The sequence below is a fragment of the Equus caballus genome, chromosome 5 (assembly GCF_041296265.1).
Source record: "Equus caballus isolate H_3958 breed thoroughbred chromosome 5, TB-T2T, whole genome shotgun sequence".
In the NCBI taxonomy this organism is placed as follows: domain Eukaryota; kingdom Metazoa; phylum Chordata; class Mammalia; order Perissodactyla; family Equidae; genus Equus; species Equus caballus.
The window spans coordinates 64329561-64904249 of record NC_091688.1 but is presented as its reverse complement, the minus strand read 5'-3'; the positions used below and the strand labels follow the sequence as shown (position 1 = coordinate 64904249).

General features: G+C 39.2%; 9 protein-coding genes, 2 long non-coding RNA genes and 3 pseudogenes across 56 annotated transcripts; 7 read left to right on the top strand and 7 right to left on the bottom strand.

The window, feature by feature from the left end:
* Positions 1 to 24688: 24688 nt before the first annotated feature.
* LOC100060536 (mitochondrial adenyl nucleotide antiporter SLC25A24-like) lies at positions 24689 to 84853 on the bottom strand (annotated as a pseudogene).
* On the top strand, positions 43196 to 43936 carry LOC111773569 (small ribosomal subunit protein eS6-like; annotated as a pseudogene).
* LOC111773649 (transcriptional repressor CTCF pseudogene) lies at positions 74748 to 75814 on the bottom strand (annotated as a pseudogene).
* Positions 84854 to 133873: 49020 nt separating the features above from the next.
* Positions 133874 to 208979, top strand: EEIG2 (EEIG family member 2). Its single transcript, XM_023641519.2, has 11 exons — positions 133874 to 134339; positions 172424 to 172544; positions 177362 to 177391; positions 182256 to 182372; positions 186278 to 186324; positions 193729 to 193832; positions 197121 to 197216; positions 197569 to 197758; positions 197859 to 197986; positions 198776 to 198845; positions 205158 to 208979. Exons 1-11 carry the CDS (start codon positions 134200 to 134202, stop codon positions 205198 to 205200), a joined length of 1086 nt encoding a protein of 361 aa, XP_023497287.1. The 5' UTR covers positions 133874 to 134199; the 3' UTR covers positions 205201 to 208979.
* Positions 208980 to 220543: 11564 nt separating this feature from the next.
* Positions 220544 to 233652, bottom strand: HENMT1 (HEN methyltransferase 1). Of its 2 annotated transcripts, XM_070267248.1 has the most exons (9): positions 233485 to 233652; positions 233126 to 233163; positions 232381 to 232481; positions 231334 to 231465; positions 227864 to 227976; positions 227005 to 227139; positions 222919 to 223101; positions 222002 to 222179; positions 220544 to 221277 (listed from the first exon to the last, which is right to left on the bottom strand). In XM_070267248.1, the coding sequence occupies exons 3-9, from the start codon at positions 232399 to 232401 to the stop codon at positions 220771 to 220773; spliced, it is 1269 nt and encodes a 422-aa protein (XP_070123349.1). In that variant the 5' UTR covers positions 232402 to 232481; positions 233126 to 233163; positions 233485 to 233652; the 3' UTR covers positions 220544 to 220770. The 2 variants fall into 2 exon arrangements, with proteins under 2 accessions (XP_070123349.1, XP_023497285.2); XM_023641517.2 differs by having other exon boundaries at positions 233126 to 233557.
* A 16348-nt stretch (positions 233653 to 250000) lies between these two features.
* LOC111773568 (uncharacterized) lies at positions 250001 to 253670 on the bottom strand. Of its 2 annotated transcripts, none has more exons than XR_011438791.1 (3): positions 253524 to 253670; positions 251628 to 251782; positions 250001 to 251321 (listed from the first exon to the last, which is right to left on the bottom strand). It is a non-coding gene; the product is annotated as an uncharacterized lncRNA (long non-coding RNA). The 2 variants fall into 2 exon arrangements; XR_011438790.1 differs by lacking the exon at positions 253524 to 253670 and adding an exon at positions 252640 to 252893.
* On the top strand, positions 252960 to 261980 carry PRPF38B (pre-mRNA processing factor 38B). The gene is made up of 6 exons (XM_001492903.7): positions 252960 to 253553; positions 256396 to 256464; positions 256767 to 256918; positions 256999 to 257059; positions 259380 to 259603; positions 259942 to 261980. The coding sequence occupies exons 1-6, from the start codon at positions 253278 to 253280 to the stop codon at positions 260798 to 260800; spliced, it is 1641 nt and encodes a 546-aa protein (XP_001492953.2). The 5' UTR covers positions 252960 to 253277; the 3' UTR covers positions 260801 to 261980.
* Positions 261981 to 271814: 9834 nt separating this feature from the next.
* On the top strand, positions 271815 to 302700 carry FNDC7 (fibronectin type III domain containing 7). The gene is made up of 13 exons (XM_001492915.4): positions 271815 to 271877; positions 272388 to 272406; positions 277985 to 278239; positions 279259 to 279519; positions 282699 to 282956; positions 285655 to 285909; positions 287676 to 287933; positions 288466 to 288720; positions 289911 to 290165; positions 291786 to 292046; positions 297996 to 298025; positions 301694 to 301762; positions 301848 to 302700. Exons 1-12 carry the CDS (start codon positions 271815 to 271817, stop codon positions 301723 to 301725), a joined length of 2202 nt encoding a protein of 733 aa, XP_001492965.4. The 3' UTR covers positions 301726 to 301762; positions 301848 to 302700.
* A 3938-nt stretch (positions 302701 to 306638) lies between these two features.
* Positions 306639 to 368488, top strand: STXBP3 (syntaxin binding protein 3). Of its 3 annotated transcripts, XM_070268600.1 has the most exons (20): positions 306755 to 306916; positions 311939 to 312100; positions 319678 to 319727; positions 320338 to 320419; positions 323613 to 323689; positions 326376 to 326454; positions 327807 to 327907; positions 332806 to 332960; positions 335815 to 335905; positions 338891 to 339015; positions 347700 to 347795; positions 347930 to 347987; positions 354007 to 354072; positions 354861 to 354941; positions 356340 to 356478; positions 356770 to 356876; positions 357427 to 357519; positions 359198 to 359283; positions 366556 to 366704; positions 367753 to 368488. In XM_070268600.1, exons 4-20 carry the CDS (start codon positions 320341 to 320343, stop codon positions 367845 to 367847), a joined length of 1677 nt encoding a protein of 558 aa, XP_070124701.1. In that variant the 5' UTR covers positions 306755 to 306916; positions 311939 to 312100; positions 319678 to 319727; positions 320338 to 320340; the 3' UTR covers positions 367848 to 368488. The 3 variants fall into 3 exon arrangements, with proteins under 3 accessions (XP_023497283.2, XP_070124701.1, XP_070124700.1); XM_023641515.2 differs by lacking the exon at positions 311939 to 312100 and having other exon boundaries at positions 306639 to 306916; XM_070268599.1 differs by lacking the exon at positions 311939 to 312100 and having other exon boundaries at positions 306790 to 306916; positions 319355 to 319727.
* Positions 368489 to 373959: 5471 nt separating this feature from the next.
* On the bottom strand, positions 373960 to 431499 carry AKNAD1 (AKNA domain containing 1). Of its 10 annotated transcripts, none has more exons than XM_070268590.1 (16): positions 429224 to 431319; positions 429032 to 429128; positions 414181 to 414296; positions 408218 to 409309; positions 406134 to 406173; positions 405830 to 405975; positions 405672 to 405734; positions 399414 to 399547; positions 390872 to 391028; positions 385732 to 385817; positions 382584 to 382681; positions 379461 to 379592; positions 379259 to 379366; positions 377068 to 377149; positions 374864 to 374993; positions 373960 to 374127 (listed from the first exon to the last, which is right to left on the bottom strand). In XM_070268590.1, exons 4-16 carry the CDS (start codon positions 409199 to 409201, stop codon positions 373996 to 373998), a joined length of 2292 nt encoding a protein of 763 aa, XP_070124691.1. In that variant the 5' UTR covers positions 409202 to 409309; positions 414181 to 414296; positions 429032 to 429128; positions 429224 to 431319; the 3' UTR covers positions 373960 to 373995. The 10 variants fall into 10 exon arrangements, with proteins under 10 accessions (XP_070124691.1, XP_070124693.1, XP_023497275.1 ...); XM_070268592.1 differs by having other exon boundaries at positions 374864 to 374921; positions 431285 to 431310; XM_023641507.2 differs by lacking the exon at positions 429224 to 431319 and having other exon boundaries at positions 429032 to 429198.
* LOC102150819 (uncharacterized) lies at positions 413270 to 415648 on the top strand. Its single transcript, XR_290327.4, has 3 exons — positions 413270 to 413609; positions 414031 to 414148; positions 414286 to 415648. It is a non-coding gene; the product is annotated as an uncharacterized lncRNA (long non-coding RNA).
* On the top strand, positions 431266 to 478691 carry GPSM2 (G protein signaling modulator 2). 4 transcript variants are annotated; one of them, XM_070268597.1, is made up of 16 exons: positions 431409 to 431694; positions 441761 to 442063; positions 449620 to 449841; positions 450163 to 450298; positions 450660 to 450802; positions 451374 to 451497; positions 451606 to 451721; positions 454344 to 454499; positions 455450 to 455558; positions 456439 to 456568; positions 463944 to 464014; positions 466800 to 466976; positions 469773 to 469932; positions 470839 to 471056; positions 475200 to 475329; positions 477860 to 478691. In XM_070268597.1, exons 2-15 carry the CDS (start codon positions 442008 to 442010, stop codon positions 475302 to 475304), a joined length of 1923 nt encoding a protein of 640 aa, XP_070124698.1. In that variant the 5' UTR covers positions 431409 to 431694; positions 441761 to 442007; the 3' UTR covers positions 475305 to 475329; positions 477860 to 478691. The 4 variants fall into 4 exon arrangements, with proteins under 4 accessions (XP_023497280.1, XP_023497279.1, XP_070124698.1 ...); XM_023641511.2 differs by lacking the exon at positions 475200 to 475329 and having other exon boundaries at positions 431405 to 431694; XM_070268598.1 differs by lacking the exon at positions 441761 to 442063 and having other exon boundaries at positions 431415 to 431694.
* On the bottom strand, positions 474562 to 510050 carry CLCC1 (chloride channel CLIC like 1). 23 transcript variants are annotated; one of them, XR_011439321.1, is made up of 14 exons: positions 509781 to 510050; positions 502986 to 503063; positions 500339 to 500479; positions 499836 to 499937; positions 497479 to 497586; positions 489112 to 489333; positions 488732 to 488872; positions 487388 to 487481; positions 485995 to 486092; positions 485576 to 485722; positions 483624 to 483917; positions 481802 to 482062; positions 479002 to 479171; positions 474562 to 474817 (listed from the first exon to the last, which is right to left on the bottom strand). XR_011439321.1 is itself a non-coding variant. In XM_070268603.1 (13 exons), the coding sequence occupies exons 3-12, from the start codon at positions 500465 to 500467 to the stop codon at positions 481832 to 481834; spliced, it is 1566 nt and encodes a 521-aa protein (XP_070124704.1). In that variant the 5' UTR covers positions 500468 to 500479; positions 502986 to 503063; positions 509781 to 510050; the 3' UTR covers positions 479598 to 479915; positions 481802 to 481831. The 23 variants fall into 23 exon arrangements, 17 of the variants coding, with proteins under 17 accessions (XP_023497282.1, XP_070124708.1, XP_070124704.1 ...); XR_011439323.1 differs by having other exon boundaries at positions 483654 to 483917; XR_011439320.1 differs by lacking the exon at positions 502986 to 503063 and having other exon boundaries at positions 509781 to 509932.
* A 2740-nt stretch (positions 510051 to 512790) lies between these two features.
* Positions 512791 to 567665, bottom strand: WDR47 (WD repeat domain 47). Of its 8 annotated transcripts, XM_070268585.1 has the most exons (17): positions 566527 to 566617; positions 565399 to 565471; positions 555152 to 555192; positions 551902 to 552068; positions 549655 to 549738; positions 547156 to 547240; positions 545019 to 545821; positions 541084 to 541210; positions 535520 to 535698; positions 531396 to 531656; positions 529319 to 529394; positions 527375 to 527532; positions 523112 to 523281; positions 522396 to 522566; positions 521540 to 521671; positions 516132 to 516350; positions 512791 to 514146 (listed from the first exon to the last, which is right to left on the bottom strand). In XM_070268585.1, exons 4-17 carry the CDS (start codon positions 552057 to 552059, stop codon positions 514004 to 514006), a joined length of 2766 nt encoding a protein of 921 aa, XP_070124686.1. In that variant the 5' UTR covers positions 552060 to 552068; positions 555152 to 555192; positions 565399 to 565471; positions 566527 to 566617; the 3' UTR covers positions 512791 to 514003. The 8 variants fall into 8 exon arrangements, with proteins under 8 accessions (XP_070124686.1, XP_070124687.1, XP_070124685.1 ...); XM_070268586.1 differs by lacking the exons at positions 565399 to 565471; positions 566527 to 566617 and adding an exon at positions 567074 to 567386 and having other exon boundaries at positions 541084 to 541207; XM_070268584.1 differs by lacking the exons at positions 565399 to 565471; positions 566527 to 566617 and adding an exon at positions 567074 to 567326.
* Between the last annotated feature and the right edge of the window lie 7024 nt (positions 567666 to 574689).

Here is a 574689-nt window from a genome sequence, read left to right as displayed (position 1 = left end):
GCTGTGCAGAGAGAAATTTCAAATGCATATTTCTCATTTTAAAGTGTTCATCATTTATTTTTAAAACAGGACTTTTTGCTGTTTATCTTTCATGCCTTTTTGCTACATATACTCAAAAACTGAATGTCTTTTACATTGAAGTTTGTTTGCTTGTATCTTGGTAATATCCTCCAACTCATGATCATTTGTTTCTTTGTAGTAATGTGACCCTACTTGTAGGTAAAGGAAAAGCAGCCGCTATTGGAAAAAATGGCCACAATGTAATGTTGCTAACAGCTCAGTAGAGGGTGCTGTAATGTAAAGATGAAGAATGGCTTTGGGATAAATACTGAAAGCTGAGAGGGGAATGCAGGCTGGAGGGGATCAAAGGAAAGAAGGAAGATAAGTGGGTCTTTATGTTTTTAGTCATCAGTATAGTTAGGGCCCCCTAAAATACACTAATAAAATATACGGAACTAAAATATTATTTAAAACCTGGGTGTAACAGAACATATTTTTTTCTGTTTTAAAAAATATTCTCTGTCTATATTCATTCACTGTGCATTCCAAGAAAACTAAAGTAAATCAATACAAGAAATGTAATATATTTATCTTTAAAAATTATTATATATATATTTTAAAGATTGGCACCAGAGCTAACAACTGTAGTCAATCTCTTTTTTCTTCTTGCTTTTTCTCCCCAAATCCTCCCAGCACATAGTTGTATATTTTAGTTGTGGGTCCTTCAAGTTGTGGCATGTAGGACGCCACCTCAACGTGGCCTGATGAGCAGTGCCATGTCCACGCCCAGGATCCAAATCAGTGAAACCCCGGGCCGCCGAAGCAGAGTGTGTGAACTTAACCACTCAGCCACAGGACCGGCCCCATAAAAATTAGTACATATTCTTTTAAAACAATTTATATCACATCAGCATCCTTCCATCAGTAACAAAATCAAAGGTTCCTCTGGAGTCAGGAACTTCATAATCCCTGTGAATGATTTCTCAGTGACTCAGTCATCTATTTAAGCCATGAAGTATATAACGTAACTTTGTGCTGCAAAAAAGGGTGGGAGATAAAGTTCATTTTGTAACCCTTGAAACTTTGTGTCAAAATATAGCACTTTTTAAAGTTACAGTACTGATTCTTCATTATTGTGGCCGATTTTAATTAACCCTCCCTTTTAACGTCTATACGGCTTCAAATGTCTTCTAGATGTTGACTCTTTATATGACATGTGTGTGTACTGTACATATTATTGTACTCAGTAAATTTATAGTCATATTAAATCCTAATTTTTATATTTTCTATTTTCAATAAAAGGTTTTTTTTAAGAAAGCTTAGTGGGCTATAGAGAGATAGTGTTTGGAGAGTCCAAATGCCAGAAATCCAGTGTGAGTTAACTTAGCCAAAAAGAGAAGCACCACCGCTGGAACTCAGGTCAAGCAGGAACCATGACCCGGAACAGCCTCAGGATTCTCTGCCTCGTGTCTCTGCTCCTGTCTGTACTCCTGCTTCATCTTCTCCCACAATGCAGATCAGTTTTCTTCACATGGTAGAAAACGTGGTTGTAACAGCTTTCAGTTTTCTATCTTACTACCTCAGGCACCAGACAGAGCCTTGCTTAATCTTCTTTCTGGTGTGTGCTAAATTCTCCAAATCCTCAAAAGGGACTCCTTGACTTATCTCAGGTTAGGTACTCACCACTGGAACGATTAACAACGTCCATGGGACAAGGATTATGTCAATGCGTTGCAGTTCTCAGTGAATCCAAATAAAAGGAAAGAGGAGAAGGGCATTTTCTGGAAGAGGATATAGATGTACAGATAGATTTCCCTTATTAAATTTAACTGACTTAAATTTCAGTATATCCGATTACATATAATTTGTCAAATTTTCAAGTCAGTTCCACTTAAAAATAAATCAGAAAAAAACAATAAAGCATCTCTGAAATTATTAAGTCAATGGCAAAATGGGGTTCAATTAACAAAAATCAAATTTACAGGCAACTTCATAGGAACACAGATTTTATATAAAGTAATGCAGAATTAACAAGCCATTAAATAGAAATTTAGATTAAGATACCAAGACATTTATCCTGTTCCAAAATGAGATGCGAGACCGTAATGTAGAATTTTTCAAAGAAGTGGTGGTGGAAAGTCAGTTTTGTGACCCTTGACGCCCTACCTGCATTGAGGGTAAAAGGGCTGGATCACAAAAGGACTTTGAAAGAGCCGCTGCTGTGCTGAGTTCCCCCCTTCCACCCACCCCGCCTCCCGCCCCGGGGAGGGGGACTTGCCCCCCAGCTCTAGCTTAGGGCAAGGAGCTTCAATGAAGCTGCCTAAAAAGTGTGGTGTAAGAATCACGGGTTTTGAGGGCACGGTGGACTGGTGTCTGATTCATGCTTAAGAAATGTTTACTAACCATTCTCACGATAAAGTAAAAGAGAAGCTGCTGCCTTAGGCAAGTTACACTCCCAGAGTTCATTGAAACAAAGAATATGTGAATATTTCTCCAATCCCAGATGCGGGCTGTGCAAGGGACCCAGGGCAGGGTTGTCTCAGACCCTGTCTAAAAGGGCTAAAGGGCTATCGGAAGAGATCAACTTCAGCAGCACAAAAACGGTGGAGGCCCCATCACATGCCTAGAGATTGAAAACGGAGACAGAAGTGACCAGCCAAAGGGAGTGCATGATACCCAACAAGAAACCACAGAAGAGAGTTTCCTAGTAACTGGATGGGGTAGGGAGTCTTTAAAGAACCCACAAAACAGCCCCCTGAGAGAAAGAGAGAGCTTTGAAAGATGTCAGAGCAGAGAACCCAGTGTGGCTCACAGTATTAGTCAAGTAGGAATTGGCCTGCCAGCCCTTCCCTCTCCTTTCTGTTCGGTTGTGACTCTGATGGGGCTAGCAAGCTAGAGAGAGAAGAGTCCTAAAAGGGAAAAAAAAGAGAAGAAGGCAAACATACCCATCTCTCTCGCCACTGGCTTTTTGTCCACAGTAGGCCTGAACGGAAGTAGAGTTTAGCTTTAAATCAAGATCGAAGTTTTGATGACTAACTAAGTATGGGCCAAACATACTAATTACTTTTTTGAAGAACCTTTTATTAACTGAAAGTGGTAAGGCAAGTCATGAGACTTGCCCAAAATTTCATCTAAAGCAAGGGAAGAACCAGCCCCACAAAAATAAATTCAAAGTGACTCTGGCAAACACAGTGAAAACTGCCTGGTAATTACATCCCAAGTGTTACACTTGTTTCCACACATAAAATATTCAGCTCCAACTGTCTCAGAGAATATAGAGATATTTAAGAGAATTGACTGGAGACAGCTGGTAGAGACATATCCTAAGGTCTAGATACTTTACATATATTATTCATTGAAGTCTCATAACAACCCTCCAAAACATGAATTAATACCACTTTTGTACATATGTGAAAACTATCAACAAGATTGAGTGGCTTTCCCAAATGACAGCCATGATTCATATTCATATTTATCTGGTTCCAACAACCACGTCCTTTCTAAACACCTTCGTTCCCATTTCCTTCTCTTAAACATATTTAACTTCCAGCAAATTTACCTAAAATCTGAGCTCCAGTTTCTTTGTGGACAAGATTGGATTAATAATGTCTGCTCTGCCTTCCTCCAAGGCATACTGGAAGAATCAGGAGACAATACACTGTAAAGCACTATGTTCAAATATATTATTGGAGGAGGGGAGCAGTACTTTACTGTCCCTTCTTCTGCAGACAGAAGAATTATATTGGAGGTAATCATATTTTGTTTGGGATCATAAATCATAATCATAACTTGTTTGGGAGATTCTACAGCACTAAAAGTCATTATATCTTCTCTGAAAAAAATCAAACTGAAAGTGTGTGCTTAAAAATAAATTTATTTATTGGTCTAAAAACAAGACTGCTACCAATAAAAAACAAAAGTAGAGAATGGAGACTATTCTTTTCCGTTTGTATCATTGAATCAAAAAAAAGTATTTGGACCAAACAAATCATTACCAACCTAATTATGATTTGGCTGCAGTAATCCAGATTGCACATGAATGAATTGGAGTGAGGCTGGCCGCTATGTACACCTGTTTGAATTTTCTTTAGCCAAGTTTATTTGTTAAACCTCAGAAGGAACTTCCTACTGCCCAGACAACATCTTGCACAGACTTCCTGGCAGCCTTTTGTGATTGGACAGAGTGAGTAAATAAACAACACTGTAGACACTTCAGCTTGCCTTGAGCCCGTTACCAGCCTCTCCCCAGGAGAACAAAGCTTAGTTATGAGAGCGAGATGATGACTAAGAAAATCAACTACTATAAAATTATTAAGTTTTAAAAGGTGGATAAAATATGCCTATTCTATTTCTACATTTTTTATTCTGTTTAAATGCCATTTAAGGCATTTAATCTTAAAAACGAAGAAGCTTCATTAGCGACCTGTGCTATATTAGAATTTTTCAGCCACCTTAAAATTCTCTCCTTTATGCCATTTTTTTTTTTTTTTGCTATTTTTAAATGACTTTTGTGATTTCATTTCTGAATACAAAACTGATACATATTTATTGTATGGAAAATACAGAATATCACAGAGGAAAAAATACTCCTGATCTCATGGTTCAGAGATTTAATTTAAATGTGTAACCTCTTAGTCTTTCTCTCTTCCCTCCCCCTCACTTCTGTATAACTGCTTTATTGTTTTGTTTGTTTCTTCAGAGGAAGATTCACCGTGAGCTAACATCTGTGCCAGTCTTCCTCATCGCTGCCACAGCCTGGGCACCGATGAGTGGTGTAGGTCTGTGCCTGGGGAACCAAACCTGGGCATGCCGAACTTAACCACTAGGCCAGGGGGCTGGCCCCCTGCATATTTCTTCTTTGATTAAAAAGATATCAGATTATATATACTATATTTTCTTAGGAGGTATCATTCACTTATAACATTATATAAATTTCAAGTATATATCATTATATTTCGATTTTTGTGAAGACTACATTATGTTCACCACCCAAAGTCTAAATGCCATCCATCATCATACATTTGTGCCCTTTTACCCCTATCATCCTTTCCATTCCCCACTTCCCTCTGGTAACCACCAATCTAGTCTCTGTGTCTATACGTTTGTTTGTCGTTGTTATTTTATCTCCCACACATGCGTGAAATCATATGGTATTTGGCTTGCTCCGTCTGACATGTTTTGCTTAGCATAATGCCTGCAAAGTCCATCCATGTTGTCGCAGGTGGCAAGTTTTTGAATACTGCTTTTCCCAGTTCATATAGTACAAACAGTTTCCCATGTCATTAATACTCTCCTATGGCTTCACTTCAAAGAACTGTTTAATATTGTACTGTGTTATATTTAAACTAATATTTTGTTAAACATATTACAATTCTTTGTTATTATAAACAATGGAAAATATAAATACTGCAATAGATAAATCTTTTTGAATATCCCTGATGATTTTCTTAGAATCAATTTCTAGAAGTGAAATTGTTGAGTTATGGCTGTTTCTTCTTTTGCTAAGTATTGTCAAATTGTCCTCCAGTAAAGTTTGGACTAATTTCCACTTACAGACAGTGTATAAGAGTGCTTTATTTAATTAAAAAATACACATACTGGGCATTAGAATATTATAAACTTTCTCAATTAAAGAGGTGAAAATGATGTCTTAATTTAAGCTTCAATACTTTGAATAGTATTGTTTTAGCGTTTACATTAAGGTATAATCTATTTCAGCTGACTATTTTGCATCATGTAAGGTAAGGAGATTGAGGTTCATATTATTCCGTATGCATATCCAGTTGTTCCAGAACCATTTGTTGAAAAGACTATCCATTCCCCCATTGAATTACCTTGGCACCTTTACCAAAATTCAATTGACAACATATATGTGAGTCTATTCCTGGGCTCTCTATAATTTGTTTCATTAATCTATATTTACTATATATACTTACTATATATACATTACTATAGTTTTGGAGTGGTCTTAAAAATCAGGTAGTGTTAGTCCTCAAACTTTGTTTTTCTTCAAAATTTTTGGGACAGTCTGAGATATTCACAATAGAGTAAAATTAGAAATTTCACTCCATTGAGATCAGAGAACATACTTTGTATGATTTTCATCCTTTTAAATTTATTGAGACTATTTTATGACATACCATACAGTCTATCCTGGAGAATGTTCCATGTACACTTAAGAAGAATGTGTATTCTACTGCTGTTGGGTAGAGTATTCTATATATGTTCGGTCTAGTTGTATAGTGTTGTTCAAGTCTTCTACATCCTTATTGATCTTCTGCCTAGCTGTTATATCCTTTATTGAAAGTTGGGTATTAAATTGTCCAGCTGTTATTGTTGAATGTGGTCTTCCTTCAATTCTGTCAGTTTTCACTTCATATCTTCTGGGGTTCTGTTGCTGGGTGCATATATGTTTTTGATTGTTACAGCTTCACGATGGATTGACCTATTTGTTATTATAAATTTCCCTCTTTATCTCTAATAACATTTTTTGTTTTAAAGTCTATTTTATCTGATATTAGTATAGCCACTTCAGCTTTCTTGTGATTGTTATTTATGTCATACCTCTTTTTCCATCCTTTTCCTTTCAACCCATTTGTTATCTTTTTATCTAAAGCATGTCTTCTTTTAGACAGTATGTGGTTGGATATTGGTTTTTTGTTCAGTCTGATAATCTCTGCCTTTGATTGGATTGTTTAATGAATTCACATTTAGTGTTATTATTGATATAGTTAGATTTATGTCTCCCATTTTACTTTTGTATTCTAGATGTCTCATGGCCTTTCTGTTCCTCTATTCATTTTTTACTGCTTTATTTTGCATTAAGTGAATATTTCCCACATAAAATGCCCACACCTTAATAGGGTATTAGTCGTATAAAGGATTTTTCTTTCATTCATTCACTAAATACTCAATAAGAGACTTGTATTAGGATAGATTATGTTGCTCTAACAAATAGACCCCAAACCACAACTGCCCCAACTCAAAAGCAGTTATTTCTCACTAACATAGTAGTACTACACAGGTCTTCCAGATCACAGGTAGCTCTTCTCCATACAGAGTTTCAGGAAATTTAATTTCAGGCCCAGAAATTGGACACATCACTTCTGCTCACATTCTATTGGAAAGAACTTAATCACATGTCCACTCTAACTACCAAGGATGCTGAGAAATGTTTAAGTGCATTCCCAGGAAGAAGGGGAGGTTGAATATTTTGTGGACAGCTAGACATCTCTAACTCAGTACTATGCAGAAACTTGAGGAAAATTTTTCCTCTGCATAGTTCAATATTCTGGCATTAACTCTCCAGTTTACAAGCAAAAATCCATAGGAAGTTTTATTAAAAGAAAAGGAATTAAGCAACATATAATTTTTTCAAAAGCAAAATTATACTAGACTAAAGTACCACAATGCCCTAAAATTCTTTTGGAGTCCCACTAAAAATTAGGGTAAGCTTTCCTTTCCAAGATCACCCATATGAGCTCTTTCCATAAGGTCGTCTATGATACCTTCTACTTCACACTGTGTCTGCTGCACCCCTACTTGGTGGTATGTTTACACTGTCCTTCCCTGGTGTGGCTGCTGTACTGAGGTTGTTACACTCAAATGGTGTTTCCCCTGACATAATCTTCTACTTTCTTATGGTATAGTGTTCTCTTGGTTTGACTTTTCCATTGATAAGGTGAAATTTTATATTTTCAGACAGTTCTGTATCTTCCTTAACCAATCTTATTTTAATCATTCATAGAACCCATAGCTTTTATAGAAGCAAGGAACTTTTATATCATTCTCTTTATTTTAAAGGAGATATAGCAAGAAAATATCAAGAGAGAAATTCATTCCCTCCTCTTGAGGCTTTTCCTTTCTGATTATAGATGCATGACCTTTGCTAAGAAAAAGATTCTGCTGGGGCTTAGCATCAAGGTGTATTCTAACAGAATAACGCCAGTTTTCTTAAAGCTCCATTTCTACTCTGGACAGCAAAGAAAATAAGCTACACTAATTACTTGTAGGAAAATCACACCAATGACAGTTTGCTCTTGTCTTTCCAATGATAGGTTTGAGAATCACAACCCAAGTGTATTGCTCTCAACTATTCAGAAGTTAACAAGAAACCCAACTTGCTCTCACCATCCTCTGGAGTTTATTATTAATATCACCATCACCAATGTTATTAATATAATTAATATCATCATTATTACAATTATTAACTGGGCAGCAAATCAAATTACCTAGTGAAAATATTTCACACAAACACAATGGAAAGTGAAACAATGTCCTTACCTATTCCTAAAAAAATGTGTGTCTTCCACTTTACCTTCAATATTTCTAAGTGAGCAAGGAGAGAGACAACGTCAGAGCTTACAGTATGGGACTAGCTCACTGGATTCTCAATGAAAATAATGCCCCAGAAATTTCCATCTCGTTCAACTGTGACTAACAAAAAGGAATATGCTCAGCACTTAGACTAAGGTGTCACAAGAGAAAAAGAACTAAGAATATCAACTTTCCTGTAAAAGAAAACTCACACACACAAAAACGCCTGCTTCGGGTATATGAAAATTGTAAGCTAACATTCCTACATATATTTTTTTTAAAGAGGAAAAACATAAGGGAGGATTTGCAACTGTGAAGGAAGACCACAAAACAGACACAGAAAAATGGGAAAGAGATGGCCAGACAACAGGAGGTTAGGACCAGATAATGTGAAAAGGCAAAGTGTGAAAAGACAGAACTCAACAAGGTAACAAAAGAAGAACAGTTTGGGGTTTTAATGTGAAGGCAGTAGAAAATCAATGAGTTTTCTGAATGCTTTCAAGGTTTTCTCTGTCTTTGGTTTTTGGTGGTTTTGCTGTTATGTGCCTGGGTATGGTTTGTATTTATCTTGCTTAAAGATCACTGACCTTCAATCTATATTTGTCTTGCACCAAATTGGGGAAATTCTTGGCCATTATTTCTTCAAATATTTTTCACACCTTATTTTCTCTCTCTCCTCTTTTTTGGGGCTCTAATTACATGTATGTTAGACCTTTCAATGTCCTGTCACAGATCACTCACGCTCATTTTTCTCTCAATATTTTCTCTGTTCTTCAAAGTAGATAATTTCTATTGATCTATGTTTAAGTTCATTAACTCCTTCTTCAGTTAACTCTAATTTGCTATTAACCGCATCCAGTTAATTTTTTTTCAGATATTTTTCAGCGCTATAATTTCCATTTAGTTCTTTTATAGTTTCAGCTCTCAGGTAAAATTCTCTATCTTTTGACCCATCCTGTCCATTTTTTCCTTAAATCCCTCAACCTACTTATAGTAGCTGTCCTTCTCCGCTAATTCCAACACTGAGGTTATTTGTGAGTCTGCTTCTAGAGTTTTTCCCTTGATTGTGAGCGATGTTTTCCTGCTTCTTTATCTGCAATCTATATATTTTTTGTATACTGGTCATTATTGATAATACAGTCTAGCAACTCTGCATTTTGCTATATCCACTAAAGAATGTTGAGTTTTGTTCTGATAAGGATTTAAAATTATTGCAGACCACTTTCATCCTTTAGATATTGTTAGAGCAAGTTTATTTTAGCCTTTAGTCCTGCTAGACTAGCATCCTAGACATACTTAAGGTCTGGCCCTTCTGGGATTTCAATGAGATGTCCAAGGACTTTACCCACGCCCTGCTAACTTGGCAAGATTTGAACTTCAGGCTCAGTCTTCCCAGCACCAGGCAGCTGCTAAAACCATTGCTTCACGGATGCTGCTTTCTGCTCCATTACTTGGGGTGTTTCTCTTCTCATATGCAGTTTAGGAATCAACTAAAGATTTAAGTGTAATTTTTATGCAGATTTTGTATCTCTTACTCCATGGCTCCCGACTTTCTGGATTTTCCTTATTTCCAGCTGGTATTTTAGCTGCAAATGCCAACCTCTGTATCTTTAGCCCTGTTTGAGCACTGTGCCCTGTGTGTGTTGCCAGGAACCAGGAAGAACCCTCAGAGGGAATGAAAGATCGTGCTCATCTTAATTAGCTTCTCTTCTTTTAGTGATCACATCCTCCTCAGGTTCTATTTTTGGTTGTTCTCCTGGGCTGTCAAACAGTTACTTTTCATGTTTTATGCAAAGTTTATAATTATCTCTTGGAGGGTTTGTCCAATATAAGCTATTCTGCTATTACCAAAAGCAGAACTCTCCAGGTTCTGGATATATTTTAATGTGAGGTAGAAATGATGAAATTTCCTGATGGATCTAATATGGGGTAAAAGAGAAAGAGAAAACTCCAGCATGAATCCACAGGTTTTGTTTGTTTGTTTTTGTCATGAATTACTGTAAGAAATGAGTTGCAATTAAATGAAATAAGGAGGACTGAAGGGCAATTTGAGTGCAGGGGAAATATCAGGAACTGTTTTTGACAATGCTAAGTTTTAGGTGCCTGTTAAGCATTGAAGTAGAGATGTTAAATACGCAGTTGGAATAACAAGTCTCAAATTCAGGAAAAGATCCAGGTTGGTGATAGAAATTTGAAAGCCATCAGCATATGGATAGCAACAAGAGCTTTGAGACTATATAAGATTTCCCAGGGAAAGAATGCAAATAAAAAAGTAGTCCAGGGGCCGGCCCAGTGGCATAGTGGTTAAGTTCACATGCTTCACTTCAGTGGCCCAGGGTTCATGGGTTCAGATCCTGGGTGTGGACCTACACACCACTTGTCAAGCCATGCTGTGGTGGTATCACACATACAAAATAGAGGGACACTGGCACAGACGTTAGCTCAGGAACAATCTTCTGCAAGCAAAAGAAAAGAGGAAGATTGGCAACAGATGTTAGGTCAGGGCCAATCTTCCTCACCAAAAAAATAGAAAAAGGAAAAGAACTAGTCCAAGGACTGAGCCCTGCAGCACTCCAACATTTAGAAGTACAGAAATGAGAAACCAGCACCAAAAGAAAAAGAGACAGAAACCCAAACCATTCAGGTAAGAAGAAGCAGAAGTACGTGGTATCCCTGAAGTATAGTAAAGAAAATGTTTCAAGGAGAGGAAAGGAATCATCTGTGTCAAATGCAGCTGATAGATTGAGAAGAGAGATCTGAGAATTGAATATTGGATTTATCAATATAAGAGGCAGTAGCGACATTAATAAAAGTAGTTTCAATAGAGTGGTGAAAGAGAAATCTTTGCAGTGTTTTAAACAAGAAATAAATTGAAAACAAAGACTTCGAGAATTTTGCTGTCAAAAAAAGTGGGGAAATGGGATGAAAGCTGGAAGGGGAAGAGGGATTCTTTTTTAAGATGAAAGAAATCACAGCATATTTGTATGCTGATAGGTAAAACCCAGTAGAGACTAAAAATGATAGTAAAGGAAAGAGGGTAGAACCACTATAGCAATGCTTGCAAACAGACTAGAAGAGATGGGATCTACTACACAGGTGGAGATATTCGCTTTGGCCTACAGACAGTTCATAATCAGCAATAGGAGGAAAAGCAGAATACACAGGCACAGATGCAGGTAAGTAAGTAGATGGAGGTTGGGAGCTCATGAACCTGTCTTTACTTCAGCATTTTTCTTTTTTTTGGTGCAACAGGAAACAAAATCATTAACTGAAAGTGAAGCTGGACAGGAGAGGTTGGAAGTTTTAGGCAGAGGAGAAAATATGAAGTCTATTTAAAGAGAATGGAAGAATGAATGGACTGAGGGAAAGGAGTATAATGCTGGGTAGCATTAATGACCCACTGAGATTTCTGGTCATGAATTAAAAGTGAGACCAATGAGCCCATGCTCATTGTGTGCTTTTCTCCAGCCACATTCAGCTATGAGAGTGCCAAAATGGGATAGTGGAAATAAACAGGGGCAGGAGAGGGACAGTTTAGCCAAATGAGTATAACACAGTGAGCTAGGATGAGAATTGAGCATGAATGTAAGGAAGTGATAACAATGATTGTAGAATTTGAGCTTGGTAAGGAGAGGAGTGAGAGATAGTGATAGGATCAATGAACTCAAGTTTTTCCATTGGGTAAAAGGATTGTTGGAGTTGGTATAAAGTGACCTGAAAAGATAGGTGGTGGTGAGAGACTGACATTTTGGAAAATGAGATTATGGGAGGGTTGCAGTAATTCGTAATGGGATATCAATGGAAGGGGGTGACTGTGGTAGATCAACCCGAAGAACTGAGACTAGAATCCTGGAGGCATGGTCTATGTAGATACTGAAATCATCAGATTATGATGGGAGTAGCGCTAAAGAGGGTGCCCATGAGTCAGGAGCTAAAATCTTCAAGGAATGGGAAGGAGTAACCTGGGGAATAGTAGGTGACTGCAACAAGGAGGGATGTTGGGTGGTTTAGTCGGATGACTTAATTCAAAAATGGTTGCTTTTACAAAGAAGGGAAGTATAATTGCCTGGAAGTAGCAATGAAGTGCAAGGAAGACACTTACCTCCAGACCCAGTGATCTATGATGTATAGTTCTGGCTTCCTGGTGCCATCTAGTCCCTTGATCATATACAATCTGGTCCTAACCATTTCCCCAAGGAATTCCCTTGGTTCATCAAGACCACTCTTTAAGCATCCTGCCTGCTGTCCTGGATTTGCCTGTTCTGATTTCTCAATCCTTTCCCCCTACTCAAGGAGTTTAAAGGCATTTTGAAGATCTGTGTCATTTTCTCTGTCAACACTGCCTGCTCTGCTCTTCTGTTCTTACTTGTATTAGTCAGCTGGAGCTGACATAACAAATACCATAGACTGGGTTGCTTAAACAACAGAAATTAATTTTCTCACAGTTCTGGAGACTGGGAAGTCCGGGGTGAAGGTGCTGGCTGATTCAGTTCCTGGTGAGGGCTCTTTTCCCGGCTTGCAGACATCCACCTTCTTATGTGTCCTCACATGGTACAGAAAGAGAGATCAATCTCTCTTCCTTTTCTTATAAGGCCACCAATCTAATCAGATTAGGGCTGCATCCCTATAGCCTCATTTAATCTTAATTGCCTTCTAAAAGCCCTATCTCCAAATATGGTCACATTGGAGGTTAGGGCTTCAACACATGAATTTCGGGGAGGACACAATTCAGTCCATAGCATCACCCATCCTTGAAAAGTCAGCAGCCTTCAAAAACAACTTTTCCTAGACTTATAAAATTTATAAAAACTATAAAAATGTATTTAAAAAATTGAAGCAGAGCAAATAATAAGCTGCCTAGCCTCATTCTGTCTCAATGTATTATTATTCTAAGAGAGTGAGACAGCCCCCAAGGACTTACGTGAGACCCTCATACCATCGTGGAAAGAGCATTAGCTTTGAACCAACAGAACTGAATTTGAATTGCCGTGGTACCTTGGACAAATTACTTATCTCTCTGAGTCTGTCTTATTTGTAAAACAGTTGTGACCTATTTTACAGAAATTTTGAGAGAACTGCATAAGACAAAGTATGTAAAAAACCCAGTGGGGCTACAATAAATTGCAATCAGCTTTTGGTTTACAAAGAAACAAAGATTACAAAGAAACAGGTTCCCTTTCTTTAAAGTCAAAATTTAGTTATTCGTGATAAGTGAGCTCAGAATAACAATTTATTTCCCTCGGTCTTTGGGGCATTTTAGGCCCTCTGTCTAAACTGACTGCTGTCTACCTAACATGAGAAGAAACAGAAGAGAAACAGTGCCCCTGAGTCCAAGACTTAGACCTCGGGTTGAAGGAACCTTGCAGAAGCTGAAAGACCGAAGTGTCAGGCTTGACTGCTGTGCCTGCAGAGTAGTCATTATGAACCTGGGAGCCTCAAAGTGGTCCAAATCCAGGACAGCTCTCGCCTGTGCAGCCCAGGCAAGACTTGGCTGCTTCCTGGCTAGACAATGGCATACCAGGGGCAGACACCTTTGTACGTTATATAAATGATTTGGATCATAACCAACATCACAGTTGACTTTTATGAAGTCTAAGCATGTCCTACAACGTCCACCTGAATTCTCTCCATACTGAATGAATTAATAAATTAAGGTTTATATGACTGTTCATGCATTATAAAAGCAATTTCATATCCCTTAACTCATCTGGTTCTGAAAACTATCCTGTAAATAAGGTTTATAAAAGGCAATATTATTGTCCCTGCTTAAAAAATATGGAAATTGAGACTCAAAGATTAACTGAATCTCCAAATATCAAAGATAATGAACGATAAACACAGGATTGGGACTTAGGTCTTTCCGAATCAAAGTATCCTTACTTTCTACCTCACCACAACATACTATTTCTCAAAAAAATTATAATATTCTTACATAAGGTTTGGAGTTTTCAAAACTTTCATATCCTTTATCTCATTTGAGCTTCACCATAGCAGACAAATGGCCACACAGGAAAAGGATATGAGCCCTTGGGTCTGGATGGGGTGAAGGGTTAGAACTGAGACCTGTGCATAAGGCTGTAAACCTCAAAAGGGCTATCTTTGCAGATGTGGAGCCAGGTTCGGTTTACAGCTGTCTATCCAAGATGAAGTCAGAAGTTTCAGAGGAGGAAAGGCTGTCAAGTTCTCTAAAAGCAGGGTAGGCTCCAGCCTGTTGGCTGAAGTACAGGGCTGGCCTCTTCCTAGCCAGAGCGGAGGGGAGTTAGACAGGCAGATTGATCCCTCACGTCCACCACTCCCATGCTGGTATGTGGTAGACAGCTGCCCATTGAAAGAACTTTCGTGCTGACCACTAAGGCTTCTATTGCTCTTTAGACATCTGGCTTAGCAAAGTACCTGACACATGTACGTTGAACTATCAGCTGAATTTGATCTCGGGTGGGAGACCAATGTTAGTGGGGATTGTTCTCCCAGGCATTCTGCCAGTGTGGACTCCTTTTGTTCTGGAACATAGTGAGGCTTCCTATACAAGGCTGATGATCACTGAGAACATCTAAGATCTAAGCATCTAAGATGGGACTGGGACAAGGCAGAGATGGACACCCTATGAACAGCCTCAGGGAAAGTTCATTACTCCAGTTTTATCCATCAGTCCACATGATCATCCCTAAGGATATTCAATCCTTTATGAAAAATGGAGGTGGAGAACTGGGCATTGATTAGTGGGCTGATTAGCTCCCTGTAACTAAAGTTCTCTATTCAAGGTTCTTTCCACATTCCTACAACATATTTACTAACATCTGAAACTGGATCATTGAGAAAATTACACCCTAGCCTAGCTGTGAGGGGAATAAAAATAGTCTCTCTCCCGAAATATTATGCACCCTGAGAACCGATGGATGATTTTTGGTTTTTGCAAGGGTTTATAACCACCCTTCAGCATGTTATGATCAATGTGCTGTGATTTTCTCAACTACTCTCTGCAAAGTGAATGGATTAATAAGTTTGTTTTTTAATATGCAGTCTGAGCAGAGTGAGACTACTGAGTTCTGTAGCGTCTGCAGGACCACAGGCTTGCTAGAAGCTAGAGAAGTGGGTGCTCTGCAACAGGGCTCTGGAGTTCTGAGGCCTTCTTGTTTTGCTCCAGTGGACTGCAAATAAATTCCTGAAAGGCCTCTGTGATTGTCTGGAGAGTCCTTTACCTTTCTAGGTGAAGTCTAGAGATTTCTTGGAGTCAAAAATTCTAATAGGCACTTAATCCCAAGCATCTCCAGATCATCACTTCACTACGGTCCTTCTTTAATTCATCTTACTATGTCTTTTCTGTAACCCACTCCTTAACCTATCCAATAATCTTAGTTATATCCTATAACATGCTACTAACCTCCAGACACCATAAGACAGAATTTCACTAATTTGTGCCACAGTTCTGCAAGGTAATCCACAAGGGGGCTGATCTTTAAACTTAATAGTATCTGAAAAACTATGCTGAAGAGTGCCTCAGTATTAAATTCATGTTCTGATACCACGGATCTTATAATATTGTCCAGTTTTCTTCTGTGGTGTTCAAACAGGATCTCTGGTGTTTCTTCAAAATTCACTGCAACTCCCAAGATTCAACGTTCAAGTCAGGCTGGGACAACCTATTTTACATAAAGGTTACCCCTCAGGCACCCTCAGTATCTGAGAGCAGGCTTACACTCAATCTAAGAGAACCGAGGGGCTGTCCCCTACAGAAAGTGGGCTAAACCATCACTTTAAGAGATTTTATAACATATCCAAGCCATAGCCAAGGTTCTGGCTGACAACAGGCCTTCATGTAAAATAGATGCCCTGAGGGTGAGGGATGAGCCAATCCTTAATGAGGGAAGAAGTGTTAGCAGATCTGTTCAGGCAAGCGGTTATCTCTATAAACTTGATTTCCTCATCTGCAAATTGGGATAATAATCTCAACCTTTTTTTTTTTTTTTTATTAATGTTATGATAGATTACAACCTTGTGAGATTTCAGTTGTGCATTTTTGTTAGTCATGTTGTGGGTACACCACTTCCCCCTTTGTGCCCTCCCCCCACCCCCCCCTTTCCCCTGGTAACCACCGATCAGATCTCCTTGTCAATATACTAGCTTCCACCTATGAGTGGAGTCATATAGAGTTCGTCTTTCTCTGACTGGCTTATTTCGCTTAACATAATACCCTCGAGGTCCATCCACGTTGCTGTGAATGGGTCAATTTTGTCTTTTTTTATGGCTGAGTAGTATTCCATTGTGTATATATACCATATCTTCTTTATCCAATCATCAGTTTCTGGGCATGTAGGTTGGTTCCACGTCTTGGCTATTGTAAATAATGCTGCGATGAACATAGGGGTGCAAGGGACTCTTGTGATTTCTGATTTCAGGTTCTTAGGATAGATACCCAGTAATGGGATGGCTGGGTCATAGGGTACTTCTATTTTTAACTTTTTGAGAAATCTCCATATTGTTTTCCATAGTTGCTGTACCAGTTTGCATTCCCACCAACAGTATATGAGGGTTCCTTTTTCTCCACAACCTCTCCAACATTTGTCGCTCTTGGTTTTGGATGCTTTTGCCAATCTAACAGGTGTAAGGTGATATCTTAGTGTAGTTTTGATTTGCGTTTCCCTGATGATCAGCGATGATGAACATCTTTTCATGTGTCTATTGGCCATATTCATATCTTCTTTTGAGAAATGTCTGTTCATGTCCCCAGCCCATTTTTTGATCGGGTTGTCTGTTATTTTGTTGTTAAGCCGTGTGAGTTCTTTGTATATTATGGAGATTAACCCTTTGTCGGTTAAGTGGCTTGTAAATATTTTTTCCCAATTAGTGAGCTGTTTTTTTGTTTCAATCCTGTTTTCCCTTGCCTTAAAGAAGCTCTTTAGTCTGATGAAGTCCCATTTGTTTATTCTTTCTATTGTTTCCCTCAACTGAGGAGTTATAGTGTCCAAAAAGATTCTTTTGAAAGTGATGTCAAAAGAGTGTACTGCCTATATTCTCTTCCAGAAGACTTATTGTTTCAGGCCTAATCTTTAGGTCTTTGATCCATTTTGAGTTTATTTTGGTGTGTGGTGAAAAAGAATGGTCAATTTTCAATCTTTTGCATGTGGCTGTCCAGTTTTCCCAGCACCATTTGTTGAAGAGACTTTCTTTTCTCCATTGTAGGCCCTCTGCTCCTTTGTCGAAGATTAGCTGTCCATAGATGTGTGGTTTTATCTCTGGGCTTTCAATTCTGTTCCATTGATCTGTGGACCTGTTTTTGTACCAGTACCATGCTGTTTTGATCACTGTAGCTTTGTAGTATGTTTTGAAATCGGGGATTGTGATGCCTCCCGTTTTGTTCTTTTTTCTCAGGATTGCTTTAGCAATTCAGGGTCTTTTCTTGCCCCATATGAATTTTAGGATTCTTTGTTCAATTTCTGTGAAGAATGTTCTTGGGATTCTGATTGGGATAGCATTGAATCTGTAGATTGCTTTAGGTAGTATGGACATTTTAACTATGTTTATTCTTCCAATCCATGTGCATGGAATGTCTTTCCATTTCTTTATGTCGTCGTCAATTTCTTTCAAGAAAGTCTTGTAGTTATCATTGTATAGATCCTTCACTTCCTTGGTTAAGTTTATCCCAAGGTATTTTATTCTTTTCGTTGCGATTGTGAATGGGATTGAGTTCTTGAGTTCTTTTTCTGTTAGTTCATTGTTAGTGTATAGAAATGCTACTGATTTATGTATGTTGATTTTATACCCTGCTACTTTGCTGTAGTTGTTGATTATTTCTAATAGTTTTTCTATGGATTCTTTGGGGTTTTCTATATATAAGATCATGTCGTCTGCAAAAAGCGAGAGTTTTACTTCTTAATTACCTATTTGGATTCCTTTTATTTCTTTTTCCTGCCGAATTGCTCTGGCCAACACCTCCAGTACTATGTTGAATAAGAGTGGTGAAAGTGGGCATCCTTGTCTTGTTCCTGTCCTCAGAGGGATGGTTTTCAGTTTTTGTCCATTGAGTATGATGTTGGCTGTGGGTCTGTCATATATGGCCTTTATTATGTTGAGGTACTTTCCTTCTATACCCATTTTATTGAGGGTTTTTACCATAAATGGGTGTTGGATCTTGTCGAATGCTTTCTCTGCATCTATTGAGATGATCATGTGGTTTTTGTTTTTCATTTTATTGATGTAGTGTATCACGTTGATTGACTTGCGGATGTTGAGCCATCCCTATGTCCCTGGTATAAATCCCAATTGATCATGGTGTATAATCTTTTTGATGTATTACTGTATTCGGTTTGCCAAAATTTTGTTGAGGATTTTTGCATCTATGTTCATCAGTGATATCGGCCTGTAGTTCTCCTTCTTTGTGTTGTCCTTGTCAGGTTTGGTGATCAGAGTGATGTTGGCTTCATAGAAGGTGTTAGGGAGTACTCCATCTTTCTCAATTTTCTGGAACAGTTTGAGAAGAATAGGTATTAAGTCTTCTTTGAATGTTTGGTAGAATTCTCCAGAGAAGCCGTCTGGTCCTGGACTCTTATTTTTGGGGAGGTTTTTGATTACCGTTTCTATTTCCTTACTTGTGATTGGCCTATTCAGATTCTCCATTTCTTCCTGATTCAGTTTGGGGAGATTGTAGGAGTCTAGGAATTTGTCCATTTCTTCCAGGTTGTTCAATTTGTTGGCATATAGTTTTTCATAGTATTCTCTTATGATCCCTTGTATTTCATTGGTATCTGTTGTGATTTCTCCTCTCTCATTCCTAATTTTATTTATTTGCAATTTCTCTCTTCTTTTCTTGGTGAGTCTGCCTAAAGGTTTGTCGATTTTGTTAATTTTTTCAAAGAACCAACTCTTTGTTTCATTGTTCCTTTCTATTGTCTTTTTTGTTTCAATATCATTTATTTCTGCTCTTATTTTTATTATTTCCCTCCTTCTACTGACTCTGGGCTTTGTTTGTTCTTCTTTTTCTAGTTCTGTTAGGTGTCGTTTGAGGTTGCTTATGTGAGCTTTTTCTTGTTTAGTGAGGTGAGCCTGTATTGCGATGAATTTCCCTCTTAGGACTGCTTTTGCTGCATCCCAAATGATTTGGTATGTCGTGTTCTCATTTTCATTAGTCTCCAGATAAAATTTGATTTCTTCTTTAATTTCTTCAATGATCCATTGTTTGTTGAGAAGCGTGTTGTTTAGTCTCCACATTTTTGCACCTTTCTCTGCTTTTTTCTTGTAGTTGATTTCTAGTTTAATAGCATTATGATCAGAAAAGATGCTTGATATTATTTCAACTCTCTTGTATTTATTGATGCTTGCTTTGTTTCCCAAAATATGGTCAATCCTTGAGAATGTTCCATGTGCACTTGAGAAGAATGTGTAACCTGCTGTTTTTGGATGAAGTGTTCTATATATATCTATTAAGTCCATCTGGTCTAATTTTTCATTTAATTCTATTATTTCCTTGTTGATTTTCTGTCTGGATGTTCTGTCCATTGGTGTTAATGGTGTGTTGAGGTCCCCTACTATTATTGTATGGTTGTTGCTGTCTTCTTTTAGTTCTATTAAGAGTTGCTTTACAAATTTTGGTGCTCCTGTGTTGGGTGCGTATATATTTATAAGTGTTATGTCTTCTTGGTGTAGAGTCCCTTTTATCATTATATACTGTCCCTCTTTGTCTTTCTTTATCTGTTTTGCTTTGAAATCTACCTTGTCTGATATTAGTATAGCGACACCTGCCTTCTTTTGTTCATTATTAGCTTGGAGTATTGTTCTCCATCCCTTCACTCTGAGTCTGTGTTTGTCTTTGGGGCTGAGGTGTGTTTCCTGGAGGCAGCATATTGTTGGGTCTTGTTCTTTGATCCATCCTGCCACTCTGTGTCTTTTGATTGGGGAGTTCAATCCATTTACATTTAGAGTGATTATTGAGATGTGGGGGCCTACCACTACCATTTTATGTCTTGTTTTCCGGTTTTCTTCAATTTCCTTTGTTTCTCGTCCCATGGTTTAATCTGTTCTGATGAAGAGCTGCTACTCTCTGTTGTTGTCCTTCTACTTATCTCCTCTGCTCTTGGTTTTGTAGCCCCTTTCCTTTTTTGGATTTTTCAGGAATGAGGGTTTTCCTGAGGATTTCCTGAAGAGGAGGTTTTGTGGCTATGAACTCCCTTAATTTTTGTTTATCTGGGAAAGTTTTTATTTCTCCATCTTATTTGAAGGATATTTTCACTGGGTAGAGAATTCTCGGCTGTAGGTTTTTGTCCTTCACATTTTTGAATATATCATTCCACTCTCTTCTAGCCTGTAAAGTTTCTGCTGAGAAATCTGCTGATAGCCTGATGGGGGTTCCTTTGTAGGTTAGTTTCTTTTGCCTGGCTGTCCTTAGTATTTTCTCCTTGTCGTTGACTTTTGCTAGCTTCACTACTATATGCCGTGGGGTTGGTCTTCTTGCATTGATAAAGTTTGGAGATCTATTGGCTTCTGTCACCTGAAGATCCATCTCTCTCACCAGATTTGGGAAGTTCTCAGCCATTATTTCTTTGAATAGGCTTTCTGCCCCTTTCTCCTTCTCTTCTCCCTCTGGTATACCTGTAATCCTTATGTTGCATCTCCTAATTGTGTCTGATAATTCTCGGAGAGTTTCTTCATTTCTTTTTAGTCTTACTTCTCTCTCCTCCTCTGCCTGCAGCATTTCTATATTGCCATCTTCCAAATTGCTAATTCTTTCCTCCATATTATCGGCCCTACCGTTCAGTACATCTAGATTTTTCTTAATCTCCTCTATTGTGTTCTTCATTTCCAGTATTTCTGTTTGGTTCTTCTTTAGCGTATCAAACTCTTTTGTGACATAGCTCCTGAACTCGTTGTCTATCTGAATTCCCTCTTAACTCATTGAGTATTTTAATGATGGCTGTTTTGAAGTCATCGTCATTTAGGTTATATATCTCATTTTCTTTGGGATTGTTTTCTGTGTATTTGTTATTTTCCTTCTGTTCTGGAGATTTAATGTATTTTTTCATATTGCTTGATGTTGTTGATTTGTGCCTCCGCAGAGAGATAGAGTTTAGTTGCTCCTTCCACTTGTTTCTGCTGGTGTGGTGGGGGAGCAGCTGTTTATACTGCACCAACCAGGAACCCTATCCGCAGTTGCTAACTGGGCCTGGGCCCCTCCTCGTAGTCACAGTGGTCCTTTGGATTCGCTCTTCTGCCGTGGGGGCTGTCATGGGGGGGCTTCAGGCTGCTGGTGCCTACTGTTGCGGCCCACCTAGACATGCTCCCTCCTTGGGGTCTGCAACGGTGTTATGGGCTTTTCCAGCGGCCAGGGGTAGGATCACTTATATTTGCTGCTCCGTCACTGTCGTCACCCACAAAATCTCACTTGTCCACTATGGGTCGCAGCAGAGCTATTGGCATCTTCTACAGTCTGTGGTTAGCTCACCTAGCTATGCTACTTTTGTCCCAGGGTCTTCCAGCCTTGTGGCTGCCGGATGGGTGCTCTCTACTAGTGCTGTGCAGAGGCTTTCCCTGAGGCTGCTGTGAGCCTGTAGGGTTTCCCCCTAGGCTATGGAGCTGGGTCACTGGAACTCCACCCAGCCCCAGTCCCGTTCCCCAGGAACTCGGGGAGCCCTTTGCCCTGTCTGGAGGATAGCCGGAGATCCTGATTTCAGTGGTAGCTGGTCAGCTGCTGCCCTGCCTGATATTCTCCTCTCCGGGACCCTCCCGGTGTTGTGGATGCTGGGCATAGCCCCTCCGCTAATAGCAGACAGAGAGTTTTGTCTGCTGCCCGGGCAGAACTCTGGAGCTTCCCCTCCGGGGTGCGGAGCCAGCCTCTGGAGCTTCACCCAGCCCCAGTCCTCTCCAAGATCTCCGGCAATCCCTAGCCCCATGGGGTGGGCAACGGCAGCTGGGGGTCGCCTCGCCCTCTGGGATTCTCTCCGGGACTTTCCTGGAGTTGTGAATGCTGGGAATAGCCCCTCCGCTAATGGCAGACAGAGAGTTTTGTCTGCTGCCCGGGCGGAACTCTGGAGCTTCACCCAGCCCCAGTCCTCTCTGAGATCTCCGGCAATCCTTTTCCCCACCGTGCAGGCAGTGGCAGCCAGGGCGCTGCCGTACCCTCAGTGATTCTCTCTGGGACCCTCCGGGCGCCGTGAACACTAGGCGGGATCTCCCCGCGGGCTCAGGTGTGTAACTCTAGAGTTTCCCTCTGCGTTTAGGAGTAATTGCAGGGGGTTTAGGTAGGGTTCTGGTCACCTGTTTCCACCGTCACTCCTCTGGTGTGTGCTCGCTCCTGCCCTAGGTGTGTGTTGATCTTCTGGGGGCATCCGTTGGAAGAAAGCTGCTTGCAGGTACTAGGCTGTTCAGTCGGGGTCAGAGAGTTTTCACCTATCTCCACGTCCTCCCAGAGGGAAGTCCATCCGCCTTCCGATGTATAGTCGCGTGGGTCTCTCAGACGTCCTGAGATGCTGTCTGGATATCCTTTGTTAAGCGATGAGTGTCCAAATAATTGTAGACTCGAAGGGGGAGAGACAAAGAGGACTACTCACAGCGCCATCTTGGATCCTCCCCAATAATCTCAACCTTTTAGTATGGTTGTTAGAATTTAGCAAAAGAACATTTAAAAGTGTCTTGAAATAACACCTGGCACACAGCAGGCACTTAATAAAATAAATTTAATGTTTTTATTTTAAAAAAGATAGCATTGGACTTTGACTTCTGATACAACAACTGGGTCTACCTACTTCTAAAGAAGCTCTTACTTGGAAGCCAACATTTTATGACTAGGGCTGTGGTAATAACATCCTAATTGGTCTCACCGGCTCTACTATCTCCTTTTTCAATGGCTTTCTTCTGCTTTCAAAGTTACCCTCTCACACCAGAGCATATCATTACCACATACAGTTCAAAGCTCTCCAGGACCCCTCACCAACCTACAGCAGTAGCCTCATACCTCGCTCTACCTTCCTGTACACCATGTTTGAAAATGACCAGGCGACTTGCGATTTCCCCAATGCTCCATGAACCTCCCCATTTCCATGTTACTCCTCAAGCTGTTTCGTCAATTTGGAATGCTTTTAACAAGTCTGTCTGCACAATTACCACCATTACTCAAGTTTCTTACACACCCACTCCCAGACTCCACATGAGATTAGCTTTCCTCCCTTCTAGTGGTCTGTGGCTTAGTTCAGTTCGAGTTTCACAATTCTCTCCTCTCTCCTATTTCAGTTCTCAGCTCCTCTCCCTTGTATACAAGGTTCCCAGCTCTTCCCACCTTCATCAGGATGTGTCTGGGTAAAACATTCCTCAAAAATATCTTCCACTCCTTGTTCTAATTCCACATCAATCTTCTCCTTACTTAGGTGATTCCCCAGGTACTTTGATACCGGGAAACAGTGTTCCCTGGAGAAGGGATGAAAGTATTCTGGTTAATGGAAAGTATTAAGCTGCACTATAAATTAATAACTTTGCATTGTAATATATATGTCAGCCCTGTGAGTAGTTTTATTTAATCTATCACCAAGAAACTGATCATCTTGAGGAAATTAATAAAGTCAAATTTTTAGGTCAGCAAGGCTAAGGCTCACAGGCTGGACTTCAGTCAGTTTAGCTAGGAAGTTCTTTATGGGAGGCCTGTTGTGGCCAACAGCCCATTACCACTCTCTTGCCACACTCCTATTTAATTCTGATAGAGAATAGGATTGATTTTTTCATAAAAGTGAGGAGAGCTATTTAGGATTTCAAAGGGTTTACTGAATCAACTCCTAAGTTGAAATAAGAATTGCTTCAACAAGTATGAAATAATGGATTTAATTTTAAAAGTTCTTCCTCTCACATGTTTTTCAGCAAGAAGATAACAGAAAGAAAATTTGTCCAATGTTGATTTGTTCTCAAGGCTGACTTCCTCGTAATAGCTGAAAATACCAAGAATAAAAATGAACCAACAGCGCTTATATTTACAAATAAAAGTACCCAGAGAAGTAAGAAATATGTTATTATGTTATCATTATTCCATCCACAATCTGACAGAAGGAATTGTGAAGGAGTTAGGAAACCAACTTTCCATTTTGCTTAAAGAAGAGAAACAGACCCTGATCATTTGTTATAACATTAATCTTAAATGCACTAATTTTTCTTTTAATATATAAAACATTTTTAAGCTCAACTTTGTAAGAAATTATTTAAATACAAAAAGGTTAACACAAACTGCTACAATTGACCAAATATTTTATGATGTTACTACGGTATGTTCAAACCCAATAAAAACAAGTTTCAAGTTAAGATTCAAGTGGGAAACATAAATAGAATTTGGTGAATATTAAGGATTTTAAATTATTAAAGAACTTTACCAAAATTGTTATTTAATTTATAGATTTTGTAGTAGATAAAATAAAGAGAAAATGTTTTAACAATTATGTGATACTTCTTTCCTTTCAGGAAAAGACAAATTTCTCTTTACAACCCAGGTATTATCTTAAAATTAAGTGATTACAGTAAAGACAACAATTTGACTTCTAAATTAACCCCAGATGTTGTTTCACTTTTTCATAAGCCACACAGCTGAAGCCTACTGCAGGCAGCACCTTTATGATGTTTGGGGTTAGACCCCTGAAAAATCCTCGTTTTCCTTCTTTGTTATATATATCCTGAATGTGCTGAATGATAGAAGCTGTTGTTCCTTTTTCTTCCAGTGCTATAAGCTGAAAAAAATCAGTGCAATTCAATATTTAATCTTTATACATTAAGATAGTTCAACGATTAATGAGAATTTACAGAGGTTAAAACTACTTCAGGGGATACCTCTCTTCCTACCTATAGAACAGTCCTGTGCTGTCCAGTACGGTAGCCACAAGACACATGTTGCTATTTACGCTTAAATTAATTAAAATTGAGTAAAACTAAAAATTCAGTTTCTCAGTGGCACTAGCAATACTTCAAGTGCCCGACAGCCCCGTGTAACTAGTGTTGTATGAACAGCACAGATAGAAAATATTTCCATCATTGCAGAAAGTTCCATTAGACAGCACTTGAAAGTCTTTCACAAGGGACCGCAAAGGAGCACTAGGAATTGGGTACGACATAAATAGTTTGATAGGGGCATGGAGGGGTGATGGATGGATAGAGAGACTCCCCAGCTGGATTGCAATATAAATTAAATCTAAAGATCTTACTAAAAAGAGGAGGAGAAAAAGAATGTAAAAGAATATCATTTACCACATGACCCCTTAAACATTTACTCAGGAAGATAATAATAGGATTATGTGGGGTTTTTCCTTCTTGAAAAGTGATAAAGATATTTTCTTAAAATCTAAATTCCTAAATTTCACTTGAGAGGAACAAAGTAGATACCTTTCCTTCTGCTTAATATCTCCTTGCTAATTGGATTGGAATACAAAACAATTGCACTCAATTCCACAAATGTATTAAGTTCCTGATGCAGAATACAACAACGATAGCAGAGCCAGAGGAAAATCACGTGTTCATATTGAGTAACAGTTGACCTAATTTGAAGAAAGCGAAATCTTTTCTATTGTTCTGCATGGTACATCCTAACTGTAAACTCCTTAAAGAGATCATCAGTGACTGAAGAAAATGTGAAGAGTTCCAAACAGAACTTTGGAGGAGAAATAAAACCTAAAATTCACAAAAGGTTCTACAATGAAACAATAAATTCAAGATTCATGCTTTCTTTAAAAATCAGAGTTAGCTTTTGATTTATTTATGAATTCTACAGTTTTTCTGTTTTTAAAATCATTAATTTCTACTCATTTAAAACAACTTAGTTATTTTAACTTTTTTAACCTAGTTTTTATTCTTTCATTAAAGTTATTTTAATAACTTTTTAACTTGGTTATTACTTCACTTAAAAAAACGCAACACCTCACCTTGAGCCTGTATGCGAGTTCTAATAAGGTTGAGAGGGAAGCTGGCTATCTGACCACAAGTGTGAGCCAACGTACTACAGCCCAGCAAAACCACTATCCCAGGGTCTACAGAGTCTCCTGCAGAATTTTCTAGCCAGTAATTCTTCGAACGCTGGTAGAGAAGAGAGTAGTAAATATCCTTTAACTATGATGCAAATCTAAGTAGAATAAAGTTCGTTGCTCACTCAATTTCAATAAACATTATTAAGTAGCTTCTTGATTCAAGAATTGCACTGAGCGCTTTCACAGATGTTACTCATTTAATTGCTACAGAAACTTGACAAGTCAACATGGTTGCTCTATTTTATACATTTTATAAATGAAGAAACTAATTCAGAGAGACAAAGTTATCAGGTCACCAGGGTGATAAATGGAAGTCGAACTTGGTCATTTGACTTTAATAACTGTTCTCTCCAAAGTCTTCACAGAAGATTGTTCCTACTCCGTGTACTGAGGGGGCTCTCCCTGCTGTCCTATCTGGGTCAGGGCACACAGATGTTTTCAGATAAACATATTCATACAACCTCAGTTCGAACTCTCCTAGTTTGTGTCTCTGAGTGTGTTTTGCTTATTTTGTTTTTTGTTTGTTTTGTTTTGCTTGATTGTTTTGGTTTGTACTGATATTCAAAGATGTGCCCAAAATTCTGGAGACTCTCAGAGGAATTAACAGATTATTGTAGAGAAGACTGCATAATACACTCTAAATTAACAGAACCACATTTTCTCAACTTTTAAGAAAGATTAATCTCCTCAAATTTGCTGTTCTTTGAATAAAAGCGGCTAGGAGAAATTATTTGGAAATAGTGGGTTTAAAATATCACTAGATGCTCTTAGAATTGTTCATTTATTAAAGAACACAAATTCACACTATATACTGGGGCAATTACTATGAAACGTATGATTTGATGCTTTTGAAAAAACAAATTTCAAAATGTCTTTATTCAGTGTACATTTATTACAGTCATGCAACAATAAAGAGAGAAATGTGTCATGTCACCCTAGCGGCAAAGCAGAAGATGTTGAACTGTAGAAATAAAAGAAGGAGGGAGCCCAACATTAACAGAAGCAATGAATTACTTTAATAAAACCACAGAAGCAAGAAAACAAAAAGGAAAAGGAATGCATGCTATACTATTCAATACTTTGAACTTCTACAAAAAATATAAGCACAATTTTTTTAAGTGCTAAATGAAATTGGCTATCTTTCACATGATGGTGGTACCACTTGCCAAAAATACCACTGGGCCTGTGCCTTGAGAACTGTTCTTCCTGGACTGAGGATGAATTTAAGTTACTCTAGTCATATACTCTCACCTCATTCTTAGGACCCCATGGTATATATTGTTGAGACAGTCTACCTGAAACGGATATATGGTCATAAAAACGAAATGATCAGCTGAAAGGTGAGTAACCTGGAATCCTGCCTGGTGAGCACCATACTATTAGGATATTTGCCCTATCTCCATGCTGCCCCTCCTCCTGTAACCCCCAATTACTCCTCTCCTCAATCCTCATTTTCACAACTGCGCAATAATATCTCAGTTTTTTCAATCTTATCTGTACATCACATTCTTCTAGGGAGTTAAAAAACCTGAACCCCAGGACTCTCCCCAGAATAATTCAACCAGAATATCTTGGCATGTAGCCCAAGAATCTTATTTTTTAAAGATCCAGACACAGGTGATTCTGATATGCATCCAGAGTCGAAAACTACAATCTTACCAGCATTTAGGTCTATAATTATTATTACCAAAAACTAATTCACAAAAAAACAAACAAAAAATTATTATTAGAATACCAGACAATTAACATATAAAATTAAATGCCAAACAAAACCATTCAATTCACTTCTTGGTCAGAAACTATTTCATGAAATTCATTTATAATCAGATTTTTAGAATAAAAGCTTATTATTATACCAAATTTTCAAATCTAACATATAATGTCGTATTATGAGAATAAACTCACCTCAAAAACGGCAAGATGTATGCCTGCACAAGATATGATACCTGGCAAGTTAGGAATATAACCTTTGTAAAAGGTTCTAACACCTTCTTGTTTCAGAAGCTTCTTGCCACAATCAATAACCCCTGAATACTGTCCAGTTTTACCTACAGCCAGTCTGGTCTTTAGAACCTAAATGTGAAAGAATATAATAAAAACATATTGCTCAGATTCACTCAACTCATCTAGCTATCCAATAAGTTGCATTATATCACAATGTTCACTAATTATCAGAGAAATCAAAAAAAGAAAGCAATCATAAACATATTTTTAACTTCTCACCAATTGACTCAATTATGAACAACTGATACAGTACAGAGTTTTTCAAATTACTTAAATAGGAAAATATAATTAATCATTGTGGCTTTGATTGATACATCTACTCAAACTCCTTTGGTGTGCTGTAAGGCAACATATTCTTAAAGAAATTCATTTGAGATAACATTATTGCTTCAAAATAAAGCAACTATAGCCAAAACCCAAGTTTAAAAAAAAGCATATGGTCATGTTAAAGGGAAGGACCAATATGAAGAAAACATTCTATATATGCTCAAAATACATACCCTGGGAACAATTATAACAGTGAGGCCTATAAACTGTAATTTAATATGACGGGCTCATTTTGTGCTCATAAAGCACAGTCACGAGCCACAACATTTTGGTCAATGGTGGACCACAACAACGGTGGTCCCATAAGATTAGTACCATATAGCCTAGGTGTGTAGTAGGCTATACCATCCAGGTTTGTGTAAATATCCTCTATGACATTTGCACAATGACAAAATCACCTAATGATGCATTTCTCACAACATAGCCCCATCATTAAGCGATGCATGACTGTAGGCTTCAGGGCTATGAGGGCAATAGCAGGCTTCAGCAGGTTGTCTGTGATCAGTATTCCTATATTCAAGGTATATTCTGCTGATAAACCTCACTCCTTGTCCTCTTAATTTCCATTAGTTTAATTTAAGGGAGCTCTATATATACTTGAAGAAATGGCTCTCTAAAACAGCCAAGACAAAAACAGTAAATACTTCATCTTAATTGGTAGACTGTGTCTCTTGATGGAGCTGCCTCTGAGTAGTCAGTTGGGAGCCCTTGGTTTTATGAACTTCTCTGCAGGACCCCACCCTTTGGATAATCCATTCTTAAAACCGTCTGTCCTCTCCAGGGCAGTGCATTTTCTTCTTACCCAAGTAGGTCTTTTCTGTCTGCCTCACTGGCATGTTTTTTCCCTCTTACTCCTTAAATTAAGGTCTTCTCAAGAGTTTTCTTCTCAGCATTGAAAAAGAAAAAACAAAACCACTACTTTTTTCTAAGCAATCTCACGGCTTTAAGTAACACTTCTTTGCAGATGACACATCAAGACTTGAAACCTCTCAAATCTCAGTATCACATCTGCTGAAAATCACAACTTGGTTGTCCATCAGCAACTCAAACGCAAACCTGAACTCATCCTCTCTCAGGGTCTGGCTCACTTCCTCCGTTCTCTGTCTCTGTTAGAGACATAACCCAGACATAACTCTCCTAAACACTTAGACACAGAACCCAGATATAACTTCACCTTCTTCCCTTCCCTTTCTCCTGCTTTCCACTTCTCAAGTTGTCGGTTCTGAAGACAGCTCTAACATGAATCAATTTCCCCTAGTCAATAAGATATTTCAAGCCCTTATTATCACTTTCCTGACTGATGGCAATATCTTGTATCTAGTCATCTCATTTCTCTAGCCTCTCCCAATCTAAAAAATTTTACCAAGATTATATTTCAGGCTCCAAAGTCTTTACGGCTTCTTATTTTTTAAGAAATTAAAATTAAAATTTTTAAGCTGCATTCAAGAGCCTTTCTCATCGGGCCCCGACTCATTATCCAATACCATGGATAGGCCACACCTAAATGCTACCTGCTCTTTTACCTCCATGCTTTTGCTCCAGTTGTTATTTCCACCTAAAATGCCCTTCCCCAGCATCTCTGACTGTCCAAATTCTAAGCCAAACTCCACATTCTGTTCATGTCTTTCATGAAATCCCTAACTGGAAATAATCTCTCCGTCTGAATTTCCATAGCACTTTATATTGATCTCTCTTCTAGAGTTTATATTTTCTATTTTGGATCATCATTATTGATGTTCATGTTCTATCTCCCCTTCTAGACTATAAGCTCCATGACCAAAATGTCTATCTGTCTCGTCTCTGGATCTAGAAAAGTACCTTAAATTTAGTGGGTATGCAATACAAATCCTATTTGATTAATAAATAAGGGATTCTATCAATCAATTAAACAATCAATCAATGAAACTGTTTAGCTTCTTGGTACATTTACAATACTACCTTTATCCTAAACAAACAAAAAAAAGCTACTAAGGACAACCAACACTTGATATGAGATTTAAATCCTATAGCTATAAAGCTTTTTATTGCACAAAATCCTAGTCGGTAATTCATTTATCTTTAAAAAGTTCTAACTTGCATCAAAAGCATTACTTTAGTTAAAATTTTATACTAATACGTACCTCCATGGGGTAAATACAAGTCTGGGTAGTTACACCAGCCTATGAGCCAGATATAAATCTCTCAATAACTCCTATTTTAGCACCATCAAAACTAAGCCATTTCTTATACTGTATAAATAAAGGTATTGAAATGTATGTTACTGAAATGGAATATATATAGTTTCTAAGTTTGTAACATTAATTAGTAGCATAAAATTATTTGAAAGAGTAGTCCAGACACCCGACATTAGCATCTAGTAGAATAATTGATTTTAATTTTTATGCAATTAATTGTCTAAGATAATAAGTAAGACCCCTCTATTTGGTCTCTGTTTTCCTTCTTGTTCTGTAGAATAAGTTAGCAACATCAAGTCACGTAAGCATATTCATGAATGTAGTATGTCCAAAAGGGCATGCAAATGACACAAAGGGGGCAGGGACTGTATCTTTTCTCTCTTTTTAGCCCCACTCCTTACACAGGGAAGGTACTTAATATCTTTTGGTTACTGGATAATCAGAAATAGGAACTTAATGTGAGAGCCTTTTTTTGTTACAAGGAACAACAGTTGACTCTCGTTAGCTCAAGTAACAGGGAGGTTATTGCAACAACACATGAGCAAGTAAGGAAAACAGAACTATCAGCCTAAAGGTCAGGCTTCTCAGAAACTAAAGTAAGTCAAGTTTCATGGAGATGGAAAACTGAAAACTCATTTAGGATCCAACATGGCCTTAGCAAACAGACTATCTTGTTACTTCCCTAGGCAAGATGTTTTTCCGTTTGCCTTTTCTAGTGGTCTATCATCAATATGATTCAGCTACTGTCTACGAACTAACTCTGTTCTCATATCATTAACTCCCCGTCAGAAACGATTGGTTCAGTCAATATGGCAGAGATGGCTATCTGTTCCCAGTACCTGTTATCTTCTTTCTTTTAGTAACAGAGCTGACTCAGCTACAAACTACATTTCCCTCTTCTGCCTTACAACTAGGTTGTCTGGCTAAGTGACTAGTTTTGGCCAATGAGATATGAGGGAAGTTGGGTATGCAAATTCTGAGACATCTCCTTAAAGATGCTTGTCCTGGACTCCTCCTTCCTTGACCTGGGAAATGGCAAAGACAGGTGCAACCTTTGAAGCCATGTATTGAAGACAGCAGATCTGTACAGTTAGCCCTGGATCACTTGCCTCTATCCTATTTAAGCTACTGTATTTTGGAATCTCTTTGTTACAACAGCTTTGAATGAACCCTAACAAGTACAGAAATTGGTAGGGTGCTGCCATAATAAAACCTAAAAGATGCATCACTGGCTTTATTGTTAGGACACAGATACTACAGTCTAAGAAGGTGATGGCCTTTCTCAAGCTTTGTGGAAATGCTTGATAAAACTTCCTGTGGGCTAACTTGGAAGGTAGACTGTGTGCTTATTGAGCCTGAAGTTCCGAGAAAACTGACTGCAAAATCCCAGAATGTTGGTCAGTGTTGCCAGCTCCTTGCTGCTTCGAGCAAGATTTATGAGACATGAGCTAAAGCATCTCTCTGCTTTTCTGCCTCAAGGCCTTCTCCAAAGCCAGTGTGCAAGTAGACGGAGGGGATTAGAGCTCTGCTAAGGAGATTTTCTTCGCCTGGCTTGATAATCAAGAAATGCAGGGCTTCCGAATTGGAAGAGCCACCTGCTTCCATACCCCAAACGAAGGAAATAAGATTGTCCTAAAGAGCTTGCCTATCTGCAAAAATCAGATTAAGGGTGTTGTCATCTGATTTAAGCCTATTGTTTCCAGTTGACATGAATGTAGCCTGCTATAAAAATGAGAGACAGAGGGAATAACTGAGCAAAGGAGCTAGAAAATAAAATATCAGAAGAGAGATTTTTAGATGTCATTACTTCACAGGGTATTGACTGGAAGCAGACCAGAAATGTAAGAAGTTTTTGAAAGAACTGTATTGCTAGAAAACCCATAAGCCTAGCCTACAGAATCCTGTGCCTCACTGATCTCTAAAGCAACTCTCAGGCCCCCAAACCTAAGCACACCATGGCAGACTCTTCGAGAGCCCAGCATCACATCTGGACAGTTCTGTGCAGCCTCACACTGACAGAGCCCCATCTACAGCAAAAGCCTCTCACCTCTCTACTTTTCTACCTCAGGCCTTCTCCAAAGCTATGGGAGCTTGTCCAGCCCAGAAGTCTTGGGAAGTTAAAGTTCCAAGAGCAATCCTCATATAATATGGGATAGGAAATGGTAGATAAATGCCTCAACTCCTTTCCTTCAGACAGACAATTCTGGGAGCTATTCTGTACACTTCTTAGATGTTCCAGCAGAATCAAGTGCCTCCTGCCTACAGCCGAAGCCTCATTTATGTACCTTTATCGGCTTTTCTTCCTTCCATGTCTCACTGTCCCCGTTTCCTCACTCCTGCTTCTTCCCTAATAAACTCCCTGCACCCAGACTCTGCTTTGGGGGAATCCAAACTAAAACAGTTGGTGCCACTTCAAAAGTGGTCCTATGCACCCAGTAAAAGGCAGAGATTGTCAGAGTGGATCAAAAAACGAGACTCAACTACATGTTGTCTACAAGAAACCTACTCTTTAAAAATTGAGGTATAATTGACATATAACATTATATTAGTTTCAGGTGTACAACATACTGATTCGATATTTGTATATATCATGAAATGATCACCACAATAAGTCTAGTTAATATCCATTACCAACCACACATTTGTAAAAAGTTACAAAATTTTTTCCGTATGATGAGAACTTTTAAGATTTACTCTCTTAGCTACTTTCAAATATGCAATACATAATGACTACAGTCACCATGCTATACATTACATCCCGTGACCTATTATTTCATGACTGGAAATTTGTATCTTTTCGACACCTTTACCCATTTCACTCCCCCACCACCCTTCTGTCAACCACCATTCTGTTCTCTGTATCCATGAGCTTTTTTTTTAGATTCCACATATAAGTGAGATCATGCGGTATTTGTCTTTCTCTGTCTGACTTACTTCACTTAGCATAAAGCCCTCAAGGTCCATCCACGTTGTGGCAAATGGCAAGATTTCATTCTTTTTTATGGCTGAATAATACTCCATTGTATTTATATACCACATTTTCTTTATCTAGTCATCTATGGGTAGACACAGGCTGTTTCCATGTCTTGGCTATTGTAAATAATGCTGCAATGAACATGGAGGTGCATATATTTTTCAAATTCCTGTTTTTGTTTTCTTCAGACAAATATCCAGAAATGGAATTGCTGGATCATACAGTAGTTCTATTTTTAATTTTTTGAGCAACCTCGATACTGTTTTCCATGGTCACTGCACCAATTTACATTGCCACTAGCAGTGCACAAGAGTTCTCCTTCCTCCACATCCTCGCCAATACTTGTTATTTCTTGTCTTTTTCATAATAGCCATTCTAACAGGTGTGAGGTGGTATCTCATTGTGGTTTTGATTTGCATTTCCCTGATGATTAGTGATGTTGAGTATCTTTTCATGTACCTATTGGCCAACTGCATGCCTTCTTTGGAAAAATGTCTATTCACATCCTCTGCCCATTTTTTAATTGGATTGTTTGGGGTTTTGCTACTGCATTGTATGAGGTCTTTATATATTTTGGATCTTAGCCCCTTATCAGATATATGATTTGCAAATATTTTCTCTCATTCAGTTGGTTGTCTTTTCATTTTGTTGATGGTTTCTATTGCTGTATAGAGAAGCTTTTTAATTTGATGCCATCCCATTTGCTTATTTTTACTTTTGTTGCCTTTGCTTTTCACGTCAAATCCAAAAAATCATCACCAAGACTGACATCAAGGAGCTTACCATCTATGTTTTCTTTAAGAGTTTTATGGTTTCAGGTCTTACATTGACGTCTTTAATCTATTTTGAGTTAATTTTTGTGTATGGTGTAAGATAGTGGCCCAGTTTCACTCTTTTGCTTGTGGCTGTCCAGTTTCCCCAACAACATTTATTGAAGAGACTGATCTTTCCCCAGTATATATTCCTTTTTTGGTTGAGGAAGATTATCACTGAGCTAACATTACCACCAATCCTCCACTTTTTGTTGAGGAAGATTGGCCCTGAGCTAATATCTGTACCTATCTCCCACTATTTTATATGCAGGATGCCTGCCACAGCATGGCTTGATAAGCAGTACACAGGTCCACACCCAGGATCCAAACCTGTAAACCCTGGTCCACCAAAGCAGAGCACGTGAACTTAACCACTACACCAACTGGTCAGCTCCTCCATTGTATATTCTTGGCTCCTATGTCATAAGTTACTTGGCCATATATACATGGGTTATTTCTGGGCTCTCTATTCTTTTCCATTGATCTCTGTGTCTGTTTTTGCCAATTCCATACTGTTTTGATTACTATAGTTTTGTAATACAGTTTGAAATCAGGGATCATGACGCCTCCAACTTTGTTTTCTTCCTCAAGATTGCTTTGGCTATTTGGGTCTTTTGTGGTTTCACACAAATTTTAGGATTGTTTGTTCTATTTCTGTGAAAAATTACACTGGAATTTTGATATGGATTGCACTGAATCTGTAGATTGCTTTGGGTAGTATCGACATTTTAACACTATTAATTCTTCCAATCCATAAGCATGGAATGTCTTTCCAATTATTTGTGTCTTCTTCAATTTCTTTCTCTAAGTTTTCAGTGTACAGGTCTTTCACTTCCTTGGTTAAATTTATTCCCAGATATTTTATTCTTATTGATGCAATCGTAAATGGGTTTTTTTTCTTAATTTCTCTGTCTGATAGTTTGTTATTAGTGTACAGAAACACAACAGACTTTTGTATATTGATTTTGTATCCTGCAACTTTACTGAATTCATTTATTAGTTGTATGTTTTTTGGTAGAGTCTTCAGGGTTTTCTATATGTAATATCAACTCATCTGCAAAGTGACAGTTTTACCTCTTCATATCTTGTTCTGATAATTTTTATTTCTTTTTCTTGCCTAATTGCTCTGGTTAAGACTTCCAAAACTATGTTTAAGAAAGTGGCAAGAGCGGGCATCTTTGTATTGTTCCTGATCTTAGTGGAAAAGCTTTCAGCTTTTCACCATTAAGTATGATATTAGCTATGGGCTTGTCATATATGTTGAGGTATATTCCCTCTATACCTACTTTGTTGAGAATTTTTATCGTAAACAGATGTTGAATTTCGTCAAATGCTTTTTCTGCATCTATTGAGATGATCATGTAATTTTTATCCTTCATTTTGTTAATGTGGTGTTCACACTGATTGATTTGAAGATGTGGAAGCATCCTTGCATTCCTGGAATAAATCCCACTTGATCATGCTGTATAATCTTTTTAATGTATTGTTGAATTTTGTTTGCTAATATATTGGTGAGGATTTTTGCATCTATCTTCATCAGGGATATTGCCTGTAATTTTCTTTTCTTGCAGTATCTTTGTCTGGCTTTGGTATCAGAGTAATGCTGGCCTTGTAAAATGAGTTAGAAGTGTATCCTCCTCTTCTATCTTTTGAAAGAATTTGAGAACGATTGGTATTAATTCTTCTTCGAATGTATGGCAGAATTCACAAGTGAAACCATCTGGTCCTAGACTTTTGTTCCTTGGGAAGTTTTTGATTACTGATTCAATCTTCTTACGAATAATCAGTCTGTCTAGTTTTTCTATTTCTTCATGATTCAGTCTTTGTAAGTTGTACATTTCCAGGAATTTATCAATTTCTAGGTTGTCAAATTTGTTGGCATATAATTGCTCATAGTAATCTCTTACGATCCTTTATATTTCTGTGAAGAAATATACTTTAAATATAAAGACACACATAGATTACATGTAAATGAATGGATAAAAATATACCATGCCAACACCAATCAAAAGAAACCAGGAAGAGATCTATTAATTCAAACAGAACAGACTTTAAAACAAAAAACATTATCAGGGATAAAGAAGGGCATTACATAATGATAAAGAGGTCAGTTCTCTAAGAAGGCATAACGGTCATCAATGTGTATGTGTCTTACAACAGACCATCAAACTACATGAGGCAAAAACTGATAGAACTGGAAAGAGAAATAGATGAATCCATCTATCATCGTTGGAGACTTCAACATCCTCTATTAGAAATGGACAGATCTAGCAGGTAGGAAATCAGTAAGGACATAGCTGAACTCAACAACATGATCAATCAATTGAATGTAACTGACATCTATAGACTCCTTTATCCAACGACAGCAGAATACACATTCTTCTCAAGCTCACATGGAACATTCACCAACATAGACCTCATTCTAGGCCATAAAACACACCTTAACAAATATAAAAGAATAGAAATCATACATCTGCTCTCAGACCACAATGGAATTAAACTAGAAATCAGTAACAGAAAGATTATTGGAAAATACCGAGATATGTAAAGATTAAGTAACACACTTCTAAATAATAAATGAGTCAAAGAAGAAAGCTCAAGAGAAATTTAAAAAACTTTTTGAACTAAGTGAAAGTGAAAATACAATTTACCTAAATTAGTGGGATGCAGTAAAAGCAGTACTTAGAGGGAAATTTATAACATTGAATGCATATATTAGTAAAGAAGAAAGATCTAAAATCAATAATATAAGTTTCCACCTTGGGAAACTAGAAAAAGAAGAGCAAATTAAATCCAGAGTAAGTAGGAGAAAAGAAATAAGAATTAGAGCAGAAATCAATGAAATTAAAAATGGGAAACAATAGAGAAAATCAATGAAACCAAAAGCTGGCTCTTCGAAAAGTGGTCCTAGAAAGTAAGTCTGCTGATGGATCTGGAAATGGATCACTCACCAGTCACTTGACACCAAAGACCCCATTGCTCGTGGCAAATGGGATGATAACCTATCATATTCTATGGCATTACAATTACTAAGATTCTTAGTCATGGCAGTTTGGGATGAAGTACTGGTAGAAAGGAAACCATTACATTATGCAGTTGCTGTAATACTTGAACAGTATGGGGACAATTACAAGGATTGTGGAATTGACTGGCTCTTATTCACTGCCTTAGAACTTTGAAGAAAGAGAATGTCAAGGTCAGGTCAGCCAATTATCACCTTAAAATGTATCATGAACATTATAAGGCCTTCATGGCAGCATTTAAAGAGACCCTCATCTCCTGCAGCTACAGAATAGACTGCTGAAAATCAGCCCCAGCATATAAATGTAAAAGTAATAGAGTCACAAAGGAAACTGGATACATAGCTTCAAAAGGTCTCCTATGCTAAAGTGAGGACCCTCATTGAGAAGGAGTGGGACCCTGATACACGCGATGGGGACATTTGGGTGTATGTGCCTGAGGAACCTGAACTCGCAAATTCTCCAGCATCCTCCAATTTGGCAAAAAGTTGTCCCTTTCCCACTGCTAGAGCAGAGCAGCCTCTCCTCGTCCAGACGCCATGTAAAGGCCTCAGAGAGGAAGATACCTAACAAGATGATGTCTGTCTTCCTCACAATCTGCTCCCCACCTCCTCCTATTGCCTCCCAACCAATAATTTTTATAGGTCAGGCCTCAGATAGCCAATGAAGAAATAAAATCCATGTTCTGGGAAAAAATAGCATTCTGAACAAAGAGTTAGAGGACCTAGCTAATATGGACTGGAAGGAACCAGTGAAACATGTGTGGGAGTGGGTCATAAGAGTGTTGAACAGTTGGGGGTACAGGGAGGGGAATATAATGCTGTATAGGGGAGAATTTTCGATGTGAAGCACTCTCCCATGACACAGGACACCTGAAACCTGAGCTCGTATACTGCTAGGATGGCTCTTTAAAGCTTAGACATAATTATGGCTGACAGCAAATGAAGTGAAGATGCCAAAGTCCTGATGGACTATTGAAGAAGGGATCAGTAGACTTAGGAAGGTGGAAATATTAGAATGAATTTTATCCTGAAAATGGAGAAACTACCACTTGACTATGTTTCTAGCATAAGAAAAGAGTCTTTGTTGAGAGACCCAGTGATGGCTGTTTCCAGGTTTGACAGCAGGAGATGTTGCCATAGAATAGGTTCACTAGTATCAATGGGGATGGAAAATTCCAGAAGAGCAGGTCGTTAAGTGGTGGCACTTAACCATCAGATGCAAGATAAATATAATTATCTTAAGAGACAACAAGGCCAGAGTTGCAACCAGCAAACCCTGACCCACAGGGATAAGTTGATGTCTAATTACCCTGGCCTTCTTAGGGGCAAGATAATTGGATACAGTCAAGCAGTACATAAATACAGAGGAGGGCATTGTTTGTTTTGTAATCAGATAAAAGAATTTCACCTGGACCCTTTACTGCCAGCAATCTTATTTCATTTCCTCTATCTACTTGCTTTCCCACTTTCCTGGAATACTATTTCATACTGTCTCCTCTTTCCTCATACTTCCAAAATGTCCTTGCTTCCTATTTCATTAAAGAAATTGAAGCACTAGGAAGAACGCTTCCACAAACCTTCCTGCTCACTTAGTAGCGGTTCTCCTCTAAGTATGTATGAAGTGCCCAGCCAATGCCAAACCCTCCCATGAGCACCAGTTCCCATCCCCTTCACCCACTCAAAGACTCAAGGATAATCTCCTTGCACTACTCTCTCCTCTTTCCTATCATCCAGTGGTCCCCTCCCTACTGGATCATTCCCCTAAGCATACAAACAGGCTGTTGCTGCTTTCATGTTTGGGAAACTCTTTGTTGATCCCACGTCCCCTCTAGTTACCACTCCATTTCCCTCTCCTCTTCATGGCAAAACTCCTTCAAAGAGTTCTTGATTCTTCCTATCTCCAATTTCTAGCCTCTATTTTCCCCATAGCAATGATCACATTCTGATATACCAGCTATTTTACTAGTTTATTTATTGTCTCCTCCAATTTATACGCTCATATAAATTCCATGGAGGCAGGTAGGCTTTTTTTCTCTTTTCTGTTTTCTTTGCTGCTCTACCCCCAGCCCCTCAAACAAGGTCTGAAACACATTAAGTGCTCAAGAAACATTTGTTGATGAAAGAAATATTTGTTGAATTCGTAAGCAAATCCCCATTTAAGTAAGATGTATGTTTTTAAGATATGCATTACAAATAAGTCTAGGGTTCTACTCATCCATCTACTTGCTTTTCAACTGTTTGGGTTGAGAAAGGACATTACTAATCTTTTATATTTTCTTAAAATTTTGAGGTCTTCTGACCTTGTGAACCAAGGTTCCACAAAAGAAGCAGTTTACCTCACACTGCTGGTGGGAATGCAAACTGGTGCAGCCACTATGGAAAACAGTATGGAGATTTCTCAAAAAATTAAAAATAGAAATACCATATGACCCAGACATCCGTTACTGGGTATCTATCCACAGAACGTGAAATCAGCAATTCCAAAAGTCCCATGCAATGTTCATTGCAGCATTATTTACAATATCCAAGACGTGGAAGCAACCTAAGTGCCCAGCAACTAATGATTGCATAAAGAAAATATGGTGTATATATACAACGGAATACTACTCAGCCATAAAACAGGATAAAACCATCCCATTCACAACAACATGGATGGACCTTGAGGGTATTATGTTAAGTGAAATAAGCCAGATAGAGAAAGACAATCTCTGTATGACTCCACTCATATGTGAAAGTTAAACACGTGGACAAAGAGAACAGATTAGTGGTTACCAGGGGAAAGGGGGGTTGGAGGGTGAGCACAAAGAGTGAAGTGGTGCACCTACAACACGACTGACAGGCAGTAATGTACAACTGAAATTTCACAAGGTTGTAAACTATCATAATCTCAATAAAAAATTTTAAAAAAAGAAGCACTTTACTGCTATGTGCTATAAAATGTTTAAAGAAAAAACAATTACTATGAGATTTACGGTGAAAATGGAAAACTTGACATGCACATAGAGCACTCTTTGACCCTTAATGTGATGCTAATAACTTAGTTACTTGAAAATAAATATAGCTCATCTCAAAGTGAATTATTTAAGCAAAAGTAACATCCTAAATCATATTAACAAATCTTAAATAAAATATCACAATTGTTTAAAGGAAAATAAATATCAAAATTTTTTTGAGGGCTTCTTACACTGTGATATTGAAATTAAAAGACTACTGGTAGACGTCAGTTATGATAATATAATATAATCCGTGAAACGTCTCTTGTAAACAAAAGCAACATGAAAACAGCAAAAATAATCAAATGAGAATAAACAAAGTCACTTACATTTACATTAACATCTATTGCTTATGCACACTCCAGTTTTCTCTCTCATGAAAGCTTAAATTTTTTAAAATTAACTTTAAAATGGACTCTTTGTTATAAAATAACACAAACAATAACATTTTTACCTGTTCATAGGCTCCAATCTTAAGCACTGTCTCTGGTGCAATTTTAAAAATATTTACACCATTTCCTCGCCAAAGAGAACGAAGCCCTCCTTCTTTGACCATCTGCTCAAACCCACCAATCAATCTCATTCTCCTTGACTTTAAACCATGAACCTAGAAATTAACAATTTACTTATTTTGCTGGTATTATGGCATTGATATCATTATTGCTGATAAAATAATGATACATATATGTATAAATTTATGATCCTCAACACCATTTTCATTTCCTTTAGAGACACATGAAATTGATATATTATTTTTTGTTGTCTCCAAATACATACTTTAATTAATCTAATACATCACAGAAAAGAAGACTAACTTAAAGAAAACAGGAATAACTTAGTTACCAGAGAACTTCTGCATTCACAAGATGTGTTGTTGCTGCTAAAATATTACAAGATTATGACAGAGTGCACTGAAATATGCACTGAAAAAAGAATGGATGAAAATACACCAAACTTCTGACAGTGGATCCTTCTGGGTAGTGAGGCGTTGTGGGTTGAACTGTATCCCCCCAAATTCATATGTCGAAGTTCTAACCCCCATTACCTCAGAATGTGCCCTTATTTGGAGATAGGGTCTTTACAGAGGCAATCGAGTTAAAGTAAGGTCATTAAAGTGGGCCCTAAAATCCAACACAGTGATGAATACCATTGTTTATGAATCTTTTTTCATATTTAGGATTAATTGTTTAGAAAGAACTTCCTAGAAGTTTAAGTAACTAAATGTTCATTTTTAAGGCTGTATATATATTAAGTTGTTTTCCAGACTTTTTCTACCCACAGGAGATGAGAATGTACATTTCACCTTGCTCTCCCATTATTATTCTATTCTAGACAGGTGGGTATTTTATTAACGTCATAATTTCACTTTCTTAAAATAACATTTTTTTGACTATAAAATAATACATTAGGAAAATATGAAGGAAGACATTAAAATGACCTGTGTTAGTTTGCTAGGGATGCTGTAACAAAGTATCACTTTGATGAGAGAAATTTATTTTCTCACAGTTTGGAGGCTAGAAGTCTGAGATCAAGGTGTGAGCGGGGTTGGTTCCTTCTGAGGGCTGTGAGGGAAAGTTCTGTTCAGGCCTCTCTCCTTGGCTGGTAGATGGCCACGTTCTCGCTAGGTCTCTTCACATTGTCTTCCCTCGGTGCAAGTCTGTGTGTCCAAATTTCCTCTTTTTACAAGGACACCAGTCCTTTACCCCCTATTTGCTCCGTACTTCTTCACTCTCCCTAATCCACTGACCTATTTTCATCCACGTGGAGGACGGATCACCCCTACCTTGAGTCCCTAAAATACCCATATACATTTTTCTATCTGGCACATAGTAAGCACTCATACATGACAATTATTATTTTCAGTATCACCATCATCACACAGATATGTTGTTCATATCTCTGTAAGGTTCTGGAGTATAAGAAATATGCTTTTCATCCAACATCTAGCATAGGATGGGCACAGAACAAATACATTTTCTTTCCTTATTTTTCCTCTGGATCCCTTTCCCATCTTTGTCATCTCCCTATATGTCTCCATCCCTGGGTAGCTCTGTACTGTGTCCACATATTTTTCCCTTACACCTCATTTTTTATTTTCTGACAGGCCCAGTCACCGAGGAAGCTGGATTTTCTATTTCTACCTGCAAAAGAGGATTTTAGTTCCTGTTCTTTCCCAACAGCTAACTGAATTTATTCACCTGACTGAATAAAACATAGGTTACACATGCACCCAAACATACAGAAGGATGGTGGGCTATCTTACTATCTCATACCATTCAAAGTGTGTTCTCTACACTTACCTCATTGAATTAAAAGGTCTTTACTTCCATTGAATGTACTGAGCAAGATATCACCATATATTTGTGTGAGAAATAATAGGCAGAGGGGAAGTGATATTTATTCCTTTTTGGTGTTCCCTGGCATTACGTGTATCCTTTGTGTGGGTAGACAGCACTTATATCACATTTTATTACTATTTGCTTAATTATCTATTTTCCCTGATAGACATTACAGTTATTATACAGTTAACTCACATAGTATAATAACAACTATTCAGCTTTCTTTTGTGGCACCTCGGAGGTGATCAGCTGCTTCAAGATGAAGCTGAATGTCTCCTTCCCAGCCACTGGCTGCCGGAAACTCATTGAAGTGGATGATGAGCACTTTTTTTTTGAGAAGTGTACGGAAGTTTCTGAGAAGCCCACAGAAGTTACTGCTGATGCTCTGGGTGAAGAATGGAAGGGTTACGTGGCCTAAATCACACGGAGGAACAACAAACAAAGCTTCCCCATGGCTGTGGCCACCTGCTACTGAGTAAGGGGCATTTCTGTTATAGACCAAGGAGAACTGGAGAAAGAAAGCGCAAGTCTGTTCAGGGTTGCATTGTGGATGCCAATCTGAGTGTTCTCAACTTGGTTATTGTAAACAACAAGGAGAAGAAAATTCCTGGAGTAATTCATACTCCTGTGCCTCATTGCCTGGGGCCCAAAGGAGCACGCAGAATCCGCAAACTTTTCAATCTCTCCAAAGAAGATGATGCCCACCAGTATGTTGTCAGAAAGCCCCTGAACAAAGAAGGTATGAAACCCAAGACCGAAGTCCCAAGATTCTGCATCTTGTTACTGCACGTAGCCTGTAACACAAACATCAGCATGTTGCTCTGAAGAAACAGCATACTAAGAAAATTAAGGAAGAGGCCGCAGAATATGCTAAAATTTTGGCCAAGAGAATGAAGAAAGTTGAAGAAAAACGCCAGGAATAGATGCCAAAAAATGGAGGCTGTCCTCTCTTAGAGCTCCCACCTCTAAATCTGAGTCAGTCAAAAACAAGATTTTCTAAGAGTAACAGACAAATAAGATCAGACATCAACCAATAAAAACTATTCATAATTCATTAACAAATGTCACCAATGTTATTAAAAACCAAAAGACAATAAAACACCCAGGTATGTAAATTTAATTACAAATTTAAATTCATTAGATTGTGGATTAATCATTTTTGTATCCTTCCAGAGAAAGTATTAAGCAAATATTGAATTATAATTATGATACTCCAATTAAGCCATACACTATTTTATAACAACTGCTGACAATCCATTACTCAGTAAAATAAAGGTAATTAGACTTTACTTCTAATGAACATTAGTCAATAACACACTCAAAATAACTTACTTTTCAATTCTTAGAAATATTCTTAGTACCTAAATAGCAGAGTAGAACCATGCTATTATGTTGGTGTCAGGGAGCAGAGATAACCAATACATTAGACCAATGTATTTAGTGGTATCCTATCATTTCTTTAATAGATTTAGTTATATTTCTGAAAAAACTTCTAATAGAGTGGTTCTATTATTATTTCAAACAAAAATTAATTTAAACAGCATATAAGCATCTTTAAAAAGTTAAGAAATCTTTTAATATTAAAATAAGAAAATTTACATTTTCAGAAAAATGTAAAACTTTAATGAGAAGGAGTATGAAATGTGCCAAAGTATTTCTTTTGAAAATTATCAAGGATTCTTCAGGTTAATTTAATGCTTACGGGGTAGCTGAAGTGTGCACACTACCTGCATCATGACCTTCAAGCGGTCAAGAGGAGCCGTGTACATCCTTGAAACTGCGCCAGCTATTCCTCCGCCACCAATGGCCTCCACCAATCTCCAGAACACTTCTCTTGTGCAGTAAATTCACCTGGAATAGCTATACTTTCCCCTATGTCAATTATCCGATAAAATGTAAAAAACAATAAATAAAAGTGTAAACACTTGATAAATTGAAAGGATAACTTTTTACAAAAGCCAAAAACCCAAAGATTTTTTTTCATATCTCACCTCCTGTTAATGAAGATTAACAATTTTCTTACCACTTGTGCTACACCAGGTGTTTTTTTTGTTGGTTTTTTTTTTTTTTTTTTGGTGAGGAAGACTGGCCCTGAGCTAATATCTGTGCCAACCTTCCTCTATTTTGTATGTGGGACGCCACCTCAGCATGACTTAACGAGCGGTGCATAGGTCTGGACACAGGTTCCGGGCCTGCAAACCCTGGGCCACCAAAGTGGAGCACACAAACTTAACCACTATGCCACCAGGTCAGCCCCAGACCAAGTGATTTTTAAAAACTCATTCACACACAGAGTTAACGTAAAATCAATTCCCATTGTTTACTTATTAATTTAAAATTCTCAAACTATTTAGGGAATTCTCAAATTATTTAGATTAATCTCTTCCAAGAAAAATGTAAACACCCAGTGCAGAAACCACGTCTCAGTCACACACTACAGCACCTGCCATACAATAGATAATGAATAAATGCTTAATAAATTTTCCCTACTTTATTCCAAATTCTCTCAAGCTCCACTGTGCACTTACTTAGCCTAAGTCAGAATTCAAGACTAGCATTTTATACACTTTGATTCATTTCTTTCTCTGTTATTTACATTGATTCTTCCTTCAAAAGTCAATTTTCTTCTTAAAAATTTGCATTCTAACAAGTTTTGCATTTCACTTTATTTTCAGTAACTGTACATGCTTTTGCTAAGACTATCCACTTTTGCTAAATGTTGAGGTCTTGTGGCTCAGAGGCAAGAGTGCCAAACTGGACTCAGAGGCACTGGGTTCCATCATTTGTTCATCATAGTGGACAAGTCACTTCTCTGCTTCTTAGTTTTCCCACCCTTCATTTGTTCATTCATTCAATGCCCCCCTTTCCTAGCACCCTCCCAATTCAAGATTTTTGTACTTGATTTACCCTCTGCCTACAACATTTCTCCTTGGCTCTTTCCATGGCTTCCTTCATAATACTTAGCACAGTCTTAATTAGTTCATTTCTGTCCATTGCTTGCTTCCTCCTCTAGAAGGTAAGCCTGAAGAGAGCATAACCTGGTCTCCCTTGTGCACTGTTGTAAACCTAGCACCTTGGTCATTGGAGATAAAGGTGTGCAATAAATATTTGTTGAATGAATAAATTAACATGCCAGCCCCTCAGCTATGTATTAGTAATATAAGGTGCAGAAGCGAGTTTCTGCCCTCTAGGGGCTTACAGTGTAAGAAGAGAGATAGGAAAGGAAAGAAGCAATATAATACAGAGTAACAAGTACAATAACAAGGGTAGAAAGAAAGTGTCTTAAGAACACAGTACAGAGGCATTTAATGGAGTGTAGATTTGCAGCGGGGTGGGAGGGTGCGGAAATAAGTGGAACTGTCAGGGACTTGGAAGTAGCAAGTAAAGTGACTTACAAGTAGCAAAGCCTCAACATGAATCCAGGTATTCTGAGCTCAGAGGCTACCTTCTTGTCCCTCATACTCTATTATCTCCCTAGAGAAGGAGGGATTAACCAAGGGGATGTTCTAGGCAAAGAAAATAGTTTGAAGATGTTACATATTCTAAGAACTGCAAGACTGTATTCAGGGGTGGAAGGAGGGTAAAGGAAAGCTCAAGGTCTCAGAATAACATGGAGGTTTCCAGCTTGGACGACCAGGAAGGTGGTGGTACCATTCAATGAAATAGGAAAAGAAGGTTTGGGGGACAGATGATGTTGTGTTTGTGTCTGAGGTGTCCCAATTGATGCCCAATAGATATTTGCATATGCAGAAGGAAGGTATGGTCTAGAGACGTAAGATTTTGAGCAATCAATTGGCCTATATTTGGTAATTCAACCTGGGAAAGTAAGTGGGATTGCTGAGAAAAAAATGAGTGAGAGACAAAGAAAGCTGAAGATAGAACATAGAAGAACACTAATATATAAGAGACAGACTGAGGAAGAAGATCCTCAGGGGAGACAGAACAGTAAAACAGAGAGTTGGGAAGATAACCAGGAGAATGCAGTATCAAGGAAGCCAGCTGAAGACAACATTTAAAAGGAGAGTGGTAAGATCTAGAAACTTAACAATAGGGAGCCTGGATTGGTGAATCAATTTCCATGAAGTGGGGAAAGCAAAGCCAGACTGTAGTTGGTTGAGAAGTGAATGGGAAGTGTAGCTGTGAAGAGAGAAGAAAAAGATAAGGTGTCTAGAGGGGACATCAGTACAATTATACTTTTTTTAATGGTACTGACTTAAATATGTTAAATCTTGTTTTTAAGACAATATATTTAAATACAAGAAATAAAGGAATAATGGAGAGAATAAGGCCTCTGAGAAGCAGAGCAAAGGGATTCAAAGTTCGGGAGAGATTTCAGTTTTAAAAGTGGAAACATCTATTTGTTATGACAGGAAACGGAAAAGGAAATCTTAGGGGTAGGTACAGGTACATGCCTGAGAAATGGCAAAGCTAAACCAACCTTGGAAGCCATATGTTGAAGATTTCACAACTACCCAAGAGAGAAATAAACCTCTATTTCAGTTGAGCCACTGCATTTCGGGGTCTCTTTACTACAGTAGCTTAGCCTGCACCCTAAGACAGCAGAGATAGGTATTTTAGATTGGGCAAATGGGAAGGGCTCTTTGAGAAGGTGGACATTTCAGCAGAAAGCTGGTTGAAGTGAAGGAGAGAGACGTGCAAATCTGGAAGAAAAGCATTCCATGCAGAGAGAAAAGGAAGTGTAAGGCTCTAAGGCTTCCATAAGCATGGCAGATTTGAGAAATGACAAATACATATCAACAAATGTGATGCACCACATTAACAGAATCAAGGATAAAAATCATATAATCATCTCAATAGATACAAAAAAAGCATTTGACACAATTCAACATCCTGAGCCAGCCCTGATGGCCTAGTGGTTAAAGTTCAGGGTGCTCTGCTTCGGCAGTCCAGGTTCGGTTTCCAGGCACAGAACGACACCACTCATCTGTCAGTAGCCATGTTGTGGTGGCAGCTCACATAGGAAAACTAGAAAGACTTAAAACTAGAATACACAACTCTGTAGTGGGGCTTTGGGGAAGAGAAAAAGAGAGAAAGGAAGATTGGCAACAGATGTTAGCTCAGAGCAAATCTTTCCCAAAAAGAAAAAAGTTTCAACATTCTTTCATATTAAAAAATCTCCCCCAAAATTGAGTATAGAATGAATGTACCTCAACATGGTAAAGGCCATATATGACAAGCCTACAGCTAACATCACAGTCAGTAGTGAAAGTGTGAAAGCTTTTCCTTTAAGATCAGGACCAAGACAATGGTGACCACTCTCATCATTCCTCTTCAACATAGTACTGAAAGTCTTCACCACAGCAATCAGGCAAGAAAAAGAAATAAAAGCCATCTAAGTCAGAAGGAAGAAGTAAAACTGTTTCTGTTGCTGATGACATGATCTTATACATAGACTAAAGACTCCACAAAAAAACTGTTAGAATTAATCAACAAAATCAGTAAAGTTGCAGGATATAAAATCAACATACAAAAACCAGTTGCATTTCTATACACTGACAACAAAATATCTGAAAAAGAAATATAGAAAATAATCACATTCACAATAGCATGAAAAACAATAAAATATTTAGGAATAAAGTTAACCAAAAAGGTGAAAAATGTGCACACTGAAAACTATAAGACATTGATTAAAGAAATTGAAGAAGACACAAATAAATGGGAAGCTACGCCATGCTCATGGATTGGAGGAATTAATATTGTTAAAATGTTCACACTACCCAAAGCCATCCATAGATTCAATGCAATCCCTGTCAAAATTCCAATGGCGTTTTTCAGAGATAGAAAAAACAACCCTAAAATGCATGTGGAACACAAGACCCCAAGTAGACAAAGCAATCCTGAGACAGAAGAACAATGCTGGAGGCATTGCACTCCCTGATTTCAAACTATGTTACAAAGCTATAGTAATCAAAACAGAACAGCACTGGCACAAAAATAGATACATAAACCAATGGACTAGAATCAAGAGCCCAGAAATAAACCCTCACATATATAATCAATTAATATTTGACAAGGGAGCCAGAAATACCCAATGGGGAAAGGATAGTCTCTTCAATAAATGGTGTTGGGAAAACTGGATAATCACATGCAGCAGAATGAAATTGGACCCCTATCTTACACCTTAATCTCACAAAAATTAACTCAAAATGGATTAAAGACTTAACCATAAGATCTGAAACTGTAAAACTCCTAGAAGAAAACATAGGGAAAAACTCCTTGATATTGGTCTTGGCAATGATTTTTCGGATATGACATCAAAAGCATAAGTAACAAAAGCAAAAATTAATAAGTGGGACTACATCAAACTAAAAAGTCTATGCACAGTGAAAGAAACAATTGGCGCTATGAAAAGGCAACCCACAGAATAGGAGAAAATATCTACAAATCATATAAATGACGACGGGTTAACATCCAAAATACATAAGGAATTAGTACAACTCAATTTAAAAAAAAACACTCTGATGGGAAAATGGGCAAAAGAACTCAATAGACATTTCCCTAAAGAAGACATACAAATGGCCAAAATTTATATGAAAAGATGGTCCACATCACTAATCATCGGGGAAATGCAAATCAAAACCACCATGAGATACCGACTCACACTTCTTAGTATGGCTTTTACCTAAAAAACAAGATGTGTTAGCAATGACGTGGAGAAAAGGGAACCCTTGTACACTGTGGGTGGGAATAAATTGGTAAAGCCACTATGGAAATCAGTATAAGGTTCCTCAAAATATTAAAAATAAAACTACCATATGATTAGCAATTCCACTTCTTGGTATATAGCCAAAGGAAATGAAATCAGGATCTCAAGGAGATATCTGCATCTCCATGTTCATTGCAGCATTATGCACATAGCCAAGAAATGGAAATAACCTAAGTGTCTATCTATGGATGAATGAATAAAGATGTGGTATATAAATACAATGGATTATTACTCAGCCGTGAGAAAGAAGGAAATCCTGCCATTTGTGACAGTAAGGATGGACCTAAGGGCATCAGGTTAAGTGAAATAAGTCAGACAGAGAAAGACAAACACTGTGTGATTTCACTTATATATGGAATCTAAGAAAGCTAAATTCATAGAAACAGAGAGTAGAATGTTGGTTGCCAGGGGCTGGGTAGTGGGGGAAACGGAAGGATGTTGTTCAAACAGTACAAACTTCCAGTTATGAGATGAATGAGTTCTGGGGATCTAATGTGCAACGTGGTGACTATAGTTAGCAATACGGGATTATATACTTGAAAGTCGCTAAGAGAGTAAATCTTAAATGTTCTCATCAAAAAAAGAAATGGTAATTATGTGAGATGATGGAGATGTTAACTAACCCTACTGTGGTAATCATTTCCCAATATACAAGTGTATCAAATATCATGTTGTACACCTTAACTTACACAATGTTATATGTCAGTTATATCTCGATAAATCTGGAAAAAAATAGACAAAAATATAAACAGACAATTCATGGAAAAGAACACGTGAATATCTAATATTTCTATGAAGAGATGTTTAAAATGCATTAGGAATCAAAGAAATGCACGTTAAAACAACAAGATACCACTTTATATACAACAGAATGGCAAATATTAGAAAATTGGATAATACCAAGCAACAATAATATGTAGAAAAACAGGAACCTTCATGAATTGCTGGTGGGAGGGTAAGCTGATATGCAAGCCATTCTGGGAAACAACATGGCTATAATTTATAAAATTAAGAATGGATACTCTAGTGGCCAGCCCTGTGGCTGAGTGGTTAAGTTTGCGCGGTCCGCTTCGGTGGCCCAGGGTTTCACCAGTTGGCATCCTGGGCGCAGACATGGCACCGTTCATCAAGCCATACTGAAGCAGCGTCCCACATAGCACAACCAGAGCCACGCACAACTAGGATATACAACTATGTACCAGGGGGCTCTGGGGAGAAGAAGAAGGAGAAACAAGATTTGGCAACAGATGTTAGCTCAGGTGCCAATCTTCAAAAAAAAAAGAATGGATACTCTAGTAAAATTTACAAATGCGCATTCCTCTTGACTCAGAAATCCATGTGAAATTCTTTAAGGTACATGAGAGAAGAGCATTTTTTGTGGGTGGAGAGTTGGAGAAAACCTAGATGTCTATTACTAGGGAAATGGATAAGGAACATGTGTTAAATGTATACTATGTAGTAGTTAGAAGTAATAAACTATATGAATGCATAACAACAAGGACAAATCTTAAAATCATAATGTTGAGTGAGCAAAGCAAGAAATCAGACATGACCTTTAGCACAATACCATTTATATAAATTAAAGACACACACATGAAACAATACTATATGACTCCTAAGAATATATACATGTTCAAGAACACAGATGAAACAGAATAGGTGCCTATCATAATAAGTAACATCTTTATTTTTTTTTTTTTTTTTTAAAGATTTTATTTTTTCCTTTTTCTCCCCAAAGCCCCCCGGTACATAGTTGTGTATTCTTCGTTGTGGGTTCCTCTAGTTGTGGCATGTGGGACGCTGCCTCAGCGTGGTCTGACGAGCAGTGCCATGTCCGCGCCCAGGATTCGAACTGACGAAACACTGGGCCGCCTGCAGCGGAGCGCGCGAACCTAACCACTCGGCCACGGGGCCAGCCCCATAAGTAACATCTTTATTGAATATATATATTACCTGCTCTGCCTTTTTCTAAATACACTAAGGTACTAACTAATTTAATTATCAAAACTCTTACCATATCATCCTCAGCATATAATTGAGGAAATTGAGGTACAGAGGGGCTATATAGCTGGTGGGTGGAAGATGTGGGATTGAAACCTAGGCAGTCTGACTCCAAAGCCTACGTTCTTAGTCCTCCCCTAGATTGTCTATGAAGAGGAGACAAAAAGTCACGAGGGTGGATGCAAACAGTACGCCATGAATTGAATGATTCACTTAAGCCCCTGCATCCGAGATCTAAAAAAGAAAAAAAAGTTTTTAATTACAAAATCTCATTTGTTCCTCTAGTCAAGTGCTTATATAAAAAGAGTAGGTAGATTATATATTTGATCCTTTCTGATTCTAAAATTGGGAATCTTAATCTTTGACTTTACATTTCCTATGATAGAAGGCTGAATTGAGTACATCATATCTGTGGGGAAAAAAGTATATTATTTTTCCACTTTTCTAGGACAGTTAACTATATCAAAGTAATTTATTCTCAACACAAAGCAGGCCCTTTCAGCAGATGGGTATCTATTTTAAGTTCTAGGTTTTAGCAAACAAAGAAATCCGAGCTGTGTTTCTATCTATAATACTAACACTCCTTGCTAAATCAGTAGAACGTTATTAGGAGAGAATACTGTTACTTCAGCCACTGAGGCTGGAAGTATTACAGGGATTATGTGATCACAATAATGCCTATGACATTTACAGCAAAATAAAAATAGAGTAAAACACAAAGTAATCTTACAGTACAATGCTTCCAGAAACGAGCAATTTCATTGACGGTTGTTGCAGGATGAAACAAAAAGTAGTACTTCCATTCATCCCAGTCTACTGTCATTGTTCCATCACTGTCAATGCTGAAATTTTTAAAAAAATAGAGCTTATAACATTTATAACAAATTTAGCACCATTATAAAAATTAATTAAAAGCTTCTTACATATTAATTATAGAAGTTGCTCCTTTGGGCTTCATGACTATTGCTATTTTTCCATATTTTTAATAGACCTTATTTTTTAGAACAGGTTTAGATTCTTGGGAAAATTGAGAACAGAGTTCCCACATACCCCTGTATCCAGTTTCCCCTAATGGTACATCTTACATTATTGTCGTATATTTGTTACAATTAGGAACCAATCTTGATACGTTATTATTAACTAAAGTTCCCACTTTATTCAGGGTTCCTTAGTTTGTTTGTTTTTTTGAGGAAGATCAGCCCTGAGCTAACTACTGCCAATCCTCCTCTTTTTGCTGAGGAAGACTGACCCTGAGCTAACATCCATGCCCATCTTCCTCTACTTTATACATGGGACGCCTAACACAGCATGGCTTTTGCCAAGCAGTGCCATGTCCGCACCCGGGATCCGAACCGGTGAACCCCAGGTTGCCAAGAAGCAGAACGTGTGAACTTAACCACTGCGCCACCAGGCCCTTTTTGTTTTAGGATCCCATCTGAGACACCACATTCCATTTAGTCATCCTGTCTCCTTAGGTTCTCTTGGCTATGACAGTTTCTCAGACTTTCCTTGTTTTTACCAGCTTTGATAGTTTTGAAGAGAAGTGATCAGATATTTTGTAGAATGCCCCTCTAATGGAATTTACTCTGTATTGTTTTTCAATTATTTACTTGTATGTATTTCTCTCAAACTTACCTATAATCTATTAAGGAGAAGGACCATTTCTAAGTCACCTTTATATCTCCAGCACTGAGCACTCAATAAATGTTTGCTGAATGAATGAATAAATGAATAAAATTCACTGAAGGTTAACCTTATAGCTTTTGATTCTTCTAGTAGCATTTTTTCCTCTGACCCTTTTCTCCCTACTTAAGCTTTTAAGTCAACTTTAAAGTAATCTTTTACTTATGAATTTAAAAAGAAGACTCACTTTTACCATGCAAAATTCAGGATTTACACAACTTTTAAGCATCTCAAATCACAAAAAGCATTAGATGTAGTTTCTACAGTCTGAGTAAAAGGTGGAATTAAGTGAAATGCTTTTTTCAATAGCATTTTTCTGAATGGAAAGTCTAAAAAACAAATTCCATTCTTTCAACAAAAAGATTAGTACAATTTTCAGTTCCAGCCAAGCCGATATAATGGGTGTAGAACTTATCCTCCCACTATAAACAATTATGGAACTGGACACAATATATGAAGTAACTGCTTTCAGGCACTGGACTACAAACAGGACATGGTTATGATACTTGAGATAAGGAAAACCCATGAGTTTAGCTCCCCATTCACTCTGGTCCTGTCTGGGGCCACTTTCCAAAATGTAGCACAAAGAGTAGAAGCCTAAACAGAGAGCAAGTAGCTAGAATAAAAAGAGATTAGAGCTGAGGGCTGCTGACAGGGCAGGAATTTGCACAGCAAATTTTGGAGGATGCTCCAAAACTATACAGGTATCTCTTTGCAACTTTGGCCAAATACTAAGCTATGCATGACTCCATCAGTCTGACCAAAATAACTACTGGAGGGCTGTGAGCTTAATGGAAATTCTCTATGTGAGCAATGTTGGAGCTCAAGAAAGAAAGGAAGGAAGGAAGGGAGGGAGAGAGGAAAGAAGGAAGAGAGGGTTACATACAAGGAGGAAATGGAAAAAACAACCACTGACTTTTCACCAGAAACAATGCATACTAGCAAACATCATTAATGATAACTTTAAAGCACCAAAAGAGAAAAAGCTGTCAATCTAGAATTCTATATACAACAAAATCTCCTTAAAAAACGAAAGTGAAATAAAGATATTTTCAAGTGAATAAAATAATCACCACAGAATTCACTAGTGAGCAGTCAGCACCCCCTCATCCTGCTTTCACTTATGACGCTGTATTGTAATCAGCTGGTACTAGCTCCCCTGTTGGCCAGAAACCCTAAAGCAGGAGCTTTGGCTTGTTCACAACTGCATCCTTTGCACCTAGAGCTATAACTAATGTTTATGGAAGTTATATAAATAACTTTTGGATAAATCATTGCTATTGGAAATCTATAATTTATCTTAGAGTATGACTCAGCAGCATATCTTAGCAGTATGATTTAAAATTTCCAATTGTCCAAACAATGTAGCAAGATATAATTTAGTGTATAATGGTTTATAAAATGTCTCTTGTCACATCAATAAAAAAATACATAAACTGATGAAACTACCAAGATTGTATCAAACTATCTTATCAATCCTGAAAAAAAACTTTTATTGTAAGAAACTTTATTTTCCATTTACAACTGCAACAAAAGGAATAAAATATTTAAGGATTAAACTTAACCAAAGAGGTGAAAGACCTATTGACTGAAAATTATAAGACATCATTGAAACAAACTGAAGACAAAGAAACGGAAAGATATTCCATGCTCATGGGTCAGAAGAATAAACATAGTTAAAACGTCCATACTGCCTAAAGCCATCTACCGATTCAATGCAAAATAAACTACAAAGCTATAGTAATCAAAACAGTGTGGTACTGGCACAAAAACAGACACACAGATCAATGGATCAGAATTGAAAGCCCAGAAATAAAACCACACATCTATGGACAGTAAATCTTCAACAAAGGAGTCAAGAATATACAATGGAGAAAGGAAAGTCTCTTCAATAAACGGTGTTGGGAAAACTGGATCGCCACATGCAAAAGTGTGAAAGCAGACCATTATCTTGCACCACACACAAAAACTAACTCAAAATGGATTAAAGGTTTGAATGTTAGATCTGAAACCATAAAACTGCTAGAAGAAAATATAGGCAGTACACTATTGGACATCGGTCTTAGCAATATCTTTCAAATACCATGTCTACTGGGGCAAGAGAAACAAAAGAAAAGGTTAACAAATGGGACTACATCAGACGAAAAAGCTTCTTCCAAGCAAAGGAGACCCTTAACAAAATGAAAAGACAACCCACCAACTGGGAGAAAATATTTGCAAATCATTTGTCCAACAAGGAGTTGATCTGCAAAATATATAAAGAACTCATACAACTCAACAAGAAAAAAACACCCTGATCAAAAATGGACAGAGGATATTAACAGACATTTTTCCAAAGAACATATACAGATGGCCAATAGGCACATGATACGATGTTCAACATCACTAATTATTAGGGAAATGCAAATTGAAACTACAATTAGATATCACCATACACCTGTCAGAATGGCTATAATTACCAAGACGAAAAACAACAAATGTTGGAGAGGATGTGGAGAAAAGGGAACCCTCATGCACTGCTGGAGGGAACACAAACTGGTGTGGTCACTATGGAATAAAGCATGGAGATTTCTCAAAAAGTTAAAAATAGAAATACCATACAATCCAGCTATCCCACTACTGGGTATTTATCCAAAGAACTTGAAATCAACGATCCAAAGAGGTTTATACACCCCAGTGTTCATTGCAGCTTTATTCACAATAGCCAAGACGTGTAAGCAACCCAAGTGCCGGATGAATGGATAAAGAAGATGTGGTGTATACATATATACAATGGAATACTACTCAGCCATAAGAAAAGACAATATCGTATCGTTTGCAGCAACATGGGCGGACCTTGAGAGTATGATGTTAAGCAAAATAAGCCAGATATTTCTCTGACAAATACTGCATGATTTCACTCATGTGTGGAAGATAACAAATACATGGATAAAGAGAACAGATTAGTAGTTACCAGAGGGGAAGGGGGTTGGGGGTAGACGAAAGGGGTTAAGGGGCACATATGTATGATGACAGACAAAAATTAGACTACTGGTGGTGAGCACAATGAAGTCTATTCAGAAACTGATAAATAATAATGTACACCCAAAATTATATAATGTTATAAACTACTATAATCTCAATAAAATTACTGGGAAAAAAACCCGTTATTTCTTGTTTAACTGCATTAAGGTTAGAGAACATATCCTGTATGATTCCAATTCTATTTAATTTTTTACATTTCCTTTATAACCCACCATATGGTTAATTTTTGTAGATTTTCTATATGTTCTTAAAAGATTGCATTCCCTGTAGTTGTTGAATGCAATATTCTACATATGTTGCTAGGTAAAGATTGATGGTGGTATTGTTCACATATTCTGTTTTCACTCATATTTTTCTGTCTGTGTGTACTAGCTATTACTGAGAAGTCTGTATTAAACTTTCCTACTATAATCATTGATTCATCTATTTTTCTTTGTTTTTCAATCAATTCTTGCTTTATAAATTTGAGGTTATATTATTAGATCCACACAAATGTAGAATTGTTATATATTTAGGTGAATTAAACCTCTAACGTTACAAAATTCCCCTTTTGATTTTTGTAGTGAGTTTTGCCTTTTCTATTCCTTTTCTTTCAACAAAAGGAGAGATTAGTGACATCAGCAGGCTGGTGGAGCAGGAGACACCAGCCATCCTCCCCCCACAAAAAACAATAATTAGACAGCTATCCACAAATGAAAACAGCCCTGAGAGGGCTCAAGAGTCCAATTAAGAATCTACCGCAACACAGTAAGGCAAACAATGGAGAATAACCACACAGAAAGGATCACTGGGGAGACTGGCTTAGCTGAAATGTCTGGAGATGGCAAGGAACAGAGAAGAATGGTGGGGGCTGACTTTATCAGCCACATGGCAGGGGCCATCATGGTTCCCAGTGGTCTGCTCTGTGGAGGGCCCCAGCAGCCTTTACAGTCCCTGCAACAGCCACAGACTCCCCACAGCTTTCATAGTGAAGGAACCTGAGGTGTTTATTGGTGCAGACCCCAGGGACTGCTCTGCAGAGAACACTGGCAGCCTTCACCACTAATGTACCCCACAGCCATTGCTGCCATAGACCCCCTGGGGAGAGAAACACTGCTGCACCCCCTCCCAATAGGAGTTGCTGTTGCAGAGACTCAGGACCAGGGCCACCACCCCCATAACCCTGCACATACCCCAGAACCATGGCTGCTCCCAGCTGGCAATAACAGTACAGGACTTCAGTACCCCACTTTCAACAATGGATAGATCATCCAGACAGAAAATCAAGAAGGAAATATTGGACTTGAACTACACATTAGACCAAATGGACCTAATAGATATATACAACAACAGAATACACAATTTTCTCAAGCTTACATGGAACATTCTCAAGGATAGATCATACCTTGGGTCTTCAAACAAGTCTTAGCAAATTTAAGGAGACTGAAATAATTCCAAGCATCTTTTCTGACCACAATGATATGAAACTAGAGATCATAGGAGAAACACTGGAAAATGCCCAAATAAGTAGATATTAAACAACACTTTCCTCAACAACCAATGGGTTAAGGAAGAAACCAAAAGAGAAATTTAAAAATATCTTAAGAAAAATGAAAATGGAAACACAACATACCAAAGCTTATGGTATGCAGTAAAAGCAGTTCTAAGGGGGACGTTTATAGCAATAAACGCCTACATTAAGGAAAAAAGAAAGATCTCAAATAAACAACCTAACTTTACACCTCAAGGAAGTAGAAAAGGAAGAAAAAACTAAGCCAAAAATTAGCAGAAGGAAGGAAATAATAAAGGTCAGAGCAGAAATAAATGAAATAGCGGCCAGAAAAACAAAAGAAAAGATCAACAAAACTAAGAGCTGGCTCTTTGAAAAGATAAACAAAATTAGTAAACCTTTAGCTAGACTAACTAAAAAAGGAGAGAGAAGACTCATAAATAAAGCCAAAAATGAAAGAGGACACATTACAACTGATAGCACAGAAATACAATGGATCATAAGACACTACTATGAACAACTATACACTGACAAACTGCATAATCTATAAGAAATAGATAAATTCCTGGAAAGATCCAACCTATCAAGACTGATTCATGAAAAAATAGAAAATCTGAACAAACCAACAATGAAGAAGAAGATTGAATCAGTAATCAAAAAGCTCCCAACAAAGAAAGCCCAGGACCAGATGATATCCCTGATGAATGCTACCAAATATTTAAAGAAGATTTACTACCAATCATTCTCAAGCTTTTCAAAAAAATTGGAGATGAGGGAACACTTCTAAACTCATTTTATGAGGCCAGCATTACCTGATACCAAAGCCAGACAAGGATAATACGAGAAAAAAAATTACAGGTCGATATCCCTGATGAACACAGATGCAAAAATCCCCCCAAAAATAACAGCAAACTAAATTCAATTGTACGTTAAAAGAATCATACACCATGATCAAGTGAGATTTATTCCTGAGATACAAAGATGGCTCAACATATATAAATCAATAAATGTGATATACCACATTAACAGAATCAAGGATAAAAACCATATGATCATCTCAATAGATGCAGAAAAAGCATTTGACAAAATTTAATGCATTTGCATGATAAAAACTCTCAACAAATTAGATATAAAAGGAACGTCTCTCAACATAACGGCCATATATGACAAGTCCACAGCTAATATCACACTCAACAGTGAAAAGCTAAAACCTTTTCCTCTAGACTCCAGAACAAGAAAAGGATGCCCACTCTTGACATTTCGAGTCAACATAGTCCTAGCCACAGCAATCAAGTAAGAAATAAAAAGGCATCCAAATCAGAAAGAAGTAAAACTGTCTCTGTTTGCAGATGACACGATCTTATATATAGAAAACCCTAAAGACTCCACTAAAGTACTGTAAAACTAATCAACAAATTCATTGAAGTTGCAGGATACAAGATCAACATACACAAATCAGTTGCATTTCTAACAGTAACAACGAAATATCTAAACGAGAAATTCAGAAGGCAATCCCACTTACAATAGGATCAAAAGCAATAAAGTACTTCAGAATAAAGTTAACCAAGGAGGTAAAATATCTGTACACTGAAAACTAGAAGACATTGAATGACACAAGTTGAAGAAGATACAAAAGATGGAAAGACATGCCATGTTAATGGGTTGGAAGAATTAATATTGTTAGCACATCCACACTACTCAAAGCCATCTATAGATTGATTCAATGCAATCCATCTCAAAATTCCAATGGCACACTTCACAGACATTGAAAAAACAATCCTAAATTGCATATGGAACCACAAGACCCCAGCTAGCCAAAGCAGACAGAAGAACAAAGCTGGAGGCATCATACTTCCTGATTTCAAGTATACTACAAAACTATAGTAATCAAAACAGTATGGCACTGGTATAAAAAGACACATAAACCAATGGAACAGAACCAAGAGCCCAGAAATGAACCCTCGCATATTGATCAATGCAAATTTGACAAGGGAGCCAAAAATACTCAGTGGAGAAAAGACAGTCTCTTCAATAGATGATGGGAAAACTTGATAAACACATGCAGCAGAGTGAAGTTCTGATATCTCACACCACTCAGAAAAACTAACACAAAATGAATTGAAGACTTAAATGTATGATCTGAAATTGTAAAACTCCTAGAAGAAAACAGAGCAAAATCTTCTCGACACTGATCTTGGCAATGATTTTTTGGATATGACAGCAAAAGCACAAGTAACAAAAGCAAAAATGAATAAGAGAGACCACATCAAACTAAAAGGCTTCTGCACAGCAAAGGAAACAAGCAACAAAATGAAAAGGTGACCTACAGAATGGGAGGAAATATCTGCAAACCACATATCTGATAAAGAGTTAATATCCAAAATACATAAGGAACTCCCACAACTCAATAGCAAAAAAAAAAAAAAAAAAAAAACACCTGATTTTAAAATGGACAAAGGAACTGTACAGACATTTCTCCAAAGAAGACATACAGGTGGTCAACAAGTATGTGAAAAGGTGGTCAACATCACTAATCATCAGGGAAATGCAAATCAAAACCACAATGAGACACCACTTCACACCTGTTAAGATGGCTACTATCAAAAAAAACACAAAAGACGAGTAACAAGCGAGGATGTGGAGAAAAGGGAACGCTTGTGCACTGTTGGTGGGAATTTAAGTTGGTGCAGCCACTATGGAAAGCAGTATGAGGTTGCTCAAAAAATTAAAAATAGAGCTACCATATGATCCAGCAATCCCACTTCTGGGTGTCTATCTGAAAGAAATGAAATCGTTATCTCAAAGAGATATCAGCATTCCCGTGTTCATTGCAGCATTATTCACAATAGCCAAGACATGTAAACAATATAAGTGTCTGCTATCAAATGAATGGATAAAGAAAATGTGGTGTATACATACAATAGAATGTTATTCAGCCATGAGAAATAAAGAAACCCTGCCATTTGCAACAACACGGATGAACCCAGAGACATCATGCTAAGTGAAATAAGCCAGACACAGAAGGATGAATACCACATACCACTTAGATAATTAATCTAAAGTAGTCAGCTCCTAGAACCAGAGAGTAGAATAATAATTGCCAGAGGTTGGGGGCAGGGGGAAACAGGGAGGTATTGTCAAAGAGTACTAAGTTTCAGTTATGCAAGATGAATAAGTCTTAGAGATCTACTGTACAGCATAGTGCCTATAATTAAGACTAAGCTATTGTATACTTAAAAAGTTGCTTAGAGGGTCGATCTTACATGGAAACTAAGTGTCTACCAACAAATGAATGGCTAAAGAAAATATATGTATACCACATGGATGGAATATTATTCAGCCACATAAAAGAATGAAATCTTGCCATTTGCAACAACATGGATGGACCTTGAGGGCATTACGCTAAGTGAAATAAGTCAGACACGGAAAGATAAATATCATAGGATCTCATTTATATGTGGAATCTAAAAAGAAAATGAGCTCATAGATACAGAGAACAGATTGGTGGTTGCCAAACGCAGGGATTGAGGGTGGGTAAAATGGGTGAAGGGGTCAAAAGCTACAAACTTACAGTTATAAAAGAAATAATTCATAGGAATGTAATGTACAGCATGGTAACTATAGTTTTATTACTGTACTGCATATTTCAAAGTTGCTAAGACAATAAACCTTAAAAGTTCTCATCACAAGAAAAAATTTTTGTAACTATGTATGGTGATGGATGTTAACTAGACTTCCTGTGGCGACCATTTCACAATACATACAAATATTGAATCGTTACGTTGTACATCTGAAACTAATATAATGTGATGTCAATTATACCTCAATCAAAATTTTTTAAAAATTGTTTTAACTACAAAAAGGAAGTTTTCTTATCAAAAATAATAATAATAAATAAGAAGGTGGGAGGAAACTTTGGAAGTGATGGGTATATTTATGGCATAGATTGTGGTAATCGTTTCCTGGTATACACTTACCTCCAAACTCATCAAGTTGTATATATTAATTATGTACAGTTTTTTTGTATGTCAAAAAAAGCTAAAAATAAAAATTTTTTTAAATCAATTGCTTAAGAGAATTACAACTATTCTTTGAACTAGAAGCAGGCAGAACTTTATCCTGGGGACTTTGTAAAGAGAACACTTTGTGATTTAGTCAGCAGCATTCTCACAGTTCAATAAATTTCTTAGAGTTCTTTCATTTAACACTGTCAATAAAAGCTGATGTTATCAAACCTAAGAAGAAATGAAGGAGCTACATTTATAGCAATTATTTTCTAACATAGAATGTTAAACAAAAATAAAAACTATTAAAAATAAGGATAAGGGCTGACCTTTGTAGAATCTTTTTTGCCTGAGATTCAGAAATATTCATACCCAATGATTTCAAAGCAGCAATTACTTCTGAAGTTTCTATTACTCCTTTAAAAAGTGAAAAATGTTACATTAAAGTATCTGAAAAGATAACAAGGCAAAATATACTTAGAATGCAGTAGTCTTAAAAAGCATACATGTTTTATAGGCCTATAATCCCATATTCACAACTGAAAGCTTAAAAAGCTGTAAAAACTAAAAGATGTTTTGTAAGTTTGGCACCAAAATTCATTTGGTGGCAAAACTTGGTTTAAACTGATATGAGGTTAATTTCAGTCATTTATCTAATTTAGTGTGATTATTCATTTGTTCCATTGAAGAAATATTCATGTACATAATTGCACAGTGATACCCCAGCCTCTGCTTGGAGTATTACATTATATATCATACATGCACTGTATTGCTTTTCTAATATCCAAATTCTAAATTTCTAAACATATCCAGCCCCAAGGATTTCCATAGGAGATTGCATATCTATAATAGATCTTGATTATTGTACCTACATGGAAAGAATTAAAAAGCTAGTAATGAAGATCTGATTTAGGGGCACGAAAATAAGGCCACTCAACATTTTATAAGGTAAGCTTCAACAGAAACAATATACTTAAAATAAAATACAACACCAAACTTTTTAACACAACTATATCCTATGTTAGCTACATTAACGAACTGCTGGGTGTTGTAAAGGAAAAATTAAGTATTCCATATTCTCCTGGAACTTTAAACACATAGCTCATCAGGAGAGGCAGCAGGATAATAGCTACTTTGGAGGGTGGTAGGGATTTGGAGGGGATACCAAAGAGATGCTTCTGAGATGCTGTAATATTCTACTTCTCAATCTGGATGCTGTTTTCAGGTTGTATGTTCATCTTGGGAAAATTCACGGAGCTTTTACTTATAATTTATGTACTTGGTTATATATGCTACATATCAATGAAATCTTCCACTAAAAATAGTAAATTAGGGTCAAACTTGAAATGCCATATTAACCAGCTCTGACCTTGTCTGGCAATTGCCCAATTCTGCCTTTGTTAAAGCTATTCTCCTTGTTCATGAAACCCTTTCTTTTCAATTATTTATATATTGACCCAACACAAATATAAATTGCCCCTGGGCACAATTAAGCTTTCCCTGTATCACTTTTATAGCAGTGATCATCGTCTACCTTCTGTACAGCTATGTATGTTTATTCTTACTTCACCCAAAACTGTGTGCTTCTGAAGACCTTGGTTAATGTAGTTCCTAGTGCACTAGCTCACATACATTGCTCAAAAACTGTTTACTTCATTGAACCAAAATATATTAAGTACTCCTTACCCTAAAAAAGTTAAAAATTCAAGCTACGGGGGCTGGCCCCGTGGTCGAGTGGTTAAGTTCGCGCGCTCTGCTGCAGGCGGCCCAGTGTTTCGTTGGTTCAAATCCTGGGCATGGACATGGCACTGCACATCAAACCACGCTGAGGCAGCGTCCCACATGCCACAACTAGAAGGACCCACAATGAAGAATATACAACTATGTACCAGGGGGCTTTGGGGAGGAAAAGGAAAAAAATAAAATCTTCAAAAAAAAAAAAAATTCAAGCTACAATGTAGAAAAAAATTAGGTAACGTGATCCAACATATAGTCAAGGCCTATGGACTGAAAGGGAAGATTCAATGTTGTCTTTAATTATATGCAACAAGCTTTCATTGAGAAAATGGACTTGAAATGGATCTAGTGGAATAATAGTAGATGGATGAAGAGGAGGATTATAACCATTCCAGCACTAACAGCCCTCCTGGGAGGACTGTAATTCCAGGGAGAAATACAAAATATTCCCTTCCTGTACCAGTGATTTGTTGGTAAATAACAAACACCCCAAAATTTAGTGGTTTAAAAAGACTGTATTTGACCACGACTATGCAATCTGAGCTTGGTGCAACTCATTGATTCTTCTGTTGGTCTTGCCCGGGTCACTCACACGAATTCAATCATCTGGAGGTTCAACTGTAGCCAGAAATCCAAGCTGGCTTCACTCACATGTCTGCGACCTGAGACGGGAATGTGGAACAGTTGGAGACTAACTGGGCATCTCTCTCCGTGTAGTCTTTCCAGCTGAGTAGCTAGACCTCTTTTCTGGTGCCTCAGGGTATTCAGGAGGGAGTATTACAAGAGGACAAGCCCCAACAGGCAAGTACTTATCAAGCCTTGCTAATGTCCCAATGGCTGAAGTAAGTCAAATGGCCAAGCCCAGGTCAATGTGGTTCAGGGCTACACAAAGGCAGAAATCCTGCGAGATGTGGTTCACTGGATAGCCAGCGTAAAGCAAAATTACTTAACCTTCCTCAGCCTTAGGTGTTCTCATCTGTAAAATGTAGCTGCTGTGAGGATTGCGTAAGACAAAAATAAGACTTAGAAGATAAAGTAGCTAAACAGACATGGTAGACAGAAGAGTCCAATAAATGTCAGTTCCTTTCTCACCACCTCCTCAATCTCCAAAAGACTCCATCCAAAAAAGAATCTTAATGATGAAATTATGTTTAATAACTACTTCATTCACATATTTATAATAGCATTCCATGAACGTTTTGGCTGAACAGGAGCAGGGGTGCAAACACTTCTTGGTGAGAGAAGTTAAACAGATCAGTTCCCACTGGGGCTTAAACGCTTCCAGCTAGTGAGTTTGATATTAAACCAGCCCACATGCATCCTCTTGTCTCCACTGATCGGCATAAGGCCTGGAAAGCCTCCTGGGGGATAGACAGGGGGTGGTAAACACTGAATCCTGTCTATATTAATATTTAACACATACAAACGTGTGATGAACTGGGAGAGTCCTAAGAGGAACAGTGATGTTGGGAAGGACAAGAGGGGAAAAGTCTGACGCAGTGAGCCAGATCCAGTGATAGGATTTGGGGGGAAATGGCTCCAAGGTCAACGACACACACCTGATACCAGAAATTACCCTATCCCAGCCAATCCGGGATACACTTGTACATTCTGGGAGGAAGTGGCTGCATGTTCATATGAATTGAAAAAGCTGTACTTTGAAGTCCAAAATATTCTGATATTAAATAGATACTTTCTGGTTAAGCATGACAAGAGGGCGGAGTGTCTTAGCTTCCTAGGGCTGCTGTAGCAAAGCACCACAATCTGGGTAGCTTAGAAAAGGAGGAATTTGTTGTCTCCCAGTTCTGGAGGCCATAAGTCTGAAATGCAGGTGTCACCAGGGCCACCACACTCCGCCTGAAGATGCTGCGGAAGGATCTGTTCTATGCCTCTCTCCCAGCTTCTGGCAGCCTTACATCTTCCTTGGTTTGTAGATGCCTCACTCCATTCCTGACTCCATCATCAAACAGCCACTTCACATCATCTTCCTGTGTGCGAGTCTGTCTCTGTGTCCAAATTTCCCCTGAATATGACACTAGTCATTTTAGATATTGGGCATAACCTAATGACCTCATTTTAACTTGATTACTTTTGTAAAGACCTATTTCCAAAGAAGGTCACAGTCTGAGGTACTAGGGGCTAAGGTTTCAACATATCTTTTTAGGGGGACACAATTCAACCCATAACAGAGGAGGTATTGCCTTTCCCACCCACAAAAAGCCTGCTGGCCAAGGTGAATCGACTGAGCTCTGCACAAAGGTGGTCACTGAGGCAGCAGCAATGACGACACAGAGAGCAGGCCGCTCAACCAGAGCAGCGCCTCCGCAGGGCTTCAGAGCCTAGCTCTGCCATGCAGGTGAGGCAACAGGAGAGCTTCATAGCTACTGTCACAGCTCAGGCGCTCCAAACAAATGAAGCCCGCGGGAATCTGGACAGTAGCCCTACCACAACAGTACTTCTGCAGGACTTTGGGGGCTGAGCTGTGATGTTCCAGTGTGACTAGTTGAGGCAGCAATTAAAAGATCTATATTGCTAATCACTATTACTTTGGGATGTCCATCTTGCCTCAGAAGGAATATTCTCTATGATTACCAAGACCTACAAGCACTGATTTTCAGTTTTAGCAAGGACAATAGCAGCATTATACTTTTACTGATAGCACTCTGATTTCACTGATTATCTGACCAAGTGGATTTTCAGTTTACAAATGATGCTCACAGTGGTAACCATCAACAACAGAGTGAAATTCCAGAAGAGCACAAGAGCAGAACTATCAGTCTTAGATCAGCAGCAAAGGATGACCAGGTCTAGCTTACAGACATTAGTAAGCAGTACTTCTAAAGCTTCTGGGTACTGCTTCAGCACGAGGGCCCAGAGAGGCCTCAACTTCCTTCTGGAAAACAAATGGAAGCTTAGAGCCCTGCAATAAGAGAAATGTAATCACTTTTATGCTCACAGGTCACTAAAGCCTTGACATTCAGGTTACACTTTGTTTTACCCCAGAATCCATCAGCAGAATCCTTTAAATAGCTGTTTTGGTACACTTCGAATTTTTCAATTAATAAAAATTAGATTTCATAAAACTTAAAAATTAACATATATGTTTCTTAAAAAGGGTATAATTAGATTCTAATTACCCACAGTGGATTAGCCACTTATGGATACAGAAGTGGTATTCTACTTTTACATTCAGTCTCTCTGATTTAAGGGTTTGTAACAAAACAGAGTATACCTTTCCTCTGCAGATCAGCACAGATCCTGATCGCAGTACTAGCATAAGAGTAAAAGACTAGAAACATCCAATATCTAACAATATGAGAATGAGTAGATAAGTCTACTCATAAATGGAATATGTCAGAGTCATTAAAAGTTATGTTTGTGAAGAATATTAAATGAAGTAAAAATGCTTACATTATGACATTAAAAGAAAAAAGTAGGACACCAAACTATACGTAGAGTGTGATTGCAATTTCAATAAAGAAAAAGAGAGAAACCAAGAAAGAAACAGACAAAAAGTCTAGAAGGAAATATAAAAATATATTCAAATGCTAAAGTTTATCTCTAGACAGCAAGGTTACATGTAACTTTTGCTTTCTTTCAGGAGCTTTTCTGTGTTATCTAACCTTCCTGAAACTGAAATATTTCCAAAATCAGCAAAAAAACAATAAATGTAATTTTTTAAATTACCATGATACTTTCAGCTAATATATTGCAAAAGAGTAGAGACGCCTACTCACTAAGCCAAGAAGCTTTAAATTCCGAGGACAAAAATTATTATATTAAAAAGATGGTAATAAATTATAATACTAATAAATACGATATATATTATTCTTAGAAATTAAAAAATTACTGGTAGACAAGTAATGAAAATAACTGACTCTTTGAAAATAGGAGTTAAAGACTATTAAGGAATATTAAAATTATTCTTTAGTACTGACAGTTATTACTCGTGTTAAGCTAATTGTGGATAAAACACGCACACCCACCATCATTATTTTTGTCCACACTGTTAAATGCCAGCCTCATTTTTTTCTCGTGGTCTTGAAGGTACTGCACAAATTCTTCAAAGTCCAATCTTGAATCATTGTTGGTATCTCCAGCTTTAAAAACGTCTTACAAGAAAGAAGAAACTCATTGCAGAGACATACTGCAAGTCAAGTCACTATACCATGCTAACATTGGCACATTTCACTCATACTAATTATGATTTCCATGGGCATCCATTGTCCTAGTTTTTCAGTCACAGTTGCAAGGCCAAGTACCTTAAGTGATTTTTTTTTTTTTTTTGGTGAGGAAGATTGGCCCTGAGCTAACATCTGTTGCCAACCTTTCTCATTTTTTTGCTTGAGGAAGACTATCCCTATATTCTTTTTAGGGGACAGAAAATGAGAAGCCGTCACTATCTTTGGGTCATCTTTCTGTTCTGTAAAGAAAAAAATCCTACCCTGCACTTAAGTCTCTTGCATCCTTGCTTTTAGAATCAGTTTCATTCAAGTTGCCTTCCTGGGAGGATTTCAGGAAACGTATTGTTAACAGGTGTGCACTCATTAGATCTTGTTGAATAGCTTGAAGGTGCATCTCCTGACCAGACTCATGGTTCTCAAAATTCAGAGGCAGGAAGTCTTAACTGCTGATGTGACGTGGTGGTGCATTATTTTTCCACCTAAACTTGGCACGGCCTTTATATATATTTATCAAACATTTCATTGTCAGATGCCTCATTTGCTCACCCTTTAGCAGTACCAGCCATTAGATGAAAGTATCTGGCAAAGATTTCCTTGGACTGTAGTGCAGAATCATTCTGAGTGATGGGATCAAAAGGTAAGAAATTCTTCACCCACCAGTTTTAATCCATTTCTTTGCCACCTTAAATGTCTGCTCAAACATCCTTCTAGTTGAAAGGTCTCTTAAAAGTCATCAAGCCCGCCCTCTCCCCACAGTTCTATCCCTGAGGAAGCAAAACCCCAGGGAAGCTGAAGGGTTTTTGTCCCCCTCACACTGCAGGCTGGGTAGGGGCAGAGCCACAACTCCACTCATGTCTCCCCTTCCTTGTGCCAGCTCTGCGCTCTGAGGCAGTCAGTGAAGGTAACTGGGTGGTCTGACTTCTTTATTTGGTCAACATTTTGATAAGATTTCTTTGCAATTTGCTGGAGGTCACATTTAGTTTTATTTTATTTTGAATGAGAAGAATCTTATTTTAAAACCCATTTATGTGAATTACCATCTTGTTTCTTTAGAACTATGAAACACTGGTTTATACTAGCAGGGAAGACACTATAGCAACCCAGAATTATTCTTTTGGACTGTAGTAGTAATCATGAAGCAGAACTTGGGGGTCTTTTCTTAAAATTCCCAATTCGTATACACTTTCTGGATCCTATGCATACACTTTCTGGATCCTAAGTCCAATTGCTAAATTTTTAAACCTAATATTTTAACCTAACACTTTTATTACCAACTTTTCTTTAATAGTGTTTCTTTTCTAGTTTAGTTATTGATTTTCTTGGGTTTGACATATTAAATCTTCTACAAGATGACACATATGCTTTTTTTTTTTTTTTTTTGGCAGGCAAAGATTAGCCCTGAGCTAACATCTGTTGCCAATCTTCCTCTTTTTTCATGTTTTCCTCCCAAAGTGCACAGTTGTATATCCTTGTAAGTCCTTCCACTTCTTCTATGTGAGCCACTGCCACAGCATGGCAACCAACAGACAGGTGGTATGATTCCATGACTGGGAAACGAACTTGGGCCACCAAAGTGGTGAGCGTGCTGAACTTTAACCACTAGGCCATCAGGATTGGCTCACATACGGTTTTTTTCAAAGCTGATGCTCATGAATTGAAGCAGTGAGTTCCTTTATGTTTGTAATATTTACTAAAGCACCTGGCACAAAATGCACCAAAATCTAGAGCAGTAGCTTTATGTAAGTTCTCATGAGCTTGTAATATAATTGTCAATCCACTTATAATTTGTGAAATACTGTACATATATAGAGATTAAATTGGCCAGTAAAAAAAAAATTGGCCTTGGTGCTGGCCCGGTGGCACAGCACTTAAGTGCGCACATTCCACTTCAGCAGCCTGGGGTTCTCCAGTTCGGATCCCGGGTGCAGACCTATGCACCACTTGTCAAGCCAAGCTGTGGCAGACATCCCACATATAAAGTAATATAAAGTAGAGGAAGATGGACACAGATGTTAGCTCAGGGCCAGTCTTCCTCAGCAAAAAGAGGAGGATTGGCAGCAGATGTTAGCTCAGGGCTAATCTTCCTCAAAGAAAAAAAAATTGGCCTCAAAAAAGCCCAGTAAGTCCTATCTGCCATATTTATAAAATATATCCTGAATCCATTCTCCATTCTTGCTGCCACCACCTGTGTCCGAGTCATCATCATCTCATTTGTACTTCTGCAGCAGCTTCCTAACTGTTCTCCCGTCTCTCTCCATTCCCCCCCAATACACTCGTTTCCTTCTTATAATCTATCCTCTATACAGCAGCCAGAATATTTCAAAGATGCCAGTCAGAGTATGTCAGTCTCCTCACCCCTAAGAGCTTTGATTTTAGAATAATATCCAATCATTTTACATGACCCAAAAAGCTCAGCTGCTTCTCTGACCTCATTTCCTACCACTTTCCCCTCATTATTACACCCTCCTAGCCCATTCCACCTCAGGAACTTGCACTGTTTCTTCTGCCTGGAGACGATTGCCCTAAATCTTCACACCACCAGTTCCTTGTCATCACTCGGCCTTCTGCTCAAGGGTTACCTTCTTGTTGAGACTTTTCATAATCACCCCATGTAAACAGCATCCCTCCCAGTCCCTTTCAACTGTATTACACTACATTCTTGGCTTTCTTTCATTCCCTCTACAAATATTTATTCAGCATCTATCATGTGCAAGGGTCTGCTCTAGGTGCTAGAGACACAGCAACGAACGAAACAGACAAAAAGTCCTTCCCTAATAAAGGTTACATCCTAATGGGGAAGCCAGTCAATAAGCAAGGTAAATGAGTAAAATACATAGTATGCTAGCCAACGAAGGGTGCTAAGGAGAAAAATAATGCAAGGAAAGAACAGAGAGAGGGAAGGGGACTAGCAATTTAAATGGTGAGTCAAAGAAGGACTCCACAGGAAGGTGACACTTAAAGAAACATCTGAAAGAGAGGAGAGCGGTGCAGGTATCTGGGGAAGGGCAATTCCAGGCAGACAGCACAGCAACTGCAAAGGCCTCTAGGCAAGAGCCTGCCTAGTATGTGTTGGAAACACCAAGAATGTCGACACTGATGGAGCAGAGTAATAAGTGAGCAAAGGAGAGAGTGAGTGGGAGATGGAAGAATAACAGGAGATGAGGTCAGAGAGGCATATGTAGTCAGACAGCATTATAAAATTACCTTGTTTATCTGTTTACTGCCTGCCTCTCTCACGAAAACAGAAGCTCCAAGAAATAAGGACTTTGTCTGTCTAGTTCATTGCTCCGTCTCAGGCACATAGAACAGCTTCCAACACACAACAGGCACTTGATAAACACTTGTTGGATAAAGTTTTAAAATGTGGAGGGAGACACAGTATAAAGAAAATACATTTTGTGGATTTTATTTAATCATTCTAAGAATGGTTCACCTATTCCCAAATTTTTACTACTACAAAACATGCTACAATGAATGTTCTTGTGAAATTACAATCTTTGAATTTCAATTATTAGTAACATAGATTCCTAGAAAGAGAATTGAATCAAAGGATATGTACATTTTCAAGTTTGATACTGCCAAATTACCATCCAAAAAGGGAATGCCAATTTATGTTCCTCTCAAAAATTTTAGGGTGCCTGCTTCCTCATATTATGACAAATACTGAACACTAGCAAACTTTTCAAATGTTTGCCAATCTTACTGACAAGAAAGGGAGAAAGGAAGGAGAAATTAAAGTGTTTCCTTATTTCAATTTGCATTATTAATGAAATCAAACATCTTCTCATGTTTGTTGGCTTAAATATTATTTCCCATACCTGAACCTACTAACCTGTACAGGTAGAAATTGGATGCAAAGCACTTAAGGGTGAAAATTACACAGGAAGGTTAAAAACTACTGTTGACATTTAAAGTTAACTATATTGAACCAAAATAAAACAAAAGAAACCAAATCAAAAAGACTGATAGATTTGAGCATATTCAGAAGAAAACAAAAAAAAAGTATAGGTCAAAAAACATTATAAGCAAAAAGTAACCTCTGCTATTAAGACCAGATGGCATGATAAAGTAATTATATCATTTGAAATTATAGCCATAAAGTATATTAACATGCTGCTTGTCATACTGAATTGGAAATAATTTTTTTAAACTACCCATTGTTGATGGGAGTGTAGGAAAACAAGCACTCTCAAAAACGGCAACAAATAGGTACAATCTAACTAGATAATAATTTTGCATTATGTATTAAGATCCTTAAAAATATTCATACCTTATGATCTTTGAATTATTCACTTAGAAATTTGTTCTAAGGAAAACAAAGATGTAGGGGGAAAAAATTGTACACATCATTTATATAGTAGGAAAGTTTGTTGGAATAATGTTTTGTTCTCATAGCATAAGAAGATAACTAAGTCTTTCTACTTTTAAGAGGTGAAGGGGGAGGAGATTTATTATTTAGAATGTCTTTCATTGATTCCTCATGCTATATACTACTAAAATTAATTTTAAAGAGGCGAAGCATCCTGTTACTTATCATGATATGGTAAGTATCATGATACTTGTTTCTTGTTTGCTAAGTGAAACAAAACACATTTCAACTAGTTTTTTCCTTTACTTTAAATTTCGGCAAACTTCTTAGAAATCCAAAACATCTAGAAAAACATAAACATAAATTGGCAAAATTACCATTATATGTCACTCTAAAGTTCTCAAATTTTTAAATTTCACATTAACTCTTAGGATATCACAGCCAAACTTTAAAGTTTGTCCCTAAATTCTGCCATACTTTATAAATGTATGCTTGATATATTTATAATGCTGAAAGAAAATAGTATTATATAAGATTGGAATTTTTCTTCCATTTATTTGTTCATTTTCCTGTAATTTTTAAGCCTCCTCTACCAATTTCACTTAGCCCTCTTCCATCTCTTTTGCTGGACAAGTCTTCCAAAGCAATTTACAACTTTCTGCTGTAGTGTTTGTTTAATGAAGTTCCAAGATGTACATATATTTTTTCCTTTGGAAAGCAGGTCAATTTGTAGCATTCCCAAGATGCTACATTGTGCAAACACCATGGAATTTAAATGGGCATAGAGGTTGTTGGAGTAAGATAGATCAAAACATATTTTCTTTCACTGGAACCTTTTAAATGCTTTTATATCAGAATTGTTAAGTAGCATCTTCTACCAACTGGCTTCAACTTCCTCCTTTGCCAATAAATGCTTTTTTATTCTACTACTGTTAAATTTCCAGAAACTATTCTAATCAATGAGTAGTTTTTTGTCATACCTTATTTGCATTCCACTGATAATCACACCTCTCCCTCAACACATTTTTACGGTAGAATAAAGTCATACATCATTGCTAAGAATACACGTATGGGAACCACATGCTTTCCTATCCATTACATTTGCTAACAAGAAACAAAACTAGAGGATAAAATGAGGAAAGTTTTTTGAAGTCGTACAAGAAAATCTTATTGTGAAGGACAACAGTTTTACTTTTTTAAGGCATATAAAAATGAAGAAGTTTAAGTTGTTTTTAAGATAAGAGTTTGCTAATTTCTCCAAGGGTCAGTGAGGTTCATTTCTCCAGGTGATTTACATTATTCTGAGAATTCAAATTAGAATCTGAATTTTTTTTTCCTGAAGAAGATTGGCAACACATGTTAGCCCAGGGCCACTCTTCCCCTTTTTGCTTGAGGAAGATTCACCCTGAGCTAATATCTATGGCAATCTTCCTCTATTTTGTATGTGGGTCACCACAGCATGGCCACTGATGAGCAGTGTAGGTCCATGCCCAGAAACTGAACCCGGGCCACTGAAGCAGAGCACACCAAACTTAACCACTAGGCCATGGAGCCAGCCCCGTAGAATCAGAATTCTTATTAAAGGCAAACTTAGACACTCTCTTTTATTCTCTCGTTCTTTACACAAGGCACAGAAAACATAAATTTAAAATGAAATGGAAATTGTAAATAAAGTACCTAAGGCAGTACCTAGCTCAAAGTAAATGACCAATAAATGCTAGTTCTGTCACTCTTCTGCTTGCTTTGTCAATGGTCATATGACTAGCCAGTGGCTTATCCGTATGGTTTGTAACATTATTGGACAAGAGGCTGCCCTAATTCAAAATTTTATACCATGTATGTCATTTCAAGAAGTTGTGGGTGAGTTTTTCACACTCAACTAATTTTAAACTGGTGTGTGCATGTGATTGTTTATGCAATCAAAGGCTCTCAGGACCTGAAATTTCCTTAAAAGAATTAAAAAGATGATAAACAAGAGCTATACAAAAGTTGTAAGATATCTTTTTTTAATTCTGGAATTTAGCATCAAATAATTAATATTGTAAGCTAATTTACGGTTTTAGAAATGGATCCACTATTTTACCAGGGTACCCATAAGAATCATTTTTGTAGTCACTCTGAGTCATTTAGAAACAGGGTAAACAATGAACATCAATAACACAAAAAATTAACAGCTTAGGATAAAGAAAGCATTTTAAGTGTCTGTACACAAATTAAAAGCTAAAAAAATAAAAGTGTAACGATTCTCAAATCTGTATTTTCCAACAGGAACTGTCCTGGGAAGCAGAAGTAAATATCTGGGAAACTGTGTGTCAGTCAAGGAGCAGTTCACCTGTATGGAATGGCTGCTATAAATGTCTCCATGTCGGTTGATCAATGTACTGCTATCCTAAGCAACTCACAGTAAATGATTAAGGAAAAGGGTTATCCTAATAGGCTATTTGCTAACATGAGAGAGTAAACTTTAGAAAAGTCACATTTTTCTAACAGACCTCAGCAGGTTTGGTAAAACAGACTAAAGGATGCGTCTACCAAAGCTAAAAAGGAAAGAAAAATAATTTATGTTTGAGTTCTTTAAAGACAATCCCGCCCGTATCGACGAACAAGCACCGCCCCTTCACCATGAAGGAGAGAAGGGTTAAAAATCTCCGCCATGAGGCTACGCCTCTTCACCACCTCCGTCTCTGCATCACGTTCTTTTATTACACTCTCCTTGCCTCAGAGTCCTGGTTTTCAGCCTGGAAAAAACATCCATGGGCTAGGGCTAAGTGGGAAAGCGGCTTTTGCTGGCAGCATCCCTTTTCACTGAGTCCCCGGCTGCACCTGTGGTTCCCACTTGCTCAAACATAACCACTTCCTCACTGTGGGCCAGGACCGGCTCAGGGCTGTCACTCTTTAAGAAGACCTCCTTCTTAGGGGATATTTTCCTCTTTGTGACACACTTACTCTTATTTTCTCCTCCATTCTCGCCTTCTATGTCACGGGGGCCAATACAATCGTGTTTTGCCAAGTTGCTCCGGGATGTAAACATTTTTCCACACTTCCAGCAGACGGGAGCGACTAGGGGTAAATGCGGGCCCGTGGTGCTGTCTGATGCGCACTCTGAGGAGCTTGACATTGCGGAAGGCCTTGTCACAATGACCACAGTTAAGATGCTTCTCCCCAGTTTGGGTTCTTTTGTGTAAGGCCGTGTGCCGTTTCTGTTTGCACGCATAATGGCACTGGTCACACTTGAAGCGCTCCTCGTTTTCACGGGATTTGGTGCTGGCAGAAGGCATTCCCGTAGCTGGAGCAACACGGAAGCACAGTCAGGGCACTTCTTGCCCTGCTCCATCGGGGAATGCTGCTTTCGCAAATGGGCGCCCAAATCGTGTTTTCGGGCTAAGACTATGTCATAGTGCGAACAGTGAAATGGGCCACATTCTTAGTGTGTTTCTGAGCCATGTGCATCTCCATGGAACCACTCTGGGTAAACCAAGTGTGGCAAATGGAACACTCGTCGGGTTTCTCGCCCGGGTGGGTGACCATGTGCCTCTTCAGCTTGCATTTGTCCCTGCCGGCGTGGCGGCCCAGGGCCCGGTAGGACGTCCTCTCGCCCAAGGGCGTGCGGCACTCGTAGCGCTTGAAAGCACTCTCGCGGGCACGTGGCCTGCCCCCTGATCCCCAAGGCCATGTCGCAGCGGGAACTTTTAGGAGCACTACCTTTCGACGCCTGCAAAGTTACTCTGTGGAAAAGGAAGACACGGCGGAAGGGATCTTGATGCTCACTTAGACATCTTGCGGCCTCGGGCGGGACGACCCTGCACTCCTCGCGTCCCCCGCCACCCCGCCACCCTCCGGGGCGCGCGCCTCCACGCCCACCCGGCTGCTCCAGCCGCCGCAAGCCCAGCCACCCTGCGCACATTTCTGCCGCCCGGCGGCTGCGGACCGAGACGGCAGCGACGCAGCGCGTCTGCGCGGGGCCCGGCGGGGACTCCGAGCGCCTCCCGGCCGCACCCAGGAAGCGCTGCAGGGAGGGAGCCGCGCTCACCGCCGGTCTTCTCCGACCCTCCCCAGCCACGTTCCCTCTCCAATATCTCCGAATCTCCCACACTCCCGGTAAAGCCTGTAAAAACGGAAATCTTTTTGCCCTGTTTCCACCACCCTCCAATCCTAGGGATCTAAATTGGTGCAATAATAACAGTTAACATTTACTAAGTGACAATTATTATGTGTCCTCACTGTACTAAAAGTCTTACCTCATTAATCTTCACAACTACCCTATTAGGTGGGCTCAAAGCTTACTAGGGAAATTTACCCAAGTGGGGCCATGAGGGTGATGCTGAAAAGGTGTGGAGGCGAAGGTCACCGGACATACAAAGTCAAGGAACTTGGAAGCCTGCCTGTTGCATGGATCATCTGTGAAGTGGATGCGGAAGTCGCCCAGGATAATGGAAGGATCTGGAGTTGAGATGAAGACTGCGAGCAGGTGCCAGGTCTTCAGTGAGCAAGAGGTATAAATAGGAGGTCAGCAAGTAGCAAAGAATTAAATGGTTGGGTCAGATGGCAGATGGCATGGGCCTCAAAGAAGCAGTTGGTTTTCTAAGGAGGAAAAGGAGGAGGGACTCCACCCCTGAGAGCTCTGCAAGAGGGCTCCTCAGAGGAGAGCTGCTTCAGTAAGAACAGGAGGGGAAGCAAGGCCCTTGAAGAGGTTTGAGTGCTTGGAGAGGTTGTTAACCATAGAAGGAGAGTCCCGGAGGTGACAGGAGAAAGGGCTGGTGGCAGGGAGGGAAGGAAAGCTTTCTTCCCACTGCTTTATTACCTCCTCTTCCTCAAGGAGTAAGAGCGCTGATAGGACCAGGACAGGAGAGTTTTACTGGGAGGAATAAAAGGATTATAAATAGAGCGCTGACAAACGCACCTTTCTTTCTGCTTGGTAAACTCTACAGCTCGTGTCCTACGTCCTGCCCTCCACCCCTTGCCTCAGAGGGTCCTGTAGGAAACGGGGTAGAACCCAGACGAAAAGAGACAAGGCCCAGGCAGCTTAAGTTTGCCTATAATCTAGCTCAGTTTCTCAGCCCGAAATCCACAAACTCCGAGGGTTCTGAGTGTTTTGTATGAGAATTTTCTAATTTTGTGTTTTCCTTTTGCAGATAATCTGAAGACAAATAGCATAAGCAACCAGATAGCCACCTTATAACCAATGATGAACATCGATTTCCTTGCCCTTGTGTATTGTGTTTACACACTAGCATCAAGTAACACCAGACTGTTGAAGCCTAAGGAAAAGAGAACAGAGGCTCAACCCATAGGTAATAATGCATTTTTTTGCCAAGTGAAATCCAGTGACATCAGAGGCCAGCATATGAATGACAGTCTTCACAGTATTCAAAAAAAGAAAGTGGGGGAGAATTGAGCAAACACATGATAATTTAAGCATGCTTAACTCAAACAAATTTACCAATCAGTAGAATATTCATAAGAAAGTGGAAATTTCATTTTAGCCAAACACTATTTGTTGTCTCATTAAGTCAATGTTATTAATGAGAATTTCAGTGGTTTCTATAGTGTTCTTTCTGTTTAACTTGTATATTTGTTAGGATTTATAGTTGTATAAGAGCTATAAGCATAATGATTTTATACTTTCTTTTATATTTATAGACAGATAAGTAAAGTGAGAACTATTTAACTCAACCTTTGGGAGTACAAGAATAGTTTTTCTTTAAAAGGTATTATATAGGCATATATATTCAAGTTTTGAGACACACTGGCCTAGATTTAGTTCAGAAGGCAAGAAGATGGAATCTCACCTATAGTCCAGCACAGCTTCTCTCATCACAGAAAGGAATGGAATAGGGATCTGGGACCAAAGCCCCAGCTCGGAGAGTCCTCTGCATTGTCTATCCCTCATGACTTGAACGTGTATACTAGCACAGGAAGTGGCCAAGCGTTCAGCAGTTCAGGATCCTGGCCCTCTCACTTTCCTCAGAGACACACCAACAATAAGGTACACACATACACAGAATTACTCAAGGTTGGACACTTCCTCCATCTCCACAAATCCCACAGTTAAATGCAGTCTTCATCTTACAAGACCTTTCAGCAGACCTCTATGTAATAACTCCCTCCTTGGCTTCCAAGAGACCATACTCTCCTGATTTCCCTTCTACTTCATTCATTGCTTTTATTCGGTCTCCTATGTGGGCTCTTCCTCTTCCCGACCTCAAAATGTTGCAGTGATCCAGGACTCAGTCCTCAGACCACTTCTCCATACATAGCCTCTCCCTAGGGAACCTCATCCAGTGTCAAAGCTTTACATATATAATGCTGGGGATGCATATCTCTAACCGTGACATCTCCCCTGACATTTAGACCCAAATACAAAACTACTACTTGATATATCCACTTGGCTGTTTAACAGGAACCTCAAATGTCCAAACCAAGAACTCTTGATTAACCACTTGCTCCACCTCACACGTCTCCAATTCTGCCTGATCTCAGCAAATGGCACCACCATCCATCCAGTTGTTCAAACCAAAACTCCTGGAGTCATTCTTGAATTCTTCCTTTACCTCACACTCCAAATCCAATTAACCAACTAGTGCTATCAGTACTACTTTCAAAATATTTCACTATTATCACTATTATATATCTCTATTAGTAGATTCTGTGATGCACTGCCCACATCTCCCCAGGACTGAGAGTAGCTGGGAGTATTGGTGATTGATAGCTCTCAGTTGAGCCCCTCCCTTCGTGCTGCCCTGGGCTGAAAAGTCACTTCCTGGAGGCAGCCTATGTTTAATAATTGAGGGAGGGAGTGAAGGAGGGAGGAGGCAGGTAGTAAAGGCAGGACAACTCTGAAAGGCTATCCCAGATCCAGAGCTCCTCTTAAATTGCGTGAAGCCTTGGTTGTGATTCCATCAAGGTTCAACTTTTCCCTCTGCCCACTCCTGCTTCCTTCAGCCCTCACAGATATTATCCCTGGGAGCACTCCCTAATACACTTCTTGCACACAAGCCTGAGTATTAGAGGCTGTTCTCATTGAACACAACCTATGACACCTGGCACCAGAAATGGTCATAGGAAGCAGTCTCCACAATGATACACCATCATTTGTGAGAGATGGTGAGTGGGGAAGAGAACACACTGGCTGATGCACTATCTCAGCTTTTGAGAAATTCCAGAGAAATACTGATTATAAGAATCATGGAATTGGATGGATGTTGCTGGAGGCCATCAATGCACTGGAGAAATCAATGAAAGGCTGAGAATGAAATAGCACCAAAAATGTGGTATATACATACAATAGAATATAATTCAGCCTTAAAAAGGAAAGATTCTGACATATGCTACAACATGGATGAACTTTGAGGACATTATGCTAACTGAAGTAAGCCAGTCACAAAAAGACAAATACTATATGATTCCAATTATATGAGGTCCTTAGAATAGTCAAAATCATGGAGACAGAAAGTAGAATGGTGGCTGCCCGCGGTTGGAGGGAGGGAAGAACTGTACAGAGTTTCAGTTTTACAAGGTGAAAAGAGTTATGAAGAGAAATGCTGGTGATGGTTATACAACACTATGAATGTATTTAATACCACTGAACTGTACACTTAAAAATGGTTAAGATGGTAAATGTAATGTTATCTGTATTTTACCAAAATGAAAAAAAATTGGAAAAAAAAGAAACCAATATCACATCCCAGAGTAAACAGCAGAGATTAGTGCCACTTTTAAAGACCTACTAAAGATTTCAGGGGTTGGGACCGGCCGGGTGGGGTAGTGGTTAGGTTTGCATACTCTGCTTCAGCAGCCTGGGGTTCACGGGTTCAGATCCCAAGTGCAGACCTAGCACCACTTGTCAAGCCACGCTGTGGCGGCGTCCCACATGAAATAGAGAAGGATTGGCATGGATGTTAGCTCAGGGTCAATCTTCCTCACAGAAAAAAAAATTCAGGGGTGGTGGTTCCCATCATATAATTCACCAGTCTAAGCCTTACAGAAGCTAGATGGATCATAGTGGAGTGTGACAGTGTACTACTTCAACCTCATAGTAGAAGAGCCAATTGCTACTATCGATCCAGATGTGGTATCTTTACTAGAGCAGATTAACATAGCCTGAGGGACATAGAATATGGCCATTGAGCTGGTGAATGCATTATTTTCCATTTACTAAGAAGGAGGACCAGAAGCAGTGGGCATTCACATGGGATGGGCAGTAATATACATTTAAATCTTCCACCCTCTGTCATAAAGGGACCTGGTCCATCCACACATCCACAGAACATCCTACTGGTCCACTATACTGATGACATCATGTTAATTGGACTAGATGAACAAGTTGTAGCAATATGTTGGAGGCCTTAGTAAGATACATGCACTCCAGAGGGTGGGAGATAATAGAATCAATGAGGACTCAAGGGTCTACTGCATCAGTTAAGTATTTCCAGGAGTAGTGATCTGGGGCAGGTCAGGACACGCCCTCCTGCACCACCAAAATAAAGGGCAAATGATCTGACACCTCCTAAAAAGGAAACATAACACCTGAGGTCGCTTTAAGTTCTGGAGGTAATATATTTGAAAACTGAGAAAACTGTTCTGACCCATTTCTGAGAAACAAGAAAGGCTGACAGCTTTCAATGGGACCATAGTGGGATAGAGCTTTTCAGCAGGTCCAAGCGATGCAAGCAGCCCTGCCTCTTGGGCCACCTGATCCAGCAGACTCTTTGGTATTAAAAGTATCAGAGGTAGGAAAAGATGTTGCATAGAGTTTACCACAAGCCCCAGAAGGAAAATATGCAGCAAAACACTGTCACAGTTCCTAGCATGCTAGGGGGCCCTGACAGACAGAGTGCTTAAATATGGGAGATCAAATGACCATATAGCCAGAGTTGCCTGTCATGAGTTGGGTTCTCTCAGACCCACCTAATCATAAGTTTTGGTGAACTCAGCAGCGATCCATGTGATGGAATAATGCATCTGAGATCAAGCACAAGCAGGTTACACAAAGAGTGGCCCAGCTCTCCATGCCCCACCACTGCTATAGCATTACCTCTCCCTAAACTTACACCTTTAACTACATGGGGGTTCACCATGACCAGCCGACACAGGAGGAAAAAGGACAAGCTTGGTTTGTGCATGGATTACTTAGTATGTGAGTACAAATTGAAAATGGCCTGTTAGGCACTACAGCACCACTCAGGAATAATCCTGAAAGACAGCAATGAGGGGAAATCTGCCCAGTGAGAAGAATCTCAAGCGATGTATCTGACCATGCACATTGTGTGGAAACAGAAGTGGCCAGAGATAACAATACATATAGACTCATGGACAGTTAGGAATAGCTTGGTTGGATGATCAGTGGCCTGAAAGGAAAAGATTGTAAGATCAGACACAAAGAGATCTGGGGAATATGCATGAAGATGGATCCATGGGAATAGACACAAAGTAAAAGTATTTTTATATTGTATGGTCACTATATGGGAGAGGTACCTAACAACCAAGTAGACAGAACGCCTCAGCCAGTTGAAGTCAGCCCGACTCTTTCATCAGCTGACGTAAGGAACACAAGGGCTGACACAATGGGCTCATGAATGGAGCAGCCATGGTGGTGGAGACAGAGGCTCTCCAAGCCCCAAACAGCAGGAGCTTCTACTCACCAAGTAGCAAGCTGATTACTCGGAAATGACTCCACCCTGAAAGGTGCAGTGTGTCATCTTGACTGGAATTGACACACATATTCTAGGTATGGCTTTGCCTCACCTGCTTGCAGAGCCTCAGCCAGCAGGACAACTCAACCGTTAAAGAGTATTTGATCTTTTGACATAGGATCATGCATTACATTGCATTGGACTGAAGGTCCTATTATACAGCAAAAGGGATGTAGAATGACCATAGGAGTCACCAGTCCTATCACATACAGCACCAACCAGAAGCTGCTAGCCTAATATAGTGACAGAACAAATAAGTGGTTTTCTTCCAAGTGAAGCTTAGAGATGTTACCCTTCGAGAATGGTATCCAATTCTCGAAGACATAGTAGACACCCTAAGTCAGTATTTGTGCTAACGTTCCGATATCCCTACCACTTCTGTCTGATTGCTGCCTCTCTCTCAGGTTTCTTTTCTGATATCCCTTCTCAGGTGAGCAGGAGCCTGAGATGCTTGACCGGCTGAGGTGCAGTGTCCTGCAATTCCGGGCTAAGAGGAGGAAGCAAAACCAGAGACAGGGCCCAGGGACAAAATAAAAATAAAAACCATGTAGATGGTTTGATTAAGTCACCACTCTGAAGGGACTAAGCAGAGTGGGAGGATACAGGTAGGAGATGAGATAAAAATCAAATCAGAGCAATAGATTTTGGAGCACAGAACTCGTAAGGAATTTCCTAAGCAATGGGAATGGTTTGGACTTCTAACACAAACATACACAAAAACCTCACTGGCAGAAAGCTGAAACAAGTCGGGTATTATCTGAAGACTGTTTAGCAGTGATGGAGGAGAAATAGAATAATTGTTTTCTCTTGATATCGTGAAACTTCCAAATAGTTTTAAAATAATCAAGTCAAGACCAGTCTAGAGGAGGACATCCCTAATTTAGAGGAGGCGCTAAAACATCAGCTGAGGTGTAAGCCCATGGATCAAGGTCCGTCTCCCCCAGACCTGAGGTGCGGACGTCAGAAAGAGCAGCCCTGGGTCACCCATCTGTGCCTGTCTTCTGGAGAAGACCCCGAAGCATGAGCCCTGGGCCGTGAACGTCCTGAGAAAAGAGGTGGTCTCTTCCTCCCACATTTACAAAGGCTAGCACCGTCCCTGAAATTCCGTGCGGGCTCAGTGTTGAACGAACCACCAGAAACCCACTCAGCATCTCCCAAAAAGCCCAGGAGAAGGCTTTGGTCGTTGTGGAGAAAGTTGAGAACGTGTTTCTCCGGGCTGCGTTATCCTGCGTGAGGAGGCTCACGGAGGAGAATCCCACCCTTACACCATGGGGCTTTGAAAGATGCTCTGGAAAGCGCAAGTTAGGCTTCACCCTCTGCCGGGCGTCTCTCCACGCCCCCGGGGCCACGTTCTCTCCGTCACTCACCGTCTCCGAGTACAGGTCAAACGAGGAGCTCCAGTTTTTCAGCCCCTCCTGGAGCTCGACGATGTCCACCACCCCGTCCTCGTGGCGGTCCAAGTCTCGGAAGAGGCTCTCGTAGCGGAAGGAGTCATCGTCCTCCTGGCAGGCCGTCTCGGGCGGCACGAAGCCCCGCAGCCAGCGCAGCATGGTCCAGCCGGGGCTGGCCTGCGGCGACGAGGGCCGCAAGGCCTCCTTCCCCTCCCCTCCCAGCCCAAGCAGGGGCGTCCCGGCCGCGCCCCCTACGGTCGCTTTGACCACGCCCCGGCTGAGCAGGGCGGCGGGTCAACGGCCAGCCGGAGCCGCCCGGGGCGAGGGGACCCGCGCCTCTGGGCTCTCGGGCGCGCCTCTTGGACCCCGGCCGAGGCGCCACGCGGGGGTCGGCCCGCCCTGGATGTTGGAAGTGGGAGCGTCAAACGTTGTGGCAACCTGCACGCAGGACCATGCGCTGTCAACCCGGGAGCCGAGGGGAGTGCGGGGAAGGGGAGCGCAGTCCCCAGGCGGCGTCGAGACAGCGCTCGGGTGGCTAGGATCTCCCGGGGGCGCAAACTCAGCGCCTGCGGCGGGCCCGGCTACTCCGGCCCGGACCCCTGAGGTGAGCGTCCAGTGCCCTGGGGCCACCCCTCCTCTCCGGGAAGGTCATCGCCTTGCAGTCGGGACCCCGCAGACTCTGCGGGGAGATCTGAAGAGGCCAGCCCGCCCAGAGGAGCCTCCGCCCTCAGTTCAACTCTCTCTCTCTACCCCTGCCTCACCGAACCTGGAAACCCAAGAGCCCGCCTCCTCCTCACCTCCCACTTTTCTCCTAGATTCGCTGCAGTCTCATCTCAGCCACCACCACCATCACTACCTTACTGGACTTCCTTGTCACAAAATCCCAAGGACACTTTAAAATCCTTGCCTTATTTAATCCCAGTCCTGTGTAGACTCTGCTGACCACGCCCTCCGTCCTGAATCACCTTTTCCTTTGTCTTCTGGAACACCACACATTTCTGGCGTTCCTCAGCCTCTCCTACAGGCTCCCGCAAAGGAACCTGAGATCTTCTCAAGTTGAGGCACTAGAGAATTGCAGGAAACAGAGTTGAGAGATCATCTAAAAACCTAGTTCTGTGTGTAATTTGTTGCAGTGAAACTTTGTGCCTTCAATCTCTGGTCACATCCTTTGAAAGTCGGTGGTACAGTCTAAAAACAGACCCAGATCAGTGTTTTAAAAAATACTTTTTCTTATAAAACCCCAAATCTTGGACCACAGAGTAAAGTTCACTTATTGCTTAAAATACCAGTTAGATATATTTTAAGATGTTGTTTATTTCATATAGTTTTTTATACCAGATATTTTGTTAAATGCTAGAGATATAAAAGTAACGTTGAACCTGCTCTCATAGATTCTCACCATCTAGTGTGCTCTAGGTTTGTAAACAAATACAATTCAACTTAAGTGCTGCAATAAAGATGTGAGCAAATGTCATAAAATATGTATTACTTAAATGAATGCGTTTTAAGAATTGATACAACAGAAAGCTACTAAAAAACATTTAGAAAATATTGTAAGTGCTGGGCATTTATAAATATAAAAGACTTCTTTCTTTAACAGATAATTAACTGTCAAAAGTAAATATAATAATATATTGTGGAGCTTATATCATGTAGAAGTAAAATGTTTGACAACAATAATAAAAAGGATCAGAAAGGGGACATGGAAGTATACTGCTAAAGGCTCTTGTATTATATGTGAAGTAGCATACATCTGAAAATCTGTGCCAGAAACCCTGGAGCAAACGTTGGAAAAAACGTGAAGTTGTAGCTAATAAGCCAAAAGAGGAGATAAAATAGAATACTAAAAAATACCAAATTAATCCAAAACATTGTAAGGGGAAAAAAGGAAAAAGAACAGTTCAGACAAACAAAACAAATAAGATGTTAGACTTAAAGCTAACCATATTGATAATTACATTAAATACAATATTCTGTACACTCCAATTCAAAGACAAAACAGAGAAGACCCAACTATATACTTTTTATAAAAATAAAATACAGTCGTGTGCTCCACAATGACTTTTCAGTCAACTACAGACAGCATATATGACGGTGGTCCCAGTAGATTAGTACCATATAGCCTAGGAGTGTAGTAGGCTATACCATCTAGGTATGTGTACATACACCCTATGATGTTTGCATGATGACAAAATCGCCTGACATATTTCTCAGAGTGTTTCCCCATCATTAAGTGACACATGACTATATAAAGATACATAATATGTTAAAAGTAAAAGAATAGATAAAGATGGGGCTGGCCTGGTGGCATAATGGTTAAGTTTGTGTGCTCTGCTTTGGTGGCCCAGGATTTGCAGGTTTGGATCCTGGGTGCAGACCTATGCACCGCTTATCAAGCCATGCTGTGGCAGGTGTCCCATAGATAAAATAGAGGAAGATGGGCACAGATGTTAGTTAGCTCAGGGCCAATCTTCCTCAGCAAAAAGAGGAGGATTGGTGGCAGATGTCAGCTCAGGGCTAATCTTCCTCACACACACACACAAGAATAGCCAAATTAACGTTAGCCGGGGTAGACTTCAAGACCAGGAAGACATTTTATAATGTTTGGAGAGTTGAGTCATCAAGATGGCATAACAATCATAATGTGTATTATTCACTTAGGAATCTTATAGACACAGGAAAAGCTGCAGAGCCTCATACAAAACTCTTTCACTTAGTTCAACTTCCTTAGAAGGCAGGTGAAAGCAGTTAGATTAGACTTAGCTTTTGTACATTTCATTTTGGCATTTTGGGATTGAGGGGCTTTTGAGAGAGGGAATGGGCCAGATTGCTATTTACTGTAACTTTTTTCTTAAACACACAAACTATTAAAAGAAAGTCCAAGCGTTAAAGAAAAATGAAAGAAAGAAATATAGAGATTTGGTTAAAAAAAAAAAAAGAAAATAGAAGTCACAAGCTTTGAAATACACGTTTCAAAGTTCCTTATTTTCTACCAATAATAAAGACAACAGCTAATGCATACGGTGCTTAATATATGTCAGATGCTGTTCTAAGTGCTTTACGTATATTAACTAGTCTAACCCTCACAACAACCTAAGGAGTACGTACTATCCTTAGCTTCATTTTACAAACATTAGGAAACTAAGGTGGAGAGATCACCTTGCTTGTAAGGGTGGAGCCAAGTTCTGAACCCAAGCAGACTAGCTCGAGTCCTTATTCTTGACCAGCTACCAGCATTCATTGATGACCTCCTATTTGCCAGGCATTGTGATCAGTATTTTACATGGATTGTCTCATTAATCCTCACATCAACTGTATGTGGTACGTAATATGATTACCATCCTTACTTTATAGCTGAAAAAATGAGGCTTAGGAAGGTTAAATGATGTTCCCAAAAGTCACAGGGCTAATAAGGTGGGGCACTAGGAAGCACACCAAGATAATATGATTCTAGAGCTCATGATCTTTAAATGTTACACTAGCCTCCTTACCTCTAAGAAAGTCAATTACTTAACCTCTCCTATCCATAATGTAGGAAAGATAATCCCTACCTCAAAGAGTTGTAGAACAGCGTAGATTATAATTTGGAGTTACTAAACAAAAATTGCAAGAAATTTTGAGAATTTTAAAAAACTATGAAGCACAGATTTCTAAGTACACTGGTAGAAAAGAGCTATGCAAACTATGAGATATATATTTGAATATGAGAAAAACTAGAACCTTGGCATTCTTTCAAAAGAATTCCGGTTATACTTTATTCATTCACTCAACAAATATTTATCAGGAAAGTACTGTATGACACAGCAATCAGCAATTCACAGTCCCCACTCTCAGGCAAGAAAATAAGCAGCTATAATGCAGAATGATGGTGCTGAGCAGGAGCTTAAGCATACAGTTATTCTCAACACATGGGTGCCTTTAGCAAGTTAATACTTTGGTTAAAGTAGATATTATATGCCATTTCTGACATTTGACATCATACAAATTTCTGAGGAAAGAGCCTTCTATAATATCACTTATTTAATCAACAAAACCTCACTAGCTAACTTTTTGGCCCCATAATTTCTAACAGTTTATAATGGATTACATTTTATCCCCATGACTCATGGCATAAAATATACAAATATTTAAAAATAGACCCCTTACAGTAAAATGGTTCCAGTAACGGGCAATTTCCTCAACATTTTTTGCAGGTTTAAATAAAAAATACTTCCTCCATTTGTCCCAGTCTACTGTCATTGAGGCATCAGTATCCATACTGTATATTTAAAAAAGAATATACTCAAATATAAATTATGATTCATAAATTTCAAAAAGCATTATCAAAATGACACCTTCTATTCTTAAAGTCAGAAAATTTGGGTTACAGTTGAGCTCTGCTCATTGATACTTTTGAGATGGAGGGATTGCCTCTTACATCTTTAAACTTCAATTTATTGGGAATAATTTCTACAACACAGAGCTATTTGAGTATTAAATGAAATTACATGTACACTGGCATTGTAAATTATAAAGAACTAAAAAACTGTGCGTCAGTATTACTGCATCCCAATCTTCTAGTATTTCCTCTTAAACAGTTCCCCTTCTTCCTATCCTGTAACCTCATCTTGTAACTCCTCTAGCAATAGAATGATGACTGACAATTACCCTTTTTGGTTATGGATCTTAAAGGACAATTTCCATTCTTATAGATATGAAATATCCAACACCAAAAATATCATAAGAAATCCAAGTATCCATGGAAATATAATTTCCATTGATATGAAATAATAGTAATCAAGAAAATTTTAATAATTTTAAAGAATTTTAAGAATTCTTATCAAAGAATTTCTCAAATCCCTGAATGAAATTAAGGATTTGAAGAAAGATAGTGAAATATATTGCTTGCTAAGTGTGAGCTTCCCAAAATTTCAAGTTCTTGTCTCAGCCAGCTCCCTTTCTCGTTTTCCTCAACGACTATTGCTAACCTTCTTACATCTCCTCAAGCCACCAAATCAATTCCTGATACTCTCAGGCCATGTTGTCCTCTATTTCTCCCCAAAACATGAGTGTTCAAGCATTCCCATCTTTAAAAAAAATCTCCTGACCTGAAGCTCTCCACTATCACCGTTTATCTCTCTTTGCTTTTCTGTCTCCAATTTCTCCTGCTCCTTCTCCCTTGAATCCACTCCTATCAGGCTCTCAACACCATTACTCCATCAGTGGCCTCAAAGGTGCTAAATAACTGGTCCATTCTCTGTCCTCCTTTTGTTTAGTCTATCAGCAGCATTTGACAAAGATAATTGTCTCCTCCTTGAAACATTTTCTTCATTTGGCTTCCAGAACAGCTTTCTCCTCGTTCTCCTCCTTTCACTCTGGCTGCTCCTTCTCAGTCTCCTTTACTAGTTTCCGCTCATATCCCCTGCCTCTTCACATTAGAGAATACCAGGACTCCATGTACTACACTCTCCCCTTGGTCATCTCTTCCAGTCTCATGGCTTTAGACCCCCAAATCTCTAGCCTGAGCATTCCTCTGAACTCCAAACTCCTACTTCAAGTTGCCTACCTGACATCTCTACTTAGATGTCTGATTACGATCTGAAACTAACAAAAACAGGCCTGGACTCTGATACCCACCCCATCCCAAATCTGCTTTTCTCAGTCTTACCCATCTCGATACATGGTAACTCCATTCTTCTAGATGCTCAGGTCAGAAATCTTGGCATTATCCTTGAACTACTCTCTTTCTTTTACACCCCACACGTGATCCAGAAGTAAATCCTGTTGGCATTTCAAAATGCATCCAGACTCCAATCACTGCTTACCTCTTCCATCCTGGTACAAGCCACCCTCAAATGTTGTATTATTGCAAAACTGTCCTGACTGGTCTCCCTGCTTTCGCCCTTGTCCCCTACAAACTACACTCAACACATCAGCCAGAACGAGACTGCTGAAACCTAAGATAGATCATGTTACACCTCTGTTTAAAACCATCCAATGATTTACCACAGTAAAAACCAAAGTCCTTACAATTTGCCACAAGATCCTATGTGATTTGACTCCCGTTACCTCTTAGAGTTCATCTGCTCCTACCCTCTTCCTCCTTCACTACATTCCAAACAGGCTGGCCTCCTCTCAATGCCCTAACCCTGTCAGATCCACTGCCCACCTTGGGCCTTTGCTCTTGCTATTTCCTTTGCCTGGAAGGCTCTTCTCCCAAAGATCATCATGGCTCTTTCTCACACCTCTTTCAGATCTCCACTCAAATGTCACTTTTAAGGCCTTTCCTAATCACCGTATTTAAAATTGCAGCCCCCTACCACTCACATACACATACTGTTTCCCTCCCCTGCTTTATTTTTCCCCTTATCACTTATCACCATCTAACATAGTTTGTTTATCTAGTTTATTGTTTTCTCCTCCTATTTATTATGAGCTTCACAGCGCAGGGATTTTTGCCTGTTTTCTTCTCTACTATATTCCTAGCAGCTAGATGAATGTCGAGCACTCAGTAAATATTCGTTGAGTGAATGAATAAATTTCTCTCTACCCACTTTCATCCTTACCTCCTGTGCTCTAGATTTAGAGGATGAAATGTTGACTCCTATTCAAGGACTCCCTCTCTCTCTCTCTCTCTCTCTCTCTAACTCTCTCTCTTAGCTGTTGGTCTCATTCCCTCCCAATCAGTATCTCCTCTCTCTACAACACATCCAACAGGTCCCTCTCTGATGGCCACTTTTCCACAAATCTGTCCTATCCTTAAAAAAATAATACAAAGAAATTTTTTAAAGACTTGCTTAGTTGTCTTCTCCTTCTTATCTAAATTTCCCTAATCAGCAAACCACATTCACAGTCCCCATATCCTCCCCTCTCACTCATTCAATAGCCCTATGCAATCTGACTTAACCCTTTATCATCCTACTGCAACTGCTTTCACTGAGATCCCCGGAAATCTTCCAAATGCCAGATCCAATGGATATTTTTCACTATTTATGTTGCTGGTCCTCTCTGTTAAATTTGACACTCTCCATCCTTGGCTTTTGTGACAACATTAAATCAATCAGAAAACATGTACATACTGATCTGTCAGTATGTGCCACACATTGTGTTAGGCACCGAGTGTAAAACAAGGGATATTTCTTGGTCTCTGTCTTCATGAAGCTTACAGTCTGGTGGGAACACGGAGCATGACAAACAAGCCTGTGTAAAATTGTTGTAAAAGCAAACGCCAGCAAGAATAAAGAAGTTCCAGAGATTAAAGTCACATCTAAACTGAGACTAAGAAATAGGTAGAAGATAGTCAATGAAGAAGCTGGGAAGGGTCTTTCAGGCAGAGAGAACAGTTTGTACAAGGCCTGGAGGAAAGAGACACCACAGTTTTTTAAAGACTGAAAGAAGCCCAGTTGGCCTGGAGCACAGAGTGGAAAGAGAGTTGTAGAGATGATGAGGCTAGTGAGGTAGGCACGGACCAGACCACGCAGAGCCCTGTAGACCACGGAAAGGTTTCAGTGCTCCATCTGAACCCTTGGTTTAGCATGACTTATTAATATGAATACAAAAGCTCTAAATGAAATTATAGCAAATCAAATTCATCAATATACATATAATAGCCACAAAACCATGTTTCTATGAATAAACCCAATGAAAGTTATACAAGACCTTTATAGAGAATATATAAAACTTTATTAAAAGACATAAAGGAGGATCTAAATAAGTGAAGACATATATAATGTCCATGGAACAAAAGATTTAGCATTATAAATATATCAGTTCTCTCCCCCCGCCAAGTAATCTATAAATTCAATCCAATTGCAATCAAAATTCCAAAAGGGTTATGTGAGTGTGTGGGTGTGGGTATGTGTGTGCATGTGCACATGTGTGTACATAACTAATTAAGCTGACTCTAAAATTCATATAGAAGAGCAAACGGCCAAGAATAGCATTGACACTGTTGAAGATGAAGAAAGTAAGACCAGATAGCAAAGATGTATTCTAAAGTGATAGTAATTAAGACATTGGTCATGGTGCATAATATACAACAACTAATGTAATAGAACAAAGAGACCAGAAACACACCTATACACATATGGAAACTTAATATATGACAGAAATAAGCATTTCAAATCTGTGGGAAAAGAATGGACCAGTTAGTAAATGGTGATAGAACAGCTGGCTACACGGAAAAAAGTGAAATTGGACCCCTATTTCACACCATACACAAACATCAATTACAGATGAATTAAAGAAGTAAATGCAAAATACAAAATTTTTTAAATGAGACAGAGATTAATATCTTTATGTCCCAAGGAAGAGTTTCTCAAGATGTTAAAAGCCTATCTGTAAAAGAAAAAGACGGACAAACATGACTAAATTAAAATTTAAAGCTTCTGCACAATGACAAGAAAAAACCTAAAAATCAATTTAAAAATAAGAAACAAGCTGGGAAAATACATTTGCAATGTATATAACCAACATAGGATTAATAGCCAGAATTTAGAAAGAACACCTACAAGACATTAAGAAAAAGAACCAATCTAGCTAAAAAGTAGGCTAAAGACATTACTAGATAATTCATAGGAAAATAATATCCAAGTGGCCAACAAATATATGAAGATACTCAGACTCACTAGAAATGAGTAATATACTAAGTTAAATCAAACTAAGTTAAAACAGCAGGACAACATTTCCGACCCACAGGTTTGGAAAACATTAAAATATTAGAATACTACAGTATCAAGTATTGGAAAGTATTGCACTGAATTGGTGCAATCACTTTGAAGAACAATTTGGAATATCCAATTCAAGTCAATTATTTGCATACCCTATACCCTATAAGCAACTCCAGGGCAAGTAATATACAAGGAAATATACACAAGAATATTCATGGCAACATTGTTTTGTACTAGTAACAAAATTTTTTCAAAACCTAAATAACCATCATCAGGAGAACTCATAAGTAAATTAATTGAATTATATTTATTAAATAGAACCCATACAGTGGCTAAAATGATTGAACTAGAGCTACATGCATCAACATCAACAAATCTCAAAAATAGAAGGTTTAGAAAAAAGTAATTTTAAAAAATATGCAGTGTGCCACTACTTACATAAGGTCTTAAAACATGAGAAACTATAACACATATTTTAAGAGTCTGTATATAGTAAAATATGCACAAAGATAAAAATCTGTATGGGAATGATAAATTCAGGATAGTAGTTACTTCTGGCAGGAGGAAGGAAATGGGTTTAAAGAATAAACTGAAAATGTCAGCTGTCTATAATATTTTATTCATTTGAAAAAATCTGAACTGAATATGACAAAACGTTAAATATGACAAACCCAGGGATGGTATTGTTGTTTGTTATGTTATTCTCTATTGTTCTGTATGTTTTGCTGTAATTCATAAGTTCACAACAAGTTAGCCTTATCCCAGGAATGTTTGATGTCAGAAAATCTATTATTATAATTCATTATATAAATAGGTCAGATGAAAAAAGCAGTACAGTTTGATAAAATTCAGTACTCTTTCTGGATAAAAGATAGCTTTCCTTGTTGTTTTCTTATACATCCTTATCATAACCTTTGCCACACTGCAACTGCCCACTTACTGTTTGTACTCCCCCAATCCCCAACCGTGGACTGTTGGTTCTGCAAAGGCAGGCACCAGGACCATCTTGTTTACCATTGAATCCTCATTGGCTTCCACGTGCCTGGCAAAAACGATCAGTCAATATTTGATTGATAGATAACTTGATTGATTGGTTGACTGACTGACTGACTAATAATATAAAAGTATATGATCTTACAAAAAGCAAGAAATATATGCACTAAAATTATATCAGTAGGTTAACATATGGGTAGTGGATTATGGTGATCTTGGGCAAGTTACTTAACTCTACTATTCAACAATTTCCTCATCTGTGAAATGGGGAAAATAGTAGACTTTGCCTCTAAAATCTTGTGAGGATTAAAAGAGATAAAATATGTGAGGTGCTTTGGGGCCTGCCCCATGGCCGTGTGATTAAGTTCGCGCACTCTACTTCAGCGGCCCAGGGTTTCGCTGGTTCCAATCCTGGGCATGGACATGGCACCACTCGTCAGGCCATGCTGAGGCAGCATCCCACATGCCACAACTAGAAGGACCCACAACTAAAATATACAACTATGTACTGGGGGGATTTGGGGAGAAAAAGCAGAAAAAAAAGAAGATTGCCAACAGTTGTTAGCTCAGCTGCCAATCTTTAACAACAACAAAAAATACGTGAAGTACTTAGAAGAGTGCTAGCAAACAGGTGCTCAATAATTATAAGCTATTATTCACATTTCCCCAAAGTTTCCATAGCTGTCACTTTTATAATGAAAAGGGTTTTAAAGAAAATAAAAAATAACTTCAAAATGTATATACATATATACAGACTGACCTTTCACGAATCTTCACGGCCTCTTTTTTCAGAAATATATGTACGTATTAAGTTGAGAGCATCTATAATTTCTGAAGTATCAATCAGTCCTTTAAAGCAATGAAGAAAATAAGGATTAACTAGAAGGTGTGAACAGATGCAGAGGCACATAGTCAAGCAGTATTTAGTGCATTATTGCAACATTTCATAAAACATCAATATCTCAATTTTTTCTTTACTTGCCAAGACAAGAAGAAGAGACTGGAGACATTGCTCCAACATTGCTCAAGCCAGTTATTCTTGCCTCTTTCCTTTCCCTCACCCCGCACATTCAATCAGCAAATGTGATCTGTTCTATTCCTAAATATCTCCCAACTCGTTTATTCTCATCACCACAGTCCCATCGGAGTTCACATCTGCCAATCCATGCTCCACACAAATATCATGGTGTTACTCCCCCTGCTGAAAACTCTTCAGTGGCTTCCCACTTCATTCCCCTTTAGGATCCAGTCCAAAAACCTTCACAGGCCTCAAGGCCCTCCAAGACGGTGCCGGTGCCAGCCTCCTAGCCTCATCTCTGGCACTTCCCCTGGCTCTCGGCTTCAGACTCACTGGTCCTCCTCCAGTTCCTCAGACATGACCTGCTCCCTGGGGTGACCACAGCCTCCTAATAAACTCTTTCCTCTGCCGGGAACACTCTTCCCCACTCTTCACTTAGCTGAAAGATGAATAAAAGATCTTTTCAGCTTAACCACCACTGCCACTTGGAGCTTCACGTAAAAACCTTATCAAAATGTTATAAATATCCCTCAGACCCTTAGCTAAAAAGCATATTGTTCAGAGGGTACAGCCTTTTTTGTTGGTAGTTTTTATTTTTGAAAAATAGTATGTAAATAAAAACTACAACATTTAAAATTATACCTTAGAAGTAATAACAGTAAAACAAATGACAGAACTAAATAAATGAGTTTTTAATAACCTTTCAGGGAAGCCAAATATATAATAATAAACTTTTACTACAGCATAGTTAATTCTTGGATATATTTATTTGAAAACGTATAAAAACAAACCATCATTACTTGTGTCCAAACTCCTAAAAGTCAACTTCATTTTTTTCTCATTATCTTTAAGGTACTGGATAAATGTGCCAAAGCTCAGCAGATTACGTGTGTTAATATCAATAGATTTTAAAATTATCTATAAGAGAGAAAAATTATATTAGAGACACAGATTCAGACAAGCTAGATTACAAATTATAGTGTTTAAACATTTAAACTCTTGGGGTGGGGAAAAATCTCCTTTCTTCCCTTGTTGTGCTCTTATGGCTGGACTAACAGTAAAACTGACACAAGACCAGATTGATGGGAAAAACCAGTTTAATACGTACCTATTGGGGATCATAAAGAAATGATGCTCAGAGAGTGAACAAAGCAGACAGTGTATATATCTGTTACACAAAGAAACAGTAAATTTGTGAAGAATTGACAGGGCAAAGAAACTTAGATCTGAGGGATGTAATTAGTGAGGAATTTCAGCAGAGTTTAGGCTTGAGGTGGTCAATGGGCAAGGTTTGTTTACACAGCCTTCTGGGCCCTGAATCCCCTAGCTCTGCTGATGAGGACGCAGGGAGAGCACCCTTCACAGGGGAGGTTTATTTCCTGCTTTCAGGGGAGCAGAGGCAGAAAGGTCAGAATGCCCTTTTACTCATGCATTTACTCATTCGCTCAGTAAATGTGTAAGGAGCTGCTCTAAATGCTTGAGAAACAGAATCAGCTATAGTTCCTGCCCTGGAGAAGCATAGGCTAATAGGGAAGATACTAAAGCCACTATGATAGAAAATGTTCAAGGTTCACAAAGATGCGAGTGCTCTGAAGGAGGGATGGGGATGAGAGAAATCTTCATAGAAGTGACTCGAGTGGAATATTTTAAAAATGAATAGCAATCGCTTCTCAGCTTTTTGGCTAAGATCGAGGGTAAAAATGAATAGCAAAACGTGAGCAAATGAAGAAGCAAGGATGTGAGGGATGTAGCAGAGACCACTAGCTAGCCACCAAAATTCCTTCTCGCCTTCTTTGGGCACACAGCTAGATTACATTTCCCTGTCTCCCTTTGCAGTTAAGCATGGTATGTGATGAAGATCTCTCCAGTGAAATATGAGTGAAAGAAATGTGTATCACTTCTAGGCCAAGCTAATAAAATCCTCTCACATGTACTCCTTCATGCTCATTCCACTTTCACCAGCTGAATGCAAATGACATGAAACCCTTGAGAATGTTAGAGCCACAAGAGGGAGGGAACCTGGATCCCCAAACAACTGCAAGGCAGAGAACTGCCCCACCAACCTCAACACCTACCGAGAAATCATTAAGAGCGGTATATATATACCATGCTAAGAGGCTAGGACTTTTCCCACTGACATTGTCAAGCCCTGGAAGAATTTTCAGCAGGATCATGAAACAATCAGATGTACCTTTTAGAAGGGTCATATAGTGTCAGTGTGGAGGAAGAAATGGTGAGAGGAAGGGGAGGAAGACTGCTTCTAAGACAGTCACAGTAACTTAGGCGAGAGAGAGTGGGAGCATGGGCTTATCAGGAGCAACGGGTATGGAGAGGAAGGGAACTGGTTATGAGACATATTAAGGAATTACACAGGACTCTGTGATTAACTGGACGTTGGGGTAAGGAAAAGGAGGAATCTAGAGTGACTTGGCGGTGGAACACTTAACCAAAACCATGATCACAGAGGAAGTGGAGAGACTCAGAAGTCACCCCACTAAGATGCTAGCTGGAGCCTTGAAAAGTCACCTTGGAGCTCATTCACATTGGTTCACATTGAGGAGTGAACCAAAAAAGAGTCCATAAAGGGATCTGAAAAGCAATAGTCGGAAGGCAGAGAGAGAGGGCCAAGAGAGGAGATATGGGAGTCATCGTCAGTGTTCCACATTGCAGATAGGCTGAACAAATAACTGGAAAGAGGCCCTGGGTGCAGCAATGCAGAAGTCTTTGGTGACCTTTCACAGAGGGGAAGAATCGAGGCAGAAGCCTCATCACAGACAAGAGAAGAGTAAGAGAAGTCAAGGCAGAAAGCATAGACTTAGCTGTCAAAGACCTTGACTGCACAGAGGGGAGATAGGCCAATATCTAGATAGGGGGCCAGAGCCACAGGAGGATCACTGTTATTAGAGAGAAAAAGCTTGAAAACACAGAACAAAGAAAGGGAATAATAGAAGTTGTACTTTTCCTATTTTAAAGGAGACGGACGATATGAGGTCAGTAATGTTACTAGAAGAACCAACTTAGAAAATGAGAAGAAACACCTCATTCCCCGAGACTGAGGAAAGAAAGTAAATATGGGTGTAAATAATGGTAAGGTTATAGTCAATGTATTACATTTATGGAGGCTTACTAACTGCTTTAAGCTCAATAAACAATTGTAAGCATTTTTCATTTATTTGCTCATTAATCATTGTAACAATCCTATGAGATATGCACTACTACTATCCCCATTTTACAGCTGAGGAAGCTTTATGAGAGGGCCAGAAGTCTGAAGGCGTTCCAGGCAGTTCACCTCTGCTTACTCATTGAAGTGAAGGGCAGTCCAGCCACCGGAAGAGAGAAGCAAGGAATGATAGGGGCTTGGGGTTGGGATAAATCAGGGTTTCTCAACCTCAACACTATTTACATTTGGGACCAGACAATTCTTTGTCATCCTCTCCATTGGAGTAGCAGCACCCTTGGCCTTCACCCACTAGATGCTGGTATCACACACACATCTCCCACTGTCACAACCATCAAAAATGTCAAAAATGCCAAATGTCCCCGAGGACATTTGCCCTGAGGTGCAAAATTACATCTAGTTGAGAACCACTGGGGTAAACGGAATGAAGACAGAGCTGGCTCTGGACAGTGATGAAACAGAGGACCCAGCTCTTTATTGAGAAGAGAAATGGAATAACAAGATTCTAGGGCTTCATTCAAAAGGAAAGCATAATATCATCAGTTAGTTTTCTGTATAACGCAAAGTGAATGCAGCAAAAAGCCTTGGACACACAGAATCCAGTGAAATCAATACACATTGTATATAATTAAGACTGGCATCTGTGGTTGGTTAGGCCTCAGGGAACAAATCATCAATTTCCATAACAAAAATGTGATATGGCATTATCCAGGGTGTGTAGTTATCCCCCATTTCTCTGGCATGCACTTTATAAATCCTAAGACTTGTGGGCTTAACACTAAATGTTACCGCGCTGATCGTATGTTTTGAGGGACTCAGTGTTCTGAGGCCTCACATCCGTTATTCAGTTCAAGCCTACCAGATGCAAACGTGTTAAATATCATTATTTTCTCTTATTGAATTTAATTCAATCTCCTCACAAGAAAATGATTTCTACAAAACCTGCCATCCCCTTCCTCATTTCACACACACACACATGCACATGTGCTCCCATGCTGCTGGGCCTGATGGTCTCTTAGAGAAGCTTAAAGTGAAATACAGACTTTTTCGTTTACTCTGGTGGGTCAACTGGTTAAACGTACAGCTGTGGAAGTGAGGATCCTCTGAAAATACAACAGTGAGTATTGGTACATCATTTGTTAAGCTTAATGATACTTCCTCACTAGAGTGTATGTTATAGCGTTAAAGTATAGTACAGATATTTCAATAGCGTTAGGCTAAACTGAAAATATATGGTTGTAATTAGTGTGTTGGTATCAGAGCACGGCCCTCCCCTGCCTCAGGAGCAGCAAGTGCATACACGGGAAAGCCCCAAACCCAAGCTGCAGCTCCGGGGAGCACTCGCCCTGAGGCGGGAGCACTCCGGAGCAAGCAGCTGTGCAGGCCGCAGTTCCGAAACTGTGGGATGCCCATGGGGAGAGCTCAGGATGAGCCGGCACTGGCCATCACGGCAGACCCCTGGAGTTCCCAAGTTCCCAAGAGCTAGCGGAATATGGACACAGGCCGTAGGCAGCTGGCTCACTGGGGGCGTTTCATTACCGTTGCAACAATGCCAGCAGGACTTCGACGCGTTTCGATGGCTTGGGCCCCACTTAGCAAGATGGTCGTCTTCAATATGTTTCACCACAGCAGCTCACTCATAGGACACGTGCAGAAAGTGTTCCAACACCGGGTAATTTTGAGTGAAGCAGCTCTCATGGAAAGAACGTCTGAGACCTGAGGGGGACTCGGGAGGGGCTGAGGGGTCTTCCCTGCTCCCACCTCCACCCCCTATCGCTCCGGTGGGGCCTCCAGCGGGGCCTCCAGGCTCGCACCTCCCTACGGCCTGACCGCACCGCGGCCCACCTCCTCGTCCTGGCCCAGAAGGATGCCCATAGCTTCCAGTCCTTTCTGCAGTTCGATGATGTCCACCATCCCGTCCCCGTGGTGGTCTATCTTCTGGAAAAGTTCTTCAAAAAGACGGTCGGATTCGTATTCCTGGCCAGCCACGGTGGGCAGCAGGAAGCCCCATGTCCGACGCAGCATGGTCACGGAGCGCCAAGGGACCCTGAAAAGTGGGAGAGCCCTCCCTGCAGGCGAGCCGCAGCCGGGAACCAGCGCCGGGAGCCTCCTAGGGAGCGGCGCTGCCCCGGTCTAGCAACCGCCCCGGGCCTGCGCGGGCTCCCGTGCCTCTGGGTTCCAGCCGGCCGGCGAGGACGGTCCCCACCTGCTGGGCAACATCCCTGGTTCCAGATGTGTTTCTGCCAGTCTTGGCTGCGGGCTTAGATGCTTGGGACCACATTTTTTTTTTTCAGGTTAATGTTTGGCTGGGGATTCCCAGACAGCACAGTCTTAATTCAAACTCCAAACTTGCTGAGGGCAGTCCCATAGTTATGCATTTGTAGGGGAGATTTGTTTTTAGTTTTGTGCTCAGAGCCAAGGTTGGTAGAGATCAGCCTCCATGGGGCCGTCCAGGGCCAGTTGTCTCTCTTCCCCTTAGCAGGCCAAGGCTTCATCTCTCGTTCCCATGGAGTTGTTAGAATCCAAACTCCTTAGTAACCAAGGGAGAATATATTAGGACTTCTCTTTATAATTATAAAAGTAAGGGGAAAAAATAAGCTTTCTAATATTTAACCTGAATTGACAGTTGCACTCATATAATATTTAAATAAGTGTACACAAATTGAGGGTGGATGAACAAAGAAATCTGGAGCCCCTTGCTCTTGTATAATGGGAGTGACCCCCTGGGCAGTGGGCTGGTTGAACGATTTGGTGAGAAATTCAGGAGTCTGTATTCAGCAGCCACCAAGGGGAGCCACCAGAAGCACTGCTCAAGCCTGGAGAACAGACCAGCCACAGCAGGGGAGCAATGGAAACCAGCACTGAACACATAGACAAAGGACCAGCTGATGCCAACCAGTACTCTCCAAGGGTCTTCACAGGAAGTTTGTCCCTTAGCCCCAATGCTGCAGAAGTCACAAGTAAGGCACGTCCCACCCTTGGCCACCTGGATCTGTCTTAGGGAGAGAATTAGTGAGGGAGCACTTTTTATCCAAAAGGAAGTAAATATTATCTAACGAGGCTGATTCAGGTCCCAGACAGACAGTCTAAGCTTTAAAACAAATTAGATATTTGGTTAACTTTTGTTGGGTTTTTTTGTTTGTTTTGCTATTATCTAACAGGTGGGGCTCAGGAGAAAGACCAGTTTAAGCAAATAAAGTACATTTTCTGCACATAACTGAATTTTAGTGTGAGCTGAGATTTAGGAGCCTTTGTCCCATTAGTGTTATTCTAGACCCATGTTTTTAAATCTCTCTCTGTGAACTGATACTGCTGAGTGTTTCTTTATGATCTCTACCAATGTTGGGGCAACAAGACTGAAGGAGGGGGCCGGCCCCATGGCCACGTGGTTGGGTTCATGCACTCTGCTTTGGGGGACCCAGATTTCACTGGTTCAGATCCTGGGCGCGGACGTGGCACCACTCATCAAGCCATGCTGGGGCGGCGACCCACATGCCACAACTAGAAGGACCCACAACTAAAAAAATATATACAACTATGTACTGGGGGCTTTGGAGAGAAAGAGGAAAAATAAAATCTTTAAGAAAAAAAAAAGGGGGCCAGCCAGGTGGTGCAGCGGTTAAGTGTGCACGTTCTGCTTCCGGGGCCCAGGGTTCGCTCATTCAGATCCTGGGTGTGGACATGTCACTGCTTGGCAAGTCGTGCTGTGGCAGGCATCCCACATATAACGTAGAGGAGAATGGGCACAGATCTTAGCTCAGGGCCAGTCTTCCTCAGCAAAAAGAGGAGGATTGGCAGCAGATGTTAGCTCAGGGCTCATCTTCCTTAAAAAAAAAAAAAAAAAAGACTGAAGGTGAAAGCCTGCTCCTAAGGATGGCAGAGCAAAAGAATGGAAGGAGTCCAAATTCTTGATTGCATCACTGAGCCAGTAAACCGATTCCGGAACCAGCTTCCACTGGACCTCTTTGGACAGGAAACAAACTAAACCTCTGTTATTTAAAGCACTTTTTGTTGGGTGTTCTGTCACAGCTGAAAGTATAACTCATAGAAAAATTATAACTCGTAGAATGACCTCAACCTGAGGTAAGTGCAATTCTCCTTCATCACACTCATCTCAGTTTGTAATTATTCTATGAGACATAACAGGGACCCCAGTAGATACTGGGGGATGAAGGAAGGCCTCCTGAAGTTTAGGTGATATCTAACCTAAGAACTGAAAGATAAGTAGGAGTTGGCCAGTGAAGAATGAGGAAAATAGCATTCCTTGCACATTTAACATTCCTGAGAAGATAAAGAACTCGAAAAGTTCAGAGGACTACAGGAAAGTCACTGTTCCTGGAGAAGAATGAACAACAGAAAGAGTGGCACAAGCTGAGAGTAAAAACACAGACCATGTTAAAAATCCTGCTTTTATCCCAAGAGCAACATAGAGCTATATCAGTCAGGATGAACTGGTTATGCTGTGAAAACAAACAACTCCGGAATCTCGGTGACCTACAAGGCTGACCTATCTCATTTGTACATATATCCATCGTAGGTCAGCAGTGGGCCCTGCTCCTGGGATGTTGTTGTGCTTACTCTGGGAACAAGGCCGCCACTATCTGGAACATCACTGGTAGCCATGCAAAGGGAGAAGAGAAAATGGAGAAGCGTGCTGTGACTCTTAAAGCTTCTACCTGTAGGTGACATATTCAATTTCTGTGTACATTCCATTGGCCAAAGCAAGTAACATGCTCTCCTGACTTCATGTCCTCCTGCAGAGAAGGATGCTGAGTATTGGTGAACAATATTACAGTCTAACTCAGAAACTATTTAAGAGTTTTTGGCAGCAGAATAACATGGCTTAATTCCCAGTGTAAATATCCCTCTAGCTACTGTGTAGAGAATGGGGAAAGGCGAGAGCTGGTGCAAAGAGATCGATTATGAGAGTCTTGAAACTGTCAGTTGGAACTAAGGTAGTAGCAGTGGAGAAGGACAGAGGAGACAGATCATGATACATTTGAGAGGTAGGGTTGAAAGAACTTTGTGGAGGATTGGAGACGGTATACAAGGGAGAGAATGATATCAGCTGCAGACTGAATGTTTGTGTGCCCCCAAAATTCATATGTTGAGATCCTAACTCCCAGTGTGATGGTGTTAGAAAGTGGGGCTTTGGGGAGGTGATTAGGTCGTGAAGGGAAACCTTGTGAATGGGATTATTGCCCTTATAAGAGACCCCTTGCCTCTTCCTTCATGTGAGGACGCAGTGAGAAGACAGCGTCTGTGAACCAGGAAGCAGGCCTTCACCCGATGCTGAATCTGTTGATGCCTTCATCTTGGACTTCCCAGCCTCCAGTTCTCCAGACTGTGAGAACTAAATTTCTGTGGTTTATCAGGTACCCAGTCTGCGGTATTCTCTTATAGCACCGTGAACAGACTAAGACAGTACCAAAAATAACTTTTAGGTTTCTGGCATGAGACACTGTATACATGGAGTTGCCAGTCTCTGAGGTGAAGGAGATTGATCGGAGATGAGATCAAGAGTTCATTTTTAGACATGTGAAGTTAAAGATGCCTGTGAGTCAAGCAAGTGGCAAAATTGCACGCACAGCTCAGAGAAGAGATCTGGGCTAGAAACATCAATTTGCAAGTCATTGGCATACAGACAGCTTTAAAGCTATAGGAGAGAAGAACAGCACTTAGAAAGTATGGAGTAAGAAGAAGGCCCTAGACCAAACTCTGGAAAATTCTAAAATGTAGATGTCAAATGCAGGCAACAGAGCCAGCATGGTGTAATGGTAAAGAGCTCAGGCTCAAATTCAAGCTGTCTGCATTTGAATAATCGTGAGCAAGTTACATAATTTCTCTGAGCCTCAGTTTCCCCATCAGTATCAGTTGTCTCAACAGTCTGTTGTGAAGATTCCATAGAAAAAATGCTTAACACAGGGCCTGGCATATCGAAAGCACTCATAAATGATAGTTATTGTTATTTCTATTTTTATTAAAGGAGACTGAGAAAGAGCCTTCCGAGAAGTAGGAGAAAACAGGAAAGTGCATTGTGAAAGAAACCATGAGAAGAGGCTGTTTTTAGAAAAAGAGAGCCGCCAAAAGTGACAAACGCTACTGAAAGATTAAATAAAATTAAAAGCTAGGAGTAAAAAGGTTCTTTTGCATTTGGCAAGAAATGTACCAGGATTTTCAGTGAATTGGTGGGGCAGAAACCAGTGGGGGAGAGTTAAAGACTAAATAGGTCCCTCCTTCATACTGTGCATAAAAATAAACTCCAGGTGAAGTAGAGACCCAAATGTAAAATGTGAAACCTTGCAATGTTATGAAGAAAATCTAAGAGAATACTTTTGCAACCTCAGTGTAGAAAAGGAGTTCCAAAACAAGACATAAAAATCATAAGCCATAAAGTACAAAGTTGATAAAATTGAAAACATCTGAGCATCAAAATACATCATTAAAAAAGATGAGAAAGAAAAGTCAAAGAGAGAAAGAAAATACAACCTTACAACCAACAAAAAATAGTATTCAGAACATGTAAGGAATCGTGTAAATCACTAAGAAAAAGATAGATGATCAAATAGGCAAAGAATATTAACAGGGATCTCACCAGGGCCTGCAATCTATTAATGTTTCCACATCATCACTGTCCTCACCTCATCATGTTCTCATTTCTCTCTTTACTTCCACTTAGATTCCACAACCCATCATCATGATCAATACCTTCCGTATCCCTTTACACCTTTGCTCCATCTTTCTTTGCCTTATTCGTTTGGCAAAACCATAGCCTGGAGTGAATCCAACTCACCATGTTCTCTGCAACTTCTCTCTATTGGCTGACTGCAGTATAGACACTCTTCCTCCAATGCAACCAAAAAATGGGTGCAAATTGTGTTGAGAGAATTGTAGGTACAATGGTGGAAAGATGAAGGGGGCCCATGAATGGCTTCCAAGAGAGCTTCCACTCTACTATGACATGGAATTTATCCTAGTCTCCTCTCTCGATCTGTACCTATTTATTGCCCTTAGAATACACAGCTTATGCATGATAGAGCAGTAAGACAGAAGGAGCCAGGATCCGGGAGCCTTCATGTCAGCCCTGGACTATCTATATTTATGTGAAACAGAAGGAAAATCAGACCTTCAGCCACCATTATTGTAGGTGTTCTGCCCACCACAGCTGATCCTAATCTAACCAATAAAAATCCTCAATTAATAATGCACAACTCATCAGAATAACATGTAGCCAGGAAAATGCCCAGGTTAAATCACAGACAAAATGACTATGAACATACGTTTGAAACTGTTAAAATATATTGAAGTTAAAATAACTTTAGCATTTTAAGTGAAATCAATATGTTGGAAATATCTGTTTTACTAATTATATAAATCCATATAGGAGTGATATTTATGAAACTAAGAACCTTGTAAAATAGTGATATATGAAGATTGCTATAACTGCACAAACTGCTCCAACATTTCATTTATCCAGCATTTACTGAGTATGTACACTGTGCCTAGCAGTATGCGGGCTGCTAGGGATACGAAGATGAGTGAAACAGTCTCTAATTTCCATTGAGGAACTCACAGACTAATCGTAGAGAGAGAGAAATGGATGATTTGATATACTTATTCCCAGTATGATTTTTTAATTATTATTTATGAACAGGTTTTGTAGATTTAGCAAATGGACAAAAAAAATTTTAAATCTTTAGAAAACAAATCCACTTTGACCTTGAGGGTATTATGCTAAGTGAAATAAGTCAGACAGAGAAAGACAAATACCGTACAATTTCACCCATATGTGGGAGCTAAACAAACACATAGATAAGGAGAACAGATTAGTGGTTACCAGAGGGGTAGGGGGTGCGGGGAGGGCAAAGGAGCACATATGTATGGTGATGGACGGAAACTAGACTTTTGGTGGTGAACACAATGCAATCTATACAGAAGCTGAAATATAATAATATATACCTGAAATTTACACAATGTTATAAACCAATTTGACCCCAATAAAACAATTTTTAAAAACCTGCTATAAAGCAGTTTGGCTAATTTGCTTAACAAAATACTCCACAATGGGGGAAATAAAAGAAATCTATTTTGGAGGAGGGGAAAAAGGCCAAATGTAATTTGGCTGGCTGATCAGCAGAGGGTGATAGAACATCAGAATGACAGCTTAAGAATGCCTTTATGGACTATGTTGTAGACACTTTTCTATAAATACAATTCATTCAATTAATACTTTTCCCCAGACTCAGTGACACATTTAGCTATGAATATACAGAGTATGTAAATCCATTCTAAGTAAAATACATTCGTGATTTGCAAAAAATACAGTGAAAAAAATAATTTTCACTTATTCCTGTTTTATCATTCTTTTTTACCGTTTTTCCCCTATGTCCTACAATATCGTAAAAGCTCATCAACCAAAGAAATACATTACATCAGCTTTTTTCTCATAAGAGTTGCAACTACAGCTTATCTGTCTGAGATCTTTCCAAGAGTGGTCAAGTTAATGAGACCCAGTGTAATTGGTGCATGGAGCCAGCTGTGGCTATTGACAGAAGATAAATGATAAAATCATTATATTATCTGTGAGTAGCATCATTTTGAAGCATTGAAATTTTATCCCTCTCATTTATGTCAGTTTCTTTGGCTGTAATTCATATATGTAATATTAATAAGATCAAAACTTTTCAAAATATAACTATAGTAAAGCATTTTATATTAAACCACAGTGTGTTTTCTCCCCCCCGCCCCAAAAAAAGAAAAGAAAAGAAGGGGCCCAGCCCCATGGCTGAGTGGTCAAGTTTGCACAATCTGCTTCGGTGGCCCAGGGTTCACCAGTTCAGATCCTGGGTGCAGACCTACACACCAATCATCAAGCTACGCTATGGAAGCATCCCACATAGAAGAACTAGAATGACCTTCAACTAGGATATACAACTATGTACTGAGGCTTTGGGGAGAAAAAGAAAAAAGAGAGAGAGAAGAGTTGGCAACAGATGTTAGTGCAGGGCCAATCTTCCTCACCAAAAAGCATACTTACAAAAAGAAAAAAATAGGCTTTTCTTCATCAGAATGTGTTTTGTTTAGATTTATTATAGAAGTGCCTCTCTTGTTTATGTTATTATAGACAATTAATTCTCCCTTTTGAGGGGTTTCAATTGGCAGTTATTTATGAAGCACCCACTAGATGCTCAATTTATGTGCCATAACAAATTATCAAATTACCAAAAACTGGGTGACTGAAAACAACAGAAATTTACTCTCTCACAACTCAGGAGGCCAGAAGTCTGAAATCAAGGCATAAACAAGCTTGGCTCCTTCTGGAAGTTCTGATGGAGAATCTTTTCCTTGCCTCCCTCCTAGTTTCTGGTGGTTGCCAGCAAGCCTTGGCTTGTAGCTGCATTGCTCCAATCTCTGCCTCTGTCCTCACCTGGCCTTCTCTTGCATGTGTTTCTCTGTGTCTTCACATGGCCTTCTTACAAGGACACCAGTCACTAGATTTAGGGCCCACCCTAATCCAGTACAAACTCATTTTAACAAATTACATCTGCAAAGACACTGTTTCCAATAAGATCACGTACTGAGGTTCTGGGTGGACATGAATTTTGAGAAGACGCTACTCAACCCAGTACAAGTAGTAATGCTATTTTGTATGTCTTCAAAGAAATCGTAAAAGAGAAAAAAATAATATGATTTTCCTTTATGGAAATAATATAGAAAGTGAATATATTATATTCAGAATAGACATATCCCAAAGTACATATCCTAAACTGAGTCTTCTTATTTTCATATTCATATGTTTATACCTTGCTTTGTTCTATAATAGTTTTGAGGTGTCTTACAATAAAAGCATTTAATATAGTAATGTGCATAACGTTAAATGTATGTGGTTCACTGTCAATAAGCAGTGTATACCTTTTATTGAGACCCAGTAGATAAGAGATTTAGTAGTAAAGAAAGATTTAGTAAAACTCTCTCTCTAAGTGGAATCCAAAAAGTTTTATCACTTACAATTCAAATTATTGAAACCATCCCTTTTCAATGTCTTTCAGTTACTATGTGTTTTAATTTATTTGTTTTCATTTATGTAAGAAATAGACCAATTATTACAAAATGTGCACCATACTCTGAACTGACAAAGCCCCAAATAATCACAAAGTAGTCATTTTCTGACCCTTGACCCTGCAGAAGAGACTACCTTTAACTGGAACCTAGTTGAGAATTGCAGCCAGGTAGAGGATGGAGCCAATTGCCAAGTGGGTTCTGTCTGAGTTTACATTATCTCAGAGCCATTATCACATTTTTAAGATCGAGTGGAAAGTCAAGACCAGAGAATGCTAAAATACAGATTATAAAGGGAAATATGGTCAGTTCCACAATTCTCACTATCAGAAAGGAGGAAACATGTCAGTTCCTCAGGAGAACCCAAATTTTTTGAGCAATGAGTTGTTTAAAAACTGTCTCTTTGGGGCTGGCCCCATGGCCGAGTGGTTCAGTTCGTGCACTCCACTTTGGCGGGCCAGGGTTTTGCTGGTTCGGATCCTGGGCAAAGTACATGGCACTGCTCATCAGGCCATGTTGAGGCGGCGTCCCACATGCCACAACTAGACGGACCTACAACTAAAATATACAACTATGTACTGGGGGGACTTGGGGAGAAAAAGCAGAAAAAAAAGAAGAAGATTGGCAACAGTAGTTAGCTCAGGTGCCAATCTTTAAAAAAAAAAAAAAGAAAAAATGTCTCTCTGAATGATGAAAGGAGAAGATAATGTCCTTTAAAAATTCCTAAGGTACTGCAGTGACAGGAAAGTCTGCTTCACGTCAATTGTTTTGTTAAAGAGGAGGCTGTAATGCTAAAACACAACTCAGCCAAGGCAATTTTGGAGGAGCTAAGATAACCTCACTGATTGTTCTAGCTTATTCCAAGGACAGAAGTTCAAGTAACTGAAAGAGTCACTGAAGCAAATCTCCTTCAAACACCCCTCCCCAGACATCCCCCTCCCACCTGGCCTTTTGGTGGGTACTGGATGGTAGACTCTCCCAGTTTGTGCTCACTGATGAGAATCCAGAAAGCTAATATTCTGAGCTGCCAGATCTATACATGCTTTAAAATCAAGGGAGCAGATGGTAAGGTTACACTTTTTAAGAAAATTAAAGAATCTAAATAGAACTCTGGACAAATACTCTAATGGTTTCCACAAGGAAATTCAGGCTTTTCCTCAAGAAGCAGTTCTGGGGGCTTCAAGTTCATTGCAGTAAGCCCAGCAAAAAGCTTTGTCTTCCCTACCTCCCTACCTTCTGAGACCTAATGACGACCCAGGAACAAACCCAGACTGGTCAAGAGAACAGAAGGAGAGTTGCCAGTGGATGAGGAATTAAAACTAGTATATGGAAAATGGAAAGAGACTAGAAACCTGTGGTTAGATAAAAGAGAATGGGCAGCCCAGAACGTGCAGGAATAGGAGAGGATCAATATCCATGGCAGAAACCCACAGGAGCTTCAGACAGAATTGGCAGGTGCCTCAGAGGGCAGGAGGCAGAGGGGGCACTAAAAGAGAAGGATTAATTGGGTGCGTGTCCAGTATGTGACTGCACCAGATACCTGCCTCCACTCCCTACCCTCCTCTCCCATTCCTAAATATGTGGAATACCAACTAGCATTTGACTCCTGGCTTCCAAAAAAAAAGTGTCTTGTCTTGAAAAATTGAATAAACTGACTGAAGAGAATTAGGAATGCTAAGGCTGGATGCCAGTGCCCCAGCAAAGCTCTCTCCATTCTTGCATTTTGGAGTGCCAAATCTCCCCCACAAAAATTCAAAGCTTCCAGCATTCTTACCTTAAAATGAAGACAGCCAGTGGATAAGTCTATTTATAGAAACGGTGGCTGGCTGTCCACCAAGAACTCGTTTCTTAGTGTGATGCTTCTTCCAGGAGCGGGCTGCCCAGCCAGGGACTTCATTTTCCAGCCTCTCTTACATCCAGGGATAGTCATCTAACTAGTGGAATGTGAATAGAAGTGATGTGTCACCTCCAGGCCAGGGCTTTTGAGAAAGTAGGTGTGCCTTTTCACTTTCTTGTTTACCCTTCTGGCAGCCAGAAGCAGAAGGCACCAAGGCCCAAGGAGATGCTAGCAGCACAGTGGAAGGAGCCTGGGCCTCTGAATCATCACTTGCAAGAAAGCCACCTGTGAATCAGGAGCATTCACATTGGACTATGATACAGATGAGAAACGAACATCTATTGTCTAAAGCCATTGCAGCTTGAAGGTTTATTTGGGTAAGCAGCATTTCCATAATTGATTAGCCTTCCCATATACACAGAGCTATCCCACAGGAAGACAGACCTATATATACTACAGTAAGAAACTCCTAAAAGCTGTCTAGAACAGTCTCATTCTTAAAAACGATGGGGAACTAAAGATCACAAGAAAGAAAACAAGTAACATAACAGAGAAAAACTGAGATAAATAGTACTAATCTTAGGAAAGAGCAAAGATTATCTATGGAACAGAAAAAGAAATTTAAAATTTTTTTAATTAACATTCCCAGAGAGATTTGAAAAAATAGCTCTTCCACAAAGTTAGAACTGATGCTTCTACCTCTCACCCTGACCACCCCTCACACACTAAAATAAAAATCCAAAACAAGGGGCCGGCCTGGTGGCTCAGCAGTTAAGTGTGCACATTCCGCTTCAGCGGCCTGAGGTTCGCCAGTTCGGATCCCGGGTGCGGACATGGCACTGTTTGGCAAGCCATGCTGTGGTAGGCGTCCCACATATAAAGTGGAGGAAGATGGGCGCGGATGTTAGCTCAGGGCCAGTCTTCCTCAGCAGAAAGAGGAGGATTGGCATCAGATGTTAGCTCAGGGCTAACCCTCCTCAAAAAAAAAAAAAAATCCCAAACAAGAAAGAGTTCTTGGAAACTCAGTACATGATTGCTGAGATTTTTTTTAAAAAACCAACTGAAGAGCTGAAGGACAAAGTCTAGGACCTCTCTTAGAACACAAAGCAAAAGGTAAAACGAGAGAAAACTTTGGAGAAAATATGAAACAAAATCCAGAAGTTCCAATATCCTGCAAATAGAAGTTCCAAAAAGAAAAAACAGGGAGAATGAAACTGCTTTTTAAAATAATATATATAATATTTATTTTTTATTATTTTATTTATTTATTTTTGCCTAGAAGCAATGCGTGATTAATTCTCACACAGTAAATGCAGGGAGGGCTTTCAGTCACTAAATGAAGTCATCAAATATTTACTGAGCAATGTAAAAATAATACACACTAATATTCTCAAAAAATATTGCAGCTAAGCTGAGTAGCTTGGATTTGGATCAAAAATGGCCGAAAAAGGTATAAAGTGGAAAAAATATATAAATTCAGTTAACTCTAATAGATGGTTTATTAAAAACCCTCAGCATTTTTCCGAAGGACTTGACAGACTTTATTTTAATAAAACGTAATGAAGAGGAAATAGTTTAAAAGATGTCGTCAATATTTTATTTAAATACTGCCCTTCATTTTGAAGGAAATGATACAATTTCAAATCGGAACTTCCTTCTCAAGAAGTGATATGAAGCCATAACAATGATTTAATATACAATCTTTGACAAAAATTAAGTTTACACAATTCACTGGGAAATAAAATGCATGTGGAGGTTATCGTGTTAGTCTCTGTAATTGTCCATGGGTCACAAGTATTATAGCTAAGATATATCCATTACAACATAATGAAAAGTTGAATAAACCACTCAAGTTTATAGTTACCCTGATTTAAAAAAAAAAAAAATTCAGGGGGATGGCCCTGTGGCCAAGTGGTTAAGTTCGCCCGCTCCACTTTGGCAGCCCAGGGTTCCGCTGGTTTGGATCCTGGGCGCAGACGTGGCACCACTCGGTAGGCCATGCTGAGGCAGCGTCCCACATAGCACAACCAGAAGGACTCACAACTAAAATATACAACTATGCACTGGGGGGATTTGGGGAAAAAAAAAAAAAAAGAAGATTGGCAACAGTTGTTAGCTCAGGTGCCAATCTTTAAAAAAAAATTCACAAATTGTAACTTTCTAAACAAATCAAGTCAATTAACGTGATCACACTAGATTTTATTCTAATTTATAAAAAATGGTTAGACAATCACATAATATCAAGAGACATCAACACAGTAAATTCCATTTTAAGAAAAAATAGAAAACAAGTAATCTTTAAATTTTCTTAGCTCTCTATAGCACATATCATATAAAATTAAGGTTTTGCTTCCAAATGTATATGGAAAGAAGATATATAGACCGTTCCCAACTTACCACAGCTCAATTTATGATTTTTCAGCTTTATGATGGTGCAAAAGCAGTACACTTTCAGTAGAAACCATACTTCAGATTTTGAATTTTGATCTTGTCCTGGGCTACCGATATGCAGTAGGATATTCTCAAAGCCCCCAGTCAGCCACGTGATCATGAGGGTAAACAACCCATACACTTACAACCATTCTGTACCTATACAACTATTTTGTTTTACACTTTCAGCACAGTATTCAATAAGTTACACAAGGTATTCAACACTTTATTATAAAATAGACTTTGTGTTCAATGATTTTGCCCAACTACATGCTAATGCAAGTGTTCTGAGCAGGTATAAGGTAGGTGAGGCTAAGCTATGATGTTTGGTAGGTTAGGTGTATCAAATGCATTTTTGGTTTATGGTATTTTTCAACTTACAATGGGTTTTTTGGAATGTAACACCATCATAAGTCAAGGAAGATGTGTGTATATATATATATCTTCCAGAGTTAAAGAAAGACATAAGTACTCCTAGTAAAGGGGATAAATGAGTACCAAGCAAAATGAATGAAAAAAAGATCATCTAGACACAACATCACGAAATTTTAGAACACCACCATACTGAGATTTTTTGAATTAATTATTTTTTTATCTGTGGTAAGAACACATAACGTGAGATCTACCTTCTAAGCAAAGTTTTAAATGTAGAGTACAGTATTGTTAACTATAGGCATGATGTTGTACAACAGATCTCTAGAATTTATTCATCTTGAATATCTGAAACTTTATACCTGTTGAACATCAATTTCCCATTTTCCTCTCCCTTCAGCCCCTGGTAACCACCATTCTGCTTTCTGCTTCTATGAGTTTAACTATTTTAGATACTTAATATAAGTGGAATCATGTAATATTTGTCCTTCTGTGACTGGCTTATTTCCCTTAGCATAATGTCCTCAAGGTTCATCAATGCTGTCACATACGGCAGGACTTAACTTCTTTATTATGGCTGAATAATATTCCATTGTATGTATATATCACATCTTTTAAATCCATTCATTCACCAATAGATATTTAGGTTGTTTCTATATCTTGGCTATTGTGAACAACACTGCAATGAATATGGGAAGAGAAGATTTTTTAAAGCGTTTAGAGAAGAAGAGAAAAAAAATGTCACTTACCAAAGAACAATACTCGGCTAACATCAAACTTCTCATCAGTAATTCCCTGTGCTAGAAGAGAGTGGAACAATACCTTCATAGTTCTAAGGGGGGAAAATGTTTGAATATAGAATTCTGTGTTCTGCCAAACTATAAATCAATGTGAAGGCATACTAAAGACATTTTCAGATTTGCCTGTACTCAGAAAGTTCATCTCCCATCTGTTTTTTCTGATGAAGATTATTTTGGATATATTCCAAAGAAATGGGGTGCACACCAACAGAGAGGATGATATGGAAGATAAAAAAGAGTGGAACTAACCCAGGAGTTAATGAGAAACAATTCCAGGGCGAGGCTATGCATAGGGTTCACAAAACAATCTAAATCAGAATAGGAAGTCAGTGTGCCCCAAATGCAATGTCTTCAAGAAGACAATAAAATGTAGTCATTGCAAAAGATAGAATGACTATGGAAATGGGTGACATCAGTGATATGGTAAAGAAAACATGTATTTTTTTTTTCTCAGCAAGATAAAAGACAGACTATTGGAGATTCTAGGAGAAACAAACAACAAAGAATTGCATTTAAAAAAACTCATGATACAAATACGAAGCCAGCTAAAATGTGGCATAATTTTAAGCAATTTCTGAAATTATAGAAGAGAATTTATTTAATTTGAACACTAGAACATTCTTTTTCAAGGATCCCAGAGGTCATTACCTTGGACCTATAAAAAAAAGAAATGTAATTTTTGTACATTATTTGGCTATGCAATAAACAATAATTAAATAGTCGTAATAATATAAACTGGAGAAAGGGTTGATTTTTAACTTTCAGAATCAACCTATAAACAACACATGAAAGATGGGTAACAATAAAGAATGAACTTGGCATTAACCTCGAAAATGTAAAAACAAAAGTACGGTTGACAGAATATGGTAGGTAAAAGGGTGGAAGGTGGAAGAAAGGAGAAAAGAGCTAATAAGTCTCATCAAAGTATATCCAGAATGTGACTACTTCTCGCCAACTCCATGAGCACTCCCTGCTCAGAACTACCATCATCTCTGTCTGGGTTACTGTAACAGCCTCCCAACTTGTCCCCTTGCTTCCACCAATGCCTTCCTGCAATTATTGTCAACATGGAAGCTACACAAATCCTTCTAAATACAAGTCAGACCATGTCACTTCTCTGCTCAAAACTTTACAATGGCTTCCCATTGCCCGCAGAGTAAAGGCGAAAAATCTTTCTATTGGTCCATACGGACCTGCATCACCTCACCCACTATTATCTCTCTGACCTCATCGTTCACCACACGGCCCTTTGCTCGCTCCATTCCAGTCATACTAGCCTCTTTGCCAATCCTTGAACATTCTGGGCATACTCCTGCTTTGGGATCTTTGCCATTCCCTCTGCGGGGAACGTTCTCCCCCAAGATGTCCACGTGGATAAGTTCCTCCTTCCCTGCCTTTAAGTCTTGGCTCGAATATCACCTCCCAACGAGGCCAGATCTGATGACTCAGGTTAAAATTGTTGCTCCCACCTCCCAGACTCCTGATCCCTCTTACCTTGTTCTAGTTTTTTTTTCCATTGAACCATCAACATCTACAATATGATTTACATGTCTCAACATCCCTCCCCACAACATGTAAGTGCCAGTGAGGCTGGGATCTTTGTTTGTTCATTGAGCACTTAGAATAGTGCCTATCACCATTGTAGGTGCTCGCTAAATAATTTTTAAGTGAATAAATATAACTTAGAAGTCAAGAGAGATTATATAAGACCGATGGGACAAAACCAAGAGGTTTAAGTATATTATTTAGAAATATAAAAACAACCAAGTAAAAACTATAATAATAACTATCAAAATCCAGGAAAGTATATCTTACTCCTTGTTTTTATTATAGGCAGTGAATAGACAACATCTTTTAAACTGTGAAATAAGAAATGGCAGCAACAGCATAGGATTGAAAGTTTGGAGGTAATTACTGGAATACCAAAAAGAAAAAGTTATTAAAAAGTGGCTGCTACCTCCACGTGTGTATGCTTATATGTTTGCTATAAGCATAGGAACAAAGACTTGAAGGATACATACCAGATTACTTGCAATTGTAACTCCTCGGGAAATGGTTTGAAAGAATAAAAGGGTAAAAATCAGTAATTATTAAAAATTATTTAAAACTTTTACCAAATAAAAGAGGGTCATGTGCCTCTGGAAAGTGGGACTGAGAAGTGCAGCAGAGAGCTGTTGTTTTTCAGTATAAATTCTTCATTACAATTTTATTTTTACCATGCACATGTATTACTTTGATAAAAATTGAAAGAAGAAAAGAACTTCAAAAAGAAGAAAAGAATAAATAGTTCTAGGTTCACTCTAGCACATAAACAAATATGCATCTCACAACACCGTGGCCAAGATGACACCAGCCTCGGAAATTTTCAAAGCAGGTGTTACGAGTTGATCACCATGGCTATAAAAAAGAAAATGAGAAGAAATAACGTTAAGCATTTGGTTTTAAACACTTTAATTTCCTGATATATACCTGTATGGATTTTAAAATGTTCCTCTATTATCTAAAAGAGTCTCTATTTGAAAGCAAAGGCCTCCTTTCCTATCCATGGTCAGCTGCTAGAAAATTAGTCCAACATTTGACCTTATTTTCTCCTTTCTGGATCACGTGGGTTGGCTTTGCCTGTTTATGAGTTTGCCAAAAGCAAAAGTAACATGCCAAACCAAACATCTGTCACTAAACAGCAGGAGATTTATTATTTTTACCTAAAAGAATGTTTGTTACAACAGGAATACTGTAATCATTAAACCAAGATGAGGCCCCAGCCCTGATGGACCGTGTAACCTTAGACACCAAGGTCTCAGGGAACAACGTGCTTCTTCCTTTTCTCACAGAGCCCTGAAGGACACAACTTCTTCTTCTGGAGCGCTGTCAAGAAAGAGAGCTGGGAGGAAAGTTCTGATCATGAGGGGATATGCATATCTACACAGAGTTCTTTGAATCACTTTTATAGTTTCTACGAAACTCAAGGGCTGAGACAAAAAATGGCGCCTTGCTACGTATTCATTGGTCAGCCCTAGCATCTGACACCAATGCTTTTCCAATCCCTAGCAAGCCCAGAGGGGGCTATAAAGGTGTCTTTTGGCAAGAAAGCAGGCAAAAGAGAAATTCTGGTTCTCAACACTGATTGCGTCATCAGAGGGTAGGGAAGAAAACAGGGAGTTATTACCAAAGAACAAAGGGTTCCTTTATCTCCACAGTATATCTTCAGGATGGGAGTCCTGCTGATACCTTGGTGACAAAGATCAACTTAGTACAACAAAGGTAAGGTGCTAAGCCATTCAAGCCATTTAAACTAATAAGTGCTAAAATTTTATCTGCATGTTTGTGTGCATGCTTTCGAAAAAAAGATCTGAACACCATATTGCAGCCCCCACTGGGTAAATTTATCATGTAGTTTATTAAGTTTATCAAACATATAACAACTAAATTTTGGAGAGCACCTATCAAAGACGACAATGCTATTTTAGAATTGTTAATATTATGCATTTTTTCTGACAACATTTATTATACGAGGATTGATTGCCTGTTGAGGTCATTCTTGATTCTTGAAAGAAAAGCCATATTATCACATAATTACCTATCCCCACCCCTATTTTCTAACATAGTGGGGCAAAGGGTCAGAAGGTGGCTTTGTTTTAGAGCACTTTAAATTTCAGAAACCATTCCTGTGATGCCCAAATCTTTCAATGCTATTAAAATGAAGACTTTTTTAAAGCATGAGTAACCAGGAATCTCTGTTAAGCCTATATACAATTCCTGTTGTCCTCAATCACAATAATCTCAATTCCATACAGACATCCAAGCTAGAATCCTAGGAGCAATTCTTGCCCTCTCCCTCCACCTCACTCTCCATATCCAATCATCTCCCCCGACGTCCTATTGACTATAATCCTACAATACATCATGAACCTTTTCATGTTCTCCACTTAAAGATAGTCCTAGTCACCACTCTCTCTCATTGGGGCTGCTACAATAATAATTTTTAAGGCAAAAATAGTAACAAACACTTCATAATACTTAATGTGGATCAGGCACTCCTCTAAGTACTTTAGATATATCAGCTCATTGAGTCCCCTCAACAACCCTATAAAGCATTCTAAAACATTACCACTTTAAGATGAGGAAGCTGATGCACAGAGAAGTGACTTGCCCAAAGTCACACAACTAGGAAGTGAAGAAGCCAGCAATCGCCTCCCAACTCACCCTCTGCATTCACACCTGTCATCCTCTGATCCAATTTCTGGTCAGCAGCCAGTGTGATTGTTTACAATTGACTTTTACTCAGATCCAGAAACTCTCTTAAGGTGAGAACAGAAAACAACTTTATTTTTTCCTTCCCAAAAGCCTGAGCGAACCAGTTCTGCAAGGACAGGTTCTTTCCTAACGCCTTGAGTTTCTTGGTACTCTCAGTTAATAAAAATTCTTCTTGTTAGTCACAAAGTAGTCTCAGTTCAATAATAAAAATGTGCAGTCCAGCGTGTTGTTCAAACTCTGAACTTTGTTACAGTTAATGCTTCCTCCCCCCACCCACCTGACCTGCTTGGGCTGGAGGCATTTGTGTTAGGGTCCAACTCCTCTCTTCTGGCCCTCCTCTTCTTCGTTCTCTCAGCTGGCCTTCACCAGCCAGGGTGGAGGGGCCAGAGAAGGAAGAGAGAGAAGGGGCAGGAACGCTCTTGTTTGACAGGCGCAGATGTAATCTAGCAACGGTATACTCTGGCCACGGCAGGTGTTTCAAGTTGACTCTAGGCCTCAGGGTTGTTTTTATGAGCACCTTGGATATACCCACGTGGGTTCCTCTGACTATAGCTTTCTTAACTTACACAACCACCTGCCCCCGGCCTTATCTTCAGCTTTTGGACCTAATGGCACATCTCCAGCCTCTTTGTGCTAAGGTTGTGCAGTTCAGGCAGGCCTTTTGGGCATGATTCCTTTCCAAATGACCCCCAGCATAAATCTCTACCAAGGGTTTCACACCTTTGAGATGCCAGTGAAGGGATTACAGTTACTTTCCAAATGCAGTTCCTTATTCTGATGCCAGTAAACTATTTTCCAAGTATTTCTGTGTCCCGTGGAATCCAGAAGGTACAAGTCAAACTGTGCGGTCTTCTAAAAGCCTCCTTCTCTAAGCCTGAGGTGAGGCAAAAACATCTGTCCCACCAGTCTCCCATGCGTAGTAGGGAAGACTCACAACGCATTGAAGATTCTTTCCATGGGAATCTTCCAAATCTCAACTAACTCCTCAGCCTGTCATTTTAGCATTTATTTGGCCTTAAGTTAGGCAGAGGAGTAAGGATCCACCGAACTGGTTTTTAGCACCTCCTTTGTAATTCTCCATTGTTCATCTGACTCCAACACTTCACTTGGGAATGTGGCGGTAATTGGGCCCTCGGGTGAAAGTGAGTCAGAGTCCCATTTTAACATCCTGTTAGAAACACTAAATCATATGCCTTTCCATTGCTGTTAGGATTGAATGCTAACTCCTTAATATGTTGTATGAAGATACATGATGTGGCCCTTGCTACCTCTCCAGCCTTGTCTCATGCCACTGTTTCCTGGGCTCAGCCAATTCGTCTTGCAGATCCTTAGATTTTCTAAGTCCTTTCCTACCTCAGAGCCTTCGTACATGCCTAGAATGTTCTTTCTCTTACCACTCTGTGTCTTCTCATTTTTCAGGAATCAGTTTAAATATTACCTTACCACAAAGGACTTTCCTGAAATAGCTTCCCATCCTGACTCCATTATTCTCACTCATATACTCTGTTTTACTTTAAGGCATTTATCACAAGTTATATGATTGTGTGTTTACTAGTTTGTGGCCATAGAGTCTGGTTAACTATTTGCCAAAGCATTTCCATTTTCCTCCTGGGCACATAATTGGACTACATTTCCCAGCCTCCCTTGCAGTTAGGCACAGCCATGTAACTAAGTTCTAGCCAACAGAATATAGGCAGAAAAGACCACTTCCAGGCATAAAGTCTTCCCAGTTTGACTCAATTACAGTTATGAACCTCATTTAGGAAACCCTTATGTAAAGGGGTTCTGCCACTTACTGATTGTGTAACCTTGAACGAGTTGCTTAATCTCCCTGTGCCTCAGTTTTCTAATCTGTCAAATGGAAGAATAATATCTACCTCATTGAATGGTAATGTTTAAATAAATGAATACATGAAAGTGCTTAGACTAGAACAATGCCTAGTACATAGTAAGTGTTCAATAAATGCTAATATAATTATTGTTATTATGGAATAACAGAAATACAGATTTGCAAGGTTTAAATTGATAAGGTAGAGGAAACACATGTTTTTCACATTATATAGGAATTTAAAAAATCATAATCAATAAGCATGTATTAGGATTAACAAAGCCCGGCTTGACTATGAGAGAGGTAAGAGGTAGCAGAGAAATTTAGAATTAAAATCTCAGAAAACTCTGCCAATTAAAGATCAAGCAGAAATGAAAGTAAAGGAATTCTGAAAATATAACATAGCCATTCAGCTTTGGTTAAGAATAACAAAAAGTCAGCTTATATGCAACTTTTTAGGAATGTGTCTACAATGTAAGTCAAAGCACATCTGTATTCTTTAATGCATAATTCCCCTCTAATCAGCAAAGACAGATGGGAGCCCTTCCTCCCACCCTTGCCCTGCCTTCTATATTACATAACCACCATATCCCTCTGTTACTGCACCTTCCATCTGGGAGGCAGCAACATCACTCTGCTCTAGCCCAGGCTTATCATATTAGTGCAAGGCCAATATATTTGGCCCCAAAAAAGAGTTCCACAAACGAAGGTGCTTGACTAGCCAAGATATGTGTTAAGAAACCAAGTCTGCACTAAATATAAAGCCAAAAATTAAAGCAAATCACTGGATAATTTTGAGAGAACTTGCTTTTAAATCAGTTGTTTATACATTTACCTCAGTTTCCTTCCCTACATGTCACTGGGAAAAGATTCTTCTTTTGTTTTTTTATCATCCACATTATTATTATGGTTTTTGCTTTATGTTAAAACCGTCAGGGTGAGATCTTGCTACAGTCTCCCTTGGCAAAGCTGACTTGCCAAGCATGTGGTGCTCTTCCGGTCCCCACACAGTGAGCTCCCATCTTTTCTTAGCTAGTATTTTGAAGCATGCCAGAGAAAGGAAATGATACTGGGGTCTCAACATACCTTAAGTCTTGCCCCTCCTCTCCCTCAAACAAGAAGAAAACGTTTTTATAAAAATAGCTTTTAAAATTTAAAGGAGAATTTAAAATGTGTAAAGTTAAATATGGCATTAAAAGTATCAGACTAAACAGGCCTACTGCAGATTCCTACTGTAATTCTTTTCAGATTGAAAATGAAAAACCACAGATATGGAGGAAGGTACTGCTTAAAACATTTTGTGTTATAAATGGACTCACTTTTAACAACAGATCTTCCCAATCCAGTTATTTAGGAAGTACTCTAGTAAAACAACTGTTAAACCCTTTTAAAACAAAATTCCTTATCTTAACAAATTCTACTGAAACCTGAATATTCCTTCTTAAAAAGATTGTACAAATTAAACTTATGCTTTCCAACTAGGAAATTATATTTCATTGCATTAGTCATCATAATGACAGTTAATTGTGTACGAGCTATTTATTTGAAATGTATTAACCACATCGGATTTAATCTAGAAAGCCCTTGAGTTTAAGTGCAGAAAGAACACGTAAGCTAAAATCTTAAATCAAGTCCATCCACGGATGGACACTTTTTTTGTTATTGTTAACGATAAAGATCTCTTGTGCTATTTTAAGAATCTCCTTGGCTAAAGATTTTGAATGCAGTAGAAATCTATATACCTCAGACACTTGGCTAACCAGGAAGGTCACATTAAGGTTACAAGAAGCTTTTCCCCTACTCATCGGTCTGAGGACGAAAATATACTTAAGTAATACAGGAAACAACATTGAATATAAGCAACCTGGACAATCATTATTATCACAATGCAAAAATTCAAGGTGTCCCCCAACACACTTCACGTTTTCATCACTGGCATAGCTTAAAGTGAATTGAACACATATATTTCCAGAATGTGGTGTAATTATGTTTCTTCCTTACAAGAGCATATTTTCTATATCAATCTTAATCTGTTTCTCCTTTTGCATTCCCTAAATTTGCTTGAAGTACCACCATCCTCTCCGTCATGGAGGTTTATAACATTGGAGTCACTTTTTTACTTCTTCCTCTTATTCCATTACCATATGCAATTGGTTGCCAGGGCCTATTGACTCTAGTTTTAAAATAACCTTGATGAGTCCTCTCCTCTCTAATGACCCTGCTAGTATGCTAATCCGGAGCCTCATAACCTCTTGTCTGCATGGCTGTAGTAACTAGTCTTATGAGCAGCCCCTGAATTAGCCTCTCCCTAGCCCAACGTATCTTAAATACTCCTGTCAGATTAATGTTCCTAATGTCAGATTAATGCTCAAATGCCTCACAATCTATAAAATACAGTCGAGACTCCCAGCCTAGCATTTCAAACCAGGTTCTGGCCACAATCTACATTTCTAGCCTGGTTTTTCTCTACACCTTTTCATAGTTGTTTTTTTCTTTGTTTCAACTCAAACTTTTTTCCTCCCTAACTTCATGCTTTCCTGCCTCTCTGCCTTGGCTCAAGTCGGAAATGGGCTTTCCTTCCTTCTCTGCATTCACAGATCCTACGCTTCCTTCAAGGCTCAAAATCTAACTCAATGCCACATCCTCCACAAAGTCATCTCTGATTGTCTCATGTGGAAGTAATCGCTTCCTGCTCTGACGTATCTGGTAGTTATTTAAATACCTCTTTCTCAACTTTTTCTATGTCTTATTTTCTTTATCCTTAACTCCTTGGGAAGAGCCAACTCTTTTTTTGTTGTTGTCGTTGAGGAAGATTTGCCCTGAGCTAACATTTGTTGCCAATCCTTTTCTCTCTCTCTTTTTTTGCTTGAAGAAGATTAGCCCTGAGCTAAAACCTGTGCCAGTCTTCCTCTATTTCGTATGTGGGATGCCTCCACAGCGTGGCTGATGAGTGGAGTAGGTCCATGTCTGGGATTCGAACTTGTAAACCTGCACCACCAAAGCAGAGCACGTGGGCCTTTAACCACTCAGCTGTGGGGCTGGCCCCCTTGTTTGATTTTGTATCCCCTAATTGAATAATTGTTGATTTATCAATTAAATAAATAACAGTTGAAGAAATATATATATGTATATTCAATAAATAAGAGATATTTAAGGCAAATTAGAGTTTTATGTAAAAGAAGAAATGATCCAATGCATAGAAAAATACTTGACTTGATACCATAGCTAGACACCCATAAGAAAGGAAAAAGAACATTGAAAACGAATAAATATTTATATCTATATAACAATATAAAAGAATCTTTTCCAAGAAATAGCCCCTGAAAGTATTTATTCTGTCAGATTCTGTTGCAAAGCTTATTAGTAGTTTTTAACGGACAAACATACCAAATCCTTTCATTTCCACTTTCTTTATTATTAACACTAGTCAATGCTGCTGATGGTTCTAGGTGGTTGAAATAACATATGAAACACCATCAATTCTAAATATGACCAAACCCACCACCTGGTAATTTATTTCCTGAAAAATAGAGTCAAAGTCTGTTTTTGTTTTGCTGTGAATCATCTTTAAAACATCATCAATTTCATTTTTTCCCATACTGGCCTAGCAACATATTTGGTACATAGAAAAACACTCACTAAATATTGAATGAAAGAACCTACAAAATAAGAGTACTGATGGTATTTGTGAGCCACTGTCTCTGAGCAGTGATGCCACACTCAGAAATCAAGCCAATAATTAACTGGACAGAAAGTAGGTGCTCCACAAATATTTGTTGAGTTCATAGAATTTTAGAGCTGGAGAGGATCTCAGAGATGATTCACCTTCTATAAATGCTCTCTTTCTCTAAGTGCACACGGTGCTCTTTGCATATGTTTAGTGAAGCACATGTATTAGCAAATATTTGTTAGCGCTTTTCTCCATGTTAACTCCTTGAAGGCAAAGACATTATGAGAATCGACCTTCCCCACATAGCCTGACGCTTGGCAGATTGTAAGCACTCAGATGCTCACTGAGTGAGTGAGAGGGAGTCTAGACCTCTGGTGTCCAACATAGGAGCCATTAGCCACATACGACTATTTCAATTAATTAGAATTAAATAAAATTTAAAACTCAATTTCTTAGCCACACCAGCCACATCTCAGTTGTTCAATAACCACATGCAGCTAGTGACTGTAAGTGAGCAAAAGTGAGGCCATCTTGTTTCACTAAATAACCCCAGTCCCTCCTCTGTGTGACTACTCTCCACGTACTCTAAAAAAGTCACATGCTCTCCTAATTTATTGCCTCCTGCTTATGTATGTACTCCCCAATAGCTTGATAAATTAAAACTTAGTTCTATGAGTTTCTCTCCAGGAACAGGCTGACCACAGGCGGGAAACATACCTACAAGGTATCCGTCACAGCTGACAGAAGAATGGAACAATGAAAGACCCTGGAGTGCACCAAGCCTGAAGGAAACCCCCTCCTTATTGCCCATGTTCCCTATATAACTGCCTCAAGATTCTATAATCCTTGAAGATGGGTTTTTGAGACTTTAGTCACTTGTCTTCCAATTTTCCAGCTAATCTAAACTTCCTTTCTCGATCTCTAACTTGTTGTGATTAATTGGCTCAGATCCCAGCAGGCAGAGCAAGACCATTGCTTGGTATCATGACTACCATATTGAATAGAGCAGAGAATATTTCCATCATTGCAGAAAGTTCTTTTGGAGGGTGCTTGTCTAGACTATTTCCCTCATTTTGTAGAACAGAATGAGCTCAGGGAAGTTGTCACTTGCTCAAAATCAAACCATCAGAAGCAGAACTGGGATTAAAAACTGAAACTCCTAAATTGACGTCTGTTGTTATTAAGTCATAGCTCTGATTCATTTCAGAATTGCAAATGTATGCAGCTCTAACTTAGAGCTAGTGATATTATGGGAGGGGTGATCTTTGTCTGTGATTGCCATAGAAGCTATTTTATTTTTTATTGTAATTGATGAATTTGCATGATTTTTTTGTTTTATAAACAAAAAATATAACTGGTGAAAAATGTACCTGGAAGTTCTGAACCTCTGGTGTAAAAGGAGAAAATAACGTGAAGTTTAAAAAGCTTTTCAGGTGCCCAGCTAAACAAAATATCATTCTGGTCTTGTGCCTCTAGTTAGAAAATGCCTAAACCAGGTTCTGGTTTAATGATTCCTTTGTGGTTAGCTTCTTTAAAGCATTCCTCTTTGGTATGCTAATTTGTGAAAATTATTTGTGTCTAAATCAACAAATAAGGTTTGTTCAGATTTTGGATTCAAAGTCGGTTAGCTATGAATTCTTAAAAGATTTTCCCAGCTTTTTTTGAGAGCATCAGTAATTTCTAAAATGTTCTTAGAGAAAGAGTCTTATTTTCTACAACTTCCATAATGTATTTGTTTGTGAAATTAGTATTTGTTGTTCTCTGGAAAGAGAAATCTAGTTCTGCCTGGGAGGAATAATTATAAAGAGGAGAGAAGTGATCTGCCCCAGAGCTACCCTCTGAAGGAGGGAGGGAAAGTAGGCCCAAATCAAACTTCAAGGACCCCCTAATGCTCTCAGTCTAAGCACTCAGGCTGTCACACTGGCTCAGCTAAAGAGCCCTTCGTAGTCCACTCTAGTTACGTCCTGACTGGAACGAAGTTGTTGAACAAACATCATGGTTTCTGATAGAAAAGTGTACAGTCTAGTGTTTGTCTTTTAAGAACTGCCAAGGCAATTTTCCATCTTTTCATAGAAATTTGGAAAAAGGTAAAAAGAACTAGTGATGAGATCAAATTTTAGATTTAAAGGAGGCACCTCAGAAAATAATCTAGCTCTTTTCTCAAAGCCTTTACTCTTCTATCAGGCAGACTAGTATTCAAGACAATTAAACGTCAGTACTTAGGTATCAATAACAGCCCTATTTCACCACAGGACCCAAGAAAGAGGGTGTGTTTTCACTGCCATTTTCCTTTGATGTGAAATTAAAACGCTTTTGCTTGGCTGGTATGATATTATTCAAACTCCTATGTCATTCTTCTATAATCATTCCTCAATAACTCTAGTCTAGTTTGGTTTAAGACAACAGAAAATTAAGGCAAGTGTTTGATTTAACATTCTTAGAATTTATGCTTTTTCAAAAGACTCAGTATAGCAGTGTTTCCCCAAAATGAATGATGTATAGGAAAAAAATGTTACAGACTCCCAAAGTTAATTTAAATTATTGTAGCTAGAATGTTCCCTAAATGTACATTAAATATAAAATTAGATATCTCATAACTTTTATATAGCTATAAAACAATATGAATTTACAAGTTAAATGCAACATACTGTCCTAAACAAATGTTTCAAATTAACAACAATAGTAGAATGTTCATTCACTCAGCAAACATTTATTTGAGGATCTATTCTGTTCTAGGCATAGAGTATGTAATTCTAGCTGGTACAACTAACACATCCCAAATTTCAGTGGCTTTAAAAATTACTTAAGTGAAATAAGCCACTCACAAAAGGAGAAATACTATGATTCCATTAATATGAGGTACCCAGAGTAGTCAAATTCATAGAGACAGAAAGTAGAATGGTGGTGGCCAGGGCACAGAGGGAGGCGGGAATGGGGATATATTGTTTATGGGTACAGAGTGTCAGTCTGGGATGATAGAAAAGTTTTGTAGATGGATGGTGGTCATGGTTGTACAACAATGTGAAGGTACTTCATACCACTGAACTGTACACTTAAAAATGGTTAAGATGGGGGCCGGCCCGGTGGCGCAGCAGTTAAGTTCGCACGTTCAGCTTCTCCGCGGCCTGGGGTTCGCTGGTTCGAATCCCGGGTGCGGACATGGCACCGCTTGGCAGCCATGCTGTGGTAGGCATCCCACATATAAAGCAGAGGAAGACGGGCACGGATGTTAGCTCAGAGCCAGGCTTCCTCAGCAAAAAGGGGAGGACTGGCAGTAGTTAGCTGAGGGCTAATCTTCCTCAAAAAAACAAAACAAAAACAAAAATGGTTAAGATGGTAAATGTTACGTTATACATATGTTATATGTATTTTACCACAACTTTTAAAAATCACACACAAAAATTAAATGCTAATTTCTCATTCACCTCACAGACCAATATTCTGGTCAGTGGGTTTGGGATAGTGAGTGAAGGGCTCTGCCATAAGCTGCCAATAGAAAGACCCAGGCTGACAGAGCCTTTCTCACCTTCAACATCTGGCTTCCAAGGCCATTTTGACATCAACATCCAGCCAGTAGATGGGGGAGGAGTAAAAGAATCACATGCGGGAAGTTTTTATGGACCAGCCCTGGAAGTTGCATACCTTCCATTCTCTGGAACTCAGTCTTGCTGCAACACCTAATTGCAAGGGAGACTGAAAAGTCTAATCTAACTGTGTATTCAGGAAGAAGAGAAAAGAGGTTTGATAATGACTTAGCACTCTATGCCATAGTCCATCCATTTGGTCATCAAATACCCATTTCACGCTTTTCCCCAGACATATAATACGCTTACTCCCCCTGCAAGTGAGATAGCCTAAAATCTCATATAGTCACTTCATCAAGTTCAAAGTACAGGATCCCCAGGTAACTGCACAGGATTCTCTGTCAGGTCTGGATATAATTCCACATCATCTTGTGACCCAATGATTCTCAACCAGGAGTGATTTTGTCGCCCAGGAAATCTTAGGCAAAGTCTAGAGACATTTTTGATTGTCGCAATTGAGAAGGAAGGGGATGCTACTGGCATCTAATGGGTAGAGGCCAGGGATGCTGCTAAACATTGTACAATGCACAGGACAGCTCCCCACAACAAAGCATTGTCCAGTCCAACATGTCAATAGTGCCAAGGATGAGAAACTCACTGTGACCTATGAATTAATAAGATATCTTCCCCAGTTACACCCCATATATAATGACGGAGCAAATGTATTGCAGTAAATATTTCCAAGGGAGAAAGGGAGACATTGGCCCACTGCAAAGATGAAATTCAGCATGTTGGTGTTTTGATGGTGCTGAACTGCTGTGGGGGAAGTTCCCAGGCTAGACCTTGTTTCCACTCTCTGCAAGGAACCCCCTTGTCCATGATCCTGTGTGGTCACTGGCATTGCCCTCTGGAAGTTTTTGCTCTAAGCCCACATATAAAGTGGGTGTTGGGAAGCATGCCTGCCTCTTGGAGAGTACAGCTTTTCATACAGGCTCATGATTTCGTTAGCAATACAGTCCCTCAGTAACTGAGCAACTTGTGATCTATTTGCTTCCAGTCAGTTCTATATGCCAGTAACACTAAAGTTCTTTCCTAGAGATAATTCCCGATCCTAATTCATTTCTTTGCTTTTTCATCCCTGTGCTTCTCTTCCTCGCAAGATAAAGGGCCATCAGACTTAAATGTGAAGGCCACACCCTAAATCTAATCTGTGCTGCATGGCTGAGTTTTAATGGGCCCTTGTTGCTCAAAAGCTTTTTCAATCTTATTTCCTATTCTTTGAAGTATAGAGCAGTCAGTGTTTCCAACCTCTTGAGACTCCAAATTTCTATACTTTCTATATTCCTTTTTTATTATCCTGGAAAATCTGCTTATTATTTTTCCAATATCTTGCTAAATGCTGCCCATAAACATCACCTACCCACATTCCATCTTCCAACCTCTTCTACAGTCATGGACTTTGTAGACACCTTATTTGCCTTCCAAATTATTGCAGGTAACTCTTTTACCAAATGTCTTGCCATAGGTTTCCATTTTCCAGCCCCTAATAATAGTTTACTTGTTGTCTACTGCCTGCCTGATGAGTTTTAGATTTTTATGAAAGCACCATACCTCTGTAACAATTGCTGTACTAGTTAAGGTAATGCTGGCTGTTGTGACAGGCATTCCTCAAAAGGTCACAGTAAAAGTTCATTTCCTGCTTACATAACAGTTCAAAGTAAGTGTTCCTTGTCAGGGTGGAGGGGTGAGGCAGTAACCCTTTGCCACACAGTCACCTAGGGACCCAGGCTTATCTCGGAGGTTCTGTCATTTTCAACATGTAACTTTCAAAGTTTCCCTTGACATCAAAATCCAACCAGCACATGCTAGCAGAGAGGACGGATCACTTGTGCCAGTTTCTATGGGCCAGACCTGGAATTGGCACCATCACTTTTGTTCACATTGCATTGGCCAATGGGATTTAAGTAAAAGCAGAGTGTGCATCTTCCAAGAAGTGTCCTTGAGGGAAGGGGGCATACCTTTCTTCCTTTTGAGCATGGCTTTCTTCCTTCTCTCTTCTTGCTGGCTGGAATTGAGAAATGGTAGCTGGAGCTCTAGCAGCTATCTTAGACCATAGGGTGAAAACCTCATGTTCAAGATGATGAAGCAACAGAGCTTAGATCTCTGATTATCATGGAGCTCTCATACGGGCTCTGGACTGTTTACCTCCTGACTTTATTTAAGAGAGAAATGAGCTTCTGCCGTATTTAAGCCACTGTTGTTTTGAGTTTTCTTTTATTTGCAGCTAAATCTAACTTTAACCTACATAATTATTCTCCAGTTGTTTGGTATGGTTACTTTTTCTTCTTTCCTCTCCCTTTAGTTGGAGACCTCTGATACTCCCTTCTCATAGTGGAGGGTACTAGAAGAGCTGTCAAATCTCTGACAAGCAGTCTTAGCACATGTCTAGCACCTTTATGATTTCACCTGAGAGGTAAAACTCTCAGTATTGGTCCGCAAATTCAGATCATTTCAGGAAACATTTATTGAATACCCACTAATGCCAGGTACTAGGCTAGATACAAGAGGTACAAAGATGATTAGCAAACCATCCTGGCTTTGAGGAACTTTCTGATAGGTATCAGGGTAGATACTTAGATCTGCTGCCTCAATTTCCATTCCATCATTCTATCTGAAGAAGTTGGAAAGCTAAAAATTGCATTCCTCAGACTCCCTTGCCACTTTAATTCTAGTTGCAAATAATGCCTGCCAAATAGACGCACTTATGAAAAAACAGGTGCAAGTGAAATGGAGGCTTTCTTCCTGCTGCTGTGGCCACTTGCAAGCAAGGGGTGATGACATGTTTGTGGCATCCAGACTCTTCATATGTGGCAATGGCAATAACAGTGTCCTATTGTCAGTTTCCCATCCCAGCTATATTGACTATTGGTCAGAATAGACTAGCCTTATGCTGTAGTAACAAGTAATCCCTAAAATCTCAGTGGCATAATACAACAAGTTTCCTTCTTACCAACAAAAAGTTTACTGCATGCCCAGCAAAGGAAACCATCAACAAAATGAAAAGGCAACCTATGGAGCGGGAGAAAACATTTACAAATCATATATCTGATAAGGAGTTAATATCCAAAATATATAAAGAACTCATACAACTCAACAGTAAAAAAAAAAAAAAAAAAAAAAAACAGTCTAATTAAAAAATGGGCAGAGGGGGGCCAGTCCTGTGGCCGAGTGATTAAGTTTGCATACTCTGCTTTGGCAGCCCGGGGTTTCGCCGGTTCAGATCCTGGGCATGGACATGGCACCGCTCATCAAGCCTTGCTGAGGTGGCATCTCATATGTCACAACTAGAAGGACCCACAACTAAAAAAAAAAATACACACCTATGTACTGGAGGGCTTTGGGGAGAAAAAGGAAAAATAAAATCTTTAAAAAAAGAATTGGGCAGAGGAACTGAATAGACATTTTTTCAAAGAAGACATACAAATGGACAACAGGCACATGCAAAGGTGCTTAACATACTAAAATCATCAGGGAAATGCAAATCAAAACCACAATGAGATATCACCTCAGACCTGTTAGAATGGCTATTATGAAAAAGACAAGAAATAACAAGTGTTGACAAAGATGTGGAGAAAAGGGAACCCTTGTGCACTGTCGGTGGGAATGTAAATTGGTGCAACTATGGAAAATAGTATGGAGGTTCCACAAAAAATTAAGAATAGAACTACCATGTGATCCAGCAATCCCACTTCTGGGTATAAATCTGAAGGAAATGAAATCACCTTCCCAAAGATATAGCTGCATCCCCATGTTCATTGCAGCATTATTTACAATAGCCAATCCATGGAAACAAACTAAGTGTCCACTGATGGGTGAATGGATAAAGAAAATGTGGTGAAATATTACTCAGCCATAAGAAACAAGGCCATGTTATTTGCAACAATATGGAGGGACCTCAAGGGCATTATGCTAAGTGAAATAAGTCAGAAAGACAAATATTGGATGGTCTCACTTACTGTGGAATCTAAAAAAAACAAACTCATAGACACAGAGAACAGATTGGTGGTTGCCAGAGGCAAGGGTTGAGGGGTGGTGGGCAAAATGGGCAAAGGGGGTCAAAAGGTACAAATTTCCAGTTATAAGATAAATAAGTTCAGGGGATGTAATGTACAGCATAGTGACTATAGTTAATAGTACCGTACATTTAAAAGTTGCTAAGAAAGTAGATTTTAAAAGTTACCAGAGGAAAAAAATTGTAACTATGTGAGGTGATTGATGTTAACTAAACTTATTATGGCAATCATTTCACAATATACGCCCATATCAAATCATTATGTTGTACATCTTGGACTAATGCAATGTTATATGTCAATTATATCTCAGTAAAACTGGGATAAAAAGGTTTACTGCAGGTGGGGGCAGTTGTTCTCCGTGTGCTGACCCATTGATCTGGGCTGCTTCAATCTGGTGCCTACCCAAGGTCTCCTCCATGACTGTTGTGGCAGGGAAGAGAAGGTCTAGAGAATTGCTCAGAGGCTTTGCACTGTCTCATCCCAGAAGTGACACACACATTACTTCTTCCCACATTTTATTGGCTAGAGCTAGTCACACGGCCCCACCTAATTGCAAGGGAATTGGGAAATGTTAACTCTCACATGCCCAGGAAGTAAAGGAGGACCAGATATTAATGAACATTAGTAATGTTTACCACAAATAATGTGACCTTGATTTCAATAATCTGTTGACTTCCACTCCTCCAGCCCTTCCAAGAGTTTCAGAAGCACTGAATTGTCTGAATGATATCCTTTTGGTTTTGTAAAGTGGCTTGGGGTTCCTACAGTGAACCCTGACTGAATCAGGTGGGTGCTGGTAGCTTTCCGTCCCCTTCCCTCCATCCACTCTCCAGCCTTCTGCGCCCCAGGAGACCGTCCTCAATGAACTGCACCTTCCAGGTTCCTTTGCCCTCTGTCTTCGGTTGGTTTGGGATAATGGGAGGTACTAGCAGGAGATCAGAAAGCAAGAGGTGAGAGAGGTCAGGATATTTATCTCCCTCTTTTCAACTCCCCACCAGACTGTGGGTCCCTTACCCCACACTCAGTTTGGTAAAGGGTCCTTTCGTTAAACCTTCCTCATTTAAACACTTTGTGTGTGAGGTCTGTTTCTTGCCTGGCCCCTGGCTCATACAAAGTGTTTAATATTCAAATCGTGAGTCTAGAAAAAGAGTACTAGATTCTCTGCCTTCCCCCAGTTTTACTGCAGCAGGAGATCTTTATAAAATGCAAATCTGAACATATCATTCCTCTGTTTTAAAACTTCAGTGACTCCCTGTTACATCCCTGTCCCCACACCCCACTCTAAGTCACAGCCAGACTGAACCACTTTCAGTTCCTCCTGCAACGTGATCTCTCTTCCTCTGAGCCTTTGCACATCTCTCTTCCTGGAAACCACTCCCCACCCCCACTCTCATCATTCAGACATAGCTCAAATGACACTTAGCCCAGAATGCCTTCCATAAACCCGCTTATCCTAGTTAGATGTTATTATCTGCTCCCACAGCAGCCTCTATGCACCATTACATAGAGATAGAACTCAATGTTACATTGTACTGCAACTGTCTGCTTACTTATCTGTGTCCTCCAATAAACGGTAAGATAAAGAACAAGGACTGCATCTCAGATCTCTAGGTCCTACTAAGGTGCTTGGCACACAACAGGCTCTCAATAAATCTTGGCTACTTCCTGAATGTTATTGAAAAAGCTTGAACCCTCCTCCTCTAGCCACTGTCCTCTCTTTTCATTCACTGACAAAAATCAGAAAAAATAATTTTTAGTCACTCACTCCTCCTTACTACCTTCCATTCACTTCCCAGACCATTTTCATCTTACTTTGCCACCACCTTTTATGAAGACTTCTCTCACCAAGATTACCAATGACCTCCCAGACCTTCATTTTAATAGCTTCTTTTCAGTCCAAATCCTCCAGGATTGCTCTGCAGCACTTTCTGGAAACTCCCTCCTCTGCTCTCCATGCATCATGGAGATCCCCCCGCCACCCCCCACCCCTGTCTCTGTTTAATTGACCTGTTTGCATATCTTTGTTACCCTCCATTCATTTTTCAGCCCCTGTGTGTCTTGTTCATGTGTGTCTCTAGTACCCAGCATAGTGCCTGGCACACAGTAGGTCTCAATAACTATGAATGTTAAATGATTAAAACTTTTTCTTGGGGGCTGGCCCAGTGGCGCACCTGTTAAGTTCACACACTCCGCTTCTCGGTGGCCCGGGGTTCACAGGCCCAGATCCGGGGTGTGGACATGGCACCGCTTGGCAAAAAGCCATGCTGTGGTAGGCGTCCCACATATAAAGTAGAGGAAGATGGGCATGGATGTCAGCTCAGGGCCAGGCTTCCTCAGCAAAAAGAGGAGGACTGGCAGTAGCTAGCTCAGGGCTAATCTTCCTCAAAATTAATTAATTAATTAATTAATTAATTCAACAAGGTACTCTTAAAAAAAAACCAAAATCTTTTTCTTGGCTTCCAGGCCATCTCTCTTTCTTGATCTCCTTTTTTCCTCTGACTGTTCTCAGGAGCCTTCACAGACTCCTCCTCCTCCAACTACCCATCAAATTTCTTCAGAGTAACTCATTTTCATCCACCGTTGGGGCTTCAGCCACCAGGGAATACTCGAATTCCCAAATGCATATTTTCAATCCTAACCTTTCACCTGAACTATGACTGCCCTTCTCTCCCTGGATGTCTCGAAGGCAGTTCAAACCAAGACTCATTACCGCTTCCATTCCCAGCCTGTCCTCCTCCTGCTTCCAAAGCTGAGTCAAGGGAATTAACATCCATCCAGTTGTCCAAGATACAAACTTCAAAGTCCCGTTAACTCTTCCCACTGCCTTTCCCCCCTTGTCCCGCTGGGCAACTAGCTTTATCCACTACCAAACACCCAGCCCCAAACTCCTAAACCCTGCCTCTGCGTCTCTACTTCTGTTTCTTCCCCCCACCACCCCCCTACTTTGCCCCAAATTCTATTCATTTTTTGAAATTCAGAACACTGGTTAACTTCCATTAATTGCTTCCTTTTCTGAGTTCTAGACAAATTGCTTCTTCATTCTGAACAAACACACTGATGCTAGATTTTACTTTTTAATGACTGATTTACATATGTCTCCCTCACTAGATTGTGCAATTCTTGAGGGCAGGTTTTCTCTTTTTTTTTGATCATCGGGTCTAGCCAGTGACTATTTTAGGCGATTAAAAAATATTTCTATATGAAGGAATGCATGAATAAATGAGTGAATTGGAAACGAGAATCTCTTCAGTTACACCCTTTCAGAGATTACTCCGAGGGAATCTTTGAGTTAAAAGGACAGTTTGAAAACAAGGAATAATGTGTAATCAAGTAGGCAACATACATTGTAACCACATACACAAGCGTATAGAAGGCAGATAATTCCTATGCATCCAGGGAGACTTCATTTCTAGGCTTTTCACTTCCCGGTTTGCAAGCCAAATTTTAACAGGGACGGTATTATTTAACCCCTTCTGCGCTCTTTTATCCTGGTGACAGGAATTAAAGTATAAACGAGAAAAAATGCCTGTAGTAGTACAGTGACTGGGCACTTGGTAGGTCCTCAACATCTTTTAATCCTTTTCCTTTTTCCTACCTCGTCCTCGTTTTCTATTAAAAGGCTAGTGAATTTAGAGTACCTAAAGGAAATTTTAGTTTTAGAATTTCAGTTGGACGAAACCACGTCGTGGAGATTCTGATTAACCCCATTAACCCATGACTCTCAGACCAAGGGGGAAAAAAATCACCGGGAGAAAGGAGGCGGAGCAAACACTGAAAGCCAGGCGGAGAGGAAGCCGTGGAAGGAAGCTCCTCTTTGGTTGGGTTTGTCTTTTTTTAACCCCAGAGAGGCGGGACGCCCTAACTGCCGTCGCGGGTCGTTTCCCGGGGAGGCGCCCGCACGCCCCGGCTTTCCTCGCCCGCCCTCCCGCTTCCGCCCGGCGCTGCGCTGCGGGCCGCGGCCGCTGGGGGCGCCCCGGGCGCGTGGCGCGGAGGCGGCGGCTCTGCGAGCTGCGCCTCTCCCCGCTCTCAGACGGGCGGCGGCGGCGGCGAGCTGCGCACCGAGAGCGCGCCCACCGCCCGGGCGAGCTGCAGCACGACCGCTCCTCGCGGGCGGGCGGGGTCCGCGCCGCGCTCCGGCCCGGGCTGCGGCGAGAGGCGGCGGCCGCGGCCCCGGCCCCGGCCGGCGCGCGGCGCCCCCCGGCCGCGCCCCCGCGCGCAGCTCGCGGCCCTGGCCATGGGGCTGCGGGGGCCCGGGGCTCGGCTGAGCTGAGGCGGCGGCGCCGGGCCGCACGCCCCGTGGGGCCGCCCCCGCACCCCGCCCGCCGGCGTCTGGCTCTCATGATGATGAAGAAGAAGAAGTTTAAGTTTAAGGTGGACTTCGAGCTCGAGGAGCTCTCCTCGGTGCCCTTCGTCAACGGGGTCCTCTTCTGCAAGATGCGGCTGCTGGACGGCGGCAGCTTCACCGCCGAGTCCCCCAGGTAACGCGCCCCCCGCGCCGCGCTCTCCTCCCGGGCGGCTGCGCCCTCGCCTGCCCCGCGGGGGCTGGTTTGCTGGGCAGCATCTCTTTCCCTGGCCCATTTGCTCCAGGAGGGCGGCCAGCCTCGTGAGCCTCTCTTTCTCTGGGGACCAGGCTGAAATCAGTCAGGAATTTATTGATCTGCACAAAGTGCTTCGCAAATGGGTTCATCTCGGCTGGGCTTGGCTCCTGCCCTCCTGATTCCAGATGGTTCCTGGTATCTGCTCTTCCCTCCTAAATTCTCTAGAAATGGGAGGGGAGCGATGGCCAGAAGGGAGAAGATGCTTCTGGTTTCTCTTAAGACGTTTCCATATTTGTGAAATGCAAAGTAGAACTTGAGCTGTTGTTAAAACAAAAACAAAAATTACCCAAACTGCTCACGTTCCAGCAGCGCCCGCTCTGAACAGAAGCCTGTGCTCAGCATAACTCCTTCTCCCTTGTTGGTTACTCCGGGACTCGGGCGCCTGGGATGCAGCCGGCGTAGGCCTGCTCTGGCTTGACTTGAGTCAAGTGCTCCCCGATAGACGGGACAACCGTCTGCCCCATCAGAAAGCTGCGTCTCCAATTACTCGCTAACACTCGCTCGGTTACCCATCTTGAAGTGGCCACTGGTGACTCGCAGCGTGGAGGACTTAGAAGGAGCGGAGGGCCCAGGCCCTGCCCTCCTTTTGTAATGAACCCCTGGGCACTCTCAGGGAGAGTCGTTGGCAGGTTCCAGAATGAAGTCAGGAGTGGTAGTTTTCCTTGAGTCATTTCAGGGCTATTGGTGGGTTGACACATTTACCCTAAGGGAAGTTTCCTGAAGAAAATAGAAAATTTACAGAATTTTTTAAATGAACTTTTAAGTTACTGAGATCATGGAGAAAGGTTAACAGTTAATGCTTATTTTGCCTAAACATACTGTCCGTAGACTATTTTTACCCCAAAAATATTCTGCTTTCCTTTTATCTGTCATCCTTATTAATAATGTAAAGAAAATAATGCCAATGGGTTGTGGAATTGGGGCCAGAAAATTGTGCACGGTGGAAATAGCGAAGCCTTTGGAAGCCAGAAAATGTAAATGTCTAGTTGGCCAAAGCAAAGGATATATGAACCACTGTTGGTTCTCAGAATTAAAAAACGGTCAGCCGAGGTTAGTTTTTAAAATTAAACTGTGATAAGAAATCTTCTGTGGATATTTGACTAATTAATTATACTACAATCATTTTTAACACACTGGTAAGAGAACAGTGTAACCTCGAGGAATGTCACAAATATTGTACCAGCTCTTAAGGTGTTGAAAAGCCAAAGCCAATTCCTGAATGTCCAGTAGGAGCGGTGCCCCTTCCTCCACTGCGCCTCTGGCAGTTAGAGTAGCTCTCCTGGGCCACTGGTGACACCTGGTGGTCAGGGTACTTCCCTACTACCTCCTTTCTCCCTCAGATTGTTATTTGGCTTGCTCCTCACGAGTCAGTTACTCTGGCATTGCAGGCAGTCACTTGTTCAGCAGATATGTATAGGCTGGTCCCTTTAAATATATTATCTTATTTAATTCTAACAAGAAGCCTGTGAGGTAGGGAATTCCTACTTTGTGGATGAATAAACTGAGACTCACAAAGCATAACTGACTTTCCCGAAGTCCCCACATCTAGTAAGTGAAATCTAGTAAGCCAAGATTCTGATCCAGGTCTGTCTGATTTCAAGCTGATCGATGCCAGATAAAGGAGAAGATTGTGTGCCATGCTGAAGAGTTTAGGAATAGGAAACTTCCTAATGGTTTTAACAAGCAAGAGATATAATTTGATTTGTACTTTACAAGGAAAAGAAAAAGGAAAGGAAAAAGCAGAGTATCCTGGGTTAAACTTACCCCCTTCTCCTTGAAGTAAAATTTGATTTTAATCAAGGTCAGTCAGTAAAGTTAAGAACAGTGCTCTGTATAACCAAACAACCAAAAAAACAAAAACAAAAACAAACCAAATGGTTTGCAGGGAAATGATTCATAATAAGGAGACTGTGCCTTTGAAGTTAGGTAGAGGTGCTGATGTAGTGCTCAGAGCAAGGGTTTGGAATGAGGCAGATCTGAGCCTAAATACTAGCTCCACCATGGTGCGCCTGGGGGTTGTTATGTAGCCTCTCAAAGCTTCTGTACATGCAAACCACCACTGGACATAGGGCTGTTGTGAAGATTTAGTAAGATAATGTACCTAACACAGTGTTCTGGCACTCAGTTGACCTTTAAAGAGAAGACAAGGAGCTTGTCCAAGAGGGTTCATTTCCTTTAGATGTTATACTTAATTCCTCCATCCTGACGGTTATGGAAGTGTTGATTTGAGAAAGGTACCTTATTTTACTAGAAAAAAAAGAAAGAAAACCTGATGGGGCCAGCCTGGTGGCGCAGTGGTTAAATTCGCATGTTCTGCTTCTTGGCGGCCTGGGGTTCGCAGGTTCGGATCCCAGGTGCGGACATGGCACCACTTGGTATCGCATGCTGTGGCAGGCGTCCCACATAGAAAGTAGAGGAGGATGGGCACGGATGTTAGCTCAGGGCCAGGCTTCCTCAGCAAAAAGAGGAGGATTGGCAGTAGTTAGCTCAGGGCTAATCTTCCTCAAAAAAAAAGAAAAAAAGAAAGAAAGAAAACCTGAAATACCTAAAGGATGTGAATCATTTCAAAATTGCATAACTTTTAATTTTTAGATGCCAGTCTGAGCAGTGCATCTCTTATTAAATGCTAGACTTTAATTTTTAAAAAATCACTTTGTGTGCCTTTTATAAATCAAGTATAGTTAACACTGTAACATTTCTCCCATAAAAATAAGAAGTGAACTACAGAGAAAAGGGTTAACATAACAGGTCTGAGACTACTCTCCTTAGAAAGGCCTGCCTACAATGTTGGCCCTTGGCTGGCATCTTGGGACTTGAATGGTCAACAGTCCCCTACACTGATGTAAAACTTTACCTAAGTGATAAGAGTGGCTCACTGTGCCTAGACTACAAACAGTGTGATTTATGCAGAATGCTTTCTGGGAGTCTGCAATTTTGGCATATGCTAGGCAGAGGGTGCTTATGTGACCAGCCCTAAAAACACTTTGGGCTTGCATTTCTACTGGACTTCCCTGGTAGACAACATGTGTGGTCACACTTTGTTGCTGGAGAAATTGTGTTCTGGGTGACTCCCCTTGGAGAAGACTCTTGGAAGCTTGTGCCTGGTTGCCACAGGACTTTGCCCCATGTACCTTTTCCCTTTGCTGATTCTGCTTTGTATCCTTTCACTGTCATAAATCTTAGCCATGAGTGAGACTGTATGCTGAGTCCTGTGAGTCCTCCAAATGGATCGCTGGACCTGGGGGTGGTCTTGGGGACCCCTGATGCATGAACCTACTTAGTAAAATAATATGCATTTTGTTAGAGAAAAACTTAGAGGTACATAGCAAATTATAAATATATTTGGCTTTGTACAAAAACTAAAGATGCAGATCATTCATTGTTCACCCAGTACTAATTGAGCATTTACTGGGTTTCTAGCTGTCTGGGCTCTGAGAAGTACAACAAACATAAAGGCCATGAGGGAATTACCTCTCGATAATGAAATTAGATCGTAGATGTATAATCGCTTGACAGTAGGAGACAGTATGATTTAGTGCCTAATCAATGGGCCAGACAACAGGAGAGTGTGGTTGAAATTCTGGAAGAAAAGAGTTTATTTACAGCTGTAATGGTTACTGAAAACCATGGGAGCTTTTCAGCTGAGTGTGCTGGGAGGATGAATTTGCACTGACAAGGAAGTGCGCGTGGGAGGACAGCTTGAGCAAGCCATCAATAGGAGTGGATGGAAGATCAGCCTAATTGCAGAGAGAGTTCGTATTGAACAGAAACAGAAGATGCAAACTTTGAATGCCATTAAGAAGAGTTTGCTTTCTACTCCTGACGGGATGAAATTCAATCTAAGATTCTTGCACTTAGTCGTAATGTGATTAAAGTGCTATTTACGCTGGCTAGTGGATTGATGCTCTTTGGATCCAAGTGGGGATATATTAGAGATGGCGAGACAAGTTAAGAGGCTATTAAAATAACCCAGGCAGGAGCTAATAAGAACCTGAACTCAGAGGTTTCTCATATAAGTGACTGATGAAATGATAATGCCATGACAAATGTCTTGATGACATAATAGAAGAAGTCAAGAAGAATCTTTGTTTTATTTTATTTTGTTGAGAGGAATATAGTGTATGGTGGGGAAGGACATGAGGAAGTCAATTATATGTTTAACATACTACATTGAGGTGACAGTGAACCTGTAAGCAATTGGAGCCATATTTATTGTGTATTTCTTAGATTCTGGTGTTTTCTAAGAAGACCTGCTTACTGAACTTTTCATCTAGAATGTCCTTAAACCGCTTTGCCCTTTTAAGGATTACTAGTGAGAATTAATGTTAGAAGGATCCAGTTTCTCCTCGGAAACTTTGTCCAGTGAAGAGGTTAGAAAAAAATATAAAGACTAAAAGGTGTCTGTTTGTAATAGATGTTATTTAACTGGTCAGATTTTTACATACTATAGTTAATAAAACATTCAGAAAATACGTTGTATGATTATAGTGATCTAATAAACTGAAGCCAAATTACTGCCTAATAAATATTTTTGAAGACCTTTCAAAAAGACAGAACATTTCATTATTTAAATCTTTTCAGAGCACTCTTCCTTTGTAAAAACATGTAAATTACTTTTGAGGTTTTATTAGGACTGTCAGAACAGGTTTAATTCCTGGGCTGCTTTAATAAAGGAATAATAGGGAGAAATTTTTCCTGTATTTTTTAGGATTCTCAAATTTGCCTTAATTTGTTCATCTTTTTTTGTGCTCGTAGCTGAATGCTTCCTTTTCAGTTTCACATGCGCTTGTGGCAAAAAACCACGTGAACTCAGGGAGTGTCTGGGAAGCTAATGAGCACATCTGTGTATTGGATCTGCTACTTTGTAAACAAGCGGAAGGGATTTTGTCTCTTTGGCCAGAGTACGTCTTCATGTTTTCAAGATTTTGGTTCACTGCATATTGTGTACTTCTTTTTCGTAACTTTTTTCCTTATTGCAAAAGTAACATAGGTTCACGTGGAAAACTTAAGAAATACAAAAGGAAAAAGAAAAGAACACAAGTTGCATATAAACAAACCACCCAGAGGTAATCACTGTTAATGTTTTGGTGTATAACCCAGGAGTCTTTATTGGTCTGTACACATACATATATATATACACACACACATCTCCACCCAACACACACTTGGCAAATACTTTTTAAAAAAGAGACCATACTGTATTTGTATGTTTTTTTCACTTGATGTGTCTTCCCATATCATTCAACATTGATCAGGAGCTGCTAAAGTCCATGGAGTTGGATGAGCCACTGAAGGCAGGAGATCACAGTGAACCCCCAGTTCATGCAAAAGAGCGGGGGATCACAAGAGGAGGATTCAGGAAACAAACCATCCAGTTACACACATCCATCCTGAGTTAACAAGAGAAGCTATCACCTTGGCCAATGGCAAGTGTTAGGAGGGCAGCAGACAGGACCAGGCCCGTTTCACCTGGACATTAAAAATCACGTTTTGTTTTGACATCTTCAGTCCTATGTGCTTTCAGAAAACCTTTGTCTGTGCAAAGAAAAGAAAAAAATTTTCAAACTTTAAAGGCTGTTGTGGATTTATTTACCCTCAGATTAATGTTGTTATTGTATTAAATCTACCTTTTTGTTTAAAAAAATTTTTTATAAAATTTTTTGACAGATACATACCATTGTACTGTATAGATTTCCATAGTGTATTGAATGAAGCCCCTTTTGAAATAGTCTCTCCTTTGCTTTCTTTTTTGTTGATACTTTTATAAACACGCTACAATGAGCATCCGTATAGCCAAATTTTGTGCACATCCATTATTGTTTATTTAGGATTAAGTCTTAGAAATGAAATTATTGAGTCAAAGGGCATGCAGATTTCTAAGGCTTTTGATAGAATCAACTTGCCATTCAGTGCATTAGATTGACTTTTGAAGATGAAAAAATCACTAATAGTTAGCAAATATAAAAAATAATCAGTGCTAGAAAATGCTGTTTGACCATATGGCACAGAATTCTTTATACCCTGACCAGAAATGGAGTCATCAATTCACATTGTTATAATAAATATAATAATGGTAGCTAACATTTATTGATCATTTTCTCCATGTGCCAGGAACTTTTCTAAGCCTTTACATACTCAAAATAATCTTAGGAGGAAGGTACTATTATTACATTATTACTATTATTACTATGGTTACTACTCTCATTTTATACCTGAGGAAACAGAAACACAAAGAGTTCTCAAAAGTTACACAGCTAGTAAGTGTAGAACTGGGAGGCAGTCTGGCTCCAGAGTACACTCAATTACTAAACTCTCCTGCCTCTCAGATTTTATGTTGTGTGTTCTCATTTTTATATTTTAACAAAATAGGTAAATATATAGTATGACTTTTTCTTCTTCCTCTTCTTTTTTTTTTTTTTTTTGAGGAAGATTAGCCCTGAGCTAACATCTGCTGCCAATCCTCCTCTTTTTGCTGAGGAATACTGTCCCTGAGCTAACATCCATGCCCATCTTCCTACACTTTATATGTGGGACGCCTACCACAGCATTGTCTGCCAAGCAGTGCCATGTCTCTACCCGGGATCCGAACCGGTGAACCTCGGGCGGTCAAAGCGGAACGTGCGCACTTAACCGCTGCACCACCAGGCGGGCCCCAGTATGACTTTTTCTGAATGCCAGTCTCAGAAAACTGGTTTCAATATGTGACACCATCAAACAGGTCACTAGACCTGGCCCATTTAGATTTGCCCCAAGGTTATTGTATATGAAAGATAAGAAAAGAAACATAGTACTCATGTATATACTTTTTTCCCCCCAGGTGTAACTTTCCAGTAATAAGTCCTCAAAATTCAGTCTCATTACTGGATAGTTGTATCTTGTGAAAATGTTATTAATGCCACTTTACCCCAGTAAGTTAATATTCACCGTTCTATCACTAAGCCTTGCACAATAGGCGGTTTATAAATATTTATTGAAAGAGTACAGATATTTGGAGAAAGGATTTGTTGTAGTTTTGCTAAGGATCACAGATACACAAAGATCCCCAAATTAAATATATGGGGAAATCACATGGAGAAGTATATGCTATTCTGTGTGCACAGCTTTTAAAGGATTAATGTTCGGTTTAAGGCATCAGCCTTTGAGGAACATTATGATATAGAGATCCAGGGACGTATACTAAGATTCTGAGGAATCTTGAATTATGTTCATAATGGGACTGGGGTAAGTCTAGAGAGAAAATGATGGTCTTTAAATACTAAAAAAATGAATTTGTATATATATGTGTATTTTACATTCCTAATTTTACTTAATTCTTACAAAATCTCTTTTATAGAGGTGTTACCTCCTATTGGGTTAGGATACATGTCAGGTGCTGTAACACATGTGTTAAAAAATAACAAGTGGCTTAAACAAGATAGAAGTTAATCTCTCTCATATAAAGTCCAGGCTGATGTGATAGCCCTGCTCCGTCAAGTTGTCAGGGGCCCTGCCTTTTTATCCTGTTGCTCTGTCATGCCCAGGGTATTGTTCTCATCCACAGGGACTAAGTTGGCTCACCTCACATCCGAATTCCAGCCACTGGGAAGGAGGAAAGAGGATGGGGAAGTCCCTGTTGCTCACAGCTCTTTGACCAGAAGTTGAGCACAAGGCAACATCCAGCCCCAAGGAAGGCTGAGAAATGTAGTCTTTGCTGGGCACCCATGTGCCAGCAAAAGATTCATTTATGATAAAGAGAAGGAAAGATATCAGGGGACAGTTAGCCTCTGCCACACCTCTCTTTTAGAGATGAGATAGTTGATCCTCAGAAAAGGAACATAGTTTTTTTCAAGGTCACACATCAATTAAGTTAAAGACATTTGAAAGACTGTCCCATGAAAGGGAATAGACTTATGCTATGTGCCTCAGAGGAGAGAACTAGGACCAGTGGGGAGATGTTAAAGAAGGCGTGTTTCTATTCAGTATAATGGTAGGAAAAAGAATCCCTAACATTTAGAAGAGTTTATTAGTGGACAGGCTACCTCAGTACCCCATCCATTTGTCTAGAAGGTAATCCTTCATTAGAAGGATGGGTGACCTAGATGATTCTTAAGGCACTTTCTAACTCCAAGATTGTATGATTAAGCTTTCATTTTTGTTTCCTAATACTGCTCTTCCTAAACCTGCAGGCCGGTCAGCTTAAATTAGCCAATGTGTGTGCATTTCTTTCTTCTTAGTACTCCCTCTTTTTCCCATCTCTTCTTCACCCTTGTTTTAGTTGATTCAAATTCCAACCATTCTTCAAGATCTAGATCAAACGTCTCGTGTGCTTTATGTCCACACCTGTGCCAACCTGCACTCCTCCCACTGCTTCCCTCCAACACTTACTACACATCCTACGTCCCTAATAAATGCTAGTTATTTGTTGAATGAATTAGATTTTTCCTCACTGTCCACTGTGATTTCACCTCTCACTCAATTCCCATAGTTCTTGTTTCTACTAGTCATTTCACCCGAATTTGTTCTTTTAATTACCTTTATGAGAAATTTCCATGTGGTGTAAAGTTTATAGTAGTAAAGATAGATACAAGAAAAGGTAGGAAGAAGTGGTTAGGTGGGGGGGTCTTTTTGCGGGGGGAGGGATGGTCAGGGGAAATGTCATGGAAGAGAATTCCTTAGCAAGGTTTTGGAAAAACGTCTAGCTGAAGAAGGGAATGGAATAAAAGAAGGAAGAGTTTACACAGCAGCAAGGAGAAGAGTTTACACAGCTGGGAGCACTCTGGGTATAGTGATGTATTACTACTGTCACATAAAGAGAGGGAGAGAGAGTGGTCATTTCAAGGAGTCTCAACTTGCTTTGATACTATGGGATCTAGGGAGCCAGGAGCAGGGGAGTGACTTACACAAAGTTAGTAGCTTGGCTTGGGGCTGGAATTTAAGAGAATTCTCATCTGATGACTTTAGCTTTCTCAGTAGCAACCAAGAAAGGTGGAGTAAGGGACTTGAGGATAATGATAAAAGATCAGAAAAGCTTCTATAAGGAATGGGAGAGGAAGCTGACCAAAAACAAGACCAAAAGGCCCAACTGAAATTTAAAACATGAATTTTAGTGATGGCAATGTGCGTGTTCATGCGTTTTTCTCTAGCAGTGTTCCTAGGTTTCAGATAGGAGAAAATGGGTGATAGCATTGATTCAGGCTTAGAAGTTTGTTTGTAGGTATGCGGAAAGGCCAAGGAGGCAAGGGAATTAATAGTGTTGGTGAGAAAGGGATTTAAGGAATCGGTTATAGGGTCCACACTTCATGAGGAGAGAAACCAGTACAAGAAGATAAGTCAGGAAAATATAGAGTGGTTGGAAGATGAAGCCCTCAGTGGCTGTAAAGAAAGGTACGTATGGAAGGAATGAGGCTGTGACAGATTTGATGGGGTAGGAGATGTGCTCAGAGACTGGGATATTAAAGCTTGAGATTCCTTAGGTAGAGCAGTCTAGAGAGTTGGCAAGGTCCAGGGTGTGTGTGTCGCTAAAGTGGTGTGATGATAAGCTTCGGGCAAAGAACTCTGAGTCTAGGGTGTTAGGTTGTTTGCATGGTGTTAAAATAGTCAGTATGATTGCAGGTGTTGGGCTGAAGAGAGAGAGAGATTGAAAAACAGGTACTTCAGTGTGACGTTAACTAGGAGAGGAAGAGTGTGACATAGCCAGATAGCGAGTGCTTCAATCTTTTAAGCCTCAAGCTTGAAAGTAGAATAGTTACAGCCTACAAGTGGCATTGAGGAGTTAGGAAGATGCTGGCTCTGCCTCCTGTGGAAGATGAGGGTGGAGAATAAACATCATCTACCGTACAGGGCTTCAATACAAGTAGTGTCTTCATGAGATAGGCAGGTTTCGGTTAGGCAGTGAATGGAGTGTTAAGTGAAGAGGTTGAGAATGTAAGAGCTTGTTTAACCCTGGAACCAGAGTTTCAGCTGTGATGGGAGAATGCTTGGGAAAGAGAGCAGCAACAGGAAAATGAATCCGTGAGGAAAAATAGGACAGTAGGAAAGAGCAGACTGGGGATTTATGGAGAATGGGTGACCAGAACTTGCATTTTAGTCTTTTCCTGTGGATTACAGGGATGAGAGGTATACATAGAACATAGAATGGATTTAGGATTTCCAGTATGGTATACAGTCATGTGTTGCTTCACGATGGGGATATGTTCTGAGAAATACGTCGTTAGATTTCATTGTTATGCGAACATCCTAGAGTGATTTACACAAACCTAGGTGGTATAGCCTACTACACACCTAGGCTATATGACACTAATGTTATAGGACCACTATCATATATATGGTCTGTCATTGACTGAAATGTCGTTATGCAGCACGTGGCTGTAAAATAATTTAGTGTCGTGTCTAAGGCCCAGGTAATACAAGATAGTTTCTCCAGCTGCTACTTCTAGGAGTGCAAGAATGAGGTCATGTTAGGTCTTGCCTTCCACTTCCTAGGAGGCCTTGCCTCCTTTTATTTTCTGTGTCTCTATCTTTCTTTCTGCCTCACACCTCCCTACCTACAAACTTAATCTGCATCTTCACTAATCTTTTCACTCCCATTTCAGAGGACAAAATATTCTTCCTCTTGTTCAACGCCAACCCATTTCCCTGTATCTTTGAACCCATCTCCATCTAACTTCTCTCTGTATATATATATAATTATGATCCAGACTTCGTGAAAAAATAATCTACATTTGCTGTCTCAAGCATTCCTCCTCTTCCCTCAACCCGACGCTCTAACCTCCACCCCATCACTCAGTGGAAACCGTCCTTGCTGATAGCATTAGCCATCTCTAATTGTCATTTCTAGTCAGTATTTTCTCATTTGTGCCTTTTTGCTCTATTTGGAATTCTGTGAGCATGATCTATTTCTTGAAACTTGACTATCTTGGCTTCCATAAACCTTATTCTCTGCTTCAACCTCCCACATCTCTGATTCCTTCACTGAATTCTCTGAGGGCATTTTTGCCCACCCGCTTTTATATATATATATATATATATATATATATGTGTGTGTGTGTGTGTGTGTGTGTGTGTGTATGTATGTATACACACATACTTTGTTTTTAGAGCAATATTCGATTTGCAGCAAAACTGAATGAAATGTACAGAGAGTTTCCATGTACCCCCTGCCTGAACACATACACAGCTTCCCCCCTTTATCAACATCCCACACCAGAGTGGTACATTTGTTACAATTGATGAACCTACACTGACACATCATTATCACCCAAAGTCCATGGTTTGCATTAGGATTCACTCTTGTGTTGTATATCCTATAAGCTTTGACAAATGTATAATGACATGTATCCATCATTATAATATCACGCAGAATTGTTTCAGTGCCCTAAAAATCTGTGTGCCGCCTATTCATCCCTCCCTTCTCCTAACCCCAGGCAACCCCTGCTCTTTTTATTGTCTTCGTAGTTTTGCCTCTTCCAGAATGTCATATAGTTGGAATCATACAGTAGGTAGTCTTGTTCAGATTGGCTTCTTTCACTTACTAATATGCACTTAAGTTTCCTCCACGCCTTCATGGCTTGATAGCTCACTTCTTTTTAGCACTGTGAATAGTTTTCTGGTGTCTGAATGTACCACAGTTTATTTATCCATTCACCTTCCGTTCACTATGTGATTCCACTTAGGTGAGGTACCTAGAGTGGTGAAATTCATAGAGACAGAAGGTGGAATGGTAGTTGCTAGGGGTTGGGGGAGGGGAAATGAGGAGTTGTTTAATGGTACAGAGTTTCAGTTTTAGAAGATGAACAGAGCTCTTGGAGATTTGGTGCAGAACAATATGAATGTACTTAAGACTACTGAACTGTACAGTTAAAATGGTTAAGATAGTAAGTTTTATGTTATGTGTATTTTATCACAATTTTTTAAATAAATAAATACTTCAATCCCCTCAAATTTTGATTAGGCCAAGCCAATTATTTACACATTGGTGTATTCAAGTAAAATGGTTTAACATTAAAAAGAAAGTTTTCTCCTTTTTAAACTTCATAATATAGGTTCATTTTGCCATAGCATTGTGGAGTCCATTCAATTATTCTACTAACTAATATGACTTAATAAAATATAGACATGGGTTTATACAGTAATTAATTTTTATTTAACAGTTTTAGGAAACTCCCTCTCTTTTTTCCTATTTGTGTTTCTGCTTATCTAAGTCATTATTTTTGCTTGTTGTTTAAGTCTTGAGATATATCTTATTTATTGCTCATCAACAAATATCAGCATTTATTGATAATATTATTTCAAGTTTATCTTTTATTAAATATATTACCTTGCAGATAAGTTTATTCTGTGAAAATACTACATATGACATTTACTTTCATCTTGCACATGAGCCCTTTTCATCATCTGAAATGATATGTTCTTCATAATAGTCATTACTGTAAACATAGGTATAAATATAATTTATTTGTTTTTTGTGTGTGAGGAAGATTGGCCCTGAGCTAACATCTGTGGCAGTCTTCCCCTATTTTATGTGGGGTGCCACCACAGTGTGGCTTGATGAGGGGTGCTAGGTCTGCACCTGGAATCGGAACCTGCGAACCCTGGGCCACTGAAATGGAGTGCGTGAACCCAACCCCTATGCCACTGGGCCAGCCCCTAAAATATAATTTTTTAGCATCAAGGAGCCTGCAGTTTAGTGGGAGATACTGTCATTGTTAAATGCAGTTTAGGGCAGAGTGACAAAGGTTACAGTAAATGTACAAATAAAATTGTATGGCTGTTCATAGGAGGAAGGGAGCTATTAATTCTGACTGAGAAGGTAGGAAGACTCCTTGGAAGACGCGGCATGTGAGCTCAGCTGCGAAAGTTTAGTAGGATTTAACCAGTAGGAGGAAAATGGGATGAGAGAATGTCAGACATTTCGACTCTAATAACATTTTGACTTGTGTTTATTATTAAAAACCATTTTAAAGAGTAGTACATTAATACTGAATCTTCATCATAAAAGCATTTGCTAGTGCAACCACTTTGAAAAACAGACTGGGAAGTCCACAGATGTTAACCGGTTACCATATGATCTGGGAATTCCACTGGTATACCCAAAAGAAATGAAAACACGGCAACACAAAAACTTGTTCCTGAATTTTCAGGGCAGCATTATTCATAATAGTCAAAGAGTAGAAACAACCCAGTGTCAACTGCTGGATGGATAAATAAAATGTAGGATATCCATACAGCGGAATATTATTAGGCAATAAAAAGAAATGAAGTGTGCTACAACATGGATGAAACTTTCAAACATCATGCTAGGTAAAAGATGGTAGTCACAAGAGACCACATATTGTATGATTCAATTTATATGAAAGAAATGTCCAGAATAGGCAAAATCTGCACAGACAGAAAGTAGGTTAGTGGTTGCCCAGGGCTGGGGGGTTGGTGGAAAATGGGGAGTAACTACTGATGGGGTATGAGGTTTCTTTTGGAGGTGATGAAAACTCCCTGAAAGTGATTGTGGTGGTTGTTTCACACTCTGAGTATACTAAAAGCCATTGAATTGTACATTTTAAATGGGTGAATTGTATAGTGTATGAATAATAAAGCTGTTAAGAAAAGCATTTTCTGACAAGACTCCATTAAGCTAATCTAATTAATTCCCTGGAGAATTTTCTATAGAGAACAGTTCATTCTTTCATTTAACAAATACCTGTTGAGTGTCTAATATGTGCCAGGCATTATTTCAGGCAATTGAACTATTTCTATTATTTTTCACTTCAATTTTTATTTTATGAAATTACTTTCCTTGGTGTTTATTCTCTTCTATGTATATTTTACCATGAACATGAATTATAAAACACATGTAAAGATTGTAATATATATCCTAATTTGTGTTAATCTGCCATAATCTGTGTAGTGGCTATTATTTTTATAAAGTCCAATTTTTCAGGATCAGATTTTACATATCGAAATTCTGTTAAGAATTCTTAATTTTTGTGGCAATCTTTATCATGTGTCTTTTTAGCCAGTGAGTTATTTTAGCCAGTTTTATATTTATTATTGCTACCAATAATATTCACTATGGATTGGAAAGACTTGTAGAATTTTTCTTTCTTACCTAGTCTGAGAGAGAATTTTGAGCATTGCCCTCTAGCTCTGTATTATGGTTTATGGAACAAAGCTCTTCATTGTCATAATGTCCTGCTTTGGGATAGAGAGAAACAGACTTGATAAACAGGAGCACAGAACCACAAAAGTGGACAGCGTTGATAACATGGTGGCTAGGTAGCAGAGTGGAATGGACAAGACTGCCTTGGGGGCCGGATTTTGGCAGGCCTTGGATGCCATTCTGTGAAGACTGGATTTTATTCTGTAGGCAATATGACCTTGAACCCTCTTTTTTTTCTGATTCTAAAGTTAATTCAAGATCAGTATAGAAAATTTGGAGAATTCTAAAATTACAAAGATGAAAATGTTACAGGCTATAGATAATCACTGTTAACATTTTGAAAATATATCTTTCCAGTTTCTTCCAATTCATTTTTTACACAGCTGAAGCCAAATTACATGCACAATTTTTTTTTTTTTTTGAGGAAGATTAGCCCTGAGCTAACTTTTGTCACCAGTCCTCCTCTTTTTGCTAAAGAAGGCTGGCCCTGAGCTAACATCTGTGCCCATCTTCCTCTGCTTTATATGTGGGATGCCTACCACAGCATGGCTTGCCAAGTAGTGCCATGTCCGCACCCAGGATCCAAACTGGCAAACCCCGGGCCGCCGAAGCAGAATGTGCGAACTTGACCGCTGTGCCACCTGGCTGGCCCCTACGTGCACAATTTTTATCTTGCTTTTTTATTTACTGAACATTATGGTATAAGCATTTTCCACATTATTAAATACTTTAGCATGTTATTTTAATAGTGCCATACGTAATATTCTTTCATGAATGGACTGTAAATTAAGTAACAGTTCTTCTGTTTTGGATATTCCTGTTGTTTCCAATTTATTCCTTCTCTTGCCAATACTGAGCTTTTTCCCATGAGCATCTGACTGTGAGGTGTAAGCAAGGTCTGTGATGATGTATGATAGGCAGCTTAGAGTTTATGTCTGAAACTGAGCGGAGTGGCCAGGATTGCATACCTAGATTTTAAACTAATCCACATGGGCAAGGTAAAGCCAGAGAGAGTGTATAGAACTAAACACAAGGGCCAAAGGATAGAAGCTTGGTGGAAAAAGACCTGATTAAGGAAAATGAGCCCCAAACATCGATGAGGAAGGAAGCATCGCAGAAGCTGAGGAAGAAGCTTTCGAGGAGTGCTCAGCTCTGACATCGTGTGGAGATGCGAAAGCTGCTCTCTTTATTTGGCAATCAGCAAGTCTTCGGTGAACTTTTTTATTTAATAGTTGAGGCATAATTGATATATAACATTATATCAGTTTCAGATGTACAACATAATGATTCGATACTTGTATGTATTGTGAAATGATCACCACCATAAGTCTAGTTAACATCCATCACCATATGTAGTTACAAAAGAAGTTTTTTTCTTGTGATAAGAAATTTTAAAGTCTCCTCTCCTAGTGACTTTCAAATGTGCACTGATAATGGTAACTGTAGTCACCATGCTGTGCGTCACATTCCCTGACTTATTTATTTAATAACCGGAAGTGTAGACCTTTGGACCCCCTTCACCCATTTTGCCCAACCTGCACCCTCTGCCTCTGGCAGCCACCAATCTGTTCTCTCTATCAGTGAGCTCAGTGTTTTGATTTAGTTTGTTGTTTTTTGAGATTCTACATATAATTGAGATCATACAGTATTTGTATTTCTCTGAGTTATTTCACTTAGCTTAATACCCTGAAGTTCTATCCATTATGTGGCACATGGCAAGGTTTCATTCTTTTTTATGCCTGAATAATATTCTATTTTGTATATATACCACATCTTCTTTATCCATTCATCCATCAAGGGACACTTAGATTGTTTCCATATCTTGGCCATTTTAAATAATGCTGCAGTGAACACAGGAGTGCATATATCTTTTTGAGTTAGTGTTTTCACTTTTTTCAGATAAATACCCAGAAGTGGAATTGCTGAATCATAGGGTAATTCTATTCTTAATTCTTTGAGGAACTGCCATACTGTTTTCTGTGGTCACTGCACCAATTTACATTGCCACCAGCAGTGCACAAGGGTTCCCTTTTCTCCACATCCTCACCGACACTTGTTATTTCTTGTCTTTTTGATAATAACCATCCTAACAGGTGTGAGGTGATATCTCATTGTGATTTTCATATGCATCTCCCTGATGATTAGTGATGTGAGCATCTTTTCATATACCTCTTGGTCATTTGTATATCGTCTTTGGGAAAATGTCTATTCAGGTCCTTTGCCCATTTTTTAATTGGATTTTTTGGTTTTTTGCTACTGAATTGTATGAGTTCTTTATATATTTTGGATATTAACCCCTTATCAGATATATGATTTGCAAATATTTTCTCGCATTCAGTAGATTGCCTTTTCATTCTGTTGATGGTTTCCTTTGCTGTGCAGATGCTTTTTAGTTTGATGTAGTCTCACTAGTTTATTTTTGCTTTTGTTGCCTTTGCTTTGGTGTCAGATCCAAAAAGTCATCACCAAGACCAATGTCAAGATGCTTACCCCCTATGTTTTCTTCTAGGAGTTTTATAGTTTCAGATCTCATGTTCAAGTCTTTAATGCGTTTTGAGTTCATTTTTGTGTGTGGTGTAAGATAGTCCAGTTTCGTTCTTTTGCATGTGGCTGTCCGGTGGTGAACTTGAGAGAGTAGTTTCACTGGAGTCATAGGAGCAGAACCAGGTTTCGAGGGGTTAGGGAGTGAGCAGGTTGGGAAGCCGCAGAAGCGTTGAGCGCAGTTGTTCTTTTGGGAAGTTTGTTAATGAGGAGAAAGAGAAAAGTGGAATTAGGTAAAAGGGGGCAAACAGGAACAACAATTTTATTTTATATATTTATTTTCAGGATAGAGACTTGAGCATGATTATAGGTTGAGGCAAAAGAATAGTGTAAGAGAAAATGAGGTTACAGGTATTTAAAACGAACCTATGATTGAAAGTCTGTCTGTTATCTTAAAGAAAAATATTTTTTTTTCTGTCCTGAAATCTATTTACTGGTTTCAGAAAAAATTCTCAGACTTTTCCTAATCAAATGCTATTTCCAAGCATTGTGGCTTAGAAACTTGCTTACACATCCAAGACTCATTTTATCCTAATGAAATGAGGACCTACCCATAGTATTGATTTTGGCCTTCACGTGTTTGCTTCATTTCATGTTAGTGAGTCATCACTAGCATAGCATTAGAATGGACTCATTTAGTGACATTTTCTTTCCAGTTAAAATTTTGTGTTTCCTTGTTCACAGACTGCAAACACATTTCAAAGCAATTTCTGAGAATTCTCTAGTGCTGGTGTCTAAACATGAAGTTTACATTGTATCTTCTATTAATACCTTTTGAGGCCAGTTTGGAGTCCCACAAGGTTTTGTATTTTTCAAAGTATCACCTCTGTGTACCATCTTGGACATGAAGGTCTCCCCATTTTAGTCGTTCCTTATGGTTAAGGAATGACTTCCAGAAAGCTCAAATTAATATCTTATTAGACTGTCCTGTGGACATCACTATTTCCTCTATGTACGAGACAGAAAGTTTTAGAAATAACAATCCAGGAAAGTAGTTAGGAAAGATTGTTCATAGTCTTTGCAAAAGAAGGTAATTGGTTACAAAATTTTGCTTGCAGGCTGAATTAGCAAAGAACCTTTTATAAGCAACTGTAAATTACCTTTATAATTTCTGTTAATAGAAATAGAAACTCCATCATTGTTAGGGATACAGATAATATGCATTTGTAATTATATGTAGTTGAGAGCCGTAAACTTGCTCATTATACCAATAAAATGTAAGCCTTCCTGAAGCAACCAGAACTCAGTAATAACTCTGATATCAGCAATTGCCATTTCTTAATTTGAGAAAATATAAATTAGCACTGATAGTAAGTCAAAATGACTTACTGAGAGCTGTTTTTGCTAAGATAACCCATATAAAACCAGCATACAGAATAATTGAGAAGCTATTTTAAATAGTTTTTGCAATTTCTCCAACTTACCTACGCTACGTCCACTGGGGTTTCCTTCCATGTGAAGAATGGTATCAGACATGTCAAGTAACACAATATGATGCATAAGCATGAGGTTTACACTGTGATCAAAGTCAGTAGGAGATACCACAGCAGGTCTGTGCCACTCAAGAAGTATCCCAATGTGTATCTTAGTACAGTTCTTTTATATACAACCACCCCCCCGTAACTTCATCCTTTCACCACTGCACAGATCTCTTCCAGTCTCTTCCCCAGACCTGCCTTCATAGTAGAGTTAGCTAAACTATGTTACTATGCCTTTGATTTTAATTTACTTCATTTGCATGTTTTTCCTCATTATCATATCATTATCGTTATCTGATTTTAAGGATGACCAAGACAGCTGGAGGAGAGCCTTCACAGCAGTTTGTAACACTCTTTATGCTATTTTGTCACATTCTGTGTCACTGGCTCAAGCTCAAGAAGGTAAACCTTCTGCACTCTTCTGCTCCTTATCTCTATTTCCAAAGAGGTCTTGATGGCCTGTGTGTGTTCTTTAGAGCTCATTACTTAACATTGCTGTAGCAGAAAATGTTCTCTGATAGTATAGAGTTCCCTTTCAAGAATTATACTTGTGAAAATACCCAAGGAGGAGCACTTGCATAACACACAGCCAAACTTCACTGAAGTCCTATTTCTCTACTCTCAGCATCTTTCATTTGCAAGGCACCTCCAGACATGCATATAAACTGTCTCAGGAGTTTATAGGAACAAGAGAATCATTTTAGTCGGGGACTCAGGAAATGTATCAGAGAAAAAGCTTTTGAGGGAGGTCTTGCTTCATAGCACTCTGTGGTTTACACAGTCCTTTATATACATATTATATCATTTAATCTTCAAAGAGCCCTTTGAAGTAAGTTTTTATACTCTTTTATAGATTCAGGCAACATGTGTTTACCAATTTGTAGCTGACTACAAAACATTTCGTACAAGAGAAAACTTACATAGTGGAAAGTAATTTGTTCAACATCATTCAGAGTTGAAATTAGACTTGAGCCCAGGTCTTCTGACTCTAAAGTTTGTTCCCTTTCCATTATAGGAGGTGGAGGAGGTTGGATGGTAGGAAATGGATAGAAGGCATTTGGGAGGGTATCCCAAAGGGAGAGAACAGTAAAAAGGCAGGCGTGGAAAGGCGTAGTGCCTGGGTAGAAAAGAGTGGGTAATTCAGTTAGTGAAGAGTCAGCAAAGGTAAATCATAGAGGATCAAATTGGAGAAGTTGAGGCAGACCATGGAGGGTTAAATATATAGTGGGAGAATTTGGCCTTTAGTCTGTAGGCAAGAAGGAACCGTATATCTCTTATCTGGACACTGGCTGACTGAATATGTGATGGAAGGAACTGTTTCCGGCTGTTACTTTCGCACTTGTTTTTAGACTATTCAGAAAGGACAGAAAAGTCCTTTGTTCAAAGTAAAGTATTTTTGAAAGAACAGGTAACTTACGGACTTGCTTTCTTGCCCTTTTTTTTGATTCTTAAGATCTAACTTTTAATTCATTTTTCTTTTTCTAGGACGATTCAAGTGTCCTGTTCAGAAAGGGTACCTGGGTGATAGTTTTTTTGCTTTGCTTTGTTTGGTTCAGTCCTTGCATGTCTGAGAGAATATCTTTCTCTTTCCTTCACACACAGTGCGACGTTTGGGCTAGAGACAGAATCCATAGTTCACACCAGCTTCTGAGCTCTGTAAAGTTAGTCACTTGTCCCTTTGTTTTTAAGAGCTGTGGAGAACATATTTTCATTCCTACACACATACCTGATTTTAATTTCCTATATTCTTGAAGGATTTTTATCTTATTGCAATTGGGGAGTTTTGTGTAGTTTTCTTTTCATTAAATTTTCCTAGACCAGGGCCAGCCCCGTGGCCGAGTGGTTGAGTCTGTGTGCTCTGCTTCCGTGGCCCAGGGTTTCGCCAGTTAGAATCCTGGGCACAGACATGGGACCGCTCATCAAGCCATGCTGAGACGGCGTCCCACATGCCACAACTAGAAGGACCCACAACTAAAACTACACAAGTATGTACTGGGGGCTTTGGGAGAAAAAGGAAAAATTTTTTTTAAAAAAAAAATTTTCCTAGATCATAATGTGTATTCTTCTTAGGTTTTTAGTATGAGATCTTTCCTTAGGTTAGGACTTTTTTTCTATTATTTAATTTTTTATTGTGTCTTCTTCATCTGTACTGCCTTTCTAGAAAGTAGGGAAATGATGCAATGTAGGATGTGTATAGTTACAGTAAAATAAGTTAATTTTCTTGGATAAAATATTTTTGTCAAAAATATTCATTTTGATACATGGAATCATGAAGCTTTTATGCTACATAGCATCTATTCAACACTTTTGTTTCTTTTTTTTTTTAAAGATTTTATTTTTTCCTTTTTCTCCCCAAAGCCCCCCGGTACATAGTTGTATATTCTTCGTTGTGGGTCCTTCTAGTTGTGGCATGTGGGACGCTGCCTCAGTGTGGTTTGATGAGCAGCGCCATGTCCGTGCCCAGGATTCGAACCAACGAAACACTGGGCCGCCTGCAGCAGAGCGCGCGAACTTAACTGCTCGGCCACGGGGCCAGCCCCTCGACACTTTTGTTTCTTGATGAGAGAATTAAGACCCTAGCAGGTTGAATGACTAGTCCAAAGTCACTTATGTAGTTTATAATAGAAAACTTCTTGATTCTCTGTCTTTTGCTCTTTCCATTATACCGTCCTGCTTTCCTTTCACTGGCTGTTAAGCTGAAAAGTTACGAATAGAAAACTCTGTGTTAACTGACAGGTGAACTGGGTGCTTGTCTTCTTTTTTTATATTATTCTAATTGTTTGTATTAAATGTTTAGAAATGTGATCAAAAAGTATATAGAAAGAATGAACTGTGACTCTTTATGAGGGAACTTAAAGAATACGTGTCTCTTTAGGTGAACATAAATTCGTACTTCGAGTTTAAACATTTTTACTCATAAAACAATTATTAACTAGTCAATTATCATACTATAAAAATGGGTATAATTTTGCATACTTTTTTTTAAATGAAATTTCTCATTAGGACATCTGCCAAGTCAATGAATGGCCATCCTCCCTGCGTGAGGCTACAAAGATTGCCTTGTAATATATACTGCAGATTACTAACAAGCAAATATTCAGCAAATATTTATTTGAGGACCTATGTGTACCAAGTAGTACTGTGTTTTTTATATGAAATATCTCATTAGAACAGTACTGGGCAACGAACAGTGGTCTTTTGACACACTTGCCTGTGTCAGAGCTTGTTCTTGTCTCTTCCTCTCTTCATGATGTAAGAGGAGCCCCTTCTTCTGTGCAGGGCCAATCCCCCAACTATTGTCTGGATCCCATCCCCTCTGACATTCTCAGGGATGGGTCCCCTCTGGCACCATCATTCATACCCTCTCAAATCTTTGTGTTTTTCTGTTTACTGGTTCTTTCCTGTAAGCACCAAAGCATGCCTAAGTCCCTTGCATGTTAAAATGAAATGCTTCTCTACCCCATATCCCCATCTGGCTGCTGCCCTAATTTTCTCCTCTGTATTACTAAAATATTTGAAATCAATTGTCTCTGTTCCCTGTCTCCACTTCCCATGGTAATCGGCCTTCCACCCCCACCTTTTCACTGAAACCACTTGCCAACGTTATCAGTGACTTCATTGTTTCTTTCTAATCTTTATCTTACCTGACCTCTCTACCACATTTGATACTGTTGAGCAATTCCTCTTAAAAATCTTTTCCTTTTGGACCAGCCTGGTGGCGCAGCGGTTGAATTTGTGCGCTCTGCTTTGGCAGCCCAGGGTTCACCAGTTCGGGTCCCACCATTTATCAAGCCATGCTGCAGTAGGCGTGCCACATATACAGTCGAGAAAGATGGGCACAGATGTTAGCTCAGGGCCAGTCTTCTTCAGCAAAAGAAGAGGATCGGCAGCGGATATTAGCTCAGGGCTAATCTTCCTCAGAGGGGGAAAAAATCTTTTCCTTTGGTTTTGGTGATAACATGATTTCCTTTGCTTCTCTCTCTGTTGACCCTTTAGTCTCCTTTCCCTGACCCCTTTCTTCTCCTATACCATACGTGCCAGTGTTCCCTAGAGTTCCTGACTCTTTCCTGCCTACTCTACCACTCTTCCTGAATGGCCTCCTCCATTCCCATGGCCTCAGTGACCATTTACATGCTGAGGACTTTCACATTTGTATTTTCAACCCAATCTTCTTTGATTTCTAGGTCTCTATGTGTGTCTGCCCACGGGACATTTCCAAACGAGGGGCTCTCAGGCTCCTCAACCTCAAAATGTCCAAAACGGGATTATCATTTCCATTACTAACACGACCAGCAGAATGAACGAATGAATAAGAGAAAATCTTGTGTTCAAGTTTTCCCACTGAATGATAGTACTGTCCACCCAATTACTCAGTCCAAAAGTACCTCTGGAGTATAAGAGATTCATTTATCCTTAGTGTTGTAATTAAAAGTCACAATTTTATAGATCTGATTTATCCTGGGAGTCTTGTTTTTGCTTCAGTTCCCAAAAGTTCATTTTCTCAGGAATCTCTATCTTTTATAAAATAGAAATTTCCATTAATGTTGAAGAAAATTCTCTACTTGTAAGGTTAACCGTTACTTCTCTCTGGAGGGCAAATGTCAGTGGGCTTAGAACTACTTATATCCTTGATAATAACAACTTCTAGCATTTATTATTGAGATGCACTATAATGTAGCCACTGTTCTGAATACCATATGTAATAATTCACTTGGTTTCCCAAAATTCCTATGAGCTGTGGGTACTGTTAACCATCCCTGTTTCACGGAGGAAAGAACCGAAATGCAGAGAGGTTAGGGGAATGTGTCCAGTCTGACAGCTGGCAAGTCACAGAGGCAGGACTTGAACCCAAGCCGACTGGCTCTGGATACAAGCTCTTAACCTCCCTGCAGTCATATTGTCTGGCAAAGCAGCTTGCATTCCTCATAGCAGGTTTTTTTTTACCACTGTTTCTAAAAAGTTAAAAATACTTTGAATTCCTAAGACATGGCATAATTTTAAATATGTGCCTAGAGTATACATATGCAAGTTATTTTTAGAATATTAAGTAATGCAATTTGCTGGTATAGTAACTAAGTGGTCACAAAAAATGGATCCATAATTTTTTTTTTATTTTATGTCACTCTTATTTTTTAAAGACTTTTTAGATTTTCTTTGACTCTTTTGAAGCATAAACAGTGGCCATAGCAACATTTGTCTTCTTTTAAGTCCTCTGCTTGTGTATTTCACAATCAGCAGCTTTATCATTTTCTTGTAGAAGCACTTGGCTTTCCACAGTATCAACACAAATCATATTCTGTTGCTTTGTTTCTTGAAAGTGGTTAAGCAACCATATAAAACTCATAGGAAATTAATGACTCATATAACGGAAAACATTTACTAATGTGACTTTTGTCTCAGTTGCCAAGTAGTCTGAGTTTGTTTCCATGGTAACCCATCAGTATAACAAACTCTCACAAACTACTTTGCCACTTTTTTTTGTTTGTATAATTTGGACAGCTTTCTGACAGCTGTGTGTATGTGTGTGTGCGTGTGTGTGTGTACACGTTAAAGATAACCACAAAAAATTCTGAGTAATTGCCTTAGGCACGCGAAGATATTTTTTATTTAGAGAAATTGTTTAGTACTCCAGGACTGTTATTTTGATATCACAAAATCTAAAAGATGATTTAAATTAACATATCGGTTTCTACTTGAGATCCTATTAAGAAAGGTTATAGTCAGCAATTATTTAACCTTATAAATTTTTAAAATTCATTTACAATTTTGGTTCCTTTGAAATATAAGTAATCTTAGAAGAATCTGCCAGAAACAAGGCAGGGGAAAAGGAAATTAGGGCCGTGTCCTGGGGGATGTGGACTAAATGGAGTGATGGAGGAAGCCAATTTGGCCTGTTCTTGCCAGCCCATCCCCTGGGTGGCAGTGCTCCTGGCTAGGGAATGTCAGACACTGAGGTATTCAGGGAACTGAGGCAGACCAGGCCATACAGGACACTAGGCTTTCACTTGATGACTGAGTTGAAGAAAGATTCCTAGAGGAGGTGATGACTAAATGAGTTAGAATTAAACTGGTGAATGTGGGAAGCTGAAAGGGAGAATAGATGGCATGCAAGGGAAAGCAAACATTATGAACAAAGGCATATAAATGAGAAATGGTGTGAAGTAAGTGGGGAACAGACAAACAGTATGAGACAGAAAGGATTAAGAGAGAAGACTAAAGATAGGGGCCTAATCGTGGAGATACTGTGTTCAGGAGGTTGGACCTAATCCTCTAAAACATGGGGAAGCAGTGAAGGATTTTAAACAGAGGACAGAGGAATGACCTTATCAAATTTGCGTTTTAGGAGGAGTTCTCTGGTAGTAATGGTTTTGTATATTTCTTTAGCCTTGTTGATGTACAATTGACAAATTAATTGTATCAATATTTAAAGTATACAATTTGGTGTTTTGATATACACATTCATTGTGAAATGACCACCATAATCAGGCTAATTAACATATCCATCACCTCACGTAGTTCCTTTTTTTTTTTTTTCTGGTGAGAACACTTAAGATCTACTCTCTTAGCAAACTTCAAGTATACAATACAGTATTGTTAACTCTGGTCACCATGCTGTACATTAGATCTCCAGAACTTATTCATCTTGTATAACTGAATTTTGTACCCTTGGACTAACATTTCCCCCATTTCCCTCACTTCCTACTCCCTGGCAACCACGATCCTACTCTGCACTTCTATGAGTTTGACTATTTTAGGTTCCACATTTAAGTGACGTCATGCAGTATTTGTCTTTCTATGTCTGACTGACTTCACTTAGCATAATGCCCTCCAGGTTCGTCCATGTTATCACATTTTCTTCTTTTTTATGGCTGAATAGTATTCCACTGTGTGTATGTGTGTATATATATATACACCACATTTTCTTGACCCATTCATCCCTCGGCAGACACTTAGGTGGTTTCCATATCTTGACTGTTGTAAATAATGCTGCAGTGAACATGGGAGTGCAGATATCTCTTCAAGACACCAGTTTCGCTTCTATTGGATATATACCTGGAAGTGGGATTGCTGGATCATTTGGTAATTCTATTTTTAATTTTTAAGGAAACTCCATACTGTTTTGCATAATGACTATACCAATTTATATTCCCACCAACAGTGTACAAGGGTTCCTTTTCCTCCACATTCTCACTAACACTTGTTATCTTTTGTTTTTTTGATAATAACCATTCTAACAGGTGTGAGGTGATATCTCATTGTGGTTTTGACTTGTATTTCCCTAATGATTAGTGATGTTGAGCACCTTTTCACATATCTGTTGGCCTTTATCTTCACTTGAGAAATGCCCATTTAAATGTCCAATTATAAAATGGAGGCCCATTTTATAATTGGGTTATTTGGGGGGTTTTTGCTATTGAGTTGTTTGAGTTCCTTGTATATTTTGGATATTAACCCCTTATCAGATATATGGTTTGCAAATATTTTCTTCCATTCCATAGATATCCTTTTCATTCTATTGATTGTTTCCTTTGCTGTGCAAAAGCTTTTTAGTTTGATGCAATCACACTTGTCTGTTTTTGCTTTTGTTGCCTGTGCTTTTGGTGTTGTATCCAAAAAATCATTGCCGGGACCAGTGTCAAGAAGCTTTTTCCTCTATGTTTTCTTCTGACAGTTTTACTGTTTCAGACCTTATGTTTTAAGTCTTTAATCCATTTTAAGTTGATTTTTATATATGGTGTGAGATTAGGGTCCACTTTCATTCTTCTACGTGTGGACAACCAGTTTTCCCAGCACCGCTGTCCTTTCTCCATTGTGTGTTGTTGGCACCCTTGTCAAAGATCAACTGCGCATAAACAGGTGGATTTGTTTCTGGGCTCTCTATTCTGTTCCATTGTTCTGTATTTCTGTCTTTATGCCAATACCATACTGTTTTGATTTCTGTGGCTTTGTAATACATTTTGAAATCAGGAAGTGTGATGCCTCCAGCTTTGTTCTTTTTCCTCAAGAGTACTTTGACTGATCAGGGTCTTCTGTGGTTCCATGTGAATTTTAGGGTTGTTTTTTCTATTTTTGTAAAGCATGCCATTGGAATTTTGATAGGGCTCGCATTGAATCTGTAGATCACTTTAGATAGTATGGACATTTTAACAATATTAATTCTTCCAATCTATGAACATGGGGTGTCTTCCCATTTATTTGTAACTTCATTAACTTTCTTTGTCAGTGTTTTATAATTTGCAGTGTACAAGTCTTTTACTTCTTTCATTAAGTTTATTCCTGGGTATTTTATTCCTTTTGTTGCTATTGTGAATGGGATTATTTACTTACTTTCCTTTGTAGATAGTTCATTATTTGTGTATAGAAACGCCACTGCTTTTTATGGGGGGAAGGGGAGCTTTTTTTTTTTCATTGAGTCCATAATTGTTTACATCAATGTGAGATTTCAGTTTGTACATTATTTCTTGACTGTCACCACATAAGTGCTCCCCTTCACCCCCTGTGCTCCCCTCACCCTCCTTTCCCTGGTAACCACTGAACTGTTTTCTTTGTCCATGTGTTTGTTTATATTCTACATATGAGTGAAATCATCTGGTGTTTGTCTTTCTCAGACTGGCTTATTTTGCTTAGCAGAATTCCCTCTAGGTCCTTCCATGTTATTGCAAATGGGATGAATTTGTCTTTTTTTCTGGCTGAGTAGTATTCTGTTGTATGTATATACAACATCTTCTTTATGCAATCATCAGTCGATGGGCACTTGGGTTGCTTCTATGTCTTGGCTATTGTGAACAGTGCTGCAACGAACATAAGGGTGCATATGTTACTTTGGATTGTTGATTTCAAATTGTTTGGGTAGGTACCCAGTAGTGGGATAGCTGGGTCGTATGGTAGTTCTGTTTTTAGTTTTTTGAGGAATCTCCATACTGTTTTCCATAGAGACACCACTGATTTTTTTCTTACGTTGATTTTGTATCCTGCAACTTTACTGTATTCATTTATTAGTTCTGTCTTTTGTTGAGTCTTTAGAGTTTTCTCTATACATGATCATGTCATCTGCAAATAGAGATAATCTTACTTCTTCCTTTCTGATTTGGATGCCTTCTGTTTCTTTTTCTTGACTAACTGCTCTGGCTAGGACTTCTGGTACTATGTTGAATAGAAGTGTTGAGAGTGGGCATCCTCATATTGTACTAGATCTTAGAGGAGGAGCTTTCAGTTTTTCCCCCATTGATTATGATGTTAGCTGTGGGCTTTTCATATGTGAAATTTATTTATTGTGCTAAGCTAAGTTCCTGCAATACCAATTTTATTGAAAGTCTTTATCATGAATATTGAATTTTGTCAAATCCTTTTTCTACATCTCTTCAGATCATCATGTGGGTTTATCTTTCATTATGTTACCGTGGTGTATCACATTGGTTGATTCGCATATGTTAATCCTTTTAATGTGTTGTTGAATTTGACTTGCTAGTATTTTACTGAGGATATTTGCATCTGTGTTCATCAGAGATATTGGCCTATGGTTTTCTTTTCTTGTGGTATCTTTGGCTTTTATATCAGAGTGATGCTGGCCTCATAAAATGAGTTTCAAATTGTTCCCTCTTCTTCTACCTCTTGGAAATTTAGGAATGATTGGTGTGAATTCTTCTTTGAATGTTTGGTAGAGTTCTCCCATGAAGCTATTTGGTCCTAGGCTTTATTTTGTTGGGAGGTTTTTGATTAGTGATTCAATCTCCTTATTTGTTATTGGTCTGTTCCAGTTTTCTCCTTCATGATCCAGTTTTGATAAGTTGTATGTTTCTGTGAATTTATTGATTTATTCTGGGTTATCCAGTTTGTTGGTGTATAACTGTTCATAATAGTGCCTTATGATTCTTTTTGTTTCTGAAGCATCTTTTGTAATATCTCCTCTTTTGTTTCTGATTTTATATGTCTTCTCTCTTTTTTCTTAGTCTAGCTAAGAGTTTTTTTGTTTTATTTTTTCAAATAGCCAACTCTTATTTCTGTTAATTTTTTCTAATCTCTGATTTATGTCCATTCTAATCTTTATTCTTTCCTCCCTTCTGCTAACTTTGAGCTTAGTTTGTTATTTTTCTAGTTTTGAAGTATAAAGGTAGGTTGTTTATTTGAAATCTTTCTTTTGTAATGGAGGCGTTTAGTGCTATAAACATCCCTCTTAGTACTGCTTTTGCTACTGTCCGTGAGTTTTGGTATGTTGTGTTTTTGTTTTCATTTGTCTTGACGTACTTTTAAAATTCTCTTTTGATTTCCTTTTTTACTCAATGATTATTCAAGAGTATGTTTTTTAGTTTCCACATATTTGTGAATTTTCTCGTCTTATTGATTTTTAGTATTATTTCGTTGCGATTGGGAAAGATACTTGGAATGATTTAGATCTTAAATTTATTGACTTGTTTTATGACCTAACGTGATCTATCCTGGAGAATGTTCCATGTGCACTTGAGAAAAAAAGAGTATTTTGCTGATGGGTAGAAAGTTCTGTATATGTCTGTTAGGTCCATTTGGTTCTAATGTTGTTCAGTGCTGCTGTTTTCTTACTGATTTTTTTGTCTGGATGATCCATCCATTGTAATCAGTAGGATATTGAAGTCTCCTACTGTTATTATATTGTTGTCTAGTTCTTCCTTCAGGTCTGTCAATATTTACTTTATATATTTAGATGCTTTGATGTTGGATACATATGTATTTATAATTGTTATATCTTCCTGTTGAATTGACCCTTTTATCATTAAATAATGACCTTGTCATTCTTTTTGATTTAAAGTCTGTTTTGTCTGATGTAACTATAGCCACTGCTGCACTCTTGGTTACCATTTGCATAGAGTGTCTTTCTCCACCCCTTCCCTTTCCTTAAATCTAAAGTGAGTCTCTTATATACAGCATATACTTAGGTCTTGGTGTTTTTTACCCATTCATCCATTCTCTGACTTTCGTTGGGGAGTTTAGTCCACTAACATTTAAAGTATTTGTTAATAGGTAAAGACTTGCTGTTGCCATTGTTTTAATTGCCATTGCTGCCATTTAATGCCATTGCTGTTAATTGTTTTCTGTCTGTTTTTATGATTCTTTTCCTCTCTTCCTATCTTACTGTCTTCCTTTATGATTTGCTGATTTTTTGTAATAATGTACTTTGATTCTTTTACCTTTTCTTTTTTGTATCTTCTGTAGGTTTTTTATTTGTGGTTACCATGAGGCTTGCATAAAACTTCTTGTAAGAGTCTATTTTAAGCAGGTAACTTCAATTGTTTATAAAAACTCTTTTACTCTCCCCAACACACTTTGTTGTTTATGTGAGAACTTACTTCTTTTTATATTTTGTATCCATTAACAAATTTTTCTGGTTATAATTAGTCTTAATACTTTTGCCTTTTAAATTTTGTACTGGTATTAAAAGTGATTTATGCACCACTGTTACAGTACTACCTTATTCTGTATTTGTCTGTATATTTCCCTTTACCAGTGAGATTTATACTTTCAAGTGCTTTCATGTTGCTGTTTAGCATTCTTTCGTTTCAACTTGAAGCACTCCCTTTAGCACCTTTTGTAAGACAGGTCTAGTGGTGAAAACTCCCTCAGTTTTTATTTGTCTAAGAAAGCCTTTATCTCTCCTTCATTTCCAAAGGATGATTTTTGTGGGTATCCTTGGTTGGCAGTTTTTTTCTTTCAGCACTTTGAATGTATCATCCCACTCTTTCCTGGACTGCAAAGTTTCTACTGAGAAATCTGTTGATAGTCTTACGAGGATTCCCTTGTATGTGATGAGTTGCTTTTCTCTTGCTGCCTTTAAAATTCCCTCTTTGTCTTTAACTTTTGACAATTTAATTATAATGCAGCTTACTATAGAACTCTTTAAGTTCAACCTATTTGGGGTCTTTTGGGCTTCATGAATCTGAATGTTTATTTCCCCATATTTGAGAAGTTTTCAGCCATTATTTATTTAAATAAGTTTTCTGCCCCTTTCTCTTTCTGTTCTTTTTCTGGAACTCCCATAATGCTATGTTGGTTCTTTTGATGCTTTCCCATAAGTTCATGGGCTTTCTTCACTGTTTTTCATTCTTTTTTCTTTTGTTCCTGCAACTGGGTAATTTCAAATGATCTGTCTTCAAGCTCGCTGATTCTTTCTTTGCTTGATTGAATCTCTTGTTGAAACTCTCTATTGAATGTTTCAGTTCAGATATTGTGTTCTTCAACTCTAGAATTTCTGTTTGGTTCTTTTTTATGGTTTCTCTTCGTTGAACCTCTAATTTTGTTCATGTGTTGTTGTCTTGATTTTATTTTGTTGTCTGTCAGTGTTCTCTTGCAGTTCATTGAGTTTCTTTAAGATGATTATTTTGAATTTTTTGTCAAGCAGTTTGTGGGTTTCAATTTCTTTAGAGTTGGTTACTGGTTTCTCATGATGGTGTCATGTTTACCTTATTCTTCATGATCTGTGTACCCTTGTGTTGGTGTCTGTATGTTTGAAGAAGTAGACACTTCTTCTGGCCTTTACAGACTAGTTTCAGCTGGTAAAGACCTTGTCCTTCTGGGTCCTCAGACTGATGGGACTGCCTCTGGGATAGTGCTCAAGCTGGGCTGGAGCCAGATCATATAGTTGCTGCTGGGTCTGCAGTCAGGTCTGTTTGGCTGGCCTTTTACCAGGAGCATGGCAGGTATGGTTCCCATGGGGTACCCAGGCAGACAGGACTGCCTCTGAAACCATGGTCAAGTTGGGCTAGAAACAGGTCATGTGGCTGCAGTCACGTCCACATTTGACAGACCTGTTACCAGACTCATGGACAGATGTAGCTCCTGCTAGGTCCCTGGGTGGATCCATAGGTGGGCATGACTACCTCTAGAACCACAGTAGAGAAGAGCTGGAGCTGAGTCACAGGGCTTCTTCAGATTCCACAGTCTGGTTCAAGGTCAGCGAGCCTATTATCCAGGGCACAGACAGACATGGTTCCTGCTGGGTCCCTGGGCAGGCAGGACTGCCACTAGACCATGGTGGAGTGGGGCTGGAGCAGGTGCATGGGGCTGCTTCAGGGTATGCAGTCAGGTTCTGTGGTCAGTGCCCCTGCTACCAGGGGTGTGGCTCCTCTTGGGTCCCTGGGCAGACAGGACACCTCCAGGACCACAGTTACATGGGTCTGGAGTCAGATCATGAGGCTATTCTGGGTCTGTGGTCACTGGCCCTTTTACTAGGGCACAGATGGACGTGGCTCCTCCCAGATCCTTTGGTGGATGGGGCTGGTGGCAGGACTGCCATCCCCTGGTTGATGGTGCTAGAGCTGAGACTACAGGGGTCAGGCTGCTTCCAGGTCAACAGACAGGACCACAGTTGGCCTTGGCTGTGGACCTGGTAGCAGCCATGTGGTCCAGCTCCAGCCCCACTTGACCATAATCCCGGAGGCAGTCCCATCAGTTCGGGGACCTGGCAAGAGAAGGTCTTTACCTGCCAAAACCAGACTGTAAAGACTGGAAGGGGTGTCTGCCCTTTCAAATGCACAGATACCATGCAAGGATCATGAAGAACCAGGTAAACATGATATGACCAACAGAAACTAATAAACCTCCAGTACCAACTGAGGTACGGGCCTACCTTCTTAAAGCAGCACTTGTCAGTCATGGGCTCCACTGGGGTGTCACAACCTCCTACCTAGAACCCAAAGCTCCCACAAAGCCAGTTTTGTCCATGGATGTCTGTCAAATGTTGTTACTGTGGGAGAACGAAGGCTGAGGATCTCTTATTCCACCATCTTGCTCCATAGAATAATTTAAATGAGGGGAACAGGACCCTAGGATTCCTAGAGTACCTACCACAATGTGAGTAATATCTGAACTCTGCAGATTCCTTTATTTGGGAGTGTTTGGCCATAGGCTTTATCAGTTAAGATTTAGTTCAGCTGCAAAACCCAAAATAAGCATTTTAAATAATAAGGTTTAAGAAGTCTGGGAGGAGCAATCAGGCAAGAAAAAGGAATAAAAGGAATCCAAATAGGGAGGGAAGAAGTGAAACTCTCACTGTTTGCAGACAACATGATCTTATATATAGAAAACCCCAAAGAATCCATTGGAAAACTGTTAGAAGTAATCAACAACTACAGCAAAGTTGCGGGGTATAAAATCAATTTGCATAAATCAGTAGCATTTCTATACTCCAGTAATGAACCAACAGAAAAAGAACTCAAGAATACAATACCATTCACAATCGCAACAAAAAGAATAAAATACCTTGGGGTAAATTTAACTAAGGAAGTGAAGGACCTATATAATGAAAACTACAAGGCCTTTCTGAGAGAATTGGATGACGACATAAGGAGATGGAAAGACATTCCATGTACATGGATTGGAAGAATAAACATAGTTAAAATGTCCATGCTACCTAAAGCAATCTACAGATTCAACGCCATCCCAATCAGAATCCCAATGACATTCTTTACAGAATTAGAACAAAGAATCCTAAAATTCATATGGGGCAACAAAAGACCCCGAATTTCTAAAGCAATCCTGAGAAAAAAGAACCAAACGGGAGACATCACAATCCCTGACTTCAAAACATACTACAAAGCTACAGTAATCAAAACAGCATGGTACTGGTACAAAAACAGGTGCACAGATCAATGGAACAGAATTGAAAGCCCAGAAATAAAACCACACATCTATGGACAGCTTATCTTTGACAAAGGAGCTGAGGGCATACAATGGAGAAAAGAAAGTCTTTTCAACAAATGGTGCTGGCAAAACTGGAAAGCCACATGTAAAAGAATGAAAATTGACCATTCTTTTTCACCATTCACCAAAATAAACTCAAAATGGATTAAAGACCTAAAGGTGAGACCTGAAACCATAAGGCTTCTGGAAGAAAACGTAGGCAGTACACTCTTTGACATCAGTATTAAAAGGATCTTTTCGGACACCATGCCTTCTCAGAGAAGGGAAACAATAGAAAGAATAAACAAATGGGACTTCATCAGATTAAAGAGCTTCTTCAAGGCAAATGAAAACAGGATTGAAACAAAAAAACAGCCCACTAACTGGGAAAAAATATTTGTAAGTCATATATCTGACAAAGGCTTAATATCCATAATATATAAAGAACTCTCGCAACTCAACCACAAAACATCAAACAACCCAATCAAAAAATGGGCTGGAGACATGAACAGACATTTCTCCAAAGAAGATATACTGATGGCCAATAGACACATGATAAGATGCTCATCATCGCTGATCATCAGGGAAATGCAAATCACAACTACACTAAGATATCACCTTACACCCGTTAGAATGACAAAAATATCTAAAACTAATAGCAACAAATGTTGGAGAGGTTGCGGAGAAAAAGGAACCCTCATACACTGCTGGTGGGAATGCAAACTGGTGCAGCCACTATGGAAAACAGTATGGAGATTCCTCAAAAAACTAAAAATAGAACTACCATACGATCCAGCCATCCCACTACTGGGTATTTATCCAAAGAGCTTGAAGTCAGCAATCCCAAAAGTCCTGTGCACCCCAATGTTTATTGCAGGACTGTTCACAATAGCCAAGACGTGGAAGCAACCTAAGTGCCCAGCAACAGACGAATGGATAAAGAAGATGTGGTACATATATACAATGGAATACTACTCAGCTGCAAAACAGAACAAAATCATTCCATTTGCAATAACATGGATGGACCTTGAGAGAATTATGTTAAGTGAAATAAGCCAGCAAGAGAAAGATAATCTGTGTATGACTCCACTCATATGAGGAATTTAAAATTATGGACTAAGAACAGTTTAGTGGATACCAGGGGAAAGGTGGGGTGGGGGGTGGGCACAAAGGGTGAAGTGGTGCACCTACAACATGACTGACAAACGTTAATGTACAACTGAAATTTCACAAGATTGTAACCTATCAATAACTCAATAAAAAAAAAAAAGGAGAAGAAGTCTGGGAGGAGACGTCTATTCCAGGGCTACATGGTTGTTGGGACCCATCTTCCTTCTGTCTCTGTGCTTCACCATCACATAGCTTTTCCTCAAGGTAGCCTTGTGGTCCAAGATGGCTCTTGACACTCTAACCATCGTGAACATTAGTATCATCATCTTCAAGGAGTTTGGCTCTGAAGAGAAAGAGAGAGGTAGTAAGTAGATGGGAACCTGGGGTTATGGAGGTGTATTTTTTTTCCCTTAAGACTTAGTGTCATGTCTTTTATGAAAACCTATTCTTCATCTCTGTTCTACATTTATAATTTCAGTTATCTGCCCACATTTATGATGCTATGCTGAAGTTTTTTAATCTCTTATTTCTTCCCAAGCCCACGTGACTTAATGTTGCCTTCCTCCACTCTCTAGCCAAACTAGATTAATATTTCTGTAAATACTCTGTTCCTGCTTGCTTGTTTTTTAAGAGAAGCACTCATATACAGAGTTCACTTGATTTCTCTTATTTTTGTTACTCAGGCCAAAGCTGCCCTCCATTTATGCAAATGGTAGCATATACTATTTGGTATATAAAGCCTGCTACATTGTAAGAACATTTTAGACTAGGTGAAAATCTAAAAATGTGTTTCCGTAATTAGTATTACTGAGGAGTTGTTGTTATTTCACAAACAAATGTAAAGTAACAAAACATAAAGCAAGGTTTTAGGGTTTTGCAATGAATATTAATAGATTTTTTGTACTTATGACCTAATTCCTAGAATAATTGACTGGATAACATTTTAAGATACCATTCAATTTTCATATATTTGCCAGTAAAGAAATTTCTTAGATTTTTTTACAGCAATTAGAAAAGAATGGCTTGCAACGTTATATACTTTTGTTCCCATTTTCGGATTCTTCAGTATTTGACAGTGTTTTGAATTTGTTAATTTGGTTTTTATTTTAACAAAGTCATAAATGCACACAGTTTAGAGTCTAAGTTCTACAAGGCGTATTGTGAAAACCTGCAGTCCCCAGCCACCCACCTGTTTCCCACATGGCCTGACAGGAAAGGATCCAGGAGAATAAATACACTGACTTCCCTCCCCTCCTGCCCTCCATCCTTCTGGTGTTTGTCCCTTTAGCACATTCAGAGGCAGAGGCAAGGGAGCCTGGTTGATATAGTCCATAAAGGCCAGCCTGTGGGGCCACAGAGAAGGGTAGAGTGGATCAGGAATAACAAATAGACAATTAAGCCCAGTAATTTTGATATTTATGAGTACGTTTTAGTTTCCTGTATGTTCTTTTTTTATAGCATCCCATTCCTATGGGGTAGATGCAATTTCTGTCTCTCTGAGAAGCTTTTTTCTTCTTCCAGCATAGACTCTGTTTTGTTCAAGTTGCCTTTTGCTGTTTGTTTTGGTCTCTGTCTTTCATATTAAGAGACTTTCCTCAAGTTTCTGCTCATATGTAACTGTGAGGCTCTAAAGGTTCCTTAGAAGCTTTGTGCATGTGGAAAGTGTTCATTCACTCAGGTTTTTACTGTGGATTGAGCTGGCTGAGCCATTTTGTTGGGAACCTTCACATCCATCTCATTAGATCTTTTCTTTGAGGCTGACTGGATTCCCCAGAGAATTTTCCTCCCACATCTTCTGGAAGAGTATATGCCTGGCTCTAGCATTTAAGGGACAGGTTAGGGGAAGAAGGTTGCAATTCTGAGCATTCAGTAAGTCATCTTTCATCCCCCTCCCCGACCCCATGTAGCCACGCTATCGTGCCGTTTCCGATGCCTGCCCTCAAGTCAGGTAGTGCAGAGATCCCTCTATTTTACCTTGTCATGAGAATAAATCTCAGTCTTCTGCAGGAATCAGGGAGAGAATCTGTTGAGAGTCTGTTTCTAAAACAGTTTTCAATCAGTCCTTCTGCCTTTTGTCCTTCCTTCATGCTGCTTCAACACCAATTTAAGATTCCCGCTCCTAGCTTTTACCATTACCAGCTTACAGTTCAGCTTTCTTTGATTTGCTACATCAGTTACCACTTGTTGCTCCCTGGCCACTTATTTTTGTGTTCTCTCTGGTTCTCTTTGTCCTTGTGAGGTGATGCCTTAAAAATTAAATAGAAGGTTTTGGGGAAGGAGCAGAGGCTAATACATGCTTTCAACCTGCCATCTCTAACTAGGAGTTTTTATGTAATTTTTTTAATGTTGTCTCTGATTCCTGATCATACATCAGTGGTCTCAGTGACAGGAACAACCCAGTACCCTGAAGACCAGCTTACTCCTGAAGGGTCCAGCACATCAGTATACCTGCATACCTCTTTTGGGAGCTCTGGAGGGCATGGCTAATGCCTCCATCAAGTCTTGAGACCACGAGATGTTGAGGGAAGCAACAATAAATTCTGGTTTTATTTTTCTCCTCTTTGTTATTTTCATTATTCACTGATTTTCTTTGAAAAAATTCATTTATTTTTGAGTTTACAGGTTAACTAATGGTAATCTTACTGGGGATACCTCATGTTGCCTGATCAGTACCTCAGATCCATCCTTTGCCAAATAAATCTCATTCTGCCTGTGTTGTGACCGTATAAATTGCACCCCTGCTGGATTTCAAGGGAAACTCCCCTAAGAACACATAGTCATTTTTTTCACTTCATCATTCATTAAATCACCTAAAGGTTCCTAATGAAAAAAATGAAATATATGTGCTTCTCTCCCATTTGTGTATCTGTTTATATGTAAGTAAACATCCATGTACTTACCACACACAAACACATACTTGTTTTTTAAATTATATTTGCTTTACAATTCCTGTTCTTGGATTTCTGTGTATTGATGGAGAAATCCATAAAACCAAACTGATTGGTCCCAGTACAGATTCATTTATTCACTAAAGCAGCTGCAAGTTGACTCCCTACCACATTCACCATGTTGGTTATTGCTAACTGTCCTCAGCCTTTATTGAAATTTCCAACTCACCCCTCAGCCCCTGTCATTCTGTAGAAGTAACCTCACCAATTCCTTTCCTCAGAAAATCGAAAACTGTTGAACGTGGGCTCTCTTGCCTTTCCCTTTTGCTCTCTCCAAGTGTCTCTTTATTTTCACCCATTGTCTTTCTTTAATTCCTGTGTTAGAGGAATAATTATCCTTCCTTTCTAAGGCTAAACTCCCTATCCTTAGACATAACAGTAGAGGGAACAGCATGGTCAAAGGACTGGAAACTTGAAAGAGCAGAATTGTTGGGAAAATATAAATTTTCCTTTGTGGACAAGTAGGCTTTTGAGTTAAATGGGCCTGATTTGAATGTTAGTGCTGCTGCTTTCTATCTAAATAACCTTGAGTTAACTTTTCTCCTTGTGCTTCATTTTCCTTGGCTATAAAGTAGATGCCAGCTACCTCCTAGGGTTGTTGTGAGATTAAATAGTCTGTCCTAAGCTGTCAATAAATGGTAGCTGCTGTTGTTGTTATGACTGGAATAGGAGTAAATCTGTGACAGCAGTTCATTTTAGAATAAGTGTTTATATTTCTGTCTCTTATACTAACTACGAGCCCTACAAGGTCAGGAACACTGTCATTCTCATCTCTATATTTTAAACACTTAACATATACGCAGCACACCTAAAATAAACATGTATTGTGTGTTGAATGAATAAATAGTGAACCTTCAATTTATATTGATTAAACTGATAAGTAAATTCACTTTTTTTTCGGTTTCTGGGGATAATTAAAACTTTCGAAAGATTTTCAGATCACCTTGTCAGGAATTTGTTTTCTTCTTCTTGGTGTTTCACTGTTTCCAAATCCTGGCTTTTAATGTATCACTTTTGCATTATAGACTTGAGTGAAAGGGTGTGTGTGCTTTTTTAACATGCCATCAATAATAGTTAATTAACTGGTTCTTTTTTTTTTTCCTTCAGGGAGGTGGTGCAAGCAAACTGTGTTCACTGGAGGAAGAAGTTCTCGTTTATGTGCAAAATGAGTGCCAGTGCCACCACGGGCATCCTCGATCCTTGCATCTACAGAGTATCTGTGAGGAAGGTATAAAAATAGCCTATTACTCTCCCCTTTCAGAGACCATAATTAATTTCCATAGTCACTGACTCACTTTATTTAGCTCTCCTTTATCATTAGAACTGGTGTATGTAATTTTGCTTCACACTTACAGCAATAATTTAAATTACTATGAGACACATGTGATGAAGAATCTGAAGTTATAAATTCAAATATTACTCAAGAACCTTATCTCACTATCATTATACATACATATAAGTATATGCATATCAGTATTAACTTAATATAAGTATTAACCTTATTTGCATTATTTGAGGGGCTGTATATGTCTATATCCTGCCATTCCTTAAATTCTTCTTTGTTAGGCGTTGTTTTAGGGATTTCACATAAATTATGTCTAATAACGACCCTGAAAATAGTGTATTTTTTCCATTTTCGGGAAAACCAAGGCTCAGAGAGCTTGCTACTTGCCCAAATTCATATAGCTAATAAATGGCAAAGTAGGGACTCAAACACAAATCTTTCTAATTCCAAGTCCATGTTTTCTTTTTCATATATTTCCTTTCCACGTGTTAGGTTGAGGCATATTACCAATCTACAAAAATGGCCATCTCAGGTGGTTCAACTTAATACGCATAGAAATATGTGATCCTACCTTTTTTGGGTGAAAAAGAGGATTCCATTAATCACCACTACTAGTGAATTAAACTACTGGCTTTAAAATGTAAACTTTGTTTTGCATTTTATGTGCATTTTTTTAAATTACCAAATACGTATACATGTTCAAAAATTAAATAGAGATGGACTTAAAATGAAAAGTAGGAGTCCCTTGCCTTGTTCTTTTCCAGTCCAGCCTTAACATCCTTCTGTATTAGATAAAAAGTTGTGTTTTTAGCTCTCTTTTTGATTCTGCTTTTTGAGTAAGCTGATAGCACTATGATGTGTGGGATATATTTTAAATTCTTTTATATTGCTCAATCTACTTAGTTAAAATGTAGCATAACTACAGGTATACATTTTATAGGTTTTAAGACTTTAATGAAAATAGACTTGTAAAATTGTCGTGTTTGGAGCAGCAGTAACTGAGTTGAGGCTTTCCTAAAGGACGCATAGTGCAGTGCAAGTGCATATGGCATCATTCTGACCTGGGTTTGAATCCCAGATACGCCATTTACTAACTGTAAGACCTTAGGCAATTCTCCGTTTTTTTTTTTTTCCCCTTCTTCTTCTTCTCCCCCAAGTCCCCCAGTACGTGGTTGTATATTCTAGTTGTAGGTCCTTCTGGTTGTGCTGTGTGGGACTCCACTTCAGCATGGCTTGATGAGCGGTGCCATGTCCGCACTCAGGATCTGAACCAGTGAAACCCCGGGCAACCAAAGTAGACCGCACAAACTTAACTGCTTGGCCACAGGGCCAGCCCCTTCTCCTGACTTTTTAAAAATCGGTTTCCTCATCCAAATAAGGGTATAATAATTGCTTCCTCATGAAATTGTAAAGATTAACTGAGATCTAAGTAAAACATCCTACGTTTTTTCCCTTTCTCACTTAATTGCTGCTGCTGTTCTTTCATTAAAACTTTTCTAAATGGAGTTCTAATCATGATTATTGAGAGACGATCATTCAGTTTTTGAATTTTAAGAAAAAGAAAACATATAACCAGTTTAGAGTAAAGCATAACTGCTAATTAAAGAAACTCAGAGTCTATTTTTAAAAGAAGTAATATTTTTTTTGCTAAGATAGGACTTGTTCATCTGAAATAAACCAGTTCCTCAGATTATGATGGTTTGATATATTAGTTAGGGTATGTATGATAACCTTCTGAAGCAAATACCCAAATACACAATGACTTAAACAAGATAGAGGTTTATGTCCCTCTTGGTTAAGAGCCAAGGAATCCAGGGCTGGTAGTGCAGCTCTGCCATCTTCCCCATGTGGGGCCATCTTTAGATCCAGGGGAGCACTCCAGTCTTCTTCTCTCTCAACCAGTGAGAAAGGATAAAAAACCTCATGAGAATAAAAGTAAGAACCCCTAAAGGAAAATGAGTAAACTCAACTTTATGAACATTTTCTGCATTGCAGAAAAATACCTTAAGCAAAGTCATAAATTAGGGGAAAATATCTGCAAATCATGTCAAAGGACTAATTTCCTTAGTATGGAAAGAGCATCTTCAAATAAATCAGTAGAGAAAGATCAACAACCCCTTAGAAAAATAGGCAAGGGACAGAATATACATTTCACAAAGAGGAGAATATAAATAGCTTTTAAACATGCAAGAAGTTACTCAGTCTCATTCACATGCATTAAAACTACAAGTAAGATATCATTTTTTACCTGTAAATTTGATGAAGATCAAAAAGTTTGATAATGTACTCTGTTGCGTAGGATGCAGGGAAGCAGTCAATCATCAGTCAACAAATATGTGAGTTCCTACAATGTGCTGGATACTATTGTAGACACTGAAAGGACAGTGATGAACTGGAATGAATTCCTGTCCTCAAGGACTCGACCCTCTGGTTGGAGTGGGGGAAGGGTGGTAGGAAAGACAGACAGTAAGCAGGTAACCAAATAAGATTATTTTAGATATGATAAGTGTTATGTATAAAATACAATGAGGTAATAGAGAACAACTTAGGGAGAGGAGATCATTTTAGAAAATTGGGGAGGGGTCAGTGGAGACTTCTCTGAAGGGTAACATTTGAAGAAGAGGCACCCATATAAAGATGCAGAGAAAGACCATTCTGAAGGAGTGGGACCTTGTCTTAGTCAGGGTTCCCCAGAGAAATAGAACCAATAAAGTGGAGATAGCTATAGCTATAGCGATAGCTATAGATACAAAAGAGATTTATTATAAGGAATTGACTTACACAATTATGGAGGCTGAGAAGTCCCACAACCTGCCGTCTGCAAGCTGGAGACCCTGGAAAGCTGGTGGTGTAGTTCCAGCCTGAGTCCAGAGGCCTGAGAACTGGAGAGGCAGTGGTGTACATCCGAGTCCTGAGGCCTGAGAACCAGGAGTGCTGATGGTGTAAATCCTAGTCCGAGGACAGGAGAAGACCGATGTCCCAGCTCAGCCAGCCAGAGAGAGAGAATTCAATCTGTTTCTTCTGTCCACGCCCTCAACAAACTGGATGATGCCCACTCACACTGGGGAGGGCAGTCTGCTTTACTCAGTCAGCAGGTTAAAATGTTAATCTCATCCAGAAAGACCCTCACAGACACACCCAGAAATAATGTTTAACCTGACATCTGGGCACCCCATGACCTAGTCAAGTGGACACATAAAATCAGCCATCACAGACCTGAAAGTAAAAAGGCCTTGTGTTAGTTTCCTAGCTACTGTAACAAACTGTGTGGCTTAAAACAACAGGAATTTATTGTCTTCCAGTTCTGAAGACCAGAAGTCAAAACCAAGGTGTCGCACACAGCCCGTGCTTCTTCTGAAGGCACTAGGGAAGAAGCTGTTGCATGCCTCAAGCGTTCCTTGGCTTGTACACGCACCGCTCCAGTTACACGACTCTTCTCCATTTGTGTCTTCACGTCACTTTCCCTCTATATCTGTGTCTGTGTTCAAATTTCCCCTTTTTTATAAGAACACCGATCATATGGGATTAGGACCTCATTCTAACTAGATTACATATGTAAAGACTCTATTTCCAAACAGGATCACATTTTGAGGTACCGAGGGTTAGGATTTCAACATATCTTTTTTGGAGGGAGGAAACAATTCAATCCATAACAGGCCCTAAGATTATAATAAACCTGGGGACTTATGCTTCTGAAATTAAGGGACTAGCTTGTTACAGGCTACCCCTCCATCTGAGAATAACCAGAAAAGCTAGAAAATATTAAAAATAGCTGTTTGAGGGGCTGGCCTAGTGGCGTAACAGGTAAATTTGCACGCTCTGCTTCGGCAGCTTGGTGTTCACTAGTTCAGATCCTGGGTGCGGACATGGCACCACTTATCAAGCCATGCTGTGGTAGGCATCCCACATATAAAGTAGAGGAAGATGGGCATGGATGTTAGCTCAGGGCCAGTCTTCCTCAGCAAAAAGAGGAGGATTGATGTCAGATGTTAGCTCAGGGCTAATCTTCCTCAAAAAAGAAAAATAGATGTTTGAAGGCATCACAGGCTGCCAAGTTAGTAAGGACTTGAGAGGCATAGAATTATAGACAAGGGAAGTGTAAAGAGATCAGCCTGACATTTAGCATTGCTTTTACCCTCAAAGCAGGTGCTAATTTGCAAGCAGTAATTTAAGAAGCTGAGCTGAAAACAATGACTAAGGCTAAGAAGCTGAGCTGAGATTCCAGCAATTTTATAAGACTAAAGGGACAGAAACTGGAGTCCAGGGCACATATATATATATATAGTGTGTGTGTGTGTATGTATGTATATACACACATGTATATGTAAATGCATAGAGCATCCTTTGAACAATTCCTAAAAATTGATCACAGTGGTTGTCTCTGTGGGGTTTCAACTATTGTTAAAATCTTTCTGCAATGTGTTAATATGCTTAGCTAAGTAATTTAACCTTTCTTTGGTGATTCAGGTTCTTGCAATGTGTCTAGAACACTTATTGGCAATTTCTTATTCAGCAAATAGATAAAATATTAGCTTGTCTTCTCACCATTTGTCCCTTTCAGATTTAAGTTAAATTCTGAATAAAAATTCTGGTCATTCAGGTGGAGGGGTGGGCATCCAAATAGTTGGATTTCAGATCTTCAGAATTTTACTGTCTGTATTTGCCAGCATGTAAATGTGTACTTCAGAATTATTTGACATATATTTAATTTTAAATCTTTAATTGTATGCTAATCTTATCATGTTTTCTGTCTTTGACAGGAATTAAAAGGTGGAAAAGCTTATGCAAAGGTAGGTACATGTTTTTTAACTTTTTTGAAATTTGTAATATCACTCATTGCTGTTTATAAGCTTAAAAATTAAATGGTTTGCTCTTTTAATTGCTGTTCAAGTTGGCTGTTTTTAAACAAAGCAAGTTGGAGATTGAACAGTTGGATCCAGCGATAAATTACAGGCCTTTTCTTTCTATATGCTGATTATGGGATGCTATTAAATTTCAGCTTCCCTACTAGAAGATGATCTCTGGTTTGCATTAAGCCATAGCATCTGTTAATTCAATCTCCTCTGGGAAGGATTCCCAGTCCCACCTCCCCCCAGTGAAATAGGATCCCTCCTCTGTGCTCTCTTAGCACGCTGTATGTACGTGATCATACTGTCCTTTATGTTTTTTAGCAATATGGAATTATGAATGAACGTGCTCACCCTTTTGCTGAATGGGAGGAATTAGTAATTAGTAATACTGCCAGAAGCCCACATACTCCTCTTTTATTTCCAGTTTCTGTGATGGTATCTCCATCCGTTCACTCATCTGAGCCAAGGACCAGGGCGCTAGTTTCAACCATCAGATCTACCTAACTCCCTAAAACTAGTTAACTGCAACATCTGTTAGGATGCTCTTTGCTACAAGTAACAGAAAACCCTCCTCACCTAGAGATTTTTTCTAGTCTCACAAAACAAGTAGACGTGAGATAGAGCTGCTCCAGGATTGGTTAATCCACTGGCTGAAGAACATCATCAAGAACCACTATTACTTTTCTCTTTCCACTGTTTCATTCTCTATATGATGACTTTGTCCTTGGCTAGCTCCCCTCATGGTCACCAGGTGGCTGGCTGCTCAAGTTTTAGTTAACCCATTCACATATGACAAAATCCAGCTGTTTCTCCATGTATGACTTTTTTTGAGTGAGAAAACTTTGCCTAGTTTGGCCCTCAGAGGACTTCCGCATACCTTTCATTGGCCACAACTGGATCATATGCTTACTCCTAAATCCGTCACAGACAATTAGAATGATTGCCATGGTTAGCTTAGACTAATCACAATTTAACAATGAGCTAGAGGTTGGGTTACTTTTCTTGTGCACGTGGATGACTAAGAGTGGATGCTTGAGTAAAATCAGGGCTCTGCTAGCAAAGAATATTAGGGCATTGAATGGTGGGCAGGCAAACAACAGGATCTGCTGTGATTGACAAATCTTCTTGATTTCTCCCTTCTAAAAAGCTTTTGAAACCATCCCTTCTCCCCATTCCCAAGCTACAGCCTTAGGTTATGCCTTCATTAGTTCTTATTTAAAACCTGCCTTGGGCTCCTTTCCTTTGTTCTCTGCCTCTGTTGTCTCCCTTCAGTCCATCCTCTATATCACCAGAGTGATTGTTCTAAGGTTCAAACATGATTGTATCTTTCCCCGACTTTTAGTCCTTCAGCAGCTGTCTATGGCCTGTAAGGGAAAATGAAAGGAAAAGTCTTTAACCCAGCATAGTAGACCCATCATGGTTTGCAAATCATCTCTCTGCACACGTGCATGCACTCACACACATTCTCACTCATCCTTAGGCTTCAGACACACTGCCGTCATAAACCTCCTGGAGTGTACATGCTATTTTAGCCTCTCTGCCTTCAAACTTGATGTTTTCCCTGCCATGCGTGTGCTTCTCCCTCCTCTTGTCATGTCGACTCATGTATCATTAAAAACTCAGCTTAGTCATCCCTCCCCATGGAGAAATTTTCTTTTCCTCTCTTCTTGTAAGCGTGCCTTCCTCTATCATAGCACTTACACTTTTTTATAGGAATTTCTTTTCTATCTTCGCTTATTAAACTTTGAGCTCCTTGAGAATAGGGATGATTTACATTCCTAATGCCTGACATTACCTGGAATGTAGATGCTTGAAATTATTTGCCAAATGAAGTAGTATCTACCTCAGATCTAGCTAATATTTACATATATATGCCATTTTAATGAGATAGTTATCTCAGTGAAGCCAAAGAGAAAATCATAAGGAAATATGGCCTCTCTGGTACCTCACTAGAATGTAAGTTCTTTCAAGACAGTCTTTGTCTTTCCTGTTCATCACTGCTTTCCACTGTCTAGAACAGGGCCTGGCATATAAAAGGTGCTCAGTGAATGTGGACTTTCAGCCCGAAACCTCACAGCCTTCATTGGTAAACATCACACTGAGATACCCAGCTTTTAATATACTTTCTTAATGGGAGCTGACCAGCTTCTTTGTTTTTTAACTTGCATTAGTCTTAGTGACACTGTAATACAGCATTCCAACAGTGGATGGTAAGCCAGTGGGCTGTTTTTTATTCCTCAAATATGTATTAACTGCCTACCATGTGCAAAGCACTGTTCCTGGCCGTGTTCTAAGCACTGAGGATGGCAATGAATAAAACAGACTGAAACCCCTGCCTTTGTGGAGCTTACATTCTAATGGAGGATTGGGGGACAGAGACTACACAAAATAAATATGAAATGTGTATGTAGATGATGTGATGACAACTGCTAAGGAGAAAAATGAAGCAGATAAGGGGTAGAGGGCAACAACTACAGGGGAGGGGAGGGGAGGGAGGAGGCAGGGCGTGTTCTAGGATGGTCAGGGAAGGCCCCTTTAGAGAGATGGCATTTGAACATAGGCCTGAATGGAGTGAGGAAGAAAGCTACAAGAAGATCTAAGAGGGACTGTGTCAAGCAAAAGAACAGTAAGCCTTAAAGGCCTTAAGGTGGTTGGGCATTTTCAGGGAAAAGGACATTGTGGCTAGAAGAGTAAATAAGGAGGAGAGGGGGGAAATGAAGTTGATGAGGTGGCCAAGGGCACAGGATCAGAGGCGGTCAACACAGACAACTCTTTGAAGAAGTTTTGCTATAAAGGAGAGCAGAAAAATAGTCCAAAAGACTGGAGAAACATGTGGAGTGAGGTTTTGTTTTCTTTTGTTCCTTAAGATGGGAGAAAATACAGCATATTTTGTGCTGATGGAAATGATCCAGTAGAGAAGGGAAATTTTAGAATGCAAAAGAGAGGGAGGAATTCCGGAAGCAATGAACTTGAATAGGCAAGAGGAGGGCACTTGACCTCAGATCAGAGCACAGCCAGTTCACTTACAGTAAGTGGGAAGGTGAGTACAAAGGCACAGATGCAGGTAGGTGAGTGGCTGTGGCTGGCGAGAAGAGCTTGTGGAAGGTAAGTGAAGTGCTCTTTTGATTGCTTTTATCTCTGAATGAAATAGGAAGCAAGGCATCAGCAGAGTACAGATAGAAAGGAAGTGTTGGAGGTTTAAAGAGAAAGGATAATGTACAAAATAGGGCATGTGGATGATGTGTGATCGGATAGGCATGTGAGTCTTCACATGCTCATTTGGATGTGGCTTTGCCCTGGACACATCCAGGCTTTTGTGCTGATCTGTCAGACCCCTAAAAGTCAATAAGACCAGAGTAACTGTGAAAATTAGGTAGATGTTCCCTATGGCTTGATGTGTTCTGACTTACTGCTTTTGGGGCTTGTGGCCTTTCAACTGATCTCGAAGTTCTTATTCTTCGTTCTTTTTGTACCAGTTAAAAACTACTAAAAAAATGCTTCCGCCTGCAATTAAAATCTTCATCTTTGAATGCCATTCATATGTGCCCAGTGTGTGTTTTAAAATCTTAAAGCAGGCAACTTAGAATCACGGCAGTGTTTGCAGTAGTTAATACTTTTTATTATGTATTCAGAGAGATATGCTTAGTTAACTGCAAACTCAGAATATGTTTTTGGTTAATAAAAGACTCTATATACACTTAGTCATGTAGAACAGACTTAGTTTGTAAATAATAAATAAATAAATAATGATATAATGGGGTTGATTTGTTGTACCACTTGGAAACAAGAAGTAGGGTTGAGCAACATCAGAGGAAAGACTGTCGGGCAATCTCTGGTAGCTGTAGAAATCGGGGACCGAACCTGGGTAGTAATAAGAGGGAGGAACAGGTTTGAGCTGAACTCCTGGATAGCAGCAGAGAGGGTTGGTGTGGGGAAGAGAGAAAGTAGGGTTCATAAATAGAGATTCAGCTCAAGGGAGATGAAGGAGAAGGGGCTTGTACCAAAGAAAGTGTGTCATACACCTAAATCATTCTAGTTCTTCTGTGGAGAATGAGAATTTAATAACCTGCAACTATCTGCCGTGACCAGTGGTTAACTGGGAATAGAGCCAGAACCAGAAAAGGGAGAAAAAAGTCTGATCAGTTTTCTGTGTGTATGCCAAATGCACGTGATTGGTCTGCTAGTGTGTCCCATAGTGTGATGTGAGTGGCACTGCTGCTCGCAATGATTTTAGTTGTTTGATATGCATTATTTTTACTTCAAGAGTTATATATTTTAATGTGTACAGAAAAAAATATATTTTTAGCACATTAAATCTGTGATTTCAAAGATTGTATTGTTAGCGGGGCCGGCCCCATGGCCGAGTGGTTAAGTTCGCACACTCCGCTTCGACGGCCCAGGGTTTCTCCGGTTTGATCCTGGGCGCGGACGTGACACCGCTCATCAGTCCACGCTGAGGCAGTATCCCACATGCCACAACTAGAAGCACCCACAACCAAAAATAATACAACTATGTACTGGGGGGCTTTGGGGAGAAAAAGGAAAAATGAAATCTTTAAAAAAAATAAAAGATTCTATTGTTTAAGACAAGAGTAGAATAGGTAATAAGTTTTTGCAAAAAATGAGCCAGTTTAAAGACACATATTAAGCCAATAATAGAACGGGTATTGTTAAGAAGGGAAAAATTGGAATGACTGAAGTTTGAGAAAACTAGTCTAGAGCATGGCTTGAATGTTTATTTTAAGAAGAATATGATAGAAGCCTAGTAGATATTCTATTAATATAATTCTCTTTCTTTTCATAGCTGGGCTTTGCAGATCTAAACCTGGCAGAGTTTGCTGGATCAGGAAATACCACGCGTCGCTGTTTACTGGAAGGCTATGATACCAAAAATACAAGACAGGATAACTCCATTCTTAAAGTAAGCACGATTCAGGATTTCCCTGGCAACACATGAGGTTCTCTGCCTTTAAATAAGCACAGGTATATACTGTCAAGGGCGAGATGAGATCAACACTGACATCATACACTGACCGCACCCCTGAAGTACTCACTGCCTAGGGAAAAGAACTATCCAAATCGCAGAAGCAGTGAAAAGTAACAGATGTTTACCTTAGCGATCCTAAGGTGTTTCTCTCTGTTGTTGTGAACATTCAGGGAATGATAAACACAACTACAACTCTGAAAATGTGAAAATGTATGACATGGTTATTATAGCCAGTTCATTCCTTGCACAAGTTTAGCAGCTGTAAAGAACAAGGAATGTATAGTTGAGGTGGGGAGGACATGGTGAAAGAAGACAAGGAGGAAGTTAGAAAAATAACATAATATAAACTTCATTGCACGTTATGCTGATTTTGTGGTTTTATGGTTGTCTCTATATAAATAAAAAATTTTCAAAGAACTTGCAGTTACCTCTGTGAGATAGACAGGGTTGGATAGATGGGGATAGATTATCTCCATTTTGTAGATGAAGAAGCTGAGACTCAGAAGGTTAAGTAGTCGGTGGCAGAGCTGAGACCAGAATGCATATCTTCTGCCACCGGTCGATGGTCTTTTCATGTTACCATGCTGTCTAAGCACCAGACTCAAGATGCAGACTACACTATTCATTCTTGGACTGATCCTGAACAAGCTGCTAAATTCAGTTTCTTCATATCTCTCGTGTAAGAAAATGGATAATTACTCTCTGAATTACAGTATTTTCATTGGAAATTGAAATAACTTTTTAATTTCAGACCCCCACATTCCTTAGGGCCAGCTCATGGAGTAGTGTCCTTCTGGCTCCCCATTGGTCCTTTCACACCATTTCTCCCACTTTGTCTACAAAAACCATACTCTTTATAGATCACACTGTTCAGCTCTCACTCTCTCCCCTCCCAATCTCTGTCATCTCCCGGCCACTTAACTCTCTCTCTCTCTCACCTTCTCTCTCCTACTCAGTGATGACTTAGCTCCTAGCTCCCAGTTTTTCTCTCCATCCCTTCTATTATCATTTTTTTGGTGGCTTCACCATCTGTGAGGGTGATCTATCCTTGTGGACTGTCTTCTTTCTATAATCTCTCCGTCTAGCTAGTCTTATATGTGCCTAAGGCCTCGCAGGTCCTTAAACTCCTCATTTCCAGCAACCTTTTCTTTTTCTTCATCTCAATTCCTGCTCCCATGGTCACACTCTTCACTTTCTTACCACTAGAAATTTCCCCACCTTACTAGAGGGGAAGGGAGAGGCAGGAGGGCCAAAAGGGTGACTGGGCACATGTGTATGGTGATGGCGGTAATTAGTCTTTGGGTGGTGAACATGATGTAATCTACACAGAAATCGAAGTATAATGATGTACACGTGAAATTCACATAATGTTATAAGCTAGTGTTACCTCAATAATAAAATAAAAAGAAACTTCACCACCTCCACAATTTCAATTTAAAGTTTTCCTCTCTCCTACCACTAACGCTTATGGTTCCAGTCCTCTTGGTCTGCTACTCACTTAGCTATCCTTAACCTTACTGCTTCTCACTCTCTGTTAGCCTCCACTTCCTTTCACTTCCCTCTTTATCCAGCTTGGATTCCATGGCCCATGATTATTATACCCTTAAGAATACTCCTTGCTCCTTTGCCCCCATCTCCCTCCATTCCTCTCGCCTGAGTAATCCCCAACCCTAATCAAACTCAACTCTCCTCTCTGGGTCTGCATCCTAGCTGCCCAACATTGCTAGAAAGATCCCACAGTCAGCAGAGCTGACATTGCTGAAGTCATGCTCACCACCATCAAGTAATTGTGCTCTCCTTCCTTTGTGAGCTTCCTTTCCCAGTTTCCCAGATATTCTGTTTCATACTTTTCCTCTCCTTATATGTCCATACACTGCTCTTGCTCTCAGCTAATGGTCTTGCTTTATCCTTTATTGAGAAAATAGAAGCTTTAAACTCAAATTCCCTCATCTTCCCATCACAGAATTTACAGTTCTTCCTGTCTCTCCAGCCCTATTACTCTTTTTGTCTCCTGTTACAATGAAGGAAGTGTCCCTCTTCCTGTTAGAAGTCAGTCCTTCCTCTTAGGTTCTAGAATCCAAAGCTTGCCTAAGCAAGAGCTTTGGCCAATAGATTATCCCTTCTATTAATCGTCTCTCCTTCCAAGGAACCATCCTCATTAACATATAAAGAAACAGCTCTGTATCTCCTATATTTAACAAAAAACAAAAACCAACTTATTGGGGCTGCCTGGTAGCACAGCAGTTGAGTTCGCACACACTGCTTCAGAGGCCCAGGGTTCACTGGTTTGGATCCTGGGTGTTGACCTATGCACTGCTTGTCAAGCCATGCTGTGGCAGGCATCCCACATATAAAGTAGAGGAAGATGGGCACAGATGTTAGCTCAGGGCCAGTCTTCCTCAGCAAAAAGAGGAGGATTGGCAGCAGATGTTAGCTCAGGGCTAATCTTCCTAAAAAAAAAAAAAACAACTTCTCATCCCCTTCAACCACTGTCCCACTTCTCTATTCTACTTCCCTACACAATTTCTTAAAGGCTGTAGGTGCCATCTCCATCTCCTTCTTGAGACATTCGGGATATTCAAGAGTGCTGTTTGAATGGAATTGGAAACCAGGTTGTAGAGCTCTTTGAAAGAAGAGGTGATGAGGAAACCAGCATAGCAGGTGTAGGTCGTGCTTTTGATAAGTTTAACATTTAAAGAGAAAAAGAATAGTAGTGGAGGCACTGGGCTGAAGAGATAAGGAAATGAGGTTATGTAAGAATACTTGGGGGCCGGGACTGTGGCCGAGTGGTTAAGTTCACGCACTCCACTACTGCAGCCCAGGGTTTCGCTGGTTTGGATCATGGGCATGGACGTGGCACCGCTTGTCAGGCCATGCTGAGGTAGTATCCCGCGTAGCACAACCAGAGGCCCTCACAACTAGAATATACAACTATGTACTGGGGGGCTTTGGGGAGAAGCAGGAAAAAAATAAAAAGAAGATTGGCAACAGATGTTAGGTCAGGTGCCAATCTTTAAAAAAAAAAATACATGTCAGCCATTAGGTGGGAAACATGCAATAATATATATATATATCCAGTTATTCATTAAGACCGTGAATTTTAGTATTATGCAGTCCTGGGTTCAGATCTCAGCTCTACCCTCATCTTGAAAATATCGCTTAATCACCTGGGCTTAAAATGAAAGTATCAATCTGTCACAAGAGTGGTGAGGATTAAATAATGCATATAAAACACTTAGCTTATGCCTGGCACATCATAAATTCTTGAATCATGATTGTTGTTAATGGTATTATTGTTATTATTATTATTCCCAGAACATAATAAGATCCTATGGCTGATTCTTAAAAGGCACTCAGCAACTAGAGAACAGCAGCATTTCAGAAAGCATTAGCAAAGCTTTAAATTCTGATCTAAAGCTGGAAGAAAAGCCTGAAGCATTCTGCTTTACAAGCCACCAGCAGGCACCCCTTGAAGCATCCGCAGGGCAGCTCAGAGGGAAACATTCCAGACGCTCAAGCACCATGGGAACCTGGGAGGAGAGACAGATAAACCAGACCAGCTCAGCCACACCCACAGGATTGTTACCTGTGAAGCACTAGCTTTCTGTTTCTGTCTTTTCCACTCTGATTTTTACAATTACAGAGTTTTGAATGTTAAAAATGATTTTTAATCTATGTCTATACAAAGCAGCAATTTAATTCAACAATCATTTTATTTAATACTTTCCAAATAGAAAACACTGGACGAGGTGCTGTGGAGATCGCATAGCTTAGCAGAACAGGGCTTCTCCTCTCAACACATCTTTTATAATCACAGCCTTTATTTTTCTTGTGTTTAGGTTTTGATCAGTATGCAGCTGATGTCTGGGGACCCATGCTTTAAAACGTAAGTTGATGCTCAATAGAGGAGCTGTTTATCTGAAAGTGTAATAATGATTTATTTGTTTAAATTTTTACCTTAATATTTTGTAGTGTTTATAGGCTAATACCTTTTATAAATACTAATATCTCCTTTCCTGGGAAACTGACCCGACCCTCATAGAAGTTATTATTACCTATTACCAAACAACCTCTCTAAATTATTTAAGCTATAGGTCTTTTGTCATCTTCAGGTTTTGGGTGAAATTATACAAAGTAAAATTTTTAATTTGACCTCTGTGGACTTACTCATTTCTTCAACAAATATCTGTTAAATGCCTTACAGTGTGCTAGGCCCTACTCTAGATGCTAGAAAAACAGCAGTGAAAAAAATAGGCCAAGTCCATGATGTCTTGGAGCTTGCATTGTAAGAGGAAAACAAACAACAAACTAGTCAGTACATATATAATATAAAGATGGCAATAAGTGCTTTGGAGAAAAATAAAGCAGGGTAGGAGGGCCATGGTGGGGAGAAGTGTGGCTGTTTTACAGAGAGCAGTCAGGGAAGTCCTCCCTGGTAAAGATAATATTTCAGCAGAGCCCTGAAGGAGCGGGGAAGCAGGCCCTGCAGATGTTTGGGGAAAGAGCATCTGAGGTAGAGGGAACAAGGACAAAGGCCTTGAGAGAGGAGTGTGTTTGACATATTCAAGTCGCTCCCAGGACACCAGTATGTCTAGACCAGAGTGAATGAGGAGGAGGGTAACAGGAGATGAAATCAGATGATAAACAGTCTTGTAGGCCATTTTAATAATAGTCTTGTGGGCCACTTATAATCTGAGTGAGATAAAAAGCTACTGGAGGGTTTAGAGCAGAGGAGTAAAATCATCTGACTTATGGCCACTAGGTAGAGAATAGACAATTTGTGGGAGCAGTGAAGGTGGCAAGGGCAGAAATAGTAGATGAGTTAGGAGGCTGTTTCAGGGTTTGGGGCCTGAGTAACTGGAAGAATGATATTTCCGTTTGTTGAAATGAGAGAGCCTACTAGAGGAACAGGTTGGGAGCTTGGGCATTGGACGTGTTAGATTTGAGATCCCTGTTTAACATCCAGCCAGACGTGTCAAGAGGCAGTTGGATATATCACTACAAGTTCAGTGGGGAGGGCTCAGCCTGGAGATATAAATTTGGAAATCATGATGTCATCAGCACATAGATACTAGTTGAAGCCATGAGATTTGATTAAATGTCCTAGAGGGAGAGAATATAAATAAAGAAAAGAACCACAGACTAAGGTATGGGACACTCCAGTGTGTTAGAGGTTGGGGAGATAGGGAAGAACCAGCAAAGGAACAACCAGTGAGACAGGAGGAAGGAGCCAAAGGAAAGTACTGGCCTGAGAACCAGTGAGATAGGAGGAAGGAGCCAAAGGAAAGTACTGGCCTGAGAACCAAGTGAAAACATGTTTCAAAAAGGAGGGAGTAATCGACTGTGCCACCCACCACTGAAGTAATCACGGAGGATGAAGACTGAGAATTGACCTTTGGAATCTGCAGTCTAGAGACCATTGGTGACTGACAAGCACTGTGGTAGAATGCTCTTAGACTGCAGACTTATTGGAGAGGGTTAAAGAGAATTTTGAAGGAGGAAAATTGGGGACGTTTAGTATAAACAATTCTTATGAGGAATTTTGCTGTGAAAAAGGAACAGAAAAACGGAGTCATAAATAAAAAGAGAATATGAAGTCAAGGACAGGTTTTTCTTTTAAGATGGGAGATAGTACAGCATATTGTATACTGATAGGAATGATCCAATAGAGAGGGAGAAATGTAGTCAGAAGAGAAGAGAGACAGTTGCTGGAATGGTGTCCTTGGATTGTCAAGAGGCATGGAGGTAGAGAATATGGCTCCAGATGCAGATAGATGAGAAGAGGAAGTATATACAAGTTATTTTCAAATTTCTCCTAATTTCTCAGTGAAATAGGAAACAAGGTGTTCATTGAAGATTGAGGATGGGAAAGATGCAGGCAGGGGTGTTGAGGAAAGAAGAAAAGATGTGAAAGTCTCCTCGGAGAGTGGGAGAGTGAACTGAATGGGAAAAGGCAGTAGGATTGCCTGAGCAATCTTGAAGGCACTTAATATTAAAAATGAAAGTTAATTAAATATTATTTAAATATCTGAGACAAATATATTTAGAAAAGTAAAGAAAACATTAATTACTTCCCTATACATCAGCTTCGCGTTTTTAATAGCCACATCCATATAGTTCTCTACTTACAAGCTGTTTTGCAGAGATGAAAATATGTATTTTAATACAAATCATTAAATGATTAAAACTATGGATTTTCCTATAACTTTGCCTTCCTGTGCTGTCTTCTCTCAAACCATAATTTCCTAGCTTCTTTCTTTATTTCCTGTTTTCTTGGAACTAAACAGTTTGTGCTATGCTATTTTTTGGTTTCTTAGGTAACAATATGTTTTTCTAGTGGAATCAATTTAGGATGAAATGAGAAAATGAGCAGCAAAACTTAGTAGAAGAAAGTGAGTTCATCATTCCTTCTCATGAACTTTTTACGACTGTTCCCTTTCTGGCCCTTTCTCTGCCATTTTCTCTCTCTACTTGTGAAATTCAAATATGGAAGAGCTCAAAAATAAATCATCTTTATGTTCTGTATTATCTCCACAAATGTAATTCTGACCATCTAGAGTTTATATTTATAGAAAAAGACTTTATAATTCATTAGAATAAACAGACCTTACCTAATCCCAGGATACATGAAAGTATTTCTCAGGAGACTCAAAGCCCTAGTACAGACGTGTGTCACTTAACGACAGGGATATGTTCTGAGAAATGTGTTGTTAGGCGATTTCTTCGCTGTGTGAACATCATAGAGTGCACTTACACAAACCTAGACAGGATAGCCTACTGCACACCAAGGCTATATGGTACTAATCTTATGGGACCACTGTCGTACATGCGGTCCATCAGTGACCAATTCAAGTCATTATGCAGCACGTGCCTATTTGTTTTCTCTTTTCTTTCAATATCTGAAATTTCGCAACTGTCAGTGGAGAAAGGGCAACTCTAACACATTCATGCCCCTCACATACTGAGTATGAATTGAATAGAAAAATGTTTGAACTACTGATATAAAAAGTAAATTATTTTTATCATTATATTTCAATATATATTAAATATGTATAATCACAGTACTTTAGAGCTAAAAAGAATGTTGGAAGTTGTCTAGTCCAGTGATTTTTTTTTCCAGAATATTTAGCCACAAAATCCTTTGCTGAAATGTATTATGAATCCCAGTATATAACATCTTTCTGTTGAAGGGTGAAAAGGTATGGTATGCTGCTACCCACTGAAGTCCCTAGGGAGCTTCATGGAGCCTGTTTAAAAAGTCTTGGTATAATCCAAGTTCTTGTCTTACAGGTGAGGACACCAAGGCACAGAGCAATTGAGTGACTTGATTGAGTATTTGTCTGTACAATGTAGACGTAAATAACTTCCGGAGAGGTTCATTCTACTATTCTCTCTGCTTTTGTCTGTCTGTGAATTTTTCATGATATAAGGTTTTTGAAAGCCTACTAGAGAAACTAACGAGAGTACAGCAGATCCTTAGCATTCTCAGATTTAAATTCTAGTTTTGATATTTTATGAGCAGAAGATCTGTGGGATAGATTGTATAATTTTTTGGAAATACAAATTTTGTACCATGAGGCCGGTATTTATGAATAAGACAGCTGGTCAGTCAGCCTGTAACCACCTGCCCTCAACTCCGTGTTGTAGTTCTGTACAACTCATCAAACATCCACCAACTCTTGTAAAAGAGTGAAACTGACTCTGAAAATACTGGTATTTGGTCATTTGCTGGTAAAGTGGATCTAGGGATGGTGTAATCCTCCCGAATGGCTAGGGCTGTGCAGCATTCATATTCTAGAAGGAAGGAAACTACCATTTGTCAGAATGATTTAATGGATGTTACTCTCTTCTGGTTTAATTCTTGAAACAACCCTGTGAGTATTTCCATATTTTTAAGTGGGGGCAGTGAAGCTCAGAGGTTAAGGAACCAATTTATCCAGGGTCCCAGGAATCACTCGTCTATTCAGTACACATGCATTGATTGCCTACCGTGTGCTAACATTTACCAGACTAAATAAGAGCAGCCCCCCGCTCGAAGGATTCACTGTTCATATGGGAGACGGACACCCAACGTGTGATGTTCCGGAGGCTTAGAAGAGAGAGTCCCTACCTGCTTTTCCTTGAAGGCCAGGAAAGTCTTCACTGAGGGGGTGACACTGAGCTAATTTTTAAAGGACGAATAGAAAATTACTAAGCAGAGGCAGTGGATAGAGACATTCTAGGAAGAGAAAACAGCTTGCACAAGTTTTATGGCATTGTTATAGGGCATGGAATATTTATGGAATACCAGGTAGATAGTATTGTCATTTTAGGAGGTCATTTTTCACATACTCTAAAGATTACTGTGAAATTAAAATAAAATAATCCCATCTCTTTCACTCTGTAATTGAGCTATATTAAACAGTTTCTGATAAGGGATATTAAAATATTTTCAGAACAAAAAGAGTGATAGAATAAAAACTGGCGCACGATGGGCACTCCGTGATTATTTATTCAGCATGGCTGAGTTGTCTATGGAGACTGAGGAGAGCTGCCAAGGCCCAGCTAAGATTTTAGATTCTAACTTTGCCTTAATATCAATCGCCGTGGTTGATGAATTTTCCCCTTAAGGCTGAGTTGCCCCACTATGAGAGTAGTTAATACACATGGCTGAAATGATCGAGGGTTGAGGTTCTTCAGGTTTTTTGAGAACAAGGGATGCCAAGTTGAAGGTACTGCTAAAAATGTTGTGGCTGTGAAGTCAGGCTGGGCAGGAAAGAGAGGAGCCAGAGGGAGACTGATAGAGAGGGAGAAAGGGAAGAGGCCACAGGCTGGGAGCTCTGAAGGGCTGGAAGACAGGTCTAAGAGGTAGAGGGATGGAGACGCTGTAATCAAGCCACCTGTGACCTGACATTCCTAAGAAAGGAACTGACATTAGAAAAACAAGAATTCAGGGGCTGGCCCAGTGGCATAGTGGCTACATTTACATGCTCCGCTTTGATGGCCTCGGGTCACCAGTTCGGATCCTGGGCATGGACCTACATACCGCTCATCAAGCTGTGCTGTGGTGGCATCTCACATAGAAGAACTTGAAGGACTTATAACTAGGATATACAACTGGGTACTGGGGCTTTGGGGAGGAAAAACAATAAAGAGGAAGATTGACAAGAGATGTTAGCTCAGGGCCAATCTTCCTCACCAAAAAGCATACCTAAAAAAACAAAAAGAAGATAAGAATTTAGACAGGCAGGCATGAGTCACCATCAATGATTAATGGCTGTGACTGAAGACTCCATTCTTAGTATGTGTATTTCTTTTACATTTTACTTTTTCTTATAGACTATTGAATGCAGAGTTTTTTTCACCAAGCTGTTTTACATTATTTTAAAATGTAGCTTTTAGTAATTGAAGAGATAGGTCCGGGCCAGACTGCAGAGGGCCTTGTGTTGCCATTCTAAAGAGTTTGAGCTTTATCCCGAAGGAACTATTGAAGTGTTTTAAACTAGAGAGTGACATGTTCATTTTGCACATTTCAGAAAGACCACAGAGAGTGGAATACAGGTAGGCAGACTAGCTAGGAGACTCTTGCAGTCCTGCAGGAAAAGGTACAAAGGCCAAACTAAAGTAATTAGCAGATAAGAGATGATAAATAGGAGAAATATTAAGAGAGAACCTGTGGATTTGGAAATTAATTGGATATGGAGAAATGTGAGTAGGATGGCAGCAGAGACAATACCTAGGATTCTAGTGTGGGTGACTTTGAGGGCTGTGATGGCGGAGACAAGAAGAAAACAGAGGTGGGGAAAACATGCTTAGTTGGGGATATATTGACCTACATGTACTTAGAGGACAATTACTTGAAAATATCCCAGTAGGATATGCAATTTTGGGATTTAGGAGGTCTAGAGATAGAAATAATCTCTAAATTAAGTAGGTTTAATGGCAGTCTTAAATGTCTGTGTCCCCAAGGATCTGACTAGCCTGAGGATTCTGTTGAGATAATACGGTAAGAATTTAAGAATTGCCACATAGTGGGTCAGCTTCATGATCCCTTCAGCTGCCTTCCTATTTTATCTCAGGACACCAAGAGACAGTCTCTAGGAAGATGTGGTTTTCCTCTAGAATATCAACCTCAAAAGCTTAGGGATATTTTATTTTTAAAAAAAATCTTGTTAGGGGCCTGGCCCCGTGGCCGAGTGGTTAAGTTCATGCGCTCCGCTGCAGGCGGCCCAGTGTTTCATTGGTTCGAATCCTGGGCGCGGACATGGCACTGCTCATCAAACCACGCTGAGGCAGCGTCCCACATGCCACAACTAGAAGGACCCACAACGAAGAATATACAACTATGTACCGGGGGGCTTTGGGGAGAAAAAGGAAAAAATAAAATAAAAAAAGAATCTTGTTAGAATTTAAACTTGCCCCTCTCTGCTTCACAGCTTCCACATGGAGACAGGAGCCTTGAATTAGCCAATAAAAATATATCCATCACCTACTCCCAGAGAATCCAGCCCAAAAAGCAAATCTGAACAACCGGGGCTCTTTATAGACTCCCTGGGGCAGGTGAACTGTTTACAGAGAAGAAGGTGGAAGATAAAGCCATGGATACTATTGAAGAAGTTAGTGGAGTCAGCAGGAGAGCTCAGGCGCTGAAGCAGGAGGCATGAGGTCTTCCCCTCCAACCTGAGATACGGAGGGGCACCCTCCACCCATAGTGCTGGGAACACACTGACAGACTCCTTCTCTCTTTTCCAGACTCTGGGAAGGCAGTGCCCTTTCTGGTCTCACATTTCTGTTGTGTAGAAAACCGTTTTTGGGGGGATGGCCTGGTGGCATAGTGGTTAAGTTCACATGCTCAGCTTCGGTGGCCCAGATCCCAGGCGTGGACCTACACACCGCTCATCTCACCATGCTGTGGTGGTGTCCCACATATAAAATAGAGGAAGATTGGCACAGATGTTAGCTCAGGGCCAACCTTCCTCAAGTAAAAGGAGGAAGATTGGTGACAGATGTTAGCTCAGGGACAGTCTTCCTCAAGTAAAAGGAGGAAGATTGGTGACAGATGTTAGCTCAGGGACAGTCTTCCTCTCCAGAAAAAGAAAACACCTTTTTTTCTCCCATGAATTTTATTCAAGTTTTGAGGATGCTCTTATGTCATTTGTTGATTTCTATTACTTTCACCCTCAAAGAGGTAACATTACAAGGCACCTTACTAAGGCTGTGTATTGACTATACAACCAATCTCTAATAGCATTTCAAACTGTCAGATTCACGCATAAATCAAGTTCTGATCCTTAGAAATGTTTATTTACAGGCCTCCTTCTACATCAATGTCTATACCGATTGCTGGTGAATCTGAATCTCTGGAAGAAGATAGAAAAGGTGGAGAGACTCTCAAAATCCATCTTGGAATAGCAGGTATGAATGTGTAGCTTACTGGTTTTTTAATTTGTGTAGGACAGTACTCTTTGATATCCTAAAAGATTCCCAAATTCCCTCCCAGATTTAAAATTCTATGGGTATATGACTTGAAAAATGGGCCAGTAAATATTAGCAGAGTTTTAATTATGCAGTTTTTGGTTAAGTCAATGTTTCATTTTGTCTAAAGTGTTATGCTCTGACAAGTTAAGAGCTATCAGTGACTTACCACCAACATCAGATGCTTCCACTCCCCACAGATAGAACAGGATACTGCAGGATTTTTCCCATTCCATGTGCACAGCAGCTTCTGCCGGTCATCTCTCAGGTGTTCTTCTCTTCCATGAATCACGGTCCCTCGTCAGTGGTTCCCAAACATTAGTGTACATAAGAATCCCCTGCTGGGCTTGTCAGACCATAGATTGCTGACACGGGAGCCAGAGTTTTGGGATTAGGTAGACCTGGATTGGGGCTAGAAAATTGCATTACCAAGTTCCCAGGTGATGCTGATGCTGCTGAGCCCCAGGCCACACCTTGACAGCCACTTCTCCAGGCAAATTCCAGCCACAGTCAGAACCTCCTCCAGCAGGGTGAGGAAAATGTCAAGTTGGCTGGAGAAAAAGGAGTTAGAAGCTTCCTTTCTCCTCCCCTGTTATGTGAGCAGGGTTGTTGTTTGAAAGAATGAAAAGTATAGTGACACGAATAACATTTTTACCACCTTTTCAGATATGCAAAGATAAGGTTTCTTATAGATAACGAGGACAATGAAATTTCCAGATTTAGGATCAGTGAATGCTTTGTGTACTTTTTACCATTCCGTTGCCTCCTCCTTTTCAGTATTTACGTATTCTGTATTCTTTCTCATATTGAATAAAAACAAAAACTCATTAGCCCTACATCCTTCTCTAGCTACTTCTCTTCCATGTTCTCACACCCTCTCCCCCTCCCTCTTTCTCTCACACTTTTTGTAGCCAAACTTCTAGAAAGACTATACTACCCATTGATTCCTAAACATATGTGCAATCTGGCTTCTACCTTCTGCCTTCTCTTGAAATGTCTCCAGTAACATGATTGCCAAATCCTGGGGGCATTTTTTCTGCTCTCGTTTGCCTTGGCCATTTATTCTTTCTTGAAGCTTTCTCTTCCCTGGGCTCCTACCTCTCTGACCTTTCCTTTTCTGGCTTCTTGGAGGATTCTTTATCTTCTTCCACCTTCCTCTTAAATATCGACGTTTCACAGGGTTTGGTTCCCTCTACCTACTCTCCCTGGTCCATGTCATCTAGACCCTTGGATTTAACTATCACATAAATGTAAATATGATCATGTAAATATGAGTTAAATACTTTTGATTTACAAATTTGTGTTGCCTCCTGACCTCCCTCCTGAACTCCAGGTACATATTTCCAAATGCTTTTGGGAAAGATCCGCTTCATGTCACATGTTATACTGAAATCCATCTGTTTATCTTTCTCCCCAGCTAGACTCTAAGTTCTTCATGATCAGGTCTTACCTGTCTTTGTATCTCCAGCGTAAGGCCAGGGACACAGTAAAAATTCAGTGACTAAGGAATGGATGTCCTCGGGTGTCTCAAATTCCACATATCCGGCACAAGTCTTCCTAACTCTTCCTCCTGTATTTTCTTTCAGTTATCCTGACACACACTTCTGCTCAGTAATTGAGTCCTGTCATCTGTGCCTGCTAAACATCTCTCACTCTCAGCTGGATTACCATGAAAACCTTCACTCCCTGTTCATCCTGTTGCCCAAGTGGATCTTCCCAAAATGTAGATCTGGTCATGTCACACCCTTGCTTAAGGTCATTGGATTAGGCATCTGCTCATCTCTTTTCCCATCAGTCGTCTACACCTCTACCCACCCTGTATGCCAAGTGGACCAGACTACTTGCTTTTCTACAAACAAGGCGTGCTCTCCCCTATGCTTTTCCCCACCTGGTCAAGCTGAGGAATTCCTGTACATTGATAAAGACCTGGAGTTGACCTCTTCTGGGAGGTCTTCCCCCAGTGCCAGGCAGTGCTTGATGCATTTGTGCTTTGGAGCTCTTGGTAGCCTCTTTCTGCCTCTCATATTTTAGTACTTGCCACATTGTATTAGAACAGCTTCTACCTCTAAACTCTGAGCATACATTTTGTCTTATTTGTTTTGTACTCTCTATATCTTATATAGTATTTGGCACCTGACTTGGTAAGAGCTTAATAAATATTTATTGAATGAATAAATTTTGAAAACCAATAGATAAATGGGTGAATTAAGATCTGAGCTAACCTGGGAGTAAAGGGTTAGTCCTCAATAATTCTTGATATGAACCAATTCTTTGAGTTCAGATTTTGTTATAGCTGTCCTTTGGGTTTAGGAGCACTAGGGTTTAGGAGGAGTAGGCATGCTGGTTTGGATCTGTATCCTGCAGTCTGTCCAGAAAGGAGAAACCTTTGCAGAAGGGCCACGTCGCTCTGAGCTTGCTTGTTTGGCAGCGTTTGTTGATCCAACTGTGTTCAATATCGTTTATAGAACTGCTGCTATAATTGCTGTATGACTCAGTTGGCTTCCTTCTGTATGTAAGTGAAAAACAGTTCTAGTTTCCAAATGTTTCACTCTAATGCAAATGGTCACAGTTCTGCATTCTGTAGAAGAAGCCTGGTTCTAGAAATATGTAATTGGCACCTGGAATATGCACATTATCAAAGTACTAGAAATGGCTTTGACACTCCGTTTTTTGTACATTTACTTTGAAACTGAATACTATGATCAATTTCTTAAGAACTTTTATTCTGAGTATTACATTCCATGCTGTGTTGATTTTAAACCACAGACATTTGCCCAAATTGAAGCCTAGCACTAGCAACACTAATGTTAAAGTAACAAAGTGCTCTTTAGTTTACTGCTGTGATGGGTTTTTGAGAGCGAGATTTCCTGAAAAAGCACACAAAAACCTGGCACTTTTTTGAGAATTTATAAGAATACATCTGACTCATTTTTATTAGAGGAATACTGAACATAAAAACTGAAATAGTTTTGTTTAAGATAGAGTCCTGTTACATCTTACAAAAAATACTATAGTTCTTCAGTAAACTAAGGTATTTGAGTTCTTTGTATTTCCTGCAGTATGGCTGTTTCCATTGTACTGATTTAGGGGATCTCTTTCACTTTGTAACTTATTTTTCTTGATAATGAAGTTGGCAGATTATAAAATTCGCAGATTAGAATACAATTTTAGTTGTTTACCCTTGACTTGTTGGCAGTAATAGTAACATTGTGTTGTGACGCATTGCAGATCTGTCAGCAAAGAGTGCCTCTGTTCCAGACGAACTTGGTGCCTGTGGACATTCTAGAACATCAAGCTATGCGAGCCAGCAGTCAAAAGTATCAGGTAGAGGCTAAAGTGGAGTTGAATTCCTTAGCCATTTATTGCTCTAACGGGACTTGAAATTGCTGTGGTGGGGCCAGCCCGGAAGTGTAGCTGTTAAGTTCGCACACTCCGCTTCAGTGGCCCAGGGTTTGCCAGTCCGGATCCCGGGCGCAGACCTGTGCACCCCTCTTCAAGCCGTGCTGTGGCAGGCATCCCACATACGACATAGAGGAAGATAGGTGCAGATGTTAGCTCAGGGACCATCTTCCTCTCCAAAAAAAAAAGAAGAAAAAATTGCTATGGTGTGGGAGAAGAATGTTCGATGGCGCTGTGTTTGATATTAGTGTTATATCCAAATGATTTTCTCTGACAGGGTACAGCACATGCCACTCCCGGTCATCCAGCTTCTCTGAGCTCTGCCACAGGAGAAATACCTCCGTGGGAAGTACGTCAACAGGAGTTGAAAGTATTCTAGAACCGTGTGATGAAATTGAACAAAAAATAGCTGAACCAACTGTCGATACAGCTGATAAAGAGGATACAGCTTCAGAAATACTCAACAGGTATCCTTTTGGTTTCAGTTTAAATGGGAAAAAAAAGAAAAAACACTTTGTTTTCATAACATAATAAAAAGGAAGAAAAATCTTTTTGTTCTTTTCAAAGATGCCCAGTGAAACAAGATTCTGTAGAGTCTCAGCTGAAGCGAGTTGATGACACCAGAGTGGATGCAGATGATATTGTGGAGAAAATACTACAAAGTCAAGACTTTAGCCTAGATTCCAGTGCAGAAGGTGAGTAGATAACCCTTAAGTACATATAGATGTATGTAGTCCGAGTTTGTGTAATCCATGTGCTCAGTAGTAAAGAGGCAGGACGTGACACTGTCTGTTGCACGTTTGTGAAATAAATCTCATGCCCATAAAAATCAGAAGATTAATTTGTGGTTTATCTGTTTCTAAGAAAGGATATTAAATTTAGAAAGGAAAGAGCTTTAGTTTTAAAAGATCAATTTTAAAAAAAGATTTATTGTATTTTTAAATAATGCATCAATGTCTACCATGTTTATATACCTTATAACAAGGATCTACATCTGCTTTATCATAACTGGACATAAGTACTTCCAGTCACTATTGTAATTTGGAGGGTTGAGTGGTGATCTTGAAATGATAGTGACTAACAGAAGCCTTCATTCCCTCCTTAGCATTTTTACTGAAACTGAAAATTTACATGCCACCAATTTGAAAGGTATAATTATTCACGCTGGTGTAAATAGAGAGCAGTTAGCAATGGACTTAGCTTCATTATCTAAGTGGTTGTAAAGAGAAATAATTAAACCTTACTTGTAGAAATTTATAGGAAGAGCTGTCTTCTTTACTCAGTTTTAAGAAAAATAGCTTTAGGGAAGTTGATGAGAAATAGCTATTAGGGTATCTTGTAAATTGTTTTAAAACGTGTAGCTTTTTTTAAAGTTTTTATTTCTTTAATAAAACTGAAATGTAAAAAATGAGTTTGTCACAATATGAACAATATTTGACAATAATAGTTATACCTACAATAAATATTTTAAATGTGTGTTGCAGAAGAAGGACTGAGGTTATTTGTGGGTCCTGGGGGGCGTGCAACCTTCGGCAGTCGGCATCTTCCAAACAGGTATGTAGTCCAAAACGTAGCTTATTAAAATAGAGAATAGACTGACTTTTTCTTTTAAATGTTCACAAGTAGAAGATGAAGGTTACAAAGTTTATGTTAGACGGAGGCTAGAAAACAAGTATTAGTAGTTTCATGAGAAGAATTGCAGTTCTTAGTGAGGCTCTCAGTTTTCCTTATTCTGAGCATGTTTGAAATTATATTTTGTAAGTTTATTTGTTGATTTCCTTAGATGTATTTTTAGATTGTGTTAAGAGGACCAGTAAAGCATTGGGCAAGGTGCAATATAAAAAGGACATTTAGAAAGGAGTTCTTACTCTGATATTTTGGAAAGAGCAAAGCAAAATTACATTTTCAGTCAGTGGTCTTCTCTGTTATGAGCAGTTACGCAGCCACTCAGCAAGATACACTGATGTTAACCATTCCTGTGCTCTCCTTTTCTCCACCCCACTAGAGTCTAACATACATATTAAGAAAAGTTCAGAAAACTATATCATTTGGATAGTTATTCAGATTCAGATGAAGAAAAGGCACCTGCCAAACTTACCATTCTCATTCCCAACACTGCAGCAAATGATAGTTAGCACAGATACTGAGGACACCTTAGGAATTCTGGTCACTCCACAGCCTGATTCTTGGCCTTCTGTGAGACCCTGATACTCACTGTTCCCACGTAATACTCCTGTAGAGTTCCAGCGCATCTGCAGAGTAAATCAGAGTTACCGGGGGAGGGAGCCCCTTTGGTCCAAGACAGTTATTTTATTCTCTAATGCTCAAAACCTGGAAGAATTTCTAATTGCTTTTTTCTACCAATACTCATTTTACTGAGTACCTCCTATGTGTCCAGCATGTTGCAGGGCCCAAAGGGTACAGCAAACACCTACATCAACAATCAACAACGAACTACAATCAGGCGTGATAGGTAGGTAAGAGAGGGACATAAAAAGATGCTATGGAGGAGTAGTTAGTTTGAAAAGAGGTTTATAGAGGATGTAACACAATTTAGACCTTTCATAACTTTCGTTGACTTATCTACTCATTAAATTCAGTAACTGTTTATTGGGCCAACTCATGGGTGATGGTGCAATGAGGAAAAATCCGGCTCTTACCCTCAGCTAGCATATGGTCTAGTACATGAGGTTGACAAACTATAGCCTGTGGGCCCAGTTGGCCCCCTGCTTGTTTTTGTAAATAAAGTTTTATTGGAATACAACCGCACCTGTTTATTGTCTATGGCTGTTTTATGCTACAATAGCAGGGTTGAGTAGTGCAACAGAGACCACGTGGCCCACCAAGCCTAAAATATTTATTATCTGACCCCTTCTGGCAGGTGAGATAGACAAATACACTAAAATTTATAACAGTCTGATAAGTACTGTAATAAGAGAAGTAGAAGAAACTCTGAGAGAACAGAGATGGGTCCTCACTCAGACAGAGAAAACTTCCTGGAAGAGTTGACACTTGAAGAGAGTCTTTGGGAGAATAAAAGATAAGTGAGGGGTTCCCAGGTGGGTAGGAGGGAGACGGATATTCCTAGTAGTAGGAACAAATAGAAGAAACTTACAGGCATAATAATTATAATATATAATTAAATAATAATAAAATATATAATAATTGTAGATAACACTTACTGAGCATTTCTTAGTTACATAGCAAGCACCAGATATATGTTTAATTCAAATTTTACATTATCTCTTTCAATACTCACAACGTAACATTATTAATTTTTAAAAAGTGGGAACAAAGATGCAAAGAGGTTAAGGTAATTTATGCAAGGCCTTAAAACTAGTAAAGGGTAGGGCCGGCCTGGTGGCATAGTGGATAAGCTCTCACACACTGCTTTGGCAGCCCAGGTTCGTGTCTTCAGATCTCAGGCCTGGACCTACACACCACTCATCAAGCCATGCTGTGACGTTGTCCCACATAGAAAAATAGAGGAATATTGGCACAGATGTTAGCTCAGGAACAGTCTTGCTCAAGCTAAAAGAGGAAGATTGGCAGCAGATGTTAGCTCAGGGCCAATCTTCCTCACCAAAAAAGCAAAAAACTAGTAAGGGGTATAACTAAGGTTCAAACTCATGTCTCTGAGTCCAAAGCCCATTCATTGTACTTAACCATTATACCTTACTGGCTTATGAATTATATAACCTACTTAGAGAATTGCCAATAAACAAGTTCTTCTAAGGAGAGTGGCATGTGAAATGGAGTTGTAGGACATGAGGTTGGCAGGGGTCTTGAAGCCATCTTGTAAAAGGCCTCTGTCACCATGACAAAATATTTACCTTTTATCATGTGTATTTTGGGGAGCTTGTGGTCGTTCTTTGGCAGGGAAGTGAACTGTCAGATTGGTATTTTAGAAAAGTAATGGGCCATAATTTGGAGGCTAGATTGGAGCAAGGAGAGACTAGTAGCAGGAGACCAGTAGAAAAGTAACATTTATGGGGACAGTGATATGTATGGTAGAGAGAACATGTGTTTTTGAGTTAAAGAGACTTGGGTTCACATCCTAGCCAGACCATTTTTGGGGTAAATAATTTAACTTAAATTGAACTTACCTCTATTGAAAAGGGTGGTCATATGCCAACGTCATGGGGTTGTTTTAAAGCATAGATGGGGGGCCGGCCTGGTGGCGCAGCAGTTAAGTTCGCACGTTACACTTCTCGGCGGCCCAGGGTTCGCTGGTTTGGATCCCGGGTGCGGACACGGCACCGCTTGGCATGCCATGCTGTGGTAGGCGCCCCATGTATAAAGTAGAGGAAGATGGGCACAGATGTGAGCTCAGGGCCAGTCTTCCTCAGCAAAAAGAGGAGGACTGGCAGTAGTTAGCTCAGGGCTAATCTTCCTCAAATAAATAAATAAATAAATAATAAAGGATAGATGACATGATATACTCAGTAAGCCCTAGCTGTTACTGGTTTAGGAAGAGGAACAGCAAAAGATACAGTTCCAACCAAGAGGGACCAAAATAGCAAATGTACGAAAGCATGGGCTGTCTCAGCAGACTGCTCGGAGTCAAGTCGTACTCTTCCCCGTTGACTTCACTGATGTTGCTAACCTCTATAAGCCTCATTTTCCTCACCTGTAAAATGGGAGTGATGAAAAGTTACCTAACTCAGAGAATTTTTGTGAAGGTTAAGTTAGATAATTTACGTAAAGTATTTAACACAGTGCCTGGTACATAGAAAGCTCTCAATATATGCTAGCTATTTGTGGTGGTGTAATTTAGAGGAAAGAAAGATAATTTCTATCTGGAACCTAGGATATAAAGGCATTTATGTAGTTAAGAATTCTGGCTCCCACTCCCTTCCCAACTAAAGGTTAGAATAATCACCCAATACACGAAAGCCTAACGTGATAATTAGGGGTTCAAGTAGATAATTAATATTACATGCCACAGAAAGGCTGGGGAATGTCAGAGACAATGTGTCATAGTGAAAAGAGAATGGGCCATGGAGTCAGACATGGGTTTTATTCCTGGCTTAGCCATAATGACCCATCTTAGCCATGATCTTGGCAAATTGCCTCTGTCACTTGCTACCAAAAAGACAACTGCATTACTGGAGTTGGGCTGCCTGGATTCAGTCCCAACCTCCACCACTTATTAGCTGTGTGTCTTTGATAAGTTACTTCACTTCTCTCTGCCTCAGTTTCCTAACCTGTAAAATAGTGATGATAATAGAACCCTCCTCATCAGAGTTACACAGTTTAAATTTAATGAGGGAAGACATGTAAATGCTTGAACAAAATCTGGCCTGCAGTAAACACTCAAGTACTTTATATTTGCTAATTAAAGATCTGTCTTGCAGAGTTACTGTGGGGATTAATCTATTTGAACTGCCCACCACACTCGTATACACAGGGCTCTACAACTAGTGGGTATTCATCAGAGAAGCTGATGTGTTGGCATTAGATCTAATCTGTGAGATAAACTGGTAACAACAATGAAACCAGAACCATTTACATAGGGCACAGAAGAGGCACAAGAACATAGTTCAGAAAGGGAACCCATGAGAACGAAGGGACCAGAGCGACCAGTGATAGAGGCTCTGTGAGGACTATCCGCAGTAACCCGGCTTCAGTCTAGTGACTGCACCTGGCCAGCCCAGGGTTGCTGACAGAGCTCTGCATGTGACTCTTTGCTTGCCTTTGGGACATTGAATTCCTGACAAGAAGTCTGCTTTTGTTTCTGTTTTTATGCCTCTGATTTGTCTTTCATCTCTGGCTGCTTTTAAGCTTTTTTCATTATCTCTGGTTTTTACTAGTTTGGTTATGGTGTCCCTTGAAGTGATTTTCTTTGTGTTTTTTTCTGCTTGGGGTTCTTTGAGCTTCTTGGATCTGTGGGTTTACAATTTTTATCAAATTTGGAAATTCTCCAGCCATTATTTCCTCCTCCCCCGCCCCACTTCTTCTGATATCCAGACCTACAAATTCTAGCCCCCAGCATCCCTGAGCTCTGACCGCTCCACTCAGAGAGACCACCTAGCTGTGTTGGGCTCTCCCTCCCTGTGCCACAGGCTGGGAGTATGCGACCTCGGGCAGCAAGCTGGGGCAGCTGTCTAGCTTTCTTCATTGATTTCCCTTCTCTCAGGACCAGTTCTGTGCTGCCTGTTGTCCAGTGTGTGAAACTGTCATTTCCTATGTTTTATCCAGTTTTTTAGTTATTTAAAGCAGGAGGGAAAGTCTGATTCCCATTGCTCCACCATTGCCAGAAGCAGACCCTTTTAGGGCATCTAAAAGCCAGCATGCAATGGTGCTCACCAAGGTTCCTTCGAGTTCTGATTATCTATAGCTATGAGTAGGTGTCACTGGCGTTCTGTTGCAGATTTTCCTATTTCTTCTCTAGAATGAATCAGAATGAACAGGAGTCTCTGAGCAATCAGCTGAGAAGTCCATGGTAGACTAGTAACCACTACTTTACTCCCATTTTTTAGAATTTCCTCTTAAAATTCCATTAAGGGTAGAGACCAGTCATGATGGTTGCTTCTGGTCTTACTGATCTTTGGCATACTCAGAGTAACATCTCGACAGATAAGAAGAAGAGTACCTGGGGATAACTTTGTAAGCAATAACACCCACTCTCCATGCAACACCACTTCAACTCTCCTCCTAATCACTCAAGAGGGAACAAGGAAAGGGTAGAATGATCTTCATGCAAAAATAAATCCAACTGCTGTCAAAAAACTGTGTTTTTACAGGCTTTTTACCTGTGTTTTTACAGGTAGAAAACCTTTATCTTCCCAGACCAAGAAACAGTAGAGGGTGCATGTCTGTTCATTCCATTATAACATAAGCCCAAGGTACTAGATGTGTCAACATTAACAAAAACCCTTCTATTGATGAGGCCACTACTTAATTTAAATATCTCTAGGTACTTTATTCACAAAGCTTGGAAATTTTAAGTCTTTAAGTATTCCCCATATTTCATTCATAGAGGTCAGTTAGTACCTGGCATATTAGGTCAAAGACAAAGTTGCTATAAGAAAGAGACCCAAAAATACAGTGGCCAGGCCAATAGGACAGCTTTGCCTCAGAAGTCGACCCAGGTACCCTCCATTTTGTTCTTCACCATCCTCCATACCTGTGTTGTCAAAATTGGATTGCTACCAGTCCGAGGCAAGGAATTCCCTTTAAGCAAGTGAGACAGAACTTGTTGGTCTCCATTCACATTCCCTGAGGGAAAACTTAGTCACGTGGCCACACCTATCTACAAAGGAATTTAGAAAATATGGCCTCTAGCCAAGCAGCCTGTACCTAGCTAAAACTATGAAGAAGGGGAGAGTAGATTTGGGGGGACAACCAGCTGTCTGCCAGACCAAGCCAGTGAAGCAGTACACGCCTTCTCAAGATCGTTTTCCCTTCAAATCTACATTGCACAGGTATAATTTACATTACTGACCACATAAAGGCATTTGCATATTGATTGAAAGAATTCTCGCATTTTCTAGGAAAATGCATTAAGACACCATACTGCTAATGCAACTGAAAACTATCATCCATTAACTCAGTGTAAGAGCTGCTCTGGGATGAGACTGGGTTAGGATTTATGTATAAACATGTTTGCCGGTATGTTGTTAGGGTAAGAATTTGGAAACATTCCTAGCTTATTGTGGGAATAAGTATGAGAGGATCAGGGACTAGACTAATCCAATGTATTAATTATAAACATTTAAGATTTCAAGCATTTTCTATCTGTGATGTCTTTAAACGTTGTGGAAGTGAAATACCTAATGCACTATCTCTTTAGAGACGAGGTTAAGTAGAACTGTTTCAAACACTACAGCTCAAAATTCTGAAGGTTTTTTTCTCCTATTTTAGGATGGGGTCTGGAGCTTATGAACAAGTTGTGATCAAACGCTAGAAGTCAAGCTGGTGAACTGAAGCCTCCCTGTGGGTTTAAGATGTGGGCAATTCAGTAATCAAGGCACTTTACTCAAGTACTTATGAGAAAATGAACCTATTAAAAAAAATGAAGCACGTTCTTCTATCAGGAGGAAAGCCAAGGGGCTGGCCCCCTGGCCAAGTGGTTAAGTTCCTGCATTCTGCTTTGGCAGCTCAGGGTTTCGCTGGTTCGGATCCTGGGCACGGACTTAGCACCACTCATCAAGCCATGCTGAGGCGGCATCCCACATAGCACAACCAGAAGGAGCTGCAACTAGAATATACAACTGTGTACTGGGGGGCTTTGGGGAGAAGAAGAAGAAAAAAAGTGATTGGCAACAGATGTTAGCTCAGGTGCCAATCTTTAAAAGAAAAAAAGAAAAAAAAGAGGAAAGCCAACACTGAGCTCTTCTCTGAAAGTGCCCACCGCTGTCCTTTCTCTGCCACCAAAAGGGAGCATCCCGTGGTAGCATCAAGGCAGCGTGCCATGTGTCTGCAGGGACATGGCTTCTGTGGTCGCTGCACAGGGTATCAAAAAGCCCCCTTTTTCTTTCAAAACATCCTGGTGGGGAAAACAGCTCTGTACATCTGAGTCTAGTTTCAGTGTTGAAGTGTAAAACCTATGATAGAGACGCTCAACAGATTTGGGCTCTCATTATTTAATTTTGTGTTTGAGAGATAATAAGTGAAAGTAATTTAAACCCTGTAAATTCTGTCAAGATAGTTATAATTCCTGTGAAGGAAACCTTCCATATTATTCTGCCTAAAGTATTGTACTAAGTTCATTAACTCTTTCTGATGTAATAATTGATATAAAGTGTGGGTGTTCATGCTTTTGGAAAATGTTATACTACAATTTAAATGTGTAGAATGCTTAATAATTCTAAACGTATCAGTCATAGATCGAATAACAAGTATGTTTAAGTCGGAGATACATGAATGGGTATAATGCCATCATTATGCAGTCTGTATTGTTACTTATTGCAGGACTCCCACTAGACTATATAAGAGATTCAAGACAAGTCTAATAATCGATATGTTAGGCTACCAGAAGGCACCCTAACATAAGAGCCGTTTTATCTAACTGAGTAACGTCCGCTGATTTCAGAGTCAAAATTTAGAACAACAGGAGGAAAACTGTGATGTGGGCAGAAACAGAGCAGCCTTTTCCCTGTAAGCTGAGACTTATCTGAAACTGAAACTTATTCCAAGGAGGTGGTGGATAGAAGACAGGACAGCTGCATGATGTCTCTGCCGTGGACCTGTGGTTTTCTGTTTTAGCGCCCCTTGATCAGATGCTCTTTTCCCTTCTTTACTATGTCAGAAGTTCATTGTTTTGAGGTAAGAACGGAGTATAACATGCATCACATAGAGCTTTTAAAACAGTGTCTGATCTGGATCAGGATTTACAGCCCAGCAGAGGAACCTTAGGAGTTTTTCTGGTCTTACATCACAGTTTCTGTGTGCAACAATCTCAGCCATCTTGGAATCACTTGGTCCCTGAAGAAAAATGTAGATTGTACAGAACCAGTAATACCCAGTCCTTCCTTTCACCATGTCCAAGAAAGGTAATATGTTAGAATAGAATTGCTTTGGTCTAGGTATTTTCATGTTGGCAACATAAGGGGAAAAATATATTATTTTTAAGAAAATATTATTTTAATATCCAAATTTAGAGATATGGAAAATTTTCCATAGTTCAGGTTAGGGCTTTTGTTTTTTAATATGTCAAGGATCAGGTATTCCAAATTAATCCAACACTACTTTTACAACAAACAGATTCTGAGATTTTTAAAGAGATGACACTCTAGTTTAGAATATTTGAATGTTGAGAGAGAAGGTTTTTTGAGTCATGCATTACACTTTATTTAAGATTTGTTTTAAAGAAAATAAAATTGACCCGAACATTTTATTCTACCCAAGAAAAATGTTATCTTAAATGGTAAAGACTTGCTGTCTGAATAAACAAGTGATCTATTCATTATGTATTATGGGGGAAAAAAATCAAAGTTTTTAATAGAGATACGAAGATATTGTTTAGAGAGATATTTATTACGACATGTTTTAAAAACATATTTTTCTATTTTAAATATTATTTCTAGGCTATATTTTTTATTGGCGCTTCTGCAAATGATTTTGCAGTTTTGAAAATGATAATAGAAATAGGTTGTAAGGAGGTTCAGTGAGGACATTCTTCAGATGTGTCAAAGGTGCTGTCATCCGGGCACTGCCCTTCTTACTCATCCTTGGCTGCTCCTGGCCCAATACTTTTATACAAGACTAGCTGTCGGTATTGAAAATGATATAGAATTATTATTTAAAAACAAAATGTGGAGAGATTTTTGAAAAGCATAAAAATCATACCTTTATAATTTTAGCAGCCACCAGATACATCTTGATTTATGCGGTATATAACAAACATTTTAATAAATAGAAACATTGATTAGGAAGAGAAAAGATGGCAACATCCTGTGTAGTCAGTGAAAGTCTGGATTTATTCTACCCTATTTTGTGTTCCATCAGCATACTTCACAATCATATTTCATTACAGTCCTTCAAAATATTTGTTAAAGGTTGCCTACGTGTCACCTTACTTTCTAGTTTTTCTTTTTTTAGAGCATGTGCTGTTAAGATCTTAACCATATAGCTATTGAAAAAAATCTGCTTATTAAATACCAAATCCACTTTTGGTTCCAGTTTGAGTTTAGAAATTCAAATTTAAAACATTAGATCTCAGTAAATTGACTTTTAAGTATTTAACTCAAATTTCAAATTACCCAGTCTCGGAGAATTTGCAGATGTATAACATTTTCTTTTTCTAATCCTGTTCCAGAGAAAAAGATTAATGGTATTTTAAAGCTATATATTTATGATCAGATAAGGAGGAGTCTTAAATACCTTGTTTGGGGGAAATACAGAGGCTGGTCAGGAGCCCACTTCCTGTGACTTATGCTGCTGTCCGAGACCAGAGAGGATGTGAAGGGTGCAAAGGGCAGAGAAGGCCCTGGGCCATCGGGTTACCCTTTGCTGGTTAACTCCTCTTTGTGTGGTGTTGAAGGCTCCTGTATACAAACAACTAATGTGGATTAGTACTTATAATCTGAGAAAGTCTTGACCAAGAATCCTAAAGTACACCATCCCATTCCAGTAAAATACTGTCAGAGTAGTGATATCCAAAGTAGATTCTTCTGTATGTGCTTTTTTTTTTCATGAAAACTGTGAGCCACAGAGGTCCACCACTTAGTCCATTTGTTGCAAAAGGAAATAAGTCTCCTACTAGCCTCCAGTCAAAACATATTCAGATAGCAATGAGTTTTAATAAATGAAAACATCCAGAAGTAATTTTAGACTTTGAGATTTCATGCTAACTAGACCGCTTTGCAAGCTCAAGCTGACAGTACTATTAAATACTTCATTGAAGTACTCTGAAGTGTTAGGCTTCCAGTATATATAATAATGCTCTGAAAGAGACTGGGCTCATATGATGGGGTTGCATTATATTTGAACAGGTCTTTAACTAGGGCAGTTCAGAAGTTATGCTTGGTCAGTTCTCCTAGATGGTACGTCATGTGAATATCATCAAGTGCTGTAGTTGAAATTGTGTTATGCCACTACTCATATGTTGGCTTAGGTACTGTGCATAATTTTAATAGCTGAGATGTTAAAGAATATGAAGTCTAAAAATGTAAAGGATGAAATATGCCTATATTAACCCTATTTTAAGACTGCTCTGGAAATAAAGGCCTTATTATTCCCTTATATATGTGACTTTTCATAGGATAATATATACACAGTATATTTTAAATGGTTGTGTGGGTGGTCTCTAGCTACTCCCTGTATGACAAACTTGGCAAAATTTTTAATTTACATGGACATCATACTCTGCATTTACAAATGTTTATTTTCATCTTATGGATATAACAAAGAAAATTCTATTCCTGATATTCATTGACCAAATCTCATGCGGAGGAAGACATTTAGGGTATATTCAGTTTGATTGTTTTTTGGAAATTCGTCTGATTTTTGGGATCACCTTCCTCTGATGCATTTACTTGATCCTCTGAAAGCTGATACAGTTGTAGTAATCATGTAAATGTTTAAGAAAAAAATCTTGACTGAAGTGATTCCATTAGTATTCTGTGCTGATACTTGGAGAATGACCTTCATATTTATATATTTCTTTGTTTTAACTGTACAACTATAAATACAGGAAATGTTTCCCTTTTTTTTTACAAAAAATAATTTTTTATTGTAAAGTATTTGTAATAATGTAAAGGTGAATCTTATACATGTTCAATAAAAATTATCTTAAGTTTAGAATGTTGTTTATACTCTAAAATTTTAGTTAAGATTCTGTCAGATTCTTGCCCAGATCAAAAAACAGAAGTGAAAGGACCAGTAGAACTTTTTCGTGCGAGTTTCCCTTTCTTTCCTACCAGGGAGCACGGCACAGACTTGGCTGCCTCCAGGGAAAGACATTTCTTTGAACCCTGAAGCAACCCTGGCATGGGCATGGAAATGAGCATGGACTTTGGAATCAGACAGACCAGAGTCTGAATTCAAACTCCCCTCTGAACCTGTTTTCTAATCTAGGGTGGAGATTAAACCACTAAGGCTTTTAGGTTGTGATGAAGAACACATGAGCTAGTGTTAAAAATATGCCGCTTTTATCAAACTGTTTTATCAAACCAAAATGTGCCTTTGTGTAGCACCTACATACATATCTTAATTCTAATGTTAGTCACATAGAAGATGGTCAATAAATGAGCCACTATTAGAGGTTAAGATCATCACTTAAATAATATTCATGTCACCACACCTTTGTACAGACTGTTCTTCCCTTTGACTAGAAGTCCTCTCAGAGAAGAAAAACAATGCCAACACACTCCCTCTGCTGATGTTCGAATTAAAATAGCAATTTAAAGTTAATAAAGAACTTTAGGTTCAGTATGAGTTTGAACCCAGATCTTTCTCTGCAGATTTTCATGGCTACCCTGGACAGTGCTGATTATGAACGGTTATGTGAGTTAAGGAGAAAGCACCCTACTGGCTGGCAGAGTGGGTGGGGTATGAGCACTCTAGGGAAGCCCTCAAACCTCCTCCCCAGCACAGAGGATCTGCCCCCTAGACCTCCCTGCTCACATCTCAGGCATGGAGTTCCCAGGCCCAGCCTTCTTGTTAGGACTTACACCACCTTTCCTCAACACCTAGTTTTTCTCTCCCTTTCTCCCTCTATCCTACTCTCTTTCTCTTTCACCTTATTTTACCTTTTCCTTCTTGTATCTCCATATCATATACCTGGTAGCAGCACACAGAAGAAAGGAAATGAACTCTTTCCAATTGCATGATATGAAATCTGGTAGAGGGGCCAGCCTGGTGGCGCAGCAGTTAAGTTTGCACATTCCGGTTTGGCAGCCTGAGGTTCTCCAGTTCGGATCCAGGGTGTGGACATGGCATCACTTGGCAAGCCATGCTGTGGTAGGCATCCCACATAGAAAGTAGAGAAAGATGGGCACGGATGTTAGCTCAGGGCCAGTCTTCCTCAGCAAAAAGAGGAGGATTGGTAGTGGATGTTAGCTCAGGGCTGGGCTAGTCTTCCTCCAAAAAAAAAAATCTGGTGGAGTAACAAAAATTTAGGAAACATATAAACAGGAAAGGCTAAAATTTAGACATCCCCAGAGTCAGTGATCTCTATCCCATATGGACCTACATAATAAGGAGTGTCAGAGACTTTCCTGTATGAATTAGTTTAGACCCCATTCCTGTGCAATTACAACTAAGCTAAGTTGAGATGTCTCCTCAACCATTTACCTTAAGAAATTGACTTCACCACTTACATCAATGCATAGATCCTCCAGACAGAAAGTCAACAAGGAAATAGTGGATTTAAATGAAAAACTAAACTAGATAGACTTAATAGAAATATATAGAACACTCCATCCAAAAACAGCAGAATACACATTCTTCTCAAGTGCACATGGAACATTCTCAAGGATAAACTATATTTTGGGAAACAAGGGGAGCATCAATAAATTTAAGAAGATTGAATTCATATCAAGCATCTTTTCTAGCCATAATACTACAAAACTAGAAATGAACTACAAGAAAAAAGCTGGGATAGGGACAAATATGTGGGACGGAACAACATGCTACTGAACAATCAATGGATTATTGAAGAAATTAAAGGAGAAATCAAAAAATATCTAGACACAAATGAAAATGAAAATACACCATACCAACTCTTATGGGATGCAGCAAAAGCAGTCCTGAGAGGAAAATTCATAGCAATACAGGCCCACCTTAACAAACAAGAAAAATCCCAAATAAGTAATCTCAAACTACACCTAACTGAGTTAGAAAAAGAACAAAGCCCAAAGTCAGCAGAAGGAAGGAAATAATAAAAATTAGAGCAGAAGTAAATTAATTTGAAATAAAAAAACAGTAGAAAGGATCAATAAACAAAGACCTGGTTCTTTGAGAAGATAAACAAAATTGAGAAACCCTTAGCCAGACTCACTAAGAAAAAAAGAGAGAAGGCTCAAATAAATAAAATTAGAAATGAAAGAGGAGAAATTACAACAGATACCAGAGAAATGGAAAAGAATATAAGAGGATACTATGAAAAACCGTATGCCAACAAATTGGATAACCTAGAAGAAATGGATAAATTCTTAGACTCATACAACTTCCCAAAACTGAATCAAGAAGAAATAGAGAATCCGAATAGACCAATCACAAGTAAAGAGATTGAAACAAAAACCTCCCAAAAAATAAAAGCCCAGGACCAGATAGCTTCTCTGGAGAATTCAACTGAACATTCGAAGATTTAATAGCTACCCTTCTCAAACTATTCCAAAAAGTTGAAGAAGACACAACACTTCCTAACGTATTTTACAAGCCCAGCATCACCCTGATCCCAAAGCTAGACAAGGACAACACAAAGAAGGAAAATTACAGGTCAATATCGCTGATGAATATAGATGCAAAAATCCTCAACAAAATATTGGCTAACTGAATACAATACATTAAAAAAATCATACACCATGATCAAGTGGGATTTATACCAGGGATGCAGGGATGGTTCAACATCCACAAATCAATCAGTGTGATACACCTCATTAACAAAAGGAGAAATAAAAACCACATGATCATCTCAATAGACACAGAGAAAGGATTTGACAAGATCCAACATCCATTTATGATAAAAACTCTCAATAAAATGGGTATAAAAGGAAAGTACCTCAACATAATAAAGCAATACATGACAAAAGCACAGCAAACATCATACTCAATGGGGAAAAACTGAATGCCATCCCTCTGAAAATACAAACAAGACAAGGACACCCGCTATCACCACTCTTATTCAACATAGTACTGGAGGTTTTGACCAGAGCAATCAGGCAAGAAAAAGAAAGAAAAGGAATCCAAATAGGCAACGAGGAAGTGAAACTCTCACTGTTTGCAGATGACATGATGCTATAAAGAGAAAACCCTAAAGAACCCATCAGAAAACTATTAGAAATAATCAACAACTACAGCAAAGTTGCAGGGTACAAAATCAACTTACAAAAATCAGTTGCATTTCTATATTCTAATAATGAACAGAAAGAGAACTCAAGAATTCAATTCCATTTACAGTCTCAACAAAAAGAATAAAATATCTAGGAATAAATTTAACCAAGGAAGCAAAAGACCTATACAATGAAAACTTTAAGACATTATTGGAAGAAATCGAGGATGATATAAAGAAATGCAAAGTTATTCCATGCAAATGGATTGGAAGAATAAATATAGTTAAAATATTTACCTAAATATTTACCATACTACCTAAAGCAATCTACAAATTCAATGCAATCCCAATCAGAATCACAATGATATTCTCCACAGAAATAGAACAAAGAATTCTAAAATTCATATGGGGCAACTAAAGACATCGAATAAGGGGCAAGCCTGGCGGTGCAGTGGTTAAGTTCACACGTTCCACTTCTGCAGCCCAGGGTTCGCCGGTTAAGGTCCCAGGTGCGGACATGGCACCACTTGGCAAAAGCCATGCTGTGGTAGGCGTCCCACATAGAAAGTAGAGGAAGATGGGCATGGATGTTAGCTCAGGGCCAGTCTTCCTCAGCAAAAAGAGGAGGATTGGCAGCAGATGTTAGCTCAGGGCTAATGTTCCTCAAAAAAAAAGAGACCCCCAAATAAGTAAAGCAATCCTGAGAAAAAAGAACAAAGCTGGAGGCATCACAATCCCTCACTCCAAAATATACTACAAAGCTACAGTAACTAAAACAGCATGGTACTGGTACAAAAACAGACACACAGATCAATGGAATAGAATTGAAAGCCCAGAAATAAAACCACACATCTATGGACAGCTAATCTTCAACAAAGGAGCTGAGAACATACAAGGAGAAAGGACTCTCTTCAATAAATGATGTTGGGAAAACTGGACAGCCACATGTAAAGAAGGAAAGTAAACCATTATCTTTTGCCATATACAAAATTAACTCAAAATGGATTAAAGACTTGAAGGTAAGACCTGAAACCATGAAACTCCCAGAAGAAAATATAGGCAGTATACTCCTTGACATCAGTCTTAGAAGGATCTTTTCAAACACGATGTCTACTTGATCAAGGGAAACAAAAGGAAAAATAAACACGCGGAACTTCCTCAGACTACAGAGCTTATGCAAGGAAAAGGAAACCAGGAATAAAACAAAAAGACAACCCACCAAGTGGGAGAAGATATTTGCAAATCATATATCCAACCAGCAGTTAATCTCCAAAATATATAAAGAACTCACACAACTCAACAACAAAAAAACACAGACAACCAGGTTGATCAAAAACTGGGCAGAGGATATGAAGAGACATTTTTCCAAAGATGTACAGATGGAGCCGGCCCGGTGACGCAGCAGTTAAGTTCACACGTTCAGCTTCTCCGCGGCCTGGGGTTCGCCGGTTCGGATCCCAGGTGTGGACATGGCACTGCTTGGCAAACCATGCTGTGGTAGGCGTCCCACATACAAAGTAGAGGAAGATGGGCACGCATGTTAGCTCAGGGCCAGGCTTCCTCAGCAAAAAAGAGGAGGACTGGCAGTAGTTAGCTCAGGGCTAATCTTCCTCAAAAAAAAAAAAACATATACAGATAGCCAATAGGCACATGAAAAGATGCTCAACATCACTAATCATCAGGGAAATGCAAATGAAAACAACTCTAAAATATGACCTTACAACTGTTAGAATGGCTGTAATCACCAAGACAAAAAATAACACATGTTGGAGAGGTTGTGGAGGAAAGGGAACCCTCATATACCGCTGGTGGGAAGGCAAACTGGTGCAGCCACTATGGAAAACAGTATAGAGATTTCTCAGAAAATTAAAAGTAGAAATACCATACAACCTAGCTATCCACTACTGGGTATTTATCCAAAAAACTTGAAATCAAGAATTCAAAGAGATTTATGCACCCCTGTGTTCATTGCAGCCTTACTCACAATAGCCGAGATGTGAAAGCAACCCAAGTGCCCATCAACTGATGACTGGATAACGAAGATGTGATACATATACAATGGAATATTACTCAGCCATAAAAAAGACAAAATCATCCCATTCACAACAACATGGATGGACCTTGAGGGTATTATGTGAAGCAAAATAAGCCAGACAGAGAAAGACAAGCAAACATAAGATCTCACTCATATGTGGAAGACAAACCAACACATGGACAAAGAGAAGAGTTTAGTGGTTACCAGAGGGGAAGGGGGTTGGCGGGTGGGCACAAGGGGTGAAGGGGCACATTTATATGGTGACTGACAAATAATAATGTACAACTGAAATTTCACAATGTTATAAACTATTATGACCTTGATAAAATAAAGAAATTGACTTCACCACTAGATCTTTAAACCATTTCAGCAGCAATTTTCCTCAGTATGCATTGCAAAAAATTTTAAACTTCTAGAGAAAATTGGCATAACTAATGTTTTTGTGTATTATTTATATCAAGAAGTCCTCACAGCAAATGAGTGTGTTTACTTTAAGTGGGCAGAGTGTGCCACCTTCTGGCATTGAACTTCAGTGGTTCAGTTCAAATCTCCTTGCATGTGAGTGATGCTGTGTCTACTCTTCTTTCCCCTGTATTCTGTGGAATAAAGACCAAGGGAAAAACACATATTTTTTCAGTACTAATTTGAAATACTTGTGAAAAGATTATGAAGCATTGCATACTTTGGTTACATAAGGTAAGACTGTTTTCCTTTAGTATGGGATTTATGATAGATTCTGTCAATTCAGTTCGATGAGGATCCCTACTAGAAAGGACATGGTGGTCAGCAAGACGAAGAGCTTCCACAGGGACGAGGCAGAACAAAGTCATAGCACTGGAAAAACACAGAGCCTATTCAGTGAAAGCAAAGAATCTGATAGAGTCAAGGATGAGGTGTGGAAGTATGGAGCAATGCAGTGTTTCTGGGGAAGCCAATAAAATGATCGGATCTTAATCTGACTAATTCTAGCTAGCGTCACAGGATGCAGGATGAAATGGAGTAGGCTGGGATAACGGCAGCAGTGCAGACAAAGAGTACATACAAGTTGCCAGGAACGGTAAGAACCCAGCAGATAACCGCGAAGAGGACATTGACAATTTTCATAAGAGGTGTATAACCAGCATACACTGGCTTCAAAAACTAGTTGCAAATGAGGTGAAATAAACATTTGCTGTACCAGTTTATGACTTCTAGCTCCTACCAGCTTGTTTGCTAGATCTTAGCAATACTCCTAAGTATTCTCTATTTCAGGATATCCCCAAAGATATGTGTCATATACAGTGCTAAACCACGTTGGCCGTAGTAAACACCTAGCATCCTCCATGAAGGTAGAATCAAGATCCCACCTTGCCAATGCCGGTGCTCAGTCCACAGGACCAGGTGTAGCGAGGTGATTTTGTTGGCACCCAAACTCTAGCTGAGAGAATTACTTTCATTTGGAGTTATTCCCCGATAATCACTGACAGAATTGAGAGCCCCAGGGGCTAAGAGCCATATTTTAAAGAGAGCTCAACTGCTGGGTATGTTGTAAGTAAACGAAGGTTGGAAAGAAGAAAACAGAGGCGAGAAAAGGGTGGGGAGGAGTAAGAAGCTGTGGGATGTTGAGACTGGCTGCTGCTGTGTGGAAGTGTTTGTGAGTCTCCTGGAGATGTTGAGGGGCAGCGCTTCACATCTCAATTATGTGGAAACAGAACTTGAAGGCTGGGAGTGCTGTGAGAACTCAAGCTTCGAGGAAATCACAGGCTTCAAAAGTCTTTAAAAGGCTTTTGGAGTCGCCCAGACCATGGAAATAGGAATTTGGAGACAAATCTTACTCCGATCTCAAGGGCCAGAGGAGGTTCCAGCTAATATCTGGTAACACAAATTTCACACCGACGCTAGAGGGGTAGGTGGTGGTGATGGCGGTGGTGGTGGTGAGAACTTTCTCTCCAAGGAAAATCTGCAGATAAAACTCTGCCTCCTACGGAACCACATTTTTCATTGCCGTACAGTGCAGTTTAATTCCTTGGAGCAAAGGCATCTTAAGTTTCTGTTCTTGAGGCCTCTATATTTACAAAAAGATGTGGCCCATTCAAGTGGTTTTCTTAGAAAAAGGAACAACCTGCCCCCCGAAAAGCCCACTGGTTCTTGCAAAACTGGATTCCCCTTGTAGTTAATTGGGAAGAAACATAAGAAACCTTTGACAGTTGTTTCTAGGGAATGAAATGGAGGGGGGTGGGGAGGTGAACTGTTGAGGAACATTTAATTTCTTCTTTCCATCTTTATGAGCAGTCTGGAATTTTTTAGCATGAACCTGCGTGACTGTTAATGTTTTGTAAAGAGGTACATGTAATCTTTAAAAAGAATGGAGTACAAATGATTGGGAATGAATTTATAAAATATATTGCTAATGATAAAGGTGCATCAAAATATATAGTGAATACCACTTATGTAAAGTAATTAATTGATATCAAAAAATAGACATTTTATCCACAGGAATTCTATGAGGAATGCTGGGCAGGGCTGCTCCCTTCAAGAGAAGCAGTGAATTTGAGAGGCAGGCTCCCAAGATGGCGATGGAGGCCAGATATTAAGGAAAAAGTTTAAAGTCTTTATTATAAAGTTTCCTTTAAATTCTATAAAGTTCTGAATTGTGTTAATTTTTACAGTATTACTTTTAAAATTTTATTTTTTTAGATTATAGAAAAAAATGCAGTTTTTGATTGGCAGGATTGTTTTTTGTTTGTTTGTTTTTGGAGGAGGAGGAGCAACCACCTTCCCCACCAAGGTTTCAAACCTCTTAAGGTCAGGTTTCAGCCGGAGGCCGCGGTTAAGACTGCTTCCCTCCTCCCCCGGAGGCTCTGCCACCAAAGGCTGCTCAAACCACAGGACCTAACGCAGCGCAGAGCCCTGGTTTTATGACACGGCAAATCAGCTTTACCCAACATGTAAGGCATAATCTAGAACCAGAAGGAGTTCTCCAACAAAAGAGCAAAGGGAAGACTTATTAAAGAAATTATATAAAAGCATTTCTCCAGATAGAATGGGCCTACTGATATGCATCCCCCCACATGGAGGGAAAAAGCCCACTCATACTAAGGCGTATGATTGTGACATTTCAGATATTAAGATAGGATAAACATTTTCAGACATTCAAGAATAAAAAATTTCTTTTATGTCCTCTTTCTCAAGAAGCTCCGGGACAATTATGCTCAGAAATGCAGAGATAAAGGACTGACCATCCAGCAGTGCGCCCTGGGGGTCAGGTTTCCAATGAGCTGGGGATGCCCCAGGAGGGGTGGTAAAGAGACAGCAGATGGCAAGTCTCACAGGGGCAGTGGCTGGAGAGGACTAGACTCATTTCAGCAGCTCTCTGTAGGTATCTGTGAGACACTTGAGATCTGGTTAACAATATGCAACCCATTCTGTTCATAGAGCAGAGAAGATTCTATACATACAAGAGGTAGGTTTGCCAGTTTTATTTTTTTAACTAATTGGGTGTTTGACCATGCTGCCTCAGAACCTTGTAGAATGATTGTGTTCACTTTCCAGGTCTGCAATATGCTTCACTATGGAAATTGGCTGCCTGGATACAAGAATGAGCCTTATTCTCCAGAATGGATACTGAAATTATCTGACACTCCTAAGATTAACACAGCTACCTCAGACAGAACATTATGGACCAAACACTATTCTTAGTGCTTACAAGAATACCATGTGGTTACGGCCCCCATTATACACACAAGTGGGCTAAAAATTCCCTTAGCAAACCTGACTGTGGCTGCATTTATAGCAATAGGAAATAGTCTAATGTTTTTTCCCTTTAGAAAGACCTTGATTTCTTTTTTTTTTTTTTTTTTTTTTTTGAGGAAGATTAGCCCTGAGCTAACTACTGCCAGTCCTCCTCTTTTTTGCTGAGGAAGCCTGGCCCTGAGCTAACATGCGTGCCCATCTTGCTCTACTTTATATGTGGGACACCTACCACAGCATGGTGTGCCAAGCGGTGCCACGTCCGCACCCAGGATCCCAACTGGTGAACCCCAGGCCGCCAAGAAGCTGAACTTGAGAACTTAATGGCTGCACCACCGGGCCGGCCCCTAGGCCTTGATTTCTGTAGTGCTGAAGAGTTAAGGCTATACGATGGGTCTGTAAACTATGGACAAAATCTGGCAGCTCTAATTAACATTTTAGTGGAACACAGCCACATCCACACCTTTACATACTATCTATTGGCTGCTTTTCCACCCTAACTCAGTATGAAACAGTTGCAAAGTTGAAAAGATTTACTCTGACCCTACAAGAGCATTTGCTGACCCCTGGCTTAAAGCATTCATAAACCTTTCAATGGGCAAAGAAATGTCTGTATCAAATTGGGGGTTGGGGTCAAGACAAATGCCAAGAATGCAGGTACTGGAGTTACAGAGACTGGGTGGGGCCCTGAGGAAGAGATGGTTCCATCACTCAGGGTGGCCGTGAGCACTTAAAGGCATCTGGGAGGTGATTAAACTTGAAACAAAGATAAAGGGCTAGCTAGCCTTCTCTAGAAATCTTAGCTGTAACAAAGAGCAACAAGAAAGATGCCCTATGACAAAAGTTGTGGGAGGCCTAGAAATTTGAGGACACGCAGGGGGCCTTTTGTGAGGGTGCGGAGGGGTGGGAAAAGAAGTGTAAATCTCTAGATCATATGCTTTCAGCAGGGATTATCAGTGTAAGGATGTGGCAGGGAGGCATCTGATGGAGCAGTCTAGGAAATTTAAGGAGAGAACAGCTGGTTCCCTGGAGTCATGTGACTAATAGACTGTTCTCTTCTAGAATCTCTTCCCACCCACACCCCAAATCCACTTTCTCCTATAGTCATCTGTCACTTAGGGACGGGGTAAATTCTTAGGGATGTTTCCTTATGTAAATCCCATAGTGACATGAACTTGGATGGTACAGTCTACCATACACCCAGGCTATATGGTCCTATTATGGGACCACTATCGTATGTGGCCGTCACTGAGCGAAACATCGTTAGGCAGTGCATGACTGTATTAACCCCAAATATTCAGCTTGAGAATTACCGCACCCAGGAAGCCTCAGCCTGTTTCAAGTTATCAGGCTATTCCACTTGTAGCAAGTTGCCACATTGTCTTATCTTTCCTTATTCCTTGGCAGAAGGCCACCAAGTGGGCACACCGCCTCCCAGAACAAGAGTACACCTCCCAGCTTCCTTTGCTGCAAGGTGTGGCCATGAGACTTCAATCTGGTCAAGAAGTAGTAGTGGTGTTTAACTTGCAGAAAACCTTACCAGACAGCCAGCACATGCCCTTTGTCCCTTTTTCCTTTCTGCTGGTTTGGAATATGCAAGGGGTAGCGAAAGCTCAATCATCCATCTTTGTCGCTGACGAGCACACCCCGGACAGAACAGCAAGATGGACATATGGGTCCCTGTGGTACCAGAGCTGCCATGCATGGTTGGCTTACCTCTGTACTCCTGTGCCTCAGAAAGAAATGCCTCTCCTTTAGACCATTGTTTTCCCCCATTGTATGAAGCTGCGTTTCTCTCTCCCACTGCTATTACCACCCCAATTCCAACCAGGAAGCTCTCAAAAGGGGTGGGTGCTCAAAAACTGTGGACTGTGGTTGCGTCATGAAGAGATTTCCGTTCCCTTCAAACAACTGCCTTCCTCTTTTGTATGATGTTTTAGGCTAAGTATTACAGGTTAGAATTAAGCCCAAAAGTAGAGAACCCTAGAAAGATTTTTAAAGCGACTCTTACCCCATGGGGAAAGGTTTTAAAACAATTTGATAATTCACTTTTCTTTAAAATGTTTTATTTGTCACATTCAACATATAGCTCTAACACAAAAAACATAAGTATATTACATTGTAAACTATCAACACCTACCTGCTAAAAAAGCATATTAAAAAAAAAAGATAGGAAATTTCAAAAAAGTTTCTTGAATTATGACTACACAAAAAGTTTAAATTCTAAATGAACCCAACTACTGTTAAGACCCCGAATTATAGGAAATGAGGATGGCTCAGTAATCATCATGATCAGGTATGTCAACCTTCATTGCAGAACCATCGCTGCTCAGTGTTACTGTGTCAGCAATGTACATTTTTAGCGTGTCTATGCTGTCACATATACGGTTCACCTTGGGATAAGCAAGAAGCCTTTCTAGGGGTACACAAAACTCATTTCCAACACAAAAAGGTTTGGGAGAATTCACTATCTTCGTTTTCTCGGCTTCTGTGAAGGCCGGTCCAAGGAGTATGAACTCGGTTTTTTCAGCTTCTGTGAAGGGTGGTCCAAGGAGTCTGATCTCAGCTAATCGGGCATCTGTGAACATTGGTGGTCCAAGAAGCCGTCTCTCCTCCACTTTTGCAGGGTCACAGTCTGCTGAATTAAATATAGAGGCAGCCAGCGGATCCAGAATTTTAATAAATCTGCGTCTCATGAGGTAGACTTGTCGGTACACTTCATTAAGCACTACAAATTTACGCACTTTTTCTTGCTGTAAACTCGGATACAATTCTGTATAAAACTGAAGGGAAAAAACACAAAACACTTAATATAGGAAAATTTTCCAAACATTTTACCACAATTAGGAATTAACTGCATATACACATTAACCATATGTACGTATTGTCAAACCCTATGAATCAAAAATGCCCCAATTATAATGGAAGTCAACTATTGACACAGATGGACATTAACTGATTTGCTTTCAAAATTCTAAGGCGCAAAGTCTCTCTCAGCCAGGTTTCCACCAATTCACACCAACTTAATTATTCCTACTTGATATTACAGGGAAAAGTTAAAAAAACAATGCTGTTAAACAGGAAAATTGTGTTTATTCTTCATCATACCTCCTCAAACCAAAAGGGTCTGAGAAGCATGAAGGCTCAGTTCCGACAGGCATTTCCTTAGCCAAGCTGCAGAGGAAGTGCTGCTGGCTTTCCACCTTCCTTCTGATGATCCTGGCAGAATACAAAAGCGGGCTGCTGGCACAACACCTTGGAAGCATTCTAAGACTCCAGCAGATTATTCTCTGTAATATGCTTTGAGACATGGCAAAAGGCCAAGCAGTCTCGAGAGCCGCCATAGACCAATTCTGCCAGTGGTTGTAGGGCAAGAATGATTCTCCTAGAGTCAACCTCAAAATAAGGTCATTTACACTTCTCTCTCCACTGGGGACTCGTAAAAAAACCTCACCATCCTAATAAACGTACTTCTTGCCTTGGGAGCTACTTCAGGAAGATACTCACAAGTTCATAAACGTGTTCATCGTCCTGCTCTGAAATGCACAATTCGGTTGCCTTTGCTTCATTTTTCCGGAAGATCCCTATCTGGGTACAATATCCAACGTTCTCAGCTCCTGCTGGTGGTTCCCCAACACCGGTAAACTCCACAGAGTAATTGTAGCGATTTGCCACATCTAAAGCCCTGAAATCAAAACAGGAATAATATTTCTAAACTTAGAGCTACTGTTAAATATATTAAGCGTCATCCTCCCTGACCCAATCCAGTTTTGCTTCCCATGGTTTCATTTACCCATGGGCAACCATGGTCCAAAAATACTAAATAGAAAATTCCAGAAACAAACAATTCATAAGTTTTAAATTTGGTGATGAAATCTCATTCATGCCATCCTGCTCCATCCTGCCCAGGATGTGAATCATCCCTCTGTCTAGGGTATTCACATTGTCTACACAGCCATCTTGGTTATCAGATCAACTGTCTTGGTATCTCAGTGCCTGTGTTCAAGTAACCCTTATTTTATTTAATAATGGCCCCAAAGCTCAAGAGCAGTGATACTGGCAATTCGGATATGCCAAAGAAGCCATAAAAGTGCTTCCTTTAAGTGAAAAACTCAGTTTCCTGACTTAAGGAAAGAAAAATTCTATGCTGAGGTTGCTAAGATCTACAGTAAGAATGAATCTTCTAGGCAAGAAATTGTGAAGCAGGAAAAAATTTCACGCTGGTTTTGCTGTTCCACCTCAAACTGCAAAAGTGACAGCCACAGTGCTTAGTTAAGATGGAAAGGCATTACATTTCTGGGTAGAAGACCAAAGGTTAATACTGGCCTAACCCTACATCATTCACCTCACTTCCTCTCATTCCTCAGAATGCATCCCCATCGTCAAGCGCCGCATGACTGTAAACAAAAACATTGAGAACTCACCAGGTCTGAAACTGCATTCTGTTCCACTCAAACTTGTGATCTAGGTCTCTTAAGGCGTTACCCGAGGGAAACAGGGGGTTGAACTCAGAGTTTGGTGTGCTGATGACGATCATGGATGGAGAGAAGTATCCGAATACAACTTCAGGAAACCTGGCCAGATCTTCTGAATTCAAATGTTCTATTCTAAAGTGGTAATGAGAGCAATGGAATAAAATCAAGCTTCACTTACAAGTATTTCCTAATTGTCTTAGCAAAACAATTTGTCTCTACATTGATTTATCCTTTCTTTGCATATATGTAAAAGTGCTTAAATGACCTAAAAACAATTCTCATCCTCCCCTTGGCCCATGGTGTCCTCTTATCCAACTAAGGTCCTTTGCTGTGATCTCTGGGCCTCACTGTCAACACCTCTTAAAAAAGGTATGAGGGCCTGGCCCGGTGGCACAGTTAAGTTCACATGTTCTCCTTTGGTGGCCTGGGTTCGCTGGTTCAGATTCTGGGTGTGGACATGGCACCACTTGGCAGGCCACGCTGTGGTAGCCATCCCATATATAGAGGAAGATGGGCATGGATGTTAGCTCAGGGCCAGTCTTCCTCAGCAAAAGAGCAAAAAAATAATTTAAAAAAAGGTATCTGAGCAGGTACCTCCCTGATATGATACACCAGGAAGGGCACAATATCACTTCTATGGTATTCTCATCAAAAATGCATACCCTGAATGTATGAGGAAATAGATAAACCCAGATTGACACCCTACAAGATAATTAGCAAGTATTCCTCAGAAATATCAAGGACAAATAAGACAATGAAAGACTGAGCACATCTGTTCCAGATTAAAGGAGACCAAAGAGACATGACAATTAAATGCCTACGATCCTGGACGAATTTAAATGAGAGCTAAATATGAACAGCTATAAAAGGACATCACAGGAATAAGTGATGAATTTTGAGTATGGACTGTAGGTTGGATAATAGTATTTTATCAATGGTAAATTTCCTGATATAATTATACCATGTTTAAGAAAAGTCCTTGTTCTTAGAATAAATACTAGAGGATTTAGGGTCAGGGGATATGCCTCCAACTTGCAAATGGTTCAGATAGGAAAATATTCACAAATATATAGAGAAAAAGACAAAGTAAATGTAAACAATTGGTGAACGACTTTCTTGTACTATTCCTCTAACTTCACTGTGAATTTGCAATTACATGAAAATTAAAAGTTCCCCAAAATGAGTCTGATAGTCTGGCTGACATTCCATCTAAATCGATTTGCCCTAAAGAAACCAGATATCCACAAGTGCTTCCCAGGGGCTGAGCTTCAAACCAATCCACGAGCAAATTCCCAGCCACTGTGCAGAAAAGGGAGACAATTTCCTCCCCCAGGCTTCAAAGACAAAACCTTCTAACACTCCTCCTGGGCCTCTGCTTTCTCTACTCCCACCCCCTCCCCGCATCTCTAAGAAATGTGGGGTCCCATCGGTAAGGTGGCAGCACCTTGTGATGTGTTACCAGGCTCAGTTAGCAGACCTGCCCCTCAGCTTCAATGCTGCCAAGAGGAATCCAAAGGTTTGCACACTCCAACAGGGAAATAGGGGAAGGGAGGTGGTCAACAGGACACATCAGAACAAGCACGAGGGCGGACGGTTTGCTCACGACTTGTGCTGGTCACTACCAGTCCCACCAAATCTAAGCTACCCTTCTTCCCTAGTAAGAGCTGTCACAGGCAGATGGCTGCCCAGTTAGAGGATACATTTCCAGCCCTTTTCAGGCCAGGTGTGGCTACAAGCCTAAGTTCTCACAAATAGAGTGGAAGAGATATGTGCCCCTTCCAGGTCTGGGTCATAGACATGTCATACCTGCCTCTGTGACTTCCCCTCAACTAATCATTAGGAAAATGCAAATGAAAACCAGTGAGATACCACCTCACATTCATTATGGTGGCCATTAAAAAAAAAGGAAAAAATAGTAAAGGAAAACAGAAACTACAGTAGTTAAGTGTTGCCAAGAAGGTGGAGAAACTCACTCTTGTGCCCTCTTAGTAGAAATGTTTAAATGATATATCTGCTATGGAAAAAAGTACGTTACAAATGTAATGGAAATAAACATTACAATATGATCCAGCAATTCCACTTCTGAGGATACATCCAAAACAACTGAAAGCAGGGACACATATTTGTACACCCATGTTCACAATAGCCTTATTCACAACAGCCAAAAGGTGGAAACCAACCCACGTGTCCACAACCAGATGAATGGACCAACTACAAAATATACACACAATAGAATACTATTCAGACTTAAAAAGGAAATTCTGACATGGGCTACAGCATGGATGAACCCTAAAAGACATCATGCTAGTAAGACAAGCCGCCCACAAAAGCACAAATACTGCATTATACTTAGAGGAGGGACCTAGAATAGCCCGTTAGCAGAGACAGAAGATACAATGGTGGCTGCCAGGGGTTGGAGGAGGGACTAAGGGGGACTTCTTTAATGGGGAGAGAGCGAGTTTTGCCAAGATGAAAGGTTCTGTGGATGTGGGGATGCTTGCACAGCAACACAAATGCTAATGCCACTTAACTATACACTTCAAAGTGGCTAGGATGGAAAATGGTTATGTATATTTTACAATAAAAGAAATTAAATTAAAAGGGGTATATGGGTTCAAAAGATGAAACAGATTCAAGGACAATTTGGACATATTTATGTATAAGTTGTGAGACTAAAATATATTAAGAGGTGACTGTTATCACCAGTCTCCCTTCTAATCTTATCACTGCTCCTTGGTTCTCCAATGTTCTAATGTTTCCCATAATTTCAAACATTATGTGTCTACTATGTGTAAGGCAATAGAAAATACAAAAAAAGCAAACACTCTGCTCTGGAGAACACATTACTAAAAATTGGAAATCAATCTGAACACACCATCACGCCAAGTGACCCCAGAGTAAAACCTTTAACTACTACTAGAAGATCATAAGAGGCACATATTTTGGTTTCAGAATACCATTTCCCATGAAAAGGAACCAGAACTCCTTTGAGAAATGGCTCGTTCCCCAAGGCTGGGGAACAAAAGGTTGACGACTAGCCTGGAACATCTTCCTATGCCAGAAAATAAGAGCTCACAAAAATGACAGATCAAAACAAAATGGGAGCCAGCTTGGAACAACGTTGGGACAATCTGAGCAACAAAATAACGCACAGTGATAAGTTACAAACCATTAAAAAACAGGAATTCATGAGTTCATCCTGATGATAAATGGAGAGAAGGGAGGGTCCCGCATATGGTAGGGTTAACTGGTAAATGTACAGGTAGTGCTGGAATTGCAAAAACACTCACCACCTCGGCATATAGATGGGATCAGGAAAGAACCATTAATGAATGCTAAACCTAGGGGGAAATATGGATGAGTGGCAAGATATTTTGCACGGTGTTAAAGTTTCTCCTCCTAGACTGCTTATTAGCTGTGCAAGAAAAAACAAAACACTAATTATACATTAGAGCAACACACCTTGACTAGGGATCAAAATTAACATCCCCAAGGAGAAACAAATGGACATTGGTGCCTCCAGATGGACAAGAACCCAAATAACGTCTTCAGTGTTCTACAATATTCTAGGAATGCATAACCTAAATCTAATCACCAAGAGCCAAAAACGAAAAATATTCTCATTAATACCTGCCTTAGGAAATGCATACTGAATTTATTAGGGGCAAAGGGTAAAACCTACCCTTAAATGGTTCAGAAAAATACTGTTTGGAGGGAGAGGGGGAGAGAGAGGAAGAGGGAAGGCACAAACACAAATGACAAAGAAAATGACGAAAATATTAATAGGTGAATCTGGATAATCAAGGGGATATTGGGTGTTTCTGGTCCCATTTATCTTCTGCAACTGACCTATAAATTTGCAATTATTTCCAAATAAAATGTCCAGTAAAAAGCTAGTCCCAACTGACAAGCAATTTTCTTTACCAATAAGAATTCAGATTATGACAAGTATATATTTAGCACACTAAATTTACTGAGCAAATTCACTCAAGTTTTTAAATGAATTTATACAGTAAGAATCAGTTTAATACTTACAATTCAATACATGTTATTAAGTCAAACCCACGTAAACGGCTATCTCTCTCCACGGCAGAGCCAATATACAGAGTAACGGTCAAATCCAGATCCCGGGGACTCAGCTGGTCGCCCCAGGATGGGGATAGCTTATTCCTGCGGAAGCATTTTTGAATTAGAAAGGACCATCTGAACACAGCAATTTACATAGTAAATCTCACCAGCAACAGAACTCTGATCCTCTGATAATTATCTTCTACCTGTATTGCCAAGTCTGACACGGCCTGTTTTCCCTGACTTGATGTATTAAGCACCAGGTCAGAGGGTAACTTCCTCTCTCACAGGGAAAAAACTGGTTAGAGAACAAGATTTCTGAATATTTGATATTGCTCTCATTACTAATACCTTTGGTCTTTCAGCTTACTCCGGATCAGTGATTTTTTAACTTTTTGCTCTTTCGAAGAATAATATTCTTGAAACAATTTCTGGAAGCCTAACATCAAAGAGATTGGAGCGCTGCTCTGTTTCAAACTGGAGGCCTGGGGCCTTTGCCCCAGTGCTCTGGTGCAATTTACATCCTCTTCTATAAGGTATCATGGTGTGTAGCATTGAAGTAATTGATTTCGCAATTTGAAATTGAATTGCAATGCCTTGACTACTATAACTACTTAACTGAGGCTATACTTTCTACATTGGTAGAAACAAAACACAGGTATTATTCACAGCACATACAGCCAATTAGTGTTATTTGGTGAGCTTGAGGCTCTCATACTGCCAATCTTTTAAAACAAGTTACATAACAGACAGTTCCTTTAAGTATCATTAGTGTTTTAGACTAGTTTTAGATTAATGAGCAATTTTTTCAGAAAATAGGTATTACCTTGAGTAATGTAACACAGAGTCATTGATATCTACTCCAACAAGCAGTTCAGCACAACTGTGGATTTTTAGGATCCATAAGAGCGTATTGTCACCACACCCCAAGTCTGCAACCTGTAGATGAGACCGAGTATCATTATTCCAAAGATATTTATAGCCAGAAGACAATATGTTCAAAAACTCTGAGCAACAGAAATAAGACCATAATACAGTCATGTGTCTCTTCCTTAATGATGGGGTTATGTTCTGATAAATGCATCGTTAGGCGATTTTTGTCATTGTGGGATCAGAGAGCACTTACACAAACCTAGATGTTAAAGCCTACCACACACTTAGGCTACATGGCACAGCCTATTGTTCCCAGGCTATAAACCTGTACAGAATGTTTCTCTACTGCATCCTGTAGACAACTGTTTAACACAACTGCTAAACACAGAAAAGGTACAGTAAAAATACTGTATAAAAGACAAATCAGTATGCCTGGATAGGGCACCCACACTAAAAAGATACCTCAAATCAGCTTCTAGGGTAGCTAATTGGCTCTAATCCAGCCTTCAGTAGTTTTCTTGGGACATGAACTATTTCTGAATACTAAATAATATTTCATGTATTCTTTTTTAGCCTTATGCTTTATGCTTTTTGTAGTTTTTTTTAGGAAGATTAGCCCTGATTAACATCTGCTGCCAATCCTCTTTTTGCTGAGGAAGACTGGCCCTGAGCTAACATCCGTGCCCATTTTCCTCTACTTTAGATCTGGGACGCCTACCACAGCGTGGCTTGACAAGCGGTGCCATGTCCACACCCAGGATCCGAACTGGTGAACCCCAGGCTGCCTTTGAATCAGATCGTGCACATGTAACCACTGCACCACCAGGCTGGCCCCCAAGTATTCTCTTAAAATGCATAAATAGGTTTAAGGGTTTAAAACTAAAACATACTATTTTGTATCTCAAAATTCACTCCATCAGAAAACTGCACTTGGTAAAATCGAGATTATGAGTTCTCTGCTGCAGTGTTTACCAAGTTGTTTTCCAGGGAACACTAATTCCCCTCTGGCATATTCATACTGCATCTTAGCAGCGAAGGTACATTCAACCTTATTTAACCCACTTTTTCCTCAAATGAGTTTGACCACAGAACCTTTTCCTTAAACATATTAGGTAAACCTTGCAATCTGCCTGCATGTTGCTCCCTCTGTCATTCAGTAATTTTCCTTTTTGAGGAAGGCACTTTTATAGGACAGTGGAAGAAGGGAAACAGAACTGAAATAAAAAGTTTAGTTTCAGGAAGCAAATTATGGGAAGCACTAAACTGCACTAATTTATACCCAATACAACATAGTATAATATATGGTATAGTATGCCCAACTGTCTTCCATGCAGAAACTGAGCTGAACCTATCCTACTAAGTATTTGATCCCCAGTAGTAGGTGCAATCCTGACAAAAAGCAAAGTCTATAGAGTTTAATTTTACCAAACTCATTAGACAGACTACCATTTTCCTTAATGGTCTATCATTCTTTAGCCTATAACTGACGCTGCAGAATTCTCATGTTCCCCAGGCCTGCCCACGGACTCCCTTGGTCCTAGGAAATCCAAACAACTCAACAGTGACACAGAAAGGAGGCATTACCCAGACAGAATCCTACACCAACACTAATCTCGAAACTTTGCTACAAAGGGAAAGTGGATACCAAGGGCTCCATGCCTTCCTCCCACTGTCCCATTGTACCCCACTCCCACCAAAACAGCCCAACAGCTGAAGGGCAAAGCCTTCAAGAGCAAGCTGATCATAAATTAACAGGAGGGATTAGAGTACAAGTCCTTAGAGAATGAAAGGAGGTTTTGAGTCTGGATTGGTTTGCAACCCAAGGAACGGAACCAGTGCGTTGACAAGAGTTGCTGGGAAGATTTTTAAATTTCCTCTTTGAAATTTTGTACAATTAATCCCCTTCAAAGTAATTTCTTCATAGAAAGAGCTCCTAATCTAGAGTCATTGCTATTGTCTACATAATAGGAGAAAAGATTAGGTACACATACTTTTCCCCTCCAAAATCAGTACTTGGGTCCTTAAACAGTCAGCTTCATGCTTCAGCAAAGAAAGCTTTACTTTCTTTACTTTCGTTTCTCATAGTCATTTAATTTATTTGACAAAGCATTGCTTCAAACCCCAAGAAATACTCATACTGAACTGTGAGCTGCCAAAGAGGCAATTTCCAATGCTTCAACTGAATTCTTGTGCCCTGATAGGGTTACAAACACGTAGCTGCAACAGTGTACAAGTATAGAAATAGCAGTGGTGTAGTTAAAACAAGGAAAGTTTCACACAAAGTCTTCACCAAGTCTTGAAAGTGAAACAAGAAAAAGCCTGGGGCCAGCCCGGTGGTGCATCAGTTAAGTGTGCACGTTCCACTTTGGCAGCCTGTGTTTCACAGGTTCACATCCCGAGTGCGGACATGGCACCGCTTGTCAAGCCATGTTGTGGTAGGCATCCCACATATATAAAGTAGAGGAAGATGGGCATGCATGTTAGCTCAGGGCCAAGCTTCCTCAGCAAAAGAGAATTGGCAGCAGATGTTAGCTCAGGGCTAATCTTCCTCAAAAATAAAACCAGAAAAAGCCTTCCATCTAGAAATTCAATTTACCAGCTTCTGGTCTCCATCCAGACCATCCAATCCATAGTTTGGTAACCAGATATCTACTGCCAGATGTTTGTATGTTGTATGAAATCATGACTGTCCCCTGAAACTAGCTGAGTATGTTCATTATCCTCCAATTACAAAGGACCACAATACCTATGTCCGCAAGACTGGTCTGCCTGCTGTTCTGACTAAACTCTCTAGAAACGTGGAACCTACAAGATCACATCCAACAGTAAAATGTCAAGATTTTCACATTTGAAACTGGCAATGTTCAACTACCTGAACCCTGTGCTCCCGGTAAACAGGTTAGAGGAATCCACCTATGGGAGCTCAGGCTTTCAAGAATCTTCCCTCATACTCAGAGGCCACCTTGTGCCTTAAATGGTTAGCTTAACTACTTATCCCACTGATCAGAACAAAATTCTTGTTAACCAACTTGTGGTCAAGCTTCTCTCCTTCCCACAGGCCCCTGAACTTTGGACTGCCCTCAATCTGAGGAAACAAGCGGCCTCTACTTCAGGCTCCCTCCCAGAAAATAGGCTGGCCTCAGAATAACTACTACCAATCACACCACCCGTTTATCCTACTTGTTCTCATCCAGCTTTTTCTTAGTTTACTTATATTAAAAAAAAACGCTTTTTCCCAAACTACTGAGACACATGTGGATTTCACAGTCACAGCGTTCACCCTATTACAATAATCATTTTCCCTCCTGACAATCTTTTTGAATCGTCTCTGCTTACTAAGTCCTTAATAAGATTTCATTCTTGTTTGACAAAACATTTCATAAGACAGATTTAACAAGTGAACGTTGGGTAAGAAATACCCACCTTCTTGGTCTTATGTTGATTCACCAAGTCTTTCACGAAGAAGTAACGCTGTTTGTATAACGGAGGATCAAACTCAATCCACTTCTTCCTGACAGCTTCAAAATTACCACCAACCACACCATTGCACTGAAACTTGACAAGTAAAAGGGAAGTGTTCTAAATCATGCATGACTTTAGGAATTAAATAAGAAAAAAACAGCGTTATTTCCCAGTTACCTTTAGAATACATTGGCCCTCCAACCACCTCTGTCTGAAAGTCACTCGGTGGCCCTGCATTTCCTCTGCAATTCACCTAAGCCTTCTCACGTCTTCCATCAAGTGAGAATCTGGCTTTATGCTTCCTATAGCTTAGAGTCAGCTCCAGAGAAAATTACTTATGAAGGCATTTAAACGATTTTGAGTCTCCTAGTCACAAGGGACCTTCAGCAGAGTGAACTGCTGAAGCCTGTGGTCCAGGTAGGCAGCAGGCTGGAAACTGGTTGACAAGGACTCTCCTTGACCAAACTTGAGGCTTCCGACTAGGCCCTGACCTAGTCCCCATCCTCTTTTTGCCCTGCCCAGCTCCGTTTGAAAAAAATCCTGCTATATCAGTTTAGAGAAAACCCTCAACCCTTGACATCTGATCAAGCTGTTTCTGACCAAATTCCTCATGCCCCACTCTTGATACCTGATCACTCTGGCCTGCCTTCAGCAAGAATTGTTAAATCTTTAGCAAGAATCCCCATGCCCTTGATGTCTCCTCTCTTCCATCCATTGACCCCTCACAGGCTCAAAATCCCCAGCTGTCTTTGTTCTATATGGCATGAGCGCTGTCTCTCCTCTATTGCTAAGCTCTTATTGCAAGTAGTTTCTGCTACTTAAAACAATGATAAAAATAGAAACGCTTATTTGAGTGCAATTTCATCTACATAAAGCCTTGTTTACCTCAACCAACACCTCAGGAATTGATAGGTGCTAATGGTGATGGATTTTGCTTGTAACTACAGCACAGTACGTGGGCTGAATAACTCTTGAGTCATAAAAGTGGGTTAAGAAGGGAAGCATTACCTCGGTCTTGTTTTCTGCCATTTTCTTTGTTTCCAAGTTTCGTTGAGACAAAAATGCAGATGTACCCTTCAAGCTCTAGAAATCAGCAACGAACGACTCAGCTGTGAATATAAAATCCCAATTTTTATAAAGAAAAGGAGCCTGGACACAATTAGGAGGCTACCTCATCCGGAAAGAAAGAGCATGGGCGTTCTCCTCTCTCTTTCAATGTTACCATTTAATCCACAGAATTTATTCAGTTAACTATTTTTTCAGACAATAGCAAACAGGCTCAAAAAGCCTAAGCCAATTTTCACCAGGCCAAACCCAGCTAAACGCACTAACACCCATTGGCCCCTTTGACTATTAGTTTAATTTGCTATAAACTGAATGACTCTCTCAGTTGTGACTTTTTCATTAAAGCCCTCACCTCTTTGAAATTGCTTTCAACTACTCGGTCACACAAGGTCAAAATGAAACTTCGAGGGCGAAAAAGTGGCCTAAGTCATAGATAAACTAAAGATGCTCCCACGTCTATTCAATTCACTGATGGACTTGAATTTAAATTTGGGTTCTCTATTGCATCCTTGTCTCTATCCACGAGAACTTAGTCTTAAATGTAGGCAACATGTCAATCACCTAACTCTCAAGTTATTCTCTTACTCGTATTCCGAACTCCCTCCCCCCCCACCCCCCCCCCACCCCCCCGCCTCCACGCGAGCCAGCATTACGGTAGTCCCAGGGCATGAGTCGTGGCATCCATTACCTTTGAGTGAGCAGCAAGAGCAAGACGAAGCGCAGGCACTGCGGCTAGCAGCAGAACTGAGCGGTCAGCGCGACCCCAGGCCCTATTTAGCTCTGGGCCCCGCCCCCGCCGCGCGCCCGCCCACCGTGACGTTACCCGCCGCGGCCCCACCTGCACCGCCCACACCTGCGGCGCCCCCAATCCTGCGCCCGCGGCGTCCGGCCCGCCCTGCGCCCAGCCCCATCCTTCGGCGCTCCCGACTCCGAGGCGTCGGTTTTGTGTCTCTTAACGGCCTGGGGCGCATGCCCCGAAGGCATTTTCTAGGTCATCATCCGAACCCCGGGGGCCCCCTCTCCCCGCCGCATCCCCCGCTAGCGCACCGCGGGGACCCGCCCGGCCGGCCGAGAGCCGCGACTGTTGGACGGAGGCGCATCCGCGGGCCGCGAGCGGGGCGGCGGGCTCGGGCGGCTGTTGGCTTCGCGGCTCTCCCCGTGCGCTGCGCGGCGCTGGAAACGGCCCGGGCCAATGAAAGCCGCCGGCGGGCGACCGGCCGAGCGCGAGCCGGCCAGCGGCTGGTGTCCGCGGCAGCTGCCGCTCTGCTCCCCGGAGCAATCCACGGCGCCTTAAGGGGACTCTGGGCCGAGTAAAGTGCTTCCAGTAACACCTGAACTCTCGGAAAAACTTTCTTTCAGTTCCCAAACCTCCAACTGGTATACTGTTTCCACGTGCTGGGGACGCAACTATCTCATCCCTTAGGAAAGTGTATCGTGGCCTCCTACCCCTGCAGAGATTCAGCCTGACACTATAAATCAGTTATTTCATTCTTGTATGTGATGGAAATGTAGGAGGGAGAGAGGAGAAGCGAAATGCCTTCTTTGGGGAAAAAGAAATTTAGTCCTATGTTGAGACTGAAAAGCTGGCGTCTACTTATGAATTAATAGCCCCTTAATATACCATAAGTAATATATTGGAACTGTATTTTCAAACACTTAATATCTTAATGCAAAGCACAATGTTAGTAGCTTTGGGGCATCACAAAGCTAAATTATACAATTTTTGGTTTTGGTATATTGAGGAATCTAGTCTCAGAGAAACAAGTATGTAACTCAAGCTAAGCTTCCCTCCTTGAGAGGTTCCTCTTGGCCTGCGGTTTTAACAGACTGTCTTCATTAAAGGAGCATATTCCTTATTACAGAATATTTAAGCAGAACCTTTAAACAGTAATAAATGAATTCCACTTCTGGTTATTTTTAAATTAGGTAAACAAGGAGGCCATTAGACTGAGGTGGCTCTAATGTGTTGGCAGCCTATGGAAGCAAACCAAAGCCTAAGCCTGGAAATGCGAACCTAAGGACAACCGATCAGGCCGCTAGGGTTTCCCAAATAAGGCGCGCGATTAAGCTCTAGCCCATCAAATATTTTCCTCTCTTTCTTTGGCATCTTCCCTGTAAAAATCTTTCCTCTGGTTCCTGGCAGTGGTTAGGAGATGCCCAATCTGAAATGATGTTTGCTCAAAGTCTCACAATTTCAATATTCTTCAGTTTACCTGTTAACAGTATATACTCAAAAGAATTAAAAATAGAAAATTGAACGGATGTTTATACTCTAATGTTCACAGTAGCGTTATTCAGATAGCAAAAGGTCAAAATGATGTCCATCGTTGGATAAATGGATAGACAAAAGTGGTGTATACATACGATGAAATATTATTCAGGCTTTGTTAAAAGGAATGAAATTCTGACATGCTACAACATGGCAGAACCTTGAAGACATTGAAGCTAAGTGAAATAAACCAGTCACAAAAGAACAAATACTGCCGTGTGGGGGGAGGAGGAAAAATAATGTCCAGTAGGAAACTTTTAGGGCTATCAGATTCTAGTCATTGTCTTTGAGGTTCTGTTATCTACCAGTAAACTCGACTGGATCCTGAATTATTCTAGTTTTCTGCAGTATCTGACTCTCTCAACTAATATTTCCAATTTTCTCCCACACTCCTGACTTGGAATCACTAAGAAGAAAAACTGCCCATTTCCCAAAGCCCTGAAAGCTGAAGCTGGATGACTTCTGGGTTCTTTTTATTTTATTTTATTTTATTTTTTATTTATTTATTTTTGAGGAAGATTAGCCCTGAGCTAACATCTTTCGCCAATCCTCCTCCCTTTGCTGAGGAAGACTGGCCCTGAGCTAACATCCGTGTGCATCTTGCTCTACTTTATATATGTGGGACGCCCACCACAGCATGGTTTGCCAAGCCATGCCATGTCCACACCCGGGATCCGAACCGGCGAACCTGGGGCCGTCGAAGCGGAATGTGCACACTTAACCGCTGTACCACTGGGCCGGCCCTGAAGCTGGATGACTTGATATAAACTTCAGTGAGATCGCTACAACTGCTCATGAATGGACAACCGTCGTGACTTTTGCCATGTGGGCCACTCAGAGAATTCACTGAAACATCTTATGGCATCACCAGAGACATTCAAACTGCAAACCAGGAAAATCTGTCAGATTGCCACTGCCTCTCCTCATTCCAACTGAAGATGCTTCAAATTCAGTATCTAGAAATCTCAACTAACTGCCCTCTGGACTCAAAAGCTGAGTTTATAGTCTGTTCTAACCATTAACCTTCCTTTTATTTTGTTTCCATAAAAATGCTTCTTATTAAGTACCTGACTGCTTGTACCATATAGGCCTAACTTGGGGAGCCCACCTGCAATACTGCCTCCCGAAATGAGACACAACTCTTTTAACTTAACTGACCTATTCTCAGGATTAAACAGTTGGTTCAGTGAGCTATGGAACAATCTACCAACTCAGCTTCTAGACTTCATTCCTTCTGGAATGAAGGGGAGCAGAATATGCCACCCCAAAATATGCCTCTTTGGCATACGAATTCTTTTAAGTTGATTATTTAAATAAACAGGAGTCACAGGAGAAGCTCTAAAAACAGTAGGAGTTGTACTTTGTAGGGGAAATTTACATTTATAAAGGAAATCTCCATTTGTAAGAGTGTCTCCCTCTCTATCCCAGGCAGAGAAAGATGACTACATCAGAAGAAATCAGCAATGGAGAAGAGAGTGATTTAAATCTGCAAAACTAACCTTACCCTTGTTTACCTGGTAACCTCCCATAACCCACGTGTCCCACCCCCACCCCAACAACTTTCTTTTGTCTTTACTGAGGGTGGTATTTAAGGCGGTGCCTCAGGCCTTCTCCGGGAGTTATTCATTCTTCCTGGGTACCTCCCATGTACACCTGAGGTATACATGTTAATAAATAAACTTCTGTTAGTTTTTTCTCTTATTAATCTGTCTTTTATTACAGGAAGTCTCAGGCAAGAACTTAGAAGGGTGGAGGGAAAATTAATTTTCTCCCCTTCAGTATGACTCCATTTATGTGAGATACATAGAGTAGTCAAATTCCTAGAGACAGGAAGTAGAGTGGTGGATGCCAAAGGCTGGCAAGAGGAGGAAATAGGACAGATTGTTTAATAGTGGTGATGGCTGCACAACAATGAGAATGTACTTAATGCCCCTGAACTTACACTTAAAAATGGTGTTTTATGTATATTTTACCACAATTTAAAAATTTTTAAACAAATTTTATAGAAGTTATTAAGCGATCTGTACAGGATTCCGGCATCCAGAGTTTTGCCTTACCTGCTAGTTGGCTCGTTTATGAACTTGAACTCTCATGTCCAGCTCCCTCTCCAAGTTTGCCTATTTCATCATTCACCTAGCCTCCCACTCTCTCAGCCTGAAAAGCATCCCTGGCTCTATCCATTTCCACCCTTCCCACATTTGGACAATCACCAAATCTTGACCGTTTCAAGCTGTCACTTGCATCTGTTCCTTCCCAAGGGTAAGGTAAGCCCTTAGCTTACTCTTTGTCATCTCATGTTCTCCACATATGTAATCTTAACCTCCCTCTGCCAGATTCTAAGTCCATTGAGACACAGACCATGTTATGTATTTTCAGAATGAGTTTTAGATCAAATAGACCTTAAATCCTGATTTGACTATTTGACTGATTTGACTGTTTGATCTAATTTGAGTCTAACCTTTGGAAATTTACTTGCCCTGTCTGAGTGTCAAGTTTTTCGGTTGAAAAATGAGAATTAAATCATATTACCCATTCAGTAAGTATGTATGGTGTACCTACTATGGACCAAGTACTGGTTTGAGTGAAAAAGACAGATAAAGATCCTTGTCTTATGGCTCTTCTCGTCCAGCAGCAGATGTAGGTGTCCGCCACAAAAAAAGTGATGAACAGTTATCCTGCATGCCAGCTTCAACCTGATCCTCACAATAGGATGAACTATTTCGAGGTCCTGGGAGAAGGTGATTGTATTTTGCATGTCAGAGGAATGTAAACAGTTTGTGGCCAAAAGGAAGATTATGGCAGATTAAAAAGCACAAATTCTTTGACACTCCTATTGAGAAGTGGGGTCTATTTCTTCTCCTTTTGAATCTGGATGGGTTTTGTGATATCACCAATGAATAAAATACTGTGAGGGATCAGAATTTGCCACCACAGAGACACCTTTGGTGTCTTGATTATCTTTAAGAACAAAAGACTCAGTGAGAAACGTTGACCTTCTCCTTAACTGCCTAAAAGATTTTAAGATAGAAGGCCTGTCTCAGAAAGGAGCTAATACCATAGATAACTATAGTATTAGACGGGGGAGGGGGAAAACCAAGCAAGGCCCATTTTATCAAAGTTCTCTCTCAGGTCTCATGGTCCATAGATGGCCCAACAAACGTTTGTTTACCAAACATTTGCTTTTCCATCTCCATGTGAATTGCCTTCCTCCCCTTTGAATTCCCAGACCGCTATCCCCAACATGCTCCTTTGTCTTTAGCTGAAGATGGTATTAAGATGGTGGCTTCAGCCATTTTGGCAAGTTACTTTGTTTCCCTGGGTTTCTACCATGTGTACATGTTATTAAACTTTGTCTGATTTTCTCCTGTTATTCTGTCTCACGTCAATTTAATTCTTACACCAGCCAGATGAACCTGGAGGGTAGAGGAATATTTCTTCTTCCTCTACAATATGAGGGGCCATTTTGGGTCCAGGTGTTAAGAGACTGGCAGCTTCTCAGACAAAGAAAGACAAACACTATATAATTTCACTCATATGTAGAAGATGAACAAACACACGGATAAGGAGAACCGATTAGTGGTTACCAGAGGGGAAGGGGATGGGGGGAGGGTGGAAGCGGTAAAGGGGCACATATGCATGGTGACAGAAAAAACTAGACTGTTGGTGGTGAACACGGTGCAGTCTATATAGAAACCGATACATAAGAATGTACACCTGAAATTTATACAGTTATAAGCCAATATGACCTCAATAAAATAAAATAAATAGTGTCTCTTGGCACATCTGCTCTTGGAACCCAGATGCTACGCTGTGAGGAAGAACAAGCAGACCGGGGAGAAACCCACATGGAGAGAAACTAAATCTGCCCCACCCCCACCCCCTGCTAACGGCATCAACTTGTCTTGCTAGCCATGTGAGTGACTATCTTGGAAGTGAATCCTCCGGACCCAGTTGAGCCACTTTGGCTAACTGCCTGAGAGCTCCTAGAGCAGCTTTGCCCACGTGCACAGAGAGCTGGAAGTGTCTGAGAATTTACATTCCCCTAGGTAGCGTTTTGCCAGTGATTGACTGGTATGGTTGTAGAAAAGTCAACTCCTTTGCCTCAAGTTGGAACAATAATGGGATATACTTTACATTCCAGAGTTCCCCTGCTGTATCAGGCTGAAGCTATTATCCATAGGACTTTACCCAAAATTGCACCAGTGCCTGGTTTCTTCCCTGTCTCGTTTACCAGCTTCTTCTGGGAAGGTTACTTGCACACAAATCTTCATCTCATATTAAAACCTGTGCTATCTGTGGGGCCATTCTCAGGAGAGAGGAGTCAGATGACTCTGTTCTTTTATTGTGTCGACGAAAATAATCCATAACCAATCTATAAATGAAAATTTGGGTGAGTTTATTCTGAGCTTAAATTTTAGGATTATAACCCGGGAGAGTCTTTCCACAAAGGAACAGAGCACTCCAAAGAAGTGGGGGTATAAGGGTGGTTACATACCCTCAAAGAGGGTGTTTCACATATGATTGAAATGTCCCTCCCACAATAGTCACAAGATTGCCCTGTCGGCACAGCACTTGATGGACACAGCAGGTAGTGGGTCTGCTATCTCGGTGGGCATAGCAGGAGGCAAGTCTATTGTCGCCAGCTGGGCAGTCACAGGTGCGGGCAGCAATCAGCTTCTAGCCTAAGGAAAGATGCTTAATCCTTAAGGAGACGCCAATGTTGGGAGGGGGAGGGAAGTTGCACCTTTATCTCAAGGGCCTTTTGCTCTTGCCATAGGGAATCTCTAAAGCAGATATACAATACATGCTCAATGGCCTCGGTCAGGCCCTTTTGGAAAGACAAGGTCAGGCTGAATTAGGTTTACACCAAATGGCTTCCTCATATATTCCAATATATCCTATTACTTGCCATTTTTATTTGTCAATTGGGCAAGGCCAACAGCATCATCTCCAAGAACTTCTGATTGGAGAGGATCACAGATGTGGAATATTTGTCACAAATTAATAGTGAACCCCCTCACCCCCAAAAAAGAATATTTCTCAGGTTTTTGGTATGATCAACTGGAAAGATGGAGGTGCCATCACTAGATGGGAAAGACTGGAGGGAGAAGATTGGAAAGGATTGAAAATTAAGCATTCAATCTGAGATCAGTCAACTTTGAGATGCCAAAGAGACATCAGGTAGAGATAACAAGGATAAATGGATAAAAGTTTAAGATTGCATCCCAAATGCTTTTTAACTAAAGTTAAAACTTGATAAGCACATGCTAGGAAACTAAAATTTGAGCTATCAATTTTTCTAGCAAACCATTAATCTTAGGGACTTTTCTGAGGATCTGTGCATTGCTCTTAGCCATATATGCCCTGCAGCTACAGAACAGGAGGGACTCATTCAGGGCTTCCATACAGGCACCTCTGATTTTCCACAGTTCTTCTCAACTGGCATAATGTTAAAATCTATGAGTCAACTTGGCCAAACCACAGTGCCCAGATACTGGATCAAACATTATTCTGGATGTTTCTGGGAAAGTGGTTTTTGGATTAGATTAACATTTAAATTGGTAGACTTTGAGCAAAGCAGATTACCCTTTATAATGTGGGTAGGCCTCATCCAATCTACTAAAGGTCTTAAGAGAACAAAGACTGACCTCCCCCAGAGCAAGAAGGAATTCTACCAGCTGACATGTCAGGGTGGGGTGGGGGAAAACCCCATTTCTGCCCTTGTTGTGTTTTATGGCTGGACTAATGCTAAAACTGACACAAGACCAGATTAACAAGAGAAAAATCCAGTTTAATACATACATATTGGAGATCATAGAGAAACGATGCTTGGAGAGTGAACAAAGCAGGCAGCATAACAAGAAACAATAAATTTGTGAGGAATGACAGGACAGAGAAACTCAGATTCAAGGGACATAAATAGAAATGAATTTCAGCAGAGTTTCGGCTCGAGGTGGTCAATGGGCAAGGTTTCTTTACACAGCCTTCTGGCCCTGAATCCCCAGCTCTGCTGATGAGGACACAGGGAGAGCACCCTTCACAGGGGAGGTTTATTTCCTGCTTTCGGGGGAGCAGAGGCAGGAAGGTCAGAATGCCCTTTTTGCTCTTCAAGTAACATTAATTCAAAATAACCAGTATGCTATTGTGGGATACTTTGGGATGGCCCAGCCTGGGCCCCAACAACTGCCTTTGGATTCCAACTGCAATTTTTCCCCGTGTCTCCAGCCTCCTGGCCTATCCTGCGGACTTTAGACTTACCAGCCTCCTCAATCACATGAGCCAATTCCTTAAAACAAATCTCTACGTACAGTCACATGTTGCTTAACGATAGGGGTACATTCCGAGAAATGCCTCATTAGGTGATTTCATAGTTGTGCGAACATCTTGGAGTGTCCTTACACACACCTAGATGGCATAGCCTGCCACACACCTACGCTATACAGTGCTAATCTTACGGGACCACTATGGGGTATATATGGTTCGTTGTTGACTGAAACGTCATTGTGCAGTGCATGACTGTACATACATATAAATATACACACACCCTGTTGGTTCTATTTCTCTGGACAACCCTGACTCATGTAGCTTTTGATTTCTCTGCTTTTCCATGTGCACGCTCTTGGACTGTCAGAAAAAGCCAACTGACTCCATTCTTCTTCACCTATGCCCTTCCGTTGACCCAGTACATAACTGGATGATAACACCTCTATGTTGGTCAACCATTTCTGCATAACAAACCACCATAAACTCCACAACTTAAACAAGTCATTTGTTATTGCTCATGGGTCTGTGGGTCAGCAGATCTAGACTGGGCTCTGCTGGGCACCTCTGCTTCTTTCTGTGGCAGCTGGGCAGCATTCAATATTTGTTTTGTTTTTTTTTCCTTTTTTCTCCCCAAAGCCCCCCAGTACATAGTTGTATATTTTTTTAGCTGTGGGTCCTTCCAGTTGTGGCATGTGGGATGCCGCCCTAGCATGGCTTGATGAGTGGTGCCATGTCTGTGCCCAGGATCCACACTGGTGAAACCCCTGGCCTCTGAAGTGGAGCCTGTGAACTTAACCACTCAGCCATGGGGCCAGCCCCGCATTCAATCTTGAATGCATGAGATTATCACGACCATTTAAAACTTGATGTGCCCAGAAGGCTAACCAGGAGGAAAGTTCTCCTTCCTTATAAAAAGTGGTTTGTGGAGCTGGCCTGGTGGCACAGCGGTTAAGTGCGCACATTCTGCTTCTCTGTGGCCTGGGGTTCGCTGGTTCGGATCCTGGGTGTGGACATGGCACCGATTGGTACACCATGCTGTGATAGGTGTCCCACATAGAAAGTAGAGGAAGATGGGCACGGATGTTAGAGGAAGATGGGCACGGATGTTAGCTCAGGGCCAGGCTTCCTCAGCCAAAAGAGGAGGACTGGCAGTAGTTAGCTCAGGGCTAATCTTCCTCAAAGAAAAAAAAGTGTTTTGTATGCTTTTCATCGCTTTCTTTTTGGAATGCCTATTCTTTGTTCTCTGATTAACTCCTTCTTTAAGATTCAGCTCAGATGTCACACGTCCTGAGAAACCTCTGATTCCCTAGGCAGAGGCTCCTCCCTCTGGGTTCCTGTAGCACATCATGCATAGTTACATTGCTGTCATTCATTACATCCAATGTAATTGTTTGTTTACATATATATCTCCCCGAAGCTGTGAATTCCTTTAGGGCAAGGGCCGTAGCATTTTAACCTTATATCCCAGCTATGGTGCCTGAAATCTAGAAGGTGTTCAGTAAACTGATGTCAACAAATTAAACTTCACTCTTACCTAACATTCTAATCCTTACTGTAATCTCACTCTTCCTCAAGCTGCTTTTACCTGTTGGAGTCACGCAGTTTAACAGATACTTATTCTGCGGTATTTCATAAATGTTAACTTTCTATCTCAAAGTTTTTAACTTCTTAAAGGAAAAGAGAAAAACAATGTTCAGTAATGTTTATTGATGATCCACTCTGTTAAATGTTACCCCATTTAACAGTGTTGGGCACATAGTTGGCCTTCAAGAATTGATTATTGATTGGATCAATAAATTACTGAAAGTCTGTGGTTTTCCATTTGTATGAGTATAAAAGCCACATTAAAGCCACCAAAAATGAAAATTGGTAGAAAAATTACAGAGGAGTTAAATCTGTCTTCACCAGATCTTCAGCTCATTTGTCAGGCCCTCCTAACATCAGATATTAGATGGTTCCTGATGGCTAGATCACACCACTTGTCACACATTTTCTCATGATATTTAACAAAAAAAATTAATGGATTTAAAAGCAGTATAAAATGCTGCCAAAGCAGTGCTGTCAGGAACCATTAATCTTTAGCTATCTACATACTCCAGAGTAAGGAAAATATTGGACAGGAAAAAATTGGGCTGGAACAGTCATTTAATCTATATAACGAGGACAAGCTGCATTATAGGGACAAGCAAAAATTATTCAGTAGTCTGCTTACCACAGAAGGAAGTAAGGTATGTGTTGCTGTTCGTCTTCTTTCACGTTGCTCTTGTTTTAACTATCTCTTTTCAATAAATGTGTGTTGATTGCCAATATTACATAAAGCACTACCTGATGCCTTTAGGGTGGGAATAATATCTTCCTTCAACTGCATATTCCTGTGGTACATGATAAATACTCAAAAATGTTTATTGAGTGAAATAATTTAGGGCCTATGCATTTGCTGGTTATCTTCTTTATGAATTATTCTCTGCTATCTCTTAATATTATAGACCAGTTTCTCCTTAGTGTCTCCATTGACCCTGGTTGGAGAGAAAGATATATATTATAGTGAATCCAGTAAGTACTATAAGAGAGGTATATAAAAAGCCAGTGGGGGTGGGGCCAGCCCAGTGCCACAGTGGTTAAATTTGCACGTTCCGCTTCGGCAGCCAGGGGTTCACCTGTTCCGATCCTGGGTGCGGACATGGCACTGCTTGGCAAGCCATGCTGTGGCAGGTGTTCCACATATAAAGTAGAGGAAGATGGGCACGGATGTTAGCTCAGGGCCAGTCTTCCTCAACAAAAAAGAGGATTGGCAGCAGATGTTGGATCAGGGCTAATCTTCCTCAAAAAAAAAAAAAAAAAACCAGTGGGGGTATAAAATGAGAGGACAATTCATTCTGCTTTGGGTAGGGGTGGGTCAGAGAAATCTACAGAGAAGAGGTGACCTCTCACCTGGGTTTGGAGGGCAAAATGGGGAGAAGGGCCTTCCAAGGAAAGGAAACAAGATAATCCAAGTCACAAAAGAATGAGTAAGAATGTCTTTTAACTAAAGGATCTCCCACAGTGCATTGCACTCAGTGTTTGAGGATCGATTATTGTATAAAGAGAATTTTTAAAACCACGTAATTAATATGGAGTCATCACGAAGAAAAAGTAATTTAATATGTAGTAGCTAAGCTAGGTGAGTTACAGAGAAAAAATTACTCGATTTATCCAGTTACCCTCACTTACTCCACCCAAGGTCCTGAGAGGGCCTAGAATGTGTTACATGGTCATATTTTTTAAATGAATTTTACATTTAGCTGTATTTGATAAAGACTGCTCTCTTTTTTTTTTTTGAGGAAGATTAGCCCTGAGCTAAGATCTGCCACCAATCTTCCTTTTTGCTGAGGAAGACTGGCCCTAAGCTAACATCCATGCCCATCTTCCTCTATTTTATACGTGGGATACCGCCACAGCATGGCTGGCGAAGCAGTGCCATGTGCGCACCAGGGATCTGAACCAGCGAACCCTGGGCCACCGAAGCGGAATGTGTGCACTTAACTGCTGTGCCACCGGGCTGGCCCCAAGACTGCTCTTTTTTTCCACTCTAACACACATTTGTCACATTTCCACTTGTGTCAGGTAGCATTAGAGCAACTGTGAGCATTTCTGGAATCTGGCACTAAGGGGAAGTTGATTTGCAGATACATTTAATGTGTTTTGCAGTCACTTCTGAGTATAGTATAAAGTACAATTCTCAAATTATTAAAGACATAATTCTCATACAAACAGATAGTGAACATGGGGCAACATTTTATTTAACTCATCAGTGAGGGAACCAACAGAATGACAGAGCTGCTTAAGAAAAGATTTGAAGAACTGGAGTATATATTGTTAGTAGGGGAAGGAAGAATGAACTCAGATTGCTAAATTATATGTAAAACTGTATAATGGGGGCTGCCCCGTGGCTGAGTGGTTAAGTTCGCACGCTCTGCTTCGGCGGCCCAGGGTTTTGCCAGTTTGGATCCTGGGTGCAGACATGGCACCGCTCATCAAGCCATGCTGAAGCAGCCTCCCACATACCACAACTAGAAGGACCCACAACTAAAATATACAACTATGTACCAGGGGGCTTTGGGGAGAAGAAGAACAGAAAAAAAAGATTGGCAACACATGTTTTCTCAGGTGCCAATCTTAAAAAAAAATGACTGTATAATGTCCTACCAATCAACAAAAGCAAGCCCTTTGGAGTATCTTCGCTATCAAGGAGGAAACAAAAAATTAGCCCACCTTATCAGTTTTCTACAAGTTAACCTCTAATTTTCAGGGTTGTAACCTGGGGCTTCTCACTTGTAGGTAGTAACTCAGAGGAAGTTACAAGCCCCAAGAGAGTCAGATGTCTGTGAGACAGGCTGAATACTCTGGCACGATGTTATAATATCATGCAGTAATCAATTTCCAAGGGTTGGGTATTTTTCCTGCATAGTAGTGAAGTTATTGCTGGCTGTCTCGGTGTAAGAATGGCCACTGAACTGTCTGGCAGCCTGACGGGAAGGGGCAGGGCCAGATGTCGAATCCTAATATGAGTGTGTCCTATGGGCCAGCTCTGAGCCTATGTCGGCAATAAAGAAGAAGAAATAAAATTTGAAATGCATGATTCCAAGAGTCTGCAGAAAATTCCTCCAGTCATCAGACATGCAGAATTGTGATTTCATACCCATAATTTTAAAATATTTTTTCTTAATGAAGGCCCCCACATGGTATAAGCCCACAAAACCTGGACCTGCCCTGCGAGGATCAGGATTAAGAGGAAAACTCCTCTACAACAGCACAGGGACTCTGACCCCGTTCTCCCACTATCATGTGGCAGGGCCTCGGGCAGAGGGTGGTCTCCCCACTTCACAGATGCAGTGTCTGTGCGTTCAGTCGCCACGTTTCAGGAGAGGAAATCTGTTTGGTCAACTTTGGTCAAATCTCCACTCCTGGTTCAATCACATGTAAGGGCAGTGGATGGTTGAGCTCACTGGGGACACAGGGCTGTCTCTGTGGGCTTGCGAAATCCGGATTTCTCAAAGAGAAGTTTGGTTGGGAAGGAAATATGAAAAACACATTGGAGGCCCTCAAGGATTGAGCTTTCCTTCTTAACCCTTTCAGTGCTTTCCTTGCCCCTTAGTTTCCTTCTCTGTGGAATGAGGATTAATAAAATCTATCCTGCCTACTTCAGAGGGGCATTGTGGTGAGCAAAGTGAAGAATTAAAATGTGTAAAGAAGGGTATATATTTAAGATTAAAAAAATGACTTTTTTTTTTTTTTAGGAAGATTAACCCCAAGCTAACATCTGTGCCCATCTTCCTCTACTTTATATGTGGGATGCCTGCCACAGCATGGCTTGCCAAGCAGTGCCAGGTCCACACCCAGGATGCGAACTGGTGAACTCCAGGCCGCTGAAGTGGAATGTGAGCACTCAACCACTGCGCCACCAGGCTGGCCTCCTCGTTCCATTCTTTTTGCTTTAGTGCCTACTGCTAACTGCTCGATTCTCTCTCTGTTCCACATTCAAATTCCCACGAGGATCTGGAAGCCCCAGCTCACCTCCCTCACAGGGAGCTATGTCACAGGTCACTGGCTAGCATGGAGATCAGTACCACTTCCAGTCCAGCTGGCTGTGGCCAGAGAGCCGGAGTCTCTTGGTATAAATCACGGCCACATAGGGTTGCCCTGTCAACAGCAATGTGAGTGAGACGATTTCACTTAGAAGAGGCAACAAGTTTGCAAAGGCCAAATAGAGACATGACCCATCCTGACTGTTACTCCCCTTCTATAATTTTCAAAGGTTTGAGATATAACCTCTGAATATTCCTTATTTCCTATTAGCAGCTTAAAACAAACTGGTATCAACAAGTTTATGACCCATCTGCTGAGTAGATCACTCCCATCTGTAACTCTGGCCATGCTACATGCTTGGCAGCCACACAAAAATGTCTCTGGCAAAACAGTGCATCAGAATTTAGATTCCTAATGGGAAGTAAAAAGCTAACTGTTAGAGATTTAGAAAGAAAATAAGACTGCAATAACATTTTCAAGGTGAATTTAGAATATAAAAAATGTTAAAGCTATTTAGAAAACAACAATGGCAAATACGTAATGCCACAGCATGTGTGCTAAGTATTGTTCTAAGCACACACATAGATATCAAGAAATTTGATCCTCATAAAACCCTATGGGGGTGGCCAGCCTGGTGGTGCGGCAGTTAACTTCGCACGTTCTGCTTTGGCAGCCCAGGGTTTGCTGGTTCAGATCCTTGGTGCAGACCTACACACTGCTTGGCAAGCCATGCTATGGCAGGAGTCCCACATATAAAATAGAGGAAGATGGGCATGAATGTTAGCTCAGGGCCAATCTTACTCAGCAAAAAGAGGAGGATTGGTGGCAGATGTTAGCTCAGGACTAATCTTCCTCAAAAATAAAATAAAATCTAAAAACCCCCCAAAATTCTATGGGGTAGGTAATAATGAAGCAGAGTACCTAAGGATTACTATAAATATTCAATGAGATTACCCTTCGACCTTATTGCCAACATAGACATAGATGAAAAGAAGTTAATCCTGTCAATTTGCTGTTTTCTTGTTTAACCTGAGGGATGACTCATGGGTCACAAGGATTTGTGAGCTTGTTTAACAGAAGAAAAAGAATGGCTTCAAGGAAGTTACATCACCTGATAACCAGCCCCCAGCTGCCCTTGACACCCAGAAATCAGATTGCCCAAGGGCTTAACTGGAGTGAAAGAAACATGGATTACCCCTTTGTTTCTCCAAAACTCCTCCTGCCAAGCCCCTTAGCTCTATAAAACCACCTGCTTTCTTCTCCTGTTAAGGCAGATTTAAGAGAACCTATCCTGCCCCTTCCTGTTTTGGCCAATTTGAATAAACCTTTCTCCATCTCCAAGCAGTGATTGGCTTACTGTGCATCAGGCACATGAATTGGAGATTAAGAGGTTCAGTATCAGTAACATCATCCTCATTGTAACAGATAAGAAAACAAACACAGAGAAAAGTCAAGTAACTTGCCCAAACTGAAAGTTAAACCTTAAGTGACTTGAATAATTTAATGTAAATTTTTCTAAAATTTACATGCCTTGTCTAAAATAATCCCATACCTTAAAAACCATAGTTTAAATAATTCAGGTTCATTCTTAGGAATGGGCTAGCTGACATTGTGATTAACGCTCCACCCTTGAGGGAAACCGCTGCATCTTTGAGACAGGCGTCCTCTTGTTATATTATTTTCTGTCCTTCACTGACATGGCGTTAACGGACTGCCTAGACTCTTCTCACATTTGTTAAAGACTTTGAATCAGTTTTACTCTTTAACCATGTAACACCAATAATTCATTCGTTTGTTCACTCAATAAGTAAATAGGGGCTGGCCCCGTGGCCGAGTGGTTAAGTTTGAGCATCCAGCTTCCGTGGCCCAGGGTTTCCCTGGTTCGGGTCCTGGGTGTGGGCATGGCACCACTTGTCAGGCCATGCTGAGGCAGGGTCCCACATGGCACAACCAGAGGCACTCACAACTAGACTATACAACTATGTACTGAGTGAGGGGCTTTGGGGAGAAGCAGCAGAAAAAAAAAAAAAAAAGATTGGCGACAGATGTTAGCTCAGGTGCCAATCTTAAAAACGTGATACAGAAAATACATATATTTGGTCTTCAGCCCCAGTTCCTGGCAGTAAATCTTCTAAAAGCTTGTTGATATCCTGAGGGATAGGGGTGATAGGAGCATCCTCTGTTACAATATTTGGTCTTAGTCCCCAGTTCCAGAAAAAAGAGCTTCTAAAACCCTTCAAATCTCTGGAATGATGAGTCTTTTGTATGCTAATGAAGTGACTCTAGGTGGGACCCTAGATAGCCTCAGGTGGGAGCTGGGTGCTAAACCAAATTATGTGATTAGTGGGTTGGAACTTTCAGCCCCACCCCTGACCCCTACAGCCAATGATTTGATCAATCATGCCAAGCATAGAAACTCCACAAAAACCCTAAGAAATCAGGTTCAGGGGCTGGACCTATGGCACAGTGGTTAAGTTCCCATGTTCCGCTTCGACGGCCCCGGGTTCTCTGGTTCAGATCCCGGGTGCAGACATCGCATCGCTTGGCAAGCCATGCTGTGGCAGGCGTCCCACATATAAAGTAGAGGAAGATGGGCAGGGATGTTAGCTCAGGGCTGGTCTTCCTCAGCAAAAAGAGGAAGATTGGCAGCAGATGTTAGCTCAGGGCTGATCTTCCTCAAAAAAAAAAAAAAAAAGAAATCAGGTTCAGATTGCTTCCACGTTGAGGAACACATCCATGTGCCGACAGGATGGTGCACCACAACTCCACAGGAAAGAAGCTCCTGCACTTGGGATTTTTCTGGACCTCACCCTATATACCACTTCATCTGGCTGATTCTTTACATTAAAGGATAATATTGTTTATAATATCCTTTGTAACGAGTGTTTCCCTGAGTTCTGTGAGCTGTGATAGCAAAATATTGAACCTGAAGGTGTCAGTGGGAAGCTTTGATTTATATCCAAGCAGGAGGTATGGGCAACGGCGGGGGGCGGGGGGGCGGTCGGTCGTCACTACTTACGACTGGTGTCTTAAGTTGGGGCAGTGTTGAGGGACAGGGTCCTTACCCTGTGCAGTGTCTTCTAACTCTGAGTAGTTAGTGTCAGAATTGAACTGAATTATAGGATGCCCAGCTGGTGTCCAAAGAGTTGGAAAACTGGTTGGTGTGGGTGTGGGGGAAACCCACACATTTGGTGTCACATGTTGTGAGAAGAGAATCAGTTTTCTTTTAAATATTTAGTACCTCCTATGTGTCAATCACTGCGCTAGTGCTGGGAATGATTAGCTGAAAGGTACAGACCCTCACACACTGCTGGTGGGAATGTAAAATGGAACAACCACCTTGGGAAAACAGTTTGACTGCTTCTTACAAAGTTAAACATACATCTATAATGTGACCCAGTCACTCTACATCTAGGTATTTAGCCAAGAGAAACCAAAAGACATCTGCACAAAGACTAGTACACAAATGTTCATAGCAGCTTTATTTGGAATAACCCAAAATTACAAATCCAGACGCCTATCAACAGATGATTGGATAAACAAATTGTGGTAAATTCACACAAAGGAATACCATTCAGTAATTTTAAAAAAACAAATACAACCTGCTGATACAAGCCACAAGGATGAATCGCAAAATTATGCTGAGTCAAAGAAGCCCCCCAAAAAAGAACATACGGTATGATTCCATTTATTTAAAATTCAAGAAAATGCAAACTAATCTATATTGACAGAAAGTGGTTGCCTGGGGATGGAGTTGGAGGGAGAGATGGATTACAAAAGGGCACAAGAGAACTTTTGGCGGTGATGTGATTGTTATCTCGATTGTGGTGACGGTTTAATGGGTGCTGAGGTGTAATGTGTCCCCCTAAAATTGTGTTTTGAAATCTTAATCCCCAAAGAGGATGGTATTAGGAGGTGGGGCCTTTGGGAGGTGCTTAAATTATGAGGGTGGAACCCTGATGAATGAGATTAGTGCTCTTATGAAAGAGACTCTAAACAGCTCCTTGCCCCTTCAACCACGTGACTACATAGCTAGAAGGCATCAGCTATGAAACCGAAAAGAGGGTCGTCCCTTGTTCTTGGACTCTCCAGCCTCCAGAACTGTGAAAGTTAAATTTCTGTTGTTAATAAGACACCCAGTCTATGGTATTTTGTTACAGAAGCCCAAAGAGACTAAGACAATGGGTGTACACATGTCAAAACTGATGATATTTTCCATCTTTATCTATGTGCAGTGTTCCTAAATTAAACATGATTAAAATTTTTAATGGAGATAATGATAATCCCTTTAGGCTGTTATAGGGATTCATTGGATATTTTAAGCTTTTTATCATAATGCCTGGTTTGACACTTTGATATCCAACTTCAACTTCTCCACTGAGCTCTTCACTCTGAGTTTAGAGGTAAATGAATGCCTAAGACTACATAGATCATATATGCCAAGGAACTTTGAAAAGACTCTAGGACTTGGCAATTAGAGTGTCACTGGATAAATTCAATAAACTTATTATCAAGGGAAAAAATACACATAAAGGAAGAACCAGATTCAAAAACATTTTTTGAGGCCGGCCCGGTGGCGCAGCAGTTAAGTTCACATGTTCTGCTTCAGCGGCCTGGGGTTCGCCGGTTCGGATCCCGGGTGCAGACACGGCACCGCTTGGCAAGCCATGCTGTGGTAGGCATCCCACATAAAAAGTAGAGGAAGATGGGCACGGATGTTAGCTCAGAGCCAGTCTTCCTCAGCAAAAAGAGGAGGACAGGCAGCAGATGTTAGCTCAGGGCTGATCTTCCTCAAAAAAAAAAAATTTTTTTTCGTTGTATTTTCAACTTGCTGGTTCATTAGAGGTTGGGATCATTCTTTTTCCTTGGGAAGTAAGCTGGTATAAACTAATGCATAGAAAAACAAGATCTACTAAAAAGGGAAGTGAAAACCACTTCTCTCAAAGCTTTAGTTATCCAATGTAAAATAAAGGAACTAGACAGGATGATCACCTATGTATTGTCCAGCTCTGAACGTTAATTACTTCAACCATTCATTTAATTATCGTTCCTCCTCCCTCGAATGCTGTCATATCGCTATCTCCTGGCTTACCTCCTACTTCTCTGCTTGTCTTCTCTCTCCTGCGGGTTCATCTTCATCCAGATGTGGATTTTCCCCAAGGTTTGTGTCTTATCCTTTTCCCCTCCTCTGTGTATAAGCCGCTGAAATTAAGATCTTCATCTTCAAATCTCCTGCCCAAATAGTTTCTAGGAAAGAGAAAGTGATAAAAAGCGCCACAATGAGAAACCAAATAGGACGGGAGAATGAAAAAGGTCACTGGATTTTGGTGATCAGGGTGTCACTGAGTGAGCCATCCAAGGTTGAGCAGGGGAGTGCTGCAATTTTGGAACGATGACTCTGTTAAGAATGAATTGGAGCCAGAGAATATTAGAAATTTTAGGATCTTAAAGTGACTTTGGGGTCATCGATGTGATTACGTAACCCTTGGATTTAAATGCCATTAAACTCCTAATGTTTCATCTTGGCATTCCAGGCACTTCAGCGGCCCAATTCCTATCCAGCCATCATTCCTCCGTAAGCATCTTTCCTGGCTTCAACTAGACCGTTTATCCTCTAATAAGTCTGATCTTCCCTGCTTCCATATATGCTCAGGCTGTTCTCTGCTGATAAAACTGCCCAGCCTGATAACACCTGGAGGAACTTAAGTGCCTTCTGTAGTCTTAACTCCCAAACGCCATGAAACTTCTCTTGGTTTACAGTAGGTATTGAGAGATGAGACTGATTCGGACTCATTTTTACATCTCTTCCCCAACTCCTCCCACCCCCTCGCCCCCTATTCGGTGCCTCGCCAAACGCTGACCGCACAGAACGTATCCGCAGAGTGTTAGAACTCAAATATGGAGGAAAGAAAAGGCATCTAATAAATGCCTTGAGCATTCTACTAGGCGTTACAGGTATGGTAGCTTTTTTAATGCGCAGCAAGATGTTATCTCGATCTTACAGTTGAACAAATTTAACAATAAGACCTCTGGTCGGACGCTACAGCCTGGCGGAGGACGTAAAGACCTTTCATAGCAATCACAAGGAGGAGTTAAGTCCTAACCATCATGCCTTCCAGAAAATCTTACAATTGGGAACTCAGGAGACTCGGCTACTCCGCAGGAGGCAGAGTCACGAATTTGCAAGCACAGAGCCATGCGAACCCTTTCCTGCCCAGCTTTCGAGAGAAACCAGGCCCCCAGTGGAAATACTAACATACGAATTCGACCTACAACCCCCTCCCTTGGCCCCCAAATTCCCAGTGGAAATCAAACAGTCGGGCACCGGAGGCCACCGCAGCGAGCAGCGAACGCGCGGAACTAGGAAGAGGAATCTCCAGGCCAGCCGGGCGTCTCTGATTGGCCGCCGGCTAAGCCTGGAACTCTGGGTCGTGCGGCGTCACATCCGCCGGGCCCGCCATCTTGTTCCCAGGGGCAGTTGGCGGAAGAGATCGCGCTCCCTGGCCGCCGGCTCGCCTTTTGCCGGGAGTGCTCGCGGCCCGCGTCTCGGCGTCTGCTCTTGCCCCGGGGGCGTTTGTTGGCGTCCCTGGTGCCCTCCCTCACCCGGCCGGGGCATATCGAGGCGGCCCCCTCTCCCGACGGCGTTCCATGGAGTAGGGTCCCGGACCGTTGTCCCGAAGAGCGAGATCGAGCCTGGCCCCCTCCCCCTCCCTTCTCCCTCCCTCCTTCCTTCCGCCGCAACATGGCTAACAACAGCCCCGCGCTGACAGGCAACTCGCAGCCGCAGCACCAGGCGGCCGCGGCGGCGGCCCAGCAGCAGCAGCAGTGCGGCGGCGGCGGCGCCACCAAGCCGGTGGTGTCGGGCAAGCAGGGCAATGTGCTGCCGCTGTGGGGCAACGAAAAGACTATGAACCTCAACCCCATGATCTTGACCAACATCCTGTCGTCGCCTTACTTCAAAGTGCAGCTCTACGAGCTCAAGACCTACCACGAGGTGGTGGACGAGATCTACTTTAAGGTACGAAGCGTCCAGGCCCGGGTGGGGGGTTCCTTTCGGAGGAGGGGGCATGGAGGAGACGCGCGGAGGCGGCCCCCGAGGGCTGAGGACTTCTTTGTAGGTGGGGGAAGGTTGGTCGGAGGGGGAGAGGTGGCCAGCATCTGCCAGGGAGGGGTCAAAGTGGGGCCGCCCCCTCATTTCCTTTTCAGATTTTTAGGGCCGAGAGAGCCCGCCACCATTGATCTCTCTCCTCCCCCAACCTCCTGCCCACCCCTGGGGGGAGTTGGAGGGGAGAGGTGGGGGAGAGGAGAAAAGAGTACCGGAAGCCTCTCCAGTTTACAGCTTTAAAATTAATTCCTTTTGACGTGGATCTACTCAGCGCCAGCTCATGGGTCTTCTCCCGCTCACCCGGGCCAGGGCGTGTATTGACTTCACTGTTGGCCTCGTGTTGTTGGTATTCATTGTCCGATCCAGACAGGGACCTGGTCAGTGCGTGTGTCGGGTGGGGTGGGAGGGTTGAGGGTGGAGACGTGCCAGTGCGAGAGGTGTACCGAAGGCCTGGAAATTTTCTCAGCAGGAAGTCAGGAGTAAGTGGTCTCAGTTCCCTGTGCATTGGGCTTATTTAGAATTATCTGGGCCCTGGGCTTCTGCGGCAGGGTCGGTGCTGGCTTGGCTGTGCTGGGGAGCTCACCTGGCGCCTCCTCACTGCACTCTTGTCTCAGTTCTTGTTTCGTTAGCAGGATTGACTCAGTCTTGCAGCGAGGCTCGGAGCAGCCCAGGGTCGCAGGTAGAGGTATGCACTATTAATCATGCTCAATCGCCATAAATGCATTTCCCTGGTTAAATGAACGGCTGATTAGATTTTTTTTTTTTTTTTTGGCCATTGGTTTTGGTCTTGTCTCTACCAGTTAGATAGGCTTTCTCCACTTCCCTGCCAATTATGCAGTTTTAAAAATGTCTTCCAGGCCTCCTAAGGTTAATTTATATTGTGAAGAATATTAATAGTAGCCTTAATGGTCTTTAAATATTTTAGCTAGAGCATGTAATATAATACAATCCGTTTGGTTTATAGTGACTCTTGAAACAGTTGATAGACCACTGAAGTGTTTTCTGTGATCTGAACATATTTATAGAGGTGTTGACAGGGAAATTTTCTTTATGTACTTTTAGATTATGTTTTGTCCACCTTTTCCCCAATTATGGCATTAGGTTATTGAAGGATTTTTGAGATATTAGTTGCTTTTGATAGGAAATTGTATTTTGAGAATACCTTTCAACTTTGGGTATATTTTGATATCCTTTTACAAAAGTATTGTAAGTAATTATAATACGATGAACTAGTTTGTTTAGTTGTTAAAAGGTAAGGCCTTTGTCAGCATGGATACAGTATGGCGAATGTTTAACCCTTACTTTATTTATGTAGTAAACTTCAAACAGTTAAAAACTGGGTTCCTGCTCTTTTTAAACTGGCAGGTTCTGTTTAATAACGTAGGCATTTGCCATAATTAATTAATCTGTCTAATAACTTAGGCATAATGCGATAGAGGAAAAGCTTGTTTTCAAATACTGTGTTTTGAAACAACTTAAGATTCTAGTAGAAATTACTTAAATTTAGTTATAAAACTGAAGACTCAGATTTTATTATCAGGATGTCCAAATCAAATAACTATGTTGAAATATGTAGGCTTCCAGTTTTCTAAGGCAATTTTGTATTGCATTCACCCGTTTGGCAGCCTTTAAGGGATTGGATGGAACATCTTGTATACAGCAAGCTGGGGGAAGGAAATGGAATAGTAAAGCAGCGCAGGAGTCGGATAGTGTAGTGGTTACATTTAAATGTATGCTCCTCTGAAGCCACTGAGAAAGACTATAAAATGTAACCACTGGTGGGTGGAAATACAGTTTTAGAAATACATAGTGAAAGAACAAAATTTTATTTTGTTTTTGTTTCAAGTTAAGAAACAAACATGGGTTTTATTTTTCCAAAAGACCTTCTCAAGTTGTATGTGTTGTAGAGCTAATATTTGCTATTTTTAAGTAAAGTTTGGTTTTTATAGGGTGCCCACCTTAGCAAAGATGGTGCTGTATCTTGAGTATACTTAGTATAATAACTAGTCACACTCAGTTTTTGACAGTTTATATACTGGGACAATTGAATTGGTTCACATAATTATGAAAATAAATTACACACTGACTAACAAGAATGATCTCTGTGTAGGTGTGGGCTTTGTAATTTCTTCTTTACTCAGGAATGAACATGTCTGATCATGGTAAAAAAAATGTATGAATAAAGTTCCATAATTTTGCATCAAAAGTAACTTCTGTTACCATTTTAGCATACTTTTTTCAAGTCATTTTTCTTTATGTTTGAAGTCACCATAAAATTGAACTATTAAGAGTATTTAAAAATTCTTTTTGAAATAAGTGCTTAAACTTCATTAATACTTTCTGCTTTAAGTTGGAACCTTAAATCCATTTTAAAATAATTTTTTTAAGCAGCTCAGAATAGGATACACAGTTGATATGTTATCAAATATTTTTTACAAGTCTATGAGATTAGAAATTTCCTGGCTCCACATGTGTTAGCTCTCTACGAAGCTACTTTGTTGGGATTTCTACTCTCTAAAGCTGTTGAGGTTTTGTTAAACCTTAGTAGTTTTATTGGTGCTCTTATAAATATCCTAGCAGTTTTTCAAAGATGGTTTACATAATGTGCATAAACAAAATATATACATCATGTCAAAATATCCAGCTTCCAACTTTTGGAAGAGCTGCTCTATTATGGACTTCTGTTTACTTTAATCAGGGTTTAAAAAACAGTCAAAGTGTGAATGTTTGTTGTGTTCCTCTTTTCTGTTTCTAGGTCACGCATGTTGAACCATGGGAGAAAGGAAGCAGGAAAACAGCGGGCCAGACAGGGATGTGCGGAGGGGTAAGTAGAAGTACGTGCATTTTTCAGTTTTTCTGTGTCTGATAACTAAGTTTATATTTCAAAAACTAAAAGTCTGTCAATTAAACATTCAAACGACAGTTGGCAAATCTTAAAAGTTTGTATTTTTTCTTTTTTAATCTAAATTCAAGTGTCCCACGAATGTGGTTTAAAAAGTGTTATTTTTTTATGCTCCTTTCTCAGTTCTGTATTTTTTTTATCATTAATACCTAATAGGATTAATCAGTTGGTGTTAAGTGTCTGTTAATTATTTCACTACATTTTCTTAACTCTTTCCCCTAAAGGTTCGAGGTGTTGGAACAGGAGGAATTGTTTCTACGGCATTTTGCCTGTTATATAAATTATTTACTCTGAAGTTAACTCGCAAGCAAGTGATGGGTCTCATAACACACACAGACTCTCCATATATTAGAGCTCTTGGATTTATGTATATAAGGTGAGCATGCTTTTATCTACATTGCTAGTAAATATTTCATTTTAGTTCACATAAGCTGAATCCGTCTTTTGAAATTCTAGGTACACGCAGCCCCCTACAGATCTATGGGACTGGTTTGAATCCTTCCTTGATGATGAAGAGGTATGTCAACAAGGGTAATAATTAGTTTTCTTCTGATTACTCTTGTGTTTTTAATACCTTTTATTTATTGACAGCTTAGTGTCTTCTAGAATTTTCTGTAGTTAAATATATTTCACTCAGATTCTTTTGGAATTAATGTCCTTTTACTAAGACTTGGTGAATTTTACATATCTTAGGTTAAATTTCTTAAGTTTTATTTTTAAATTGTTTAGATGTGTTTTGGTAGTTACTGAAAATTTTATCTTCCTTATTATGTTCTCTGTATTGTATTGACTTTGACTTGAACAGTTGGTAGTGACTTTTTAAGGTGGGCCGTGTTCAGGATTGAGGTGATAAGGCATGCACATAGAATACTAATTATAGCTTTTTTCCCTAGAACTTTTCAATTCCAGAACCCTCTAACTTCTTCCACATATTAATATTCCCACTTGAATAGAAGTGCGAAATTGAAGAGCTGAATGGGGCTTAAGTAGGCTGAGTGTTTAGATGACTTATTCAAGGTGACCAGTATTTCTTTTTCTTTTCTTTTTTTTTTTTTTTGAGGAAGATTAGCCCTGAGCTAACTGCTGTCAATCCTCCTCTTTTCACTGAGGAAGACTGGCCCTGAGCTAACATCTATGCCCACCTTCCTCTACTTTATATGTGGGATGCCTACCTCAGCATGGTGTGCCAAGTGGTGCCGTGTCCGCACCCGGGATCCAAACCGGTGAGCCCCGGGCCGCCAAAGCGGAACGTGCAAACTTAACCATTGCGCCACCAGGCCGGCTCCTCGGTGACCGGTATTTCAATTCTAGCTTTCTGACTTAGACTATTCATGTTTATAAAGCTATAAGAAAACCTTTTCTTTAAATTAGTAGTTTAGACTTTTTTTAAGTTGCAAATCTGGTTTGCTATTCAAGCTTAATAAGGATAAGCTTGTTAGATATGTTCAGAAAAGAAAAGTTACTTTGGGAAACGTTACTGTATCAAATTAATGCTTAGACAGTGAAGTCCAGGATCTCAAAAGATACTTAATAATGAGCTGTATTGCCCATATATCTACCCCCACCACCACTTTATATTTTAAGGTTCCTAAAGTAAACTTTGAGTGCTGTTTCAGTAGTCATATTTTAAAAATTTATCTAAAGAATTTGTTGAATTAAAGCATAGGTCTAATGGAAATCTTTCTAGTGTGTTTTTATTATTATGTGCACACCTAAAAAGAAATCTCACTCATGTAGACATGGAGAACTTTTCCTCTACATTTTTTCGGCCTGTTTGCTCAGCTGTTTAATATCAGAAACAGCAAAAAGTGTGTTAGAGGATAAATCACAGTCTTTAAAGTTTTTTTCTTTTTAGATGAGATTTTTCAAGCTGAAGCACTTCTCCCTTCTGTATTTAAAAAGCATGTCCCTCTTCATACTGGGTATTGTATTAGGTTTGTTTCTGAATGTTTCTATTTAATCTGTTTTTTTATTGTGTTTACAAACCTGAGGATCTCTATTTAAGCTAACTTATTGTTTTCTTCCTTAGATATCTGCAGCGATTATATTTGGAAATACTGTATATCTGAACACTTAAATGTGTGTGAGTGCAAGCAGTTTTACCTTTAGCTCTTGTTTTCCTGTTTAGATAACAAATCTCACTTTCCTTGTGTGCTTGCACTATAGGTTTGGGACTGACAATAGCTGACTAACATGTCCTGAGCTGTGAGAGGGCATAGCAAGAAGGCCTTCATGCGGTAATGACCCTTTTCAGAGACAATGGTCATCATGGATTATGCGTTTCCAATTATTTGTTCATTTATTTATTTTCTACATAACTCTAAATTAGAAACCTCACTGCTTCATGGCAGTTGGTTTGCTATTGCTTCCAGTTTTATCAGGGCTTCGTTTTATATTAGAGCTATTAAAAGCTAATCGTTAGACAGGAATTGTCTGAAGCAGTTCATGCGTAGCTAGGTTAGACTCTAGGAATGATGTATGCAAACGTGTCCACAGAACTAAATATATACCTAGTAGGTATGTGGAATGTAAATTTAAGTTGATTGTTCTACGTAGTTCAGTAATGTAAGGGGCTGTTTCCTAGTCTAGTTAACTGAGTGAGATCAGTTCTCTCCATGCCCATGAGGCTGCAGGGTTTATTCTCACCTGCATGCACACACTGAGCCCAAATATTTCTCTGTATCATTCATTACCAGATTAGAAAGGTACACAAATTGAAATTTTTCTGTTAGAATATTTTTGTATTGAGATTCCAAAGATGGTAATATTTTTATAGTATTCATGTATATGTTGAAATAACTTTTTTGACGGCTAGGGTATTTTTTGTGTTTCTGTAGGACCTAGATGTGAAGGCTGGTGGAGGCTGTGTAATGACCATTGGAGAAATGCTGCGGTCTTTTCTCACAAAACTGGAGTGGTTTTCTACCTTGTTTCCAAGAATTCCTGTTCCAGTTCAGAAGAACATCGATCAACAGATTAAAACTCGGCCTAGAAAAATCAAGAAAGAGGGGAAGGAAGGTGCAGAGGAAATAGATAGACATATTGAACGCAGACGTTCTAGGTAATTCTACTCTTGAATTACATTCACGTTAAAAATATGCTTTATACAAAGGTCCTTGGAAATCAGTAGCAAGTTCTTAGGAAATTATGTCTGTGCTGTTCATTTCATTAGTTTGTCGCTCCTCGGCCCCCCCCCCCAAAAGGTCATTTTCTGCCTTTCTGGGTATTTTCAACAAAATTGTGCATCTGTAAATGAGAACAAGCAAATTTTTGCTTTATTTATTCTTCAGATCTTTATGTAAGCTGGGGATCTGAATAAATAACACTGATGAAAGTGAAATTGTTATGTTTTATTCATTCAAATTTTCTGCTTCCCTCCCCATATTTCTTAAACATTAGGTCTCCAAGGAGATCACTGAGTCCACGGAGGTCCCCAAGAAGATCAAGAAGTAGAAGCCATCATCGGGAGGGTCATGGATCTTCTAGTTTTGACCGAGAATTAGAAAGAGAGAAAGAACGCCAGCGACTAGAGCGTGAAGCCAAAGAAAGGGAGAAAGAAAGGCGAAGATCCCGAAGTATCGATCGGGGCTTAGAACGCAGGCGTAGCAGGAGTAGGGAAAGGCATAGAAGTCGGAGTCGGAGTCGTGATAGGAAAGGGGATAGAAGGGACAGGGATCGGGAAAGAGAGAAAGAGAATGAGAGAGGCAGAAGACGAGATCGTGACTATGATAAGGAAAGGGGTAATGACCGGGAAAAGGAGAGAGAGCGATCAAGAGAACGGTCCAAGGAACGGAGAAGTAGGGGTGAGGTAGAAGAAAAGAAACATAAAGAGGACAAAGATGACAGGCGGCATAGAGATGACAAAAAAGATTCCAAGAAAGAGAAAAAACACAGTAGAAGTAGAAGCAGAGAAAGGAAGCATAGAAGTAGGAGTAGAAGTAGAAATGCGGGGAAACGCAGTCGAAGCAGGAGCAAAGAGAAATCAAGTAAACATAAAAACGAAAATAAAGAAAAAGCAAACAAGCGAAGTAGAAGTGGCAGTCAAGGAAGAACTGACAGTGCTGAGAAATCAAGAAAACGGGAACACAGCCCCAGCAAAGAAAAATCTAGGAAGCGTAGCAGAAGCAAAGAACGTTCCCACAAACGAGATCACAGTGATAGTAAGGACCAGTCTGACAAACATGATCGTCGAAGGAGCCAAAGTATAGAACCAGAGAGCCAAGAAAAACAACTTAAAAACAAAGACGAGACTGTGTGAAAATTTTTTGTAAAAGTGGATCACATTGAATCCTATAAATGTTTGATTAAATCTGCTTTTTTCCCTCCTCCCAAGTTGAGATTGTGCAGTAGTTACGCACTCTTCAAGCTCCCTGTAGGCTGCATTTTCATTTCCTCTTTTGTGTAGGGAAGTGCCTTTGTAATCCCATTTATTGCATTGATGTTTTCACCCAGTTGTTGAGTTTAATACATGATGCACAGATTGTTCTTGCATTTTTATTGTTTAACTGTTTTTGAGATGTACAGTCTGTACATATGTCCTGAAAATGTTTTAATTCCTTTGGCATGGTTGCCATGTTGGTTAAATTTGTATAAGGCAATAAACTGCCACTAATTCTATTTTTGTTTTGTAGGTGTGGGATTATGGTTTGTGTACTGAAGTTAGCATGGCTGTGCTTTTCGTAATAGAATGCTAAAGACTTTGAGAATGGATCTTGGATGTCTACTATAGGAGAATTATGTCCTTTCAGTGTACATGAAGGCAGCAGTTGTAGGATTAACATTCTTGTCCACTGTATATTATCTTGGAAGGCTCTTGTTAATATGTTATACTTAATATTCTCCACAGTGAACTTTAGAGAGAATTTATGAGAAGTTAGTTTCTGATGCAGAGGTTTAAATTAGGCTGTGATTTGATCAAAAGTCCTTTTAGCATTCTACCTCAAAGGGACACTGTTAGTATGCCTAAAATTTATTCACTTAGTTTTCCTTTTTTATTTGAAAAAATACATGACATGTAATCTTTTTTTCTTGAATTTTTCAGATTTTAAAGTACTATATTAAAGGAAAAATTAATGTCTAAAGCCTAGTGTTCTTGCAGCAACCCTGTACTAACGTGAAATTGGGAGGGGGTGGGGCAGATCCTAGAGAAATAGATTCAAGCCTCAAGCTTCCAAAGCATTTTTATAAATGGAAAATACGTAAATTATGAAACAGCTTGATATAGTGTCCTTTTTTTAAAATTCAAAACTTTTTTTATTGATAATGAAGATTGCTCTTTGAGTTTTTAAACTTAATCTAGAAGAGAGAAGTATTAAAAGTAATGCTATGCTGCATTATTTAAGATTATCAGCAAATTATTTGATAGATTGTTCTTATGAATTGTATTCTGATTACAGAGAACGATCATGAGTGTGGAATAAATACTGGATTAAATCCTTTATCTTGGGTGTTGGCTTTTCCCCCATTTGTTAACATTTTTAAAGTCTTTTTATTGTGGAAATTCATAAAATTTTAGTAGAGTCACACTGTGTAGAGGTTTATCTCAATAATCTTTACTAGAGTTCTTAATACGCCAGTTCCCTTTGTCGGGGGGTGTTATGTATGTCACTAGGTGGTTCCTGGGATTGGGTGATAACTTAGTTTCACATCAAAGGTGCTTATTAAGGTACTTTGCGCTTGGACTACATATTAGAATCATTTGAAATTTGGACTTGAAAGAACTTTTGTAAGATAGCTCATCCAGTTCTTTTTAGAACAAATAGAGGCCCAAAGTGATTTGTTTAGTCAGGACCAGGACTAAAAGTGAGTGTTCCTGGTAGTGTTTACCATGTTAACATTTATCTCACTTTTTTTTCTTTTTTTTTTTTTGAGGAAGATTAGCTTTGAGCTAACTGCTGCCAATCCTCCTCTTCGTTGAGCTAACATCCGTGCCCATCTTCCTCTACTTGATATGTGGGATGCCTACCACAGCACGGTGTGCCAAGTGGTGCCATGTCCGCACTCGGGATCCAAACCGGCAAACCCCGGGTGGCCGAGAAGCGAAACGTGCCCATTTAACCCCTGCGCCACCGGGCTGGCCCATATCTCACTTCATATTGGCCAACTGACAATCAGAAGCCACCTTGCAAAAGTGTTAAATGGAGCAAAGGAGTACACTTGGAAGAGTCCTTCATATGTGGGCTTAACATTTGTACCTACCTAACTCCAGAAAATCTCATTAAATGAAGGAATTCCTATATGAAAACGCTGTGATTTTTTTGAGGTGTAGAAGATGCAGTCATCTTGTCTTTTAAGTTGAGTATCAAGTGAATTAACGTGTTAGAAAGGTATATTCTTGAGTAATGAAAGCCAGTAGATTTATCTTACATTTGAAAATATTTTTAGCATACCTCAATTAATGGTGCTACTCTTGAATATAGTTCCCACCTGAAATGTTAACTCAGCGGTGTCTTTTAAGTAAAAGGTGGAAAGAATTTTTCAAAGAGGTGAAAGTACTTATCACAAGCTGCATTTGATTTCCTGTGATTTATTGTTAGGTTTTCTTTTGAGGAACATTTTGATAGGAGAACATGTAAATAATACTACTTAATGTCAAATATATATATGATTTAATTAGGAATGTTTCCTAAAAGACTGGGAAAACAAGTGGCTGTGAAGGACGCCTCAGGATTATTTCCTGTAACATTCGAAAACTTGAAAAGCTTTTGATAGAGCTTAGTACAGGAGCCTGCATCCGGTCTTCTCAATTTACTAAAATGATTTCACTTTTCCATGTATTAGTATCTTTCATCTGTTTTCTAATGTTTACTTTGCAATTCAATTCTATTCATGGGCTAGTATGTTATCAATCTTGAGATTTTAATATAAAATTTCCATTTTAATGCTGCCCAATTTATAATCTATTAGTTGGGTTTATTTCCTTTGTTCCTCTAAGGCAGTGGTTCTTAACCTTTGAGTTATGGGTCCCTTAGGAATCTAATAAAAGCTACAAATCATGTCTAGAAACATAAAAGTACTCCAAAATTTGGATGCAATTTCAGAAAGAAACTGCCCTAGGGCTTTTGTGCTGTTTACTGATTTTTTAAAAGCTGTCCTTAGATGTTCAGTAGTTGGGAATGAATAGCAAATTTCAGTTCCTGGGAGTGTCCCAAAGGCAACAGCTGGTTTTATTCTCTTAAAAGATGAAGGGGGGAGGGGCAAAGGTTAGTGGTGGTCACTTAATTCCCTTCCACAGAAAAGTCCTTGATGATTGTAAGTAGCTTTTGATTTGAACAGAGAGGAGGCCCAGACGCTGGGCCAGCAGTTTCTTTTTCAACTGATTGCAGTGTGCAGCCTCTGATAAACACTGACTATTTGACCAGTTCTCACTGGTTATATTGGTTCTGGTTCTAATCTGATTCTATTATCTCGTAAATGCTGAATTCATCCGTGAATGACTAATCCAATTAGAGGACCTCTTCAGTAGAGCTGTTTATGGGCAAGGAACCACTTCTTCCCCATAGTCTCAGGCTCTGAAATCCATCCTTTGAGATCTCCCAGCACTTTGCAAATACTTCTGAAGTGGCATTTTTCATTTTAGGATCACTGGCTATCAATATTTGTTGTGTAGGAAGCATGGCAGCATGAATGCAGTCAACTGAAAAATGTTGCCATCATTGCTGACTTAAAATCCATTATTCTTTTTCTCAGAGTATTGATAGTCCAAGGATCTGTTACATAATCAGGATCCATAAATGTATTGCACAGATAAAATATACTCAAGTTGGAGAGTGTTGCCTTTTCAGCCTATTGCAAAAATGGGTTACAGTAGTCCCCCTTACCCTCAGGGGATATATTCCAAGACCCCCAGTGGATGCCTGACACATACAAACCCTATATATACTATGTTTTTTCCTATAATTCATATCTATGATAAAGTTTAATTTATAAATTAAGCACAGTAAGATTAACTACAATAGTAAAACAATTATAACTATCGTGTAATACAAGTTACCATAGATCTTAGCAAGCTTAGCATATGACTTTTCTTGAGAGACGTTTTCACTTAAAGCAAGCACTTTAAGGCTTCTCTTTGGCCTATCCAAATTGCCAGGATCACTACTCTTGAACTTTGGGGCGATGATTAAATAAACTAAGGGTTACTTGAACACAAGCACTGCTGTACCGCGACAGTTGATGTGATAACTGAGACAGCTACTAAATGACTAATGAGGGGGTAGTGTAGACAACGTGGATACACTGGACAAAGGAAAGGATCACATCCTGGATGAGACAGAGTGGGACGGAGGGAAATTTGATCACGCTCCTCAGAATGAATTATTTCTGGATTCTTCATTGAATATTTTCAGACCACGGTTGGCCATAGGTAGCTGAAACTGCATAAAGTGAAAGCGTGGGCAAGGGAGGAGTGCTGTATACTTATTCAAGTTAAACAGGTGACCTTAAAGCATTTCATACAACATACAAGCCGTGAGGTTTTATCACAAGGATCAGGGAAAGAATTACTATTGCAGAGAAATCCTCACTTAAGCTTCCCTGATGTGCAAATACCTAAAGTACACTAAGGTTGGTTTCCCTTGGTCAGTACTTCTTCTGGCCATTCCAAAGCTGAATTATTTCTCTATTGGGTCAGTGGATGTAGTCGCCCCCTGACGAATAAATATACGTCCTGAATAAACACAATAAGCACAAGAAATAACTACCCTGAAGCTGCCTTGCTTCCTGCTGACTTTCTAGGGTTTTTTTTCAGTCTGGTCAGTGGATATCCTTGCAATTTCTCTGTTTTCCTTAAAATGGGCTGTTTCTCTTCCTTGGAACTCACAAGCCTGTCTCTGGTTTCTTTTGTCATAACCATCAAGGATTCCTGATCAGTGAAAGCCTTCCTGACGTATCTTGACATTTAATTCTTATCCGTATGTGCTCAGCACCAGTAAGAAAATGTTGTCTACTTGTTTAGACTTGACAAAGAAGTCAAAAAAAGAAGTTCTAGTACAATTGCTTTTCCTTGGTACAAATGGTCTGCCCAAGGACAGACCGGGGAGATACGGGTCTGGTGGAAGAATGGAGTGTAAATTAGGGCCACTATAAATTTTGCAGTCTCCAATCTTTTCCTAGAGAATCATAGTTCATACAGATTTATCCTTGTTCTTTCTTTTCCATTTTTTGGTGAAAATTCAGAAGCATGTACAATTATATAAAAAAATAAATAAATGCATAGTGAACATCCATTCATCCACTACTCAGGTTAAGAAAAAGAATGTTGCCAGTGCATTGGAAACCCTGTCTATCAACGCTCCTTTGTCAATGGCTGCAGTGGTTTTGTGTCTATACCTTCATTCATTTAACTGTTCCCTTATCAGTAGATATTTCAGTTGTTAGTACATTTTTGCTGTGACTAACAATGCTGTAATGACCATCCTCTATTTTATTTTTACATTCTCGTGTAACTGTGTCCACAGGATGGATTCCTCAAAGTGGGATTACTGAGTAATAGGATATGTACTTTTTGGGTTTTAATAGGAAAAACTAAAATATCCTTCAAAAGTTTGTACAAATTTCTACTTCCACCGACAATATAACAGAGAGCTCATTTCCCCACACTCCATACCTATCCAACAGTTGTCAATATCAATCTTTTTAATTTTTATAATCTGATTTGAAAAAAATCATATTTATTTTAATTTATGTTTTTAGTGGGTGAAGTTCACCATCCTTTCATGTGCTTATTAGGCATTTGTACTTCTTTGGTGAATTGCCTGTTCATACTCAAAACCCATTATTCTATTGATTTGTTCATGTTTTCATACTCTTTTGAAGGAATTTTTTATAAAATATATACATAAATCCCTTGTTGGTTATGAGTCACCAGGTTTTCTTTTGGGTATGATTTTAAAGCTTTTTAGGCGTCACCGAATGCATGAAGGCGTGGATGCCTTGAGGCTCAAGAATGAATATTTAATAAACCATTTTTTCACACTTCCATTTTCTCACAGTTTTTTAACCTTGCACAGCAAAGGTTATTTAAAGAACATGGATTATCCGGTCTAAAATTGCATTTGTCATTTGGTTTCCATGCCTCGATATACACCTGCATATTAAGTCATTTACACTTAATTCTTTTCATTCTCATAGACAGAGGGTGTTAAGTTGCTAAGAACTCTGTAGTCCCTGGAGACCATTTTTGAGTTGTGTACCTAGTTTTCCAGAGACAATTTATTACTGTACCAAATAAATCACTATATAGAAGCTACGTATTCCTCAGTAAAGGGGCAATTATATTAATTTAGCATTAAGAGCATATAATTCATCTTTTCTTTTCTTTCTCCCCTTACTGAATTCTGCTGAACTTTGATATGATAGCTGGAGCTTTGAAAAAAAGTCCTGTAATCTTGTTATTTGCCACAAATAACTAGCCCCTATCAATACAATAGCCTTTTACCAAAGAAACCATATGAGGCATTGCTCCCTTTTATAGATAAAGAAAATATGGACCAGAGAAGTTCCAATTCAGATTCTATGTCCAATGCTCTTCATAAGGGACTGCTTTCATGTGCTGACAAGTAAAAATAACACAAAGTCAATAATAGCCTGCTTTTGTCCAGTTCTGTATTTGTTTCAAGCTATTAATCTCCTCTAGTTCCTCACAACCTCTCTTAAAGTAGGTTAATAAAGGACAAAACTGAGCCCCAGAAAGTGTCATCTGCATGAGGTGACAAAACTAGGCGGTGGACTAGTTTCCTGGGTTCCAGTTCTTTATGCTTTTTATCACATTGTTCAGCAATCTTCATAAGCCTCATCTAAGGTATATTATTTTACATTTTATTAGCCAAGTTGGACAATTTTTTCCATCTCCGTTGTACACTACAGGCTGTCCTTTTCACACCCACATTTGCACAATTGAGAGAAGAACATGAAAACCAAAGAAGATTTTATTGTTTATTAAATAATGTTTCTCTCTCCCTCTGGGAAGGAGATATTGGAAAAAAGGGTAGAGAAAGAATATATCTGAATTAGGATGCTCTGTGGGTTCAAGGAAACAATGGCATTAATTCTTAGCTATCCTCTTGACCCCCCGATGGATAATGATGTATCATTTCCAAACCTCAAAGTCTCAGGCAGTCCATTCATTGAATGAAACGTTGTAAACCTAACTGAAAAATCCACATGCAGAAAAAACCCAAGTGCTGATTTGAGTGTCCTCGATAGTTCAAGCTGAAATTTTGAGCACACAATTTGCATTTTGTTTCATGCCCCATTACACTCAAATTTCAGTATTATTCAGTTTCCTGAGGAACCCAAATATGGACAACTTTAGTAAACAATATTCTCCTCCACTTCCTCTGTAAGTTTAGGTTTCTGTTTAGGTTACTGCTCTGTATTGCATTTCCTGTAGGCTTAGATCGTCAAAAGGATCATCTGTATATAAAGATATACTGACCTTGACCCAGCTGAGTTTCCACTGCCCAATACTGTAAATCACTCCCTAGTGCTGGACCGATTACCTCAGTTCCCTTGCTGCAGTCTCTCTCCCTCATACTTGTCTAGTAATACCCTCGTCCTCGTTAAATACAACGCTCGGCTGGCTCTGGCCCTCCACACAAGTGACTGAACATGACTGCAGAAAATGTACAATCACGCTGACTGGTGTCTCTTTAAATTCATGGCCGCAAACCTCTGGAACTCTTGGCTTGTGTGAACCTGAGAGTGAGTGCCTCCTTAAATTTTGCTAAGTGCCTCTCTAGCCTCAACCTCACAGGGCTCTGGTGGATGCTATAGTGCGCCATTCAGATCTCCCCTCCAGAGCTGTTCTGAATTCAGACAAGGGGCATTTATACGCCTTCGTCTCTCAGTCACTGGATGTGGCTGTGCCAGGGAAGAGGGTGTGTCTTTGGGCAAGGCATCTCAGTCGAGGGCCAGTCCAAGGGAGACTCAGCTAGAGCTGTCAGCCACCAGCACTCCCCACAGCCAGGACATGAGAGCGCACGTTGCTCTAGCCAAGCCCTCTTGCTCCTCAGGGCCTCCACCCCTCCTCTTCCCTCCGCCTGGCTATTTTCTACGTTTCCGAAGGACTTGTCTTCACTTCCCTGAGGTCTGTGCTCAAGCGCCTCGTGCTACAGAAGTCTTCCCTGACCACAGTGTATAAACTAAACTCTATCCCTCAATAGTCTCTCCTGTTACTCTGCTTTATTTTTCTTCATAATTTAGCAACACTTGACATATGAGATTCTTGTTACTTCAGCTGCTTATTTTGGCCTTCCTCTCCTAGAGTGTATGCTCCTTGAGTGCCGGGCTCTGGTTTGGTTATGTTTATATCCTCAGTGTCCAGAATAGTTCCTGGTATACAGTAGGTACTTGAAAATACTTGTTGAATGCACAAACAAAAATGCCTTGAATTCATAGTAGTCAATTCATAGAAGGCAGAGTGGTTTAGCGGAAGGATCTTAGAGTGTTGGAGTTAGACTGATTTTTTAAAACAACTTAATTGAGATATAACTGACATGCAATAAATTGCACATGTTTAAAGCATTAACTCAATATGTTTTGACACATGAGTACACTCATGAAACCATCACCACAATTCAGATAATGAACATATGCTTCATCCCCAAGAGTTTCCTCTTGCACTTTAGTAATCCCTCCCTCCCACCTTTCTTCGTCACCAGGAAACTATTGATTTGCTTTCTGCTTTTAGAGTATTCTGCATTTTCTAGAATTTTATATAACTGAATCAGTGTATGTTCTTTTTTTGTGGTCTTGATTTTTTCACTCAGCATAATTATTTTGAGATTCATCCACATTATTGTGTGTATCAACAGTTCATTTCTATCTTTACTGAGCAGTATTCCATTTGTTTATCATTCACCTTGGTTGATGGACATTCAATGTGCTTATGGTCTGGGGCTATTAAAAACAATGCTACTATGAATATTTGTGTATAAGTTTTTGTATGGACATACGCTTTCATTTGTCTTGGGTAAATACCTATAAGTAAAACAATTGGATCATATGGTAGGTGTATGTTTAACTTTTTAAGAAATACCCAAATTTTTTGTGGTTGCACCATTTTACATTCCCATCAGGAATGAGATTTCTAGTCACGCTACATCCTTGTCAACATTTGGTCTAGTTAGTGTTTCTAATGTTAGACATTTAGGAAGTGTGTAGTGGTATCTTATTGTGGTTTTAATTTGCATTGTCGTAATGACTAATGATGTTGATGAGGATTTTTTCATGTGCTTATTTTCCATGTCTATAGCTTCTTTTGTGAAGTGTTTATTCAAATCTTTTGCCTGATTTTTATGGAGTTGCTTGTTTTTCTAATTATTGGGTTTGGAGAATATGTATATATATATATACATGCTTACACACATAATTTTAATTACAAATCTTTTGGATGCATGTCCTCTATCCTAAATATGTGATTCTCAAATATTTTCCCTTAGTCTGTGCTTTGTCTTTTCTTTTCTTTAATAATGCAGAGGTTCTTGATTTTGTTCAATTTATCAATTTTTTTAATGGATCATGCTTTCAGTGTTGTATCTAAGAAATCTTTGCCTAATCTAAGGTCATGAAAATTTTCTTCTATTTTTTTCTAGAAGTTTTATAGTTTCAGGAGTTACACTTAGGTCTATCATTCAAGTTAATTTTTTACGTGGTGTGGTATGGATCAAAGTTCATGTTTTTTGTATATGGCTATCCAATCTTTCCATTATCATTTGTTGAAACGACTATCCTTTCTCCATTGGATTGTCTTCACACTTTTGTTGAAAATAAATTATCCATAGATGTGTGGCTCTATTTTTGGATTCTTTTTCCTGTTCCATTGATCTATTTATCTATCTTGATGCCAATCCTTGTAATTAATTTTGTCTTAATTACTGTACCTTTATAATAAATCTTGAAGTCAGGGAGGATAAATCCAGTCCCTTTTACCCTATCTTGTTTGGAAGCAGATGGCAGACTAATGAGTTTTAATTCCAGCTCCACCATTTAAAACTTGTGTGATTCTGTACAAGTCAGTTAGTAATGTTTATTATTTGTCTATTATTAGAATTAAATGTTATAGTGCTTGGACTAAACACTATTATTAAGAGCCTAAGCTAGAAAGATAGCTCTGGAAATAAAAGGTGCTGGAACTGCAGGGTGATACTGGGCATGAATGAGTAAAATGTGCTCGTCAAGGACCTCCCACTGTCTTTCTCAGCACAGAGACATGCTCCTGGCCTTTCAAGTTTTCTTCTTTTTGCTGAGGAAGATTAGCCCTGAGCTAACATCTGTACCAACCTTCCTCTATTTTCTATGTGAGTCACCAACACAGCATAGCTGATGAATGGTATAGGCCCACACTTGCTATCTGAACCTGCAAACCTGGCCCACCAAAGCAGAACGCACTGAACGTAACCACTATGCCATGGAGCAGGTCCCACTTTCGTCTTTTTTTTTTTTCTTAGCTCTAATTGACGTATAACATTGTGTCAGTTTGAGGTGTACAACTTGTTGATTCGATACATTTACATATTGCACTATGATTACTAGAGTGGCGTTAGCTAACAGCTCCGTCACATCACACAATGATCATTTCCTTTTGTGCTGAGAACAAAGATTTAGTCTCTTAGTAACTTTGAGGTTTATAATACAATGTTGTTGACTATAATCACTATGTTGCACATTAGATTTCCAGAACTTATTTATCTATTAGGTCTAAGTTTGTACCCTTCAACAACATCTCTGCAATTTCCTCCCCCTGCCGCTCCCACCCTTTCATCTTAGATATTGAAGACTTGCAGCAAATTGCTCCTGACAGCAAGACCGATCACTTTGTACTGAAACAGCAATAAGAACAACAACAAATAAAAGTGAAAAAGAATAAATAAAGCTGGTCAGGATCCCCAAGTTTTAAATGATCATTCCATCATATCAACAATTTTCTATACAACTTTGTAAAATTTTTATTTAGAAAAAAAAATTTAGAACAAAAGAAGAGCATTCTACATATTACCTTGAAACCCAGGTTACAGTAACTTCGGGGTCCACTTGGCATGGCTTTCTTCAACTCTCTTCTTTTTTTCAGTCTTTGCAATACTTGTCCCTGCCGGTCTCCAGGTGCCCCAAGTTACTGATCAGCTCCACAGCAAAGGGGAGGAGCCACTTCCCAGGGTCTGTTCGCAGCATCACAGCCCCACATCCCAGCGACCAACAGTGCTGCCCTCCTGGGGACCAAAGAGGACATTGATCACTCTGTTGTGTGCCATGTGAGTGTGATGTCCAACAGGATGGCTGGTGGACCCAAGAAATGTTTGTCTTTGATCGGATTCAGTCTTATCTGTCTTAAAATGGTGAGTTCACCATTCTGACCCACCTGCAACTATTGAGGGGGGAAAAAAAGACATAGTTACTATCTTTCTCTTTTTTTGAGGGCCTACAGCGTGGGGAGATAGAAATCAAAATATTTTGGATCGTGCCAAGATAGTATATGTTTGCGTGTTTGAAATTTAATGCTATTTACTAGAGAACGAAAACAAGATCATCATTATATTTTAAGAACAAAGATTTCTGAAAAATCTGTCAGCAGCTACTGACTTAGTTCAATAGACAGATTCAGGGAGAAAAATGAAATAGTAACATGATCTGCCTCCAGCCTCGAACTTCTATTTAGGTTTGCTTTGTGGTAGATTTGAGTGTTGGGAAATGACTTGTGCAAATAAATGTTCTGTATGGATTGAAAGATTGCTCACATTACGTATAAAAATGTTGTGATAAATTGGTTATTGCTCTGATTTCTGTTTTACATTTCCCCAAATGGTGTTTTTATTTACCGTTCTAATTTTCTAAACTTTCCTTTTCAGGTTGCTTCAGCAAAAACAGGTAAAATTTTCTGAAATGCAAGTTTTCCCTCCCCAGATTTGATTTTAATTTCCACTGTTAATTCTTGGGCTGCCCTGAAATATAAAGGCTATACCAGGAAAAATATTCAGCATTTTCTGAGCGCTCACACTGTGAGTGTAACTGGTGAGACAAATACATGGATTAAACTTAAAAGATTTAAGTACTTGTGTGATATTCTCATTGAGTGCTGAGATGTACAGAGTCATGTAATCAGGAATTTTCTCAAATACAGTTAGCCATTAGTAAAATATTACAATGATCATTGTTCCAGTCAAAGAAACAAAATTTTAGTCATAAATAGTGAAGAATCTAATTTATTTAAATTTTCTTATTTGTCTTCTGAGGAATTAGAGGAGAAAACTAGAAACATTTTTGATTAAAATTTTGAGAATCTCTACTTTAATAAAAAAAGAATTTTACACTTCTAATATTGCATCCTTAAAATATAGACAATGATAATTCAGAGCTGGACAAAGGCTTTCTTTTAAAAAGAATTTATTTCCATCTTTCTTGGATAAATGACTGAAGGCAAGGGTAATTTCTCTAGAGGCCTCTTCTAGCTCCTACATTCTAGAAAGCTAAGTCTCCAGAATGGAAATTTATGTTCAAAGGGATTTAGATTATCTGGAGGAGCCATATAATATCGATTATATCACCAACAAACTCTCATAGCAATTTAACATAAATAAGAACAATTTTTACTTATTATTTTGTCTCTACCACAGAAAAGAAAGTATAAATAATACAATTTTTAAAAATTGATATAGATATATGGCTGAGCCATAAAATCCATGCATATACCATAGTTTAAAAAAAATTTTTTTTTTTAAAGATTGGCACTAGGCTAACAACTGTTGCCAATCTTCCTTTTTTTTTTAAGGATTGGCACCTGGGCTAACAACTGTTGCCAATCTTTTTTTTTCCCTGCTTTATTTCCCAAACACCACTCCCCCCCAACCACCACCCCCACCGACCCCCTCCCCCCACCATACATAGTTGTATATCTCAGTTGCAGGTGCTTCTGGTTGTGGGCTAAGGAGCGCTGCCATGTCCGCGCCCAGGATCCGAACCCTGGGCCGCCGCAGCGGAGCGCACAAACTTAACCACTCAGCCACGGAGCTGGCCCCCGGTTTTTAAAAATTATTATTTCATGCTTTGTTCTTATTTACTTATCTTATTCTTGAGAAACCTTCAGGATTGACCAGGAAGCTATGAGAAGGACTATTTGGCCATGTACCAAGTGATTTTTGTTTTATAAGTGGTCTTTGGATAGACAAAATCTAGCTCTGTTTTCTCTTGGAAGGTCCTAGGCCAGCCACGTGGCCAAGTGGTTAAGTTCGTCTGCTCTGCTTGGGTGGCCCAGGGTTCACTGGTCTGGATCCTGGGACCTAACCTAGCACTGCTCCTCAAGCCGTGCTGAGGTGGTGTCCCACATAGAAGAACTAGAAGGACCTACAACTAGAGTATACAACTATGTACTGGGGCTTTGGGGAGGAAAAAAAAGGTCCCAGGATACCCAGGACATGCTGAGCCTTCAGAATGGGCATCTTTTTAGTCTCACACTATTCACACTATTCAAAAGAAAGAGTTGGTCGGCTCAGACACTGATGGTGCTGTTCATTGATTCATCCTGGCTTGTCGATAGATGAGATGTGGGGTGTTTTTTTTGTGAGGAAGGTTGGCCATGAGCTAACATCTGTTGCCAATCTTCTTATTTTTGCTTGAGGAAGATGGTTCCTGAGCTAACATCCATGCCAATCTTCCTCTACCTTGTATATGGGATGCTGCCACAGCATGGCCTGATGAATGGTGTGTAGGTCCCTGCCTGGGATCCGAACCTGCGAACCCTGGGCCGTGGAAGCTGAGTACATGACCTTAACCACTACACCAGGGAGCCAGCCCCGGGATGTGTTGTTGTTGTTGGTTTTTTCCAGGATGTGTTTTATGGATACACCAGTCCCCCCTTATCTGAGGTTTTGTTTTCCACGGTTTCAGTTACCCGCAGTCAACCGTCGTCCAAAAATATTAAATGGAATATTCAGAAATAAACAGTTCATGAGTTTCAATTTGCATGCTGTTCTAAGTAGCATGATGCAGTCGTGCTGTCCCACTTTGTTCTGCCCGGGTAGTGAATCATCCCTTTGTCCAGCATATCCACACTCTATGTGTTACCCTCTGTTAGTCACTTAGTAGCTATCTGGGTTATCAGATGGACTGTCACTACATGGCAGTGCTCATGCTTAATTAACCCTTATTTTACTTATTAATGGCCCTAAAACACAAGAGTAGTGGTGCTGGCAATTTGGATATGCCAAAGAGAAGCTGTAAATTGCTTCCTTTAAGTGAAAAGGCGAAAGTTCTTGACTTACTGGAGAAAGAAAAAAAATCAGATGCTGAGGTGGCTAAGATCTATGGTAACTTTTATTACAGCACAATCATCCCTCAGTATCCGAGGGGGATTGGTTCCAGGATCCCTGCTGATACCAAAATCTGCGAATGCTCAACTCTCTTATTTAAAAAGACATAGTATTTGCATATAACCTACACACATCCTCCCATATACATTAAATCATCTCTAGATTACTTATAATACCTAATACAATGTGAATGGTATGACAGTCATTGTTATACTGTATTGTTTAGGAAATATTAACAAGAAAAGAAGTCTGTACATGTTCGGTACAGATGCAACTATCCTAGGCATTTCCATCTGGGGTTGGTTGAATCCGCAGATGTGGAACCAAGATTACCTATAATTGTTCTATTTTATTAGTGGTTGTAGTTAACCTCTTACTGTGCCTAATTTATAAATTAAACTTTATCATAGGTATGTATGTATAGGAAAAAACAGTATATATGGGGTCCGGTACTATCCAAGGTTTCAGGCACCCACTGGGAATCTTTGAATGAATCATCTGCAGATATGGCTGGGGTTGGGGGAATACTGAACTGCGTAGGAGGTTTCATTTTGAGTGTGTGTGTTTAGATTCTCTTTCGGCTCTGTTTTGGCTGTTTTTCTGTGTCTGGCCACTGGGGCCACATAGGCTAATTTAGATCTCTGAGTTGGTAGAATGCACAGATGCTGAGAATCAAACAGTTTCACTTTTGTCTGATCAAAGTGATTGACTGCACATCTAGGGAATAAAGTTTTCTCTTTCATCAAAGCAGTAAGTGGGCCAAACACAGAACTAAAAAAGAGTGAAGAACTTCTGCTAATTTATGGAGCCTCACACAGCCCACTCAAGCTTCTCGTCTCTTTAAGGGAAACATAGTCCAGAGGTGTGGATCTTCTTTCATTGCAGTTAGTGGTCAGATTCTGCCCTAGCACCGAGTGTAAAACGGGCCATCTGTCTGCCCAGTCTGTGCTCCCCCCAGACTCCCCAGAATCACACATTCCCTGGCACCCTGCATAGCGGTGCCGTGTGGTCTGGCTTTTCCAAACCCAAAACTTGCTCGTCCTGGTTCACACACACAAACAGCGACCCTTCCTACCTTTCAAAGTCCCCTTACATACAGTAGTACTTCGCTTAATCTTTAAAACCATCCTAAAATCTAGGTATTTTACATTTCAAAGTAAACCCTAAGATGTAGGTATTATTAATTTCGACTTCTCAAGGGAGAAAACCAAGACTAGAAGATGTTAAATGACTTGTACACGTTCACACACAAAAATAAACAGCAGAGCCAGGGCTCAAACCCAGAGTCCCTGAAGCCCCGTCGTTCATCCTGCTGATCCTGGCTTCATGTATTACTCCTTCCGGGCAAATGAGCCTCTCCCAGCTCAGTTTGGTGGAGTTTGGTGGAATCCTCAGGCCCCTTGGCAGGCTTGTGAGGAGATCGTCTGTGTCATGCTAGCCTTTTACATGCCTTTCAAACCACTCCCATGGATGCACTGTCAGGCCTCCTGTGTCAATGGCTAGCTCGGTTGTCATTTTTCCAGGAAGTTAGCCCATTCTAATGAGCAGGACTGGCTAACATGGAGATAAGATAAACCATGGGGCCAAAGGAAACAGAAGGAGTTGAAAGCCACCACGAAGTTAGAGGAGAGAAGGCGCACAACGCAGGATAAATAACTCAGGGGGGGTGGGCAGAAAATCGATGAGTATGTGGGAAGGATGAAATGGGAGCCCCTAGTAGGGCTTTCTATCCTGCAGAAGGGAGAGGGGACATCAGTTCTTCCTGCAGAGTCAGCTTCTGCTGGCACATGGCTAAGATGAGCAGGCCTGCAACTTTTCCCCAGCATATACAACCATCTTAGTTTCCTTTCAATGGCAAAGCAGACAGTCCTGGGTGATGTTCAAGGAATGTCTGGCCAGTGCACAGTGGAGACTTTGTTCATTCTTGCAGCATGGCTATTTCTGAGATGCCGCTAAAGCCAACTCTCTGGGCTATCAGGCCAGAAAGAGAAGGTTGTCTGTATCAGGCGCTTAGGGACTGGGCAGGTGGGGGTTTGCCGGGGGAGGGAGCTGATGCTGGCAAATCACACAGTCAGTCTGTATTTACTCTCTCTCCTCTTTGCTCTATAGTTTTATTTCGCCCTTTAGTTTTGAATTTGGCATAGAGTGATTTTACCCAGCAAATGCAGTACATTAAACAAAAAAGGCCAAGTGCCAGTTTCAAACCTAAAATGCAGCTATTTTTGTTTGACCTTTTCTTTCACTTGGATCTCTGACACCCAGGGCATTTTTGTGTCTGTGGATTTTTGTAAAGTAGTAAATCTGATTACCATGCTGTATCTCCTACCGCACATCCAAAGCGTGGGAATGCTTTGTGTAACTCATGACATAAGCATCCGTACCCCCCTGGCAAACCATGGCCAGGCCCAGATGAGGAGGGGCCACAGCATCACATTCTTATGCTGGGGAAGATGTTTTGATAGACAAAGGGGGAATAAAGTTTATTTTTATTTTATGTAGAAGGATCTGAAAATGGTTTCACTATGATAATATGAAAGAAAGTACAACGGAGCAATTATAAAACAAAGAACTGGCTTCTCCCTCTTCCTCCATTAGATTAAACGACACTTGGGAAATGTGCATGAGATGGACACCGCAGCCACTGTGGCAGAGGACCCTCGTGGAGGCAGTGGAGCGGATTCATGGGGCGGTGGGGGGGGGGGGGGTGGTGAGGGGTTGGAGGGAGTGGGGGTGGGGAGCTGAGGGCAAAGCAGATTGGGAAATTCACAGAATGCCAAAACAGAGTAGAATCCTCTGGCATGAAGCCCCTCAATTACTCTCTCCCTCCTCTCAGAGTTCTTTCCCACAATCACTCTCCATTCTTGTTTAACTCTTTTAAAAATACAAAAAGTGCAAATTATCCTGGAGGCAACTGGGAAAAGCCTTTGAAATCTCATCCTGAATGAGAGGTTTGAGTTTTTTGGCTCTCTTCTAGAGTGTAGCTTTGCCTTTCTTTTTCTCTGTTTTTGCTTGATCTGGAAAATAAGGGCAAAGTTTATGTCTGAAGGATGCCACGAGAATAATTTAGTTTGAAAAGTAAAATGAAAAAAGTAATCCTGATAGGTATCTTAGCTAATGTATAGCTTCAAAATCTCTTTCAGCTCCTGAAATACCCACCATTGATCAGGCATATTCAAAAATCAGCAACAGTATCACCGTGGAATGGGCTACGGTGCCAGGGGCCACCAGTTACCTCCTCACCGCCAAAGATGGGGACACTGTCATTGAAACCATGGTGGCCAGTTCCCCAGGCACGGTGACGGGGCTGAAGGCTGCGACCTTGTACCAAATCACCGTGAGATCCATCAGTGCCGCTGGGAGAAGCCAGGCATCCCCTCCAAAGCAGGCAAAGACAGGTAGCGGATGCTCATCCTCTGTTGAGCGATTGCTTGTGACTTGGATTAGTTTCACTGAGGCTGCACATGTGTCAAGTAATTTTGTGTCATGAGAGTGCCTATGATTCAGGGCCCAGGAGTGGAAGCCAGATAATGTTTTTTTGGGAATTCAGATATCTGTGGAGGAGAGGGATATTTAAATTCCAGATGTGCTGGAAAATAAAACCCATTTCTGGGCATCTTTGATAGCATCCCTCCTTTTAAATCTCTGAAAAAGGGATTTCTGTTTCTAACCTTAGGTATCCATTAAGACCATGCTAAAGAAAGAACCCAAAGGGAGGGCCAGCCTCATGGCACAACGGTTAAGTTCGCTTGTTCCGCTTCTCGGCGGCCCGGGGTTCGCCGGCCGGGATCCCAGGTGCAGACATGGCACCGCTTGGCAAAAACCATGCTGTGGTAGGCGTCCCATGTATAGAGTAGAGGAAGATGGCCATGGAGGTTAGCTGAGGGCCAGTCTTCCTCAGCAAAAAGAGGAGGATTGGCCGTAGACGTTAGCTCAGGGCTAATCTTCCTCAAAAATAAAAAAAAAAAAAGAACACAAAGGGATTTCGCTGCACTTTGACTTGTTTAAGTAAAAACATTTGGAATTTGTCATCGGCATTACTTACATTGAATTGATAAAGTTGTACTTAGGCATATTTCTGAAAAGTTGTATGCACATTAAAGCAGTATAAACCATCATTTCCCCCATTGACTTGTATTATGATTACAGGGATGTTTTATCGAATTTCTTACCAACCTCCACTTGAAAGTAATGCCTAATATTAGAGTTTCTCTGTTCCCCATCCCTCTGCCGAGTCATTTATAATTAATATAGGTTTAGATAGCAATTATTTAATGGGACTCTGCCATGAATCCTTTTGTAAAGCAAATAATTATTTCATAATATGGATAATCAACCTCAAATTACTTATTCCTAAATATGAATTATCCTCTGTTGGGCTTTCATAACACAAATGCGTGTGTTTTTGTCTTTGTAGTGTTGGCAGCACCAATTCTGGAAGTGAGCTCTCCCAGTCCTGACTCTATCCTTGTGCAGTGGGAAGCTGTATATATGGCAATTGGATTCTCTGTGTCCGTTATGCGAGCCAACGGTTTGGGGCGAATATGGAAAGAGAATACCACAAACACCTCCTTGACATTCACCAGTTTAGACTCTGGGACTCTCTACACCATAAAGGCCTATGCATGGAATGCCAATGGAACCCCTGGGGATGACTCCACCTGCAATCAGAGAACCAGTAAGGACTTCTGGGCTCAGCCCCAAACAATCTCCCTTTTGATTCATGAGAGGGGCTGTGCATTGTAGCCATCAAGAGCCGTGTTAAGTGATAAGTACAGAGCAGCTGGCAGCAGCTATTTAAATTTATTATGAGTTTATTTATAGTGCTTTGACGATTCCTCCTCAGTCGTTTGAATGCTTACTGCATATATAAAGAGATGCTGCTCAGAATACACGGAGCACAGCACTCCCCCTCTGATACCCAACTTCATCTCAGCACACGTTCAATATCACACAGCGGGAGACGACTCTTGTTAGGTTTACAGGCACCCCTTGTCCCTTCCTGGGTTCAGACCAATAGTAAAGAATTGGGACAAACAGGAATTCATTTATTCAGGAGGCGTTTAATAAGTGTGTGCCAACTTTGAGCAGGCATTGTACTATAGATACAGCAGCAAACAAAACAAAGTTCCTGTTGTTATAGGTACTTTATGCTGTGGTGGCAAGCAGTGTTTCAGAAACACTTCCCAAGCCTCCACTTAGGCCTGAGGCCAACATGGGGCTTTCCATCACCTCTCCTGCAGTTCTAGGCTGAGAAGCCAGAGCATGGTATATGATCTCTCATCAACCCCATCGCAGGGATACCCCAACCAGGGCATCCTACTGTGTGATAACTGGAAGCCCACACTGAGCGGCTGGAGTGACCCAAAAGAATGAGAGGGAGAGAAAGAGAAGGAGAGAGATTTTTTTCTTCTCTTGAGGCAGAGTAAGCCATTCACTGACAATATGGCCTAATAGATGCCAGACTCACCAACAGATGAAATGTTTCATCCCTTGGGGAGGACCAAAGAAAGGGTGGAAAGAAACCAGAAATGTTCTCTCCACCATTCCCTAAGTTTGGAAGGAAGTGGAAGCCCCATTGCCAGTGGGTCAAGGCAGGAAATCAGGGAGAAGGGAAGGGTTTGCCTTTAATAAGACTTCTTTAGAGCGAAAAAGTGGCCCTAAGGTGAGTCATAATGCACCTGGTGAGTCAGGGTATCTGAGACAAACCAATCTCACTGGGTCTTTTCCAGGCATTCATTCATTCATTCCTTCTTTCCACAAACATTTATTGAGGGCCCACTGTGTGCTGCGTGTAGTTTAGCTGATGACGATACAAAATTAAATAAAGCATGACCTTACACTCAAAGACCTGATTGTGTCCTAGGAGAGACCAGTGTGTAAATCAATGGTTTCAGTCCTGTGTATCAAGTGCTTTGATAGCAGGACATACAGGCGCAGAGTGGCACAGGAGGAGCATCTGCATCAGCCTAGGGGGCAGGGAGAGCCACCTCCTAGAGACAACTCTTCTTAGAGCCTTTCTCTTTATTTGTTTCCTATGTTTCAAAAAGTTTCAGAGAGGGCCCGGCCCAGTGGCACAGTGGTTAAGTGCGCACGCTCTGCTTTGGCGGCCCCGGGTTCGCTGGTTCAGATCCCGGGTGCAGACATGGCACCGCTTGGGAAAAGCCATGCTGTGGAGACATCCCACATATAAAGTAGAGGAAGATGGGCATGGATGTTAGCTCAGGGCCAGTCTTCCTCAGCAAAAAAAGGAGGATTGGTAGGAGTTAGCTCAGGGCTAATCTTACTTAAAAAAAAAAAGTTTCAGAGAGTTTAGATTTAGCCTCTATATTAGTTTGCTAGGGATTCCGCAACAGAGTACCACAAGGTGTGTGGCTTAAACAATAGAAATTTGTCTCACAGAAAATTTTGGAGGCTAGAAGTATGAGATCAAGGTATCGGCAGGGCTGGTTCCTTCTGAGGGTTGTGGGAAAGGATCTGTTCCGGGCATCTCTCCTTGGCTTGCAGATGGCCGTCTTCACATTCACATGGCGTTCTACCGGTGCGTGTATGCCTGGGCCCAAATTTCATCTTTTTATAAGGACATCAGCTGTATTGGATTAAGGCCCACCCTAATGATCTCGTCTTAACTATTTGCATCTGCTGAGACCCTATTTCCAGATAAGATCACACTCTGAGGTCCTAGGGGTTAGGACTGCAACACAGGAATTTTGAGGGGACTGATTCAGCCCATAACAGTCTCCTACTTCCCTGCTTATTTTTCCTGGTTCTTCCACGCCCCATGTGGGCAAAGCAGGTTGTCCTAAAACACTACGGCTACCTTTCCCAGCCTCGGGCTCGGCAGAACCCCAGAGCAGGTTTGCCTCTGCAGACAAGCTGACCACGAAGCAGGGGAAGAGTCCTGTCGAGACGGTTGGCAGGAGAAACATGGCAGGTGGCCGCCTTGCAGAGGATGAGTTGAGTCCCTGTTTTCTCAAGCAGGGTCCTCCCTGTTTACCCCCATGTGTGTCCAGAGCGTGCTGTTCTCTACTCACAAGCTGTCCGAGAAGTTCTGTAAGGCCTGCCAGATGGGCCTTCTTATAGCTCAGATTCCAGAGAACTGAGGCCAACTTCTCCTCTCTCCAGCCCAGGAGAACACTCCTCCAGCTTCTTCAGGGAGATAAGGCTGAAGAAAGGAAGGCATGTTTTTGAGAATGTAGAGGGAAGCATTTTGGAGACACTAGTAAGACTGCCTTAATATGTGATCATCACACTTGATACTTTCCTTCCTTCCTTTTGATTTTGATTTAGAATGGAATGATTGTTTGCTCTTCTAGAAATGATTATGACCTAAAAGCTCTTACAGAAAAAGTCGTAGCAGGTTTCCAAAAGTAAAGACGGCATATTGTTGAAGTTGATCTGTTTCACTCCATCAATTGATAATAGAGAGACTATTTGACCCACCACTTCATAATCACATTCCCACATGGCCCTTTTAGCCCCTCACATTTATTATTTCATTTAATTATTTCCATCACTTGTCAAGTTGTACATTCACTCATTCATTCATTCAAAATATGCTTATTGAGCACCTAGGGGTTGATCTTATTGGATCCATTTTAAAGATGAAAAAAAATTAAATAATAAAAAGATTAAATAACATGACCAATGTCACATAGCTAGTTATGAGTTTGCATAGTTAATGGCAGATATGTCACCAGTTTCCAGGTACCTTAAATCCCAATTTTATGCTCTGAACATTTGCAATTATCCTACTACTGGGGTACCTCATCTCTAATCTCTGCAACGTTGTCAGGCCAAATCTTACTTGGGTTCCTGAGGCTGCTGCAAAATCTTAATTGTTTCTCAAAAATGTAGGTCCTCGCGCTCCTGCCAATATTCAAGTCTCTTTTGATAGTGGGGCTCTGAAGGCGTCTGTTTCATGGGCACCAACGGAAGGAGCTTTCAACTATACCGTGATGGCTTTGAGCGACTCTTCGGAGCTGAGCTGTAGTACGACTTTCAGTTCCTGCATCGTCTCCTCTCTCCAGTGTGGAACTGAGTACCTGATTTCAGTTTTAGCAAGTAATGATGCTGGATCCAGCAAGTCAGCTTCAGCAGTGACCCTGAAGACCGGTATGTAAACAAGAGTGCGATCACTGCGGGGCTGGTGAGCCAAAGCGGCTGCCATAAGGGAAACAAATAATCACCCAACAATGTTCCAGAACACTCTGGAAGAAGTGAAAATGAAAGCCTGGTCTAAATGAAAGCATTGAGTTGGACATTCTGATGACTTTGAACAGTGTTGATAGTGAAACTAGATATTGTGCACTGGAAAAAGCACTTCTTTGAAAATTAGGAGGCCTGGCTCCTATTCCAGGTCTTTCATTAATTAGTTTATTTTCTTTTTCATTTGTAAAGCTGTAAAACTTTGAAGACCCCGTTTGAGTTATCCACAGCTCTAACTGTGCGGTACAGATAGCAGCCTCTTCTTTACATTGTGTTTCACAGGCCTAGGTTTAGTGGGAGCTATTTTTTAAGATAAAGTCTGAATATGTGTTTAGATATCTTCCTATTTTCATTCTTATCAGAAAGATAAGTACTTACATACGTGAAGGTTTATTCCTCTATTCAGAAATACCACGGGGCCGGCCTGGTGGCACAGCAGTTAAGTTCTCACGTTCCGTTTCGGCGGCCCAGGGTTCACAGGTTCAGATCCCGGGTATGGACATGGCACCACTTGGCAAAAGCCATGCTGTGGTAGGCGTCCCACATGTAAAGTAGAGGGAGACGGGCATGGATGTTAGCTCAGGGCCAGTCTTCCTCAGCAAAAAGAGGAGGATTGGGGGCAGATGTTAGCTCAGGGCTAATCTTCCTCAAAAGAAAAAAAAGAAATATCTATGTGTTTTGGTGATGAAAACTAACAATCAGTGAAGACCTACTATGTACTAGGCACTATAAATACATTATTTTGTTAATTTTCATGACAACTCAGTGAGGTAGAAGCTACTATCTTTTTTTTTCCTATAAGAAAATCCTAGCTCAAAGAAGTGAAATAATTTTCCCAAGGGCACACCAATAGTAAGTGGTAGAGCTGGGATTCAAGCCCAAGTTTGCCTGATTTCACTCCACTAAGCCAAAGAAAGTGAAGATAATTACGATAATGCCCAGTTTATCCAACAGTCAGAATTACGTCATTCTAAGTTTAAGAGGCTTCTGAGCACAATGGAAAAGAGCCATCACCAAACTGATGCACTGTATTTCACAAGGAAAAAGTACAGCTGACCCCAAGATCCACAGTTCCTTATAGATATGTTAAATTAAGGTCCCTGGTAACAAACTTAGTGATTCAGCTTCTCTTTTGACAACTTTAACTTAATGCGAACGGTACATTAGAAATGGTTATGAGGACGGGATAGCTGAGTTGAGGGAAGAGATAAATATATTTTCAAAAGCACAGCGGTTCCAAGTTAGTCATTTAATACAGAAGAGAACCATCAGTGTTTCTCAATCTTGGACGCACATTAAGAGCATCTGGGGAGCTTTTCTAAAATCCCGATACCCAGGCCTCACCTAAGGACCAATTAAATTGCAGTTGCTGGGAATGGAGTCTGGATATGAATAGTTTGTAAAAGCTCCTTAGTTGATTCTAATGTGCAGGCAAGGTAAAGTGCCACTGAAATAGTCCTGCACACTTATCAGTCCAAGAGGCACCACCGTAGTTTGTGGAGAACACAATCAATCATGATCAGGGAAACGACCTTGGTTTATCAATAAAAGAACTATGTTTAGAAAGTATTATGTGTTTCCTGGATCCCAGAATTGTGTCATATGTCTTAGGATGGTTCCCATTAGAGATGACTAAATGTTTAAAAGCTTAGAGCTTGAAAGAATGAACTTTATTTGAATTCATTCCTTCAGGAGGCTTTATTCTATGCTGATCCTGGCATTGCCTTAACACAGAAATGCAGGCAGTATTAACCAAAGTGATCTGTGCCTGTTTCTGACATAGTCTAGCATGTATTGCGTGAGATAAATTTTAGGACGTGAGAATGCCTCGTTGGTTTGCACATACTATTTATTTGTTCCTTGTCCATAGCATCTGGTATCTTAACTCTCTAAGACTCTCCCTGAAGGAAGTCATGGGAATAAGAATGTGTTCTGTCACTCAGTGCATGTTAGAACTTCCTATGCTACGGAAGTTTGGAACACAAGCCCTCAGAAACACCCAGCTCCATCCTTTGCTGGCTGTGTGAGCTTGGAAAAGTCACCCAACCTCTATGGGCCTCAGTTTCCTCGATTGTAAGGTGATGATAATTGTTGAAAGAATTAGAATTAATTAATTATTTATTATTAATTAATTTATTATTATTAATTAATTAATTAATAGAAAGCACAATGAATGGTGGCTATTATCTCTAAAATGGATAGCTTCTGGGATATTCACTATTCCGCTCAGACCATCTGGCTTCATCTCTGCTTGAGGTCAAATCTGTCAACAAATATTCTAACAATGAAAATCCCCATATCTTAAAATGACTATTAAACTCTGATGGTCTATTATTTTAAACAATATTTCATATAACAAGAGAACTTGGACAGGTCTTTGGAGTTTGTTGTAGGAGCCTGGGCCTTATATCATAGTCTTTGGTTCTATAAAGAAAATCTTCTAATGCTTCTGGTACACAGTTTTGTGTGTCGTGCACCAAATTCAGTCTATTACAAAGCTCAGATTTGCCAATTTTGGTTGTCTTGAAATCCTGGACAACTGCAAAGATACAAAGAAAATCCCTTGCGTTACTCTCACAACGGTTTATTATTTATTATTTCCTAGTTGCTTGTGCACCTGCAAGAGTGATGATCCAAGAAGATCCACCTGGTCGCCTGTCTGTGTCTTGGTCCAGCGCAGATCTGGGTGATCACTATGTGGCCTTTGTGAAGAGTGATGATGGCTTGGAAGTGCACTGCAACACACCCCTCACCCAGTGCAATTTCCTATCTGAGTGCGGCTTCACTTACTTTATTAGCGTTTTTGCCTACAACGAGGCTGGGCAGAGTCCTCTGGGTGATGTGTTCAATTATACTACAGGTAAGTCGCACTTGACCCTTGTAAAGGGAATTCTGAGTTTACTAAATTCAGCAGCAGAATCGATCACCTACTGCACTTATTGACTTACAGAGACTGCCTGGGGGTCGTTCTGGGGTCAAGGGTGGAAAGTGAATCTCTTCTCTCATATTTTTTCCAGACTAGGGACTTTTGGCTTCATGGACTCAGGTTTATCAAGAATGTAAAGTTTAGGAGTGAAACAAGGGGAGAGAATGTAGTGGTTCAACTCTGCTTTGAAAAATTGAACCCTCCACCAAGAAATACTCACAGTTCAGCCCTCTCCCGGGTGCTGAGGGATCCATCCCCTTGTCTCAGGAGTTCACGCTTTCTCTGAGACCAGAGAAACAGAGATGCAAGTCAGAGACGCTTCATGATGTAGAGGCTTTGGAGTGAGAAACCTGTGTCTAGGTCCTAACTTGACCACTAACTCATTTGCAAAATGGGGATTATGACGTCTACCTTGCTAGTTCCTTGGTATACTCCACTGCAAAATGAGACAAATAATCACAAGAACACAAACATAAAAACGTCTTTGGATGTGGTAAAGCACAATGCAGATACTTTTACTAGCATCATTGTTGGTTACTATTATTCTCTTCCACTAGGCGTGGATCTTCTACAGGGCAGGGATTATATTTTATCTCTTCATCCTCAATGCTTATCATAGTGTGATAGGCATAGAGGAGATGCTTGATTTTTGAAGAATGAGTAGAGTAAGTGACTTGAAATTAAGTAACTACAGGGGCTGGTCCCGTTGCCGAGTGGTTAAGTTCGTGCACTCCGCTTCTGTGGCCGGGTGTTTTGCCGGTTCAGATCCTGGGCATGGACATGGCACCACTCATCAGGCCATGCTGAGTCGGCGTCCCAGATGCCACAACTAGGAGGACCCACAACTAAAAATATACAACTATGTACTGGGGGACTTTGGGGAGAAAAAGGAAAAATAAAACCTTAAAAAAATTAATTAACTACATTTACAAATAAGAATACTATACTATAATTATGTAAATAACAATTCTAGCTGGATTACAATAAATTTTGCTGGGATGAGGGACTCAAATAATTGGCGCCTTTGGAAATTGGAGTAAGAACTATCAATAAAGTCTCAAGAGCACAGGAGGGCCTTCCAGAAGGAGTGGCCTTGAACTGGAATTTTAAGGATGAATAGAATGTAGATGGGGCAAAGAGCATCCCAGAGAAACTCCAAACTGAGTCAAGCATTTCTCAGAATTTGTCCATGAGGTAATGTAGGGTCTCTTCTGAGATCTGCTAATAATACATCATTGTACACATAGATCTGCTCCCCTCCTATCTCCCCCAGTTTTATCAGGTTTAGTGTCTGGAAAGACTGATGGAATCTAGCAGTCAGACTAAGTATGATTTTGTCAAGCAGAAGAGGGGAACAACACTCCAGGAGAGGGGTTTGCAGTCTTTGAGGCAAAGGAAAACGAGAGCACATGTGGGGTGGAGCATTGAGGAGTCTGGTGTGGCAGGGGGTGGAGGGAGGCACCACTGAGCATGTAGACCGGCTACAGCTTATAATGACCTTGAATGTCATGCATAGAGGATTTATCCTCTTTGTAGTGGGTGTGAGGCCAAGATCAGAGCTGGAGCGACCTGTAGGAGGTCCTTGCTGTAATTTAGGAGGGCAGTAGCAGAGACTCTGGGCACGAGGAGGTCAGGACTCAATGCCCCCTCTGACATCATTGCTCCTGCACTGACCATTCTCTCTCTGCTCCTGCTTTCAGCTCCCTGTTGTCCTAGTGACATTAACCCTGTATTGGTGTCCAGTGACAGAGTAGAGATTGTCTGGTCTCCTGTCCGTGGTGCCGAACTTTATGAAACCAAGGCTGTAGATGGGTTCAATGTGGTTGAGTGCAATGACACTGCTCCTGCTTGCACCCTTTCAGCTCTAGAGTGTGACACCAAGTACAATATCACGGTGTATTCCTTCAGTGAAGTCCAGGGCAGCAATATGTCATGTACTTCCCAATTTATAACCACAGGTAAGATACAGCTATGATTTCATCCACTGCTGTCTGAACAATTCACCCCAGCTATGTCCCTCAGGATGGGCATTCAGCAAGAACTATAAAAAGGCTAACTCCCATTAACCACTCTTTGTGGGGACCATTAGAGGCCCTGTCTTACTAAGGAGAGGCAGAAGAGGGAAAGTGGAAAAAAAGAAAACAAAAAAGGAGACCATGGGGAGAGTGGTCACTCAGCTATTCAGTTCCTCCTACCCGTGGGGGACAGGCCTGTTTTCACACTGTGAAGGTTAAGACTGCAAATATTAGTCTTAATTGTTTTTGCTTTTGGAGTTCAAAATGTTCCTTCACATTTTCCAGTTAGACCGACGCTATGGAAACCCAATACCATATTTCAATGTCAACAGGTTTCCACACAAAGGTTCTATGAATTTGTCCTACATGCATGGTATGGTTGAAAGTAACAGGGAAAAAAATCAGTCTTAGACCAAATGGCACACGTGATATTTTTCACTCTCATTGTTTCAATTAATAACCTAAAATCTCTTAGCTCCTTGCAGTCCTGAAATAAAAAACATTACGAGGGATGCCTTCTCCGTGTTTATTGTGCACTGGCGATCCACAAATGATGATGCTACGTACACGGTGACTGCCCAGGGAGAGAAAGGGCTGCATCGGTGCAGCAGCAAGGGAGAGTCCTGTACCATCGAGGGCTTGCCCTGCGGCTCAGTCTTCTCTGTCACTGCTGTGGCCGAAACACGGGCAGGACAGAGCCTCCCCAGCTACAGTGTGCCCCTAGAAACAGGTATGTAGCCACCACCTGCCTGAACATTGACTTCAGTGGGGTCCTTAGGAATTGTTGTAAGACGAGAACTTTCTTATTTGATCTACCCTAAGTGTGATAGAAACACATTAAACTCAGAGCTTTTCAAAGAGCCCTGGTCTTAGAAAATAAAACTTTCAGCATTTGGACACAGGTTCTATAAAAATATCATCAAAAGTCTCAAGACTTTAATATATTCATACACTGACATCAAAGGGGGAACACATTGACTCTGCAAAAACATTTATTTGAATTCATATTCCCCATGACACCATCTACCAAAACAACTAACAAGGGACCAAAGGAGCTGGTTTATTGTTTATTTCTTTGGCTCAGTCCTTTCAAATCTTTCTCTAAAAAATGCTTTCTGAGTTTCAGTTTCCTAACTGGCAAAAAGGGGATAATGGCTTCATCAAGTGGTTGCGAATATTAAGTTAAATGCTGCAAACACTTACCACAGTGCTGATGCAGGGTAAGAGCATGATAAAAGAAAGCTGGTTGTGCTTCGTGGCATTGTGTGGGAATGAAATTTAGCAAATTCCTTAAAGCCTCTGAACATTATTTTCTCTTATATACAATGATAGATGGCACCTTTCACTATAAAAGTTGAAACATAAAAAGAAGCACAATGGAGACAACACTAAATACACAGGAAGATTCTAGATATCCTGTGTCCTATCTAATGGGTCCCTGAAAATTTGAGAATTGTCTGTGGTATTCTTAGCTGGCTAAGAATATTTCAAGATTTTCTATCAGTTATGTGCTATGAAATGGATGAAAAGGGCAAAATACATTTAATTGCAAATGCTATGAAATGTTATATTTCAAGAAGAGGTGAATGCAATTAATGCTTTGAAATGTGCAACTGGAATTGTTAAAGTTGAGATTTCTTTCTTATTCTGAAAACAAATCGGGGGGAACCTCACCTACCCACAGCCTGTCCGTGCGCTGCATCCTGGGGGAAAGCACCCACTATATACAGCTGATGTTAAATGATGCATCAGAGGAAATGAGATTTTACCTAACAAAAGGAAATTTTGATAAACAATTGAAGGTTTGAGAAATTTAGGATATTGAATGAAACACAGGCAAAATACAATTCTTGGTTGTTTTTCACAAATAACTCTCAATGGAAATAAGTCCCCAACTCTTTCTCTTTTTCCTCATTTAAGTGCCATGCTGTCCAGCTGGTCTGACAGTAACGCAGGTCACCCAATCAGTAATCAATGTGAGCTGGACTCTCGGGACCGGGGCCCAAAGCTATGTGACAGTTCTGGACTCACGCACTGGACAATCTAAGTGTCTCACCCGTCAGAACCACTGCCTCCTGGGATGCATTGCCTGTGGCGTCAATTACACAGTGGCATTAAAAGCAATTAGTGCCACCGGGCTGACTACGGACTGTGCCTACCAAAGTTATTCCTCTAGTAAGTGAATTCTCAACTCAGCAATCAGGACTTTGACTATTATAAATCTAGACATAGGCCTTTCTTCTCCTTTAAAGAGATGCTGCACCTCCACCTAGCTCACATTATAAATTCAGGTTACTTTTTAAAATGCTTGGTTTTCCTCTAGACGTAGAACCTCAAAGCTTCAGAGGCTTCTGTTGGTAGTTGGTGAACTAACTCCGTTGGTAACAAAGTTCAGGTATACTGTTTCTGAAGGGAAGACAGATTTTTGTAGGACACGGCTACCTGCAGCCCAGGATAACTGTCTGGCAGAGTTTTCATACAGCATTTAGATCATACATTCTATTTGGCTTAAATTTTTTTCTTCTCTCATTATTACACCACTACTTCTCTCTTCTAAACCACTCTGGCTCCTTCTGGGGTTTCTTATTTCTACCGGCTGAGAGAGCACTGTCTCCCGACAGTATTGTGCCTTGTTCTTCACAAAGACCGAACCGCCAGGGAATAGCAGGGGAAGGTAGAAGCGGGACAGGGTTAGCAAATAGGTTTCCTCTCGTATGATTCTAGTCCACCAAAGTGGCTGCTTGGAGCACTATTTTGAAAAAAAATCTCTTGAGAATGCCTCCCAGGCTTAATAGGAAAGTGTACACTGATCGTTAGTTGTACCTGCCCTGGGGCATGGCATGAGAGACTCGAAACAGAATTTTGCCATCCCAGAGGTGGCAGAGTCTTCAACTAGGAGTCTAAAGACGTGGCTTCTTATAAGCTGTGTGGCCTTATCTTCCCTGATTCTGTTTCCTCACTGATAAGAGAAATACGAATGATGATAATGTGAAAGCGCTTATAACGTGCTACACATACGTAAGCCGGTTTATGTCTTCTTTTGGCCCGTTATCTTTCATCAGGTTTGCTGCCTAAGCTCTCACCCTCATATCCAGTTCTGGGAATATGGCCCATTGCTGATCTTCACAGCTAAAAAAACCTTTTTTTAAAAAAATTAAATCAGATAAGCCTGATTATCTATAACTTAATTTTTATTGTTAGACAATGACATCTTTATTTTAGTTACTGAGGAATCCACCATTTGGTGCCCTTCTAAGGTGTGGCCTGCTCAAGGAATTTAGAAAAGAAAAAAAAAAAAAAACCTAGTCAGCTAGCACGGACGAAGTGTGGACCTGCAAAGCTTGGCCACCTGCCTGTTGTGTAAGCGACGACTCCCCAGGCATCATGCTAGACAGTTCAGCAAAGTAGGTCTTTTCAACGAAAGTTGAATGCAGTTAATTATATCTAAATTTAATCCTACTAAAATCGTATGAAACTAAGGCATTATGAAGGATCTTGTCCAGGATCCTATCTATGCATTTGACTCATAAAGTTTGAGTCATATATAATATGTGTCTGCCAAGTGTGAACTTTTTGACTCACGTTGTTCTCTATTAAAAATTCATGCCCCTGCCCACACACATGGATTTCCAATCGTGTCGCCCACCACAGAAAGAGCTTGAGGACCTCCTCAGATGTTGCTCTTATCATGCATTATTTAGAATATGTTACTGATATTGTTTCCCACAGTAATAAAGGCCATGTTTATGTGATGGTGGAATGAGTGATTGGTGTGTGTTTGTTTTTATCCTTCAGGTGCCTGCTGCCCTTTGGGGGTGAAATTATATAGGCTGGGCCCTAATGGCATCCGGATCTACTGGCAAGCCTCCAGGGGCTCTGCCAATTACAGCACTGACCTCTATGGTTCCAAAGGCATTTTCACATGCGCCCCAAGCGCTGGCCTCAGTTTCTGTGATGTCACCGAGATACCCTGTGGGGATGTATATACCGTGATGGTCTCACCAGTTGCTGAGACAGGACTGAAGCTTACTTTCTGTCCAAAAAAAATATATTCAGGTAGAGCAAGTTATGACCCTTTATTTAAAACTAACCCTCAACCCAATCTGTGAAGGAAGGCTCAGTGCAATCACACTTAGTTGCTGTGTAGGAAGGTCCAAGAGGGTGTGAAATTTCTACATCCTGCAGGCAGATTCTGGCTCCCTGGGACCCCCAAGCTTCGTTGGAAATGGGGTGCTTTATTGTTATTTGATTTGGAGACACTCATCTCTTCCCTGTCCCTCTCTTCTCCTTGAGAAAAAGGACAAGATGCTTTCTGTTTAAACAGTAAAGCAGATTTAAAATGATTGTCTGCTTTGAGATTTGGGGTAGATTTTTAACATAGTCTCAGAGATAATGATAGACATCCAAGAATGCTGGAAATTAAGAGACTTGACTCTATTTGCACAGTCAGACTTATGACTGAGGAAGAGTCAGAGGATGAGAAAAAAACAAATTTATAAATCATAAGCTAGATTTGGAAATATGAGTGGGCAGACAGTCTGTGATCACAAAACATGACTGTCAGCAACTGCCATCTCACCAAAGCTGGCATAAAAACATTAGCAATTCTCTTACTCCATATTCTAGGACCTTCTTCTACTTTGCCCAGGGCATACTCATATATTTTTCATATGTTTTTAGAATTTAAAAAAAAGAAAAGAGATGATGAAGCCTAAGACCTTTGCAGGTAAACACAGGAAGAGGAATAAATATTGGCTGAGAAACCTTTACTTATAACCAGAACCTAAAATTTCCAATTATGTATAGGTGACAAGAAAATTCAAGATGGCTCCTGGTGACAGAACCAGGCCAGTTCCTCTTGAGGGGGTGTTCTCACTGTCCTTGGCTGTCAGGCTCTAATTCCTTGTTTTTTCATTATCTTGTCCAGAACAAGGTGGCCCAAAGCATGGCCCAATGGGAACAGGTTCTTGGGGTGAGGATGAGCTCTTAGAAGGAAAAGCCGATAGATTAATAACAATACTTCATCATATTTGCATAATGTTTTCCAATTTATCAAGTGTTTTCACGTTCAATATCTCACTGAGGGGCTGGCCTAGTGGTGTAGTGGTTAAGTTTGCACGCTCCCCTTCAGGGGCCCAGGGTTTGCTGGTTCAGATCCTGGGCACGGACCTAGCACTGCTCGTCAAGCCATGCTGAGGCAGCGTCCCACACAGAACTACAAGGACATACAACTAGGATATACAACTATGTACTAGGGCTTTGGGAGAAAAAAAAAAGAGGAATATTAGCAATAAATGTTAGCTCAGGGCCAATCTTCCTCACCAAAAAAAAAAAAAAAAGCCACCAAAAACCTCATTGAATGCTCAAAATAACTCAGTGAGGTCGGTTCAACAGATTTGATTGTCTCCAAAATATAAACGAGAAAACTCAGGCTTAGAGGCTCCCAAATCTCTATCTATAACACTCCCTTCTTCTAACCTCTAGATCCACTTTCAAACTTGATCCCTCTACCTGGAGGTACCCCAGTTATTTCAATTCCTCAGGGTCAAAAGGAACTCCTGATCCTCTGCAGTTTCTGATATTCCTCCTATCATCCTTGTTTCAGGTACGTGAGCTGAAAACCCTGGAGTCAGTTTCCCTCCTCCTCACCCTCCATGTCTAAGTTGTCTCCGAGTCCTGTCCTGTACACTTCGTGGTGGTTTCTAAATCCACCTTCTTTTCTTCATTCCTGCAGCTGCAGCTATACCCTAGGCCCTCACCACCTCTCTCCTAGGCTGCTGTACCAGTCTTGTCCTCTTGCCCTCGCGCCAGCCTCCATACTGTTACTAGAATTGACATTCCAGAACACTGATCTGATTGTGTTACTTCGATGCTTCAAAATCTTCAAAAGTGTTCCATTGCCCCATAAGATAAGATTCAGTCCTCTGAGTGTGGCATTCAAGATCTCTCACAATCTGTCCCCAGTGTGTCTTTCTATACCTGTGCTGTCCAACAGAAATTTAATGCAATCAATGTATGAAAAATTTAAATTTTCTAGTAGCCACATCAAAAAGGGAAAAAAGTATAGGTGAAGTTAATTTAAGAACATATTTTAGCTAACCCAATATATCCAAAATATTATAAATTCAACATAGTATCTATAAAATTTTTGCATTTTTTCCCCCTACTAAATCTTCCAAAGCTGGTGTTGAGTTAACGCTCATAGGACACCTGGGTCAGACTAGCCACATTTGGAGTGCTCAATAGCTGCATGTGGCAAGTGGCTGCTATCTAGGACAGTACAATCCTAGGCTCATTCCTCAGCATCCTTCCTGAAGGACTCTATTCGCTAGTCTAGTCACATGGAATCATTCACACACACCTGCCCTTGCCGCACAAACACACCATGTCACATCATGCTTCTCAGCTAATGTGATACTCTTCTCTTTGCCTGGAATTCCTCCCCGCCTCAACCAAAGGAACTCCATCAGCCCAGATTTCCCCTCCTCTGTGATGCCTTCTCCAATTCCCCATAGGCTGAGTTTTCTCTCTCCCTCCTTTATGACCCCACATCACTCTTATCTTTACCACACCATATTACTGCGAGTTGAATGTGTATTTCCCCTAATAAATGATAATCTCTTGAACTCTCAGTACTTAGCACAAAACTGTTGCCCAGTATATTTTAAATTAAAAAAAAAAAAAGAGTGAATAAATGAGTTTATGTGTTTGCCTGTGATCATACAGCCAGTAAATAAGTGATACAAATCTTTTGTTCTTTCTCCTGCTCCATACCCACAATCCAACTCTTAGAGAGCCATTCCTCTGTTGGTTTGTTAGCCACAAGAAGTTCTTGTTAGTCAGAACTTGAATACCCTTTGGTGAGGTGCCACCTCAAGCCTGCAGCCACTTCACTTTAGTAGGGTTTGGGTGTCTAGACTCAAGTTAACTTTGCTCTGTCTCCCTAGTAAAAACCATGCATTGGGGGAAGTTTTTTGTTTTTGTTTTTGAGGGTTTTTTTCAATATCAGTGATGCCTTACTCTGATAATTAGGACAATGTTGTAAATGATAATAATGACTAATATTTATTGAGCGCTATGTGCCAGGCACTACTCTAAAGGCTTTATGTGTATTTACTCAGTTGATCCTATAGCAACCCTATGAGGTTGGCATTCTTATTCTTACTACTTTATAGATAAATTGAGGCACAGAAAAGTGACTTGCCCACGGTCACACTGCTAGTGGGTGTCTCTTCTTATCACCCAAGCTCCTTCTCATTCATTCTTTGGTTCACTTTCGTCTTCTTCTTTCTTTGTTTCTTTGTTTCTTTGTTTGAGTTAACATTGGTTTATAACATTATATAGGTTTCAGGTATACAACGTTATAATTCAGCTTCTACAGAAGTTGCACTGCAGCATGCTCACCACCAGAAGTCTAGTTTCCATCTGTCACCATACAATTGACTCTCTTTACCCATTTCACCCTCCCCCCATCCTCCTTCCCTTCTGGTAACCATCAAGCTATTGTCTGTTTCCGTGAGTTTGTTTTTGTTTTGTTTTGTCTTTTATCTTCCATATACGAATGAAACGATACAATATTTGTCCTTCTCTGTCTGACTCATTTCACTTAACATAATATCCTCAAGGTCCATCCATCTTGTCGCAAATGGCAACATTCACCTTTTTTTATGGCTGAGCAGTATTCCATCATACATACATACATACATATATATATATATATATATATATATATATATATATACACACACACCACATCTTCTTTTTCTATTCATCCATCAATGGGCACTTAGGCTTTTTCCAAGTCTTGCCTATTGTAAATAATGCTGCAATGAACATAGGAGTGTATATATCTTTTCAAATTAGCATTTTCATATTCTTGGATGTATACCCAGAAGTGGAATAGCTGGACCATATGGTAATTCTTTTTTTTTTTCTTGAAATTGATTATTTATTATGAGAGAGAAGGAAGATACAATGAATCGTCACAGATTTGGTACACAAATATAAGCCAACTTTTTTCTACATTAGCTTCTGATAGGGAAACGTGTGTTCTGGTTAGCTCAGTAGATGTGGGGTCATATGGTAATTCTATTCTTAATGTTTTTTTTTTTTTTTAAGATTGGCACCTGATATAACAACTGTTGCCGATCTTTTTTTTTCCTGTTTTATCTCCCCAAATCCCCCTGGTACATAGTTGTATATCTTAGTTGTAAGTCCTTCTAGTTGTGGCATATGGGATGCCACCTCAACGTGGCCTGATGAGCGGTGCCATGTCCGTGCCCAGGACCCAAACCAGAGAAACCCTGGGCCACTGCAGCAGAGTGCGCAAAGTTAACCATTCGGCCACGGGGCCGGCCCCTCTATTCTTAATTTTTGAGGAATCTCCATACTCTTTTCCGTAATGGCTGCACCACTTTACATCCCCACCAACAGTGTACAGAGTTCCCTTTTCTTTTTTTGAAGAAACTTTTTTTTTAAAGATTTTTATTTTTTTCCTTTTTCTCCCCAAAGCCCCCCAGTACCTAGTTGTATATTCTTCGTTGTGGGTCCTTCTAGTTGTGGCATGTGGGACGCTGCCTCAGTGTGGTTTGATGAGCAGTGCCATGTCCACGCCCAGGATTCGAACCAACAAAACACTGGGCCACCTGCAGCAGAGCTCGCGACCTTAACCACTTAGCCACGGAGCCAGCCCCCAAAAACCTTTTTTTTTTTAAAGATTGGCACCTGAGCTAACATCTGCTGCCAATCTTCTTTTTTTTTTTCTTCTTCTTCTTCTCCCCAAAGACCCCCAGTAGATAGTTGTATATTCTAGTTGCAGGTCCTTCTGGTTGTGCTGTGCGGGACGCGGCCTCAACATGGTCTGATGAGCATTGCCATGTCCTCACCCAGGATGTGAACTGGCGAAACCCTGGGCCACCAAAGTGGAGCAAGCAAACTTAACCACTCAGCCACGGGGCTGGCTCCCAGGGTCCCCTTTTCGCCACATCCTTTGCAACACTTATTCTTTCTTGTTTTCTTGATAGTAGCCATTCTAACGGTGTGAGGTGATATATCATTGTGGTTTTGATATGCACTTCTCTAATAATTAGTGATGCTGAACATCTTTTCATGGGCCTTTGGCCATCTTTATGTCTTCTTTGGAAAAACGTCTATTCAGATCCTCTGCCCATTTTTTAATTGGGTTGTTTGGGGGTTTTTTTTGGCTGAGATGTATGAGTTCTTTATATATTTTGGATTTAACCCCTCATTGGATATATGATTTGCAAATATCTTCTTCCATTTGGTGTAGGTTATCTTTTCATTTGTTGATGGTTTCCTTTGCTGTACAGAAGTTTTTCAGTTTGATGTAGTCCCATTTGTTGATTTTTTCTTTTGTTTCCATTGCCTGGATAGACATATCCAAGAAGATATTTCTAAGACTGATGTCAAAGAGCATACTGCCTATGTTTTCTTCTAGGAGTCTTATAGTTTCAGATCTTACACTTAAATCTTTAATCTATTTTGAGTTAATTTTTGTGTGTGGTGTAAGATAGTAGTCTAGTTTCATTCTTTTGCATGTGGCTGTCCAGTTTTCCCAACACCAGTTACTGAAGAGACTTTCCTTTCCCCATTGTATATTCTTGACTCCTTTGTTGTAAATTAATTGTCTATTTGTTAAGTTATATCCTCACCATCTTAAATACAGCAATAAATATATTTTATTTATTTATTTATTTTTTGAAGATTGGCACCTGAGCTAACATCTGTTGCCAATCTTCTTTTTTTTCTTCTTCTTCTCCCCAAAGCCCTCCAGTACCTAGTTGTATATTCTAGTTGTAAGTCCTTCTGGTTGTGCTATGTGGGATGCTGACTCGACGTGACTTGATGAGCAGTGCCATGTCCGTACCCAGGATCCAAACCAGCAAAACCCTGGGCCATGGAAGCAGAGTGCACAAACTTAACCACTCAGGCACAGGGCCAGCCCCATGAGTATATTTTAAATGCTTGTGTTTTTATTTATTACAGTAACCTGCTCAGGAAGTACACTTGGAATGGGTAAGTCATTTTTCTCATGGATATAATAGAAGGAAATTTTTGTTGCTGCCCTTTAGTGTAACTTAATAAACTCAGGATCAAACCCGACTTCAATTAGTCAGAAAGGCAAATGCTTCCTTGCTGTGACCCGAGGGGTTCTTGCTCCCCGCTCCCGTAACTCCTTCTCCCCTCTTACAATGCCTCCCCTCAGATTCCACCAGTTGAGATTCCTTTGCATTCTGAAGTCTTGTCAGTCTTCCAGGGTCCCACAGAAAAATGTAAATATGTTTTGGAGAGGCAGTCGCTTCCTCCCTCACTTCAGAGCATGGTCCCAGCCCTGCTGTACATCGAGTCTCCTTGAGAGCTTAAACGTAACTGATGCCTAGGCTCTATCCCCAGACAGGCTGATTTAATTGGTCTGGGGTAAAGTCTAGATTTTTAAAAGCTCCTTAGGTGATTCTAAAGTGTAGCCAAGGCTGAAGACTGTTGCTTTAGAGCAGTCTTTCTCAAACTTTATCCTGTATGCAAATCGCCTGGGGCCTTGTTAAAACCAAATTCTGATTTGGTCGGGGTGGGGAAGGTCTGAGACTTTGCACTTATTACAAAGTCCAGGTGATGCTGGTGACATTGCTGCTGCTGATCTGACCATACTTTTTTAGTAGCCAGGTATTGAAGGGAATCTGTTAACAGCCTGCAGAGAGCTAAGATGTCTGCTTCCGGTTTGCATGGGTGGATATGCCCAGTGGAGGAAAAGGGGGGCTGAAAGGGGAATTGGGGTAAAGATAACCCTCACTGCCTCCTCAGGTGTGCTCAGGGCTGATCCCGTCTAGGCTATTCTCAGTGCCCCATGGAGGCTACTCATGGGCCGAGCTGCAGAGATGATCACACACAGCTGTGTGTGCTGACCCAGTAAGCAGCCTGTGCTGCTTCCCGAGGAACCCTTGCCATACTCTTCTATGAGCCTGCTAGGTTTGGGGCCTTGGGAAAACCCCCAGGGAATATTATCAACCCTAAGCTACAGACAGGACACACACACACACACACACACACACACACACACAACCGCCCAGTCAGATGTGGCTGACTTCTGTGTGAGTGGAAATGAAGCTTTCCTACCACTGGACAGCCTCCCAGTCTGGGCCAGCTCCCCATCTAAATGTTCTTCCCCTGGCAGGGATTGGGTCGGAGTCTCTTTCTCCACTGCCTGTTCTCTATTTCCTCTCCCAGCCCATTGCTTCTCTGAGCAGCACAGCAGGATACATGCTTTCCAACTCTTACCCCACCTGCAGGTCTGAAATAAGCACAATCCCTATTAATTTTTAAAGGGTTTCTGTTTCCAGTGGCAACAGGGAAACAGACACGGCTTATCAAAAACAAGCGGTGAAGAAACTTCTAAATTATAAAAAATTACTTTAAAAAACTCCCAAAGTGCTAATGACCATAAGCTTGGTCTTCAGTGAAATGTGTGCAGGCCAAGGTCTGCATTCTTGGAACCTATTCCCAGTACTGTGGCGCTTTTTATTCAGTGTTCCCCTCCATCATAGAGGGGTAGTGGAAGAGTCTTGGGGGCCCTAGGAGGAGAGGAGTGGTACCGGCCTTCCCTAAGGTTTTGTTAAAGAAAGAGTAGCTATACTTTAAAAAGATACTGGAAAACCATCACTCTTAGACCTTGCTACTGGTCGGCATCACCAGAAAGCCTGCCCAAAATGCACATTCTCAGGCCCACCAGATTGACTAAATCCTCAGGTGATTCACATGCATATTCCAATTTGAGAAACACTGCTTAGGGAGTAGTTCTCAAACTTCGGTGTGTATCAGAATCTCCTGGAGAGCTAACAGTGTTGAGGCCCAGGCCTGTTGATGTGGGATAGGGCCTGGGCCTCTGTATTTCTATCAGGTTCCTGGTGAATCTGATACTCTCAAAGTTTGAGGAGCACTGCTCTAAGTCACTACTCTCCCCTTCTTCTGTCCCTCTGGGCTCCCCTGATCATGGCTTCTCCCTTCTTTAGCAAGGTTAAGTTGTCAACATGAAACCTGACCCTCTCTTTAAGTAGATCCCTATAGAAATCCTGCAAGACCCTCAAAAATAAGAGTAAGCCAGGTAATTTGAGGACCTGTACATCATATGGAATTCTTTACATCTAGGGAGAAATTCTAAAGTGCTGTTTCCAATTTCAGCATTTCTCCTCCCTGTACACAGGACTAGTCAAATTATACCCCTGGCTGACATGGGGTCTCCAGATACACCAAAGGAAGCCTTGGGAATCTTGTTGGTTTAAGATTTTTGGTCTTCTTTGATTCTTGGATTATCCTAAAGCTTTTCAACAGCATGAATGAATTGTTTTGTTTTGTTTTGTTTTGTTTGCTGAGGAAGATTAGCCCTGAGCTAACATCCATGCCAATCTTCCCCCACTTTATGTGTGGGTCACCACCACAGCATGGCTGACAAGTGGTGTAGGTCCTCATCCAAACCTGTGAACCTGGGCTGCTGAATTGGAGCACACCAAACTTAACTACTATGCCATGGGGCTGGCCCCTGTCAATGGATTTTTAAGAGACAGATCTGGGTTCAAATCCCGATGCTATCACTTACCTTTAAGCAGGTTGTTCAACTCTCTCTAGGCCTCGGTTTCCTCATCTGAAAACTGGAATAATAACCTGATAAGATGTCATGAGGATTAAATGAGATGTAAATTGTTGGACACAGTGATGGACCATAGTAAGCACTTAAATTGTAGTTGTTATTAATTCGGGATCAGCTTGAGCCCATATCACACTCTATTATACTGTGTGCCAGTTATTAACATTTTAATGTGCTACTTCTAACTACTTCTATCTAAAGCTACTTGCATTTTAATCCCAGTCCTCATAATACCTTAACTCATTGGTTCTCAACATGTGGTCCCAGGGCCAACAGCATGAGCAACATCTGGGAATTTCTTAGAAATGCGATTTATGGGGCTCTACCATAAACCTGATGAATCAGAAATTCTGGGGTTGAGGCCAAGCGATCTTTGTTTTAACAAGCCCTCCCAGTGATTCTGATGCACGCTAAAGTTTGAGAATCATGGCTCTAATTTAAGGAAGCTTACTTTGATGCTGGAAGTTTGGTGCAAGTTGGAAGGGTGAGGGAAAGCAATATTTGAGGTGAAGGGGCTTTAAGAGGAGGTAGCCTGGAGGGGTTTGTGCCCGACAGGACTCCATGGAGATATACATGGTCTTCTGCATCCAGCCTGCTTCAGTGTCACCTGCACATTCCGGGAAAGTTCCCCTCCGCCACATCCTCCGCAGTTGAACAGGCTTATGTTCTCCCTAACAACTCTCTGAACCAGTAAAATCCTGGAGCTCTTTGAGAACACATCAAGTTGGCCTGAAGGTGGCGAGGGAAGTTCTTTGTCCCGAGTCAGCAGTCTGAGCTCAAAGAGATTCTCTGGGAGGAAGGATTCATTTCCTGAAGCGGGAGAGAGCTCATACTGGTTAGTCATAACCTGCTAGTCTGTGTCTTCTTGTCCTCTGAACGGTTCAGATTGTCTTAATTTCCTGCTTACTTGCCGTGAAGTACTGCAAAAATAGCATTTCAGATTAAAATACTAACCTAAATCTCAGGGTCACTTGAGGGCTTTCAATTTAAGAAAATGTCTCCATACTTAACGTATCATGTGGCTTCTTCCCTTCCTTGCTCTTTTCAGTGATTTACAGAGGAAAGAGAAACGCAGAATGACATCGTGAGCCACAGAGAAAAACAGAGACTTGACCCAGTGAGTGATTTAAATTGAAATGGCATGATTTGAAGGCAAGGGTTTTTGTCTTTGTTTTTAAAAATTCTTTCCATATCTTTTGCAGAGTCGTCTCAATTGTTAGGGTGAGATAGAAGAGATCTATTAGAGTACGAAATGCCTCTAGGACAGGACAAGCTCTTTTGGCCTTTAGAAGAACAGCTCTGACTCCACCTCCTGAGGGCAAGGTCAAGTATGTCCTCACCTGCAGAAGAGTTCAAGATCTGCTGCCAAGAGGACTCAGTAGAGAAATGGATCCAGAAAGTCCTCTGGAAGGCTGCCAGAGTGAGCCAGCACTCTGGGAGAGTCCTGGACACGTGAAAGGAATCTGCTTAGCAGAAAGTCTTTCTGAGAATTTACATCCAGACATACACCAGACTTCAACATATCCACTTCATAAGTCTTTATCGACCCCAGCACTTGCCATGCAGCCTTCCAGCCATTCAAGGGCTGAAACATTCACTCCCAGAGAAATCAGGCCACCATGCAGAGACACTGCTCATCCCAAGACAAACCTCCACGGTTTGGATAGCAGCAACTTCCAGGGCAATGTGTAGTAGCCAACACCTTCATCTCAAGTTAGGAGGAAGCTGAACTGCTTGCACGGTTCACCAAGTCAAGCATCACGTGGTGTGACCTCCGTGTGAGTGTCTGGGAAAGCAGAGCTGCTGGCCTGTTGCTAGAAGGATTGCGGTCATGTTTTTGAGTGAGCAAAGACTTCAGATGGAGGGACAGAGCCTCAAACTGGCAGACTGACATATGTGCATCTTTTGTAGGGAGGACCATCAATCTTGTTGGCTGTATCCCTCAATCATACTGTAAATGCTTTTCTCATCTTTGGAGAGGAAAGGCAATTATATCTAATATAAGTCCCTTGTACCCAGAAAAATGTTTGTGCTTCGAATACCAGTAAACTTATTAAAAAATACTGTGAGCAGGATTTTTGTGATACACACACAACTAAAGTGTTTACTCCCCAGAAGCACAGCTGTGGAGCCAAGAATGTCTGTAGTTAGGAACGACCATAAAACCCTACCCAGAGGGAATTGGAACAAGGAGTTAGGCTTGAGGTAAGCTGGGTGGGAGGGCAAACTTCCCTTTTTATGTCTCCTTTCCCTTTCTGTGTAAGACCGAGGAGAGATACATAATGTGTCACTGATAAGAGATGCTCCCCGGAGCATCTGCACTTGAAAAAGAGACAAGCCAAAGACATAGATCTGGAAAAATGGAATTTGCTGCATCTGGGAACACACACAGAGTAGGGCTGAGTTTAGTTTGCTTTTGTTCCTAAACACCAGTGAATGAACAAGGGTTCGGCGAATTGCATCCACATCACTTGAGGAAGTCATTATGCAATACAGATTCCCAGGTACCACCCCTGGAGAGTCTAACTCAGTAGGTCTGGACTAGGCCCGGGAATCTATATTTTCAACAAATTCACCAAGTGATTCTTACATATGGCCAGGTTTGGGAACCCTAAAAGGGTTGCCTTGGTGAGCTCTTCCTTGAAGCACAATTTCAGTGATGGGAGGCTGAGAAGTTTAAAAGATAAACTGAGGCATATTAAAAATGTTAAGAGTTTATTTGAGCAGAAATGGATTTGAATTCAATAGCACCAGACAGGAAGTGGTTATGAGCTCTCTTGGGGGAAAGACTTTGGTGGAGAAGAGGCAGAAGGAAAACAAAGATATTATTTGATTGGCTATAGCTTAAGCGGTTGCCTTTTTTGGAAAAGCCTAGTTGGCTGTTTGTGACTGGGTGTCCTTAGATTTTGATTTCTTAAGCTTGAGGCATTTAAAGGCTTAGGTTTTGGTTTACTTATATAGGCTGCTAAGGCATTAGAACCACCCTAGTCTATGGGCCTCCTTGTTTCATTAATTTAACAAAAGTTAGAGGGTTGTGGCACATGAGGGAAGATTGGTGAGAAGATCTGGAGGGTTTAGAGGGGGTCTATGCCCAGTGAGGGCAACCATGAACTGGGGCAGTGTTCTGGGCTGTGTTCCAGAGCCCATGTGAGACTGTGTGCTGAACCCATTTGCCGACAGGGTGTGCCCTCTGTGCAGGATTGTGTCGTGTCCATGGCTGACTGGAATGGCCAAAGAGCCAAGGACAAAGGCCAAATGGAAGGCCAGGATCCCTGGTCCTGGGATACTAGGGAGCTGAGACCAATACACCCATATCCAGGACACAGAAAATGAAATGGCCATCTACTTAGCTAGGCATCTAAGGCTGGGCTGCTTTGGTCAGAATTCCACAGAAGACAATGTGGTCCATACTTGGTGAACATAAAACCAAAACATGGACGTAGCACATACTACGTGCTTCTAAGTGCTTTCCACATACTTATTTCATTCTCATAACAACCCTCTGAGCTAGGGTTATTCCTTTATACAGATTATTAGATTATTTCTTTGTATATACAAGGACAATGAGACCCAGAAAGGTCAAGTAACACATCCATGGTCACAAAACTAACCAGGTGAAACACAAATTCTCAGGAGCCAAGTAAGTACATAGCATTGATTGGTCCTGCTAATCTATGATAGTTTCATGGAAAATATTTCTCTGGATTATCATGATTAAGTCAACAATTATTAGCGAAGACCTGGGAACAGGACCAGGAGTGAGTGATCTGCCCTAACTTGAGAGCTTTTACATTCAGCTGTCAGTTATTTTGGTTGTTTATCTGCTCTGTGAATTATGCAAAGCAGATTTTTCATCTCTGACCATTGTTGGTGGATTTTACCTTTCATTCTGCCATGTCATGTTCAGGAACTAAAATTCCTTGTTCAATTTGTTTAGGCAAACAAACTAGAGGAGACAAGAGAGAGAGCTCAGGGAGGTCATGTGAAACTAGGGGAGCAAGGGAGGGGAGGCACTATGGTACGATGGAAAGGCCGGAGCCATCTTGAGGTCTCATGTGATTTAACTTCCCTGAATCTCATTTTTCACATCTGTGAAATAGCAAAAAAGATTGTCATCTTGTTGGGCTGTTGTGAGGTTTGAAATATTGTATTCAACACATAAATGCAGTGAATGTTTGAAGTCACACTGTTGCTAAGAGGCAGAGCCAGGATTTGCAGGACGTGGACCTGTGTCTACATGGGGTTAAAGCCCATGCTGGCTGCACTATGCCCCACTGCCACCTTGGAATCTGGCCTTCAGAGGCATGAGCCACAGCTGTAACCCATGTGACTCAAGTCAAACTTCCAACCCAGAAGGGCCTTTCTGTGTTGTTCCCTAGTACCTGGTCATTCTCCTTCAAGGTTAGGAGATGGAGGCACTTCACCCGCCCCACTCCTCTGTTTTGGTTTGACCCTCTGGGACAAGGAGCTCCATTTTAGAAGGGTGAGTCTGCATTGTCACGTCTGTTTATTATGGCTTGGGGCTCCACCCTGCTATACTAAGCAGAATCTGATTTAAAACTGCAAAGGGAGAGGGAAATAATGTATTTGTTTAAAATTCTGAGCAGCTGGGTCCATTTAAGTAGATTTAAAAGGGGCCCAGGGCTCCAGCTTCCATTACCGTATAAGCCTCGAATGGAAAAACCATTCACACCTTAGGCTGTGCTCTTTTGATTCTTCATTCTCCTTCTCTCTCCTGAAGGGCAAAAACTGCAAGGTATCTTAGGCTGTGCTCTTTTGATTCTTCATTCTCCTTCTCTCTCCTGAAGGGCAAAAACTGCAAGGTATCTCGCAGACTGCCCTATTGCTTCCTGTGTAGCTCAAGGCTGATCCTGGTTCCCACTCCACCACTAGCCGTGCATCCTGGGCAAGTTATTTAACCTCACTAAGCCTCAGTTGCCTTGTCCGTAAGATTTGTTTTGAGGATCAATGAGATAATCCGCTTAGCATGGTGCCTGGCATATAGTAAGCACTCAGTAAATACGAGCCATTATTACTAGTAGTAACTAACCATTTCCACTTCCCTACGTGACCAACTTGAGTACAGACCATTAGTTCCTTGCAAATCTCTGTGGGAAAGTCTACTTTCTAGTGTATGTGATGGTATGTCACAGTTGGAGCCCTCAGCAACTAAACTGATTACTTTGATTTCGAGTCTCAAAAGGACCACCTCAGGAAACAGATCTCTGCCTAAACTTTCAAGTCTGAGCTCAAGTCACCACAATTTGTGAATCAGCTAACAATAATTCCCTTATTTTAAATCCTAAAGCAGTGATAGTCTCTCTCATACAATTTGATACGAATTTGTTAAATAACTCATCAGTTTTATTGGTTCATTTGCATATATTGTCATCATTAAGGCATTCACTTCTTCAACTAACTTTTGACTACCTTCAACATGCCAGGAATTGAGCTAATTTGATTTTAAATTCTTCAGAAGTGGGTCTCTCATTTCTCTGAGTTTTCTGAAAGTTACGCACAGTTCTGTGCACACTCGAGGGTACCTCACACTTCCACACAATTATTATGTCCTTGAAAAATGAATAAAATAAACGTTTTGTTTTCCTGAGGAAGATTCGCCCCCAGCTACCATCCACTGCCAATCTTCCTCTTTTCGCATGTAAGCCACCAGAGCATGGCTGCTGACCAGCAAGTGATACAGGTCCGCGCCCCCGGCTGGCCGCAGAAGCAGAGCGCACTAAATTTAACCACTAGGCCACCAGGGCTGGCCCCAAATAAACATTTTTGGGTGTAAATTTTCCGTTTGGTAGTTGAGCTGGCTACAGACGGAAGTCTATTATGAACGCTTCGCAAAGTAAAGAATTCTTTTGTAAAGCAAAGGATCCCTTCCCTCTTGGTGCATCATAAGCGTGAACTCGAAATTGCTTAGATCGTGTTAGTTGAGAGCACGACAGCACGGTTCGTCGAGCTCGCGTTGACATAGCCTCCCGCTAGGAGAAGCGAGACTGCCCAGGGAGATTCCAGCCGCAATGCGCAGCCTCCGTCCAGGGGTGGGCGGGAATCCTCGTGCAGGCGCGCGTGACGACACCGGAGGGCGCGGCCCGTGGGTGGGGCGGGGCTTTCCCCGCAACGAGGGGCGGGGCCAGCCCAAGTTCCCTTCTCACAGCTAAAAAGTAGGTTACGGGCTGGGGGCGGCGGCTGCAGCTCCGCCGCGTTGGGAAGATGGCGCCGCCGGTGACGGAACGGGGGCTGAAGAGCGTCGTGTGGCAGAGTGAGTGCGGTGGGGCAGCGGCTGAGAGAGGGGAGGCCGGGAGGCCGCGCGCCGGGCCTGGGTTTCCTGCCCAGCCCGACAGGCTCTTGGGGAGGTGCCGCGGGCACTTGTTGCTTTGGGATCCGCGCCCCTGTTAGGACTTCTCCCGCTTCCCTTCCCAGCCCTAGTCCTTGCCTGCACCTGGGAGGCGGCCTTCCTGCTCGCGTCCGGCAGCCCCTCGCCTCGCCCGGGCTCTGGCCCCGAAGCCCCGCCCTGGGCGAGCGGCCCTCCGCCCGGCTTTTCCCCCGCAGCCCCCGCGCGTCTCCTCGGCCGGGCTCCGCGAGCTGCTCGGCTCCCCCCGGGCCCACCTGTCGCTGATGTCGCTCCGCTCGAGAAGGTCTGGGCGCTGTGCTTCTCTATCCCGCCCCTCCCCGCCTCCCCACGCCCGGGTTTCCGAAGACTGCTTATTCTGCGCATTTGTGTTGGTACCAGGGAGGGTTTTATAAGCGTACTTTGCAATGTTTGTCTTTTAAAAAAACCCAGTTAAACAGATCCTTCCTCCTCTACTCCTAGAGGAGCCCACTTTCTAAAGAGTTCTCGAGAGGGGACCACTGGAGTGATGAACTGTTTGCCGTGGCGGCTCCCTGCATAGCCGGGGCCAGGCTGCGCCTTCGCTTCTCCCTTTGCACTCTCTGGGCCACTCCCTGCTGTTGGGACTGTACAGCTTATTGGTTGTTGATGTTCTGCCATTCTGCCTTATCATCTACGACTTTAATAAAGATCGCTCCAAACCTTAGTCTGCCAGGTTAGAGAAGAAATGAACCCCCCAAACAGGAAGAACCATCATCGTTTGGCATTACTGGGTTCAAAGTAATTATAGTCTAGTAGTGGAGAGTAACGTCTAATTAGTCTTTCTGACTCCGGCTTGTTGCACTAAGAACAGAAATGACCGAGTTAAAATTCTGGGAGTTGCAGAGTTCCTTGTATAAAATAAAACGCCAAATCAGTAACTGACATAGTGCTTAACGTGCCAGGTACTAAAAACAAGTGTATAAATAGAGGGGGAAAAATAACAAAGAAAGAAGTTGTGAAAAGATCTTTTTAAAAATTGTATAATTCTAAGGTTGGCGTTTTGTTTTTCAAGATTTACATGGGTGATTTTTAAGATTTGGTAATATTTTTAAATCACAATGACATTTAAATACATTTATATGAAAATGGATAACAAATTGTGTTGTATAAGTAATTTCCAAGGTATATATGGTCCTTAACATCAGTATTTGTCAGTAAAAAAGGTTTAATGGTAGTACTGTTAGTTTTGATAGCATGGAAACTAGGCAAGAGGGAGCTTAGAGATAAAATTTCCGTGTTGTGCTGTTAACTGGAGGTGCTGTTAACTTGAGGTCGCACCAGGATATCTAGATGGAGTGTACTGTATGGTAAAGAAGACGGGAGACTGAATGGAAGGAAAGAGATATAAGGGTTGAAAAACAGTTCTTTGAATCTTTATATAATAGAAACCTAACCAAAGAAGATGATATTCTCATTCAACATTTGAGAGAGGGAGCCTGAGTTCAGTTTGCAAAAGATGACAGAGTCTGAAAGAAATGATGAAGGAATCACGTAAGAGGTAGGAAAATCATAGATTTGACTGGGAAAAGGTTTTGCAAAGTAGGGAAAAGGGAACTAATATTTCTTGAACATCTACTCTGTGCCAGGCACTATTCTTTCCATGTATTAAAACTTCATGAGAATTATTATCTCTTATTTCACAGATGTTTAAACTGGTACAGCTATTATCATAGCTGCATTATTCATAATAGACAAAAAGTCAAAACAACCCAAATGTCTATGGACTTACGAATGGATAAATAATATGTGGTGTGGCCATACAATGGAATATTATTAGGCAATAAAAAGGAATGAAGGACTGATACATGCTACAACATTGATGGACCTTGAAAAAATTACACCAAATGAAAGAAGCCAGTCACAAAGAGCCAAATGTTATATGACTCCGTTTATATTAAATGTCCGGAAGAGGAAAACCTACAGAGAACAGAAAGTAGATTAGTGGTTGCCTACATCTGGGGGTAATGGAGAGCTTCACTTCAGGGATGATGGCTAAGGGGAACAGTTTCCTTCTGGAGTAATGAAAATATTCTAAAATTGATTATGGTGATGGATGCACGACTCTCAATATACTGAAAGCCTTTTAATTGTACACAGTTCTACAATTGGGTGAATTATACTGTATGCAAATTATATTTCAGAGAAGCTATTTTTTTTGTTTTTTAGTGCGGAAGATTGTTGCTGAGCTAACATCTATGCCAACCTTCCTCTATTTTGTGTGTGAGACACCACCACAGTGTGGCTTGATGAGCAGTGTGTAGGCCCGTGCCTGGGATCTGAACCTGTGAACTCTGGGCCGCTAAAGTGGAGTGGATGAACTTAACCACTATGCCAACAGACCGGCCCCTCAATAAAGCTATTTTTTTAAAGCCCAGTACAGCTATTAAATGTAGACTTAGTATTCATGCCCCGCCCTTTTTGGCTGCAGAGTTAATGTTTGACCTGTTTGCAACTTTCTATAATATTTAAACCTTAGTTCAGAGTCTTCTCTTATTCCTGGTGTGTTGCAGTAGCCTCCTAACTGAACCTCCAAGCCCTTCATCTTCCTCTTTCCAGTCCGTCTGGCCAATTGCTGCCAGAATAATTTTCCTGTAACAGTGCTGTGCTATGATCTTGCTCATCTCCTGCTTGAAGACCTGCAGAGGGAGACCCCCAGTTGCCTAAAGATCATTTCAAACACTTAGTCTGCTTTAGAAGTTTTATAACCTGGCCCTGACCTACCACATTATCTACTTTTTCCTTGTATCATCTTGATATTCAGTTAGTCTGTATTGTTTACTCTTCTCAAAGTCTTCTACGTCTTGATGCCAGTTCCTCTGGCTAGAGTTCTCCCCTCACCCCTATTCTTTTCCCTTAGAAATTTAGCCAACCTTCAAGTCTTGGCTCAAATGAGGCTACTACCTCCAGATTGGCTTCTCATTTTAACTCAGCCTTTTATGTTTCTGTAGCATTTAATTTATCTTTGTTGAATGGCACTTCTCACTACTGTCTAATGTGGGTCTCCTGAGAAGCTTCTTGAAGTAGATCCACTATTGTGTCTTCTAGAGCTTTAAATTCCTAATAGGCTCTAGCAGAAGGCAATGGATAACAGTGCTTAAAAGTAAATAGTAGGGGCCGGCCCGGTGGGGCAGCTGTTAAGTTCGCACGTTCCGCTTCTCAGCGGCCGGGGGTTCGCCGGTTCGGATCCCGGGTGCGGACATAGCACCACTTGGTACGCCATGCTGTGGTAGGTGTAGAAAGTAGAAAGTAGAGGAAGGTGGGCATGGATGTGAGCTCAGGGCCAGGCTTCCTCAGCAAAAAAGAGGAGGACTGGCAGTAGTTAGCTCAGGGGTAATCTTCCTCAAAAAAAAAAAAAGTAAACAGGATATTAGTTTTATAATTTTCCCCCGTTTTTGGCTACCTAAAGTCCCCTATTTATTCAATAAGTATTATTGAATTCCTATGGGAATACAGCAATAGAAGGCAGACAAGTTCCCTGCCTTCTCGAAGCTTGCATTCAAATGGAGAATAATAGAAAATAAATATGTAAACAAAGAATAAACATGATTAATTCAGTTTGTGATATTTATAAAGAGACTGAGAGGGGGCTACTCTAGGTAGCTGGATCCGGTAAGGTTCCTCTGAGTAGGTGACATTTGAGCTGAGACCTAAACATGAGAAGGAATCAGCCTTTAGGGACTACCTTAAAACTGCTTTTTAAGTATTTTGAGCACAAAAGACTACATTTATTTACAAAACTAATTCCCATACTTAAAATCAGTAAGTTTCTAGTGCTTGGTATTGCTCATTTGCCACTTTTTGCTAAGGGAAGTGGTAGCAAAAATATTACTGATAAAAGGTTTTAAATAAAAATTTGATGGAGTTTATTTAAAAAATAAATACGCAAAACAACAGTAATTAAATCAAGTACAAAGCAAGTTCAAACCGCCTATGACATTTCTTTTCCTTATTCATGATATTACTCAGTACGGTCTCTCTTCTTTCTTGTCTATAAACAGTAGTCTAATGTCTGTAATTCATATCATATGTTTTAGAGGAAATGTTAGAGAAAATGAACATAGGAAAATTACAAATGCTTTTAAATAAAAGTAATCAGAATGTATTTATTTGAGCCACTTCTTTTCATATTAAATCATAAGCTCTTCCGCTTTTTCACATTTTCCTTCTAGTCCTTATATAGATCCCGATGAATTTTTTATTTGTCATTCTGTGACTTGCTTTTTTTAAACACCTAACATTGACATAACATTTTCCATACTCCTTCATAATCTTTGTAATTAACATTTTTTTAATAAAGATTGGCACCTGAGCTAACAACTGTTGCCAATCTTCTTCTGTTTTTTTTTTCTTTCTGCTTTTTCTCCCCAAATCCCCCCAGTGCATGGTTGTATATTTTAGTTGTGGGTCCTTCTGGTTGTGGGATGTGGGACACCGCCTCAGTGTGTCCTAATGAGTGGTGCCATGTCCTCACCCAGGATCCGAACTAGCGAAACCCTGGGCCGCAGTAGCGGAGCTCAAGAACTTAACTACTCCGCCACGGGGCCAGCCCCTGTAATTAACATTTTTATCATTTTTAAATACCTTGATGTGGCAAAAAATTTCAATAGCAGAAAAGATTATAAAATAAAATTAATCTTCCAACCCAGACCCCCAGCCTCCCTCTCAGAGACAACTATTCTTAGGTTTTTCATAAATTCTAAAAGTTTTCTATGCAAATATAATCATGTATGAAATATGTTTTTGTTTATAATCAGTTATCTTTGCTTTATGTTATTTTTCATTCTTACCGCTTCTACTTTAAGTCTATTATGTTGAGCAAAATTTTCTTTTAATTTTTGTATATTTTCACAGTTGTGCATTCATTTAAATCGATGTTTATTAGTATCTGCCCTGGGCTACACACTACCCTAGGTGCATATTCCTTGACCTCCTGGAATTCACAGATCGGTGGGAGAAGACAAGTACACAAGTACTCAGTGCCGTATTAGCAGTATGAAAAAGCTTCATGGGAGAAGAGAAGAAAAGCGAATTATGTCCTCTTTGGGATTGGATCAGGGAGACTCCAAAGAGGAGGTAACATTGAAAGGTAGTAGGATTTTGCCAGACAGGGAAATCTGAGCCAAGGCCTAAGGGTGACTAAGTACATGACTGTTGATGGAAAAGGGAACACTTCCTTTTGAGTACAGAGCATTTGTTGCAAGGAATAAGAGGACAAAGAATAAAAGCTAGGTTGGAGCTAAATGGTGTAGACATTCTCTAGGCAGTGGGGAGCCATTAAAGATGGAAGATTTTTTCCCCCTCCTTCTCAAATAGCAGTCACTAGTGCTTTGGGGACGCGATTAAAACAATGCGGAAAGGAAGTCATTTTCTTGTTCCTAGTTTGAAGGAAATGACTCTTAAGATTTCATTAAGTATAATGATAAAGTAAGCAGCTAAGTGTACAGCTGGATGAAGTTTTATCCATGTGACTGCCTCTTAGATCAAGAGAGAGAACGTTTCCGGGTACCCCAAAACCCCTCCCGGTCCAAAGGCCACCCTCTCCCCCAGAGCAACTACTGTTATGACTTATATTGTCATCAAGTAATTTTATAAAGGCTGGCTTTTTGCCTTTATACCTTTATGTTTAAGAGACAAATCCTCCAGCTCCTTTATTGTTAACTATTTTCTTTAAGAAATAGATACAGAATTTACTAATGTCTACCTAGAAATGATTACTTTAATGTTTGCCTTTGTATATATTTAGTTGGGTTTATAGCAGTCCTCAGTTTTCCGGTGTTCTACTTTCATACAGCTTTTAAACAGTGTACCTTGAAAGTTCTCGTGGTCTTTCCCATGCAGAGTTCAGTCTGTTTTTATTTAACTGATGAGTATTGCCTTTGCCTCTGCCCGAGGCCTCAGGGATTACCTTTATAAAGATTCTTTTTTTTTTTTAAGATTTTATTTTTTCCTTTTTCTCCCAAAGCCCCCTGGTACATCGTTGTGTATTTTTATTTATTTATTTTTATTTTTATTTTTTTGAGGAAGATTAGTCCTGAGCCAACATCTGCTGCCAATCCTCCTCTTTTTGCTGAGGAAGACTGGCCCTGAGCTAACATCTGTGCCCATCTTCCTCCACTTTATATGTGGGACGCCTGCTACAGCATGGCTTGCCAAGCAGTGCCATGTCCGTACCCGGGATCTGAACCAACAAACCCTGGGCCGCCGAAGTAGAACGTGCGCACTTAACTGCTGCGCCACCAGGCTGGGCCCAGTTCCTTGCTCTTTTATTTACTTAGCCATGATCTTAGTCCAACTTTAGCAAATTAAAAATAAATTTTGGGGCCGGCCCTGTGGTGGATTGGTTAAGTTTGCACGTTCCGTTTCAGGGACCCAGGGTTTCACCAGTTCGGATCCTGGGGGTGGACACGGCACCCACTCCTCACCAGGCCACGTTGAGGCAGTGTCCCATATGCCACAACTAGAAGGACCCACAACTAAAATATACAACTATGTACTGGGAGGATTTGGGGAGAAAAAGCAAAACAAAAAAAACAACAGTTGTTAGCTCAGGGGCCAATCTTTTAAAAATAAATAAATAAATAAATAAATTTTGTATATATTGAATATCAAAAATGTAAAAAGTAAAACAATAAAACGTGGAGAAAATATAGGATAATGTGGGTTAGACTTTTTAAAAAATTAACTGGTAACCCAGATCCCATAATGGAAAAGATTTTATTAAATAAAATTTGTAAATTTCTGTGTGGTGGAAGATACCATGAATAAAATCAAGAGGTAAACTATAGACTTGAAGAAAATGTTGACCACACGTAGGAGAGAAAGGCTTTATATAGAGAGAGTGCCTACAAATTGATAAGGAAAAGATAATCACTCAATAGAAAAATGAGGAAAGGATATAAACAGGCAATTTGCAGATGAGGACATTCGGTTGATTGTTTTTGACTGGCTAGTAGTAACCTGGGAAGTGCAAATCAAGATCAGCTACTCTTTTTAACCCATCAGATTGATAAAATTAGGGTGATTGATATCATGCAGTGGTTGGGAAGCTTGCTGGTGGAATGTGAATTGTTATAACATTTTAGAAAAAGCATTTGGCAAAATGTGGTAAAATAAGGGACATACATCTTTTTTGTTGTTGTTGTTGTTGTTTTTTGAGGAAGATCAGCCCTGAGCTAACATCTGCTGCCAATCCTCCTCTTTTTGCTGAGGAAGACTGGCCCTGAGCTAACATCCATGCCCATCTTCCTCTACTTTATACGTGGGACGCCCGCCACAGCATGGTGTGCCCAGGGGTGCCATGTCCACACCCAGGATCTGAACCGGTGACCCCGGGCTGCCAAAGCAGAACGTGCGCACCCAATCGCTGCACCACCAGGCCAGCCCCGAAACACATATCTTTTGATGCCAGCAGTCTCATGGGAACCTCTGCTTCAGAAATAAAAGTAATGGTAAAGAAAGATATATGTATAAAGATCTTCATTGCAGCGTTATACTGGCAAAGGTGGAAACAGGACGACTGCCTGTCATAGAATAGTTAAGTAAATTATGGTGTGCCTGCACTAAGGAATATTATGTGGTTATTAAAAAGAATGATTTATATTTATATGTTTATATTCTATATGGAAGATATCTATGATGCCTGTTGAGTTAAAAAGCAGATGACATAGTGATATGTATATGCTGATTCCATTTTTGTAATAATTTGATTATTAGAAAAAAACTCTTAGAGATTAGAAGAGAGTGTACACTTAGGGGATAAACTGGAGTGAGGGGCAAAGAGACTTGGTTACTGTGTTGGTCCGAGAGGGAAGGCTGAACTCTGGCACAGGAGATAGAGAGGAAAGATGAGTGAGAATATGAGAGAGATTTAGGAGGTAGGATCAATAGGATTTAAGCTGGGGGAGAGTCGTCCTAGACTAGGATTCAGATCTAGGAGGCTAGATAGTGGGTGACGCTGTTTATTGATAAAGGGAAAGAGAAGGAACAATTTTGGAGGGAAAAAATAGTTTAGGTTTAGAACACAGTTTTAAGGGCAAGTAGAGGTATCCAGTAAGCATTTGAAGATAGATACATCTAAATCTCAGAAAAGGGAGCTGAATTAGAGATCTAGATTTAGGGCACAGCGTGTAGGTGGTCATGGAAGCCATGGATGTAGATACGAAGAGCAGATGGAGAAAAAAGAAGAGGCTGCCTTTTCCAGGTCCATATTGAGATTATCTTTTAGTACTGGCTTTTTACCCCCTTATTTCCTTAACTATGGCTTACACACTGCTAGGCTTTTCTTTGTTTCCTTAAAAACTCTGTTATTCATAGATTATTTCCTATTTTCCAGACAAATCAGTTTCTCTTGCACTGTTATTATCAGGTTTATTAATAGTTTCTCTGTGATTAAGATAGTTGTGCAGGGCTGGCCCAGTGGCGCCTTAGTTAAGTGCACACATTCTGCTTCGGTGGCCCGGGGTTTGCCAGTTCGGATCCTGGGTGCGGACATGGCACTGCTTGGCAAGCCGTTGCTGTGGTAGGCATCCCATATAGAAAGTAGAGGAAGATGGGCACGAATGTGAGCTCAGGGCCAGTCTTCCTCAGCGAAAAGAGGAGGATTGGCGGCAGATGTTAGCTCAGGGCTAATCTTCCAAAAAAAAATAGTTGTGCAAGTATGCCATCAGCATTGCTGATGCTGCACACTAACTACTTTGTTAGTTCCACTCTTGTATTTCCTTCAATGTTTTCCCTTCCTCTTTGGCATTACAGTTTTAAATACACTTATTTTTGCGTTTAGGAGAAACAGAATGAGCAAAGATAGGGTTGTTGGTATCAATAGATCATTATTTGGGTAGCGTTTGAATCAACTTAGAGATTAGATAGAGGCCAGTTGGTGGAGGATGTGGAATAGTAGAGTCGAGATTTTATTCTGTAGGCAAGAGTGAGCATTTGAGGAAATTTTGAGGTAGGTGTTGATATAAACGAAGGGTTGCGCTTGTGGAAGATCACTTTGACAGCAGTGTGAAAAACGGATTGAAAAGGCAGAGATTGGAGGTGGAAAGCAGGAAATCCAGATAGGAGACTGTTGCAGTAGTTCCGTGAGAGATGTTGGGAATCAAGGCAATGCTGGTGACAATGGCAGTCACCAGAAAGAAAAATCAGTACTGCCTAATGATTGGATATGGGTGAAGGAGGAAATAGCCAAAGACTATGAGTAAGAAAATGACAGTAAAACTCATAGATTAGGGAACTATAATCTCAATTTGAGGCATTTTGGTGCTTAAACCTTATTACGGAGTTGAAGGAAGTCCAGGGAGAGATGGGCTGTAGGATTGTGGAAAACTGAAGAACTGCAGGGTTTAGGGGAAATGGGAAAAAGTTGATCAAAGAGAACAAACTTCTAATTAGAAGATGAATAAGTTTTGGGAATCTAATGCACAGCATCGTGATTATAGATAACAATATTGTACTATAGTTGTTAGAGTACAACAAGATATAGTTGTACTATAATATATGTAATTATAGATAGTATATGTGCGTACTCGAAAGTTGCTAAAAGACATCTTAAATGTTCTCACCCCAAAAAAGAAATGGTAATTATGTGAGGTAATAGAGGCGTTAACTGACGCTACAGTGGTAATTATATTGCGATACATTTGTATCAAATCAACATATTATTTACCTTTAAGTTACACAATGTTATGTGTCAGTTATATCTGAATAAAGTTGGGGGAAATATTGAAGGACTGATCTGATAGATGAAACTTTGATGACGAGTATGATCTCTGAGGAAGAGTGTACTGCAAGCAGAGCAAAAGTAAGAGAACTGAGTCTTGAGATATATCCATATTTAGGGTGCCAGAGAAATGGATAGAAGGTCAAATAATCTTCATTAGTATTTAGAGGAAGAACCTTTTTTTAGTTCTGAATATTAGTTGGTGTATTTCCTTTGACTCCTCTCCAAACATACCTTACCTGTGACCATATCACTTGTTCTGAATGCTCCTTATCTTTGTCCAAAGAACTAGTTATTTCTTTATTATTTATTTTTAAGATGCTAGCACTGTCTAGATATCCTCAGATTTTAAGGTAACACTATCCAGTAGAAATATAACACAAGCCACATATGTAATTTAAAGTTTTCTAGTAGCCACATTAAAAAAAAGTAAAAAGAAACAGGTAAAATTTATTTTAAGAATATATTTTTGGGGCCAGCCTGGTGGCACAGCAGTTAAGTTCCCACGTTCTACTTAGGTGGCCTGGGGTTTGCCTGTTCAGGTCCTGGCTGTGGACATGGCACTGCTTGGCAAGCCATGCTGTGGTAGGCATCCCACATATAAAGTGGAGGAAGATGGGCATGGATGTTAGCTCAGGGCTGGTTTTCCTCAGCAAAAAGAGGAGAATTGGCAGTGGATATTAGCTCAGGGCTGATCTTCCTCCAAAAAAAAAAAAAAGAATACCCTTAGAAAAAAAGACTATATTTTGGTTAACCTGATAAATCCAAAATATTATCATTTAAGCAGGTAATCAATATAAAAAGTTAATGATATTTTACATTCCTTTTTTCTAAATCTTCGAAATCTGGTGTGCATTTTATACTTGCAGGACACCCCAGTTCAGGCTAGACACATTTCAAGGGCTACTGGCCACATGTGATTAGTTTCTACCATATAGGACAGTGTAATTTCTAAGGTTTTAAAGACTTATGAGATGAGTTCTGCCTAGGGAGCTCTTCAGTCTGCTCCATAAATTCCGTGAGCATTCATTTCCTTTTTTTTGTTTTTTTTTTATTTAAGATTTTATTTTTTCCTGTTTCTCCGCAAAGCCCCATGGTACATGGTTGTATATTCTGCATTGTGGGTCCTTCTACTTGTGCTATTTGGGACGCCGCCTCAGCATGGTTTGATGAGCAGTGCCGTGTCCACGCCCAGGATTCGAACCAACGAAACACTGGGCCGCCTGCAGTGGAGCGCGAGAACTTAACCACTTGGTCACGGGGCCGTCCCCAAGCATTCATTTCTTAAGAGAAAGACACAAATCCTATAAATACAAGCAAACCGTCTTTGATTTTCAGCTTGTTTGAGGTATACAATAATAAAGCAAGCTTAGAAAGGGAAGTAGCATGATGTTTCAGTGTCGGAGCTCTGCTTGAGAAAATCCTGCATCTTTGCCTGTAAAGTACCAGAAACCAGTGCTTTAGGGTTATGTTATGGTTAAATAATTCAAGCTTTTGCCATAATTCTCAGATAACATTATAATCTTCCTGGCAAATATATAAGCACCTTAACTAATATTTCTATACACTTTCAAATCTTCCCAATCAGACTAAAACCTTCCAGATCACAATTCTTATGATGAGTATTAGTAACCCGTATTAAAATATACTCTCTACTCTAACATGTCATTTTTTAACATGATGCCAAAAACTTCATGGTAAATTTCCAAAAGTCTTAACTTAAATATAAATCAAGAAATAGAAAAGTTTAAATGAATTATATGAACATCTCACTACCAAAAATCAATGAAAGACAGAAGAGTTACTATTATTTATTTTTTAACTATATTTTACATATTACATACTATATATTACTGCAGTTTTCAAAATTAATTGGAAATTAATAAAACATTAAATATGGGAAATTGTCTCATAAAGTAGGAGAACAGATATTTGTGCGAATTGCCTATGTGTATTCTTTTAACACATAAATAATACATAAGAAAAATACATAATTATTTATGTACTTTTAATTAATTATTAATTTAATTATTTTATTTAATACATAAAAAAGTTTTTGTAAATCAGTGAGCTAATTTAAAAAATATATTTAGATTAATTTTGAAAATCATTGCAAGGAACATACTAATATTTATTGGTTATAAATCAAGACTGAATATGTGTATCCCAATGCTGTGCTATATATTGTTGAAAATTGTAGTAAGTCAGGAAGAAAAGTACTTATCCAGTTTTGATTGTCAGATGTAATTTAGCAATGATCTAGTTAAGGATTTTCCTATGGGTTTTTTGTTCTCATCTTGTTTACTTGGGATTTAAGTAGAATAGGAAAAACCAAATCAGATAATACTTCTAAAAAATATTTTCCTGATATGTTTGTATACTTCAATATATTAGCCTTTTTTATAATACTCTTATTCTCAAAAGTTTAAAAATATATTACAGTTTAAATGTACCATATAGGTTAGGTATTAAAGAGAACTGGATTTTCACTTAGAATTTAACAAGTACATATGTGTGCTTTTTATGTGGCTTAGCAGTTTTTCTCTTTTTTTTTTGTGAAAATTGGCACCTAACAACTGTTGCCAATCTTTTTTTTTTTTTTTTTTCAGCTTTATCTCCCCAAACCCCCTGGTACATAGTTGCATATCTTAGTTGCAGATCCTTCTAGCTGTGGCATGTGGAACGCCACCTCAACGTGGCCTGACAAGCGGTGCCATGTCCACGCCCAGGATCCGAACCGGCGAAACCCTGGGCCACCGCAGTGGAGCACGCGAACTTAACCACTCTGCCACGGGGCCCGCCTCTTAACAGTTTTTCAAATTGGTTATTTCCCCTGCCATCTTGGACCTTTTGTGTATTCTGTTATTTATTTTGAGTATCGTATTATTCTATTTCTGTTGATTAAGATGCCTAAATAATTTTTTTTTTGCAGAGATAAAAGCAGCAGTGTTTGATGACTGCAAGAAAGAAGACGAATGGAAGGTAGAATTTACGTGCTTTGCCCTTATGTGAAGGACTTCAATATAATTTTGTCCTTGTTTACTTCTGTAAGAGTGTATAGTCTGGAACCATACTGCTTAGATTCAAATCCTAGCTTCGCCACTTAATAGCTATGGCTTCTGAGCCATATTACTTGACCTCTCTGTGCCTCTGTTTCCTTGTCTATAAAACGGGGATGGTAGAACCTTGTAGGGTAGTTGTAAATAGTAAATGAATTAATCCATGTAAAATGCTTACAACAGTGCCTGGAACAATTATGTTATTCCACAAGTGGCATTTATAATTTTAAGAAAATTTGATGTTAAACATCAGATACATTTAAAATGAATGAGTTCTCTGCTTCAAAATGGAAATATTTCTATTTGTTTACTTATGTAAAATACTATAGATACATACATTGAGAAAGTCAATCTCTAGGTCATGCAGGTTAAAAGATGAGTTGAGATAATTTTGCCTACTGTCCTGATATTTTAATTTTATGTTACAAAAAGTTCATAAGTTTGAGTAGGTGTAACAGATGAAATTCTGTCTTTAGTGAATTCTTGGCAATCAAATGCTTATACTGTTTCTTAATTTATGTTCTCACTTTAAGATAATGCTTTTAGATGAATTTACCACTAAGCTTTTGGCATCGTGTTGCAAAATGACAGATCTTCTAGCAGAGGGTATAACTGGTAAGTATTACCAATACTCCTCATGAAATTTTTTTAATGTGATTGGGAAAGTTTGAAATATTAATAAATTTTAGTTAGTAATTGTGTTTCTGAGGAGGTTATGTTTTCTTTTGTAAATAACTCTGACCATAATAATTACACTGGATAGTATTCTTTTTTCTGTGAATCTTCAGAATAGCTTTTGTAAGTCAAGTTTTTTCTCAACAGAGACATATAATTAAATGCCCTTAACCAAGACTGTCAGTTGCCTTGTTGAGTTTGTTCTCTAAACTTTTTACTCTTACATATTTATTATAGTTTTGTATGTTTCTGCGCTGGGTTTATCAGTGTTTTGATTAATGTTTGTGGTTTGAGACTCAAAGTCAAATATAATTCTTTTATATTTTGGATCCTAATGTAGTATATGTACCCTCTCTCACTCCTAACTTGTGAAGTTCGACAGTACATCCACTATTTTCAACAAAGCCTGAACAATGTGTGCAATGGGAGAATTATCTAAAAATTTTTGTAATATTTACTTTTTTATATTTTATATAATCTTTTATTGTGGATTACATTTTCAGTTTGTAGTCTTTATGACCTTCAGTAGAAAAAGCTCTAAACCAGAAATTAGAAGAGTAAAGCCTTGATTTTTTTCTGCTACGGTATAATACTGATTAAGCCACTTAAGTTTTTTAAGTTTCCAGAGGTCATTCTGGTGTGCAGCTAGAGTGAGAACCATTTGATAATTTGTGTGAAAGCAGTAAGAAAGTACAGAACCATTTTGCACTGTAAGGAACGTTGACTGAATTTTTGTAGACCATTGTTTCTTACTGTGTATTCAGTGTTGATAGATATTCTTCAAGGAAAGGATTCTGTGACCAAGTAAGTTTGGGAAACAGCATTAAACAAAGCTAAACAGGTTTCTTTAGGACTTTTCAGAGTTTTTTATATGCCAGTGTGTATGTGGGTCCCCTGGGTACAGGTATAGTATTCAGTTTTCTAAACTTATTTGACCACAGAAAGCTTTTTTTGAGAAGCATTTCATAGGACTGTGTGTCATACAGCACATTGCTGCGGACTGTTCTGGGTGTGCTCCAGAGTCACCCAGGTCTGCTCTGGTTTAATCATGATCATGTCTGCTCACTTGAACTTGTCATGGTCCTTTTGATTTCCACATGAGCTCTCCTGAGAACCCCTCTGTTAGACTTGGTATTGACAGTTTCGGTGATCAGACTTTCTGTCATCATTCAGGTCATTTGTGAAAATATTCAGTAGTGTCTTAGAAGTCTTAAAACTTAGATGAAAAAACTTGCATATGATGCTACTTCAGTGGAGAATAAAATAAAATAAAAACGTTAAAAAAATAGACTGGGAATTAGATTATTCCTTTGTCACTATTCTAGGAGTACTTATAAAAACCTTTCTTTTTTTAAATCATTTAATAGATATCCACTTTTCAGTGAATTGGAGAAGTGGAACTTTCCGCTATTGATAACCAGACATTTCAGAATATTCTCAAAGTCTCTGTTCTAAGTCATATCACAGTATTTTCACATGTATATTATTCACCAAATGTAATAGTATATATAGCATAAGGTGACTGTAAGACACTTCATTTCGAGTATTAAGCAATAAAAGTAAGTTAACACAGATTTAACCTTGATCTTTTAAAGGTAAAATTACAATTGTTGGGAATGGAGATAAAAATAAAATTAAATATTTCCTTGGAAATCTTACTTGATACCTTATCTAATGGAAGCTATGATAAACCTATACTTTACTAGTAGAAATTTAGGAATGAGAAAATGAATCACCATATTTAAGAGAGAAGTCCAATAGTAGCCTCCCTTGCATGTCAGATTATTGTTTTTAATTCTTTCTAGACCCTTTGCCAACATGAGTCTTGAAAGAAGGTTCTCTTGATTTGTAAAATGATACTTTAAATTAGTGTTTTCTAAAAAAAATATAGCTTTAATAGTTTATTTGACAGTTTAGAGTTTGCTAGTTTTAAATTCACTTTGTTTTATATTAGGTAGTTTTATAAACTTAATTTCAATAATAAAGATGTAATTGAGTAAATTATGGTGATATCATTGAAAAAATACTTTATAAATATTAATGTGTGGTTTTAAAAGAATGAGTTAACTGGCAATTTATTTAAAGAATATTATAGTAGTTAAAAATTGGTGCTCTAGGGCCTGGCCCCGTGGCTGAGTGGTTAAGTTCGCGCGCTCTGCTGCAGGCGGCCCAGTGTTTCGTTGGTTCGAATCCTGGGCGCGGACATGGCACTGCTCATCAAACCACGCTGAGGCAGTGTCCCACATGCCACAACTAGAAGGACCCACAGTGAAGAATATACAACTATGTACTGGGGGGCTTTGGGGAGAAAAAGGAAAAAATAAAAAAAATAAAAAAATAAAAATTGGGGCTCTGGAGTTGGACAGATCTGGGTTGGAATCTTGCCTCTTCTACTTTCCAGCTGTGTAACTTGGACAAGTTGCTTAACTTCTTTATAAGCCTCAGTTTCGTCATTTGTAAAATGCTTACCTTATAGATTTATTATGAGGTTTAACAGATGATTCTTGGAAAGTGCTTAGCTTGGTATCTGGTATCATATTTGCTATTATAGTAAAAAATATATATATATATTTTTAAATGTTTTTTGGTTTGTTTTTTTTTTTCCTTTTTCTCCCCGAAGCTCCCCAGGACATAGTTGCATATTTTTAGTTGTGGGTCCTTCTAGTTGTGCCATGTGGGACGTCACCTCAGCATGGCTTGATGAGCGGTACCATGTCTGCACCCAGGATCCAAACCAGCGAAACCCTGGGCCGCCAAAGCAGAGCGTGCGAACTTAACTACTCGGCCATGGGGCTGGCCCCCATAGTAAAATATTTTTTAAAAGAAATACATATTTTAATTTTTAACGCATTTTCTTGGTTTCTTCATGGCATGTTGATTGCTTATGTAGGTAGACCTAACTATGAAATAACTCATATTTCTCATGATGAGCATTTAGCCCAGAGTTTAGCATTAGGGAAGATACATTTTCAGTATTTTTTAATTTATCAAATGAAGACAAAGAAAATGTTAAGCCCAGAATATGTAAATATGTTTCCCTATTATTATAAATAACAAGTACAGTAAAGTTTGTTTAAAAATTGTTTCAAGTGTATAAATATTTGCTTATATAAAACGACTTTTTTTCTGTTAGTTGTGGAGAATATTTATAAGAATCGAGAACCTGTCAGACAAATGAAAGCTCTTTATTTTATCTCTCCAACATCAAAGGTGAGTACTTTGAATCTTTTAAAAAGTATATTCTTCAATATTCTCACCATTCACATGATTTTCTCATAGAAAATTCAAAGTAATAAAATACCCTTTATTAGAAAAATAGTGCCATTAACTAGTTTGCTTAGGAAAGTTTTTCTATGTTAGAAGATTGTTTCATTTGTGTTCTTCTCATTGAGAATATATAAGGGACAGAATTCCTTTCTCCCTCCTACATTAAAGCTAAATTTAACTGTATAAAATAATAGAATTTCTTTGAATAATTTGTTACTTATGCAGTTACTATTCAATCATAATTTTGGGGAGAATGGAAATGTACATAAAAGAAATAGTCTTGGATTAATTCTTTATTTTATGACTTCCCTATAGCATACATATATGTATGTGTATAGACACATGTATGTATATATGCATATGTTTATACTTATTTTTTATGTCAAAGAAATTTCTTTAGTTTATAATCCAACCGTGATTTAACTCATACTTAAAGCCAAACTTTTAGAGCTTGATAAAGTAGCATATTTCTTTGTTCTGTACAGTATCTAAGAATGCATTTTCCAACACATCCTATGGTTTTTTCTCGCCTAGAATGTTAATTTGGCAATTCCAGTTTCATTTCTTCTAACTCTAGCAGACAGTAGGAATAAACCTAGATATTCACTATTTAGTTTCTAGTATTGGCTGCTGGTGGGTTTTAATGACATTTTATATCTTATCTGTGGTGTAATTCCATAAGATAAAATTCATGATTGGAAAAAATGTAAGTTAAAAGCACCATTTTTCACCTAGTAAATTGACAGAGGGATTAAAAAAAAAGTATGTGTGTATTTTTATATATAAATGGACAGATACTTATTTGACAGATAGATGTAGCCGTCTGTATATAAATCTCATATTCTAGCTGTCAGTGGGTAATGGAGCAGAAACGTCTGTATACTGCCAGTGGGAGTATAGATTGATAGAGCCTTTTGGAAAATAATTTGCTATTCTTTATCAAGAACCTTAAAAGTTTTACATCTTTGAGTTTATTGTAAAGAAATAATGCAGTAAATGGTCAAATTAAATTCCTGGTAATAAATAAACCCAATGAAATTCTTAGCATTAACAGATAATGGTATGAAAGACCATATGGCCATTGAAAACGATGCTTCCAGGAAATTTTAATGATGTAGGTAAATGTTCATTTTTAATGTTAAGTGACAAAAGCAGGATATAAAATTGTTTATTTAATAAAGGAGCGCAGGATTCAGAGAAAATGATACCTGAATGTGGGACTCCTTTTTCTACCACAGCCGACTCCAGTTTCTCTTCTTGTCCTGAATCAATTACCTGTTGGTCCTGTAGGCCTCTGAGTGCAAGTCCTGTTGGGTCCTTAGGTGTCTGGGTGCAAGTAAGGCCTTGGGCTCCTTGGGCACTAATGGAGAAACCTGGTGCGAGACTTCCTTCCTCAGGCTGGGTGCGCACCTGGAGACTAAAGATTTCCCAGGCAAGGATCATAAAATGGCAGATTTCAGGAAGAGTTTGACTGTAAGAGATCTGTGAACCCCAGGAGAAAGGTCAGTTGGGTATCTCAGGAAAACCCTGGTGGTTTTACGCACACACTGCAGCCCTTGGGAGGAGAAACCTCTTTGCCTTCCTCCTCTTTTGGAACTGCCTCTATTTAGGATACTCCAGCAACTAAATCTAAGCCTGAAGTGAGTTGATGAAGGAAAGTAACCACACATCTAAGTGGGTCAAGCTGCCAGAGAGAGGAAGTTCTGTAAGAATGAAGAAAACATACATCTGGCAAAATATAGCTGCTTGGAGAGAAGGATGACAACCTGAAGAAAAATAATGCACATAAGGAGAGTCTGGTGTAGCACATGAGAAACTTTCTGAAGCTCAAAAGTATGCCTTCTGAGTTAAACAGTTAATTGAAGAAGAGGATAATTGCTATTGAAATGTTAATTAATAGGCTAGAACATCAAAATGGAATATCTCAAAGCAAAAAAGCGCATGGAAATAATGGACAAGAAAGATAAGAGATGCAGGATAGATCCGTGAGATCTAACAGAAGTACAGTTCTAGGAGTTCCGGAAGGGGAAAAAGGAACAGATGGAGGAGAGAGAATTAAATTCTTTGTTCTTCGTTGTTGCTTCCAGACCGCTGTATCTTTGCTACCACCAGCGTTGAGGCGTGTGCTACCAGACTGCATCACCGCTGTTCCTCTTCCTTGCAGTCGTCTGCCAGCCTGTGGGTCTTTCATTCTAATCCCTTGACAATTTTAGCTCCTCGCTGGCTGTCGCTTTCTTAAACGCTTCGCCACTCACACTCATAGTCTTGGTGGTTTCGTTATCCATGTAGATAGTACTTCCACATTCCTTGACTTCTCGGTTCCTTGAGCTCTTCTCTGCCGGTGGTCTGGTCTTCTGTGTTGTTTCAGCTTCCCAGTCACTTGATTGTTCCTAGATCTCTTCATCGCCAAAACACGACTCTCTTCGTACACATGATACTTTACTACTTGTGTTTCTAGCAATCACTTGCTAGACAACATAGCATCTTAAAAATCAGTTTATAAATTAAACGTTTAGACAATTAAGGTTTTATTTTATCATTGAAATAAAATAATCTTAGTTATTTCTGAAGCTAGCATGTGTAAGTTAGTATTTGATGAAATGTATATTAACATCTAACCTCTTTTAAGTCTGTAGACTGTTTTTTACGTGATTTTGCAAGTAAATCGGAGAACAAATATAAAGCAGCATATTTGTACTTCACTGACTGTAAGTAGCTTTGTAAAAGTCATTGCTTCATTGTTTAAAATCCTATAAATTATAAAATATATCTTATATTACTATTCCAATGCTGGTGACTTTCTATTTATTTGTTCTAATTAGGTTAAAAAGAATTAAAAAATACAAGGATGTAGCTATCCTAATTCTAGTTAAGGTGATAGAAAATTAAAAGAAATCTTTCCAAACTAGTTTCAAAAGACAGTCATTTTCACTGGTATACAGGGGTGGCGGGTTGGTGGAGAGGGCTCTCTCAGGTTCTGTGCTGGTAACAGAAGAATCCTTTTTTAAGTCAGAGTTTCAATTGGGGATTTGACTATATAATAAAAAATAAGACCCTTTGGGAGGGCACTGAAGAAACTGCCATCTGTTTGGCAAATATTAAGGGAGAAAAATCTATCATATTTCTCTTGTTACGCCATATGTTCAAATAGAAAGCAGCCAAATTAATCACAGAGAAGTCCAGAGACACATATAATTCTGTTTTGTGTTGTACCTTATATAATTATATTGCAAAATAAAAATGCCATTTATCTAAGTTAAATCTTGGTCTCTGCTCTTAGAGATTCATTATTTTAAGTAGTATATTACTTTTCCTGTAAATTGTTATCTCATGCCTAGTAGTATGCAGTTTTTAAAATGTCATAAGTATTTTCCATTTAAATAATACTATTACAGCAATTCATGTTTATGGATGATAAAATTTAATGAATGTGAAGCTTCTTTTAACTTAAGGAATCTTGAAGCTAAAGAACATCATGTTAAAAGACACTAGGAGCCAGTGGTTGATATTCCAACCTAGATTTAATGGAACTGTAAACATTTAGGTAAAAGGGAGAAAAAAGTGCTTTGAGGTCCAGAATGGACTAGTTTAGAGTCTTAGAATTTACTTATATTAGAGAAATTCCTGTAATTCAAGGAAACATTAATTTATGTGGTACAGTTGCACTTCGTAGCAGATTTATAAAAGCGGTGTAAGTTCCTGAGAAGTTCTGAAAGTCCACCAAAAGTTTATTAAGTCATGCATTTGGACCTGATTTTCCTTCCTAATAATGTTAGTTTGCTGTGTTAGTAGCTCTCTAAGGAAATATACCTTAGGTTATTTAAGGTGGATATGAATGGCGAAATGGAATTTCTACTACACACCTTTTAATTAGAATACATCTGCTCTGTAAAGTGAAGAATAGTATTTGCATATTATCTCTGTCCTCATAGCAAATTACTTTGTGAAAGTCGGTAATTATATATAAAAAATAAATATTCTTGGATGTTGGAATGATTTGTTCAAAAGAATAAAAATTTAGATGGAGTTATATACTTTGATTTTTTTCCCCTCCTCTCAGTTTGCCCTGATAGTCTCTTTAACAAAATTAAGACTTCTTGCTCCAAGTCAATAAGAAGATGTAAAGAAATAAATATTTCCTTCATTCCACTTGAATCTCAGGTACTTTCTATTTTTATTTTTATTTAGTTTATAATGGATTTTAAGATTTGGTTTTATGAGCTTTTTTGTTAATAAGGTATGTCCTAAAGATATTTTATATTATGTGTTTGGTGAATTTTTTTAAAATTTTATTGAGGTCATCATAGTTTATAACATTGTGACATTTCGGTCGTGCATTGTTAGTTGTCAGTCACCATAAAAATGTGCCCCTTTACTCCTTATACCCACCCCCAACCCCTCTTGCCCTCCAGTAACCACTAAACTGTTCCCTTTGTCCATGTGTTAGTTTATCTTCCACATATGAGTGAAATCATACCATGTTTGTCTTTCTCTGTCTGGCTTATTTTGCTTAACGTAATACCCTCAAGATCCATCCATGTTGTTGTGAATGGGATGATTTTGTCATTTTTTATGGCTGAATAGTATTCCATTGTATATATACACATTGTCTTTATCCATTCATCAGTTGATGGGCACTTGGGTTGATTCCACCTCTTTGGCTATTGTGAATAATGCTGCAATGAACATAGCGCTGCATAAATCTCTTTGAATTGTTGATTTCAAGTTCTTGGGATAAATACCCAGTATACCCAGAATTTTAAACAGTCCATAAATAAACATTTCCCATGATGAAGGGAGGGACATGAGTGCTAAATTGGAATACAACATTAATAATGAAAGTGGAGCTTAAATTTCACATCTGCCGCTAAGTCCTGTGTATGTAAAGTTTTACACACACTATTAGATTATGAAATCAAAAGATTTTGAGCACAGTTTTTGTTAAAAGACTCCAAAGAAATAAATACTTTCAGCTTCTGTAACTGTTTGTGATATTAAAACAAATGTTCTTTAATAAACTTTTTATATAAAATTATATAAATTATTTATTTTGATCTGTAATATAAAGAATTTTTGTTGATTTGTTTTGCCTTGGGAATGAGCCTCCAATTAATAGTAATGATAATTGCAAATACATACTGTGTCAGACACTTTTCTAAATGTATTCATGTAATCCTCACAATAGCCCTTTGAATAGATGGTAATTCTGTCTCCATTTTAAAGATGGGGAAATCAAAGAGGTTAAGTACATAACTTGCCCCACATCACACAGCTAGTGCATTGTTCAGCTTTGTTGTGTTCTGTTCTCTGTGTTTGGATTTTAGCATTTCACAGAATTGAAATAGTGTACTGTTGTTTGGAACCATAAGAGATAGAAAGGTCCTAGATAGAAGATAAAAAGAATGACAAACGCGTAGCAACAGAGATTGGATTGGTGGTTCCCGTAGGGGAAAGGTGGGAGCGGGGAGGACATAAGGAGTGATTAGGCACACATGTACGGTGATGGATTATAATTAGTTTTGGGGTGGTGAACATGATGTAATCTACACAGAATTCGAAATATATTACAGTGTACACCTAAAAGAAAAATATTTTGGCAAAAAAACCATTATTAACTAAAAAAAAAGAAAGGCCCTAGATAAGGGATTTCTTTTTTAAGTTATTGCTGTTTTTGACAAAGAAAGATTAGAGTCCAAATTGTAAAATTTTCAGATATCTGCTTAGCATTAAACTGTTTTTCAAATGTTACCTTTAGACCTGTTCCTTTTAATATGATGTGTAAATTTAGTGTAGGGTGAAAATGGGCTTCCTAAAATGATGTAGGATGTAAACAGTAGTGTGATAAATATTATAAACATATTCAGAGCATCTTGCTGCACAGAAGATAAATATAGTTTTAGCCTAACATTTCGTTAACATTCTGCGATTGCTGTATTTGAAGGAGAGGTTTGTAAAATATCTGACTAATTTGACAGCCGAAGGAAATAGTTTGTTTTTGTGCGTATAGAGAAATCTCATGGGAATCTTGTGCTTATCAGTCTTTGCAAAATGCTGTGATTATTTAAGATCCTGTCTGCTTTGTTTTTCCCCTAAGAAGTTTTTCTTTTAATTTACTTCCTTGGTAAACATCTTAAGAGGGTTTACTTAATAAATTTAACTATTATGGAGAAATTACAGTGAAAATATTTTGAACTTTTGTTTGTTTACAAGTGAAGATATAAATGAAATACTACTTAAGTGCTTTGAGCTATGAGCAAGGGCCTGTATGAGCATTTATCAAGATCGTGTTCAGTGGACATTGTCTGCTAGGTGCAAAGCAAACTGCTGTGAAAAGATAAGCGAGAGACATGCCTTACCCTCACCTGAACACTGTAAAAGAGATACAAAGTATTATACACCTTAAAAATGATATCAATTAAGATTAGGTTCAACTGCACATAACAAAAATTTAAACTTTCAGTGGCTTAAACAAGATGGAAATTTATTTCTTGGTAATATAAGTCAGGAAATGGGCTATATGAGGCTAGTATACTGGCTCTGCAAAATTGTCAGGGGCCTAGTCTCTTAGGCATGGCCCTCATGATCCAAGATGACTGTAGAATTATTACATCTTCATTTGAGGAAGCAGGATGAAAGAGAGAAAGAACGAAGTACATAATTTTCATTTATATCCTATTAGCTAAAATTTAGTCACATTGCTGCTTAAGTGCATAGGAAACAGAAAGGTAGTCTTTTGACTGGGCATGTGGCTGCTTTCCCCAAAGAATTGGTATGATCACTGAAGAGTAAGGGAAGAATGATTTTTGGGAGGCAGCTTGCAGTCTGCCACAAGAGAAGAGAGATTAATTCTTACTAGGAGAATGGGAAAACATTTGAAGAGTGGATAGAATTTCATAAGATAGTAATGAAGAGGGAAAGAATATTTTAGGAAGTGAGAACAGCCTGAGTGTAAAGATACAGAAGCAGAAAAGTGCAAAGGAGCAGGAGGAATATGGATTATAAGGGATAAAGGTATGATAGATAGGCTGTCTCTTTAGGTAGGCTGGGACCATGTTGTAGGAACCTCTAGGTCTCATCAAGAATGATGGTAGAAAATGGGCTGGTGCAGAAAATTGTGGGACTAGTCCTAAAGTCTTTAAGGAAAAGTAGAACTCAGGAGATCACTGGGGACAGATTGGTGAAGTCGGATATGATAGTGCTCTAAAGAAGAAAAGTTGGACATTGAGCCATGAAGTTGCTTGGAAAGGAAAGAGGTTGACTCACTTCTCCTAAATCCATGAGTCAAAGGGTTTAAAGAAAGCTCTCTCTTTCAGAGGGTTTAAGGTAATTAATGCTATCGCATATATGTTAAGGCACTTGGAAAGCATTCAAGAATATAGGAGAGTTTGTTTACAGTGGACCTTAGGGAATACAGAATCTGGTATAGTTAGTGGAGAGAGTGCTAGAAGGTGTCTAGGTAGAAATAACTAAGTTAGCTATAGATTGCAAGAAAAGCAGACGAAAGTTGGGGGGATGTCTGTACTTAAGGAGCTGATTGTGGGTCACAAAGATGGAGAAAGCATTTGGTAATAGTCTAAAGGAACCTGTAATGGTGGTGATGGAAAGTGGGGAGAAGGAGGAGAAGGAGGGAAAGGGAAGAAATGTGAGCGTAGAATGAAAAGCAGCTCCAAAATTCTTTTTGGTTCATTGGAGTATTAAACTGTGGTAACAACTCCCAACTCTCAGTGCGTTACAATAACAGAGTTTATTTCTCATTCATCTTATTGTCCATCGTGGTCTGACTGGGGCTTTGCTCTACGTCGTCTTCATTCTGGAACTGAGGCTGAAGGAGTAGCTGCTGTTTGGGACATGGAAGAGGGAAGAGAGGTGGTGGAGCCACAAATTGGCTTTTAAAGCTTCTGTGGGGAAGTGACACATCTCACTTCTACTCACATACCAATGACCATAGCCAAGCCTGACATCGGAGAGTGGGAAGTGTACTCCCATAGGGAGAGGCCCTGGGGGGAGAGGCAGTAAATATTTTTGAAGAAATAGTATTGTCTACTGCAGTGGGATAGTTGACTATGAGAAAGCCACAGTCCAGCTGTATAGGGTGCTTGTTGGTAGTTAATACAGTATCCAAGGCTTTGAGCAGCACAGACATAAGTAAATTAGCTGTAGCTAAATCTCAGTCCGTGTTCAGGCTGCTGCAGTTGGTGAGTTATGTTCAGAGAAATGAATGAGTTTGTATGAAAAGAAATGCAGGGAAGTTTATTCATAATTCATTAGTTAACCTATGATGTTTATTACACACCTCTGTTACACTCAATACATTATCCTGGGCTAAGAGGGATAACTATCATTGTTTAAAAAAAACCAAAAATTATTTTATCGGGGGGAACTCTCAACCCCAAATAGAGAGCTGCTTCTTTTGTGTTGTTCAAATAACACAATAATAGTAAATCTCTAATCCAATTTTTCACACGTAAGTAAATGCTTTTGTTGTTGAAGAAATACGTCTGTGAGGTTTCACTGTATATATGGTAAGACCAATGCTATGTCTGGCACAGTGCCATATCTTTTGGGGAAGTATATTTCTATTTTAAGGACGTGAAGAGTATAAGCTAAAGAAGTGAAGATATATGTCAACTATGGAAAGTTTCTAGGTTATTCTCTAATGGGTTAGGATTTTTAATGTACGTCAAATATACAGACCAGTTTTGGCTTTGTTGTATTCTTTGTGCTAGGTATTAGATTTTTATTTTAGTTTGACTGCCTCAGATTCCTTCATCTGTTGCACAGGTAGTGAAAAGCATACAGTACACTCTGTATATGAAACAAGAATTGAAGGAGAGAGGTAGACTAAGCAGGAAAGGAGAGAGAGAAAAGAAATAAAGGATGAAATCAAGATGACAGAGAAAATGAGATTTGATTAAGGTAAAGACACAGTTGTTTCAGGAAACAGCATGGTTAGTGCAAGTATTTTTTTAATGTCCCAAATAATAGCCACATTTTTCTTGAGATTTTTTTTTTAATCAAGTCTCCAAATTGACAAGGTCACTTTTTTTGGCCTAACTTAGGTATATACTCTTGATGTACCAGATGCATTCTATTACTGTTACAGTCCAGACCCTAGTAATGCAAACGGAAAAGATGCCATAATGGAAGCGATGGCTGAGCAGATAGTTACAGTATGTGCTACCCTGGATGAAAATCCTGGAGTAAGATATAAAAGGTAAGACATTCAATAGTGTCTGTATAGGTTATGCTTTCTGTTTCTCTCCAGTATAGAGGTAAGAAATGTCTCTGTGCTTTTGTGTATTGGTTTGCAGAATTTATTTTCCCTGTAAAACTATACTGTACATATAGGAGATTTTACGTTTAAGGTTTAAACTTTAGAGTGACTAATAGCCTCTGTTACTAAATTTCAGAGCTTAAATTTAGTATGATTTATGGACATATTTTTTCATGAGTTTAAAGAATGCTTAGAGGAAATGTCTTTGTCCTATGGGAATACAGTTTTACATTTAATATTTTGTTAAATTTCCACCAAATTTAAATGACGATGTTATCTGGGTACTGGTTATGGTGTCTAAGTATGTATAGTATCTAATCCCAGTGGCCATTTAAAATAGATTTTGGGGCTTTTTTAAGAGGTGAAGTTTGATTTTACCACTGTGTACCTTTATTTATTTCCTTCTTTTTAAAAATAAGCTTTACTGTAAAGTGCATATAAATTACATATATATGACTTGATAAATCATTCCAAAGTGAACATACCCATCTAACCCTAAGGTCAAGAAGTAAAACATTAACAGTATCTCAGAGGCTCCCCTCATGATCCTTTTAGTCACCACTTCCTTCCCACTCCCCAAAGGTAACTACTATCCTGACTTCTAACGCATATTTTAGTTTTGCCTGAGTTTGAAGTTGGTATAAGTGGAATCATATGGTATTTTTTGTTTCTGTCTTCTTTGTTCAGTATTATGTTCTGAAAGTCATCCATGTTGTTCTGTATAGCCAGACAGCTTGGATTTTAATCTCTGCTACTTACTAGCTGTGTGAGTCGTCTGCCTTCAGTTTCCTTATATAACTGTGAAATGGGAATGGTAATAGTACCCACTTTATGAGGTTGTTGTTAGAATTAAATGAGTTAATATCTGTAAAGCACTCAGAATAGTGCATGGCATTAATAAAATGGTAATAGTAAATACACTGTACTACTGCTAATAATATTATCACACGTTTCTCTTTTAAAAGATTCTTGAAATGTTGTCATTTGTGAAGTTAGTTGACTGAATTGTTTAATTTCAAACTCATGGAGTGCTTTACATTCAAGTTACATTACCCTTAACCATTTAGAAAATCTACTATTAATTACTTAGAAAAATTATAGTAAATTGTAAATCTCCTTAATTCAGATGTTAACAGACAAGCTCTTTATTCATACCTCAGATGTTGGAAACATTCTTTTCCTTGTAGATGAAATGCTAATTACATTCTGAACTCAGTGGAGCCGAGCTAAGTGGTTTATCTTCTGCTAGAGTTTGGTCTCTGTTCAAGCTTCTGCTCTTGGTGATTGGCTGTGTTCAGGGAAATGAGTAAATGTAACCAGTTTATAATTTAATAGCTCACCTAGGGACCCGTTTTGACTTACTGTACTAGTTAAATAATAATCTAGGCTTTTAAAATCCTACCTGTTCTTTCACAAAGTATAACTTTATGTCTTAGGGACTTTTAAAGTGCAATTCTAACGTGAAATTATTTCCTTTTGAAAATATTTTAAAGCAAATCATGTAATAAATTATTCTTTGTAGTTCCTGCTTTATTTATTTTTAAGGTATAAAACCTAAAGATTCTTTAACATTTTGAAGCCCTCACAATGAGACCCTCCATTTTTGAGATTGGCGTGCTATTTGAAGAGCCTTTTCCAATATTTTTCTTGTAGACTTGGAAGTTACACTAATGCCGCTGGTCATGAAGTTACAATCTAGAATACAATTTTATCGTTTTAGAAGACAGTCATATACAAGATTTTATGCAAGAGACTATTGGAAAGTTGACTAAATGTTGGAGAATGTGGGAAAATTTCACACTGCTAGTGGGCGGGATAATTGGTTGACTACTTTGGAGAGTTAATAATGGTAATATCTAGAAAAGTTAAAAATGTACATACTCTGTGACCCAGCAATTATACTTTTAGATGTAATATATCTAGAGAAACATGTAAATGGAGATATATGTCTGAAGATATCTGTCTCAATGTTGTTTGCAATAGTATAAAATTGAGAATGACTTAAATGTCCATCTTTAGGAGAATGAATACATAGAATCAAGTAAAATCATATGATGGGATACTATATAGAACTAAAAATAAATTCGGATAAATGTGTCAACAAAGATAGATCTCAAATATGTATATAACAGTAAAAACATATACTGTTAAAACATGTTGAACTATAAATATGTAATAGTAATAACAGGAAGAATACACACCAAATTCATCATAGTGGTTGCCTTGGTGGGGGAATAGTGGTAGGGGAGAAGACCAGGAATTGGGAGGGGAATAAAGGGAGCTGCAATTTTATTTATAATATTTTATTTCCTTTATATTATAAATATCTGAAGTACGCATGATAAGGTTTACATTTGTAAATACAGACAAATTGGTATAGCATTGTATTTGATATATTATCTGAGCTTTTCCATGTTTATAATATCTTCTAAATTAATAAATTACATGGAGGCTGGCCTGGTGGTGCAGTGTTTAAGTTCTCATGTTCCACTTTGGTGGCCCAGGTTTCGCTGGTTTGGATCCCGGGTGCGGACCTACACACTGCTCATCAAGCCATGCTGTGGCAGGCATCCCACATATAAAGTAGAGGAAGATGGGCACAGATGTTAGCTCAGGGCCAGCCTTCCTCAGCAAGAATTGGCAGCAGATGTTAGCTCAGGGGTAATCTTCCTCAAAAAAATAAATTAGTAAATAAAAATAAATTACATGGTTTAATTTTAGAATTCAACTTTATGATATTGTAAAGTATGTCTTGAAAGAAAAATAATTGTTTGAACATTTTTTCCCTTTCTAGTAAACCTCTAGATAATGCCAGTAAGCTTGCCCAGCTTGTTGAAAAAAAACTTGAAAACTACTACAAGATTGATGAAAAGAGCCTAATAAAGGTAATGTATAAAAGGCAAACAGTGATTATGCATAAAGTGTGCCTTATTTCTTTATAAGCCAAAGACACTGTTGTTTGTTCATTTTCCAGTATTGAGTTGGGAATCATTAACACAGATCCCCAGTATTGACTTGGGACTCGTTAATATAGATGGTCGTGGAAACCTTAACAGACAGGGTGGTTTAGTGGGGAAGATATGGGTTCTCAAGTAAGCACTGTGTCCAATTCCTGGCTCTGCCATTTAATTTATAGATATGTCAGTTTGGGAAAATTATATAACTTCTCTGTGCCTAAGTTTTCTTATCAATAAAATGGGGATAATAAGAGAATACGTATTTTATAAATGAGTGAGAGGATTAAATGACTTAATACAGTAAAGTTCATAGGATAATGCTTGCCACTGAGTAATAAATTTAGTTATTTAATAAATATAGTTAGGGGCTGGCCCCGTGGCCAAGTGGTTAAGTTCACAAGCTCTGCTTTGGCGGCCCTGGGTTTCAATGGTTCGGATCCTGGGCACAGACATGGCACCTCCCGTCAGGCCACATTGAGGCAGTGTCCCACATGCCACAACTAGAAGGACCCACAACTAAAATACACAACTATGCAACTGTGTACTGGGGGGATTTGGGGAGAAAATGCAGAAAGGAGAAAAAAGGGGATTGGCAACAGTTGTTGGCTCAGGTGCCAATCTTTAAAAAAAATAAAAAAAAATAAATATAGTTATTCCTGTTATTACTAATCTGTGACCTTGGACAAATTACTCTGAGATGTATTTTCATCTGTAAAATGGATGAGATAATATGTACCTTGTTTGGTTGGCATGAAACTTAGATGAGTTAACATGTAAGTGTTTGGCACATGTAGAAGTTTAATAAATGGCAGCTGTTATTATCTTATGAAGATAGTATAAAGTAATCAAAGACTAAGGTTGGAACCTGGGGAATACCAGCATTTAGGCTTGGGTTGGAGAATGAAGAGCCTGAGGAGACTGACAGAGCTGGTACTGGAGGGCTAGGAAGCCATGTTGCAGTAGCTGAAGAATGAAAGGAAGGAACTGCTGATAGTTTGGAAGAGGAAATGGGCAAGGAAGCCACCAAGTACAATGCTCTGTGATAGGTGGAATGAGAGAATACGTAGAATGCAATGGGAATGTAGGTGGGGGCTTAGTCTTACTCCAACTGGAGTCTTGGAAGGCGTCCTAGAGGAAGGAGGCCCTTGAGCTTGAAGAGTGAGTATAACATTATAGAAGAGGGAGTTTATTGCTTGGATAGCAGGATTCTCTAGGCAGAGGCATAGAGAAAAGGCAAAATTCACAGAGAAACAAGTTGACTAGAATGGAAGGTGTAAGCTTAGATGTAAGGTTAGTTTAGAACTTTAGAAAGTATTAGTTTTTGTTTCGGAGGTCTAGTGAAAGCTGTTCTGGTTGTAGTTATGAAGACAGTCGCTGAAGACAGTCGCTGAGTACACATAGACAGTCAACAAATATGTGTTGAATGAAGGAAGAGATATTCAATCAATATATTAATAAATATCCTATTAGTTCTTCATGATTTCAATGAAAAAAGGCAAAATCCACAAAAAATAAACTTGTTCTTTCCATTCTTTGAGAAATTAGACATCCTACAAATGCTTGATACCTTTCCTCCATTCAAGGGCCTGATAAAGTGTCACCTCTTTTTTGAAGCCTTTCTTGACTATTCAGGTCAAGTGATGCATCCTCCCACATACTGTCATAACCCCAGGCCCTGATATAGCACTTGTATTGCATTATTTTTTTCCTATTCGTCTTTCTGAAGACTCATAACTTAGATGTAGTGTTGAGGGCTTACTGAGTTCCAGGCACTGTGCTAAATGTTTCATGATATTATTACATTTAATCTTTGCAATAATCTTATAAGGCAGAGGTTCTAGTTATATTTTGTTTTACAAATGAGAATACTGAGATATTAACAAGTTAAGCAATTTCTCGAGAGTCATACAGCAAGAAAGTGGTCAAGCTGGACTCAAACCCAGATCTATCTGATTCCACAGGCTGTGCTCTTTACCACTATATCGTACTATCTCAAGGTTTATTTAAATGAGTGAATGGTTAATTTAAAAATTTTTTTGAAGATCTAGTCTATGTAATTTACCTCTGCTATATGTAAATAAATAGGAAGTATTGTGTAATGATTATAGTTATCTCTTACTACTTTGAGTAATAATCCAAAGAATTTATTACTTTTTAAAATGAAGTATGAAAGATACTGATATTAACAATTTTTCCAGCACTATTATTCACTCTTTAATGATTAGTGCCATTTGTGAGTTAATGATGACAAGGCCTTCATTATGATTTATCATCTTATCTGGCATCAATATAATCTTTTAAAGTAGCACAATTGTTAAGAACGTAGGCTGTGGAGTAAAGCTGACCTGGGTTTAACTCTCCATTCTGCCACTTACTAGCTATGTGATTTGGGCAAGTTACTTAATTTTAAGCCTTAATGCCCTTATTGTCAGATGGAGATAATAATACATACCTGTCTCACAGGGTTGGTATAAGAATTAAATAATATATGTATTTCTTGTTTAGCACAATGTATAGCACAAAGAGCTCAAGTAGTAGCTACTATTCATAATTTTATCAGCTTTAATGTTTATGGAGCTGAATTTTTAAGAAAACAGATTTAGGGCAAGCCAGATGTTACCGTTTTTAAAGGAATTTTCACAATATCATTGTGCATAGCCCCTTAATCTAATTATGAAAGCTTTTGGTTTTGTAATCTTGTTTTTTTCTTCTATTGTGCCACTCAGATTTTTCTGTTTTAATATAATTTCACATTCTTAAGGTAATTAGCCATTTTTTTGTTTCTTTTTGTGTGTTTTCGTGGGGGGAAGGGACAGAACTTAGAAGAGTCAGCTTTTGTTTTCTAAGATGTTAAAAACATGTTGACACAAAGAAATTGAAGTTTCCTAAGATAATTTTATCTTGTTATTCCAGGGCAAAACTCATTCCCAGCTCCTAATAATTGATCGTGGCTTTGATCCTGTGTCTACTGTTCTGCACGAACTGACCTTTCAGGCAATGGCATATGATCTATTGCCGATTGAGAATGATACATACAAGTAAGTGTAACCTGAAGGGCTTATAAAGGGCATATACAAACAGGATAGGATACGCACATTTAATGATTTATGTAGGTACCAGAAACCTAAAGCCCCTCTACCTTTTTTGTTCAGAAACTTTATCCTTCTCTTACCCCTGTAGTCATAATCTATTAAAAATATCTTGACGTTGTAAGTTAATGGGTAATTTGACTGCTTTGAAGCTTTTTTGGTGTATTTACTTCCTTAACTACGTCTAAAACAAAGCTACATTTAAACAGGTGGATTTTGACTTTTCACTTATGTTAAGAGTGAATACTAGGACCACTACTATGTTTATTGAAGTGTGGAAACCATATTCAAACTGGTTAGGCTGTAATTATTCTGAATCACACACCCAAAAGTATCTGTGTCTTGTCAATGTAGTTTATTGAAAAAGATTAGAAGACTGGAAAACTAAATAGGATGGCTGTTGAGTATAGGCACAGTTTTACCAATTTGGTACCTATTATTGATTTAACTTGATATAAGCATATTTACTTTAAAAGTAATGTCAAATAGAAAGCTAAATGAAATGTCTTTTCTGTTAAGGAACCATTTTACTGTATCTGTGTGTCATTAATGAGTGTGTATATATGTGCATGTATATACATACTACATTTTATTTGATATCATAATCTCTAAATCCAAATTGGCATTTTTCAGCTAAGATTTACTGCTTGAGCATAGTAGTAAAAATGAAAATTAGGCATTTTTGTAAAATTTTATGTTTAATTTAGTAATTTTAATAGATTAAAAAGATTCAAACGTGATAATTATAATACTTAATATTTTGTCTTAAACCAAATATACTTAAACTAATTTTGTATTTTCTGTTTTTATTTGCATTCTGGTCAAATCTCGGCTTCTTAGTTTTTCTCTGTGTTATTTGTATTAATGTCAGATGACATAGAGAAATCAACGTAGCTCTTTTTCTAACGTAAAAGTAGTTTCAAGCAGTTTACAGTCATATACCGCATAACGATGTTTCAGTCCATGATGGGCCGCATATACGATGGTCATCCCATAAGATTAGTACCATACAGCCTAGGTGTGTAGTAGGCTACACCATCTAGGTTTGTGTAAGTGCACTCTATGATGTTCGTACGTACGACTAAATCTCCTAAAGTCGCATATCTTATAGAATGTATCCTCATCAATTAAGCAACACGTGACTGTATTCAGAATTTTCAGGGCTATTATCGTTATTAAAGGATATCTCTTATCCTTTAACTCTCTAAACCTGTATTGCTTAAGAGATTTATAAAAGAATTAAACTGATAGATACTAAAGGATTTGCTTCCAGACTATAGACATACATTTGAGACACTTCTAACCTAGTATTTAAAATATTTATCTCTCTTAAGTTTGCTGGCAAGCAAAGCAAGGTTTAAGTTTTTAAGAGTAAGGGAGAGACTTAAAAAAACAAACAGCCAGGCTTTTTGGGGTGGGCGGAGCAAAATGGCGGGGTGAGCTGACCCGGGATTCTCTCCCCTCCAAAATACAACAAAAGATTGGAAGAACTGAATTTCAGAGAATAAACGTAATGCCAGCTCGTTATAGACCTACAATACCAAGAAGGCGGAGATCATAAACCTAGCTTTACACCTTCGGAGGTGCTGGAACGGTAGGAGAGAACATCGCTCCCTCCCCTAGAGTCTGCGATGGCTGCGGCGCGGGTCGGGAAGGAGTGGGGCAGGGGCCACGCGACCGGGGGATCATCCAGGACTCCTGCCGCTGGTTCAGTGGAGACCCGCTGATGGGGGCGGAAAGCTTCCATCCGCAGGGACCCTATGAATCAAGGGCCTTGGGAGACCAGAGAACAGAACTGATCTGAACCCAGACCAGCGAGTGTGAGTAACGGCCCCTCCCCCCCAGCAAAGCCAGTGGGCGCAGCCATCTTGCCCCAAGGCGGAGAGCTAACATGCTGCTCTCGACCCCCATCTAGTGGCGACAGGCTGTAACTGCAACTGAATTCTACCACCATGAGAAAAAACCGCTCCTCTACCATCCAGCAATTTATAAAAGCCCCAGACCAGAAGGAAAACAATAAAAACACAGAATTAAGTCCTGAGGACTTGGAATTAGGTAAACTAAGTGATAATGAATTCAGAGCAGCTATAATCAAAAAACTCAATGAGGTAGAGAGAAAGATAGAGAAATAAACCGAGTTCTGGAGTTACTTCACAAAAGAGATTGAAATCATAAAGAAGAATCAAACAGAATTACTTGAGATGAAAAACACAATGGACCAGATAAAACAGAATACGGATTCCCTGAATGCCCGTGTAGACAACCTAGAGGAGAAAATTAGCATAATCGAGGACAGACAGGCTGAATGGCGCCAGACAGAGGAAGAAAGAGAGCTAAGAATTTAAAAAAATGAGGAAAATCTCCGAGAGATAATGGATTCAATGAGGAGTAAGAACATAAGGATCATAGGAATTCCCGAGAATATGGAAAAGGAAAATGGAGCAGAAAGTGTACTTAACGAAATTATTGAAGAGAACTTCCCAAATCTAGGGATCAACGGAGAAATGTGTGTAGAAGAGGGTTTTAGATCTCCTAGATTTGTCAATGTAAAAAGAGCTACCCCACGGCACATAGTAGTAAAGTTGGCAAATAGGAATGATAAGGAGAGAATACTCAGGGAAGTAAGGAAAAAAAAGAGAATAACCTATAAAGGAGCCCCTATCAGACTGTCAGCAGATTTCTCTACAGAAACCCTACAAGCTAAAGAGAATGGAGTGATATATTCAAAGCTTTAAAGGATAAAAACCTTCAGCCAAGAATACTCTATCCAGCAAGAATTTCCTTCAGATATGAGGGAGAAATTAAATCTTTTCCAGACAAACAAAAGTTAAGGGAATTTGTAACTAAAAGCCCTCCATTACAAGAAATCCTCAAGAAGGCTCTCATACTTGAAAAAAGAAAAAAGGGAGAAAGGGGACACAATCCACAGACTAGGGAGACCGATGGATAGAACCAGAACAGGATAGCAAATATTCAATTATAGCATTAGGGTAAAAGTAAGGAAACTACCAAAACAAGGACGATCTTAGCACTCTAACTACAAGTTAATAAGACGAGTTGGAATAAAAAAATGAAAATAATTATTTAGGAGGGGAAGAGCAAAGGGTCTAAATCAGTATTGGTCAAGTAGGTAAGAGACCACCAGAGAATAGTCTATATTATACACGAGATTCTAAATACAAACTTCAAGGTAGACACTAAAATAAAGTACAGAACAGAGTCACAAATCATACATAAGGAAAAATCTAAGAAACCCAGCATAAGAAATTGCAGTATTAAATGGGTAGTCTAAAGCGCACAGGAAAAGAAACACAGGAAAACAAGATAATGAGCGACAGATTGACAGCATTAAGTCCACAGGCATCAATAATCACTCTCAATGTGAACGGATTGAACTCTCCAATAAAAAGACACAGAGTGGCAAAATGGATTAAAGAACACGATCCAACAATTTGTTGCCTCCAGGAAACAGACCTCAGCCCCAAGGACAAACACAGACTCAGGGTGAAGGGGTGGAGGACAATACTTCAAGCAAATAGCAAGGAAAAAAAGGCAGATGTTGCAATTCTCATATCAGACCAAGTGGATTTCAAAATAAGACAGGTAAAGAGAGACACAGAGGGACAATATATAATGATCAAAGGGACACTTCATCAAGAAGAAATAACGCTTATAAATATCTATGCACCCAACACAGGAGCACCAAGATTCATAAAGCAACTATTAACAGACCTAAAGGAAGATGTTAAAAACAACACAATAATAGTAGGGGACCTCAACACCCCACTCACATCAATGGACAGATCATCCAGACAGAAAATCAACAAGGAAATAGTGGCGTTAAATGAAAAACTGAAACAGTTGGACTTAATAGACATAAATAGATCACTCCACCCTGAAAGAGCTGAATACACATTCTTCTCAAGTGCACATGGAACATTCTCTAGGATAGACCATATGTTGGGAAACAAGGCAAGCCTCTACAAATTTAAAAAAATTGAAATAATAACAAGCATCTTCTCAGATCATAGTGCTATAAGGCTAGAAATTAATTACAAGAAAAAAGCTGAGAAAGGCACAAAGATGTGGAGACTAAACAACACACTACTGAACAAGCAATGGATCATTGAAGAAATTAAAGAAGAAATAAAAAAATACCTGGAAACAAATGAAAATGATAGCATGCCATACCAACTCGTATGGGATACAGCAAAAGCTGTATTAAGAGGAAAATTCATTGCAATACAGGCACATCTTAACAAACAAGAAAAGTCCCAAATAAGCAACCTTAAAGCACACCTAACTGAAGTAGAGAAAAAAGAACAAATGAAGCCCAAAGTCAGCAGGAGAGAAATAATAAAAATCAGAGCAGAAATAAATACTATTGAAACGAATAAGGCATTAGAAAGGATCAATGAGACAAAGAGCTGGTTTTTTGAGAAGATAAATAAAATTGACAAACCACTGGCCAGACTTACAAAGAAAAAAAGGGAGAAAGCTCAAATAAACAAAATCAGAAATGAAAGAGGAGAAATAACAACAGACTCTGCAGAAATACAACAGATTATAAGAGAATACTACAAAAAACTATATACCAACAGAATGGATAGCCTAGAGGAAATGGATAAATTCTTGGACTCCTACAATCTCCCAAAGCTCACTCAAGAAGAGGCAGACAATTTGAACAGACCAATCACAAGGAAAGAGATTGAAACAGCAATCAAAAACATCCCAAAGAATAAAACCCCAGGACCAGATGGCTTTCCTGGGGAATTCTACCAAACTTTCAGAGAGGATTTAATACCTATCCTTTTCAAGCTATTCCAAAAAATTAGGGAAGATGGAACACTTCCTAACACATTCTATGAGGCCAACATCACGCTGATACCAAAACCTGACAAGGACACCACGAAAAAAGAGAGCTACACGCCAGTATCACTGATGAACATAGATGCAGAAATTCTAAACAAAATTTTGGCAACCAGAATTCAGCAATTCATCAAAAGAATCATACATCAGGATCAGGTGGGATTCATACCAGGGACACAGGGATGGTTCAACATCCGCAAATCAATCAACGTGATACACCACATCAACAAACTGAGGAATAAAAACCACATGATCATCTCAATAGATGCAGAGAAGGCATTTGACAAGATCCAACAGCCATTTATGATAAAAACTCTGAACAAAATGGGCATAGAAGGAAACTACCTCAACATAATAAAGGCCGTATACGACAAACCCATAGCCAACATCATACTCAGTGGGCAAAAACTGAACCCCATCCCCCTGAAAACAGGAACGAGACAAGGATGCCCTCTATCACCACTCTTATTTAACATAGTACTGGAGGTCCTGGCCAGAGCAATCAGGCAAGAAAAAGGAATAAAAGGAATCCAAATAGGGAGGGAAGAAGTGAAACTCTCGCTGTTTGCAGACGACATGATCTTATACATAGAAAACCCCAAAGAATCCATTGGAAAACTCTTAGAAGTAATCAGCAACTACAGCAAAGTTGCAGGGTATAAAATCAATTTGCATAAATTAGTAGCATTTCTATACTCCAGTAATGAACCAACAGAAAAAGAACTCAAGAATACAATACCATTCACAATCGCAACAAAAAGAATAAAATACCTTGGGGTAAATTTAACTAAGGAAGTGAAGGACCTATATAATGAAAATTAAAAGGCCTTTCTGAGAGAATTGGACGACGACATAAGGAGATGGAAAGACATTCCATGTACATGGATTGGAAGAATAAACATAGTTAAAAATGTCCATTCTACCTAAAGCAATCTACAGATTCAACGCCATCCCAATCAGAAGCCCAATGACATTCTTTACAGAATTAGAACAAAGAATCCTAAAATTCATATGGGGCAACAAAAGACCCCGGATTGCTAAAGCAATCCTGAGAAAAAAGAACAAAATGGGAGGCATCACAATCCCTGACTTCAAAACATACTACAAAGCTACAGTAATCAAAACAGCATGGTAGTGATACAAAAACAGGTGCACAGATCAATGGAACAGAATTGAAAGCCCAGAAATAAAACCACACATCTATGGACAGCTTATATTTGACAAAGGAGCTGAGGGCATACAATGGAGAAAAGAAAGTCGTTTCAACAAATGGTGCTGGGAAAACTGGAAAGCCACATGTAAAAGAATGAAAATTGACCATTCTTTTTCGCCATTCACCAAAATAAACTCAAAATGGATCAAAGACCTAAAGGTGAGACCTGAAACCATAAGGCTTCTGGAAGAAAACGTAGGCAGTACACTCTTTGACATCAGTGTTAAAAGGATCTTTTCGGACACCATGCCTTCTCAGAGAAGGGAAACAATAGAAAGAATAAACAAATGGGACTTCATCAGATTAAAGAGCTTCTTCAAGGCAAATGAAAACAGGATTGAAACAAAAAAACAACCCACTAACTGGGAAAAAATATTTGCAAGTCATATATCTGACAAAGGCTTAATATCCATAATATATAAAGAACTCTCGCAACTCAACCACAAAACATCAAACAACCCAATCAAAAAATGGGCTGGAGACATGAACAGACATTTCTCCAAAGAAGATATACTGATGGCCAATAGGCACATGAAAAGATGCTCATCATCGCTGATCATCAGGGAAATGCAAATCACAACTACACTAAGATATCACCTTACACCCGTTAGAATGACAAAAATATCTAAAACTAATAGCAACAAATGTTGGAGAGGTTGCGGAGAAAAAGGAACCCTCATACACTGCTGGTGGGAATGCAAACTGGTGCAGCCACTATGGAAAACAGTATGGAGATTCCTCAAAAAAGTAAAAATAGAGCTACCATACGATCCAGCCATCCCACTACTGGGTATTTATCCAAGGAGCTTGAAGTTCACAATCCCAAAAGTCCTGTGCACCCCAATGTTTATTGCAGCACTGTTTACAATAGCCAAGACATGGAAGCAACCTAAGTGTCCAGCAACAGACGAATGGATAAGATGTGGTACATATATACAATGGAATACTACTCAGCTGCAAAACAGAACAAAATCATTCCGTTTGCAATAACATGGATGGACCTTGAGAGAATTATGTTATGTGAAATAAGCCAGCGAGAGAAAGATAATCTGTGTATGACTCCACTCATGTGAGGAATTTAAAATTATGGACCAAGAACAGTTTAGTGGATACCAGGGGAAAGGTGGGGTGGGGGGTGGGCACAAAGGGTGAAGTGGTGCACCTACAACATGACTGACAAACATTAATGTACAATTGAAATTTCACAAGATTGTAACCTATCAATAACTCAATAAAAAAAGTTGAAACAAACAAACAAACAAACAGCCAGCAATACTCCCTTTTTTATGAATCAAAAAACTCCAGGGATGTGACTAGTAGATGGAAGCATGAACCTCTGTGGTTTGTGCTCCATCACAATTTTTAATGGAAGCAGAAAACAAAGCAGGAAGTTCTAAGTATCCAGATTCTATTTTTCATCTTGGTGACCTCTTTAAATTTACTCTTAAAATGGGATTGTCATCATCTTTTCGAATTCTCAGGCTGCTACCTTAATCTTTGTTTATAAATCACTTAAGGTTAAAGTATTGTGTTAAGTACAAAGTGGCATTTAAATGACAAAAGGGCTTCTATCCTTAGTGTAGTCTTATAATTAAGCACAGTCCTTCTACCTTGGGGCGTCTGTAATTAAGACCACATAGGTAGGTGGTTTTATAGGTGAGACCTGTAATTTTCTAAGGGCCTATGAAAATGATTGTATTCATACAGCAGAAATCCACATTTATTGTCTTCAGTCCAGAGCTAGGACAGCTCATTGCTGTCCTTTCTAATCTTGACTCAGGAAATTGACGGTCCCAAGGATGATTGAATCCCCCTAGCTCCACAAATTGGAGGAGGCTATCAGCATAAAAAGAGAAGGGAGAAACTACATTTGGGGAAGCAGTCAGGAAGCTCATTTTGAGTAATTTCATGAACCCCTTCAGTTGCTGCTCACTTCAGCAGAACTCATTAAAACAATCAGTTTTTTATGGCTGCATTAGTTTTTCTCTCATTTTCTTTCCTATTCTATAAAGGACATATGGTGATAGGGCTAGGGAAGAATATAGGAACAGATGATATATGTTTGTGAATTTTGTACCAACTCTGAAACACCTGCAGTATTTAATATGCTTTATTGGGGGTGACATTTCTGTTCTTCACTTAGTGGATATTTGATAGTTGTGCTGATGGTTATTAGTACATCAAAATAGTGTTTTAAGCACTTAGAATACAAATTGTTAGTATATTCAGTCTTGTTCTTAAAGTTGATTGTTGAATTTTTGTTTCATAAGATACCATTTTGCTGAGCTAAAACTCTATAATAATGACAGCTAAACCTAACTTTTAAAAGTAAAAATGTCTTGGTAAGCATAATACTTAGATTTTTAATCTAAGGATAGCAATATGCCTTAGTTTTGAGTAGGTATTCATTATCTTCCTAAAATAGTGGATTGAATACGTGTACTCTTCAGTTTTTTGCACTGTGTCTTAAACTCATTGTTTGTAAAAATGTTTCCTCCACTTTTTTTGGGGAAAAATAATCCAAAAGTTTTGTACTTCTCTCTATTTGTAGATATAAAACAGATGGGAAAGAAAAGGAGGCAGTCCTGGAAGAAGATGATGACCTCTGGGTCAGAATTCGACATCGGCATATTGCGGTTGTATTAGAGTATGTGAACCTATTTTAGTTTTTATTCTGTTTTTTTAGGCTCTAGATACATGATAATACATTTTGTAATCTTAAAACATTTCTGTAAAGAATTACACCTTAGAAATTTAAAGAATTCTCTCACAATTTGACAGGGAAATTCCCAAGCTTATGAAGGAAATTTCATCAACAAAGAAAGCAACAGAAGGAAAGGTAAGAGTCTTATTTAATTCTCAAAATAATGATGAAGAGGGACCAGCCCCGTGATGTAGTGGTTAAGTTCGGCATGGTCCACTTTGGTGGCCTGGGTTCACAGGTTGGGATCCCAGGCGTGGACCTACACCACTTGTCAGCCATGTTGTGGTGGCAACCCACATATAAAGTGGAGGAAGATTGGCACAGATGTTAGCTCAGGGCTAATCTTCCTCAGCACAAAAGAAAGAAAAATGATGAAGGTGAATTTTAAGGTTTGTTTAAAATTTTTATTTTGTCTTTTTCACTTTCCATTTTCGGAAATTTTTTTTTTAAAGATTGGCACCTGAGCTAACATCTGTTGCCAGTCTTCTGTTTTTTTCCTTCTTCTTCTCCCCAAAGCCCCTCTAGTACATAGTTGTATATTCTAGTTGTGAGTGCCTCTGGTGGTGCTATGCGGGATGCCGCCTCAGCATGATCTTATGAGCGGTGCCTTGTCCACACCCAGGATCCAAACTGGTGAAACCCTGGGCCACCAAAGCGGAGCACACAAAATTAACCACTTGGCCATGGGCCAGCCCCAGGAAATTTCTAACGTACTTTTACAAAAGTAGAGCAAATGAACTCGCATGAAACCATTAGCTAGCCTCAACAGTTAGCGGCATTTTGTCTGTCTTGCTTCATTAAAGTTTATTTTTAAAATGCCATTTACCCTAATTTCATCAGTGCATTCTTGTTAGGTTTTTATTATTGAGGTATAATTTATCTAAGTAAAATGCACAAATCTTAAGTGCATACTGAATGATTTTTTACTTATATATATATATATATATACCTGTGGCACCACCACCTAAATCAGGATAAAAACATTTCCATCATTCCAGAAGGTTACACGATAGTATTTATGTAATAAGTCTTTTTTTTTTTTTTTAACTATTTCATTTAGTCTCTAGCATAGAGTTTTATTTACCTTTTAGTATCTTTCTTATAGTCATTATGCTGGGTATTACAAAATGTATCTTTATATTATCACAGTCTATCTTAAGATATACTTTTGCCAAGTCCTAAGATTCAAGAACCTTGTAATAGTTTAACTTCATTTACCCCCTTCCTCTTTTGTTTGTGCTATTGTTGTCATGTTTTACTTCAAAATGTGTTATAAACTCAAGATGTTATTTTTGTGTTAAATACTCTGTAGATTTGTATATTACCTACACATTTATGAAATCTGCTGTTCCTTACTCCTTATTGCTCTTCAGTTTTCGCATTAGGGCTGGATGAATTCTCTCAACTTTTATTTTTATCTGAGTATATCTTTGTTTTGCAAGTTTTTCTGAGACACTTTTGCTGGATTTAGAATTCAAAGTTAGTAGGGTTTTTTTTTCCTTTCAGCAATTTAAAGATTTCAATGCATCATCTTCTGACTACCATAATTTCTGTTAAAGAAATCAGCTGTCATGTTATTGTCATTTTCTGAAGATATATCTTTTTGAAGATTTTCACTTTACCTTTGATTTTTAGAAATTTTACCATGATATGCCTTACTGTGCTGTATTTTTCTTGGTATTTATTCTCCTTGGGATTTGTTGAGCTTCTTGAATCACTGGGTTGGTAACTTTCTTCATACAGTCTTGCATTGCTTAATGACACGGGTGCATTCTGAGAAATGCGTCGTTAGGTGATTTTTGTCATTGTGCGAACATCACAGAGTGTACTTACACAAACCTAGATGGTGTAGCCTACTGCACACTTAGGCTACATGGTATAGCCTACTGCTCATAGGCTACAGAGCTGTACAGCATGTTACTGTACTGAATACTGTAGGCAGTTATAACACAATGGTAAGTATTTGTGTATCTAAAAATATTTAAATATAGAAAGGAAACAGTGAAAATATAGTATAAAAGCGAAAGTGGTACACCTGTATAGGGCATTTACCGTGAATGAGCTTGCACTACTGGAAGCTGCTCTGAGTGAGTGAGTGAGTGGTGAGTGAATGTGAGGGCCTAGGACATTGTTGTACGCTAGTGTAGACTTCATAAACACTGTACACTTAGGCTACACTAAATTTATAAAAAATATCTTTTCTTTCTTCAATAAGTTAACCTTAGCTTACCATAACTTTTTTACTTTAGTAACTTTTTGTCTCTATTGTAATAACACTTAGCTTAAAGCACAAACACATTGTACAGCTGTACAAAGATATTTTCTTTGTATCTTTATTCTATAAACTTTTTTCTATTAAAAAACTTATTTTTTTTTTACTTTTTAAACTTTTTAATTGAAAATTAAGACACAAAAACACATTCACCTAGGCCCACACAGGGTCAGGATCCTCAATATCACTGTCTTCCACCTCCACATCTTGTCCCTCTGGAGGGTCTTCAGGGGCAGTAACACACATGGAGCTGTCATCTTCTATGATAACAATACCTTCTTCTGGAATACCTCCTGAAGGACCTGCCTGAGGCTCTTCGCCCTGAGCTAAGATCCATTGCCAATCATCCCCTTTTTGCTGAGGAAGATTCGCTCTGAGCTAACATCTGTGCCAGTCTTCCTCTATTTTGTATGTAGGTCACTGCCACAGCATGGCCATCCATGAGTGGTGTAGGTCCTCACGCAGGAACTGACCCTAGGCTGCCGAAGTGGAGCACACTGAACTTAACCACTAGGCCCTGGGGCCAGCCTCCTGAGGCTGTTCTTGAGGAAGTGAGACTCTTTTAAGAAATATGTCCGTGGTGGTTTGGTTGGTTGGTTTCTTTTTTTTGTTACAGATTTGCTTTTAAGCAGACAATGCACCCTGAACATTCCCCTCCATTAATGAAAACTTTTCAGTGTTGGGTTCCATGTTTTCCAACTCTTTTTAAGGAGCTTGTTGAGCTCTACAAAAGCTTCTGCCAGACCCTTCACTGTGAATTTTCTTGGGGATTCTTCTTCTTCTCCTGCAATTTCCTTTTTCTTCCCTCTTCTTCAGCTGTGTGATGTTACTATGGCTGTGATGTCCCTAAGAGACAGGAATTTTTCAGCTCCATTATAGTCTTAAGGGATCAGTGTCTGTTGTTGACAAATTCTTGGCCATTATTTTCTCACATCTTGATTTTGTCCTATTCTCTCTTCTCCTTCCAGGACTCCAGTCACTTGTGTTTTAGATTTTTTGACTATATTCTACGTCTCCTACATTCTCTTCCCTTTTTTAAAAGATTATTTCCCTCTCTGTGCTTTAATTGAATATTATCTCTTATCCTGACTTTGAGTCCCCTACTTCTGTCTCTGTTGTGTCCAATTTTCTGTTAAACTCATTCCGTTTTCTTTTTTAAATTGAGTTGTAAAGTTCCCCCTTTATAGCATACAATTCCATGAGTTTTGAGAAATGCTTCCTATCGTATAATCACAGTCAAGAAATAGAGTAGTTGGGGCTGGTCCAGTGGCGCAGTGCTTAAGTTTGCATGTTCTGCTTCAGTGGCCTGGGGTTCGCTGGTTTGGATCCTGGGTGTGGAACTATGCACCGCTTGTCAAGCCATGTTGTGGCAGGCGTCCTACATGTAGAGGAAAGTGGGCACGGATGTTAGCCCAGTGCCAGTCTTTCTCAGCAAAAAGAGGAGGATTGGCGGCAGATGTTAGCTCAGGGCTAATCTTCCTAAAAAAAAAAGAGAGAGAGAGAGAGAGAGAACGAGAACAGTTGCATCACCCCTCCCCCCCCCACCCCCCCCCCGCCCCAGAATTTCCTTGTGCCCCTTTGTAGACAACCTCTTTACCCAACTCGGATTCCCTACCAACAACTGAGCTGTTTTCTGTTCCTATAGTTTTGCCTTTTCTAGAATGTCATCTAAGTGAAATATAGTAGTCCCCCTTTATCCACGGGGGTTGATTCCAAGACCCCCAGTGGATACCGGAAACCACAGATAGTACCAAACCCTATATATACTTTGTTTTTCCCTGTACGTACATACCTACGATAAAGTTTAATTTATAAATTAGGCATAGTAAGAGATTAGCAACCATGACTAATAATAAAATAGAACAGTTATAGCAGTATATTGTTATAAAAGTTACCATAGATCTTAGCAACCTCAGCATATGATTTTTTTTCTTATTAAGTTGAGAAGTTTCACCTTTTTACTTAAAGGAAGCACTTTACAGCTTCTCTTTGATATATCCAAATTGCCATAATGACTGCTCTTGCACTTTAGGGCTGTTATTGAGTAAAATAAGGGTACTTGCACACAAGCACTGTGGTACCACAACAGTTAATCTGATAAGCAAGATGGCAACTAAGTGACCATTCATGGAGGGGTAGCATATACAGCGTGGATATGCTGGACAAAGGGATGGTTCACCTCCTGGGTAAGGCAGAGTGGGACGGTATGAGATTTCTTTCAAATGGCTACTCAGGATGGTGTGCAATTTAAAACTTATGAATTGTTTATTTCTGGAATTTTCTGTTTCATATTTTCAGACCACAGTTGATCATGGCTAACTGAAACCACAGAAAACGAAACTGCAGATAAGGAGGGGCTACTGTAATACAGTATGGCTTTTTTCATTTAGCGTCATGCACTTGACATTCACCCATGTTGTGTTTAACAGTAGTTTCATCACTTTTTATTGCTAAGTAGTATTCCACTGTGTGGATGTACCACAATTTATCCAGTCACAAGTTGCAGAACATTTAGGTTTTTTCCAAGTTGTTGGCAGTTACAAAAAACATTACCATAAACATTCAGGTTTTGTGTGAACAGATGTTTTCATTTACTTGGGTAAATGATTGAGTGGGATTACTGGGTCATATAGTAAATGTATGTTTAACTTGATAAGAAACTTCCAAATTCTTTCCTAAAGTGACTGTGCCATTGTACAGTCCCACCAGCAGAGAATGAGAGTCATTCATTGTGTTTTTGATTTCAAATATTGCGTTTAGTTCTAGGACATTCATTGAATCTTTTTTTTAACAAATTCTAATTCTCTGTTGAAGTACTCTATCTTTTCCTCCATTTAGCCCATCTTTTCCTCTGTTTTCTTTAGGATAAATATATTATTTCAAAGTCCTTGAATGCTAATTCCAGCATCTGGATCATCTTGGGTCTACTTTATTGACTATTTTATGACTCGAGTATCGATCACTTTTTCCTGTTTTACATGGCCAGTAATATTTTATTGAACATTAAAAATTGTGGATGATACATTGCACAGGCTCTAGAAGATATTCTCTCTGCAAAGAGTGTTGAGTTTTCTTCTGGTAGGCAGTTAATTTTTCTGATGAGTAACCTTGGTTCTGTTGAGATTTCATGTCAGACTTTGTTATGGTGAGTGTATTTCACTTTTGCGCTTAGTCCAAAAACATAGTCCTAGGACTGAATGTTTGGGATGTTCACTTAGGACTCTGTTTTGTCTGAATCAGAGAATGCCAGTGTTTTCTTAGCACTAGGACCCTTCTGAAATCTCCGTCCAGCATTTAGCCACTCACCGCCTATTCTCTGCTGGCTTTTAAGAGTTATGCCCTGTCCATGTGCAGCTTAGAGTTTGGCCAGGAATCCATAGGCAACCCCTCTACAACTCTTTGGGTTATGTTGTGACTGGCTTTTTTCCCTTTAGCACTCTGCCCCCAGACCCTACGTCAGCAGACCCAAACTCTGATCTCTTTCCTCTGCCCAGAGAGATGGTTGCTTTCTACTTGAACTCTACTTCCTTTCACTGTGTTTTTGAAAATGTCCCAGGGAAAAGCCAGGGTGAGGGCAGGGATCGCCTTTTGTACTTTCCTTTGCTCAAGTGTCTTAGCTGTGAGCCCGTTTTTTCAATCCATTCCTAAAAGCTGTTGTCTTGTTTATTTTGTCCAATTTTATTTTTATTTATGGATGAATAGTAATTTTGATATTAGCTGCTTTATTGTGGCTGAAACTGGAAACCTCTTGAATTTGTTTTTGTTTTTTAATTTGCCAGATATTTAGTAAATTAACAAATATTTAAAACTGCTGTATTTTAAAGATATTTTATAGAATAACTGAATCATAAGTTTGCTTTAAAAATGTTTGATTTTTCCTAGACATCACTTAGTGCCCTTACCCAACTGATGAAAAAGATGCCCCATTTCCGTAAACAGATTACTAAGGTAAGCAGTATTTTGTATAAGATACCTTATCATTTTTAGTTTATTAGTCCAGCCTGTTCTGTAGTCAGGTTTAGCAGTGGGTATCATGGAATGCTTGGTGTTAGTTGTCCTCTAAAATTGTACTCTAGGATTAAGAACTATCCCAAATATCTAAGCTTCTCAATAATTTTCTCTCTATGTATAATCCAGATTTATCCAAATCCAGCTTAAACTTTTTTACATATTTGTCTTGAATAGCCAAACGCAAAATTTAGTATTTGTCAACTTAATAAGAAAATTCAACATTGGATTGGCCAGTGGTGGTTATTCTACTTAGTTCTTTAAATTAATAGTTATGTGCTAGTAGATTTAAGAGCAGTTAAGCTGTGTGGGCAGGTAAAATTTTTTTTGGTGTTCCAGTCCTTTTTACAAGTCATTATCAGAATAATCTTCACACTTTTTTTTATCCTCTTGCTCCCTAGTCAAGAATCAATAATACAAATTCAGACTTTTTCTGCTGGACTTTCAGGACTTCATTATTTTTTTTCTCACCTTATTTTTCATTACTGATAAACCCAACACACATTCAACCTTTCCATTCTGATTTTTTGCTGTTGGTTGTTTCCTATAGATCATGTTAATTCTTACTTTTTCTTTTTCTTTTTCTTGAGCTGTTTCCCATGTTTACGTGGTAGCTCCTTTCCACCTAAGCCGATACTTTCCTTCAGGCCCGTCTCAAAAGTTTAATGTTATCAATTGCATGAGAAGTAATTAAAATAATTTAATGATTGATGTCTTCTGTTTTTCAGCAAGTTGTCCATCTTAACTTAGCAGAAGATTGCATGAATAAGTTCAAGCCTAATATAGAAAAGCTCTGCAAAACTGAACAGGTATGTGCAGAGCCAAAGTACCTGTGTTCATTGTAGATTTCTGGAATGAACTTTGTAACGTAAAGCCTAACTTTTTGTTCAGTACAGTGCCCTGAATTACAGAATCTCTCTTAGAAGGGGACTCACCTAGGCAGTATTTAAAACATCATTCCCCACCAGTAGGTATACAGTATCATGGATAGCAGTCCCTCCTAATCTGTGATTATGTATTTCTGGTTGAATAGGATGATTTAAGTGTTTGGAGCATGATTTCAGGGTAGCAGTGTTGGCAGGCCTTTCTTGGTGGCTGCAGCTTTTTTTTTTTTTTGAGGAAGACTAGCCCTGAGCTAACTGCTGCCAATCCTCCTCTTTTTGCTGAGGAAGACTGGCCCTGAGCTAACATCCATGCCCATCTTCCTCTGCTTTATATGTGGGATGCCTACCACAGCATGGCTTTTGCCGAGTGGTGCCATGTCCACACCTGGGATCCGAACCGGCGAACCCCAGGCCACTGAGAAGCAGAACTTGTAAACTTAACCCCTGTGCCACTGGGCCAGCCCGCTGCAGCTTTTAATGTAACACCATGTAGGTACATTTAACTAGTTTGAAGAGGCTTCTTGTATAATGCCAAAACTGTTTAGATCAGTGTTGTCTACTTGAAATAAGAGTGCAAGCCATATATAATTTTAAATATTGTAGTAGTCACATTAAAAAGGTAAAAAGAGAGCCAGCCCTGACAAGCCTAATGGTTCAACTTCAGCGCTCTCACAGCTTTGGTGGCCCAGGTTCGTTTCCTGGTCATGGAACCACACTACCTGTCTGTCAGTCGCCATGCTGTGGCAGCGGCTCACATAGAAGGACCTGCAACTAGGATATACAACCATACACTGAGGCTTTGGGGGGCGGGGGGGAAGAGAAAGATTGACAACAGATGTTAGCTCAGGGCAAATCTTTCCCTGCAGAAAAAAAAAAGTGAAAAGAAACAAGTGTAGTTAATTTTAATAATATATTTGACTTAACCCAATACACTCAAAATATTATCCTTTCAACATGTAATCAATATAAAACTTATTGGTGAAGTATTTTGCATTCTTTCTGTCACACCAAGTCTTCCAAATCTTGTGTTTTAATTTATAGCACATCTTAATTCTGACTAGCCACATTTCAAGTGCTCAATAGCTACGTGGGGCTAATGGCCACCATATTAGATAGCACAGGTTTAGATTAATGATTTCCTTCTCTGAATTATTTTTTCACTTTTTACATTTTCTATAGTCAATCGCTTACAAGTGATGTCTGCATTTTCTTGTGAAATATCATCAGTGTTCCATTAAAATTTGACAAGATTTAATAATAGATATTTTTAACTGAAAATTAATTTGGATTATAGACCGCTGACTGTATTTCATCTTCATTAAGGACTTGGCACTTGGAACTGATGCAGAAGGACAGAAGGTGAAAGATTCTATGCGAGTACTCCTTCCAGTTCTACTCAACAAAAATCATGATAATTATGATAAAATAAGAGCAATCCTACTTTATATCTTCAGTATTAATGGTAATGGAGATTTTTGTTTATTTTCCTGAATATAGTAAAATGCACAGCTCTAAAAGCACTGTATAATAAGTGATTTGCTGTTGATCATAGAGAATCTTAGAAAGTTCAGTTAGCTGAAGTTGGTTAAGATAAATAAAAGGAAAGGTAAGAAATTGGGAGAAGACTGAAGGGTATGTAATTTAAATGTTTGCTTTTTATCTAAAAAACTTCATTTATGGTTACTACCTAAGACCTAGAAATGATTGTGGTAGCAATTATCTGACTGTGCACTCATACTTTTACTTATCTTAGGAACTACGGAAGAAAATTTGGACAGGTTGATCCAGAATGTAAAGATAGAAAATGAAAGTGACATGATTCGTAACTGGAGTTACCTGGGTGTTCCCATTGTCCCCCCAGTAAGAAATCTTACATTCTGTTTACACTAATATATATGCGTATGTGGTTGTTTGCATTAAATACATTTTCTTATATGGAAATCCATGTGGACAGTCTTCTTGATTTCATTCTATAGAATTGTAAGTAAAAAGTTTAAAATTTTGTTTTCCATATACAAGTAATTTCGACAAATACATTTTTCTAGTGGATTTATATCTTACAGCTTCTGTTGTAATTTGCTATTTATGCTATTCTCTTTATCATTCATTTATAGCAAATTTTGAAAGAACTCTGTTTAGAATCTTACTCTTTTCCGAGTTTTATAGCATTTTGAGTAAACGTATTTTCTTATACTATTATAAGTTTTATCATTAAAGCACAAAATACTGTTCGGTGAAGTTATGTGACCACACCTATTCACATTTTTTGAGTAGACATGTCCACTCTTAGTTTTGAGTCAAATAAACATAGTCTTTGCTGTAAATTAAATATCTTTGTTAGAAGAGTTAATAAGAGACTATCATTAAATAAAATTAGTGGTTTTTAATTTTTTTCCTCTAATGACATTAGTCTCAACAAAGCAAACCATTAAGAAAGGATCGATCTGCAGAAGAAACTTTTCAACTCTCTCGATGGACGCCTTTTATCAAAGATATTTTGGAGGTAAGAGTCATTAAATTTTACCTATACCCCAAGTGCCCTTCTGCTGAGTGTTCTTTACTCTTGGTATATTTGTCTGTCCGTCTGAGCATATCTGTGGGTCAGGAATTTTCGGCAGCTCTGGGAGGGTTCACAAAAGAAGACTGTATCTGGGGTCAAGGGAAGAAACAAACTCTTGAAGACCCTTTCCTTGAAAACTTCAGACAGACTCACTCCACTGACTGCCTCACAATAAAGAAAGAAATGAGCACACGTGTCCTTTTTGGAAAAAAAGCTGCCATTGTTTTAAATAACTGTATGTAACAGAAATATAAATAATTGTTTGAATGAAAGTTCAACAAATAACATTTGTATGTGACCTCTATTAGAAAGTTAGACTCCAGTATTCTTGGAAATGTATTTGTGATTAAAATGTAAACCTCATTGTAGTTTGCTGTTAGATCCAGATGGTTGATGTCTTCAGTACTCTTTGCTTTGAGAAAATACTATTCCATTAGAGGAAATTGGAAAATGAACTACTAAAAATTGCATTATGAACTCAAAATCATGACGTTGATTCTTCAGTCATAATCATATAGTTCCGTTTATTCCGGTTTTCCTTGGGCTTAAACCCCAGTTTCTACTTTCCTTTGGGAACTAATTGTGTATAGTTTATTACTATAATTTTTCTGTTTTGCTTGGCTAATTTTGTCATTCACACATGCTTAATTAATCATAGGTGAAAAATTTAAAGAATTTAGACTTTGTTTTCTGCAACATAAGATTTTTTTTCTTTACCCATAACAAGGATGTAGAACTAAGTAGCTTTTCTTGGCTAGTATTTTAAAAATAAGAATTGACTTTCTCAAATCCTTTAACAGGAATTTGCATGTTAAACTCAGAAAATCCACTTTTGGCTCAGTAGCAGCCTAAGGCCTTCAGGATTTCTCCTGAAACTTGGTTTGTTCGCTTCTTGCAGTCTCATTGAAATATTCTTGGACTACTGAGTACCTTTTGCCCACTCCTTATGCCCATTTGTACTACCATGCTGTAAAGCAGTGGTCTCCAAACGTTTTTGATCCTGGACACTTAATCATAAAAAATGTGAATGTGAACCTACAGTATATGACTATTTATTTATAAACTATATATTACTGTATTAATAAAACACAATCTGTGTATACAATATATCCATACACATAAGTATGTCATAAAATGTAACCCTAAAAAAGAGGAAAATTTTTAAAATGAAGTGAAAAGGAAAACTTTCCTCATTCCATTGGATTGTCTTGAATACCTCTAGTCCAGGCATGCACATCCTATTTTAAAGCTACTGCTTTAGACTCTCCAGGAGCCTAAGAGGTGTGTCAGGACTAGGGTGGTATTTAGAAACCCCTAGCACTCTGGAGATAAAGGTCCTGGTAAGGCGCCCAGAATTCTTACACCAATGTGGGGACGCTCCAAATGAAGAGATAAAGGCATGCAATCAATATTGGTTTAATAAATAAGTAAATGATTGCATTAATTTTTGAATCAAGTAAGATTTGTGAATTTCAAAGAGAGGACTGACCTTATTTTATTGAATATTTATATATCCTTATGTTCTTTAGTTATAAATACAAGTTTTGAGTTTTATGCAAGACAGACAAAATCCTGGAATTTACAACGCTTTCTTGATGGTTTTAACTCTTTTCTTCCCTAGGATGCCATTGATAATAGATTAGATTCAAAAGAATGGCCATATTGTTCCCAGTGTCCCGCAGTATGGAATGGCTCAGGAGCTGTAAGGTAAAACCTATAATTGAAAGTGAGTGAAGTTTTCATTGTGATGTTGCAGACTAATAATTGAAAGGCACTCTTACATTGGCAACTCTCCTTGAAGCACATAGTCACTTAAGAAGCAGTTTTTCTTTAACTGTAACCTGTGTAAATGAGTCCAGGTAAGTAATATAAAAATATGTTTTATTATAAAAAAAATATTTTCATGAAACTAAAAAAGAAGATTTCCCCTTTGTCTCTTTTTTCTTCACATAGCAGAAGACATTCTAATCCTTCTTTGATAATTTTTTTGTGGTGAAATATTTGGAACATTCAGAAAGCTATAGAGAATATTCTAATGCATACCCTGTACTTAGTGTCCAGATTAAGAAATGAGTCATTATAAATATAATTCAAGCTTCCTGTAAGTCACTCTCTGGTTTTGTTATTCTCCCTTCCTTCCCTGTCCTGAATTTGATGGTTGTCATTCACCTATATATCTTTATACGTTTTCTGCATATATTTGTGTCTAAATGATGTATAGAGTTGTGTTTTGCAGGATTTTCTCTTGGTCTTCGGCTTTCAGCAGTTTAACTATGTGTCTAGGTGGAATTCTCTTTGTGTTTATTCTGTCTGGGGTTTGTTGAGTTTCCTGGATCTACAGGTTAATGCTTTTCATCAAATTTGGAAAGTTTTCACGCATTATTTCTTCCAAATTGTTTTCTGCCATTTGTGTCTCTCTCCTCTCCCTTTGAAACTCCCATTACGTACGTGTTGGACGGTTTGACGTTGTTTTCGTAGGTTATTGCAGCTCTGTTTACTTTCATCGTCTTTCTTTCTGTTCTCCAGCTGTGGTAATGTCTGTTGATCTGTCTTCCTGTTCTCTGATTCTTTCTTCTGACATCTCAAATCTGCTGTTGAGTTCAGCAGTTGAGTGAATTTTTCATTGCAGTTATCATACCTTTCACATTTAGAATTTCCTTTTTTTTTTTTATTTTCTTTTCTCTTTTGAGATTCCCTATTATTTTCTTTAATTCTTTGATCATATTTATCATAGTTGCTTTGAAGTCTGTGAGATCCTAGATCTGGGTCCACCCAGGGTCAGTTTCTATTGATTACTTTTTTCCAAAGTGTGGGTCACACTTTACTATTTATTTGCATATCTACTAATTTTTAGGTGAAAAGTGGACCTTTTTGATAATGTATTATAGCAACACTAAATTGTTTTTTGTTTTTATAACTCATGCGGACTTAAGCTGTGAAATTATTCTCCCCTGCAGTTTGTAGCCACTGATGTCATTGTTGAGGTTTTTTTTAATTTTAATTTTTTGGCTTGTCTTCTAGTCGTTGCCCGTGTGTCTCTGTAGTTTGAGGTCAGCCAGTTATCTGGGCAGAGGTTGTGTTTAGATAGCTTGAGCCTGTAAAGCTTCCATCCTCTGCTGATCAAGCTGAGTGTGGATTAAGAAATGCATTCCAGGGGGCTGGCCCCATGGCTTAGTGGTTAAGTTTGCATGCTCTGCTTCGGTGGCCAAGGGTTTCCCAGGTTCGGATCCTGGGCACAGACATGGCGCTGCTCATCAGGCCACGCTGAGGCAGCATCCCACATGCCACAGCTAGAAGGACCCACAACTAAAATAAAATACACAACTATGTACTGGGGGGCTTTGGGAGAAAAAGGAAAAAATTAAATCTTAAAAAAAAAAAAGGAAATGCATTCCAGGGGCCAGCCCTGTGGTTTAGTGGTTGAGGTCAGGCCACTCCACTTTCGTGGCCCAGGTTCTGTTCCTGGGTACAGACCTATACAACTCGTCGGTACCCATGCTGTGGTGGCAGCCCACATAAAAAAGAAATGCCTTCCAAGTCACAGTCAGTTCTTGAGTCCCCCTTTCTTTTTTTTTTTCACTTTTCTCCCTGACTCTCTCAGGCTTTTCCCCCACATGCATAGTTTAGCAGTCACGTAAGGTGTGTGGAGAGCTTGTCCTTGCCTTCTTTGGCTTTCTTACTTCCAGAATTTCCCCATTAAGTTTCTGGCTGATTTGCTGCCTACCCAAAACTGGGACTGAAATGTTGGTCTACCAAAGCTGCAGGTCTTTCTGTTCTGAACCAGGTCCACCTTTTTTTTTTTCTTGCTGGGAAAGATTTGCCCTGAGCTAACATCTGTTACCAATCTTCCTCTCTCTTTTTTTTTTTGACCCTCCCCAAAGCCCCAGGACATAGTTGTATGTTCTAATTGTAGGTCCTTTTAATTCTTCTGTGTGAGCTGCCGCCACAGCATGGCAACTGACAGACGTGGGTGTGGTTCCACACCTGAGAACTGAACCGGGCCGCTGAAGTGGAGCATGCCAAACTTTAAGCACTAGGCCATCAGGGTTGGCTCAGGGCCACAACTTTTAACCAGCAGAGCTGCAGGATTTCGTATTCCCTCTCCCACCCTACCTTGAATCAAGTCTTCCACCTCTGGCGGTAAAGCTGCTGATTTTCACAGCTAGTCTCAAGTCAATAAAGCTATAATTTTTGCCAACTGAGTTGGAGGAACAGTGGAGGTTGGGTGTAGCCTCAAGCTAGAAGGTCATTTAGTCACCACCACCATTCTTACTTGATATGCTAGCATATATTCAAGAGTAAACGCTGCTTAATTTGTTGTCTGCCTGTAGTTGATTTCCAGTTGACCTGAAATGGTTTTTTCCCCCAGTTTCCTCCAGGTTTACACTTGTTTTCTTAGAGGGGAGTCTCCTGACCAGCTCATTCCACCACGACCACAAGTTCTCTCTGCAGTTATGTTTTTAAACTTAATGTAAATGGTGTCATATTCTGTGTCCTCCTGCAACATGGTTTTTTTGTTCTCCTCAACATTATGTTTGTGAAATTTATCCCAGATTCATACATGTATAGATTTTCACTGCTGGTTGGTGTATTCTTATAAGTATTACAGTTTATTCGTCTGTTTTCCACAAGATGATAATTTAGGCTGTATCAAAGCTGGTGCCATGACAAACAGTATGCAGTGAGCATTCTTGTACATTCATGTGTATTTGAGTATCTGTTTTCAAATGATGACTGATTCTTTTGCTTTATTTTTTCCTTTTCTGCTGGTTGGGAAGTTATATAGCCTATTTGTATTTTTGTAGCAGTTAGCCTTAGAATTTTAGTATACTACTTTGACTCGACAAAGTAGGAGTTTAATTAGTATCTTTGCCCTCCTCTTGAGCAATACAAGAACCTTAGAACAACTTAATTCAAATTGTTATGAATTTGACATAACACCCCTTAAATGTTATCTTAATACTTTAGTTTTGCTCAACTTATATCTTTTTTGCTTCCCAAATTAATGATGAGCTTTATTATCTTTTTTAGTTGTGTGTGTGTATTAACCAGTTATTGCTCACCACTGCTCCTCACATCACCTTTTTTGGGCTCAGTTACCTTCTTTTCTGACGTATATCCTTTAGAAGTTCCTTCAGTGTGGGTTTGTCGATGGTAGAGTCTTACGTGTTTCATGTAATTTTGGATTCTGAGCTTATTCCAGTAGCCAGGGTTGAGAAGTGGGTGCCTTCAGAGAGGTTTTGTGTTTGCTTCTGCTGGGGTTAGAGACTTTTTCTTTTATATGTTAATTTCTCAGAAAGGCCTGTGTTGCAATTATTGGGAGAAGCTTCTTCGTGGTCTCCCCTTGCTTCCTCCTCCCCAGAAAAGATTGGCCCTGAGCTAACACCTGTTGCCAATCTTCCTCTCTTTTTTTTCCCCCACAGCCCTAGGACATAGTTCATATTCTAGTTGACAGTCCTTCTAGTTGTTCTGTGTGAGCTGCTGCCAGAGCACGGCTACTGACAGCCAAGTGATGTGATTCTGTGCCTGGGAACCAAACCTGGGCCACCCAAGTGGAGCATGCCGAACTTTAAGCACTAGACCATCAGGGCTGCCTCTCCCCTTGCTTTTGAGGGTGTCCCGACCTTATTGCAGACTCCCAGTCCCTACCTTGCACAGTACCTAAGGCTGTGTCTTCTTTGTTCATTAAACAGGTAAACACCCAAGCCATGTGTTTGCCTAGATTAGACTAACACTCCATGAGGCAGACCAAGCCTCAGCTCAATTTACTACTCTAGTTTTTTGTTTGTTTGTTTGTTTGTTTTTGAGGAAGATTAGCCCTGAGCTAACTGCTGCCAATCCTTCTCTTTTTGCTGAGAAACACTGGCCCTGAGCTAACATCCATGCTCATCTTCCTCTACTTTCTGTGTGGGACACCTATCACGGCATGGCTTGCCAAGCGGTGCCACGTCTGCACCCGGGATCCGAACCGGTGAACCCCAGGCCACCGAAGCAGAACGTGTGAACTTAACCGCTGTACCACCGGGCTGGCCCCACTACTCCAGTTTTTCTCTTCCTTTTTACTGCTGGCTCTTGGAGATTTCTCTTACTTGTTTACTTTCAGCTGTGGTTTTAAAAAGATGTTTGCTCTTATTTTAACTAATACTTCTAGGAACTTTCCCGAGTGAGATTTTCAGGACCTAGGGATTTAGTCATTATTTTTGTATCTCTCAGAGTATAAAACACTAGCACAGTTCTTACACATGTATATGAAACAAATTAAATATAATCCCATTGGCCTAAAATTGCTATTCAGAAGTTTAAAAATTGTTAGAATCACATACTTGTTTTGAGTAGTATTATCTCCTTTTCTTTTGCTTTCTTACTCTCTCTCTCTTTGGAAAGGTTTTTAAACCAAAGTAGCACTTTTAGTATGTCCTTGATTTATTTTGTATGAGAACCAAGAATGTATCTTGTTCCTCTTTTATCTTTCAAAACCAGCTACTAATTCTCTTTACTTTTTCCTGTTGTTTACTGCCTTGTCATTCCTTAAGATGGTAGATGAAAGTTATCATTCCAAATGCTGGACTAAGACATTGTTGAAAGTTCACTGTTGGGTCCCACATTGTAGCATTCGTGGTCACCTAGGACATGGTTTTCAAAGTGGGTAACAGGATGATCTATTGGGTACTTATTTTTACCTAAAAAAGGGATAAATTAAACTTTATTTATATACTGATACACATATATAATTTATAAACTAATATGTTTTTAATAGATGTACATAAATGTTTATTTTGAAATATTTGTTTACTCTTCAAATAAAAGCTAAGAATTTTGACCAGTGGGGTATGGGAACAAGAAAGTGGTTCCTGAGCCAGCCCTGGTGGTCTGCTGGTTAAGAGTCTGGCTTTCACCATCGCGGCCCAGGTTTGGTTCCCGGTCATGGAACCACACCACCTATCTGTGAGTTGTCATATTGTGGTGGCAGCTCACATAGAGAACTAAACTAACAACTAGGATACACAATATGCACTGAAGCTTAAAAAAAATAAAGAAAGAGGGCCAGCCTGGTGGTGCAGCGGTTAAGTTTGCACATTCTGCTTCGGCGGCCTGGGGTTCGCCGGTTCGTATCCCAGATGCAGACATGGCACCGCTTGGCAAGCCATGCTGTGGTGGGCGTCCCACATATAAAGTAGAGGAAGATGGGCACGGATGTTAGGTCAGGGCCAGTCTTCCTCAACAAAAAGAGGAGGATATGCAGCAGATGTAAGCTCAGGGCTAATCTTCCTCAAAAAAATAAATTAAAAAAAAAGAAAGAAAAAGTGATTCCTATGATCTAGAGCAGTGCTATCCAGTAGAACTGAAGCAGTGAAGGAAATGTTCTGTGTCTGTACTGTCCAGTGTGGTAGCCACTAGTTCAATGTAGCTATTGAACACTTGATATGTGGCTAGTGTGACTGAGGAAGTGAATTTTTAATTGTATTTAATTTTAATTAATTTAAATTTAAATAGCATCATGTGGGTGGTGGTTACTGTATTGGACAGTGCAGATCTAGAGCAATCTCAGGGAGGAAATGGTAGAGATAATGGCTACTGTTTGTTGAGTGCTTTTCTGGTACCAGATTCCATACTTAGTGTATTCTGTAAATTATTCTGTTTAGTCCTGAAAACAATCCTTGAGGTTAAGAGAGAGGGTAAGTAACTTGCTGAAACTCATATTGAATTAGAAGGAGTCAGAGTTGAAACCCAGTAAGAAGAAAACAAACTAGAAAGAGGGAAATTATAGTAAAGATAAACAGGTAAAATTAATGCAATAGAAATGAGAAAAGTAAAAGTAATAGGTAAATCCTCCCCCCCCAACAGAGTTGAAACCGGGTGAAATTCTTTTTTTTTTAGCAACTTTATTGAGGTATAATTGACTTAATAACATTGAATATGTTTAAGGTGCACAGCTTGATGTTCTGATACATACATATTATGAAATTGTCATCACAAGCTAATTAATATATCTCTCACCTCCACATAATTACCATTTTCTTTCTTTGTGTGTGTGTGTGTGGTGAGATGACTTAATTTAAGATTTACTCTCTTAGCAAATTTCAAGTATAAATACAGTTTTGTTAACTTTAGTCACCATGCTGTACATTAGATCTCCAGAAATTACTCATCTCGTATAACTGAAACTGCCCTTTTACCAATATCACCTCATTTCTTCCTCCCCCCATCCCCTGGCAACCAGCATTCTGTTCTCTGCTTCTGAGTTTGACTGTTTTTGGTTCCACATGTAAGTGAGGTCATGCAGTATTTGTCTTTCTGAGTCTGACTGACTTCACTTGGCAGAATGTCCTCCAGGTTCATCGATGTTGTTGCAAATGGCAGGATTTCCTTCTTTTTTAAGGCTGAATAATATCCATTGTGTATATACACCACATTTTCTTTATCCATTTGTCTGCCAGTGGACACTTAGGTTGTTTCCATATCTTGGCTCTTGTGAGCAATGCTGCAGTGAACATGGGAGTGCAGATATGTCTTCAGTGTCTCCTGCCGTCATACTTGACTGATTCCAGCAAGGGACGTCCCAGCACCACGTCGGCTCCCATCTGTACCTGTGCCCCGTCTGCACGTCTTTAAAACTCTCTTGTTTCAGTGCCACTCCCCTCTCCCCCCTTTTTTTAACTTCAAGCAGTTATAGACTTTTCAAGTATATTATTTCTTCATATGAAATAAATAAGAGAGGGTGTTAGCTTTCTTTTATAGGTGAAAATACTGAGCTAGATTATGAGTGAGTTGTTCACACTATCAGATCAAAACAAACTTGAAGTGCAGCTGTCCTGCCTAATCCGTGGTGCTCCGGTCATATCATAGTGAAGTCATTTCCTTAAAAATCAGTGTAATTGGAGCCCAATTTGAGCTTGCTTGAGTTAGGCTTTTTAAAAGGTCTGCAAGCAGTGTGGCTTTGGGAATGTTTTTAACACATTTATGTTTTTTATTTTTTAGTGCTCGCCAGAAGCCCAGAGCTAGTTATTTAGAGGACCGAAAAACTGGATCAAAGCTGATTGTCTTTGTAATTGGAGGAATTACGTACTCTGAAATGCGTTGTGCTTATGAAGTTTCTCAGGCACATAAATCCTGTGAGGTTATTATTGGTAAGACTTTTGCTTTCCTCTTTTCTATTTTTTTAAACTCTAAATGCAAAAATATATAAGTAAAACTTTATATTTTACATTTAGGACTAAATTGTTGCATGCAAAAAAACCTTTTTTAGTCATAATGTCTTTTATCTGATGTCCTAGAGTTTTTTCCTGGTTGACGCTTTTGATAATTTTATTTTTAAATATTCTAATTTTGAGGGAATGAGCTTCAAAATATTGTATTCTTTAAATATTATTAAATATGTCCTTTAAAACATAATGTTCCATACTTTTCTTGTTCTCATCATTAAATGATTTTTGAGAGAGAAATACATTTCTACTACAGAAATATTTAGAATTTTTTTGTGAATGTGGACCTGACATTGGCAAGGCCTGTATGGAATTTAATTTTAAGAATTTCAGTCATGGGCCAGCCCCGTGGCTGAGTGGTTAAGTTCGCGCGCTCCGCTTCAGTGGCCCAGGGTTTCGCCAGTTCGGATCCTGGTTGTAGACATGGCACCTCTCATCAGGCCATGTTGAGGCAGCGTCCCATATGCCACAACTAGAAGGACCCACAGCTAAAATATACAACTATGTACTGGGGGGATTTGGGGAGAAAAAGCAGGAAAAAAAAATCCTTTCCTTAAAAAAAAAAAAGAATTTCAGTCGAAGCCACTGGTACGTAAGCTCTCCTGACGTGCAGAGGTGCAGCATTTGTATGAGCCTGGGTTTGCAGCGCTGCTGAGCAGTTCTCTGACTGAAGTGACTCTTCCTGTTCTGTCAGGAGGATAGAGTGACTAATTTTGCTCTTCAGTGCATCAGTATATAGCACAAAGTAGACAAAGCACTAGGAGTGGGCAGTGTGTCTGAAGACTTACTGAGCATGCTCAATGGAGAGGAAGGATTGAAATATAGTATAGGCAGCTTTCAGGAAGCTGTCCTATAGAAATTTTGTTAAATTGCCCCAAGCTACTGCATTTTACTTATTTGAAGGACAATACAGTTAGCCAGTGAAAGTTGATTTAACTGCTGACCTTTGAAAATTTATCTTTTCCCCTACCAGGTTCTACTCATATTTTAACACCCAAAAAGCTGTTGGATGATATAAAGATGCTGAATAAATCCAAGGATAAACTCTCCTTTATTAAGGATGAATAGCTTTTTTTCTTTTTGGAAATTCTTATTCATATATTCAACTAAACTAGATCAAGATAAGTTGCTATCATGTAATTTAACCAATGTAAATATTTTATGGAGTAATGATTTTTCACATATATTTCTTAAGGCACTGTTTATGATTACCTGTCATTGGATTTGCCATTTTTAATAATTTAAATATTGCTGCTGCTTTGTAGATGATGAGAAGAAATGTTAAAATGCTTTGTAGAAGGAAATTTTTTCACCTTTGGAACAGAATATATTAGAGTTGCAGGTCACAGCCACCTATGTACATACTAATTACTTGTTAGATACTTATCTGTCTTATGCTAAAGTATAGTTTTTGGGAAAAGAATTTTTAAATGAAAAGGTTGTAAAAGTAAAAACTGTAAATGTGTATGTATGATAGAATGATTTCCTGTAAGTGCAGTTTTTCTTTCAACTGAAATTCCTAATTTCTTTTATGTGTAAAATAATTCAGTCATTAGTAGAAATAGAATGATTTCACAATGTATACTATCTTGCTAGATACTCCTAAAGAACACAATTTTATATAATTTTGAAATCATGTATGTTTAAATTAGAAAACCAAAAATAATCACAAACATTCTAAGAGAAAATAAATATATAAGTTACAAAAATTATCTTTTTTTTTTATGGGGGAGGAAGGGGAAGTTGGAAAGTTTAAAAGTTCTAAATCAGAGAGTTACAAAGAAGGAAAAGAATGCACCATAATCTTCCCACCAAGTTAACCCCTGCTGACTTTAAAAAAATAGTATATTTGTATACAATTGGATAAGATGTGTCTGTACATATGTTGCACAAAGGGAACACATGTTACACATCTGAGCACGTGTGATACACAAAGAGAATACCTCATTTCAAATCTCTCCTTTTACCTGGCCTCATGGTATTCTGTTATATGATACATCATAATTTTATATATCACTCGTCTTCAGGATTTTGCTCTTAACAGATAATGCTGCGTTGTTTGGGTACATACCTTTGCAAACTTACACGATATTTCTATAATATAAACTTCTAGCAGTGACATTTCTGGTCAGAGTATTTGTGCATTTAAAATACTGATGGACATCACCATTTTTAATTTTTATGTAGATCACTTTTCATCGCTTTTCCTTTTCGGCCTCTGAACTTTATGTTGTACTTAGAAATACCTTTTGCAGCCAAGATTATAAATTCACCCGTTGTTTCTTCTAGAACATTTTGATAGGTTCATTTTTATTTTTTGCAGGTAGCTTCCATGTGGAACTGATTGTAGTGTGAGGCTGTAAGCTAGATATCGTCTCTTAGCACTTGACATTATTATGTCCCATGCCTCCCCATCTCTTACCACAGGCATGAAAGGCTAAAAATGAAGTTTTGCAGACTCAAAGCTAAGTAGAATTCTAAACAGGTTAGATTCTGCCGGTGGTTTGCATTTGGTAAAGATCTGGAAGGTAGAAAGGAGGCAGAGGCCGTCTCCCGTGGCTGTGGCAGTGGACACGCTCCTGCCCAGGGGAGTTGTTGGCAGCAACCAGACTCCGAGTTAGTGTCTGTCACCTGCTTCATGGTGTGAGGCAATGTGGTGTCAGCAGCGCTAGCTTCCTGTTCCCTGGATCGCAGATAGCGATATGACTGAGTCTAAAACCATAGTGGCCCCAAGTTTCTGCCCCTACAACTTTTTCCATGATTTTTAAGGACTTAATTCTCTATTAAATCCCTCTCTGCTTGCAGTATCTGAGAAGAGTTTCTGTTCCTACCGTGAGCCCTGACTGATCCAGTATTGCACAGGGAGCTGGCATAATTTCTTTCTAAACAGCCAGATGCCGTACCAGATTTTACTGGGTAACCCTCTTTCCCCAACTAATCTGAAATGCTACCTTTATCATAGTATTTACATTTTGGTCTAAATTTATATTTGTATTTATAGTTTGGTGTTTTTCTGGATTTTGTTTTATTGACCTACAGTTTGTATTTCTTTTTCCCTATTTTAATTCATGGTGTTTTTGATATGTGATGAACGTAATCTCTACTCCACCCTCACCTAAATTACTGTCATTTTTCCGAAATTTTCTGGCTACTGCATTTTTCTAAATGAATTTTAGTGTCATTTGTTAATACCAGAAGTATTTTGGTATTTTCATTAGGTTTACAGTAAATTTATAGGTTAAGTCAGGAAAAAAGGACATCTTTATCATTTTGAAACTTGATGTTCAGGAGTATGGAATGTCTTTTCAATTACCTAAATCTTTATGACCTTCAGAATCTTCGTTTTCTTCATATAGGTCCTGCACATTGCCATAATGTCTTTTGTGGTTCCATGTGAACTGGATCTTTTTTTGGTGTTATTCTTTTCAAACAGATTTTTTATATATGGAAAAATTAGTGCTTTTGACATATTAATTTCATAACTTGGTATTTTACTAAGTAATGATAATAAAATAATAACATGAAAATGCTTAGTTAGTGCTTTGTATGTGCCAGGCCCCATTTTTAAGTGCTTATATTACCCCATTTAATCCTGTGAGGATAGGTGCTATTGTTATTATCTCTGTTTTAAAGCGGAGGAGATTAAGGCACAAAGAGGCTATGTAATTTAACCTGGCTGTGTATGTGGAGAGGAAGGCTTGACATTAATAAACAGCTCTCTTTGCATATCGAGCATAAGAACAGTACATTGCTAACGAGAGGGTTAATTTTTAGTGTCTGCGTTTTGTCTCAGATCCTTCTATGCCTTGGTAACTATCTGTCCAGGGTTAGTACACGTCTGGAACAGAGATTTAGAATAATGTGACAAATGGAAGCAAAAGTGTGGTGACAGCAAACAGTGGTCCATTCACTCAGTCACTTCACACCCCAGTGATCACTTTCCCCCTCACACTGATAGGAGATCCTTTGAGACCTACATTGTATATTTCAGGCTTATCGTTGGAGAGACCTTTGTTTCCTAAATCTCTTACTGAATTTGAAGACGTAAGAGGTCGTCTCACATAAATTCCTAGTATAAGCTGATTCTCCGTTCATGATTAGCAATTACAGATCCTGATATCAAGACCCCAAAAAAGACTTTTTTGTTGTTGCAACTAACTGAAACCATTCACTCCCTATCTTGGAAGCACAGTTTTGCTTCCTGTTGAAATGTGCTTGGTTTATAAAATATAGTGGATTCACATTATTCAGCCATATTTACAAAATATAATGGTTCACACACAAAAGTTCACAGCAACAGTTCACACAGAAAAAAATTCTTGGATTTGAGCCCAAAAGGCCCAGCTCCTAGCAGTTTCCTTTGTAAGACGTGACACCTCCATCACTCAGTTCTGCTCTTGGTGTTTGTACCCTCGTGAATCCCAGCAGCACGCACGGAGATTGTTTTAAAATCAAAGGAGCAAGAAATTTCTCCCTCCCACAGTAGAATTCCTACTACCAAAACAACATTTTGGGTATTAAATATACATAAATATATATTGATATGTAGTATGAATTAGGTCTATTTTAAATAACTCATAAGCAATAAAACTACAATAGAGGGGCCGGCTCCATGCCCGAGTGGTTAAGTTCGCGCGCTCCGCTGCAGTGGCCCAGGGCTCGGATCCTGGGTGCGGACATGGCACCGCTCATCAGGCCACGTTGAGGCGGTGTCCCACATCTCACAACTAGAAGGACCTGCAACTAAGATATACAACTATGTACAGGGGGCGTTTGGGGAGATAAAGCAGAAAAAAAAACAAAGATTGGCAACAGTTGTTAGCCCAGGTGCCAATCCTTAAAAAAAAAAAAAACTACAATAGAAAGGAATGATAAAAAGATGAGTTTCCGTTTGTATAATAGTTAACTAAAGTGGATGGCCAGAACTTTCTCTTAAAGAGGTGAAGGTCTTCTACACAGGCTCACCTCATCCTGCTGTCCGGCTCCTGGGAGCCTCGAGCAGCGGGAGCACAGCCACACACGGGAAGAAGCACAGAGAGGCCTCTGCACCGTGGAAACTGCAAAGTGTCTACACTGAGCCCCTTGACTCAGCATTAGCGATCCAACTGCTTTTAGTTAATAAGCTTGCTTTTCTGGGTTATTACTGCAGCGGAACTGGAGGAGAGGTCTCTCAGAATCAACACACACAAGTTGCATGACGGAGGAGACAGCCAAGGCTACAGATTCAGTAAATATAAAATTATCCTTGTAAATCAGAGCCTAGCACTTTTCCAGAACTTCATGAGGACATTGCCCTATTTCTGTTTCTTGGATTAAGTGTGTTGCAGTGATTGTCATAATGATCCTCAATCATCAAGGAAATGTAAAGTTACATTTAGAATACAGTTTAATAAAGCAGAGGTGGGCCATATTTTTAAATCAAAAATGATTACAATAGTATATTTTCTATAAGGGTTAATTTAAGGGATTAGGAGCATTCATATATGGCAGTTTTTTCTAACCTCTGGGTTCCACGGATTTGTTTCAGGTGTCCTTGAACTTTTAAGAATTGTGTGTGGAATCATACGTGTCCACATATCCCTCTTCCATGGGAGAGCGGAGCGTGGGCGAGGGGGACTCCAGAGCTTTCATCAGCTTCTCCAAGAGGGTCGAGTCCAAAAAGGGTTAAGAACTAATCAGTCATATAAGAGCACTTCAACCAAGCCAGAGAAGTGTAGAATTTTAAACTTGGGGACAGGATAATGATGCTTAGCGCACAAAACAGGCTGTCATCTTGTGATTAAATTTAGGTTTCTAGAAGTCTCTTAGCACATACACAGTGTAAGCTCCTTTTTTTCTCTTAAGTTACCACTGCTGGTCTTCACTATCCTCCTTATAATAAGTGCTACAGCTTAAAATAAGGCTAGCTACAAAGTCAGAGGTGTCTTGAGTCTGGTCTCTGCTTTTTCTCTTTCAAGACACCCTAAACCAATTTCCAACCCCCAAAGTTAAAAATAGCCCGTTCTCCAGCCAGCTAGACAAACAGCAGCTGCCTTGGCCACCACGGAAAGCTTCAAGTGGGAATGGATTCAACTCTCCTTACCACTGGGCGAAGCTCTGGGGGTTGGGAAACCGTTTGTTGAGTGTTTGGAGTCAATGGAGGCCTTGGGAAAGAGGGAAAGAGCCATATTCTGCTGCTCTGTCTTTAAGGAGGTTATAAATCAGTCTTCAAGAAGCAAATCAAAATCTCGTTCTGGCATTCTACGAGAAATGCTGTAAATTGACTTAATCCCTGGTGCGTAGTTTTAATGAATTGTCTTCACTTTTGCCCCAAATTTCATTAATCTAGGACTATTGTTTTTGCATATTTCTGACTTCAGGAGATCTTTGAACAGTTTATAATATAGCGTATTGTAAGAATTTCATACGGTACAGAAAGTCAATGAAAAGTAAAGATCCTCCCTTCCGCGCAGAATGCCCAGGTCCATTTCCTAGCAGTCCACTGAATACTTTGTGTATATTTCTACAAAATATGTACGCCCTTTGAAAACATGCGCAGATGAGGCCGCACTCTAGATATTATTAGGCATCGTGCTCCTTTTCACTATCTTGAGGTAATCCACTCTCATTCTTTGCAGTGGCTGCAGAGTATTAATTGATTGCCTGTCATTATTTATGAATCATCACATGGGGTATTTAGATTGGTTCCTCTTGGGGGCCGTTCCCGTCATGCTCCAGTGGCCATCCTCGTACACATACCACGGCCTATTGGGTGAGTTACCTATAAACTACATTGTTAGTAGCGCAATTGCTGCTCAAAGGGTGAGTGTTTTTAGAATTTGTAGAATTTGATAGATATTATCAAGTTGCCTTCCAACAAGGTTGCACCAATTTACATTTCCACCAGCAGTGAATGAGAGTACCTGTCTCTCCCATCCTCCATGACACTGGGTTTTTCAGACTTTAGTTTTTGCCATGCTAATAGGTAAAAGTATATTTTTTTATTTCTTTTATTATGTTAAGAATAACAGATTTGTTATAAAATAATTACTTGATTTTGATTTTAAGAATCAGAGGTCCTTTTTTTTTTTGTCATTTAAGCAATTTGTATCCCCCATTTCTTATGGTTTTAGTGTTTTCTCTGGAAAGTCATCTTCCAAAATTGGGTTATAAATAAAATACTTTTTTGGGGAAGGTCAAATTTTCTTTGCTTTTTTTTTTTAATCCTTACGTCAAACTAATATTTCAGTTGATTCCTCCATCTCTGTATTTTGGCAAGATCTTCTGCTATGGTCCTAATCATTTGATCAGTAGTTTGTTTCAAAGTGGTTGCCGTCCTTAGGGCGTGATCCAAAGATGAGTTTAAAATCTGCAGAGGAAAAGTCCACACATGTTAGTTACATAAATTTACTACATAAAATTACATAATTTTAATTAGGTTCTTTCATTATTAAACATTGCAAGGTGGGATTTTTGGAGTATTCTGTTTCCCACCTAGTCTATTTGTGTTTTTGAGAATTGGTTTCCTAGGAAACCGTCTGAGATGGAATATATTTTTTAGGGAAAGGGACAGAAAAAAGACCAACACCTGACTGATGAACATGAATCAGAGGGTGAGGTCAGCACCTGCGGGGCTGTGCCCGTACTGCAGAGAAAGAAGAAAAGCTGCTGGGAGGCCAGGGCAGGGGATTTAGGGGCTGTCACCACTGAGGGCACCCAGGGACACAGCAGATGCATTTGGAAGTGGCCTGGGATTAGAGCGAACTGATTGGAAAATGGGAAACCACTGGCAGCTCTTACCCCACTGTCACTGGGACAGACTTGTGAGCTGCTGCTGGGAACGTCTCAGTGCCTTCATGCCTGGGCCAGAGGAATTCTGTAGCTGAGCCACCACCCACAAAACCCTTTCTCCAGGAAATTTCCCTTGGAACCAATTTAGGAATAATACAAACCATATGACTACTCAGGCTTTATTTTAGTGCTGAGCACGGGTTGTTTTCTGATGCCTTCATACTGTAATAATTTAAAAGCCATCACTTCTGTGGTCATCTAGGCCAAACTTACAAGATGCAAGGGTTCTAGAATGTTTTATTCTAGGTCCTCACCTCAGCTTCCATGTCTTCTGTACTGCTAAAGTTGCTTAAGGATGTGCTGCCAGAAATCCTGCAGGAGTGGAAATGGGGCAGAGGTGTAGCAGGGTCTGAACTGTAGGTCATGAAAGCCTTAAGATCTTTTCTGGAAGGAAGAGCACACTGATACTTGTATAAAGCACCACCCTCAGCTCTGTGGTTCAGCAGTGGCCGTGTGTGTGTGTGTTGGAAGTGAGGAGTTTGTACGTCCTCTGCCTTTCGCAGCTCTCATAGTCCCATGGTGGCTGACCACACCTGAGCTTCAGAAAAAGCTTGTTCCCATGACCATGAAGGACACTTCCTCCCAGAACCTGTCTCCTTGGTGTAGAAAGAGGCAAGACTCCAAAGAAATTCTTATTCAGTTCATTCTTTGGGGGCCAACCTTCTACCCCACTATTTATGAAACATGCAAATCTGCCAATTGCAGACACTTCAAGTTGAGTTCATTCTAGCACCAGTGAGCTTATATAGCAAGGAGGCAGCAGTAGTAGAAAAGTAAAAGCAGAGCCTCTTTAAGTAAACAGGCTCCCCTGGACTGCTCTGCTATGACTGTGACTCTCTCTTAGCGATGGTCTGAGTGAATGAGGGGTGCCAGGGCCACAGTGTACGGTTGTTCAGGTGTGCACTGCAGAACTCTAGGGAGTTCCATTCACAAAGTCTGTGTGAAAGGCACTGCCTGGAGTTCCGCTTTGCACAACCATGAGTAGTGGCCCTAAGGGATGCCACAAGACCTTGCCTGTTGACAAGTGGGCCATGGCGCCATCCTCACAGCTTTTCCTGGCTTGAGATTCCTCCTTTGGTACAAACAATAGTTGTGAGCGGTATCATCTCCAGAAAGTCTGACTTCAAATGCTTGTGGCTCAAAGCCTCTCTTTATACCTCTCCCCCCACCACATTAACATCAGCTGGTTCTGCAGGTTAGTTGAACACATTGGATCTATCCTCCAGTTGAGAGAGGTGATCAGTGTCAGGGCCCCTAATGAAAAACTAGGCAGAGTGTGGCCATGTGGTGCAGTAGGAAGAGCGTGGGCTTTGGAGTCCTCTATGTCCCCACATCCAATCGCTCACCACTATCAAGAGTGATAATAGCCATCACTTGCTGAATGCCACGTACCTTCTAAGTGCTTTATATGTATTGACTCAGTCCTCAATGAAGTCAGCACTATTATTGTTCCCATATGGGGAATAGTGGGGAAGCACAATGGGGAAGGGGAGGCACAGAGAGGTCAAGCATCCTGCCCAAGAAGACAGAACCAAGATGCAAACCCAAGAACGCCCCAGAGGCCACCTCCTTAAACCCTGCACGGCACTGTGGTGGTGGGTAGTGGTTCACGCTGAGTGGGACTGCAGAGCCTGATCTATTAACCCTCCTGCTACACTAATGATTCTGCCTCCTGAATGGCAGTCCAGCACTGAACTTGTCTCTTTCCTTTTCTACCACCTTGGCCAAGCTGCCGTCATCGCACCTGGATTATTGCACAAGCCTCTCATTTGGCCTCTGTGCTCCAACCCGACTCCTCTAATCCATTCCCGCTCTCTTAGTAGCTTGAGTGATCTTTTAAAACACTAAAAAAAATTTTAAACTCTGGGTGAAAAAACTTCATTGGCTTCCCATTGTACCTAAGAGTCTGAAATCCTTCCTGTAACTGACAAGCCCGGGCACAGTCTGGCCCTGCCCACCTCACCAGCCTTCCCTCCCCAGCCCCAGCTTGCCCCGCCGCCACTCCCTCTTTTAGGCTCCAGCCACATGGCTCCCAAACTTGCCAAAGGCCTTCCATGCCAGGAAGCTCTCAGATTGAACGTTCTTCGCTCTGACCCCCCCATCCCCTTGCTAGTTTTGCTTCCCTGCACCCCCAAATTGGGTGCTAGCATTCTGTATGCCCCCTTCTTGGCACTTAGAAAGACTGGCTCCAATCCCAAAAAAGCCAGCTCCTAAGTACTGACTCTGAGGGCAAGGACAGTTGTTGACTTTGTCACTGTGTCCTCAGCACCTAGCCTAGCACCCTGCTGCTGTTGACACTCAAATATTTGTCGAGTGAATAAATGAATGATTAAAGTATTGATAGACTTCGGTTTGAATCCTGGCTCTGCCAAGGATCTAGGTGATCTTGGGCAGGTAATTATGCACCCAACCAGTAGGTAGGCAATTTTGTTACCATTTGTAATAAAATAAGACTTACTTTCCTGGTATGGGCTCGCGTTCATCTTGAGAAGATTTTGAATTCGCTCTCTGGGAACAGATCCAGTTTGGTTTTGAATGAGCTGAAAAATGTTAGCTGTGATTAAATGCAGAGCATCAAAAATGATCCCCAAATGGTGGATATACAGGTATCACTTCCTGAACTGTTGTGTATGAATGAAATATTTCATAAAATTTTAATAAATAAATAAGAAAATTAGGGAACAGAGAAAACCAAGAACTTTCTATCAAGTATTCTGAATTCAGGAAAAGAAATTAAATTTTTAAAAGGAGTTTTCTTAGCAGACAAGAGACCAGGAGTCTAGGTTCCCGGGGTGCCAGCTGTGGGGCGTGGGCACGTTGTCTAAATTCTCTGGGCTCGACTGCTTCATCTGAAAAATGGAGGGATATCTTCCAAGAGGTTGGTGCAGTGGATCCCTGAAGTCCTCTCCAACTTCAGGAGAAAGGATTCTAGGAGTCAGAAACTAACAATTATGTCACTAAGACAATTCTAGAAAATAGAGAATAAACAGAGAAGAAGATAAATGTAGGAAAGTCCCCATGGAAGACCAGAAGAAAGCCAGAGAAAGGAAGAGAGAAAACTCAGTGGCCAACAAATCTGCCTTCTCTGTCACTGGGGCTCCCTCCTCTTCTCTTCCCCTTCTTCCTCCTGCTCTTCTCATCGTCTCCTCTTTCTCCTTCACATTCTGCTGTCTCATTCACTGGTCTCTAGTAGCTAGGCTTGCCTCCCCCTCAGGAGGGTCTCATTTGACAAGGAAACTGGGAAAGACTGTCCCTCAGCCGTGGAAGGCAGAGCAGAAGCCAGAAAGTCCAAATTTAGTCCTGCTGACCCCCTAGACTGGAGTCATGATGAACAGAGGCACTAATGAGCTCATTCTTCGTCCTTTGGTAGTCTTTCAAGATAAGTTTGGATTTTATTTGAAACAGAGAAACTCAGGGTCGGAAAGGACCATAGGGTCATATGGTCCAGTTCTAGTCCAGCCTACAGATCTACAACATCTTGACGAAGTACATTGTCTCCCAGTCTACAGATGGGGCTCACGACCTCCTGCAACACCCGACTCCATTTTCTCTCCGTCCCAATTGCTGGAAGGTTCTTTTTTAACATTGAGCAAAAAACGCCTCCCTGTGACTTCTACCCTCTTGGCCACTAGTGTTTACTAATGAAGTTCAAGGTCACGTTTCAGATGACTCAGTTACTTTCCTCATTCATACATTGCAATAAAGGTCTCATGGGCTGTAGACCCAAAGACCAAAGAGATAGTGAAGAAATCTGCCCTGTTGCTTCTGCAGAGTGTTAGTGACTGTTACCTGGAGAAAATACATCCAATTGGAAGATTTGGCAGCTGGGAGTGGGAAGAGGGGACACAGCTGAGGTCAGTCAAGTAAATGACATTCTTAGTCTTGGACTCTGGTAATTGTGAAAGGTAAGAAACATTCTCCCTGGTGCCTTGTCTCCAGAGAGGGAGAGAAAGACCTCTGATGGTATGAACTCACCCGCAAGGAAAGGTTGTCCGAGAAGCAGGTATGGCTGTCCCAAGGCAAAACAAGGAGCATTTCCTTCCCTCCTCTGTGCCCTTAGCACACTCTGACTTTGCTTTTAGCACTTACCGCATTTTGCCACGAACATTCCTTATTTGGGCATGAGTTCCTTTCTCGCAATAGATTGTAAAGTCCTTGGGAGGGAGGAGCCATGTCTTATTCATCTTTATAAATAAATGTTTGTGGGATTTTAATTTTTTCCAAAGACAGCAAAATTTTGCGTTGAAATTAGCAATATGATGTCTAAGGAGTGTAAAAATAGTCTATTTCTTTCCATGCTGACTTTTAGTAGAGATAATATTTAAAGCTTTTGCCACTCCTGAATAATAATAATAGTTGTGATTACTCAGTTGTTCATTTGTTCAGCAAATATTTATGATTCATTACCAGCTTACACTGCTGGTACACTTAGTACCAGTGGGATTTCATATCTCCCAGCCCCAGCACAGCCTCTTGCCATCCAGGCGTCGGGCTGGACGTGGAAGTGTCAGATGAGTGCTGAAGACCCAGGCAGGAGACTGGAGACAGCAGGGGCTCCCCAGATGGGAGCAATGACCAGTGCAATACAGGGCTCCCACACCTGAGAGACTAGCTTTATAAAGATGGGATCATGCAGGAGATATACTTACAAGGTGAAGAATTTTTATTTTCATTTAAAAAGCAGAGCGGGACACAGGCTCTTCTTTCGCTACAATTCAAGTAGTTCTGTCCTGGGATGTTGTATCTATAATGAAATTCTAAAAAGAAAAGATTAAAAATACAACAAATTGCCCAGGAACAACAGCTGTCCCCACTGGTGCCTTCTTTCTGAGGCTCCCCAGTCGCCTTCACCTTTAGCTGGTTCTTTACCGCAGACTTTTCTGGAGTTACGAGTCTTAGAGCCGCAGTCCTCACGTTTGTTATTCTGCAGTCCAGTGCCCAAAGTAGAATAGCAGGAATAGCAGCTGTGTACCGTATCATAACCTGAAAGAGCCCAAGTTTCACAGAGGAAGTGTGAATTTCTTGATTGTAGGCATAAAATCTGGTGTGGAGAGTAGAGCTCCAACTGTGCGAGGTAAGCATTAGGCCCCAGTGTGTTCGCTTTCCCCGGCCGTGTTACCAAGGGGAGTTGCCAGCCTAGGGGAGACATTTGGGATCCCCTTCTGACAACTGAGAGATGTTTTGATGAGTAACAGTCTGACAGGAAAGTCTCAAGATTTGCCTAGAGCATGTGGGTGCTTAGCAAACGTCTGCTGAATGGATGGATCCGTAGGAATTTGGCCCTCTGAATTATCAGACAATCTTGCAATTGGGGTTATTTTTCCAATTTGCCCTGCTACATCCATATTCTCTTCTCAGACCCTGCTGGGGCTAAGAGCTTGTGTGTTGTCATCCAGGCAACTGGAAAGATGGTTTTCCTCCACATCGAATTCATAAGCCCATGTGGGAACCTGAGTCAGAGCTTTACCCTCATCAGTGCCACGGAAAAGCTAATAGTAGAGGGCAGGTGGGTCTGGTGCAGGTCTAGAACTCGTTAGGCAGGCTGTGGGCAGTGGAGCTCTCCAGGTAAGGCCAGAGCATGGAAGCCTGGGTCAGGCAGGTGAGTATGTCAGGTTTGGGTGTCCAAGCAACGTGTCAGCTCCAGGAGAGATGAAGCCAGGGGACAAATCCTCTGCCAGTACCACCTGCCCTGCTGCACTCATGATACACTCGTTTGTGACGTTATCTTTCAAAGTGGAAGTCACAAATGGAATGAGCTCTAGGAAAGTTTTTTCTTTCCCAAATCTCAGTCAATAGTCATTGAATGCCTTCTCGATCTAGAACTCAAGGAAATTATAAATAGAGGACGGGGGCCTACCCTGCGAAGGTTGTGTTGTACAGTGGAAAGAGCATGAGGTTCAGAAGCCTGGCCCTGCCACTTATTAGCTGTGATGGTTAAAAATGTGTCCACAAATTGACATGTTCTTCAAAAGGTAGAACCATTTCCTCCCTCCTTGAATGTAGGCTGGATTTAGTGACTTGCTTCTAACAAATAGATAAAGTGGTAGTGAGGGTGTATAACTTCCAAAACTAGGTCATAAAAGACAGTGATGCTCCCATCTTGGTCTTTCTCTTGGATCATTTGCTCTGGGGGAAGCTGGCTGCCATGTTGTAATGACTCTCAAGCAGCCTATTGGAGAGGCCCACATGGCAACAAACTGAGACCAGCCAAAGGCCACAGGAGTGACCCATCTTGGAAGCAGATTCTCCAGGCCCAGTCAAGCCTTCAGATGATGGCAGTATTGGCCAACATCTTGACTGCAGCCTCAGGAGAGACCTTGAGCCTGAACCACCCAGCTAAGCTGCTCCCGAATTCCTGACCCACAGAAACTATGAGATAGCAATGTTTGTTGTGTTGAGCCATTAAGTTTGGAGTTACTCCATTAAGCAGCAATAGAAAATATACCAGCTCTTTGACCCTGGCAGGTCATTTAATTTCTCAGAGCCTCCATTTCCTTATCTATAAAATAATGATTCCTACCTTACAGGGGTGTGATAGTTAAGTGATATGCCCTATGTCAACAGTTCTCAAACTTGATTTCAGAACACTTTCATATTCTTAAAATTGAGAACCCCAACGAGCTTTTGCTTATTATAGTTTCTGTCTACCATATATCATTAATATTTGCCATCCTTTATGCCTGTGGCAAAAATCTCCCCCTGCATTGGAGAAGAGCTGTCATCCAGCATTCGGTCAGCTGAGGACGGACTGGTCGAGACGTATCTAGGTATAAGTTTCATGTCATTTTTGCTGTGCAGAGTCCTTCAGATCTTCTTAAGACTGAAAGGTCAGTGCTGAGGCTTTTTTTTTTTTTTAGAATTTTAAACTGAGGCATTTAAAGAATAATTTATTTGTTATGTCATTTAAAAACAACAATAATCCATTTCATGTTCACAAAGCCACATTTTTTGTAATGAAAAATAGCTATGTTTGAAAATAAAAAAATGTAACGAGAAGAGTGGCAGTGTTTTATGTTTTGGCAAGAATCTTGAATATCTGGCTTCATAGAGGCAGCTGGATTCCACAGCTGCATCTCCATCCCATCCGTTGCAATATTGGCCTTGCACAGATATGTGGCTGGAAAGGAGAGGACTTCATGGCCCCCCTGAAAGGGTGACAGGGGCCCTCTGACCACACTTTGAAAATCTCTGTTCTGTTAACAGCATCTGTAGTAAGTGTTCAATTGATGAAACCTATTATTGTTGTTATTATTAGAAAATGTATCATGTACAGAGCAGAAATGGAACTAAACACGACCTCACAGAAAGATACAGAGTTGGAGGAAAGGCTCTCGGCTAACAGGCCGCATGAACTGAAGCAACCCCTGTTAGCTCTCTGGCCCCTGGTGTCCTCAGGTATAACCTGGGTAAATTGGGCCCGGGCGGCGAGCTGCATGCTCAGGCCTGAGCAGGCAGGCCTCGGCCCCGCCTCTTCCTCACCCAGGGCAGTTCTGCCAGGAGATGTTTTTCTGCTTAAACTGTCTTTGGAGAAAGGCTCCTATGACTCAAAGTCATCGAATTCTGTGTGCTTGTGCTCCTCCAAGCTCTAAGGCTCTTTGCTTCTCTGAAAGATGTGTGGACCAGTCAGCAGCAGCTCTGCCGGGTGGGTAAGCTGACCAGATGCCGGATTATGGGTCATGCTGGACAGATGACGACACGCAGACCTGAGGCCACCTAATGACTGAGTCCGTGGAATCCTGCGATTCCACCCAGAAGCAGATGTTGGCACTTTCACCCTACTTGACCACATCTTATTTAAATCGATTCAATTATTCATTCTTTACATTGTGCAAAAAAAAATACAACATTCAACACTGTAGTCTAGGGCAATACCATTTGGACTGGCAGATGGCAAGCTGGCGTCCACCATGAGCAGACCCCACGGAGAGGGACCTCGAAGACTGAGCACCCATAGCGCCAGGGTCCACAACTTACAGAGAATGGAATCTGCGGGCCGTGCCTTGTCTTGAATGGCATTGGGAAACCTTCCACAGTTGATTCTTCTGTGGCCTTCTTTCTCCATTTTTTGCTTCCTAAAAAAAAGGTGCATAAGATTAGTATACTTCTAATAGAGATAGAGTGTTGGTAAAACTGAAAAATGTTAATTACTATATCAGAGCCTGGAACAACGTAGGAGTGGCATGTCATCCTCGACACAGAGATCCCCTCTTCCTGCCTGTTTGAGAGCTTCCCTATGTGTGTATCCAGCACAGTTTGGCCTGATAAGAATGTACACACCAAGCGTTCAAAATAAACCTCTTTTGGGGCCAGCCTGGTATCATAGCGGTTAAGTTCGCGTACACCGCTTTGGCGGCCTGAGTTTCGCTAGTTCAGATCCCAGGCACCGACCTATACACTGCTTATCAAGCCATGCCGTGGCAGGTGTCCAACATATAAAATAGAGGAAGATGGGCGTGGATGTTAGCTCAGGGCCAATCTTCCTCAGAAAAAAAAGGTAAATCTGTTTTGTTCCCCAGAGGATAATATCTAATCATCATATACCCATACACAATATAGATATCTGATGTATGGGATTATAAAATTTGGAGTTTTCTTCATATTCATGTCTCAAAATCAATTATGGGGGAAGAAGCTGCAATATGTGTCAATACCGGGTCACGTGGCTTTGGCTTTATAAGTACCAGCTGAATGTATCCAGAAGGTCCAGCAAGGTGGATTTTGTCCAGTGTCTATGGGGCTAAAGGCTATGTGAGCATGTGGGCTTAATTTTAGCTGTACAAGGCCACCAGGGGGCATCAGAAAGATGTCCTACAGTTGTCATCTACCAGAACACCTCCTCTGACCTGTCTATAGCTTCAGCCTCCCTCCACAGAAATCCTAACTCCTCCAGAAGAATTCTAATTAGTAACAATTCTGAAAGCTCTTGCTCAGCCCCTGGGAGACAGTAACAGCCCCTGGGGAAAGTTGCTCATTTCTACTGTGGAGGGCACCGTGCCCCAGAGATCCTGGACCAAGCGGGGAGGCAGCACCGAGACTGATTCCCGGGAATGGGGCAGGAGGCTGGGGTGCTGCTTGGCAGACATGTGCGCGCCTGCCTGTGCCCAGGCCTGCCGCGGGGATGGAGGTGCCGTGCTTGGAGTGTGTGGGCTTGGGGGCCCAAGAAGCCAGGTCCTTTCCCTTCTTTAGAAAAACATGCTCTCCTCCTGAGTCACAGATTTTCTCACACTTCATTTTCTGTCTCCACCCTCCTCCTCCAGGGCATTTGAACATCTGCTCTCCAAAGTGGAAAACTTGGATTTCAGTCAAGTGAATTCAGCCCAACACATGACTTTCCTTTTCTGCATCTTTTAAACTTCTTTGTGCACTAAAATCTTCTTGCCAAACATAACTGCTAAGGGCAATTCTAATGGAGAAGATGGTTTTTCAACAAGACCAAGTAGCTAAAGTGTACTCCTAAATCCTAAATTCTGCATCAGCAATAACACAAAGGGATAAGCATTTTGCATGTGGCATATATGTTACTTGTCTGCATTTATATGGCACTTTGCAAATATCCCACAAACAGTGTGTACATCAGCAAGCTCCATAAAGAACCGGTCCCATTGGAAAGATGTCTAATCTTCTAAAAGAGTGAAGAGTGGAAAGCCCTCCTTTCAAGTAATTCCTCAGCAATTATGCAGTTCGCCAACGCCCCAATTCGTAAATCATGGCCACCTCCTCTCCCTCCCCAGCAGCAGATTCACTGTTGGATCTGATTTTACACTGGTTGTGCTGTTCTTTCCATCTTGTTCATCATAAAAGAGTAAATTTAGTCTGGACCATTGGTCCCTGTCCTGGTACTTAAGTGGTTCTATAGCATCTAGACCAGGAATTTAGAAGAGAAACATTTTGTACCTTAAATGTTTAATCAAAATGTTTTTTAGATGTCAAACTACTTTTACTATCCTTTAAAAACCTAAAAAAAAAAAAAAAAGACCCCAAAATCTAGATTTTAATACAATTAATAAAAATAGTTGGCCTGGGATGACTCTGGGTGAGCATACTTAGTGCCCCTGTGTTTAAAGGAGAGTCAAAGCTAATGATTGACGTCATGCTGGGTTAAGGTAATGGTCCACTCCAGATGGCACATGGTAATTTTTAGCACAAACACCATGCTGTTCCCTTTTTTCAGGGGCGGAAAATCAATGGAACATTTATGACAAGTGCCCGTTCCTGTGGTGGAATGCTTTCCACCAGGAAGCTTCAGTCTTTCAGACTTTGTCATCTGCTTCTACTAGAACCCATTAAGTACATGTAATTGTGGTTGCTAAACAGCTCCTCCCTCCTTGACTGTTGACCTTCGAAAGGTAAATTAGCCAAGCTCTGGCCCGAGTCCACAGCGCCGCCTGCGCTTGGAGGTGGCGCCTCTCATTAACTCACCGAAGCTTCAAATAAGTGACCCTGAATCCACATGAGCTAACAGTTGATCCAAAGAGCGTTTCAAAACCATTAAGGATTTCGCCTGAGGATTTTACATCTGCAGGTTTTTACACAATTTACAGCTTGTTACTTCTGGAAGATTTTTTGCTGGGGACAGGGGAGAAGTAAGCCCTGAGATGCGAGATTAGGCTTATTTCTGGTGGGACCGGGTGGGGGGGAGGGGCAGAGATGGGATCCAACAGGGTAGATATTTACTCATCGTGAGGAGAGTGCAGTGACTATGGGAGCTGGTGCACAATGGTGTTTGTCTAAAAATCTCCTGTCTGGGCAATGTTCAAACAGAGCCTACAGGACAAACCACCCTCCCTGTACTGTAGCTCGGTCCTTACCCAAGGGGTTACTGAAGTCACCTGGGGAGATTTGAAAGACATATTCCTACCAGGGCGCCACCTCTGGCGAGGCTGATACAGCAGGTGGGGCTGAGGCCCGTGCTTTGTTTAAAAATCTCCCTGGTGACTTTGATGTTCTCCCCAGTTGAGAACCACCGCCAGAGGGATTTGTCATTCAGAAGGGAGGGCGGGCTATGCATCCAGCTCTGAGATCTGGAATTCTATAACTCAGCCAGTGGCTTCTGGCACCCCTTCAGTTAGTTGACGCCCACTCTCCCACCCATCCTGGGAATTTAGCAGCAAGAAGCCCTCACCATTCAAGGACCCGGAGGCAGAAGGCACAGCTTGGACTGGTTCTCTCTGCACGTTCCTGCCCTCCTGAGGCGGTGCCGGGGTCCTCCTGCGCCACAAAGCACACACAGATGTGGATGTGCCCGAGGAAGTGACTCATCGCTTGGCGGCCCATGCACAGCCCGGCAAGCAGCTCAGACTCGGCCGAGCGCACCATTTCAGGACTCTGTTCTGGTTCTGATTTCTCGCTCCGTGGGGTCTGTGCTGTCATGGCTGGGGCTCAGAGCAAGAAAGCGTCAACACTGGCTTGCCTGCCTTCTTTCTCCAAACATTTAAAAATCTCATTTACAGATGAGGGAATACTTTCCCCCTTTTTTCCTTTCCTTTTGTTTCAAATTACCCCAAGCTGTACCAGAGGATGAATAGATTTAAGAAGATAATTTTAAAATCTATTAATCTGACCGCTGATTATTAGAGCTCTAAAAGCTTTTCCAAAGAAATGTATTCAACTATGAATTAAAACAAGCTTATGGGACTATCTGGAGGGCTAAACTCTTGTTTCTATGTCCCCTTTTAGCACAAATAAGTTACACTGCTGAACTGAAAGGGATGACACCCCCCAGCCTGTATTTTTTACTCTGGTTTTACCCTTTTATGTAAACAGAAAATAGGCGTACTTCTCTCACCATTATGAGCAGGGCCGCATAAGCACCATGGTCCAAAGAGTTTTCTCCACATTTTGAATTACTTCCTCGGGAAACGTCTGGGTCAAAGGTTGCGAACATGTTTGTGTGATGATGCATATTGCCAAAATGCTTTCCACAAAAGTGGTACAAGTTACACAGCCCCCAACAATGTGGGCAGCTTGGTTTGACCACACCTTCCTCTGCACAGGAATTGTCACTTAAAAATGTTTTTGTTAACTTAAAAAGGCGGTGTGGCACCTTGTGTTAATTACCATTTCTTCTCTTATTAAAGGGGAGAAACATTTTCCCATATGCTTCTTTATTGATTGTGTTTCCTATTTGTGACTTCTAGTTCATAAACTTTGTCCATTATTTTTTTTGGAGGGTTTCAGGGTTTACTTTTTAATAAAAACAGCCATTTGTTGATTGCTTGTGTGCCAGGTGCTTCTCATGTAGCCTCCTTTGTTCCTTCCCACCTTCCTGGCACGTTGTCCCCATTTTAATGATGAATAATCTGAGGCTTAGAGAACTGAAGCAACTTGGCAAAGCCACAAGGGAGTCAGGGGCAGAGCTGGGATCCGAAACTCTGCCTGCCTGTAAGTAAGCCGGCCTTCTTAACCACCGTTCCGCTGCTCCTTCGTGCACTTGTCAGAGCAGTTGGTACCATAAAAATCTCAACACTGAACACAGTATTTGCTCTTAATACTTTCCAAGTTGTCTGCCTTTATTTTTTTAAAAAGATTGTGGTTTCAATTTTGCAAACACTGGTTACCATGTTGTTGCTGTCAAAGAGGTGGTGGCAAGAAACATATCGAAATGGGTTACATTTCACAAATAGTAAAAAAAATACAGATTAAAACAGTGAGATACCAGTTTTCACTTATCATTTTAGCAACAGTTGGAAAGAAAAAGAAAACATATGCCCTGGGGGATGGGGGAGGCCAGGTTGGAAATACCTCCATGACCATGCACACAGCTGCAGGCCTGTGAACGGGCACCGCCTTGCTAATGGCCAGTTTATCAGAATTTTCACTGCTCACTTTTGAAACATTAACTGCACTCCTAGGTTTTTATTCTAAGGAAATAATCAACTAAGACTAAAACTTTGCATGTAAAATGATGTGCTGAAGCAGTGTTTATAATATCAAAGAACTGGGAAAAACTAAATGTCCATCCATAAGGGATTGGTTAAATGAATCAGGGTACACCCATACACTGAAATAAATGCAGTCGTTACAAATGAAGCTGTAGGTTTATCCGGAGTGACTGTTGAGATGCCCACAATATAACGTTAAATAAAAAGGACATCACAAAACAATACATATAGTATGATCCCATTTTTGCAAAAATGGGTATGTGTATGCAGAGAAAAAAAGACTGGACAGTATACACCAAAATATTAGCAATGATTTTTCTCTCAGTGAAATGTTCTTTATACTTTTCTCTATTTTCTGAATTTTTTTTGCAATAAGCATATATTATAATTTTAAAAATAAAGGTTTTTTTCCCCCTATCTTCCCCCTGTGTTCTCGTCTATGTCTCCCAGGCCTACAGGGCTGCCTCTGCACTTTGCATTTAAGGCAGGTTTAATGAGCAGACTGTAGGGAGCTGCCCTCTGCCTGAGCTGTGACCTGGGATCCCCTGCCATCTGCCCTGGGCCAATCTCCCCTTTCTAAGCTTCCAACTCTCCTTCTGCAGAAAGTCTTCGCAAAGTGTAAAGCTCTGAACCAACAGAATTATTATTGTTTACTGCTCCTTATAATTTTGTCATTATCATTTTAGACCCAGGAGTTTTTAATCCCGGTATTTCCAATTCATTCAGAATGAAATAATCTCAAAGCGTGGTCCCCAGAGCAGCCCGCGTCTCAGTAAGATGTGCAGATGGTTCCCCGGCCCACTCCGGTTGGAGAAGCCTAGTCTAGAACAGGCACCTTGGGCAAGTCCCTCCTGAGTGCTGAGAGTGGGGAATGTCAGCGATACTGGCTGCTGCCGCCAGCACTAACATCCAGGGTGCCAATTAGTCTAAGAGCTAGTGATCTCAATCATGCCCGTTTCAGAGTCACATCCAGCAATGCTGGTTACGGTTCAAGAGCCAATGGAATGAACTGAACGGAGCCAGACCTCGTCTGCTGGACGTAACCTTGGAATCAGAAGACGACCTCCTGGCCATTTGATCTGGTTGGTCTGGTTAAAAAAAGTTTGAATTTTAGAATCAGTTCTTAAGTTACTGGGAGCCCCACTTTTGGGGATTATTTGGCTTTTTAAAAATCTGGTGAAGAGTCGTCAGGAATTTAATTTCAGCATTCCTGGGATGGTGGGAAGGAACAACCTGAGGAAGAGAGTAGTGGGGACCCCAAAGGACGGCCGGAGTGCTCCTCCGGAATCTGGGGAGCCGCACAGAGGGACTTGCTGTTGGGGCTGCGATCCCACGGGAGGTGACTCAAAATCAGTGGAGCGTCCCTACACACCCCTAAGGCACCAGCAATCCTGCTGGAGTCCCTTTTCCCCAGACTCTTCACCACCTGCCTCCTTCTCATCCCCCAGTACGTACCCAGTTCAAATCCCACCTCTGGAAAACCCTCGCAACCACCTTTCTCTAGTGGCCCTACCCTCCCACAGTGAGTTACTCTTGGTCATATCCCATCACTGAATAGTCATGGACAGCTAACACACAGGTAACGTGCTTTCTATGAGCCGGGCCCTGTTTTAAGTACTTTACCTATATCAACTCCTTTCAACATCATAACAGTTTCTAACAAGCTCCCAGGTGATGCCATGCTGCCACTCTGTTGACCACACTTTGCAATTATTTCATTATGAGTGAATTGGAAATATTGAGATTAAAAACTCCTGGGTCTAGAACGAGAATGACAAAATTAAAATAAGCAAATAATTCTGTTGGTTCAGAATTTTACAGTTTGTAAAGACTTTTTGCAGAAGAGGAGTTGGAATTTAGGCAGGTAATATTATCCTCATTTTACAGAGGAGGAAACTAAGGCACAGAGGTTACATAACTTTCCCAAGGTCACAAAGCCAATAAGTGTCAGAGCCAGTATTTGGACACAGGTGGTCTGACTTCAGAGTCATAAGGAATGTAGTCTTAGTTCTTGCATAGCGCTGTTAACATTCTGTAATTTTCTTTGTTCATTGTCTGTGTCCCTGGCAGAAATGCCAGCATCTTGAGGGTGGTGATCTGTCTGCATCACTTATTTTGAATCCGCAATACCTAGACAAGTGCCTAGCATTTAGCAATAAATATTTGCTGAATGAATGAATAACACTAGCAGTAGACTCTCTTTTCAGGGCTACTTATCACAAAATTATAGAGTTCTCATTATTTCACAATAGTTGCTGCAAACTTGGGACCAATTAAAGAACAAACCCAGACCTGAGGGAGCTGCTGGGCAGAAGGCCGGGCTGACTCACTAGGCTCCCCACACCACCGTGAAGAGTGTTCAGGTTCTCGAGGGGTGACATGCTGCCAACCTCGGAGACTGCTTGTGAAGCGTTGAAATCATTTGTTAAATCAACAGTGGCTCAGAGTTTACTCTGCTGAGCGTTCCCTCTATACGAGGCCTTCCGTCAGATATTTGGGATACAAAGATGGGTGTGAAGGCATGAGGACAGATGAGACACAGTGCTGAGGGGAAACAGAGGCCAGAGCAAAGAATTCTGCCTGGGGTGGGGGCTGCATGTCAAGTTCATAGAAATGGCCTAACTCTGAAGCTGGGCCTTGAATGAATGCGATTTTGCTGGGCCAGTGAGTGTTTTGAGGAGGCAAACACACTTCTTTGGAAGGCTGACAGTTATGTAATCTTTACCATCTTGTCTTTAACTCTGACAAAAAAAAAATTCAAGTTTTGAATATCAGCGGTAGGCTGAGTCTTCAAATACTGTCTGAAACAAAAGAGTCAATTTAAGGCAATTATCCAGATGATTAAATTTCTCAGAATTTTAATTTAGTCTGAAATGTTCTGATAGTTGAGGCCACAGAAAAAAGTGTAGAAAGACAAGGTGATTGATTTGAATTCCTAATCTGGCATGTGTAGACAATTGGAAAGAGTTAACTTGAGAGAAAGAAGATGCAGAAGTGGGCTCATGGGAAATAGTTCTTTCTCTGAGCGTGTTACTTTTATTTAGAAGAGGGAGTACAAAACTATTAAGAAGATTGATTTCTTCCGGCACCATCCGCAAAAACGTCACCATTCATCCAGAAGAAATCGCTCTTCAGCGGTCCATCAGTTTAAACTGCGTTGTTAGTCCTAAACTAATGAGCTATTTCAAAAACCAACAGTTGAAATAGCTTCTAATTTTTAAAAACTGGTTCCATTTTAAATAATATGATTCATAGGACTCTGGAAGTTAAATTTTCATGAAATATTAAAATAGGCTTCAGGGATTCCATGAATTAGGATTCTATAAAGGCATAAAACCCATTTTTCCTGGCGTGAAATCAGGCTGTAGCTTGCTGTATTACCTCATTTAAAGATGGAGAGGATGTGGATGCCAACTCATCCAGGATGATTGGAGAGCTCACAGGAAGAGAGAGAGCTGAAGTGCATTTGCCTTTATCAATTTTCTCTTTAACATCTTCAAGTAGCATCTCCAACTTGAAGATTTCACCTTCCACTTTTCTAAGAAAACATAAAGAGACAGGCATCTGATAGGGCACGCAGTAAACAGTCTAATTAGTAACAACAGTTCTTGAATGTAGCATTGATCCATATTATTAATGTGGTCTGTCTTCAAACAGGAAGGATAATGGACACTTGCCCTGACAGGCATCCTGTTTATAGTTTCACTCCAAAGCCCTGGGCTCTAATCCTCATTTTGTTATTCATTAGCTGTGTGTCCTTGGGTAAATCAGTAAATCTTTCTGTGCCTCCAATGTCTCAACTATAATATAGGAAAACAATATTTTGCTTATCTGGATCTGATTATTTTGAGGTCCTTTATAGTTCTAAGAGCTATGATTCTATGCAAATAATTTTTTATATCAATTGAAAAAGAGGAATGCCATGAAGTATCTGAATAATTTAATTAATGAGCTTGATCTATTTTTGTTAGTGCCTTCAAGTCAATTTAGACTCCTAGAGACCCTGTGGATAGCAGAGTGAAACCCTGACTGGTCTTTCTGAGCCATCCTCTCACCTTCTGTTCCTATATTAGACAATGCTCCAATACTATTCATAGGGTTTGCATGGCCACCTTTTTCAGAAGTGAGTGGCCAGGTCCTTCTTCCTAGTCTGTCTTAGTCTGGAAACTCTGCTGAAACCTGTCCACCATGGGTGACCCTGCTAGTATTTGAATACAAGTGGTGTAGCTTTCAGTATCACAGCAACACGCAGCTGCCACAGTATGACAACCCACGGATGGGGCATGTGGTTCCCTAACAAGGAAATGAACCTGGGCTGCAGTGGTGAGAGCAGTGAATCTTAACCACTAGGCCACCAGGACTGGCTAGCTTGATGTATAGGTATATGTACATATATGTACATGTGTATATAAATACATATTTTACACAAAAAAGATAATCCATTTTCTTTGAATGCATTATGATTACAAAAATTTACATGTATTAACTGGTAAAAGAAAAATTTCAACAAATTCCAAAACATTAAAAATTATACTACTGCATTCCCACTAAGATCAAGAACAAGGCAAGGATCGAGGCAAGGATGTCCCTTCTCACCACTCCTTTTCAACATTGCACTGGAAGTCCTAGCTAATGCAATATGACAAGAAAAGGAAATTAAATGTATACAGATTGGAAAGAAATAAAACTATCTTTGTTCATTGATGATGTGATCATCTGTAGAAAATCCAAAAGAATCAACTGAAAAAAAAAACCTCCTGGAACTAATAAGTAATTATAGCGAGGTTGTAGGATACACAGTTAATATACAAAAGTCAGTTGCTTTCCTACATACCAGCAATGAACAAGTGGAATTTGAAATTTAAAACACAATACCACTTACATTAGGATCCAAAAAAATGAAATATTTAGGTATAAATCTAATTAAATATATACAAGATCTATATGAGGAAAACTACAAAACTCTGATGAATGAAATCAAAAAACTAAATAAATGGAGAGAGATCCCATGCATGGATAGGAAAACTCAATATTATCAAGATGTCAGTTCTTCTCAAATTGATCTATAGAGTCAATGCAATCCCAGTCAAAATCCCAGCAAGTTCTTTTGTGGATATTGACAAACTGATTCTAAAGTGTATATAGAGACACAAAAGATCCAGAATAGCCAACTCAATATTGAAAGGAAAGACAAAGTTGGAGGGCTGAGACTGCCCAATTTTAAGTCTTACCATAAAGCTACAGTAATCAGTGCAGAGTGGTATTGGTGAAAGACCAGACAAATAGATCAATGGAACAGAACAGAGAGCCCAGAAATAGACTCACATAAATACAGTCAACTGATCTTTGACAAAGGAGAAAAGGCAACACAATGAAGCAAAGATAATCTTTTCAACAAATGGTGCTGGAACAACTGGACATCCACATGCAAAAAAATGAATCTATACACAGAATCTATACACTCTTCACAAAAATTAACTCAAAATCGATCATACACCTAATGTGAAATGCAAAACTATAAAACTCCTAGAAGAGAACATAGGAAAATACCTAGATGACCTTGGGAATGGCAGTGATTTTTCAGATAGAACACCAAAAGCACCATTCATGAAATAAATAACTGGTAAGCTAGATTTCACTAAAATTAAAAACTTCTTTGCAAAAGATAATGTCAAGAGAATGAGAAGACAAGCCACAGACTGGGAGGAAATATGGGCAAAAGACACATCTGATAAAGGACTATTGTCCAAAATATACAAAGAACCTTAAAACTCAAAAATAAGAAAACAAATAACTCAATTAAAAAATGTGCTGCTAAAGACCTTAACAAACTCCTCACCAAAGAAGATATACAGATGGCAAGTAAGCATATGGAAAGATGCTTCCCATCGGTTGTCATCAGGGAAATGCAAATTAAAACAATAATGAGATACCACTATACACTAGTAGAATGGCCAAAATTCAGAACACTAACACCACCAAATACTGGTGAGGAAGCAGAGCAATAGGAATTCTCATGCATTGCTGGTGGGAATGCACAATGGTACACCACTTTGGAAGACAGTTTGGCAGTTTCTTTTAAAACTAAACATACTCTTACCATATGGTCCAGCAATCATGCACCTTGGTATTTACCCAAAGGAGGTGAAAACTTAGGTCCATACAAAAACCTGCATATGGGGTCTGGCCCAGTAGCATAGTGGTTAACTTCACGTGCTCAGCTTCAGTGGCCCAGGACTCACTGGTTTGGATCCCAGATGTGGACCTAGCACCACTTATCAAGCCATGCTGTGGCAGGCATCCCACATACAAAATAGAGGAAGATAGGCACAGATGTTAGCTCAGGGCCAATCTTCCTCAGCAAAAAGAGGAGGATTTGCATCAAATGTTAGCTCAGGGCCAATCATCCTCAAAAAATAAAATTTAAAAAAAATTTAAGAAAAACCCTGCATATGGATGTTTATAGCAGCTATATTCATTATCACCAAAACTTGGAAGCAACCAAGATGTCCTTCAGTAGATGAAAGGATAAATAAACTATAGCATATCCAGATAATGGAATGTTATTCAGCACTAAAAAGAAATGAACTATCAAGTCATGAAAAGACATGGAGGGAACTTAAATGCGTATTGTTAAGTGAAAGAAGCCAATATGAACAGGCTACATACATATTGTATGATTCCAACTATGTGACATTCTGGAAAAGGCAAAACTATGGCAACAATAAAAAGATCAGTGGTTGCTAGGGGTTGGTGCATAGGAAGGGATGAATAAGTAGAATACAGAGCATTTTTAGGGCAGAGAAAATTCTCTGTATGATACTATAAAGATGGATACATATTATACATTTGTCCAAACCCATAGAATTTACAGCAGGAAGAGTGAAACTTAATGTAAACTATGCAGTTTGGGTGACATGTCAATGTAGGTTCATCAGCTGTAACAAATGAAGCCTCTGGCGAGGGATGTGATAGTGGGGGAGGCTATGCATGTGCTGGGGCAGGGAGCATATGGGAAATCTCTGTATCTTCCTCTTAATTTTGCTGTGAACCTAAATTGCTCTTAAAACAGTCTTTGAAAAGTTATACCACTCACATTCTCTGATCATTAGAAATCAATAACAAAAAGATAGCAAAAAAAACTATCTAATTGGAATTTTTAACATTCATCTGAATAACTTTAGGGTTAAATAGAAAATAAAAACGGAGATTAGGGATAATTTACAAATGGATAGTAAATAAGAGAATGACATACGAAAACCAACATGATACAGCTACAGCAGTACTCTGAGGAAAATTCACAGTGTTAAAATGCATTATTAAGTGAAAATTCAAAAATCAATAAACTAAGTACCCAAAACAAGAAGGCATAAAAATAACAACAAAATAAACCTAAGAAAGGAAAAGATGCACAAAAGGAGAAATAAATTAAATTTAAAAGAATTTGATCAATAAAATAAAACATTCTGTTCAAAATATTTATAAAATAAACCACTGGAAAGTCTGACTGAGAAGCATAAATAACACTCAGAATGAGAAAGGAATTGTGCCATTTGTGACAACATGGATGGACCTTGAGAGAATTATGCTACGCAAAATAAGTCAGACAGAGAAAGACAAATGTTACATGCTTTCACTCATATGTGGAAGATAAACAAACACATAGATACAGAGAACAGATTAGTGATTACCACAGGGGAGGGGGGTTGGGGGAGTGTGAAAGGGGCAAAGGGACACATATGTACAGTGGCAGATGGAAACTAGACATTCGGTGTGAACACAATGCAGTCCATACAGAAACCAAAATATAATGATGTACACCTGAAATTTATACTATGTTATAAACCAAGGTGATCTCAATAAAATAACTGAAAAAAAAAAAAGAGTGAGAAAGGAAAAATACCAGAAGAAAAATTTAAAATCAAATGGAATTGAACAACTTCATATCAACATAGTTTAAAATCTAGTGAAATGAATAAGTTACTAGGGAAATATAAATTATTAAGATCTACTCAAAAAGAGGTAGGAAATCTGAAAGGATTAATAACCAGAGAAAAATAGAAAAGATTATAAAAAATCTACCCCCCAAAAGGCAAGTGGGATTATGGGTGAGTACTACAAAGAGTTTAAGTAACTCTTCTGGGACATGAAAAAAAAAGGAAATTTCCCAACTCATTCTATAGTTAAAATTAGGATATTTATTAATGTACTTCACAACATTAATAGATTAAAGGAGATTAATAAACTAATAAAAATTAATAAAAATAGATTTCTGGGCCAGCCTGGTGGGGCAGCAGTGAAGTTTGCACATTCTGCTTCTCAGAGGCCCGGGGTTCACTGGTTGGGATCCCGGGTGCAGACATGGTACCACTTGGCAAAAGCCATGCTGCAGTAGGCGTCCCACATATAGAGTAGAGGAAGATGGACATGGATGTTAGCTCAGGGCCAGTCTTCCTCAGCAAAAAGAGGAGAATTGGCAGTAGTTAGTACAGGGCTAATCTTCCTAAAAAAAAAAAAAAAAGATCTCTAAATCTCATTTAAACATTTTCTTAAATTAAAAAAAAAACAGGCCGGCCCTGTGGCCCAGTGGTTCAGTTCGCACGCTCCACTTCAGCAGCCCAGGGTTTCACTGGTTTGGATCCTGGGTGCAAACATGGCACCGCTCATCAGGCCATGCTGAGGTGGCATCCCACATAGCACAACCAGAAAGACCTACAATTAGAATATACAACTATGTACTGGGGAGCTTTGCGGAGAAGAAGGAGAAGAAAAAAGAAAGATTGGCAATGGCTGTTAGCTCAGGTGCCAATCTTTAAAAAGGAAACTAAAAAAAACAAAAACCCTAGTCCTAGTAAACTAGGAATAGAAGGAAACTTTCTTGATAAAGCTTACTTGAACCTACAGCAATCATCATACTTGGAAGAATTCCCAGTACCACTAGGGACATGACAAAAATTCTTGCTTTCATTAGTATTATTCAATATTGTTCTGGAAAACCTAGTAAATAAAATGAAGCAATACAAAGAAATGTGATATGTAAGAACTGGAGGGAAGAAAAGATATAAAGAATAAATATTTAGGCAGAAAATGGGAGTGGGGAGAATGCACCATTATTTTCAGATGCTATGATTGTGGTACCTAAAAATTAAGATAATAAAGTGAAAATCAGCAAAACACTAAGAACAGAATTGCATAAGGTAGCCAGTACAAGTTAAATACACAATTTTGTTTATTTCCTGTTAATTGATCAGGGAAAAATCTATTAACCATACTCTGAAAAACTATAAAATAGCTAGGAGTAAATCTAACCAAAAAATGTGTGAAATCTACATGAAGAAAACACGCTCCTTGATGAGAATACTCATTACAAAGATTTTAACTCTTCCTGAACTAATCTGTAAATTCGACACAATCCTAAACAAAACTCGAATGGAATTTTATTAAGGAAACTTGGTGAACTCATTATAAAGTTTATTAGTAAGAAAAGTGTGTAAGAATAGCTAAAGAAAGTTTAAAAAAGAAGAAACGTTTCAAAATATACATTAAATTATAGTAATTTAAAACTGTGTGGTTAATGACATGATGGAAATATAGATCAATGGGATGGAATAGAACCAGTCCATCCACATGTGGAGGTTTTGTATATGATAAAAGTGGCTTTTTCAACCAATGGGGAAAGCCTGCCCTAGTCAATAAGTGGTGGGACAAAGACCTAAGCATGAAAAACCATACTGATAATCAAATAAAACACAGGGAAATATGTTCTAATCTAGCAGGCAGAAGAGAATTAAGCAGGGGACAAGGAGAGCCTGAAAATGGAAAGGAAGTGAAACGATGGAGCAAGGTAGAGTGAAGAGATGGGCTCAAGGACCACGCTTGGAAAGTGAGTAAAGGAAGAAAGAGGAGGTGAAGACATGCAGAGTTGGGGATGGAGAAAGGACATTTCTGAGGGAATTTGTGATCTTTTTTGTAGAGCAGAAGACGAGATTATACGCTGATAATATCAGAAAGGGGGATTGATGGAGGTAGAGCCTCATTTCTTTTTTTTTTTTTAAAGATTTTATTTTTTCCTTTTTCTCCCCAAAGCCCCCCGGTACATAGCTGTATATTCTTCGTTGTGGGTCCTTCTAGTTGTGGTATGTGAGATGCTACCTCAGCGTGGTCTGATGAGCAGTGCCATGTCCGCGCCCAGGATTCGAACCAACGAAACACTGGGCTGCCTGCAGCGGAGCGCGCGAACTTAACCACTCGGCCACGGGGCCAGCCCCTAGAGCCTCATTTCTTGACTCCTTGGCTTCTGGTGTTCGTGTGTGAAAGAATCAGATGACTAACAGACTACATTCTGACAAACAAGGTGCTTTAAATCCAAACGTATTTTTGCATATTACCTTTTAAAAGCAATAAAAGGTTTTAGTAAGAGCACAGTAGCTGACTTAAACAAGTGATTAGCCGATGAATTTGCAAGGTTCTTCTCCCCCTACAGAAAGCCATCCACAATGGCCTTTGGACTCAACACTTAGAAGGTTCTCAACAAGCCAAGCCCTCAAGGGCTGTATGGGGTTCTGCTCAGTGCCATGTTACGCCCAGCAAGAACAAGAGGACCAATCTCAAGCTCAGCAGTCTTTGCTTCTCTGAGGTGGCTTTAACTGAGTTTGGGGAGAGGCCAGGTTCTTCCCTTGCCCAAGTGTTGAAAGCTTCTCCTGTACTGGGATATAATTGCAGTTGAAACTCTTCTGATTTGTGCTGGGGCCAGGCACAGTGTGGGTGTAACCAGGGTGTAAATAAGGCATTGCATAACTTTGGTCTTCATGTGCACAGAGGCCTGTCTTTAAAACGATTGCCAAAACAAGTGGGATCCCTTAGAAAATAAATATCCTTACTCTATTAATTTTTAAACAAACAGTGAAAGCATGTGGAGATCTTTTTTTCCCAGAAAAAAAAATAAGCCCTTGTGGGAAGAAAATCAATATTAAAACCCCATCCTTGCTGTCTAATTACTCAGTGTTGAAATAACAGTAGACAGAGAGTTCATTCATTTTGAAAAAGTAAAATTGTACTTTGGGAAAAATACCTCAGGATGCTAGTGCCAAAATATAAACCATTAAAATATTTTGGCATCAAGCATGATTTTGTGTTAAAATGCTCTGAATAGAAAGAGTTGAACTTACAAATATTAAATCTACTAAATGGATGCTTTTAATTCATACCAGGAAATTATATGGAAACAATCCTAGCCTTGAGTCCTGGAATGCATGTTAAGATTATTTGGATTGGAGAGAGAGGAGCGTGGTGCCATAAAAATGGCTAGTTGGAAACTTCAATACGAAGGTGCACCCATTAGGTTTCTAATGTGAATTAACTCAGGAATCATTTGAGAGCCACTGGTCTAGCATCAGCAAAAACTCTGCCACCAATGAACAAGTGTCACCCTATGCAACAGGTACTATGGACTTCTTGTTATGTGTAAGGTCCTGTGTTGGGCACTGACCCAGACGGAGTGCCCCAAATGAACATTTTTCTTCTGGAGGAGAGATATTGTGCCACCATATTGCATTTTGTTGAATGTCATTATAATTGGTTCTGAGACCCAAAGGAGCACAAGAAAATGCTAGAAAGACTCACACACTAACCCTAGAGGGCCTTCTTTCCAAGTTCCTTCTGTCCTCTCCTTCTCCCCACTCCTGACTTTATTTCTTTTGCTTTCTCTTCTCTCTCTTTTTTCCCCTTTTTCCTTCCCATTAACAGACAATTCCAAAGGGGCAGTGGGTAAGAAAGGATCATTGTTAGATTGGCTAACGTTGGGGTGAGGGATCCACAAATCCCGATAAAACGAAAATGTTAAAGCTAAGCCAGCAGCCATATCAGAATCCCACCTAAAGGAAGTCACCTCTGATCCCTCCACCTCACACAATTTCAGCCTGACCTTTCTGGATCAAAGTCACCAACAGCTGGGGGTTCGTGCTTGTGGACTTGCTGCTTCAAACTCAGATGCTTCTCCTTCTTGGCCAGAAATTCCTGCTCCAGCAGTTCAAGACGTCCCTGCAGCTTCTCCAGGACCTGTAGCAGTGAAGTCACTGGAATCATTCACGTGTAAGCCTGTGTGTGTAGTTGTTTCTCCCAAAAACACAATGAGGGTGTGACCTACAGTAGTGTCAGAATGAAGCTGCCATCCTTCTCCCGGCAATTGTTTGGTTTCGGAGTCTGCCATCTAATGTACATACAACTAAGAGCCATCTCAGCATTTACAACACCCTCATAGCACAAAGCTGAGAAGTACAGTTCCTTCTGATTTCTCTCCCAGAACCCACTCAGAGGCCTCCGAACTTCCTTAATGGGACATTAACAATCCTACATATTAGCAGAATGATTTTTAGCTTATAGAGCACTTTCCAGTTTGTTATCTTATCTAATCCACACAACAATGTTGTAAATGTTGCAAAGTAGATTTCATTATCCCAGTTTTATAGAGGAGGAAATTGGAGCTCCAAGAAGCATACCTGAAGCCACAAGGATCTTAAAAAGAATGAAGTCAGGGGTTTGAGTTTGAGTTTGAGGTTTAGGTTTGAGTCTGTGGCACCTGGAGGGTGAGATGGGAAAGGAACAGCAGGAAGTTTAGCCAGAAGCTCCAAATGTGTCCTCCAGATGTCACCACGTACATCGTCGAGCAGACGAATGTTTAAACTGTGTAAGTCGGGTCTGGTCTTGATGTACAGAGGCTTCAGCACAGCTGGCCCAGTCACTAAACATTCCCTGAGCACTGCCTATGTTTGGCCCTGGGCCAAAAGTGTGAGAGATACAAAAGTTGTATCAGCCACAGTCACTGGTCTCAGGGATTTTATTCCAGTTGGGAAAAGAGACCGTGGATTGGAGTACTTTGCCATGGCTCAGTGGAAGAAGTAAGACTTCAGTGAGGCTTGAAGTATGCTCAGGAGGGTCTGAACCAGGCAGCATCCATGGGAATGGAGAGGAAAGGATGAATTAGAAAGATACTGCCAAGGGCAGGAATATAGCATAGTGGGGTTACAGGATCGGACACACTAGAGTTCAAGTTCAGACTCTGTCACCTACTAACTGTATGATTTTAGTCAACTTGAACTCTAGGCTTCAGTTTTCTCATCTCAGATAATAAAAGTCCTTACCTTATATTGTGAAAATGAGAATGCTTAGTGCTGAGAGCATAGTACATACTTAATAGATGGTAGCTATCATCATCATTCTTATTAATTCTTATTATTATTTAAAATGAATAATCAAGTTTGGAAATATATTGGTTGTGAGGTATAAAAAGCGGCAAATGTGGTAGATGTTTTCCATTTTCCCCCCAGATCCATCCTCCATCTTTCTCTGTGTCCCAGCCTGGAGGCTGACCTTCAATGGGCTGCACCAACAGGCTCCCATTCCCCTGGCTTTGGTTGGTTTCAGACAATGGGAGGCAACAGCAAGAGAAAGGAATTGAAGAAGGATGAGGTAGGGGTCTTTATTTCCCTCATTTCCTCCTGTCTGTATCATCATAGATTGGCTGTGTCTCTCTGCCAAAAGCCACAGAGCTTGACAGCTTCTCCCACAGCTATAACTACTCTCCTTAGGCTCTAGTATCTGCTCTTCTTCTGTCCTTTCTGCCCCACTGTTCCTTCCATGAGATGTTCTCCATCCTTTATTTGTTTCCCTTATTAAGCTCTCCTCAATTACTCCAATGGAGTAAACCATCTAGTTCCTGTCAGGACACTGACTGATAACTGTAAATCTCACAGGTAATGCTCAGGTTTCTAAACTAGGAGGTGGAAGGATGTGAAACCCCTGACTAAAATGAGGAATTTGGAAAGGCTAACGAGTTTGAAGAAAGATGCCAATGTCGGATGAGATAGAATTTTCAGTAAGAGTGGGATATACACATTTACTAAAATAAACTCAAAATGGATCAAAGACCTAAAAATTAGGCCTGAAACAATATGTCTGCTAGAAGAGAATATCGGCAGCATACTCTTTGACATCAGCTTCAAAAGAATTTTTTCGGACACCATAACCCCTCACATGAGGCAAACAATAGAAAGAATAAACAAATGGGACTTCATCAGGCTAAAGAGCTTCTTCAAGGCAAGGGAAAACAGGATTGAAAGAAAAAAAAAAGCCCACTAATTGGGAAAAAATATTCACAAGTTATTTATCCGACAAAGGGTTAATCTCCATAATATACAAAGAACTCACACAACTCAACAATAAAAAATCAAATAACCCAATTACAAAATGGGCAGGGGACATGAACAGACATTTCTCCAAAGAAGATACACGGATGGCCAATAGACACATGAAAAGACGCTCATCATCACTAATCATCAGGGAAATGCAAATCAAAACTACACTAAGATATCACCTTACACCTGTTAGAATGGCAAAAATATCCAAAACCAAGAGTGACAAATGTTGGAGAGGCTGTGGAGAAAAGGGAACCCTCATACACTGTTGGTGGGAACGCAAACTGGTGCAGCCACTATGGAAAACAGTATGGAGATTCCTCAAAAAGTTAAGAATAGAAATACCTTATGACCCAGCCATCCCACTACTGGGTATATATCCTAAGAACCTGAAATCAGCAATTTCAGAAGCTCTATGCACCCCTATCTTCATTGCAGCATTATTCACAATAGCCAAGTCATGGAACCAACCTAAGTGCCCAGCAACTGATGATTGGATAAAGAAGTTGTGGTATATATATACAATGGAATACTACTCAACCATAAAAAAGGACAAAGTCGTCCCATTCACAACAACATGGATAGACCTTGAGAGTATTATGTTGAGTGAAATAAGCCAGACAGAGAAAGACGAACTCGGTATGACTCCACTTATAGGTGGTAGTTAACGTATGGACAAAGAGAACTGATCGGTGGTTGCCAGGGGAAAGGGGGGTGGGGGGAGGGCACTAGGGGTGAAGTGGTGTAACTACAACATGACTAATAATAATGTACAACTGTAATTTCACAAGGATGTTAACTTTTATAACCTTAATAAAAAAATAAATTTATAAATAAATAAATAAATAAATAAACATTGTTCACATATGCTTATCTACAAAATGTGAAACTAAGCTAAATCAAACAAATGGTTAGTGCAAAATAACTTAGCCTTATCAGAATTGGATAAATCTATTTGTACTAACTTTGAAAGATCTCCAAGGCAAATTGATGGGTGAAAGAAGCAAGATGTAGAGTAAGACATATATGTTGTATGTGTTATTATGGAAACATATATATAACACATATATGGAAATATAAGTGCATAGAAAATGTAATGGAGAAGTACTCCCAAACTATTAACCATGTTTCTGCGGTTATCTCAGAGGAAGAGATTAGAAATAGGGAGTTGGGGATAAAAGAGGGACTTTCTGGTTTACCCTGTATTTTTATTTATTTATTTTTTTTGCATTACATTAAATCTTTTACAAAAAAAAAAAAAAAAGAGTGGGATATCCAAGTGAAGATACAAACATTTGGAGCTATAGATGAGAAGTTAGGACTAGTTAGGAATTGGTAGCGAAAATGGCAGTTAAAGCCATGAGAAGGAATTAGGTGTTCAAAGGAAAGAAGAAATCCAATTATGAACTATAATTTAGGATCTTGGAATTTAACTTGTGTTAAGTCTCAGAAGAAGATAGGGCAAGTTTTCTAGCCATAACTATACATCATTTAATTCTCATAAAAACTCTGAGATGGGAGTCTAAGATTGTACAACCAACACATAAAACTAAGATTTCTGCTCCAAAATCCAAATGCTTTCTACTATGTGGTGCTGCTCATGCTGAGATGGTTAGGTTTAGCCCTGTCCAGCCTTCTTCCAACACTGAACCAAATGGGCCTGGACCTCTCAGACCAAGGCTGGCACTGTGAGGGGTCATCCTTACCCTCCTCTCAGTCCCAACACAAATCCCCACACACCCTCTAACATCAGGAAGTAACTTCCTGAATCAAGGCCTCTGGAGGCTCGTGCCTTGAACCAGTTCCGTCTGCTTTGCTCGGCCCTTTAAAATTCTGGGTTCTCCCAGTTCCCGAAAGCCTGGCTTTTTGGAGATCCCCTTTGTCATTCACCCCTTAACTTCCGTAATCTGGCTTCCATAGATTCACCACTTCATTGAAACCAGTCTTGCCAAGGTCCCCCATGACCTCTTGGTTGCCTTCCATCCAATGCACATCTTGCTTCCCTTCCTTACTCCAACAGCAGATGGTGCGGCCCCCTCCCCCTTCTTAAAAGCCTCTTTTTTCTTGGCTTCTACAGCTCTGCTCCTTCCAAGTCTGCCTTGAACTTTCAGGTCACTCGTCATCGGTCTCCTTTGTGGACCTCTTTTCCTTTACCTGCTCCTGGTTGCTGTTTCCCATGATCCTATCCTTGGATTTCTTCACTGCTTACTCTGCATGTTTGCCTAGGCAGTCTCATCCACCCCATAGCTTCAACCCACAACTATACCCAAATTTACATTTCTGACCCAAAAAACTCCTCTGAGATCCAGGTCCATTGCTCTAATTGCCTACCAGACCTCCAATTGGATGTCCCATAGGGACCTCAAAATGCCCCAAGCTGAACTTGACATCTTGCCTCCTGCCTGCCTCCCATACCCATTCTGAACTGGATCTTCCACTTTTATTCCTGACCTTGGTTGCTCACGCTAGAAATCTGGAAGTCAGCCAAGCCTCTTCCCTTCCTTTATTCACCCCTTTCAGTCTGCCACCACTTCCTTAAACCCTTAGATTTGTCCTCCTCTCCATCCTCATTGCCAGCCTTGTTTCAGGCCCTCATAACTTGTTGCCTGGGTTATGGCTTCCTAACCAGTCTCTGTGCCGACAGTCTTGCCCCCACGGTGCTCACCATTTCTCAACTTTAAATCCTCCATTGTTAGCACATCACTCAACCTCGGGATAAAATCTAAACTCTTCAGCACGGTGTAAAGGCCTTTCATGATGTAGTCCTCATCTACCTCCCCAGCCTTCTCCCTTCCTCTTCACCACATGTACCCTGAGCTCCACCTGGTCAATTACAGTGCCATATAGTTCCTCACACTATCAGCACCTTCTTGTGGGCAATTGCACCTGCTGATTCCTTTTCCTGGAGCATCCATATTCCCCCTATAATGCCCAGCTCATAAGTCACTTCCAGGAAGCCTTTTAAAGTGCCTTGCTCTAATGGGCAAGGGTGAGCCTCTTCTAGGCTGCCGTTAGTATCATCTGTAACAATTCTCAAGCTGAATTTGTCTGTTTACCAGTCTGTTGTTCCTGGGAGACTATAAACTGCTTGAAAAAGAAATAGTTTCTTCATCTCCAAATCCCTAGTGCCTGTTACAGAGTCTGGGACATAGGAAGTAACTGATAAGGCTTTGCTGAATGAATGAATGAGTTATTTAATTACTCTGATGAATGAACGAATGAGTAATGACCTGTATCTCTTAACACTCAGGTCCTCCTGGTTTTTGTCTATGCTGTCTGGTTTCTGAAGCATAGGCTGCCCTGAGCTTTGCTTGTGTCCTTTACGTCAGGATTTCTGACCCCCTGCCTTGTTGCTGACCCAATGGCCTAAACTACATCTTCAACTTCGCACATTTCTGGCTTTACCAGTCTCAGCTTTTTGCCCCATTGCCATGCTCCACCCCCACTTCCCACGATCCTGGCACTAATGAACACGGCTGTAATGGTTACAACATAAATAAGTGATTTGATGAAATGCAACAATAAGCAAGGATGTGAAAGTCAAAGAGTTTGATCTGGAAAGCATAGCTTCAAGATAGAGTTTAAGTTTTCAAAGTTTTCTATTTTGAACGGCCAGATACTGCCATCTCTATAACCTGCACCCACAAGGACCCCCAACTATGGACAGGCTTGCCCTTTGTAACAGCTGACATGTTATTCTCTCGAACCTCCCATGGTGTCAGATTTACTATGGGGTGACTGATGACAAATAACAGTCATAAGGAACAGATCCCCTGAGAAAGAGAGAGGGCTAAATACACATAGAAATAGAATTTTAAGCTCTTTTAGCTTGTGTAACACAAAGATAGTTTAGTCTTCAGCAAGAAATATCCTGCCAGAGCATTTCCACTCCCACCAGTGTAGAGAAAACTTGGGGTTACGAAGTCATTTGTATTTACCCATGGCGAATTCTCTAATAAAGATTTAAAAAACTGGATAAAATTTATTACCAGCCTCTTGTCTTGAAAACGATAGGAAGAGTCCTGTGCTATGCTTTTGGAAAATTCTTGTATCTGCAGTGAAAAATGCAACATTTCATTAATGGCATGGTATCTTATGTTTAAACTTGGTTACTTTTATTGTTCATAATAAGCTTTAAAAGTATTACTTTAGTCTTCAGTTGATCAGTCTGTTCTTTTAACTTCTGACACATCTGTTTCCCTTGGGATAGCTTTTGAAATATACAAGAACTTGAGGAAGGGTCTTTCTGAGAAGCTGATGACAACTTAAAGAGACTTGTCTCAGGTTTTAGTCCTATATAAGAGAGAATAAATTTTGGCCACCATTCATCCCAACTCCATTGCAGTTTTATTAATTACTGAAAAGAGAAGTCTGTGTCAATCACCACCAATTGTTATTAAAAAGTTTTCAAAATGTATATCTAAATCAAAGAAGTTTAAAAACACGAATACCTGTGAGATGTTCTTGGTGGATACGTATTGTGGGTTCCATCTGCACAATTAAAGGATAAGAAAACATTACTGTTGATACTGATCAACGACGCCATTACTCAGAATGACCTGATGTTATGGTCATTGTGGAGGCAGCCCAGTATTGCATCAAAAGCTGGGGCCCTGATGCCAAGGTTGAATTCCATTCTGGCACTTATCTGCCGGGTGACCCAGGGCAATGACTGCATCATCGTTAACCTCAAATTCCTCAGCAGTAAAACAGTAATAGAATCTACCTCATAGGATTGTTATGAGGATTAAATGTTAAGTATTTGCCATAATATTTGGCACATGGTAAGTATTCAATATCTGTTAGCTGTTACTACTATCCTATTTGATACTACTCCATGGAATGCTCAAACATTTCTCCTAAAACTAGACCATAAGATCCACGAGGGCAAGGACCATTGTTGAGCTCATCACCAGCTCTATTGCTGGTGCTCTCACTAACACCAAACACACGACAGCTGCATTCTGGACAGTAACATAAAACAGTATGCATTAAGTTCCAAAACGTGTGTCAAGATAGTAATTGTTTATACAGGACGCGTTTCTACTCACCACAGGCTAATTGGACAGGAGTTTAAACTCCAAAGTAATTCACCATGAGGGTCTCCCATTGTTCCCAACACATAAAGTTCAGAAACACACTAGCGCCAGAGAGCTAAGTGGTAGTGGTCAAACTAGACTAAGGTTATTATGAGTACCTTAATTATATGATGGATATGGAGACGATAGAGTCCAGTTCTCCAACCTGAATTGACAGGACTAGAGTAAATCAGACGCCTGACTTCAGACTCCCACTGCCAGAGGGAGATGAACCTGATATCCATTCTGCTCCTACTAACAACACCGGGGCTCTGAGAACTGTGCACACCCAGAGGTGTTCTCCTGCAAGCAGAATGGGGAACCCTGAGACTTCCCAATGTCACAGGGTGCAGATTTCTCCAAGACTTAGAGAAGCATCCCAGTCAGGCCGGGGGTGTGTGTGTGCATGGGTTCTGCTGAAACTCCCCAGAGCATTCAGTTGAAAGAGAAGGGAGTTAAAGTATGAAGGGGTGGAAATGGAAACAGAGAGTGTTGTTCAGTCCAGGATGCCCTTCATATAGGGCTTAAAAAAAAAAAAAAAAGCGTATAGTCCTGGAAAAGTGCCAGAAAACTAAAATATATACTTTGATCATTAATATGAATTTTCCCAGCTACTGAACCTCAAATAATCGACAAGACCCTGAGCCTCAGCATGTTGGGAAGTTGGGTAGGTAGATGGGAAGATGGGGAAAAGAGAAATAATATACATTAGGCATTAACAAAATTAATAGTTACCAATATAACAATCTTGGAATAGGTTAAAAAGATCTTAATTCAATCCAATTTAGCATTAATAACTAAGGGCATAACATATGCCAGACCCAAAGCCAGGCCTCTGGAGGAAGTTAGGTAATGGAAAGATAAAGACAAGATTGCTGCCCTCTAGTTTTCAAATCTAGTGGAAGCAACAGATATTCCCAAATTATTATGATTCACAGCAGGCTGAGATAAACGCTCTGACAGCATACGGAAAAAACAAGGATGAGAAAGATTGTCACTGGGGGGACCTGAAAAATTCTGTGGCCAACGGGGACTTGAAGGAGGCCATGAAAACGAGCAGGTCTCTGGTAAGCAGAGACAGGATTTTCCATGTAAGGCAGGAGCTCAGAGAGTTCAGGGCCTAAGGAGAGGTTGGGGGACCAGCCAGGTAACTGAGGATGACTCCTGGGGAAGGGGCCCTAAGTTTAGAAGGGTAGGATAAAGCAAAAATAATGGGGAAACTCAAATTCCAAGTCAAAGAATTTGGATTTTATTCTATTATGTGTTGTTGTTAGTCTGGCCCCTGATCTTCCCATGAGGACGCTCCCTGAGCTTCTGAGAGGTCAAGGCACTCAGCCAGAACTAGAACCCAGAACCTCAGAGCTAGAACTCAGTTTCATGTGCCTTCCAAAGACACACACTGATACAGATGAGTGGGGGCCCTGATTATACATTTCCTGGAGACTACTGTTACTTACCTCTATCTGTTCCGATGGTTCAGTAGTCTTCATTTTCGGCTCTTGTATTTCAACACAATTTGACCTAGACATGTTTTCTAAAATATCTTGCATAATAGCTGACTTATATCTCCAGTTAGGAGAAAAGTTGGCTTGTTTATCTATTGTAATTGGTTCCTCAATTATGCTACTTTTAGGGATTTTTACTTTGGGAGCAACCTTAGAGAAATCAGAGAGCAGGCAATGAACTTGATCTTGGCCATGTTTAAACCCATTGCCTGAACTTGCTTTTTCAGTCTGCTGTTTCTGGGGTGTCTGCCCTTGGCAACTTTTTTGTTTATCACTTGGACTCTCGATTTTAGTTGGAAAATTTGACTTTTCTTGCTGGCTGCTGTCTCCAGACAGCTCTTCTACATCAGAGCTGTTTCCTTCTGTCGTGGTTGGAGAACAAGTGGGCTTATTGCTGTTTTCATCATCCGCTTTGGGGTTGAGTTGGTCAGTGAGTTCTGGGGTTTGTTCTTTTGGCCAAGAATGCTTAACATACTGCAAAATAATGTTTTTACTAATAGTTTCATCAAAACTGTCAGCATTAGAGATCTCTGGGAGAGTTTCACAATTAATGCCTTGACCTTTTAAGAATTCCTCTTTAGAAAGATGATGAAGTAAAATATCAGAAATGTTTGACTTTGCAGGGTGTCTTTTATCAGCTGGAATATGAAGATTTACGGTGCATTGTTTCTCTTCATCACAGTTTTTGTTGACAGCATCTTCAGTCATTTTATCCAGAGACATGGCCATGTCTTCGTTCCTGCAAGTCTCCTTATGTGGAGTCTTTTCTTGAGGGTCATCTATCGCTAAAGTAATTTGATTTGAGACATCAAGGACGTCATTTTTTGAGGTAAAATTGCAATCACTGTATATCTTAACTTGGGAGAAATCTCCATCATAAGGCAAATCCTCCTGTTGCTTAGAAGTTGTATCTTCTGAGAAATCGGCTTCATCCATGTATGTGCAGCCTGACCTCCTTTGTCCTTTGCAGCCTGGTCTTGATGTTCTCAATTGTAAGAGTAGATCTTCTGGTTTTCATGGATTGTCTTCATTGTGTGTCCCATTCTGTGCAAAACGAGAGGAGCCTCGTTGTTAAATATATCGGAATAATGTGTGTAACTATGCTTATCCTGGTGTCTATGCCAGAACAAAATGGATGCTTCTCATTTAGAGAAATTCAGTTATAAACATGAAGGCAGAAAGCTCAGTCAAGAGCTAACTCATTCTAAATACCATATTAACATAATTAGTGGTATATAAGCAAGGAATTCAAAAAAGAAAGGGGGCAGGTTTTAAAGTTTTCATTCATTAAACTTTGAGGGAGACATTGGTCTCTAATTAACGACTAAATATTTATCAAATTTTTAATATAAAAAATTTTAATATATTTAATATATAAATATTTATGAAATGTTTATCTTAGGAGATGCTATTTGGAATTTCTTCTGAAAAGGGAACTTGGGATGCAAGTAAAGGATTGATTTTTTAAAGTACCGTGGCAGTCCCCTGTCCACACATCACTGGTGGGCCTCCATGTTGTGTGGCACTGAAAGTTGGCTCAGTGCAAACGAAACCACCATCCTTCTCTGTTCTGGTGCTTTTTCATCTGTCCCTCCAGACATTCTGGTCCCCTTCTCCTGATTTTCCCTCGTTTGTGGGAGAAAGGCACAGAAAGACTGACAGAAATATGAACAAGGAATAAAAAGGCCTTTTGAACACCTGGAGGCTAGTCTGCCACTAAGCATCCCTCCTCTGATTAGAACCCAGGCAGAACCCAGTCAGAGAGGCTGCCTTGCTCTGAGCAGTCACAACAAACTGCCACAGTCTGGTGGTAGCAGTATAATTTGGGGATACTCCTGAAAATGGTCAGAGCAAAACCAGCTGCCATTTGGTATGTCTTTTTTCTTTTAAATAAAACTGAAAACATCCATTTGGATAGCTCTTCTTGATTTGTGAACATTCAGGACAACTCCCTTTAGAAGTAGTGAAATTTCCTCCGGTTTTAGGCGGAGTAACTGAGGCTCTGACTCAAGCAGGGAACCCGCAGTCACCGGCCGGCCTCCCTTGCTCACGTAATGACGGAGTTGGATGAGTGGATCTCTGAGGTCCTCTCCCCATCTATGTTTTTATGAGTCTGTGAACTTGTGATTTATTAGGCAGCCCAAAAAGCTAAAGTAATATGTTTGACCAAATAATTGAACTAAATTCTCCAAGAAAAAAGGAGCACAAACTAAATGTGGTAAAGACGTCTATAAAGCATTGTTCAAAAATCTTAATTTATAGATATGTACCAATGTTAGAGAACTCAAGTCAAAAAGACATTTTGTTTAAAGCAGTAGAGATAGATGAAGAGAGAGCAGAATCACTATAGGATTACTTTTAAATCATTTACAGTATCTAATATTTACTGTCAAGTGTGGTATATCTTCATGAACAGAATTACAGGCTGCTCCAACCCAAGTGGAGGAACCAGGGAAATCTTTCCCAGGAAAGTCAAAAGCCCAGTGGGAGAGCAGGAGATGCAAGACCTGGGTTTGAATTCTGGCTTCTCCGCTCATTAGCTGCATACCATCGGGCAAGTTACTTAACTTTTCTGAGTCTTAGTTTCCTCCTCTGAAAAACAGTAATAATAATACTTAGTTCACAGGTTTGGTAGATGAACATGAGATAATGCACGTGAAGCTCTTGGCATGGTGCTTGGCATAAGTGAACGTTCAATAAATGGTTGTTTAAAAATGAAAGACGAAACCAATCTCAGTGCTGGAATACTGGAGAATGCCCGGGTGCAGAAGGCTGGATACTCTTTATCTACGGGGATAGTTAAAGGATAAAGGAAGAAATGGCATATATCATCTCTATAAGGGCTTTAAAACTATTTTTAAAAATCTACCTGTAAATGTATACAATGTTTGATGGTGAAAACTATCACTAAATAATTTTAATAAAAATTTAAATGTTTAATAAAACATTGTCTAAGACATCCAAATGGCCCACAGGTACATGAAAAAATGCTCAACATCACTAATCATCAGGGAAATGCAAATCAAAACCACAATGAGATATCACCTCACACCTGTTAGAATGACTATCATCAAGAAGACAAGAGATAACAAATGTTCTCGAGGATGTGGAGAAAAGGGACCCGTTGTGCACTGTTGCTAGGAATGTAAATTGGTGCAGCCACTATGGAAAACAGTATGGAGGTTCCTCAAAAATTTAAAAGTATATGTACCCCTATGTTCATCACAGCACTATTCACAGTAGCCAAGACATGTAAACTATTCAAGTGCCCATCAACTGACGATTGGATAAAGACGATGTGGTGTATACATGTACAATGGAATACTACTCAGCCATAAAAAAAGACAAGTTCATCCTATTTGCAACAACATGGAAAGACCTGGAGGGAATCATGCTTAGCGAAATAAGCCAGACTGAGAAAGACAAACACCAGATGACTTCACTCATATGTGGAATATAAACAAGCACATGGACAAAAAAGCAGTTCAGTGGTTACCAGGGGAAGTGGTTACCAGGTGGGCATAGGGGGTGAAGGGGAGCACCTCTATGTGGTGACAGACAAGAAATAACGTACAACTGGAATTTCACAATGATGTAAACCATTATGAACTCAAATTTTTTTTTAATTACAAAAAAAAAGAGTTAAAAGTAGATCTACCATATGATCTGTCAGTTCCACTTCTGGGTGTATACCCAAAGGAAATGAAAACAGGATCTCAAAGAGATATCTGCGTTCCCATGTTTGCTGCAACACTATTCACAACAGTCAAGATGCGACAACAACTTAAGTGTTCATCAGCGGGTGAATGGATAAAGAAAACGTGATAAATATGTATACAATGAAATATTATTCAGCCATGAGAAAGAAGGACATCCTGCCATTTGCAACAACGTGGAGGGACCTTGAGCACAACAGGCTAAGTCAGCCAGAGAAAGACAAGGGCTGTATGATATCACTTTTATGTGGAATCAAAAAGCCAAACTCATAAAAAGGGAGAGTAAAATGGTAGTTACCAGGGGATGGGGTCGGGGAGGGATAGGATAGATATTGTTTAAGGGCACAAACTTGCAATGAGTAGTAAATAACCCCTAGAGATCTAATGCACAGTATAGTGAATAGAGACAACAATACTGTGTTATAATCATCAAACTTGCTAAAAGATTAGAACCTAGTTATTCCAAACACTAAAAAGAAACAATAATTAGGTAACATGATAGAGGTGCTAATTATCGCTATAATGGCAATCATATCATGATATACAAATGTATCATTTATACACATTAACATGTTGTACACCTTAAAATTACACAATGTTATATGTCAAATATGTTTCAATTAAAAAAACGTTGTCTAATTTTTGAGGGAAAAAAAGAGAATCTTTAAGTGCCTACAGGGAAAAGAGAAAAGAAAGATGAATTCTAGTCTTGTAGGACTTTTAATGACCTAAGCTACAGTCCCAAACTCATCTCATGCCTTCCTTGTATCCTGAGGTGCTTATTGCTGAGCTCTATGAACTTCTTGCTAAGGAAAAAAAGACCCTTTGTTAGCCAGATCCTAGTTTCTAAAGTATCATTCCATTTAAACTGATAAAATTTAATTTTTGCTATGACTCTTAAGAAAAAAAGAGAGATGGCCAAGATAAGCCAGAAACCTGAGAAACTCTCTCATTACACACAGGAAAACAGCTTCTGTTATTATTATTGTTATTGTCATTTTTTTATGTCCCTGCAAACTATCAAAAGGATTTCTTCTGTAAAAGAACAATCTACATCCTTAGCGTTGTAACGAACCTCTTACAGGCAGCTGGAAGGAACTGGAACATCTCCCCACGTCAATACCCAGCTCAATCTTGAAGTTCAAAGGCGCATCCGAAGAGATTCTGGTCAGAACCCAACAGAATCTTTCTATAGAACCTGATTTGGTTTACTGAGTTCAGGTGAGCACATTTGGGGCCACGACAGCTTATGCAGCTATACTGACCATTATGTGCTCAGCAATAGCTCACAAATCACCCTGAGCATGAGCACTTTGAGTAAATGCAGCCAGCACCTCCCAGGGACCCAGCCCTGTGAAAACACTTCAGTCTGGGCCCAGAGCGGGGGTGAAGAGCAAGGGGCTCACTATGGCTCTTCCTTGTGTGGTCTACGTTAGTATGAAGTCTGAATTTAGTGTTGAAGTGCTGACTTAAGCTCACCAATTTGCCTAGTGTAAGAGAAGAAGGATAACCATGTTGGGATGACAGGGAATTTGATGGAATCAATTAAGAGTGTCTATAGATGGGAAAACCAAAACTCCTTAGTGATTAGAGGTCAAAGATGATCAGTGAATCACTGTTTCTGGCTGGTAAGTGATATTTGTTCTATTCACTAAGCCCATTTATTATTATTATTGTTACCATTATTATCTTAGTAATACAAATGGTATTTATCATATCGGTGGACTGTCTCCATATTCAAAGGAAAACTGAGGAGCCATGTGCCTGTGACAATCTCTTAACTTCATCCCCAATACCCTCTCTTCTGTGTTTAGACCTCTGGTACCTCCAGGGTGTATATGACCAGAGGTAGAGGAGAAAGCAGGCGTTGTTTCCATGCACCCTCCCCTGCCTCCTCCACTAAAGTACCAGCCACTTAATACTCTCAGGTCCTGAACCTCGCTCTTCTAAGATCAACCCTACAGACTGTAATGAAAATAGGATTTGACTCTTGGAGGCAATGATTCAACATCCAAATTCTTCTTACTCCTTTATACGTGTATCATTAAGAATGCGAATAGATGACAGTGGGAGCTTTAAGTACACGATCCAACAATATTTTGTACTGCGAAAAGCAATGTGCTGCTCTGAGTCTTCAACCAACACCCGCTTCAGTCAACACAAAGAGGTAAGACAACAGCAGTAGCAATAGAAACTCACCTCCTTCTTGGGGTCTCTGGACATCACGGAGTGAACTGGTCGAAGGGCCTTGTAATACAGAGGAGCAATCCTTTAATTCCAAATCATGTTTCTTTTTTTTAATAGTTGGAAGTCAGCTGCAAATGAATAATAGAACAATAAGTGAGCTTCAATGTCATGGTGTGTCTCCTTCTGGGCTTCCTTCAATTGCAAGAAATCAGCCTTGAAGACCACATAGCGAACTTCTGATGTGATCTAAACTTGTCTTTATTATTTTTTTAATCTTTTAAGAGCATTCAAAAATACTTAGTTTGACTCTGTTTTAATTTTCAAATTCTCTCCCTCTATTCCTAGCTCAAGATTTCTATTTACCCATGAAAGCAAATAGGAGATGGTTCAGAATAGCATGTCCTTAGGCCACGCCCAGAGGTCAGGTATTTGTGGATTTTGTATCCCGTGTACCGTGTTTCTAGATTAAAATATTTCCAAAGGTAATGTGATACAAGCTCCCGCTGCAATGACTGCATTTGATTACACTCTGGTAATCCTACCAGCTAACTTTATCTCAGAAACGTGGGGTGCCCACAAATGCAATGTCTGTAACTGTATCCATATACTACTCAGCGTGGGAGTCTGGCTTCATCCTGTTATTGCTGAGTGGCAGAAGGAAGACACTCTGATGGAGCAACAAATCAACCCAATACTCCCTTGGGAACCAGATGGATATATTATTTATAGTCAGTCTTAGAGACATAGGCCTTCTGTGAACGTGCATGAATTTGATGACCAGCTGTTACAAATTATTTATCCTGAAACTATTTTAAAAGTCAGAACAAAAAATCTTTGAAACTGTGAACAAACCAGTATTTGGCAAAGCTTCTTCTCAGTGTCCTACCAGCAGACTTTGCCGATTTTTCTTGCCTTTTGGGGGTCAGCACTGTCTTTTTATCCAATTTTCCCATTGATATAGCCACGTAATCATCACAAGTTGTCTAATTTGTACAGTAAACCATGGACCTTTGCTGTACTTTGGGAACCTTTAGAAAACTCTTACCAATTGATGTTCTAAAAATACTTCTAATGACAAATTTGAAAAGACACTGATTTAAAGAAGTATATATATATATTTTTTTAAATCTCATCCCTTCCTTAAGTATAAGTTTGGCAACCTCTGTCTGGAGATAAGAAGGGCCAGAATATTTTAGGAAATTTTTTTCTCTTTTATCTAAAGACTTATCCTTCTCTCCCTGACCTTCCATCCCCTGCCTAAAGAAGGAAGACTGACCTGAAATTATAATTAAAAAATAATAATAAGGAATAAAATCTCGAACATATTGTACATTGATGCCTGATCTGTGCTCCTCAGAATGATTTCTAAAAGTTACCATTTTGACTAAAAGTTTGTCCTTGCATTAGAAAAAAAAAAAATCTAAAGGATGACTCCCAAAATCTCTCTGTGGTGTGATTACAGAAAATAAATTTTATTTTCTTATTAGAGCTGTTCCTTCATTTATTAAACAAATATTTATTGAACACACCTACTAGGTGCAAGGCACTATGCTAGGTCCTGGATTGAAAAGGAAATACAGAAATTGGTTAGGAGTGTGGACTTTGGTGCCAGACTGGGTTTGTAGCTTGGCTCCGCTACTCTCTAGCTGTGCATTTTGGGCAAGTTGTTTAACTTCTCTGTTCCTCTGTAAAATGTCCATCTCTACATTGTCTGTCCATCCATTTGTTCGTCTGTAAAGCGAGGATATTAATAGCACACATAGGGTTGTGAGGATTATGGGAGTTAGTTTTTTAAATCATCACCTACATAGCACTTACTATTTGCCTTACACTGTTCTAAGCACTTTACAAATATTAATTCATTAATTGCATGCAAAGGATTTAGAATATTGTATATTATAAATGGCGGTAAGTGCTATGAAGGTTAGGAGAAGGAAGGAAAACTTTCTTGAGAGAGGACAGGCAGGGAAAGGCTCTCTGAGGACCTGTTTTTCAACCTGGAGCCTGAAGGATGCAAGCCAGCCATGAAAGGGTCGGGGCAGAACGTTCTGGGCAGAGGGGCACGTGTGCAAAGACCTGAGGATGAAAAAGAACTTTGTGTATTGGGAAGCTGAAGGGAGCTAGCGTGAAGATTAAAGAAATGAATGGAGGAAAAATCAACAGAACCTGACAATTTGCTTGTAGAGGTAGGTGAGGGTGAGGGAGGAATTAATCCTGACTCCTTGCTCATGCTTTCTTGCATTGTCCAAGTATTTTATAATAAAGTTCATTTGAACCAATAAGAAAATGACCCCAAAGAGCAAAGCACATGAATCAATAGAAAAGGAAATATACGTAGCATTTAAAAATATGAAAAGATGATTATCTAAATACGTGGAAAGATGGTCACCTTCATTAGAGCACATTGTTCTATAGTTTAAACATACTTGTAGCCAACTACCATTTCCTGAGTACTTATGAGCCACGTACCATAGTTGTCTAACCCTCGTTCAGGCACCTCGTGCTCTGGGGACAGCAGAACACGAGTTTGAACCCTGGTTTTGCCACTTTCTAGATTCATAATTTTGGGCAATTTACCTAACTTCTCTGAGCCTTATTTTCCTACTTTATAAAAAGTAGGAAAAAGTGGTGATGACATCTCTACCTCAAAGGGTTAATATAAGAATGAAATAAGATAATGCATTTACTTAGTTCAGTGTCTGTCAGGCAGTACGTCCAATAAATGGCAGCCATTACAATGTAACCTGAGTCCCAATGCAGTATAAATCCTCCTCCACCCTCACCCCAAGATGAATAATCCTGATGAACCAGTTGTGTATTCAGAAATGTGTGCAGATAGTAATGCTCTCTAAATAAATGCGGCATAGTGGAGCTGGATGATGCCTATTTGAGCTTTAACACATGCATGGGGTTTAGAACAGTGTACGGCACATAAAGTCTGAGAAATACTAGCTGTAAAAAATTATTATTGGGGCTAGCCCTGTGGCCAAGTGGTTAAGTTCACGCACCCCACTTCGATGGCTCAGGGTTTTACAGTTCAGATCCTGGGTGTGGACCTAGCACCGCTCATCAGGCCATGCTGGGGTGGCATCCCACATGCCACAACTAGAGGGACCTACAACTAGACTATACAACGATGTACAGGGGGGCTTTGGGGAGGAGAGAGAAAAAAAAGAGGAAGATTGGCAATACGCTCAGGGCCAATCGTTAAAAAAAATTATTATTAACTGTTACATAAAATATCTCTTTCAGAGGCCGGGCTGGTGGCACAGAGGTTAAGTTCGCACGTTCTGCTTCGCCAGCCTGGGGTTTGCTGGTTCAGATCCAGGGTGCGGACATGGCACCAACTGGCAAGCCATGCTGTGGTAGGCGTCCCACATATAAAGTAGAGGAAGAGGGGTACAGATGTTAGCTTAGGGCCAGTCTTCCTCAGAAAAAAAACAGGGGGATTGGCAGCAGGTGTTAGCTCAGGGCTAATCTTCCTCAAAAAAAAAATCTCTTTCAGTACTTCAGAATTTTAGCTTTTTGTCATTCGGTATGGTTTTATATAAGAAACAAGGATTTGAAATGTAAATCTGTTATAAATTATGCCTTTATAGAAAAATGTTAGCTCACACTTTTTCCCTAGTCTCTTTCTTGTAAAAAGCATAAAGCTCTTTAAATACTAATCAGACACCCCCCAACATGATTATGAAGTAAATATTATCTAATCCAATATTGAAATGCCAACTGTTATTGGACAATTTTAGCGGCTATATTAAAATACCGGAAGTGACAACCATACAAAGGTAAACAACACTCAACATTCAGCCTTTTATGATAGGCTTGTGCAGGCTTAATAAACATTAATTAATTAAGACTCCCAACACCACGGTGAGGTATTTCTTCACCCTCTCAAGCAACATCATCATCTCAGAGCTGGAACCTCAGTACAGTGCTAAGCAATTTAGGACCGGAAATAATTACTTGCTCAAAAGATAACAGCACTTTGCATCTAAATAACACTTTTTAACCCAGAGCATCCAACCACATTACAAACTCTAATTAAACGCTCTCAGAGACTTGTAAGTATCTCCCTATAACCTCGTGGAACAGATTGAAGGAGAGAAAGAAATTTAGCCAAAATGACACAGCCAGTCACAGGCATCGAGGATTTAGTCCCTTTGATTCAAGTGTTGGGTGGGAAGTGAGGAAAGCAAAGCTTTGTTGAGGGCCTGCTTTGTGTATCATCTCATCAATAGTCTCCACAGCCCCCCTCGGTGAATTCTGTATCATCCTTCCTTTAAGACAGGGAACGAGCTCAGAGGAGCAACTAGGATGGGTCGTTTGATCCCAAAGCTGCCTTGCTTCCACTCCTATTAGACCACTTGTCAAAAAGTAGAAGAAGAAAGAGGTGTTCAGACTCACCAGCGTTATATATTTTTTTTACAGGATTGGTAATTATATCAGTTTTCTATTGTTGCTATAATAAATCATCGCAAACTTAGTGGCTTAAAACATCACAAATTTGTTGTCTTTCAGTTGTGGAAGTCAGAAGTCTGCAAATGGGTTTCACTGAGCTAAAATCAAGGTGTCGGAGGGCTGCATTCCTTCTGCAGGCTTTGGGGCAGAATCCATTTCTTTGCCTTTTTCAGCTTCTAAAGATTGCCTGAATTCCTCGGCCTGTGGTCCCTTCCTCCATCTTCAAAGCCGACATCACAGCATCTTAAAATCTCTTCTAGACTCTGACCCTCTGGCCTCCCTCTTTCACTTTTAAGGACCCCTGTGATTAAATTGATAATACGCCCAGATAATCCAGGATAGTCTCTTCACCTCAAGATCCTTAACTTAATCACACCTGCAAAGGCCGTTTTGAATGTAAAGTAACATCTTCATAGTTTCCAGGGATCAGGACAGGGACATCTTTGAAAGATGTTATTTTGCTTACCACAGTACTTTTTTATAATTTGGAGAATTCTTAGAAAACTGGATTTATGCCTTATCATGTCATCCCTAAGCAGCATCTCTTGTAGACTCTAGAGGGGATGGTGGCCTCCAAAGCCCTTCCTAATGGGGAGCTTGGTCAGACAGCAAATTTGTTGAAACATAGTAAATACTATAGGAGGGCGTACCTCAAAAATGAAAAGTTCTAAAAAATAAAAAATAACTATTGATACATACAACTACATGGATGAATCTCAAAATAATTATGCTGCTTGAAAGAAGCCAGACCAAAAAAAAGAGTACATACTGTATGATTCCATGTAAGTAAAAGTCTACAAAATGCCAACTAACATAGAGTGAAAGACAGCAGATCAGTGGTTGCCTGGGGTTGGGGTGGAGGGGTGGTGAGGACTTACCAAGAGGCAGGGGGAAATTTTTAGGGGTGACGGATATGTTGATCATGGTGATAGTTTCACAGGTATATACACATGTCATACAAATTTTAGAACTTAACAAATTATGCACTTTAAACGTGCTGTTTATTATATTATATTAGTCAGTTAGAGCTCAATAAAATGTTAAAAAATAACAATACATAAAAAAAACTTTAAAATCCTCCAAGGCGCACAGGAACTGCGTAAGCGAGGTTATAGAGCCCGAGAGAAACTTGTGTCACACTGCAGTAACCTTATCTATATAGCTCTTCAGAAACCTCTTAAACACCTCATTCAGATGGTATCATTTCAGGACGATTGAATATTTGCAAGTATAACACATTTTGGAGTTTATTTTGCATATTATCTAAGCTCCTTAGCATGGCATATGAGGCCTTTGTGAACTGTGGCTGCCAGCCTCTCCAACCCGTCTTCCTGCCACACCTTGACTTGAAATTCATGCTTCAACAATGCCAGGCTATTTATAGCTCCCCAAGCTCACCTGGCGTTTTATGTCTCCATGTCTTTGCGTGTGCTGCTGTCCTCCCCGCCTGGAATGCCCTCCCTCCCTGGCCTCCTCATCCAGGAGAGGTCATTACTTCCTCCTCCGCCACCTCCATTGGTTGTTCAAGCTTCCTCGGTTGCCCTTTCCCCACCATATTGTAATTAATTGTTTCACATCTGTCTCTGTCACTAGCCTATCTGTACTCCCAACCTTGGCATATAGCAGAGGCTCAATAGTTACTGCACGGAATTGGGAATGCTCCCAGTCTGTCATAGAGACAAGCATCAGAGCCATTGGGATGTCTGTAGGGAAGGTCATCCACCAAAAGAGGAGTTTGGATGTTGATAGGTGAAGGGGTCAAGCATGGTAATGATATTGATGGCAATGACACTCCTGCAGCCCAAACGAGAGCCATGATTCTCAACAGGATGCGGGACCACACTAGGGGACCTCAGAAACGCGTGTGGTGTTTTTGGTGGACTGGGCAGGAGGGACGCAGCAGCTGGCATTTAGTACCTGGAGGCGAGGGCGGAAGCTAGGTACAGAGCAGTCCTGGACAAAGAAGAATTATCACATCCAAAGTGCCAGCAGGGCCTTCACTAAGCAACACTGCTCAAGGGGCCGCCCCGTGGCCGAGTGGTTAAGTTCGCGGGCTCTGCTTCCGTGGCCCAGGGTTTTGCTGGTTCAGATCCTGGGCGTGGACATGGCATCATTCATGAAGCCATGCTGAGGTGGCGTCCCACATGCCACAAGTGGAAGGACCTACAACTAGAATATACAACTATGTACTGGGGGGCTTTAAGAAGAAGAAGGAGAAAAAGAAACACTGCTCTAAAGATAAAAAGTGTTTTCTCTGTGAAGGCCGAAAATACTCCTCTTCCTCAGTGCTTCAGGCGAGCGTGAGGTAGAGTGGGTGAAGGACCCGAATCCTCTCCCTCAGCTCCAAGCGCTCACTCTCCTTGGCCCTGCCGCCTCACCAGCCAGGGTTCCCTCTGCCCTCTTGTGCTTGGCACTTCATTTCTTTTGTTCCTCAAACACCCTGTCTCCTTCCCACCTTAGGGCTTACCCTTCTTGCTGTTCCTTCTGCCTAAAGCGTCTGCCCCACCTTCCTCCTTTCTACCTGGTTGTTTCCTACTTGTCCCTTAGCATGTCACTCCCTCCAGAACCTTCCCTCATCTCCTGTACTAGGTTTGGTTCCCCTGATATAAGCCTTCAGAGCACTCTGTGTATCTCTTTAACGGCATTTATCACAGTTAGAAAATACTTGTGAAAGGAAGGAGAGGAAGGAAGAGGGGGGAAGGGCGGGGAGGGAGGGAAGGAAGACCCATTTGACAGCTTGAGGAGAGTGGAAAGAGCACACGTTTTAAAAAACCAGACTCTTAGTTCTGCTCCTTATTAACTGAGGACCTTGGATAAGTTATCTAAGAGATTTGAACCTCAGTTTCCTCATCCACAAAATGGGGATAAAGAGTGTTTGCAGAAAACTGGTACAGCCACTATGGAAAACAGTATGGAGATTTCTCAAAAAGTTAAAAATAGAAATACCCTATGACCCAGCCATCCCATTACTGGGTATCTATCCTAAGAACCTGATATCAGATATCTCAAGAGTCCGTTGGACCCCTATGTTCATCGCAGCATTATTTACAATAGCCAAGACGTGGAACCAGCCTACATGCCCAGAAACTGATGATTGGATAAAGAAGATGTGGTATATATACACAATGGAATACTACTCAGCCATAAAAAAAGACGAAATTGGCCCATTCACAACAACGTGGATGGACCTCGAGGGCATTATGTTAAGCGAAATAAGTCAGTCAGAGAAAGACGAACTCTATATGACTCCACTCATAGGTGGAAATTAGTATATTGAGAAGGAGATCTGATCGGTGGTTACCAGGGAAAAGGGGGGGTGGGGGGAGGGTACGGAGGGGGAAGTGGTGTACCCACAACATGACTAACAAAAATGTACAACTGAAATCTCACAAGGTTGTAATCTATCATAACATTAATAAAAAAAAAAAAAAAGTGTTTGCAGAGATTAAATGAGATGAATATATGGAGTGCCTTGTTCAGTGTCTGACACATGTGGGGTGCTCAATAAATGTCACATCTTTTTTGCCTCTCTCCCTCCTCTTCCCCTAACGTAAGGGCCTGTAAATATAGAAATTTAAGTGAGAAAGCTGGACTGAAAAAGCCTTTATCCTCAGCTAGATAGAGAGGAGAACATCTACAAGCCTTCTAAATGACTTCAAGAGGCTCTGAGAACTCACAAATGTCTTAAAGAAAGCCTGTAGTCAGGGGGTGGCCAGATGTAATGGGTTGTGAGGAGAAGCAATAAAGAGACATCACAGACACTGATGTGGTAGTGTTACTCAATATTCTTAAAAGATCTACTCTTTTCTGTACAATCCCTCCAGCAGGCCAGCAAATATCTGTAGCATGACAACACCTGGTTTCTTGGGAGGGATTTGAGCTAACTGGGAAGTGAGGTGCCTCTTAAAAGTTATTTAGTCCTTTATGTCTCTGAGATCAAGGTCACACCAAGGTCCTACTGATGCAAAAAACCCATAGTTTGGGAAGGGTCGGTGGCACCTATCTGAGTCTACCACTAAGGTAAGAAGAGTTCTAAATGACTACAATTGAGGTTCCTATGATTTGCTGTCAAAGGGAACCTCTGGGCACATTTACAATCCCATAATTAAGACTGACAATCCCGTCATAAAACAGTGGGTATTGTCTTCAGAGGAGGACATCTGAGTACGCATACTATCCTAAAGGCAAACAGGCTCTTGGAAGTCAGGCGCATGGAAGATTGCTAGGGTAGTCATAAGAGTCTCACTTCCTTTCCAAGCAACCCTCCCTACTAAGCGATCTTTGGAATAATAGGGATCGTAAATAAGACTCATTGGGCAACGTCTCTGGCATCTGAGCACTTGATTGCTTTGGTAACAGGCAGCCTCCAGATCTGCTGTTAAGCAGTGATATTGACCACCTCAACTTTAGAGAACGCCAAAGTGAACCCTGTGGAAGAGCACAGGGCCGTTTCCTGGCTAAAGCCCTGAATTGCTTACTTGCTTCTCTTTTTTTTTTTTTTAAAGATTTTATTTTTTTTTTCCTTTTTCTCCCCAAAGCCCCCCGGTACATAGTTGTATATTCTTCGTTGTAGGTCCTTCTAGTTGTGGCATGTGGGACACTGCCTCAGCGTGGCTCGATGAGCAGTGCCATGTCCGCACCCAGGGTTCAAACCAACGAAACACTGGGCCGCCTGCAGCAGAGCGCACGAACTTAACCACTTGGCCACAGAGCCAGCCCCTCTCATAGGCTTCTTAAACCTACCTTCTCTGTTCCACAAGCCCTAAAGGGTTGCCCTGCTCCCCTGCCTTTATCAACTCACGTCCTGGATTTAAAACAGAAAGTTCTGCATCCTGGGACCCCTCAGTCCGGGAATGGTTAGTCTCCTTAGTGTAGGACAGATTCCCCCAGGCCTGCCAAACCCCCAACTGCTCTGTTAGCCCCTCACCCCTAAGCGCTTAATCCCATTTGATACCTAGGTATTCTTTATAGAAAATCAACAGAAGGAAGTGACAGAGGAGAATATGCAAATCCACAGTAATTTTTCTTAGTTTTTAAACTTTTAAAAAATTGCTTTGTTTTTGTGCTTGTTATAAGAAATCTGAGGGGCTGGCCCCATGGCTGAGTGGTTGGGTTTGTGTGCTCTGCTTTGGCGGCCCAGGGTTTTGCCAGTTCGGATCCTGGGCGCGGAGCTAGCACTGCTCATTAGGCCGTGCTGGGGTGGCGTCCCACATTCCACAACTGGAAGGACCTGCAACTAGAATATACAGCTGTGTGCTGGGGGGCTTTGGGGAGGAGAAGAAAAATCAAAAGATTGGCAACAGATGTTAGCTCAGGTTCCAATCTCAAAAAAAAAAAAGAAAGAAATGTGACAAGTAGAAAAAAGTGCAGAGTTAGAATGCTTCAGCATAATTCTAGTGTGTATTAAACATGTTTTACATAGGTGTGGTCATAATATATAAACAATTTTGCGGCACACGTTTTTCACTTAACATTTCCCCATGTTATCAAAACTTTGAAATAAATACCTGTTTTTAACAGTAATATCCACTACATGGCTATACTATAATTAATCAATCATTTTCCTCATGACAGACGTTTAGGTTGTATCCAATTTTTCAATATTTTTAAATAACGTAGGAGTAAACATCCTTGCCTATATTTTAAATTATTTCCTTAGCATAAATTCTTAGATGGAGAAGTATTAGGACAGAATATAGTACTTTAATGTTATTAATATATATATACCAAATTGATTTCAAAAAGTCTGTAAAAGGGGCCAGCCCAGCAGCACAGTGATTAAGTTTGTGTGCTCTACTTTGGTGCCCCAGGGTTCGCTAGTTTGGATCCCGGGCGTGGACCTATGCACTGCTCATCAAGCCATGCTGTGGCAGGTGTCCCACATATAAAGTAGAGGAAGATGGGCACAGATGTTAGCTCAGGGCCAGTCTTCCTCAGCAAAAAAAAAAAAAAAAAAAGGAGGATTGGCAGCAGTATTAGCTCAGGGCCAATCTTCCCCAGCAATAAAAGAGGAAGATTGGTGGTGGATGTTAGCTCAGGGCTTATCTCCCTCAAGGAAAAAAAGTCTGTACAAGCATATATTCTTATCAGCAACATAGGAGTGATATAATGATATTTTCTGCAACTCTGAACAGGAACATGTTAAAAATCTTTGTCAATTAAAAAGGATATTTCCATGCTGTTTTAACTTGCAGTACTTTGATAACTGGTAAGTTTATACATTTTTCATATGTTTATTGGCCATTTTTATTTCTTCATTTGTGAGTTATCTTGGTCCTTTGCTCATTTATTTATTATCCACAATATGATTAGCTTTTTTATTACAACAAGTAATACTTGTTCATTGTTAAAGTGTATTAGAAAAGGTTAATATTTATAGCGTTTTATAACCTACTCCTTAAAGAACTCAAACCAATACACTATGAATACCTTTCCATGTCAACCAGTATACATCTAAGCCATCAGTTTTGATGGCTGCATAATATTCCTTTGTATAGATTAACGAGAACCGTTTTCACCAATGTTCTGGACATGTAAAGTTTTGCCTAATGTTTCCGTATTAAAAATGGTGTGTGATGAATGTGGTGAACATCTGGTACGTTTATTTTGCACACTTTTCTGATCTTTAATATAGGTAAAGTCCTAAAAAATGGAATTATTTGGTCAAGAGGTACTGAGGTTTTTGGTATATACTATAAAGTTTCCCTTCAAAATGGTTATACTAATTTTCAGCCCCAACTACAGCATATGAGAGGGGTAATTTCATCATATCCTTACCAACGGTAAATATTATCATTCTTTTTCATCTGCAATCTGATAGGCAAAAAACAATGTCCCATTGTTATTTTAACTTGCATTTATTTAAACAAGAGTGAAGCTGAAGTTCATATGTGGGCTCATTGTGGTCGCTCAAGGTTCCATTGTCAAGTGCTGGTCCCTGTCCTTTGCCTTTCTATTGGGTTGTTGCCCTTTCTTCTATTGGGTTGTTTCATTGTAAGAGCTCTTTAAATATTAAGTATTTAGTATTAACCCTTTGTCAGTCACATGTCCCCATTTATCATTTTCCTTTTGACTTCATAAGAGGTGGTATAGGGAGAGGTTAAAAGCGTGGCCCCTGAGACAGACTGGCTCTGCCTCTCACCAGCTGTGATGGATGCTGTTTAGGTGCCCTGTTCAGATGCCCTTTACTGGCCAGTACACCCACCTTCCAGCTGCTGTGAGGTTGGCTACTAAGGATTACAGCTGCCCCTCTCTGGAGAATTTGTGTCAGAGGGAGCTGTCACACCTGGGGAAGTTACACCCCATCCTGATACAGGGGGACAAAAAGCCAGCATCCTTTTGTAAAGTGGGGACTAATTTTATGGTGTGATTATGCTCTAGACTCTAGAGCCTTCCCTCTATGAATCAGACCAAGGTGAAAATTTCTTAAGATCCATTCTTGCTCAGCTCTTTTCTCTTCTCTATTCTGCTTCTCTCCTTTCCTTACAGATTCCTCCTGAGGAGCCCTGCCTCAATAATCAGGTGGATCTGAATCCCTGTCTCAGGATCTTCATCTAGGGAAAGCAAGCCAAGATTCTGTAAAATGGGGATGATATTAGTACCTACTTTATAGAGTTGTTGTGAAGATTAAATAATAATTAAAATAATAGTAATAGAAAAAATTATCTAGCACTTACTATGTACTAGACGCTGTCCTAAGCACTCTACATGTATTAATTCATTTATTTCTTATATCAGTCAGTGTCCAGGTGTAATCTTCAAACTATACAGTGCTTGGGACAGTCCTGGTGCATATTTAGCACCAATAAATCTTAGCTACCATTATTTATTGGTTCACTCCACATTTCAAATGAAAGAATAAGCCTGTTAACAGCCTGTTTCCCCTGAATTTTGAAGTCTCCCTCTCATGCCCCTTTTCTTTGGTAATCCTTTGGAAAGCTCCTACCCCCTAATTTTTTCCCTCTCGTATTCCAAAAGGCGGAGCTGCCAAGTCCACAGTCTTGCTGAGGTTCCTTTACACTTGATCTTCCTTTTTTCAGTCAAGGGAACACTATAATTCTCTGATAGGGAAGGAAAGCAACAGGTGTTATCTCCTTGGTTATTCAAATTTGCCTTGACTCAATGGGGTCATTTATAATTCAGAGAAAAGTCCAGCCACGCTGGCTTTATCTTTAAAAAGAAAAGCTAAGCTTGGTCTATCCTACCAACCCTGCCCTCTCATTGCTCTCTCCCTACTCCATGGCATCGGAAAATGGTCAAGGAAGCCTGTCAGCAGTGTCAACACCATGGAGTTTCACCTCGTATTGCGGAAATGGTGTGGTAAAAACTCTACTGCTGTGTCTCTTGCACCGAGCAAAGTGTTTGGCACATAATAGGCATTTAAACATGTGTTCTTGAACAGATGAATGTGTGAATTCACAAGGCAAGAAAAAGTAGCGACATCAGTTAAAAGTTGTTGGTATTTATCCATGACTATTTTGTTATCTATTTTTACAGTTGTTTATATTTACAATTGACCACTTAATAATATCACTGTTTCCTCCCTACATCTTTAATCATCCATGTAAGACCATTTTCTTTCTTCTTGAAGGAGAACCTTTATAATTTTAGTTAGTGAGGGTCTGTGGTGGCAAAATCAGTTTTTCTTTCCCTGAAAATGCCTTTATTTCACTCTCATTTTTGAAAGACATTTCCACTGGATAAATAATTGTAGGTTGACAGTCATCTTCTCTGAGCACATCAAAGATATTATTCTTCTAGTTTACTTTTTTTTTTTCTTGAGGAAGATGAGCCCTGAGCTAACATCTGTGCCATTCCTCCTCTAACTTGTATATGGGATGCCTCCACAGTGTGGCTGACGAGTGGATCAGGTCCACACCTGGGATCCAAACCCACAAACCTGGGCCACCAAAGTGCAGAGCATGGAACTTTAACTACTTGGCCACAGGGCTGGCCCCAGGTTTATGTTTTTGCAGTTGCTAAGTCACCTGCCAGTCTAATTGTTCCATTGGAGGTAATCAGCCTTTTCTCTCTCACTGGTTTTAACTATTATTTCTCTGTTTTTGCTGCTCTTCATTTTTATTATTTTATGTCTAGGTGTAAATTTCTTTTTTCCTTTCTTCTTTATAAAAATCCTGCTTAAAGTATTGTCTGATTCTCTTCTCATCTCAGAATTCTGATTGGACATGTGTTAGAGCATCTCACTCTATCCTCCATGTTTATCTTTTATGTGAAAAAACTACTTCAGTTTTCTCTTCCAGTTTGCTAGTTCTCTCTTCAGCTGTGTCTATCTACTGTTAAACCTGTCCATTGAATTTTAAATTCCAATTATTACATTTTCTTCAAGACTAGAAATTTTATTGGATTCTTTTTTAAACCTGCCTGTTCATTTTTTGCAGAATTTTGGCCTTTATTTTCATTTTCAATCTTTTATTTCTTTAAATATATCAAACATATTTATAATTTACAACTGATAATTCTTGTTTCAATGTCTCTATGAGTTTGATTCTGTTATCTGTGTTTTCTGCTAATTCTTGCACAAGATGCCTTGTTTTTTTGTATGATTTGAGATTTGTGAAAGTTCACATTTCTTGGAACATTTTCTGTGGAAATCTTTGGGGTCTGGGTTAAGTTGGTGTCTTAGTCAACTTGGGCTGACAAAATAGCATAAACTGGATTGCTTAAACAAAACATTTATTTCTCGCAGTTCTGGAGGTTGGGAAGTTCAAGGTCAAGGTGGCTGCAGATCCAGTGTCTGCTTCACAGAGGGCCACCTTCTTGCTGTATCTTCACATGGTGGAAGGGGCAAGGTTTCTCCCTGGCATCTCTTTTATAGGGGCACTAATCCCATTCATGAATGCTCCACCTCATGACCTAATCACTTCCCGAAGGTCCTATCTCCAAATACCATCACATTGAGGATTAGGTTTAAACATGTGAATTTGGGGGGAACACAAACATTCAGCCTATAACAGTAATTTTCTTCCCTAGTTTTTCTTCTGCAAAATTCTAAATTTTTGGAAAAGGTAAAAGAATAATACATGAATAGTATAGTACAAGAATAGTGTATATATGCTATATATATATCTTCATCTAAATCCAATTGTTAATATTTGGTTTGTATTTCTCTCTTTCTTTCTGTCTTTTGCCGAACCATTTGAATATAAGTTGCAAAAGTCATGGTTCTTTACCCTTAAACAGTTCAGCTTGCATTTCCTAAAAATAAAGAAATTCTATATAACTGTAATTCCATTTCACATCTAAGAAAATTAACAGTAATTCAATAATGTCACCTAATATACAGTCTATATTCAAATTTCCCCAATTGTTCCTTAAATGTCTTTTGTAGTCTCTCTCTCTCTTTCTCTCTCTCTGATGCAGGACTTCGTCAAGATTCACATACCTTTTTTGCTTTGTTTTTCATGACAACGACATTTATGAAGAGTCCGGCCTAGACTTCTTGTAGAATATCTCAAATTCTGGATCTGTTTCAGAGGGCTCTTTTAAAAAATATAAATCAGATGAAGTTAGTCCTATGTTTAAAATGTTCCACTGGCTACTACAACATTCAGAAAATAAGGCCTAAACTCATTACCCTGGCTTACAGAGGCCCACGTGATCTGGTATGACTTCATCTTGTACTTTTTCTCTCCCTCACTTTGCTTAAGCCACAGTGGCCTTCTTCCAGTTTCTCAAACCCACAAAGCTTGTCCTCACAGGACTTTGCGTTAGTTGTTTCCTTTGCCTACTGCGCTCTTCCCTGAGCTTTGCTTGAAGGCTGGCTCTTTCTTGTAATGCAAATCTCAGATTGATACCATTTTCTCAGAGAGGGCTTTCTTACCTTGACCCTCAGTCTAAAGCAGTCATTCAGTCACCCACTCTCACATCATCCTCCTTTGAGTTCTCTGCATGGTACCTATCACAACCTGATATTTTCCTTGTCATTTATTTTTATTGAACTTCATGACAGCCGGGGGTGTGTTCTGTCTTGCTCGCCACTATATTCCCAGCACCCAGATCAGTTTCTGACACATAGCAGAAACTTAATAAATACTTGCTGAATACTGTAATGAATAAGCTGAAAGCTGGAGGATGAAAAGAAGCCAGCTATTTAAAGAGCTTGGGGAAAAAAATCTAAGCAGAGGGAACTGCCAGGGAGAAGGCCCTGAGGCTTGGTCTAATCCAAGACCGGAGGAGTGTCTTGTGTACTTGGAGGGAAGTGAGCCAGCAGGAGAGAAATAAAGGAAAGTAGAGAGGTGGGCAGGGCAAGATGACTTAGGGCTCTGACAGCCATGGTAAGGAATTTAGGTTTTATTTTAAATCAAATGAGAAGTCACGGAAGATTTTCAAGTAGAATGACATATCTGATTTTTGCCTTTTAAAAGATAATTTAACTTGAGTAATTGGGAAGATGGAGATTAATGTCAATGATAGAAAGTGACTGCAAGAGAAGATTTGCAGGGAGGAAATAATGATTCATTTTGGACATGTTGAATTTGATATGTTGTACTTCCTTTGTGGCTTTCATATGAACACCCAAAAAAGAATTTATGATTAAGAAAGAATGATAATATCTACCCCTGAAATAATACAGCCAGCTAATTCAGTTTTTGTTTGTAAGAACCTGATACTCAAGGTAGTCGTTGATAATAACGCTAATAGGTACCATTTATCGAGCAGTCAGGCGCTATGTTAACCACTCAATATTGACCTCACTGAAGCATCACAACCGCCCTTATTAGAAGAGGGTTTATTATCTGTATTTTACAGTTGAGGAAACTAAGTCTAAAGAGGATCAGTAACTGGTTCAACGTCAATTAGACAGTAAGTGGCAGAGATGGACTCAAAATCCAGGTCTAGTTGGATGCCAAAGCTATTTTAACCAATTTGCCGTAACACGTTCCCAATAGAAGTGCTGCGTGGATCACGGGTTGTGGCCATCATTCAGAGAGAGACTGAAACCGAGGTTTTCTTTCACATATCCTTAAGCCCGTAGAAACACTTAAATTTCATTTCAGCGGAGAAATACCTATTTGAGAAACACTCTAATAGAACTCATCAGATTCTTCAGCCCAGAGAGACTATAGCCTTGGAATTTTTGAGGACAGCTGAAACTTATTTTTCTGGTTGACTTGATATGGAGAGAAAGTGAATGGAAATAAGACTTATTCTTCCAAGTGTATTTGGAATGTAGCTGCCTGAAACTGAGTCAAACAGCTCCCCGGTTTTCCTGGGAACCAGCGATTCTGCAGTCAACAGAAGTTTGCTTTTTTAACAGCTGGAAACGCCAGAGTTGTGACAGCGCCGAGAACTGAGGCTGCCTTGTTCGGACTTCACACGGGGCTCTCTGTTCCCTGCACAGAGCCCGCTTTCTTACACACCCCGCACACGCCGCTGGGGACCCTCCTTCTCTACGCCGGGACCCAGCCTTAAGGGCGGGGGTCACCGGTTTGGGGCTCCCGTCTTTTCAAGGGGTCCGGGCAAGAGCCCCTCTGAAGAACTCTTTCTGGACGGTATTTATCGCTCCACCCTTCCCTGTCTGAAGAAGAAATAAGAGGACAGGAGAGAAACTTCAATTTGGTGGTGGAGGGCAGATCCCAGAGGACCGAGTCACCGAAGGTCCCCCTCAGCCTGACACGACGCAGTCCCCACCCACCCAGGCGGCGGAGGCCGCGCGCAGACGGCGGCCCCGCCCCGCCCCCCGCGCCGGCCATTGGCGGGTCCGAAAGTCGCGGGGCGGTGTCGGTTTGAACGGGAGCGCCTGGAGCTGGGGCGCAGGCGCAGAGGAGGGAAGCGGCCGCGAGCGGGCGGCGCGGCGGACCCCTGGTCGGCAGTGGGACGCGCCCGGGGGAGAGGAGTCCCGGGAGCTCTGGCCCACGTGATCTGCCGGGGGCCGGGTCAGGGGGCGCGCGCCGGCCTCCCGCGGTGCCCCTGCCTGGCGCGGCGTCCGCGGCGCGCTGAGCCGCCGGCTGGAGGGGCCGCCGCCACCCGCCCGTCGCCCGAGGCGGCCGCTGCTGCAGCTCCGCCGCGTCCTCCGCGCTCCCCGGACTCGCCGGCCCGCGGGAGGTGAGTGCCGAGGGGCGTTTGAGGGCGCCCGCGGCGGGGGGTGACAGGGAGGGGGCGTGTGTGTGCGTGTGAGGGGTGAGCTTTGTGTCCGGGGTCTGGGGACGACCGCCTTTGTTCGGGGCGGGAGGAGCCGGGGCGGTCGGCGGGGACCGGCGCGGCGGGGACGCGGGTGAGAAACCAGAAACTCGGTGAGGAGCGGCTCCGTCCCAGACGAGCGTTCAGTTGCTTTCTGGTTGGAGGTTTTAAAATGACACCGAAGCTTAAGAACTTTGTTCCCTAATATTTTCTTAATAAAAAGTATGTCGGGATACAGTGACTTCTCACGTATTCTGAATGGGAGAAACAACCCTGAAAAATCCGAATCCCCGTGGAATTGGATCCCGGGCAGATTGCATTCGCTTGCAGTCGTGCGCTTGCCGTCTAAACCGGGCAGCTTTTGTCAAACACCTGCGTTTACCACGTTTAAATTCAGAACCTTTTGGGCACCAACCTGTCGATTTACCGTAGAAATCGGTAGTTGCCGCAAGAAGTTTTCGTAAGCATAGAATGTTAAGAAAGCTCTTTTCTGAAAACCCGTAGAATATCTTCGGATAGTAAAAAGTGGAAAATCTGTAGTTTCCTTGTTTTATCTTGATCGTTTTAACTAGTATCATTTGAACTCGGTTAATGCAAACGAGTAAGGATGGAAATTTTATTTGCCTTAATGCATAATTTAACCCTGCCGTGGAATTAAGCGAAGTAGGCTCCTGCCTCTGCCTTCCGTCGGCTTGTGTTGGCGTGTCCCGTGGTGTGTGTGGGAAGTCAGCATACCGACCGAGCTGAACTTTCAAGTTGCCACTTGAGAAGGGTGCACGGAAGATTTCCGGCCTGATAGCCACAGTGCGATTACCTCTGATAAATACCACTCCTGCGTGAGCTGTCACTTTTCAAGAAGCAGCTTTGGTTGATTGTTTGGAAGTGAGCAAGCGACCGATCACTGTTGGTTGACATGCATGTGTGTGAGGAGTGGGGGCTCGGGGGACGAGGGACAGTCTCACTCCTACTCTTCCTTACCCCTTCCGTGGATTCGTCTGGCAAGCGCTTTCTCAGGCTGTTGTTTATAATGTTAGGAGTGGAGCGGATACAAAGTACAAAGTTGCGCGATATTGTTGTCGGGGCATTTTCCCCCCAATCCTCTTTAGCTAGATAAGCAGTTGAGGTGTATTTTCTTCTGTTATTCAATCAGACATGCAGTGTTACAGTATTATTGCTTAATATAAATCTCAGACTTGGTACTAGGCTAATTGCAACAAAGATAGGATATAGTAGCTTTTTAAATGGCCTTTTTCTTAAGGATAAAGTATTTCCAAGATTTACCTAAAAGATAAAATTTTGTAATTACTTCTCTGGAATTTTAAAATGGAAAACCTGGCATAGATTTAGACTTCTAAATCTATTCTAATAGACATGTTCTTTTTTATAATAATAACAATAGCTATTATTATTGTTACTATACTTTATTGAGTACTTTTAAGTACCAGAGCCAGGCATTGAGTTAGGTGCTTTATGAATCAGATCTCTAATCATCACAACACATGTCGGGTAAGTATCATTGTGCCCAAACCAACTCTGAGAGTTTAACTCGCTCAAGATCATGTAACTAAGTCACTGTGCTGGGATTCAAACCATGGCCAGATCCCAAAGCACATGCTGTATCGCTTCGGTGTTTACTTAAATCTCCTCCAGGTCTCTGGATTCCATTTGTGGGGACATAATCCTACTTTTAAGATGCCTGTAGGTGCTGTGTTTTGTTGTGAACTATGCAGAAACATTCCAGTCCTTATTTCAGAACTTCTTTCTTTCCTTCAATACCTTATAAATTACATAACAATTTCAATATCCTTTTAATCATCTTTATAAAAACAGTAAAAAATTAAGAATAAGACTTTCCTGAGTTATTTACATGAATATGAATGTACTCTTTACTGTGGAGCAGAAATGTATTAAGGTCTGGTTTTCTCACTATTATAGGATTCTTTGCTGCTTCATAGTTTTTATCTTCTTCCCAAGCAAGAAATCAAAAAAAGTTTGCTGGACATCAATTATATGCAAAGCCATTTCCTTGGTAGTGTAAGATGGCACTAGAAGGCTTCCTATTCAATAGTTGCTTCCGGAGTTTTTACAGTATTTTTCATCTGTCTCCTTGTCCTGCACTATGTGTTGCTACCAGATTATCTTCCTGACACGGGTTCAACTTTGCTGTTCCTTTGTTCAAAAATTATGAGGCTCCCCATTATGTGAATACAAGGCTGAATATGTGCTTCAGCCACATATGTATTCAGAGTCCCTCACAATTTAGTGCCCCCTTAGACTGCTCTTTCCCAACTCCCGACCCAATGGGCTTTTCCTGGCCCACATTCTGTGCATCCCCACCTCCTTGCTTCTGCTTGAGCCATTTCCCCATGCTGGAATGGCTTTTCTCCGTTTGCCTAATAAGGTCTACCCATCCTTCAAGGTGCAGTGCAGATTTCCTTGCTTCCCAAAAGCTTTGCTTGGCCCTTTTTACTTAGAATTATTCTTCCCATATCTTCTCATAACATTACTGCATTGAATAGAAACATTTTTCCACAGAATGGTGATAACTTTTAGAAGGGGAAGATAGAGTTATGTTTTCCTATGAAGAATTCTAAATTCAAAGTCTCTAGGGATACTCTTTAGGCATTTATAATCCTTTTGCATTTGGGATTTATTTCTGCTTAAAAATGTATTTGAAACCAATTTTGCCTTTTTAAAGTCCTTCTTTTAAGAGAACTGGTTTATTGTCATTTACTAAGTCAAGAACAATGCTCAGTAGAAAGGACCACTTCTTTTCTACTTCACTGCTGAGTTTTTCATCTATGTATTAACTGATTTAAGCTGATGGCTGACCAGCATCAGTAGTAAGTGGCTGTGGTTCCTATTCTCTGGTGACTTGGTAACCAGTTTTTCTTGAAGTTGTATTCTCCCCATTGTTTATTAATAAGTATTTTTTTTTCTGGCATAGTAATGTCTTCGTAAGACTGTATATTTTGAATTTACTTCTTTGAGCTCCTATTAATTGCATCATGTTTGTCCAATAATTTGTATAGACCCTAAAAAAATAAACATATATTTATTAACAAAACATTACAGATCGAAAAGGGCAAGGACAAATATATATATTTAGGGGGTTTTTGTAGAAATTGGGCTTAGTGTGAATCATCAGTGTTTTTGGATTATAAACATTTTCTTGTGCTCTCCTGGTCTTATAACCTGAGTAGTCATTTGGAAAGGACTGAAAATATAATTGGGGTTGTTTAAAATTTAGAAGTCTTTTTTTTTTAAAGTCATCATTGTGTTTTCTATAACCTCAGTATTATAATACTTATATGCATCCAATTTTATGTGTTTATAATAAACTAGAAATCGTTTTTCTTATGCAAGTGTCTAATTGAAACTCTTTCAACAGGTTATTAATTTTACTAATGGATTAAAAGGACCATCTCTGTTTAAAATTATAGGAGGGAAAATGAACGTTATTTGTAAACTCTGGGCTTCAGTTTGATGAGAAATAAAACCACGTTTTAGGGAGAAAAATACTAATTTTGTTCTAATGAACATATATAAGATCTTTGTCCTTTAGTCAAACATATTTATAGTCTTAAATATAAATAAGTAATCTTGTTGGAGTAGGAGTTTTGATTTGGTAACTGCTTTGCAGGGAAAAAGGTAACCAAGATTAGGGATGTTGCATAAAAGTAATCTTCCTTTTGTCCTTGAAATTTTTAAGCAACTGCTTCATGCTGTATTGAATTATTGTAGTCACTGAGTATTCTAATTATAAAACAACAGTTTTAATGATTAGTGTAGTAACTGGCATAATGCACATTGATTCCATGTATAACCTAAAAATAGAGCCCCTTTCTAGTTTATCACCCTCCAAAAAAATGTTCAATATTCAACTTCTTCCTGATTTATCCTGGGCTACCAAACCTTAGGACATTGCGAGGCTGCTGGTGTAGTAATTATTATAGCCATAGTGCTTTGTGTAGAGACTGTTGGAAACTACTGTTGAACTACAAGCATTCAGCATCTCTCACCTAAGTAGACTCATACATTTGGTCCTTTCTCACTGCTTAACAACACTGCTAAGATGAAGGCTTGAAATATTCAAATCTTTCTCCTAGGTTACATTTTATTTTAGGATTTATCTAATTTGAAATTTCATATGTAGCTTTTATTAGTGTTTTGGTTGTCCAGGGAGCGTAATTCATTGAAGTCCTTTAGCTTTATGTGATGGATAAATTATATATGTTCCTCACCAAAAAAAAGGAAGTTTATATATAGTTTACTTGTTTAGAATGGTGAGCTTTTAGGTGTAAGCATTTGAAAACATGAAAAGGCATTCTTATTTTTTATTACTAAAATTATTTTTGGCTTATTTTACTCTGAAATGGTTCCATTCATTGTGTTACATTTTTAATGTTCACAGCTCTGGACCCGAGTCGTTTTTTTTTAAAGCTGCCAAGAATAAAAGTGAGAGTTTGAAATTGATAGTGCCTTGGTATGTATTTGATATCTTTTATAATGACCCATGAGAATTAATTTCAGATACTACACTTGGGAGCCCTTGTGACTGGTGCTGCACCTTTAAGGTATAGATTTATTTAGAATCTAGAACCATTATTCCAATCTATCCTTTGAATTTTATTCTATTTATTTAGCTGGTGAGTCACAAACACAAAATTTTATAATAAAATTTGGTTTAATTAGCATTTATGCTGTTAGTTACACTTATTTTCTAAACTATTTTGGCCTAACATCTCACAGACTAACATTGATTATTGCAAACTTAAAGGCTAGTGATACATTAAGACTTAACCTTAATTGGAGTATATACTTTAGGATTATATATTTGCTTAAGAAAAACTGCATTAATACAGTTTCTACAGCATAATCTGTAGTATATTCTCTTTTCTTGAGAATGATAGAGAATAGACTGATCTGCTTAACTGAGCACTATGATTGTTTATTAATTTGGGAGTGTGTAAAGTAGGTTACATTTGATATATATGGCAATTATCAGTTAACACTAAAACCATATTCTCCACTATAGGTAGATATACACAGATACACACACAGAAATAGTCTTGAGTTATCTTTAGCTCACAGTAGTATTATGCAACAGTTAGATTATATTGTTGGTTTAGAGATTGAATATGAAGAATAAAGAATCAGAACTTTTATGCATTGCTTTAATTTTTTTTCTTCTATTGGAATTTCTCTTTAATTTTGCCACTGACCTATTGCAGTGTTAACATTTAGATTTCATTGGTACTTTAAAAATTTTTAGTTCTAAAGATGTGCAGAAATTCAAAACTATCAGTCACTCAGTTTACTCTCCCCTCCCCAGATCCTTCCCCATTTATCAAATTTTATCTGATTTCAAGTTATCTCAAGCTTGATATCTTTATTTTTCCTTCAGCTGTTATTGGTGAATATAGCATTTACCAAGTACAGTTTAATATAAGTATTCCATGTTTTCCTCTCTGAAATGTCATTTTTGCAATCCAATTTGTCAGTCATCGTGTGTATGGCTACCGTTGCACCTTCCTCAAAATTGGCAGTCTTGTAAGCTCTCTGTTACTGCGTGACCTTTCCTCTCACATCTAATCAGTGAGCATTGTTTCCATTTTTCTCTGGGTACTCACAGCCAGATTACTTAGGTACCCAGCATTTCTTGGTCCTGACTTCTCTTGCTTTAGGCACTAATTTCCCACATCAGTCATATATTCTGATGTCAGAATAATTTTTCTTGCCTTTAATTGGCTCCTCAACACCGGCCACACTGAAGTCAAGCTCTGAACCTTCTCTCTGCTGGACTTTGTTCACTACACCCGTGGCCTTTTCGTACCCTCTTCTCATATTCTTCTGTGGACACTTCCTGCTTTTACCTTCCTACTCTTGATTTTGCATGTATTGTTCCTTATACTTGCTATCTGATTTCTACTATATCTTTCAGATAAAATGTAATTAGAAATAGAAGTTTGGACTAGATGACAAGCCGTATTTAGTCCATCTAAAAATAAGTTAGTGTCTGCTTACAGACACATAATTTTGCAGAAAATAACTAGTTTACTTAGGATAGTTACTTCAGTTTATTTTAGAAGTGGGTGTTTTGGCATCCTACTTTATTAGGCTCATTATTACTATGACGTGTATTTGTTACTGTAACCTGTACCCTAAATTCTAATGTGAAAGAACTTATATGTTCTTGATTCTTCTCCATTGTTAATCCTTGCTTAAATTGATAAAGGGCTACTGTATCTGACTTGGAACATTACAACTGAAAGGGATTTGGAGAATTTGGATATTGTACCTTACAGGGAATCATTAGGATAAGAGAAGTTCAAAGAATTTAGATTATCTAAACTGGAGGCAAGAAAAGTTAAATTATATTTATTGTTTGATGGGTGTTACCAGTTTATAGAGATATTTAAAGAATCAGAACAAAGTTTATTGGCATTTACATTGCAGTCAGGAGTAGTTAGTTTAGATAAATTGAAAGAAGGACAGAACATATAAATGTAATTGTCTATCCTATATTTTTCTCCATCACCTAGTTTGCAAATATTTTACTGCCAATGGAGTAAAGCAGGGCTAGGATTTATTGTTCATTCTGATTGCATACCTTGGACAGTGCCTAGAAGTCCACCTACTTGTATGATGGGAGTCTGCCTATTTTGACTTCCTAATTAGGGAATTAAATGTGAGGCAATCAGAGTTATGTACCAGTTGATTTTTCTATATGTTCTGTCAGTTTCTAGGATATGGGAACAAATTGTTGCTTTCTCTTTATTTCTCTGTGGTCAGACCAAAAGATGCTATGAGCTAACAGTTTGGTTAGCAGTGAGGTTTTTGGAGCATTGTTTGTTAAAACGTGGGAGATGCTATTAAGGACATCTGTGTTCCTTGCAAATTGTAAGTCTAAATGGACGTTGAAGGTTGAACTTACTGAGTTCTTAATATTCTTTCAAACCTATAATTTCCATTCCATTTCCTGGTCCTGTCATTAAATTTTCTTATGCTAATGAGCAATTCATAATTTAATATTTGTTGCAAATTTTATTAGTATTATACTGGTCCTATGTAAACTATGTGCTAAATATGAAGTGGGTTTGTTAACTCCAGGTAATGTGGAGCATGAATGAACACCTTGTTACTGAATTGGTTAGAGAGTTCTTATAACGTGAATCCTTGAATCAAGAATTGCTTTTTTGTTCAGTGAATAATTGTAAGATAAGAAATGCTACTTAATTGTTACGGAGATTATAATGTAAGAGTGACTTTTTTGGGGATACTCTTCTTTTGAGAACAGTAAAACCATATTATAAATTGTCCTTAGTAAAATGATGAATAGCATTCTCTCTGCCTTCTTGCTTGTTTTAATTATTTTTAAAATGGTTCTTTATGCAGTCTTAATCAAGTAAGGTATTTTACAACTCCATTTATATACATTTGTTAATTTGGCTACATGTTTACTTCATTTTAATAAATATGAAATTAGCATATTTTTTAATGATTGGTAAAACTCAGACTTTCATTACACTCTCGTGGATGAAAAAATATTTCGATTAAATTATAATTTAATTTAATTCTAAGTTAAATTAATTCTAATATCTCACCTTCTGCCCCATTTTATAAATTACAGCCTAAACCTCAAGTAGATAGTGGCAGATAGTTTGGTTGACAGTTTAGTTGTATAATATAGATGCACTTTGCAGCTATTACTATGACTATCTACACTAATTCCTTTAATAGTGTTTTTTATTAAGGAAAAAAGATGCACAATGGAATTCTGAACAGAAGGAAAAGAGAATATTTGTTGGATTAATGGCTGCTACGTATCTTTTCCTCCTTTATTAAGACACTGCTTCCTTTGTTGGCCAAGGGATGGGAAAAAGAGAAATACTATTTTGTATTTCTTATGTGCAAAACTGGTTATCAATATGAAAACCTGATTTCCTCAAGGAAGCTTGTCAATATTCCCAAGGCTGATCCTTTCCACCTTCCACCTTCCTCCTCTTCACAGGTCCTAACTACTCTGTTCCCTAGTAACCTCTCTCTAACTGTATTTAATTAACAAAGCGGTGGGTGTGTGTTATTTAGAGTCTGGTTTATGTTATAGCTGAAATACTTAAAAGGATGTTATGTATAAAAGGAATTAGGCTTTATTAGATGGCAGCAGAAGGAAGAAAAGGGTAGAAATGGAAAGATTACTCAAAGTACAGAACAGCTTTCTAAAAAGGCTATTCAAAATTAGGATTAGCTGTCTTATGACCTTTCTGGGAATGTTGTAGTAAATGTTGGACTAACTGACCTATAGGTTGTTTATAACACTGAGATTCCAGGACTTTATGATTGTATCTATTAATTTATATATACTAATTGTATTAATTAATTTATGTATACACACATGTATATCTTAATCTTACCTATTTGTCTCTCTTACCTGTTACTTTAAGGATTATAATTTATATCTGATGGTCTGTACTTTCTCCATGATATATCTGGGTATGGATTCATTTTTATTTATGCTGTTTAGGATTTAGTGTGCTTCAATCTGCTAATTCATGTCTGTCTTCAATTCTGAAAAATTCTGTCTTTATCACTGAAGATTTTGTCTTTACTCCTCTTACTGTTTTTCCTTCTGGTACTCCAATTAGGCCGATGTTAGAGCCTCTCATTTTGTCGTCCTTTTCTCTGAACTACTCTTTTGTATTTTTCATCTCTTTATTTGTGTATGTCTGGATAATTTCTTCAGATATTCTTCTAGACATTCATTCTCTCCTTAGCTTATCTGCTTTGCTGTTTAACCAGTATATGAGTTATTAATTTCAATGTTCATAGCAATATTTTGAATAGTAGCGAAAAAAGAAAATCCAAAAAACTACAATCCAGTTGCCCATTAACAGAATGAAAAATAAATTTGGTATACAATAGAATATAATATAGCAATAAAAGTATGTGAATTTTAGCTATATGCAACAAGAAGTGAGATGAATCTCAGAAATAATGTTAAGCAAAGCCATGCAAAACTAAGTGATGCATTATTTAGGTCTATACAGATATTTGCGGCAAAATTATAAAGACAGACAAGGGAATAATGACAAAATTCAGTTTAGAGATGACGTTAGAGGGGAAAGGAAGGTGATGGGTTAGGTTGAGGCACCCAGGAGACTTCAAAGGTGGTGATAATGTTCTTTATCTTAAACTGGGCGGTGTTGTATAAGTGCTTATTGTGCCATTCTATCATACACATATTTCCTAAATTTCTTTTGTACCTACCCAGTATTAATAAAAACATTTTAAAGACCTTAAACAGTTTAAATAGAATATACTTTGAGAGCAAATGACTACAAGTATAATCTAATTATCAGCACAAATATCTTCTTTGAAGAAATAAATGTACAGTTTAGAACTGACTTGTTCAAATAATTATTGAATTTTCATTTTATTTGTTGATAGCAGTTTTTGTTTTGTTTTTTTTTTGCTGAGGAAGATTCGCCCTAAGCTAACATCTGTGTCAGTTTTCCTCTTTTTTGTATGGGGGTCGCCACCACAGCATGGCCGCTGACAGGTGGTGTAGGTCTGCATCTGAGAACTGAACCCAGGCTGCCAAAGCGGAGCGAGCTGAACTTAACCACTAGACCATGGGGCTGGGCCAATAGCAGTTGTTAAAAGCTTGAAGGATCAAAATTTTGTTTTTAGATACTAAGATCATAATATGCTTCTATTTTTGTTTATAATAGAAAATGTTACATAAAATTATTGTATTTCAAGCCAATTTAAAAAATTAAACTAAAGTACAGTTCTCAAATAAATCTCATCCTTCACATCCATATTTAGAAGCTCATGGTGACAGTTAAGCCCTCTGCTGTTTTTCTCCTGTGACTGACATGACAGCAGTCTGTGGACTTAGCTGTGTGATTATGTACAGCTTGGAATTACTTTAGGATATTCTTTGAAAATAGGACTTCAAGCAAAGCATCTTGTATTCCTTTTGCAGAAATGTTGGTGAAGTGCTGCTGAAAGGGCCAGAGATGCAAGGATTGGGACACATTTTGAACCTTTAAGCTGTCTGACATTGACCTCCTTTTATTATTAACAAAGAAGAAGCAGGCGCTTAGGATGTATTAACACCAACTCATTAATATACTAACTGGACAATGTTCTGCAACAATTCTGCATTGTAAAGGACTGGATTGGCAAAATAAAATTATTTCAATTTATACTCAGCTTTATAATATGACTCAATGGAGGAAAATTTGATAAGCATGAGGGAAGACCATTCTTTTCATGTTCGTTACAGGTAAGACTACTGCTTTCTTAGTGGGCGATTTTTAATCTTTATTTATTTAAATGTGTTTAAGTCTGATCATTTCAAATTTAAATTTGAAAATATTCAAAATGTGCCAGCCATAGTTAGTGTCTCCTGAAAACAATGTTTTCTTTTTGTTGTGGTTGTAAGTTTTATATCCTTTCTATAAGAAAATGGTAGTAGAGTCAAATTATATTGTTTATTAATCTGTGGAAGTGTTTATGAATAGTTACTCTATATTTTATAACTATATATAATATGCAAATATAAAAATGAAGTATGTTTCTAAATCTTTGGGGGTGAAAGATGAATTTTGTAATGTGGTCAGCTGAATGACCTAATTTTTGTGTCACAACTTTTAAATGGTCATCTTTTATAAATGAGCTTTTTAAAAAGGTATTAACATTGGAATGCGTGGGTACTTTCTAAACATGATAAACTAATTGCCAGTTTAATATTTAGTGATAAAATATTAATGATAGTTCTGATACATTTAGGGACAGAGCAAGGATATCTGCATCATTATTTAACATTTGTTCTGGAAGTTCTAGCCATTGCACTAAACTATAAAATAAACACAAATATTAGAATGGAAGACATGTAATTATTAGTAAGGTGATTAGATACTAATAGATTCTATATCAAAGTTTTTACAAGTTAATATTAAGTAAACATCAGAACTTATAGCAATGAATAGTATTCAGAATCTCTAATGAGTGAAGGTGTTTACTGCCAAATCTTAGATGTCTTAACACATTTTTAAGACATGATGAGATTTATCATCCTTTGGAGCAGATGGTTCATGTTAGGGCATGGTGCCAAGGAAGTTTCTGTAGGTAAGGTGAGGGCATTTCTATTAAAAATAAAAATGTTTCAAATAAAAGAAAATGGAAGACATTCAATATACTTAAAATGAACTTTTAATATATGAAATGCCCTCACTCTACCCTTTTGGGCATAGTTCTAGAAGCCTGGGAGTTATTTTACATACTTTCTTCCCTTCTCACTCCCTATATCTAGCGTGAAGCCTTGCCAGTTTTACCTGCTAAATGTTGCTTAGATTCATCTACCCGTCTGAATCCTCCCCACCACTGCTAAAGTTCAGGCCCCCGTTGTCTTCCCTCCAGACTCCCTTCAATCCCATTCTTAGCCTCTTGGAATCCATCTTTTTAATCTGCCACTAGAGGGCTCAGTCTAAAAACACAGAGCTAACCTTGTAACCTTTGCTTAATCCCTGTGGGTGTTCCTGTTCACCTGTAGGGCAGAGCCAGGCTTAACATAGTACCCAAGATCTTCCATTATCTGGCCTTTACCTATTCCTTTGTCCTTACTTCCTTCCTCACCTTGAACTTGAGCTCTGGTTCCCTGTACGTGTCATGCTGTTCCATGTCTTAGTGTCTTTGCTCACGCTATACCCTATGACTTGAATACCCTTCTCACTTTCTTTGTTTAGCTAAGTCTATTCAATATCTAACATTCAACTCAGAGATTATCTTCTCCTGGAAACCATTTCTAAACTTCATAGTTTGGCTATGTGCCCTCACTGTGCTCACATGACATCCTGTACATATCTCTTTCTTAGCACCAACTATATTAGAATTCAATGTACCTGTTTATATATTTGTCTCCTCCCCGCCCCCCAATCCCTTCTTTGACCATTAGCTCCCTTAGGGCAGCCATCATGCCTAGCATGTTGTCTGGCTCATAGTCCACATTTGATGGAATGTGTATTGAACTTCACTGGACATAACCATCAGATGAACCTAGTAAGATGTTTATCTATCTTGCTAAACATTTTCAAGAGGAGTATACCTCTTAATACTGTAAGAGCAGTAGATAAGGAGGAGCGGATTGTACCTCTGCCTGTAGGAAGGTCTTGGATTTGTCCTTTTCCCATGATACAGCATAGGTCAAATGTGGTTATACATTGGTATAGGACTTCCCCAAAAGACACTTAAAACTCTGTAACTATTTTTAGTAAGAATATACCAAACAACTCTCTGCCTTCATCGGTGCTCTTCGATCAGTATTCTGTATATCCATTGAATTGTTTTATAATTGCAGGCAATAGTTTGAATCCTTTATGTTAGGAGGCATGGCCTACTATAAGTTACTCTTCTGCTCTGGTAAACACTTAGATGTAATGTTTTGTCCATCTGGTTCTTTCATTGTGGAGGTCCTCATCTGTCCGTGGAGGAGTTTCTGTGGCACAATGAGTTTGTAATTTTGAAATGGAATAATTCTTTGGACACTAAGCAGCCTCCTGAGAGATAATCAGAATGCTTTATGAAATATTTTGCAACCTCTTTGTGAAGGTAGAGAGAAGTGGAGAATGATAGTAAAATGGAATAGTTTCTAAACTTTAAAAAAGTATATGATTGATTTTAAGTAATTATTGTTAATTTTTTTTAGTTATGACAATAGTATTGTGATTATATTTTTTGAAAATGACTCATCTTTTAGAGATACATACTAAAATATTTACAAATTAAATCATATGCTATCTGGAATGTACTTCAAAAGAATCTGTGGTGGAGAGTGAGGTTGGAAGTAGAGATGAAACATATATTGATAGTATATCATATATTGGTAATTGTTGATGTTGAAAGATGGATATATCAGGTTCATTATATTAGTTTCTCTAGTTTTGGATTTGAAAAGAATTGGTATTTCCTTGTTCATACTTGTTGCTATGAATAATAAGCATTTCAATACATTAATGTTGTAAAATTAGAGTATTGCACATAAGTTGTAAAGGAGTATAATTTTGGTATTGAATACTTCAATTTTGCTAGATAAATGTAGTTATTAATAATATTCTTTCCTGAAGAATAGTTTGAGGTAATGTGGAGTGGTGGAAAGAACACTGGCTTTGGAGACAAAGGCAGGATTTCATTTCTCATCTTTGCCTTTGTATGATCTTGAGCAAGTCACTTAACCCTGTCTGAGCATCAGTTTTTCCTTCTGTAATAATACCTATCTCAGAGGGTAATTTTGAGAACTAAATTTGATATAATATCTAGTAAAATCACTTTCAAAACTGTTACCAATCAAAATTTAAATCAAGATAATTTTGGAATAACTAGATATGTGTGGTAAAGTGAATGGGTGAAAATTGTTTATGGGGGCTAGGACTGGTAATAGAAAAGGTCCGTGCCCAATTAGAATACATGGAAGGTGGAGCTAAAGTCCATAAAAAGAGATTTAGCAACCACAGAAGACAGACAGCACAATAGAGAAGATGCCATCAGAGCACTCTTGTTTTGAATCTTAAGTCCTGAATCCCATCATTTATTCTTTTCTTTTCTGCTGAGGAATATTCGCCCTGAGCTAACATCTATTGCCAATCTTCCTCCTCTTGCTTGAGGAGGATTTGCCCTGAGCTAACGTCTGTGCTAATCTTCCTCTATTTTGTATGTGGGTCACTACGACAGCGTGGTTGCTGATGAGTGTTATAGGTCTGTGCCCGGGAACCAAACCTGGACCACTGAAGTGGAGCATGCCAAACTTAACCACTAGGCCACGTGGGCAACCCTCCCATCATTTATTCTTTTTTTTTTTTTTGCCCCTGCTTTTTCTCCCCAAGTCCCCCCAGTACATAGTTGTATATTTTAGTTGTGGGTCCTTCTAGTTGTGGCATGTGGGATGCTGCCTCAGTGTGGCCTGACGAGCGGTGTCGTGTCCACGCCCAGGGTCCAAACCAGTGAACCCCAGGACTGCGAAAGCAGAGCACATGAACTTAACCACTCGGCCATGGGGCCAGCCCCTCATTTATTCTTAAATAAGTATGTAAGCCCTTTGAGGGGAGAGTCAGATTTGGACATCATCAGTATTAAATCTTTTAAAATGATGTAGCATCAAAGTTTTAATCCTCTTTTGCTTTCACTGACATACTGTGAATGCAAAAAAACAAAATTAAGGAGGTAAAGAAGAAACTCTAGAGTAGAAGTAAAAATAATAAAATATAAAAATTAAGAGAAATTGAAATGACATGTTTGTGCAGAAAATGAGGAATTACAGCTATAATGTTCAATCTATTAGCAAAAATGAAAACATTTCAGTCAAAGATAGTACTGTGTTTGTTTATTGTTATTAGATATGTAGTTTCTTTGCTTATACAACTAGATAAGCCATTAGGAAGAATAAAAGAAACATTGCACATGGGATGTATTTTAATGAAGAGGTATTTTCCTGGTTTGCCTGCTACTCTGGGTATGTTCTTTGTTTTCAACTCAACTGGTAAACAAATGAAGTAATTCTATTCTCTCATAGAGATAGAGAGGATATGAAATTACTTTCTCTGTTACTATTTAATGATCTTCTGAAAAATTTATAAACCAACCTTCCTTGACTATTTCGCAGTTAGGTATATTTGATTGCGTTGTTGGAGATTTTGCCAGAATATTGACTTCTTTTCTAATAAAATATGCCAATGTCATAATATATCTCAGAATTAATCATAAACTAGGGAGTTTTGGACTTCATTTCGGGAATTAGTTACTGAAGTAACTTTTCTAAGGTAGTTTCTCCTATGGGGCATTTTCACTGCGTGGACTTCAAGGATGGCTGGGTAGCCAGCAGGGCTCTAATTTGCTATCACTCTTTCTAACGAGAATTATGTAAAATGCCTTTTTGAAAATTTGTAGACACCATTCAGTCTATCGCTAAATTTTGTTAGATGCAACATCATTTGTATTGATGGTTCCAGTATAGTGTTGTATAGGTTTAAATCCAGAAGGTCAGATATCTGTGGTGAAGATATTTATTTGAAGAAGACACTTCCCTGTTTTATATGGCTATAGGATACACTGTTGTAAACTCCAATTTTTACATGTCTTAATATGAAGAGCCACTTCTGCCTTATCTCTAATTTCCTGGCCTGCAACCTGATCATCCTGATGGTGCTGCTGTGTGTGACTACTTCTCTCCGTCTCCCACAGTGAAATCATGTGCCATCATTAGTATTCATTGTATGGTAGCATGTAATTTTTTTAACCAATACTCTATTGATGGACATTTAAGTTGTTTGTGGTTTTTTGCTGCTGTGAATATCCTCTTACATATATCTTTGAATTTCTGTTCATATAGCTTTAAGATCAATTCCTAGCAGTGAAATTGCTCACTGTATAATTTTTTTACATAATTGGAATCATGCTTAAATTAAAAAATTTTAATAGAAAAAGTAATGTATTTTATATGTAAAAATATCTTTTCTGGGGCCAGCCCTGTGGCGTTAAGTTCGGCATGCTCCTCTTTGGCTGCCTGGGTTCATGGGTTCAGATCTCAGGTGCAGACCTACACCAATCATCAGCCATGCTGTGGCGGTGACCCACATATAAAAAGTGGGAGAAGATTGGCACAGATGTTAGCTCAGGGCTAATCTTCCTCAGGAAAAAAATATATATATATTTATATATGTTTTCCAATTTTTCCCCTATGATAATTCTTAGAAGCTGAATGATTTCAGTATTTAGACAAATAAAGACAACTAGTTCAGGTACCTGATCTAGCAAAAGAACCCTTGAATAAAATCACATTTTTATATATTAATCTTTTGCTGACTCATTTCTCTTTACACACAGAATACACCAGTAACCTCATAAAATCTTAAACAAAAATAATGTTTTTCTTTTATGAAATCACATTTTCAAAATACAGTTCTAAAGGGCAGTTTTCACTTGTGAAAAACAAAAACAAGCTTTATTAATTTGAAATGACATATAAAGAAATATAAATTTAGCAATTTAAGGTTTCTGCTTTAACTCATTTATTTTTCCATGTACTTTAGAACTTCCCTCCTATATCTTGACTTGGTCTCATGTTGGAGCAAAATGTTAAATAGAGTTTTGCTTGCATTATTTTGCCTAGATCCATAAAGTGAGGGTGAAATCACTGCTCCAACTGTGAACAGTCAGCTTTAGCTAAATCACTTGAATTATAAAAAAAGATGCCTGGATATAAAACTTGAAAATTACCTATCAGAGATGACTACATAAATCTGCTTATTCTGAACCAAAAGTCTGCTTTGAACCTTTGTAATTGGCTCTGTTAATCGTAGTCCAGACTTTTCTTTTAGCTTCATCAGATTTATTTGCCACTTTTACAGTTCTATTTAAATTTATGGCTCTAAAGAACTTTGAGGTTTTATAGGCTAAAAGACAGCACCTGAAGAAACAAGGTAATTGACCTGCAACTAGGAGTACAAAAACGTACTCATATTTGAATGACTTCAGGGTGAGTGGTGGTTTAATTCACATTTCCTGTTAAAGCAGTGATTCTCAACCCTCGCTAGTACGTTGGAATTACCTGGGGGCTTTTAAAAAATACTGACGGCCAGACCTCACACCCAGAGAAGGGGAGGGACATTGAGAGTTTAAAAAAGTGCTCCATATGAATTCTGCTTTTGTGCAGCCAGGGTTAAGAACCACTGCTCTGTTAGAGTTGCTCAAAATTAATTCTAGTAAGGAGCAATTTAGTGCTGCTTCAGAAATTTAAATGCTGGATGAGCTAAATCAGTTTTCCAGAGGGTGATATGTATACCACTGGTGGCACATAAGGTAATATTACTCTTTTTAATTTTAATAGTTACATATTTGTTTTAATGTGCATTAGAAGATAAACATAAATATCACATCAAACTCATAGTTTCATGGATACTGCTTTGGATGAAGCTAGGTTTTTTTTTTTAATAACTGTGCCAATTTAAAGGAAATTTGCCAAATTATAGAAACACATTTAAGTGAATGATAAGGTAGTACATAGACTTGGCAGAAATCATGGAAATGTTGAAGAAAGACAATGGCACCTTTGGTGAAGGGCATCTACTGAAGTTCAGGATTAGAACCTGAAGTATCAGTGGCAGACTTTGAGAATTAGAATCTCTGCAAATCTTTAAATCATTACTTTCTAATGTAAAGTTTCTTGACACTTAGTTCTCTTATGGAAGTGTGCCTTGTGGATCAAGATATTTTGCTCCTCTGTTTTTCTAAGGTACAGGTGATCCTTTGGTGGTAAGAAGAGGAAGGAGTGTGTGTGTGTAGGTGTGTGTATGAGTGCAGGAGACAGAGAAAGAGAGATGGATGGTAGGAGGGGTTGATGGGACAGGTAAGTAGATCACCTGGATACTTGGACAGAGAAGAGTATTCGGGGCCTTCACCTTCCGCAGGCACCCTTCTTCTCCCCAACTCTCAGGAAGTCCGTAAGTCTGCCACAACTCAGAACAGTTTAGGAGACACTACTTTAGGTTCTTTCGTTGGTAAAGTGGTTTGCTCTGGGTGAGCCAATTAAAATGGGCTCCACATAAAGATATTTAGCTATCCCATATAAAAGACCTCTGGAGGTTCAGAGATATTTGAATGGGCAAATTAGGTCTTGCTATAAATAATAGTTTACTGTTTTATCAATGATGTATATATACGTTAATTAGAGAGGCAGCTGTTCTGAGGAAGAGTAGCCACAGTCCACATTTAAATTATATTACTCGAAGTTAAAAACACTGTGGGGGTGTAATGTAATGCTGTAAATGTCTGTCCTGTGTGATTTTATAGAATGGAAGCTTCTTGCCTAGAACTGGCCTTGGAAGGGGAACGTCTGTGTAAGTCAGGAGACTGCCGTGCTGGTGTGTCCTTCTTTGAAGCTGCAGTTCAAGTTGGAACTGAAGACCTAAAAACACTTAGCGCTATTTACAGCCAGCTGGGCAATGCTTATTTTTATTTGCGTGATTATGCCAAAGCATTAGAATACCATCATCATGATTTAACTCTTGCAAGGTAATTAATTAAAGTTTTTTAATACTCTTTCTCATTAAATTAACTGTCACTTTAAAAAATAATTTCTTTCTATTAAAAAAGCTGACAATACATTTAGTGAGTTCCGATTCAATGAATGAATAGTAGTGAAATAATCCTAGAGTTTAATTAAATGAATAAAAATTAATTAAATTTAAATACGGAAATGGAAGTTTTAAATTTTTATTTTTAGTGGGTTTCAAGGCTAATAGACCTTTCTTACCTTAAGCATATCAGTTGTCCTCTAGGGAAAACTGTACTCTGGCTGCTTTATATTTTAACATCATTTGCTTTGTTTTTCAGGACTATTGGAGATCAGCTGGGGGAAGCCAAAGCTAGTGGTAACCTGGGGAACACCTTAAAGGTCCTTGGGAATTTTGATGAAGCTGTAGTTTGTTGTCAGCGACACCTGGATATTTCCAGAGAGCTTAATGACAAGGTAATAAGGAAACATTAGATGGTAGGCCAGATGTTTTCATGGAAATTGTTTTGTGTTTTAATACTATTTCTTTATTCTGTAGTTTATCTAAAAGTTTATACCAGAAAAGAAAATATTCGTAGAAAAATAGAAGAAAAAGAGAAACATAATAAAAATTTTTAAATAGAGGAAAAAGAGAAAATAGTGAGAGGTCCTTCTTTCATTAAGTAATCATTTGTTTAGTTCTGTACAGGTTGCCAATGTAAACGTTTCTTTCTATTGACCATAATAGCAAGGATATTACAAATAAATATATTTGATAAGTATTATAATACCTAGCCTCTGATTTCAAAATGTAAACTCTGCTGTTATCTTCATTTAGGTGGGAGAAGCAAGAGCACTTTACAATCTTGGAAATGTGTATCATGCGAAAGGGAAAAGTTTTGGCTGCCCTGGTCCTCAGGATGTAGGAGAATTTCCTGAAGAAGTGAGAAACGCTCTGCAGGCAGCCGTGGATTATTATGAGTGAGTAGCTCTGATGTCGTCCATGTGGCCCACCTCAGCCATGGCTCTTCTATCTATTCTGTATCTGGTGGTAAGTTTTTAGGTTTGGCAAAGGTTTTAAAGTTATGGACTAACTAGTAAAAATAAATCAACAAATCATTACAAATGTTACAGTATTGTAGTAGTGGTAATTTCCTCCCCAGGAAAGCTTTCATTTAAACTGCAGAGCAGTGCCACTTAGTGGCAAAAACAAGAAATATCAATGGTTCGTTTAAGTTATTTGGAGTAAATTTAGTCTTTTATCAATAGAATTTCATAGAACTTCTTAACTATAGGAGTTCCAAGATTAACTCTGTCCTTGACTCTGGGCAGAAGCCTACCTGAATGGTTAGTCAAGTGTTCATAGCTGTTTCCTGTAATCACCCTCCATCACAGATATATTTTTAAAATGTGGCACATCATGGCTGTAAGCTTATTTAAATTTTTTTCTGATAAAAAGAATTGGATTTGTAAATCAAATCACTAAATTTTTTTCTCATCAATAAATTTTTTTCTCAAACTTATTTTTTCACAACTTTTTGTTATCACTTAGGGAAAACCTGTCACTAGTGACTGCTTTGGGTGACCGAGCAGCCCAAGGACGTGCCTTTGGAAATCTTGGAAACACGCATTACCTTCTTGGCAACTTCAGGGATGCCGTTATAGCTCACGAGCAGGTACAGTGCAGGCCATTTTCTCCATGAGTGCTTGAACAATGATTAGATTATTCTTTAGGTTTTTTTTTTTACATTATAGCTATATCTAATTAAAATTTTCTGTTTCAGCGTCTCCTTATTGCAAAAGAATTTGGAGATAAAGCAGCTGAAAGAAGAGCGTATAGCAACCTGGGAAATGCATATATATTTCTTGGTGAATTTGAAACTGCCTCTGAATACTACAAGTTAGTCTAATATTTCTGTAGATAAATGTAAAATGAGTAGCTTTGCAATCCTATTAAATCATAGGCTTTGGGTTTAAACCCTGCTTTTTGCTGCATACTAGCAGCAGGACCTTGGGCGTCTAAGCTTCAGTTTCCTCATCTGTAATGGAAGATATCAATACCTTGCTTTTGGGATTGTTGAGGATTGAAAGAAAGAATATATTAAGCACTTACTTATTAGCACAGTACCTGGCACATAGTGCTCAGTAAATATTATTGTACCTAAGATTTAATAGCAACAGTATGACCCCTTTATATTTTTATTAGTTTTTATCTTTAAAACTAATTGTTTTAAATGAAATTCTTAACTTTTAAATTTGTTTAGCATGTGTGGTGTGTATATTTATACGCCTTTTTTCCACTCAATTATGGGTTTGCAGGGAGGCCATAAGAAAGCCTGATAACAAAAATATGCCCTAGTTTCCACCAGTGATCACTGAATTTTTTTCCCCACTGTCGCACCCTCGTGTTGAGCAGTTCTCCTCCCACCCTCTCTGCCCATCTTTGATCCTCACTGTAAACTGAGGCCTCATTCATTTACCTGAGGAGCGGGCAATCCCAGCGTCTTCTGTGGCAGGGTCTTCTTAACCTATCAGTAGACTTGAAGCATAGATGATAGCAAAGTTTAGACTGCTTCAGGTTCCCTAGTCTGTGCTTTCTAAATTGTTTGGAGCTTTCCCTAATTATCGGGATTGAAGGCCCATACGGACCTTAGGTAGAAGCCAGTTTGACTGAACCAGAGACACAGTGATTGATTTGTATTTTATCATTAAAGAAGCCAGTGTGAGAAAGTTCTAGATAGTTTGTCACCTGAAAAAAAAGGTAAAATTGCTTTAAGTACATCTGAAAAACTAGAATGTCATCCCACCCTATTTTAAACATTGACTGATGGTTAATATTTGTTGGTTGATTAGTTAAGTATGAAATATCCTCCCAAATAAAATACATCATTATATAAGGAGTATATATTTTGATTTTAAATATAAAAGTTTCTTATATTTTAAAGCCAAAAGACAGAAAAGTCTTAATTGATAAATGGTGTACTTGTATAAAATACTGAAAAGTTCTGTAATCAAGTGGATGGTGTCTATTTGGCTAAAAAAAGAATGAGTATATAAAGTAATGAAACTTAACCCCCGCCTTCCAAAAATTTTGGTTAAAAATATTTTACATGGCCAGCCTGGGGGTGTAGTGGGTAATCCCATGTGCTCTGCTTTGGCAGCCTGGGGTTGCCAGTTTGGATCCCTGGTGCAGACCTACACACCGCTCATTAAACCATGCTGTGGCGGCATCCCATATACAAGGTAGAGGAAGATTGGCACAGATGTTAGCTTAGCAACAATCTTCCTCAAAAAAAAAAATATATATATATGTATATAGTAGAACTCTGCTTCAGAACTGTTTTCAGGGCCACTCAAGAAGGCTATCAACATTATAGATCTGTACCCTACAGGATAGAAAGCAGTAGTTTGGTAAACCTCCTTTAATAATTGAATGTGGTTCCAGAAAGACTTCTGACCATTTACAAATTAACCATACCTTCAAAGAATAATGGTGTGCCAGAAAGGGTCACACCAGAGGAGCTGAAGGCAATTCCAAAGGCAATGTTAGAATAAGTGTGTAGCCTCCCATGGTGACAGCTTTGAAGGTATCATCGTTAAATATATAATTTCAGGTTTGTTTGCTTAAAAAAAAATATCGCATTATCATATACTTATTTTTCATATAGTTATAAATGATATGAAGTATTTATACTATTTGGCAGAAGTTATAAGGAGTCATTTAAATTATTGGATCCCAAAGCATCTGTAGGTTTAAGCACTGATAATAATAACAAAACAGTGTTAACATTTATTAGCATCTGTGAGCAAGATGCTATTCTAAGCACTTTATGTATACTAATTCATTTAATTCTCACAAAACCCTGTGAAGTATTTTACATATGAGGAAACTAGTGCATAGAGAGGTTGAGTGACTTGCTCCAATCACAGAGCTAGTAATTGGCAAAGTTGGGATTTGAACCCAGACAGTCTAGCTCTGGGGTCCATGCTCTTAACTGCTACACTGGCTTCTCATTGACGATTCCATATGGGTTAGGTAGAATTCGGTTAATGTTTAAATGTAGTATTTAATATTTTTCATAAATCAGTAACTAATGGCCTTTCGTATAAGAATTTTAACTAAGTATTTTAAATTTTGACAAATGTAAAGGCAACACTATGATTGAAAAGAGGTTATGTGGACAAAAGTCTCTTAGTTTAAGTTATTGCTACTGCAACAGGGAAAGTTTTTTTTAATGTTAAAAATAGCTATGTTAATCTTTAAAGGCACTCAATCTCATGTGTCAGTACTCCTTTTCTCTGGAGAATAAGTAGGACTTTCAAATTTATTCTAAAAGTGGAATTTGCTTTTTGTGTTTTCAAAGACATCTTTTCATTTTGTCTAAATGTAATAAAGTATGGCATATTAAGCTCTAAAACAGATTTACTTTAAAGGCAGGAGGAAAAGTGAGAGTTTTAATTTTTGATTATTATAGCCAAAAATTAAAATGACCATTATGTAAGAATTAATTTCTTCTTTTAGAAAGACACTACTGTTGGCTCGACAGCTTAAAGACAGGGCTGTAGAGGCACAGTCTTGCTACAGTCTTGGAAACACATATACTTTACTTCAGGACTACGAAAAGGCCATTGATTATCATCTGAAGCACTTAGCAATTGCTCAAGAACTAAATGATAGGTAAGCTGTACACCTTTTTACTATAGTTATGGTAAAATATAGATGCATTGTTTAATGCTAAGAATTTTCCCTTTAAGTTTCTTTTTGGTTTGTTTGTTTCCTTTGTTTTCTTTTTAATTCCTTTTTAAGGAATTTCCTCTGTTTCAGTGACATCCTCTGTATATTATTGTTTGAAAGGTTATCTTGTGTTAGAGGATTAGACTCCTTCCATATAGTTGAACCAAGATCAGTAACTAGGTCACAAACAGTTGCCAACACAGGTCCTCCTGATTAGATTAGTGTGGGAATTGTGGTAAACTTAGAGATAAGGCCCAATATAAACGGGGCAGCTGCTACGCAACTCCAGCTAATTGTTGCCAGACAGGAATGAGGGTCCGTTATGTCCAGATCCTCCTCTTTTTTCAAGAGAAGCTGGAGTCCTGAGTTTTATATAAAAATCTTCTGACTTTCACATGTTAACGGCTAGTGGTTTTTAACTGTATGAAAAAAACAGCATATCTGTGCAGGCCTTTAGTCTATTATGTTTGCTTTAGAACGAGAGATTTTTCCTCAGTTTGAAGAAGAACTTCTGTATACAGTTGTTCAAAATGAAGTATGCTATCTCAAGAGGCAGTGAGTTCTCTGTCTCTGGAGGTGTTCAAACATGGACCAAATGATTACCTGGTAGGGCTGGTCATAGAAAGAAAATGGGGTAGTTGAACTACAAGACCAAATCCCTGAGATTTGCTTATTTTATAATACATTGCATATTTTTAAAGGATGTTTTCCATTTTAATACTTGTCTCTGAGTTCAGTATTATCTGGGTATTCTAATGTGTCTCTATTATTATGATAGAAAGACCAAATAAATCCAAAGCATTGTTTATATCTTAACTTTTGCTGGGTAGCTTTTAGTCCACACACAGACCTCCTTTCAGATAACTGCATGTTAGTTTTGAATTATTTTGTAGAATTGGTGAAGGAAGAGCATGTTGGAGCTTAGGAAATGCATACACAGCTCTAGGAAATCATGATCAAGCCATGCATTTTGCTGAAAAGCACTTGGAAATTTCAAGAGAGGTATGAAACTAAAAAATTGCTCTGTGTGCTATTGTGACTCACAAATCAGCAGGGAGGAAAGCCCTGTTATTTCTCTAGATCGCTCTTATATTGCTGAGTAATAAATTTAATTATACGTTGTTCTCTTGGCATAAGAACTGCACAAAGCATTCTGAGATACAGATCAGAGATATGGTTGCACTGGCCTTGATGTAGGAGGACAGGAGGGTAAGGCCGGGCATGGGGGCATTGAAGGATTACTAAAATATGCCTCCACCATATCTCCTCTCTCCACGGAAAAGTAGCATGGTATGGGAGGAAAAACATGGTTTCTAGAATCAAGTTCTGCCACTTGCTGCCTATTTGAGCTTAGAAACCTTTTCTGAGCCTCATTTTTCTTATTCCCATTTACGGATAATAGTAATAATAATAATATCTACCTTATAAATCATTATAAGGATTAGAGACAATGTATGTAAAAGTACCTAGTATAATGTCTAGTTCTGGTTTAATAAATAAATGTTAACTGTTACTACAGAATGAAAATAAAATATTCTAAGACAATTTTATTCACGTGATCCAAGTTAACACATCACAGAATAATCTGCATTATCATTTAATATGATCATAGCAATTAAGAGCAATCGAATATTTAGAGAACTAAAGAACTGATAGACTACAATTAGCTGTCCTATTGCCATATTTTAGAAACTTCCCTTTTCTTTTTTCTTTAAAAAAAACTTAGTGAAAAAACCCATTTCATTCATAGTCTCATAATTCTATTATAACCATTTTCATTTCTCTATTTTATTCCAGTTTTAGGTTCATAACATTGTCAACTAATCTTTACCATTCTTTGTCTTTAAATACTACTCTAAAATATAAATGCTTGTGGTTGTAGGTTGGGGATAGAAGTGGTGAGCTAACAGCACGACTGAATCTCTCAGATCTTCAGATGGTTCTTGGTCTGAGTTACAGCACAAATAATTCAATAATGTCTGAAAATATTGAAATTGATAACAGTTTGCATGGTAAGTAATAGGTCTTCAAAACCTAATTTCTTTATCTTCACGATTTACATTTAAATTACCGATCATGTTTACCATATCCAGAGAGAATATATAACACAGGAAACTCAACTTTTTTTACGTTTTTGCTTTACCACAGTCCTATTAATTTATCAATATAGAATACAGTGTTTTATAGCTTTTCTCATGAACTTAGGAATGGTAAGGGTATAATTATTTTCTTTTGTAAAAATATATTTAAATTCTGTGCTTGAAGGCTCACCTTAAAATTTATAAATGTGAAGATGCTAAAATTAAAACATTTTATTGTTTTGTTTATCCTTTTTATTTCAAATGTTTTCCCATATTTGATTTTTGCTTAGCTCTTTTTTCCCCATTTCATTTCTGAGGTGAAATCTCTTAGGACTGTTTTCTTTTTTTAATTCAGAAAACTTAGGAAATTTTCTTTAGGTGCTGATTCAGTTTGATACTGCTACAGGGAAAAATGTGCTATAATGTCTCTGTTTCTAAATGGAAAAAATAACCCTACTTTTGATTAAAGAAATAAAAAGGGACATGATTAGAATTTTCAATTTTTGAATATCATCTGCATGACTCTGTGAGATCCGTTTTAACGATCTGGCCTACGCTTAAGTTCTCAGTCTAAAAAAAATACTGACACAGACATATGTTTTGAAAGTCAGTGAAAAATCTGGCTTTTACCTTTCCAATTTCCTTTTCTCAACCCGTATAAAGAAAAGGAAGAAGGAAAAGAAGTTAGTGGCTAGTTATCTGATTAAGACTTTGAAAGAACATTTAGTGAAAAATTCTGAAGTACGAGTGGTGTAATAAATTGTGACTGTGTGCTTTGCAATTGAACAATGAGCTAAAAAGTTTTCCTGTGTTTAATTTTCAAATAGGTTATAAATAACTCTCATATTTTAACAAGCTATCACTTGTCCTTGTGGACACCTCTAGCTATCAACCTATTCCTTTGTTCCCCTTTATAATAAAACTTGAAGATAATATCAATGTTCATTGTCTTTACTTCCTCACCTCCCATTCTCTCCTCAACCCACTCCACTCGGGCTTTGGTCCCATCAGGACATTGAAACTTCTTCAAGGTTACCAGAGAGGACCTCCATTTTACCAAACACATTAATCAGTTTTCAGATGTCGGCTTACTTGATTTCTTAGCAATATTCCTTACAGCTGATCATTCCCTCCTCAGAATACTTTCTTCATTTGGCCTCCAGAATTACCCTCCTTTTCTGATTTGCCTCCCCCTCACTGGCCACTTTCAGTCTTCATTACTCTCTCCTCTCCTCATCTTTCCATCCTTGAAATTTGTACTGCCCAGAGTTCAGTTCTTGGACCTCTTCTCTCCTTCCCGTTGCCCCTTCCCTCTCTTCCTCCCTATTTTTCATCCATCTAGCCCTTTTCTGATTTTATCCTTTTTCCTCTTATCCTACCCTCAGTGCTTCTAATAGAACTTTCTGTGAAAATGGAAATGTTCTATGGCTGTGCTGTTCAATATAATAGCCTCTAGTCATATGTGGCTGTTGAGCATTCGAAATGTGGCTAATGCAAAAGAGGAAATGAAATTTTAATATTATTTAACTTTAATTAATTAACAGTTTAAAAGTCACATGGTGGCTAGTGGCCACTGTATCGGACAGAACAACTCTAGATGATACCATTCCATTGGTTGGCTTTTATATCATCTATATACTGAGGATTTTCAGGTTGATATTTCCGGTCATAATTTCTCTCTTGAGTTTGAGATTCATCTATTTAACATTTACATTTGAACATCTAATTGGCATCTAAAAGTCAACATGTCCAAACAGGACCTCTTATTTTTTTTCCCTAAACATGTTCTTCCTCCAGTCGGCCCCATCTCAGGATATGGTACCACCATTCACCCAAGTGTTCAGGCCAAAAACCTAGGGGTCGTCCTTGTTCCCTTTCTTCCACTCACTCCTACATCCAACCTATCAGAAACCCTACCTTCAAAGTATATCCCTAATCTCACTTAGAACATATGCTGCAACAATCTTAGTAGAAGCTGCCAGCATCTCCCAGTAGAGTACTAGCCTACCATCTGTTTCCCTTGCTTCCATTCTTGACCCCTCACACTGACTTTTCCAAACAGCAGCCAGAGTGCTCTTTTAAAATGTAAATCATGGGGTGGCCTGGTGGCATAGTGGTTAAGTTCACATGGGGCACTTCAGTGCCCCAGGGTTTGTGGGTTCAGATCCCAGGTGTAGACCTACACACTGCTCATCAAGCCATGCTGTGGCAGCATCCCACATACAAAACAGAGGAAGATTGGCACAGATGTTAGCTCAGGGCAAATCTTCCTCACCAAAAAAAAAAAAAAGTAACTCATGTCATGTCATTCCTCTGTTCAAAACCTTCCAGTGACTTCCCATCACACCTAGCACCAAATCCTCAGTCCTTACTGTGCTTAAAAGGCCTTTTGTAATCTGGACCCAGCTTGCTTCTTCAGCATCATTTCCTACCACTCTCCCCTTGCTCATTTTGGCTCCATGAAAACAGGTATTTTTTGGTCCCTTTTGTTCATTGCTGTATCCTCAGTGCTAGGAAAAGTCTGCTGGCTAAAGGAACTGCAAGGGAAATTTGTGTATTTCTGGTCTTGGCTCAGCGTAGAGTAAAAGGAATCTTCCCTAAGAATCTGAATTCATAAGCCTGCCTACATGCTGGTTTGGAATTTGATTTATTCTATGTACTCAGTGTAAAACCCCAATCCATTAAAGTGCTTTTGGGTTAGAAATGCTCCTAGGGACTTAGCAGAAGTAAGATCACATATGTTTTGGAGGAAAGCATCCTTGATCCAGATCTATAAAGGCTCACAACAACAACAAAATATCAAACACATAGAGAAACAAGCCAACATGAGTAAGAGAACAAACAGCAAAATTAGATCGCCAAGATCTTCAGATACTGGAATGATCAGATACAGAATATAAAATGACTATGGTTAAATGTTTACAGAAATAACAGGATTGAAATAAAGGAAGAACAAAAGTGATCAGGCAGATTTGAAAAAAAGTAATAATAGCTAACGTTTATTGAGTGCCTACTATGTGCCAGGCACTGATTTAAGTGCTTTACCTGTTTTAACTCATTTAAGCATAACAACTCTAGGAGGTAAGTTTCTATTATCCTTAATTCACACATGGGGAAATGGAAGCAGGGGAGGTTAAATAAATTTACCAGGGTTACCTATGTAAGTATAGAAATGGGAGTTAAACCTAGTCGATCTGGCTTCAGGATCTGTATCTTATTTATGTCTTAATGTGATTTTAACCTGCCTCTCAGTAATTGATAGGTAAAAATCAATCAGGAGTCAGATATCAGTAATAATATAGAGGATTTGACAAGCACAATTAATAGGCTTGATCTAGTGCAGTATTTTTCAAACTGAGTTGTAAAATCAGTGTCGGGTTGCAACTACCATTAATACATCCATACCCACTCACACACACATATAACCAAGGTATCATACATGATAAGAGCAAGGACTGTTGTGTGAAGATTTTGTTATACATTTGTGTATGTGTGTTCCAGGTTGCAATGCAAAATGTATTTCTTAATATGGGTCATAGTTAAAAAGTGAAAACCACTGATTTAATGGATATATAGAATACTGCACCTAGAAATTGATCAGTTTACATTCTTTTAAATCATTCATGAAACATTTCCAAAAATTTGACCACATGCTAAGTCAATAAAGCAAATCTCAACAAATTTGAAAGAATATGTGTCACATAGATTTCATGCCCTGAGCATAGTACAGTTAAGTTAGAAATTAACAAGAAGATAATGTATAAAACGTATTCACTTAAAAACTTAAAAACACACTCTAAGTAACTTATGGGTTGAAGAAGAAATCTTAAATTCAAAAATAACTTAGGACTGAATTATAATTTGTGGGATATGACTTACATTGGTTCTGACAGCAAATTTTACATTGTGTGATATTTAAAAAGGAAAAAGACTGAAAATTGAGCTAAATATTTCAAGTTTTAAAAAGTAAAAGACAAAACAAAAAATAAACTTAAAGAAATAATAACTGAAATTAAATGACAATTCAATAGAAAGAATTTTAAAAACCCCAGATTTGGTTCTTTAGAAAGACTAACAAGTCTACAGCAAGATTATTCAAGAAAAGAGAGAGAGAGGGCTATGCTATAGATGCAACAGAGATTAAAAAGGTAAGGGATTATCCTGAATAGTTTTATGACAAAATATTTGAAAGCCTAGGTGAAATGGACAGTTTCTAGAAAAACAACTTAAAACTGAATCTAGAAAAATCTAATGGTAGAATGTAATGTAAATGGCATCCTTAATGCCTAAAACCATAAAGAAATTTGATTAGTAATTTAAAATCTTCCCACTAAGAAAATACCTGGCCAACATGGTTTTACAAGTGAGATCTACTAGACGTTCAAGAAAATTGATTCCAACCTTCCACAAAATTTTATAGATAACTGGAAAAGTGGGAACGCTTCATCAGTCTTTTTGAGAGCAGTATAATCTTTTATATCCAAACTAGACAAGAACAATACAAGAAAGGTAAATTACATGCAAGTCTTTACTCATGAACATAGATGCAAAAATTCTAAAAATATTAGCAAACCAAATCTAGCAATTTATTTAAATAAGCAGGAATTCAAGTGGATTGAACATTAGAAAATCAATTAATGTAATTCACCAAGGAGGAAATAGTCCAAATACCCAAATATATCAGTAACCCTATTAAATGTACATGTTCCATTTAATGAACAGGAGTATCAGATTGGAAAAAGAATAAAATCCAACTAAATACAAAAGAAGTATCTAAAATGTTAGGATGTATTAAGCCTGAAAGTAAAAGGATAGAAAAAGCTATTCCATGGAAAAATTAATCAAAAGGAAGCTGGTATAGCAGTATTAATAGCAAATAAAATGTACTTTAATCCAGATTGTTTTGGCTTTGAGTTCTCAGACCTTTTTAGCAAAAGATCTTTTTAGAAATGATGGTGGTCACTTCACAATGGTTAATAAATCATTAGGAAGATAAAAGCTTTAAATTTGTATGTGCCTACTAAGCCTAATAACAAAGCTTCAATGTACATAAAGTAAAACTGACCAAACTAAAAGGAGAAATGGGAAAATCCAGAATCATAATGGGAAATTTTAACATATTTCTCTCAGTACTTGCTCGTATCAGAAAACCAGATATTTTGAAGTATGGAAAACTAAATATTATAAAGGATGTCAATTCTCCCCAAATTGATATAAATTCAATGCACTGCCAAGCAAATTGCAACAGTTCTTTTGTGGAACTTGATGAGGTCATTCATGAATGTATATGAAAGAAAAAAGGTCTGAGAACTCAAAGCCAAAACAATCTGGATGAAAAACAAGAAATGACATGGGCTTTCTATACAGATAGAAAGGTTACAAAGCTACAGTAATTAAGATAGTGTGCTATTGGAATAGACCAGTGGAATGGAATATAGAGCCTATATTTTAATTCCTTGCATATATGAAAACTAATATCTCACAAAATAAATTCTTGGTGGATTAAGGATTTAAATATGACAGATTTAAAGCAATAATAGTGGTGATGCTGGCTAATGCTTAATTGACCCTTGTAGAGATAATGATGCATTTATCATCATACAATATGAAATAGGTATTGTTCTTTACAGATGAGAGAACTGAATCACAGAGAGGTAATTGCCCGAGGTCATATCACAGTTGAGTGAGTGGTCTAATTTTAGAGTAGTCCATGCTTAGTCAGTGTGCTGTCCTACCTCTGAAAATAAAGGAGAATATCTTCATGGTATCAGAGAGGGGAAGGATTCCTTAAGACACAAAAACAAAACCATTAAGGACAAGATTGACATTGAAACTAAGAGCTTCATTTCACTGAAAGAAACCATAAAGAGAGAAAACAGACTGAGAAGACATTTGCCAGACTTATGATTAAAAAAGGACTTGTATCCTCAATGTATTAGAACTCCTATGAATTAAAAACAAGACAAATAACCTAACTAAAAAATACACAAAACAATGAACAGAAGAAATACAAATAGCTCATAAATATATGAAAAGATACTGAACTCATTTAATCAGGGAAAACCACAGTGAGGTAATATTGAAAACCTGTGAGGTAGACGAAAATTAAAAGGTCTGATAATATCAGCATTGAAACGATGTGGGTATTGGAAACTCTTCTGCAGTGTCGATGGGAATAGAAATTGATATATTCTAAAGAGCAGTCTGGCAACGTTCTGGTAAAATCGAAGATGTACCAACCATATGATCCAGCACCTCCACTCCCGGTTATATACCTCTGATACCCAAAGTTGAAGAAGCGCTCGCTTATGTACACTAAGAGACATTTCCAAGAATTACTGTAGTAGTATTGCTTATAATAACAAAAAATTGGGAGCAACCTAAATATCTGTCTCCAATAGAATGGATAAATAATTTCTTAGTCCTAAATTGGTCATGAAAATTAAGCTACACATATCAACTTGGATGAATCTCACAAATGTAGGGTTGCTCAAAGTAAGCAAGTTGGAGGATATATACAGAATGAGACTGTTATATATAATCTTATATATAAGCTGTATTGCTTAGAGACATCCACATGTGTAATGAAAATATAAACTACAGGGAGGAAGAGGCAAGTTATGGGGGCAGTTAGTGTGTTGGTAATGGTTTATTTCTTAAGCTGGGTATTAGGTATCTTGTATTACTTATATTATGCCTTTTAAAATATTGCTTAATCTTTGAAAGATTGAATGGATATGAAAATTCTCTATATTTACTGATAACTTTATTGAAAAAATTTTTTGAGAACCTTTTTATTTAACTTGTTTCCCAACTGGCAGTAAGTCTGTCATCTAATGAGATCTTAAAATGGAAATGGATAACTCAGAAAAGAGTAACAATATAGTACTGGGAATGTTATTTTGATTATCTCAAAATAGAAGGCCTAAATCCTTTTCCTTATGTTTTTACTTACTTAAACCACTGTACAGTTTGTTTGGGTTTTTTTTTTTTAAAGAGACTGTGTGGATAGTAGAAAACTAGTTATTATAAAATGCCTTTTCTAAATTAAGGGGTAATGTTAGTAATCAAAGTTAGTTTCCAACCAAAATGTAACTTCCTTACATCAAACCATTTTAGAGGGAGTGTATCGTCTATTTTTATGTAGTTGGTATCGAAAATTATTATAGTTAAAAGAACACGTGTTTGTACGTTTCTCCTCCCATATGCGTTTATGTAACAGACTTTAAAATTGAATAATGTAGTGATGCTGAATTTGTAGTCTTAAGTGCTCCCTGGTTTATTTGAATCAATTTTTTTTACTAAGGTGCACGCCCTAAGTTTGGACGCCGACACAGTATGGAAAATATGGAACTTATGAAGTTAACACCAGAAAAGGTTGGCAGTTTTTGTGTTTTAAATTTCTTGAACTGTTAGAAAATTTTGGTAACTTTTAACTTAAATGAAATAGTTTAAATAAGACTTGTCCCATATGAATGTCACTTGAAATTTTTCCTTTAAAAAGAATCAAAAAAAAGCACAGTGCGAAAGGTGTACAGTATACTGCTATCTGTTTATGCATGTATATCCTTTGTAGATGCATAAAATATTTCTGGAAGAATGTGTGAGAAACTTGCTAACCATGACTGCCTCTGGGAAAAGGACTGGGTGTACAAGTTGGGAGAAATACTTACTTTATATACCAGTTTGAACTGTTTGACTATTTTACAGTGTACATGTATTACTTTTTTTTTAATTAAAAGAAGACCAGGAAAATCAAAAAAGAGTCAGGAGGTTTTTTTTTTTCCAACTAAACAACAGCAATGTTATTGGCAAGATTAGTGATATTTATGATCAAGCTAGGTTTTCTAGCTGCGTTTTTGAAAAGCACTTTTTTAACTAATAACTTCTTATTCAAGATGCATCTTCTCTAGGCTTTTTGTTGTTTTCTTTTAAGTAACAGAGTAGGGACTTTAGAATTGGAAAAAGGTTATTGAAAGCTTTTATAGGCTTTATATAGGCTGCTTTCTTCCACTTTCATTTAACTTAATTTTACATTGTTTAAGTATACTCTTGTTGGTGTATTTTTTAAAATACTTTCTATAAAATATGTTCATTATAACAACTTCAGAAAATTCCAACAAGGAAATTAAAATTACCAGTAACCCCACCTCCCAATGGTAACTACAATTAATATTTTGGTATTTATTCATCTTGCATTTCCATATGAATATTAATCATATTATAGATACTATTTTATAACATGTAGTAATATATCAAGAACATCTTTCCATGTTTATCCTGCCACCCTATTGTTATAATAATAGCCATATAACTTTGGAATATTGACATTTTTTGTGTGAATAGTCTTCACAAGACTAACATCTAATTGATTTGAACTTATATCCATTATTTTTTTATTCCAAACAATGACGTGTTGCTTAAAAACTCTGGTTAACTTATGAAGGATGTGGTGATTTTCCCAAAATATCCAACTCTTACCTTCTGAGTGATTCTCAGATCTGTTAAATCTACAAATTATTTTTTAAGAAAACACTAGAACACAAAAACTTTTAAGTCAGTTGATGTCTCCTTTCCTCCTTCTTGTAGGAACCTACTACCAAGTAGCAAAATTAATGTTCTACCTTGTGCCTGCCTCCCGAGTGGTACTAGCGGGGAATCCCGTAAGAACTGACCACGTTCAACCCTGTCATCTTCCAAGGGCCGAATCATGAGGAAGTTTTAGCTTTAATTTAAAATATGTTTGAGTGGAATTAGTTCTTTGTGTTGGTTTCTTTTCCTCATAATAAAGTTGTCAAAGAATTCATCATTCATTCCTCGTAACAAAGTAAAGAAGTATATATAAAGAAAAAGGGAGACTTCTCGCTTAAGATGCTTCTTGGGAAAGAGTACAGTTGGAGGAAACTTTTGAGACCTTGGATGTCTGAAAATGCCATTTCCTACTCTCACATTTGATTGGTAATTTTGCTGACTATAGAATTATTGGTTGGAAATAATTTTCCTTCATAATTTTGAAGACACTGTTCCACTCGGTATTCTTCAGTGTTTTTGTTGAGAAGTCCAGATAACTGTTATAGGAAACATTTAAAATTTTTCACATTTTCACATGCGATTTAAATGCGGTTTTATGTTCTAACATCAAGGGCCATTTACTTTTTCTAGAATCAGTAGACCCTGAAGAATTCCACTCTAGTAAATAATTTCCCCTTATATAACGTATATGAGAAAAGGAATAGAGAAAGAAAAATCAAGCTCATTGTGAAGGAGAGAGCTGGCTCAGTGCACTTATCAGGTCCTTGCCTCACCAGGCACATTAGCCTCAGTGCAGGAGTTAATTCTGATTTGTGCCTCATGGGGGAATTTCTGGTTGATGGAAATGTTCTGTCTTGATTGGGGATGAGGTTATATAACTTTCAACTACACACTTAAAATCGGTGCATTTGACCGTATGTGCCTCATCAAATGATCAGTTACTACATAACATGGACCAATAGAGTTAATTGCAAACACTTAAGACTGAATGTTAAAGTTGCAGATGTCACATAGCTATTGTATGTTCTGTATATTTTTCCTTTGCACTCAATAAATATTTCTTATTTTGAGTCTCTTATTTACAGGTGTTATGTATATTTAAACCAGATCTAGACCTATGTAAATTGCTGATTAGATGTTTTACCTATTGAGAATTTAGTACTGTTAGTTAGTGAAAACAATACAGTTTCATCGACAAAAAATTACTACCGCTATATCAGTTGTAGATGTTAATTATGGTTAAAAATTCTACATACATCCAAAATTTCCAGTTGTAGTAGATTTTTAAGTAACTCACATCCAGAATAAAACTTTGGCTCCTTTTCTGACCATTCCAATTTTATTTTTATGGGATTTTGGCAAACTTTCTTATTTTATGTTCTTAGAACCCACCATTTTAATGTTTTGATAATGAGAAATCCACAGTATACATTCAGTACAAGCTGTTGAAAATAAGTGATATACTGGCAAAAGGGAATTTAAGAGATCTAAAGCACTCGCCCCCCCTCGCACCCCCACCCCCCATACCAAATGACTGCAGGTGTCCAGTTAAGATTATGGGAAACCAGAGAGAGCTTTGGTGTTCTTTTTTTTCATATCCTGCTTTCTATTTATGTTTATAATTTTGTAGGTACAGAACTGGAACAGTGAAATTCTAGCTAAACAAAAACCTCTTATTGCCAAACCTTCTGCAAAGCTGCTCTTTGTCAACAGATGGAAGGGGAAAAAATACAAAACTAATTCCTCCGCTAAAGTTCTCCAAGATGCCAGTAATTCTGTTGATCACCGAATTCCAAGTTCTCAGAGGGTATGTTTAAAATAAGTTTTTGAGTATCATGTTTTGAGTACTTAAATTTTAGTTTTCTTGTATTCATACTGAATTTTCGGTAATTTATATTAGACATTTAATATAAAATATCCTTGGTATCTAAAGAGGTCTTCCATATTTCCCTATCTTTTCTATCTTCCTCAAAGCTAGAAACTGTAATTACTCCATTCATAAATAAGTTGCTACACTGCTTTGGATAGTAATTATTTCTTGGTGTTTCAAGTTACTTTTTTGCCAAAAATACTACCTTTTATTTCACTGCAGTGTCTTCCATTAAGGCTGTCCTCCATTCAGCTTAGCAGTCAGAACAAACTAAATTCAGATGTTCAAGGATTTTTTTTTTAAAGACTTTAGTTTTCCTTTTTCTCCCCAAAGCCCCCCGGTACATAGTTGTGTATTTTTAGTTGTGGGTCCTTCCATTTGTGGCATGTGGGATGCTGCCCCAGCATGGCTTGACGAGCGGTGCCATGTCCACGCCCAGGATCAGAACCGGCGAAACCCTGGGCTGCCGAAGCAGAGCACGCAAACTTAACCACTCGGCCACGGGGCCAGCTCAAGGATCTTTAAATACTAATGTAAAATGAAGAGTTTCTGCTGGGATCAACTTCTATTTATATTATTGAACATAATAGAGTTAAAAACTATTTTGATGAAAAATGAATGCAAGAATCAGGTTATTAAATAAAACTTAAAATACTTAGAAATAAAAAAATACCAAGGGTTTACTGATAAGTATCAGGAGTATCTCTAATCTAGCTACCCTACACTCTGATAAAAGGATCAAAATAAATTGCAAAAAAGATACTTCAAATTATCAAGTCCATTTTTCAAGTAATGAGAGCCTTTGAAAAAATTGTCTTTTATTTTTTTTAACAGAGATTTCTGTTGGCCCTCTTGTCATCATTCCATCTATATCTGCACCCTTGTAATGTCCTTTGCCTTGACTTTTATCAGTAGTTTTTTTTACACACATTTCTTCCGCAAGTATGACTAACAAAAGGAAACATTATGGGCTATATAAAAATGGCTCAGGAGTATTTTTGTAGATCCAGAGCAGAACTGGAAGGCACACCTTTGTTCAAGGTTTGAGGTTTTAACTAAGCTCACTTAGCCCAACTGAAAATGTCCATATTTCTGGAGCCTTACTGTGTTTTGCCATTCAGAATTTTTAATTATAGGCTTTTTTTGCCCCTAGGAAAAAGTCTTTTTGTTAGATTTTTGTTAGATGCATTTGACTGTAGCTTACGTACATACTTATCATTCCCAAACCTCAAACTTAACATGTTAAAAACTGTACTCTCTCAACCCCTCCTGTTTCCTTATCTCAGTTAAAGGGATGCCATGTACTCTGTCCCCAAGCCAGGAGCCTGGGTGTCACTCTAGACTCCCTCTCCTTCACTGACCACATCCACTCAATCCCTGTGTCCCCCAGATCTGCACCCCACCCCACCTTTTAAATTTCTGCTACTGTGTCTTAGTTCTGTGTCCTGCTTCATCTCTTAACCAGATTTCTGGAATAGGCACCTGAACTGATCTCTCTCCCTGCATTATTAACCCCTGCAGCTCACTGGAGGGGCCAGTTCTGCTTCTGTACAAAACTGCTTACAATGGACTGTTTTATTAGTGCTCCTCTTATTTCACATAGGATGAAGTTTTAGCTTGTTAGTATGTCTTACAAAGCCCCTTGTTTTGTCTGCTCCTTCCCCTCCTCTTCCCCACCCCTCCCCTTCAGTTCAGTGTCCCCTGAATCCCACAAACCTTTGGGATTGCGTATTAATCAATATGAAACATCTCTATCCTGCAGTGCTTATTCATTCTTCAGGAGCCGACTCAACTATCGTGTAGTTTCCCTTATTTCCCCTAAGAATTAGTTATGCCCTTCTCCCAAGGCCCACAACATTTTGTGTATATGTACCTCTATCATTATGAAAAATACAATAATTACTTTTATTAAACATTGCATTCATCATCTTAGTTTTGAAGCCTTCCAAATAAAGTGTGGCAGGTTACCCTCTGCCCCAAATATTCACTTATTTGAAGTTTATATTTTTTTCAGGATCTTCCAACCTTTAAATATAATAAAATACCTTGGAAATCACTATGCTGGGAAAATACACATGCTTTCTTATTTAGTTTATCGGTTCTTAGATTAGTTTACTTAAATTCTGTCGTGGAATCTAAGAACTGCACTTTGAGCCTGGGGTGCCTGCCTGCATCACTAACACTTGCATAATTCATTCAGCATCTGAAGCAGTTCCCCTGAGTCTGAGGTACATTTCTTTAGCCTTAGAAATACAAGGATTAAAAACTAAAATAACTAGAAATGCTTTTTATTAGTTGGATTAAAATAAGTTTTTATTACCAATGTTGCCATCTTGTATTCTTTTGGTCAATTTTTATTTTTTAAAACATATCAACTTTTTAAAAAAATTATCTTTTTATTATTATTTTTTTTTAATTTTTCTTTCTCCCCAAAGCCCCCCAGTACATAGTTGTGTATTTTTGGTTGTGGGTCCTTCTGGTTGTGGCATGTGGGATGCCGCCTCAGCATGGCTTGACGAGTGGTGCCATGTCCACGCCCAGGATCCAAACCAGTGAAACCCTCGGTCGCTGAAGTGGAGTGTGCAAACTTAACCACTTGGCCACGAGGCCAGCCCTCAGTTTTTATTTTTAATCTTCATCCTTTAGCTTTTGCACTGGAGTATATCATGATATTGTTCCACTGATGATCTAGAAATAATGCTGGAATATTTAGATTTTCTCTTAATATTTCAGAAAATCAGTGCAGATACTATTGCAGATGAAGGGTTCTTTGATTTATTAAGCCGATTTCAAAGCAGTCGGATGGATGATCAGAGGTGCTGCTTACAAGCAAAGAACTGTGCACCAGCCTCAACTGCAGCTTCTTCCACTCCCACTAGAATGATGCTAAAAAGTAAGTTATCTAGGCTTCTCCTCCAATTTAATAGTTCCCTTTGATAGTCTTGTGATTTATTTCTGAGAATTTAGTTCTCATCATAGGAGGTATGATAAGTCAGCCTGAATCCACGTATATCTGAAATGCAGGTATTCGTACAGTTCAAAACAAGGTTTCATTTCAGTTCCCCTAAGTTTGTCTGTATTTCTAGTCCATTGCACTTTCTATTGATTGTATCATACTGCCTTCCTAGTTTCTTTGGGCTTGGGATAAAATCTAACTTTAAAAAATAAAAATAATGAGGAAAAAATTATAGTTATCTATGCTTTATATTTGTATGTAAAATGCAAAAGTTTCATACCTGGATTAAAAAAGAAAAGCCAAGACAGACTAAAGAGGAAGTTACAGTTAAGGCTGAAGCTAAGGCCTGCCTGAGCCTTAGATCTAAAATAGGTTACTTAAATGTTTCTATTTCACCTAGCAGAAGATTTCCTCTAGCAGAGACCTAGATTTGCCAGCAGCGCTTAACTCTTAGTTAGCTAAATGGTTCCTGTCCCGGGCATGGAATAAAAACAGTGTCCCACTCATCCTGGACTGAGAAATTATGTAAGAAAACCAGTTTATTTACCTTCAGAAATCTAGCCCTGTATCTTGTAAAGTTACATTTTGGATGGACATTAGATAAAGGGAAATATAATCAAATCTGAATAACCTCCACGTGGGTCATATGAAGTCCTATGGGATTGATTCTCCCCTCCCCATCCACCTAGGCGGGCCCTGGCCTATCAGGGACTCTCTGTGAAGAGCTAGAGCAAGAGGGCAGGGCTCATGTTCGGACTGAACAAGGCAGAAAGGAACTCCATGTATCTAACAAGTGTGCTGAAGTATTTTTGTAATATTCTGGATTTTTTTCCCTATTCATAGCTCCACCTGTTTCCATGGTGTCCCCTAACACGGATGAGTTTTTAGATCTTCTTGCCAGCTCACAGAGCCGCCGTCTGGATGACCAGAGGGCCAGTTTCAGTAATTTGCCGGGGCTTCGTCTGACACAAAATAACAGTCAGTCAGTTCTTGGCCACCTGATGACTAATGACAACAAAGAACCTGATGAAGACTTCTTTGACATCCTTGTAAAATGTCAAGTATGTTTGTGTATTTTTTTCATTCTGTATATAGCTCAGATGCTGTTGAGAGCTTTGGCAGTTTATAATTCTAATTTGGAAGAGCTCATTTGTATTGGGGAGGCTAATAGTTCAGGGGTCCATCAGACACTATAGATCCCTTGTGATAGCTTCTTATTGTGTATTCCTTTCTGCTGGTGAGGTGAGATGTTGCTGATGACTCCCTCTGAGCTGTGGTGGAGACTACACAGGATATGGGATGAAACCTAGAAGAGAGTCCCTTTCTTCTGAATTTTAGGGGATAGCATCAAGAGCAACCAGTGATTAATATGGGGAGAGTCTAGCTGGGGCTAGAGTCTAGACAGTTTACCATTTGGGAGAAATGTATATATTGAGATAGCTTTCATATTTTAGCTATTTTAATAGTTATTAACCAACGTGGTTAAGGAGTATCTCAAATGGTTTGGACAGGACCATGAGAAAAACAATACTTGTTTTCACTAAAAAGAGACATTTCCTCTGCCTGACCCTAGTTCTGTCTGTCTCAGTTTTCTCATTCATTAAAAGGTGACATGATCTATATATATACAATGGAATACTACTCAGCCATAAAAAAGCACAAAGTTGTCCCATTCACAACAACATGGATAGACCTTGAGAGTATTATGTTGAGTGCAATAAGCCAGACAGAGAAAGACGAACTCTGTATGACTCCACTCATAGGTGGTAGTTAACATATAGACAAAGAGAACTGATCGGTGGTTACCAGGGGAAAGGGGAGGTGGGGGGAGGGCACTAGGGGTGAAGTGGTGTACCTACAACATGACTAATAATGATGTACAACTGTAATTTCACAAGGTTGTTAACTATCATAATCTTAATTAAAAAAAAAGGTGACATGATGATGGTAGTACCTACCTCTCATTCATTCAACAAAAAATTATCAAATACCCATTATTTTTCAGGTGCTATTCTAGACATTGAGGATACACTTGCTTTTTAAAGGATCCTACATTTTAGTGGGAGAGACTGAATAAGTGTGTCTGTGTATGTGTGCAGATAGATAGTATAAATAATGAAAATTAAAGCAAGATAAAGGGGTAGTGGGTAACCAGGGTTGGTTGTGGTGGTTGGAGGAGTGTCTGTTTCAGATATGGTTGTTAAGGAGGAAGACTTTTCTGGATTGACATTTGAATAGAGACCTGAATGAGGTGAAACAGTCAGCCATGTTAATATTTAGTGAAAGAGCATTGCATGCAGAGACAGCAAGTCCCCTCTTTGATATAAAAGCTTAGCAGGTTCAAGGAATGGCGGGATGGTCAGTGTGACTGGTGTGGAGTGAATAAAGGGTAGGGGAGCGTGGTATGAGACGAGGATGGAGAAGTAATCAGGGCCTAGATCACATAGGCTCTTGTAAGCCACGATGAGGTCTTGTGTTCCAAATGTGATAGAAGACATTGGAGGGTTCTGAAGGATCATCCTGGCTACTACTGAAAGAATGTAGAATGGCAAGTGTTAGTAGGAAACTAATGTGGTGATTCAGGCAAAAGATACTGGTGACTTTGACAGTGTGGTGGTGGTAGTGATGATAAGTAGTCAGAATAGGGGGATATATTTTGAAGTAATGGTTGAATGGCGAGACATGTTAATAAATTGGATGGAGAGTATAAGAAAGAATCAAGGATAACTCCTACCTTTTTGGCTTGAATAATGAACAAATGAATGGCACCCTTTAGTGAAATGGAAGAGACTAGAGGAGAAACAGGTTTGGGAAGAAAAAACAAGAGTTCTACTTTAGATATGTAAATTTGGGATATCTAATTATATGTTCAAGTGGAGATGTTGAGTAGGCAATTTGATATAAAAATCTGGAGCCCAAGAGAGAAGTAACTTTGGGAGTCATCAGCATATAGCTGGTATTAAAGCCCTGGGAAGAGATTACCTAAGTAATAGAAAGGAAACAGGAAATCTAAACCTTAGGGCACTCCAAAATCTACTAATTGAAGAGAGGAAGATGAGCCAGCAAAGCAGCAATCAGCCAGAGTGCAGTAGAAGTCAAGTGAAGAAAGTCTTTTAAGGAATGTTCAACTGTGTCAAACGCTGCTAAGAAGCTGAGTAAGATGATTGCTGAGCTACTAGATTTGGCAACATGGAGATTATTAGTAACTGAAAGACACTGTTTTAGTGGCATGATGGGGACAAAGAGTTGTGAGTGGGTTGAGAACATGGGAAGTATAAAAGGAGAGATAGTAAACAGAAAACTTTGGAGGGGTTTTGCTTATAAGCAAAGCAAAGAAATGAATCATTAGTTGGAGGGGGGATAAAGGTGGGTTTTTTTCTTGTTTCGGGAGTTAACATAACATGTCTGCTGATGGAAATGATCAAGTAGAGAGGGGAACCAGTGATGCATGAGAGTATGGGACAATTGAAGAATACAGTTTTTGTGTAGGTGAGAAGGAAAACAGTATATATATATACAGATTTGGAGGTGGGAGTAAGTAGGTGTTCCTCTGGTTGGTTTTATTTTCTCAGTAAAGTAAGAAGTAGGGCTATTAGTTGAAACTGGGGTTGGAGAATTGTAATTTTAAAGAGAGAGGAAATAGAACATGAATTTGAGGAACTGAAAGCCTATTGACCAGAAGAAAATAATAGAATTGCTGAGTTGTGATGAGGACTCTCTTGAAGTTCATGGTCACTAAAGTAAGACCAGTCAGTACAGTTGTCTATTTTCTCCAATCATAACCAGCTGCTTAGGGAGACAGATTTGATCAAGGTTGGTATTTTGTCAGGAGAATAGGATAGAGGGGGAGAGAAGCATATGCCAGGGAGTGATTTTAATAATGACTTCACTGGTGAATTCTACCAAACATTTAAAGAAGAACTAACACCAATCCTTCCCAAACTCTTCCAAAAATTGAAGAGAAGAGAATACTTCCTATTCTTACATCATTTTACAAGGCCAATATTGCCCTGATTCTAAAGCCAGACAAAACACTACAAGAAACTACAGACTAATAGCCTTTTTTGCACATGGATGCAAAAATCATCAGCAAAATACTAGCAAACAGAATCCAGCAGCATATTAAAAGGATGATACACCATGACTTTGTGGGATTTATTTCTGGAGTGCAAGGATGGTTCAACATATGGAAGTCAATCAGTGTAATACTCCACATTAATAGAATGAAAGAGAGAAAAACCACACAATCAACTCGATGCAGAAAAATCATTTGACAAAATTCAACACTTTTCATTATAAGAATACTCAACCAACTAAGAATAGTAGGAAACTACCACAACATAATAAAAGTCATTTATGAAATACCCACAGTTATCATCAGACTCAATGGTAAAAGACTGAAAGCTTTTCTCTAAGATTAGGAACAAGACAAAGATGCCCACTTTTGCCGTTTCTATTCGACATAGTACTGGAAGTTCTAGCCCAAGCAACTAGGCAAGAAAAAGAAAAGCCACCTAAACTGGAAAGAAAGAAGTAAAATTATCTCTGTTCAGAAATGACAGGGTCTTTTTTTTTTTTTTTTTAAAGATTTTATTTTTCCTTTTTCTCTCCAAAACCCCCAGGTACATAGTTGTCTGTTTTTAGTTGTGGGTCCTTCCAGTTGTGCCATGCGGGATGCAGCCCCAGCATGGCTTGATGAGCAGTGCCATGTCCGTGCCCAGGATCCAAACCGGCAAAACCCTGGGCCACCAAAGCAGAGCGTGTGAACCCAACCACTTGGCCATGGGGCTGGCCCCTGACAGGGTCTTATATGTAGAAAATCCTAAAGATTTTGCAAAAAAAAAATGTTAAGAAATAAATTCAGCAGAGTAACAGGATATAAAAATCAACATCCAAAAATAAGTTCTGTTTCTATACACTAACAATGAACAGCCCCAAAAGGAAACTAAGAAAACAACTCCACTTAAAATAGCATCAAAAGATAAAATATTTAGGAGGTGAAGTATCCCAGGGAGGTGAAAGACTTGTACAATGAAAACTACAAAGTATTTCTGAAAGAAATTAAAAACAACATAAATAAATGGAAAGACATCCCATGTTCAGGGATTGGAAGACTTAAAATTGTTAAAATGATGTCAGTACTACCCAGTGATCTACAGATTCAATGGAATCCCTATCAAAATTTCAATGACTTTTTTTTACAGAAGGAGAAAATCTATCCTAAAATTCATATGGAATTTCAAGGGAACCCAAACAGCCAAAACAATCTTCAGCAAGAAGAACAAAGTTGGAGGACTGACACTTCTTGATTTCATAATTTACTACAAAGCTATGGTAATTAAAACTATGGTACTGGCATAATGATAGACATATAGACCAATACAATAAAATAGGCCACAAATACATCCTTGTATATATGGTCAAATGACTTTGACAAGGGTGTAAGACCATTCAATGGGAAAAGTAGTCTTATTAACAAATGATGCTGGGAAAACTGTATATCCACATGCAAAAGAATGAAGTTGGACCCTTACTACGTAACACTGTATACAAAAATTAACTCAAAATGGATCAAAGACCTAAATGTAAGAGCTAAAACTATAAAAATTTTACAAGAAATTATAAGGGGAAAGCTCATGACTTTGGATTTGTCACTGATTTCCTGGTTATGACACCAAAGGCACAGGCAACAAGAGAGAAAATAGACAAATTGGACTTCATGAAAATTTAAAGCTTTTGTACATCAAAGGACACTATGAATACACTAAAAAGGCAACGTACAGAAAATATGTGCAAATTATATAACTGATAAAGGATTAATCCAAAATATAGAGAACTGCGAAAACTCAACAAAAAACTTGATTCAAAACGGGCAAAGAACCTAAATAGACATTTCTCCAAAGAAGATATGCAAATGGCCAATAAGCACAGGAAAAGATGCTCAACATCACTAATCATTAGAGAAATGCAAATCAAAACCACAATGAGATACCACCACACACCCATTTTATAGCACTTATTAGGATCGCTGCTATAAAAAAAAACAAAATAACAAGTATCGACAAGGAATATGGAGAAATTGCAATCCTTGTGCACTGCAGGTGGGAATGTAAAGTGGTGCAGCTGCAATGGAAAACAGTATGGCAGTTCCTCAAAAAACTAAAAATAGAATTGCCATATGATCCAGTGATCCCACTTCTGGGTACATACTCAAAACAGCTGAAAGCAGGGATGTGATCAGATATTTGTACACCCATATTCATAGTGGCGTTATTCACAATAGCCAAAAGGTAGAAGTAATCCAAGTGTCCAGCAGATGAATGGATAAACAAAATGTGGTACACATATACAATGAAATATTTTTCAGCTTTAAAAACGAAGGAAATTCTAAAAAAAAAAAACAAAAAAAACAAAGGAAATTCTGACGTGCTACAAGTGGGTGAACCTTGAAGACATTATGCTGAGAGTAAGCAATCACAACAGGACAAATACTGGGTGATTCCACTCATATGAGGTACTTAGAGTAGTCAGATTCATAGAGACAGAAAGTAGAATGGTAGTTGCCAGGGGTGGGAGGGAGGGGAGAATGGGCATTGTTGTTTAATAGGTTTAGAGTTTCAGTTTTGCAAGATGAAAAATGTTCTTGAGATGGACGGTGGTGATGGGTGCTCAACAATATGAACGTACTTAATGATACTGACTGTACACTTACAAATGGTTGAATGTGATCTGGAAAAATAGGAGGTGGTGGTTAACATGGGGTGTTTGAAATCCTGATTTTAAAGATGGTGCAATTAATGAAAATGAGTGTGGCCTGTTACCATGGGAACTCATGGATAAGGCAACAGTAAAGAATGAAAACACAGAAGAAAGGAGGTCTAGGAACTGAAGTGCACGAGTTTTGGATGAATTGGAGGACAATGAAATTACCAAGAATTATGACAGAAGAAATGATGAAGAGTGAGTGAGGCGCGTGTGTAGGGGTTGGTGCCAACTAGGAGGCCAATACACTGTACCCTCACAGGGTTGTGGGGTTAAATGTTAGGGCACCTAAGCGCACAGTGCCTAGCAATGTAGTGGGCACTCAAATGTCAGCTCTCACATTCCTCCTCTTATTCTGAGCTGTGTTACCAGATACCATACTGTAGACTTTTAAGTGCTTATACTTTTTATTTGATCAATAACATTTCTAATGTACTTCTAAAATAAGAATCCTAAATTAGAACTTGAAGACAAAATTCAGTCTGGGCTATTATTTCCTTAACAGATTTAAATGCCTAAGACAGAGATAGGCAAACTTTTCTGTAACGGGCCAGATAGAAAATATTTTAGGCTTTGTGGGCCCTGTGGTCTTCGTCACAACTGCTCAACTCTGCCACTGCAGCAGGCCGGCAGCCATACACAGGTCACAAATGAGCGTCATGGTGAAATGAAAATGAAACTTTATTTAGAAAAACTGGCAGTAGATTAGTTTGCTGAGCTCTGGCCTAAGACAGTATTTTTGTACATAACATTTTATTTGTAAGGATTTGGCAAATTGTATTTGTTGATGCCTTTTATGGCAGGATTATAATCTTGAATTGTCATGCTTGGACAGTTCACCTTGGTCTTAATTAATCTTATCAAAGCCATGAAGCTATGGCTACACTTCTACAAGATACATGTTACATCCTGATTATGTAAGTCATTTTAAAGAAAAAATTTCACTAGGTTGCAGGTCTAAAGATTAAATTTCTGAGAAGAGGCAAAAAAGGGAATTTGTTTAAAGCCACATTTTCTTGTTGTGAATGGCAGGCATAACATAGCTTGGTGCTCTCCTTCCCTACAGTATTTGTGTGTTAATCTCTTTCTCATAAATTTTTAGGGGTCCAGATTAGATGATCAAAGATGTGCTCCACCACCTGCTGCCACAAAGGGACCGACGGTACCAGATGAGGACTTTTTTAGCCTTATTTTACGGTCTCAGGCGAAGAGAATGGATGAGCAGAGAGTTCTTTTACAAAGAGATCAAAACAGAGACACTGAATTTGGGCTGAAGGACTGTTTGCAAAGTAATACTTTGTTAGAATTTAAAAATTCAGGAAAAAAATAAGCAAACCACTAGTTACTATGAATATATCTTTTAAAAGCGACCTTATTTCCTTTCAGAACACTGCAGGGAAATTCAATGTTATTATTTTTTTCCTTAAGAGGAGAAATTATAGCACTGTAATACACTTAAAATGTTTTTAGAATGATGTAAATATTTAACCTTTAAGAGTATACTATTAATTACATTCCTCTGGACACTCACTCGTTTCCGGTGGATGTCTTATAAGGTGCTTCCTCAACTTTTGTGGTTACTTCTTGGGACTTTGTTCTTTGGCAACTTGCTAGATTACTTTACCTAGTGCTTGTAAATTAGGAAGTTAAATGAATTCTAGACTAGAATTTAATCCTTTTGCTGAGATAATTTTTTAAAATCTTAATTGAAATGGTGTTTTTTTATACTTAACCATGGATGTCCTGAGAAATTATGCTGTTTAGTAAAAATAATGTACTTGACCACTGTGTAAAAAAGTTATGTAAAGTAGTTGTAAGAAAATCTAGGGTTTTTTTCCCTCTAAGAAAATCTATTTTCAATATATCATTTTTAGGCCAAACCCATTATAAAAGAAACTCTTAAGGAAATAAACATGTTTGGGCTCTTTGTTTAATATTGTATCTTCTGTTGCAAAATGCTGCTGTAAAACTTTTTAGGACCTAATGTCAAAAAAAGAGTCATCTGGTTATGTGAAGAGCCTAGGCCACGAAAACAGAAAACAGATGAAAACTCACAAAATCTAAGCATGAACAATGTAGGTTAGGACCTCAGTTGTCATTAAGCCTTGCCCCCCTTGTCCCAGCAACTGGAAGTAGTTTGCGTAATAGAACATAACATAAAGTAAGTTTAGCAAAAGCAGAACAAGGACAGGACAGAGCAGGGCCTGGACTACAAGGCTGAATTGCATAATACAAATGCCACACCTGGAACAAGCTGGCACCTCATCCACTGCTGGTTGCTTCTGATTCTGCACGGATGGGATCTGGGCATCTGGACTGCTGTTCTTTCTAAAAATCCTTCAGTGATTTTGATTGGCAAACAGTGAGAACCACTTCGCCTAATGGCCAATGTTTAAAAAAAGAAGGTACCCAACCTGGAATCACATTAAGTGCTTAATTAAAAAAGATTATTCTTGGTTCTAAGATCAGACAGAAATTTTGTCAAAAGTACTCAGTTAACAAACACTTGGATTATATTATGTTTTATATATTTATATAGGGTATAATGTCCTGCATGGCATCTTTTAAACACTGCACCTAAGTTTCATGGGGCTTTTTCTTATAAGAATATCCAATGAGGGGCCAGGTTAAATTAGCATTCTCCGCTTCGGCAGCCCAGGGTTTCACCGGATCAGATCCTGGGCACAGACATGGCACCGCTCATCAAGCCATGCTGAGGCAGCGTCCCACGTAGCCGAACTAGAAGGACCTAAACTAGAATATATAACAACGTACTGGGGCTTTGGGGAGAAGGGGGAAGAAAATTATCCCATGAGCAAAGACAGCATACCAAACTACAGTAAGGTAAAAATAAATGTTTATTTTGTATATATGGTATTCCTTAGACCCTGTAAACATTGAACATTATTCCATTTAAAAATTGCTTTTAAAAGCTGTCTACCCCATTCTGATTTTCCTAAAAGCTTGTCACTGTAATCCTTGATTTTAATGATAAATATTGGCTGGACAATAAACAAGCCTATCTCTTCTAGTTATAAAATGGCCTTGGTATGTTCAGTTTGCTTTAATAAGTCTTCCCTGAATTGCTGTGATCATTCAACAGCAGTAGCATGTTGCCTTGCTAGCTGTCAAAGTAGATTTCATCCCCAAATGGTTATCTGTAATAAAAGAATACAAAGATGAAATTTTACTTATTTTTTTTTTTAAAGATCCATTTGGGGACTGAGAAAAAGCAGGAAGGCAAAGAGCAATAAGCCTACTCTCATAGTTTAACACCTGGTGCATGTATTTCTTTTCAGAATCAGATCACAGCTCAGAGGAGAACTCCCACCCTGGGAGCATAGTCACCGATCAGTGTGAACAGGTCTACCCCCACAGAGGACTACTTCATACATACCGATGTGCACAGATCTATTCCAAACACAAACATCCTCTCATTAGTTCACTTGTTACATACCTACTGTTACAGATTTTTATATAAAATCCTTTTGTATTTTTGGAAAAAATTATTACCTTTCTAATGAAATACTAAAGATGTTTGCAATATTAAGCTAGAAACTAATATTAACATGTAAAATTGTTAAGGGCATCTAAGTGACGCTTCTAGGAGTCAAAAAGGGGTATTCTGCATTCATGTAAAAAATATATCAAAAAGTAGATGCTTTGAATGTGTCTTTTTTCCTGAAACAAAAGCCTGCATGAAAATGTTAAGATTATTCCTGACTGGTATCATTTTTAGTAAGCAGCTGGACACAGCCTGTAGTGTGAAGGTTTAAAGGACACCTGAATGTGAAATCTTCCCAGCCAGGTACATGTGCAAGATTCATAAACTGCTTTTTAAAAAAGATTTACGGTGAGGAATAGTTTTTAAAATCAGAATATTTAAAAATGTTGATTATATCACCTGTCTAGTTAAGAAAAACACCCTAGTCTGTTTTCCTTATCAGAGTATTCTCTATGTATAGATCTCTAAAAGTCAGAACTTCGTGTGACTTGGACAGTATGGTTTGCTATAATATAAAAAGGACACAGTAACATCTAACAGTCTCAACTGCTGGGATTCTGAGTAGCAAGGAAAATAGGTCTGTTAACTGCGAAAAACTGAGATTACTGAGTTAACAAGCTATGTTATCTAAATTCCCCTGGCAGGCTTCAGTTCTGTCTTATCTAAAGATAAAGTGAAAGGGGTGATAGGAACGCAGACCCAGTAATAGCTGCCAAGAGTTGAGAGATGAAGGTACGGTATGATAGTACAAAGCCACTTGATCCGTGGGCAGCCTACACAGAGACAAACTGACGCTGGTGATGTAGCCTCTGTGGCTGCCTTAAGATGCTGAAGTGCATGAAGAGAGGGCACTCTTGACTATAGTGGACTTTCCTCAAAAATTGTTTTTTGAGAGGCTGGCACTGTGGCATAGTGGTTAAGTTCAGCATGCTCCACTTCAGTGGCCTGGGTTTGGTTCCTGGGCACAGACCTACACCACTCATCAGTGGCCATGCTGTGGTGGGGACCCACATACAAAATAGAGGAAGACTGGCACAGATATAAACTCAGGGCAAATCTCCCTCAGCAAAAAAAGCCCACATTGTTTTTGAATACCTACCACTTTTGGAAACATTTTGAATCCAGTGCACAACTAATTATTCTGTTAATTAAAGTGGGTATTACAGGACTTCCACAAGTACACACTTTGGTTAGTTAGTTCCTATATATGCCTGTAAACAATAAAACTTCTTTTTCAATGTCCTCTAATTCAAACTGGCCTCCTTAATTATTCAGAATCAGTGATGTCTGCCATATGTTCACCTATGAGATCTTGTTCCCAAATTAACACTTCAAAACTTTATGGGATGTATCTTAATATCAAAGAGAAAGTGAAATTAAACAGATGGAAGATGAGATTAAACAGAAATACATGTGTTTGTTAATTCTCATTGTCAGTAAAAATACTAATAAGTTGGCACCTGTGTAGTAAATATCAGAATCTCTGTAGAGAAGAGTAAATAGTTGTGAAGAGTATACTTTACAAAACTCAAAGATGACCTCAGAGCTGTGGTCCAAGTCTGTGTTCCTCTAGCCACATGGGCCGCCATCCCGATCCTTTCCGCATGCTCCCACCGCAGTGCTTGCTGGGCTGGAAGCGCTGCCTTCCTCTGGGCTGCCTCTGGCATCAGTCCTGAGCTGGGCCTTTTCCACTGCCGGTGAACCTTCCACACTCTCTGACACCTCTTGGCCAGAGACAGGCTTAGTCAACTGGCTGCTTTTAGTACTGCTTTCTTCTGGGATTCCACCAATGTCTTTGGGCTTTGTATCCAAAAGAGAATTACATTTTGTTTTAATTGTTTAATGTAATGTGAAGGTTCAGTAATCAAACATGTTTAACAAGTTCCTATGCAGATCTATTGTAGCAAATGCTGAACTCTTTCAAATCCTGGTTCTAGCTCTGCACTGTAATATAAATGTCATTAAGCCTCAGAACTGTACATGGAGGAGGGGCACACTTAGGATATGCTAGGTGGTCTAGTGACCCAGCTTAGGAAGGTCAAGAGGATTGGTGACCAGTATGTGTAACTCCTCTTGCCTTGTGAGAATCCTCCATTCAACAATAATTTATTGAGCAGGTGTGAAGTTCCAGGTGCTAGGGATACAGCAGGAACAAAACAGACAAACACCCCTACATCCTCCCTGGAATTTACATTCAGGTTGGGAGACAATCAGGCAACAAACAAACTAACAAAGTATCATGTTGGAAGTGGGATGGGGGTGGTGGGGTCAGACTGCTATTCAAACCAGGGTGGTCTGAAAGGTGATCCGTGAGTAAAGACTTGGAGAAATGAGATGGAGGAATGACGTGAGTAAAGACTTGGAGAAATGAGATGGAGGAATGAACCATATGAATGTGTAGGGGAACAGCATCCTAGATAGTGAACAGCAAGTACAAAGGCTCTGAGTTCAAGGAATAGTCAGGAGCCTCTTGTGGCTAAAGCAGAGAATGAGTGTGGAGGGAGAGCAGGAGAAGACATCAGTGCAGTAAGGGAGAGGGGCGTGGGCAGATCAAGGAAGCCCTAGGCCACGGGCATAACTCTGGCTTTCCCTTCAAGCGAGATGAGAAGTCACTGGAGGATCTCTGAGATGTGATAACCATGAACAGATAACCATTAACTCTAAGGGCTGAAAGGAAAGGAACGTCTTGAAGTTTTCTAGTGCATGCAGACACGCTTATTCTCCTTAACGGGAGCTCCATGGGGAGGGATTCTATACTGTCCTAGATTCTACTGTGCTCACAACTATTTCTCAAAGGTTTATAGTTGTAACTTAAACTTTGCAAATGACAATACAAATTCCTCTCAAACAGAAATGGCCAATCATGGTGGAAAAACACCTCACCATTCCGCAGTTAAAAAGGACAGACTAGCCAGCCAATGATATAAAAGATTCAGGAAAGCGAAGGTTTTGATCCCTCCCCAGCCCACTCTTCCACCCAGCTCAGCCTTCAGGGCTCCCCTGGGGTTCCCGAGGGCTCCTGGGCTTCAGTGAGGAATCTTCTCTCTCTCTCCAAAGGCAGACATTTCAGTCGTGCTCACTTGTTGGTTTCCTATGAAATTTCATGAGTTAACCATCTGTTCTAGCAAACCACTGGTAAGTTCTTTTTAACATAAAAATTAAATCTCATTTTTTTTCTTCTGAGGAGGCTGGACTAACTTCTGACCAGAAAGGAGCAGAGAGAGTATTGAATAATTATATTATTAATGATATAATTAACTGTGAAGAGTCAAAGTCAGAGTAAAAACACTTAATCAAAAGCTTACAGGAAGCACTTAGGCCTAGTATGAAGAGACAGCAAAATAAACAGTTGGTGACTTACACTGGGTACCACCTTGGGATGCTCTCTCACCTCTGCGTCTGGTAAGTCACAGGCCCGGAGTACTTCAGGGTTCTTATTGCCAGTCTGAAGTCTCAAGTCAACATCTCTCTCTCTCAAAACATCTCTTCTACCCTCATATGTTCTGTCATAAGGGCCTCTATAATAGAAATCTGCATCACCTGCTCCACCAAGGGGTCTCTTATCATCTGGCTGAAGTGGCCGGGGCGGTTCTCTTTCAGGACCACCTAAAGGTCTCAGCATACTAAGTGATTTTCCAGTACCATAGCAGAAACTCTAGAAGGAAAAGACACACATATTCCTGAGTACTTTAATGGCTGACTTAAAATGAAATTATGAGGTGTTTCACTCAGGGTGCTAACAAAATTATGTAATTTAACTTGTGGCATTTCTACGCATAAACATATTAATTTCACTGGTTTTTCATTAGAGATCTCTTCTTTAGATAAATAAGGACCAGAGTAGCCAATAAAATTTGAGAAATCACTAGGTATTGAGTAGACATTTCAATCAGCTGGATACATTTTGATTGAATTATATAATATGGCAATTTGGCTAAAGCCTAGAAATTTAAATTGGAAGGTATTAATTGATAATTGCTCATATGTTGTCTATATCCACATGGATCATATAAGGTAAATGCTGAAAATTATTCAAAGTTGTACCTCATGTAAACATTCTCCTATAAGTTAGTTTTTTTTTTTCAAACACAAACTTGGCTTTAGCTACAGCTAAAATTCAAGAGGCTTTGAGTCACATTCCACGGGAAAAACTAGGCAGCAGTTCTCCAAGTGTGGCCCAGGGAGCCCTGGGGGAATCCCTGAGACTCTTTCAAGGACCTGTGAAGTCCAAACTTGTCATAGTACAAAGACATCAGTCTTTTTCACTCTTCACTCTGCGTGTACAGTGGAGTCTTCCGGGGCTAGAATGACTTCCTCACTCTGATGGCTCACGGGCTGTGTGCTTGGGTATACTTGCATTTTAGATATTTCTGAATTTTAAATTCCTAACAATAGTAAATATCAATAAATAAAACCCCTATAAACAAGTGCTCTTTGTGGGCTTCAATTCTTAAGAATGCAAAAGGGTCCTGAGAACAAAAAGGGGGAGAATCCCTGCCTTAGAGATACTACTGTTTGAAGACAGAAGCAGCAAAACGCCTTTTCTTAGGCAGCACATGAAGGAACAAGAGATGATGGGGTTTTTGCTTTTAATTTCAGTTGCAGAAACTAACAAAACCATACCTCTAAACTACTAAATCCTGTAATCATAAGCCAAAAAACAAAAGCAAAGCAATAATAATTCCCAAGTGAATAGGGCATGGTGAATTTTGTATCCTTAGGGAAGACAATACTTTAATAATCTCCCATGGCACACACGAGTTCTTTACATGTTGTTTTACGTGACAGCTGCTATATTTGGGTGAGGGCTGAAAATCAACAACAAAAAAGCTGAAGAGACTGTAGATGAATGATGAGTAATATTTTTTCTTAGATGTCTGCTGCTGGATCCCCAAACTGTTTCTCAATACACCTACCTTCTTCCACATCTCTTTCTGATTCTGTGTTAAACCAAATGGTGCTTCCTTCTCAGTGGTGCAAAAACTCAGAGTGAAATAAGAAGGGCCCCTTTCTCAAAGATGATATAAACAATTGATCTCATGTGTATTAATTTACCAAGCTTAAAGAATAAATTTAAAAAGAGGTTATTATTCTAAATCACTGCTTTGACATCCACAATCAAACTTGAGAACCACTTCCTTGCTCAGAGGAATACACATGTAAGTATAAATAAATTTCTATCACTTAAAAATCTTTTCATACCATTAAGCATGATTTAGCCTGATTTATAACATCCAATCAAAGCAGCCTAATCATTTTAGAATTGTCTCTTTTCTGTCAGTCCTGTAATTGTTACTGGTGCTGTCTACTCACCAGGACAGCTAACGCCACAGTTATCAGCACCGGAACGTGCAGGATCACTGGGATCTCCTTCATGAGCGCTCTAATAAACTCACCAGACCCTTTTCCAATGTACTTCAGCGGCTCCGTCACAAAGTTGGTGAATGTAACGGCCAGTGCCTAAAACAAAAAAGCAAGCAACTTAACTTTTTCCTCAAAGGACTGAGGCACTTACAATGAGCCAAAATTCACTGTGCACCAAGGCCGAGATTATGTTACATAAATTTAAATGTTGTCAGATGCGTTTAATGTGAAAATCACTGTGTACCAGAAGTATTTTTCTAGAACAAAGGTTTACTATTAGCAAAATGACTAAAACAACAATTTTTAATAGATACAAGAGCTTTTTACTTACTTTTATATACGTAATTTTTACAAAATATATTCTATACCTTTGTTGGTGGGACCAACAAAATAGGGTTGACTAATAAGAGCTCATAGTATTTTTGGCAGGGGTCATCCTTATAGGTCCATGAACTTCTAAACCATTCTATTTAGAGAAACAGACAAAACACTGAGTCATTAAAAAAAAAACAACATTTCATTCCCAAATAAGACAATATTTTGGTTTTAACTCTCCTCCTCCTCCAATTTTACAATGTTTTACAAATAGACTCCTTCTCATGGTGATTTTTAAAATTTTCATCTAATGTCCAAAATGTTTATTTAAAAAATTCATTCAAATTATACAAGCCTTACGTAGATAAAATATATTTTATGAAGATTTCTAAAAGGCAGATGATTAAAAGCAGTTCTTTACACACACAAATGAATCCAAGTAAAACTTGGGAGATCGGAATAAGATTGGTGGATTGTATCAAAGTCAACATGCTGGCAGTAACATCGTACTATTATAGTTGTTCAAGGGGTTTCCATTGGGGGAAATGGACAGGGTACACAGGATCTCACTGTATTATTTCTTACAACTACCTGTGAATCTACAATTATCTCAATAAACTTTCAATTTAAAAAGTCACTTATTTATTTATTTCACAAAATAAAGTAGAACATTAATTCTCCCAATTTTTTAAAATCAGGCTTATATTCATGATGTACGAGTCTGAGCTAGAGGAGGCATTTAGTTGGCCCCTGAAGCAAGGAAACAAAGCTGGATTGATTTCATTCCCACAACTTTTTAAGAAACATTAACTGTGGACACTTTGATTCGTAGAATCTGCTGAGACTCTATTCTGGGTCAGTCATTACAGACTTGCATTTATGAAGTGGCTTTGAACATTAAACCATTCTCATTGCTACATATACATAACTAAAGGCAGTCAATATCAGTGAGAATGTTTAAAAATCTGTAAGAAAAAATGAAAGTAAAATAATTTTCCCCTTAGTAAAAAAAATAGTATAGTAAAGCTAGAATATAAGATTTCATAAGTCAATATAAGGAGATTAAATCTAAGATGCATATTAATTCCTATATACATTGATTCCCTTCTCTAATAAACTTCTGTTGAGGACCCAGAATGCACTAAGCATTGTGCTAAGAACTAAATGAACACAAGTGGGCACAGGCTCCTTCAGTCTAAAGGAGGAGACAAGTAACGTCAGACAGCATGTATGCAGCTTCTCCTCCTTCCCTGTGGCATTGCTATTACATGAACACACAAGTCACTGGTCTGAAACTAAGTCTCTTCTTGCACGTTCTTCTGAAACTAAAGAGTCAGTCATGGAAATCCTCTTTCTGGCATTTTATCATTTTTTTGTAATTATGAATATGTCTTCTCATTCTCAGAAATTCTACTTAAAATAAGGCCAAGTGAACCAACACCTTACCCCAGATACTTCCAGTCCAGTCCATCTTCTCAACACACACATTGTCTAATGGCTTCATCTTGGCAACTTCGGCCTGATGCTGTGCGAAGGCTACCTGACCAAGACCAGAAGGGAACATCAAAGGCTACTAACGATGGCCATTATGCCAACATGTCCAAAAACCCACATTCAAAGTGTATCTTCCCCATTCATCCAAACCAGATTGTTTGCCAATTTTTAATAGAAAAAAAAAAATTATTTTTTAAGAGTAGCTCTTTTCAGCTCATGGCAAAGCACAGTCTTAATGCAACAAGTAAGGATAAAGCACCAACTACAATTGTCTTGTTTGTAAGTAATTATGAGGAAGGAAAACCTTTTTCCTAACAAGATTGTTTTAAAAATTAGTTCAAATATAGTTCATCCCATGCCCCCAAATATAGCTATACATATTAAATGACTACTCATTTTCTTTTACAATTCATGACAAAATGGTGTTTTGCTTTGGATGGTTTTCAGCACAAATGACCAATATAAAGATAATTTAGCTTTAGAAATCGAAGCCTCAGGAGAAAGCATTAAGATAACAATATTCAACCAAACAACATCCTTTCCTCCAATTTATAAATAAGTAGTTCTAGAAGCTATAGAACTTAGAGAAAAGGTTAATGAAATATCATAATGATTTAATCAGATGAATTCAATGAAAACAGTTGGCTAATAGACTCTGACCTTGCTAGAAAGATCTAAAATTTTCCTTCAACGATTATGCTGTTTTGACAGGAACAGTAGTGCTTTCTTTGAATTTCTATATATAGCATGATCCCAATTTTGCAAGAAATCAAATTCAGAAACAAGATTGGAAATAAATACCTCAAAATATTGACAATGATTATCTCCAGGTGATAAAATTATAGGTGATTTTAAAAAACTAGATTTCTCTGTATCTTTCTGTCTTTTCTAAATTCTCTACCATGAACTTTTATATTCACTTATATTAAGAAAATAACCTCAATTTTTTAAATGATATTTTAGTATCATTTCTACCAAAGAATAGAGGGTCATACCCCAAATTACCTACATAAGAATTTTTAAATGTGTCTACCTAGCTCTATTCTGTTTTAGCTGTCCAGATGCCACCCATCAGGAACTGGGTTATGAAAACTAGGACTGCACTTTTTTCCCCACTAACTGGTCAAGGACCCAAAAAACCAGGTACACCTGAGAAGTTGCCATTTTCCTCCCCCAACCATCTCCAATCACTGCCTCCCATCCTCACCTGAGGCAAGATTACATACTAGCTCCAAATAGATGACAGTCTTATTATAAAACATTTTTAAATTTTAAAACCTTCCACCTATTTAATACCTTATATAAATACATCCAATTCCATCCCAAACTGAAGACAAAACTGATGACAAAAACACGTTTCAACTGAGTGTACCAACGAACATACGTCCACAGCTCGGTAGCTACTAATATCACGATGCAGAGCAGACACAGAAGCACCTCAAAAACAGAGAGAAGAGAAAGCAGGGTCACTGCCAAGCCGTTCTCCCCACCAGAAAACGCTCATTGTCAGCAACACCAAAAGAACTGAACTCAAATACGCAGAATCACGTGTAGCATTTTCCTGCACGTTCAATGCAGTACCAGTGACTTAGTACAAGTTCTTACCCTAATTATGGTGGAGTTTTAAAAGTATCTAAAAAAGAAACTGTTAATCTGTCCACCTCATCCCATCTTACCATCAACACATTATATGGATCCACTCCAAAGGCATCTTTAAATCGCCACTTCCATGCTTCGAAATCATGAAACTTAAAATTAACTAAAATATCACTTAGGGCATCATCCAAGGCTCCTGGTTTCCAATCCTCTCCATTGAGAAACTTCTGTATTTCTAACAAGGTTTGTCTTTTAAGTATAATCTCGGCATCATAATGCATGTCACCTTTGTTTTCATCAGGCTGAATTAAATTTGCAAAAAGAGAAAAAAACAGAAAAGGAATTTTATTGTTATATTACTCAGTGAAATATTTTAAGACAAAAGCTAATTTGGAAATGATATACAATTAGTTTACAGTATTTCACACCTATAAAATATGAGTAATAATATCTACTTGTCTGTCTCATAGGCCAACATGAAAATCAAAGATAATACATGTGTGAAAAACATTTCAAAAATTATAAAACTCCATGCAAGTACATTTTACTAAAAATCCAGTTGATTCTCGCTATCTACAATAGTTATGTTCTATAAAGTCACCTTGAACACCTGCTTCCATTTAAAGACATCTTAATATATATTGTTGATTCATTAACACTGAACTCATGGCCAACGGCACTGTAACTCACGCCTGAACCAAGCTTAACTAGCAAGGGAATTTTCTCTGTAACGCACATCACAGCTTTCTTGTGCTTAGGAACACTAGACAGCACTATACTTGGGAGCCATATAAACAGCAAAACCACCAAAAAAAAAAAAAAGAAAGCACAAAAAATGTAGCACTAAACAGACCAGGAAAAAGTACTTGTTTATAGTATGAGAACTGAAACAAGGCAGAATGTGGCCTTGTTTGACCTCAGCTGAGAATGGGCTTATCATACAACTCAAATATTCTGCTGCTCTGCGCATATCCAACAGTGACCACAGAAGCACCACGAGTATTGATTTTGGGGTTACAAATAAAGTTTAGTGAGTAGGCAAATTCGCAAATACAGAATCCACCATAACGAGGAGCGACTGTCTATTTTATGATTCAGTTTATGACTTTCCATTTGCTGACACAGTTTTCAGATTGCCTAAAATTTGCAGCAGTACAAATAAGAAAAAAAGGGACCTCAAAAAGCAGCAAAATCTGGGATCCCAAGAACATGCATGACATTTATAACTATCTTTATTAGTGTGAGTTCAGGTTAACAAAATCACTATAAACTTTTTACATTTATTAACCAGTTAATACAAATAAGAGAAATTCTTTTTTCTTTTATAGGAGTAAATGCAGATATTTATATAAAAAAATGTAAAATGAGAAAGACCAAACTGTCATGTAATAACGCAAATCATCAGTACGCATAAAAAAAGCAGTCATTGATGAACATTTTTTTTATTGAGTTCATAAGCGTTTACATCAATGTGAGATTTCAGTTGTACATTATTTCTTGACAGTCACCACATAAGTGCTCCCCTTCACCCCCTGTGCCTACCCTCACTCCCCTTCCCCTGGTAACCAGTGAACTGTTTTCTTTGTCCATGTGTTTGTTTATATTCCACATATGAGTGAAATCATCTAGCACTTGTCTTTTTCAGTCCAGCTTATTTTGCTTAGCATAATTCCCTCCAGGTCCTTCCACGTTATTGCAAATGGGATGAATTTGTCTTTTTTAATGGCTGAGTAGTATTCCATTGTATATATATACCACATCTTCTTTATCCAATCATCAGTCGATGGGCACTTGGATTGTTTCCACGTCTTGGCTATTGTGAATAGTGCTGCAATGAACAAAGGGGTGCATATGTTACTTTGGATTGTTGATTTCAAGTTGTTTGGGTAGATATCCAGTAGTAGGATAGCTGGGTCGTACAGTAGTTCTATTTTTAGTTTTCTGAGGAATCTCCATATTGTTTTCCACAGTGGCTGTACCAGTTTGCGTTCCCACCAGCAGTGTATGAGGGTTCCCTTTTCTCCACACTCTCTCCAACATTTGTTGTTTTTAGTCTTAGGGATTATAGCCATTTCAACAGGCATAAGGTGGGATCCTAGTGTAGTTTTGATTTGCATTTCCCTGATGATTAGTGATGTTGAACATCTTTTCATGTGTTTCTTGGCCATCTGTATGTCTTCTTTGGAAAAAGGTATGTTCATATCCTCTGCCCACTTCTTGATGGGGTTGTTTTTTTTATCATTCAGTTGTGTGAGTTTCTTACATATTATGGAGATTAACCCCTTGTCAGATATATGATTTGCAAATATTTTCTCCCACTTGGTGGGCTGTCTCTTTGTTTTCATTCTAGTTGCTTTAGCCTCTTTAGTCTGATGAACTCCCACTTGTTTAGATTTTCTTCTGTTTCCCGTGTCTGAGAAAACATGGTATTTGAAAAGATGCTTTTTAGTTCAATGTCAAAGAGTATATTACCTATATTATCTTCCAGGAGTTTTATGGCTTCAGGACTTATCTTCAAGTCTTTGATCCATTTTGAGTTTATTTTTGTGTATGGCATGAGATAATGGTCTACCTTCATTCTTTTGCATGTGGCTGTCCAGTTTTCCCAACACCATTTATTGAAGAGACTATTTTTTCTCCATTCTATGTTCTTGGCACCTCTGTCAAAGACTAGCTGTCCACAGATGTGCAGTTTTACTTCTGGGCTTTCAGTTGTGTTCCACTGATCTGTGTGCCTGTTTTTGTACCAGCTCCATGCCATCTGGATCACTATGGCTTTGTAGTACATTTTGAAGTCAGGGATTGTGATACCTCCAGCTTTGTTCTTTTTTCTCAGGATTGCCTTAGCAATTCGGGGGTCTTTGGCTGCCCCATATGAATTTTAGGATTCTTTGCTCTATTTCTGTGAAGAATATCATTTGGATTCTGATTAGGATTGCACTGAATCTGTAGACTGCGCTGGGTAGTATGGACATTTTAACTATGTTCATTCTTCCAATCCATGAGCATGGAATCTCTTTCCATCTCTTTATATCATTATCAATTTCTTTCAGCAATGTCTTATTGTCTTCATTGTATAAGTCCTTCACCTCCTTGGTTAAATTTACTCCTAGGTACTTTATTCTTTTAGTTGCAATTACAAATGGAATTGTATTCTTGAGTTCTCTTTCTGTAAGTTTGTTATTGGAGTATAGAAAAGCAACTGATTTTTGTAAGTTGATTCTGTACCCTGCAACTTTACTGTAGTTGTTAATAACTTCTATTAGTTTTCTGATAGATTCTTTGGGGTTTTCTATATATAAGATCATGTCGTCTGCAAACAGCAAGACTTTCACTTCTTCACTCCCTACTTGGATTCCTTTTTATTCTTTTCTCTTGCCTAATTGCTCTGGCCAAAACGTCCAGTACTATGTTGAGTAAGAGTGGTGATAATTGGCACGCTTGTCTTGTTACTGTTCTCAGAGGGATGGCATTCAGTTTTTGCCCAGTGAGTATGATGTTGGCTGTGTATTTGTCATATATGGCCTTTACTATGTTGAGGTGATTTTCTTCTATCCCCGTTTTGTTAAGAGTTTTTATCATAACTGGCTGTTGGATCTTGTCAAATGCTTTCTTTGCATCTATTGAGATGATCATGTGGTTTTTATTCTTCAATTTGTTGGCATGGTGTATCACATTGATTGATTTGCGGATGTTGAACCATCCCTGTGTCCCTGGTATAAATCCCACTTGATCATGATGTATGATCCTTTTGATGAATTGCTGAATTCGGGTTGCCAAAATTTTGTTGAGGATTTTTGCATCCATGTTCATCAGTGATATTGGCCTGTAGTTTCTTTTTTTGTGCTGTCCTTGCCAGGCTTTGCTATCAGTGATGTTGGCCTCATAGAATGTGTTAGGAAGTGTTCCATCCTCCCTAATTTTTTGGAATAGCTTGAGAAGGAAAGGTATTAAATCCTCTCTGAAAGTTTGGTAGAATTCTCCAGGGAAGCCATCTGGTCCTGGGGTTTTATTCTTTGGGATGCTTTTGATTACTGTTTCAATCTCTTTCCTTGTGATTGGTCTATTCAGATTGTCTGTTTCTTCTTGATTCAGCTTTGGGAGGTTGTAAGAGAGTCTAAGAATTTATCCATTTCCTCTAGATAATCCATTTTGTTGGCATATGGTTTTTCGTAGTATTGTCTTATAATCCGTTGTATTTCTGTGGAGTCTGTTGTTATTTCTCCTCTTTCATTTCTGATTTTGTTTATCTGAGCTTTCTCTCTGTTTTTCTTTGCAAGTCTGGCTATGGGTTTGTCAATTTTATTTATCGTCTCAAAGAACCAGCTCTTTGTTTCACTGATCCTTTCTACCACCTTTCTTGTTTCAATAGCATTTATTTCTGCTCTGATTTTTATTATTTCTCTCCTTCTGCTGAATTTGGGCTTTGTTTGTTCTTCTTTTTCTAATTCAGTTAGGTGTAATTTGAGATTGCTTATTTGGGAATTTCCTGTTTGTAAAAGTATGCCTGTATTGCGATAAATTTTCCTCTTAATACAGCTTTTGCTACATCCCATATGAGTTGGTATGCTATGTTTTCATTTTCATTTGTCTCCAGATATTTTTTGATTTCTCCTTTAATTTCTTCAATGATCCATTGCTTGTTCAATAACATGCTGTTTAGTCTCCACATCTTTGTCCCTTTCTCAGTTTTCTTGTAATTAATTTCTAGCTCTACAGCATTATGATTGGAAAAGATGCTTGTTATTATTTCAATTTTCTTAAATTTATTGAGGCTTGCCTAGTTTCCCAACATATGGTCTATCCTTGAGAATGTCCCGTGCGCACTTGAGAAGAATGTGTATTCTGCTGTTTTTGGATGGAGTGTTCTATATATGTCTATTAAGCCCAACTGGTTTAGCTTTTCATTTAATTCTACTGTTTCCCTGTTGATTTTCTGTCTGGATGATCTATCCATTGATGTGAATGGAGTGTTGAGGTCCCCTACTATTATTGTGTTATTAATATCTTCTTTTAGGTTTGTTAATAGTTGCTTTATGAACTTTGGTGCTCCCATGTTGGGTGCATAGATATTTATAAGCGTTATTTCTTCTTGATGGAGTGTCCCTTTGATCATTATATACTGCCCCTCTTTGTCTCTCTTTACCTGTCTTATCTTGAAGTCTACTTTGTCTGATATAAGTAACATGACACCTGCTTTCTTTTGTTTGCCATTAGCTTAGAGTATCATCTTCCACCCCTTCACTCAAAGCCTGTGTTTGTCATTGGAGCTGAGATGTGTTTCCTGGAAGCAGCAAATTGTTGGGTCTTGCTCTTTAATCCATTTCACCACTCCACGTCTTTTTATTGGAGAGTTCAATCTGTTTACATTGAGGGTGATTATTGATGCATGAGGGCTTAATGATGTCATCTATCACGCATTTTCTGGTTCTCCTGCATTTCCTTTGTTTCTTGTCCTGTGTGTTTTAGTCTACCCATTGAATCATGTAGTTTTTTATGATGTGTTTCTTTGTTTTCTCCTTATTTATTTTTTGCGTCTCTGTTCTGCTTTTTTGTTTAGTGGTTACCCTGAGGTTTGTATTCAGAATCTCATGTATAAGATAGTCCATTTTCTGATGGCTTCTTTTTCCCTTAGTCTAAACTGATTCAGTCCCTTTCCTCCTCCTCTCCTAGATTGTTTTACTCATATCTTATTCCAACTTGTGTTGTGAGTTTGTGGTTAAAATGACAGGATTATCTTTATTTTTGGTGTTTTCCTTCCCTTTAGCTTAATGCTATAGTCGAATATTTGCTATCCTATGCTGATTCTGTCTACCTATTTATCTCCTTACTCTGTGTTTTGTGACCCCCTTTCTCCCCCATTTTTTTCCTTCAGGTATGAGGGCCTTCTTGAGGATTTCTTGTAGGGGGGGTGTCTCGCAGCTACAAAGTCCCTTAGCTTTTGTTTGTCTGGGAAAGTTTTAATTTCTCCCTCATATCTGAAGGATATTTTTGCTGGATAGAGTATTCTTGGCTGAATATTTTTATCTTTTAAAGATTTGAATATGTTGTTCCATTCTCTCCTAGCTTGTAAGGTTTCTGCAGGCAAATCTGCTGAAAGCCTGATAGGGGTTCCTTTGTAGGTTATTTTCTTCTGACTTACTGCCCTTAGTATTCTTTCTTTGTCATTCATTTTTTCTAGTTTTACTACTATATGCCTTGCAGTAGGTCTTTTTACATCGACAAATCTAGGAGATCTGGAAGCCTCTTCCACACAGATTTCCCTCTCTTTCCCTAGATTTGGGAAGTTCTCTGTTATTTCTCTGAACATGCTTCTGCTCCATTCTCCTCTTCTTCTGGAATACCTATAATTCTTTTTTTTTTTTAAAGATTTTATTTTTTTCCTTTTTCTCCCCAAAGCCCCCTGGTACATAGTTGTATATTCTTAGTTGTAGGTCCTTCCAGTTGTGGCATGTGGGATGCCGCCTCAGCATGGTTTGATGAGCAGCGCCATGTCCGCGCCCAGGATTTGAACTGACAAAACACTGGGCCCACTGCAGCGGAGCGCGCTAACTTAACCACTCAGCCACAGGGCCAGCCCGAATACCTATAATTCTTATGTTGCATTTCCTCATTGAGTCAGATATTTCTCAGAGACTTTCTTAATTTCTTTTTAGTCTAGGTTCTCTCTCCTTCTCTGTCTGGAGCATTTCACATGTTTATCTTTGATTATGCTGATATGCTCCTCTATGATGTCTGCCTAAGCATTCAGGGAATCCATATTTTGTTTTATCTCTTCCACTGTATCTTTCATCTCTAATATTTCTGATTGATTCTTCTTTATAGTTTCAATCTCTTCTGTGAAGTAGCTCCTGAACTCGTCGAACTGTTTGTCTACATTCTCTTTTACCTAGTTGAGTTTTTTGATGATAGCTATTTTTAATTCATTGTCAATTAGCTTTCATATTTCTGTGTCCTCAGGACTGAATTCTGGGTGTCTGTCATTTTCTCTCTGGTCTGGAGACTTGATGTAGTGTCTGATGTTACAGGAGGTGGGTAGGGATTTTCACAATCTGATATTATTTGCCTGCAGTTACCATCTATTGCCACTGGGTGGGGGCCAAGAGCCACATATTCTGAGCCCTCTGCCTTCAGCCAAGATCCCAGGCAGTGGAACTGGCTGGGGGGGGGGGGGGGGGCGGGGAGGAGCGCTTTCTCCTGTGTGTTCTCCGGGCCTTCTTGCTCTCACTATTTGGTCTCCTGGGGTGTTGCTTGATGAGGTCACTCCCCCCCCACCCCGTAAAAGCCTTCACCCTGTTAAAGGGGGTCCCTCTAGACTACAAGGGCTCTAGGGAGTCCTTGTTCCTGTGAATAAGCATTCCCCTCCCCAACTCCTTCTCTCACGGATCCTCCCAGGGTTGCTATTGCAGTCTTTAGGAGCAGGAGAGAAGTTCTCTCTTACCCCGTTCCAGCTCCTCTGAGCGGGGCTCCAGCCTCTCCACCCTCCATTGTACGGCTGCGTGTCTCTCTGACATTTTTGTGTTATGCTAGGATGTCCTTTGCTGGAGTATGGCCTTTTCATTGTATGCCCCTTTTCATTGTATGTTGGAGGGGAGAAAGTCCTGGGAAAGTTCATTCCACCATGATGCTGACATCCTTGATGAATATTTTTTAAAAATCAGGAACCAAATATTCCAAGCATCTCCCTGTTAGGTATTTTCTGGCTCCATCCATTTCCTCATCTATAAAAGAGGTCCTGTTTCACCTCTCACAGAGTTCTAAGACTCGAATCAAAGGGTGCACATATAAGAACATTTACATTTCCAAAATACAGTGGGATTATTAAAGCATTCATCTAACACTCCTTTCCCTTAAGTTTTCTTGATGTTTTGACTCCCAAAATGAAAACTATGGTTCTAAAAAGGGGAATCTTAACATTCATTATGAACAATACGCACACAATACATAATTCGATAAAGCAGCACTTGCCACAGTAAACAGCTAGGGGAACAAACTACTTAAAACGTTTTTCTTTTCCTCAACACATAATGATCTTACATCACCTGAATAAGTAAGTGTGGAAGTGATGGAGAACAGGAAGTAAAGACCAGGACAGAATTTCCTTACCAAGGCAGGAGTTTATTAAGTTTCCAACTATTTAGTAAAGTTTTAATAGCAAATTTAAAACAACCCTCCCAACTCAATTAAGTGATACCGCAGGGCACAAAATTGAAGAAGTAACTCCCCATGAACTATAAGATAAAAAAGGAGTGGTCTGTACTGCCTGCCCGTCTTCCACCAGACCCTGTAAAGCAGGCTGGTACCTTTTGAACAGGTTCTGATAAAAGGGTGAGTCACATGTTCTGTTAAAGTATAATGATGCTTTCCCACTGCTCTACATAATTTGAAATTAATAAATAACGAAAACATCCACTATACTGATAAGTGTGACACCACCAGATACTCACAAGTCCGAGCTTTCTGGTTTCAGTTAAGATCTTATTTAAGTATCTCCTGAAAACAGGATTGCTTTGACTTTCATAGTCTTTCCTCTTTTTCTTTTCACATTCATCAATCTGTAATCACAAAATAAATACAACATTAGTTAGCATCAAAGTTTAACATAAGGGTCAAGTTTCTAGCCTAGTGGCCCCAACAAGATCAAGGTAAAGAGCTGGCTAGTTTTATCAAGCTTGCATTGAAATGTGGAGCTTGCCTGCTTGCTGCAGGTTCTCTTTGCCAAGGGCAAGCAGGCAAGGAATGAGGAACTCCTGTCCAGCACTTCACCCTGACGGCAGTTTTTCTGCTGACTTTCAGCAATTTTAAAGCTGAAAATCAGGAAGCAAGAGGAAGAGCTGTGGATAAGCAGAGCACCTGGAGCAAGCTGCCTCTTCCTAATTCCAAAGTAATGACTTAACAAACAAAGGAATGAAAGGAGGAATGAAAGAAAGAAAAAACAGACGGAGAGACAGAGAAAGAGAAATAGAGACAGGGTGAAGCCAGAAGATGAAATGAAGGACACAGAAAAGAGTTTCTTGAATGTGCATATTACTTTTGGCCTTTCATTAATTTTTCCTGTCAACAAGTGATCATCCCCTCCCATAAGGGATGCTTCAGGAAGGCAGGAACCACGGCTTCTCCAGAGTGTCCTACACATGGCAACCCCTCAGCACATAATTCTTCATTAGAACAGACCTCCTATGCCCTTGGCCCTACAAATGCCGCAGGGTCACTGAGGGAGGGCAGCGAATATTTTACAGACCTTACACCTTGTGATAAGCAACTTTTGTTTTCAAATTGAGTGTGGACCACGAGTTGAGCTGAGCACAGAAATGGGCTTCAGATGATAAAACATGACAGTAACTGAGCAGCACACAGACTCAGGACAGAAGGACACTAGAGAAATCATGTGGCAGTTTCCTCTGATTTCAGGAAGGTTTAGAAACCTTTTAAAATTTGTAAATTTCTCTTTTTTTTTTATTTTATTTATTTATTTTTATTTTTTTGAGGAAGATTAGCCCTGAGCTAACATCTGCCACCCATCCTCCTCTTTTTTGCTAAGGAAGACTGGCCCTAAGCTAACATCCATGCCCATCTTCCTTTACTTTATATGTGGGATGCCTGCCACAGCATGGCCTGACAAGTGGTGCATAGGTTCGCACCCGGGATCCGAACTGACAAACCCCGGGCCACCAAAGCAGAATGTGTGAACTTAACTGCTGCGCCACCAGGCTGGACTCTGTAAATTTCTCTTTAAAAGAAACCATTTTTTTTAAAACAAGGACTCAAGACTCCATTTTACCAATCATGTTTTTACAATGTTTGAACCAAAGTCACAAACAATGGAAGGAAAAATTTCTATAAAATGGCATTTCTGCCTTTCCACTGAGCAGCCAAACTAGCTCACTACACACAAAACGCAGTCAAACTGAGGCCAATCTTATCCAAGCACGTCTCTGCTAACACTCGGGCGGGACAACACTCACGTTTGATAAGAACCACACATTGTGCTTAGGGTTCTCGACCTGAGACATGGCGGCATCTCAATTACCAAGCTCTCCCTCCCAGTCTCTCAGGCTGGAAACCTCCCTTGTTCTAACTCTTCCTTCTCCTTTTTTCCTCCTCCCTCAGATACCAAAACTTGCCTATTCTACCTTGGAAAAGTTGAATGCTTCCTTTTCTCCTCAACCCCTGTCACTGCCACAATCGGAGCCTTCAGCACTGCTGGACCTCTGCCACCCCCTCTCCATCCCAGGCCCCCTCCAGATGCCACCAGCCCACCCTACCCACACAACCAACAGAGGCTGGTGCCCATGGCATAACAGATATCAAACCCCTTAACAATCATGACTTATTTCCTTTCTCATAAACTCCACTTCAGCCATATAAATAAAAGGATTGAATAAATGAAGGAAGAGCTACCATACACTAAATTATAGTAATCCCTTATATTTGTAAGAGTAACTCTTATGCTTATAAGCTGCTAATAGGCTCATTTCTTCATTTGCTACATCTGTCATGAATCTACTAAGCCCCATCACTGTGACAGGTGACAGAGAATCATGAAAGAATAAATATATTCCTTGTCCCCAGAAATTTTCAGTCTGGTAAAGAAATAATTACAACATAGTGAGATAAATGTTATCACCGGAACATAAAAGTACTATTTAAAAAAACCCAAAGCCAGAGTAACTAAAGAAAAAGTTATACATATATAAATTGCACATCACATAGAAACACAAATTATGTTAGCAAAGACAGGAAAATAGAGAGCAATTTAACATACTATAAGTAGCATAAAATTCAAGAATGAACAAAATCTAACCTCATGAGTTAAAGAATCAACTTTGCTGTAACATTCTGACAATTCATCAGCATATGACAAGTCGGAACTGATTTCGTTTTTCTCTGATATATCATATTTCACCTAAAGCAAAGGAGAGAGAGATTTTATTTCTTTACAGTTCAGTTGTAAAAACAACCTGCAGCTAACGAAGACTAAAATTTGGCTTCATCATTTTATGACTTTGCTTGTTACACTCTTCAATTGTACTGAACCACCAAAAGAGTAAGAGTCTCAAATGTATATACTAGCTAAGAACTAAAATCAGTTTGCTGCTTGATGGGCTTCACATTTACATTTGAAACAGAAATAACCAGGAGGGGTTGAAATCATCTTAGACTAAGAGAGTCAGAAAGATATTCTGCCTGATTGCTAATCATTGATAGATGACTCTCACAGCTCTGTGTAAAACAATAACAAAAATAGACTATTTCCATCGTAGGACTGATAAGGGCTCACACTCACACATGCGTTTTCTTTAATACCTGAGATTTTCTCATTGTTCCTGAAGTAGCATCATAGTTAAGCATGTCTGTGGGGTCAATCCAGTCATCATCATGAGCATAACCAGTTATCAGCCACAGACACTCACAAAGGAGCAGAGAACACAGCATCCTGCATGAGGGCTAAAAAAATTTTTAATAGATATAATAAAATAATTATTTTTAGAAGAAATTGTTTTGTAATAAAATCTTCCTCCTAGTGCTAAGACAATGTTTTCCTTCTGAATAACAACTGAAATCAAAATACTCAATAAAATGGTATTCACATAGAAATACATACACATAGGCACACATTCTCATTGAGACAAAAAGAAAATAAGTCTTTTTCCATATGATTCAGCAATTTCATTCCTAGGCATATACCCAAGAGAAATGAACATATATGACCACACAAAAACTTGTACACATATGTTTACAGCCACATTATACACAAAAGCCAAAAAGTAGAAACAACCCAAATGTCCATCAAGTGATGAATGAATAAATAAAATGTGATATATCCATACAATGGAATATTAGGTCATAAAAAAGAATGAAGTACTGACACATGTCACAGCATGGATGAACCTTGAAAACATTATGCTATGTGAAACAAGCCAGACACAAAAGACCACATATTATATGATTCCAGTTATATGAAATGTCCAGAATAGGCAGATCTATAGAGACAGAAAGCAGATTAGCAGGTGCTTAGAGCTGGGGATATATAAGGGACAGAGGGGTGCTAGCTAAAGGGTAATGGGTTTCTTTTTGAGGTGATGAAAAATGATCTAAAACTGATAGTGGCGATGGTTGTACAAATCTGTGAATACGCTAAACACTACTGAATTGTACACTTTAAATGGGTGAATTGTAAAGTATGTGAATCATTTCTCAGTAAACTGGTAAAAAAAATAAAACAGGCATTTTAACCAAACCTTCCCATTTTTTTTTAACAAATGCAAAAGAAAAGTGCAAAATTAAGATTCAAATGAGGTGACTGAACTCCCAAACATTCAGAAAAAATAATTTGCTACATCTAAGCCTCTGCATAAACACTCTCAAACCATTTCAACACTTAATACTTCCTCAATTCAACAGTGTCCAATACAGTAGCTACTAGCCACATGTGGCTAGTCAAATTTAAATTAAGTAAAATTAAAAATTCAATTCCTCGTTCAGACTAGCTGCATTTCAAGTGCTCAAAAGCCACAGTGGCTAGCGGCCACCATATTGGACAGTGCAGATACGAAACATTTCCATCACTGCAGAAAGTTCTGTTGGACAGCTTTTCTTATGCCCACTACATATGAGAATCAGGTAAGGGAATTCCAAGATGAGAAAGCCCTGGGCCCTGCCCATAAAGGGCTCCCAGTCTAGCTGTAAGAATACAGGTAACTCCAGGCTAAATTAAACACTCCTCTGTGCTCCCAGTTTGCTCTGCTTATTCTTCCAGCACAACACACAACAAAATTAGCCACTTATTGGTCTGTCTCCTCAGTTAGCACAGTGGCTCTCAATCTTGGCTGTGCATTAGAATCACCTGGGAGCTTCTGGGCATGTCATGCATACCGGGTGGTCCCAGTATGCAGCAACGGTAGAAAACTGCTGCACTCCAATGTGAACCTTCCCAGGGGAGGGTAACATCTCGCTCAAATTGGAATTCACCTTCCCAATGACCTCTCCAAGGGCAACACCGAGCCCACTGGCTGGCACATGAAAGACATTCAGTAAATGTTTGTTAAGCAGCAAATGCAAATGATCAAAGCCATAGCAGGGATTCAAAAGGTTTTAGAGGCTCAAAGGATGAAGAAAGCACATCTGATTGGGAGAAACTGGGAAGATTTCATGGAGGAAAGGGCATAGGAAATGGATTTTGAAGTATGGGTAACAGTCTAAGAGTGTGAGATAAGGGAGGCAGAGGCAGAAGAGCAAAGTGTATGCTTCAGAAACTGTAAACGTGAAGATGGATGCAGTGGGACGTAGAGATGGAGAGGTAGGCTGCAATGACAATGCCAAAGTAAAAAGCTTGTAACTAACTTCATCTGCTAACAATAACTTTCAAGGGTGATGGGAGTTACATTCTGGGAAGATGACACTAGCAGCAAGTGTACAGAATGAGGAAAAGACTGGATTCAGAGAGTCCAACAAGGAGGCTGAAGTAGAAAAAGGATGTTGGTCTGAAAGAGTGGTGGCAATGAGAACAGAAAACACATGTGGCACATTCTGAAATTAATTCTACAGACCTCAGCAACTAACGCACATGGAAGGAAAGGAAAAGAACGATGGTAAGCTAACAAAAGCACTGCTATCATTAATTTAAAAAAAGAAATTCAAGGGGCTGGCCCGCTGACATAGTGATTAAGTTCACGTGCTCTGCTTCAGTGGCCCAGGTTTGGGAGCTCATATCCCAGGCACAGACCTATATACCGCTCAACAAGCCATGATGTGGCAGCAGCCCACGTACAAAATAAAGGAAGACTGGTACAGATGTCAGCTCAGAGAGAATCCTCCTCAAGCAAAGAGAGGATTGGCAATGGATATTAGCTAAGGGCCAATCCTCCTCACCAAAAAAATGAAATTCAGAATGAGAATATGGTTTTGGGAAAAAGTTCAGCAGGCATTTGTTCAACATTTACTAAATACATACCGGATATTAGGCACTGTCTTAAGTAAAAGGAATACCAGGAAACTAGATCAGCCAGGTCTTCTTTAAGAAATTTAGATTCTAGGAGAAGAGGACAATAAATTGGCAAAAAAATAAATATAACTTCAGAGAGTGATAAGTCCTATGAAGAATACAAAGCAAGACAATAGTACGGTTGGATTAGGTGATGTTGGGTATTTTAGGGAAAGCCTCTGAGGAGATGAAGGACGGCCACAAATTCTTCGTCATTTTCCCAGTGAGAGACGTAGTTTATTTCCCGTCCTCCTGAATCTGGGCTGGCTATGTGACTATTTAGCCAAAATACTGTGGCAGAAGTGCTGCTGTGTTGGTTCTGGGCTGGTCTAGCCTATATGAGGATCAGCTGCTTCTACTTTATCACTTTGGAACACTTGCTCCAGAGAAAGCTTTTCTGGAACTCAGCCTCCATGCTGTGAAAAGGCCAAGCCATGTGAAGAGGTCATGTGTAGGGGTACAGTGAGCTCCCAGCTGACAGCCAACATCAACAGCCAGCCATGCGAGTGAGCCATCTTGGTGCTTCCAGTCCAATCCCTTAGTAACTGACTTGGTGACTGAACATCACATGGAATAAAAGAACTACCCAGCTGAGCCCAGTCAAGCCCCATAAGCCCACAGACTCATGAGAGATAAAATGGTTCTTAAAGCCACTAAACTTTGGGGTGGTTTGTTACACAGCAGTAGATAACCACAACATCTAAGCAGAAAAACAAGGGGCCAGCCCCGTGGCCAAGTGGTTAAGTTCGTGTGCTCTGCTGCGGCAGCCCAGGGTTCGGATCCCGGGTGCGGACATGGCACTGCTCATCAAGTCACGTTGAGGTGGCGTCCCACATGCCACAACTAGAGGGACCCACAACTAGGATATACAACTATGTGCGGGGGAGTTTGGGGAGATAAAGCAGAAAAAAAAAAGAAAGAAAAACAAGAAGCAGCTAACCTTAGGAAGACTTGGGAAAAGAACAGACAGAGAGAGGACATAGCAAGCATAAAGGCTCAGAGTAGGGAATACGTTTGAAGCATTCAAAGAACAGCAAGATGGCGAACAGCTGGGTCTTATGAATGAGTTGGCAGTTGGGGATAGGACACAGTAATGAGTGTGGTTTTTACTCTAAGTGTAACAGGAAGCCACTAGAGGGTTTTAAGCAGGGAAATGACAGAATGTGGGTAACATTATAAAATAAATCACTGTGGCTGCTTTGTGGAGACTGGAATGGAAGAATCAAAGCAAGAGACTAGCTGGGAGGATCTGCAGCAGTCTAGCTGAAAGACGAAGGCGGCATGAACTAAGAGAGAAGCAAAGGTGGTGATAAATGATCTGATTTTAAAAATGGAGGTGGACACTATTACAGGCAGCAAAGACCAGCTAATAAGTCACCAAGCACATTTCTTCTTCTTCTTTCTGGACACATGGTCACTACACATCCCAGCCCCTCTTCTGGTTAAGTCAGGCCATGTGATAATTAAGTTCTGGCCAATGCAACAGGCGTGGAAGTGATATGCACCACAACCAGGTCTGGCCCATGAAACCCTCCCACACTCGATCCTCCACCAGCTCTCCCTCCCCACCAGGGAACAGGGAGGACACTGAGCCCTAGAGGAGGGCAGCCAAACTACAGAAGGAGCCTGGGTCCCTAAATGACCACATGAAGGTCACCCACTACGTGGGAACATGTTTGCTTTTCACGTGAACAAAAATAAATTTCTTGTATGGTAAGTCCTGAGATTAGGGGATTTGTTTTTTATACCACCTTGTGCTATCCTAACCAAAACAGAAATACACTGCAGAAATTGCTGGTAAATTGGATGTAAGAAGTAAGGACAAGCGAAGATTCAGGATGACTTCTAGGTTTGTGACCTGGGCAACGGGAAGAATGCGGAAGACTGAGGGTACTCAGGTGGACAGAGAGGAAGTTCCGACAGATCAAGATTTTTTTTTGGATATGGTAAATTTCAGATATCTACTGATGACCAAGTGGAGATGACGAACACACAGCACAGAGCTAAGTAGAGAAGTGGAGCTACAGAAATACATTTGAGAGCCATCAGGATGTACATGGGGTTTAAAGCCATGGACTGAATAAGACCACCAAAAGATCTATTATGGAGACAAAAGACTGAGTCCTGGGGCATGCCAACATTTGGAGGTCAGAAAGAAGAGGGGCAGCTGGTAAGGGACACTGCCAACAAGTGCTAGTGAGGCAGGAGGAAAACCAGGAGAGGCTGGTATTTCAGAAGTCTGTGAAGAAAGGAGGGAACAGATAACTAGGTCAAATACTGCTGAAAGGGTAGGTGATCAGAGGGCAGCAAAGTGACCAGTGGATTTGGGATGGCAGCTTTAACAGAGCGGCAGGGACAAGAGCCTGACAGCAATAAATGAAGAATTCAGGTAGAGGTTTTGGGTCAAGATGACTCAGTAACTCCATGCTCCAAAGCACTCCCTTGATTCCTACTTCTGGCCAAGTCAGAGTAACAGGGACCAGATTTACCCTCCTGCCTGAACAACCGAAAACTCTACACAAAATATATTAAATGGTTTTCAACACAATGGACAACAAAGAATAGTTGTCCTTGAAAGATAGGAGACAAACAAGGACAGCTCTTCCATTGCCCCAGTTTACCGCCATAAGAGTTTCCAGGCCATGGGCACTGGGCGGGGGCGGGGGGCATGGGGGATGATGACACGACTCAGGCAGAGTCCAGAAGGCCCCCTGAGGAGATGGAGCTGAGAGTCTGGGGAGACCAAGGCAACTGGAGTTGACAGGATAAAGTACCAATGTAGGAGAAAGCTGCATAGAGAGGGAGCTCCAGAGATCTGCAGAGGGTCCCTGCAATATAATAAAGGATCTGGTCTCTGTCCCCAGTTCCTTCAAAAACCCTTGGAATTTCCTGAGTGCTAGGAATGTCTTTGTTCTGTTAATGAGCTGACTTCCAGTGAGCCCCTAGACAGCTTCAGGATGGGGAAATGGTCATTAGAAAGACCCAGTACACGATTAGAGGGTTGGAACTTTCAGCCATCCAACCTTTGGGGATTAGAGGCAGGTTGGAGATTGAGTTCAATCATGTGGCCAATGAGTTCATCAGTGTCCTGTAACTCTGATTCACCTAGGTTCAGAGGAGCTTCCTGGCTGAACACACTGATGTGCTGGGAGGGCAGAAGCCTGGATTCCACGAGGAGAGGATACAGATGCCCTGCATCTTTCCCCACGGACTTTGCCTTATGCATCTCTTCATTTGGCTGATCCTGATCTATATTCCTTGTAATAAAACTGTAAGTACAGTTCTTTCAGTGAGTCATTCTAGAAAATTATCCAACTTGATGGGGTAATGGGAACCCCTAAATCTATAGCTAGTTGGTTAGAAGTGCAGGTGGCCCCCAAGATATGTGTCTAATGTGGGTCTATCCTGTAAAGGACTTTGCCCCAACTTGTTGGGCATGCACTAACTCTGGGTATTTAGTGTCAGAAATGAACTGAACTGTAGGACATCCTGTTTGTGTCAGTGAACTGGAATGAGAACAACCCCCCTTGAGTATCAGCAAGGCACTGCTCAGTACACACATATGAGGAAAGTACCTACAGCCTCAGGAAGAACCACTGAAAGACTTCAATACAAAAATAGAGTAAAAATTAGTAAATTAGAAAACAAACATGTAATAGAGAAGATAACAAAGCCAAAAGCTGGTTCTTTGAAAACAACCGACGCAACTGATAAACCCATAGTAAGATTAATGAAGAAAAAGGCCACAAAAACTTATTATCAAGAATGAAACAGGATAAACTCATTCATGATTAAAATTAAACCCTTAGCAAACCAGGAATAAAAGAAAACTTTTTTTGTCAGATAGAGTATCTACTAGAGCAAGCACTATACTTGGTGGTAAATACTGAAACCTTTTCCTGCGAGATCAAGAATGAGACAAGGAGAAGGCGCTGGAGGGTTACTGGACACTGGCCACGTTCTATTTCTTAACCTGGACAGTAGTAGAAAGGGTGTTCGCTTCTCAATAATTTGCTAAGGTGGACATTTATATTTTACACACTTTTCTGTATGTGTGCTATACGCCACATTTTACAAAAGGCTTTTCAAAATGGGGAAGAGTAATTAAGATCATTGTTATGGTCCGAATTGTATCCCCCCAAATTCATATGTTGAAGTCCTGACTCCCAGTTCCTCAAAATGGAGACTGTATTTGGAGATAAGAGGCAACTGAGTTCAAATGAGGTCATTAGCAAGGGCCCTAATCCAGTATGCCTCATGTCCTGATATGAGAAATTTGGACACAGATGGGTCAGAGAGAAGATGATGTGAAGACACGGGAAGAAATGGCCATCTACAAACCAAGGAGAGAGGCCTTAAAAGAAACCAACCCTGCCAACACCTTGACCTTGGACTTCCAGCCTTTGGAATTGTGAGAAAATAAATTTCTGTTGTTTAAGCCACCCGGTCTGTGGTGCTTCGTTATGGCAGCTCTAGCAAAATTATACAGATTTCTTCTGACGTAAAAAGATGAAGAAAGTCTACAACCCATAGATTCCCGATATGTTAAAGAAGTTTAATTTCAGTGAGGAAAGGTGTGAATAAAAGAAACAACAATGAGCACAGGAACGGATCAAATATATTGATAAATTTGATACAAACAAAAAAATCCCGACTTTTTGTGTTTAAAAATGTAAAACTAAAATACTAAATAACAATAACGATGGGAAAGGCATCCTAAGATCCCCGTCACACTCTGGAATACTCAGAAACACTGGGTAAGTATATACTTTATGGGGGGAGGAAGAGTTAAGCTGAGAAATTAAGCCTCCGGAAGAACCAAATACAAGAGAAGCGAGTGAAGACGATTCAGAGCAATAGAAGGCAAGGTAAAAATGCAATGCGTAGAAACCAAAAGGGTATTAATTTGAAGGAGGTGTTAGTCAACTATATTAAATACTTAGAGAAGCTGAGGAAAATAACGTCTGAAAAAAGACCACTGGATTGGTTAATTAGTTGGTCATCCATGAAATGACTTTCACAGAATGACAGAAGAAGCCTAGTTCTAAGCATTTAAAAACCAAACAGGTGACAAAGGGAGTGACTGAACTGAGCAGAGGCTCCAAGAAGATGGGAGTGTAGGAAATCAAAGCTACAGGAAAGCCTTTTCATAGGTAATGAGGTTTTACACTACGTCATAAATAGAGATGAATGAGGAGGGACGGAAATAAAGGTTCGAAAGCAAAAAGAAGAGAAGCTGACAAGAGTTCACATTATTATATGATATCAAGAGGCTGCTGAAACAGTCTGCTAGAAAGCCAGGAGTGTCACTGCGTCGGGGGAGGATGGGATGGGGGAGAATGGAGATTTGGAAAAGCAGCACCACAGGGGGCATCATACAAAGGGAGACGAACCAAAAGCCTGTCAAGCAGCTGAGTTTTGACTATGACCCCTACAAAGCCATGCTATTGGCAACTATGTTACTTTCTCCAATCAGGATCAGCAGATCCAGAGCTTTATCCAGGGCTAGAAATTAGCAGTGCAGAAACAGGGGAGACCAGGAGGGGAGGGAGAATAGTGGAATCAGCTGGAAATCCAAGCCCTCTGGCCAAATCCCCGGGGCCACTGACTTAAGGCGGGAACTCCTTGAGAAATCTTCTTACTGATCTCACACTTCCTCCAAATAAACTGCATCTAAACTTGCTGGGGATCTTGTTAAAAAACAGACTGATTAAGTCTGAGGTGGGCCTGAGATTCTGCATTTCTAACAAGTGATGGCCCACAGACCACACTCTGAGTAGCAAAGTGTTAAGGAAAAGTAACCATCCTGTATCGGTTTAGTTCAATGGTGGCACCTGTCATTCAACTACTTGTCCGAAATCGTCTCTCTCCCCCAGTTCCTACTATATTTATCATTTTTTAATCTGCTTCAGGCTATCAACATTATAATGTATAGCATTAGATTACTATGTGCCAAACACTGTTGCAAGCATTCATTCATTTAATCCTCACGAAAACTCCTGGAAGTAGCAATACTGTTATCTTTATTTTATAGATTAGGAAAACAAGTAACTTGCGCAGGCCCCTCAGCTGGTAAGTGGTGGAAACCGGATCAGCTCCAACTAAACCGCTTCTCCAGTGCAAGGTGCTTACAGGCCTGAGGGGCTAGAGGGGCTAGACTAATCTGGAAGCAGAGTCAAGCTCTGTATCGACCTAGAAGCAGCACGGCATAAAAGTCGGGGGGCTGCAGTTTAGTTCGCGTGCGTGTGTGTAGTTTCTGGAGCTGTGCCTCTGAATCTCGAGAATATGCATTTCTAACAAGTTCTCGGACAAGGATGATGAAGCTAGTCTGGGGACCACACTTTCATAACCACTGTCATAGAGAGAAAATCTGAACTGTTTTTCACTACCCACTGATAAATATGCATCTATAACTTTTTTTACACTCAAATCAGACTTGGAAACTTAAAAGACTACCACCAAATCTGAGCTATTCTGCTAACGATATTACTTCAAATCGTGCTTAACAGTTTTCAGCGATAACCAAAGACAACAAAATTCACCGTTGGCTCGGGTCTCGCTCAGCACTTGCTTGCCTCTTTCCCTAGGCCGCTCTTTGAACCGTGTAACGCAACGGCTACAACCGCGCAACGCCAGAGATAAGGCAGCCAACCGGCCCGGGCGATCCACGGGCCGGGCGCCCACCCAACCTGCTAGCGCAGCGCTCCCAAGTCCTCCGCAGGCCCCGCCGGGCCGAACCCGCACCCCGACGCCGCACAAACCCACCCTTCCGCGCGGACGCACGTCCCTCGTCGCCCCCTGCCTCTTCAGGAAAACCGACACCTTTCCCGCGCCGGCTGGAGACGCCCAGACGCCCCCGGCCCGAGCCGGAAGGGCGCCACCGGAAGTGCGTCACTGGAAGGGCGCCGTCCTCCTGCGCGTTCTCCTCGATTCGCTGGGCCGGCCTGGGCGGCGGCTGATTGACCCACGGTGGGGGCCGGCGTCTGTGGGCTTGTTTTAGGCCCTCGTCTGCGGGACTCTGTGCAATTGAAATCTGATGGGAAAGCCGAATACATAGAGTGGATAGAAAACGTAGTTTCTTAATATTAACTTGTTTTATTAGTTCGAATGTGTGACGTTTGCAGTCAAAGCCGGAAATCTATTTTGAGCATAATTTCTCAATGAGGGGTGATGGATGACAACCATAGACTTGGATGGGCACGCAAGAGAAGAGGAGGAGTTTGCACTCTATGGAGTAGTTGTAAATACAGCTGGCCCTCCCCTTAGGATAGTTTGACTTAGCATTTTTCGACTTTAAGAGCTACACGAATTCAGTAGAAACCGTACTTGGAATTTTGATCTTTCCCCACTAGAGGTAAGCAGTACGATAGGCTCTCCTGATGCTGGGCAGGCAGGGAGCCGCAGCTCCCGCTCAACCAGCTGGTCACGAGGGTTACCAACCAGTACGCTTAGAACAATTCTCTATTTCACTTTCAGTACAGTATTCAGTAAATTACACGAGATATTCAACACTTTATTATAAATAGGCTTTGTGTTAGATGATTTTGTCAGACTGTAGGCTAATGTGTGTGTTCTGAGCACGTTTAAGGTAGGCTAGGCTAAGCTATGATGTTCGGTAGCTTAGTTGTATTAAATACATTTTCGGCTTGATATTTTCAACTTAGGATGGGTTTATTGGGATGTAACCCCATCATGAGTGGAGGAAGATCTGTAGTCAGTTTTGTTTTGTTCTTGTCTTTAACTGCTGGCCTTGCAATCTCAGGAATCTCCAAAGAAGAAATGAGTTTTACATAATAGGAGGAAATGAGAGGTGTGCACAAAGTTATTTGCAACAAATTAAAAAGTGTTAAAAATTTTAAAGTGTGTACACCTGTGCATGTTGCTTACTACAATTTTTTAAAATTAAAATACACATGACAAAATTTATCATCTTAACTAGTTTTAAGTGGATAGTTCAGTGTTATTAAGTACATCCACATTGTTGTGCAATCATCACCACCATCTCCGTAACTCTTTTCATCCTGTAAAACTGAAACTCCATACCCATTAAACAACTTAACATTGCCCCCCGCCCCCAGCCCCTGAAAATCACTGTTCTCTGTGTCTCTCTGAATTTGACTACTTTAGGTCAAAGTAAGTGGAACCATATAGTATTTGTCTTTTTGTGACTGGCTTATTTCACTTGGCATAATGTCCACAAGGACATCCAGGTTGTATAGCATGTTTCAGAATTTCCTTCCTTTTAAAGGCTGAATAATATTCCACTGTATGCATATACCACAGTTTCTCTCTTCATCTGTCGATGGTCTCTTGGGTTGCTTCCACATTTTGGCTATTGTGAGTAACACTGCTATGAACATAGATGTACAAATATTTCTTTAAAACCCTGCTTTCAATTCTTTTGGGTATATACTCAGATTGCTGGATCGTAGGGTAATACTATTTTTAACTTTTTGAGGAACCACCATACTGTTTTCCACAGTGGCTGCACCATTTCACATTACCACCAACAGTGCACAAGAGTTCCAATTTCTCCACTTCTTGTCAACACTTGTTATATTGTTTTTTTGATAGCAGCCATCCTAACGGGTGTGAAGTGATACCTCATTGGGTTTTGATTTGCATTTACCTAATAATTAATGATGAGCATGTTTTTGTGTGTTTATTGGCCATTTGTCTATCTTTACTGGAGAAATGTCTATTCAAATCCTATTTCTAAATCAGGTTGATTTTTTTGGTTGTTGAGTTGGAGGAGTTCTTTATATATTCTGGATATTAAACTTGTATCATATATATGATTTGCAAATATTTTCTCCCATTTCGTGGGTTGCCTTTTCACTCTGTTGATTGTGTCCTTTGGCTTGTTACAATTTTTAAAACTAGTTAAATATTTAAAAAATAAAATTTGAATCAGACCTGAAGCTTCCGCCGGGGAGAAGTTAAGAACCTTTGCACCACTGTCTCATCTCTACTTTCCTTCCCCTCACCCCCAACTGAGGAGGGTTCAGAGAAGGTAGGTACTTCAGTCCTTATTTTCTCTTTCTCTTGAACCTCCAATAATCTATTCACCTCCAAGCAGAAGACAGTATAGGAGGCACAGGAAAAAGGACATATATAACCAGATATTTATTAAAATAAGACAATTTCTAGTGCATATTATCTAATGTGCTGCAAAATGAATTCCATACCGCATATCTAGGAGGATCTTGAAGTTTTCTCCCTGACAGTGATGAAGGTGGAATACATAATTTTATGAAAATTTTTTACCATGAAGTTGAGCTGGTCTATATCAAGAAATTTTCCTAGTTTTAAACTTAATACTAATGACCTGCTATAATATCTAAAATGCATGAAATTAAGAATAAAAGTAAACTAAAGAAGAAACTATGGCCTATTTTTAGCAGAATTCCCGTCTGCATGCCTGAGATATAGGAAGACTATGTACCTATTGAATACCCACAAGCTAATTAGATTTCATTTTTTTCTAAAGCATTCAATTTAATATATTTGTAGTCTAAGTTAGAATTTATACATTTTGCTGAGCTTCGATTAATCAATTTCGCAATATATTCAGGAAAGTTCTCTAGATCTTCAATAAAAGAGAGAGAAGACATGCAAAAGTTATGCAGTTAAAAAGTAAGCTAGTGGAAGAGCTGTAGAAAGAAATGTAAGAAACTGATTGTGGAGTTCATCCGTTGGACAACACTACCTCCAAGTAAACTGGAAAAAATAACACTCTAAAATGAAAGCCACAGACACGGAGAAATGGGGATAGTTTCAGGTGTCAAGAGGTCTTTATTGAAATAATAGCACAGTTACACTTCTAATACCCTTTCCACTTGTATACAATAGATTAAAAATGCTTGCTACATACAGTGCACAGACAGTTCAATAATTAGAACCAACTCAACTGCATTTGAAATAAATAAAATAGCCTATTTAATAATTTAAAGTAAAATTACTGTACAATATGAAAATAAAGATACATAAATGTTAGAATCTACAATGCCATAGAAATAAAATCATTATTCTGCATTACACAAAACAGTGCAAGAAAAAAATCCAAATAAGCTTCTGGAGTGCAAAGTTTAAATTTTCCATTTTAAATTATCATGCGGACATAGCATTTCAAGCCATGCTATAGTCTATGGCAAAGTTTTTAATTTTTAAAAGGAAAAATGCTAGCCAGTAAGTTTACTGTACCATCGGGTGTGGCACCACGTAACGCTGCTGCCTGCTTCTACAGTACAGTTTAGAAGGGAGGTATCTTGTTGCATTCAAAAAATTGAAATTAACAAGTTTCTGAAGCAAACACATTTACCTTTTAAGCCTGAAACAAAATAGTGTGATTAAATAGTAATTATATCCCTGGGTTTAAGAAAAAAAAAAGGCCTATACCACATAATGAACTAGGAAGCAGTTTTCCATCCATCTTTAAATTCCATAATGACCCTTAGTGAAAACAACCATATAACTTTTGAGAGAGATGTAAAATTCTGACCTCTAGCTGACAAATGATACAATATCATTGGATTGTGAGAAAAGCAAAAGTAATTTCTGAACACCTATGTTTAATCTGTGTAGAATTGGTTGCATTACATGTAATAATATGCTTAAAGTATAGTTCCATTTCAATGTGTATATAAAACTGTTATTTGGGCAAAGACCAAGGAATGCATTTAATACTAAACTGTAAACACATCATCCACCTTGACTTGGAGTGCACACTGACAACAAGAGCTCTTCGCAGACTTTGGCAACAAGACTACATATAGCAGGTCACGGCAGCACGAGCTCACAATGGAAGACTGAAAGCACTGCAGAATAACACCACCCAACACCTCCTAGCAAAGGGATCTACGGTAAGAAGGGGCCTCCTCGTGCTAAGCCACTTTCCCAGTCAGTCTGTGTTCTTCAAATCTAATTTTCACAACTCAGTAGTCTTAAGCCTCTGTGCTTGCACTGCATAGACTGACGTCAGGTGTACTCTATCCATTGTAAGTCCAGAGGGTTACAGTTCTGTCTGCTGAGGACGACAGGAAGGAAAGGTCCTGGGTATGCCATCTGCACTGAATCACTTTGTCCTTATGCTCCCCCACCACCATGATAGGAAGCTGCTTAGTGAGGTCTCCTAAATTGAAAAAGAAAAGAGACATTGATTTACAATACAAATTAAGTACATGCATAGATTTCACTGACTTCCTGTTACTTTAAGACATTACAATATAAAAAAATCCTAAACTTCATTAATATACTAAAGGTTTACACAAGGTTAAATTAATGAATACCTAATTATGTTAGCGGAATTTGGTAACATATGCACAGCAACATGTGACACAGCTGCCCCTCTCTCCTTGAAACTCTCTCAACTTGATTTCTCCCTGACTTCGATGCCACTGCCTCTCCAACTCCTTTGCTGGTTTCTCTTCTCTTCCTGACTTAAAGTTTGGTGAATCCCAGGAGTCAACCCTCAGATTTCTTGTTCCCTTTATACCTCACTTGCTACAAAATTTCATCTAGTACCATGATACCATGGCCATTTATATACTTATAATTCACACATATTTCATCTCCAACCTTGACTTCTCACCTGACCTCCAGACTAGTATCCAAATAGTTATTCAACTTCTCACTTGACTGCCTGACAGTCATCTTAAATTTAACTTGTTCAAAACCAAACTCTTGATTTTCTTGCCCAAACCAGTTCCTCCTCCTACCTGTCTTCCTCATCTCAATAGCACCAACTGGTTACTCATTCCAAAAACCTAGGAATCAGCATTGATTCCTTTTTCCTCCTCACTCCCAAATTTAATCCAAACAAATTAAAATATATCCGGAAAAATTCAGTCACTTCTTACCACCTCCACCTCTACCACCCTGGTCCAAGCCACCATAATCTCTCACCTGAACTATTCCAGTAACTTCCTTACTGATATTTATACTTATAGTCCATTCTCCCTATAGAACTCAAAATCATCCTTTAAAAGTAATTTAGGGGGCCGGCCCAGTGGCACAGCAGTTAAGTGTGCACGTTCCACTTCAGTGGCCCTGGGGTTCACTGGTTCAGATCCCAGGTGCAGACATGGCACCGCTTGGCAAGCCATGCTGTGGTAGGCGTCCCACATAGAAAGTAGAGGAAGATGGACACGGATGTTAGCTCAGGGCCAGCCTTCCTCAGCAAAAAGAGGAAGGCGGCAGATGTTAGCTCAGGACTAATCTTCCTCAAGGAAAAAAAAAACAACTAAAACTGAGTTAGATCATATCACTCCCTGTTTTAAATCGTCCAAAGGATTCCATTATGCTTTTAAAAATGCCTATGAACCCCTGCCTCTGATGTATTCTCCTGTCTCTCTCTCCCCTGATTCATGAAGTTCCGCCACACTGGCTTCTTGCAGTGTCATGAACGTGCAACATTTGTTCCTGCCTCAGCACCTTTACACGTGCACTGGTCTTCTCCTAGGGTCCTGGCATGGCTTGTTTCTTCTCGTCATTCAGGTCTCCACGCAATGGCACTTCCCTGGAGAGACCTCTCTATCCAATCTAAAATAGCCTTCCCTACCCACCCTAGTTACTCTTTCCTACACCTTGCTAATTTTTAATAATAGCACTTGCCAATACCTAAAATTACATTTTTATTGCCTTACTTTTTATTGACCTCTAAAACATAAGCTCCATCAAAGAGGAAGTTACCTGTCTTATTCATCTCTCTGTGTGTCCCTAGTTGGTACACAATAAATATTTGCTTAATAAATCTTTAAAAATAAAACTAGATACAAAGACATAATTACACAGATTATAAACTAAGTTTTTTAAGGTATTAGCAAATAGCAGTACATAAATGTGTATTTTTAACATCTACCATCATTGAACTCAGAATGATTCAGTGTAATAAATGTTGACTCTCTTAAATATTTTTAAAATTATTTAATAAAAATGACTATTCACTCAATTTATGTAATAATTTGCTACAACTCATCTCAATACAGTAACAGTAATTTGCTCAGTATATAAAACTAAAATTTGAAAATGGTGTATAGTTGATCACACTAACAAAAAGAAAGACCCCAAAGAGAACAGGAGAGACTGAAAACAAGGAAAGAGGTCAATCTCAATCACCTTGTAGGTCTGTCACCTTTATTTTCATATCATAGGATCCTGTTAACAAATAGTGAGCTCCAGGAGAGAATCGAACAGAGCGAACATCACTGGAATGAGGGTGATAACTTTGCACCATTCTTCCTCCTCTTATGTCATACAACATGCAGCTGGAATCTTCTTGTCCTGTGGCTAAGAGACGGCCACTGGGATCTACAGCTACAGATGCCACTGCACTGCCTGTAGCAGGAGGAATGGAAGTTTCAATATGGAAAAAATCAATATAGCTTAACTGCAACAGCTAATTATGTTCACTGAACCATACACTAAAAATTTAATGTAGCTTATCAATACTGCTCAGTTATGGAAAAATCCAAATTAACAGTCAACCAATAAACACTTGTGTCCTTTTTCGGGGTAAGATATGAGGCAAGATTCTGTGAGAAATGAAAAGGTTCATTTTTTTGTCATTTGAGAGAACCCCTGGGACAGCACTACCTATAATGCAATAGATGAGATGAGCCACTTTTCCTAATTCACTTTTTCACTGCTGGGTAAGTGTCCAGAAATACTCCCACACCCAGCTTAGAGTCTAGTTGGTGGACCAAGAAATTAAATAACAAATATGTTTTAGGACACAGTATAGGAAATGTCTCAAAGCAACATGTGATTTACTGTCAATAGGAACGGAACAGAAAATAAGCTCTGAGTCCACAGGCTGGAGCCCTAACTCTAGACTATGCATTCTCAGTGGGAGGAATAACATCCACAAGGGGATGCAAAATGTTTCTCAGGGAACAAAAAAATCTGAAACATTAACAATGATTTGTAGTCCTCCAGAGCTCAATCCTATCCAAAAAAATCTTAGTCCTTGGTATTTAATTTCTCTTGTTAGGAAAAAAATTAGTTTTTCTCCGTTGTGGGGGCAATAACGAAAACAAGGCTAAAGAACACTGCTGCAGACCAAAGTGGCCTGGGAAGACTTCACAGAAAAAAGGGACATAAGTTAGATCTTGAAGAACAGCAATCAATATAAATAAGAGATAGAATGTGTGTATGTTTGTATTTATTATACACATATGCAATTAAAAATCATCTTTGCTTGAAATTTTGATAGAGAAAAGAAGAGGGCTATTATGATCAGGAAGAATTACATGAGAAAATTTAGAAGAAAAGTATAAAAATGTTTAGCTTAGTTTGGCTGGAGTTACTTGGTTTAACAAGTTAACATAAAAGGCAGCTTGTAGGGGCTGGCCCCGTGGCTGAGTGGTTAAGTTTGCAAGCTCTGCTGCAGGCGGCCCAGTGTTTCGTTAGTTCGAATCCTGGGCGCGGACATGGCACTGCTCATCAAACCACGCTGAGGCAGCGTCCCACATGCTACAACTAGAAGGACCCACAACGAAGAATATACAACTATGTACTGGGGGGCTTTGTTGAGAAAAAGGAAAAAAATAAAATCTTTAAAAAAAAAAAAAGGCAGCTTGTAGCTGCAACATAAAAGGCAGGTTAGGCCAGACCATCAAGCATCTTGAAGGCTAAACTGCAGTTTGAGCTTCTTCCTATTTATGGTGAAATATCACTACAGATTTCTAGACATGAGAATTACATGATCCAAGCAGTACTTTTGGAAGCTTAATCTATGTAAAAATGTGTGTATCAAATTAAAATGGACAGATTATAGAAAACAGAAGGCCACTGAAGACAAGATAGAATAATAGAATAATGAGAGAATAAGGGCCTGAATGAGGACAGATAGACATTCTAGGAAAAAAACTGCATAAAGAATCAACAGTCTTGGCAACTGCCTAGATGGGCGCAAAAAAAAGGAGTGAAAAATGAGTCGAGATTAAAACTTTATGGTGCCAAGAGAAATCCAGGTTCATTAATTCAACAAAGTTATTAGATAACTACTCCTTTGGGCCAATACTACAGCAGGTGCTAAATCTACTCTGGGAAATAAAACAGATATGATTGCTGCCTTTATGAAACTTACAATCTATTGGAGACCAGCAATAAACAAGTAATCAAATATATTATTTTAAATAGTGTTAAGAGCTATGAAGGAAATAAATGGAGTTGAGTGATAGAAAATAATGGCGAGGTCCCAACTGGGGCAATCAAAGAAGGCCTCTCTGGCAAGGTGCTACCGAAGCTAAGACCTAAAGATGAGAAGGACCCGACCATGAAAAGGAAGAGCATTTCAGGTCAAGGAAATAACACGTGAATTCACTGGAGGTGGGAAGAGTTTGGCGCATTCCAGGAACTGAAGGAAAGAAGCAAGTGATCTGAGATGAGACTAAATGGGTAAACAATGCTAGATCAAGCAGGGTCTCATAGGCCATGGTAAAGAGTCTGCACTTGAACCCAAGAGCAATGAGAAGTCACTGAGGTGTTGCAAGCAAGGTATCATATGCCCTGGCTGCTGTGTGAACCACAGACTGGAAGAGGCACAAGAGGAAGTGCAGAGGAGAGTGAGGAAGCTATTGCAGTGGTTGAGAGATGGTGGTGGTTCATCCTAGAGTGGCGGCAATAAAGATGCAAAGTAGTAAATGGATTTCAGATAGATTTTGGAGGCTAACGCAACAGGATTTGTTTATAGATTGATACTGGAGGAAAGGGGAGAGAGAGAAGGATCCAGGGAGACTCCACAGTTTCTGGCATGAACAATGGGTGGGTGGTACCACTTAGGTGAGGAGGCCTGGGGCAGTTTAGTTTAAGGGGAGAGGTCATGATTCAATAGTTTGGTTTAAGCCATGTTAAGTTTGAAGTGTTCTGTGAGATATCCGAAAGGAGACATCAAGAAGATGGGTTAGAAATGCGAGCCCGGCACACAGAAGAGGTTTGGGCTAGAGATAAAAATTTAAGGTCTGTCAGCACAGGAGTTATACTTAAAGCCATGGGAATAGATGTACACATCTAGAGAAAGAGAGGAGACAAAAGTCCTGAGCTCTAGGGAATGCCTAAATTTAGAGATTGAGCAAAGGAGGAAGAGCCAGCAAAGAGGTAGTTCTCCAAGAGGTAAAAGAGGAGGAGAAAACCCAAAAGAAAAGAGGAAGAGGTCAAGTGTTGCATGCCGCTGAGAGGTGCAGTAAAATGAGAATTCAAAAGTGATCTGACAACATGAAGATTGCTGGTGATCTTAAAAAAGGCAGTTCTTGTTCGAGTGGTTGCAGCAGGAGACAGACTGGAGTAAGTTGTAGACTGAGGATGGGAAAACGGGAAACAGCATATATAGGCAAGACCTTTGAGACAGCTGGGTAAGAAAGGGAGCAAAAATTTAGAGTGAGAGCTAGAAGGAGAATACGGAGGTCAACAGGGGAACTTTTAGGCATTGCCAATTCTACAAAATTTTTGTTATATATGGTAGAGAAGGAGAGATCCAGTAGAGAAGGAGATGTTAATATTGCAAGAGAAAGAAGATAAAAAAAATGAAGACCCTGAAAAGGAGAGAAAAGGGATTGAAAATAATTTAGACAAGTAGGGGGGAGTTTGGAGATAAATTAGTGATAAGCGTATAGAAACTAAGCAAACAAACAAACAAACAAAAAAATACAATTTTTAACACCAAGGAAAACAAAAAGACATGGAAGAAAAGAAAAAAAAAGATAGGAATAGCAGCTACATGGTTAAAATAAAGTAAACAATGAATACTGATCTTACCAAAATTGATAAAACTACATTGAAAGGATGGGAGACATGGAGTATGTAAGTGGATGAGGGATGGTAGGAGTCAGAAAGGGACATGAAAAGTTAAATCTTCGTTTTCTATGGTGGGAAGAAAATAAATCCTAAAACTATGGTTACAGGAATGTTATTTAGAAATATGGAAATAAACACAAAAATAAAACTGCTACAAAAGTTAAAAATGGTTGGTTGCTTCTGAGAAATGGGAAGTGAGGCAGGGGCTGGAGGGCAGGGGTGAATCCCAGGGCAATGCTGTTTTTCTTAATAATAAGCCTTATTGAACTATTTAGTTCTTTTAACTGTTATACATTAACTTTGATAATAATGCCAACTAAACTTTAACAAATCAATGATCACATATTCAGATATAAAAATATAATTATACATGTGTGTGTGTGTTCCAGACTCAAATTTACTGTAACAAATCAAATCTGGTTTAAAGCAAAGTAGAGAAAAGGGTCCATTAAAGTCAAGAGAATAAATAAAGCATCAAAAAAAACCCACCAAAAATTAAGTATATAAGGCAGGCCTTTTCACTTGGAATAGTGCCACAGAATTGCTATTAAAAACTACAAAGGCAGGGGGCTGGCCCTGTGGCCGAATGGTTAAATTCACGCACTCCGCTGCAGGCGGCCCAATGTTTCATTGGTTCGAATCTTGGGTGCGGACATGGCACCGCTCATCGAGCCACTCTGAGGCGGCGTCCCACATGCCACAACTAGAAGGACCCACAAGGAAGAATATACAACTATGTACTGGGGGGCTTTGGGGAGAAAAAGGAAAAAAATAAAATCTTAGAAAAAAAAAAACTACAAAGGCAGAAAAAAGACTCTAAAGTAAAATAAACACAATGGCAGAATATTGTGTCACTCTTAGATTTAGTGTTTTAAAAGGTGAGACAATGCAAAGAGCAGTAGCCTCCGTTTACATGCAACAAACCAAGATATATTGTTAAGTCGAAAAAGCAAGGCTAGGGCTGGCCTAGTGGCATAGTGGTTAAGTTTATGTGCTCTGCTTCGGCGGCCCAGGGTTCATGGGTTCAGATCCTGGGCGTGAATCTACACACCACTTATCAAGCCATGCACTGTGAGCATCCCACAGAGAAGAACCAGAAGGACTTACAACTAAGAAATACAACTACATACTGGGGCTAAGGGGAGGAAAAAAAAAGAGGAAGATTGGCAACAGATGTTAGCTCAGGCCCAATCTTCCTTACCAAAAAAAAAAAAGCAAGGCATGTATTACTTGCTACTATTTGTGTGTGTGTGTTTAAAGGAGAAAAGAAATTATGACATATATAAGCTTTTTGATTACATACTTACAGAATATTTCCAGAAGAAAAAATAAGAAACTGGTCCCTTAGGGAAAGACACCAAGGAAGAGGAGTGGGAAGAAAATGGTATACCCTTTTTGTTCAATTTCAATTTTTGTCATGTGCATGCATTTTAAAAAATGTTTTTTAAAGGTCTTAGTTCTACAATGGCCCTGGCTAAGAGAATAATTTGGAACATGATACTTAATCTCCCTGGGCCTCAGTTTCCTAGGCTGAATATTATGTGTACAAATAAAGTAACAGATAAAAGCATTTTGAAATAATTTAAAGTAATCAATAAAATACCAAGTATTTATTTTACTATTGTTCCTATCTTTTTTAACATATATGTTGCAGGGGAGAGGAGGTAAGCAAGTGCAATTTATAAAGTTTCTTTCTCATATAAATTCATCTAAATTCCAGAAAAACCTACCAGTTCCATGGAATGTTGTGCCAACAACACGAACACAGCTTGGTACTCGAAGATCCCAAAATCTAACAGTCTTATCCTGAGAACCAGATGCAATCATCCAGCCACTCCAGGTATAAAGTGCTAAAATATGCCCTATAAAAGATCATACACTCGGTTATTATTGTGGAATAGTACTTTTCTATAACACATTCATAGCTAAGTACTCCTTATTATTGGGCATGTGATGGTCTGGTTAATCAAATATACTATGTGGTAGAGATTTTCCACATATACCAAATATATTGGCTATTTTCAAAAAATTAAAATTCAGTAAAACACACAGCTTCAAAACCATACTGAACAAACTTAATCTTTTTTGGTGATTCAGTATTTCAGGGCATCATAATTAGTACTGAAAAAAAATTATCCTTTGAAATTATAGCCAAGTTTCCACAGAGGAAGCACAAGACTGTGGGGTTGGATCACCAGCTTTGGAAGAGACAGACCCTGGGGTCACATCTCAGTTCTGCCACGTTTACCCCTAAGATATTGGACAAGTCATTTGCCTTTTAAATTTTCGCTTTTTTCATGTGTAAGATGGGGATAAAACTTACTGCCTCATAAGGTTGTTGTGAGGATTAAATTAAGGAATTACGTGTACTAAAGGATTTAGCACACAGGGAAATGTTAGCCATCACTGCTGTGTTACAATTTAATTTACAATTTAATAAAGTTACAATTTAAATTTTGGAAATAAAAATGTCCTGTCTTGAGGGAATCTCTTTTGATAAAATATACTCTATTAGTGAAAACACAGAGGAGGGGAAAGCATGAGTTGAACAAAAAGAAAAGCAGCACCTGAGACTGAATCACATACCGGTATGTCCACTCAGAGCATGCAGGCCCTGTCCTCTTTGACAATCAGTTGTGTAAATGTTACAGTCTCCTGCTCCAGCACTTATCAAAATAGCTCCACCACTTTCTGGGCCTTCCATAAATGCCAAGTCTCTAATTGTCCCATCATGCATACTAAATTCCAGATCCGGTCCTGAAACAGCAATAAGAATTAAAAAAAAAAGATGCTGCTCAACTTACTATGATAATTTGAGATTGTTAAACTGCCTCAGAACTGACCAAGAATAATGGTAGAATGGTATGGTTTAAGTTTTCATTTAGGGATTAATATTATAATTAATTTCACTTTGCTAAGCAAAGAACTTCAAGAAATCAAAATACTGATCAGTTACCATCATCCCTAAAACAGACCCATCTTGTCTTTCATCCCAAAGAAATGAAAGAGAAGACAGATACTCTCCAGAAAATATTCATTAATATATATCTGGTAGTTATTTAAAAGTTATTTTTCTGATAATAATTTTCTAAGGATTAGGTAGCACCTAGCCACCTGTAAGAACTTACTGAAAAAAATAATGCCTCACAAATATAACGAAGCAATTAGAATGTAAAAAAATGCTTCTTAAGGCTATATTCTTAGATTTTATTAAAGACAATACAGAGATATGTCAGAGATATAACATGGGGAAAACATAAAGAATACATTGGTAAGCTACTGTTCACATACTTGGGCCCTACCTGTTGCATTACAAGTCTCTGCATTGAAGGGCAGCACTTTCACGTATTTATCATTTGATCCTGTTGCTAGTAACTGTCCACAAGGACTCCAGGCCACACAGTAAATGGATCCCTTATGATGTTTATTCCTTTTAAAACGTACCACTGGCTGCTTAGGGATGTCATGTGCACTAAAAAGAAAAATTACAGAAAGATATTTCAATTTCTTGCTTGCTAAAGTTAATGGATATGGCGTTCTATATTATGGTTGTTCTTGAGGGTGGGGGCAAAAAGAGTATCATACAGGGGCTGGCCCCGTGGCCGAGCGGTTAAGTTTGCGCGCTCCGCTGCAGGCGGCCCAGTGTTTTGTCAGTTCGAATCCTGGGCGCGGACATGGCACTGCTCATCAAACCACACTGAGGCAGCGTCCCACATGCCACAACTAGAAGGACCCACAACTAAGAATATGCAACTATGTACCTGGGGGCTTTGGGGAGAAAAAGGAAAAAAATAAAATCTTTCAAAAAAAAAAAAAAAAGAGTATCATACAAAAGGTTAATAACAATTTTCAAAATCTTAGAAGAAATAAATTTAAAGCATATTTAAAATCCAAAAGTAAAATTATAAACCATTATTAGACTAAGCTATTTCAGACCATATAGGAAACAGGATATTAAAGTCTCCATTTCACATATTTTTCATAGATTTTTAACTCAGAAACACAAAAGAAAATAATTTTTAAAAAGCTAATAATGTTTCCAAATTCAAAAAGCTCAACAAATGTTTATTAAACATATAATATCCAATTGCCTAGGGCCGAGGGGAGGCCAGAAACAGATAAAAAATAAAAGAGGCAAGAGCTCTGTCCAGAGTCTAAAATCTGGGAGAGGTAGATGTTGTCACGACACTAAGGCAAGTATAAGTGTTACAGTCCAGTACAAAGTACTAGGCTTTAAAGGACAGCTTTACATTTTTACAGAAGATTTTTACATTTTAAATTTTTACATTTACATTTACAGACATTTTTACAGAAAAACATGAAGGCAGGAAAATAGCTTCAGTGAAGAAAAAATACAATAGGGAAAGTACCAGCTGAGCGTTCAGCCTGGGAAAGAGTGGGGCTAAAGGGGAGACGCCCGGGGCATTCTGGAGACTGAATGGTGGGTGAGGAGCTGCAGGCACAGCTGTGGAAGGTCCTAAATGCCTCGCTCCTCAAGAGTTTAGCCTTTAATGGAAGTCAAACACTGGTTCAGTGGAGTAGTAGCATCTTATCTACACTTTAAAACACAGACTAATATAAGGATACTAAAGATTTTATTAGGTATATAACATCAAGTCTATTTAAGAAAATGTACGTTTTTGGAGATTCATTAAAATACTTTAGTAAACAAACAAACAAAACGGATGAAGTAAACATAAAAATCTTGACAACTATTGGATTTCTGTCTCTACTTTTGTGTATGCTTGAAAATTTTCAAAATTAAGAAACAAGAAAGAAGACTGACAAATCTACAAAACATAGAAGGTGTTTAATATTGATCTGGAACATAGATCAAATCAAAAGATTCCCTTTTTAGTCACACATCCAATTCACTGCCAGGGCCTACTAGTTCTTTTTTTAAAAAGATTTTACCTCTATCCATTTTGTTCCATCTCCACTGCCATCGACAACAACGGCCTCCTACCCTTCTCCTAGCACCCACTCTTATTGCCATCTGACCCACCGCCAGAGTGATCATCTCAAGCTATACTTAGATCACAACACAGCTCTGTTCAAAACTTTCAGCAGCTTCCCACCGCACTCAGGATAAAACCCAAAATGGCTATAAAGCTCTGCATAATTTAGTTCATGACTATCCCTGTAGCCTCATCACACTCCAGCTCCCAATACTCCAGCCAATCTGAACCTACTATGGTTCCTCAAAAGGCCAAGCTGTTTCTCACTTATGTCCCCCCTGTTGACTATCTTCTCCATTCTCTTCACATGGCTAGGTTCTACTCATCCTCAGCTTTAATACCTCTTCCTCAGAGACCTTTCTCTGACTCCCCAGTCCTCTTATCTCCCGTTTTACTCTGTTACAGCACCTTGTACTTTTTCTTCATAACACTTACCACAATGAATAATTATACGTATTGGTGTGTCTATCTGCATAATATCCATCTTCCCCACTAAACCAGAAGTTCCATGAAGTCAATGAACATGTTTGTTTTACTCACAACTATCCCTACAGCCTAGAATAGTAACTAGCACATAAAAGGAGCTCAAAATATATTGCTTAAATAAACAAACTTATTTTCATAAAAATCAGTTTCTTCATGAACAGTCTATGAAACATCTGTGCCAGCAGAAGAAATACAAAAGAGAAGAAAGTTACCTTGAGATCAGGTTAAGCCTAAATATCTAAGTCTTTGGCTCTGCCTCCAGAATTATTGCTATTTTCCACTCCCTGATCTGGAATTCAGCCTATTCTTTCTCATGTATTCCTACTTGACTAACACAATGAGCACCAATAAATTATAATACTGTCACCTAACATGAACCCTATTCGCTTTCCCAACCTTTAAATGCTACTGCAGTCCAAAAGCCTAAATTTCTGGTTTCAGATAAAAAGATACCCCCCAAAATGCAAATAAATAATCTCAGCTATCTGTTCTCCAAACTGGGGTTATAATAAAAAAGTCTTAATAGTTGTAAAACATTTCCAAAACATACTATGACATGTACTGCTTTTTATATGTAGAATTTTAAAGTTCTGTAGCTTGTTTTGTTTCGTGGTTTTGTCTACTGGTATGAAAACTATTCCATTTGTGGCATTCATTTCTCTAGTCACAAAATCTACAAAATAGCTCATTATCTCTATTATGCCAATCTGTTTATTTTTTTAATTTTATTTTTTTTTAAGATTTTATTTTTCCTTTTTCTCCCAAAGCCCCCAGTACATAGTTGTGTATTTTTAGTTGTGGGTCCTTCTAGTTGTGGCATGTGGGATGCCACCTCAGCATGGCTTGACAAGCAGTGCCATGTCCAAGCCCAGGATTCGAACCAGCGAAACCCTGGGCCACCGAAACGGAGCATGTGAACTTAACCACTCAGCCACAGGGCCAGTCCCGCCAATTTATTTTCATAGTAAAAGGCTTAACAAATAAATTGACAAAAAGAGTACCTGATCAAAGAATGAAATTCAATGTTCTCTGAGGTTGTACCTAAGCTATTTGCTTTCTTAGTAACTTTAAAGAATTTACCCCTTATAGATAAGGTCATATGCCCATTTTTAGTGGCATATGCCTTTATAGACATATGTCTTATTTTCAAATCCCATAATCTGTTAAAACAAGAGGGTAAAATCATGGTTAGGTTGACCAATTTCAACATGGTCAAATATCAGCAATTTCATATAGTTCAACCTAATACTTGTTTGAAGCTATTATTGTAAGAAATTTTTTATTTTCTCAAAGTCTATAACTAGCATTACTTTGTCTCTATCTTATGTAATTTAATTGGAATATAAGGATCTTTCAGATAAAAAAATATAAAAGCCATGGAAATAAAGAAGACTAGAGTATTGAATGAACAATGGCCTAATTGAAAACCTTTTATGAAAAAACTTATAAAGTTAGTTTATGATTCTTATGTATTTCGTAAGCATTGAAAACAAAAATTTTAAAGCTTAATAAAAAGAGGGGCCGGCCTGGAGGTGTAGTAGTTAAGCTGCGTGCTCCACTTTGGTGGCACAGGATTCACAGGTTTGGATCCCAGGCAGACTTACACACCACTCATGAAGCCTACTGTGGCAGCGTCCCACATACAAAGTGGAAGAGGACTGGCACAGATGTTAGCTCAGAGACAATCTTCCCCACCAAATAAAAAAATTTTTTAAAGTTTTTTTAAAAAGAAAAAAAGGTTTGGGGCCAGCCCCATGGCCGAGTGTTTAAGTTCACGTGCTCCACTTCAGCAGTCCAGGGTTTCACCAGTTCCGATCCTGGGTGCAGACATGGGACCGCTCATCAGGCTATGCCGAGGTGGTGTCCCACATGCCACAACTAGAAGGACCCACAACTAAAAAATATACAACTATACACTGGGGGAATTTGGGGAGAAAAAAGTAGGAAAAAAAAAAGAAGATTGGCAACAGTTGTTAGCTCAGGTGCCAATCTTTAAAAAAAAAAAGATTTAATAAAAGGAAACAAAAATTAAACAGTACTGAATGGCAATTCTGAAAAAAGGACCAATGTAACTAATTAAAAAATGAAGCAAGAATGACAGTACAAACCATCTATCCTTACCTTGGATCAATTACTTCTGGATAGGCACATACTCTCAGAGTTTTTGAATTTGAACCAACAGCATATAAACCACCACCTGGATGAAAAGCCACTGCTCTAACAGCTTGTGTGTCTTCTAGGGTATTAATACAAACAAACTGCTTTTTTGATTTGTCATCCTATGGAAAGAAGGAACATGAAAGTTATCCTATTAAAAAAATGAATTCAAAAGAATTCATCTTTATCCCATTTTAAATTCATTTGAACAATATTATTCACTTTATCACCTTATGTTCACTACTTACAATCATATAATCTTTTAAATGGTAAATCTAAATTAACCCTGATGTTTCTATTTTTTGCTACTCATTGCTAAACTAAGTTCAGAGAGCTCAAAGACATTCAAGTTTTTCTTCACTTACTATGACAAAATATAAGACTATGCATTCCCATGTTAAATTCTCTTTAACCGTCAAGGAAAAAATAGCCCACATATATAGTTCTACAAAAACAACGGAGCATCGCCTTTTTCTAAAAATAGGAAGTATAAAGGACAACTATTTAATCCATTTAGGGTTAAAAAAATTGCCATTATTTCCAGCAACGAATACTTTAATATTTCAAACTGAAATTATAAAATACCCTTTTAAAACTGTAAAAATAATTTTAATCAGAACATTTAATTTGAGCCTCATTTTTATTTTAAACTGTTGACTTGTCTGTCCACAGCCCTCTTCTGAGGAAGGCAACTTGAAGCAGTTCTGTATAAAAGCTCTGGTGACTCCTGCTGTTGGCATCATTTGAAATCATCCTGCTACCCTGATCAGGACTGACTGTACCTGGAATAGGGACCTCCAGACTGCATGTAGTCAACAGACCCAACCAAATGCTATCTTTGGGAAGTATGAATGTCAAGTGTACACACACAAAGGCAAATCACTTCAGCTCTGGTTGCATCCTCAGAGCTCTAGGACCCTAATTGACTATAGTGATGAAGAGATTATATCCCTCCCTACCCAGACTTTTATGTATTCATGTAATACATCCTCAGGGGGGAGTAGGAGGTAAATCTGATATGTCACATTATGTTTGTCTTATGTAATTGAACTGAATTCTTATACTATTCATATGAATTTATCTGACTAGAAATGCTACATTTTCCATTAATCCATATATATGAAATGTGACTGTTTGCCAAATGAATAGCACAGTAGATAATAGAAAAATGGAGGGGAATGACTAATTGATTAAATGGGCTATAGTAAATTAATAATTACTAAGGGTTGCTTTATAGCAAAAGTGGCAGAGCCACAAACTAACTTTATTTGTTCTTCTCCAGTATGTTTAAAATTTTTTAAATTTGTTGCCATTTAAAAAATAAATTACACATGAAAATCTACATTTATAGCTCTTCTTGAAAATCAAAAGAACTGGAAACACTAGGCGAGCATAATTATTTGTGCACAGGACAAATATTCCTACGTGCTTATCACAAAACTGATGAACTTTATTCATTTATGTTACTTGTTTGGCCCCATAAGCATCTAAATAATGACTTTGTTTATGAGGTTAAAATCTGAACTAGGGAAAATAAGATAGAGTGAAGCTGTATACTAGTTAGGGAAGGATGTGTGGTCCCAAAGCAAAAAACAGATGCATTGATGAGAAGCCCAAAGGAGATACAAATAATATCTGAACAAATTAACCACCGAGTTCAGAGAGTAGTGCACAGCCCCAGCTCATGTGCCAAGATCACTACTGGGCCATTAACATGAATACTCTCAAATGTGCTTTCTAAGGCAACCTCTTCACTTAGCCCTGTGAAAGCTCAACTACCTTGAGATAAATATCAGCATTAACAATAATGGTTATTTCTAAAAATGGTCTTTTTTTGAATTGAGAATTCCTTAGCAAAATTTGCAAGTATATATAAAAATAACAAAACCTCCTTCCCCACAGTATTACCTCTTCCCCTCTTGACCGTGACAGATTCCCTGAAGAATCTCCAAGGGGTGGCTTAATGACCGAATGTTCTGATGAGCTGTGTGAGCAGAAATTCAAACAAAGTTTACTCTGAATATCAAAACAGAAATGAAATTAATTTATCCTTTCAATCTCTAATATTTATTTTTTTGGCAAATGACCCTCACTGACCCCAGTCAAAGTTACTCTTTGGAGCCATTTATTAAGAGGCTCTGGACTCAGTGACACCAAGCATAGTCATAAGGAGTGAGAAGCCACTCTGGAAAGGAGATTAAGTCAAAGTCCACAAATTTTACAGTGAGATGTCAAGTACTTTTCCCCTGCTTACTTCCAGAATCTTTGCTTCTATGCTTAAATCCTACCCCAGGCAGGAACTCAGATTGCTTTTCAGGAGAAAAGAGTAACAGAAACTGACAGTTGAGGGTCCCATAATAATAGAATGTTTCCACTTGATCACTTTTTTTGTGAGGCTAACAGATAGACAGATCCATCCATATATGTAGCCCTTCATTGTAACCAATTTTTTTTAAATGCCTCACTCTTTACAGATAGTCAAAGATTTCCAGTTACTTGAAGAAAGCAGCCTAGATAAAAGTCAAAGACTAAAACAAACAGAAAAAGGAATCTGGAAGAAGACAGACAATTCAGAAAACAAAAGCTACAAAAGCATAATTAAAATCTTTAGATATATAAGAGGAAATGATGAATCCAGGAAATAAGAACAAGACATAAAAACAAATTTTTAAGACTATTATAGAATAAAAAGGAGCTTAGAAAATAATATGGTAGCAGAAAAAAATTTAATCGATAAAAACTGGAGGTGAGGAAATGCTAAATAAATAATATTTTTCAATTTCCCAGAACTTAAGTTTCCAGCTTACAAGAGCCCATGAAGTACCCAGCAGAATGAAGTGAAAACAGACCCAGCTAGAGGTGTATCATCATCAAGTTTCAGAACATCGGGGAAGAGAAAGTCCTAAAAAATTCCAGAGTGGATAAAGCAGCTAGCCTCATACAAAGGATCAGGTCACAATGACATCAGACCTCTAAATAAGAACACTGAAACTAAAAGATCATGTAACAATGCCTTTGAAACTCTGAGGAATGATTTCCATCCTATGATTCTATACCCAGCTATACTAACAAATCAAATGTGAAATATTTAGACATGCAAGGTCTCGGAAACATCACCTCTGATGTATCTCTTTTCAGGAAACTACATGAGATCCTGAAAACAGGGGGTCCAATACAAGGAAGAGGCAAAGGAAATTCCTAGGAGAATGACGAAAAGAAGTCTCAAGACTCTCTAGGCCTGAATAAAATGGTCTAAAAACAATGAATATAAAGTGAAGCAGCAGTGATCCTGCTGGGCTGTCTCCCAGGGAAAAAAAAAGGAAAGAGAAAGTATCTGTTATTTTTTACCATAATGAAAGGAGTTTTATGATTTTAAAGTTCTGACAAAGCATCTGCAGATAATTTAGTGATAGGTACTAAGAAAACTATGCATGTGCACACATATACACGCACATCAAACATGAGACAATTACTGTCCCCATGAAAAACAAAAAGTTGTAGAAAAAGGAAATATAATCATATTATACTACATGACTCAGTTGTAAATAACATTTACATGACTGTAGTAATGTTAAAACTGAATACTGATTTGAATAAAAATTGATATGTATTGGAAAGAAGGTGTATACAAAGTGAGTGTGTGTTGTGGGTAAGGAGTATGGTAGCTAGATCTACTTGGCAAGAAAAAAATCAGGGAGAAGAAAAGCTAAAACTGTATGATTTCTGAGTAAGGTGGCTTATAAAAAACAGAATTGTCTTGGTGGTAAGAAAGCAAAAAGAGTAATAGGAGAATAAAGACTATTAAGAGACTTAAAAGTTAGTAGAAAAGAATGTACATAAATGAAGGCAGATAAAAAAAAAATTGGCAGGTAATGAGTTCCAAAAGCTTCTATTTGTAAGGCTTCAAAGAGAAGTTCAACTTTCTATGTTTCTATTTATTAATAGAAAGTTAATATTTCCAGGTTTTACAAAGTAAAGCACTTACATTTGGTTTCCACAAGGAGGTGATTCCTCAAGAAACGGTACGTGATTTGTTAATCCAGGATTACAAGGAGTGCTTGCGTGAATATTTGAAGCATCATGTGTTAATCTCTGACTAGAGTCTTGGGGTGGTGTAGGAAAACTAGTTACAGAAGAATTATTAGATCCATTGCCTTTGCTCCCATTACATTGCTGGTTGAGCACCGATACCTCATTACCAAGGCCATCCATTCCAATGTTCAATTCACCAAGCTTTTGAATGGACCTATAAAATAAAACAGTGCAATCATATTAAAATAAAAACTTAATCACATTCCTAACAAATAGGAGGTTAAAAGTTTAAGAAGATAAATGCATGCACATATAATATATAATTTATGGCAAGTTTCCTACTACAAAATTACCATCATCAGCTCAAGACATAACCAACATACTGACAGAAGATCCAAACTTTTCCACAGTACACCACTGTAAAGGAGACAGGTATAATGGGTATCCCTGATTTTTTTTTATTTTTCTCCCAAAGCCCCCCAGTACATAGTTGTGTATTTTTATTGTGGGTCCTTCTAGTTGTGGCATGTGGGATGCCACCTCAGCATGGCTTGATGAGCAGTGCCATGTCTGTGTCCAGGATTTGAACTGGCAAAACCCTGGGCCACCGAAGCACAGCACGCGATTTAACCACTCGGCCACGGGGCCAGCCTCTCCGACTTTTTAAAAGCATCTTTTATCATAAAAACAGGAAAAAAAATCTGTTTCTTCTCCAGTATAACTTCGGTTTAATTTTCAATTTAAAACAATTTCTCAAAATAGTCAATAAAAATATCACCACTACCAAACTTCTCACCAACTAAACAAGCCATTTTCATTTAATCTGTCTAATAATACCATATCAACTAGGAAATGGATGACTAGAGCAGACTATGATGGGACAAAGTCAAGTGTCATCCCTATTATGCATACATTTATTCACTCATATTACAGAGACTATTTGCCAGGCTTTGATCTGGGCACCAGGGAGATAAAACAGTAAACAAAACAAGTTACCTTCAGGGCCTTTCCCTCACCACAACTCTCTCTACAACAGGATAGCCTGACTCCTATGTTGGACTCAGGGCTCCAAAGAGCACAAAGAGGAAGCTGCCAGGCCCTCTTAAAATTTAGACCCAGAAGTGGTCCAGCATCACTTTCTTCAGCCTAGATTCAATATAAGAGAGGACTACACAAAGAGAGTGATTACCAAGAGGTGGTGTGTTTCATTGTATTTTCTAATTTTCCTACATTAAACATTAGTGCATGTGTGTGTTTAGGGCTTAAAAAAGACTTTAAAAGAGCAATTCAATATTATTAAAGGAACTGGCAGCCATTACTAAATATTTATCAGTTAAAAATTTTAACTAGACAAAGAGAACTGATTGGTGGTTACCCGGGGAAAGGGGGGTGGAGGGAGGGCACAAAGGGTGAAGTGGTGCACCTACAACATGACTGACAGTAATGTACAACTGAAATTTCACAAGGTTGTAAACTATCATAATCTTAATAAAAAGTTAAAAAAAATTTTAACTAGGCAGCATTTCCCAAATTGTGTTCTTTGAAACAACTAATCCTGTGAAATGCTCCCCATAAGAAAAGAACCTGAGGTCAAATAAATTTGGGAAACGTTGAGTTAAGCATGAAGAGTCTAAAATGCTCATATATCATTTAGCTCTCTAAAAGTGGGGAGGATGCCGGAGGGGCAGAATATACCTTTAATAAGTGCTAAATCAGTGGTGCCAATTATTAGTATTAATAAAAACAAAATATTAAGAGGTATAAAGTAGGATACAGTACCGTTAATAAAAATCCTATTTACTTGAATAAGACCTATTATATAACAGGACTTTAATTTCTCTTTCTCTATGCCTCTTGGAAGGAAGAAGCAAAATTTAAATGTGGAAACTATACTCTGCTCCTAGAATGATTTGGAAGAATAAAACATTAAGGGGAAAAAGTCTATATTAATTTATACATTCTATCTCTATTCAAGTTGTGCTTGGTATTAGTCAGGTACTTTAACATTCTGGTATAGGCTCAGATATATAAAACTACAGGCATAGAAAAAAAGGATCGAATGAAAGTATTACATTAAAGAGTTAGAAAATGGAATAGATAAGAAAAGGTTAAGAGTACAACACATAATTTATGTGAAACTAATTTACAAAAGTTTAGGATAAACATCTATTCACACTTATGATAGACCTGGTTATCCTATGGATTGTTATAACATACTCGCCTTTTTTTTTCTGGTGAGGAATATTCGCCCTGACCTAACATCTGCTGCCAATCTTCCGCTTTATTTCGTCTTGTGGAAGATTAGCCCTGAGCTAACATCTGTGCCAATCTTCCTCTATTTTTGTATGTGGGTCACTGCCTCAGCATGGCTGATAAGTGGCATAAGTCTGCACCCAGGATCTGAACCTGCAAACCTGAGCAGCCAAAGCAAAGTGTGCCAAACTTAACCACTACGCCACAAGGCTGGGCCCCCAATGTACTTACCTCTTAATATAATGTTAAACTCTGATCTCTAAAGAAATTGAGAACAGCTGTTAAACAATAAATATGCTCTAAACTGAACCTAAATTATAAGAAAGAATTTGAATTCTATTTAGGATTGTCTTTAAAGGAAGGATAAACCATCTTGAATAGTTTAACTTCTTTTCCTAGGAAGTACATCCCTAACACTTTTGGGATCACAGAACCTTACTACTTCATCTTCTGACTTACTGCTAGTTATCTGCTTTTACTAAAAAATAAAGTGATCAGAGAGTCAAATTGCAACAATGACTTTTATGGATATGAAGAAGACATGCAAGAACCAGAAGTGGTAATTCATCAAATTAGGATAATTCTGATAACCCACTTGATCAGAGGTGATACAAAAATGGTCTTCACAGGGCCGGACCCGTGGCTGAGTGGTGAAGTTCACATGCACTGCTTCGGTGGCCCAGGGTTTCACCCATTCGGATCCTGGGCGCTGACACGGCACTGCTCATCAAGCCACCCTGAGGTGGCATCCCACATGCCACAACTAGAAGGACCCACAATTAAAAATACGCAACTATGTACCGGGGGTCTTTGGGGAGAAAAAGGAAAAATTAAATCTTTAAAAAAAAAAAGGAAGAAAATGGTCTCAAAATTCAATGTTCAGAGGCCTACTTAGACTTTATATATCACTACTATAAACATTCCTTGTGTGCAGGTTTGAAGATAGGATCAATTTCAGGCTCATTGACTTCCACAACCCTCAGAGTGTCAAACGGATTACTTCCAATATTACTGCACTAAGTAAAGAACTGACAGTCACCACTGCATTGCCTAATCATAATCATGATGATAGCCAATATTTATGGCACACTTCCTTTATGCCAGGAATTATTCTAAGTAACTTTATTATAGTAACTCATTTAATCTGCCAACAACAACTGCTCATTTAAATACACATTCTGGTTTACTGATTTTTTAAAAAACACATTACCATATATATACCCTATAATTAAAAGCAACATAAGTTCATACTGTCTGGCAGAAACTATAAGAGAGAATCATTTTAACATAATGAATTCAAAAGAATATGAAAGTTTAAGCACTCAAAATAACAATAAAAATAACAATTAACACTTCATATAGTGCTTACTAAGTGCCAGGTACTCTTCTAAGAACTTTATATATATTAACTCATTTAAGCTTCATAGCAATCCTATGAAGGAGATGAGGAAACAGGCAAAAAGAAGCTAAGTAACTTCCCCTAAGTCCTCAGCTACCCTGGGACAGAGCTGGATTCACCCGGCAGTCTGCTTCCAGCCTGTGCACTGAACTACCACACTCATTTGCTCTTGTCGCTTAGATGTGAAAGGACGTTAAAAGGGGAAGATGAAATTAGATGAAGCCCTCAGAATGCTGTGATTGGAAGATATTATGTAACTCCACATTACACTTTAATAATAAAGATATTATGTAACTCCATGTTACACTCCATGAAATACTGTAAAAGCCTAAAAGTTTCAAACTATACATGGAGAGTAGCAGCTACATGTTTTAAACAGCTTTTAAATAATTCCTTATATTTTAAAAAGTGACTAAAAGACAAACCTATTAAGGAATTGTTCGGTGAGATTCTGCTGCTGATCAGGACCATCCTCCTGATTCACACCTCCTTCAAGCAGCATCTGTTGGTATATCTGTCGCTGTTGCTCCTTCTGTTCTAAATGTTGCTGATAGCGTAATCTTTGCCTATAATATTCTTGAAATTGTTCTGTTGAATCTCGAAGCTTAAAAATATTAGAAAAAAATAATATATTTGAGGAGACTATGACAGAATACATGTCATCACTCAATAGTAACATATAAATGCTGAATAAAATACACAAGTAGCTATATTTAACAACTAGAAAATAGTTAATATACTGCTCTTTGAAAAATAACAGTATCCATGAGTCTTAATAGTCAAGTAGATCAGTTAATTTGCTTTATGTTACAGCAAGAGACTGACCAAAATGAATGGCCTTCCTGGATCCTTGACTACCTTAAAATACAAATACAAATTATAGTGGTCATAAAGGAGACACAGTTAGAGAACATGACTAATACAAACCTATCTATATTACTTGAAAAAATATTTATTGATGGACTGCATTAATATTTAGTAAACTCAACATTAATCTTGTCCAGTGCAGTTAGTTTAAGCATGTAAATGGTTTAATAGGTTACTGTAGAGAGAAACTTATAAAATTTCCCTCAAAAACAATAATTCAGGTTTCAAAGGGCCTTTTACAAGAAAGTGGAATAAACCGGTGTTAAACTTAGCAGTCTCAACCTTCCTACTTCACTCTTCTAAAAGAATTGTATAGCACTCAAACATACAGGTTGGACTTAGATATTTAGCGAATTTCAATATTGGCAAAGAAAGACTGCCCTGCCAAGCTGGAGTCTGGTCATATTACCCGGATCAGGTGCACTGGAGTTACCTGCAACAAATCAATCATCTCTAAAATTGGCCAACACTGACAATTGGCTTAACCAAGAGTCTTGCACAGTTAACTAAAACAGTCTCCCTATTCCAGGAAATAATAACAACCTTCCTCTATTTCATAACTTATAGCAATAACTCTGAGAGAAAATTATATGTCCTTTTTTAAAAAAGTTTTTTTGTGGTAAAATAAATATAAAATGTGTCATTCTAACCATTTTTAAGTGTACAATTCAGCAGCATTAGTTATATTCAAAATGTTGTGCAACCATCATCACCTATTTCCAAAACTTTTTCATCACCCCAAACAGAAACTCTCTAAGAATTAAGCAATAATTCCCCATTTCCCCAAACCCCTGGTAACCTCTAATCTACTTTCTGTCTCTATAAATTTGCCCATTCTAGATATTTCATATAAGTGGAATCATACAATATTTGTCCTTTTGTGTCTGGCTTATTTCACTTAGCATGATGTTTTCAAGGTTCATCCATGTTGTGGCTTATGTCAGAACTTCATTCCTTTTTATAGTTGAATAACATTCCATTGTATGGATATACCACTTTTGTTTATCCATTAATCTGTGGATGGACATTTAGATTATTTCTACCTTTTGGCTATTTTGAATTTTGCTACTATGAACATGGATGTACAAATATCTGTTGAAGTCTTTGTTTCAGTGCTTTTGGGTATATACCCAGGAATGGAATTATGGGTCATGTGGTAATTCTACGTTCAGCTTTTGGAGGTAGCACCAAACCACAGTGACTACACCATTTTACATTCTAACCAGCAACATATGAGGGTTCAAATTTCTCCACTTCCTTACCAACACTTGTTATTTTCCACTGATTTGATTGTAGCCATCCTAGCAGTTGTGAGGTTATATTTCATTGTGGTTTTGATTTGCATTTCCCTCATGACTAGTGATGTTAGGCATCTTTTCATGTGCTTATTGGGCATTTGCATATATTCTTTAAAGAAATGTCTATTCAAGTTCTTTTTTAAATTAGGTTGTCTTTTTGTTATAGTAGTTACAGTAGTTCTTTATATATTCCAGATATTAAACCTTTATCAGATATAAGATTTGCAAATATTTCTCCACTCCATAGGCTGTCTTTTCACTTTCTTGATAATGTCCTTCAATGCATAAAAGTTTTTAATTTTGATGAAGTCCAATTTATCAATTTTTACATTTGTTACACATGCTTTTGGTATCATATCTAAGAACATATTACAAAATTCAAAGTCATGAAGATTTACCCCTATGTTTTCTTTTGTTTTACACTTTAGCTCTTTTACTTAGGTTGTTGATGTATTTCCAGTTAATTTTCGTATATGAGGTAGAAGTTCAACTTCATTCTTCTGCTTGTGGAAATTCAGTTGATCCAGCATCATCTATTGAAGAGACTATTCTTTCCCCATTGAACGGCCTTGGCACCCTTGCCAAAACTCAACTGGCCATAGATATATGGGAGTACTTATGGACCCTCAATTTATTCCATTGGTCTATATGTCTATCCTTGTGCACATACCACATGGTTTTGATTACTGTAGCTGTGTAGTAAGTTTTGAAATCATAAAGTTTAAGTCCTACAATTTTGTTCTTTTTTTGAATGATTGTTTTGGCTATTCAGGGACCCTTGCAATTCCATATGAATTTGAATAATGGCTTTTCCAGTACTGCAAAAGAGGCTGTGGAATTTTTATAGGAATTACATGGAATCTGTAGATTATATTGTGTAGGACTGACATCTTAACAATATTGTCTTCCTACCTATGAACACAGGATATCTTTCCATTTATTTAGATCTCCTTTAATTTCTTTCAGCAATGTTTTGTAGATTTCAGTGTAAAAGTCTTTCACCTCCTTCGTTTAATTTATTCCCAGGTATTTTATCCTTTTACATGCTATTGTAAATGAAACTGCTTTCTTAATTTCCTTTTTGAATTGTTCATTACTGGTGTATAGAAACACAATTGAGTTTTACGTGTTGATCTTGTACTCTGAAACTTTGCAGACCTCTTTATAAGCTCTAGCAGCTCTCTTGTGAATTCTTTGGGATTTTCTATATACAGGATCATATCATCTGTAAATAGAGATAGGTTTACTTCTTCCTTTCCAATTTGCATGATTTTTATTTCTTTTTCTTGTCTAATTGCTCTGGCTAGAACTTCCAGTAAATGCTGAATAGCAGTGGTGAAAGCAGGCATCTTTGTCTTCGTTTCTGATCTTACAGAGAAAGCTTTTAGTTTTTCACCATTGAGTATAATATTAGCTAGGGTTTTTCATAAATGCACTTTATCATGTTGAGTAAGTTCCAATCTACTCTTAGTTTTCTGAGAGTTTTTATCATGAAAGAGTGTTCGATTTTGTTAAATGCCTTTTCTCTATCAATTGAGATGATCATGTATTTTTTCCTTGATTCTATTAACGTGATGTATTTTTTTAATGTTGAACCACCCTTGCATCCTGGGATAAATCCACTTGGTCAGCGTGTATACTCCTTTTAATATGCTGATGGATTGAGTTTGCTAGGATTTCATTGAGGATCTTTGCTTCTAAATTCATAAAAGATACTCATCTGCAGTTTTCTTTTCTTGTAATGTCTTCATCTGGCCTTGGTATCAAGGTAATCCTGGCCTCATAGAATAAGTTATGAAGTGTGCCCTCCTCTTCTATTTCTTTGGAAGATTTTGAGGATTGGTGTTAACCCTTTTTTAAATGTTTGGTAGAATTCACCAGTAAGCCATCTGATCCTGAACTTGTATTTGTTAGGAGGTTTTTGATTACTGATTTAATCTCTTGTTATAGGTCTGCTGAGATTTTCTGTTTCTTCCTGAGTCAGTTTAGGTAATTTGTGTGTTTCTAGAAATTTGTCTACTGCATCTAGGTTCTCTAATTTGTTGGCTTACAATTGGGTACAGTATTCTCGCATAATCCTTTTTATTATTTTAAGGTCAAAAATAATGTCCCCAGTTTCATTTCTGATGTTAGTTGTGTCTTTTCTCTTTTTCTCTTTGTCAGTTTAGCAAAGGGCTTGTCAATTTTGTTCATCTTTTCAAAGAATCAATTTTTGGTTTTATTGATTCTATTATTTTCCTATTCTCTATTTTATCTCCCTTCTAATCTTTATTGCTTCCTTCTTTCTGCTAGCTTTGGGTGTAATTTGCTCTTCTTTTTCTAGTTCCTCAAGGTATAAAGTTAGGTTATTGATTTGAGATCATCTGTTTATTTGTTTTTGCTGAGAAAGATTCACTGTGAACTAACATCCATTGCCAACCTTCCTCTTTTTTTTACTTGAGGAAGATCAGCCCTGAGCTAACATCTGTGCCAATCTTCCTCTTTTTGTATGTGGGTCGCCACCACATCATGGCTGACAAGTGATGTAGGTCTGCACTCGGGATCCAAAACCGCAAACCTGGGCCGCCAAAGCCAAACACGCCGAAGTCAACCACTACGCCACAGGGCCAGCCCCTTCTTTTTTAACTTAGGCATTTACAGCTATAAATGTCCCCCTGAGTACTGCTTTTGCTGCCTTCTATAAGTTTGAGATGTTCTATGTTTTGGTATGTTGTATTCATTTTTCATTAGTCTCCAAGTGTTTTCTAATTTCCCTTGTGATTTCTTCTTTGACCCATTGGTTGTTTAATTTCCACAAATTTGTGATTTTTTCCAATTTTCCTTCTGTTATTAATTTCTAGCTTCATTCCACTGTGCCAGAGAAAATACTTAGCATGATTTTAATCTTTTAAAATTTACTGAAATTTGTTTTGTGTCCTAACATATGGTCTATGCTGAAGAACGTTGCATGTGCTCTTGAGGAGAATGTGTATTCTGCTATCTGTTGGAGTGTTCTCTAGACGTCTGCAAGGTCTAGTTGGTTTACAGTGTTGTTCAAGTCCTCTATATCCTTATGGATCTCCTGTTTAGATGTTGAACCCTTTACTGTAAGTGGGATATTGAAGTCTCCAACTATTACTGCAGAACTGTCTATTTCTCCTTTCAACTCTGCCAATGCTTGCTTCATATATTTTTGGATTCTCATGTTTGGTGCATATCCATATATACTTTTAATAGCAATTTTTCTACTTCATCCTTAATATTTAGTTGAAAACAAACAAAAAATTTATTCAACTTATTAAAACTACCTATTTACCCCTTCTAAATGATAAATTAGATAAGATAAAATTTACACCTTACTTCGCAATACAATTTCCTTTCCAAAATAGCACAGAAAAATAACCTCGAACTCTAAAAGATTAGATAAAAGTATTATTCTATATTATAAATGTCAGGATTTCTTATTCATTAAATCTAATTAGTAAAATATAGAGCATATATCTTAAAAATACAAGCTATCCACGTTTAATGTGAGTCCAATTACATGAGCCCTGAAATATGGAAGATTAATGTCAATCAATATATGGTATATGGTATTTTATATGGTATTTTAGAATGTTAATAAATCCACCTGTTAAAAATGCTCCAAAATACACAACGACAACTGAAAACAGCATATATTCTTTTGCGAGAGGGGAGAAAATGAACTAATAACAAAAAAATCTAGATATTCTCTCTCCTACTCCCAAATATCAGAAAATTCTCTAAAAATTCTATCTGAGCAAATACTATTACTTCTTACAAAGAGAATAACTCTAAAAGACATTAGATGTAGTAAATATTACCTCATTTTTTTCTTGCTTAGCTGGTCCTGGATTCTGTGCTCCATTTGCAGGCTCTTTTTCTGAAACTGAATTCTGGCCCAGGATTTCACTGCTAATAGGCCGCTGTGCCTCAACAGGTGTATCACTTCTTCCAGAAAGGTGCAAAAAACAAAAAGGAAAAGATGGGAGTGAAGGAAAATATATTTTAGTTAGAAAAATTTTAATTTAAAACAATGAATATCTAGCCTAAGTGTTGACCAAATGCACAAAAATAGATTTTTTTATTTTCCTTTCTTAAGTACATAAGAGATTTTTTAAAAAATAGAATATGCTTATAAAGGAAGAGCACTGTATTATTAAGCAAGAAAGGCAGGTGCTCCATCTAAAATAAGCCATGTGGCCTTGGGAAAATCACTTACGTTCTCTGTGGTTCAGTTTCATCTATAAACTGAGTACTGTCATGCATCGCTTAACGATGGGTATGCGTTCTCAGAATTACGTCCTTAAGCGATGTCACCGTCAAGCGACAGAGTGTACTTACAGAAACCTAGATGGTATAGCCTACACACAGCCTAGGCTACATGATACTAATCTTATGAGACCACCCTCAGATATGCAATCCATCATTGACTGAAACATCATTATGCAGCACGTGACTCTTAATAGGTTGGATGATCTAATGCTTAAGTTCTCTTTATGAACTCTTAATCTGTGATTTTGTTATCCAAACATTTATTTCTTTCCTCCAATATGTTTGAACAAAATTTTAAGAATTGTTGAGATTTATTAAAAGGCTTTCTTTGGTCTATTTGCACTTAACATAAAAGCTAAACATATACCTTTCCAATATTTTTAACGTATACTAATTAGTAAGCCTGACATCTTACGTCAGGTTGTTCCTAATATTCTTCTAAAACATGAGCAATTTCTACTTTTCATAGTAACTCTGTTCAAAATTTTTAGTAATTAACATCATCCAAAGATGATGAATACCACAGACATTTACACACATTATGTATTGGTACCAGGCAGCATGCAAACAAGTACAAAAGTAAAATGATCCCTGTCTTCAAGGAATTTGATTATCAGGTAGCCTCATAATGGCCTCCCAGGCAGAAGTAAGACACATCAAAATGCAGGTCTAGGGTTCAGGAAAGCAGAGCTAGATAGGCATCTTAGTTAGGAGCCTTGTACTTATAAGTACCTAAACATACATACATGTAATATGCACCAGAAAGACCTGGGAAGAGTCTTCAGATACTAGACTGTGCTATATGCTGCTAATGACCATAAGAAGTCTCATTTTATGTCCACAAAATAGAATCTGTAGGAGTTATTAACTGTATAGAGATAGAATAAAATGACCTTCAAAAAGTAACATTTGATTTAATTTTACAATTTACACAGCACTTCCATTTGCATTATCTCATTTAACTTGCAGAATAACTTGTAAAATACATTATAACTTCCATTTCACACAAGAGGAAACCAACTCAAAAAACAAATAATTTTCCTAAAATTGCATACCTAATAAATAAAGCTAGGACTTGAATCCAGGTCTTCAGATTCCAAATCCAATGCTAGCCCATGCCTGAGGATACTGTTTTTTGGCAATTTAATTTTGAGTTGTCAAAGCTTATATATTTAAACTAAGATTTCTCTCTTTTTGTTTTCACTTTGTTTCTCTTCAACTGAAAAGATATTCTTCAAAACACCATGCACTCCTTTATAAACCTTTCTTTCCTGTTTTATCATCTTGTTCACCATACTAACTCAATCACTGTATCCTGGGGATGCAGCATGGTGCTAGCGCACAGTAGACCCTCAAATATTTTTAAATGAATACTGACTTCAGACATCTATTACCATAAGTAGGAGTCTCTTCATGTGGCATCTTTAACATAACTGATCTAATCAAGCTTCCCAATATTTTTAAATTACACCAAAAATATTTTTAAAAACAAGGTAAACTTTTTCCAAAGTAAATTTTTGTAGTTTATCATACTAGCTCTCCCATAGCATGTTATTAGCAGCCCTTTTGATGCAATGTCCTTACCAAGGACATAGGCTCTGAAGGGGAAGAATTTATACTGATTAAGTACCAATCAAATGCTTGCCACACTACTAGGAGCTTTATCTCATTTTGCAAGTCAACATTATTTTATAGAGGAGGTCATTGAGGCTCAGACAGATTAAGTAACTGTCCCAAGGTCACACAGCTAGTAAATGGCAAACCCAAGTCTGACTCCAAAGACCATGATCTATTCACTAAATTCCACACTGCTTTGCCTCATAAAGTTTTCCAATTTCAGAGGCATGACAGATGTTTTCTGGATTATTGCTACTGCTCAGCTAATAACAAGTGTATTACTTACTTCTTGACATGTCACATTTTACCTCTCTGCTTATCTATAATGGTCTATTAACTCATATTCTACTTCTTTCCATCTTTATCTAGTCATTCCTCAATTTCTACCATTTCACGTAGGCAACAGCACATGTAGAGTCAGATTTGACTGGATTTGCGTCCTTCTTCTTTATAAAGACAATCCCACTGGTGCACAAGTCCAAACATGCCATTCATTATGTTGACCAAGAAGCAGCTGTCATCTTATGTACTCAGAAGAATATCAGCAGATGCCCCAGAATTGAAGCCCAGCATTCCAGACAATAACAATTTCTCTAAAGGGACTGGAAAGTCCAAGAAAAGTTTAAGATAGTCTCTACCAATGCTCAAGACTCCCTATTCCTTTGGAATTTAGATAATAGGATGCTGCTATAGTAAATTATACTCATCCATTTTCATCACTAGGTATCATTTCTAATCTTTCAAATATGAAATATAGAGCAATAAGATGCCTTAAGAAGTCACCCTAGGTTTTAGGAAGTCCCCTTACTTAACTAGAATCCCCCCCTCTTTCGGGACATTAAAGAAAGTATCACAACCTCCCCTCCTCTGTAATCTCACAGTAACTTTAAAGAAAATCCTTCTGTATATATTTATCCTGTATTTCTTGTGCTTAACTAAAGATCTCCTCTTGCTTTAATTAGAAACAGAAATTCCAAGTCCAGTGTTCCTTCCTCAATAAAGAATACCTCCAACTATCCTATGTGAAAGAGAAAAGATTTAGTTTTTGCACTCTTTTGTGCTCAATCAATAAATTTATTGCAGTCAATAGTAATACTTCATGGTATCAACTCTGAGTATAGGAAACCAGCCTTATGTCCCAATGGGTTTCCTGGAAAAACAAGGCTGGAAGTCTCCTAACCCTTGAAATAAAGAACTATTAATGAGAAAATTATTATTTTATGCCAGGTTTGAAGGAAAAACTAAATGGTGGCTTTAACACTTATTTCCTTCACATATATAAAGAACTACTAAAAAAAAAGCTAGGTACAGTCAGAGATTTTTATGTACACATGTTCAATATAAGTACTATTTACAGGAGAAAAAAATGGAAGCAATCTCTTGCCTTACAATAAGGAATTAGCTAAAATCATGACACAGTCACATAATGGAATACTGCACTCATCATTAGTCACTGATGCCAATAAATGTTTAAGAATATGGGAAAATATTAATGATCAAGTGAAAAAAGAAAATTATATGAAAATATATATAGTACATTTCCAATTTTAAAAAATATATTCAAAGAAAAAAGACTGGTAATCTAAGTGTAAGATTTTAATTATCATATTTATACTCTTCTATATTTTCCAAAATTTCTTCAATGCACATATATTGCCTTTACAACCAGCAAAAGAATAATACGGAATATAAAAACAAAGATTTTCCCTGATATTTTTAATTATCAAAAATTTTAAAATCCTGTAAAGTTTTAAGGACTAACTTTCAACTAAAGGGATTTGAACATTAAGAAAAAAACAGACACCTACAACAATTAGTCTATATCACACTTGGGGAGATTTCCTCATTTTTATGAGCACATACTTACCGTTCAGGGGATTCTTCATAAATACTGTGACATTCTGTATTCTCAAGCATGAGACTTCTACTGAGGTTTTGTACCCCCGGATAATGGAAGTTAGCAAAGGAGTGTGACATTGGAGAAGTTTTGTTCCCAAGGTCTGAGATTCTCTTATCATGACTGGTGAGTCCACAAGTGAGGCCATCTAAAGCAGGATTCAGAGAGCGGGTCATATAGGCATCAGCTGATTGAGGCCTTCTCATTGGAGATGATGGATAGGGAGAAAGTTTGCTGATAAGAGGAGTCAAAAGATCAGCATATGCAGCTTTTGTGGGTTTCAGAAGTTTGTCAACATGAATATTAAGCATTTTCTGTTCAAAAGCACAAGAGAAGACAGAAGATGGGAGATTCTGAAGCCATGACAATAAACTCAGATCCAAATCATCACAACCATTACCACATAAGAGATCAATGCCAAGAAGTACTTCACTTTCTGTTATTTCTTCTCCAGTTGCTTTACTTTGACAAAACTCTACACAGCATTCATAAAGTAGGCCCTTCATTACAAGCTGAAATAAACGATTGTTACTTGCTTTAAAACCAGCCTCACTTAGCTTCCTATCAGCAGGGATGAATTCTGCAACCATGACACAAGCCTCTTCAAAACAGTGAACTCGTGCAGTGCTGGGATTCCAGTCCTTAAATTCGGCATGATTGGTGAGACGAGGCAAAGTCAAAAGCAAACAGAGCTTGCTATAATCATCTTTAGAAGGACAGTACTCTTCTAGGGCATGTAAACACTGCACTGCTTCTTGCATGGTAAATTCCAGCTGTAAGAAAAATATAACTGGTCACTATAAACAGAGATGCTGTGAAATATGAAAACAATGAGAGTATTTTATTCAAATTCAAAGATACTTTACAAACTTTCATAAACTATTCAAGTACAAAAGGATAAACTCTAGTGTCACAGAATACTCATCTAATTTGCAGGATATTTAACAACTTTCAAGTCAGGAACCAAAATGTTTTTCACTACTACAATAAAAAGATTAAATAATTTGGTTAATTTGCACATTAAACTTTTATCTATAAAAGTAGTATTCTAATTCAGGCTTAAGACTATCATTTTCAAATGTATAATTTTTTAAGGGTAAGAATAATTGAGTTTTCTAGAAATGAAAACTGAAACATGCCAATTGTTTATATAGTTTGCTATCACTCCAGCTTACTCAAGAGCAAAAGAGCCATTCTCTTAGCTCAAACTTGCCATAGAACAAATCTGTGTGGGGAAACAAAGCAAATCATCTACAGTTCATTTACTACAAAAACAGTCCAGAGATAGAACAAAAGAAAACTTAGCTGAGAGACAAATTAGCAATAATTTGCTAGTGAATATTATCTAAGAATCATAAGCTTTTAACGATGTAAGGAACCTTAGAGCTTATGTAGTCCATATCTTAACATATGGGAAAAGTCAAGTTGCAGATTTAACCAAGTTAATTCAGTTGGTCAGTGACAAAGATAGAATAAAAATTAGGTATTTTAACTCATATTCCAGTGGTCTTTCCACTTTTGAACATCACTATCTGGTAAACATTTCTCTATCATATATGAAAGTCCCCACTGTAACATCCTTTTGGTTTACTTCAATGAACACTTAACTGGCATTTAATAAAAGTTTCCTTGGTTTTGGATGTAACAATACTAATATTAAAACTTTAAAAGTAACTCTAATCAAAAATAATACCATTAAATTTAAATTGTCATAAAGACATAAACATTTTATCAAAAAACAATCTCCGGATCAAAGAAAATACTGAAAAGACAGAAAGAGGAGGTAAAGATAATCAATTTCTGGGATATGAAAAGAAACAAAAATGTAAAGTCATCAAGTCAAACACCTATTACTATATAAACCATAAACAAGAGGGGAGCATACATTCTCCAACCAGCCAGCCATTCATTGATCATCTTTGCCTAAATCACCAAACTTAGAAGCACTACAGATTGAAAGTACTACAGCTAGAAAAGAGCAGATCTTGCCTCATCCTGGCTCATAAAAACCTTGTCAACTCATGATACTAATCTTTTGTTTTAGTGAATAAAATACTTATGACTAAAACAAGACTATGGCGCAAACCTTCAGGAATAAAAATCTTACATGCTGGGGTTCATCTTCTGCCGACATTGCATTGTTAACACATAAAGCTTCTAAAAACTTCTGCTTCAGGATAATATAACGAAACCTGTGAAACATAAAATAGGAAATATTAAAATGATTAAAAAACTGAATTACAGAAATGTCAAAAACAAGAAATGAAACAAGTTCATGAAGCAAAACAAGCCAAGTTTGTTTTAAGGGATTATTTCTTTAAAAAAATAATTTTTTTAATTAATTTTCCAATATTTCATAAGACAAGTAAACTTATAAGTTACTATAAGTACTTTTGCTTTCAGAAAATTCTGAAAATATTTTACTAAGCTTATCATACTGAAGCCACAATTAAAATAATTTCAGCAGCAAGTAATCACAATTTAATACTCTAAGGAGGGATTTCTATTTCCAATATCAATTCTAAACAAAAATCAAGTTTTTATAGAAGATGTCAAATGTCACCCAATATGAAATCAAAATCCTTTATATTCAAAATGTTTTGTTTTTCCAAATATGTCCTTTTTTCTTTTCAAACATGAGAAAGGTCTAATAAAAATAGGGCTGAAAGGGTAAGAAGAAATGAACAAGATTTCTAAAAAGTCACAAAATAACTATAGACTTAAAACTTTTAATGGGGATTTTTCAGTGAGGAGAAAGGAGAACAAAGAGTCCACTTGACTACTCTAGGAATCAAAAAATGTTGGATGCCTTAAGCACTTTAAAGAAAAAGTATTTCTAAGGGCTGAAAGGAAACAATAATGAACCTTCGGTCATTCTTTCAACATTGTTGTAGTAGCAAACACATGTCAAACAAAACAAAATCCCTGCCTTCATGAAGAGGGTCATCTAATAAATTGTATGAAATACGTATAGGGTTCAGTAAGGTTTCAAAGGAGTATGAAACCAATTCTACGAGAAGAGGTAAGAAGTAAAAGGAAAATCTTATGAGAACTGACTCCTGGAAGATGATCAAGAGTGAGCTATGTAAAGGCAGGTGGTGGTGAAAGGAATAGTATTCCAGACAAACGAAGAATATACAAAAGCAAAGAGGTATCAAATAGCATGGTATGAATGGAGAATGAAAAAACAATATGAGGTTCCACTTTTGGTAATGGTGGAGTAACGTGTATCTGGCTAACCTTTCTACAGATAAGAATTATAAACCCTAGACACAATACAAAAAATAACTATTTGAAAGCACTGAAGAAAAACAAAAACCTGGCACAACTAGAAGGAAGTCAATCCTTGAAAAAAGGGAACTTTAGGGGGTGAGATTCAAGGCTATAAAGCCTTCCAGCTGAAGGCACTCCCCAGTCCACAAAGTGGGAGATAGAACTCAAGCAGAAAGCTGCAGTCTTACAGGCTTGAGAAATCAGCAAGAAGTTTGGTACCGTCAGAACAGCTGAAAAGCAGCAGGGAGAGTAGGGAGACCCAAAAAAGGAGGAAGCAACAATGAGAAATACACCAAAACCTATTACATAAACTCTGACCAAATCCTTAGCTGTCCCTGAAACTGTGAAGATGCAAGGAACACTCCAAGGAGCCCAGGAAAGCAAGAGAAAGAAGGTTAAATAACTGAGCAGAGATTTTACCTGGTGTTCATTGGGCAAGAGAGAGAGTTTGCATTTTCAGTGTAACCAAGTTAACTCGCTACATGAATAAAAATCAACACTTTTCAAAGGAAGATAACAGAATCTAGAGTTTCAACAAAGAACCCACAATGTGCAGAGTACATTAAAAAATGACTAGATATGTGGCGGAAAAGAAAGTGACTCATAGTTAAGAGAAAAGGCAATCAATAGAAACTGAGCCTGATGTGACCTAGAATGGAATTACCAAATAAGGACTATTAGCAAAGAAGCAGCTACTATAAATATGTTCAAGAACTTAAAGGGAAATATAATTACAATGAACAGACAGATGGGAATATTTCAGCAGAAAAATTATAAATAAAAGGAAATTCTGAAACTGAAAAGTACAATATTTGAAATGAAAAATTCATTGCTTATGAGCAGATCACTAATTTACAGACACAAAATGTTCAGCAAAATACAAAGAAATCACACTTAAGCACATCATAATCAAACTGCTGAAAAACTAGTGATAAAAAGAAAAACTTCAAGGCAGCCAGAAGAGAAAGGCAAAAAAAGAAACATCACATACAAGGGAATAAGGATAACTGTTTGTCAGAAATACTGGAGGCCAGGAGACAATGGAATGACATCTTTAAAATCTTTTCACCATTTTGAAGAAACAACTGCCTCAGATATGGCCCTTGTGACTTTCTGTATATAGACATTGTTGACTAAGTAGGTTTAGATATCAGATTTTGAACTAACTGAAGTACTATGCAACTTGTCCTCTAGAAATGCTCCAAATCCACGGGATTGAATACACTATTTTCTGGGAAAGCTAAGAGTCTCATTTTTTAATTTTTGTTTATTGTTTTATTTTGCTAAGCTTTTACCAATGATAAGATACTAAAAATTTCAGATGAACTCTTACCTTTTTTTGTCAAATTTTTCCATACATTCTAGAGGCTGAATGAACTGAAGCACTTCATCCCACTGGCCATCAAGTATCAGCTGCCTATATAAAGAAAACTCACGTGTCATCAAATTTAGGTTATACTAGTTAGAAGCAGAATACATGACAAGATAGTATTAAAACTTTACAAAGCAGATAATAAGATTAATGTTTTACTTGATTCCTAACCACTATAATAAAATTTTTTCACAACTTATTTTTAACAACATATGCTATATGAGAAGAATTTATGAATCTACAACCACTCCTTATTCTAATATATAGGTGGATTTTTCACCTATGTAAAAACATTGGACTAAGTCTAAAAGTTCCTTTATTTCCCTATTCATCTTACAGTTTTAAAGTTATTCTGTTTTATTTAGAGGACAGTGTGTGGGTATGCTCCAGTCTCACTAAATCAGCGGTTCTCCACCATGGGCAATTTTACCCCCAGGAGACATCTAGCACTGTCTGGAGACATTTTTTGTTGTCACAACTGCTACTGGCAGAGAGGCAGCTAAACATTCTATAATGCACAAGACAACCATACACACACACACACACACACACACACCCCAAAGAATTTTCTGGCCCAAAACGTTAATAGTGCCAAGGTTGAGAAATCCTACTCTAAACTGTGAAATCTACATCTTTGAGGCATTTGACACTAAAGTTTACACTCTGAGAATGAAATAATAAGTAATAAGATCAGGTTTCATTCTACTTTAGTGGTCTATAAAACTTCCAAAAGTTTAAGGCATTTTTATTGCTGTTCTTGTTTTATAATAGTAATTTCCCTACTTTTGGATTTTTAGAACAGTAAAATTTTAAAAAGAAGAGATGGGCAGGAGGATCCATATAGGATTGCCAACTTTTGATTCTATAAAGAAGGACTATTAATAAAAAGCAATCACAATATATATCATAATCATTTTATAAAGGGACACAATATTTAAAAAGTAGAAGGGACACAATTTCAAAGGCCAGCCCTTTAAGATGAATACATTTAATTTAACGAGAAATTTACTATTCTATAATTCTTTGCATTTCACCTCAGACCAGTAAATCTTCATCACATACCAAGAGGTTCCTGGAGGGGGATATTTGAGAGCCACTGCTAAATTCCAGGAGTAGCAATGCTTGAAAGACAAGGCCGGAAGATACTGCCTCAGCACTGTTTCCTGACCATATCACTGACTAAGCTCCCTGGGGCTGAATGACATTCGTAGCACCAAATAAAGGGAAGTGCAACGAGTAAACTCCCCTAATGCAATAAAGCTTTCTTTAAAAGAAGTTCCTTTGTCATGAGTTAGGAGCACTTCATTTCTTAAGGCTTTCCAAGTCACAAAATGCCACATGTCCAAGAATCTGTACTCCTTGTCAAGGACATTTGGTATCACATAAGCACAGAGTACATTTCTGTCTGGAAATTTGGGTTTTTCTTTTGCCGTCCAATTCAAGTTAGGATATATTTAATTTTTCCATTTTGGCAAATATGTTAACTCCCTTTTGCTGTGAAATTCCACCTCCAAGAATCTCACTCTAAGGAAACAGTCCAAGATATAGAAAAAGTCATATGTATAAAAGATGCTCGGTAGAGTATTTAAGACAAATTGGAAACAATTTGAATGTCTAAAAATAGGGGAACCATTAGGAAATTAAGTAAATTGAAAAATTTCTAAGTATAAATTTGTAATCACACAGAGAATCCTTATGATGTTAAAGGATAAAGCATGATACTAAATTATAAATGCAACAGAATTGCTATGGGTTTTTTTTTTTAATATGCACAGAAAATTACCAGTAGTGTGTCTGGGTAGTGGGGTGATTTTTCTTCTTTATTTTTCTATATTTTCTATAAAGAATATGTTTATATAATGAGAATGTTTTATTTCTATAGCCAAAAAAAGGCATTTCAGAAATATTTTCTTTATCTTTCTGGGGTCTCTGATTTCTAAATCAAATATCTTTTATGATGATGCCACAACCAAAATGGAGTTTGTGACTCTTGTTTTTTTAATGGACCTCTGGATCTTACTACTGAAAACATTCTACAGAAAACATTATTTTGTAAATGTTCTATTATAAAAACAAACATTTTAAAAAATTATACTTACATAGCCTTTTCACAATTTAAAGATCTACCTATATTATACATATTACCTTATTAATACTTAATATTTCCTTGAAAGACCTACAAACCTCACAGTACTAATGAAATCATACCTCAGGAAAAGCATATCATCTGAAAATAGTCCATTTATGACTCCACTTTCCTTCTCAAGGGCCAACATACTAATGTGAAGCTTCTTTGAATTCAAGAAGTCTAAAATTAGCTTAATGATTTCAACCTCTTTTACATTCACTGTTTCTTCAGCCGTCATGTTGAAAGCCTAAATATTAAACCAAACAAAAACAAAAATTAGTCCTATTACTTTATTTATAAGTGTTATTAACTGTCTGGAAACTACATACAACAGGTTTCTTGGAAATATTTAGTACAAGTATTCTGAAGTGAAATTAACTTAATATTTATCAAAACCAGGTCACTCTTTAATGTGTGATAAAGGTATAGCTATGATTTTAAAAGTCCTTATCTTTGAGAGATACATATTGGAATAATTATAGATTAAATAGTCTGTGATTTGCTTCAAAATAATACAAGAGGTGGAAAGTGGGAGGAGGTAAAGATGAAACAAGAACAATCATGACTATTAAAGTGGGGTAATAAGTAAATGGAGGTTCATTAAGTTTGCTATGGTCTGGACGTTTACGTCCTCCCAAAATTCACATGTTGAAATCCAAACCCCCAAAGAGATGGTATTAGGAGGTGGGGCCTTTGAGAGCTGATTAGGTCATGAGGGCAGAGCCCTCATGATTGAGATTAGTGTCCTGATAAAAAGAGACACCAGAAAGCTAGCTCAACCCTTCCACTTTGTAAGGATACAACGGCAGCCTGATCTTGGACTTCCAGCCTCTAGAACTATGAGCAATAAATTTCTGCTATTTATAAGCCACCTAGTTTATGGTATTCTATTATAGCAGCCCAAATGGAATAAGACAATAATATCATCTACTCTTACACATTTACAATTTGCTATAATGAAGTATATTTTAAAAAGTCACTAATGACCAAACCACATTTAACTGTGTCCTAAATACCTTGCCCTAGGTATGCCCTAATACACTCATTCAATAAGCACTTATTGCCTTTTCTCTGTGATAGGCACTGTCCTGTACTCACTAGGCACTGTCCTGTACTCAGGAGACACTGGCCCTGTCCTTAAGAAGCTTATACTCTAACAGCAACACATAAAATGTTGTACCCTGTACTTTGGAGGCAAATAAAACAAGGCTGGTTACAATGTGCAATTTTAAGTCATACTGGTACTATCATAGCATTAGGTCAACATTCTCGTTTTACAGACAAGTTCATACAAGTTAAATTACCTAAGTTGTTGCGGTTTTCAAATGTTAAGGCTCAGCAATACAAAAGACTACCATGCAAAGGGGACTAGCTGCAAAGAAACCTCATCAGATGAAATAGACTGTAAGCATATCTTTCTCAGAGGACCAACTAACTTTAACCAAGCTCAGAGAAACATAAACACGTACACGTATGCACATAGGTTAATGTTTTTGCTATTTTGTCAATTTATTTCTGCATAATGAGAAATGTAAATATCTAGCAGACTAGAATGCTCACATCAGATGAGTATATTTTCCCCTCTTAGGTAGAGAAGGTGGTAGGGTAAACAAGGGACAAAGCATGGGAAGATAATTATGCTACTTAAATTTTTTTTTTTTTTTAAGATTTTATTTTTTTCCTTTTTCTCCACAAAGCCTCCCGGTACATAGTTGTATATTCTTTGTTGTGGGTCCTTCTAGTTGTGGCATGTGGGACGCAGCCTCAGCGTGGTTTGATGAGCAGTGCCATGTCCGAGCCCAGGATTCGAACCAATGAAACAGCAGGTTGCCTGCAGCAGAGCGCACGAACTTAACCACTCAACCACGGGGCCAGCCCCTATACAACTTAAATATTTAATGGCATCAGACTAAGCTAATCTCAAATACCCATCTCCACAAGAAGGCCATGCCTGCCTCAGGAAACAGACAAATCACAAATCTGTCTCCCGATGGGCCAGCAACCCAATTCCTCATGCTTTGGGTTTCTCTTTGCTATTTTCTGAGCTGAGCACCACTCGCGTTTTGATAGACTTTGTCCAAAAGAAGATACAATAAAATTAATGATATTTCCACCCACTAAATTCTAAGCACATTTCAGAACTGTCTCCCTGAGATTACTCCTAGATCACACTGATTAGTGATTTTAGCATTCCCCAAATATTCATAATTCTTACCAGCAAAACAACAGCTTTTACAAATTTAACTCTCAGAAAAATAGTTGTATTCCCCCCGATCTCTAAGTTCTTAGAGGGTACTTCACTTATATCACTATATACCAATCATACAACTTAGTGCAGAATTCAGACTACAATTTTCTAATGTTGTTTAAAACAACCAATGATATTAAACATTTTATAGGCCTCATATTATTCAACATTCAGTCTAAATACTAGGTAACTCTGGAGTTACTATGAATCTACGGCAATAGTCCCACTTTAAATCATAACTACAAGTTGCATGTTGCCATCATTTCTAGTCACTAAAGCCTAAAAGAAGAAATATATTCTTACAAATACATATTTTAAACTGACTTTACATTTAAATTTTGAATAGATACAGAAAATGTATCCTAATTAACCTAGAATTGTTCAGGGTTTTTTTTTTAATTAATTAAAAAAAGACAAGTTTTAATTCTATACTGTGAAATTCCCAGTAGAAAAGTATGGTATTTTAATCACCCAACCCAGAATTTAATTCTTATAAACCTCACTGTTGCTGGATACAGTATAAAACATAGGCACAGGCTTAAGGACTTTATCTTAGAATTATTCTTTTCTAACTACCCTGTGCTACTACAACATTTGTAAAGGGTCTGAAAATCCTAGCTATATAATTTAGAAGCTAGATACACGATATACGTATTTTTAAAGATAACATATAAACTTCACGAACATTTTTAAATTTCCTTAAACTATTAATCACTACAAAGCCAGAATTTTTCTCTAATTCAGAGCAGTAGAATTCAATAACAAATGCTTCTTCCCCTGCTGGAGAGCTGGAAATCAGTAAGATTTAACTAGCTTAGGAAGTACTAAAATTATTTATAAAATGAGATGTACAGTACATGATAACTGTTCAATAAGTGTTAGTTGAATTAACTGAAGATGCAAAAAGCAATGAAGAAATGTCTCTAAAAAAGTACAGAGGAGATGATTTTGTTTCCAACTGTTTTAAAAGCCATTCAAAAGGATAGAGCTCTGGCCCTTCAATCTGACTATTTAGCCAATGTCAACTCGAACAACATCTTAGGTAGACTGTCAGCCCATGGTACATGTGAACAATTACTCACCAGGCAGAATTTATGTAAGGCCAACAATAAAGTGTATTCCACTGAAAATAGAAAATAAAATGAAAAAAAAATCAGAATGTTTCAGTATTTCCCTATTAAATGACAGATTTAACTGTAAAAAAAAAATCATGAAAACATAATTCTATAGATTTTCCTTTAAGAAGTAAATTTTTACTTATATCCAAATATCTAGACTAGGTGAGGTAAGGAAACAAGAGTTTTCCTTAAAAACAAGTTTATCTGGGGCCTGCCCAGTGGCGCAGCAGTTAAGTTCACACGTTCCATTTCGACGGCCCGGAGTTTGCCAGTTTGGATCCTGGGTGTGGACATGGCACCGCTTGGCAAGCCATCCTGTGGCGGGCATCCCACATATAAACTAGAGGAAGATGGGCATGGATGTTAGCTCAGGGCCAGTCTTCCTCAGCAAAAAGAGGAGGATTGGCGACAGATGTTAGCTCAGGGCTAATCTTCCTCAAAAAAATAAATAAATAAATAAGTAAAATAAAAACAAGTTTATCCAGCTTCCAGCTGGAAGGTAGTTAGCATTTTAGTACTAGGATGCAATTAACACCTACAGAAACTAAATTCCAGATGGGGTTCCTATGTGGACTCCTACAGATTACTATCTTAGTGAATCAAGATTAGAAGGATGTATTAAGGGGAAAGAAAATTATTTTTAGAAATCTAAGATTAAAGGTAAAAAGAATAGATAAGAAAAAAATAATGGCAATAGAAATATATCGACTTCTATATATATTTCCATACATAGCTATGGAAAAAGTTTCATTAAGAAAATATCAGTGGAGGGTCTGGCCTTCTGGCGTAGTGGTTAAGTTTGTGCCTTCCACTTCGGCAGCCCGGGGTTCACAGGTTCAGATCCTGGGGGTGGACCTACACACCACTTGTCAAGACACGTTCTGGTGGCATCCTACATAGAAAACTAGGACTCACAACTAGGATATACAACTATGTACTGGGTCTTTGGGGAGAAAACAAATATATCTATCAGTGGAAATTTTCTAACCAAATATAAATAAATACAATTTAAATGTTCCTTTGCAGGGGCTGGCCCCATGGCTGAGTGGTTAAGTTTGCGCGCTCTGGTGCAGGCGGCCCAGTGTTTCGTCAGTTCGAATCCTGGGCGCAGACACGGCACCACTCATTGAGTCACACTGAGGCGACGTCCCACATGCCACAACTAGAAGGCCCCACAACTAAGAATATACAACTATGTACCAGGGGGCTTTGGGGAGAAAAAGGAAAAACAATAAAATCTTAAAAAAAAAAAATAAATGTTCCTTTGCAATGAGGTTATTTTACTTACTTATGATACAGACTAGGAAGGAAGCAAAATGCAAAAGGCTAAGAATGATTCAGAAGTACAAGATTAAGAGAATTAGGGCACAGCCATTATAAATTTTATAGTCAAGGAAAAAGTGCTTAAGGAAGGCTCCATTAATCCCCAACTCCATCCCAAACAACAAAACCACTCTCTTTAATCTTCCAAGTATTACAGAGTGCCTACCACTGAACAATAGTGCTTTACCCTTCCAGTTTACAGGCAAAAATGCAGATAAGGAAATGAAGTACTATGAAGCTTTTAAATAAAATATCAAATTACAACACAAGACTACTATACCTTTTCCTTAAAAAAAAAAAATCGAGAAAAAAATTTGCTACCTATCTTTTTAATAAAATAGCATTCCAAAAATTTATGCTGCCGCTAGGTCATTTAATTGTAAATGTCTGGTCCTTCAGGAATCTAAATGTGATGTTGCAAGTCATTTAATGTCTGTGGGCCTCAATTTCTTCATACATTAAAAAAAAAGGGTTGGGGCTGGCCCCCTGGCAGAGTGGTTAAGTTCACGTGCTCGGCAGCAGGCAGCCCAGTGTTTCGTTGGTTCGAATCCTGGGCTCGGACATAGCACTGCTCATCAAACCACGCTGAGGCTGCGTCCCACATGCCACAACTAGAAGGACCCACAAAGAAGAATATACAACTATGTACTGGGGGGCTTTGGGGAGAAAAAGGAAAAAATAAAAATCTAAAATAAAAAATAAAAAAAATTTTAAAAAGAGGGTTAGTTTGGCTAATTTCTATGATTTCCCTTCGAGTTTTATAATTTGCCTTAACTCACATTTCAATAATAGGAAGTATATATTCTTAGCAGGAAATATCAAGTCTGGGATAACCAAAAGTCACTAATCTATAATGTCAGTTTAATAAGAGGAAGGAAAATAGATTTGGTTTAGATCATTTAAGCAAACAAACAAAAGAAAAGCCCTTCTAACTGCAAAGCTCTGTCATGACTGCTAATCAGCTAACGTCTGTAATGTGGATGCAGCATGTGTCCCTTCTTACTGCTGACAGCTGTTCTCTATTCATCAATTATTATAATTTACCTTCTGGAACTGTGAATGATTTTTGGCCAAAAGAACAAATTACGTTAAAAGCAGGTGCAGCTTTATATAACTATAAAAAGAAAAGAATTCAATTAACATAAATGATATGTTGTATATATGCATAAAATATCTCTGGAAAAAAATACAAGAAATTGACAAAAGTGGTCATCTCCAAGAAGGAAAACTAGATAATCAAAGAATAAAAACTGAGAGAAGACTTTTCACTATAAACCCTTTTGTACCTTTTGAATTTTGTACCACGTACAAATATTACCTATTCAAAAAATTTAAAAACAAATATGAAACAAGTAATAAATTTCCAATCGCAAATAACTGGAAGGAATTAGTAATATAATGAATTCAATATGTATGTAATAAAGTAATAACATTTCAGAGTGATTTGTATTTTTTTCATAACCCAAAACCTCTTCTCAGATCTGATTCAAATATTACTTCCATCTTTCTCTATGAGATAAAGTATTTGTGTTCTTTCCATATCCAAACCCACAAATACTTTAAAAACATATTTAATTACTGAAGTACTAAAAATTTACAAGAGAAGCAAAAGCTATTTTTGACAGACTGTGTAATTAAGTCACATAAAGCAGAAAAAGTAAAGAAAAAAACTGTCAAATTTGGCACTAAAAATGCAAACCTTCCATTTAACAGAAGTTGCCAAAAACAAACTTAAAAGACAAGGAACAAGCTAGGACTAAAAACAACACACATGAACAGTTAAATGGTTACCATCCAGAACACATAAACAGCATCTCCAAACCAATACGCCCCCCCCAAAAATTCCAGTTGAACAACGAGCAAAAAATACAGGCAATTCACAGAACTACAAATGACCAATAAATTTATGAAAAGATGTTCAACCCCACTAGTGATGTTAAAATAAGATACCATTTATGGCCTACCAGTTTTGCAAAAATAAAAAAGACCTGATAATATCTAGTGTTGACATGAATGTGGGTAAACGCCCTTTCATACATTGTGTTAAGAATGTAAATTGGGACAGATTTTTTGAGCGAGAGTTTGACAGCATAAAATTTTTCTCTTTGAAAATTTTAAATATATATACTCCTTGACTCACCAATTCCAGTTCTACTTCTAAGAACCTATCCTGCAAAAATACTTGCAAATATATACAAAGATACATATACAAAGATGTACCTTGAAGATTTGTTTGTAATAAAGAAAAACTAGAAATAAATTGAGCTCCCATCAATAGACAAACTGTTAAATTATGGTAAATTCATACTACAGAATACTAACACAGCGATGTAGATCCATGAATCCTAACAATGGAAAGGCACATCACAGAACAATACAGCTATCAATATTTGCTGACTGGATGAATATAAATAGGCCCATTATTTTTTTTAAAAAGGGAGGGCATGATATCTCTATGCCTAAATAAATAACAAAGAAAGGTCTGGAGGAATACATATCAAACTGTTCAGAGCGGTTACCTCTAAAGAGAAGAATGGGAATGGATGGAGGGCAGGAACTAGGAAGGGAAAGCGACTGAAGGGAGACTTTTTTTAGGATCTTTACTTATATTGCTTAATTGATCCTTATAACAATCCTATGAGATAGGCAAGTTCATCCTCATTTTACACTTGGCTTTGTAAGGTTAAGAATTATCCTAGTATTTACATGAAGGCTAAACACATCTCACTAGCAGCTGAATACTTCTTTCAGAATTGTGTCAGGACATAAGTCCTGATATCAGCATCGATGTCAACACCATCCAGGAAATCTTTCAGAAGTACCAGAGGGAACCTATTTAAAAGGGTAGCAAAACAACCAAAGGGCAAAGAGGAGGCAAAAATACGAATGTTTTTAGATTAATTTTTAAATCAATTTTTCATTAGTTTCTTAAACATCTGGGCTGCCTTATCTTGGTAGCCAGAGAAGAAACTGTCTCCTCTTCCTCAATTCATATCCTAAGCTTTGTAGCAATGAAAATTAGAATTTCTGACTGAGAAAGAGGCAGAAATGCAGAGACAGAAAGGACAGGCAAAGAGAGAGAAACAGAGAGAAAGAGAGAGAGAGAAAGACATAGAAAAGGAGGAAAGGAGGGAGAGAAGAAAGGAAGGAAATACAGAAGCCAAAGGTTACAACCCTGTGGCAAGATTGCAACCATAAGTCTACCAGATTCTAAAGCGCTTTCTACTATATCACACTGATTCTCAAGAAAGGGAAGGGCAAAGATAGCTTACAAAAACAAAGAAAAACATAAAATGGATATGGATAGAGTCACCTAAATATGCCAAAATGAAAACGCTTCATAGTACTGAAATAATTTTTAAAAACGATTCCAACACAGGTTCCTAGTTCTATGATTTTTCACATTATTTTTATATTAAACAATGTTAATAGGGTACGTAATCAAACTAGAAGTCTGCATTAATAACAATCTAACCAGACTTTTAAACATGCACTTTTAGCTGGACAGACAAAAAGTATTAGCTCAACTGTGTAAGAAACTAAAATGAAATTAAAGATTGCTTTTTTTTTTTTTCGGCTTCTTATTCTAAAAGGTCTCTCCAGGTCTGACAAAACATACTTCCTAACTCTTACTTAATAAACTCCACTTAATTTTTAAATTATGTTATCTAAATGAATACTGCCATCAAAAAATAAACAGTACTGAAACTGATCGGGAGGGAGGGAACCTCCAAAGAGAAAAATTTAGATCTAAGAACTCTAAAGTTTAACAGTTTAACTTTCAAGTTTAAAACAAATTTGAGTTTTCAAAATCTATTAAAAACCACACCAAATATGGGAAATCCAGATAAATCTAGATAAATTTTAACAGTGTGTTGTTACAATGCTTTACTACTAAACGTAATTTAGTTTTTTTAGCATAACTAAAAGCAAAATTAGGGTGTTAATTTAAGGCATAAGAATCTCAGATCTAAAAACAAAATGTGTAGAGAATTTTATTTTATTCTTAAACAATACACTCTTTAGCTTATTTGCTTAGAGCATGGTTCAGCGGATCTGTTTAAGACTCATCAGACCTCTGCTCTGTTCTCTGGTCTCAGACTGAATACTTTTACAGTCAGAAAGCTCACAAATTGTGTCACTAATCTCAAGAGAAACTTGGTGGGTTAGGTATGGACAGACTAAAGCAAATCCATCCTTTAAAACAATTCAAAATGTGAATCCTTCTTACCAGTGAGCAACAGTGCCACCATTTGATTATACAATTATTATTAGACATTAGGCAGAGCTAAGAACTCAAGGTCTCCTGACTCCCAGGCAAAAGCTTTAGGTGTTAATCATGCAAAGAATTAAAGTCATTTTAAACAGTTTATTCCTTAAGTCATCACAGCAGCTCACAGGGAAAATTCAAATGTTTATTAAGCAGAGTTTCAACCTATAAACACACGTAAATAAGAAATGTGGAAAGTTTTTAATACTAATATTTGTAATAAAAATTTTAAACTCTAATCACAAATGTATGCTACATCAACTAAGATCAAAGTAAAATATGCATATAAATTCATACAGTATTCGTTATTTATTTGCTTCTGTGTTTTATTTGTGGTAAAAGGGATGCTTTATCTAAGGACATAACGTCCCCTTTTATTATATGATGAGATGTCCAGTATAGTTTTCTGTCACACCTAAAGTCAAGGTACCAAAAGTATGCTTTGTAAAATAGATTAAAATTGCCCTTCATGTTCTTTTTTTATTCCCACACTTACTTTTTTGTCTTCAAAGAGAAAAGCAAAACTGAAGATATTTGAGTACGCTTCAAAAGCTGAACTACATAAAAAATGGTTTAAGTCAGTAGGTCAACATTCAGAAACATATAAAGAAATGTACTGAACCAAGAGTCACAAAAACTTTAAAATGTACTGACAAAGCCAAAATTATACAAGCATTAACTACTGAAAGAAATACAATAGAGTATATACTATATAATTACCTATTAAAGTTTTCCATCCTTAGCTTTTCTAGTTCCTTAGCATTTATATATTTATCACAAAATTGATTTGGAAGGTACTTTAGTCCACTCTCCTATTTAGTAGAGAATATCTGAATAATTATCTCTGACAGATGGTCTGCCAATCTCTACATAAACGCCTCCAATGACACAAAACTTTTATACCCTCTAAGGCCACTGTGGAAGGCAGTCTCTACAATGGCCACCAATACAACCTTTTGTAGTCCCTAGCCCTAGAGTGTGGGCTGGATTTAGCGACACTTCTACCCAAGAGTACAGTGGTAGTATTGAGATGTCACTTCCAAGATTTATAAAGAGACTGCAATATCTGTCCTGAGTGCAGGCATGTTTCCTCTCTCAGACTGCTCACTCTGGGAGAAGCCAGCTGCCATGTCATGAGGCAACCTTGTGGAAAGATCCAAGTGACAAAGAACTGAGGGAAGCCTCCAGTCAACAGCCAGTGAGGAATGGAGGCCCTCAGTCCAACAGCCTGCAAGGAACAGAGGCCCACATCATTGAGCTTGGAAGGACCTCATTCCTGACTCGAGTTTTCAGGAGAGACCACAGTCCCTGTGGCAGCTTGACTACAACCTCAAGAGAGACCTTAAAGCAGAGGTACGTAGCTGGGCTATGCCCAGATTCCTGACCCTCAGAAACAGTGAGATAAATATTTGTTATTTTAAGCCATTAAGTTTTGGGGTAATTTTTGCACAACAATAGATAATACAGAACTCCAATTTTTTCCACAAATATAAAAAGGTAGGGTTTTTTCCCCCTAGTATGAATTGAAATCTACTTTCTTGTGACTTTCATCTAGTTATGTCTTCAGGGTCAGCATAATACAACTCTGTTACGTAAAAAACTTTCACACATTTAAATCTGACCATATCACGTCTATTCCCCTACTTCCTTCAACCATTCTGGAACCAGCTTCCAGATCCCCCACCATTCTGCTCATTCTCCTTTGAACATTTGTTAATCTCCCTCTTTAAAGCACCCAAAGTAGAATACTCCAGGTGTGATCTGGTCAGCAACTGTCTACAGGGAGACTAACACTTCCCATGCTGTGGGCACTACGCAATGAACACACCTAAACACGAAAAGTTGCTTTACATCATCACCTGTTCCTGAGATACTGTTTTTGCACTTCCTAGAATTTCATTTCCAAAGCTTTTCTTAAAGTTGGAAAGAAAACCAACTCAATTCTATTTCCAAGCTTTCAAAATATTGTTAGGAAAAAAAAAAGTTAAGCCAAAAATGGGCATTAAGGCTCCATTTTAGCTCAGTTCTATAAAGTTTTCTCGCAGATTTTGTTTCCATCTTCTTTTCCAACACATCAACAAAAGTCACAAAACATGGTACTTAGTCATAGAAATTCATTCATTTCATAGAATTAATTATTGAATCAAACATATCAAGTATAAATAGTATAATATTTGTATGTCCTTTTTCATGTAGCACTGTTTCTCTATAAAATAAGGTGTTGATTTTCGAAGTGAGATAACACTCCCAGCAGAGTGGCAAGCATGTGATTGGTGCTTAATAAATATAAATTCCTCCTCTTCAGAGCTCATACTCTTGGTAACGACAATGTGTCAAAAGGGCTGCTAATAACATGCTATGAGAGAGCTAGAGTGCTGTGGATAAAGTACAAAAATTTATTTTGGAAAAAGTCTACCTTGTTTTTTAAAAATATTTTTTGTGTAATTTAAAAATATTGGGAAGCTTGATTAGATCAGTTATGTTAAAGATGCAACATGAAGAGACTCCCACTTGTGGTAATAAATGTCTGAAGTCAGTATTCATTTAAAAATATTTGAGGGGCAAGCCCGGTGGCGCAGCGGTTAAGTGCACACCTTCCACTTCGGCGGCCTGGGGTTAGCCAGTTCCGATCCAGGGTGCGGACATGGCACCGCGTGGCAAGCGTCCCACATATAAAGTAGAAGAAGATGGGCATGGATGTTAGCTCAGGGCCAGCCTTCCTCAGCAAAAAGAGGAGGATTGGCAGCAGATGTTAGCTCAGGGCTAATCTTCCTCAAAAAATAAATAAATAAATAAAAAATGAAAATATTTGAGGGTCTACTCTGCACTAGCACCATGCTGCATCCCCGGGATACAGTGATTGAGTTAGTATGGTGAAAAGATGATAAAACACAAAAGAAGAGCTTACAACAAAGTATGTGGTGTTTTGTAAGGGTATCTTTTCAGTCAAGCAGAAACAAACTCAAAACAAAAAGGAAGAAAAATCAGTTGAAAAAATATGTAGGCTTTGGCTATTCAATGTAATGGTCTCAAAATTAAATGGCAAAAAAAAGTACTCTTAGGCATGGGTCAGCATTGGATTTGGAGCATGGAGACTTGGATTCAAGTCTTCTGTATAAAAATAATATACCTAAAATATAAAGAGTACCATAAAAGAATTACAAATAAAATGCTACAGAAGTTCAGAGTAAAGAGGTTTCCTGCTAAGAACAAGTTTGAAAAATTGTTAATACCCTAATATGCAGAGATGGGAAGGGAAAAGGTTCTAACATTTATTGTGCATCAACTATGTCAAGCCCTATGCTAAATATTCCCAGACATTATCTATGTAATTCTTACAACTCTATTTCATTTTACAGATGATTACACTAATACTCAGAGATGTCAGATGCTTGTGTAAAGTCACACAGCAAAAAGTACAGAAGCAAGAATAGGACGATCAGGTGGGTCTATCTGAATAAAATCCTGTGACCTCTCCATTACAACATTCTGACATTTATAGCAGCAAAAACAAGAGGGGATAATCAGGATTCAAGCAATCTTGAGCTTAATGTCAGTCAAAGTTTTAGGTATTGGAATTCAACTTATTTCCTGTACTACGCAGTGGTTTGCTGTTGATGAGCTGAGCTTATGGCAATGCTTCTTAAACTTTTCTCCCTAAAGGCAGAAGAAACTGAACACACACCCAGAGAACTCTTAAGCATGAAATTTCTTAGAAGTCTTTGAATTTTACTTTAGAAATTAGTGTGAATATTACATTCTCCATATCATCTTTTTGTGTTTTAACATCAAAACAATATTTTTCATTCAAGTCTTCAAGTGAAATTGATGACAACTCCATAAGTGTGTGCCATGTTATGTGACCACAGATTTTTCTCTTGGCACATTGCAGCTTATCTCTAACAGTGCAAATACTCCTCTTTGAAAAGCATAGGTTAGACAGGATAAAGTAAGCTATTTCTTGATTATTCAAGGACCAATGATCCACACTAAGGATTATTTAACACAAATGAAGCTCATTGACTTGACTTCATCAAGTCAAATGAAGCTAACTCAATCACTGTATCCCGGGGATGCAGCATGGTGCTAGTGCAGAGTAGACCCTCAAATATTTTTATTTGTTTTTTTTTTTTTTTTTTTGAGGAAGATTAGCCCTGAGCTAACATCTGCTGCCAATCCTCCTCTTTTTGCTGAGGAAGGCTGTCCACAGCCTTATTTTCTAAAATATGAGACTATATCCTACTGAAAGCAGGAAAGCAATCCTGACCCACATACAGGGAGGAAACACCCTTTTCTGCATGGTACCACAGTAATAAAAAACCTCTGCCAAGGAGGAAGGATGCACCTTAATACTTCCCATGAGCCCTTTAAGGTCATTGTAACAAAATAAGGTTCTGGACCTAGAAATGCTAAATAGATCACGCAGAAAATTTTAATTATTCTTGCCAATGCTCTACTCTATTAAAAGATATTCAACAGATGCCTTAAATTTTTTTCCAAAAATGCTTTCAAATACATTATTTTGTTCAACTTCAGAGCTCATTCCCAGACTAAAACAACAGCAGGTAGTATCCCCATTTTACAGATCTAGAAGTTACATTAATAGTAAGTTAAGTACCTCTTCCAAGATTGTAATCAGCAGCAAAGGGAATCTTAAATCCAGGCAATCTGATTTCCAGCTTACTGAGCTACTAAGGAAAACCACATCTTTTCATACTCATTTTGAAACTGCAGCATACATGAAGCTTATCATATGCTGTCCATTCAGTTAGTAACTGATAAACTCGATTTCACAAACAGAAAAAGAGGCTGAAAAAAATTACGTAACCAACATGGGACAGTACCCCTGTTCTCTTATGATACATTCCTGGTACTGGATTTTTTTAAAAAGAGAGAAAAGAATTAGGAAGTGGGAGAGTGGGGAAAAAAACAGGTTAAAATCCCTTCACAGAAAATTACATATTTATAACGGCATCTAAATTCAAGCGTTTTTGGTTTTTTACCTAACAATATAACATTACGGCTTAATTGCTTGGTCACTGTATAATAATTTTTCTTTCCTGTGCGGAAGCAATCTACCCCCTGAAACCTCAGGATTCATTACATCTTCCTCCTAAATGAGACCTCGAGAATATGCCATATAAAGGAAAATGGGCTCTAACGCGTTTCTCCTTTCTAGTAAAATTTCAGTGCAACACATGCCAACACTGGAGACAAAAAAAAAATCTATTTGGACTTACTTCGAAAAAAGATTTATAGCATATTAAAAATCTACATGTTAATTTCTGTGCCATTAACTTTTTGAAGCATTCTATGAACTCTACAACAAAGGGAATTAAGTGTTAGGATCACAACCCATGAATCTGGGTGGAACAAAGACTTCTCGTTTCATTATGCAGAGAGAACCAAGTTGCCAAAAACGCTCCGCTCAGACACCATGCGTGGTTACTGACTGCACGTCTGGGTATAGAGAAAAAAATCAAAGGCTGTTCAAATACCGCCGCTGCCTATCCGCCCCCCCCCCCCCCCCGTCCCTTTTGCCCCCGGCCTCGCCCTAGAGCTGGAGCCCCAATCTCTTTCTCCCCAATATAGGGAAGCGGCTTAACCCTATGAGTTCTACAAGCTCCCGCGTCTTCTACGCAGGCACCCCCCCAACCCCCGCCCCGGCACAACCCGGGTTCCAAATCCAGTCGCTGGCCCTCTCCCTGACCCCCGCCCATACCCCCAAAGGCCTGCCCCCACCGACCACTGACGTAAGAAAGGCCAAACCCGGCCGCCGCGGGGCTGCCCCGCGCCGAGGCGCGGCTCCCAGTCCCGCAGCTTGCTCCCCTCCTCCCGGCCAAGGCGTGCCCAGAAAGGGACACGAGCGCGCCCCTCGGTCCTCGCCCGGGCTCGGCAGGGGGAAGCATCCGCGCAGTCAGCTCTCCTCCCGCCTCTCAGCGTTGGCGAGGTGGGCACGAACGCTGCGCTCGCCTCCTGCTCAGGGTGGGGGGACAGTCGTGCCAGAGCAAGGGGCGTCGCTCTGCCCCCAGAGCTGGGCTGGCAGGGAGCGGCGACCTCGAATCCGGGCCCGGCCATTCCCAGGTCCTCAGCCGACGGCGCCGGGCCTCACCCACGACCCCAGTCCCCACCGGGTCAGCATCCAAGCCCACCCAAGACCCTTCCCCGGGGCCGCGAACGCCCTTGGGGTCGCCTGGGTCGGAACCCTGTCTAGTGGTGACAGGTGGCGATGGGTGACCATGGCAACCCGAGGTGTGCAGCGCGGCCAGACCCCGCCTCCCGGAGTCGCTCACCTGAGGCTCCAGGACGAGCCTGGAGAAGCGGCGGCGGAGAAAGCAGTTGAGCGGCCGACAGACGCGGCCCCGAAGCGGCTGGCTCCGGGCTGAGGAGGGAGCGCGAGGGCGGCGGTCTGGGTTTGGCGTCGGTCCTCCCCCTGCCACCCGCGCGTCAATCCATCAGTTCGTCAGTCGTCCTTCCCCGCCTCGGCCCCTCCCGGGCCGGCGACCGCTCCGCTCAGCCTCTGGCAGACTGCGGTTGTCAAGCGGCGCTGGAGCCGAGCCCCAGCCCCGAGCCTCAGCCAATCGGCGCGCTTCCCCGAGGCGCCTCAGGACCCCGCCGAGTGGGGCGGCCAGGCAGGTGCCTGCGCCGAAGGGAGAGTCGGCGGGCCGGGCCCAGGCCCGGGGCGAGGTGAAGACCCGCCTGGATGGATGGGCTGCCAGCCTGCGCTGTAAGGACCGGCCGGACTCGGGGGAAGAGCGGGCGCGGCGAAGGTGGGGGAGACCGGCAGCCGCGACGCAGACCGCCTGCGGGTCGGTGACCCTGCGTCCAGAAATAGCGCGGAGGGGTTGTCGCCTCCGAATCGAGAGTCGTCTGCGCGTTAGAACTGGCTCTTACTACTCCTTCCCGATAACTTATTAATAAAGGCTAATGAAAGAAATCTTGCCGCCTCCTCTTCTCCTCCCCGCACCCTCCGCTTTCCCAGGCCCCACTTCCTTCCTGAAAACTCCAGCAGCTTATTTGCCCCTTTCTTGAGTTTCCATTTTGTGATGCTGATTGGCCTCGAAGGATTTTTCCGTTACTTAAACTTAACATGTTCTCTGTTTCTGACTACCGCTTTTGGTTGTAAGTCCCTTGGCAGCAAAACCTCACTACTTCCCACCCTGTGGGTGTAGTAGTATTCCACAAATACACGTGTTGCTCAACTGAGTTGAATTAAGGGTTCAGGGGATATAACCATGTAGAGTAAAGGAAGAATACGGTGATGCAAACCTGTAAGAACCTCATCCACACGAAGGCGAAAAGCGAAGAGTGAGCTGGGCCTCCCAAAGTGGGGAATTGTGGTAAAAGAGACTGGTAAGAGTAAACATCATAAACATTTCTGGATAGGAAGAATTTGATCCAATTCAAGATCAAAGAAGTGATAGCTTGGGGGAAAGATTCTAAGAAAAATATTTACAAATTCAAGGAAAACAATTTAAGTACAAAAGCTGAACAGCAAAACTTCAATTGCAGAGTCCTGATTAACCCCTGGAAGAAAGTTATTAACCCTTTCAGTGAAAAGTGACAGACAAATAAATACAAACACGACTTAATGTTACTCAGGGTGTTGATATTTAAAAAAAAAAAAAAGCTTTACAGAATGTTTAAATTAAAAAAGTAGGCAGATATGATACATCCTGGAAATAAATAGTCTGTCGATTATTTTGCCAGTATAGTTTACCTGAGAACCGATTCTCAATCTTGATTCTCAAACAATAGCAGTTGCAAGAACCAGCACTATTTAAATATTTAAATCTTCAACTGGATCTAGAAGTTACTAATCAGGGACAATCTAACAAACGTTTGACCACCCATTAGGGGCAGCTTGCTAAAAACAAAAGAAGCTGACCTGGTACTAGTTTGGGTTTTGCATTCATTAAGCACAAAATGAAGTGCTTTGCCTATGTTCTCATTTAAAGCCTCATAATCTCCCTTATTAAAATACCTGTTAATTATTCCCAATTTAGAGATTAAGGGAAATAACTTGCCCAAGGTCAAACAGCTGATAATGTAGCAGAGTCAAGACTCTAACCATTCTGAATCTTAAATCTGTCTTTGTCCACCTCACCTCACTGCGTAAGGACTAGAAATTTTAGCTTGAAGAAAATGGACTTTATTCTGACAAGGTAGAGGGAATAAGAGATCTTCACGTTTGTATTCCCCATACCGTTGGCATAGTGTTATTTGCATCCAAATTTGCAGTAAATAGTAATCAGAATTCTTAGAAGTAAATGCGTAACCATTATATTTCCAGAAAAAGGTGATGGGAGGAGAAAAGAAACCAGGCACTGAAATACAAGACATCTGGTACATCTTATCACTTGTACACTGATAAATGCATTGACTGTATTTGCTTCCTAATGTAACATCAAGTTTTACACTACAACCTTAATAGCTGTTAGCCTAAGGTATCACCTTTCCTTCTGTGCTCAGCCACACTGGTTAAGATTAGATCTTCTTGTCTTTCACTCTAGTTGTTGCAAAGCAGTGAATTGTTCAGAAAGGACAAGGCTTTCTTAGATGAAGGATTGTCCTTAGGTCCTGAGGTACTGCCTCAATCATTCACCAAATATTTGCTGAATGCCTACTCTGGATCAGGAACTAGGTTAGGCATCATTTGAAAATGCAGGTTCTAACTTGACAGACTGATTCATGGTGCCTTGTGACATAAATGCCTATAGGCTAAGGTGGATTCCTTTTAATATGATTCTCAAATCTATCTAAAAAGGGAAATGGAAGTTTTTGCTTTCCCCAAATAGTAGAAAGGAACCTGAGTACAAGACTAAGGAAATCTTGCTTCAGGCTGTTGAGCCAAAATTCAGTGGGAAGAAGCAACTTGTTTTAAAAGCTCCACTCTCATCATTAGAACACACACTCATAAATACCCACACCAAAGAGCTGTGTGCTTCAGAGCCAGCAGTGTCCTGGTTTGGGAGAAGAAAGTATCACCACTGCTGCTTCTCCTTCAAACAGGTTTAAGGATTCTGTAGGAAAAAGACTAGGTCTGCCGTTGCTCCTGTCTAGACCCCTAAACAAAAGCTTACATTATATGTGGATGGTTAAACCTAGTAAAGAAAAATATATTCTTGTTTCAACATAAAAGAGATGTGCTTTTATTTACAGTAAGCAAATATCTGGATGTTATATAGAAAAGTAAATAAAATATTTTGGAAAAAAGATTCCATTTTAATTGTTATTGAAATACTTCAAAATCGAAAAAAAGGGGGGAACTATATGTTAGGAAAAGTTAATAATACATAAGGCACATTAAATATCATAATTTCAGATGGGTGTTTTAGGATAAGGTTAGTAAGTTTCTAGTAATAAGCTTGAGACCATTTAGTAGAACTTGTAAAAATAGAAGAAAAGCAGAGATTCAGCAAAATGAGTCTAGGTAGATGTCTTATTGTAAGTTTGTGTGCCCCCAAAATACTTACAAAAATCCTATTTCAGAAAAATTAAGTATAGTATTAGCATTTCTTTTAGAGTTCTGTCAGTAACTAAGTTGGTTCTTTCCTAATAAATTTTCAATTATTTATCTAAAATGGCCATGCAAAGGCAAATGAAAAAATGATTTATGTTTTAGAAATTGTTCTTCCTATCCTAAAGAATACACCCAAGCGTTTCAAGGCAGTTTACCAGGCTTTTTGTGTAAGTATAATAAAATGAGTAAGTGCACAGAAGTCTCAGTACTACAAACAACATGAATTGGGATTTTGTACAAAAGTTCAAATCGAAACTCTTATCAGTCTACTGGTAACACATAAATTTGCTCCTTTCTTTATTTCTATAACTTTAGAATTCCATTAATCCAGATACCATATAGCAAAATGGTAACTGTGCTATGCCTCAAGTACAATGGGTACTTAATAAATACTTGTCTGATGTATCAAAACGTTTGCCTTGATCCTGTCCTATAACAGTCTGACTAGCTCATGTAGTCATTTACCAGGACCCTGGAAAAGCAGCAGCTTTCAACAACACATTTAACACCTTGCTCACTGGTCATCTACCCCTCGGTCTCTATTTGTGCTAAGAAAGGAAGCATAGGGACCCTAAGAAAATCAGGCCTAGAGAATTGAGAATGTTCTGAGATGCAAGGAGAGCTCTTAAAAGTTCTTGATTTTCAGGTAAAATGCTCAGTGTTGTCAGCTCTTTGAGGCTTCCCTGAAGAACTTGGAAGAAAAACTGCCCTCTTTGAATTACCTCTGAGATCATTAAATGAATTAGAGTAGAAAAACACAAAGTCACCTTAAAGCCTACAAGCAGACAATGCTTGGATGGGTATTGTCAGTGGCAGTGAAAACTCAAGCCAAGTTTCCAGTGTCAGTAACAAGGCAATCTTGAAGGTAGCTCCCAAGGCAATACACCCCTCTGCATTGCTTCAGGCCCTGGGGAGCCATTTTTCCTGTTTCTGTATTAATTCTACTTATCTTACCTGATGCTGTAGCCAATGCATACATCTAACTCCTGAATTCTTATTCACCCTCAGTTTCCCACTTGTGTATGCCTAGAGAGGGAAGAATTAGCTGGCCATACAGGTACAGGTTTTACTTACATCTGTAAGTTGGCATACATATTCATACACTGGTCTTATGAGCTTGGTTTCTGTGAGTCCACCCAGAGAGATGGATGTGCTCTCCATTTGCTAATGAAATCGGTTTCTGAGCCTGCAATGCTGCAAATCAAACTCTGGACTGTAGTACATTCTCCCAAGTAATGCAACCTGCTGAGGCCTTTTGGGAAGCAGCCAAATGACTCCCAAGACAACATCTCTCTCCATTGATGAGAGGCCAAGTGAACTATTTCCCTGATTTTTAAATTTCTACACTTAGAATTAATATTACAGTTTTTACTTAAGAAAACCAGTCCAAATACAGTAAAAACCAATGACTTCATGCTCTGCTTGAGCATCTAATAAACATGCTAGCTAGAAAAAGAAAAGATTTTTTTTTTCAAGAGCTTCACTTAAAACAAAGTTGGGGAGGGGAGCTATTATAGATTAAAAGAAATTTAGATATACCTACCAAATGCAACGGGTGATGCCTTGCTTAGGCCCCGTTGCAAACAAACTGTAGTAGGTAGAATAACAGCCCCCGAAAGATGTCCACGTCCTAATCCCCAAAACCTGTGAATATGTTACTTTACATGGGCAAAGAGACTTTCCTGGTGTCATTAAGTTAAGGACCTTGACGTGGGGATTAGCCTGGGTTATCAGGTGGATCCAATATAATCACAAGGGTCCTTAAAAGCACAGAACCTTTCCTGGCTGGGGTCAGAGGGAGATATGACCATGAATGAAGGGTCAGAGATGCACCCGTCACTAGCTTTGAAGTTGCAAAGTGATCATGAGCCAAGGAATGCAGCCTCTAGAAGCTGGAAAAGGCGAGTAAACAGATTCTTTCTCAGAACATCCAGAAAGGAATGTAGCCCTGTGGGTACTTTGATTTAGCATATTGAGGCCTGTGAAAGACTTCTGACCTAGAGAACTAGTAAGATAATGAATTTGTGTTGTTTTAAGTCACTGAATTTGCAGTAACTTGTTACAGCAGCAACGGAACACTAATATACAAACTCAAAAAGATATTTTGAGACAAATCAAGAGATTGAAACTGTTTGGGTATTGGAATATTGAGGAATTAGTGTTAATTTTTGTTAGGGTATGATAATAGTATTTGGACTACCTTTTTAAACTTTTTCTTAGAGATACATACTGAAGTATTTACAGATGAAATGATACAATACTATCGGGGATTTGCTTTAAAAAATACTGCCCCTCCCACCCCCACCCCCCAAAGACGGTGGGGAAATATATGACATTAAATTAGAGGGGCTGACCCAGTGGCGCAGCCATTAAGTGCGCATGTTCTGCTTTGGCGGTCTGGGGTTCGCCAGTTCAGATCCCAGGTGCGCACATGGCATCATGTGGCAAACCATGCTGTGGCAGGCGTCCCACATATAAAGTAGAGGAAGATGTGCATGGATGTTAGCTCAGGGCCCGTCCTCTTCAGCAAAAGGAGGAGGATTGGCAGCAGTTAGCTCAGGGCTAATCTTCCTCAAAAAAAAAAAAATCAGAAAAATGTTAATTGTTGAAGCTAGGGGCTCATGATACTATTCTATTGTGTATACTTGAGAGTAAACTTAAAAAACTAAATAGCAAGCTTTTTAAAAAGTGAATTAACTTAGGAGAGAGCACTTGAACACTATAGATCAGCACTGTCCAAAAGAATTTTCTGTGATAATGGAAATGTTACATATCAGCACTGTTCAGTGCAGTAGCACTAGCCATGAGGCTGCTGAGCACTTGGAATATGGCTAGTGAAACTGAGGAATTTTATTTAATTTTAACTAAATTCAAATAGCCCCCTGTGGTTAATGGCTACAATATTACACAGCTCAGCTCTAGATATGGGAAGAGAGCCATGCTCCGTTACTCTTAGAATTAAGTTTATAAGCTCATGAATCAAGCGAAGCGAGTGCACATCTGTTATTTTTGTCTGCCCAGCCTCTCTTTACCTTTCTTACTAATAGTTGTACCCACTTCCCACCCCAAATCCAAACCATTCTTCACCACAGAGGTGGGGCATGAGATCCAGGCTATAGTAGAACTTCCTGGCCACAGTGATTGGTCCAAGAATGACCAGAGCCAGGACAATCAAACTCCTTGCTCAGAATTTTCTGTATTAGGAAGTGAGGTAGTGCCCTCGATCAGGAGTTGTGTGGATGGAACCCTAGAACTGTTGGCCATAATGTTCCCTTGACATACTGAGGTTCCTGAGGAAGTAAAACCAAAATTATGACAAAGATGGACAGTCTCGATTCTCCTCAAGTTCTTAGATTCAGTCAACGCTGGAGTCAATTCCATCCCTTCCTTCGTTATATAAGCCAATAAATTCCTCGTTTTTGCTTATGCTATTTTTGAGTTAAGTTCCATCAATTGCAACCTAAAGTCTTAATACAAAGTCCCATAAAAAATTTCCTGAGTGCCAGGATTATTAGCAATAGTAAGACTAATGGCACTGCTATAGACTGAATTGTATCCCCCTAAAATTCATGTCTAAGCCCTAACCCCATATCTGGCTGTATTAGAGATAGGACCTTTATGGAGGTAATTAAGGTTAAATGAGGTCAAAAAGGTGGCACCCTGATCTGACAGAATTGGTGCTCTTATAAGGGTAAGAACTGGGGCCAGCCCCGTGGCCAAGTGGTTAAGTTCACGCACCCCACTTCGGCAGCCCAGAGTTTCGCCAGTTCAGATCCTGGGCACGGACATGGCACTGCTCGTCTAGGCCACACTGAGGCGGCAACCTACATGCCACAACTAGAAGGACCCACAACTAAAATATACAGCTAGGTACGGGGGGATTTGGGGAGAAAAAGCAGGAAAAAAAAAAGATTGGCAACAGTTGTTAGCTCAAGTGCTAATCTTTTTTTTTTTTTTGAGAACGATTAGCCCTGAGCTAACACCTGCTGCCAATCTTCCTCTTTTTGCTGAGGACAACTGGCCCTGAGCTAACATCCGTGCCCACCTTCCTCTACTTTATATGTGGGACACCTGCGACAGCATGGCTTGCCAAGCAGTGCCATGTCGGTACCCAGGATCCGAACCAGTGAACCCCAGGCCACTGAAGCGGAGCATGTGAACTTAACCGCTGCACCACCGGGCCAGCCCCTCAAGTGCCAATCTTAAAAAAAAAAAAAAAAAAAAAGAGTAAGAACCAACAGAGCTCTCTCGAAGCCATGTGAGGACACAGTGAGAAGGCAGCTATCTGCAACCCAGGAAAAGTCCTCACCGGAACCTGACCGTGATGGCACCCTGATCTTGGACATCAGCCTCCAGAACTGTGAGAAAATAAATTTCTGTTGTCTA

Coding starts and splice junctions, on each gene's coding strand:
- EEIG2 (XM_023641519.2), top strand. CDS start 134,200: ATGATGATGAAGAAGAAGAAGTTTAAGTTTAAGGTGGACTTCGAGCTC. Junction 177,392..182,255: donor GTGGAAAAGCTTATGCAAAG/GTAGGTACATGT, acceptor TTCTTTTCATAG/CTGGGCTTTGCAGATCTAAA. Junction 186,325..193,728: donor GGGGACCCATGCTTTAAAAC/GTAAGTTGATGC, acceptor GTTTATTTACAG/GCCTCCTTCTACATCAATGT.
- HENMT1 (XM_070267248.1), bottom strand. CDS start 232,401: ATGGCAGAAAACAAGACCGAG. Junction 231,466..232,380: donor TGGCAGAAAACAAGACCGAG/GTAATGCTTCCC, acceptor TTACTTGTCAAG/TTTCAGTGCAATGGTGTGGT. Junction 227,140..227,863: donor TCTGTGTTACATTACTCAAG/GTAATACCTATT, acceptor ATGCTTCCGCAG/GAATAAGCTATCCCCATCCT.
- PRPF38B (XM_001492903.7), top strand. CDS start 253,278: ATGGCTAACAACAGCCCCGCGCTGACAGGCAACTCGCAGCCGCAGCAC. Junction 256,919..256,998: donor CTTGGATTTATGTATATAAG/GTGAGCATGCTT, acceptor TTGAAATTCTAG/GTACACGCAGCCCCCTACAG. Junction 257,060..259,379: donor CCTTCCTTGATGATGAAGAG/GTATGTCAACAA, acceptor GTGTTTCTGTAG/GACCTAGATGTGAAGGCTGG.
- FNDC7 (XM_001492915.4), top strand. CDS start 271,815: ATGGCTGGTGGACCCAAGAAATGTTTGTCTTTGATCGGATTCAGTCTT. Junction 278,240..279,258: donor TCCAAAGCAGGCAAAGACAG/GTAGCGGATGCT, acceptor TTGTCTTTGTAG/TGTTGGCAGCACCAATTCTG. Junction 279,520..282,698: donor CACCTGCAATCAGAGAACCA/GTAAGGACTTCT, acceptor TCAAAAATGTAG/GTCCTCGCGCTCCTGCCAAT.
- STXBP3 (XM_023641515.2), top strand. CDS start 306,868: ATGGCGCCGCCGGTGACGGAACGGGGGCTGAAGAGCGTCGTGTGGCAG. Junction 323,690..326,375: donor TTATCTCTCCAACATCAAAG/GTGAGTACTTTG, acceptor ACCTCTTTTAAG/TCTGTAGACTGTTTTTTACG. Junction 335,906..338,890: donor ATGAAAAGAGCCTAATAAAG/GTAATGTATAAA, acceptor TTGTTATTCCAG/GGCAAAACTCATTCCCAGCT.
- AKNAD1 (XM_070268590.1), bottom strand. CDS start 409,201: ATGGATGAAGCCGATTTCTCAGAAGATACAACTTCTAAGCAACAGGAG. Junction 406,174..408,217: donor AACCATCGGAACAGATAGAG/GTAAGTAACAGT, acceptor TTAATTGTGCAG/ATGGAACCCACAATACGTAT. Junction 405,976..406,133: donor CCACCAAGAACATCTCACAG/GTATTCGTGTTT, acceptor TCTCTTATATAG/GACTAAAACCTGAGACAAGT.
- GPSM2 (XM_023641511.2), top strand. CDS start 442,008: ATGGAGGAAAATTTGATAAGCATGAGGGAAGACCATTCTTTTCATGTT. Junction 450,299..450,659: donor CCAGAGAGCTTAATGACAAG/GTAATAAGGAAA, acceptor ATCTTCATTTAG/GTGGGAGAAGCAAGAGCACT. Junction 451,722..454,343: donor ACTGCCTCTGAATACTACAA/GTTAGTCTAATA, acceptor TTCTTCTTTTAG/AAAGACACTACTGTTGGCTC.
- CLCC1 (XM_014740063.3), bottom strand. CDS start 500,467: ATGCTGTGTTCTCTGCTCCTTTGTGAGTGTCTGTGGCTGATAACTGGT. Junction 497,587..499,835: donor TTGATTCTTTAACTCATGAG/GTTAGATTTTGT, acceptor TTGTGATTACAG/ATTGATGAATGTGAAAAGAA. Junction 486,093..487,387: donor CTGGACTGGAAGTATCTGGG/GTAAGGTGTTGG, acceptor TTCTCTAAATAG/AATGGTTTAGAAGTTCATGG.
- WDR47 (XM_023641504.2), bottom strand. CDS start 552,059: ATGACGGCTGAAGAAACAGTGAATGTAAAAGAGGTTGAAATCATTAAG. Junction 545,822..547,155: donor CAGAAGATGAACCCCAGCAT/GTAAGATTTTTA, acceptor TTTTTCTTACAG/CTGGAATTTACCATGCAAGA. Junction 522,567..523,111: donor AGAGACTTGTAATGCAACAG/GTAGGGCCCAAG, acceptor TTGCTGTTTCAG/GACCGGATCTGGAATTTAGT.